General features: G+C 41.0%; 5 protein-coding genes across 16 annotated transcripts; 1 reads left to right on the top strand and 4 right to left on the bottom strand.

The window, feature by feature from the left end:
- Positions 1 to 2,660: 2,660 nt before the first annotated feature.
- NR1D2 (nuclear receptor subfamily 1 group D member 2) lies at positions 2,661 to 27,188 on the bottom strand. 4 transcript variants are annotated; one of them, XM_068404494.1, is made up of 8 exons: positions 26,912 to 27,187; positions 23,331 to 23,591; positions 21,377 to 21,465; positions 20,284 to 20,428; positions 18,084 to 18,700; positions 14,308 to 14,493; positions 10,217 to 10,427; positions 2,661 to 5,792 (listed from the first exon to the last, which is right to left on the bottom strand). In XM_068404494.1, exons 1-8 carry the CDS (start codon positions 26,925 to 26,927, stop codon positions 5,596 to 5,598), a joined length of 1,722 nt encoding a protein of 573 aa, XP_068260595.1. In that variant the 5' UTR covers positions 26,928 to 27,187; the 3' UTR covers positions 2,661 to 5,595. The 4 variants fall into 4 exon arrangements, with proteins under 4 accessions (XP_068260595.1, XP_068260594.1, XP_068260596.1 ...); XM_068404493.1 differs by lacking the exon at positions 26,912 to 27,187 and having other exon boundaries at positions 23,331 to 23,652; XM_068404495.1 differs by lacking the exons at positions 2,661 to 5,792; positions 10,217 to 10,427 and adding an exon at positions 10,439 to 11,375 and having other exon boundaries at positions 26,912 to 27,188.
- A 14,781-nt stretch (positions 27,189 to 41,969) lies between these two features.
- Positions 41,970 to 248,320, bottom strand: RPL15 (ribosomal protein L15). Of its 3 annotated transcripts, none has more exons than XM_068405460.1 (4): positions 248,311 to 248,320; positions 45,650 to 45,834; positions 44,482 to 44,618; positions 41,970 to 42,329 (listed from the first exon to the last, which is right to left on the bottom strand). In XM_068405460.1, the coding sequence occupies exons 2-4, from the start codon at positions 45,819 to 45,821 to the stop codon at positions 42,024 to 42,026; spliced, it is 615 nt and encodes a 204-aa protein (XP_068261561.1). In that variant the 5' UTR covers positions 45,822 to 45,834; positions 248,311 to 248,320; the 3' UTR covers positions 41,970 to 42,023. The 3 variants fall into 3 exon arrangements, with proteins under 3 accessions (XP_068261561.1, XP_068261560.1, XP_068261562.1); XM_068405459.1 differs by lacking the exon at positions 248,311 to 248,320 and adding an exon at positions 46,818 to 46,906; XM_068405461.1 differs by lacking the exon at positions 248,311 to 248,320 and adding an exon at positions 46,818 to 46,874 and having other exon boundaries at positions 45,650 to 45,831.
- On the top strand, positions 46,778 to 59,225 carry NKIRAS1 (NFKB inhibitor interacting Ras like 1). Of its 3 annotated transcripts, none has more exons than XM_068405471.1 (5): positions 46,778 to 46,911; positions 47,898 to 47,977; positions 48,682 to 48,808; positions 55,795 to 56,036; positions 58,855 to 59,225. In XM_068405471.1, exons 3-5 carry the CDS (start codon positions 48,715 to 48,717, stop codon positions 59,092 to 59,094), a joined length of 576 nt encoding a protein of 191 aa, XP_068261572.1. In that variant the 5' UTR covers positions 46,778 to 46,911; positions 47,898 to 47,977; positions 48,682 to 48,714; the 3' UTR covers positions 59,095 to 59,225. The 3 variants fall into 3 exon arrangements, with proteins under 3 accessions (XP_068261572.1, XP_068261570.1, XP_068261571.1); XM_068405469.1 differs by lacking the exon at positions 46,778 to 46,911 and adding an exon at positions 46,992 to 47,064; XM_068405470.1 differs by lacking the exon at positions 46,778 to 46,911 and adding an exon at positions 47,007 to 47,064 and having other exon boundaries at positions 47,884 to 47,977.
- UBE2E1 (ubiquitin conjugating enzyme E2 E1) lies at positions 63,121 to 108,700 on the bottom strand. Of its 2 annotated transcripts, none has more exons than XM_068405467.1 (6): positions 108,643 to 108,700; positions 107,089 to 107,267; positions 104,913 to 104,963; positions 71,567 to 71,699; positions 65,012 to 65,159; positions 63,121 to 64,032 (listed from the first exon to the last, which is right to left on the bottom strand). In XM_068405467.1, the coding sequence occupies exons 2-6, from the start codon at positions 107,238 to 107,240 to the stop codon at positions 63,935 to 63,937; spliced, it is 582 nt and encodes a 193-aa protein (XP_068261568.1). In that variant the 5' UTR covers positions 107,241 to 107,267; positions 108,643 to 108,700; the 3' UTR covers positions 63,121 to 63,934. The 2 variants fall into 2 exon arrangements, with proteins under 2 accessions (XP_068261568.1, XP_068261569.1); XM_068405468.1 differs by having other exon boundaries at positions 107,089 to 107,177; positions 108,643 to 108,698.
- On the bottom strand, positions 173,954 to 406,226 carry LOC137665946 (ubiquitin-conjugating enzyme E2 E2). 4 transcript variants are annotated; one of them, XM_068405466.1, is made up of 6 exons: positions 405,981 to 406,226; positions 401,432 to 401,615; positions 392,889 to 392,939; positions 213,174 to 213,306; positions 198,812 to 198,959; positions 173,954 to 174,835 (listed from the first exon to the last, which is right to left on the bottom strand). In XM_068405466.1, exons 2-6 carry the CDS (start codon positions 401,605 to 401,607, stop codon positions 174,738 to 174,740), a joined length of 606 nt encoding a protein of 201 aa, XP_068261567.1. In that variant the 5' UTR covers positions 401,608 to 401,615; positions 405,981 to 406,226; the 3' UTR covers positions 173,954 to 174,737. The 4 variants fall into 4 exon arrangements, with proteins under 4 accessions (XP_068261567.1, XP_068261563.1, XP_068261564.1 ...); XM_068405462.1 differs by having other exon boundaries at positions 401,432 to 401,620; XM_068405463.1 differs by having other exon boundaries at positions 405,939 to 406,226.
- Between the last annotated feature and the right edge of the window lie 170,490 nt (positions 406,227 to 576,716).

The following is a 576,716-nucleotide window of genomic DNA, read 5'->3' on the forward strand; positions in this document are numbered from 1 at the left end:
TTGGATGTATCTCTGTGCCACAGCCATCTGAAGAGGTACTAGTTTAGTTTAGACATCGTGGCAATGCAGCATTGTTAAATAATTTGTGTCATCTGCCGCTGGGGACCCAGAAGCACATGTTAGGTGGCCATTTATCCATGTGTTTTCTCCGTCCTGGAGTGTTGTGCAGAAGAGAAGTCAGCTATCAGGATGTCACATCTCTGCACAGATCTGGGTTGCCTCCTGGGGCTTCTGCACCCGCATTTGGGCCAAAGGAGCAGAGGGAAGAGGACTGAGGGGTACCTGAGGTTCTCCTTGAGATACTCCCATATTCTGGGACTATGTGGGAACCGAGTCAGCCTAGGTCAGCGGCAATGTTCAGCTGTGTGTTGGCGACTGAACCTGCCAAAGTGGCATAAAAGGGGTCAGTAGTGCCAGCCTCGGTTTATAAACCATCACCACTGCTTATGCCTCACGCAGCCTTAGTATCTGCATTAAGTAAATGAAAACCAAGGTGGCAATTATCTACCCTTGCAGCTAATCCCGGGCTGGCTGCCTGCACGAGGGCTACAGAGCATCACATGATGAAGAGCTGTTGTACAACAGTAACCCAGCAGGCCTCTCTAGATGTGTTCCATTTTGAGCTGCAACTTCAAGGCCAGGTGGGCTTTTAACACACCATATTTGCCTCTGCCTTTCTACTACCTTGTAAGTAGCACCCAGTGCTGTTCCATGAAATAAGCTGAGCCACAATCTTCTCAAGCTGCGGTACAGGTGCTGAGCAGAGAGAAGAGCCTGTTGAGAAGATACGCCTCCCAACGTGAAGCATGTAACTTCACAAGTAATCCACTGAGGGTACTCCTCCAGCCAGAGGCAAAGGCTCTCCTGAAGAGCAACACAGGGGAGTGACCACCACGGATAACCCCGCAGCCTGCCGTGAGGATTCAGGCCAGGCAGGAGCTGTTTGTTTCCATGGCGTAGGAGGTGGCAGAGTCCAGCCCTCTACCATTGCAAGCTCTGCCTTCAAACAGAAGTGCGAGTGTGTACATTTACAGCAGGCATAAACTGCTCTGTGAAGGGGCCTGGCGCACAGAGCTGTGTCTGCACGGAGGAAGCTTTGTTGGCATGGATGGACCCATTTCTTCCTGGTAACTGGGTATCTGCAGCCTTGCAGCCTCCACACACGCCTGCTCAGCTCCCCTCTCTCTCACTGGCGATGTGGCCATGTCCTTGATCGACTTCCCTGCCCAGCAAGCACTGCCACCACAATGTTTTTTCCAAGCTGCCCATTGCAGCTCGGTTGGCTGTCAGGAGTGGGTGTCTCTGGGCTCTCCCCATACCTGGATGTTCCTCCCTTCCCACTCCAAACTTCAACCTTAAAAAAAAAACTAAAAGAAAAAAAAAAAAAGGTATTCACTGATGCAGGCTCTGGCAGTGGCTCGCCGTACTCGTCAAAGAAAAGGAAGTGCCAATTATTTCCTTGTACGAAGTGTTTCTGCAATCCAAGTGCTCTGCAGTTCAGTTGCAAATGCCGGTTCCCTCCCACCCCACACGCACCCCGTGGGTCACGAGGCAAGCGGGAGGCATCTGGCTGCCCACACCCCCATCAGTTCACACTTTCACACAGTGACACTCATACCTTTGTTTTCCTTGCAACATTCACCATTTCCTCATGGGGCGAGGACAGAGACAGGGCAGGCTGCTGCGGGCACGCTCACACTTGAGTCAACACTGTTGACTCCAAGCCCAGCAAGTTTCCCACGAACAAGCACAAATGCTTCATGTCCCCATCCCCACAGCATCTTGCCAAACTGGGAGGGGAGGGAGAGGGGGGAATGGAATCGTGCTTTTACTAGGAAGCGTCTCTCCTGTCCTCCCCTCCATTTGCTGTGGTAAGGCTCTTGCAGCCAAACCGGGAAAAATTACTCGTGGTCCATCGAGAGCGTCCCAGCAAAAGCTGGGAAGAGCTCTTCCCCAGGACCTCCCAGGCCCTGGGACCTCCGTGGCTCACGGCCCTGCTCACAGGGGCTCAGACTCGGTGGCAACAAGGGAAGCCATATGCAAACACGCCACCCCAGAAAACATGCCAAGAAAAAAAAAGACAGCATTTTTGTGCTGTTTTTGTTTCCAGTGCTGGCAGTCATAGTTTTGCTTCTGTTTTGATTTTGGGTTTTTGTGTTTTTCTTAAACACGGACAGATACAACATTTCCTGGAGAAGCTTCTCTTCTCTCCTAAAACACTTCAAACTAGTAAATCAAGCTGGAAAAATCAATCACACCTTTGCCCTTCATATGCCATTTTCCATCTACCTTTCTTGTAACCTAGCTCTAAGACTGTCTTTAACAAAAACTAAAACGTATCCTTTTTTCAGTTACAAAGTTATATTCCTGAAAGTAATGAAGATTTGTTTTAAAATAACTATTTTAATGACGCTACCCTAAAAAGTCCATTAACAGTAGCAAATGAAGTGCACCAGAAAACGCTGTCCAGCCACCGGGCAAGACAGCCCAGTATCTCAGGCAGACCGCGATGCAGGCTCCCAGCCACTGCGCACCAGTGCGGTCCCTGTGACCTTACAGCAACTGATGTTCTCATCCGTTACTTCTGCTTTGTTCACATCAGCGTGTTGTCCTCCCCTCCAGATTTTGTACAGAAAAATACAAAGAAGACAGAAACACAGTTTAGCTTGCTGACATAATGCCCATATTTAATCTTTTAAAACAAGAACAAAATCAAGAATAAAATCAAGAATAAAAATTTCATTTAAGTCATACAGTACATTAATCTTTCAGCAATGACCCAATCTACAGTACTCAAATGCCTGGCATGAAGCCTATTATCTCAGCGTTTAACAAGTGTATAACCAGTGACACAGTAAAAGAAGAGCTCACAATACACAGCTAACACGATGAGTTCAGATTTTCTTCTAAGAGTCCAGCTAGGGTTTGTAATACGTGGGTCACTTTTGAACTGTACTTGAATCAACTTTTTTGTTCAGTCAATCTGTTTGGGGCTCTTTTTTTCCTGTTATACGTGTTTTTCCATTATGTACAGGAAGATTATTTCAAATGAAATTGCACAAGTTAGAATATCTATCTATAGGCATACATGGTCAATCTAACTAAAAATTTAATAAGCAGTAATTACTCAGTCCTGGTTATACATTCCTAAAGGCTTAATAATATAGTTTTAAGAAGAAAACAAAAATAAAACAAAACACAACAAAACACAGTTGTAGGGTGGCAATCTCTGTAAGAAGCCTCCTTCCCTCCCAACACAACCAAGGGCTAACTGTACTTTCCACATTTGAAATGGGGTCTACGAAGAAGTCATTTCAGCTCCTAAATAATACAAAACACGTGACTGTGTCCTGTCTAAAGTCTTAATGGTTCAATGCGTAATTCAGTGAAGCTCTCAAACAAGTAATACTGGTAGGATGCAGACTGTTAACAGAAATCAGGAAAATATGCCCCGATAGCACATTTGGATAGCAAAACTGTATTAAGGAGCCATTACCCAGTGGTTAAAGTAGCTTGAAGCAGGACAGCTCTCCCCGCAGCAGCTGTGGAGGAGGGAAAAGGGGGGGCTACTCTGCTCCTTAACCAAGGCTAAAGCCGAATTTTCCCCAGCTCTTAGGCAGGCACCTGCCCCCTCTTGCTCTCGGCCCCCTGACCAGCACTCCTGACCACTTTCCAAGAGGAAATCCCCAGCCCAATGGCGATGGGAGCCGTGGCAGGGTGCGGTGCTCCCCTCCTCTGCCCAGCTCCCGATGCTCAGGGCAGGCGGAGGTCTGCCTCTGCTCCAGCTCCGCGGCAGGGACGAGGGCTCCCATCCACTCGCTGCTGCGAGAGCTGCTCCTGCATGGCGAGGAGCTCTGCAGTCTGGCGGCTTTCTGGCTCCTGGCCTCAGCTACCACATACATCTGTACGTGGTTACAGAGAGGTCTCTTCCTCCGCAGAGTAATGTTACCAAACGCTAGAGAGCCAGAGGGCTACCTCTAAGGGAAGTTAACTAAACACAAGGGTAATGGAGCATCTTCTTCCCACATTTGCAAAACATAAACATAACTAATTAACACAACTGCTTTGACTTTTTTTTAATCTCTCTTTTCTGGTGCCAGGTCCTGCTACAAATGGAGAAAACCCATAGAGAACCGCTTTCCTAGGTGGAAAAGCGGCAGAATGTTAAGCCTTGAGGATCTGCTTTGTAATATACTACTGGCATAAACAATAACAAAAGTCCCATTTGTTTGGTTGGTTTTTGTGGTGTGGTTTTTTTTTTTTTTTTTTAAGAAAAAAATCCAGACCATCCCGTGCACCTTCTTTGCACATACACACACGCACGCACATGCACACGCACCAACGGAGAGCTCCAGAAGAACAGGCATGGGAACCACAAAGCCCAAACTGTGAAAAAGCATGGGGAACCTCACACTTCTGTGTTCAGTTCTCATTTAGCAGTGAAGCAGCAAAATGATGTATTGCAAGAAATAAAGGGTCACAGAACACACATACACCCAAACGCAACCAGGGATACATTTTTCCCAATTTTTTTTTTCTGATAGATGCTGTTACTCATCTGATAAGTTTCTTTCTGGCTGTGCTGAAGTTTTTGAAGAGCATCTGGTGCTTCTTTAACCTTTAGCAGAGCTTAAGAACCTCAGTGGCAATGGACAATCAATCTGATTAGTGCCACAACCAACCATCTCCACTTGAGATTCTCTATGAACCCCTTCTGGAAGTTGAATCTGACTCTGCCCCTTTGGTGCCACTCTTTTTTTTTTTTTTAAATTAACAAACACAGCATATTAATGCAAACTTGATGTTTTCTAAAAATTAGAAATGCTCAGATAATTAGTTCAGCAATATGCAAAGTGCATCTATTTGGTTCTTTCTGTAGACCACCTTCTGTTGTAAGTTTAAATTCCTTCACAGTTTAAAATATTGTGAAGAAATTATATGTATACTTTATGTATAGAACTATTTATATACATACACATATATACACACAACTCTGTACTTTATATAGCCATAAACACTCATTACTTAACTATTTATATTATATACACATGGCATGAACACACACTCAGTGAAGAGTTGGTGCACGCTGAAATCATTCCATCAGGTTTAATGGAATAACAACAGTGAAACCATGAGTGAGTTATCAAGAGACACAGACATACATCTATTAGATAAGTGAAAGACCAATTAAATCAGCTCTGCCATTTTTCCGTTAGCGCAGGATTGTTCCCACCCCATTCCATGCTCCATATGCAGACACAGCTACTTTGCATTCAGTTTACATGAGAGGGCAGTGGTGGTTCTTTTATCTAAGTGAAAGAACAGTCCATATTTACTCGGGCTCATCGCAACCTCTTCTGCACAACTGCGGCACAGCTGGATCTGGACATCTTGGAGGACTCTGAATGCTGCACCGCCGTTAGCTGCAAGCACCTGCTGAAGCATTATTGCATGGTTATGGGACAGCTATCAATTGTTCACAGTCTGTGAACTCTCTCTCTCTCTCCAACAAAGTGGTACAACTGTATAAATACATATTTTAGCACGAAACAGTTTAACACGAGGCAAGTCCAAGTACAAATGAGACCTAAAGGCCTATGGGTGAACTTTAAAGGCCAAGAGTTCTTCAGAGTGCATGTTGTTTAAGGAACGCAAGTCAGGTAATTTCAAAAGAAGTTTTGTGAAAATAGAGGCTTCATTTGGGTGATTTTTCATGATTAAGGTCCTTAATGCACGGATCAGTGTTTCCTGAAGTGCCTCCACAGAATTGACATTTTCTATTCCAGAGCGATCTGAAGAGAAGGGGCAGGGAGGGGAGAGAGAGAAAGAAAAAGACGGGAGGGGGAATTAAAAAAAAAAAAAAAAAAGAGAGACTAAACAGATGTAGTTTGCAACACAAAGCCACTGCAAGAATTGCTCACTAAATTAACAAGCACAAGAAAAATTCAATACTTACACCAGAAGTTTCAAACCCACATACCAGAAGTCTTTCAAATATTATTTAGCATCACCTTTGTAAAGTATTAAGCCATACCAAACTGGCAGCATTCAATCACCTTTTCTGTAATCACTTACCCATGTTTCCAGCAAAGGACAGACAAAAGCACAGGCTTACACATTTTGCTGAATCACAACTTTCCAACACAAGGAGAGAGACAGGGCACACTGAAGTAAAAATTTCAAAGAATTCTCAAGGCTGGACATAGAACCCCAAACTTAAATTGGAGGTTCATGTTTGAGGAGAAAATCACACTTAGGACAAGCCACACTTGGATCTGCACTATGGGAGCCCCAGGGGCAAAGGCAGTACAAGCCTTGACATGACTGGGCACTATTTCTGAGCATGTTCTGAAGCACTTGCAAAACAAAACTTGATGCACCCAAAAATTCCCAACTGAGGAAGAGAAGAATAATTTCACCATCAAGAAAAATATTATGCTTCCACATACTGCACTCACCCCATACCTGAAAGATCTCTTTTCAAGAGAGCTGTATTTAAGAACATGCCTGCTGTCCTTACGTGGAACCTAAGTAAGCAGCTTAAAAGGATGAATTTTTAAGCAAAACATCTCACCTAATAACCATGCACAGTAGCTGTTTTTTCTAAGCTGTAGCCTCTCTTCTTAAACACTAAATTCAGCAGGGCACATACATACACGAGTGACAGACACGGACAGAAACGTGCTTTGATGTGTACATATACTTAAGCACTTTGCAGAACTGGGACACAGAATGACAACAGCTTTCTGGAGTAGCACCGAGTCAGATCGTACAGTCAAGAGTGGGAATCCCTTCCTTACGCTGTCAGTGTCAATCCAACCAAACTTCTCAGGTGAACAGCCTAGGAAGTCCTCCTGGACTATTCACTGCAGTTCCCTGCTGCTATGGGAAGAATTCTTACATAATCCACTTAAGGATCCATCTTGAAGCCGTTGTTAATGTTTTTTGTTCCGTTACGAAGAGTGTTCCAGAACGTTCTACTCTTAACAGTTATGAACCGAAGTTCATAATGTCAAGCCATGTTTATTAGCACATACTCCACTCTTCTGTGAAGACTGTCCATTAGGTTTGATAGCTGCTCTCCAAGACAGCACGAGTGAAGAGAAGCCTCTCTGCCTTTATTTGTTAAGCTAACTATCCCACTTGCCTCCAACTTTTCAAAACCTTTAGGTTTGTTCTAAGCAGGGATGATGACGTTTGCACACACTACGCGAGACGAGGTTTCTCAAGAGCTCTGTACAGTGACAGTGTTACTGCCCTGCCTCTGAAGGCAGAAGAATGCAGTCCAGTCCTTCTTGGTTGCCTCAGGTGAGCTACTGTAACCTCCTCTCTTCAAATAGTCCAAGTCTTTCTTCTCCCTCTCAAGTCTACTTCCAGTTGCTCCCAGTGGCCAGCAGAAGTTTTTGTTAGTACTATCCCAGTAAGAGAGAATAATGGAGGGTGTGTATTTTACATTCTTCTACCACAAAGCATCATCCTCAGTTAAAAGATTATCTGATCTCTAGACCTGCACAAACCACATTCTTTCAGCTTTGCTTATATCTTGCTTCCTCCTTCTTCAGTGCCCATGATCCATCTTACTACTTCCCCTCCACCTTCAACACATCCAGCTAACTGAAGCCAGAGGTGAAGCATTCTTTTAGTTTTGGAATGGTACCAAGGTTAATTCCTCGGCACCACCAGAAACACTCCCACATCCTCACGGTATGATCCTGATTTTTCTTTCTTTGCCATATGACACCAAAACAAGAGGACGTACACAGTTACATACATTCCTTGCTACTACCCCTGCTTCTTCTTTCTGCATGCTCTAAATATCCCTCACCATCCATTGTTACGTGGAGATGCTTCTAACAAGTGTTCTCCCCGCTAGCACTATTTAGAGACTTATCAACATTTCTTTTCTTCCACTGGCGTTTTTATAAAAAAATGTAAACAATCTTTTAAAAATATTTTTGAATAGTGCAGCATGCTATTTTATATTCTGGATCACTTAATCAGGATTCAACAGTCACACACTGTCTGCTTCTGGAACTGAGGTGAATCTTGACTACTCTACTATCTTCCTTTCAGTCTTCTCTGAGTAACCTTCATTCTGAGATGAAAAAGTCTTAACAGCCATAGTCTTCCACCTTCAGTTCTTCCAGCTACAGCATCTTTTGCCTCTGCTTGCATCTCCATGTCATCTTTCCAATGCTGTTCAACTTTTCCTTCTTTAATTGAGCTCCAGTTCCACCTTATGGAAAATTACTCTCTGGGTCACACTCCTCCTTGAGGGGTGGGGTGCAGGGATCTGTCTTTCAAGATTTGTTTAATCGACAGATGCCCACAATCCTTCAGTTCTACTGGCACCTTCTCCTCCTGGCAAGCCCTCGCACTGGGAGCATCTTCCCCAGGAGCTCTGCCAGGGGCACTTCTGTTCTTAGGCACCCATGCAAGTATGAAGCTTGCTCACTTACTCACTTGTGCAAGTGATGGCTGCAGCATTTCAACTGAGTTGCAAGCTACAGAGTAAAGTTGATCAGAAAATTGCCAGATTCACAGTGACCATCAAGGTTACTATTGTGTCTGAAATACGGTACAAATGCAGGTTCGGGCCCAGATGCTAGAAGACCAATGAAGTTGTGCTTTATAAAACTCTAGAAGTATTTTGTGAAGATGTCCAGGAAGGCTGTGATGAGACTACAGATCACATCACAAGGAAGCTAAGACAGGTAGCAATAATGTGCAAAGCAATGATCTGAAAAATCCTCAGCAGCTGCGAGAAGCCTGAATACTAAACACCTCCTCTTTTTGTCTTGTTGCACAGCTCTGACGTTACATGCTGTACGTTACATACCACCCCTAAGCTAAGTGCTACTTGGAGCTAGCAACAGCATGGAGCGGTGCTTAGAAGGCTGGGGCGGGGGGCTGGCTCTGCGCTAGGAGCACATTTAACAGAACAGATACAGCCACATACATTCAGAACAGGCGGCACAGAGATTGTGATACTCTAGGGCCTAGCAGCTGAGCAAGCAAGAAGAGTGGCTGTAGCCTTGTTACAGCATTGCACAAGGAGGAAAGAGGCCTGGTTCTAAGTCCTTATTTTAAAGGTTGTCTCTGGTTCTCATGAATTTAGTTTTTGAAAGATAAAATATGTAAAGCAGAGCAACTAAAACCTCAGGTTTCTCTCTGAACATTTTCACTAACAGACTACAGTGCCATGCTTCCTTCACGCTGCCATTCGTTCTGGCTTTTGAAGCTTGCAAACTGTGTACCACCCTCTGCTCATTACCACCGCTTACAAATTGAAGAGGCTACAGCTGCCCCATCCTGTGCTATCACATTTCAGTTAGGCCATGCACAAAGCTATTAGACTGAATTGGCCTACCTTGTTTACAAAGGCTTCATGTGCCTGGGGTGCCCGTCCCCAGTAAGAAGGTGTGAGTCTAAACCACTCATGTGGAAGAGGTGCACTTGTTCAAGAAGGGAGTGGCCCCCAAATGCTGGCTTACTGTCTAAGTGGGCACTACTAGCATTCCTGCTAGCTACCTCTAGAGAGCTCCTTACACAGCAAGCAGGGATTCTGCATCTTGTGTTCCAGGCATTATACGCAGAGCCTAATTTGAGGCTTTAGATAATACTACAGAAGTAAGTGCTTAATCCTTCTTTGAATCTGGGCCAGGGTGCTCTGTATATCCAGGGACTGAAACAAGATATGAGGCAGGTGAAGATGTTAGTGGATTGGCAGACCTTTAGTGGTAAGAAGTCACGATGCAGATGAACAGGGCTTTCTTGCTGACATAGGCAGAGATCAAACCGTTGGATTTAGGCTTAAGTAAGATACGCAATAGACTTCAATGGCGACACTTGGAAGTAAAAATACCACCTTATCCCAAGACTTAGGCTGTGCAAGTCAGAAGTAATTTCACGGATGCTGTCCTCTGACACTTAGATGAGTCAGACAAATAGCTTCTGAGTGGCTATCAGGCAGCTATGAGATGTATTTTCGCATTCTATAGAAAGTAGTAGGGAAATACAAGCCCATTGTCACATTTTTCCTAAAGGCAGTATTAGAAAGAACAGGTATGTAAAAAACTAAACTACAGGCTGCTAGTAGCTTAAAACCTACTAAATTGCACTTAGACGTGAAATAACAGGGTATACATTTTACAGAAATCTTTTAACAGAGAGCCATATTCAAAATTTGTGAAAGGTGCAAGTCAACTTTCCTTACCAGCAGATACCAGGACAACCGCTGTAAACAAACTCATTTCCTCATCACTAAGTTGAAGGGCATTTAGTTTCTCACTAAATTCAAACATTGAGTTGAGCAGATCACCAGCTCCCATCGAATGCAAGTCATCCACGCTGTACTTCTTTCCACTCAGGAAGGTGACGGTACGTTCCTTTGCATCAAACAAAGACGCAAACCGTACCATTAAAACCTGGTGAAATAAAAAAAAAAAAAGAATAAAAACAGATAAATACAGGTGGATTTCTAGAAAAGCCAAAGAAAAATCTAAACCTTTTAACATTATTCCAACTGTCTCATTAACTGCTGTACAAGCATTCTATACAGAAACTGTCAGCATGCTATTGAGCTGTAAAAAACATTGCAAGCTCTGGCCCAGTAGTCTGAGAGAAACAAACAAGTGAAAAAAATTAGCAAGTGGATGCAGGGGAGGGGCTATAGCACATGAGAGGGAGGAAAATTAAAACTTAAGCCTCAGACAGCCTGAGCCACAAATACAATGCCATTCATAAATATGCCAGTAGGACAACTTGCTTAAGCCACTGAACAGCCAAAGGCATACAGAGCACTAGAAGAAATGTTTTCTTGGCCACACTTAGGAGCAAAATGAAGGTATTGAACCAGATTCTCGCTTGGCGTAAACTGGAGCAGCTCCACTGAAACAATGCTGATTTACACCACCTGATGATCTGGCCCACTAGGCATTCTTTGGGAAAGTACCATGCCGCATCGCTGCTCCCACAGGAATGTTAATGAGCTCTGGTAGAAAGGAGCCACATGTACAGCCTTCAAAAGGCTAGAGAAGCAGGGCTTGAAACGGCACCTGGTCTGTAGCTGCAACTGGGAATACCCCTTTGGTATAAGCACCTGAGCTGGAGCAGTTGACATGTGCTGAACTTACCCCTCTGGGCTGAAATTTCTCTTGTGGTTTCTCAGTCGTATTGTGAAATGTTTTCCTCTGGAATGGCTTGTAAAGTTTCATTTGCTCATGTTCAACAACCTTATTTACATTTTCAAGGTTTAAGTTGCACACAACAGCCTTCTTATTTGGAGAAAATGAACCAACTGGCATTGGTTAAAACTTCAGACTTGCTGTAATCCCTTGGTGTGACAGTCGTTTCTTCTCACTTACCCTACATAACTGCATTAATTTAAATGTTTACTACAGATGAGAGGAGAACCAGGTTTTCAGCAAAGACTAGTGCCTTTGACAAGCTTGAAAAAAGGAGGGTTCAAAAAAATGAACATGTTTGAGAATTCAAACACCATTCATGCACATTACATGACCTGCTCCTGAATTTTAACAGCCAAATGACATGCAGCAATCTTGATGGACACAAGAGCACTATACATTATTCACCTTTGTCAGGTAAGCTATATGTCCTTTGACAACATTAACTACAGAGTGCAGAAACCTAGGCAGACACCTAGGTGCAGAAGACCTCAGAATACAACAAAAGGAGACAAAGGGCAGATAGACAAAGCTGAACTTGTGCATCAGCAGGGACTCACCAGGTACTCAACAACCTTTCAGTTCAAAATTGTATTCCCCTTACAGAACTGGGCTTTAGAAACATGAACTCTAAATAATGAGCAACCAGTATTAATGCTGGTATTCAAAACTGAAGCCCATGAAGCTGTGTTGACTTAATACTAAGGTAAAGACCTCACCTATAGATTTCAATGTCACCATTCTAACCGAAGGAAGAACAGTTTAGACTATGGTATAGCACATGATTGATTCATCCCGTTTCACTTCAAGCCAGACTCCTATCTGTGCATGCTGAGGATATACTTGATCAACCCTACCACCTGACCATAGCAGTACAAGCCCACAAAAGCCTCCACACAGGCAAGTGCTTGCTCACTTCCCCACCACCTGCAGCCAGATTACATTTGTGAGTCTGTGGAGAAATTGAGTCACTACCCCAATGGATCCAAGGGCTCGTTAGCTCTACCATCAACTACATGTGGAGTGGGAGCTTGTGGAGGTGGAGGAGGACCCCTCAAATCCAGTTAAGTTCTTTATTTTATACTCACTGCTCTTTCTGAGCTGGCTCCCATACAAAGCCATGCAAATGCCACCACAATACACTGAGCTCCCCAGTACTCCCAGTTCCAAGAGGGCTTCTTAGCTTACATGTATGTGAATATATATAGCTATGCTGCTTCTGCACCAACATTGTCTCCATGCATCTTCTTACCCCAAACGAACAAGCACTTCTTGAATACAAGCTGCTGGTAAGCACAGTGCCAAGACAGCCACACACTGGTGCCCAAGGGAGCCAAAACAGGCTTGGAGGCAATACTTTTACTCAGGTTCTTCTATTAACATGCAGATGTTGGGATATCCTAGTTTAGTTACCCAGCAGACAGAAATGACTTTGTATGTACCAAGCTTTCAAGATGCTTTTGCCTCTGTTGCAATGGTTTCATTAATCCTGGGGTATTTTTTTTCCACTGCTCTGCAGCATTATTTTTTTTTTTTTCTGTTGCCAAGATGCCACACAAGCCTTTAACTACATGTACCAGCTCACTAACAGAAATCATTAATGTTTCTTATAAATAAGTGAATAGGGATAAACATGCAGCCATACATTATTACTAAATCCCCTGGATATAGAAACCTTCTTATCCACAGTGCTTGTAACTGGCAAAGAGGCGTATGAATGAGGCTTGAGAAAAGCTGGACATGAAGAAAGGCCAAGACAAAACATTCTACTTGCAAAACATGAAGGTTTGGCTTTACATTATAGGAACAGTTCAAGCCTGATTTTCCACCCTCCTTGAGGGCACTGGACAGTATACCACTTTGCAGAGGAAGGAAACAACATTTTTGTGTAATGTGAACAGCAACGTAAGAGGCTGTAACTGAAGAAGTGAAAACACAGCCCTTAGCTACAGGAGTTGTAGATGAATTAAAAGTAAAGAATAACAGCAAAATATACATGACAGCAAAACGGAAGAAAAAGAAACTGACACGCTCCAGGCACCAAATCTTCCAGTATAACTTGTACCTTCCAACCCAACAATTATTCATTTTAGAACCAGGCTGTATAAATGCAGATAAAAGACCCAACACATTAGATGAGGAATGTCTTCAATTCAGGTAAATATGAAATCCAACATCCCTCTTTGAAAAAATAAATCAAGTAAACAAGAGCAAAGGCATCACCAACCCCGCCCTCCCCAGAAAAGCACAGTAACATTGAATACTTGGGACTTCAGCTCCTCTAGCCCTCTGTGTTTAAACTTCACATCTGAATACTTTAAAAATGTGCATGTTCTCCAACAGACAAAAGAGTCTGGAAGACCAACTAAAACCTTAAGTAAAGGTCCTCTGGTGAAAGTCACTAATTATAAAACAGCACCAAGCTAGCTGGTATCGTTCCAAATTTGACACCACTAATTCACATGTATGTCATGCTCGCAAGTGGGTGAAATTAACCACAAGGACCTGGTGGGATTAGTCTAGAGTAAGTCAGGCTGCATCTGGCACATGGTATCTACAGAGCTGCAGCAGTACAGCTAGTTATCAGTGTTACTGCCTTGGAGATGGAGGCTTCAGCAACCCCCAGCTGCCACCAAAGGCTGGTCGTGACTGGTCAGGATGGACGCTCTGACTTTGGCGGGGAGCACAGTGGCAGAAGGAAGGACATACAGAGCTATAAACACACTCCTCTACAAAACTGGTTAAGTTAATAGATAGCTTTCTAAACTCTCCACCCTTCCAGATGCAGTCTGCTTCTCTCCAGGCTAAGCAAAGGTAGCTATCAAAGTAGCTGCTGCTATACAAAACCAAGAAACTCCTCATTGGTCATTTATTAACGCCCAGGGAAGAGGAAAGGGTAAAAGGGCTGAGCACTTTTGAGCTACTTCAAAGAGGGACAGCTCATCAAGATTTGGCCAAACAGAAGCACTAGACACTATCAGCTTAAGGAAAGCTCAGAGCTAGCATCCACGAACAAGCTGGTTTTTGCCCGATATAACCCAGTTCTATTTATTTTTGTTCTTAAAGGGGTCAGACTGCTGCACAGCTTGTCAGGTCCACAATATACACACAGTGGTCTCACCTCAAAGGTCCCAGCCTTTAGAAGATTAACCTGGTCATGTTGGGAGAGATCTCGGAAACCTGGGATGCGTTTGGCAAACTCCACCACTTCCTTCACCGCAGGGGTAAAACTCAGGGAAAATTCTTCCCAGACTTCATGGCCAGACTTGTTTGGGTCCACATGGGGAGTCCTACTCATTGGGCAGACCTGATGTTTACAAAACATACGCAGAAAAAAACTCTTAAAGATATAATTTCAAATACTGACAAATACTTGAAAGAAGCAAGTTTCATTCTTTAAGAAAACTTTGCAATAATGATGCATAGAGAAAAGAGATCAGTACTCCTCAGTCAACTCCCAAAGCAACTGGATTTCTCCCTCTCCCCTTAAAACAAATAAACAACAAAAAAACACATGGTGATCCATTAGCAATCTGTTTCTAAATTTGCTGACCTTGGAAACTCCAACATTGTTTACAGCGAAAGATCTGAGAGAACCCCAGTTATGCTATTCTTCCCTGATCTCAACTCATGCCTGACATCTGGATTTCTCTTACTTGTATTATCCCTGTAATCTCACAATGAATCGTGATTTCACAATCAATCGACTGCAATCTCACAGTCACTACTACATTCATTCTCATCTATCTTTCTTGTTTTGCAGGCAACTAAAGTGATTCAGTCAAGGTGACAAAGGTGTCAACACCAAAGCAGGGAACCAAGCTTTGGTTTCCTGAGCCACAGGTTTACACCCTCATTACCAGGACAACCTTCCCCTCCTATGTCTTTGCTTTTATCACTGAAGGAGGACCATCAAGGAACTGGTATTCCAATTTTGCTCAGTCACAAGACAACAAAATGCTCTTTCTTTTATGCAAACATACAGCCGTTTTTTGTAGGAAAGTCTGAATCCATTGCAATGAGATCAGAAGTATCAGTCAAGGCTGACTGCCAATAAATTCCCTCTGTAAAACCCAACCAGACGCTCCGAGATACTTTCAGTTCTGTTTTCCAACATTTACATCTTTTAATGAACTTTAAACCTTTTACTATTCATTTCACATGTCATCATCTAGGATGAGAATTCCTTTAAGTATTCCTCACAAGTATACTAAATGGTGTATGAAATCCTGCATAATGTCAGCAAAGCAATAGGAAAACAGTGAAATAGGTTAGTAATTCCTCAGAGCTATGCTGCTTTTGCAGGGCATCTTGAATCTGATAATTGCCTACCAGTTCTTTGCATGGAAGGTCCTAAGATTACAAGAACATATTCAAGAATTACATTACAAGAATATATTCAACAGGTATATATGTGCGCGTGTGTGTGTATTTGCCAACAGCTAGGGAAAACAAGATGGAGACACATATAAAATTTCTGGGGATTTTTCACCCAAATACCAGTTACTAACTGGGCAGTCAATAGGCAAAAAGCTTTCCCCTTTCTCTCTCCCAAGGAGAACAGAAGGAACAAGGAACAGAAGACAAGGAACAGAACTGTAGACTTATTGGTTCAGCTGTGAATCACATCATTTGTGCGCGAGGACAAAGCCCAAAACCAAATGATTACCTGTGGAGTAGAGTGGGACCTTTTCTATAAACTGAAAATCATTAAATATTTTGGCAAAAGGAAAGGTCTAGGCACACAACCAGAAGCATGGCAGACACTAACTGCTGCTCTGTCCACGATATTGCAACAGTTCACACAGGTTTTCTTAAAAATACAGTACTCTCTGAAAATAAGGTATCTCTGGTTCAGCACCTCACTCTTAGACACAATTAGCCACAATTAGACACAAAAAGCACCTCAACTTCTCATCCTATGACAGTTTACCCTAACTCCCAGGCACTCGGTCCCAAGGGGAAACTGCCACTTTCCTCCCGTGTCTGATGTCTAAGCTCTCTTGAGAGTCCTCTGCCCAAGAGTCACAGAGTATCTCAAGTCAGAAGAGACCCATAAGCATCAAGTCCAACTCCCTGCTCCTCACAGGATTACCTAAAACTAAACCATATGACAAGAGTGTCATCCAGATGCTCCCTGAACTCTGACGGCTTCCTATGGGAGCAGCTGTCAGCCTGTACAGTCACTAGCTCTCTTTAGACGAGCCTCTTTAAGAGTAACCTGTTCTGCTCTTCTGGTTGTGGGGGTATTAAGTCAAAAAACCAAATCTCTGAACATCTGTCTCCATACTGGTTCAGAGCCTAATTACACTCCCATATTGCCACTGACTCATTTTGGTCAGATCCTGATCTCATCCAAGTTCTCTGGCAAAACCCTCATTCATGTCAGGGATGTGGGGGGGGCCTGCACTGCTCTGTTGGATTCAATTTTGTTTCCTCATCGTTGGCTGTGTTAAACCTCCCTGCAGCTGCTACGCACAGGTCAAACTGACTGGTTGGGCCTCTGCAGGCAGTGCCACTCCCTGCCTGCCCATACTGACAGGTTTAAACTCTGCTTCTCAGGAGTGCCAAGAATGCCGTCATAGTGACTTGACATACTTTCCCTGCAAGGAGGAAAGGTTGGGAATTATTATTATTTGTCATGGTGTAGTGCCTGGAGTCTGCAATTAAGGTCATAGCCTGCTAGGGATGGCATGGTCCACATATGCAGTAGCCAAAGAAGGAAAAAAAAAAACAAACAAAAACAACAAAAAAAGGAAAACCAGCATCAAAATAAACAACCTTCACTGTATGGAGACTTCCAGGTGCCTTCAAGAACCTGTGAAAAATCTTTACAAACTAGGAGGAAGAAAAACACCGGCAGCTCAAGTACTTCAGAAAGGTCAGGGGCTCGCACATCTCAACAGGAGCGCAGGATGAGAACGAGGATGTTATGTTCTCTCATCCCAGGCGGTTCCAGTGATAAAGAGAAGGACAATCTATTTTAAGGGGCTTACAGAACTGGTTGCCTGAATGGCAGAGAAACAGCAGGTGCAAGGCAAACAGGAGGGACCTGTCAAGGAAAGGAAGAAAATAAAAAGAACACACCCATATGCAAGAAAACAGAAAGCATCCTTGTTAAGAATTCAGTGAGAAAATGCTCTAGCAAAGTCATCTAAGGTACTCAAAAGTGTGTTCAGAGCCTCACTTGTGTTAAGTACTACAGAAAAGACCCTGAACCTCTCTCAAGTGGTTTAGCTGTACATCTTCCTCCTGCCTCTGTTCAGACCTGAAGATGTTCTAGGGAAGATGGATGCATAGTCTGTGGGTCCCATTGAGCCTGTATTTTACACTGCCTGTAACAGAATCAGTCTATCCCCATTAAAACAAAACAATCCCGCCCCCCCCCCCCCCCCCCCCCCCCCCGCCAAAAAAACAGCCTACCCAGCAAGAGAGATTTTTAGAACACACTAGCAAGGGGTGCAGACTGGCTTAAAATCCTAGCCCTGAGGTTTCACCCCAGAAATTTGCTTTAAATACCCTGAAGGAAAATACCACGTATCTGACTGTGTAGATTATTTTATAGTGAAGACTTCAAGAGGACTGAGTGAAGAAGGGAATTAATAAATTCCTAACATCTATTTTAATTTCTAAGTCAAGCCAGTTAAAAAACCTGTGACTTTTCTTCAACCAATGCTGACATTAGTCTACTTTCAGTTTGCTGAAAACCAAGCTAAGAAACCCCATCACTTCTATGATTTCAAATCCTCCACACAACTTGATCCATTATTGTCGCTATTTTAAGTTTCTGCAGTTGTGCCAATTGTGTGCAGCTTCACTGACTAAAGAGGCACAGCTGGATCACACCCATCACTAAGCCTTTCACTAAGTCAAATCAAACAATTGATATCCATATACCAGATGCATTCTTCCTCCAGTGCTGCAAGAGTAAGTAGTATTCTTGTTTGGAGAAAAGCCATCTTCTGGGATCCTATCACACAGCCGCTGAGTATAACCACTGGTGAAGTTCATACAGTGGCCATTTGTGAAACACCCGGCGTGCCCACTTGGATAATGCATTGTGCTTCTCCCTTTGTACTGTCCACCAAGGTGCTGCTCACTTTCAGGGTACTGAGGGCCACCAAGCCCACTAACACAGTGCTCACTGCTCAAGATGTACTGCTCTGTGTTATTTGACACTCGCTCCCCACTCTGGGACTGCATCATCTCTGCTGGGTTTTGGGACTGTTCTTGGTTGTACATGAAAGTGTCTTTGTGGGCCCTAGTGACCATACCGATCACTTCTTCCTTAGCCATGTCAGCACTAGGAGTGGGAGAAGGGCTTTTGATGGTCTCCCGCTCTTGTTTGGGCTTGGAGGACAGGTCTTCTTGAGGTGCTTGATCTTGATGTTCTGTTAATGCTTCATTGGGTAAGTGACCGCTGAACTGACTGTTCATCATGGTTTTCATGGCACTCTGCATTTCAATCAGCATCCTCTGTTTCTCACGTTTGGGAATACGGCCAAATCGAACAGCTACCAAGGTAGAAAAATGAAAAGCAGTGGGAAGGAAAAAAAACACAAAACAAAACAAAACAAGTCAATCCTGAAAGCGTTAGCACGCACACACACAGAATACAAACCCCAACCAAAAATCTCGCCTTTTAAGGGAAGATTTTAACTGTTCTCGCCAATACTACAGCAGGGGTATTACCACTGCACAGGACAGGCGTGAGATATGAGATGTATGCTGTTGTTTACATACAAAGAGAAGGCAGCTCTAAAGCACACAATCTCTAAGGCCTTTCCCCCTTTTGCTACAAACCTGGCTATGGACTATACACACAGCTGTCTTAGTTAATTAAGTGTCAGGCTGTAAGATTGGATCAATTAAATCAGTACAACTTTGTGAGCTGACAATAGCTGAATTTAAACACAGTTCGTATCATATTTGAATAGAGGTCCTACAAGACAGCTCCTCATGGACCAATTATACAACTTGCCGAAACAGTTAAAAGAATCAATGTTGAATGAAGCTTACCTTGGCAAATTTCCTGATAACTTTGCCTTGACAAGGACATTTTCTGCTGGTAAGGGGATGGGCATCATTGTGGCTGCAGCACTTTTGACCCTATCCTAGGGAATCTACAACTGCCTTTACCATCCTGTCCAACCACAGCCTTACAAGGGCTTATAACCAGTTTCGACTGATGCAATTATGTTCGTGCAGCAATACATCATTAATGTAACTAAATCTCTTTCATTAAAGCAGGTGCAACCTTATGCACAAACAAGCGCCTAGGGGATGAAATAACTCCTATGCACGACAAGAATTCAGAACAATTATTTAAAATAAGTTTTAACACTCCACCCACCAAATTATTAACAGCCCAAGATTCCTAGTTCTTGTGAAATAAACACCCAGGGAAAACTAAAAAGTGAAACAGAAGGGGGAAGAGTTCTGGTTTGTGACAGTAAGTTGTAGCAGACTAATGAACTACACTTTCAGCATTACATTTTAAAAAAGTCACAAGGAGTGGATAGCCAGCAAGGTGGTCAGAAATACAGCTCAACATTACCCTTTCCTCCTGCCTTTCCCCTCCCTCCAAGAAAAGCAAGAAAAAAAAAAAAGAAAAAGGAGCAGATATATGCTCATCCCACACACCCAAACCTAAGTCTTTAGGCTCTATAACGATTACTCTACAGCTATCACCTTGGGCAGAATTTTCTTTCATTAAAAAAGCAACAGTAACAAAACAAAACAAAAAGGAGAAAGAGAAGAGTCATGTTCAGATTCAGGCACGATACAGCTATAAATATTAACTCATTAAAACAAAATTGAGACTCTTGTTACAGCCATCCCCCTAACAGACCACTGCACCGCATCCCACTGCATTAGCCTCCAGAGATGGGAGCGCAGTTCTGCGGCCAGTATTACATTACCAGTTCAGGAAAGTCATGGAGCAAGAAGGCAAGTTGATCTAAACGCTCTCGGACAGGGAACCTGTCCCTGACAACAGGGCTGGCTGCGTTTTCTGCCGTTAAGACCCTTAGCAATTGGTTTTGAGATGGGCAGCAGATTCTCTTTCAGAGGATCACTGCTCAGTACAGGAACGTACCATCTCTTGACATCCCAACAGACAGGCATTTTTTGAAACGACACTGCTGGCATCTGTTCCTATTCATTCTCATTATAGAGCAGTTGTTATTCTTCAAGCACTTCTTATACTGGATGTTTTGCTGAATGCTTCTTCTGAAAAAACCCTGTAAACAAACAAACAAGAAACCCCCACAACTATTATTACAGCCCATGTCAAATCCTCCTGCCAAGATTCACCTCTCCGCAAGCACAAAAAACTCATCAGCTGCTTCAGAGCCACCAGCCCCAAGTGACTTTAAAGAACTTGCTACTCCTCATGACTTACTTCCCCTTTGTGTGTGATCTGTATATAATGAAAACTAGTTACGATTTCTAACTATAGAAGATGGTAAGTTGTCCCCTGCATATTCAGCACCTAAGAGAAAAATATCTGCAGTATTACCTCTATCACTGTACCAAGAGTTTATAAGATATGCCCTCAATCTCCTATGACATCAAGTGCCAAGATTAAAGTCAAAATCAGCTCTTTTGACTTCAATCTCCATAGCTTGGCAACAAACCCACCCTGTTCCACCATATGACCTTCAAAGGTGGTTCTTTCACATAACCCTTAAGTTGATAAACTCCTTCACAGAACATAAGATTTGCAGTGTTACAATATCAGAAAATACACATCCACCCACATGTGAACATGCAAGCAGTCAGTTCTGGCCTTCCCTGGGGTAAAGAATTGCTTTTCAAAAGCTGTTTTGCTCTGTGTCCCAGCCCAGGTGACAACTCACACCCACTATCTCTTAATGCAATTAACATTCACATGTCTTGCATGACATGGTCCTTACCACCTCTGTCTCCAGTTCTTGCTCTCTGCCATGCACTCCAGGTCAGGCTGGATTGGACAAGGGGCAAGAACAGAAAGTACTGGAGAGTTTGGAAAATGCTGGTATTGCTAAGTGGTCTGCCTTTTCCTACAACTTATACACTGTCTGAAATTTCTCAGATTTAAGTTTAACAGAGAAGCATACAGATATTTTTTCAGCAGTATCACCCCTTTTCCCTTGTGGGGAGAACTAGAACTTTTCAACAGCAGGAAGGTGAGCAGAAATATAGCTCACCTTGCAGCCCTCACAGGCATGAACACCGTAATGAAATCCTGAAGCGACATCTCCACAGACTTTGCAAAGAAGAACCATGCCATTAAATTCTAGAATCAAAACAGAAAAGTCAAGGATGTAGAAAACCAATGACAACTGCAGGAACATGTTTCCACCTTTTAAAACCTGGACTAAAAGCAAAATATGTCGGGTCAGTCCAACATACAAAAAAATACAGCAGAGGAACAGACAACAAGAATGTACAAAAACCCTGAACAGTTCAGAAGGTACCGGTGCAAGTGAGGGGGGAAAAAAGACAAACATGAAGCACCCAACAGAATAGGGAGAAAGCACGTATTCACTGGACTTTCAATCACAGTAGCATTGTACTCAACTGTAGGAAAAAAAGTCTGCTTACATATATGCACTTTTAAAAGGACGATTTAGTTAACTAGGCCACCAAAGTTCGGGCTCAATCTGTTTTTCCATCAGGACAAGTAAGCCCACACAAAGGCAACAGCTACCCCAACGGAGAATAAACATCTTTTCTTAAAAAAGAGAAATATTAAAGGACGCTTTATTTTATATTGTAAACAAGCCATATATGCTACCTATTTGATAACAATTTAGGACTGGTAACTCAGCCACATCTACATGTGTGAAGCCTGCTCTTTTGAGTGCGTATCCAGAATGTCACGCTTACACACTACAACTTGAGAATACCTTCTCAAGCCTGTAAATATGCTTATGGTTTGAGTTTTTTTAAAGTTTTTCCCCACCTGTTTTATTTCAGTTTGTCAATAAAGATTTTCTGCAACTCCTAAGTGCTTGCCTGACATTGGTTTCACTGAAGCCAATGGGAATTTTACCAGGGACTTCAGTAACCACAAAGTTACCTTAACAGGGAGCAACAGAGACAGCTTCCCACAGAAGCACATTCCACCAGAAAAGTAGTTTATTTGACATTTGGGTTTCACTTGTAAAGAGGAACTAAAAGGTTTTTTTTAAGGTTTTGAAAAAGAACCAAACCACAATTTTTTTTTTTTTTTTTTTTAAACAGAGCTGAAGTGTTGTCTATCTATTCATCTGAACAGTTTACAACAAGCTTCATCTTCAGGAACCTCTGCCCTGATACCAAAAGCCTAGCTACTATCAAATTTTTAAAGAGGAAGTAAAGGGTCTTACTAAGAAATTAGTAGGAACACAAAGGAAAAAAAAAAAAAGACAGACTTTTAAGGTAGAACTGTTAGATACTTATTCTAGCTTCACAACAATTCAAAACTATAAAACAATTCTGCCAATAAAAGAATTCAGCCTTCAAAAGACTAGTCTAAATTCCATCTGAGTGTCTGTTGAAACACACATTCCAGTACTCAGCTTGATTCCTGCCCTTCCAAAACTGTTCAAATATAGTTCTTTGTTGTTGAACTTCTCCGATTATGAAAAAAAGTGTGAAGCACATAGCTGGAAATAGATTGTTAAATGCATTTTAAAAGGCTATCCTTTAGTTTCATGAGTACTTTGGTTTTATTTATTTTGTTTCTCAAAGAAATTTGGGGAAAGGGAAGGTAAGGCGTTAGGGGAGGGAGCATTAAAAAAAAAAAGAAACTAGATTTGCAAGACAGCTCCATCAATACTCCTGAAGGCAGTCACTGATTACTATTACCTTTTACTTCATTGCATCTTTGTAACCGAGTGTTGGATTTCATTAAGATCAGCCTTTCAACAGTGAAAATCTGATGTAACTCTGGACTGTATTTATGTATCGTTTGAAGTTAGCAGCAATGGGACCTCCATCTATTAGCATTTGTGTGGCAATACCATATGTATTACCGTACGTATCATGCAAACAGATAAAAATGGAGGCTTTGCTATGTGCCTTCGAAGGAAGCTACACAGAAAACCTGGCTGTAATATATGGGGTTGTAATACATAAGGGGGAAATGGTGGTTTCAGGAACTGGCACCAAACATACTTGTGACTCCATTATGGCCTTTTGTCAAACCAGCAACACTCGACTGGTTTGTTTTAATAGTCTCCTCCAGCCGATCACTCTTCGGTGCCCCATCAGAGCCCTCGCTGCTCCGGCCATTGCAGCCGCTTTCCGAGGAAGAGCTATTCGGAGAACATGGTACAGGCGAAGAGGACGACTGGAAACCGCTGTCTGAGCTCTCGCTGTGACATGAGGCTGGGCTAGATGCCGAGCTTGAAGAGCTGATGTAAGCTATCACACCCCCTAAGGCAAGAAAAAAAGGCAGTATGTAGTGACATAACAAGCAGACATGCACCGCTGCCATGTGAGCCACGCCGTGACCCAGCCATCACGTGTTCCTGGGCGCACTCCTTTCCCTCCCTCCCTCAAGCTCGCTTCTCTCTGTTCATTTTCAACGGCTGACCTCCCCATCTGCCCCGTGCCCTTCTCCTGTCTTATCAGCCTGCTCCGATCCAGGTCGAGATGCAGCAGTAGAATCAAAACAAGGAGCAACAAGCCACGGCGCTGGCAGGACAGGGCAGCAGGGAGAGGGCATGGGGCGGCCCAGGGAGGGTTTCCCCGGCCACCCTCTGAGCGGAGCTCATCTAGAGCCACAGCAAAGACAGAATCTTACAGCGCTGCGGAGCCAGAATGCAAACAAGCTAGGTTAGGGAAAGAAATAGGGCAGAGAGAAAGACTTCATGCAGGCTGTGTGCCAGAGGCACGGAAAGGAAGGGCTGGGAGGTGCTCAGGAGGCAGAAGGGGGCAAGGCAAAGAAATAGCGCTGCAGCCTGGTTAGCCTACTGAACGCCATTTGTCTGACTGCAAGCCTTAGCAGCACTTCCAGCAGCAGCGAAACTCCGACTGGCAGGCTGCTATTTGCAAACAGTCTCTGTCCTGCTGCGTCTTGCAATCTGACACACTCGAGAATCCCTCAGATGAAACAGCTTTTTGTCCTCAGGCAGACCTGGGAGCAGCTCTGGCTTTTCACAGGCTCCTTTTTCTTGCTTGTAAGCAAGAGAAATTTTTTTCACTTCATTTGAGTTTGTCTCCAAGACTCAGCATTTCAAAAGTCGAGATACACATTTGATATTTCACACAAAAATTTCAACGGCAAAACCCACGCAACTGTTTTAATAAACTACACTCAGCATCTTCTCTGTTTTATGCCTGTATTGCTCTGTGAAGTCTCTTCACAGACGACTCAGGACATTGCAGCAAGGAACTCCACACACCAGTAAGAATTAAAAACTTTAGAAGGGCCACGCACTGGCTTCCTTTGGAGGAAAAAAGCATTGGTGTCTGTAGAGTCCCTTGATCCACTGAGTTGGCATGGCAGGTCGGGGCTGCAGCCCCTCACATCAGCCATCACCTCCTCACAGATAAAGGCTGTTAAGCAGTGGTGTAGTACAACCCTAGAAATATCACTGCTTGCAGGTAGAAATTCTGACTTACAAATTGTCATTACTTTTATCAGCTATAACGGTCCTCTTAGCATTTCTGCAGCAGCTTTACTGGCCCATTTCCTCTTTAACATTTAATTTCTTCTATCGAGGAAGCCGCCACCAACACCCTAAAGAGTGTGCAGCTGAGGAGCCCCTGGCAGAGCCGCTGCAGAGCAGAACTCACACCAAGCGGCCGTGTGACGTGCACTACACGCAGACTGCTTCTCACGTTCCCGGACACTGGTGCCCCTATGCCCCATCACCGCGGTCATTCCTGCACAGATTCTTTTAAGAAATGCTCCACACAGCGTAGCAAGCGTTCAGGAACAGGTTTCTGGAGAAAGGAGGATTGCAAGGGGGACATGGGTCTCACAAGCATAAGAAAAAAACATTGTCAAACACCCAGGCTAGCATAAGACACGACCCATTCGACAAAGGTCCTGCTATCCCCTGGCGCCGCACGTGCCTCTGCCAGGTGCCAGGTCAAAGCTCACAGTCCGCCTGGTCCAAGGGAGGCACCGAGCTTCTCAGCAGGCGCCATCCTTATCTGCAAGGGGCAGAGCAGGGCACGCCAACACGGCCCCTGCAGGGAACGCCACGTTTCTCCACGCTGCCACCTCGTCCCGCTATCTTTAAACCCTGCCTCATAAAAAGAGATGCTCTATTCCCTCAAGGGTAACATCAATGTCATAGGGGAGCATGGAAAGAGTATGGGGTTTTTTTACCCCCATATGCTTTTTCTATTCCTTGTCTTTTGAAAGCCTGCAGAGCCCCGGGCAGCTGGGCTGCTCCCGCACCCTAGAAAGCTTGGCAGTCGTCTGTGTCACGGACAATATTCCCAGTATTTTTGTTATTTTAGAAGTTAAATTTCCCTATGAACCCTATTTTTGTTTGATCAGCGCTTAAAAGTTGAATCTCATCCGCAGCACCGGGTAACAACCCGAAACAAAGAGCACAGACAGAGTGACCTCTGCGCACACACACACTCCGCGGCCCCCGCAGAAAGGGACCCCCGCGCTCGGCAGACAAGGCAGCCCCGGATCGATAAACTGACGATGCTTTGCCTCGGGAACCCGGCGGAGGGTGGTACAACGCGTCCTTCTGGCTACGCTGAGCCGCGCTGCGGGGACACGAGGACGCCCGGTCCCTCGGGTCCTGGCCGGTAGGGATTTACCTACGCGGGGGCCGCCGCGGGGCTCACCGCAGCGCGCAGGCATGTCCCCTCAACAGCGAGTGCGTGTAAAGTTGTGGCGGCGCGAAGGAGGCGGCGGTCGCGCTGCATCATTAACCGTGTCACCCGGCCCCGAGGACGCTGCTGCAGCGGGGGCTCCCCGGCCGGCATCCCCGGCGGCACCGACCACCCCCGGGAACAAAGAAGGGAGCGGGGCCACACGCCGCGGCGGGGCCGGGGCTGCGGCTCTCCCCGCCGTCACGCGGCGCTGGGTCGGGAAGGGAAGGCCCGGCCCGGCGCTGCCCCCGGCCGCCCCCTCCCCGTTACACAACACCACCCCCGCGCACCGGGCCGGTCCACGTGCGGGGCGCGCGGGCAGCCCCTCCGCCGCACACGGCCGTGCGCGTGCGGGCCCCCGCCGCAGCGCGCCCCCTCCTGCGCCGCGCCAACGTCCGCCCCCCCGCCGCTCCACCGCGGCCTGGGCGGGCCCTGTCGCCGCGGGGGCGGGGCCGCCGGCGCCGCAGCGGCGCGGCTACACGTGTCCCCGGCGCGCCCCTCCGCCGCCGCCCCGAATGTAGGTCACCAAAACAGCGGCCGCCCGCCCGCCTCACGTGTCCGCGCCGCCCGCCGCCCCGCGCCACCGCCCCGGCACTATTATGCAATCTGCGCGTCACCGCCCCGCACGGCCAATGAGCGGGCACGCCGCGCGGAACGTAAACACAGGGCGCACATGGCTCGCCCGGCGGGTCCATGTGAGGCAGCGCGCGGCCGTGCCGGCCACCAGCGGGGCGGGGGCCGGGGCCGGGGCCGGGGCCGGGCAGCGCCGCCGTCCGCCGCCCTCCCTCGCCCCGCGGCGCACCAGCCTGTCCCCGCCTGTACCCCCACACCCGCCCGGCCAGTCGGGACCACTCCGCAGAGCCCCCTCCCCCCGCCCCAACCCGACCCGCAGCGGCCGCCCCATCGCTTACCCGCGCTGACTTCCATGGCGGCCTCCTCCCGTAGGGGCAGAGGAGGCGGCGCCGCGCTGGGCTCCGCCGGGCCCGGCACGGCTGGGCTCGGCTCCGCTCGGCACGGCTCCGTTCAGTCAGTGTGTCCGCAGCTCCGTCCCCGCCGCAGCCCTACATGCAGCGGGCGGGAGGCGGCCGCGCCGTCGCCTGTCAGAGCAGCAGCTGCCGGTCTCCGCCGCGGCGCCCTCCCCTTTACAACAAAAGCGATCAGGAGCCGCGCAGAGTGCGGCACCGCCGCCCGCCCCGCCCCGCCGGCCCGCTCCGCCCCGCCCCCGGCCGCCCCCCTCACCCAGTGACACACTTTTCCGCGCCGCCCGGGCGGCGGGCGGGAGCGTTCACGTGCGGCGGGCGCGTGCGGGCGGCGCGGGGCACTGCGGCGGCGGGGGCTGCCGCGGCGGCGGGGGCTGCCGCGGCGGCGGGGCGCGCAGGGGCACTGCGGCGGTGGCGGCGGGGCGCGCGCGGGGTCTGCGGCGGTGGCGGCGGGGCGCGCACAGGGCGTACGCGGGGCTTGCGGGGGCGGCGGGACCTGCTTGCAACGGGGTGTGCGCGGGGGGCCCCGCCGCGGCGTCGCCCCCTTGCCGGGCGCTGTGGGGCGGGGGGGTGGAACCCGCTGAGGTCACCTCCCTCGGCCAGGCCGCGCCGCTGCTGCAATCGGCGCGGCGCTCGCCCGCCGCGGCTGCAGCGCAGGTATGTGCCCGCGCCCGCGGCGCCGCGGGGCACGGTGACGGGCGGCCGTGTCAGCATCCGCCGGCGGGGCTGCTCCGCCGCCGAGCGAGTCCCGGCAGGAAATGCCACTGCCCTGATGGCCGCGGCTAATGAGCTCTCTCCCACCGCAACATCTGTCAGTGCCGAGCGCGGGGGCTCCGTGCCCTGCCAGCCGCTTATTGCGGGGGAAAAGGGAATTCCCGGAGAGAGAGAGACCCCCTCGCTAGCGCACACACCCCCCACCCCTTCCGCCTAAATAAATGCAGTTAAGCCTCCGGGCACAGCCTCTCCCCCCCCCCACACCCCCCAATGGGGGAGGGATGCCCCCCCACAGGACCCACTGCACCTGGGTGGTGAAGCAGGGATGTCCCCGCCAGGGGGACTGCAGTGTCCTCCATCGCCCGCTCCCAGAAGGGAACCGGCAAAGAAAACCCACCCCTGCAACAATAAAGGAGGGCAGGGGGGGAAAGGAGTCTCCATTAAGCGAACGCACAGCCCAAAATGAAGCTCTGCCCTTCCTCACCCCCCGGGAGGCAGAGGGAGATTCGTCCCTTCATGGTGTATTTTGACCTCCAGACTGCGAGGGAGGCGGTGGGGTTAAATGAGGTTAACAAGCGGAGGTTAAACGCAGCTAAATGTAGTTTGCTGCCTCCTAATTTGGGTGAGTTTCCTTTCCTCTCAAATGAGGTAAGCAGGTCAGTTTGGGCAAGCTTCCTCACTTCTCGAATAAGGCAAACGGGTGAGTTTTCCCTTTTTTCTGCTTGTGGTCCAGCAGCCACGAGGCACCCAGCTTTCCTCTCGGTCCACAAGCAGCACCCACTGCCATTTCTGGGCCCTCCATCGCCCAGCCCTGATTTCTTATAGCAAAAGCTTCTTGTCCTCCTCATATTCCCAGTTCTCCTCCTCATACCAACTCCAAACTACATTTCCTAAGCCCTGCCACGTTCCCTTCTGGCTCTCACACAACCCCTGCCTGCCCTGGGCACGGCCAGGTATGGGGCATGATGTCCCACCTTCCCTTCCCTCAGTGCTCAGTGCACCTGGCTGGGTCTCTTGTCTCGCTCCTCTGCCTGGCTGCTGGTCTTTGTGGACCAAGCATAAATTAGATATATTTGAGATTAGCCCATCCTGCCGTGTCAAACCTCTCAACAGCTGAAGTTGGCCAACAAACTCAAAGGAGAAGATAGTGCATAAATCAAATTCTCTTAGGAAACCAAGTTGAACATCAGGAACAACAGCAGAGCAAGTCCTCTCTGTCCATGCATTCTGTGCCTCTGGGATTTTTTTTGTTATTTTTGGATTTTAGCAAAGCAGATGCTTGTGTAATATTTACTAACCAGTGGGTGGCCAACCCTAGATGTTCACTGAGACTGCTAAAAAAACTACAGAACTCAAGCTCTTGCTGTTGGATAAGGCAGGAGACTTCAGTTTGCAGGTGGTGGTAGAAGGACCCAGAGATGAGTACGTAGGCACTGGCACTCAGACCAAAGGTCCACCTGGCCTGCAGGCAGTCTGTGGTGCTCAAGGGAGGCTCCAGGTTTTTCGGGTCCATGAACTCCATTCCTGAGAGTGGCCAATAAAGGGAAGGACTGCTCCTCCACTTCCTTTGTGGGCAAGGACAAATGCTGCTGCTCCTGCCTGGCGGGACAAATGGGAAAGGCAACGTACACAGCTTTGTAGGATGCCGTAGGGAGAGGCTGTCACACTATTACTCCCAATCTCAGTCTCTCCTATTTACTGCCAGGACAGGACTTCTTCCCTCCCAGAGGGATTCCAGTCTCTAATATCTTCTACCATCTGCTTTTGAGACTCTCGGGGATCATTATAGCAGTTTCAGCCTGCTCTTGCCTCTGGCACTGCACTTTGCAGCCCTGGAGCCACCCCCTGTCCATCTTCAAGAATGCCAAGGATGGCCAAACCAAGGGTGGGCTGGCACTGGGACGACCACCTGAAAAGCAATTGGGAATCCATGTGTTTGGTCAGTCCTCTGAATCCTTCAGCCTCCGCTTACTGAGGGTGCTGCTTTCTGCAGAAGACTTGTGGCTCTGGGAAGACACTGAAGTGAGTGAGGCATTGATACGTGAAGGGGCAGAGGAGGGGAAAAAGCACAGAAGGTGGAACAGAAAGCTTCTACAACCCCCTTCCCACCCCTGGGAAGGAACACAAACATTTCCCCTCTTTCCTCCCACCCCACACAGGTGGAGCAGCTAAAACTGCATGTTTAAATTCCAGAGGTTGCAGAGTGACTCCCACCTGTGCTACAGAATCTCCTGCCCTTGGATGGGAGACAGCACAACAGTGTTGCACCAACTAATGCTGACTTAGGTGTTAAGTGCAGTTGATAGCTGCACTGTGGGACATGATGCACTTTGGCCACCTCACCAGAAGTATGTGAAGGCCGATGACTCTTCTTCCTCAGGCCTGAAGTGCTGGTGGTTGCTCAGGTCAGGACACCTTTCTGTCCCTGTGGAGAGGCCCTCCTAATCCCGGTAAACATCCACACGCCAGCCAGGAACATAGGAGTTTCCATCAGCTGACATCTGTCTGCTTTTGAACAACTTGGATCTCTTCAGTGCCTGGCACATTTACAATAATATTAATTTTATCCCCAAACATATACTTTGCAAAGAGAAAAAAATTGTTTACATGAAGAGTGCCAAGGAGCAGCATCTTTTCATGCCCCAACAACTCCTGACATTTTCTGTTTCTTTGTTCCTTATTACCTCAGGAAAAAATCCTTAACCTCTTATTTGTCTTTTTGACTGATGCTCAGAACAACGCTGACATTCGCAGAGATCTACAGTGAGTCCAAGTTCTCTTCCCTGGTCATCTACAGCTTACGGTGGTTTACATTTAATGAAAATTATTTTCCCCCCATATAAAATACTTTGTCGCTGTTTTTCTGTCCGGTCAGTCTGTTTGATGAGATCCTTCTGAAACCCTCAGTAATCTGTCTGTCTTGAATAATTTGTCCTCCATAACTGCAGGTGGAACTAGTTCATACAAGTACACTTCACTTAGGTAAGGCAACTGATACCAAATTTATCCTTGCATTTCCAGCTTCTTTAAAGCACAGATTTACTTGCTATCTTCAGTTACTAACTTAAATATTGCCCTCTAAAAGTCATTATAATGATAGCTATAACCATGACTTCTTTCCTACATTAAATGATATAAATAGCAATAACTCATCTAACTAATCTCAGCCTCTGGAAGCCAGTGGAAATTTTTCCATCGATCAGAGTAGGCTTGGGTCAAGCCCTACACAGTGTTTTCTGACCCCTTGCCCTACTTATTCTCCATTTCTGTTTCGCATATGTATCTAACTCTTCAGATTGTTGCACTTTTCTTTTCTCTGTGTCGAAGAGAAATCCTGATAAGGAGGTCCCAGAGGTCTTTAGCTTGTCATCGCATCCCTTCATAGGCTGAATGTATGCGGAACGCTTTAGGAAGAAGCAAAAGCTAAATATAGAATCATTTAAAGCCTACCCATTAAGGGCATGCCTACATGACATGAATGCAACTAGCTTAGGTACCAGGAGCAGTGTAGTCACAGAGCTAAGTATAACCGAAACCGGGGAACTGGCTCACAAACCGTTCCCCCACGCTCACATCCTGTCCCTCAGTGCCAAGTATCAGAGCTTTGGAGGAAGATATAAAAGCTCACAATAGACAGTTATAGACTAACTTGCCCATAGGGTAACTTTCTTCCTGATTCAGCTCTTTAGCAGTTGGTTTATGGCCTGAAGCACATAACTCTTCTGCTCTTCTCTCTTACCTAGTGTTATTGCAGGTGTGCTTTTTATTCACATACATTGATAATACACGTGGCCGCCTAGGCTGGTCAAAATGATGGGAAGTGACCTCATGCAACAGTGACATATTACAACTAGCCTCAGCTGCCCCTGCAGATTTTAATGGAAGGTGAGGACTTCAACATTTAGTGCAGAAAGACAAAGCATTAATGTTGCATTAATTAAGCCTATATTATATGGCAGTAATATCACTGCCCACCTTTTCCTTTTTGTGCTATAAATTACTTAATCTGCTGGTACAGCATCTATTTGTTCAGAAATAAAATCATCAGCTAATGAAACAAAGATGAGAATATTTATTGCTTGATTGGGCCAATTGTGATTTTTGGGAGAGAAGCAGAATGGATTGTGCGAATGATGCACAAAGAGCTACCCTCTACTTTCACTGAAACAGAGACTTAACGTGACTTAACTATAGGATATTTCTAACAAAACAGTGTACTGTCTCAGAGAAGACATCAGCAGTGTTGTATTGAAGGCAGGGGTGGCAGACAACTGCTGCCTTTCGCTCTGACAGCTGCCAGCCCCTTCTCCCCACCACCCAATCCTCTCCAGGGGCAACTGCATTTTTCCCTCTGATGTCTTTTGTAATAAACATCCTTCTAAGACTGGATTTTCTTCTGCATTTTTCAAACTCTCTTATATCACAGTGTCCTGCAGAGCATCTTATTTCAAAGCACAGATGCTCACTAGGAAGTTAGCTAAGCTGGGGGCTGCCTGCAATCACGTTGGCATTGCATGCCACTAGCACAGTGCTGGCCAGGACATCCCCAGTGTGGCGGCATTGCTGTCACCGGATCAAAAGCATTGCTTAGGAAGCCATGTAGCTCGGCTCTGCCATTTCCCTTCTGAACCCTCTGGGCCACCAAAACATAAATCCAGTTTGCTTTTTCTCTTTGCAAGCTACGTTAATCCTTGGAGGGATGTAGTGTAACACAAACACAAAGCTCAGTCCTGGGCAGAGCAGAGATGCCAATGATGCCTTCTCCTTGTATTGGGAAAACTCTGCAGGTCGTACGGAGGGGACACAAAGTCAGAAATGTCACCCACAGCTCCTGCAAGGTTTTGCGTATCGTACTTGCTTCTCTCCTCTGGAGCAGCACAAGCTCATTGTGATTACTGGCATATTTTACAAGGAAAATCGCAGAGAAAACTCATCTCAGTCATGAACAGAGGCAAATACCACCTGCGTCTGGGCCCTAAATAGCCCAAGATTGTAGAAGACAAACAGCCTTTCATTACAGGTGCCATTGGTCCCTGTGCATTGGCCCCGAGAGAGAGGACTGCCTTTTTACATCCAGGCAAAACAAAGGCAACTGTATTCAAGTCAGTAAAATTTCTCTGGGGAATAAACCAAAACGTATTTTGGCCCCAAGAATCATTACCTGTAACTACCCAAAGGATAGCTGGCAGTTTAAGGGCCAGGACAGCTTCAGACTTTCAGCAGCTCTATATAGCGCAGTGTTTTTTTTCCTGATCATTGTCTCACCCTGGCTATCTTGGAGGACAAAAGATGATTTAAGGCCTAATGCTTCAAAGTGCTGAGTTGTATCAGGAGATGACGCATGGAACACCGTATCACACCTTGTGTCCTCCTGGATTAGGCCCAACTGGTCAAATTCTTGTTCCGAAAAGCTGGCTTCTCTATTCTGCTAAGAGCCTGAAGAGTTAAAGTTATTAACTGGCTTCAGAATAAAATGCACTAGGAATAAATATGCTTTAGGATAAACCTATTAAATGGATAAAAATGCCATTACCAGTGGTGAAACATGATTGTATGACCTTTTAAATAAATAAGCCTACTATGCGCCAAATTATGTCAGATAATAAGCTTTATACATGATAAAGACATGCAGTAGGTCTCAGTCTTCAGGCATTCGATGAAATATCGCTAGCCATAAAGGGCTTCTGAAATGTTACACTAAAGAAAATTGCTTCCAGCTATAAAAACTTAACTGTTAAAACAAATGTAGTTTCTCATAAAATCTTATGCAAAGCAATGGTAGGAAGAGTGAAAGCATACTAGAAACAAACCTGAGGTATTCAAACTATTTTGCAAATACACAACGCTTCTTACAATAACTCAGATTCCAGATAAATCTGGAATAACTCTATTGAAAGTAAAAGGGTTCTAATCCTGTAACACCAGTGTAAGATCCAATTATATTCATAAGGTCTTAGAAATATGTTTGTGGGATATCTATGGATACAAACATTGCTGCGGATCCAAACTAATCTACACTTGTAATTTTGGCACTTGTGCAAGCATTGGAAATACTGATGGGCTGTCCTGAACCTTGGACCTGTGTTATGCCTCAGCGACTTGCCCAGATTACTCCTGACACAATGATATTCCTATAAAGGGACCATTCGTATCTGATGTGATGGAAACGGAGCTGGATATTATCAGCCTCATGAACAGAGATATGCATTTCGTCAGATTCTACCAGCTTCATGCGTGGCAAAACTGCCGCTCTACAGTAAGTCAGAGTAAGAGCTTTCTGGTCTGAACCATTATGAATAGCAAGGAATGAAGCAAATTCTCTCATTCCTTCAAGTGATCATGGGCAAACCAACAAAACCTCCTGGTGAAGCACTTCAGTTTTAATAAAATCATCACAATCACTTCGTCTGTTGTTACGTGAACACCAGCGAATACATGCGGTTCCCAATTAGGGTCTCAAACACAGCTCCAGGGACTGAAAACACTCTTGGAACTCCCTGCCACAATCAATTATCTTCTCCAAAAGGCAATACCAAACAACACATCAGACATTAACAAAAAGGAGCATTCCCGTTCCTTCTGTTTTTTTTTCTGAACTGGGAGAATGCGAACACTTTTTTTGAGGATAGAAAGGATCTTCTTAACCTCCAGCTACAAACACTGACAATTTTCACCAATGCTCAATCCTATACAAACTTTTCCAGGAGGGGCACCGAAAGAGGCATAGCAAAATTCAAGCACACAAAAGAAGCCAACTTTGCCCCAGCTCCCAAAAAGCAAAAAGATCACTCTCTGAACCTTAGCCATGTTAACTGCGAAGAAACCGGTACATTCTCCACAACTAGTTTTAGTGCTTTTGCTAAATAGAGTGAGGTATGCCGTGCTAGACACAACTTAAACAGGACCACTGCAAAGGAACGGGTGGCATCACGAGGCTAGCAGTGAAATTTTATCTCCTCTTCCCGAACAACTGTGGCACAGCATCCAGAAACAAATAATAGGTCTGTTCAGGACAGGAGCTCAGGTGCATCCTGAAAATGCCTCCAGGCACTTGCTGTTTTGTTTTATTGCAGTTTCCTCAAAACTGGTCAATTGTAAGCACCAGTCTCGCAGAGAAGGCACGTTATCAGCGGTGAAGGACAACTGCTCGTTATATAATCCTGACAAACCCTTGATACAGCAGTTCTCGGCCAACAACCATCTTGCTCTGAGTCATCTGGAAAGTCTCTGGTTGAGTGAGCTTCCAGGAGCAGACTATCAAAACAGGTTGTATTTCCACTTCCCATTTCAAATTACAAGAGGTACCTATGAGTCAAGGCAATCATTTTCTCTTTATCTACCTTCAGATGCCACCCCGCATACGGATCCAGCCTGTGCTCCTGCTGAGCCAGAACCCCGTGGGAGTTCCCAGCTAGCTCTGGATGTCACAGCTTGCAGCTGCCCTGGGTGGCTGTTGGCACACATGTCCCGCTGCAGTTACTGAGCAGGACAGTCCGAGGGCAACCACGGTGCGAGGAAATCCTTACCCTGCTCTTCAGGGAACCTGAGATGCTACATGCAGGGCTGGACTTCCTCTGTGATCACCAGCCTTTCTCCAAATACCCATCGCTGGTCCCTGTCAAAAGTGGACACTGTGCCCATGAGACCTTTGGAGTGGCCCTGCACGGCCGTGTAGGTGGCAGGAGGCCAGGCGCTGCCAAACACCATATCCCTGCTCCTGTCACCAGAGCCAGGGGCTTGATTAGCTCACACTTTTTTTTGTCCCTCTCCCTTTGAGGCAATGCCAAGCCTTAATTCAGTCCTGGGTCACAGATCTCAGCAGGACACGTTACACTGAGTCTATCTTTGAATTAGGAAGTCTCCTGCCTCAGAGCTGGCCAGTTTAGACCTACTGCTCTCCCATCTCTTCTCCTCCCCGCCGTGCTTGACAGACAGCTGGAGTCAGCTCTTCTGACAAGAGTGCTGGCACACAAACCTGAGAAGCTCATTTTTTACAAACCCAAACAACTATAACTTTGGCAATCTCACTGATACTGAACAACAACAACAAAAAGAACCGAGTCAGCAGCAAGCAGTACCCTGTTGCACAGGGCTGTAATAAACGAGATAGGTCAGGTCGGGCTGGCTGGTAGGTGCCGAAAGAGCTGGTCCAGGGTTACCCCTTCAGGGCCCAAAGGGGTAAAGATGGAAGGTAATCGCTTCCCCGGTTCTCCGTCTCACTCCTCTGCATGCAATGAAATTGCTTCAGCCTTTACTGCTATTGCAAAGTTCCTATGAAAGAACCATACAATTCACTACTCAACCTGTAATGCAATTAACATGATTTTAGGACAATTTGCAAAAATCTTCAAAAACCATCAAGTTTCAGTGTTCGTTATGATCCGGACAAAATTCCAGTTCTGCAGTTCATTTCCACACACTCATAATTTGGCTTAAATAATTATTCAGGCTCAAAACAAATCTCTTATTTCCTTATTTTAAAATTATTTTTCTTAAAATAAATCAAAACTTCAGAATGTTGCCAGAATGGCACCTACTAGAAGGCAAGATCATTTATTAGAGAGGTATTTTAAAGTTTTCAGTCCTAAGCAGATGGGACCATCGCTGGAGAGAACAGAACTCATGTAAGCCATATGTCTTCCACAGTTTTATGGTTCTTGTATTTTTATTAAACTAGCCAATGAAAATAATAACTATAGCGGAGTTTTTCATTTAACCTCAGGAGTCAGAACAGTGATTCAATTGTTCACAGCGGGTTGTTTACTTTTCTCCTGTTTTCCTTCTCGGCAACATAAATCATAAATCTAAGAATTTGCATCCCAGTGTAACCCATCATAGCAATTATTTTATTTTTTGTTTCCCATGGATATGGGAAACATATTGTTGCTTTAAAATTGCTGTTTGGGTAAAACAGGGTCCAAAACCCAAACAGCAAGTGTAATCTAAAATGTGTATCACACATAAAGGGCAGTTATCATCTTCCCAGTACAAATCATTGGCCTTAACGTGAAAAACTTGGTATCTCACCATCAGTTCATATGGGTTTTTAGTCTGTATCTGTTAAAAAAGCACAACCAAGCACCTGTCAGAAATAAAACTACTTACATTTAGATTGGGAACTAGATTCTCCAGATTTCCTAGAATCAATTGAATCATCTATTTTATATAAATAATGTACGTACAATTCTATTAAAAAAAAATCAAGGATGTTCCTTTTGTTTCCACCTCTTTTTCTAAATTTGTAAATATTAACTGGTTTATATCTGTCCTTGATTTTTATTGTGTAGCTGTATCTTACTTTGTGTCTTTTTCTGTAAAAAAGATCGTAAGCAGATGTTCTCCATCAACACCTGTAGCAATAACTTGTAAACAAACTGAAAATAATACAAAATTTTCTATTTTACTTAAAAGCTTTAGTTTAACCATGCATTGACAAAACTGCTCTCCAAATAGTTGCAAACAACATAGCAACTTATAAAACACCGTTTTTGTATATAGCTCTGAACGAACTGAAAACACAAAGCTCAAAACAAATTCTTTATTAAGGTTGCGTAAGTTGCTATCTAAACTCATCTGACTAATCATGAAACCGAGAGGCAGGTGGATCGTAACAGCGGATGAGTTGAAAGGCCGCGATTCGCGTACAAGGAAAGGGTTCAAATAATTGCTTGTTAGTCAGAGAAAAACAATGCTGGAAGAAAAAATGTATGAATAAATGAATGCGTGAACACTGGACTAATGAGCTATTTCCTCCACTTGGCATATGAGCTCTCTGGGGATGGCAACTCATTTTCCTTACATGTGTGAACACAACGCAGAGTGTAATAGGGTCTTGGTTTCTGCCTGCTCTTCTGGCTATTGACACACAGCCTGGTGATGAGGCCTGGAAGATGGAAGGCTCGAGCGTTGGGACATAGCGCCTTTCACAGCCTGCAGTTCTCAGCACCAACCGAGAACGGTCCTTCTGCTCTGCGTTTGGTGAAGTGCAGCCGCTGCCCTGTCTGTCAGGGTTGCAGACACACAGGCATCCGGAGCTAGCTCTGTGCTGAGACTTGGGTACAGCCAGGTTTGTACCCTGGGGACCACATCACACAAACTTGGCTGATGAACCCTGCTGGACCCTAGCTAGCTATAGCCTCCTCTGCAATGTGCTCCTGTCACCAGGCAGCGCCGGGGTACTAACAAGCCCAGCTGGAAGCCAGCTGCCTTGTCAGCTTCTGCCTTCTCCTTTTCTTTTTTCCCTCCAACATGCCTCTTGATTCTTGTGTTTCCAAGGGAACTTTTCAACTTTCACATGGACATTCAGCTTCGGTCCAGAGGTACGCCTCTACAGCCCTTTCGCGACAAGGTACAGGCTGCATAACCCCTGAGGAGCCAGCTCCAGTCCAGCATGTTAACCAGGAAGGCAAAGCAGGGAGACCTGAGCAGGCTCAGAAGGGGGTTGCCTTCGATGTGAGAGAGCGCTCCCAGCCAGCACTAATCTTAACAGAGCCAGCCTTAATTTAATCGCTCGTCTGCGCCCACTGAGCTCCCTGATCTCCAGGATACCCCAGCTCTCTGTTTCCCTGAATGATGGAGAGTTGACAGTGTTTAATGAGATTAAATGTCATCTTCATTACATAAGAGCCTTTAATTATAGGATATCATCGAACATCACTTGATACCGATGAAAAGCATGCTCTCTTAAATTTCAGGCAGTGACAAGGGGCCCAGAACTGGGTTCCAGTCCTGGCTTTGCCAGAGGTCTCTTCTGGCACGTTAGGTAAGAGCAGGATAGCCACTGAATTAAAGGTTGCTTAAGCTGTGTAGCTCAGGCACTTCCTAACTCAGAGGAGCTAGACTTGCAACCTAAACACTCTGTGGGTAATTATGAAATTGAGGCTGATTCAGAACCTTGACACATGAAGAGAAGAACAACCCACAAGCTCTCCATCCTTTTATACAGCTTTACATTTCAAGCAATTACTTGAAAAGGATTGGATCAAAAAGTCAGTGCTTGCTCAAAGCCCCAGAAAAGGGTGTCCAATTCAAATCCAAATTGCTCTGTTTGTGGCTGAAGCAGTGTTTCATCACTCTGGGTATTTTGGCTTGGTACTCTCAGAACTAGACCTGTGTGTGCTGCAAAAGAGAAGAGCCATACAAGGGCAAAAAAGATGGTGTTTTTTCCCATCGTGGAGAGTGAGTAGATAAAACAGTAGGAATCGGCCTCTATTTTTAGAGTCTAGCTTTTTAATTCATTAGCTGGATGGGACTGTTCACATGCAGTCACTTTGCTCACCACGTCAAGGCTAGTGAACAACTGCTGCATTACAAGGACAGAGACAAGTGAGCAAGCTCAGCTATTACTCGCCTCCATCGCTAATTCCTTCATTCTAAGATCCCCACAAAATCACCAGTGATATCCAACGACCTTCCACTGCAATGACGGAGCCAATAGCCCCCTCCATCAGCACCTGTGCCTACCGCAGGCAGCGCGCCAGCGTCCCTCACCCAGCAGCACTCAGCTGCCTTGCAGAGACTCCCAACGTTTCAGAGACAATGTAAGGAAACAATTACGCTCACTGTTGATTAGCCTGGTCCGTACTTTTCAAGTTAGCTAGTGCTGCCAAGTAATGAGCATTTCTATTAGCTACCTGGAAGGCAGTTTACTGCTTGCTTATTTAAAGAACATGCTAAATCACACAGTATGTTTTTACACATTCTACCCTTCAGGAGGACAGAACTAGTTTCTAACAGGAGCTGAATGACTTGCCAGGCCCTCACTTTCTACCAAAGGCTAAGCGATTAGTTAATCTAGGTGGCTTACACAAAAGTGAAATCCAGCCTAATAAAAGCTTACAGGCAACTATTTTCCAACAGCACCTGGTGTCAGGCTGAAATAGGCTGGTGCTGTACAGCCCCGTTTCTTTGCAGTCTAACTGTGGGACTCATTTTGTCTTGCCTAGAAACCAGACAGTTCTTTTAATTACATCTAAAACATGCCTGTTCAGACTGAGAAATAAGCAGTCCTGCAAGCAGAGCCAAGAAGATGGCTTGGAAACCAATTATCGGATTCCTCCATGTCTTAATAGATTTCACCAGTGAAATTCCTGATGCTTCCTCTTCCCTCCCCTTCAACCCCCTTCAGCTACAGCTTAGTATCTGTTTCAGGCAGACTCTTGGTGTACAAGGAGAGTTGAACTCAAGAACAGCCTCTCACTAGGGCTACCATCTCAGATGACTGATTTTCACTGAACTCGTAAGGAACACAGACTTGCAATGTCTGTTGAATTTGCACAACAGATTCAAAAATAAACTAGGAAAGGCAGAGATCACATAACCTCTCTCTACACCTCGTTTCCCAAGCTAACAACCCCAAACAAGTTTTCCCTCAATGTTTTGCTTTTTTTAAACACAGATTTTAATAAAGAAATTTGCCTTTCCTCTTTGCACAAATACTGCACTGCGATTTCCCCTCCTTCCAACCCAAAACACTGTTTAACAGAGCATAAGATGTTTCCAGTGTGAGAAGATGCGAAGGAGATCTGATTCCCTGAAGACTTGGGATGAGCCATATGTACCCAGAGCTCCCGCTGAAGACAGTACCATCTGTTTCAAATTCCTTAGCTAGTCTGATTGATGCGACACTCTCTTACATACACTTTCATCAGTAGATTTCAACAAACTTTGGAGGGGATAGTATTTCCCTCCTATTTTCAAGTTCAAAAAGCTACAGGACCATGAGGGGAAACTTCAAGCAAGCCTCACTGAAGACATCCCCCACGCGCTAGAAGTTTTCAACCCTGGCAAGTGACGCGAGTGCTGACTGCCCAGTCACCTTCCCCTGTCAATGGCAAGGGTCCTCAACAGCTCAACGAGCTCTAGTACAGCATCGTCAGACTCCTAGGGGTGCGCTCTCAGGAACTTCCATTTCCTGTCCTACACCATCACAGGAGCTGCTTTCAAGAATCCTCTTCTTCCTAATGCTAGTTCCTCCCTCACAGGAAAGGTCAAAAAACCCTCCCTCCTTTAGAGAAGCAGATAGCATTTTTTAACATAGCTACAAAAGAATCCTTTTAAATTTTTTTTGCTTGCTTGAGCCAAACAAAACATGGTGTGGAGGGATTGCCCTCTTGAGCTGTTCTTCCTGGCTTTAAGAACATGCTGCCAAAGTCTCTTCTTCAGACTACAAGTCCTCCTGTAAGAACTTAAAGAGCAAAGGAAGTTAATTTCTCAGTTGAAGGGCAAATCTTGGACATTTCAGTCTCAGCATTAGTTTTGTTATTTAAAAACCTTTCCACATCCCAAGTTGAAGCTCTAGGAAGACACAGCTACTTCTTGGGCCTTCTGTCGATCCCTTTTCCTGTCACTACCCAATGGACGTGGTACAACGTCTGTGGAAGCTAGGACAGCTGCGCAGCTAATTTACCAGAAATTGCAGTTATTCTCCTCTCAGCGTTTATGTGCAAGTTGACTTCATGCTGAAAGGTCACACTGTAATTACACAAAATGTAGCCTAAAATACATTCATCTGATTATAACTGTCATCCTAATGTGATTATTTCTACCACCTAACCATGCAGGGTAGATCAGAATGCAGCTCTTTTAACACCAGAGAAACGTTCTCTGTTCTGGTATCAAAAGTCACATCTAAGAAACACTCTCTCCACTGCAAAATGTAAAATGAGCAGCCTGGAATCTTGCACAAATGAAGTAATACCTGCTCGACAGTCAATATTTTATTAGTCAGCCTAAAACATCGCATAGTTCTTTGTGAAGTGTCCATATTTAAAATACTGTGCACTTAAATGAACAGAGTAAGCCTTACCTTTCTATTCTGTGCTTAGCCCATTTAGCCTATGTTTGCAGATAACAGGCTCAAGAGCTGGTTTCACACTGAAGACATACGAAAAAACAGAACTTAAAAAATAAAATTGCCATTAGTATTTAATTACCTATAAAAAAAATAAACTGGCACTTTCAGTTTACATCCCATTGCACAAGATAAAGCTGGCATTCAGTCTAAGCACAGGACACAGAGACCCTGACCTACAGACAGTGAAGAACTATACTCAGACCAACAGAAAAAAGAACACATACTAGCTATTAAGCTTTCAATTCACACTGCACATGTCTTTTCAGTCTTATCAAAAGTGAAACCCATCACAGAACTCTATGCCTGGGGCCTACAATCTTCACAAATATCAAACCACATTCTCAAAAGCCTTTCAAATTATGGAAAAAACTGAACTGGGGAATTCTACACTTCACATAAACCAAGAAGCAGCAGAAGCACTTGTTAAATTCAACAACCCGCACCAGCTTTATTAGATCATTACATTTACAAGAATCAACGGTAACGGTGCAGCTGCAGGGTATTGCGTCTTCTCCAGGCAGCACGACGGGAGCCACCAATGGTGTGGTGGAATTTGTGGCCCTTGCCAAGACCACGACTCTTCCGCCCAGCCGATGTCAGCCCACGCATCTCTCTGTGCTTGTGGACGGGCTTGGTGATCCATTGGGTATCAGGGTTGCGCCTGATGGTCTTATGGAAGGGATCAATCAGGATCACTTCGAAGAACTTGTAAGTGGAATCTTCACCTACCCAATATGAGTTCAAGACTCTCAGAGCCCCACAGTGACGACCAGCACGTTCCTACAGGAAAAAAATAAATGCAAAAGGCTGTAAAATCATGGATGCAGGGCACTCTTCATGCAGAAAGACACAAATAACTCAAACCTAAAGTTTTGTAGGTGCTAGAAATTATAATTTGCCGTGAGAGACCCTCTCTTTGTAAAAGAACCATTCCCCTTCCAGTTGCAAAGACACAAGAAAAAGTAATAGCTGAAAGGAAAGCTGTATTCAAAAAAAAAAAAAAAAAGGGCTGCTTGGATTCCTACATGAAACAGGTTTTAAAGAATGTAAGGAGGAAGGTGCTTGGTTGACGAAAGAACTACTTTGTACACAGAAGCACCCAATAAGTAAATACACAGAGTTAAAAACAACTTTAACATGAAGATAAAGAGCACAAGCTGCACTTGGGGCCACAGAACAATCTTTTGTGAGAAGTTATGAAACACTGATCAATTTGTGCATCCAAAGCTACAGGGGAGAAAGACATTTCTGCAGAGAATAAGCCCATACTGATAGCAGAAAAGGAAAAGCTGATGTAACAAGTCTTTGTTCCACTGCTGGTATATTAGTGCTTGCTATTCCTATCCTCAGTTGTCGTTGGAAGGAAGCAGTCTTAGTTTAGAAAACAAAACAAAGCAGAAAATATCAATTATGCAACTCCATCTGCCTCTCCTGTCAAGAATGCTCCTTTATTTAAAACACTAAAAGTGTGTTTAATCCTAGGACTTCATCATCACCGTGCGAAAGGACAAACCAATGGAGCCCACCCATCTCTATCCCAATGCGATCCCAACCTATTGCTACAGTCTCCCACTAAACAGCACTTGACTATTTTCTGCATATGTAATAAAATTATTTCAAGTCCTTCTTTTATTCTAGCATATGAGAGCAACACATACATTAAACATTAAAACACCAACCAGCCTCAACATGGGGATGGTAGCTACAATCAAGGTTTTATATTTCTATAATCTCTCTCTCTGAAAAATAGAAGTCTTCCAGGAAAGAGCATGTCAGATTCAGAAAATTTTGAACTAAAACTGAGGGCCAATAACCTCTTCCATGAGCTGTCACCACAAGTAAGTATGTGATTAACCATCGGGTATCTGGTAATAGCATGTATGAAGAGCATGCCATGAGCACTGAAAACACAGAACTGCATTTTTAATTTAAACTCATCATCTGTGTTTCTTTTAAATTAGCATGCCCCATTGACGTTTTTTTTTTCCCCCTTTTAAAAAAACCCCACCATATTCAACTTGAAGTCACTTATGAATATTTTTGAAGTCCTGGGAACAGAAAAGTCTTCTGCTTCAAGATGGAAAGGCAACAAGCAGTCTCCATTCTTTCACAAAGTCTCTTTTTTGAGAGTGCAGACTAGTATTAATTCTTAACCACTGAAAGAGTTTTTTCTAAAGGTGAGAACTACCATCTCTTCAATACTACTACTGTGACATTATGAAACTTAAGAGATCTCATCACATGAAACTTTCCACTTTGAGTATTTCAACAGGTAACAACATCTCACCTAAAACCAAGTTAAACACCAATATTTGTGCTTGTGAGGTACTAAGTTTTTTATAAGGAACCAGAAGGTGTCTGGCATGCTGCTTTCAGATCCTATGATACAGCCAAGTACGCTGTGTGGCACTCCTACTACACAAACAGGGGTACGGGCTTTAAGATAAGAACTCATCTGTACTTTGTGAAAAGACCATTACTTAAGAGTTGGTAATACATACAACATGGCAGGGAACACAGAGGTGGGATTTAGTGATGAGTGATGTCAGACGCCTTAGCATATTTGAATTTTTATTTCTCATGCCTAACCCTTTATTTTACTGGGGTTTATACTAGTTTTATGTCTATTTTTCATTATAAACATCGTAACATACTTTATAAATAAGTATAAGCCATGAACGTCAATAAACCACAGAAGTAGTATTTTCCCCAGACCCCACTTGTAAAGTTGGAATATTTTTTTCATTTGTCTCAGTACAGCTTTTCAAGATATTCTGGTGCTCTCCTGCCATCAGTATTCAATACCTTTTGCCCAACAGATTAACAAAACAGTGGCGTGGGGTTTTTTTTTGTCTCTGAGTATTTTCAGCTTTCACAGACTACGTAAGACCTTCCTACTGCCAAGCTTCTGAGCAAAAACCAAAATAGTCACCTCTGCTACAGACTGAAGACTCCGGGCAAATTTCAGCTGGTTAACACCATGATTCACAGGTTTACCGTAGGTTGCACCCTTGGGGACTGGGCGTTTACGACCACCACGGCGAACACGGACACGGTAGATAACATAACCTAGAAGAAACAGTCACTTAGGAACTAGAAGAATTGCACTAGAAGTGCATATCACAGCAAAGCAATTTTGATGCCCATACTGCATTTCCAACCTCAAAAGCTTCATGTGAAAATTAGGTCACCATACCAATTTCACCAAAACCTACAACTGGAGGTGGCTAGCACAAGATGTTCTTGTTACTTCCATTACAACTGAGGAAGGGAAGCAATGTCCTGTCACAACTATTTTTTACTTTCAAACCAGAGTGTATAGCACCCTTCCACTCTGTAGTTCCAAATACACTAAGAACAACTACATGGTAATGCAAAAAAACTCCCACCCTGAAACACCCAATAAAACAACCCCAAAACTAAAATCCCGTATTCTGATAGTAGGATTCATAAAGCAGCGAAGCACAAGTCACCCACAAATGCTGCTGAAATCTGATCGCTGAGAAACGAGGAAAATAGACAAACTTCACAAACAGTAACAGAAGCACAGACTCCTAGCTTTGTATTTTCATAGTGAACATTGTTTCAAGGACTTGCTCAAGCTGCAGATGGACGGTCACTTTCCCCAAGTTTCTTTCACTGACCAGTAAGTGTTTTCTAATGACAGCACAAATTACGTCACCTTGCTTACTCAAGCACATACAGATGTAATACAGTCGAAGTAACGCATGATAAAATCTGGGCAGAAAAAGGACACCCCCCAAACCTAGGATACCAAAAGCACTGGTCACCTCTGCAGCAGTAACACAGCACCAGAAAAAGAATTAAAGCCAAAGCCCACTTGATCTCCCATCTGCCAAAATGGCCACAGAAGGTGTGAATTCAAAATTACATAAAGTACAGTTTTGGGCTATGGGCACTGCTACCAACTTAACACATTCAGAATATGAAGTTCATTTCATGCAGGACACTTCAGGTTCTTGGGGAATATTTGTTTCAGATTTTGTTATTCTACTATCACTTCAGGAAGGAAGGATGCTGACATAAAACTCAGTCCCTCCATCACAAAGCACATGGACTTCACCTCTACATCTCATTACCTTGCTTGGCCTTATATCCCAGCCTGCGAGCTTTGTCTGGTCTGGTTGGCCGGGGAGCTCGGTGCAAGGCAGACAGCTGGCGATACTGCCAACAGCGGACACGGAGGAGGAATCGCATCACATCCGACTGCTTTTTCCTCCATAGCTCCTGGATGTACTTGTAGGCACCCATGTTTGTCTACCTGCTGAATCGAGAGGTTAATGAAAAGTGCACCAAATATGATTCCAGATTTGAACAGCTTCCAACAGAGACATTGCATAAAACCATACATGTAACGCCACTGGCACGTAGGATGCTCTCAAGCTTCTTTACACCACTGGCACATCTGGTCATGTGGCACACACTTAGCAGCCTCCAACAGGACACATGACAGTTAACATTCTCAGCAATTTTCTTCCTTTTCATATGTTCCTAAGTGCTGAACTCCTCAGCTGAGAAATTTTCAGATGTGTATGTCAGATACTACCAAAATCGATAGTTAACATCTGAACCAAGTTGTAACTATTAATCTATAAAGAAGTATGTGACACTTGAGTGGCGTGGTCTTTATTTTTAATGTGGTTTAATTACCTCTAAAAACCTTTGAGCTCTCACACACCTGCGGCAATTAGCAGAAGTGAACTCTATCAAACCACCACCGGAAAAACACAGCTCATTTTATTTGCAGAAAAAAAAAAACCCTGTTTATGTGTGATTTTCCACACCCCTCTCTGCCCAGCCATGGCACAGCTCTTGCCATCCCAAGCTTCCCCTTCGTTCCGATTGCATTATGGCATAAAACACCACAAACGAACTGCAGACCCAGAGTCAAACCAAGACCTGCGGCCTGTAATCAAGCTGCACTCGCTACGTTGCGGCGTGCGCCCTTCCGCTCACACCAGGCAGCCCTGGCTCCGACTGAGTGTCCCCCTCCCCGCCCCACACCCCGGGCAGCCAGCCCGCCCCGACGAGGCGCAGCCCACGGGCCCTCCACCGGCCTCCCGAGGCCCGCGGCCCGCCCGGGCCCCGCTCCCCCCGGGCCGCAGAGCCCCCGCGCCGCGGGAGCAGCCCGTCCCACCCCGCCAGGGGGGCGGCGGAGCGCCGGCGGCAGCGGAGCGAGCAAATGGCCGCCTCGGGCCCGGGATGGAACCGGATTCCGGTAAAGGCCAAACACTGACCAGCCCTCACCTGATGGCGCCCAGCACCGGAAAGAAAGAGGCCTGCTTCCTACAAACCCGTGCGGCGGCATCGCGCTTCCGGCGGCGGCAGCGGCGCCTGATGGGTAATGTAGTCCTGAGGGAGCCAGGCCGCCCTCCCCGCCTCGCCCCGCCCCGCCCCGCCCCAGCCCCCGCGCCCGCCAATGGGCGGCAGGGGGCGGGGCCCGGCTCGCCAGGCCGGCGCGGCTCAGGGGGGCGCTGTGGGAAGATCGGCGCAGGTGCGCGCTCGCGCTGGGACGGGGGGGCGGGGGCGGCCCCGGGGGCGCGCGGGGCCGGGGGCGCGCGGGGCTGCAGGCGGGGGTGCGCCCCGGGGCCCGCGGAGCTGGGGTGCTGGCCGTGGGGCAGGGGCTCTGCCAGCTGGGGCGTCCTCTGAAGCACCCCCTTCCCCCCATAAGAGCCCCAAACTAGCCAGGGATTGGGGCGGGGCGGGGGTGACCTAAAAAAAAAGTACTTTAAAAGAAATCCTGAGAAGAACCCTTAAAAAAAATCCTAAAACATAATAATTAAAAAAAAAAATCATAAAATGAAGTCATAAATCCTACGGGGAAAAAAAGCCCTAACAACAACCCCAAGGCCTGTTCAGTGCGGGGGGTGGGAGCAGCGCAGTGCCCTTGGCCGGCGCCGGGGAGCGCCGGGTGCTGCAGGCCTGGGGGGGGATCCTCGGAGCGGCGCTCCCCGCCGAGCTGACCGTGAGCAGCCGGTGCTGTGGCCAAGGCCCTGGCTTTACCCGCTGCTGGCGGTGCCGGCAAGTCCCCTGGCCCGATCTGCTCCCGTAGCCCCTGCACAGGTGCCCGAGCATTTCTGTGCCTGCCCCTGTGCACCTCCTCCCTGCCCGCAGCGCTGAATTTGCAGGAGCAGGGAAGGAGCCTGGTGCTGAGGAGGCTTTTGTCCCCCTCACTGGCTCCCAGCGGCGTCCCCAGTGTGCTGCTGCGGAGGTGTGGGGTCCTGCTGGGGAATCAAAGTGAGAATTAGGCTTTCCCTGCCTGAAGGTCCCCCTTGCCTCCCTGCGGCTGCGGGGTGACCTTTCTGTTTCTCAGTGTACGCTTTGCAGAGCACCCTGGCTCGTGAAATGTTACCCACTTAAACTGGAATCGAAGCAGGACAACGCCAGCCCCTCCTGGTGCTAAAAAGGTACTCTTTGGCTTTCTCTGTGGCAAACTGCTCCAAACAGTGAGCTGAGGGTAGGGCCTGCTGCTCTGCCACGGCTCACTGGCTGAGGCAACTGCCCCTGGCTTCTGGAGGCCTCCTGCTAAGACCAACCCCAGCCCATCCAAAGCAATTTAAAACAGACAAAAAACCCTGCTTTTGCATTTGCTTTCTTGTGCTTCTGCCTCTAACACTGCTATTTGCTAGCTCCTAATCTGTAAAAGCTAGAAACTTTCAGTGCATGAAGTAAAAGGGAAGGAACTGCTGTTTTGTCGTGTTTCCAGAAGCCATCCCGATATCATCAGATACCATCGGGCCTGCAGCAGAAATACGAAGCCCAATAACGCAAGTCTTGCAGTGTACACGCACGCCAGCACACACAGCCCCTGCCCCAGAGGGTTTACACACTTCAGCACTTGCAAACAGTCTCCCGGAACCCAACGGGCCGAGTGGCAAGGCTGCAAGCAAGCATCGGCACTGACGGCAGCAGCCTAAAACCTTAAAAAATGGTGTGGGAGGGAAACTCTAGTCCTAAAAATATCAGTAGCTGGTGAGCGCCTGGGAGGGAGCTGTGCCTCCGAGTCACCCGCTGCTTTTGCGTTGTGCCTCTCGCCTTTCGGGGGCTTTGGTTCTGTGTGATGCCGAGCTCTGCCACTGCACTGGGCTGACAGCCTCCCGTGTCTGCACAGGGCTCGCCTGCTGACCCTGCCCTCTCGGGAAAGATGGGAAAGGGCTACAAGGTGGTGGTTTGTGGAATGGCCTCGGTGGGAAAGACTGCAATTTTGGAGCAGCTTCTCTATGGAAAGCATACTGTTGGTGAGATATTTTTACTTTTTGGGGGGGGAGATTGTTTCCTTTTCCAGAATCTTGTTCTGCATGGACCCCCAAAAAGCAGGAACCGAGGACTGTGAACTGCACTGAGGTGAAGGAGGAAATTAATGTGGTTTTGTTGCATTTCTGGGCAGCTCTTGAAATTCGTAGTCCCTTGCTTACCAATTTTTAAGAGGCTATGGGAAGAACCGTTTCCGTGATGTTCCCAGTTATAAAATAAATGAATGTTTAAAAAGAAACAAACACAGAAAGTAGGTGATGTGCTTGCTGCCTATTTACATAATGTCTCCTTCCCTGTAAGATGCTGTAGATGCCTGAAAAATAGATATCACATGATGAGTGGAGAGACTGTTTAGACTTCTGCTCCGTTTTCTTAAAGCTTTATTTTGTTTTGTTTTGGCTAATATGCAATCAAGGCGCTGAAAAGAAAAACAGCTCTGCTTTACGTCCCACATTCTGTGCTGAACTTCAAGGGCTGAGCTTCTCAGCTCTCAAAGAAATCCTCCTGTGGAAAACAGACTTGAGAGAGGAGCATGGGATGTCTGAGACATGCTGTGCACAGAAGAAAGGGAATGAAGGCAAAGCCGGCTTGTTTCCCTCTGTTTCCACATGACTTGGCTCTGAGAGAAGGGCAACAATCAGCAGGCTGCTGAATTATTCCTGCCTCACCCAGAAACAAGGGGTGGCACCAGGGGTGAATCTCAGGGCTTTGACAGAAGATGTCTAGTCCATTTGTATCTTTTCCTTGGGCTGGTAAATGAAATGTTGGGGTAAGTTATTGAATAAACACTACGATTTCTAGAAGGGTGCTTTGCAGGCACTGTGCCTTTAAAATGTGTGGATGGGAGGAATTCGCTGTCAAAGCGTGATACAGAACTGTGTGCTAATACCCTTGTTGAAAAGGAGGATTTCCTCTAATGTTGCAGCAACATCTGTTTCCAGCATCCTGCCGAGCCCTACGCACGTACCCCGTGTAGCTTTCAGTGAAGGCTGCAAAACCTGCAGGCTGAAGGTTTTTCCCTTTGCTAGCGACCTGCCTCTCCTCTGCGCTTGGTGATTGTCAGACACCCGAGCAGCACGAGCAAGGCCACGTTGCTTAAATCGTATTGCCTTGCATTACTTCCTACCCCGAGCTCCTATTAGCGACCCAGGCAGGAAGGATATTCGGGTGTTGCTGATCAGAGGAGCTATTTATGGAACCAGCCACGTATACGATTATACAACGTCATGGATACTGGCTGACATAACTGGAGGGAGGCCTCGTGCCCGGGGTTTAGCTGTGGGTGTCCCTCTGTCGCTCCTGAATGCTCTGCTCCAGCTCAGCCATTGCAAAACACATACTTTCCCCCTCCTCTCTCAAGAAGATCAGTTTTCCTTTGCCGCAGCTCTGCTCTTATGTTTTGGAGTTAACAGTAAGGGAGGGAGCAGCTGATAGCGGAGCAGGGGTCCAAGGGGAGAAGGAAGAAGGTAGCCTCCTGTTTTTTATTATTTTGGTGAAATCTTATTCCCAAGACATTTGAGGGCAAGGAGCAGAGTCAAGATCAGAGTAAGGCTCTGAGACAGCTCGTATGGAGCCACTGCAGCCCCAAGGGACAAGCAGCCACAGCCCAGCACTTTTGATATCACCTGCGTGTGCCATCAGGCACGGTTTGGGGGATGGACGGATATGTTGGTGTTTCTGGCTGTCCTGCTAAGTGGCCGCCATCCTCCCTGCCTCTTCCTCAGCCCGCGGGCAGTTCTGGCAGAGGGTGCCTGAAGTATGGTGAAAACGATTCCCAAAAGATCTTACTGCTCCAATCTGTGTTGATTTAACCCTCAAACTATGGAGGGAGGACACCACCGTGAGGGTCTCACTGGGCAAGGACAGAGTTTGAGGACTGTCAAGTCCTTGATTGCTCCTCAGCCGAGCGCTTTAAACTGCACAGACTCACTGCTGGTGCTATCACTGCAGGGGTGGCCCCTCCACGCTTAAAACATGATTACTGAATCTCAGTCCTCATTTCCTAAAGCTTGTGAGCTCCAGAAAGCTGACATGGACTTCTTGGCTGCTGGCCTTTTTGGCAGGGGGAGGAAAGGACTAGTGTGTTTGCTGAAAGCCCGTCTGTTCAGAGCCAACTAGCACGGCAGCTCATCGGGTACGGCAACACGGACGCAAGCTGTTTCAAAACCTGTGCTTCCTGACTGACGTCAGGAGCAGCTCTGCAGTCGGTCCAAGGGCCGGGCAGCCGTGGGGAGGACTGCTGAGCCAGTGCGTAGAGTCTTTTCATTCCCGACGGCATCCACATCCTCCCCCAGTGACAAGAGGCATGCTTCAACTTGGTTGTAGGCTCAGAGCGCAAGATCTGGTGCCATCCTCTGAGGCATCCCAGCCACTGACATGGGGGTCTCCTCCTAGCTGTAAATCAGCCACAAGTCTATGTCTGCCCATGTGCCTCCTGTTGACTTTCCTGTAAAAAGGAGGGGTGGCACAGCTGCTATCAGGGAAGTGATTAGCATCCTCGGAGGTTTCACACTGCTATATAAAGCCCTTGGCTTTGAGCCCATGCTTCTGGTTGTGTGCTTGGTGATGGTGATGTAAACCCAGTTGTGCTGTTTCTTTTCCTAGAAAAATGTGCACCTTCAGCTCTGCCTGGGTTGTCATGGGTGAAGTCCCTAAGTGCTACTGTTGCCTACATGGTCAGCAGCTAGCACTCTTGCAAAGGCACTAAGATTGCTTGAGGTCAAAGAGGAAAAAGTACTTGTGAGGGAGGAATAACCCCCAGAAAGGAATACCTGTGTCGCTGGAGCATGTGAGCAATAATGTGCATCACTGGGCTTTGTGCTAGGCTTTAAAACTGCAAGAGGGGCTGTTTGCCTTGGGCCCTAGGATGAGAAAGGAGAGGGCAAAAAGATGAGATGCTGTCAGAGCTGCATGAAGTAACGTACATATTGCAATGGCAGCCTCTCTGGCTAAACTGATACAAGGAACTGGTCAAAACCTGAAAGGATATGTTTGAAATGGGTGCAGATGTAGCTTTGTGTCATGTAGGGACTATATTGCCATAGGTCAGGCCAAATAGTTAAGGCTTGCACATATGCATATGGTTGCCTGGTACCTGCGATGGTCTCCCTTTTTGTGGCTTCAATGTTGTGTTTGTCCAAATCCTCCACCTTCTCTTGTACTCCTAAGAAAGAGGGGCCAGTCTTTTCTCCTCTGTCATGAAATGGGTCCTCAGCTGGCAGCAGAAGTTTGTCCCACTAAATACCTGTGGTACCTGGTACTGCTTGGCCTGAGCTCTCTTGAGAGGGCTAACAGGAGAGTTGCTGGCTTAACTTTGGCATGGGACATGTTTGTAAAAAGGACAGGTATTTTTGCTTAAACAGTGTTCCCATTCAGTGGTGGTGCAGAAGGGAGTCTTCCTTCTGCCTTTAAAAATCTCTCTGGTCCCTCAACCTATGGTAAAGCTTATCAGCTCAACAGGAAGAGATGAGAAAACACAATTTTCCTTATCTCTGCCTCCTGGCTGTGTAAAGAGCAGGTATGGTCAGGTTACTCATAAGCAGATACTTCAAATCATCTTACTAGCTGGGAATGAAAACACCATACATTACTGTGGTAGGACCCATAATGAGAGAATTTGCCTCATTTGGTCTCAGCTGGAGGGATTTGGGGTTTTGGCTGTCACAGCTCCAAAGACATGGAGGCCGATTAACCAAATTATGCATTCTTACATCGTTGTTTCTCAAATTAAAACTACCTCCTGATAGAGCTGCAGTCAGCTTTGCATTTTAGAAACAGAGGAAAATGTAACTGAAGGTATGCAACTGAGGATCACAACCATGGCTACTGGTTGGTGGGACCAGTACTTAACTAGCAGCTAAGTCTAAATAGACCAGCTCCTGTTGAGGCCTGTCCAGCTCTTCTCCGAGTCAGAGATGCTCTGATATGCTGTCATTTGAGATCTAAGTAAGCAAAGCCTGTTATCCTGCTGTCTACAAACACAAGGAATAGCAGGCTTTAGGAGCTCTTTGCTAAATTCCTGCTGGAAAGAGGGAAGGAGAGATTACATAGGACATCTTCAAAAGTACTCAAGACGACACACAATTTGCACTGCATTTATGTTTGAGAGTCACTTGGGAAATTCTGAAATTCCATCCATCTTGAAATTTTGCTTTATTTTGGTATTTGCAGTATCTCTGCCTTGCCTAGCCTGAGTGTACAGTATTCATCAGTATATCGAGCCTTTTCTTTTCCCCATTGGGAAACCACCAGGGGCTGAAACACCACCCAATTTATGACTGAGGCTTCCCCTTGCAGTTCCTCTGTGGCAGGAGTGGGTAACATAAATGAAGACCTTTCTGCCTCTCTCAAGACTTGCACCAGCTAAGTAGGTACTAGAGGACGGCATCAATCTCCTGTCTATTCCTCCTTGCCCTCCCTAACTTTTTCTTCCTTTTTAGTTTCCAAAGAAACCATGAGATTGTTCACTGTCTTCTTAGTTCCCCTTTCCCCCCATAGCTTCTGAATCTGAAAGCTGTTTTCATCTACCCGCTCATCTGTGTCACAGCAACAGAAATCTCAAAATATGTTTCTGTAAATTTAGGAAAACTGGTAGCAGGAGAGAGAGAAAAGGCCCGTGATAACACTCTCCTCCAAGGAAAACCTCCTCAAAGCTGGCAGCAGTCTGCAGGGCAGCAACTCCCCAGCACAAGCTGCCCTTGCCCACCCAGGTGGTGAAGGTGGGAGGATGCCCGGGGATGCCAGTGAAGGGAAGGAGAACCAGGGTCCTTGTGACAGGGAGGATGGGATGGTGCCAGACACCTTCCTAGGGCACTGGGCTTTCCTGACTAGTTCTGCCGCTCATACAACAACTTGCCTGGCACATGTTTGGATGGAGACCTCGAAAGCGCGTCAGTGGGGTGGTACTAACAAGAAGTGTAAATATCGTTGCCAGCAAGATGTGTCTAGCACATGGTCTGGGCTTTGAAAGCAGGGCCTAGAACAAGGTGACACAGGTACGTCTAAAAATTGTGTTTGCTTAGGAATCTACTTGCATATACTCCATTCCCCAGTGTATGTAGGTAAAATTTCACCTCTGGAATCTGATACTGATGCATAAATTCCAGTTCCCTCCAAAGTGACCCCCCCCCCATTTCACATCAAAATTTGTTGCTCTATTCTGCTGACTTAACTTCCAGATCTTAATTTCTCCTCTTCGTTTCCAAATAGGATGTTAAAAGACACGATTTTCACTGCTACTTTTAATGTCATTAGGAAGAAACTGTCATAGGAGAATGTGGATGTATTAAAGACTGTTGAATTACAGTCCAGCATTTAGATGGTAAAATCCTGCACAACATTATTCATTGCTTTCTAAAAAGAAAACTTAGGTACTTACGGTTCATTTCTTCTTGCCAAAGTAGTATTTACTGATGCTAGATATTTCCGTGACCTGTCTGTACAATGCAACGAGGCAGAGCAAGAAAAAAAAATACAGTGAGGTATCCAGAAAGGGCTCCGTTATCTACTTCAGTCTTTAAAATGCCCTCGTAACGCATTCACCAACCACACGGAATACGTTCGTGCTTCCTCTTTTTATTAACCTTTGTTTTGTCCTTCTCCTTAGTTTTGCTCCCACATGTTAGCATGGCTATATTTGGAGGCGAGATAAATTAATTTGTTGCAAATCTAGTAAGAGTTTTGATCTATGAAGACTGCACAGAGAGGGGTAAAAAGAACAGCTTGTGCCACTTTCCTGCGCAGGAATGCTGCATACATCACAGGAAACCATCAGCGTGGGTGGAATGCTTTAGCTTGTTTGTCAATGTGAAGTATTTTGAATAGTGTCATTGAATATGGCAAAATCCTTATTTTCACAGACCAGATAATCCCTCGTGTTTTCTTAAACAATGCACTAATATGGTCCGTTTTTGGCAGACAAAGAGAATAATGCAGGACTCATTATTGTAGCCCTACAACAGCAAACAATTCATGTATATAGGAGTGCAGTGGAGGCAAAAACATGGATTGCAGAGGGCTTATATGAATACTCAAAACCGACTCTGAAAGTGGCCCAGCTACACTATACATAGTTTGTTGGGACCTGTAACCTTGTGCACCTGCATCCAGGGGGAACACAAAGCTAAGGTGATCTATGTGTTTTCAGGTTTGGCTTGGAAAAAATCATTTTAATTAGTTCAAAATAAGCTGCCTTGAATTACCTCATGTTTACCGTGGGGAAAGGAAGGAAGGAGAACGAGTATGCAGATAGTTACCATGGAGCAGGTGATATATATATGAAAGCTTGTTACCTTGCACATGCTCTTACCTTGCAGTAAATGAGCTTGCTCCTATTAGCAAATCTGAGTCATTTTAAATTCTTAAGGGGTGGAAAAAGCTGTGTATTTGAGTAAATATAGCATGCAACTTTGCTTGCATGCAAACATCCCCTTCCCTTTCTGGCTTGATTTCAGTTGTTGGTTAGTTGTACCACCAATACACATTCATTTCCAGAATTATTCCTTTGGCTCCTGCTTCTGCAAAGAAGTAGGCTCAAGATGTTAGTACTTGACTATCTGGTGTTCCTTGGCTGTTCTTCCAAAGGGGTATGTCTGGGCAGGCCTGTTTGCAGCATGTTTGGCACAGAACCAGTACACTGGGTGGTTGGAGTTTGGGAAACCTGGGGGAAGAGCCATATATCTTATCCTATCCTGAACATGCATTGTTGTAAACATTAATTTTACAGGCCAAATCATGTGCTCATACATTTGATGGTTGTATTTACACAATGTCGCTATTGTAAATAGCTGGTGTGGTGACCTATGAATACAGCCCTTCATCGGGATGTCAGGCAAGGTCGAGTCCAGGTCAAGTCACTCTGGAAAACATGCACTGAAAGCTATTGTGGAGTAAAATTCTGATGTACTGCAAATAATTCTTATAGTGGTGCTGTGCTTACACCAGTTGAACTTTCCTGCTTGTTTTAAAACAGGCTTAGAAGAGGGTGCCACAATGGAAGATGTGTATTTGGCGTCGGTGGAGACAGACCGAGGCGTGAAGGAACAGTTACGGCTTTATGACACCAGGGGTCTGCAGGAGGGTGTAGAATTGCCAAAACACTATTTCTCTGTTGCTGATGGCTTTGTTCTCGTGTATGCCGTGACCAGCCTGGAAGCTTTCCAAAGAGTTGAACTGCTCAAAAAGGAGATCGATGTCTTTAGAGACAAAAAGGAGGTAAATGCATGGTGCCTTAACTGCTTGGCATATCGGCGTATCAGTGATAGGAAGTTAAGGTTGCAAAGCATAGATTTTGTTTCTGTAAAACTCTCATACAAAGGAAAACGAATGTACCCACAGCCTTGGGCAATCCAGCAAAAGGAATCTTTCTCATGCTGGGGAAGCCTAATTCACATGCCATGCAGGTCATGCAAAAGAATGTGGGTTGTTTTTCCTCTTTACTTCCTCTACTACAGCTAAAATTCAGTTAGCTGAATGCACCAGCCAGGACACTTATGACTAATAAAACATATGGTCTACAGCAGTGCAGTTCATATGTTTTTTTAGATATTGTACACGGGAAGTCAAGTGCATAGAAAAATATAACGAAGGGCATTATCTTTGTTTGGTTTGTATTCATGTACTTGATGGCTTACAAACTGGTGTAATTGACAATGGGTCTCCCAGACATTAGTCAATTGGCAAAGCGGCTTTAATGTATTTTAACAACCATATTGAATCAATTCAATTGTGTGAAATGACTGCTCTATTTTCCCTTAGAAAGCAGCTAGTGTTTTCAGCTGACAGTGTTCCAGCTTAGCTAAACAAATATAACTTGCATGTGGCATTAACATTATGGCTTTTCTTACAGTATCTTTATATTCTCAAGTAGTTTTCCCTGTTAAATGTCTTTAGCCTACAGCTTTCCACATTTATTTTTTAAACAGCATAAAACAGACAAGTGCGTAAAGAATTAATTGGATAATGGTAGGGAGAGACTGCCCAAAAATGTAACTTGTTTAGTACTGACAGCACATAGGGTGGTGGAGCAAGGCAGGCTTCAAGTTTGACAGCAGCTGAACACGCAGTCACAGGAGAGGTGTGTTAGCTGGTAGGGCTGGTGTGAGCTGCGGACTGTCACGTATATCAGGGATATGGGAGTCAATCATAACTCCCTGCAGGGCAAGGAAAGGTGGGCAAGCAGGAAATTTTTCCCAGGCACTGTGTTTTGTGAGGGCCCTGATTTGTTACTTTACAGTGTGTTGTAATGCGGAGAGGGAGTCACAGCCCCAAGGGGATCTGCGTCCCTCTCCCTGTGTTACCTGCCAGAACTCTTCTTTCTCGTTGTGTGCAGGTATTTTAGAAAACAGCCAACTCACTTATCCTCTGGGAGAGCTTAGAGTTGTGATCTTGACTGAGGATAACATAGTCAAAAGAGTGGTGCCCACAATAAACTGGATAAATTAGTTTTATTCCTCTGATTTCTAGTCCATATAAAATATGCTTTGAAGTGAGTAGAAGGTGAGATCAGGAGTCCTACCTTAAGACAGCATCAGGAGGCTTAAAGTTCGGGCTCTACTAGAGTGCATCCTTAACCGAGTTAGGGATGTATCTCCACACACAGAGCTTCTGAGCTGGCAGAACTTCACCTTGTTGAGTGGCACAGTCCCCTATTGTGTGGCACATGACAGAAAGCACTGATGGCTGGTTCCTTGCCTCTGCTGGCTGTGGGGGCTCTCCAGCACACACCTTAAAGCCTGGCCAAATTTTATACTAAATAAAGTTGCATTCTCTTGCACTGATAGAGCTTAACCATAGGTAAAATTCAGTTGGAGCATGTGGTAAATGCATATGAAGATTCTAGATTCTTTCAAAGCCTTCACAGATGGAAAAAAACATTTTTTCCAAACACCATGGATGGACTGCTATAGAAAAGAAAGGAAGCCTCAGACCTCACAGGAACAGGACAAACATCTCTAGCTGGAAAGAAAGACATCCTGGACTTAGCCTGATGAACAGGAAAGAGCAAGCAGGTGTGGCCACAGCAAAAACCCCAAATCATCAGCAAGAGAAAATGTTATCACTTGATCTTTGTCAAAACACTAGTGTAGAGATGAGACCAGGGTTTGACCAAGGACCTTGAACTGTAAATATAGGCCTGGTTTACCCTAAGAGCTGATGCTGGTAAAACATTTTTAGAAAACGGTTAACTTAACCGTGGCCAGCACTACCTTCAGCGCTTCCTAGAACTGAGGTACCAGGCAGGCCACTGAGCTCAGCCACACTGTACTGTCTCAGTGATACAGAAGTCACTTGATTGATCCTTACAACTAAGGGTCTGACTTGATACAGCTGTGCTGCTCGGGTTAGCTAACCAGCTGCTCTCGAAACTGCTTCTGACAGGATGGTGCTGGTGCTTATCTGACCCTTTCAGTGACAGAAGACTGTCCGTTTATGTCCCTCTTGCGGCTTACCGTGCATGCGGGAGCGGGCAGCCAGCTGCGCTGGGAGAGAGGCGTAAGAGCTCAGCCTGCCCAGGCTGCTCACACAGGCTGCCTTGTGGCAGAGTTGGCTTTAGTTATATTGCTAGCTGGAGCTTGGGAAAAAACAAGCTGGGCAAAAGCCACAGCTGTGGGGTCCAGGCTGCATGCTGCCATGCATTTTTTCATCTCCCAAGAACTGGCTGCTTGGACCTACTCAGATGTCATGCTCTTATCATTTGTCTAGGGCAGCTCAATTACCAAGTAAATGGAGAATAGGGCTGTTTAACTTTGGCTCTCTTGGGTATTGTTTCCCTTTAAGCAATCGCGGGGGGCGGGGGGAGAGAAGAGGAAGTCCTGCATATCCTATGATTAAAACCAGCTCCCAGCCCACAAGTAGATGAGGCTAATTCAAATCCCAGACCGTGATCTTCCAAACTACACGCAGCTTACCTTGTGCCAGCGTTAAGTTAAAGAACAGGTCTGAACTGTGTTGCTATTTGCCTGCTATTTAAAAGTATTGTGAGTGGTGGATGTTTTTTTGTATAAAGCTCACCCTTCTGTTTCGTTTGTAGGTAACAGTTATTGTCTTGGGAAACAAAACTGACCTCCTGGACCAAAGGCAAGTGGAAACAGAAGCTGCACAGCAATGGGCAAGGGCTGAGAAAGTGAGACTGTGGGAAGTGACTGTGACAGATCGGAAAACACTGCTTGAGCCCTTCACCTTCTTAGCTAGCAAACTCTCCCAGTCCCAGAACAAATCAACATTTCCCTTGCCTGGAAGGAAGAGCAAAGGGAATAACTGTGATAACTAAGCTACCTTAGCATTGCCTGCTGCTGCCAGGTCACAGCCTAAGTCCTTTCTGTGCCATTTGCTTCTCACAGTTTCACTTAAAGCAATAATCTCATTCAGCAATAAAATCAGCAAGCTTATGGCTGAGAGGTATCCTTCCTTCTCACGGACTTGGCTTGAAAAGGTCACTGGTGGTAAAAGCCTTAAAAAGCACTTCACGAGAGGAATTATCTTGCAACAAGGGTTATGGAGGAGGGAGGGAGAGGGGGACACCTCTCTAGCAGGGGCTTTGGCTTTGCCTGGATACAGCCATGTTGAGGAACAAATCAACAAGCTTAACATTAAGCAATTCCCCTGCAGATCTATAGCCTCTAGTCACAAATAGTACTAGCTGCAATAAAGCATTCAATTTAGAGAGAGGATATGTTTGAAACGGCAAGAGTCCTTTTACCTTGACCTTAAACAGGGCCACAGGGCTTTGTGATGCTGCAGGAGGCTGAGGTCAGTGTGTTGTTGCAGGAGAAGGGTTTGGGGCAGGAGGAACAACTACCAGCAGATTTAGCCGCTGAAGTTCTGCTAGTATCTAGAAGGAAAAAAAAAGAAAAAAACCCCAAATTATGTGGGAGATACTAGAACAGATCTACCCCGACATGAAGCTTGTCAGCAAAGTCGGGCAAGTAGTGCTTTCAGCTCAGGAATTTATTTGTACAAACCAGAAAAGCTCTCAGAGCACTCATTAATTTAACTGCGACCTGAAGGACAACATAGCTGTACATGGTTTTGTTCCAGCATGTCCAGTACAAATCAGTCACATTCACAGAAGTGATAATTTTACTGAGAAATTATACAGAGCAATTTTATATGCAGGAGGTACTGCCCGGGCTCTGCTTGGTGCATTGCATCATACTCCTACCCAGCCGTTCAGCCAAGCTACAGTAATCCACCCTCGGTACAAAGCTACAGACCAGATAACAACCGGTACAAAGTGCTGTACTACTTTGTGAGAGGGGGCTATGGAGTGTAGGAGGCTGCCTTTTGGGAACATCCCCATGGCAAATGCCCAGAAATACCTGTACAAATGGCCCTGGTCTTAATACACCACACATTGTCCAGCAGCAGGAGCACAACTGTACATGCTGTATTTGACTCTCCACGCTGGTAAAGCTGTGCTGCAGGAATCTGCTGTCCTAGGTCAGCCTGTCAGTAAACTAAACAAAATTGGTTATAGAGGGACAGAATGAGCAACCGTTCCCAGAAAGAGTGGCCAGCTTTTGGCCTCTAACAACCTCTTATACTAATTGATACTACCTTTTCTTTGTATTTGAAGACAAGAGTGGGGAGAGGGAGTGAACTGAAGTACCCAGTTCCCTCATTTTCCACTAAATTAATGTTGTTTTGAACAAATATTAAGAATTTCACTGTGAGTCAGCAAAACCACGAGCAGTATTTGCACTGTCATATCACAACTGCTAAATAGTAAGTGTGCTTAATGATCACAATTAAGCTGTGTGCTTATAGCATTGCTCTACCTGAATACTGACAAAGTCCGTCAGCATTACTGATGTCAGAGTAGCAGTACAATGCACTAAAAATTAAGCAGGTATTCCTACCTTTATAATGAAGGTAGATGAAACTGTTTATGTGCTTTGCTCAATATAGTTTGGATTGCTGTGGCCAAGGAGTAAGATAAGAGAGCAATTATGAATGAGCAAGCTCTCGTAATGCCCTGCTAGAAACACACAATTGTTTCCATTGCAACACTGCAGCTGAGTAAGCACTATAGCACGACCTCCCTCAACCTGGCTAGCAATAATCATTGTCCTCAGCGATGCTGCAGCACAACACTCCCTCCTCACTCATTTCCTACCTGACACGGGTACTCAAGGCTTCTCCCTACCGAGAAGACTTGACATCTGCCTGCGTGCTTGGGAAGTGGGGGTGACTTCAGAGCAGCAGCGGTTCACCTCCTTGCTGCAACCTCTCACCAAGGATTTGGTTATATTCCTCCTCTTCAGCTCTGCGGAACCCTTCTTCTAGAAGGGACTCGATTCAGCTTTGGATCAATCAAAATAAGCAAAGACCTCTGCTAACCGCACATCATCACTGAAGCTGACCTTTGAGCCAAGGGAGTGCAGGTTGACAAGTCAGAATTAACTTAAAATGCATGGAGATGGAAGGAATGGAGATGACGGGTTCCTGTCCAGTTCTGCACCCTGCAGACTCGGTGCCAATTACACTGCCAAGACTGATGTCACCTGTAGGCTGCCAGAGCTGTGTTGTGCGAGATCAGGGGAGCAAGTGAGCAAGCTGGACACTCAGGACTTGACAATGTTTTACGAAAGGCAAGAAGAAAAGGGAACTTCTGAATGACTAAGGCCATTTTCCCAAACAAGTTACATAAAGGCAAACACATTAGTTTTAAATTCGTTAAATTCATTAGAAATGAGTTTAGATCATTTTGGGCATTCACATAAGCCACCACCACCGTTTTCTTTCCTAAGCTTATTCTGATGCTTTTTAAGCACTCAAATCAATTGCCTTTTCTAAATACCATAGTATTTTATTGACAAGTGGTGGAAAATGTAGTGTTTCCTCTACAAACAATCTACATACAGTGGCTGATATTGAGTAAAAATGAAACTCACTGTAGTACAGTTTTACACAGGGTTAATAACTAAAGTACAGAGCATAATGTAGTAGCTAAAGGGCAGGACACATATTTTGTTCTTACTATTCCACTGACTCAAAACCCGTCCTAGGTCACTGGGATCACTTACCTACTACAAAGCTAGACAGTCCCTTCGCAAGATAATGGAGAAAAATTATTATAAAAAAGAAAGTTTGTAAATTGACTCATCTTTCTCTGTTCCTCTTAAACGTCTATCCTGCTGAATACATACTGTGCAGATCAGTCACCCCAAATCAGCTCCCTCCTCCCTGCCAGCTACAACAGTTAATTTTGCATGTCCTGGTAGCACAAAGAAATGAGCCAACAAAAACCTATTGAGATTAAGGCATTGACCTCCTCACTCGGTAGAGGGGAGGAGGAAGGGATTACCAGAGATGCTCCTGGTGTGATGTAGCTGGATACCAATAATTTTCCTAGGCTGAGCCAAACAGCTGAGGGAACTCATACACCAAACCATATGTTGTCTCAAAAGAAGGCAGCTGGGCAGATGAGGCTAAAATACTAACCACAATCACCCACCAAAGGAAGGGTACCTCTATTTAACAAATTACTTTGGACCAAGTTAGATTTGATCTATATATATATATCTATATATAGAAAGAGAAGCAGATAAATCAAACATATACAGAATTTATTTTAAAGCACCAAAATAAATCCGTGAGCGCAGATGACCATGCGTCACTCAGAAGAATGTTGCAAGGTGAAGTATTTGCCGTGTGAAAATGAATCTGTGCTTCCGGCCTTTACCTTAAGGGAGTGGTCACAAATGCCATATCCACAACTAATTATCCTGTTGCTACACCCTTCAATGTAAACACCATGTCTCTAGGAGATAATCTTTGTAGGTAGTTAAAGGATCTACAGATTAAGTCTCCTTTACTCTCCTTTAAGGTATCTTCTGCTAGCTTACCAGGACACGATTCCTTCTCCTCTTCCAAGCAGGAACAGACCCCTCCATCAGAAAACCATGAAGATCATCTCTTCTTCCTTTTACCTCCTGCCTGTTTCCCTTCAAGATCTCTTACACTTTTCCAGTTGTACTTTCAAATAACGTGCTAGTCCTGAAAAGCCAATGCTGTGAGAACTTAAGCTAGAAAGTATCTAGCATGGACTCTGTGGCAGGTTGCCTCCCCATGGGCCGTGCCAGCCTGCGTAACACTTACACAATGAACAGTTGAAAAAGCCTTAGCTGTCGTTCATTGTAGCTTGTCTAGAAGCATCTTCCCAAAATAGAAGCAGTCAGTGCACTCACCTGCAGAACTCCCTTGTCCTTATCCATACTGCCATCCTCAAAGCACACTGGGAGACACTGTTCTGGCAAAATGACAAAGCAAGTCACTAAGGAGAAACTTTTTCTTCTTTTTTTTTTTTTAAACATCTTTTTATTAGCACAGTAACAAATGCAGACTTAAGTAGCCCACAACATACAACCAATCCACTGAGTGACTCCTATTCCACGCCTTATAGTTAAACAGCTTAAGGTATTTCACTACAGGTTACTGTAAGTCCTGATTAAACCCTTTATTCTTTTCACAAAGATAGATTGGCTTATAAAATAATACATTAACTACTCCTCATTTCATATACAAGGCCATATATCCACCTCTCCGTATCACAGATCATGAGATGACAATCTTTAAAAAGGATTTGTTAAATACCAATGTGCCCTCCATAGGGGAAAACAATCCCAACATCTTTTTACAAAAAAAAAAAAACAAACAAAAACCAAACAAGAAACCCAACCCAGAACAAAATAATCCCCCCAAACCAAAACAAAAAGCAAAAACAGTGTGTAGAGTCTTGAAAGGACTTTTACATAAATGCCAACATATGTACCTGTACAAAATTAAGCTGTTTTAATCTTTTACGTATTGCAATCAAACTGAAAACCAAAGAAGTCTAAGAAGTTTACATTCTTCTCGGTACTATATGTGAGCTAATATTGCTGAACTAATTACAGTCTTAAAATATGCTACTCCCAATCCTAACTGTCTACTGTAGCAAGATACCTTAAGTTACAACAACAAAATCTTAGGAAATAAAAGACTGAATAAAATCTGTTATAGAAATACCCTACTCTTTACCAGTACCCTCCCTCCCCCCACCCCTTCAAAATCATAAGCAGCTCTTTCCATCACAGACAAATAATGTAAGAGTTTGATGAAAATCCAATTTATGTAGCGTATCTTTTGGTCCATTGTCTGGCCATTCTGTCATGCTCTGCTCTGTTAGTCATATACTGAGTGGCAATACTTCCAACCAGGGGGTCAGCTGAAAAGAAAAGAAAACAAAACAAACCACTTATTTCAGACGAGTTACTGAATAAAAACTTAAAGCTGCAGTGTGAAATTAGTACAAGAGAATCACACAGGTAAGGTACATTGCAATGATCTAAATATACTGAATTGATGGTCTGTCTCTTCATTGATTTGTGTGTATTTATGGTGATGTACTAATCTATTACGTAATAAAGAGGGAAATGCCAATTAAAGTTTTAAGGAGTTTAAAAGACAACAATCCAATAGTCATATTTTGCATTACTGAGGACTTTCACCGATTCATGTGTTTCAGGTTTATTTTACTACCTCTAAAAGTGCCTGGGACATACTCATTGCTAAGTGTACTTGTGTCAATATAAATAATCTGCCTTCTAGGAAAGATTACATCACAAGGAGAGGTTTTATTTTTCCAACAAGTTTTGTTTTATTATACATACTATAGTGTGAACTCTGGTGTTTCTCTCATCTTTTTTAGACACATACAGAAATACAACCTGTAAAATCGACTTTGGAAACCAAGACATATTCCTCCTAACTGGTGTGGGTAACAGGTGGGTTAGAGGAGCAGTGACTTGTGGCATAGATGGTCACTGGTTTTAAATGGATGACGGAAAGTAAAAGGCTAATCCCCTTGTTTTCAGAACTGTGTTTCTGGCTCTTCTAGCTCCATTACTGAATTATTGCAGTCCTGACCAGCGAAGAGTGTTTAACCCTTACCCAAAACCAGAGTTGGTTTGGAAGGGGAAGGACATTTCACGTGCAGGAGGAGGACTGCGGGTCAGCCTGAGGAGCGGTGAACAGCAGGCAGGTAGGGTGTATTACCTCCACCACCTCCAGCCCCTCATCGGCTGCCCTGGACAGGGAAACGTGCTGTGCTGGAGGCCAACAGGATGAGATGAGGGCCAAGTTATCGGGGTGCCGGGTGGGGTACAAGGCGGCAAGTGGCCTGCATGGCCGTGCAGGGGACTTACCCGGGTTGCAGTCTGTGAGGAGGGAGCAAATGGAAAGGAGAACTTTAGAAATGGTTAATGCTGGGCTCCAGTTGTCTTTTAAAATGTCCAGGCAGATGACGCCTTGGCTGTTAATGTTACAGTGGTAGATTCTTGTCCGAAACGTCACCTGGAAGAAACAGCTATGAGCTGCTGTGCGGGGGTACCACACGCGACCTCAGCTGCAACAGCGGTGTGACAGGCAGTGAGGACTGACGGGAAAGGAGAAGGGCCCTCGCAGGCTGGCAGAGAAGGGGGCACGCAGGCCGGGCCGGGCTCAGGGTGAGTGCCGGCCCCCGCTCCGGGGCCGGGCGGGCTCCCCGGGCCGCCGCCGCCCTCTCGCGGCCGTTGGCGGGAGCACACCCGGCCCCCGCCACCCGGCCGGGCCGGGCCGGGCCCGGCCCCGCCGCTCTCCGGCGGGCAGGGAACGGCCGGGCTCCCCAGGGGGTCCCCGACACCCCCACCTGGGCCGACCGCGGCCATTTCCCACCGGTATCTCCAGGGTACGATAACAGATACGACCCGAGTACAACTTTGATGCTGGAGGCGAATCAAAGGAGCCTGATTGTAAATCGAAAAATAAATAAAAGTCTCCTGAGCGCGCAGCCGTTTCCAGCCCCTCCGAGTACACCCGAGCGGTGTCAAACACGCCGTGACAGATGACGGCACAGGTTTCCCATCCGAAGGAAAGGGAACCAAAATGCAGAACGTGGGTGACTTACGGGAGCCCTGGGGCGAGTCCCTGTGGCCTCAGCACCAGCTCATGGCTAACCACCATCCCCCTGCAAAACCACGGCCACCTTTCCAACCCTGGGTGCTTACCATCACTGTGAAACCCAGGTCGTGGGGTTTTTAAATTTTTTTAAAAATTCTTATTTATTAACTTTTGTCTCTTTGTTCACAGCGGCAAAGGCGGCTGAGGCTTTAACACCAGCATTTTTCTCCCACCGGGCTCCCAATCACTTGTAAAACCCCCCAGACAGGCCAGGGCACTTGCAATCACGGCTCCCGTTGCTTCCAAGTGCCGAGGAGTTGGTTGGATTTTATTATTTTCAAGTCTGGGAGATGTGATGGAGCCAGGCAGCTTGCCACAGAAGTTATCCGAAAGGGAAACAAAAGCACCACGAGTCATTTTCAGGAGAATACGTGACCTGCAGAAAGGCCCTTCTCTGACTCACTGAATGAACAGTGACAACAAATTTGGTGGAACTTGCATGAATTAGGATTAGCTGCGTGAATAAAGGTTGGCAGGTTCATGCCCTAAATCCTCAGAATTTGTCAGCTATCCACACCCACAAATTTTATTGTCTGTTTATAGGTCACGGGGGTATTTGTGAAACATGCTCGGTAAGCGTGTGGTATGACAAAAACACACTAGTGCTTTCTCTTGATATTAGACCAGCCCACACATAAAACTTGCCAGTCAACCCTCATTTTTTCTACTTTCTGATGCAAAAATCTTGCCAGTGTCCCTCCCTCTCGCTGGCTCAAGGAGCAGGCACGGAGTGGGGTGACACAGTTACAAAACCCCAGTGCCTGGTGTGTCCCCATACACTGCATCCATGCAGTGTTTCCAAGAATGCTCCTGATGCACAGAGCACACTGGCTATTTTCGGACTCACAAAAGCAGTTACTTGTCACACAGGAGACACCCACACTGCACGCCTGGGGAGACTTTCTGCTTTGTCCCTTGTAAGCTGCTTGGATTCTAGGTTAAAACAGGAAGCAAACAACCAACCAACATCCCAAATCCCTACACTTTTGCATGTTATGAATAGGAATAGCAAAGTGTCTGCAAGACAGTGGAGCTGTGTCTCCTACACCTTCTGCAACCAGCTGCAAGTCCAAAACCAAGAACCCCTGCTGCTTTCTACCTATGGAACCTTAGAGGTATAGCAGGTAAGAAACCAAAACCACCTTTGTTTCCCAGATCATCTAACCCTCAGAGGAAAAGCAGCAATGACTCCCTACAGTCATGTGGAAGTCCACGTACATCAGCCTGAGCAGAGGGTGGATCTGACTTTGCGGTACCTGCCCCAACCTATACTGTTTAGGGCAAAACAGAAGTTGGTGGCATTTGCACTTGCTGACAATGGCTCTGCTGTAGGTTCCTGAGCAGCCCTCAGCCCAGCTCCACTGCTTGCTGAGTACTTCTCTATTTGACCTGCAGCTTTGGTCTCCCTCCAAGAAGGCTTCTAAATGTAGGTGAGGTAATAATTTTAACAGATTAAACACTTCCAGAAGGGGAAGTGTGGAGTACTTCCAAGTTGATACACTAAGGACCAAATTAACAGAGAGGTCAAGAGTTCTAATTTGTAAAGACAGAAAGTTGTTAATCCTGATTCTGAGCACAAAAGCTAAATACTCTGTATGCAGTCTCTCAGTCCAGTTGACTAATAAGTGATAGCAAAGTATGAATCCTGTTTGCCTTTAAGAATAAGACTTACTTTTTAATTATTATTTGTGAAGGAGGGGAAAGAAGACTCCCATATATTTGCAGAACAGCCTGGTTCCTAAGAAACCTTAAGATAGAATCCTTAAGGGTTATATTCATGGCACGAAAAGCAGTTTTCTCCTGTTAGAGGAGCTCTACCTAACCAAACACTGTGGGAAAAATCTAAATTTGTTTTCACTTCAGCAGCAAGTCAGAACTGGGATGGTACAGACACATGTAGTTCAGCTGTTTGCCATTTACAGTTTTTGCTGATGGTACAAAAGCCAGCCATGCAGGGAACCCAAATGAAGCTGGGAGAGGGGGAGGAATTGGAGGCCCACTTAAAAACAAACAAAAATGTTTAAAGGAAATGTTCATTACACCTTAAGGGAGGGGGAACAAACCACAAAAACCTAGCAGATTCAGACCAAAATGAAGAGAACCTGAGTTACTTAAAAGGTAGCACAATGTATTCAAGGTCAAGAGAACAGCAGGTGGAATAGCAGAAAAACAGTGTAACTGAACAATCATTTGGAAATGTCCCACCTGAGATTACATTAATGCAGTAACTACACAGAGTTAAGCACAGCTTTTGAAAAGACATGAAAGAAGCTAACCTCAACCTTACCCTGAAGTGATAGCAGAGGTTAATTTACACAAGCAGCAAAATGGGAGTGGGGGGAAGGAAGTGGTTAGAGGTTATTAATACAAATGATCAAAGCACACACCAGGTCAACATAAGCTACTGTTTTCACCTCAACAAATGAAATCTAACCCAACTATAATGTAACTCTCAGGAAAACGTCCATTGTAATAGTACAAAAGAATAGCAATTGTCTTGAAGACTAAGCACTGAACTCTTAAATTCTAATTATACTTGTTTATTGGATTCTCCTGCATCCAGGCCCACCCACCATGTGCCTGACTCAACTGCTATGTGAAACAAAGGCAAAACCAGAATACCACACAAAATGAGAAAACATAAAATCAGAGAACAAATTAACGCTAACATCTTCAAAGTATTGTATGGGATGCTCAATAAATGCAAGAGAGCTCCATTATACATATTTAGGACAGGAGAGAGCATCTGTCCCTGTATCAGACTTCTTCCACTGCCATTCCTTGTACTGTATGATGCATTTTCAAGCCAAATTTTAAGACCTTTAATTTCTCCAGCCTCACGTACAGTAAGTAGTGCAGTCCCTCTTTATATCCTTCTAGGAACCTGTTAATGTTACTTCCTGCACAGTCCTCTGGCTCTCCTATAGCAACATCCTTCCCCCAAAAGTTTGCTCCAACATACTGCATTAAACCCTCAGCTGGAGCTAGACCCAGTCCTCAAAGGCTGCACCTGTATATCCTTCATCACACATCTCTAGGACGCTTGTCAACCACACAGCAATTGTCAATAGTGGCTATGACTCAACACCTTTTCTCACGCATATTCCTAAGGGCTTGGAAGCCTGCCAGTATGATCAGTTTCACCTCACTTTATTTAAGAAGGTAAATTCTTCAATGACATTTCATTTTCAAGTTATGAAATGCGTTCTGTTTTAGGCACCTCACCACGGGGCTGCCCACAGCAGGGACTGTCCTCATAAGAATTACTGAGGACTCAAAGAGGCAGTAGAGGTTCTCTTCCACTGGTCTTGCAAGGCTTACTAAGGAAGATTCAAGGGAAACTAGTCCTTTCACTCTAGAGAGCTTCACCTTTTCAGAAGTCAAGGCTTTTGAAATGACCTTCAACCACCCTACGGCTCTACCAGTGCTTATTATCAAAATGATACACCAAGTTTTGTTTCAACTAGCTGTTTCTTTATTTCTTGCCCTAAAAGATAAATACAGGAAGACTATGGTAATTACGTGAGCCCTACCACTTCCAGATGACCCACAAACAATATTTTTCAGTCACTGCAAGCAGTTGGGCTATCTGAAATCAACAAATTACTGGGTATAAAGCAGGAGCAATACGATAATTATATTTTCCACATTATCATTGATTAACACTAGCGTAGGTGCTAACACAGCAGCTGCTGTAAGAGCCTTTGGTTCTCAGCAAAAGAAAGGTTCTTCATTTAAACCTGAAGTACCCAAGTAGCACAAGTATGTTCTATTAGAGCACTGCTATGCTTTCTCCTGTATCCCATCTCAATGTGACTGAAGCTATACATATTTTATTTCCATACATATATGTCATTTGTAAACCAACTCAGACTCTGCTAGATGAAAGACTCCATTTAAATGCAACTCTGCTACCACGCAGTGTATCTCCACTAAACTAGTCTTTTAAGACCTCACTAAATGGTGCCTTTTTTTTTTTTTTTTCGATCTCACCCTTCTTTTCATCTGGGTGAGGGTTTAGACGCAAAGATAAAGGCAAAGAGACCCCTGTCAGTAGCGCAGAGCAGGAAGCAGGGCTGAACTGGAACAACAAAACTGTATCTTTGCTTCTGCATCAGGGAACTTGGCATATAGGGCTATCTCAATACCACTGGTATCACAGAATCACAGAATCAACCAGGTTGGAAGAGACCTCTGGGATCATCGAGTCCAACCGTTGCCCTGACACCACCATGTCAACTAGACCATGGCACTAAGTGCCATGTCCAGTCTTTTCTTAAACACATCCAGAGATGGTGACTCCACCACCTTCCCTGGGCAGCCCGTTCCAATGTCTAATAACCCTTTCTGAAAAGAAATTCTTCCTAATGTCCAACCTGAACCTCCCCTGGCAAAGCCTGAGGCTGTGTCCTCTTGTCCTATCGCTAGTTGCCCGGGAGAAGAGGCCGACTCCCACTTCACTACAACCTCCCTTCAGGTAGTTGTAGACTGGTAGTTATAATATGGTATTGTAAGGCATCAGGCTGGATAAGCCTGGGACGATAAATGCTTCTGACCTGCAGCATAGAAAGCAAATGTGTAGCAAAGCACACATGGGAAGGCAAAAGCTCCCTCTTTAAATGCTTACTGGGCTCATGATGTAAGATATTGCATATAGTTCGTTGGGCAATAAATTATCCAATGCAAACTAACTAAACCTAAATAATGAAAAACTATTCTGAACTGAATTAAACTCTAACACAAGACCCAAGAGAATCATCTGTGCTGCCACAGAATCTCCAAAGAGGGACAGACAGGCGTCAGCAGGAAATCACTAGAGATGTCTCAAGGTAGGCCATGTTGCTTGTGAATCGGAGCCCTAGCTTAGGGGTAGAATTCAAGGTCCTGTTGCTACTACCAGAAACCCTGACGTTATGCTAGCAAGAACAGTCAAACAGCTCCCTTAATGTGGGAAGCTTGTATTAATTTGTCTGGTATGACCAATTAGCATTGTCTCCGCTGAGGTGGACTGATGGCCTGAACTATGGCAAGTCCTTTCTAGTGCAGACTAGACCAAAGTCTGAGAATGGGGCAGTCACTGGCATTTATCTCATCAATGCAATGACTTTTAAGTAGAAAGTTAAACATGTACATAAATGCTTTCAGATACAAGGCAAACATGAAGTGTATACACAACCACTTCTTCTTGTAACCCAGCACTCTTCCTCTGGCCAAGTATGTGAACCACAAGATAACATTCACTTGCACTGGTATTTGCCTTGTAGGATTGGAACACAACACCACCGGAATATAAAAGCTTCACAAATATAACACACCTACAGAAAAAATTTGTTATTGTACAAGTAGGTGAACAACACAAGTACCTAACAAAACTGAAAATTTAAATACTGCTTTACTGGCCAAAACACACACAACTGTTACGCTTATGCTAACTGAGTGGTTTGAGAAACAAGTATTTGCATCCTTTCTCCTCTCCCCAAGTTTATTTACTTTTCAGTTTCTCAGTCCTGTCCTGATGTTCATGCTAATTGCTTAGGACCTCTTATAAACAGAATCAGGGAAAAAGAAAACAAGCTCTAAAATAGTGAGCAAGTGGATTGGAAAAGCCATTAACATTAGCTAATAGAAACCAATGTAATGTCTGAAATGAGCTTAAGCTTGTTCTTAAAAGAGCAGCTTTCAAATGGGCTGCATTCCATCTACACTGCTTGCTACTTGACATCTGTTGAGCCGTCACAAGACATCAGCTACAGGGGTCTTACCTTTGGAGGCTTGAAAGGATATTCTGGTGTAAATGTGATGTCAAGGAAGAAAACACCTCCCTCATAGACTGAACCTGGAGGTCCTAGAATGGTTGATCTCCATTCGTAGATGTTATCACCTTTGGGGCCAGCGCTAAGAGATAAGAAAACAAATGGCTTAGGAATATTACCATAGTTCAAATAAATATGATCTCTTACATTCTTAAGTATGATATGGAAGAAAGTTTTCAGTGTTACACTTCATATACCACCTGCAGTAAAGACAAGGATTAGAAGTAGATTGAATGCTTCCAACACCTCAGAGATCTTACCTGGACTTATCAGTGCTCCAGACTGCTTAGCAAAGCTGGGAAACTATAGGTGGGGTATGGTTTTCAGCTTTTCTCTCCTGACATTTATAACAGCAGCATTGCCCAGAACTACTCCTAAACATGCTACACAATCTCAACGCAACACAAAAGTTAAGTTTCAAAGAACAAATTTCTACTGTATTTTAGAAGTGGCTCTTCCAGCTCAGCCTTAATAAAACTGTACCACAAAGACCATACTAAATAAAGTACTTATGTTGATTTCATTAATTTCGTGTGTTCTTTAAAATTAAGATATACTCCTGTATTATTCCTAAACCAAGGCTCACAGTATAATTGAAGGAAGCCAAATACATGATGATACTCTTAAATGTCAAAATTTTCTACACTTTTATAATTTTGCTACACTGATTTCTAAAAGGAGGCCACAAGAAGTCATCCCATTGATACTGCTTGTATTGTGGAACTGTTTTTGTAAGGGGAATTAAAATCACTGTGTCAAATTAAAACAGCACTTTCTCAAATGAGCTTTGCCTAATTCTAGATTCTCCCTAAACTGCCAGCATCTGACCAAGAGCAGTACAAACTAAAGGTGTTGCAGAACACAAATGTCTGCTTGTTGAAAATTAGTTTTACTGAGATTCTCAGACACCTGTATCCTGTAGCGTGCTCAACAGCTCAACCTATAAAGCCATTAATGGTTTAGGACTCCATTGCTACCTTTTTCTCTCTGTGCTGCTATGGTAGTATTTTATCTGTAAGATGCCAGAGCTGAAAACTCCCTTTGCATAAAGGGGGGTGCTGACACAGCTTTTTCCATCATGGATGTGCTATGACTTCAGAAATCTCTTCTCCCCTTGTTCTGTAAGGGGCCGGATTCTAACATCCTTAACACAATGAAAACCAGCCTTGCTCTTCTTTCCCCATTCTTTTAACAAGGCTAATATAAGACAGAAGGATAAAAAAAGGCTCTTTTCATATTACAACAATCAGGGATCAGTATTACTTGAGAGGGAAGGCAATCCAATAAATTCAATATATACATGACAATATGCATTTGATTAATGTGAAGGGAACCAGAGTAATTGCTAGGTGTTAGTGTTACAAATAGAAATACAATTACAAAAACATAAATTCTTAATGTAACAACAGTGATCAGACATATGTTTTTTGCCCTGGCTCTTTGCAGTACTGGTGAACATGATCTTGACAGCAGGGGAATCGAGGGGCAGAGAGGGAGTTAGTTCTTTTATCAAACCTAATTTTTTTTTTTATTTTTAATCTGAAAAGTTCAGAATATGTTAGTGCTAAATAGTTCAACAATAGCGAAGCTTGACTAAAAGCATGCTTCCAGGCAAAGGAAAGCGTGTAAGAAAGCAGCAAAGGGAGACAGGTTCTCTGCAAAGTGACGCCCCAGTCCCTAGGGAAAGATTTCTCTCCTCTGAACACAAAACCCTGCACAGCTCAAGATCGGTACTAAATTAAAGTAAAAGCCATTCCATCTGAACACTCCTGGCATCCCACTCCACCTTAATGACTTGTCCCCGTCCTGTGCAGGTCTATATATTTGGGCACTCAGTACTCTCCAGCTACCACTTGTGCAGTAGACTGGAAGAGCGCTATATTTCGACGGGAAGCTCTACCTCTTGAAAGCCATCAGCTTAACTGTGAAAACTTACTGAAAAGGACTCTCTGGGGCACCCTTAGCCACCACTCCAAGGAATCACCTCTTTATGTACGTATTAGCAACCTACTGACACACTGTCATTACTGCAAGTTGCACTGGCGATCATCCTCCCCTCCCTCCCCTAAAGACAGAGCTACTGAACGGAACAGGTACTTGAGCTTTGTTAGCACCGATTTACTGGTGGAATTTATATCACAAGAACCGCCCACTGGGAGCACTTTGGCACTCAAGAAATGTGATGTGTGATTAGCAGTGAACACAGCCCTCTGAACCAACGAGAAATACTTCAACATTTTGCATTTTATTTCCAGCTTCAACCCAAAGGATTGTCAATAAAAAATCTCACAGACTTAAAAAATAATATATTATTATTTGTAATAGTCTTAGAAATCTCTTGTACCCTATTAGGTTTCCAATTAGAGCTATCGCTGCATGCAAGTAATATACTGATAGACCTCCGTATTAAGAGTGCAACATCTTTGTAAGACATCAGTAGGCTTTAACAGTGATGTACTAAGCTTACCTTTTAAGCCTTCCATAATTCAATTAACACAGCGAAATTGCTGTAGATGTCCAATTTTTACATATTAACATTGATTTCTTATAAAGAAAAGACTGAAAGAGGAAGGTGCAAGTCAGCTTCCGAGTGCAATATTGCTCAGATTTAAATTAGGATTAGGTAATATCAAGCAGCTCAACCACATCTAGTGCTTAATAGAAAAGTGACAATACTGGACCACAGCATAAGTGCAGCAGCATTAACTTTTGGTGGACATATAGAAACTGTCAAAGGTTAAAGATTACATTCTTTGTTTAAAATCCTTGCAATTATCTGCTTCAAAAAGAAATTCACTGATGCACAGATACAGGGCTCACAGACACAGCTGCCACCTTGCCTGATATGTGTCACCACGGCTCAAATTAAGTGTGTAGATCTACTAATGCAACATTTTGAAGCTGTCCAACACATGACCACTGGGAAGAAAATTTTAACCAATTAAATATAAATTGTTTCCACTGCAATACAAGAGAATGAGAGCAACAACTTTCTGTATTGAACTCAACAGCCAACAACCTTTTCACTTCCAAAGAAAGAAATGAGACAAAGACCGGTAATGCAGAGCGAAAGATGACATCTGAAAGAAAACTGAAAAAATCCCAACCCATCATTATCATATCAGGCTGCATGTGTTACACAGTGTGACATCTCTCTTCCCTGGAAAAACAGTGACATACTCAGTGAAGATGTGCTGCACCCACTGTAACAACGTTCCTGATCGTTCCCAAGTTGCTGCCGGCTTGTCCTCTGGACAGACATTATGACAGTAACGCCCTTAGGAAACTGCCCAGTGCCGAGGTAGTTTTTGTTCAAGGACTAATTTTCCAAGTCTAGAAGCAGTGGTCTGGAATCCTTCTGGTAAATGCAAGGCAGAGAGAAAGTGTTGGCACAGATAAGACCAAGCTCAAAGTTCTGCCTGGGCCAAGTCCCAACCAGCCTTGTGTCGCTTTGGAAAAACCTCACCTTGCTCTGCCTCCCTTTGCTGGCAGGCGCCTTGTTCTTTCTCAACTTAAAAACCAAACAGGTAAATTAGAAATGCCTGCAGCAGAGGTCGGGGAACAGAATGATGCCTAGGTAAACTGGCTGCACGCTCAAATGCCTTGAAGTACTGAGCAGTTGTAAACATAGGACTCTGTCTCAGAGGTTAAGTGTTCATGGAGAAGACACACACACACTTTTTCATGTATTGAAAAGGCTGAAATGACAGATAGTCTGCAAGAACAGCCAGCCTGTGGCTTTTTCGTATTAAGCCAGCCAGATACAACCTCCACCACAGGACTGCATTACGTGATACCACCCTGATATTTTGCACACGCAAACTCAGCTCCCTCCTCTGCCAGGGCATCTCTGGGCAAATCACTCAAAGTATGCCTATGCCACAGAGGGAAGGCAGGATTTTGTGATGTTCATTAATGTATGAAAATACTTTCCAGGAGAATGACTCAGAAAAAGCCCACTGTTTATGTCAACTTGCTAGCACATTTGGAAATTACCTGGGGTCCTTTCTAGGAGCTGACCAAGTGACAATATAAGCTTTTCCTCTAGTGAAAATATAGCCCAGTGAATACTTTAGTTCCTCTTCTCTGAGATACAGAAAACATGCAATAGCAGATCACTGTAGTGATAAATGAATCAAAACCATTCGATGCTACAGACACTAGCTTAATACACTGATATACCAAAGCAGCGCATATTCCTTTTAAAAGCTAACTAATTTAGCAGAGTAGTTTAAAAATGCCAGAGATGGCTCTCCATCAGGGAGATGAGAAGAAGGGCAATTTCATGGTGTTCTGAAGTAAATAACAAGCTAATGAAAAACTGCAATATGTTTCAGTTAAAACTGTAAGTAACAAAACCACAAACTCATACTCCAGCTACTCCATATCCCTAGATGTTATTTTTAAGGCTATTTTGCCCTGAACAGGAAGAGTCTGATGCAAGTAGCTAAGCTGTTTTGAAGTTGCACATTTGTGGAAAATAAATATAATTTCCTAAGACACTGCAGACATGACCTTTTCCAAGGGACATAGCTCAAATCAGAAAGAAAACAACATACTAATGGCACACAGCAATTCTGAGGTGGTGAAGAATCTAATGATCTCCAATGTAAAGCTGCGCCATCACAAACCGATAGCAACATCAATGTTTTTTTGTTTAATTTCGTCGTGAGAAACAGTGAATGACTGACCATGGAATTGCATCTTGGTCATGTACTCATCACCTTACTAGGTAGCTGTAGGAAATACTTCGTTGACTGCTAGAAGGTCTTTCTTTTCCTTTTCTTTTTTCCCCTCTTTTTTTCTTTTATTCTTTTTTTTTTTTTCTTTTAAAGATGCAAGCCCAAAATGCATTAGAAATTTTGACTGGCAGGGAGGCAGCATATCATTCTCACATGAAGTCGTGGTACACCTTGTTTTTCCCTCTTAATCCACCCCATTCCTGATCTCAGTGCAAATACGTTTTCTTTTCTGGTAGACCATCAAGTGGGTCCACGCTGAGCTTGCTCACCTACACTGTCAGGCTGAATCTGGTGCAGAGATTGCAAAAGTACCCCGTGAGTCCTAGATCACCAGGGGAGGCGGGTGCAGTGTCTACAAAGAAGCAGGACAGCTCATCTAGCTTAGCCCTTGAAAAACACACACTTACAAAATCCCTCATTCAAAGAAATTTTGCTCTACAGATCTTTATGCAAGCTGTGTTAAAAATGGGAATGTCAAAGAACAGAGTTAAACCCAACCAAACAAAAAAGCAGCTAATCCTTTGGCCACAATGTAACTTCAAAAACTTTGTATTAATGCATAGCTCTAATCTTAGAAACAAATTGTCACCTTCTGCACATGCTTTAGCTACCAAAACATATTATTATTATTTTTATTACTATAGCACCAAGACACTCCATTCACAGACAGGACCCCGCTATGCTAAGCGTGCTACAATGCAATCCAAAGACTCATGTACACAACTTACACAGGTTTTTCAATTACAAAATGAGCATTAAAACATTACACAGTTATTAGGAAGAAATTCAACCAGACAAGACAGAAGTAGTTAAAAGGGTACCCTGGGCCATCCATTTAATTGCCATTTTTCGGTCAAGTAGTTTAAAAGTGGGATATAGTTTTTTTGCCTCCCATTTTCAGTCAAAGAATGGAAATGAAAGGAAAAGAAAGGAAAAAAAATAATCACAACACAACAAAACTCCTCCTGGGAAACTGTGGAAAGTTAAAGGTAACACACTGAATTACTACATGACTACATGAATCGGAGTGATATTTTTTGCCCACTGTCACTATAGACAGCCAAGCTGCTCCTCTGTGTTAACATTAGCTAAAAATGATGGTGAAACGCCTATGAGCTCAATGAGAGAGAGAGGGAAAAGACAGCATGAGAAAAAGTTGCAGCTGGCTTTAATTAAAACATAAGAAGGGAGCAAAGGAGGGAAAGCAGAGGAAAGTGAGCAAAGACGGAATATTATATTGCTCCAGCAATCCAAACTATAAAATTGTGAAGATAGAACTTAATTCTCCTTCTAATGCACATTCAGGGGCATGGTTTTCAACTACAAAGCAGTAAATATTATTATTTTTCTTGTAACTTATTGAAGGTACTGTATTTTCTGTCTTAAATTTAAAATGTCAGTCACAATATTATTGCACAAGGGTAAGTATCTTACAAATCCCACCACATTTCTAAGAGAAGAGCATGCACAAAATTTCTGTTTTAGCATCTGGGAAAGCTTTTCCCTTAAGTATCAGACTAATGTAATATTGGGGAGGGGAGGTTTGAAAAATTGCACATAAATTGCACGAAGCTTAAACTGGAGGATAAACAGTGCAGCGAATTACATTCTTACGAGGTTAAAAAAGGAACTAAATAACTAAATAGCTCTGATAACGGAGCTGATAAGGTGTTACGCAGGGATTTATGAGACTTCAAGGAAAACTACTTCAGGGGGATTTCTTTGTGGGAAGAAAAAAAAAAAAAGACCAGGTTTTCCAGTTGATATAAAAAATACTTGGCAACAAGATCACACAACAGCCAAGAGCCTTACCGCTGCCAAGATCTCACGCTTTTCAATTACAACAGGAAAAGAAATGCCCAGGAGTACTTGCAAATTTAGGACCTTCACCTGAAATATTTCAGTCCTTGCAAAATATTACTGTGAAGTTACTACTAAACTACTTGGTGAAAAGGCCAACCCTCTTGAATAATTTCACTGCAGAGTTTGATTTTTAAACCAGGCTTCAAAGATTTAAAATAAAATCTCAGTTAACAGGGAGGTCAGAAGGAGACTTACGATATTCTCAGGAGTGCGCTGCAGCTCTATTTAGTTTAACAATAATCACTTAAACTTAAGAGCAAGTCCTCATAAAAAGGTTTAAGAGAAATTAATCCATTTAGCATTGGTTCCAAAACTGAAAATAAATCAACCCGCTCAGCCCTCAAAGGCTTCCTTTTTTCTTTGGAGTGGCTTCTTCCTAGCCTTCTCCACCTCAAAGCACTGGAAGCTTGTCCCACTACATGTGGGAACATTTTCAATGTCCAACACGACTACAAAGAGGCCAACTGTTTCTGCAAGTCTGTGGCTTTAGTACGTACAGTACGCAAATACAGAAAATGTCAGACTTTAAGTAGTCAATGGAGTTATTTTCACTGCATGCAAATCTGTTTTCCTTTTCTCCTCATAGTTACGGCTTGACACCGTGACCAAAACTTAAATAAATTAAAATGTACTGGCTTATATCTGACCTTGCATCTCCCATTAAATACCCTGCAAAAGAAAAAATAGAACACATTGGGAAAGAGTAGAAGAGAATCTGACTCGCCTAACAACTAGCAATGGCTTATTTAAAATGACAAGAAGATGTGATGGTAGAAACTATGCTCTGCCAGCTTAACCTGGTGTTATTTTTATATCAGTTTCCTTCCTGCCATTTGTCAACTGGACTATTAGCTGCCAACATGGGGACAGAAATTCCTTCACATCATCAGACCTCATTTCCATATTTAGTATTTATGGCACAGATGTGTAATTTCCAATTGGTAAGCAAAACTAGGCAGTTTCACAAATGCTGCATTTCGGCAGCTACACCATTTGGTCTGGGCCTCCTCATGTTCCAACAGGTTTTTCAAAGTTTATACAGAAATGACTAGTAAACCTATTTGTTTCTGTAATTCTAATGCTCTCATAAAGCAAACATACTTTTAAAGCAGTTGCCCAGCATCAAATTGACAGTCCCATATTTAAAGACAATAAAAGAGAATCAACACTATTAGTAAATATGAAAGTTCTTGTGTCACTAATCTCAAAAGCAGCATACTCCTCAAGAGAAAACCAAAGCTCCTCCTGGTACTTATTGGGACATAGTATGTTCTTCACACATGGAAAATAAACTACCCCGTCTGACAACAAAACTGTTCAATTAATGCCCCATTCCCCTCCATAAACAGTCCTAACTGTGCTACATTAAAATGGTCAGAGGGCTCTCCCCTAAATAGCATGTTTTATCCACTAGAGAAAATGGAAATCCACCACAATTATCCTGCCATTCCAGAATCAAGCTGGGACCTACATCTGTGTTTCTGTTCTCCATGTCCACCTCCTGTCCTGTCCATATCAGTGTGGGAATATCAAAGGTGGCCTCAATAAACGGATAAAATAGCCCAGCACAGCATAAGTATTTAGGCGCCCTGTAGTACATCAATTGTAAAACTGCTAAGTTTGGACCCATGTGATCTGGAGGCTTTTGTCTCTTCAGAAGTCACTTGCCCTGTTTAGGAAAGGGAAAAAAAAAAAAATCCCACCTATTTCGTAATACTACCTATCCAGCATTGAGATAACACAGTGGACTGGTTATCTTAGACTTTGTTATCATCAGTTTGCCCTATTGATTTCATCATAACTAGTAATTCTGTAGATCAAGAAATGCATATGCTAAATATCTTAGATTGAAAGGGCAACAACAGCTACAAACCAGCTTGCAATAACTGGCCCCAGAAAGCAAAAGATGATGTGTAACACTTGGCAAGAAGCCCCTGCTATGCTGAAAATTGAAAGCAGCCAAGACTCTTGAACTCCTCAAGCTAACAAGGACATGGTTCTTGTGGCTTCACCCAACTGTCTCCTCGAGTAGCTTTCTTACTTCCATGAGGAGCAAAAGGGCTATTTTAAAGAGGGCAGACAATGCATTACCAAACTAGAGATGCACTACCATCTCTCTTGCACTGAACTACATGAATTCTGTTTAAAGTCTGCACTCAGAACATGATGCAGTATTTTAAGATTGCTAGTTTACATGCAACTTTAAGGTATCAAGAGAACATAACCAAGGAAAAAAATCTGCACATGTACCACATGCTCCAAAACTGATTCTCCTGTCCCACCACCTACCTACCTACCAACCAACTCACCCTAAGAATGTGCTACAAAAATTAAAACAAATCCATCAGCCAGTCAACACCAACAAAGTCTCCTTCCCATTAGATCAAGGACAGGTAGACTCAACACCAGTTAAATAGAGAACCAGGTCATCTCATTGTCTTGGCTTCGCATCATTCTATTGCTTCTCATTGGCATACTAATGCTGATACCCATAACATTACGTTGCTAATCAAAATACATTATGTTTTGAAGGATGTATATTAACAACATGAAACATAGAAAGAAAAAAAAAGTCTAATCTGGATGTCTTCGACTTCTCCTTTACCTACATTAAACTCTTTACGTTAACTTCCTTTCCTTGCCATTCACTGAACAAATCAAGATCACTGCATTTGGATTAACCTATTTCACTGCAGGTGATAACAGCAAAACTGAACAAATCACCTAATACCAAACCAAAATTTGGCTACTCAAAACAACAAAATATTATCGGTTATGCTGTACTACCCAGAGCATCTCTCTACTGATTTTCACAATTCTAAACTATCAAAGCTGCCTAGCAGAAAAAGTCATTTGAAAACACTGACTGAGTTTTGAAACTTTAACTAGAAATTTTATCTGAGATGCGAGTTTAATATTTTTTTAGTAAAACAAGAATACCTACACTTTAATACAGCACAGCTGCCAGCCAACTACAGAGCAGTCACTAAAAATTGTTTATATACCACTGCAAGTTGTTCTCATTACTAACAGTTGCAAACACGAGCCAGTCACAATAGCTAATCAGCATTTATTGTAGCATTTTCTTACATAAGTATTATTCTGAAGCTGACACGAGGGCAAAAGTTTGGGAAAAAAACCCCAACAAAACAAAACCAACAACAATCTTTCAAGGGATTTAAAAAGAAAAATAGGCTTTTGATTTCCTGATAGCATGTTCACATGCATAAGGATAGCCTGAATAGGAATTTGTGGTGGCCTTCTGAAGTTTTATTTTTTTTGTTTTCAAAGTATTAGGATCATTAAATTTAATCCACACTAGGAGCCACAAGAGGACTAAGCAGCGCTCTTAAAAAATGCATACAGTTTTGGGGCCAACTTGCACGTCTTAACTTGAAGAGGCAGATACAGTCCTTCACAAATTATCTTTTTTCTCCAGAACCTTATTTGGCAGTTGATGTTAAGTAGGTTCCCCCCAAAGCAAAAAAAAACCCCACCACATCACTGACTTTCAAACTTCCCAATGCCTTCACTTCATGACATTTTTGTCTGGAAGTATCTCCTGAGCGTAAGGAAACATTAAAGACAATGAAGTGCCAGGCAATAAAAGTTTCAACTTAGGGCATTACATCACTTACACCTTTTATAAAAAGCATGCTGCATTCACAGACATAAAAGCCAACATGGGTGTCTGCTCCTCCCTGATTTCTGCCAAAGAGGGAAGAGACTTAGCAACAATTTAATAAGCTGGAAAGATGTCACCCATGGGTGGCAGTTAAGTTCTGCTGACAGAGATCCACAGCAGGCAGGTAAAAGGGAACTGCTGGGGAGCACAAGCAGTCCAGGCATCCTCCTCACCACCTGGTCCAACACGGCTTGGAAACTTTGCTCATTCAGCTGATCACTGACATTCTTAGTTTAAACTAAGTTTCAACCTGGCATGAAAAAAATATCATGCTAAGTTTACACTGTAACTTAACTAGCCAACTAGGAGAGGAGCGCTGCTGGATCTTATCCTCACTAACAAGGAGGGTCTGGTTGAAGCGGTGAAGGTTGAGCGCAGCCTTGGTTGTAGTGACCATGAGATGGTAGAGTTCAGGATCTCATGTGGCAGGAACAGAATAGCTAGCAGAATCACAACCCTGGACTTCAGGAGGGCCAACTTTGGCCTTCTCAAGCAATTACTAGAGGAAATCCCATGGGACAGGGTACTAGAAGGTAAGGGGGCTCAAGATAGTTGGTTAGCATTCAAGGACTGCTTCTTCCGAGCTCAAGATCAGAGCATCCCAACAGGTAGGAAGTCAAGGAAGGGTACCAGGAGACCTGCATGGTTAAACAGGGAACTGCTGGGCAAACTCAAGTGGAAGAAGAGGGTGTACAGATCATGGAAGGAGGGGCTGGCCACTTGGGAGGAATATAAGTCTGTTGTCAGAGGATGTAGGGAGGCAACTAGGAAAGCTAAGGCCTCCTTGGAATTAAACCTTGCAAGAGAGGTCAAGGACAACAGAAAGGGCTTCTTCAAATACATTGCACGTAAAACCAACACTAGAGGCAATGTAGGCCCACTGATGAATGAGGTGGGGGCCCTGGAGACAGAGGATAAAAAGAAGGCGGAGTTACTGAATGCCTTCTTTGACTCTGTCTATACTGCTGGAGGCTGTCCTGAGGAGCCCCGGACCCCTGAGGCCCCAGAAGAAGTCAGGATAGAGGAGGAATCTGTCTTGGTTGATGAGGGCTGGGTCAGGGACCAATTAAGCAATCTGGACGTCCATAAATCCATGGGTCCTGATGGGATGCACCCGCGGGTGCTGAGGGAGCTGGCGGAAGTCATTGCTAGGCCACTCTCCATCATCTTTGCTAAGTCGTGGGCAACGGGAGAGGTGCCCGAGGACTGGAGGAAAGCGAATGTCACTCCAGTCTTCAAAAAGGGCAAGAAGGAGGACCTGGGTAACTATAGACCGGTCAGCCTCACCTCCATCCCCGGAAAGGTGATGGAACAACTTGTTCTTGGTGCTGTCTCTAGGCACATCAAGGATAGGGGGATCATTAGGGGCACTCAGCATGGCTTCACCAACGGGAAGTCATGCTTAACCAACTTGATAGCCTTTTATGAGGACATAACCAGGTGGATAGATGGTGGTAAAGCTGTGGATGTGGTCTATCTCGATTTCAGTAAAGCGTTTGACATGGTCTCCCACAGCATCCTCGCAGCTAAACCGAGGAAGTGTGGTCTGGATGATCGGGTAGTGAGGTGGATTGTGAACTGGCTGAAGGAAAGAAGCCAGAGAGTGGTGGTCAATGGGACAGAGTCCAGTTGGAGGCCTGTGTCTAGCGGAGTCCCTCAAGGGTCGGTACTGGGACCAGTACTATTCAATATATTCATTAATGACTTGGATGAGGGAATAGAGTGCACTGTCAGCAAGTTCGCTGATGACACAAAACTGGGAGGAGTGGCTGACGCATCGGAAGGCTGCGCAGCCATTCAGAGAGACCTGGACAGGCTGGAGAGTTGGGCGGGGAGAAACTTAATGAAATATAACAAGGGCAAGTGTAGAGTCCTGCATCTGGGCAAGAACAACCCCATGTACCAGTACAAGTTGGGGGACAGACCTGTTGGAGAGCAGCGTAGGGGAAAGGGACCTGGGGGTCCTAGTGGACAGCAGGATGTCCATGAGCCAGCAGTGTGCCCTTGTGGCCAAGAAGGCCAATGGCATCCTGGGGTGGATTAGAAGGGGTGTGGTTAGCAGGTCAAGAGAGGTTCTCCTCCCCCTCTACTCTGCCCTGGTGAGGCCGCATCTGGAATATTGTGTCCAGTTCTGGGCCCCTCAGTTCAAGAAGGACAGGGAACTGCTAGAGAGAGTCCAGCGCAGAGCCATGAAGATGATTAAGGGGGTGGAACATCTCCCTTATGAGGAGAGGCTGAGGGAGCTGGGTCTCTTTAGCTTAGAGAAGAGGAGACTGAGGGGTGACCTCATTAATGTTTATAAATATGGAAAGGGCAAGTGTCATGAGGATGGAGCCAGACTCTTCTCAGTGACATCCATTGACAGGACAAGGGGCAATGGGTGCAAGCTGGAACACAGGAGGTTCCGCATAAATATGAGGAAAAACTTCTTTACGGTGAGGGTGACCGAACACTGGAACAGGCTGCCCAGAGAGGTTGTGGAGTCTCCTTCTCTGGAGACATTCAAAACCCGCCTGGACGCATTCCTGTGTGATATGGTCTAGGTAATCCTGCTCCGGCAGGGGGATTGGACTAGATGATCTTTCGAGGTCCCTTCCAATCCCTAACATTCTGTGATTCTGTAATTAGCTAAAAACACTGATGTTAAATAACACTTCAGGACTGTTTGCATGATCTGGAGGCTTTTCCAGTCATGAAAAAAGACATTTCCCCCCTAAACTTCCTGTGCGACAAAGTTCACAAAGGCTCTGTAGTGGCATTTAGTAAAAATTCGCATTTTTTTATTGGATGGAGTTAACAATTTAATTTCAAGTAATGTTAGCATGAGATTTGCTATTATATTTCATAGAGGCAGAAGGAGGAAAGCACACCTCACAGGCACATGCACTGCTTCAGAGACAACAGTTTACATTTTCTAACCTTTTAACCTGAGTGTTGTTAAAAGTAACACCTTAAAGCAAGAGTGACAAGATTAGGAGAGAGTTCTTGGGTATGTTTCAAGAGTTGTGCATCAGTTTTGTTATGCTGTAACCATTTCGATACAGATGGCAACAGAAATTAAGAGGCATGCCTACAAAACTTTAAAACTGACACAGAGGTAGAGGTACCGTTTGCACCTAATTTTACACTATTAATTTTCTGAAGAAAAACTGAATACATTACTTATAATTAGGCACAAATACGAAACCAGCATAATAGCATAGAGTAGTATGGCAAAACACCTGGGAGAACTGACAGCCTTAATACCTATGCTTGATGTAATTTTACATACATATCGACATAAGAGAGAAATAAATCTATCATTAGCTACAAATCATAGGGATTTGGGGTATGAAGGCAGGGAAAAGCACTGTAAGAACAAAGGAAAAGGATTTGTTTCCAGGCACCACAGCTTCATTCACTTTGATTTTCTCACTAAAAGGCATTTCAAATATTCCTTTTAGTGAAACAAAGATGTTCAGACAGCAATACATTTACAATGTAAATACATTTACACTATTTACATTATGCTGGAAAATTCCTCAGCCAGTCTAGGCAATCCTATCTGAACTTTCAAGACAAAATAATGAAGAGATATTTCTTCATTTAAATTTCTATGCCAAGAACTCAATTTGGAAAGGTCAGTAAATAAAACCCCTAGAGTACAGTTTTCTTCATAAATCAGTCAGAACAGAAATACCAAAGGCAGCTGACACTCCCATCACTAAAACAAACTTTTAATACATTTTTTTTATATTGGGTTCTTAATCAAACGTAATTAGAAGTTATGATGAGACAACTCTTTTTCCAATTAAGGCAAACTAACTGAAAATAGTTCTCTTCTGCTGAGCTTGTGCCTGTCACAGAAGAATAAAAGAGATCACACACAAAAAATCATCCCAATGGTAGTATCATTCACAAAGCAGCAAACTAACAAATACTAAAATGATTTTTTAATTCACTCTGTATAATATACGTAAAACTACATCTCGTACACATAACTTTCAAACCATGAGTTAATATCACAAACAAAGTTGATTAGGCAAACCCAACCCTTAAGTACTGGAGTAAGACACCAAACTATGTATACACTCATTTTCAGCTTTAAGACTCAGTTCTCAGAGATGGATATTAATTTGACAAAAACATTATGGGAAATACTTTAGGAAATTACTCTTGGAGGTACTTTTGTCATGTGTGTGTGTGTTACATATATATATGTGTGTGTGGGCGTGTTTCATAACGCGCAAAAGCTTTTATAACATGACTTACAAAGATTTTTTTCTAAACACAGTTTTCCCTTATAAAACAATGTTAAAATAAAGCTCTGTCCACCCATTACTCTAATAAAATCAGTATTACTGGAAAGACTTTGGTCACAGATCAAATGCAAATTTTGTCACAGAACTTTGTTCCTCTACTAGCTTATCAAAAGAAATACAGGAAATCACCAGGCTGGATCAGATCTGAAGTCCACCTGTTTCAACACCCTGTCTCTGACTGGTTTCCAGTGTCAAATGGGGCAGAGATGTGCATTGGAAGGCTCCTGCCAGGTCTTCTGCTTTCCCCTACCTTAGCAACATCCTCAGTTGTAACTGATTGAGCCTCAAAAACAGGCATCTATGTTTCCCTTCTGAAATCAGGATTATGAATAAGCTGCAGTAATTCTGTCTGGTTTTGCCCTCCATGTAAGTCTGAGTCTTTTAAAGCTTGCTAAATTTCTGGCTTCAGCAACGTAATACAGCATGGAATCTCAGGTGTCTAATTTCATTCTGTAAAAATTAAATAAATTAAATTTCTCTATCTTTTAATCTCATTCCATATGCCTTTGTTCTTGTATTAGAAAACAGAGGAAAATAAGCTCCCCAACTATTTTCTCTAGAGAATAAAAATAAGAAAAATAAATATTCAGTCTATTTTCTGAAGAAAACAATCCCTGTATCTTCACATGAGAACTCCTTCAGTTTCTGTTTTAATAATTTCCATCTGTCCTCTCCAAAATCCACCTACTTCTCCAATATTCTTTTTGATATAAAGTGGACAGCATTACACAAAAATTGATGGAAAAGACATTACTTTGTGTGTATCTATATTAAGTCTCTTTCTCATTTATACACCAGAAATACCCTGCCCTTCCTTTTTCAAAATGGGAAGACTTATCACCATAGGTATGCCCTTAATGAGCACTAGGCCAGGAAAGAGTAAGTTTCTTCCCTGCTTTCAAAGAAACAAGTTTGCAGCAGTCCATACACTGTTAAATATCTGTCTTGTTAGCAAATACATTTGTCAAGTGTCCTTCTAGAAGCCAGTACTTCCGTATCAGTCTGGGCTAGTCAAAGTCAACGACAAAACTCCCGTCAAATTAAGCAGAACAAATTCATACGCAATGCAGAAGATAGAGAAATTTCTTTTCGTAACCGGGAAAAAACTCAGCAGTGACTGCAAAAGCCAGGCTGCTGCAAAGCGCTTTGATTGGGGGGTTGCTTCATGCCACTTTGCCCAGTTAGTAATTCCTCATTCTCACACTTACTGTCAGCAAAGAACACTTTTGAATGCATCCTTGTTGCTTCTGCATCCTGTAAAAAGACAGGATATTGTATTCTTTATGGAAGAATAAACTCTTAAGAGTTTGTTATTAACCAATGCTGCTACTGAGCATCTTAGAAAAAAGCAACAAGCTTTGCCTCTGTCATTAATCTGACTCTAGTTTTTAGATAATTACAGAAGAGCAGAACCTTACGAAGGAATGCACACAGCTCTGCAGAGAGCTGAACTCCTCTACAGGAGACATTTTAAAGTTCTTCCTTCAAAGTCTCATGATTTATTCAAATTGCCTTTCCTAAACTCCCAATAAGAGAATCAGAAGACCAAGAATATTTTGGCTAATGCCCAGGGATTCCTAATTGTTGTTTCTATTATGCCTTTGCTCAACTACTTTTTTCTCTTCTTTCTGATACTACAGATGTGGGTTTGGGTTTTTCTTTTGGTTGTTTTTGTTGGTTTTTTTTTGTTTGTTTTTTAAAAAAAAGCCTTAGCATATCAAGAAGATATTTCTCCTCCCTGGCCCCAGTGTGTAGGAACAGTGTGGTTTAAAGCCCTGCTGAGATTTGCAGGCATAAATGTCAACTATAATAGTCAAACCTTTTAACATGTTTATAAAATCACTCCTGATATTTTTCCACTCTGTGGAATTAATTCCGTAACTTGAAGTGGCACTTATTAAAAAGGCAAGACATGGTAAAGAGCCTGCTACCATCATCACTTCCTTTACAGAAATATAGCGATTTCACTCATCACAGCATACTAAAGTTTAATCAATGTTGTAGCTCTTGCTCTGTGTAGGCGTTAATCATTCACAAGTCCTCGGATTCTATTGCTCACTTTGTAGGTCATTTCCGTAGGCATTCTCATGCAACCTGATCAGACATGATGCATAATGGTTATTCCTGGGATGAGCTGATATGGAAAGGGATGTGGAAAAGGGGCGAGGAAAAGGGGCATGGAAAGGGACAAAGAAAATATGTGAGGAGGATATCCAGTCCCAAAGAGATGTAAGGCATGTACGTGTGTACGTGGAAGAAAGGAGGGAGAAAAATGCTTGCATATGTACAAGCCAGGACTGGACAAAAGGATGCTCATGCAATGCTCAGAATTCAAGTAAACTTTAGTCTACAGGCAAGTTTAATTCAAAGGAACACAAAAAGCACGCCCTTCTGATACAACATCTCAAGATAAACTTGCTTAAGCGTAGGAGCATAGGTTTAATATTACTCCAAAATCACCATAATTAGTAAGACTAACTTTGAACATTCATGATAGCCACATGCCTGCCCAATTCTATTTCAAATTCTGTTATGTTCTGGCCTCAATAATTTCTTGTGTCAGCAAGTTCCACAGACTAATTATATGTGTGAAAGACACATATAATACCTTCCTTTTATTACCCTTACATTGCCACCTTCGATTTCAATAGAACATATCTCTCTGTTCTTCTGGTATGAGAAAAAGAAAACAGATGTTTCCAACTTATTTTCTTTTACACTAGCATTCAGTGCAGCATGAAGCTAACAGTTAAATAAATGACTGAAGTATTTCATCCCGGCTGTGTTCTTCCAGACAGTAAACTTGCCTGCCTACTAGGAGAATCAGAGAAAGATGAACAAGTAAAGGAAGTAAAGAAACTCAAACTTACAAACTCTGAGCTAGAGGCTTATGAGAGAACATGAGAAAACAAATACTACAAGCATTAAAAAATGGTCCCTTACTCAATGTTGGTACACCTATATTTGAAGAAACGAAAAAAAAAACAAACCACAACCACTAACCAAATGAAATATAGCACATATAGCTGAAGATACTAGTGAGGGAGAGAGACAATAAAAAAGCAAAAGAAGAGAACCTACCATGTAATGTCACCCAAACCTCTGATATCACACATACTCAGCATGCTATTTTAAACCTCACTGTAGAAGCAGTTACAGTCAACAGTTCCAACTTACTTTGTGAGCATAAGCAAGTTCTCAGGTGCCATCATCAGGGTCACAGATGAATGGCTTAAAAGGGATCGATGCCGCAGTTTTGCAATGACATTTCCGGGCACTTGCAGGAAGGGTGTACTTCTATATTTGTATATAACTACCATTATCTGGACGAAAGCTGCACCAAACACAAGTATGACTTTAACCAAAACATTTCATAAAATAGTGATCTCTATGTAGAGGCATGAAATTTATAAAAGCAGTGGAAGCAGATTTCAGAGGGACTTCACTGGATTACGGACTGATGACATCTACAATTTCAGTAGAAACCTTGCTTGATTTAGTTACTGCAGGAGAGAAAAGGACAATTCAGAGAAACTACAGAGCTTTTGTATCACCTCGGCTATAGGACTGATCCCTAAATACAAAGGTTACCTACCCTCAGATCCAATGCTAGCCTGCACTGTGGCTTACTGAGCCCAATTCCAACTTCCCTCACCTTCCAATGACTGAGACACTGCTGCAGTTAGCTGCATCCAAACTAGTGTCAAATCATCCACATAAAGCCACAGAATGCAGGGAAAAACTGACTTGGGAGGTCTGGCAGTTTCTGTATGAAATCTTAGCCAGCTGTCGAGTATGCATTGAGCATGCTTGAAAGGCATTTGCATGACTTTGGCTCAACCTCTTGCCCAGCCTAGGTACTGAAAATCACAAGATAGTAATTCAGAAGGACAAATACAAAAGCAATGGCTCTGAGAAGACCAAGATCATAGTCCTTTTATGTTATGCTACTTAAATGAGGACTACAGCCTCTTCGTTTTGAATAATCTGCTTGTTCTTATGTTTAATGGAAATGACACTGTACTTGAGGAAAAATATGCTTACATCGCAATGCTTCATTTTGCAGTATCATGGGATCCTTGATCTTTACACCAGCATCGTTAATATACATTAGTTACATGTGAAGAGGCATCAGCTATATGTGACCAGCTTTCAGGACTTGAAAACAAATTTATGGAGCAGAGAAACTTGTTGACAATACTTATCATTTGGATCAGATTTTTTTTTTAAAGGTATATTTTCAACAATGAAACAGTTTATGAAACAAATAAAGTGTTCTCACACAGTTAAGAAGTTAATTTTTTCCAAGTCAAAACTCTGCAAAGACTGGGGGAAAGCCACCAGTCTCCTATGATTAGCCAAGGGCACAAGAGCCCAATTAGTTCTTATTCACTGACAGAAGGACTGGATGGAAAAAAGAAACCCAGGTGGGTGAAATACAAAATGAGGTGTCCTAATTGAGTGTGATGACATTCAGATGGAGTAATACATCTTTTAACAAACTTGGGTGATAAAGGTACAAATGTATCTAGTTCAAATCTTATGCACACTATTTCATATATAAAATCTGAGTATATATACACGTGTGTATAAACATGTAAATGTGTACACACACACACAAAATCCGTATGCCTCCACAGGAGTACTAACTCAATTCAATGGCAGTTAAAATGAACAGCTACTGCTACCATAACCACACTGTAGAAGTGCAGAAAGACCATCTAGGATTGATAGAAGAGAATTAGCCCACTTCAACACCTTCGCTTAGATATTTGTTCAGAACACACACACTCTTATATAGTCTTCCATAATGGCAGATCTAGAATTATATTATCATTTTTGCTACAAAATGATGACAAGAATATACAATATTGCAGCACTGATCCCAGCTAACACCTTTTGCTCTCAGGCATGACAAGAAGTTTGGCCTTACCCTTTATACCACTGGGATTAAGTGTGGCAAGTCAGCATTACCCTTGGAGTCTGTTTTGCCTGCACTTAAGAGACTTTCCCATGTGTGCTTCTCCCGGGTGATTCAATGTTCAGAGTTTAGGAAAATATGTATTCTGTCAACTTTTGCAAGTCAAGTTAAATGCTGAAGAAAAGGAAAGTTGATCTTACAATAATTCTTTTCCATACAGCCATTTTTGTGCATTTCACGGAATGGAACGATGGGGAAAGTAAACAGAAAATAATCCTTTATTTTCTCAGAAATATAACTGCACACTGGTAAGTGAATGCAAAAGGGGTGTCTGCACACACATGCATGCTCTAAACACACCACTAAAAAAAAGCAGATCTGATGCAACACTATCCCCTTAGAGCTGTTATACAGATAATATCTAGTGGTTTTAAAATTTGTAAATTATTATTAATTATCTCATAATTTGCAAAATGAAATAGTGGGCAAAATAAAAACACACGCTAAAATCTACTTCATTTATTTCAAACTTGAAGTCTGGCAGCTATATTATATTCTCATTTTTCTTGAAAAATTCACCTACTGTAAAACACAGAGAGGTGCTATTTAGAGCCTTCCTTACTGTAAAGGATTTACCTTTAACTGCTGGCAAAATCCAAGTACACATCCCCCTCCTGAGCATCTTTTCATCTTTATAGTTTTTGTTTCTGTTCCTTTATCCAAGCAGAGTAGACCCCCAAGTACGTGTGCTTCCCCAGCACAGCCTACAAAAGGAAGGCAGCTCTGGCTTAGGGGCGACTGAGTTCAGGTATCTTTCTGAATAGAGTGGAAAGCAGGATCTAAGCTATGCAAGTTCCAGTTAAAGCAGAAAAATAGCTTATACTAAGAAAAAAAAAAAAAAAAAAAATCTATCTATTAAAAATGTCTTAGCAGCTGCGACCAACGTGGATGAAAAGTTGTGAGAGGGGCTGCCCAGTGGCTCTCGTGCTGGTTTTACACACTTTTCCCATTAGGGCAAAGAATGATCAAGAGACTCACCTCAAAGTACTCTTACTGTAAACAGCTAGTGTTGAAAGTCAGACCCTTAATAAATATATGCATTTAATAATTTTACTCCTGAGACATGCAGTTCTACTACATACCAGAAGAGGTACAGAAAGAATCAAAAATATAGGATAATTTAAGCCCTTGTTTTCTTCAGTACTACTTGTAAAGAGAAACTTGAACACGTAAAATAAATCACCTTCCATAATGCTGTAAGTGTGCTAAGGATGCACACGGGACTGATTCCCTGCAGTCATGCAAGTATTTAAAAAAACCAAAACAGTTCAACAGCCCTCCCCTCATCTAGATCAAATGTCTTACTGCACATGCATTTATCTTTTTCCTTTCTTTATTTGCTATACGCTCACTTGCTCTACAGTTGCTGAAGTTTCCTAAAATCAGAGGACTGTAATAGCCAAACCAATGCATGGAGAAGACAAAAAAAGCCCAATTCTCCCACCAAAAAAACCCACCCCAGCACAGCATGCCGTAGCCTTTTTTATACTGTGAAACAGGATAATAAATATGAACAAGGAAGCAACATAATAATAATGCCATGCACAGATTCATTATTATTTTTAAACTAACAGTCTATATGTTTGCTTTTCATTAGCTCCCTGTGGTGGCAAAACTATAAATGTAAAAGTTAGAGACACAAAGGGAAAAAATGAAGTAGCCAATAGCAAAGATTTCAAATACACTTACGCAACCACACTGTCTGTTTTACAGCTGCTTTACATAACAATAAAAGTATAATATACTGGGGGGTTTTGGCAGTGTGCAGCGAGACAGCATCAAATGGCAATAACAGGGAAAGCACAAATGATCTCTTTGGAACAATTAAGCAATTTTCGAAGCAGCACTATGCTGAACAACTAATGGGTCCAAAGAGACAGAAAGGTCAAAAATGTGAGTATCTCCCTACTGAACAGAGATCACATAGATGACCCTTTGGAAGAGAGGATAACTTTATAATCATATTATATAATCCCTACTAGAGAATAACCCTATATAAAACCCAGCACACTAAACAAAAAGAGAGAGATCTTTCCTTCAGAAGCCAAAAGCAAGATGCACTGTTCCATCCAGCTGTCTCAGCATGATTAATAAATAAAAAAAGGAGGAAAAAAAAAAGAAATGCTTACCCTCTTTGCATATAACCAGCTGAGAAAAAGAAAATCACTGGCTCTATATAAAACACATAGTTCAATAAAGAGCTCAGCACTTTTTAAGAAAGAATGGGTAAAAAATACATGTTGTACATTAAAATCCACAACTCTTCTAGTGACCTTGAACTCTAGTAATATAAACAGGGACATACAAAACCACTTATTTCTGGACACAGTTCATTCACTATCTTCAGCAAGGACTGAAATTTAGCACTTGACCTAGTGTGTCATTAGGATGTGACACATTATCTTCCAGGAAAGCCAATCTAAGTAAGCATCACAGTTCTATTACTATTTTAATATCCAGAAAACGAGATTCTCCCTCTGAAAAGAAACCATTTGCTAAAACAGCAACTAGATGACTTTCCAGATGTGTCATTCAATGCATACATGACAGAAAGATAATAAAAATACTGATCAAAGAACCTTGCACTTGCCTGGCATACAGCTGCCTGCTGTGTAAACACTCGTACAGGCTCACCTACCACACGTGTCAAATGTTCTCATAACCCTAAAGTGAAGTTTAGATGCATCCTCTTGACTAAGAAACTTTCAAGATCATAAAATACACTTCTCCAATGACCAAAGAGGGCCATATAAAGAAAGATGAGAAATGTCAATTCTTATGTATACCTTGCATTCAAGATTATCCCAATTGCCCATTTAAGTACTTTAAAAATACTTTCCCTTTCATCAAGCTCCTCTCATTTGTGATCCGAATACTTAAGCAATTAAAAAAAAGTTATACATACACATTCAACAGTTTAGCTGATCACTGCTACTTTATTTGCAAGTAAATTAATAAAACAAGGATGGTTTTGTCTGTTTATTTTTTGATTCCTCCTAAACATTTTATTTCTGTCAACAGGACAACCTTGCCTCTTCACTTCCCTGCAGGCATGAGCTGCAGACTTTGACAGATGTAATGGCTTACTGCTGAAGGATCAGTGCAGCCATCAGGAAAGAGAAAAGGGGCCAGAACCTGCACAGCTCAGCACGAGGAGGAGACAGAAGTCACTAGCACCGTTCCTTACAAGCCTGCGATGGTTTGCAGAAAGAGGCCCAGCTCCATGGGCCAGAACAGGGCCCCAGCTCTCTTCTGCATAACTTAATGCCATACTGGTGACTTGGGACACGTTGGATTGTGTCCCACACTGAGAATCTGTGCAAGAGACTGGCAGGTTTACTACTGGAAAGGGATCTGGCAAAATGCATTTTTTTTCCCTGTTGTTCTCTGCTATTAAGGGTCACATCTAACCCCAACCCTATAATTTCGCTCTTTCATAGTGTGTCATAGTTCAGCAATCGACTCTAGCTCCATCCTTTTTTCCCCATTCGTTCTGAATCGATGAAGACCACTGCAAACAGAACAGACTTCACTAAGTAACAGACAAGTCTCCTTCCCAGATCCAGACCCCAATCAGCACTCCTTCCTTATCTCTCTTTAAGCCAAGCTGTGAATCACTAACAAATCCCATCCAGCTGTTCAGCCAGCCGTGAGAGAGGTCACAGCACATCCCTATTTACCCTCAGCACTTCAACTCTGCTGCTACAGCTTACGGCTGGACCCTGCCAGTTCATCACATCCCCACTGCAAAATGTTACCATACAAAGGCTCTGCTATCCAATCCCTATTTTTAAGTCTTTCCTGACAAAATCCAGTACTAGTTATTAAATATGTCCTAAATGGCTAGTTCTGAGCTACTTAGCACTGTAATGAAAAATGCACCTGAACAGTCTTAACACTAAATTATTTGTCTGAACTTTACATCTCCTCATAAATAAGACTCCACTATGAAAAGCAAAGCAAAGATCCTTGTAAAGCAAGGTAGAAAGTACAGCTTGCACCACCTATGGGTTAGAAAATTTGCATTTTCTGTGGAAAAAACAATGTACAAGACATAATTGATATATTACAAAACCTCAAATGTAACATAATATTTATGGTCATTAGGAGTTAAGTACACACACTGAATACTAAGTACTTTAAATTGGAATGTCTCAGTACATGTAATAGCTCTGCAATTTAACTAATATTTCCCTAACAAATAGTCACAGTCCTCCTAGTTATTGAGGTGGAAGGTGAAGTAGCAGCACAAAGACAGCAAAAAAAGAGATTAGCTGTTGGACACCTTCATTATTTCTCTGCCACTATCCAAGAACAAAAAAACCCAATACTAATATATCTCAAAACACATTATCCTATTACAATGTAGTAGTATCACAAGGTAACAGCTGTGATAACCTTGGTGTGCATAAAACCGGAAAATAACCAAATCACATAGCTAAGATAATACAATAGCTGCTGAATAAAAACAACTCACTTATTTACCTCAATCAGATAAGGAAAAAAATGCAATGTTGCAACATAAGCAGAACTCCATTTTTTTTGGGAAAGGGGGATAGGGAGACATCTACAAGTCCAAGGACTAAACCTACTTTATTATTAAAGAACATTTAAACATAGCTGGAAATTTGCATACCACTTGCAAACACAGACAAAAATGAAAGAAATCCTTTGCCCTGAAAATTTTAAGGTCTCAATTCAGCAAGATAAATGCATGAAGGTTAACCCTTCACAACAGCAAGGAGAAGTGGTTGAGCGACAGGAGACAAGGGCTTGCTTTAAATGGCCAAGCATAAAAAGAAGAGAGGTGGGAACTGTTCCATAAAGGGCAGAATTTGAACATTTCATGTGGCTAAAAGCAATGTCAAGTGGAACATGGAAACAATCCATTCCCCTTGTACTCCCGCATCATCCACAGCCACTGGATTAGGGATGCTAAGGGTACATCCCTGACTTTTCTCTTTGTGTCTGTTTACAGACCTGTTGTTTATGAATACCACAAAATATGATGAGATTCTCAAATTAAGAATTACCTTATCAAAAACAAAACTGGACCATTCTTATTGATAAAAAACTTACAAGGAAGTCAAGGAGGACACCAACTACAAATGCTTGAATGCATCACCTAATTTATCTCCTTTAAAAAGGTTACCAAGACATACAGGAAATAACATGCAAATACAGTATTACAACAATCAGTTTGATTTATCAGAAACTTCCGACGAAATGACCTTTTGTGGTATCCTACAGTATTGACATAATTGCTTTAAAACTATGTTATTACAATTGTGTGCATTCTAGCAATCTTTCAAAACCATCTGTGACAGTTAAACATTGCTTTAATTAAATACATTGCACTTTCTCCACCATTTCTAGGCCACTTCTCAGAGCAGTCTACACTTGTTCAGAATACCAAATAACACACTGAAACTTTCTAGAAGCTGTGCACTTGAAAATTTAAAACATATGACTTATCCATAATAGTGATCACCTAAATTAACACCTTAAAATTTCAGTGAAAACCTTTGAGACAGTTACCCTGAGAGGCTTCATTGTATAGCAATCACAATGCCCTGAAGCTTTGCTGTTGCCTCCAAAAATTCTGACAAAGTTCTGAGTCCCTACCAGAAGTATTTTTCTTCTTCTTTTCATCAACTCACCTACTGTGAAAAGACACTTTCGATTTCAGAATTAATTTTTAACGTTTGTGGGTCTTTTCACTCCTGTGTGCAACATACTGTAGGATCCTAAGCATCAAAAGAAAAAAAGACAGACCCCAAAATCCCTGTCCTGATTTCTCCTTAACAGACACTGGAATTAGCTCACTGGCAAAAATCTATTGCTCAGATACCCATAGCGAAAAGCGCATTAAATATTATATATATAAAAGCCCACCTGCCCTGGGAAGCACCTCCCCTCTAGCCCACAGCATTTACTGTTGCCTTTATAATTCTCAGTACCAGTTCAAGATTCTCTGTGTTTCCAGCAAGTCCAAAGGGAAAGATGAGAAATCTCTTAAACAATCATTTACACTGATACAAAGAAAGTGCAAAACACATCTACTAACATGCTGGTTTGGTTTACACTCACTTTTGACTCTAAAAGTTGAAGCCCCTGGATGAATCAAGACCCGAATTCTGCACTGATTCACAGAAACATAGAAGCAAAGAAATTTAACAGGACTCCACATCATTAATCGTACAGCCTCTTTAATCCAATTACTTTGTGTTTTCTCTTTAACAAATGAACTGCCAAAACTTGGCCTGGACCCAGATCTCAGAACAGCTCAACTTAATCTTCCCTGATCTATATTTTCAGTTGTGAAATCATGGAAGAGACTGGAGGGAGTGGGGGGAATCAAACACCACAGCTGCCCTGAGCTACAATCCGCATGCTCCACTCTCCTCTTCTCCCCCACCTCCCGTCCCAGGGAGTCCAGGTTAATAAAGAAAAGAATGTCGCATATTAGATGTTGCAAGTTAAGCATACAGATTTGCGATATATTCTCCTGATAATGTCAATTACCCCTCATGCACTGAAAATATGTATTAAATGCACTGTAGTAACCATTACACTTTCCACAAACACCTTGGAAGACCAACTGCATATTGCTGAAATCTGCAAATTGGCAAGAGAAACAAGAAAACCCCTCTCAATTCCAGAGTGCACAGTGTTTATTTTGACAGTTGTAGTTTATTTATAGTACTTGACAATACATGTTCTCTAGTTCATCTTGTAAAATAATGAAGTCAGTATTTAGACCTCCACTGTTAAGCCTCAGAGGGAAAAATAAGTATAAACTTATTTAATTCAAATAAATGTACAGATTGGCAAGATTCTACTATAATGACTAAATTACATCATTAATTTAACTTAAAGCACTTTCTTTGGTGGAGAAACCATAGCCCGTAACTTTGTATGTGCTGTGCAAGTCTGCACAAATGTGCAATAGTCTCTTAACCAATTCACATAAAACAATACCTTATTCTTGTTTAGTACATTAAATACTTTTAGAGAGGTGCTGTATGGAAGGCTGGTCTTTCATGTACAGTTACAGAAGAGTGCAGACAGAGGCTGCAGAAGTCTCACTATGCACTAACTCGTCAATAACCTTAATCCACCGACATAACTTGTACCAGCGAAGGTGAGTTCTGTCTCCGTTCCCAGAACAACCCCCTTCAACAGCAGGGCCAAAGCTGATGTCTTGTCAGATGGTATCTTATCAGCTCTCAAGACCAACCCATTCTTCAGAAACCACAAAGCTCTCAGTCACTAGCAGCCTGCCCTGGTTGAAATCCTCCAACACAAAACCATGCCCTCTCTCTTTCTCAATGCCCTAGACTAGCCAGTTCTCTGTGGATAATTTTGTCTTCATATAAAAAGACAAGATAGATTCAAGATCTTAAAGTAGAAATACTCCACACACAGCGTTTCCTATTTATGTCTATAAAGTACCACACACATATCATTAATATTTCTTAAAAGAAAACCAGACATATAACCTATACACATATCCAATATAAAAATCTAGACAGCAGAGCTGGAATACAACAGAAATGAAACCAAATTAAAGATTGCATAACCAAGAGCAAATATTAGAATTTTTCAGATTAAACATATACGCAGCATCATAAGCACAGTTGCACAGTGCCCTCCAAGGGCAGCAAAGCTGAAAGTCAAATAATACAATTGAGTGGTATACAAGAGAGTGGGCACAGAAGGGATTTCAATCCTCTTTGTTCTTAGCCATGATACAATTTCGCAGCCGCTCTCAAGATTCATCGTTCCGACGTTTGGCATGCAGGAGCACAGAATGCAGTTCAGTTGGGAATTACTGAGCCAGGATGTGCCAAACAAAACCTACCACAGCACCAGCCAGCTCCTGCCACAGCGTCCGAGGAGCCTGGCCATCAAAATGTTTCCGATTTTTAAAGGGAGCCAATAAATAAAACCCGGAATATCTTCAGAAAGGTGAAGTCCTGTAATATTAACTAAGCAATCCACAGTAAAGAAGCTGCTCCTGTGCAGCTATTGTCTTAGTACGTCTGGCAGAGGACTTTGCCTGCAGGAGCTGCTACCTACACATACTCTGAATTCACCGAGTGTAGAAATGGTATTATTTTTATGGTTTGTAAGCTAGACCATACACAGCTGCAGAGGATCTCTAAATTAGTTAATACACCGTTTCAAAAGGAAGAGTTATTTCTCAAGGGATCATGTGCCAAACAAAGTGGGGGAGGGAACGCTGAACCACTGGTAGTTCATATGACAAAAGATATTTTTCAACTACACACAGCACTAATTATGAAGGTCCTTCCTATCCTACAGCTGGAAACTTCTCACAGAAAACATTCCCATTTCAGAGAAACAACTGGGGGTGTGTGTGTGTGTGGGGGTGCAAAGTGCTAAAACCACTTTTGCAAGCTGATAATTTTCATTAAACATGATCTGCATTTTTCTTTCCACAAGGAAGTAAACCCCAGCGTTTCTGTCATTCTTGATCTAATAATTTGAGTGTGCACATTAAAAAAACTGCCTCACTGAAATTAAGATTTTTAGGTACAAAATGTAAGACCAGAAAGTTTATGTTAGAATATGGCTATATTAGGAAGGACTATTCCAAGAATGAAAATAATAAAAACAACACTGATATTGTAGTTTAACAGTGACAATCCATCTTTAGATAATACACTAGATTTAAAAGCAAAAGCACTTAAAGCATTATTGGAGTTGGAGGTATTGAGAAAATACCTTTGCAAAAAATTACAAGCACCATAAAAACAAACGTAATCAAAACAAATGCCAGACTTTCACGGTACGTAGATTAAATATATTAATTATAATATAAAACTATTGAGTTCAAAACTGCCTTTGAGCCACACATTTTCTGGAGACTTCTCTCTAGCCAAGAAATCTTAATTCCACATTGCAAAGTTCTGAAAACTATTCCACACATTATAGTGGAGAGCACTTCTCCCCACCATCTATACTGAGACATATGTTTATTAAGTGCTGACAGTTACCTTTCACAAGACTCTCAGGGAGATCTGGTCCTTATTCCGTGAATTTACAAAAACTGGGCTGAAGGAGCCAGGAAGCACAACTGCGTTTTATTATTACTTAAATAATGAATTTGTGATAGCATTTCACTCTGAAGTGATGGTAAGCCTTCCAGGCAAATGCCTCCTTCAGTAAAGATTTGAAAATTATTTTTGTTTAAATAACAGCTGGTCTTGCCTAGATGGACTTAAATGAACCACGTGGAGACAAACTTGTTTCAGTTTGGGTAAGAAAGTTTAAAAAACATTAATTCTAGTTAATATCCATTTTGGTCTCTCTACCCAGATGGGAAAAATAACATTAAATTGCCCTGCTTACATACAGTCAATACCAGACACCCAATAAAGCACAAATTCAAAGCCCTGCTCATAACACAACCGATGCACACAGTTCCAGCAGAACAGCTCAGCTGCAAGTTAGCCTGAAACAAAGGAGATGTACACTCATTTCTCCACTTTGCCACAGACTTCCTGCATGACCTTGGACAAGTCACTTGGGTTTTGTGTGCTGCAACTCCCCATCCCTAAAATGGGGAAAAACATTTATTTCATAACCTCATGGCAATTAGCAGATTTACTATCAGGAGATGCTTAGATACAGAGGTCAAATAAATGACATAAAGAAAATAAACAGTACTTAAAGATCTAGTTAACTTCTGTCAAAGCTTTAGAAACCTTATCACAGTGACAGAAGGAAAGCTTTGGCACAATACAAGCATTATCTACAAAGATCAGTAGCAAGATGGAATCGTATTTTGACATCTGCAGACAGTCGCGGATGCAGACTTCTATGACCCAATGCACAGGCATGACATACTACTCTATCACCAACATATAGAGAAGACCAAAAGTCCCAGGTCTCTAGGTACCTTCTTGTAGTTCTAAAACAAGAGTTATAACTTTCTGATATAATACAAACTAGGAGAAGAAATCACCAGGTACCCTCTTAAAAGATTTGAAATACTTCAGGTCCGAACAGTTATTCTCCAATTCATATTAACCACTAACCACCTTCTGAACTTGAAAGCCACATATAACTTTCGTAACTCAGTATTAATATCAGAAGTCAAACCATCTTGCAGACAACAGAAAATTAAAGACCTCTAGAGCACCAGCCTACCGAAAATGATGCAGAAGGTAAGAACCACTCAGAAGCAGCCAAACGCTACACATATACTATACTAGGACACTTATGAGAACAGCATTGCCTCCATCAGGAATCCACAGATTTGTAAAGTGTATTAAATATATCTTTTTAGAAAATCTCTCCAAGTCCAAAAACCTACTTTTTGAATGCAGGCCAAACATATACTGTGCTTCCATGCACACAGCCTGCACCTCTGTACAAGCAACTGTACTAGCCTGCGTAAAATCAAAATCACAGCCTGGGGAGGGAGACATGAGGGGCAAACGGACTACGTTGGACGATGAAGTAGTCAATGAGCGATGAGCACAGGTAAGCATTTGGGGGACACAGGCAAGCTATGGAAAACCAGAAGCAAGGACACTACTGAGGGGAGAGGGAAGTTCTGGGATAAATTTCCCCTCATATTACCCACATATGTGTAAAACCCACACAGCTGCTCAATCACAGGGTGTTGAGTGTGCTTGGGATTTGGGTTTGGTTTTTGTTTTGTTTTGTTTTTTAAACAGATGATCTGTGGGTTATACACAGGAAAATAAGGTCACTGCAAACTACAAAAATAAAAATGAAACTCATTTGGTTTTAAGCTATTTTGTTTGAAATATCAAATGGTTTTCATTATTTGTAATTGCATCTTATACGTGGTGTTTTATAACAAGAAAAATAAAACAGTTCTTACTAAAAATCATTTACAACCTAAAGCTTTTTCTTTCAATATGCAGAGCTGCTCTGGGATGTGTTAAATATCCTGAACTCCTTATTACTGCAATAAGACTGGAAGAACAACAGCACTTTGCAACGAGGCCAAAAATTAAAGCACGTCCAACAATGAACTGCTATCAAACACCAGGCATGGCACAGAACAGGGGAAAACACAAAGATGGTGGTGAGGGGTGTAAGAACAAAAGCCCAGTAGAAAAAAATAATACAACATTTCCAACATTACACAGGATACAGTTTTAGATGGACTTTTTCAAATGTGACTTCCGAGACTTTGGCACCCCTAAAGTTGACAGGAGAATAGGTAGTACCTGGTATTGTATGTAGCTCCCTTAATATGTAAGTTTTGAGATTAGTCTTTGCAAGACAGAGTGAGATGCCTAAAAGGAGAGGATTGCCCTCCCCTCCAGTGACACCTGAAAAAAAGTCTGTAGAGGCACAAAAGCAGCAGAGAGATGAGGGGCTGAAGGTCCCCCTCATGAGCAAAGTCATGAAGGCAGGAAATTGAAACTAAGTTCTGGAACTATGTATTTAATACCTCGTTCACAGCATGCTAATAATGTTCATACAAAGGGAAAAAATAAAGAAAAGCAGTGACACTGTCAGCAGGCTTCCCCAGAGCAAACTGTGGCAACCTTAAACATCATGCAGCAAACAGAGTCTCTCGCTTGCTTAATCTCCTCACACTCACAAATTGAGTATTTATGTTTCTTTTTCCACAAGAGGTGAACTTTCTCCATCACTACAATAGCTGAAACTCATCTCACCGTTGTGGCAATCGGCACCTGCCTACCCTTTTACAAACCAGCTGCTACAGAAGCAAACTCCCAGTGCTTGACTGTGCAATTGGAACCTCGTTAGCCGTAAGCAGAGCTGTTCCCCTTCACTCTCAGCACTATCTTGACTGAAGTAGGATGACTTCACCCCAAGATGAGCAATACCAAAACTCCTTTAGTCACACACACACAAACCCCTTCATTCACGTTTTCCTACCTATCAACATGTTAAGAGATTGTAACAATTACACCAGTTTCATGTATTATTTGCAAGAGTTGCCAGCCTTCACTGTCACTCATTTGAAGGTCGGAAGGAATGCAGAATACTTGTAATTGCATTATGGGTGAAGATTAATCACCACTACTTGTACTATGAACTAATTTTTACCATTAGAAATATTTATAAAGGCTGAAACAACACAAATTTACTTGAAGTGCATTGTCCTCAGTGGGCTATGTAATTAAAAAAAGAAAAATGAAAACCATATTCTGACGGGTAGTCTGCTAGCTCACCTTTACCTCGCCAACTGAAACAAGGACAAATTAGGGTTCTAATATTAGTTACACAAACTTTCTGATGAAACCTGCAATCTGTTGTACCCATATAGCATCACAACTTCTGGATAGATTTGTGAAGTTCAGACTGCAGTCTCGGCACCTTGATCATCCACACTCAGTTATCTGAAGAGCAAGCCACACAGTGCTTTTCTGAGCTGTGCTTCTGGGTTTCTTTCCCATGAAAATGAGGTTACAGTGGGAGGAGGAGGAGGGGAAAGCATGTGGACTTCATCCTGACACACAGCCAGGACAGACACCTCCAGCCCAAGAGCTGGAAGCTCTTGTAATATTCAGGTAGTCATTATTGTCACTAAAACAATATTGTCACAGCTAAAGATTTCAGAGCTCATGGGTTATCTTCCAAACAGCACAAATATGTTCGTATCAGCCTAGACCGCTACTCACGTGCCTCATCCCTCCTTTCATTAATTACGATCCTTGGAACTGGCACCGAAAGTGGCTCTGGACCTGTGAGGCTAACTCTTGTGGTAATGCTCCCCTGCAGCCTAACAGCAGCAAAAAGCTTCAATAAAACAGTTCATGAGCACTTGGGGGTGGCAAATCAATACTAAAAAGACCAACTTAGTTATTTATAAACAGAATTTTCTCTGATTTCTGCTATTACTAACATCAAAAGGCCTCAAATCTCAGCCATAGCAAGAAGATAGGAACAGAGTTGTGCTTTGGCAACTACAGCGCACACAGACCAGACCAAAAGCCACCTCATTCTCGAATGAACAAGCACAACCAAAGACGTTACCCTACTACTGTCTCCTCTCCAAAAGGACAGAGGCTCGGGCCACCACGCAATGAACCAAATCAACCCGCCAGATGTTTTCAACAAACGGTACAAGTTTCTAAAACATACTTTAAAACAAGCTGCTCTATAAAGGGCAACAGAACACCCGTGCTTGTTATTTCATCAGCCAACACGTGTGCTCCTCTAGGGCAGCCACTGAGTGATGAATTCACACTTCTCTTCCACTATAAGTTACTGTTCACAACAGAACTCTCTGAGCTAAAAAGCTTGTAGCATTTTACTATTCTCTGCTTCCTTGGCAGTACTTTTATTTATATAAGATTAGTGCAGTCAGGCATTAGATTTATAAACCAGAAAAAACAAACAAGGAGAAAGTTTTCATGCTCCTCTTTATAGGCCAGTTTCAGAAATATACACACAAAGCAGTCTAACAGATTGAAATGCAATTGTTAAAAAAAACAAAAAACAAAAAACAAAACAAGCCCCAAAACAAACAGAAAACTCGTATCAAAACACATATAATCTCTGGAGGCCCCCCACCCTGGAAACTATTTAATGTCATCCAAGCATTCACAAAAGTACTGTAGGCCACCTAAACAGCCATTCCTCTGCTCTATCCAGAGCCTCAGAGGACAGTTACAATACACAGGCACATTTCAGCCCCTCACCTTCCCCCACTCTCCTCAGGGAAGGAATCGACACCAACCTGCAGTTGGGAGGTGGATCTAAGGTGATGTCAGCCAATTCCTTCTGAATCCTGTGGCAATAAAAGCAAGAAAGAACAAAGGTAAGTCACTGTGTGGGATAGCAGCTAACACATACGCCTTACAGACATACTGTCACTGTGAGTTTGCAACACTACGTAAAAGAGAGGCACTCTCACTGCAGCTTCCCACCAGTCTAAACACACGAAGCAGGACAGGCACCCTGTTACAGAGATGGGCAGATAAGCAGACAGGCACCGTGCACTGAACCCAGACAGGTGCACCACTGTATGCTCCCATAAAGATGCCAGCCACACAGGGGCAGTGGAAAACGCTGTCCGCTTTACTCTGCCAACCAGCCTGTAAATGAGGGAAACCCTCTGCAAATGTGATGCACCAAGTGCTAGGAGGAAACTGCAGTCTGAAAAGGAATTTTGTCTTGCTGGATTGAGAGAAACACTCATTGCCAAACTGGCTCCCGCCTCCCCCCCCCCTGCTTCCCGTCACCATCCTGAGAAAAAACACCAGCCCCAAGGGAGTAAATAACTGTGCCGTTCCCAAGGACACTTAAAGGAAGGTGAATATCTATTTCTGAGGCTCTTACAAATTCCTGCCACCTTCAATTCTCCCCTCTCCTCACCCTCAAGAGCCACACACCATCCCCACATCCCCTCCCTCAGAATTCCAGACGCTCCCTCTCTTCACTGCATTCAGACAACACCCTGTCCTCCCTGCCCAGACTATTCTGGGCTCACACTGCTTTTGCCACAAAACGCCCAACCAGCTATCATCCTCTTCCCTGGAGTCCCATTACTGTCACTCAGGCTTCCCCTCCAGAATTCCCCACCCAGCACTCAGTCTGCCTCTCTTCTCCTTCAAACTCAGACAGCATCTTCTGCCTCTCTTCCACTTGTCATGCATGAGAACCACAGCCTTTTCCTGGTAGGCAGTTTGCAATCTTCCTTTTAAAATTGTTAAGGGCACGACACGTAAACACCACTTGCCACTATCTATGTCAGTTTGCCATGGAAACCTGCTGAGTGGAGATCTGAAATAACCAAACTGCCTAAATTCTACAAAGCCACAGAGAACTCAGTTGTGACAACAGGGCATTTGCCTAAAACCCCAGTCACTTCTGACACCTACAGATACAACCTCTCCGTGCTGCTTGGCAAAGCTGTTCAGTGAGATGGTTTACTGAAGAGTGCAAGTTTGCTTGAAAACTTCCATTTGTCAGCTTAGCTCCCTGGAGCAGGATGGTGCTGAATTCACGTGAAACACATAATAAATAAGAAAGGGTAACAATTTATTTATTTTTTTTTCAAACTGAGTGGCTACAAGAGTCTGTCCATCTGAAGAAAATTGACATAGCTGTTCTGGAATTACTATTCTGTGCAGGCATCTCTCCCCCATGTAGACATTATTCTGGAATAAAAATTATTTCATTCTCAAAAAAAACCAACCCACTCTGAGCTGTGAGCAAAAACTATTTTAGAGCAGAATGTCCACAAGTGGACCTGCTGTGGATTATCTGGACTATCTGTTCTAGTCAACATCCAACCATACACAGAAAACTCAAGTGATGAGCAGACAGAACAACAGTAATATATTTGGTGGAAAAGATTTGGGGCTATATTACACCACTTGCACTGGACTGCACTCCCCCCAGTGCAAGCAAACTCAAAACTCTTCACAAACATTAATGAATCCCCAAAGCAGTCCTGGAAAGAACAAGCCACTCCAGATCAATGTCAGAAACTGACATTGAAATGCAATGCCTTACTCAGGACCATATAGCTTCCAGCAGCAGAGAAGGAATTAAGGTCCTACATGCCAATCCTACACCGTCCCTATAACTGATGCTAATAAGGGAAAAGGAAAAGTCAGTGGAAATAATTGAGGGACAGAATAACAGCCAGAAGAAAGAAAAGATGGGAACATATTTGGGATGGAACAGAGGAAGAAGCAGGAAGAGAGAGCAGTGAAGTTGGGCAGACACTCGCTGCGCTGAGATGCTGAAAAAAGTGAGACAATAGCAGCGTCGTGTGGAAAGGTTGAGCATCAGGGCTAGAGATGAGGAATGGGAGCAGAAAGGGAGCAGTGGGGGAACGGAGCAAAATAAAATGAGGAAGGCAAGAAGATGCAGCAAATCAGTGAGAAAACTGAGCGCAGCCTCACCTCTTGGCACTGGTAGATAGCAGCTTAGAGTTTTTACTCATGCTGACTTTGCTTTCCTTCTTCTTAGGCGTGCTTGTCTCTTTCTCTGTCTGTTGGTTGGAGGATGAAGATGAGGAGGAGCTGGTGCTGGCCCTCGAATCGTCATCCGACATAGCGACCCCCCCACCACACACCCCAACCTGGAGAGGAGACACCATGGGGTGTGGGGAACAAACAGTGAACACAAACACACACAGAGAAAGGCCACTGACAATCTCGCTCTGTGTTTGGGTCATGCTCCTTTTAAAGGGTCCTCATGTCTCCCTCTCCTCTTCAGACCCTACAGTCGGAGCACGAGAAGCAGTAGCCTCCCCTGCACTAGTAACACCGAGGAGAAGGGGGAAAGGGACTTTTAAAGCTTCCTTTCTGAAAGCAAGTGTGAAACGAGAGAAGAGACTGGAACGAGGATGACTGTGAGGGTCAGGGAAGCTCAAAGCAATTCCTTCTAATCTCCCCCAAACTGCACACACAAGAGGAGCCATCACCACCCACCACTATCCAGCCTAGGGGTGTAGGAGATAAAAATGGAACATCTCTAGTCCCTCGGGTTCCTGGGAGGCATGTGCGGGAGGCAGGAAGGGACGGGGCTGGGGGGGGTGACTGTCACCAGCACTAAAATGTGGGGCAACACGGGCAAGAGGGGGGAGTTCCCGAAGGAGGATCTGTGACCTGGGGTGGGGAAACCCCTCCCTGCTGGGTAACCCCTGCCTGCTGGATCGGGTGTTGAGAGCAAGGAGGCAGGGAGGGGGACAATGAAGGGGAACAGCTAAGCTGGGAGTGGGGTGCACGGAGGGGACCCACCGAGGCCCACTGCACCGAGGGGCATGGCAGCAAAGGGGGAAGGGAACAGAGGGTCTGTGCCGGGGGAGGGGGGGGCGGGAGGGGAAGAGAGCGAAAGAAGGGCCAGGGCCTACAAGGGGCGAGAGCAGAGGGCCTGGGGAGGCCGGGGGCAGCGAGGGGGGCAGTGGGGTGCCGGAGGGAGGCAGCCCGGTTTCGTGCGGACACCTCGGGGGCACAGGGGAGGAGGGCGAGCACGGTGGGCTACCGAGGGCAGGTCCGCACCCAAGAGGGGCGAGAAGCCGTCGGGAGGGATGGGGGGGCTGGCAGGGCACCCTGGGAGAGTTAGGGTGGGACCGAGGGGGGCAGCTGCAGGCCCGGGGCGAGCGGCGGCGGGGCAGCAGCGGGCCGGGGGGCCGGCACACGGCCGCCTCCCTCCCAGGGCCACCGGCCCCCGGGGAGCTCCCCTGCCCCCGCTGGACCGCTCCCGCTGCCGCCCCTCCGCCGGGCGAGAGCCGCGGGCAGGGGGGCCCGGCCGAGCTCCCCCAGCCGCGGGCCCGCAGGGCCGGGCAGCGAGGGGACGGGGGGACAGCGGTACCTGACAGCCCCGGGCGCGATCCCCCTACCCTGCCGGCTCCGCCGCCTCCCGCCCCATCGCCAGGCCGCGGCCGGCCCGGCCCCTCGCCCCTGGCCCCGGGGCCGGCGGGGAGGGTCGGCGGGGGTGCCCCGTCCCCCTACCTCTCCCTTTGTGTCTGGCTGCTCCTCCTCGGTGCGGCTGGGCCTGGCCACTCGTGTCTCTCTCGCTGGGAGAGAAGCGGAAGTGCTGCAACAGCAACTATTAAACAGGCAATGGCTTCCCTGGCTGCCTCCCCCACCACCGAGCGGGGCTGGGGGGCGGCGGGGCCGGGGCGCCGCACGCCGCCGCCTCCCGCGGAGCAGGGACCGGGGTGGGGGGTCGGGGGGAAGGCGGCGGAGCCCCCGCTCCGGGGCTGGAGGGGGGATCCCGGTCAGCCACAGTCCCCCGTGTCGTGCCCCCCCACACCAGCGGGTGCTGGGGAAGGAAAAAAGGGGCGCTCGGAGGGGGACGCGAGTTTTTAATGGACACCCTCTGGAAAGTAATCTGCAGGGGTGCCCAGCCGGGAGGGATAAACCCCCTCCCCGGCTCCGCTTCTGCTTCCGTGCGAGAGCCCCACGGGGATGCGGTCGAGGCAGGTGGCTGGGAGATGGGGCAAGCTCCTGGGGCTGCTTTTTTAAGGCTGAGAGGGGCTTATTAGGCTTGGCAGGGGGGCTGTTTGCTTTCCTCCTATTCTTACAACTGTTTCAACCCCAAAGCTTGTCCCCTGCCTCACCTGCTTTGTCCCTCCGGCAGCAGCAGCAGCTTCTCACCTGTCTCAGTTAGAAAGCAATAAGGGAAAAAAAAAAAAAAAAAATAAAAGAGTCCAGCCCAAAGCCCCGCCGCCACAAGCGAGCCAAAAGGGATCCCCCAGCAGCTTTCCCGTCTCTCACCTGTTTCAGCCCTAAAGCAGCAGCTGTGTCCTCCCTTCCCTCCCCCGGCTCAGCCCTGAACCAGCAGCAGGAGCAGCAGCTTCCCACTCGCCCTCGCCCGGAGTTCAGGATTCCATTGTCCCCCACACTGCACTTGGTGACATCACTGACACACAAAGAAGGGGCACTTCGTGATGTCATCAACGCATGCTGGGAGAGAAAACAAAATCCTAGGCTCGGGGCTTGGCAGCGTCAGCACGAAAAACCCCCTTCAATTCTCCAAAGGTAAAAGTATTAGGGATTTCCCCTCCCCCCTTCTTTTCCCCCTCCGAGTCCCCCGATGGGGAGCCCGTCTGCGGGAAAGGCGCAGCGGCGTCCAGCCGCCGGGGCTGCTAGCGTGTGGTATGTGCGGGGCGCTTTACTCTTATCCCCGAAATCTTTCCTGTCCATCTCTCCTCTCCCTTGTCCACCCAACGGAGAGAAGCGATTTGGCTGGAGCGACCCGCCACCCCCCAGCCCACGCGTGGGCGCAGGGAGCAGCCCCCAGACCCCGTGGGCTGCCGCGGCTCTTGCTGGAGGTGCCGGACCCATTCGTGAAGGGACAATAGGGACCTTCACCGACCTCACCCGGGGCAAATTTGGCTGGGTGCCGCCACTTTCCACAGCCTATCGAGGGATCGCCTATCGAGTTACTTGGCATCTTCGGTGGCCGAAAATGCAACGACTGTCACCACCGCGCGTCACGATAGTGAGCAGGAGTTTGTATTTTCACCCTTCCTCCCGCGGGAGGGCCCCGAGGTGACCTGCAGCCACGCACGGCTGCTGTCTCGACAGAGCGCTGTTACGACATGACGCCTTGGGAGTCCCGGGGGTTCAGTGACAAAACCGAGGCCGCCGGAGCGGCGGGGGGGGACGGAGGGGCGACACGGCCCCGCGCCCGGGGCACATCTCCGCTTCATAGCGACTGGGCGGGGGCAGCCGAGGCTGATCTTTCACCATTTGTAGCCAGTAATCCTTGAGCCAGAGGTACCCCTGGAGGGGACACCCGAGCAGGGACAGCCTTTCCCTCTGTCACCCTCCCCTCCGTTTCCTTTGACATGTGCATCTGCTGCTTCTCCCTCCTCATCCTCCCCCTCCCAGCCCCCTAATTTTCTGCACACTTCTCAGCAGCACCTCATTTCACCTGGATTAATCCCAAACTTACCTACGTTCCCCACAGACTTGCTGCCCAGTCTCCGTGTGGTTGAGCAGTGCAGTGTGTTAGATAGGTACATCGGTGACATCAGGAGAGTCACCTGGACCAAAGAAGGAATTCCACTGCAGTGTCACACTTCCTGGTCTTTGGGTGGGTTTTCTCAGTTTTGGGTTTTTTTTTTTTGCTAACCCTCCTCTTCAGTCTTTATTACCTGTGGTACTACATATTAGGCCTTGGCAAATTGTTCTCCAAAAGCAGCTTGCTAGCATAGCCAACCTGTCTAGCTTGACCTATGGGAATGACACTTGAGAAGTCATGTTCATCCTTCCTTCCAGTAACTGTGGAGCTTTGGCATCTCCACTGTTGGCACTCCACTGTTGACAACAGCCTCGAAGGCACATAATAAATTTCATGAAAACTGGCATAGATAAAGGCGGGTGATCTGATCACCTTGTGCCCCTCGCTGACTAAAGGCGGGCAGAATTCAGCTCTTACGTACTTAACATCCACCCAGCTGCTCGGTCAGCATTCTCCAAACTAACCCAGGGGTCTGTGGAGGATGGGGCTGGCGTTACGGTGCTACGTGCCAGGCGACAAATACAGGAGATGAGAGGACACAAAGCAAGGTGACCAGGCTTCACAAATTTCACTGCTTATGGAACAACTTTTTAAAAACTGAAAACCTTCACTTTCACCACAAACAAACCTCCAGCCCTTTCCCGTCATCACAGGAAACCTGCACCAAAGTCAAATGAGACAACTGATATTAATAATGAAAGCCCTCCACTTCTGTAATAGGGGGCAGGGAAAACGTAAAGATTGTTACAAAATCACACACGCACTTTTCCTTTATTGTGTTAATAACCTCAGTAGGGAGTTTTCTGTAGACTAACCTTTTCTGCAGCACAGAATCCTTGCGAACCCTGTTCAAAGTAATGATATGATAACCAATAGCAGCGGTTATTTACTTTGAAGCCTACCCAAAAATGCATTTGCCAAAAGCACCTACTAATGTCATTGCTTGAGCAGCTGTTACAGTGACAACTCCCATTTTATGACTCACCTCCTAGGTCAAGGTTGGGATCAGGCAATGGGCCGTTCTCCTGTGCTAGCCATGCCACTGGAGGAGTGTGCCAGCCGTAGCTCTGGAGGAGTCAAGAAGCTGACTGCTATGCCCAGAAACATTTTTGCAGCTTGCCTTGCTCCCACCCATGGTTGTCCTCTGAGCCCTGCATGGACACTGAAGAAATGGAAAAATGTATAGAACATGATCCTTTTCCCAGCAAACAGGAGAACTAGCTCCTCTAATCCAATCTCTTCCCATCTTGGAAATTTTGACAAAACCTGACTGATCTGCTTGTATTTCTATTCTGTAAAGTGTGTGCACTTTATCGGGTGAGATTTCCTTCTTATCAGTGCTTCCCCTCGCTTTCTCCTTACTTTTCTTTTTTTTTTTTTTTTTTTCCTCCAAGTTGTGCAAAGGACTCGCAGAGGAAAAACTCAGATTATTCATTTTCCCTGTGCCCCGAGCTTTTTTAATCGATGGCACTAGCTCAGTGTAGCAACTGAATAGGATTAGTCACTTCTCCCTCTGGATTGAGTTTGGAGGAGGCTGCAAAGCTAGATGACTAGAACCAAGTTGCCTTTGGGGCTTTGAGCTTAATTCACAACAGAAGCTAGCCAATTCAAATCACTCTGAGCCTCCTGCTAAAGGAAGGTGACTGGGATTAGTCCCTTTGTACCATCTCAGCTCCAGATAGATTTTCAGCATTATTCCTGGCTGGTCTGTTTGGGTCTGAGCCAAAGCCCCTTATATTGCCACCAATTCCAGTGAGTTTTGCATCAGGTCTTTTGTGGGAAGCAGAAAAGAAATGATCATCTGTTTGGCTCTCCTGATGTCAGCTCGTTGCTAATGTCACGCTTGCAAGTGACAGTGGCAAAGCCAGAAACATGCTGATATCTCACACAGTGCTGTGGTGACACACTTTGTCCTTTTTGTGTGACCCTGTGATACAAGGTGAGGTAGCAAGGAAAAACTACGATAAGCTCAGGACTTATGACACAGCTATTTGAATAAAGCTAGGCAGAAACTCTGAACTGGGCCAAAAGAGGAAGGAACTGCACTCAAATGAGAGAAAATGTAACAGAGAAAACACAAGTGGCTCATTTATGTAACATAAGGGTAGTGAATTTACAGGCTCACCCTTCGGTTTCCTGCTCACAACTATCTTGCCATAACTTAATGATGCAGTACAACTTCCCTTGCTGTAATTTTCTCACACAATACAGCTCTTAGTCCTTGGAGTTATATCTTTGTCAGTTCCTTACAGAAGAATGAAAGGGTCCACAAGCAGAAAGAGACTTGTTTCCTCTCCTTTTATTCCAGTGCCAAAGAGGACTTAGCTGTGGAAGGAAAAGTTTAGGTCTCATTGTCAGACCCCTGCTATTTGCTGCTTGGTTTTGCTTTTGTTTGAGACTAGTCCTCAGAGCTCTCTGAAGGCCTTGCTGAGAGGCCGTTGTGTGGGCAGAAAGACTTGAGACCTGTTACATGTTTTGGCCTTTAACATTAAAGTCCTGGCTGAACTCCCACAGACATGAAGAGCGGCTGGAAATTAATTCCAAAAGCTTAAGCAGAGGAGTATAGCTGCATGTATGATATACATATCTTCTACCTCTACCCTGCTTCTCTTATGCCTCTTCTGGTATATGGTTTGGTTCATTTTGGTAACTGAAAAACTGAACACGCTTAAATCAATTCAGTTTCACAGCATCATAAGAAGTTTCATGAGATGTATCTCCAGGGTTTTCTGCCTTGCTTCCAGGTGATGAGATTGAGCCTTAAAATTGCTTTACCTTGAAGATACAATGATTCACTGCTTTTTCAATTTGCCCTATCTATAGCTAGTACTTAGCGATCAGGACTGAGACATACGTGATGTTTTCCCTTTTTATGTCTCTAGCAGTCACTCCGTATTTCTGATCCTCATTTTCCCTCCTGTAAAAGATGAGTGATGTTAATCAGGAGTTAGACTGAAAATGTAAATAGAGGTGCTCATACAGACTTCACCTCTAGCCACTCATTAGACTTTTCTGTCACTGGCTTTTCGTGCCTGATGGATCTGCTTTTCTGCGGAATGCTGCCTCCCCAGTGGTCTCTCTGCTTCCTTCGGGCTCTGCGGTAGCTGGCTCTGCTTTTCTTCTCTGTCTCTGCAGCACACAGGCTCCCTGGATTGCTGTATTCCAGATTCCTTGACTTTTTCTCTTCTGCCACTGCATGCTTCCCAAGTTCAGATGTTTTTCATGTTCCTGCCTCTTTTTCAGTTTACAGAAACTGTTGCTTTATTGATCATCATCAGCTCTCCGTTTCTACACACCACTTTTCCTTGGCAGCAGTACTCAGACCCTGAAGAAATTCAGAAAGTGGAGTGATTATACTAGATTAAGCAGTAGATGGACTATCATCAAGCAGTTCTGCCCTAGGAAAGCTCCCAGGGCAATGGCATTCCTGTTGGCAAAAGCCCTGGGAGAGGTGAAAGGTGTTGGCCAATGTGACCCAGACGAAAGGATTCCTGGAGGCAGTGGGTCAAACAGCAGCAAATGCGCTATTTTTGCCACTCTTCTCCTGCTAACTTGCAGGAAATTCCAACTTGGCATTTAAACTTGTGTTTGCTTTTTATTTGTCACCACTGAACGGCCAATGGTAATGGCCACTGCTGGACCAAATCCGTACTCGAAGCTTTCCACTACAGTAATAAATGGTTAGGTTGTGACATTCCTGTGCTGGCATAATGCCAGGTATAGCTCAGGAAAAGCCGGTCTAAAAGACTGTTTTGCCAGCACAAACAGCACCTCCTGATGTTGTGTTTTACTTGTACAAGAGTCTTGCCTGCACAGCTATCCCAGGAGATCTTTTTCTGGTGTAAGCTTAACCTCAGAGCGTCTCTGTCTTGCAACAAAGTAGTCAGAGAGAAGAACCACTGGAGATGGCTTATTAATAGTGTACACTCACAGTTTATGCCTCTGCATTTGAAGGATGCTTTGATAAATTCAGTTGAAAAGGACAGTATTTTTTTCATATGGTCACCAGAATATTACAGGTTGACCATAGACTCCGAAGACGTACACTGGAAAATCACTCATTGTGGAGATGCAGATCCGCAATAAGACGTACAAAATGTCAGTCAACTGCACTGAATGGGCTATTTAAGAACTCAGCAATAAATGGACAAAGTAATTTCCCTAATATCTGAGACAAAGGGGTTTCTCACCATATAAATAATACTCACACCTACAATCCTTTCTGTTTGCCCTTTCAAATATTTCTCAGTGTCACAGTATGTGTCACTGGCTCAGACGGGTTAGTACAAGAAAATCTGCTTTACTTGCTCATATGCTGAATTGGTAATATTCTTATTCTAGTTTATTCTTTCTGCTATAAAAATGAGTGATTCCCTGTCTGCTCCAATTCTGTGGATTTGTAAATCCATGTGGGGAAAAAAATCCACGTCCTCACTTCTCAGAAAATGTATTTAGTGAGGATTTCAATTGAGTCTTTCAACCTCTGCCTCCTCATCTCACAAAGGTTCTTCTCAACAGAGAAGGATCAGGAGAGGTGTTCAGGGCTCAGTAATTTCACTCTGTGGCTTGACTACAGTTCAAGACTTCAATGGTCTTCAACTGCAATTTTTGTCCCCAGGCCTCCTTATTATTAGAGCCCTTCAAAAGGAAGCAATAGAATCACTCAGACTTTTACAGATCCCTGATGCTGCATTCTTGAGAAACCAGTGTATAGCACTTCTTTTCTTCTTTTTTGTCTGACTAGCACATGAAGCAAAGAATAGAACACGCATCTGATTGTTAACCGTTACTTATATTTAACACTCGAAACATATGTTTTTCATATTTATTGAAGAATAAAGCATTCTTCATTTAATTTCCCACATAAAGTCCATAGTTAAAACAAAAGGTGTATGCAATCAAAAACTCCAGCATTAGAGAGCCCTTCATTTCAAGACTTCTTAAACTCCATTGTCTATTTTTTTTTTCTTCCTGATATAGGCCGTGGTAACTCTCAGATTATGCCAAAGGTTATAGAATTTTTCACAGCATGGACTAAAACTTCACACGTAATATTTTCTCATTATCCCTTCTCACATTCATGATCACAAAACTTCATGTAGCATCTTCAGCAATTGCTTACATGGAAGTATAAGCTTAGGAAACCTAAACATTTCTGAATACCTACAAAAGACTCTTTTTTTTTTTGGTTAAATAACCTTGTGTTGTCTGCTCTGTTCCCATACAATCATAAAAGGTGTCTTTGAAATGTGGCTTCTTGCTAAGCTAAAGAATGTCATGTCTGTGGCCTGAAGGACAGCTAGATATTTCAGGCTCTGTCCACACAGACACATTTCACCCTTCACATCAATACAACTCTACAGATATAGTTAAACAAGCATAACCCTACCCGTGAACTCCTGTCCCAACATAAAAATACTGTCTCCGGTTCAACTGAAACCCTTTCCAGAGCAATATAAGTCAAAACTGGAAAAAGACTCACTTATAGAGTGTTCACATGAGGAACTATAGCAGTATAATGATATAACATTACATAATATAGTAACCTCTTTTGTTGCACAGACATGGTTTGGGAAACTTTATCCATGGTGTAACAAAGTTGCTCTGCCAATCTTTCCATTCAGCATTTCCATTGAGGTAGAACTGAAACAGGAGGACCTTGATTTGATGCTGTGTTTGTGAGCCTTCCTCAAGGAATTCATTGCACCTTTTGTCCCCCTTTGACTTTTTCTTTTCTTTCCCTCTCCCCATAGCCTGAACCACTGTCTTTCTCCATATTTGTCTGGCCATGATTCTCTGCTGCTTTTTTACCTTTTCCACTTTTTCTTCTTTACATGCTTCCTTGTTTCTGGCTTTTCTTAACTCCCTGCAAGTGATTCCCTGAATTTTGGCTGGTGTGTCCAGTCAGCCAATATTTTTTCTCCCGTCTTCTCCAAGCATAAAAAACGGACAATTAATTCCTTCTTCCCCTTCCTTCCAGCTGGTATCGTGGCTACTTCTCTAGCAAATGCCACTGCATTAGTTCCTTCTTGCTTCCTTCTTCTTCCAGGCTTACAGGCTGCTCCTTGAAGTGCCTTGCAAATGGCCGTGGAAGCAGCTTTCTCTCAACAGACCAGTGACATAGCAAATGCTCTACAGCCTCACTGGTCCACAGTGGCCTGTAGTTTGAGAGCCACTAGCTATTGCATCGGTTGGCTTGATAAAAATAGAGGCCCTCTGGACATGACCTTTTCCTTTTCATAGCATAAGTGGGCTTTAGGCATCACCACTATATGAACAGGACACAATCACATAACAGCAGAAGTTTAATTCCTGTTTCGAGAGTTTAACTTCTTTTTTTGAACAATAGCCCAAGTCAAAAAATATTTTTACAGAACCTGATTTAGTAAGACATCTACCAGCCTGGAGACACATGGCTGGTAAGAATCCAGCCACGTGTATATACCTAAAGCAAATCAGAAATATATGCCTCAAATACTGAATAAAATGTTCAAGGTGTCACTAAAATTGCACAACTCTGTGGCAGTTTGGGTGGCAATCTTACCACACCCTGGAAGGGTTCGTTTGCAAAACTGAGGCTGAAAAAAAAAGGACACTGAACAGCAGATGTCAAGAGAACTTCCTCTACCAGGTATAGTCAGGAGGACAGAGAAAAATCTTTTTAGTTGTTCGTTGAAGATTTGCACATAAATTGCTGTGTCCTCACAAATGAGATTTGCATTTCAAATCTCAGAATTTATGTATTGAAACTACAAGCTCCAGGCAGTCTTTACAGGGTGGACTGATATGAAAGCCATATTCATAAGATTTTTTAAAAACAGCTAATAATGAAATGGAATATTGCCATGTTTTCTAGGAATTTCTTGGCAAGCAAATTGGAGATTTTTCAAATAGCAGAGACAGGACTAATGCCTTTCCAATGCCACTTTTAAATTCTGACATTATTTTTGTTTTAAACATCTGCTAACCTCAAAACATGCCCACTTATTTTTTGTTGATGTTATAGAAAGATGACACTCACCCTTCTAAATATAGAGTGTCACACAGGACAAACAATGCAGTACAATCATCTGCAGTCTGGGAAACTGTGCGTTCATTTATCATGACAGTATTTCACCAGTTTACGTTCTATTTAAACTCATCAGGCTTCATGCACCAGCTGATGGAGTCAATAAGATTCTTTTCACTGGTTTAATCTGTTTCAAATGAAGCCATTGGATAGGAGCAGATTTTTGGAAGGAACTCATTAGTGGAGATGCTGCTGCTTCCTGCAAGCCCAAGATTGCCATCGGGAGAATCCTTTAGTTGCCTTGATGTCTCTGCTGCATCCGTGTGCAGTGTTGTGGCCGTGTTACCCAGGTATTGTGGGTTTCTTTAATTTAGCTGCCTTGATCTCCTTTCAGTTATGTTTTTTCCCCTGCTGTGAAATATTATTTTCCCATCTTCTAGTTTCTGTGCTATTGGCAGCCCTTTCTCTCTGCTTATCAGAAAACCAAGAGAGAGGACAGTGTCACACTTGAATGATTTTTTATAAGGTTGGGATATACTGTAGGCTTCACAATAAGATGGCCTGGCCAATGGAGTTTGTAGATACAGATTTTTCAGTTTCGTTGCAGCTGTGCGATTAGCTAGCACAGTAAAAGAAAAAAAAAGCAAAGAGAGGGATTCTGATTTTGCCTTGGCTTAACTCTATTGAGTTCAGCAGGCTTGCTCCAGATTTATGCTGGAATAAAGGGAGTTCGAAGTCAAGCCCAATGGATCAGTTTACAGCACTTTTGGAGGCACCAATTTACTCAGTCACTTGGAAAATCTTACTCCCCTACTGCCAAAGATCTGGGACAATACACAATTCTAATATATTTGGGGGTCTGCTCTGTGGTGTGTAGATGTGCTTGCTTAATAGAATTAGGAATCTGTAAAGTAAACTTTACAAGCCTGCCCTCTCTCGTGCTCGAGGGCAAAGTAGAGAATAAGACCGACGGGGGATTTCCTGCCCCTGTACGAAGACAAAAACTCATGAGTGCTGGCCTGTCGCAGACCTGCATATAGCCTTCCAGCCAGCGATCACTTACGCAGCCCTCAGAAGGAAACTCTAGCTAGACACACATCTGCGTGCTCTTGTTCACAGGGAAAAGGATGCCAACAGCCCGCTGTGAGGAGCCCTGTCCTGACTGATAGTATTTCTCCTAGCAGGGCCCACGCTGAACAGCACCTTCGCTCCCCTTCATTGCATGGCCAGGATTCTGATCCCACTATTAAATGGCTTAATGTACTACTTCTGTAATGAGACAAGCTTAAGCAAGCTTGTAGGTGTGGGAAAAAGCCTGTTTTCTTCCTGTATCAGTGGCAATTACATGAAGTAAGCTTATCAACTTTGACCACACGCTACTACCATAATTTTTCTTTTACAAAAGAGGACTCTGTGGTAAGTATAAATAGAGAAATGTTGCTGTTTGGAGGTTTGTTGACAGATTTTTTTTTGTGCTCCCCAAGGTGTGAAATCACACTTGGCAAAAAGCATCTGAACACTAGAATGTGTCATTTAGTGCCCTAAGTGTTTATGTGCAAACCCCTGCCACTGATGACACTACACGCTGCAAGAACCAAAGTCTGTTGGCTGGAATCTGAACCGGTTTCCTAATTCGCACCTGTGCATTGGCAGACAAACAGCCATCCACCCCAGACTCCTGTGCATCCCGGGTACAGTGCTGTAGGAAGGGCTGAAAAGATTTCTCAGAGTGCTGATGGGAGGGATAGGGTAAGAAAAAACAATAGAAGAAAATTAAGAAACAAAAGGTAATAGAATTACAGGAAACAGGGCTAGAAGGGATGTCAGGAGACTGGATTGACTATACTTGTGTAATTCCTGACAGGTGCGATTAAAAAAAAAAAATCTCTTTGAAATGCCAAGAGCCACAGATACAATTTGTTAGAAACAAATCACTCTCTACATCTGCTAAATCTTAAGCACCATTCCAGAGTGGTAGAAAGCAGTTGAATCGCTGGACAAAAGTTCCTGTATCTTGTGTTGTTTGAGTATGTATAAAGTATCTGTATAAAATATTTATCTACCGAATGGAAGAGTATAGGCATACATGATTTTTGTAACACTTTGCCAAGAAATGGAATTTTACTAGAGGAAGACTTGTGTAACACACTTGAAATTGGGCTCATAACCAGCTTGTACAGCTTTCAGTTTTATGAGTGGATTTTATGTTTAAGAAGTAGAAGTAAATAAAAGAAAAGAAAAAAAAATAACTCCTACCCAGCTAAATCATCTTTAGAAAGGTATAAAGGCCAGGTCTCCTCATTAGTTTCTTTCTTCATTAGCATTGGAAGAACAAAGAACAGCATTTACTTTATATTCTAAAGATTAATTAAAGTGGGGGATGAAACACTGAAATTGAATTAGTAAATTATTAACCAATTTCTAAGTAATAAGAAATAATCTATTACAGAGTCTATCCCTCCATCTAGAGATTTGTCTTAAGCATTTGTCTTTAGGAGAGAAGGTGGAAGGAATAAGGGGACACAGACTAGAGACAATCCATCAAGTCAGTTACTGGAACATTAATAATGAGGACCTTTGAACTTGGCAAATCTTCCAGATATCTCTCTCTTAACTGTGACTTACAAATTGTCCCAGGGTTGCTGCTTAATCTAATGGCCTCTTTTTAATTTTTGCCCCCCATGTTATTAAAAATGCTCCTGTTATAATCTCTGCAGCTGACAGCAAAAGCAACAGTTAACAAAGCCCAAAGCTGACAGTGTGTCAGCTCAGGAACTCCCTCCAGCCTGCAAATACAACTCCACCCACTCACATTTTCAGGAGAGGAGCCTGGTGCCAAGGCAGCGCTGGCGAAGGTGGTGACGGGGGAAGTGGAGACTCTGGCTTCTTTGATTTCTGAGGCTGCCTATGAACAACTGGGTTCTTTCTTCCTTTTGACTCAAACCTTGCTTTGACATCTGGAAGGTTTCCCCATAACTTATTTCTAAGATTAAAACTCCGATTTGCTTTTAGAAACCATAATAAGTAACACGAGTGTCCAACTGAAACCAACAAACTTTTACCTCGTGTAGAGTTCTGACTAAGAGGAAGGGTCTGGCTCTCACTATGAATACTTCTCAATTGCCTTGTGGCATGAAGCAGCTCCCAGGGGTGAGATTTTCATCTGTCACTCCCTCCTGGCCCCTGGCATATGGGATGCGCTTGCAGCATGGGTGGAAAGACTGGGAGGAGGAGGAGAGAAGGTGTATGGGGTACTCACAAGCATCTCCACCACCACAACTGTCCAATGGAGGTTATGTCTGTTCTAAACAGCACTACCAAGTCCCCTGATCTGGGAAGGATTAAAGCCTTTACACTAGGTGTAAAGCTCTAGTACTCTCTGCCTGTATGGTGGTCTCTTTCTGCCCTGCTTCATATATGTATCTCTCAGCTCACAGGTCCAGCCCAAAATACTTTGCATCCCGACACACATACACAGTCTCTGCTCAGAACAAATATGTTTCGTCCTATGGTCTAACTGTGCTCTACAGCCTATAGGGCCCTATGAATGGCCTTGACGGATTTTAGAGATGTGAGGGGGGAGGATGGAAGTAGGATTTTTTGGAAAACTTCTACCTTGTGGTACCCAAGCTGTGCCAGATTTCCCTGTCTGGGCTACAAACTGTGCAAACACACATTGGTCTCTCTCAGACTCTTGCTTAGGCTTTGGTGAAAGCCCACAAGTAATGTACTGAATTCTTTACTCCCACCTCCAGTCTTAAATGAATAGTTTCTTGACTCATTGTACCCTTTGCACAGCTTTAATGAATGACTTCAGCTCCAGGGTTGAACCTCTTTTCCCAGCCTCCTTCCTTGTGTGTCAACACCCCTCTCTCCTCCTCACCCTAGCCCAATGGCTTAGGCCATCCTCTAGGCACTTCCAGGGCCTGCCAGGAGCTGGAAGTGGCAGGACACAGGTAGAATTATCCTGTGCCTGGGTTCACTTTCACCCCGTCTCTGTTTAGCCCATACCCACGCGTAAACAATAGGCAGTTGTTCTATCACCCAGTCTCCCCAACCAAAAAATGGAATTGGGAAAAGGAGGAAGACTCATGGGTTGAAATTTAAACAGATTTAATAAAACAAAAATACCAATATCAATACTACTACAAAAGACAGAAAATTGTACTTAGCTCATAGAGTGGTGGCAAGTCCCTCCAGGGATAGCAACCCTTGAGAAGGGAAGAAGGAGGGAGAGGGAAAAGCCCCTCTCCATCCCCAGCAGGTTTCCCATTTATAGTGAGGGTGATGTTAATGTTACAGAATACACTTGTGGGCCACCCTGGGTCAGCTGCCCTGGCTTTCACTGCTTTCACTGCCTTGATCACCACACCATGGCTGGCCACAAACTGAAACAAAATGTAACAGAAAAGTGATTCTACAAATTTTATTCCTGCAAAACCAGGACAACCCCAGATGATGCTCCCCTGGTTCCATTTAGCAACAGTTCTCAGCCCACATTCAAGACAGACCTGAATCCAATTTCCTTCTTTCCCCCCTCCCTCTAAATGAGCGTTGGCTCTCATTTGTAAATGAGGGAACAGCTACACACCTCAAACCACTGGTTCACGGTTGCTCCAGATTATGCACCGCCTCTGAGAAAAAGTGAGAGGAAACTCCTGGACTTGTTCTGCTCAGCTTCACCATGTGATTGGGCTTTAAACCACGTCAGACCCAAGGGTAGACCTACAGTGATTGTGTGTTGTCTGGCAGCACTGGCTGGTGATGATTTCTCAGCAGAGCTTTCACTTGGAAAACCTCATTCCTTCCTAAAATGCTCTCAAGACGCTGTGTGTGAAGATGAGCTTCAGTAGCACTCAGAGCAAATGTGCTTCTGGATCTGGTTCTCCCATCCCTCATGCCTGGAGTACACTATGCAAGGTTCTGCCCATCCTCCTGCTGTATAAATTCACACTGTATCTATAAAACTTAGATGGGATGAGCCTGAACAAAATTGTTCTGACTGCAACGGATGTGGTGCCCCCTCTCAACACTACTCTCTATCCACTTTTCCTCTCTGCCTCAGGGGCAGGCTTACAATCTCTGAAAAATTCTGTTTTTTCCTTCCTAGATCCCAAGCCCTTGGAGTTAAACCATTACAAGAGAAGATACAGAGATAGCAAAGGAACAAGGGATTTTCTTGTAATTTTAGCGTTTATTTCCTTCTTAAATATGCAATTGTTTAAAATAAGTGATGTCCTGGCAAAGGTTAGCATTACACCGTGCCAGACAGTTTTATCATCCCAGCCCATGAAGGCTCTAAGTGAACAACGTAAAGCCGCTTTGCTTTCCCACATGCCAGTTATTTCGATGTCAGCCCTCCCTTTGGCAAGGGCCCTGTTCCTCTCTGGGGTTTTATTCGTGCAAAATTAACCCTCCTCCAACACCCTTCTGCCCTCCTGAAGGTACCACCGGTGCCGAGCCGGAGCCAAGCCCTGCTGAGTCGAGCCGGCTCGGCGGGGCTCGGCTCCGGCTCGGCAACAGGAGGGGGAGCTCGTAGCGCGCTGGCTTTAATCGAGGACTTAAATTTAGCAACGCCGCAAAATCACCACTGCAGCTGAGGTGCCTGTAGGGCCCTTCTCAAGCCCTCCCTCAAAGAGGGGGTTTTATTTTGGGGTTGAGGTTAGGAGGGAGAATTAAACTAAAGCGGAGTTGAGAGACCATGCGGCTGCCAGGAAGTGATGGAGAAGGTGGATCTTAACGTGTATTTACGGCACTAGCAGTGACGAATAAGTTGCTTCCAGTAATAAATAACGCCTTTGCTCTGATAGACCGGGGCAGGTTCTCTGCTGGTGTAGGCTCCTCAGTCCAGCTGAGGTATAAAGGGTTGTGCCCGCTTACACTAGTTCTGAATTTAGCTGTATATCTGCTATGAGACCCGTGGAGGGAGCAAAGCCGTGCCAGAGGAAAAGTCTTTGTTTCCAAAAGCGAGGCAGAAAAGCATCAACTACCAGTCTCATCATAATATCACAAGACCAAAGGATCAAGCTCTCTCCTTCAGTATAAGTTCAGGAGAAGGATGTTCGACTCTGTGCTGTTAGACGGGGCAGAATTTGGCTTCGTGCACAAACTTTCTGCCACACCTTTAGGCTCAGCCCAAGTTAACATCAAGCTTCATGAACTTAGGATGCTTTCCCGAAAAAGTCCTCTTGAACTTGGAGGCACCATGCTTTTTTTTTCTTTCACTTTTTTTTACTCTTTCCTCTGAGAAGTCAGCTGAGGGCAGAATCTGGGAAAAATTCCCAACCCATCAAAACACCTTCCTGAAGTCGTTTCTCCCTAAGGATTCAGAGGAAATCGCAGCTTTCAGATTGCCTTTGTCAAGACAAAACTGACATCAGCTTTTATGGAGCTAAGCCACAGGGAAAACGCGTATCGGTTTCACAGCAGTAGGGAGAGCGGGTTTTCATGACGGAATGATAAAACCAAGCTGTGTCTACCCTTGCGCACAGCCTACTGGTGCAGTACTGCAGCTGAGCTAGTCTTTAATATGGACATTATTTTTCCTAGTGCAGACAGCCCTGTAGAAAGCTAATCTCCTAATACCGTTGTGATCCATTTGAGAGAGATTTGTTTTACAGTCCCCTAAGTGCTTGCTTAATTCTCCTGTATAAATTCCCTGAAAATTCCCAAATTTGACATCCAGCAATCTTGCACGAGATCGCTTTCTAAGGTAAAATGTCCTCCTCCTTATGTGTAAGCTTGTGAGCCTCATTATTAGTGCAAGCTGGGCCTACGATTAGAAAAAAAGGGCCTACCACTTGAACTAGAGGAGAAAAAAATCTACACTGGATTCCAAATATTTAGTGCCAAATTAAAGGATTTCCCAAGGAGCTCTGCCAGATAGAGGGTTGTATCTTCCCTTACCATGGAATAGGAGCAGGGTTCTCTGCTAGCACAGAAAGCTTTCTACAGATACAGCCCTGTGATACATTTAAACAGAATGAACCTAATTCTTAAACCTATCTAAAAATGTTAGTGGAATCATGAACACTGACCTTAAAATGAAAAATGATTTGCAACCTTTGCAGAGGTGTCTTTATCATAGTGCCATAATTTAAAGTATTTTATCCACTCAGCTACACAATCTTACCATTCATTTGCAGTTGTCATTTTACCCTACAAAAGAGTTCACCTAATATCCCCCAAAGCAAGAGAAACCTATGGAGTATTACAAGGGGGAAATTATTACTAGTATATTATATAGAAAGGCTGTAAAGTTCAAACAGAGGGAGTTGTGTGTGCACACCATGTTTCATGCAAATTATGCTTAATAGTTTAACACTGCATTCTATTTTGCCTCCTGAATAAAAATTCTTCAGTTATTTTTCTAATAATCTGTGTAACTTTGGGGAACTAATTAAGGCAAACCATTTCCAATGTGCCTGTTTAGCTGCCTGAATTAAGTGGCCTGATTTTCAAAAGTGCTGAGTACTGAAGCTATAGTAGATACTGAACATCTCTTACTACCTGCTAATTTTTATGTGGTCAGTATAAATTTAGGAGCCCTGTGTGAGCTACCTATGGGATATTTTTGGTTTAATTATTTTAAACATAAGTCTATAGCTCACAGTAAGAAAATTAAATCTAAGAAAAATTTCTCGTAAGTTTATTTCTCCTCTCCCTTCCCCTTACCTTTGCAACTTAGCTGCAGGAAAAGATGCTGACCTACAAGACTGTTTCAATGTAAAGGTGTTTCTGTAGCTGCAGGAAAATGCTGATGTTACTTTTTGGTTGCAAAAGGAGCATGTGACGCATAATTAATCCACATATGGATCGGGACGTCTTCCAAGACTGGAATGGAAAACTAATCAAGAGTACACATGACACACTGGATCCAATACACATGCTTCACTGGGACTTCTTGGCTGCCTCACATCTGGGCTAGTTTGGAGCGCAGGCAGAGCAGCACATGACTGTCTGCCCTCTTTCATGGAGACAAACGCTGAACTGAAGCCTGGCTGTGCCTGCAAGGCTTCAGTTTCATCAGTTTAGTGAGGGCTAATGTATGGTTTATCTTGTCTGGACTAGAGTTTTGAATGTATTAATCTGTTTCCAGCAAACTAACACCATCCAAGAGGAATATTTTGAATCCTAAACCTTTGGCTTGGTCTATACACAGGTTTTGTACTGATGTAACTAACAAAAGTGCTAGCATGATTTATTTGGGTTTTTTTATCCAGGGCCATCTCCCACAGAAACAAATCCCCGTTGGCAACTGACTTGAAAACCACATAGCAATACCTTATCTTGAAGGGCCAAACAGGCTGCTGATGCAGATGCCAAATTCTCATTGACTTTAGCAGGGAATCTGCCTCAGAAAGGATGGAGGTGGTCTGTTTTACATCACTGTGTTGGCTACTGGAAGCAGCTGTGCTTTCCAGTCATATGGAGAATTACTGAGGTCTCAAACAGGGTGTTGAAGTTCCCATGGCTGAGCACCACCAGAAAAGTTTAGTCTTGGTTCCCCAGGAACTTCTCGCTTTCCTCAAAACATAGATGAACACAATGACAAATTAATTCTTCAGTGCTGGATGCCGTACATTATAGAAAGACTTACAAAGCTGTCTGTAGCAGGTGCTTTGGCTGCGCTGTTTACTATTTCAATGAGAGTCCAAGTAAGGTTTTTATATTCCTCTCCCATAATATTTAATGAGCAATATTTATGCTTATGTCGGAGATATGCTTTCAGCCGTGATTATTGGCTGCAATTTTGCAGTCTAATCCGATGTCCAACTTCAATACTCGCTCTTATGAGGCACCGTTATGAGGCAGTGGTCCTTGTCATCTGATCTTACAAAACATAGAAAGCAGTTATGGTTTGGGAGGCTGGAAAGGTCTGTGAAAGTTAGTAGTGAATTATGAAACTGTTGATTTTTTGTGTCCTGAATCTGAAGAGTAGCCAACCAAAGCAATGTGCCTACTAAATATATACACATATATAAATACACACATGCATACGCACATAAACAATACAAGTATGGAGACAAAATTTAACTCCGTAAGTGTGCCCTGAATCAAATACTCTAAAATAAATCTCAACTACATTGTCTCAAAAGCACCCCATAAATAGAAAAGTGCTCAGACATGTTTGATCCCACTAGCAAGGTACCATGCATCAGCTGCTCTGTAATACCTCACTTGAAGTATCTGACTCGTCAGTCATTCTACTTCGCTTTTACAATGGGCCAAGGAGTGGGTACAATCTCCCATCTCATGGGTGGCTATTTGTTGGGCCCCATAATGCAGGCAGGAGTCTGAGCTGTGTTTCTGAGAGAAAGAACTGACATAAGGCTAATTCAAAGGAAACATAAAGGATGAAACCCTGGTGAAGGCAAATCACTGTCAGTATATCAAAGCTGGTAGAAATACAGATATTTGCATTAGCTCAAGATGAGGGCCAATGTACTTCGAGAACCCAAATCCTTAGCAAAATACAAGGTCTTTTCTCCTTAAATATCTGGTACCTATTACAGGTCAGATTCAATAAGCATGTCAAAATGCAACTGAGGAACAAAGATTGCAAAAGCACTTCAAGCAAAGACTTTCATTGAATATTCATCTTAGTATGACTTTGAGGCAGAAAACTTCCAGAGAGGTCTTTGCATAGAGGAGCTTAGTCCTTCCCACGAAAAGCAGGTGAAAGAGAAGTAGAGATTGAGCAATACTCATGCCTGGTTTGTGAGAGGGTTGGGGAGGGGTCTTACACAAAGGAAATTGTCAAATCTGGAAAAAAACTGTCAAAAAGGGCTTTCACAGTAGCTTACTTTGGGAGAACTGTTCTTCAAGCAAGGCCTCTTGGGGCTGTATCACACAATTCATTACAGAGAAATGGTGGGTAAAGCAGTGGAAATGGTCTTTGAAAAAAAAAAAAAAGTCCAGTTTCCACTTCCTATTTTGTCATAAGCTGTCAGGAAGTGTTACACCATGCTATTAAACAACTGCTGCCTTTCTCCTTAAAGACAGCTGAAGTAACCCTGGTAGAAAGCCTTGCTCTCAGTAGATTTGTGAAGTGTGATGGAAATCCCCCTAACCTCCACCTCACAATACTGTGAAATCTTAGTTGTCCTGGATGGTTTTTCTTCCTGAATTCAAGAAAAACCAGTTTTGTTCCCTAGGACGTTCCTGTGATGGATTTAAATATTTTTCCCACACAGATGGGTGCTGTCACCAACAACTGTCACTTTGGATGGTTCCAGGTCTGGGTGAGGAGATAGTGAAGAAACAGGAAAAAGGATGGTGGGAGAGGAGATAGCCCTTGGACTAATGGAAGCAGTTTTTTAATAGCTGGTCCTAGCAACAACTTCCAGCACGGTTTTTGTTTGGCTGCTGACAGGCTACTGTTCTGCAGTGGCATCTACACTCTGTTAGGAGACTGGGAAAGGAATTAAGGCTGTACTTTAAACCAGATCTCACTGGCTTTTGTTAACATCCTCCTGATTGACACCAGCATAGATGAGAAGAGGATCTGACCTTAGGGCTTATAAAAAGCCCCCACATTTCTAAATGGATTTTTTCTCTCTCTCAGAGAGAACTGAATCAACAACGTAGTCTCTTGGTTCCACTTTCCTGCTTCTCCTGAGGCAGCCAAATGGCAGTGAGAGGGCAAAGGAGGAGCTGTGATGAATGTGTTGCAAAAGCACCAGAGTGCAAGAAGATGGGGGACGAGGCAAGCTTCAAAGCACTACCCAGGGAAGACTTCTAGCTCGTACAAAGTGGTGCAGCTGAGGCTGTCAGCCCACAGTTGAAGGAGATGGTTTGGACGGCTACGCCGAGTTGCTCAGTACTCACCCCACTACATGCGCCCAGCTAATGTTATGAGGCTTTTACACCTGAGACGTCATCAGTGCTGTCATCCCACTGATGAATGGTCACAGCCAGCAAAAGTCCTCCCACTCAGGTTGTCCTCCCTGCAGCAGCTGAAGGACATCTCTTGTTGTAAGGCATCACTAGGTACATATGGAACAAGTGTCTCTCACAGAACATGGCTCCCGTGGCGGGAAACCGCAGTGGACAGTTGCATTCTTTACAAACTCCTGGGTTCATGTACTGTGAGGACATTTTAATGCCTGAATGCAAATATTATGTATTGCTTTCCAAGAGTTTACATTTAAAAGTCTCACAGTCATTAGTTTATATGGACTACCCATTCTGCACTTCAGATGATCCCTTCATCACAATGGGACACCTCTGCTGCTGATCCACACTGAAGATGGTCCAGCAGAGCAGCAGATTATCCAAGCTGAGACTCTCAAGAGGCAAGAGCCAGGCTCACTCACACTGCCATTGAAGACCACCTCTATTTGCACAGCGTAAGGGACCAAATGCCAGTGGGAAGAATCCAGTATTTTCCGGCTTCTCAGGGGAATATTATAAACAAAGCAGAGTAAAAGGAAAGGTGTATAAAAATGTCTTGACAGTGCCTTTTAAGTGAGTTGCCATGTGTTATTTTAGCCAAGTCTTTATTCATTTCTACTTCATGCTGTGTGCTAAAGGTCTCAAAGCTGCTGGCAACACTCAGTGGAATAATTTTAGAGCAACCTTAATAGAATGAGCAGAATAAAGGATTGTTCAAATACATTGTAGCAAGATAGCTTTTTAATAGAACAAGTTATCCAAAACACTGATGGCTGGGGCTTGTGAACGGAAAAATTATCCCCTGTGTTTAATTACCCCAGCCTGTCTTTATTTCCTTCTTGTAATTCTGAACAGTGTTCGCTTGTGCTGGACATAGTCCAGTTGGAAAGTTGGTATTTGATCAACGATGTGTCCTGTTCACAGGCTGGAGGTCCAAACAGGATGACTACAGCCAACCATCCCGTCTGACCTCCTGCGTAATTTAGGTTGTGGCATTCCAACCTGCAAGGCCTGCAGTGGAAGGAATTACTCTTCGCTGCTATTCCAGATTCAGGAAAGCATTTCTACTTAGAGCAGCATTTAAGCACACACTTAACTTTAATAATATGCTTAATTCCCATATAAACCATGCAGTTAAGTGTGATTTTGAATTTGAAACTTTGTGAGCAAACACTATGGGGTCCAGTAGCTTGGTCATACTGAAAAGTGTACTTTATGACTCCCAGTGCAAAGTGAAATCTTAAGAGTTTATTCAAAAAGGTCAGATGGCTTGCTAATGTATCTCCAGTCAGCAGGTAACCTCCAGGGCGGTCTGATTTGCTTGGGGATTTTCAGGCCTATGGGGGTTCAAGGGTGTCGCCAGTTGCAGTATGAAACTGCTGCAGGAAACATAAGTGATATCCCCTTCCATTTCACTTACTAGAAAGGATATATGAATCAATAGTATTTCATTAATTCAGTAACAACCTCTACTAAACCTCTCAAAAGACAAGAAAGAAAAGCAGCTGATTTTGTCTTCATTTTCAAGGGCTTTTTTCAGTTGCTCGGGGAATGGAGGAAATCTCTGCTGCACCATAATACCTTACCTAATTGAGCTCTTAGATTAATGTTTAAACTTCATTTGCAAGTCCATTACCAAATCTAATCAGTTACAAAGGTACCATTAAGGAAGGGATTTTTTTTTTTCAAATCCACTTTTAATTCACATTTCCCCCCACAACTGTCCAAGTCCCTGGCAGTGGCTACAAGTACAGCGTTATAGATATTGTACTTATACCAGGAGGGAAAAAGAAATCACAGAATATTTTCAGTGGAGATAATAATATACAAAATTACATGGTGTTCATATGCTGGTATGAACCAAAAAGGGGTCAGTTAAACCTTGAATCTACCGAAACTTTCAACTATCAAAGGAAAACAATACTAATGTTCAGCCTCTTTTAAAGTGATTATACCACTTTTGAGAAGGTGCTGGATTGATTGCAATGAAGGCTTTTCCCTAGACCCATTACCTGCAAGAGATGTGCAGCATGGTCAGCATTATCCACAGTATCTTCCAGTGTACTGAAACCCTGGCACAGCCCAGATGTTTCAGGTCTGCTTAATTTTCCATGCTCATGAACTCCTCAGCCTTGTTGCTAATAAATCCTCTTCATATTGCAAGTAAAATGTTCCTTTTGAGCTATACAACAGAATAAGACCACCAACTTCTCAGTACATGGGATAGCGGACAATACAAATGCTAAACATGGCTAACCTGACCGCAGTTGAATGGGTGACTTCGAGCCAAAGACTCTCTCTCCCATTACCTAATCCCTGAGACACCCAGACTCCCATCCTCATCAGCACTTAAAAAAATAGATCTGGATTTTATTTTTATAACTGTTCTCAGAAGATAAATAAAGCTGAAATCAAGATATAAAAATCAGCAGTGTGATATTATGCAGACACCACTACTTTCACGGAAATCAAAATTTTGCTGCTGTGTCTGTGTAATCGGGGAAAGCTCTGCTTACCTAGGGTGTTCGGACTCTGGCTCTGGGAGGTAGATGTGTTTAGAGGTAGTTGCTAATGATCAGGAGTTTAGTCACATCTTCTAAATCTCCTGATGCATATATTAATTTCCTGATCTCTATGCACCCTTTGCAGCCTGCTGACCCAGCCAGCCCAGCAATCTCTATGGGAAGCAGTGGTTGGGAAGGAGTTTTGTAGAGTCCTGAGACAAAAGTAACTACTGGTGCAGTGCAGACAATATTACACTGAACTGGCTTGTCCACTAAAGCATGCAGTGCTGCAGCTCTCAGAACTGCTGTTTAAAAGGATGCCTTCTGCTGGTCAAAATGTGTCTGATTAAGGACAGGAGAGGCCTTTCCACCAGGCTGCTTGGCTTAAGAAGCACATAGCAGAAAATCCAACATGCTGTATGGAAGCTGTGAGGTCTTTTCTACCCCATATCACTAGCCTGCTGCATGCCCTTGGGTGTCTCTCTTAGCCTCGCTTCTCTGATTTGACAACCAGGGATGATAATTGTTATATTAGCACTTACCTTTGTAGAGCACTTTGAGATCTGTGAATAAAATAGGTGCTATGTAAGTACTTCTGTTATGATATGCTACCGCATTTCTGTGTCCCTATACTGAAAAGAACAGGAGTGAAGAACAAAAAGAGATCAGGTAAGAACGATTAATAAATATGCAGCCTGCGATGGCCTCTCTCCCAAGAGAAATGTAACAGTGACAATGAATGCAGAGGAGGAGATGGGCCAGGGTACAGCAGAAACGAAAGCGTAGACAGTGCCGGCATTATATGCCCAGATCCTTGTCTCCCCAGACTTCGGTCACCACTGTGTGCTTGAGGCTGGTCAGAAGAATCCCCGGGAGAGGTACCTGACCACGTGCCCTTAACATAGGATCCCTCTGCCTGCTTTAAATGTGAAGAAAAAGAAGGAGGGAGGAAGAGCCCCAGGGCTCAACATCAACAAGATCTAAACTGCTTGACATTCTCGTACTGAAATGCCAGCTCTTAAATTATCAAGGCCTCTTCTTCCCCCCTCCCCCCGAGTGCTCTGTATTTCCCCATGTAACAGTGTGCAAACATTTTATCAGCAAATACTGGGGGGCGAAAAAATCAGCTATCTAAAACTGATAAAGCAATTTGGCAAGGAGGCAGCAGCTATCACTTCTAAATGAGTATGAGCTTTCCAAGGTTTAACAAGTTGCAGGGATAAAATTCTGGGGATTGACTGCTCCGAGGGTGAATGGGAAGCTGTGCTCGCTCGCTCTGTGACATTTCTACCTGCTCCACTGCCCGTGTTACTGGGACTGTGCCCTAATGAAGGGAGTTATACTACTCTGCTGTATAGCAACAGCCCATGGCACTGTGCTAATAGTATGTTTGAGGCCATTACTTAAGTGATAATCTCACTGCTCCTTTGTTTTATGAGGCAATAATCTGATTCCCATGTGCATAAAATGAGGCCAAAGGGTAAATAGTTTGTTATAATGAGGGAACAACATTAAGACTGATGAAAACTAGAGGTCAGTGTTATTATTTCTGTTATGACACCCATTCATTTAATAATCCTTGTGTTCATATCCTAACGGCAGGGATACACGGCCTGGCTTTTCAAGGCAGTATCTGTCCCCTAATAAAGGCAGATATTATCCTGCTGCCTCTCATATCTAACTCATCTCGCTGTCTATACAGTTCCTCATTAAAATCAGATCTGAGAAACTCACAACATGGCTGCATGGTGAAGAACTACTGGAGGGAGACCAGAGACACTAAAGAGATTCTCTGGGTGGCCTCAAGGCACAGGAATATCAGTGGCAGGACAGGGAACTCATCGCAGGTTTTCCTATTCGTGATGAGCTTCCCACTTTGTGGACTCCTTCCTTTCTGCTGCATCTTTTTTTTTTTTTTTTTGCCCCTAAAGTATCTACTCTCTACTGACAGTTTGCCATTCCCAGCTGAGAAAATATTCCCAGTAGGAGTTAGTGCATCAGCAATGCATTTCTATAGGTCTTTCTCTTTTTGTGTGTGTGAGAGAGAGAACAAAAGCATAGATGGTCTGCTTAGAATAGACCTGAACATAGCAATATTACAGGGTTTTCTTAATTACAGAATAAAATAAGTAGTGTCAGGCTTAATGAATGGGCAAAGTTTCAATGTGTATCAATTATATATAGGTATGTATAATTTCATAAACCAGTTAAATAAATATTTTTATCTAGAGACTTTATTATAATCTACAGTCCCCAAGTACCCTGGATCCACCTGTTCCCATCTTATTCTCTTGTCTTGTGTCTCTGTTTAGCCCACACCCAGGGCTTAACAATAATCAGTTATCCTGTCACCCAATCTCCCTTCCCCAATCAAGAAATGGACTTGGGAAAAGAAGGGAGACTAGTGGGTTGAAATCTAAACAGATTTAATAAAATAAGAAAACCAATATCAATACTAATACAAAAGACACAAAATTATACTTAGCTCATGGAGTGGTGGCAAGGTACTCCAGGGACAGCAGTCATTGAGGAGAGCAAGAAAAATTAAGGGAAAAGAGCAAAGCAAATAATACCCACCCATCCCCAGCAAGCTTTCCCATTTATAGTGAAGGTGACGTTAATGTTATAGAATACACCTGTGGGCCAGCCTGGGACAGCTGCCCTGGCTTTCACTGCTAATGGCCTTCATCACCACACCATGGCTGGCCACAAAGTAAACCAAAATGTAACAGAAAAGTGATTCTATAAATTTTATCCCTTCAAAACCAGGACATCTTGTCAGCCAGTTAACCTCCTGTTAGGTAAATCCCTTCTTCATCTTAATACTAGTATATATTCTTCTGCCTATGGAGTATATCAAGTATTATTATTAATGTGATGATGATGTAGTAGTAGTAGTAGTAATAATAATAATAATATAATACTAATAATAATATACTGGCTAGGAGAGTTAGGTATGAACCAGCATTATGCTGGAGTAATGTGCATAGAACAGTAGATATGTCTTTTTACACATCAGCTATAAGCAAGAACATTGTAATAAAAACAGCCAGGTAGTAGAAAACAACTGCTGAAGAACAGAGGCCTTATTATATGTCTTCTAACTCATTTAATGTACAGTATTCAGTATTGCTGTTACTTACATCAAAAGAATTACTGATATTAATAGTGAGAAAATTTGACTTACTGTTCCCAGTGAAATCAGCAGAAGTAGAGCTGGCTCTAACATTCCACATCCAAGATCTTTACTTTGCTTAAATACATTTGCTTCAAATACACCTAAAGGCCAAGTTTTCAAGGAGGTTTGATGAAGCAGAGAGACAGGTATGACAGACAAAAATGAACATTTCAGAAAAGGGTGTTCTTACTGCAGGAGCTAAATGAAAACCATTGGGATGAATTCCCTTCAGGTCTTCTAGAATATTGTCCCTTGCTTTTGGAGGAAAAAGGAAGTTCAAGAAACCAAATTGGTACTGATATTGTGAAACTGAACCTTATGATGGAAGTTAACACTCTCTTAGTTGTGGAAAGGATACTGTATCTATAGAATAGTCTGAATCTTGGCAAAATACAATTTGCTCCAGAAATGGGTAACAGAATCTTTTATGTAATTTTAAGAAGCTTCTGGGTGGTTTATGAAAAAAAAAAAAGCTTACAGAGTGCAGAGTTTGAACCAATGCAGACGGGCTCCCCAGGTATGCATTCAGATCTATGCTAATGTAGCTGCAGTCTGTTCTACTGACTGGATGTGGATACCAGAAAACTGCATAATGACTGTCTGAATGTCAGTGAACTTGATAAAACTTCCACTGGAAAAAACTCTCTGGAGACTCCCTTTAATTTCAATGGTCTTTGGACTGGGCTCAGTATTAACTATTTATAACTACTAATAATAGGAACATCCAGATGATTTGCTTCATTTGCTTAGCAAATGAGGACATTCATTTGCTTAAAAAAATGTATTGAAAGCATAAATTTACCGGGAAGAAAATAAAGAAATTTTGTTTTCCATGTCTGCTGGTAGGAAGGAATTTAGCAATGGGAATCCCCACAAAAATAAATTCATTTCTTGCCCTATAACATTATTACTAAAGAGTAAAGTTATAACTAAAGTAACAAGCTTCTGGTTCTTAGAAGGACCCTCCACTCCTCTCTGGATGCCAAAAGCACCAGTTCATCCTTTCCCAGTTGGCAATATCTCTCTGTACTACCAGAATTCATTCCTTTTATTCATTGATGCACAGAGGTTAAGGTGAAATGGGTTCGTTAGATCATCTGGTGCAGATTCCTGTGCATCAGAGGCCATTAAATTCCTTGCAAGTATGCCTGTAATGAAGTCAATAATTTGCATTTGGCTAAGGCACAGCCTGATTTGAGGATGTCGTGAGATGGAGAATGACTTCTTCCTTTGGTCATGTGTTCCAGTGGCCGATCACCTTCACTATAAGAAAAAAAAATCCTCAATTTTCTAATTTGAATTTGCCTGGCCTTAGTTTCTAGCCATTAGTCCTTATTACAGTTTTTTCCACTAGGCTGGGGAACCCTTCTATTTTCTGCCTACAACAAAGGTGGTATAATTCAGTCCCTTCGATATGCTTTTCGATAAGCTAAAGCACTACGCTCTTACATCTCTTGCTGGAAAGATTTCTCTCCCTTTGGAGGCTCTTTCCTGTTTCAAATATCCTTTAAACATGTGGACACCAAAACCAGATGTTGTATTCCAATATAACTTGCCCCAGTGTTCTACCCGGTAAAATCACTTCCTTAGTCCTACTCACTAATCACCAGTTTAGAAGTCCCAGGGTAAGACTGTTCACGTTTTATCACAGAATCGCCTTTGGAGTCTGCGTTGAATTGCTTTTTCTGCTAAATCTTTTTCAGATCCATTATTCAACAGGATGAAGTCTGTAACTTTGGCTTGATTCCATGCTGCTAAATGAATTTCACTTTACATTTCACTGCATAAAACCACATTTTGTTACAATGACCCAGGATTGCTAAGCTCCTGGTCAGTTTCTGTGAGTGCTCTGTCCTCATCATTGTCTTTATGCCATCTGCAAATTTTATTAGCAGTGATTTTATATTCATTTCCAGGGCATTCATTTGAGATGTTGAATGCCCTCAGTCCTAATGTTGATGCTTACAGAAACGCAATAGAAGCCCTCCAATACCATGTCATACAGTTACTACTACTTTTCGAAAGCTTAGTAGTGTGTTTCCCAGTCCACTGTAGGCATACTCTGTGGAAATTGTATAGTGCTAAATTTAAACAAAATGGCATGAAGTACTACGTCAAACACATCAGCTGGTAAAAACAACTACATAAATGTAATACATCCAGTTTGTATGACCTGTTTTCCACAACATCTGTTGACTGGTGATAATTATATTTTGGTCCTCCAATTCATTATTAAGTGAGCCTTGTGTCGTCATTTTCTTTTTCGCTTTTCTTTTTTCCCCTGGGATTGAAATCAGCTCAACTAGTCTGTACGTCATCTGGTGACACTGGAACCTTGGGGAGACATCTGCTAATGACCAGAGCAGCAGCTATGCAATTTGTTGTCTGATATATGTGCAAACGTAATACAGGGCAAATCTCATGTATAAAATGTATTCATAAAACTTCTGTAAAATTCAGCTCTGTAGCAACTGAATTTACAGGTGCTCCTGAAGATCAGGCACAGTTTACCATAAAATATGTGAGCACACACGGTATTGATACAAATGTCTGGGGAGTCAGTCAGGACTGTGGTTTATATGGTCTTTGGATGTGTGCAGTAGCTAGCACAGGTCCATACTCCAACTGAGATAGACTCTCCTACATTACACTAGGACCCTCTCCAGCATCTGAAGCAGGCAAGACTAGGGAAGCATTTGGGTAGCTCTCTCTTCCCACAGGCAAGAAGTCTTGTGCAGCTCCTCTCAGTACACCTTCAGCGTGTTTTTCTGCCTCTATACGGCTTGACACAGAGATATATTAAGTACTTGTTTTCAAGGCTGTCATTCTGGCACTTTTCACAAGGACTAATATGATGCTTGCTCTCTCTCCTTCATCCCCAAAACAAGTGACACAAAAAGTTAACATTCAAAATGACAAGGTGCCCAAAGACATTAATGCCTTTATAAAACTTTATACACATCATAAGACATATGAGCAGTACTCATAGGCAACTGACAATATCTTTTGCCCTGTCTTATCTATAAGTGATTGCAATTTTATTTCTGAGTCTCAGTTTCCCTACTTTCTACATACCCGATAACGAGACATTAGCATCTGGGCTACTTCTACTCTGCACTTGAGAACAAAAATGTAGTGATAAAAATAGAAAATCCACACTAGGAAATAAACACTGATATTATTTAGTATATTGAATAAAACCAGAACTCCTTGGAGCCCTATACAATATGGATAGCTGATGTACCAAGAGTACATTGTGAGCATCCCTGAGCTCAGTCAGGGTTTTCCTGGCCTACTTGGAAAGAGCAAAGCTTCCTTTTTTTTCTTATTACTTATCTTTATTCCCCAATAACATTGTTTGGATCAGGACTCTGGTTTGTTTGTGGTGTCACTGATGGAGAAGCTCTAACCTGCAATTAGACCTGAAGCATGGTGGTAGGGAACCACCAAAAAGGTGGGCATCGTACACCTCCTGAGAGCCTGTGTGGCAGCAGGAGCATTGCAAAGTACTGTATGTAGCTCCACAGATGAAGCAAAAGAAAGCCCAGTGGTCCAGGCTGGGGGATTAGAAAACTGTGTGGCTAATGATGAAGGGCCATATTTTACAGTCAAACAGCATAGACAGTGTGTGCTCTGGATGATGATGGACACAACAGGAAGACAAGAGGAGAGCTGTGGCTGAAAGGTGATACTCTAGTCATCAGCCCTGGTACCAGAGGTGCTGTGAGCTTGTTTCTCCACCACGAGTCTCATTTGCATTAGGCAACACAGCTTTTTGTACTTTTAAAGAAAATACAAGTAGCAATATGGTATCACAAGGTCAGCTGCAATCATATATGTTATCAGTGGTTATCTGGAAACCACATGAAACGACAATCTCTTTCCTCACACCAGCTCTGCAGTGCCTTCTTGTGTAGCAACAGCTTGCAGATGAGGAGCTGAGAATGGTTTTATTTTTCTTCCCCTCCGTGCAACTCTCTCATGACTTGCACAGCCCTATGTCTTGAAAAGTAGCTGCAAAGTTGGTCCATTCCCACGAACACTTCTGAAGACAACGGGAGCTGAGGTGTCTCTGCTGGAAGCCCAGCCATCCCTGCACCTTCTACAGGCTTTAAAGGAGATGTTGGACCAATGCTTACACAGAGGGCAGAGAAAGGGACAGTGGTGGCCTTCCCTAATTCTTTCATGACTTCTCCAAGACCCTCAGCAAGGATGACAGCAAGAGCACCTACCAGGCAAGATGTTGCCAGATCTACCTAATGTTGGTCCAAGGTTGTCTTAAAACAGCAGAAACACCCTCCTGCCTTAGTTTCCTTGCTTCAGCGTGGAGACAAGTCAGTTCCTTGAGACAGACAGATAGAAAAAAAAGTGTAATCCATGCCAGTCATCCTCCTTCAGCCGGTGGTACATGAAGCCCTGCAGGTGTAGCAGCTCCAGCTTCTGCTGACCCATGGCTGTCCCCGGAGGTGATGCGGGAGGCGGGTGCCAGTGCTGCCGGTGTGGGCAGCCCATGGTTTCCGTAGGTGTGTAGTCTGTGCTGGGACCGCAGCAGCAAATTCTTTTAATGGGAGGGGCAGGAAACAGCGTTTCTGTAGTGCAGTGGAAAGCAAACCATTCACTGCCATCAGGGTTTCATCTCCTCACAAATAAGATCTTTGTTTATAAATGTGGCTTTGTAGTTCTGTGAGAACTGGTAGAGTTCCACTTTCAGGAAAATATTAATGATTAACCATGAATAAGTAAAGGAGGATGGGACCGTTGTGGTGTCTGCTGAGAGACAGCAGTATTTTGCCATAGCTGAGAAAAAATGCAAGCCCACGGCCTGTGGATGCTTACTCCAAACTTCCACTTACCCACAAACAAGGCATACACCACATAGCTCCTCTCCAAACTTACCCAGAAAATTACCCTGTGCATAACCCTGGGGATTCTTACCCTGAACCTCCCCTGTCCCCCCTAACAGACCAAGGGGTAAGGACTCAGCGATTTGCCCAGTTTCAGTGAAATTGCACAGTAGACTTTATTAATCTTTTCAAGGTCAGAATTAGTAGTCATTCTTCCTCCTTCTTCCTCCTCCGTCAGCACCAGCTGCTACAATGCGTATTGCCCTACAAAACACTTCCCGTTGGATTCTGGTGCCCTCAGGTGCCCTTCTCCTCCCCCCTCCTCCCAGATGAACACCTGTGAGAGGCAGATGGTACAGATAATCCAGAATATATTTCTTGAGTCCACGTAGAGAAGCTGCCAAGCTGCTGATTTTTTTGGCACCATGCCTCGCGGCATCCATGGCTGGTGAGAGACGCAGATGCCACCTGAAAATAGCTGAAAAGGAAATTCTCCCAGTGTCTCTGGAGGTCTGGGGAAGGTGGCTGCTGCCGCGGGGCTCGTGAGCAGATGTCCCACCAGCACCCCTGCTAGGAATGCCTCGCAAGCAGAGCTTCCTCACTCACGTCTTAATCAGTCCTTCCTCCAGCTCCTCTTCACCGGGCTCCACGGGCACTGCTTTGCCTTCTCGTAGTGGAGGAGGAGAAGCTGTTTTCGATTGGACAAGGCCTGGCAAAGGGAGCAAATGTGTCTGCAGGGAGCTGGGAGCTGTTGTTTCTGCCTGCAGACTTCACCTCCATGCACACTCAGAGGCTGCAGCAACAGATATCTCTGTTCATTTGTTTTCATAAAAGATAAGCACCACCACATATTTACATCTGCCAGAGGTGTAATATACACCCTCTTAACCACTGAGCTTTGTCAGAGTCGTTGTACAGGGAGGTTGTGTAGCCATGTCCAGCCATGCAGGTGAGAGAGGGCTCCCAGCACAGTCCCACTTGTGCTGCGTCCTTCAACAGCCTGCACCAGCAGCCCTCTCAACAGCAGCGACGGGGTCCCCAGGAAAAACCACCACCATTAGTGTCTCAGCTCCTTCCTGACGAGAGAAGTGGTTTTCTAACATGTGATTCTGCCTGGGAAGTAGCCTGGTTCACACATGAAGAAATTAACTCTGGGGTAGGAGTCATGCTCAGGCACAGCCACAGCAGTCCCCCTAAAATTCAGGTATTCATCAGGGCCTATCACAACTGAAGCTGGATAATTCCACAGCAGCCATCAGGAAATGGAGCTAAGACCAGCTTACCAGCACTTAAGACCAACAATAAAAAATACGAAAGAGTCAACACACTATGCTCTTCCTATTTGGTGGGGCTTCAGGTCAGCATAAATCCTTGCACCACCTGGCCAGTTTTGAAAGGCACGTTCTTATTGCCCAGGGTCTGCTAAACACTTTCTGGACACGGAGGAGAGCACAGTCCTTGCCTGAAGGGGCTGATGGTCAGTGGCAGACTAGCAGTGAAGAAAAGGAATGAATAAGACAGAAGATAAAGGCATGTGAGTGTGGGAAAGTGTGTGGTTTGTCCCAGCATATTTTGAGAAGCTGGAAGAAATGTAGGAAAAATTAGTTTTCTTTCCACTATTTATTCTTTATCAGTTCTATAACCTTCAGATCTGTAATTCTAACATCCTCCCTTTCCAGTATTCAGTCCTTTTATGCACATTTTGCAGAAGAATGACTCTTGCTCCTTGCCCCCTCTTCCTCCTCCCCCAAAACCAGGACACTACACCCAGCTCCTTAAAAACATGGGGGTACCTAACCCCACTGTGATCCAGTAGGCTTAACCAGACTTAGGTGCCTGAATACCTTTGAGGATCTAGGATTTAATCAGCTCATTTAATGAGCTCCTATAGTCAAAATGCACATACAGGGTCTTAAAGCCAGTGGCTCTGAGATCCAGTGCAGAACAGACCCTCCAAATGCAGGCACCGAGGCAAGGGGTCAGGGATGGTCCCAGAAAGCAGTGCTGAGATGGAGACGGGTATCATGCTCCCCAGGCAGCAACACTGTGTCTGCATGAGGTGCTGTAGCAGTGATCAAAAAAGAGCCATGCAGTATTTGCAGCAGACCTGCTTTCTACATTCCCTGTAAGACAGTCCCTCCTGCTCCTGTTTTCTGAAGGAACCTGATTTCTCACTGAAGGTGAGGTGATCCAGAAGCAAGAAGGCACCATGGAGAATTTCAGCTATGCCAACACAGTTTGAGGGAGAATACTTCTTCCCGTTAAAGGGCACAAGTAACAAATCAACTAACTTCTTTGGTCACAAGTGACTTAGCATAGAGACATGAAGGAACTCATAGCTGTGGCTGCTCTTGCTGCCTTACACAGAATGAAAAAGAAGCTCTCTCTGAAAAATAATAATGCTATTCTCATTATCACAGAGCCTGCGTGCCAATCCCGCTCTACTACAGAATATAACTCTGCTAGGTAACGTATGAATGGAAAACAAAATTAAAAAGAAGATGAAAAGGATGCCTTTTGGCTGGAGAAGTTTAAAAAAAGAATAGATGGTGTCATAAGCAGCGAGGAGCAGTATCGATGCTGCAGCAGCTCAATCATAAACGAGTCTGGGATGTGATTTTTGGGAAAGTGTCATAACAAGAGACTTTTCAGTGAGAAATTTTAGGAGGAATATGACAAGATTGCTTTTTTTAGTAGTTTACAGGCAGCCTGTGGATACGAAGATGTAGATGATGAGGGCTGAACAGTGCTATGGTATAAATTGTGGCAGTGCCCGCCCCAAGGCTCAGTGAGGGCTCTGCTGTCCTGAGCAGATGGTAGCTGAACATGAGGACACAGGCATGCACAGCAGCACCCAGCTCTCCAGGAGGCCACTTATCTGCTACCTTACTCAGGAGGTCTGACACAACCGTACACACATGATTTGTGCTTGGATTGCTGTGTTGAAATGCAAAGAGGTGTTATAAAAATATGGGATAGTCCTCTGTGCCTTTCACAGAGGATGTGGGCTTTGATCATGTAAGAAATGGAAATTTTATATTATTCAGAATATTTCACCACCACTGGATTGGCTGATGGATCTCAGGAACCTTTTTTAACAGTGGTGTAGGACTAGGAAACTGTGGGTCCACGCCTTAAAGTAGTCCTGGACCATGATGACAATTTTCACTGTGAAGTTAGCTAGGAAAAGACATTTCTTGGTATTCTTACATAGAAGGGACCACTGACACTAAGTTATGTGTGTGAACTTGGGAAATGAAGAGATGGATTAACAACGTCTAATGCAGGAGCTGATTTCCACAATAATCAAGAAAGATAGTAGGCACGGAGGACCTAGATGATAGTAACGGTTAGTCATGGTGAATCAGACTCATGGATTAACTTTCCCAAAGCAATGTCCAACAAGCTGGAGATATGAATGGAGGCAAAGAGTCAGGTCCACAGCTGGTAGAGAGATCTGATGGTTCTTCATGCTCCTCAGACAGGTCTGGACTGTAGAAACTGTTTGGATAAGGACTGCAGAATTACATGATGCAAGAGAGAGTCCTTCATCTAACCACAGTATGACCCTTCAGCATTGCCTGCTGCACCTGAACATGCTTCACTTTAAATCACTGTGGGGCACAGTTCACCCATTTTGGTGTTTATCTTGTAACACTGGGCCTTGATATTATAGCAGTGTCTGCAGTATAGATTAGAAAGGGGCAGAGGGAGCTGGGGTAACGACTGTTCTACTAATGGTATTTCTTGGAGGAGCCGCCATTTCTGTTTTATTCAAGTCGCAGTTCCCAGGCTGAGGGCTGTACTGGGTTTTAGCAGCAGGCCTCCTTCAAGGCAGCTGTTTCAGAAACCCTTGCAGATTTCTTAGACTGCTCTCCATTCAAGTCAGCGCACCAGTACCCACTCCAGCTCTTCTCTTGCTCTAAACGATGCAAAGATGCTCAGACCAGCAGAGATGGAAAAGAGTAGACAGCAGTGAGCACCTTTTCCTGCGCTTTTGTGGAAGCACCACTACACCTGACAGTACTCCAGACTACCACTCTCTGTCAAGGACCTGCTCTTTTCCATCCTTCTAGCTCAATTCTCAACCCTCCTGATGCAGCAGCTTTGACAAGAACCACCTATTCCTTAGGATACAGCCAAATCCTGCTGGATGGCCCGATCCCCTGCTTGCCGGGGAGGCAGGATTTCTCAAGTCACGAAGGTACCTGAAGACCAGTTAGGCACTTCTACAAATTCTGCGAAGTATGGTGCAGGAGCAATGCTGAACTCTGGATGAAATCAAGGAAAGCTGAGGACTTAGCCTGAAGAGATATTTTTAGAGTGGAGATATCTTAACAATATGTCCTGTCTGCATTTTCAGGAAACTAACCACCTTTCAAGAACTCCTCCATGGTTTCTTTATCGTTCTAGCAGTGCTCAGGGCGTTAGGTAAATGTGGCAGCATTTCCAGTGAAAAGAGGCGTTAGTGCAAATCATAATCAGGTCTGAGGATTGAAATCCCCCCCTCCAGGTACGTCGGCGTGACCCTGGCTCCAGGGGTGCACCGCTCCAAGCATAAAATGGGGAGATCTCTGACCTGTCAGTGTCAAGATGGATTAGAAATTCCTCTCAAGCCCCGCACAGCCACACTGTAACCAACAGAGGAATCCCTGCATACGTGTTCAGCTTTCAAGTTAGCTTTCACCATTACTAATTTCCTTTTATAATCTCCATTTCATGTTTACCAGCACAGCACCAGATTCTCAGCTGATGTAGATCAGCAGTGGTCCATTGCTGTGAAGTGAGCAGCATTATTTTACAGCAGTTGAGGGGATGGCCCCTAGCTATTAATTTGGCTTTGCTCCTCTATCTTGACAGGAATAATCTCTTTTAGAACTTGAGACTAAATAAAAAATCACCCCTTGGATAGCTGAATCCTGTAATTCCCTCCTGGTCTCTGCTCTCCTTGTTGCCAATGGAAATGAAGAGCACTGAGCACCTGGCAGGATGAGGGCCTCGGGCAGCTCAGTGGCTGTGCCAGCCCTCTAATTCTGGGGTAATGATAATAATCAGGCTTGCACCGAGTGTTGACACATATTTATTAATTGCAAGGTGTGGCTGGCTCTGCACTTTGCTAAGACAAACACTTGCAGAACAATATGCACAGAGGAGGCTGGAAACCACCCAGCCATGTGTCAGCAGCAGCTGAGAGGGGAGGAAATTGCTAACGGTCCCACGCAAATAGGCAGAGCGCTGAGAATCCGGCTGGAGAAGGAAGCATCTCCTTTTCTTGGGTTCGGTTTTCCTTTTGGAAAAACCTTTCCTGTTTCATCGGAAAGTCCCCGACCTCGCCGCGGCCCCAGCAGCTCATGACACAAGACCAAGATGACACAATCAGAGCCAGGCTTCGTGCCAGGGCTGGTAGTGATTTAGTAACGTTCCTAGAGAGCAGGGGGAGGCAGGCCCTGGCCCACGAGCTGAAGGTTATTTGTGCAGAGTCATAGATTTAAGGCAGCAATCACGTGAGTCCCAGAGCGGTAGGAAGGGAAGGGGAGCCTGCCTGCTTGCGAGGCAGCTGGTCCTGCAGAGGTGAACTGCTGGGTGCTCGAGGAAGACACCAGCAATGGCACTGGGACAGGGAAGAGCTTTCACTCTTACTTTTGATACTAAAAAAAAAAAAGTAAGAAGTGTCTGCACAGTATTTACTGCTCTGTAAACGGTGCCCAGTGACTCACTCTGTTTAGTGCTTTCCTTTATCAGTGATGAAATTACTCTCTCTTGTGAGCAGCTTCTTTCCTTCCTTTTCCTTCAGCCTGAGGATTTACATACGGCGATACCAGATAAGCGAAGACAGTGCAAGACGGCTCGCTGTGTTCATACCTCAGCTTCGGTTGAGTTGTGCCTGGCAAAACTGCAGCTAGCTTGAATGTGTCTGTAGGCTCTTCTTCACTGTGCCTCTGCTTGCTTGCCCGCACAGCTGAGAGCACTTCGAAGCTGCGCTAACTCATGTCACTTAGAGCGATTTTCAAAGCCCGCTTTACTTATCTGCCCTGTCATAGCTGTGACCAGCCTGGTGCTAATCGGGATGTTCAAGAAGTATCAACCAGTTACACACAGTCCTCTGAATCGCTGAAGAGGAAAAACTTACTTTCTCATTTTAAATAGTTTCTATATGTCTAGAGATGTCTTACAGAAACAGAAACTACACCTGATAAAGTGCCAGCATTAATCCATTTGATGCATTTAAGCGTGGCTGTTTAACAGCAACATATCAAGTCAATGCAATACTGATGGAATAAGAAATGGCATCAGAGGGTTTCAAAAGATTTGTTATCACAAGGAAAAAAAAGGATTTTGACTTCCCATTTAATTTCTTTGTGAATGAGAACACCTTTGTTACTTACATTATTTACTGTTTACTGTAGTGGAGTCACTACTAAAAATCAAAGTGATTTGCAGAGCCCTGCCAGTTCGTTTTATATTTCCTTTGCTGACTCAATAAACATCTGACACTCCAGTATTGTAACTAAGTAGTGTACTGATTCTGCCCTCATTGAAAACATCTTTCTAAGAGAAAGGAATTGTTCTGCTTCTGCTAAAAATGTGATTTGTCTCGCAAAGCATTTGTAAAAGCTTTTTTCCCCCAATGTTACTGTGGCAATCAGAAGCAGTTAGGCATGTACAGTAACTTGAGAAGCCATGTGAAATCTTCTGATATGCAAATATACTGCTGTGTACATGGGAAAGAAGAGCTTTGAGCACGCTTACATAAAACAGAGTTGCGTTAACAAACAATTCCCTTATATGCGATTTTGAAATAAAGCTTTGTCCTGAAAATGGATGTGAAGTAAATATTCCAAAAAGCCTGTGCTGGTAGGGGACTGGTTCTGAATTCAGACCAGTTCTGCCACAGGCTAGTTCTGTTTCTCCCGATACAGACACCTTTAAATAAAATAGAGCATGATTGAAGCCAAGAAGCCTGAGCAAGGTGCAGCAAGGTAAGACACTCTGGTAGCAGCTGGCAAGGACAGGGCATTTCACTTCTCGCCCATCACCTGGCAAAATCAAACTGTGTGGATGTCCCTACAGGAAAAGGTGGCTTTCCAGTCGGAAGAGGATACGTTGCATCTGGTCCGTATCTGCTCTTGAATACAAATTCAGACAGGGAAGAGACAATGGGAAACCAGAAACAACAGCCTAACGCAACTCCACTATGGTGTTCTTGGATGCCAGCCACAGGTGAGTCTTCCAGGTAAGCACAGAACACAAAGGAATTTATGAGCACATAAATCATAGGAGCTGAAGATGGGAAAGGCCACTGGAGGACTAGTCGATGCAGGCCTGTTTTCTACAGGGAATTTCCCAGCTGACAGTTTTAAGAATTTCAAGCAATAGGGCTTTAACTTTCCTCTGGAAGCAATTCAAGTTTGTTAGGCACCTATCTGAACCTTTCAGCGTCTCGGTGTGTTTCACGGGACTGGCCCTATGCAGATTCCTAGCAGCCCTTGCTGCATTACATTCAGATTTCTTTTTGCTGTTTATTCCAGGCTTATTCTACAATGAAGTAAATCCAGAAGTGGAGGTAGTCACTTCAGGCTTGACTACACCATGGGTTTCCCCAGACTTCCTCCCAGGGAAACCGAGTCAACAGGAAGAGTAGTTGTGAAAAACTCCCTGGGTGAACAATCTGGGTTTGGGTTACAGTGAACTGGGATGATGCATTCAAATCATGGAGCAAGGAAGTCTGCGTGCAGCGTTGCTGTGGGATAGCTGCAGTGTGTTGCGGTTACACTCTACCATAGAGCAGAACGTCCTCTGCACAGTCGGGTCCCTAAGGTTTGAAGCCACTTCCACAAATGCTCCTAGAAACTAGGCTGAGTTTCAACAACACAGATCACATCTTCAAATGGCTTTGCTGGTTTGCACTAGGGCAGGCTGTGCATCAGCAGCTGCTCCACAACAGATTCCCAAAGAAGATGTAAGAAAGAAAGGGCACACAGAAAGATCGAGGAAACCGCCTCTGCCCCTAACATCTGAAAGTAAGGCTGCTAGAGCAAGAACAGAGACCTGCTTGCGCTTAAATTCCACTTTATATTCTCTGTAGAGATGAACAGAGTCTGTTGGCATTTAGCAATGATTGCAAGGAACTTTAGTGGTTAATTATATCCTCTGTTCCTTGCCTTGCTATCTCTGTGCACATTCACATGAGTCCTAAAAGGAGTTTACTGCTCAAATGCCTAGGCTCTGGGCCAGAAGCAGTGCCTAGATAGAATACTGTGAAACGTCTCCTCACGTGCTGTGATAAAATGCTTGGGGACATACTACATAAAGCTATGAGTATGTCTGCAAAGTCATGAAATGTTATGTCATCAGTCCTAGGAGCGCTGCAAGGTTGTAATCTCAGAGCAGTCTATCGGCCAAAGTGGGAGAGTAACAAATCTAACCGGCACCCAGCATTCAAGGACTGTGTCACCATTAGATGGTGGTACTTTTCAACCCAGTGTTCTGAGGGCGGTAAGGAGGTGGTTGGCCAAAATGTGCAGGTTAGTGCAGTGGGAGGAGTGGGGGAGTAACATAATGGGCACAAAGGAAGGAAAGGGTGAAAAGTAGATGAGAGCAGTGGTGGCAGAGCAGTGGGAGGCCAGCAGAAGGCTCCCAAGGCTGTGATGTGCTTAACCATTTCCTCTTGCCCTGGGTTGGTCGCTTGCTTTCGGCGTGTGAAAGGGGAAGATGGTGGTGTGTCACTGTGGTGTGCCAGGTGAGAGGCAGGAAGCGGGGAGGAGAGGGGGTCGGGTGGGTTATAGTTTAGCCGCAGCTGGAGGAAGATGGTTTGTGTTAGCCTATGGCTTGTTTGAATTGATCACCAGCCTTCGCTGTCCCTTTCACTTCAGTCTCGGCACCATTTAAATTAAAATGCTAATAAAATGTGAAGAAGGACAGACACTTTCTACTGAGGTCCCTTGCCCTGGCCTGTCAGTCTGTGTGTCCGTGTTCATGCACAGCCTGCCCTTTCCGTGCACCCTTCCCTCCTGTGTTACAGAGGGACCCTTGCTTACAAGCAGAGATGCTCTTGGGGCCCAGCCACTGTGGCAGCGCCCTGGGACCCTGGCTAGGTGAGGGGAGAAGGGCAATATACTCAGCTAAGATAGAAAGCAGTAAACACATCCAGTGCTGAAATGGAAGAAGAAAGCAGCTTACCTTCTAGCTTCCCCCCAGCATACTAGAATTCTATGGTTAGGTCTTCCTCACCAGATACCCCGCCAGTCCCGAAGTATTCAGAAGTCTTGACTAACCTGAGGCAACCATAATAAATCACAGTTTAGCAGGAATGACACATGAAAAACCCCCCTCTTGCCTTTCAAAATATGGCAGGTAGCACAAACCCTGCCAGAGCCTGACTTCTTTCCTTACAAAGCACTTTGGCTCCGAGCTCTTGATTGAGAGCTACAAGGTGCCCTGACATGTTCCTGCTTCAACAATTTGTTAGCTGTGGCTTTTTGTGAAGATTGCCTTATTGCAGTATTTCTTCAGGGCTTCCTGGCTCTCCCCAGAAGACAAGAATATGCAGGACCAGTGGCAGGGCGGTGCATCAGGCAGTGCAGTCATGGCCACAGTGGGGCTTTGCTGCTGATTCCTGCAGTTTGCAGTCGTGAGTGAGCTGCACGTGAGTGCAAGCCTGCACTGAAACACAGACTTGGCCATCTGGCCAACATATTGCAAATGGGTGGAGGACATGCAGGTACTGATCAGTTTTGGCATGACATGAAACAGAGTGGGAGGGCGACTGAAGGCCAATCAAACCAGCAGAGAAGCATTAATCCTTGCTGCTCACTGTGCGCTATGAGCCAGCAGAGCACAGATTGTCTCCGGCGTTAATACCCACTGGAAATTGCTCTGTGTGGGTGCAGGGCGTTTCAGTGAGAATATACCTGGGTTTGCTGGGAGTCTTGTGTCAACAGGCTCTGAGAGTAACAGCAGGCATGGGAGTCGGGAGGCACGGGTTTAATTTCTGCGGGGTTCCTGGGGCAAGGTCCTTCCTCTTGGCCTTTTGCCTTCCTCCCTGGCACTGGGATGAGGTGAGTCCTTTGGAGCAGGGACCGTCACTTCAAATGGGTGCAGACACAGTGGGTCAAAGATCTGGTTTGGGCACCTTCATCTGCACACAAGTAAAGTTCAAATAATCATAGTGAGGTCCTCCCTTGCTTAATTATCTACCTTTTCTAGACCCTCTGCCTGTGTACCTGTGTCACAGTGGCAGAGAAAAGTGTGACAGGAAAGGGTTAATTTGTTGGGGGCGCAGGAGAGGTTTGCTGGCAGAAGGGAGGAGCAGGAGAGTATTTCTGTATTAACATGCAGCTGGTTAATGCAGCTGAATAGCCCTGGCTCAGCTGTTACCTTTCTCAAAGCCAGCGGCAAATGATGAAAAACCGTGTTAATATCTATTAAAAGTTAGTGGAAGGGGCCTGCTCTGTGGGAGCTTTTCCATCTCACATACAAGTGATGATTTAGAACAGAGAAAGATCCCCTCGAGGGGATTTTGTGAACCATGCAATGCTAATTAACTCCATTGTTGTATTTTGTTTTGAACATAAGAGTCCCTCTGGGATTGCAGCACTCTTTCCTCCTGCAATAGATTTCCATTTTGCACCACTGTATAAAATCTCCTCCATATCCCATCAGCAAAAGGGATTAACAATAGGGAGAAGCATAGTGCATAGTTTTATGGGGTTCTAGGGAGGAATGTCTCTCCCTTCACCTCCCAGATGCATTCTCAATAGGGGCCATTCTGTACATCCTTGTTTTCACCATTTCTTTAACCTTGAATTAAAACCAAGTGTACATCAAACACTGGGCAGCATCTCCCTTTGATCTTCAGCATATTCAAACCACTTCCAAACATGCTGTGCTGGAGTTTGTTTTAGTTGTGTTGAACAAAGTGGATCCTGACTCACCCTTGTGCTCTGGCTATTACAATGGAGCATCAACTTCAGCGAAGTCAGAACTAGGACAGGAGCAAGGAGCATCAGGTCTTTCAGATGGATTAAATGGCTGCTGCTTAATTCTTCAACTTCAGTCTCTGGCCTTCTTCAACTCTGAGAAAGCCCAAATCGCTATGTAGTGTCTTAGATACTCTCTTTTCTCTGCTGCCTTAAGTTTCAGCTCTGCACAGGCCAATATTTGCAGAGGGTTGATGTCCGTCTTCCTGCTTTAGACAATTTGATTGTTTCATGGTAAGAAATATTTATCAAGCTGTCCCAAGGGAGCAGCTAGTGTATGGACATCAGATTGACGACTTCTGGATGGAACTGGAACTGCACTGGGAGCTACCTGCCAGCCACTGTAATGGGGATTCTGCATGAACTCGACCAACAGGAGCAGGGATTCACAAATAAGAGTCTTTCTCATGTACCTTGTAACACTGTAAATGCTTAAGTCTTGATTCTTAATTCATGCTGGAATATATTTAATTATAATCTGGGCAATTTTTGAGTTCTCTGAATGAACAACAGGAAAGACATTTAACAACGTCTTCAGGAGTGTAACGCAAGCCATAGAGGAGCCCAAGTAATGCTGCCTTTGCACTCAGGCCCCCGGGGGCATGACTGTGACACCTCCACACCCAGGCAGAGCTGCTGCCCATCGGAGACACTGCAGCCCATCAGAAACCCTACACCCCTCACCCCGTCTTCAGTCACCTAAGCAAAGTACTGGGTGTATTAAACAGCTTTGTCAGGAATCGAGTGGGGATGCTCATTGAGGCAACAGCCCCTCTGGCATTACTACTAGACTGATGAAGCAAATTTTGTCACATAAATCTTCCCATTCTCTCCACAACACCCCTCACATACTGCAAACTCCTCTTTTCCTTTCCAAAAGGAGGGGAATCAATTCCAAAATGTTTATACTGCCTCTACCCCAAGCCTTCCTGCACCACCACAGCCGGCTGGATTTTCCCTTGGAGTAGCGCATTCAGTGATCCCAGCAGAAGGTGCTCTCGAGACCCCTCTTGTTCAAACGCTATGACATTATTTTATGCTGTAGGGTCTTGAGGGCTATTACTACAGCAGTTGAAGTTGCAGTTGTCTGTCGCAACAGTGGCCTATGGAGCATGCTAGTGTATATAAAGCAACATACTGAGAGGATGTCGAGAGTCATTCTTTCTGAAAACGCTGCTAAATCTTTTCTGCTTGAGCATTACAGGTCCATGTAAATACACATTTTTCTTCTTTTCTTTGCAGTCCCTTTATAGCAAATGACAGAATTAAAAAGGTAAAACTCAAGGGAAGGGACTTTCCACTCTAAAATCCTCATCTCACTTCAAACCCACACGGTGGTGTAGTGACCTCAACACCTTCTCACTCACATCTGTATAAAATAACCAAAGCAACTCCACAGGTTTACCCCACTCAACATCCAGAGAGGGAAGGGTAAGAGCCAGCCCATTTTTGAGAAGCATTTCCAGTGCAGTCTCCTCAGCAGGAACACATTTGCCAAATCTTGCTGCTTTTTTCACTCTTTAATATATATAGCTACAAGGGAAGATTTCTGTGAACAGAACAAGCCCACAAGTCATTTTTTCCCGTCCTCTCCGAAAGTTCATCTTCCTCTAGTGCTCACTGACCACTGGCTTGTTAATGTGCAGGCATAGAGAGTCAGCGAAGGTGTTACCAGCGTGGTCCTTGTCACTCCAGCCAGGACCACCCTCTCCGCTCTCACGCAGCTCAACATGTTAGTCCTTTATTGAGCTTCTGCAGACAGCTGTTGCCCTGAGCAGCTCAGGTACGTGTCCAAAAGCTGATGAACAATTTCCTGATGAGAGTGCGATGAGAACACCAAATGCCACGCGAGAAAGCGAGCTCTTTTGTGACTGCTGAGATCACAGCGAGTCAAAGTGCAGCAGTTTTCCTCAGATACTGAGAGCAGATTTTGCTTGAAGCTGCTCCTGCTGCTGGCACCGCAGAGGCATTGCTCCCCTCGCCCCGTCTCTCCCGGACGAAGTATAGAAGACACTTGAACTCCCAAAAGTTTCATTCTCACTCCAAGTTTCTCACCACAGCTCTCGCCGAGTAATCTCATCTGTGTGCTCTGCTCAGAGAGGTCCCCATTGACTCCTCTGGGGTTCTGTAAGGGGCCGCACGTCCCCAGCGTGCAATCCCACCTCCGGGCTGCTCATCTCTGGTTTCCCTGCTTCAGCAGCAATGTGGAGATGTTTTTGTAGTTTCTATGACATAGATGCTTATTGCCAACATCCATCTGTTCTCTGTGACCTATGATTTTCCACACCCTGCTAGAATGAGTGAGAAGCAAATCTTTTGCTGTTTGAGCGGCTTTCACACACTGTTAGGAAGAGGCTGGATACAGGGAAGGGAGGGCACAAAGAAGGGTGGGGACTGCTTCCACAGCCGCTGAGTTTTCTTCAAGCCAGTTTCTGAGCTTCGCATCACCATGTGAACATTTTTCCCCGTCAGACAGAAATGAGGGGAAGGGCAGCTAGCCCTGCTCACCACAGAGAGCACACGCTACTTGCAAATATTATTTTAGCGTGTCCCTGCTCTTCCCTTTCTTGGCCTAATATTTGCAGTGGATCATTTCTAAAGCCTAAATAACATAAGCTCATGATTGAACATGCTTTTCCTGAGCTAAACTCCACCCTGTTCCAAAGTAATTGCTTCCTCTCAGTGCCCCTTGTTAAATCCTCAGGAGAACAGGACAGAGGTTCAACCTCTGAGTCTTGCAGCCAAACCACAGAGCCCAGTGGTCACCCCCATGTATCTGGGGGCTCCAGGGGCTCCTGTATCACACCCCAATCCATGCCTCTTCCTCCATCCCTCTCTGCTCTGCTGTCATGAGTCAAGCCCGGCTCCTTTCCTGGAGAATAGGGGTTCCCCGTCTGGGGCTGGCAGCCACGCAGAGCTCCTCCAGGTCAGGTCCCTGAACTGCCCCAAATCTCCCACTCAGCTGCCATCCCCGTAACAGGAGGCAGAGGCAGGTGTCACACCAGGATGCATATCAAAGCCAAAGGACCCTTGTTTTAAGTCTGTCACAAGCTTTGTGCAATAATCTTTCTCCCAGAAGACTGGCAGTAAAGCTTTTAAAATTAATTTGCATAATTGGATCTTTAATTCTTTTTAAATGGAAACCAAAATGGCACTGTTCTCAACAAAAAAAAAAGACACTCACAAAAGCCAAAGGATTGGTTGCAAGGTGGAGATGTGTCACTGAGCTGAAACTAAGCCCAGATAAAAGATAATTAGGGACACTGAATCAAATTCTGATTGCGGATAGAGCAGGGAAAGACTGAGGTAACAGCACAGACTTCAGTAAAATTACTTCATGCTCGTGTCAGCGTAACTGAGACTTGGTCTGCAGTAACTACTTTAACTTTTCAACTCTGTGGTTAATTAGCAACCCTTTCAGTTTGTGGCTCTTTCTTTATTCAAAAATTTGTTAGATTAACAAACACTGCAGATATTTTTTATAACACTGGGACAAATGTTCCATTTGTGTAAAAGACCAAGACACCATTTGAGTCAATCTGACTGTGATCAGTTAATTCAGCGGAAATTTTGGCCCACTGAGATACTATTAGGAGAGCTGTGCATAGAAAAACAGAGTTCAGTTAGTGGAAAACCATTCTCATGTGCTTGTAAATGAAAAGCAACATTTCTAATGAAGTGCAATGTATTTAACCTCCCACCCCTCCCCGAATTACATGTGTGGCTCTATGCGGTGTTTTCACCTTAAAATTAAAAAAAAAAGCAATTTTGGTTGGTACAATCCACCACACTTGTTTCTAAAGAGCTGTTTTTATTGTTAAAAATATCCAAATGTCAAGTTATGAACCTGTTTTACAAGTGAGCTCGGTTTTCTCCCCTTGCTTGCAACAATTCATTCTTTAATAAAATACAAAGAAACTCCATCAGCATCCTCTACTCACCAGCACTGTTATTTACCCGAGCAGCCCGACTACCAGCAAGAGGCTTAAGGCCATAGCCTCATTAGCCTTTGCTTTTAAAGAGTAGTGAAATAGAAACACCGGAGCTGGGGCAAGCTGGCAGAATACAAATAGAAGATTTCTGCGACTTGTCAGTCCTCCTGGGTGCTCCATCGTGGCTCGTGCCATGGAAACGCAGCCCAGACGGCGGGAGCATGCAGGAAGCCCACGGTTAGATTCTGCTCATGGGTACCCCGGTGTAAATCCGGAACACCACCACCAGAGCCACCCGACTTATTTGGGATTTTCACCTGGGCGACTAAAATGCCTGAAGAAGTAAGGCATAGCTGGGCTGTTGCTGACACTGCCAGGAATAAAGCTGAGCAGTCAAGGTGTAGCTGCAAGTGCTGCTGCTCGGATCAATTTTAGGTAGTTTACAGCTCTCACGGATATCAGTATTGCCTTTTTTTTTTTTTTTGTGCTTTTTCAAGAATCCTTGTAAGACTAAAAAATGTGTCGCTGTGAATTAAAAAACCCTCATGAAATACAGTGAGAGCAACACATACCACACCGTGGCACCAGGGATGTGATCTGTTTTAAGAAACACATGGCTTTATGTTTAATGAAGGGAGCCTGTTGAAGGATTGCAGACCAGGAGGGCACACTAGATCTGTTGTTTTATTAGGTTCTGGGTTATGTACTTCTCCTTTTGCTGGGTATCTAACAACATATGCCATTCTACTCACAACTGAGTGAGCTGGGGGAGGAGGGCAGAAACAAAGCATTTATGAAGGACTGGAGCATTTTATTTTCTACCTTTTGAGAAAAGAGTTAAGGAAAAAAAAATTGTATCATTTTGTCTTAACTAGAAACAGAAACAGACAGAAAGGGAAATGGAATTTAAGTAGACGGAGGAGAATAATCATTCTCCACAAGCACACGGAAGGAATTGTTAGAAATACATAAAATGCACTCACCAACATCCAGTTCATTGAAATCATGCACTTAAGATGCACCAAAAACCCTCCAGTATATCAGGGCTAGATCTTGAAAATATTTCACTGCCTACAAGATGAATTGAAAGCACTTTCCATCACACATGGGATAATTCACACTTTATGGGGTCAGGAACTACATAGCTGTGATCAGACTGTGGTTGCGGGTACAGCCTTCCATGCTCCATCTTTGGAATTGCCTGAAAGTAGTGGGTAAAGGGCACTGCTGAGGCTGCCATTTGCTGCGTCTCCTCATCCAGCATCCCTGTAGGCCACTGACAGAAGGGTCAGTCCTTAATTCCTCTCTAACCCTTTCTGTTTGCAGCGAGGTGTTCCCACCACTTTATTTTGGATTTTGTGACCCTACAACCAGCGCTGCTCCGTTTCAAGTCCACCCAGGTTAATTTCTCAGAAAACTGCCCTTTCCACACATGCCTCAGGAACCCCTTGACATCAGGTTAGCAAGCCGTGCCAGTCTGCTTACAGGTGTACAAGAGCGAGGTTTGAGGCAAAAAGAGATGGACTGGAATCCATGGCCAAGGTAGAGGGGAGGGCTGGATCACCTCTTCCAGCAGCAGCCTACATAGGTGCAACATGAGGCCACATGTCTAAAATGTGATCCAAAACACCCCTCAAGAAATCCAGGCCTCCTGCCAGCACACCATGGAGCTGCCAGAATCATCCCACAGAAAATACGAACAACAGAGGTGATCTCCAAAATCCTTCCCCATTCCCACACTTTAGCAATGGACAAGGGCTGCAGGAAGGTTCACTTCTGCCTGTTGGAGCTTCACAGCCCCAAGCCAACTCCTGAAGAACATAGGAACCCTCCTGCAGCCTTTAATGTGGTAGCCTTCCATTTAAGACATTGATTCAAGACACATGGAGACTTAGCCTCAACTCCCTTCTAACTGAGAAAGGAGTTAGACCCATGCATCCTAGAAATTTAAGGAATAGGTGGGAGTGAAGACAGGGAATCTTCCTCTTTATAGTCTAATGATGTGTGGCCAACAAATGCAATACTCACAGGGTTGGAACTAAGCAGAAAGGAGCATTGATCCTCCTCTCTTCTCCATCACTGGTTAGGGCAGTGAGTATGAGTGTAACTGCTCTTCAGCACTTTTCCACAACCAAGATCAACACCTGGATCTGCTCACCTCTTCAGAGTATCACAGATTTCATGCATTTGACACTTTGGTGCTAGCAAAGCACTTAACCCTGTCATGATTCCAACTAGTAATGGCTTCATTAGAGTACTTTAAGCTTGTTGCACAATGATACAATCATTACGGTACTCTGGTTCCATAACACCACCCCCTCAGATGGCAACTCTGCACACTTTCCACTCTCCCCTTAAACCCCTTGGAGACTGCTTTTTGAACAGTATGGTATAAGTATTTTGCACAGGCTCCAGGATATTAACAGCTGGAATTTCTCACTCCCACACAATGCAAATACCCGTTATTAGATACTAGAGCTACTGGATAGTCTGGTGACAGCATCTAACACAGTTCTGATGCTAGTTCAGTTAATGTACCCTGTATTTACAGTCTTCAGTCTTGGATATATAAAATAGGCTAAGGCTCTGGGAACAGATTTCCCCCTCCTTGTCATTGCCAAAGAGAAATTGGTGAAGAAGTTGGCCAGGCAGAAGTGCTGGCTGTGGTGGTCCCCCCTGCTCGAGAGCTTCCCGGAGCAGCCCTGCAGAGACAGGCGCCCGTCCCACAGGATCACCCCTGGGGGAACACCCTTCACTTTTAATTGTAGAGGGAGTTTTCAGTTTTAATTCCCTGGCCACTGTTTCCTCACGAGCTCAGAATAATGAGCTGTAACTCTTCAACAAGAAAACCAACGCATTTTAGCATTTCTCTGAAAACATTCGGAGAAAGTCCCAGACCCAAGGGATTTTGTTTATAATTGCTGCCAGGATGATAAATCTTGGAGACAGAGGAGTCTGTATAAACAAAAAGATTTCCAGTAGCACAGGAAAACTGTGCAATACAAAGCTATCATCACCTTCTGATAGACAAAACATTTATAGTTTATTGTCAGGAGGACTCTGGCTGAAAAGCACTTGCCTGAGCCAGAACGGACTGACTATTTGCAGTAGGCACAATAAGGCAGTGAACACCACTGAGCTGTCAGAACTTCTGCAATAAACTCAAATCCCTTTTGATAAGAGGAATCAAAAGCATACAGCTCCCCACCACCTCCTAATAATACCCGTGACCTCAACGGGGCCTTATAAATCTGCTACGTATTTTGAGAACTAGATGCAACACCTGCTTCTTGGCAGCAGCCTTTTGTTTTCCCCTGGATAGGTGCTTAGCAATTTCAAATCAAGTTCCCCAAGCACCAGCTTCAGAGTCGTAAGAGAGTTTTCATTTCCTATCCTGCTATCCTAATGCGACCTGACCAAGAAGCCTCATCAATATTACAGCAGCAAGTAGCTCAACAACTTCCTCGTAAATAACACACTCTCACTCTGCTTTGTGCTCTGTGTTTAACACCATACTGGATATTTTAGAAATACTGGGAATCTAGTTGAAAGTATGTAGTAATAAGATAAATGTTTTGCTCCTCAAGAGCCAAAGTGCAGGTTGCTTACACCTAAGCACCTCCTGAGTCACTGCTTATAAAGAAGTAACCCAGAGAAGGCTCCAAACAAACCTGAAATGGGTAAAATTGCTCTTCGCTTTCTATTATATTCTTATATAAGACAAAACAAGAAAATCACTGTATCACATTATGGAGTTTAGTAACTGGTCCTTGCACATACCTAGCCTACTTCAGCACCAAAAGCAGCAATCCATTCAAATCTCTTGCTTGATTTGCATTAAAAGAAAGCAATTATTTTTTAGTTCATAAAGGTTCATTAAAAGAGAAGGCTCTCGAGAGTCCTCATATCAGCCTTCCAGTACCTGAAAGGGGCCTACAGGAAAGCTGGAGAGGAACTTTTTCCAAGGGCATGTAGTGATGGGACAAGGGGTAACAGTTTTAAACTGAAAGAGGGAAGATTTAGATCAGATATTAGGAAGAAATTCTTTACTGTGAGGGTAGTGAGACACTGGAACAGGTTGCCCAGATCTCTTCATTTAGCCCACACATGGGGCTACACAATAAGCAGTTGTTCTCTCACCCAATGTCCCTTCTCAGTCAGGGAAGGGAATTGGGAAAAAGAGGGAGACTCATGGGTTAAACAAAAATTATAGTTAGCTACAGAGTGCTGGCAAGTTGCTCCAGGAATAGCAATCACTGGCAATGCAAAACAGGTAGGAGAACACAGGGAAGAAAACAAACAAACAAAACCCCAAAACCCACACCCCACCTCTCCCCACCAAAGCTTTCCCTTTTATTGTGAACTTGATGTCAATGATATAGAGTACACCTGTGGGCCAGCCTGGGTCACCTGCCCTGGATTTAACTGCTAAGGGCCTTGATCACCATGGCTGGCCACAAACTGGAACAAAATCTAACAGAAACTTGATTCTATAAATTTTATCCCCATGAAACCAGGACACTAGAGAAGTTGTGGGTGCCCCCTCCCTGGAAGTGTTCAAGGCCAGGTTGGATGGGGCTTTGAGCAACCTGGTCTAGTGGAAGATGTCCCTGCCCATGGCAGCAGGGGTGGAACTAGATGATCTTTAAGGTCCCTTCCAACCCAAACCATTGGACATGGCACTTAGTGCCATGGTCTAGTCGACAGGGTGGTGTCAGGGCAACGGTTGGACTCGATGATCCCTGAGGTCTCTTCCAACCTGGTTGATTCTATGTGATTCTATGACTCTATGAAAAGAGGAGGATGAAAAAAAAAAAAAGAGAACATAAGGAAAAAATGAAACCAAGCAAAATAATGAATTGTGGTGGGAAGTCACCAGCCTTGGGTGGTGGACTTGAAATGCAAGTCCGTATTCAGAACTAGGGTCTCAGCGCCTAAGCCACAGCACACGTGTTCAGATGTCAGCTCTAGGGGAGTTTTAAATCAAAAGGAGCGTTAAGCCTTTTGGGTTTAACTGCTGTTTCAATTACTTTAAACAGTTATTTAAACATTAGACTTCCACAGGCCCCTAAAAGCCCCTCAGTACTCATTGTGCCAGGCAGCTCTGTGTCTTCCTTACACCCAAACCCTGTCCTGTGCTTCAGTCATTCCTCCACCTACGTGGAGGTCCTTTGCAAGGTCACCATGAGCCCAAATAATTTCATTGAATAACTGGATATGACTCCTCTCCTTAGGAAATAAAGACATACTCTGGATCCAAAGAGGATGGAGGTTCTTCCATGTGTCTTTGATTCAGGCAGTGAAATCCCAAGTAGAAGGCAGGCCTCTCTGTTTCACATTTTTTGCTGGCAAAGTAGAAAATTCTCCGCTCAGCACTCAGATTTGCTGCACTTTGCTTAGACACCAAGTCTCCATCTGCTCTGTCAGGGTTGTAAACCTCTTGCCTTGGGTCTGGGTTCTGCTAGTCCTTTGCCTCCCTTGCCCTCTTCCCTTATATGAGGATAAGAAATGAAGTGAGGATAATAGCACTTTATTGCTGCACAGCAGGGCTGCAAAAGTAATTAAAGATTCCGAGGTTGGAGGAAAGGGAGATGTATATGTTCCCTAGATAGAGGTGTTTATTTTCACTTAAAAATGTAAACCCCAAAGATGACTGTAACAGTACATTTTTCCCTCCTTCACCCCCAACAACTGAATCCATTTACCTGGAGTTCGATGAAGTCACAGCACAGCAAATCCTGTTTAAAAACAGGGCTCTCCTCTCTCCCTTTTTACTCCCGTCTTAAGGCTTTACAAAGCAAAACTCCAGACACATTGTGAGTCACATATCACTACCAAATAAGTAGCAGTCATTGAATGGTGCCTCATAAAGGAGGCAGGAAACAGGAAAAGCTCAAAATAAAGCTGTTTGTAAATTAAAGAACTAAGGGGAAGAATGGATAGGAAATGAGCCCCTTATTTTTTCTTCAAAATTATTCTGATTAATGAGGAGAAAGATCAATAGCCTATCTGCAGCTGCCATGGGGAAGACAGGGTGAGGAGTGAATCCAGACCCAAGTATCCCCGTGGTGCCAACACATCACATTCTGCACAAGCTCCGTATAATGAGCTGCAGGGCGAGATTTCATGCGACTGCACTGCTTACCTGGCTGTCCATTCGGTTCCTCATTATAGCTTGGTGTGATCAGTTATCGGGTACCAAAAGGAGAAACGTATGGCGTATATTTGTGAGCAGTCAGAAAAAGGATTGCTTTCATTCCTGCAACACTGCTGCTGTAACAAGAGCCCCAAACATGCCAGCCTTCCCTGTTCACTGCTGCTGCATGCAGCTCTGAAGTCATGTGCATCGTTTCCACAAGACGTGGCAACACCTGGGCCCACGGCCTGATGCAAAGCATACTGAAAGCAGCAAAATATTCCCACTGACATGTTTGTATTTTGTTTTTTTAATCAGCCCCTAAATGAAGTGCCGCAGATACTGCTGCTTCCTTTATTAATGTTTGGTTTGGGGACTTCACAATTATGTTTAGCAGCTTTTGTGGGCCAGCAGATTCCTAGGCAAAATGACCTGGCAGGCTGCTGAGGCCATTTCCACTGGTTTCTGGAGCACTGTGAAAGGAGAGAATGGCTGTTATTTGGATGGAGGCTCTGGATGAAACAAGACAAAGCATCATGCTCCCATCCTCTTTGGCTTGCCCCAGCGACAGGGAGAAAGTACCCAGCACTATTTCATTAAGGTCTTGGCATGTTCCTTAATGGCACTTGTGGTAGTTACAGGCACAAAGGAAGCACTTATCTCCCGTTGCTTTTCCCATCTGCAGCCATTCATTTGCAGATCTGCCCAGAGATCAATCCACACTGGCATGGGAGATAAGAGGGGACCCTGATGCTGGGCTTCAGAGATTACAGCAGCCAGACATGCTCTGAGGGCCAGTGCAGAGCCACAGAAGGGTGCTGTATTTTAGAGCATCCCCTGATACATGCAGCCCAGAAATGCTATCATCACAGTCGCTCTGCAAAGAGCTGATGGACACCAGCACTCAGATGCGGTTAGGGAGCGATTCCTCCTTTCTACAGTAACTGGGAACATACAAAGCAACGCACACAGAGCAAGGCTAGTGCCAAAAAATATTACCGATGCACATTTGTAAGTGAAAACTGTGCTTCCATTGCCAGCTTTCCAGAAGTCACGGTCTCCTTTTTGGCATTGCCCTGCTCCAAAACGGGGAGGCAATCAAAGGGCTTTTAGCAGAAACCTCTTAGCAAGAGGCACTGCTCCTGCAGCCACAGGAGTGACTAGCAGATAATGGGATACAGTTCTTAAAGAGCTGCCTCCTTGGCTATAAATACATACAACATTTAAAAATTCTTCATGTGAGTATTTGTGAAATCAAGAAAAACAGCGACACAATGCTCATATTTAGACTTACTGAGGAAAACGCTTTCTTTTGGTAGAGTACTTAACTGTATCCTTACACTTGGGCTTGAGCCACTCCTAAAATTGGCTCAGGCTGCCACAAAACAACAGCTTAAACCAATTTAATTGCTGTCTGCTGCAATCCCACCCGCCTTCCCACTCCTGGTTGCGCATTCCCTGTCTCCTTCCTTACGCCAGCTCTCGTGCTCATCTAACCCTGCTCTGAGCCATTTGGGAACGCAAGCCAGACACACGCCCTCGACACCCCAAAACCCATCCGTTTTCTACCAATTTATCATGCTGGAATAGCTCATCACCAGGTCAGGTGCACACTAGAGCCAGTGTAAAGAAAGGGGTGGAATTGCTCAGCTGAGACAGGGTGGGATCCTGAGGTTCAGATGTAAATTCAGAAATCTGGCAGCTCATCACTTGGTCCTGCTCCCTCCACCTCCGCCCATGCCATTTAATCCCATCTCTTGCGGAGTTATCCAAAGCCTGACCTGACCCTCCTCCCTACACACACACACACACTTGGTTTCTGCAAGGTCAGTAAATTGAATCAGCTCCGCGAGGGTCCTTACCAGCATAGAAATGCACGACTGGAGGTGTGAAGAGCTGCTCCCTTTCAACACCAGGAAGCCATTAGATCAGCTAAGTGGTGGTGTCAAGCTGTACCCTCAGGCTCCTGCATGCATTTGAGTCCCTGCTACCCTAAGGCCCGGGCTACAGAATTGGAGACAAAGCTTTACACTGAAGAGAGCAAAGCACCCGCTGCAGCGAGGAGCTGAGCACCCACCACGCTTCCCTGCGCAGGCTCCAGCAACCTTGGCTACTCCTCCTTGTAGCAGCCAAGTCCTACTTGGTCATTCTAATAGCCGTGTTTTAAGATGAGGATACTAAGGACTAAGTCAGATCTTTCAGGAAGAGATGTAGGTCAATTTAAAGGAAATTCAAAGACACTGAAGTAGCCAGAACCTAATAAAAATAAATGGAAAGGGGGAAAAAAAAGGAAAAAAGAAGCAAAGCCCTACAGCAGGAAGACAACTGAGATTTCCAACAGGATACCCTTCCCGCAGCATCGATTTACCAGTGTTTCATGACATAGACAGACTCCTAAATAGGAGGATAAGTGCTCGTCTGTAATGAAGTTTTCTGCATACATTATGTAGCACTGTCTCTTCCACATTTCATATATAGCTGTCTGTACCTATAAATAGCAATGATGCCCCACATGCATTATCATATATTACAACCTCTGACGATGTGGTAAAGGAGAGGAAATGAGCAAAGGAAGTGGTGTGCTCTGCCAGAGCGTACAAACTTGGCAGGGCCCTGGTAAGTCAGCTTCGGGCAAGCCAGTGCTGTGAAACAGTCCAAAAACATGTGGCAGAGCAAAATGATGATCAAAGAGACAGTAAACTGATGGGTTTGTTGCATGCCAGTTAACAAAAGACCAAGTACTCTTGTGGAGAGGCTAAAAGACAAAAAAGAATCCTTGCATGCTTAAAACCGGAGTATTGCACAAAACGGCATGGAAAAAGTAGGGAGAAGCAGACTGAACAGGCCAGAGCAGGTCTGCTGGGAGCTCTGGGAGGAAGATGACAGACAGGGGAGTCCTGCAATGCTGAGGCCAAAGCCAGAGTTGAGCCCCCACTCTCTGCAAGAGATGGGAGGTCAGGGCCAGAATTGCTGATCTCTTTCCTTTTTCAGAAGGTATCACCTCTGCATTGTGTTTTTTTTCCCCTTTTTTGTATTTCTTAAAAAAAGAAGAAAATTCTTCTTCGTTCTCACACATTTTATGAACTGATGAAATATCTTCATGACTTGTTCTCATCATTTTTTTTTCTTGTTTAGTATTTCAGCCTGACCACTGTGCCTACAGGGCTAATGAGCTGTGACTGGCAATAGAATTAAAGATAGATTCGATGGCATCCTAGCAGACAAAAAGTGTTTTAATTAAACTGAAAGAAAATTGTTGTTTATCATGGAGTAAGCCAGGAGCCCATACTGAATAGACAAAAGTAAGCCTTTTGATAGGAAAAAATCAGTGCCATGTCTAAGGGATGGGGAAATTGAGGTTTAATTCTTGGCTCTAGCAGATTTCCCACAGAGCCTGTTACTTTGGACCAAGAGCATGTTTTGACTTGCTGTTTGGAAGACGCAGACAGTTTGGTCTCAGCCTCCTGGGAACTTGCTTGCTATTTTCACTAGGAAAGGCCGAGCAGTAGAGAGCCCAAAGGAGACTCTGCACTGCTTAGCATCAGGGCATTTTCTAGTTCTCTCCGTAATTTGACTTAATAGTAAAATTCAGAGGTCAGTCATGAAAAGGCCAAGCTAGATCTGAGCTAGCCAGGGTTACATGGAAAACCACAAGATTTATAAAAACTAGTTCACTCTCTCACCCCATTACGGCTCACACAAATAGCAAGACTTGCTTTGACTTTACCAAGAGTAAAGTCAAAGACTCCAAGTTTGCTATTTTAATCAACTTAGTTAATTCTCATCAGCTTTGAAAGTAGTATAGTTTTGAGCAATGCCTGATTCATTGTGGAAGCAGCATATGGAGAGAGAAAGAATGGTAATGAATCAGTTCCTCCAAGATAGAAATATCACATATAGGTGTTTCAAGGCCAGGTAGGCAGCATCCCCTACTGAAGTTGTGCAGCACTTTTTTTTTAATACTATATCATCACTTGTTTCACCTTGTCAGCTTTTACCACTTGGTCTGAAAGCTCTCACTGAATGCCACAAGCTAATCAAGAAGATGCTTTTTCTGGTTTTATCCAAAGCATTTCTTTTTTATTTAGCCTTGTCAGAAAAAAAAAAGAAAAAATATCTTTAACATTAACAATGTATACACCTCCACAGCTGTGACGGTATACTTTATTTCTGGAGTCCATTAAAACAATTAAGTATGACCTATATGGAAGGGATCAGAAAACTAAAGTTGTTACACGACTGATAGCGCAGTCCATCTGTTAATGAGCTCACCATAATTGAGTGAGAAGTGTCGAGGCAGAGGATCATTTACACAAGAACTGAAGTTGATTCAAGGCCACCTTTATCTCCCAATGGTCGTCCCTCTTCTAATTCAGATTTAAAAGCTGCGGTGTTTTACAGGTCTCTCACACTTTCTGGGTGAGTTCTTTCAGCTGCACGTAAATCCCTCACATTTAACATCAGCTTTCACCTGAAACAGAAAATACATCCTACGGTTTTATCAACTGTCATCTAAGAGCGGAGGCACCTCGCGAGGCTTCGGTTACTGCAAAAATACAGCTTTTTATTTTGCAAAAAGGCTCACACATGAAAAGATTCGTCATTCTTTCTCTTTTTCCCCCTCCACCACGTTAGAGGTCAGAAGGGTGGTCCCCACAGCGGGTCACCCCCCAGCCAAGCGCAGGAGGAGGCCCAGCGTGGGGCAGAGCTGGCTGCTGGCCACCGCTCAGCAGAAGACATCCCCAGCACCTGAGCAGCTGCAGCATCTCCCCAGTGTCCAAAGGCAGCCCTCCTTCAGCACGCAAGGCCGCAACCACCGGTGACGCTGTCGCCTAAATACATGTAGAGAATACATGGTTTTAATTGGAGCCAACTCAGGAAGGACGAGCACACATTTGAGCTCAGAGAGCCAGTATAAAGAAAGAAAAAACAAAAGAATAAATAAGAGCTTCTTACAGCCAAATTCCAATAAATAGAAAGGGAACCATGCCATTAGGCAGCTTTCCGTAATGTCAAGTAAAAGTCCTACTTACCCTGGCTCTTAACTGTGGCTCCAACACCCAACCTTTCAGGTAGTCTCCTATGCCTGACCCGGTCAGCACACGATGCCTTACACCCTCCCACTCCCCCTCCAGCTCCCACCTCAGGGGCTGCCTGTGGTGGCCACTGGCCCTCAAGGACAGGCCACTGAAAATCTCTGCAGCTCACTCCTCTGCTGCCAGGTTCCTTCCTCCTGGCAGAGCAGAGCTGCTCAGAGCACCAGAGCCAGACTGAGCACAACACGTAGTAAATGAAAACCTCTCTTTGCTTATGCTACTAATGACACCTCAGATTACTAGCACTTAATTGAATTTACTTTTCAGCATGCTTTTTACATTTTGTTTTTCTATCAGCTGAGACAATAAAAATCAATTCCTGTAGGGCAATTTCATTTAGGTTTATACAGTGTTTTATATTCAGATTTTCAATGCTGCAACATTTGAGTGGCAAATCCATGGAGAATCATTTTTTAAGTACTTCTATGAAATTAAAAGGGACCCATACTGAGGTTAGGCACTTTAACAAGAAAAATACTTTAAAAACAAATAAGTATGAAGGAAAAACAATATCCTGGAGAAAAGTTATTTGGCCAACTGAAGCAGATTCATTAGAGAGATCTCATACATGTGCAAGAAATACAGTTACATGTATAAATATTTGGAGTATTGGTGACACAGATAAATAGTTATTTAACCTTTTTTTTTTTTGCTGAGTTTTACATTAGACTTGATACAAAATACTGCTGAAATCTTCCCCCCAGGCAAAACTACCTACCATATAAAAGGTCTTGATTCTGAAAAAAAAAAGCTTGATTCTTCATGTGCTCAACTTTTGCGGATCAAGGGCAGTTGTGCAGATTTACAAACTGTGTATAACTCACAGTGCACGAATTTAACCATGGGACAGGCTGGTTGAGACTGTGCATGGGTCTGGTGGACAGTCCCTCCTGCTCAGGCAGGGTGGAGCACTGTGAGAGCCGCTGTAGGGTCTAAGGGAAGGCATCTCAACCATGCACTATCACCTTACCACTTCCCTGGAGAACTATTGACTTTAATATATTTTACTTTTCCCAAAGGATTTAATAAAGAGATGAAGATATTTTTTTTCTCCCTTGCTAATGGGCTTTGCTGCTTTTTGGGAGCAGGAATGCTTACTTGGAGGAACAGGCCTTTAAAAGACATTTATGACTGTAAGGTGACATTTTGATCCTTAACTCACTCATTTGGATAAGTTTGCTTCTGCTAGATCTACAGAAGGTTTCCGCTGACATTCTCCCCCCCTCTTTTATTTTAATTACTAAGTGCCTCACCATCAGTTTCCGTTAATGTTATTTTCCTTGTTTTACCTTTTGCAGTGCTGGAACCACCCTCGTGGGTGGCACTGTGGGTGGTCGTGTTTGCACCCACCACCACGTTGTTGGGGTTACTTAGAGGTTTAATCAAACTCTCTTCAGTTCTGGAGGTGCCAGTGTGTGTCCAAAGCAGGCACATGTATTTGTATACAACATGCATCAATACACATATATCATGTATATATACATATACATACAAATATACATATACATATATATATACACACACCCCCTGAGGTGGGCCAGTGACTGATTTTTAAGCTGGGTCTCGTGACTGTCAGTTTTCCCTCCTCAGCACCTCTGCCCTGGCCCTCTGTATTGCCTCCTCCAGCCCCCTATTGCTCTGCGTACAAGTCCTGGAGAAAGCACTGGGATGAAGAAGGGCCTGGGCTCAGGGTCACAGGGCTGCAGCCAGCGGTCCCCTCTCCTGCCACCCTGAGCCTGGCTTAAAATAATATCAGAGAAAGATTTATAAATAAGAAAACATGCAGCATTACCCTTCAAAATACATTCATCCATTGGCTTGATACAACCTAAGAAAAGGCAGGGTACATCCTCCACAAAGGAGGTCCAGCCGTTGGGGTAAGCGTCGCGTTGCCTCAGCTCATGCTGCTGCAGTCGTTGCACACTTTGGGCAGGCTCCAGAGGGAAGAAACTTTCTGCTTCTCGATATTTTTCTTGCTACTGATTACATCTTCTCCACTTCTTAGAAAAAATCACCTCTAGATCCACATGCAGGCTGCCAGGCTCAGCCCGCTGGGTTCCTGGGGGCATGGCAGTGGGGAGGAAGAGTGGGTGGGTCTCCTGGTTTGGACTAGAACAGAACCAATTTTCCTTTCAGTGATTTTTCCTTTCCTTTAGCTAAAAGCTAAAGTTAAAAAGACAAGAAAACCCTTTGCACAAAAAAAACCCCATGAAGAGTTTCCTAACATTGCTTCTCAAGGCCCGGGATTGCCAAAGCTGTGCTGTGAACATTAAGCGGTGCTGCTGGGGTGGAGGGGTGACAGTCCTGTCCTTGAGTGAAGATCTGTCATATGGGAGAGCTTTACCTACTGGCAGTTTTGGCTCTATGCATGGCTTCTGAATTCTGGAGAAATCCTTTTGGTTCTACGTTAGGTTAAATTTGAACATGCCAGAGGCGTGGTGATACCTCCTCGGGGTCTGAGCAGCGGCAGCAGGGCTAGACACGAGTGGGGGTGAAGCAGACGGAGGGCTGATCCCCTCAGCCCCTGGCAGCAGGGGTTTCTGCTGGGGGGACAAGCGAGGGGCTCTGCCCTGAGTGAGCTGCAAGCTGGATTTAAGGCAGGTGCTGGGTGCCTCAGCTGCAGAGGAAGAACAGCATCACCCACCAGGCACAACCTCATGTCCTCCTCCTGCTAGTTTTGCATCATTGCAGCATTGGCAGAACCACGGCCGAGTGCATTTTGACCTAAGGGAGATGCTGCAGCACATATAGATTGCTGGAGGAAATTTGTAGTGCATGAGTGCAGTGTTTATTGATGTAATTATTTTTCTTTTCATTTCCTCTTGGGTTTTGACTGCATCTCTTGTCCTTCTGCCTCCAGAGTTTCAGTGCCATTCTTTGAAAATTAGACAGAATTATTCGCCTAACAGCTCCAGCCAGCACGTTAGCAGGGCTCAAGTGACTGCTGTCATTTTTTGCTTGCAGACTTTTCTCAATCTTTTATAAAAATTGAAAGAAAAAATTTACAAATAGGATTATGTGTTTTAAGAGAAGTAAATCCACACAGTACTATACTACACAAGTAATAGTCTTCTTCCTCCACTAGAAAAGTATTGATTAAAGCTATTCAAATCTGTATTTATTTTAAATAGATAAAATGGCAAGTTTACACAGGAATGAAATATAGTATTTCATGATGCATATTATGAAATAGAAGAGAATGAGATTATTCCCTTAAGCCTATCAATTATTAAATTATCATTAAAATGTATGTGTATAAATAATTCCGTGAGCCTTTCTGATTAGATTACCTTGATATGACAGAGCACGTTTTGATTATTCTTTGCTGCTTTGCAATAAGGATTTAAATTCTAAGTAGATTTCAGGAAGATTTCTTTTAAAACTGCAGCAAGAGGTAGTGGGTGGACAATATGTAATGAAGCAGAACAGGAAACAGGGGTGGACTTTCCCTTTCCCAGTGAGATGTCAGTGCACTGTGGTGAAACAGCAATGGGCTGTGAGGAGCCTGAAGCAGAGGTGACTTTGGTGTTTGGTGTGTTGGTAGGCTTAGCCAGGGGGTTGTGTCACTGAAGTCTGAGTGAAGAAGCAGATTTAGGAACTGGGGAGCAGCAGAGAAGGAGCAGGAGTGAAGGTTGCATGTGGTCCAAAGGAAGTAGGAAGCAGGATTTTTGCAGGTCCTTGGTGTTGAGAAGTGATCGCTAGAGAAAGGTCTTATAATTGAGAAGTGTCTGAGAAATGTAAATGGGAAGAGTTTGAAGATGGGCAAGAACATAGCTCAGCTTTGCTACAAGCAAGGTGTTTCCAAAGTGCGATGGGCACTTTCTTTGCCCCATTTATGACAAGTGGAGAAAGGAGTGGGGCTATATAGAAATCTGTGTGGTAGGAGCTCCATTCATGTGAAGAGATGCCATTCAAGGCCCTACAAAGGCTATGAGTCAACTGCAAAGAAAGGAGGCATTTCACAGAAACTGAAGTGTGACTCTGTTTTTCTTGACCTTAAGGTCTTCAGCGACACAAAAGGGCACCCCAGAGATGATTCTGCAGCAACAAATGCCTGTTGTGAATGAGCATTTGAGGAGCAATGACAATAAGAAATGACCTGAGGTGCTTGTTTCCAGCCCTTGTTTCCCAAGGGACTGCCAAGGGAGGAGTCCTGTGTGCAGCCTGACAGAGGTGGAGGAGATGAGGGTGCTGGGAAGCTCTTCCCAGTGGAAGCATTTCCCTAGAAAGCCTCTCCTGAAACGTGTGATCTGACCATCCACATTTACTATTGGAACACCTGGACAGTGGGGTGTTTTTTTTGATTCAGTTCTGCAAAACCTATAGAAGTAAATACAGCTTTTACTTAGCCATTACATGAAGTGGGATTTTTCTAATTTAGGACTGGCAAGGGATTAGGATGGCTTAGTAGCCTTGTCTTTATTTCAGCCTTCCATTAGCCCATGACTACTTTCTTTCACAATCAAAGTAGACATGAAAGAGATCTTTTGCTTTGCCCTTTTCATTATCCCGAAGCGCTGCAGGTCCCTATTACAGTTCATGATGGAATTAGGGTGCAGAATGATGAATTTAAAGGTATCATAAAACTCTTCCTGGTAAATAGTAGCCCCCAAATGTATTCCAGTTGTGACTTGAGAGAGGCTGCTGGAGGCATCCCAAGCAGCCATGCATTGGCTCTGCAGATTGTTCGAGCTGAGGAAATGCATTTGCATATGGATGTCACGCTAAGGAGGCAGGCCAGCCCGGATTTCATTACTGCTAATGACGGTGTGTGGGAGAAGTGATTTAGTTTTATAGGCAGTGCCAGGCGTGGCACAATGAGGAAGTACTTAATTCATGCAAAGCTCTTTCTTGCTTCCAAGACCTAAAAATCAGGGGCTTTCAAGCAGCTCCGGGAGGCTCAGTGTTACGTGACATGGTCTCGTTAGCACCGGGGGAAGAACAGAGCCGTGACTGAGGTGAGGGAAGGGGGAAGAAGGAAGCTTCAAGATTTAGTATTGATGTTGGGGAGGAAAGGACAGGAGGAGAAATGAAAGGGAATGAAAAGGAGGAGAGAAGAAAGAGCAACTGAGGATGGAAAACCAGCAGGCAGAGCTGGCTCTGCAGGAATCATGGCTGCCGAGGCTGGACACTTGGACTTTGGATGTGCCAGAATTTTTACTCTGAGTCCTTGTTTTAGTCTGTCCAACTCAAAATGCAGGCAAGCGAATTGGGCCTGGGGCAGGACGTCCAACTTCAGAGACAAGAGAAATTTCTGAGGACTGGAAAGGAGAAAAGGGACCCCAGGATAATGCTGGGGATGGGGTAACTGGGAGTTGCTGCACTCTCTGAATCGTTGCATGGCATCTTCGTATTCCAGCGGAGCCGCCTCTGCTTTTCCTGCTGCAGTAGGCACTGCCTCAGGCAAGAGGGAGCAGATGGGGGCCTGGGTGCACGGTCTGGGCATGTACTTCGGGGGACAAAGGAATTACTATGCTCAGGCAACTTCAGGAAGAGCTATTTGAACTGGGATCAATATCTTGGGTGGCCTCTCAGCTGTGAGTAATGAATCAGCCAAGCAGAAGAAAGCAGTCAGAGAGAAGGAAAGGGTGAATGAGAAGAAGGAGTAAATCAGAGGGATTAATGATGGAGATAAGACAGCCAGCAAGAGGGAGCATGCCACAACAGCATGCTGAAGGGGCAGCTCAGAGCATACACCGCACCCAGAGCATGCATTGGGCCAGAACTTAAAAGGTTGAGAGGACCTTGAAGAATGGCTCAGTTATGGGGTTTATGGGGCCTGAGACCTCTGGCACAGGGTATCAGGGAAGAAGGGCTGTGAGCTGCTGCCCATTATTTGAGCATGGGATATGACTGCGTGTCCATCTGCAGCTCACAATATGAAAACCTGAAGAAAGATCTTTGAAGAGAAATTATTCCTGCCCTATTCATGGCACAGCAGCTGGTTTTAATGGATTTTAACTGTTTGGCTGCAATCACACACAATGCCTGTAATCAAAAGGGTTATGAGCTGCTAAAACTTACTCCTGGAGCAGTATGGAAATGCTGTCTGAGGAAATACAGGATTTTCTGGGTACCTTAATTTAAGCTATGTTGTTCTGTAATTTTCTGGAGAGGGAAATCAGCTGGTGAGTTGGACAGGGGGATGTGAAGGCCACTTCAATAAATAGTGAATGAGTAAACTGAGTTTGGAGAGTTCCCCGACTTCTGCTTCATCTGAGTTGCTCAATGGGTATGGGACAGTGACACTTAGCTGGGGTTACTGGAAATTAAATATTGTTTACTTGGTATTGTAGTTGAATTCAGAAAAGTTGTGAGATGTCTTTAAAGAATGAAACCCAGTTTTAGCATTTGTGTGTCCCTGAGAAAATACTGACATTAATGGCCTTTATACGCTGTATTAGGACAACTGTATGCTGTTGAATATGTTTTACTATACATGAGTCATTCGAATGATCTTCATACCCAGTTGTAGGAGGGCAGCACACGGACGTCACGGTCTAGAAGATGTTAGAAAGATGATCTGGCATAAAAAAGAAGCAGGAATCAGCTAAATCTGCAGAGGATCTGAAAAGCAAAGGTGGGACAGAATAATGTGCAATATTTTCTAGATGTAGGCAAAAGAAAAGGAGAAAAAGAGACTATGCCAATACATTATTGCTCAGTGGGGCTCTGCTGGCAGACTGAATTCTGTTGGGGATGGATCATTTCTCCTCAGCGACAACAGCAGGTTTCAAATAACGCTTCGTATTTCTCAGGTTTAGCAGATGAAGAAAAAGAATTACTTGGGAGGCAAATAGAGCAGATTTGCAAATAGAGGAGAATGTTTTATGGCCAGACTTGCAAACATTTGGCTCCTGCAGATGCCAGAAGACTCTGCATCTGCTTTAATCAACGTGGGTTGATCCTTTCTGATTATTTCTTTGAGATCCCTGTGGTTCTTAAGGCACCACATATTATCTAAGACAAAGCCACTGTTCAGCTTCACAGAGAGGGCAATTTACCTGCAAATTCAAACTGCACAGCTTTTGATCAGTAAGGAAGGCAAGCGAGAGCTGATGAACTGAGAATAGACATTTATTAAGAATTCTGTGATTCCCCCTCCAAGGTATCTCAGCTGTCTTTCAGTTACGTCTTCATTAGAGATACAACAGGCTCTTCTGTTTATAATGTCTTTATATTTTTGAAAAAAAAAAAGATGATAGTAGAAATTAAAGACTTCTTTTCAAGTAGGTTTAAAATGTACCTGGGAAATTACTGCATTCTGCTCAGTTGAGTGTAAATAAAGGCTGCAGAGTGGCAGACGCTTGAAGTAATTCATAAGAAATCTGAAATTGACCATTAATTGCTGTCTCAGGGGATACAGGTCTTTTACGGCAAGAATCTCTTCAGCATATGGGATAAGAGGAGAAGTAATGCAGTTACTGTACTGGGCAAGATGCAGTTGTTCTTTTTAAATCTTTTACCCCTTTGCTGTATTTTTACAGCAGGAAGGTTCCCTTCAGACGTGGAGGTACTTTGCGGCAAGTTGTATTGTGAAGCAACTTCCAAGGGAAGCACATACAATAGTTGTCCTGAGAAGGTGTTCTGGCTCAGAGAAGCCTGGTTTTTGGGTTTGGTTTTGGTTTATTTTTGAACTGTTACTGTTCTTTCACATTTGTATTTAGGAACTGTTGGTCTCAAAATGTTGTATGGCTGGGCTCGTGAACAGTTGGCTTCTACAGACACCAGAAGACTCTCCATTTGCTTTGATCAAAAGAGGCTGATTATTTCTTTGAGATCTCTGTGGTTCCTAGGGTGGTAGTTATATACTACCTACAACAAAGTCACCGTTAGTTATATACTACCTACAACACAGTCAACATTCAGCTTCTCTTCACACAGAGGACAACTCATCAGTAGATTCAAGCTGTACGTCTGTTCAGTTATTAGCAAATGGCTGAGAGAAAAACAAATCAGCCTGGAAATACTAAGCAGTGCAGTGGTTGGCGTAGAGGCCCTATGGTGTCACCTTGACTGCTTTAGTCTTCAGGATAGTTGGAGTGTAATGGGATTGGGTCTCCCTGTATCTTTATACTGTCCTTATTGTAATGTGTCATCTTTAAGATAGGATCTTCTTTAAACATAAGAGGCAAGGAGAAAGGGGAGAGGGCAGGCAAGCACTGTGTATAGCATCTGTAACATTTAATTATACGAGAGAGGGATTTTCCAATATGCCTTGCAACACAAAGAACATTTTAGATATCAGCATCACAGTATGTATTTTCTAAATCACAACACCCACACATTTCCTTAGCCAAGTATAAGTTTTCCTTCTATGGCTGCATATCTAAAATTAGCCTGAAGGTCAAATCTGAATAGAAATACCCTTGCCATTGAACATGCTGGGACTGATTGGTGCAATGGGCTCAATTTTCCCATCGAAAACCTTCATCTATTTTTTAAAATAACAGTTGCTTTTACAATTAAAGAGCTTGGAGAAAGGCAAAATGAGGCCTGATGTATAAAATCATTATCAATATTCTGCTTTCACTGCAAGGCTATTTTTACAACCAACTATTTTAAATGTAACAAGATGGATATAGTGAAGCCACAGTATAAAAGATGCAGCAAGAGGCTTCAGAATAGCTGAGCTGAGCACCGGTATGTGAAAGAAAGGCCTTAAAATTTGGAAGATGTTTGTATGTGAAAGATATACATAATGAATTCTAAGTTAAGAAATGCATTGTTGAGAAGAAATGAATAGTTTAGGTCTAAAATAGTTGCTTAACTGGCAGTTGTATTATGTGAGGGCTATGCAGCCTATACTGCACAAATGCAAAAGCACCATCTTGCAAGAAGTGCATTTATCAGCCACAGTGTTTTATTGAGTGCTTTAATAATACAAGTGTACATCAACTGATCCACAGTCAAAAGTGGCAGGTCCCTAAGAAATTTACAAGCACTTTTTTTTAAGTAAATCAAAATACATATTAATTTGTTCAACGCAATAGCCTTTTGTGTGGGAAACAGAAGGCTAGTGATAAACACAGTCTTAGTAATGCACAGTGATTCTTGATTTTAAGCTTTTATACAAAACTTGTTCCCAGTAGCATGCACCCACCATTAAAGACTTCAGTACAAAAAAATAACCCTAAACACTACATTTAAGTAGAAACGAGATATAATTCTGAATTTGTTTGTTTTCCCCAAAACCACATGAAAGGAAAAAACCCCACACATTAATACAAAGCTTTGTGACAAAGCTCTATACTATTACAGATTCAACATTCTTTGCACTGATAACCAAAATTCCCTGTCTACATTTGAGGGAAACAACTTTCAAGTTAACAGAACAAAAAAAAACCCCAAACAAATAAAAATAAAACCAAAAAGAAAATAAGGACAACCTTTTGTCACAAAATGGTTCAAAATTCAATAAAAAATAAGAATGAAGGGAAGGGCTATTGATGCACTTAGTGAATGTGCTTGCACAGGTCCAGCAAATCCTAGAGTAGGTTCCTATGTGGCATACCGCTTGGTCCACTGTCTGGCCATTCTGTCGTGCTCTGCTCTGTTAGTCATATACTGAGTGGCAATACTTCCAACCAGGGGGTCAGCTGAAAAGGAAACACAAACCATGAAATACTCATCAGCCTTGGAAGGACGAAAAAGCTATTCTTCGATCCCAATTCAATCAGTTCTCTTAGGTTTAACTGTAAGAACAAGGTGCCTACATATACTAGTCCCATTTTGAAAGCACATGTGCATACAAGAAGAAAGGAGGAAGAAGATGGGGAGGAGTTTGCTGGCAATTAGTAGTCTCAGTCCTGCAAACACTTACTGCATATGCTTACCTTTAATATCTTAATATATCCAGAGGAGGTCACAGAGACCTGGGCTTTGCTATTTTTACACGTATGAGTGTCAAAGCAGCATATCTAATCTAAGATCCATTTTAGAAGTTGCAGTCTAGAAAGTATATCACCTTTAACTCTTCAGCCAAGGAGAACAGCTATATAGGGGATTCCCAGAAGGATTTTGTTCTGTGCAAATAGGAGGCTAACAGTCTACGAGTATTTAAGAAGTGCAAAGTTGTTCATGGCTGGAATGAGGTTTGAGAAGCACTGCAGGGCAAATGGGGAACTTAGGCAATGGGAAAGGGCAAAATTTCTCTTGGCAAAAAATTTAGGGAGTAGCCACAGGGAAACCTTGTCGTAGTGTAACGTAGCTTCAGGATGAGCCTGATAGCACTGCTGCGAATTCCCACACCCTCCTTGGAGGTGACACCACTGTGTGAAGAAACACTTTCGCAGACCCACAGAGAAATGGAGACCAAGGGTTGAATTTGAAAGGAATCCTTGGAGCAAAATTTGATGAACGTGCTGGTTGTCATGCTGTTGGGAAAGGTGGGGTTTGGCCTCTGAGGCATCTGGCTGTGACTGGCTGCAAGAACATCATGGCATTATCATCTGGAACGTGGTAAGTGCTTCATGAGGTTCAGTGCATATGTAAAGTGCTGCTGCTAAGACCTTTATAAAACCTTATGTGAGTCAGCAAAAAGTGATGTGCTGTAGTAAAGGTTTACCCAGTTCACACTTGAAAGTCTTTTATGTGCGGGATGAATGTTTCTGTGAAAGCATGTCACTGAGAGCTGTAAATCAATTTCTTTGATATATACTGAAAGGGTACTGAGGATGATATCATCATCCCCAACACTGGGTGACAGATTACAATGTTGGGTTTCCTAGTGTGGGTTTCCCATCTATATCTCCTTTTGGGAGCAAGGAAGTATTTCAACAACATACATCCTTGGAAGGATTTGGAAGGTACAGACTCTTCCTCCCACCTCCTCCCAGCATGGGAGGCTGTCTACTTTCTACTACATGGGGTGGGGGAATCAGTGAGAGAAGTTCTTGAGAAGAAACTAGGGAAATCTGTTGAAGTCCAGTAATGTACAGAACTGGGCTGTTTATTTATCCATATGTTCAAGCCTTTGTCTTTGCGGTGTTTGGCAGTTGGGGAAAGAGCGGAGGTGATGGCCTGCAAGATGTCTGAGGTCTACATAGCTTTTGTTGTAGGTGTGTAAATTCCCATCAAGAGAGTGACCTGTGAATCAACTATCATCTCGGGGTGCTTCCCTCAAGTCTGTGCCTCCCTCCATCAATGTCTGCCTGTGCGAAGCAGGACTGCTGAAGTAAAGAGAGGTCCTTGCCTGCCGTAGCATGAGCAGGATCAGCGCACCCACAGCCAGCTGCTGAGCGGATGCTACTAAAAGGTGTTCTTGGTAATAACAGTAATAACATTGTTCTTTGCAACCTGGCAGTTTGGCTATAAATTTCATTGGTTCTAACAATATTGAATAAAAGAACAAACCCACAGTTTGGCAAAGCCACTTCCTCATTTGAGAGCCCAAACTGAAGAAACAGGAAAACAGTTACTGCAAGAGAGGCCCGGCTATTTCACGTCCCTGTCAGAGGGTCTGGAGGTGTGTTGTCATTATACGTCGTTATTTACGAGGACTTTAATAAGGGCTCTTCAGCAGGTGTTTGAAGAGCTAGCTTATTTTAGCAGTTCCTGTGAAGCTGTAAAACCATCAGGAGGCACAACAGCTTTGTTTGGGAAGTCAGGACAGCTGGTGAGGAGGGAAATTTTAACTTCAGGTCAGAGCCATCCAACCAGTGGCAGACTGGCCAACTCGATGCAGCACACCGCATTTGCGCTGGTGGACATAAGGACGGTATGTGAACTCCAGAAATGCAAACGGTCTCTTTCTGCACCTGCATGAAGCCAGACAGCCTCAGGACAAGCCACATTGTCCCTGGTGGAGGAGAGAGCTGTCTGGCAGGCCCAAGGAGACAGATCTCTCAACACTTAATGAGTCATGAGTCACCATTGCTATGCAGTTCATGGGGATGGGCCATAAAATGGAGATTACAAGACAAATTGCAGCACCTTAATTAAAACAATTAAAAGATTGAATTCCCAACATGCATAAGCCTTGGTTATAGTGTCCAAGTCCTACAAAATACCAAATATGAGGAAGAAACAATAGTTCCCATTTACTCCCTAAACTAAGTAGCACATGGCTGAGCACCACCTGGTTCTCAGCTGTGCTGCACTATTTAAGGGAAATCTCAATTAGTAGGGCCAAATATGTATTTATAAAGCAACTGCTGTGTAAACGGTCTAATTAAGAGATGAAAAGGAATACTGAATTTCAAAATTCATAATGGTACTTTTCCCATGTTTCCATTTCTCATTACCATAAAACTGTTTCTTATTTTCCATTTGTATATATCTGTGGTTTTATTCTCGATGTTAGAAATTTGTTTCCATAACTAGTAAACCGCTCTAGCTTTTTCTTTTATTTTTGTTTTAGAAGTAACGTGATTCATCAGTGAATCAGGGTTCATTTCAGAAATTAACTCCAAATGGGACTGTGTCCAAATGACAATGAAAACCAGGGGATCGGAATATAAAGCCACGCCAGAAATGTGTTATCAGAACAACCTAGTGAAAGAAATTACAATAAAACCTCAATAAATTAATAACAATAACAACAAAACTCTGCAACTCCTGGTCTGGCAGGAGGCGCGTACTTGGGACCTCTCGGATCACCAGATACACCGTGCCTGGCTTGAGAGCTGGGGTGCCACCACCCAGGCACCGCTCCTTCCTTGCTGTGTGGGCAGGCACGGACACCCCTGCCCTCAGGGTGGTGGTGGCTGGAGAAGCCAGGACGAGGCAGAGCGATAGTGTGCCACACTGGGCAGCACCAAAACCCAGGAGCGGTGTTGCGGGTGGTGTTGGCTGCGATAGTCACGCGTGGGGAGCACGGGGAGTCGTGCCGTGGCGCACACCCTCCACTCACCAGAGAAGCTGCTGCAGCTCTGTTGATCTGGAAATCCTTAAGGTCTCATAATTTACTGTGCCTTCTAGTCTGACTCTCACTTCTAGAAATTCGCCCTAGGATGCCTCTACAACCTTTAGCTTGTTTAAAGAAAAATTTTTATCCAATACTCTGATTAGTTCCATGTAAAATCAGAACACACCAGGAGTCACAGCATCAAATTTCATGTAGAGGACAGTGCAAGAGTAATGACAATATATTAAAAAAGCACCCAATTAAACAAGCACGGACAGAAGCTAAGGTTCAGTGATGTAGCTTACATGGAAAATGTCAATCAAGAAAACTAAAGTACGAAGAAAAGCTTCTGGACGATTTATAGGAAGACTGCAGCTGCTAAATCCCCTCTCACCTCACCATATGTAATCCTCATGTTATATCAGAATTCATGAAATTACCCTGTATTTAAATGTAGTTTTGAAAGCTGGGCAAGCTGGAGCTTGTCCCTAGCTTAAAAAGGTTGGATGCGCTGCTGTACAATGCCTTGTCATCTTCTTTTGCAGCCACTTAATATGACTGTATAAGGAAGAACGTTTGTGTCTCCTGTCTGTTGTAAGGCTAATCAAATTTACAGCCCAATTCTAGGGAGTTAATGCTATTGGGGATTTGGATGAGCTGAGGTTTGGTCATTACAAAATTTCAGCTGTGTTTAATGCTAGTTGTACTGCTTTATCATTCAGAAGACAGACTATAATTCTTCTTTAAAACTACTTTTCCCACAAATAAATGAAAATATATTGCTGTACTGTATTTTTCTCCGCTTGTATTTTTACAGCTATTTCTATGTCAGCAAATAGCAATTTCAGAGCAGAATTCATCTCCTGGGCTTTTCAATGCTCTTTTAAAAATACAGCAAACATACTCTAGTGAAATAAAAAATTGAGATGGTGTGTTTAACAGCTTGATTTCAATGTGCCTTCTCCATCAGACACATGATATGCAATGAAATTCCAATTGGTAGTGCCAACATGGTTAGAGACACACGTTTAGACTTAAAATGTACCTTACGGGTGTTTGTATACATTATATATATTTTTTAATGAGCATTTATAAAGTAGAATTATATTTCTATTGCAGTATTTTACAGTTTTAACAGAGAACAGCTGATGGAGCCAGCTATTACACCATCACAAGTGAGTTCTCAGAAAAATTTCTGGAGCACCTTAAAAACTAAAGAAAACCCACAGCCCTATAAAAATCTCACAGTTTCTTCAGCCATATATTTACAATGTACTTTTTTTTTTTTGGTCCAGGTTTAGATTCAGCTCTGTATCGGGAGAATACCGAAGAGCTGGCCTCCAGCTGAAGCAGCAGAATTCAACTGGAAGGATTTCCAAAGGTTAGATGCAAATTGAAAGGTCTTATTCTGTCTCCTGAGCGATAAAGGACTCCTTTCTCATAGCTGTGGGAGGCATCCCATTGAGAAGCTCTATGGAACTACTTGTTCTGAAACATCAGTCACCAAAAATTAAATCTGCTTTCCTTTCTTTGGACAGGCTGTGTGAAAAGCAGAAGAAAACAAACACGTAATTTTTTAGCTATTTGGACTTCAGTTACACATTTAGAAGAGTTTTTGGTTTATGGAATACAGATTTTTTTTTAGACCTGCCTCTCTTTCCAAATATCCTGCTGTACTGCTTTTTGAATTAAAAATTGGGAGTGCTTGGGTTTTTTGAGTTTTTTTTTTTTTAGGAAAAGTCCAGGTGCTCTGTATGTCATCTATAGAATAGCTGCCTTGGAGTTATCTTTATACAGCAGCACAGGCAGGACTGGTTACCCCGAAATTAAACCTCCCCAAAATAAAAGTTCATATTTTCAGTAACTACATTTTGTTTGGTGATTTCAGTGCAAATAACAGTGCAGGACAGTATATATTCCCATATTGGCTTGCAGTGAAAGCCAAGTTTTCTGAATCCAGTTTTTGTGGTTTTTAATATTGCACCAACCTTTAAGAAACAGGTCCCAAAAGGCACACTAAAAAAAAATTAAGACTGGGGAAAAAAGCAGAAACTAATAATTCACTGAAACACCAGTTTTCTTAACAGCAAATGCTGACAGCTTGATGCACACCAAAAACATCCTTAAACTTAATTTAAAAAAATTCTTTTGTTTCTAATTATATTTTATTATGTTGTTTTCAGTGGCATCTGGGCTAGTGTTACAAGCAGACCAGTGAGTGAAAACTGCAGACAAAAGCAGTGTCAGACATGCTATACCAACTATGTCATACAACAATTTAATACTCCGAGAGGAAAGGATTAAGAGAAGATGAATTGTTTGTGAGTAATTTTATTTATAGTGTCACTTTGCCTCAGGAAGTTTCCATAGTTTGCCACATGTCACCTGTTTTAAACTTAATGAACTCCTAGAAGACCATGCCAAGGATACTGTGAGTCTTGATGTGGAAAATGAGGTATGTGAAATGCATCATAGCATCCTTCAGTGATTGTACAGCAGCCAGTGTTGCTCTCTTTTGCTATCATTAATAATAACGCACAGACTAAGTAATTCTTTGGAGGCAGAGGCAGGTGAAGTGGTGCACTGAATTACTCCACTAACCTTTCACCCTTGAAAAGAATGTTCAAAATCAGGGCACAAGTGAAAACGAGTGCAGCGCAGCATTAATCCCTGTTTGTGCAGGAATAAAACTAGCCTCGCGGTTGGAAGTCTGGTCAACACACGCGTACGAGCTGGAACAACAGAGTGATTCAAGTCAGAACAAAGGGTGGTAGCAGGGCTCTGAAGTACTTTACACACCCTACAAGCTGAACTACCATTTATTTCTGACTTTCATAAAATCACAGTTCCAACTCTCCATATAGAATGTATTTATCCATCTACAAGGCTCTTTGAAAACTGTACAGAAGAATGATAAGGTGATCAATAAGCATTGTACAAAAAAAAACCCAAAATGAGTTGCTTCAGTAAAGAAAAAAGGTAATCCTGAGAGGAGAAAGGAACAAATTCTAGAAAGGTCTAATGTCTACTAGGAAAGAAGTCAGTGAAGTTAATATCCATTTTAGTGATTACAGTTTATAGCAGAAATCATATGATATGGAGTACAATGAACTCTCTCCTGAACTCGTTGCAGGAACTAGTTTTGCAGATTTGGTTGGGCACATCTAAATACTCACTAGAAAAATTCTAATATATATAGGCTACACCAGCGTGCTAAAACATCAAAATATGCCTGCTGAAATTGCCTTAGGGCTCACGTATCTCATTAGGCTGTCCACTATGGTTGACATGGATTGGACAAAGTGGACAACCATATGACTTTAAAGCGTTGTTCCCACCAAAGTAAAATAACAAGGGATGCAGTAAGGTATACTTTGACATAGCATTCTTAGATACAAGGTGATAGAATGTGTTGGAGTCAGGAGAAACAAAGGCTGACTTCGTTATGTCACTTCTCAATTTCCAATAAAACCCAGGACTGTCCTTCCAGGTACAGTATGGGAAATAAGGAAATACAAGGTAGATGCATAAGAACTTGAGACACAATCTTGAAAACGGATCTGAATGTTTACAGTAACCACCTCTGCATCTAGAGAACTAAGTGAAAACTATGATAGATACTGTAGCTTGGAGACTGTGTAATTTTAAAGCCAAAAGTTTGCCTCAATTTTTTGTCCCCACATAGGAAAGACGACCTTGTGGTCACTGTGTTAATGTAGGGCTAAAGGAGTCACAGTTTGGCACCAGGCTTCCTATGAAGCTGTGTTCACCAGTACATCCCATAGTCCTGGTTACTCAATCATCCAGCTACCTCTCTAGCTATACACCTAAAGTCTTCTTCCTGGGAGAAATCAGAGCAGGTGCAGGAGGAGAAAGAGATGGTGAGATAAAGCATGCAAAACCCTGAGGTCTTGTTCTGTTGTACAGCCAAGGTGTAGCCAGGGTGCACATCTGGGCAGGTAAGCAGGCAAGCAGTCATGTCATACCGCTTGTAAGAGGTGAAACTCCAGACTGCTGCTTGGTCTTCGTGGTTTGCAAGTAGTCATGATGACTCCAAGAAAGTTAAGTGGTCTTACAGTAGTGCCTTAGTTTCCATCTGCAAAACTGGACTAATACTTCTCTATCACCTAGGATATTCTGAGAACAAATATGCTAAAAATTGCGAGGTATCTGGATACTGTAGTAAATGTGGCTGTATAGCCATGTATCGTAAAGAGACTGATAATCCATCACTTGACTCTGAATTTTGAGCTCTGTAGAATTGTCAGAAATGCATTTGACTTCTGTTAGTTTGTACAATGATTGAAGTTACACAAATATTAAGGCATGTGTGACTCGATTCCAATGTCCAAACTGTTGTCTGGAGAAAAATGTTACCTATCTTGAAAAATAAAAAGAGCTCTGCAAATTCAGTTTAGAAAACATCCGTTTACTAAAATATCCATTTTGGATACGTGGAAGGAGAAATTCACTCCTCTCTCTAGACTTGCACTTGATTGCTGTCAGACTACCTACCACAGATCTTGTGAAATATGAGGCTGCCTAAGAAAAAGATGTTTCAGAAACAAGGAGTATTATCTGGCCCAATTTTATTAACATGGGTCTTAAAGGAAAGCGTTGGCAGTGATTCATCTCTGTATCTTGCCAAGGGAAATCATTCTTGTTTAAAGAGTAACGTTTTTTTAAGTCTTCAGTTTTTAGCAGGATTTCTATAAACCGCTGGCTGACTGGGAGTTAGCTGAGGCAATCACGTATCAACAAAGCACAGTTGAAGTTGAAGTCAGTACTTCAAGGTACTGACCTTGAAGAGTTATCTTTAATTAAGGAAGAACATGCACCTATTAGAAGTGCCAGCATACTGGAACAATTAAAGTTCTGAAATAACACACTTCACTTTGATGCTTGGATGCATCTCAAAATTAAAAGCACAGATACATTAGCAATGTATCTGTTCATAATAATGAACTCAATTGAGAAACAGTCATTGTTATTAGGAAAAAATTGATAAAAAGGTGTTAGTAAATAAGAATTTTTTATGAAAGACATTACATGGCATGTAGCTTGATAAAATTTGCAGAAAAAGTTACAGCAATATGCATTTACCTTGTGGAAGATGACTGTGAGTGGGTAATGAGCAAATCGCTGTCAAGCAACCAAAATGCTAAGATCCATGATGTAACTGGTGTGTATCCACAGGGTCATAACTATATTTTCAGAAAAACACTGTGGATGGGTTTTTTTTGTCTGAAGATTTACTAAGAGAGAGATAGCTATTCCATAGGAATTCCAGTGTGTTTAGCATTTCTTTCATTTAAAGAAAAAAGAACCAGTTTTCTTCTGTATTTGTCTCTTCTCACTTTCCACTATGTCCTGGTTTGGCCTAAACCAGGCCAATTTTCCTTTCAGTGATTTTTACTTTCACACACTAATCACCATCTCCAGGCAAAGGAGTGACCTATGGGTCTTACAGATCCCGAACAAACAGTTTAATCCCAAAGGAACTGGGTATAAAGGCATTCCCTGCAACCATGCTTTGTGCAGTGTTAGACTTCCTATAATCACATGTACCAAAGGCAGATTACTCTGCAGGAAAACCAGGAGGTCCAATAGGATCCACCTACCATGTGGTTCCCAGGAGACAGGGAGGGGAGGAAGAGCTACTGCATGGTTTGGTCTTTGGTGGCATTTAGATACTGAGAGGAAAATGAGTTTTCTCCTTGTCCTATTAAATCTTGTTATTAATTTGATGCATTTAAATCCAAAGTTGTTATTAGGAATCCCATACAAAATGTCAGAAGATTACAAGAGGCTTTTATTTACAAAAGGTGGGGCTAGTGAAGTACTTTATCCCTCCTAAAGGCCAACAGGATTCTTTTTCATAGGCCAGGGCCTGAAATCCCTTGTCAAATTGAACATCCCTTGGAACTGGAATAGGAACTTAGGTGTGCCTTGCATTAACACACCTCTTACTGTTACCCAATAATAACTTATAATATAGTCAGGCCTCTCCATTCCCTCTCTATACTTTCCTTTCTCCCAAGGAACATGTGGAAGTAAGTCACAGGCTGTCTCTGGCTCAGACGTGTCTAAGTTTATATCTGCATCAAGAGGCAGTGGAAGCAAAATGCCTGGAAACTAATTTGTTTGGGATTTTTGTTGGTACGTCCCAGATGCTCTCTTCGATGGGGCTGGCTTCTTGGGGCTTTTCTGGAATGCAGGCATGGGTTGTTTGAGCCCGGTTGTGTGATTGTATGCTGGAATTGTGCCTCACGTTGCCATCTGCATCCGCGGTCCACACTATTCTGGAGGAGGCATCCCAAAATATTACTGCACTATAAACACAGGAAATAGGTGCCATCTCAGCAGAGTATGGGACAGGGACCTCTGGAGCCAGTCTCACTGCTAATGTGTAAGCTTGACAGGTTTCTGACAGTCCAGAGTGGTGAAGTCTGATCCCTTGAGTGTTGCAGAATTTGCAGCAATATCGCCCTATCAAAAGAAGCATCCAAGGAAGATGCTTGTACCAATGCACAGTGGCTCAAGAAAGCATGAAAAACAGAGTGCCATCCTGCCCTGAAGATTGGTATGGGCCAGTAATGGCAATATTTCTGGAGGCTCATCACTGAGGTGACATGGGATGTCATACGAAAGGAGCAGGGTGGTGCTAGCTCTCGCAATGACTGAGGAATCAGCAGGTGAGTGAGAAAATAACCTAATTTTAGTAACCAAATGGACTATCCACTTCTAAATTATCTTCAGAATGTGAATGTAATTACGCTTAATTACAAACAGGTTCTAATAGGACCAGAAGGAAAAACAGGTTAAAATAATTAGCATTCATCATGTAGGCAGGTTTAGCTCCTAGATTAGTTGCAATGAAGTTACACGGCAATGCTGAATAAAGATTGAATTTATGATATTTGCAGTGATAATTTCATATTTAGTAACAAGTGAAATAACTTTATTTGGAAACCTTCTCTTTCCTGTGTGAGAGGTCATATTGACTCCATTGTCATGCCTGACTAAATGATGATCACTCTGCCAAATGATTTCAGGGACTGGCATAAGAAATCTAAGATTTAGCATAGAAAAAAGCTATACAAGGTAGAGATGGAAAAGACATGGAAGGTCATGAAGGCATTCCTTCTGATAGTATAATATTGTGTCCTACAGTAGCTTCTACTTTCATGTCACTTTATCTAAACAGTATTACAAAGACCCAGGAGATGAAGATACCAGCCCTTGAGAATTTTCCGAAATCTAGTTCATCTTAAAGTTGCAAATGCTCCACTCCATAGAAGGGCCTTTTTTCTAAGCCTTGTACAGATGGAAAATACTACAAACAATTTACTAATCAGAGCTCTATTTCTGTATCCCATATGAATGTGAAATCTTACAGTAAAGCCCATCCTTAAATTTGGGACAATTACACCATACATTTTGCTATTTAAGTAACTGTCTGCTACTCCAGTTAATGCACCTGAACTTAATTTGCTGTGAAAATAGGGATCCTGAAACACACACTGCATATAATTTGTTTTATTTGTTGCCTTTGATAGATCTGCAAAACTATAAAAAACAAACAACCGTTTCCTCCTCCCCTGCCGAATAATGTGGAAAATTAGCCATGCAAAATAAGAAAGACATGTCTTGCAGTAGCGTAAATCATCTCTGAAGGTAGAATCTGAACAACTCAGGAATACTAATTTCTGAAATCTTATTCAAAAAAGTGAGAGACTAAATGATTTAATAGCTAACATACTTATATCCAGGATTATAAATTTTGCTTTTCAGGACTGACTCTACATTCTTGTGAATCTGTTACAGAGCAAAATGTAGCAGGCTTCTTTTCAGGAGCTTAAAGAATGTAGAACAGTGTGATTTCTGCGGTGAAGCAAGAATAATTGTATTTAAGGAACAGGAAGAAGCAGCCTTAAAAATAGCTGTGCTAATCAGGGTCCTGAAGGTGGTTCATAGGCAGTTAGAAACATATAGCAAGAAATTTCCAAATCTGTCCTTGCCTTCATCTTAAAAAAGGTACAGAGGAAAAAAAAAACAACACCGCACTTAGTAAAATGGAACAAAGTCTAATTGAAAAATCTAGGGTAAAAAAAGTCAGTGGGACTGATGCAAATTGATTCCAGCTGAGATTTGAGCTATTTGCATTAACTGGGAATAATGAATATTAGATTAAATAATTATGAGATTAGAGAATTAAGTGTAGGAATACAGGTAAAATGTGATGTCTAAATTTATTGATTTTTCTAGTTTTAGTTATTTTTCCCTTAAATATATACAGTTCTATTAGTGAGAAAATATATCCAGTAGAATTGGTTAAGCCCAAAAGTGTCGTATCTACTTTGTTCAAAAGATTCCAATGTAATTAAGGACATGTCTGTATTGGCTAGACAAAACCTGCATGAAACAAAGAAAATACATTTAATGACTGTAAATGATTGGAGTGTATTTTGAAAGTAAAAGGCTGTTTACTTTATATCTTGGAATTCATTCAAATTTAGCTAGGATTCTATATTTTATATATGAGAAATATTTAATAGCTTTATTTAAGTACTTTACATTGTTAAACATTTAACATTGATGACTTATTTTGGTTTCAGTTCACACAAAGATTTATTATGTGTATGCATTAAATTACCTGTCTTCTCTCTGAGGTAATGGGTATAGGAAACCTTCACTGGTACTATTTTGAATTACACATGTTTATTGGAAAGAAAATGAATTGTAACCTTTTGTATTTGTAGCATCCATCACTCATGCATTTTCTCAAGCACTTTTAATTTAATGATGGTTAAGGTAAAGCTCATTTGTTTCTTGAGCAGAAGTGCACAAACTTTTAAAAACCCTGTACGGATATTTATCATACAGCTTTTATAAGCTTCATGTAAAAAAATAAATCAAAATGCCAGGTTGTATTTTTTTCCAGCTTTACTTCCATTTTGTGACAAGACTGAATTTTTTTATGTTCTAGAAGCCCCTTTTGAGGAATAAGAAAAATTAGGAACAGTTGAGGGTAGTGACAAGACTCTTTTCTCTCATGAGTGCCAACTACATCCCTTTACATTTATTTCTTGACACAGATGTACAAAGCCTCTTTACTGATTTGGATTTTTGTCAATCTCTGATTTAATCAGATGCCATTTAATAAACTGATGGTTGGGTATTATTATGTCTGAAGTTCAATTTTTCTCACTGCATCTTAAATAAAGACAAAACAGGAGTAGAAAACTTATTGAAAAGGACAAGAAATCATTAGCAGCATAGTCAAACCTTTCCCATCTAAGGAACGGTTGAAATCTAAGCTTATTTCTTCTGAAAAAAAAAAGACAAAATAAGATGTGACAGATAATTTTGTAAAGAAGATTATAAAAAAAAGTGGTCTTGCTTATCTTTTCCATAGTAAGAAAAGAACACAAACAGAAACTCAATATATTTAGCAAAAGTTAAAAGGAAGTAGATGATTCATACATCAAATAGTTAAACACATTCAAGAATATTGTGTAGGAATATTATAAGGTAATTTAGGAAAATTAAAAAAGAATTAGAAAACACGCTAGTCATGGCATCACCTAAGTTACCATTGCAAAGGCTATAACTGCTCATGCTTCAACACGTAATCTGATTGTTAGCTGTGGTTAGGAGGGAATTTCCTCTTCAGTGTATTACTGTATTAGTAAAGTGCTTTGAGGGAATTTTACACTTTTCACTGAACCACTGAGCAATAAGCAGTTACAGGCAACATTCCTGACTGAACCGAGTAGTACTGGTTTTCTGCTAGAGAATGACTATACTTCTCCTTCTAGTGATTATTCTTCATAGAGTTACAGATACATCAGATAAAAAAAGGAATAGGGTAAGTGTATGTGTGACTGGTATCAGGAGCTATAGCCAGTGACTGCTTTATGCCTTGGATACCACAAAATCCAGATTGTACGTTTTATTTTTAAAAAGTAATCTGTACCGTTCACTTTCTAAATTATACAAACCCACCAATATTCTTATGTAAATAACTGCAGATACTTTTCAGAGAAAAAAATATTCAAACAGACTGTATGCTTCTGAAACCATAATGGGGGGTTTAAAACAAAATATTTCTAAACACCTTTACTTCTATAGTCGTGTCTATCTCTAATGATGTCTTGTGAGCTTTGAATAGCCTAAATCTAAACACATGAAATGCCTCTATGCTCACAAACAACAGTCTTCTACCCATAAGTTGTTGTCAATGTGCAACTGAAAAGAGCAAAGATTTAGGCCCACATAAATAGTAATCCCGATCCAAGCCTCCTCCCCCTGCACACATAATTAGGAGATATTCCAAGACATATTTTCCTGAGATCTACTAAAGGGATGACAGTTCACAAATGTTCTTCCTGCTGTTATAATAATCCCCATAGTCATGGATTCATGTTGAAGGGACTTAGTCAAATGATAAGAACAAAATCTTGTAACATTTTCATCAGCTTTTTATGGCAAAGCAAATTAATTCTCTTTCAATGCTTATCTATGCATAATTTTCATAATGTGCTACAGCATTGCTTGCATTTATATACGTTTAATTTCATGTAAGTCACATCCACAGAGTTTAACACGTATAGGTGTATATGTCTGCAAATATTTAAAGACCAGATGTACAGAAAGTCTCTTCCTGGCAGTGCAGACAGACTCCTAGTGGGACTTTGGATGCCTAAATCCCATAGGAAGTACTGTCTGCCGGCATCTTTAGGTGCCTAAATGCCTTTAACATATTGATACTGTGTGTCCAGCTCATAATATGAGAAACTGTAAGTGATTCGAACTATAGAATAGCAATTAGTATTGTATACATACTATAGTACGGTACAGATAGTATAGTACAGTATCTTTTATAAGGAATGGAAAGAGAAAGCACTGACAGACTATCAAGAATTTGTAAATATCAGCTCTAGAATATATATGATCAGTCCAAATATGTACCTATTACTTCAATAAATATATAACAGGTTCCGCAGAACAGGCAGGGGAACATACAGTATTTAAAGATAAATAGGTACTTTCTGGCAAAAAGAACTTAATTGCAGTTGATGGGATCATTTTGCTCATGTGAATGAAGCTGATGTTGATAGGTTTTTCCCAAGGCAACCCCACCTTCGACGTTGTCGTTCTGCACTCACTGAGAGCAGAACAAAACCTATCAGTTTTATGCTGCATTTTCCTTTTGTGCTCCTTTAGGAACACTTATTATGATGGCCTTTATGTAAAACGCCCATCCACTCTGCTCCCAGTCCAGCAGCACGACGACAGCAGAGCAACCACATGCTACGTTTTGTATTTGCTAAGCAAAAGCCTCTGGAGTGAGCTCATTTCATTTGGAGACAACCCAAGGCAGATATTTTAAAAGAGACAGAAAGGTTATGTTGCAACTTAGAGCAAACCAAAAAACATTACTACGTGAACTGATTCCTCGCCGCTCTAACCTTTGTTTACCTTCTTACTTGTTGCCATGCTTGAGTGACATGGCATAGAGTATTTTCCTGCTCCAGATACAAAGAGAGCATTTTCCATTGTGCTGAAAGAGCCCAGAAACCTGCCCGTTTCCTGACAGAGCACAGTATACAAACTCTGAAGAAAAGGGAAAAACAGCTCCAAGCTAAAGAATATAAATAATCTCAGGCAACAGAGCAATTTCATTGTTTACACGACCCTCTGCTGCTTACAAAAGGATATATGGCAAAACGAGATTGTTTTGTTGTATGTCTGATAGTACTGCGCTGTGCCGTTGCACCTGGTAGCCTGTCGGTGCCAGGGAAGAATCAAAGTAGCAGGGTTTAGCCAGCCTCATAAAACCGGACAAATTAAATACTGTTTTGCCAACTTCTAAAGTATTTCAGTCATTTTCCAGAATATTCATCACATTTGACAAATCTACTCAAGTATGTTCTGGATTAGTATTAGTTCAGAAGGAGTATTTATGATCTTCCTGTCTTCTATATGTCTTGAGAAAAATGTTTTAAAAGGAAAAAAAAAATCATTACAAACCAGTACAGAATATATTTGGGCACAGGAAAGACTAGGAGTCATTTTTGATAAACTGAACAAAGCTGTTAAGCTGCTAAATGGGAAGGAAAAAAATCAGATTGGATTCTGAAGCAAAGTTTCTGATAGCAGCAAAATGTGCAGATTATGGCTTTAAGGAAAAAAATTACAAGAATGAGGAAAATGAGAAGTGGCTCATCCCTTGAACTCGCTGTCGTACAGAGTTTCTAAATTCACTTCACAATCGAGGGTGAGGGGAAAAGAAGGAATGATAATTGGGGAGTCTAAAAAATTGCAGAAGGAACATCTGACATGAACTGGCACTGACAGAAAGCAGCCTCTGCTATGGAGAAGCACCAGATGAGGAGAAACATCATCCATGCTTCCTGTTAGATCGAGATATATAGAAGACCAGAGAGGAAAAAGATACAGCCAGTCTGCTGAGCGGTGAGGGGCACGGACCTGTTCTTTATTACCTGGGGCTGGTAGCTATTTTAAAGTTCGAACATGGAAGCCAAACAGCAGAGCTGTGACCACAACTCAGCCAAATCCTCACTTGGAGCCAAATGCTCCAGTATGGAACAGATTTTATTTTTACAGCTATGTTACATTTTCCTTTATTAAGCTGCCTTAGATTTATTTTTAAACTTTTTTTTTTGGACAGGGTAGCGCTTTCAAATCTCTCAGTAATTCTGAAAATAGATCTTTTTTATTGATACAGTGGACATCTATTAGTGTATTAAAACGCATGCTGCTATGGCTGGAGCTTATCAGCTGAAAAAACAGAGCTATTCCTGTGGAACCTAATGTGTCGACACATGCTCACTTTGCAAGTGGCCATGGCAATTTTGGATGTTAATGTCCCTGCACCAGATATGACCATCCCAATGCAGAGTCAGGAGAATGGAGCATGTCAGTGGCCGTCACACTGAAGGCTGGTAGCCTCGCTCCAGCTCCCAGTGGGAGATGGGTTTTCCTGAGAGGGTTCAAAGGAATCTACTTCCCTTTGCTTGGGGTGTGCAGAAGACAATTCCATGGGCGGTGCAAGGGGCAGGAGCTCCTGGCAGCGTGGCAAGGGACTTCCTTAACTGGCCTATCTAGATTTATCTGTCAATACCTTATGCAAATTGGTAGAGATTAAGGAATTCCTACAAATGAGCATTTGGATGAAGTTTAAATTTCCCAAATACTAACACAAATTCAAAACGTGGAGACACTCAAAACTTTCTAAACACCAGATCTATCCATGTTGCACTCATGGCCGTACCCTGTGGCCTCCCGCTAGGCAGGTATGCACTATGCACCCTGGCCGGAGCGATTCCAACAGCGAGCCTCGGGAAAGGCTGCTGAAGGCAAACCCGCCGAGGGATGGGGCAGCGGCACTGCAGCAGGACACCACCAACTTCCCTCCGAAAGCGTACACGGCTGGCTGAAAGGGGAACGGGCTGAGAAATTGAGACAGTACGCTACTTCAATTCTTCCCCTCGCATGTTGTCTGACTTAAATCTCCCCACCTACTCCTGTTTTGCAAAGGTGCTGGAAACAGACAGCAGCAATTCTAGTAGCTTTGTAGCAGGGCAAATACCATTCAGGCTTTTAGGGCTTTTATGCTTACGTTGAAAAGTCACTCTCCAAAGTGCTGTTTCAGATTCCACTGAGGATCAAAAATATGCATTAAATTACACTATTGAATCCTTTTCTGCAAAGGATGACAGAACTGCGATTTTATACTCTCAGCAGTAAGAGTATAGAACCTTACAAACCTTTAAGAAAACAACAAGAAAAAAAAAGAAAAAAGGAAAAAGAATATCTTAATAACTGCATCCCATCTCTAAATTTTCCTAAATACCAGCACCCTCATGTAGGTGGAGGTAAGGGTGTTAATATTTTTTTGGCAGAAAATTTAGGCAAACCTAAATCATGCCAAACCACATAAATAACTTGTAATTGCAATAGAAAAACAACAATAGTATGTTATCCAAAATTACCAGTTATACCTACTCTGTGATGAAAACTGAAATTTCTGGGTAAGATAAAGGCAAAATATAAGGATGACTCATATAAAGAAAGCTTGAAAACATGTCTCTTGTCCCTTAGTGAGACAAGTAAAGATCCCCATAATCTTAGGATCTTGTTTGACTTTGTTTATCTATGCTTAGATAAATGTAAGTCATTAAAGTGCACAGCCACATTACTTAATGTGGGTTAACAAAGTATGAAACCATCTAGTAAATTCATGATTCATGGCAGTACTTGTAAAGCACCAGGACATACACTTCTAACTGAGGTACATTATATTTGAAAACCACAATATGCATTGCAAAGATTTTTAACCTAAGCAGTCTATTTTTCAGATGTGCTGAGCAACTGCAACTTCTATAAAAATTGATGGGGCTCACATCAAAGTAATGTAGCGGTATCTGTCCAACTCATTTACTCTTACAATTACATTTACTGTGAGGACATCTACATTCAATCTCAAACCATGTTCACAGCAAACTTCACATGTAACACTGCACAAACTGTCTCACACTTTCTGGTGGGTTTAAAGGATAACAAGAGACAAGCAGATTTACACAGCCAATATAATATGCCTCTGAAGTATCTGAGAGCAGAGTCAGACTAACTAACCTGGCCAGTGCTGACCCAGGGGAAGGGTTACTGCTGTCAGTTTGTGCATTTCCTCTGCCAGAGGTTAATGCCCTTTTCTAGCAAAAGGTTTTTCTTTCTTTTGCTCTCCCTTCCTTTTCATTTTTTTCCTTTTTCTTTTCCTTTTCCTTTCTCCATCATTTCACTAAATTGGGTTGGAATGCAGACAACAGTGAAAATGAAAGGGCTAAGAACAAAATAACCTTTGACAGGGCTGCCAGTGAGATGGGGACAGCCAACGGGGAGCAGTAAATATTTCAATACGGCTGATGGTGATGATGAGCGGGTTAGTCTGTCTAGCTGTGCCTCATGCCCCGATGAACTCCACACGAGTCAGGCACGTTCGGGAAGGATGAATGCAGCATCATGGAGGGGCAGGAGAGGGCTGCGAGGACGAGCAGGGGAACAGAAAGCTTTTCTTATGGAAGGAGGCTAACAGATACATGTCTGGTTAGTGTGCAGCAAATAAAGACCAGGAGGAAAGAGGATGGTTCTTCATTAATACATTGGGAATGAAAAACAAGAAAACTGTCACTTAAGCTATAGGATAAGAGTTGCTTGTAAACAAGCGGGTATAAAATTTCCGTGAGTCAGTTCAGGACAGAAATCAGACAGAGGTTTCTAAAGAGCAAAGCAAGCGAGGCTCTGCAGGGCCTCTAAGCAGTTTTTTTGGTTACAGCTGCCAGCCACACCGGGCACATTTGTGGGAAGCAATGCTGCGGCTGGTCCCGTCTCAGGCTGCCCCCTCCTACATTTCTCTGCACCACTGTGCACATCCCCGATGCAGGAGCTCGCGGCTGGGCACAGCCTGCCATACGGCGAAGAGAGCCAGGAGCAGCGCCTAAGCATTCGGTTCAGGAACATCAATTGAGGAATAAAATCCCCACTGACTGTGGAACTTGTGTGTGGGAAAAACGGTAAGGAGCTAGAGGTGGAGGATGACACCAAAAGGGAAGAGGCTGGTGTGAGAGAGATGTAGCAGGCTTTGTTCTAATGTCCTAATCAAGGCTTAGCCACGTGTTATTAAGCAGACATGATTCGACGTTAGACTGTTCAGACGTCAGAGATAATCAGGCCAGCCAAGTTCAGACTTTGAACATGTGAAGAAGGAGGCCATGCAAAGAAAAAAGTTGCAGTGCAGTCTTGTTAGTGTTTGAATTTATTTTCTCTGAAGCATTTGCAAATGAGAATTTTCCTGGGGCTCGAGAACCTTTGGTAGGGCTGGGGTGGCAATGACCAACTGAGAACAGTAAGCATTTTAACCCAGATCAGCATCACACCCTCTCTAAAGACAAAAATAACTCATTTGTTTTCATACTTCAAGCTCAGTAAAAATACAAAACCTCAGGGGCCATCCACACTTGAAAACTCCTTTAGATGAAGGCAGTGTGGGAATTTACACTCCCTGGGCTCTGCTTGAATACATAAAGTACAGTTGACTTTTACTCCAAGACAGTTTTTTGTGACTTGACTTAATACATTTTCAAAGAGGGGAGTGTCCACACATGGAGTTACTCTGCAATGACTTACTACCTACAGAGGCAAGTCCTAGCGGCTAGCACTGGAAGTAAATATTTTCAGCACTCAAGCACAGAGCCTACGAGCACTCACGTACTCGGTTTCATGCAGATGAATGTATCTATCAGGTTTCGTAGGGCTGCTCATGCATGTGCCAAAATATTTATAGGATTTGGGCCCTGCTTTTTAGAAAGATATATGTGCTGTGCCCCAGAGTACCACCTTAAAGAAAAATACGAATCCCCAGATTGAATGCTAGCATATCCCATCATCTCTCTCGTCTCTCTGATACCATTCCAGTTGGCTCTCTCGCACTCCCAGATAATTCACACATGTTCACTCATACACAAACCCTACGGCACCCCTTCCCCCCACGAAAAAAGTCAGCCAGCTGTTACAAAATTCAGACATTTCATTAACACAGTTTACTGGCTGATACTGCCAAGCAAAATAGAGACAATTAACAATAATCAGGACTGAAGGGTCTGAGACAGCTTATGAGTAAAGGATTGTATTAGTTGTTTAAAAAGGACAAACTCGCTCCTGCCTGGAGTGATAGGGAACAAAGAGCGGTGATGTATAACCGGGGAGGAAAGAGACTCTCTCCGTGGCTTTTGTAGATTACTGCGTGAATGACAGAAGCGGCAGGAGCAAATACCTCTTTTCATTTGCTCAGCCTGCTGGAGAAGAATAGCAGCGCTTGCCAACGAAGCTGCAGCTGTGCTCCAGCTCCGTTTAATCACTGTGTATGACTGAGGGTTAATTAGCTGCCATTCTTACTGCTATTTGTTGTTCTAATGAAGATTTGCATAAATGTAAGACTAGGGGGTAACTGATACTTGATTTTTCCCTTCAGAGAGGCTGCGGGTGGAAAACTTGCCCATCCCAAGTGTTTATGTTTGTGGAGATTCAGTATTGCCTTTCCATTTGACCTGATCTCCTTCTGGCTGATGAATGGTGAACAAAGAGTTCAAAGTTGTTTATCAAATCGAGACCCCTGTTGGGTTTCTGCCTTTAGAATGGGGCAGACTAGTTAGATGAAGAAAGGACCGAGGGATTAGAAAATTACTCCCAGCTGACGGAGAGGAAAATACATATATGTATCTTTCTGTATCTATATACATACATACATATATATATATGTGATATATCTCAGTGATAGGTAGCTCAGTGATACATCTATCAGTGATGTATAGCTATCTATCTATCATGTTCAATCTGGATGCCATGGAACCAACAATTTGTTTATGATAAAATGTCATAAAAAATTAATGGGACAAGCAGTACAACCAGAACAGGCTGTAGCATATTAGGCAATACACTGAAAAGCAAGGACTTGTAAGTTTTCGCAAGCCTTCTGTTGTACACCACCAGCATTCAAAGTTCACTTATTACACGAAACAGGCAACCTCAAAGTAAGGCAAAAATGACTCAGCAGTTCATAGCTACCTGCCATCAGCTCCTCGTGAGAGGGGAATTCACAATACAAATTAAGAAATTGCATTCATTTCCTCAAAAAATCACAGGAAAATTTTAACATGAAGCAGTAACAAAATCCAAAACTACTTCATAATTCAAGAGAACGTTTGAAAAGGAAACCTCATAACATCGCTTTATTTACTATGGTCATGACAATGCTTATGGCTGCTAACTGAAAGAAACTGAAGGGAAGAATAACTCCCCGTTTTTAGTGTGTTAACTTGTTGCGTATGACAATGTGTTATGGGTAACTGTTTTCAGTGTTCCTCTTACACACTTGGTCAGCTAAAACTGTTGTTTGACAGCATCTGTAAAATAGCCTAAGGGAAAGAAAAAGATTGAGAGGGCAGAGGTAGTAAACTTCTAAATTACAAATCACTACCAGAAAGTGGCCAGCTTTCAAGTTGACTGTAATCGTCCAAATCACAGAATCACAGAATGTTAGGGATTGGAAGGGACCTCGAAAGATCATCTAGTCCAATCCCCCTGCCAGAGCAGGATTACCTAGATCATATCACACAGGAACGCGTCCAGGCGGGTTTTGAATGTCTCCAGAGAAGGAGACTCCACAACCTCTCTGGGCAGCCTGTTCCACTGTTCGGTCACCCTCACCGTAAAGAAGTTTTTCCTCATATTTATGTGGAACCTCCTGTGTTCCAGCTTGCACCCATTGCCCCTTGTCCTGTCAAGGGATGTCACTGAGAAGAGCCTGGCTCCATCCTCATGACACTTGCCCTTTCCATATTTATAAACATTAATGAGGTCACCCCTCAGTCTCCTCTTCTCCAAGCTAAAGAGACCCAGCTCCCTCAGCCTCTCCTCATAAGGGAGATGTTCCACTCCCTTAATCATCTTCATGGCTCTGTGCTGGACTCTCTCTAGCAGTTCCCTGTCCTTCTTGAACTGAGGGACCCAGAACTGGATACAATATTCCAGATGCAGAGTAGAGGGGGAGGAGAACCTCTCTTGACCTGCTAACCACACCCCTTCTAATCCACCCCAGGATGCCATTGGCCTTCTTGGCCACAAGGGCACACTGCTGGCTCATGGTCATCCTGCTGTCCACTAGGACCCCCAGGTCCCTTTCCCCTACGCTGCTCTCCAACAGGTCTGTCCTGTCACCAAAGAGAGGTGACCACAAATGAGCACATACTTATTGTCAGTTTCTCAATCCCAACACAGCTTTGCAGTGTCTCTAGCTCTTTACCTGGTCTCTAAGACACATGAGCAGATATTCATTTGCTTTTCTTTACACTTCTGTCATCCATCCACCTGCCTTCCTACAGGCACCTCTGCATATCTTGGGGTAGACACCAGCAGAAGTCAATCTTTCAGAGACATGAGCAGAAAGCATCCAGCACACCTGAAATAAACATGCCTGAAATGGTAACACAGGGCTCCTCTACCACTGCAGCTCTTAGCTGGGAGGAAGAGCTGTGGCCAATGGCACATGGTCTCTATTAGGAATAGTGTAGCCAGCCGGTCTAGGGAAGTGATCGTCCCTCTCTACTCAGCACTGGTGAGGCCGCACCTTGAGTACTGTGTCCAGTTCTGGGCCCTGCACTTCAAGAAAGATGTTGAGGTGTTGGAGCGAGTCCAGAGGAGGGCAACCAAGCTGGTGAAGGGTCTGGAGGGTCTGACCTACGAGGAATGGCTGAGGGAGCTGGGGTTGTTTAGCCTGGAGAAGAGGAGGCTCAGACGTGACCTTATTGTAGTCTACTACTACCTGAAGGGAGGTTGTAGTGAAGTGGGAGTTGGCCTCTTCTCCCAGGCAACTAGCGACAGGACAAGAGGACATAGCCTCAAGCTTCACCAGGGGAGGTTCAGGTTGGACATTAGGAAGAATTTCTTTTCAGAAAGGGTTATTAGACATTGGAATGGGCTGCCCAGGGAGGTGGTGGAGTCACCATCTCTGGATGTGTTTAAGAAAAGACTGGACATGGCACTTAGTGCCATGGTCTAGTTGACAGGGTGGTGTCAGGGCAACGGTTGGACTCGATGATCCCAGAGGTCTCTTCCAACCTGGTTGATTCTGTGATTCTGTGATTCTGTGAATGCCACATGTTTTAACACTATATGCAGTAACAAACCCACATGAAAAAAACCCCAGTCAATTGCATTTTTGCCCACTTTCACCTCATTTTGAGCTTTGAAATAATTCAGTCTTCTGTTACAGCTTTTGACTCAGCCTCTGATTACACAAGAATCTCATATTCTGCCCCTTGCAAAGCAATTTTTAGCCCTTTGATTGGGCAGAAAAGTTTAAAACCGGGAAACCTAAATGTTTAAAAAACAGATGGTAAATAAAAAAAAAATTTGAAGTGTACAATAAAAAAACAACCAGCAACAACCCTCACAATGTGTAAACAGATCACTTAATTTTTCTTTAATGATTCTTTAATAATTTCTATGTACTATGATATTCCAAGGCTACAGTCAGGATCATTTATTGGTGCATAGGGTAAGAGAAAGTGGAAATTACGGATCTAGTGGTCAATGGCAGAAAACAAATCTAAAAGAGCTGAGGGAAGAGGTTAAGTGCTATGCTAGTTAATAAGAATGACAGCTTGCTTTGAATACTCATACTGGCTGTCCAGGATATTGAATAAACCTCATTTAAATTAATTTTCATTATTTGTAGAGGCTGTGTTAGACATCTGTCATTGTCAGTACTACTAATATTCTTTTTGGAGACCATATTATCAGCATATTTAAATGAAAGCTTTCCTTTTCAATATTTATTAACTCATTAATATTTCTTGGTACTAATATCCTGTTTGCAATATACAAATTAGTGCCTACTACAAGGTATTTTCTACTGATTAGACTTTTTAAATTAAAAGATTTTTATTCTCAAGTACTAAAAATGCACTCGAGCTCCTGAAATTGTGCTTTCTTTCTATACTATGTCTTAATTTAAATTAAAGGCATTTAAATATAATTTTTGTCTTTTTTTTTAAGTAGGTAGCAGTAAGACACATCCACGTCCTTGTAGCTGATGGAATATGAACTGTGAATGAACATGAATGTGAAAGTTAATTTGTCTTACCCGGGTTGCAGTCTGTGAGGAGGGAGCAGATGGAGAGAAGAACTTTAGAAATGGTTAATGCTGGGCTCCAGTTGTCTTTTAAAATGTCCAGGCAGATGACGCCTTGGCTGTTAATGTTACAGTGGTAGATTCTTGTCCGAAATGTTACCTAGAAAAGACAGCGTGTATAAGTACAACTGTGTTCAAGCCAATAATTACACGATTACTAAGCAATTAAAAAATTATATGAAAGAACACTCTGCTTTCCTGGTTGAAATTACAGTATTCTGCTACTGTTAGCTAGAGACTGGGCAAGACAGGGATATTCATTAGAAAATAAAGTCTGCCTCTTCCATTTGTGGCCAGCAGTGGAACTGGTTTGTGCAAGGTGCAAAGGGGACATGTCTCCCAACCTTCCTCTTGCCTTGGTCTCACTGATCTCATTATTTTTGCACGGGGCCAAAAAAAGCTATTCTGGTCCTGATCTGGACACCATTCATAACTCAGGCCCACAGCTACTTCATACTTTGAAGGGAGACAGAAGAACACAGATTATTCCACTGTCATCATCTGTTCACCATTTGACCCGATAGATTAAGCTCGAAAAAAAATGTGGGGCATCACATCAGTGACTCCTGGAAAAAGTAAAGTGAAATATCTTTGAGAAAAGCTGCTTAAATAAGATGTTTTTACTTCCAAATGTAAAGTCACAGTTGAATCAGTAAAATTGCTTACAAACACCTTTTGGTTTTTTTGTAGTTGATTTTGAGGATTTCTGTATTCATTTTATATTGTCTCCCAGGTGATCCCACATGTAACAAACCAAGGAGGAGATTACTCCTTTTAGCCTAGAGTGATGTGCTTCTGCTTCAAGTTGAATATACAGTCCTTTTATTTTAAAAGAAGTTCAGCTATGAAAGTCCACTTTGTAGTTCAGAAAGAATACCGGGGCTATCGGATAAGAAGGGACAATATAAAAAACTACCTCTTGGGGGTCTCCATCAAGGACTAATTCCTCCATCAGTTCTACCCAAATGACAAGTAAACCAGATGGCTTAAATGACATGTTCATAACATCTAAAATTAAGTTGTACAATTTCAGCGTTCGTAACATCTAAAATTAAGTTGTACAATTTCAGCGGTCTACCTCATCAGCAATAACCCTGCCAACAGAGGGGCTGATTAGGCAGGAGACAACAGCAGGCAAAGCACAACCCAACTTAAGAAAGTCGTGCTCTTCACCAGAATTGGACAGTGCTAGTAATTGGGAGTGTTTATGTACCTGTCCCTGCTCTACCACACAGATAAACCTGCTTCTGGAGTGTGACAGGCATGCTCCTTTTCTGATTTTATTCAGTATCAGAAATCTCAGTGATTTCAGCGGGACTGAGATCAGGCCACTTATTAGTAAGCAGAAGAGAGGATACAAGTGAAATAACATGGTACCTGGTTTACTTCTTTTTAAAAAAAAACGTTCTCCAACACACTGAACAATTCTGTCCCTTTGGATTAAATCAAGCAGCTTTGACAAAATAACGGAAAGAAAAGGTAGTAGATTTCTGGTATTAAAATACTACGTTTAACAAGAAATACTTTTTCTCGAAAGTACTTTTCCATGCAAACCTGGGGTAGCACTTTTGGAGCTCAGTGTCATGCACCAGTGAGCTCTGTAACAAGGATCCCAGCAAAGCAAGTTCATCAGTTTTTAAACACATGTATGTCTAAACGTATTGCCAATTAATAGGATAATTTAATAGTTTGACACTCCATACCCTACGTATTTGTAGGTTTTTTCCTTTTTCCCCCCTACAGTTGTGGTTTCGCTTATTGTTTTCCAGCCTAAGTGCTTCACTTCTGGGACTTTTATGAGAATTTAAAATATTTCTGGCACAATGAGTTCAATTCACCCAAACGCTACAGCCAGATGATTTTTTTCCCCTCATTAGGACTCCAAGCACAGTCAACATTTGGAGTGAAGGAAGTCTGCAAGATCAAGAAAATAGTATTTAGTGATAAAATTAAGTGCTCGTCTACAAAGGGAAGCTATGTTGAACAAGGAAGGTTACAAATACACAAAAATGGTAAACTACCTTACACAAACTGCATGGCAAAAGTGTCCACAAAGGGAGCTGGTGTGGAGGAGCATCCTGTGACTTGTAGGTCAGTGCTCATTAAGTCCCCAGATAGATTAACTCCAGGCACTCTAATACCTGAGATATGAGCGCACCAGGGAATGCTTCCTAGCAGGATGTCCCGTGACTCAGGGAAACACTTTAGCACCTGCTTAAATTTAAGTATGGTACGCTTACTACTCAGTACATTGTTGGAATAAAGTTTTTGCTTAATTCTTTTTCCTGAACAAAGGTGCTTCCATGATGAAAAATTTGAGGACTTTATTCAGTGATATCTGAATACACTGAGTAATAAGATACATGTGGTCTCACTGAATGTGGGGGAAACACACTGAATTCATTGCACACATTAAATTATAGCCTCTAAATTATTTATAGACAGGTTAGTCTGATCTTGTAACCTGCTTAAGAGGTGGCCATCAATTTGAGCCTGTATTTTAACGTGTAACTATTTTGCCATCAGCTAAGAGGACAGACACATTGCCACACGTTCCCCTGCCTCAGTTGCTTCTGAAGCATTGAAGCAAGGACACTGGGAATTTGGCAGGATTCGGAGAGCCACTGGAATGAATGGAGGCAGGTTATGCCTTTCATAAACTGTTCAACACTCCCTTGCCATCTTAGGCTATCTGGTGGGTAAATGCAGGTGGGACTACACCCATTTGTAGCTGGAAGGCTATTTTTAGCAAATACTTAGACCTGAAATGTAGCATTTTTTCCCTATGAGCACATCATAAACCTGTGACACTGAGGAAGGCACCCACTCGCAAGATAAGGCTTGCTGCTTATCACTGACAGATATGTCACCGACTCACCAAATATGCCAGTGCACTTTAAAATGCCTGCCTAAGTACACAGAGACATTTTAATGACAAAAAATAAGTTTTCAGAATTTCAAAGGAAGCTATATTAATGACAGCCTTAATACACTGAGAACTGTGGGCTGACAGTGGCAGGTAACAGTGTTCTTATCCCAAAGCAGCACAGAGTACAACTGGGATGACATATTGCTTTCCTCATCCACATATTGCCTCAAATGGCAGCTAATGTGGGAAATGCTGACATGTAACTTTCTGGATGTTGTGTTTACAATACCCATATTTTAAGGCTATGCAGGGTCGTTCCCATTATATGTGCAGAGAGAAACCAAGTGATAATACCATTCCAGGGAAACTACATTTTATTATGGTCATATTTTTACCTGTGATGCCACTTAAACGGTTCCTATAAACAGTGCACTCTAATTCTATTTATCCCCTAACGAAAACACCTAAACAATCCCATGCAGGGGCTCAAGGGAGCATGTGGGTGTATAGGAGAAGTTATCCTCAGACAACTGAATGGTAGAGGAGTAATTTATCTTTTTTTTTCAACGGTAGGTGTCCTCTATGGATTTACTCTCTTTGATTCTGCAGTTTTAAGAGGGTATCTCATTTTTGTGGAATAAAAGTGCAGATCAGAAAAATGTGAATTACAGGAAACAGGGAAAAACGGGACTATCTTCTGAAAGCTGTAAGAGTAATATAAACAAGCTTTTGAAAGGTAATGATAAGGAATCTGCATTCAATCAGTTTTGGAAGTAAACAATAATAAACTCATCTGTTTATCTACTGCTGAATGCCAAACCCTTCTGAATACTGTAAAACAGAATTAAACAAATAAAACTCCCTTTATATAGTCTCTAAGAAGAAAATTAGGTTATCTGTTCAAAGAGGGAGAAAAAATGATTAGAGAGAAAAGAAGTACACATAAAGCTATGGCTGGCTGTTCATTGAGTAAGTTTTAGGACTGAAAAAAAGACTGTTTATAAAACCTGGGAAGAGTGAATTAAGATGGATTTAAGTTGAGTGATTGGAGGCAACTGGTTGTAGGCCAGATAAATCACTCCTTGATCTCAGAGTGATTTTGAACACAAGTTTTCCAGCATGATGTAGTCCTGAAATCACTCACTATCTCTTTTGCACCTAATGTTCCTATGTTAGCTCTAAACCCAAGCAGCCACTGCAGCGTTGGCATCCACGTGTGTGACTTGCTTAACCTTTGCTGTGAGATTCAGAGACAGGCACGTAAAGGCACCGCAGCTCTGAAAGGGCTGGTCCCACAAACACATCTCATGCGCTTTCAGACTCCACCGAATTCAGTCGTTAATTCTCTCTAAAAATATATTGGGAGGAAGAAACAGTTCTCCAGTTTTGCATATTAGCACACAAGGGGTTACAGGGTGCACTCAGGAATTGCTTTCTTCAGCCTGTTTGGTTTCAAACCCCCACCTCCTGTTCCTCATTCCTCACACTGAAGCCTGGTGACTGTGCAGGGGGAGATGAAAGATGCCCAGAGTCAACAGGAGAATAAACAAAAACAACCCCCTTTTGCTTGGCCAACCCTGGAAGCAGGGCTGAGATCCCAGGGCTCTCATTCTCGCAGTTTTGGCAAGTTCCTTTCAAGCTCTTTCATTTCTTACAAAGGTGCAATCCTGCATGCCTGCCTGAGATGAAACTTCTGTCTTCCTCAAATATTCCCCCGGAGTTCTGTTTTAATAAAACTGCGGTGGCACTACCTGAAGTGGAAGAAGTTGTACTGCATACAGAAAAGGTTATATATATATTAAAAAATATTATGCCCTTTATGATGATGTTCATGGAGCTCAGGAGGGAGTAAGTAGCTCCCATCTCAGTTTGTCAGACTTTATGAGCAATAGATTTGTCTACTCGACTAGAGAGAATAATAAAATCAAGATCAGGCCTACACTCTTTGGTCATATTAGAAAAATACTACAAAGCAACCTAAATGAAAATAACTATAGCTCTGAGTGACACAATGTTCACGCAATAGCCTTTACATCAATTAGCATCCTTAAATTTCTTACAGAGTGCACTTCATTTTATCTATACCCAGCACTGAGGCTACCTTTCTAAGACAGGGTGATCCATCTCTGGTTTGTAACTACAGATTTATAGCATGTACATGAACAATTGTTGAGATACTTAATGGATTATCACATAAAGTGCATAATAAATGACTGACCACATGATGCTCATTAATAAAGGGCACGATTTAAATATACGCCAAGAAATGAACTTCAGCCAGTTCTTAGAAAACTTGCTTGCACCTAATTTTAGTTGGTAAAGAATAGCTATAGTTTATTTTATCAAAGGAAAATATATGTCATCTGCATTAGCAGGAAATAATAAATTGTAATTACTTTTGCTTGACCTACAGAAAACTCTTGATATGCAAACTACTCTGTGTTTCTGTGGCAAAATGCACTACGCGAGACATAGCTAGCCAAAAGTGATAACAATTTAAAAGGGATATAATAGCATCCACATGAGTTAACCTTTAATATTACTGAAAATGAACAGTATGCAATATGAGTAATTATTCATTACATTCATGGTAATTATGAAGCTGAGTAACTACTCACACTGTCTCACTGAACAGACTGTGGCAGGGAAAAAAAAATATTGAATAAGCACAGCAATACTAAACATCTACATTATAGAAAAGTATTCATTTTGCACACAGATTTAATAGCAGAAAAAGTAAAAAGGGATGTTGATAATCTTTGATGCACCTGAGAGACAAAATAAAAAACTATTTTTTATTTTTTAAAAAACTGTACAAAGTTTTCCAAAAATAAAGGAAGAGCAGGAGGGAACAAGGCAAATGGATTACTGTTCAGGTTAGGGACGTTCAGAATAGACACAATACTGTAAGATGCAAAGCATCAAAAGCTTTCTCTGACAAAGTCAATATGAGGTTTTATAAAACGATTTTCATTTAATCAGCATAACCTTTCTTATAATCATAGTAATTCCGTATGGAAAGTCAGCAATAAAGTGATTTTAGAGAGAGTAAAATATTTAAAGATTTACTGACCATTTTAACTTTCATAAAATAAATCCTCCCTTTCATAGTTTAAAGAATGCAGGCTGTATCATCCTACACGCATGCCTCTCTGAGTTCACCAAAGCGCTCCTTCATGTTTGGTTTAACGCAATCCAAGTCTTCTCACCTAAATGTCAGTAAGCCCAGCACACGGCAATATTTTTATTTTACATGAAAAAATCCTGTATCGCCATGTGACAGACAGTACCTGTCATTTTACTGTTCTTCCTAATTCTGCTATGCTTCCGTAAGAAGGGAGCTCCTGGGTGTGATCAGGGTATCGAGGCAGAGGCAGATGTGGCAGGCATGGGGCTCTGGGCACAGGGTTGCTGGTCAGTGGGGTGTGCGGGCAGGCTGTGGCAGGCACTTCAAGTCCTAAACTTTATTCTAAGAAGCCTGGGATTTTTTTTTCTTGCCCAATTTTAATAGTCTTTGGGTATTTAGGGGCTCCCTACAAGAGAAGTTCTAGGCCGACTGACCTCAAAACCATAGTTTTCTGTCCTCATCAGTTCATCTGCTCTTATTCTATAGTAATAATGTACACAAAATTCTTTTTCTCTCACATCTGTATATATGTGTGTGTGTGTGTAAAAGAGGACAAGAAAGAACATTGATATATGATGTATTTTTGGATCGTGTGCACTTTATGCAGCAGGAAAACATGCGCTATATGGCAGAATTACATAGTTTTTGAAACATCTAATAGACATCACAAGTCCTCTTTTGAAAATATATTTGACAAGCAGTATGCAAACCACTGCTGTGAGGCAGAAAATATTCCCCACAAGATGCCTCTACAGGCCCTTTTGAGGATCTTTGTGTACTGGGTATTTATAGGAAACAGGAAGAAATGATGAATCACCTAAGTTTTGGAGAGGGAAAACAGGAAGTGTTTAGTTGGATAGGGACATTTTCATCAAGACTAAATAAATCAATACAAACTACTGATATAAATTAGTGTACTAAAAAACGAGTGAAAAAGAAGGCTATTCATCAGAAGAAATGGCAATTCAATTTGGCAATTACTAGAAGAATTAACAGGTAACTGAATTCAAAGGAAATCTCAGAGATTTACACGGTATTGTTCCTATCAAAAGTGACTTGCATTTACTCACAATAAAATGTGGTTATTGATCCTTTCCTCAGCCTGACGTATTTCTGCTTGCATCTCTGTCCTCTACTTCATGCCTCTGTGATTCTGAGAGGTATTCAAGCTTCTTAAGGAGCCACCTGGGTTTGAGCTGTCCTGAGCCCTGCACCTCTGCATGCTGCCCTAGAGGTTCAGCGTTACCTGAAGATACGGGCCTATGGAACGAATGGAGTTTTACTGCAGGTGGTACAAGCACGGAAACTGCACGCTGCCGTTCACGTGCCTGGGAAGAGCCGCTCCAAGAAGAGCAGGACTCGGGCTGATACTGCTAGCTCCAACGATGGTCTGCTGGAGGTAGGTTGTCCATTTCTCCCTCTCAAAGACTCCCGTGCATCCGCTTTTTGCCTGCAGCCACCCAGAGTTTCTGCTCGCTGGGAAAGCCTGCCATCTCCATTTACTGTCGTGAATGAAGGATCCATGGGCTGCTCTCAGCAAGAAGATGTAAATAGCAAGGCCGGGCGAAGAACAAGGGAGTGTGGAGGCACAGCAAAAACGTTGGGGGAGGCTGCAGTGTGGGAATGCACCAGGTGAGGGACCACCAGATGATCAGGAGGAGGATGGAGAGGGCAGGAAGCAGCTGAGAAAAGCTGTGAGCAGCAGAGCACGGCACTGAGAGCTAATGTGATGTGACAGAGGCTATGAGAGAAGTATGACGAGGTAAATGAACGTAAGGGGTAGGTGAGGTAAATGAACGTCAGTGACAGGAGACCATCGCATCTAAAGGCTGGTCATATGATGGCAATATCAGGGCGGGGGGCAAGAGAAGGTAGATTGAAGCCCTGCCTACACCTGGGTTGCAGAGATGGTAAATAGCGATGATCAAATAGGCTGTACTTAAGGTTATTGTGAATTTGAGAGTTTCAAATGTAAATTGTGTTAATAGCGACACATGCAAGTTAAAATGTGGGTGTGCCTTGTAAGGTTCATTTTACCAATTTAGGTTAGAAATATCAAGGAATGCTTATTTTTTCTCATCTACTCTTGTAAACACTGCTTTTCTATTACACTGCAGATAAAAGTGTCCTTAACAGCCAATCACATATAAAATAAATACGAAAAAGTAGAGTAAATCCAAGAATAAAAAGAACTGCTCCTCATAGATGAGGCTGAACTTATGAAAGAGGTAGAAAGTTTCTACCACAGTAAGATTTCACATAATGATATTTAGTGTATAGGGATTAGTGTTATATGAAAAATTATATATAAAAAATCGAAGATATTTTTAATATTGCCATTAAGACCAGATTCTATAGACACTGTACATTCTATTTACAAAAGAAAAAGACCATCCTTGGAGTTCCAACAGTTGATTTAGAACAGCTAAGTTTTCAAATGCTGAGAACAATTTTTCAGTCAGTCGATAGACATATGAGATTTACAAGGAGGAAATGGAGTTTTCTGTTATTTTAATTTTGATTTAGAGGTGATTTAGCATATTGCAGCTTTCAAGTCCCGCAAACCATTTTTCAGTCAGCTGAGATTAAAGTCCCTAGCAAGATTAATTGTAGAGTTGGGATTAAGAGATTTTATAAATCACTCAAATTTAAAAATGAAGCTAGCAGAGTACTAGGATAATGATAGATATATCCATATTGTATCAGCTACAGCTAAATTGAATTGACACTGAAATAGACTGAACACAGTCAAATATGAGAGTAGAAGTTATTAATAAAGATTATTCTTGATGAAAATGCAGACACCACTGCAGCGACAGTTCCTGGGGGGAAAGTTCTCTTGAAGAGCATTCATTTTTCTACAAACACCTGTAGAAAAGACCCTGATAACGGCTTCCTGATTTGTCAAGGCCTGCTGCTCTGGAGGGACAGTATGCAGGATAATGAAATTACTGCCCTTCCTTTAATAACTATAGTGTACATAATGATGCGGTGTTAATTTGTTGTGATGGCTAAACCTTAAAGGATTTCAGATCAAAAGTTTGCATACTTGGGGAATTCACCGATTTCTTGTGTGGACTGAGGGCAGAAATTTAGCTGAAATTCTTTCTCTCAGATTAGACTGTCGGAAAGATATGATAAGCCCTATTCATATACACGTATATATATACACACACACATACACCCACAGATACACACACCCCCCCACTCAAGAGACATCTATCCTTGTGTAGCTATATATCTCACTCAATACCCCAAAGAAAGATACAGAGCAGGAAAGAGAGCGCTTTCCTTTGTTAAAGCCAAGGGGGGAACTGTCTGAATCCATTAAGGATGAAAGGAAGATAGTTAGCAGGAAAAAGAAATCTCAAAGGTACTTCTACAAAAGGTTGAGGGGTCATTAAGGCACTAGAGAAATGTAAGGTTATTTCCTTGGCAGTCCATCTAAGTATTTTTATTCATTTCTTTAAGTGGCTGCTCTGAACAGGGCACAGCTTTCTCTGTTCTTCAGCCCACTGCGCTACAAGGGAGATGCTGTATTTTTGGGCTGAAGTGAAACCTCACCTTGTGACCGAGACTGAAGCCTTAGCAGCATCTGGCCTTTAGCAGAAGGTGAGATCACATCCACATCTATGCCTCTCTTTGTCTGTTCCATACCTTCCTCCTGCTTGGTGTCTCATAAAACCAACGTGATACTTAGGATGCAGCTGAAAAGAGAACGGGGACTCTGCAGGCTGCTCTTTTTCTTGCTGACTCAGCCGACTGGGTGCTCAGCTAATTTCTGCAGCGCTACAGAAGCTTCCTCACAGTGGAGGCGAGGAGATCTTGTTAATTGATCAGAGCCTCCCGGAAAGCCGAAGCTAATTTGACAGTTCTCAGATGAGCTGTTCTAAAAATCCTGCTCTCTGGTTGTAGAGATAAATCGGAGTTAGGCTGGGATGGCCCTCCATCACTCCTGTTCAGGTTGCGTCAGTCACACAGATAAACTTTTTGGGGAAGAACAAGTCCCTCCTCTGCATGAGTGTGCTGCAGTTGTGAGAGAAGCCAAATGCCATTGATTTAAAAGGAAAGCAGAGCTGAAAGGGTCAGTGACCTCTGGCTCGGAAAGTCTGGAGTCCAGTTTCAAGGCACGAGACAAAGCTGAAAGACTGAAACAGACTGACTTCAAAGGGGAAAAAAATGAATATCGTGAGAGCAAATTATGCTCTGACTTACCACACAGTATAGCCTGTTTTGGTGAAGAATAACTTAATTTGATATTATGCTTATGGCTTAACTTTAGAGAGACACTGACAGGTAAGGACAGACAAAAAGAAACTACAGACCTGTAAGGGAAAGACTGGTTGGTGCAGACCGGAAGGGAAACCCAATGGCAGCGATGTTCGGCTATACAAAACTAGGAATGTGAACTGGACCACACAGTATAATTAGAGGATGTAAAGAACAGAGATAAAACTTTAAAATCTTAAGAGGATGTGATGTTGAAGGCTGCAAAGGTGTAAAAACTGAAGAACTACATAAAAAGAAAAGTTTTGGATAGATATTTTTTCTTTGTTTAAACAAAACCTGAATGAATGAGTGACTCAGTTTCTGTTATGTGATAAACACAGGGTGGGAAAGCAGGTTAACTATATAGAAGAACAAATGAAAATTACTTTCTACATTTGTTAAAAAAACCCCCCAAATATAGGTCAAACATCTTTTCTTCATGTAAAAGTATGCTCTCAGATGTTTAATTTTATTTTAATGAATGTTTTCCAATATGCAGCAGGGTGCCCAATGATCAGAATAGGCACCAACAGCATTTATAGAAGGAATCTGGATCCTTTAGAAAATGCTGAAAACTTTGTATAATACAAACCAAACAATGGTTGCACAAAAAATGTATTTTAATTATAATAATAATAAAAAAGACATTTAGCCAGAACCCACTTTCAATATATTTCTCTTATTTTAAAAATTATTTTACCCTTCCCAACATCCATGTGCAACATACACATGCACGATAACAGAGTGCACAACATCTGAGAATAGATAAGGAAAAAACATTGTGGAAATCTTTCTGCAGACTTTGATACACTTTGGATTAGGCTCTTTAGCAGTAACTATGTTATGTGACATGGGTATTTGCCTTTGGAACATCAGGCTGGGTCAAGTAATTGCATCTGGGAAATACAGTTTCTGTTTCTTCCCAGGTCTTTTGTGGTCACATTTTGGAAGATCAATTTTGACAATACTCATTTAAATGTTTCCATACTTCATAGTAAAGGAGGGATGAAAATGGCCCACAGAAATCCCAGGAGGAATGTATGAATTCAATCATAGCGAGAAATGTGAATTAGACCCTTTCTGCTATGTACTTACAGGGAGGTAATCTTGCCAACACTCAGGAATACATTTCATGTCTTTCTCAGTACATTCCACAGTCTTGTACCGTATCTCTAGACTTTTTAAGATGATAGAGCCATAAGGAGTGGGACTATACTTTGAAAAAAAATCTAATATGATCTATTCCCATAACCCTAGGACCCAAGATTTTGAGAACAGCACCAAATATCACAAATTCTGTGGTGAAGTAGAAGTGATGTCAACACCCAGTGACACAGATAGCACTGTACCATGAGGCCATATGTTACGTTCCATGTACTCACTACCTTTCTTTTGCTAGATATAAGCGTGTGGAGAACATATTTAACGACCATTTCCCAACAACACTGACTGGCAGCAGGTACCTTATGACAAGCAGTCATCTTCCCATGCTGCTTTATTCAAAGGATTTCCAAAACTACTTCACCTATGAATCAGTTTCAGAAGGTCTGGAAAATAGGTGTAATGAAATAGCAACAGGTTGAGAGATCCTACAGCAGGACTGAAAATAGGGGTCATTTACAACAGCGGCTGAAGTGAACAGAATAAGAATCTATGTGTACAAAATATGCTAGAGACATCGTCAGTTATGTTTGACATTAGTCCCCTGTGCACACGTACTCATTAATTTCTTACACATAACAACTTCCCTCATCATAAATACTGGCCTTTTAGTAATACAATATGGCATCATCAACTCTCTCATCCTTTATCAAGCAGTACATTTTAATACGATTTATATGCACACATTTCTTACAATAATTGGCATCAAGAGAAAGGCAGACAAAAAAATCTATTACAAAGCAGGACAAGAACCACCTCTTTGCTTGATATTTCATTAATAAGCACTGCACAGCTGCATTACTCATGTCTCAAAATAATACAGGTGCCAAACACAACTGAGTGTGGACTGAAAAAGCCTTTACTTCATGGCGAAACACTGAACTGGACCTTCACCTTCTATTTTAAAAGGATGCCTATTGCATATATTGCCTCAAGACTCAACAGATTCTATAGAGAGAATGACAAAAGATATCCCACCAACTTGTCTTTCAGATCTAGTTCTTTACATATTAGGTCTGGATCTCTGAGAGAACTTCAAGCTCTGTTTCATACTCAATGAATCCATTTAGTGGATATGCCAATATCCCCTAAATAATATAATTTTAATTTGCTGGGGGTCTGCATATAACCTTGCATTACAGCTACTACAAATAGACTAAGCCCAGCAAAGAAGCAAACAAAGGGGGCCTGTGAAGATGGACCTTGTATAGCAAGTAAGGAGTCTGGACTGGCCTGGGCTGGGAGGGAGGCAGGAAGAGCAGGGCATCGCCCCAGCTCAGTGTGCCCAAAGCTTTAACTAACTTAAGGATAAGATATAAAGTTTAAAATTCTTTCTTCACTGTGTAATCACGGTTATCTAAATCAGAAAATGCGCAGTCAGCAAGGTGTACAACCCCTGTAAGATTTGTCACTGAGCTGAAAGCTTCCCTAAGCTGGAACACTAAAAGTGGGAAACAAAGTTAGACCATCTCTAACACTGTTATACTGACCCATCTTCAGGTCACTGGCTGGGAAAGTCCAATTTACAGAATGACAAGTACTTTGAATTCACATCTCTCATTCTTTTTTAAAACTTTTCCTGATAATATCAATGTTAACTACTATAAACATTACTACTGTGGCATTAAAACTCTGTTTATGAACACTTCTCTTTCAATAGCGTACTCATGGTAATCAAATAGGAATCAGCTACTCTCTTTTAATGCAATAGCCTTCTATTATAGACCAACGTGGCATACCAACCCTTCCACAAGTATGTCAAAGAGAATGTAAATATTTTTGCTCCCATAGCTTCTCCCAGGGACCTGTCCTAGACCCTCACTCTCCACACTGGCAAGGTGAACAATTCACCCTTTTTCACTTTGTTTCGTAAAAGACAGGCCCATCAATTGATTTGATTCTATTACCTGCGGGGTAAATTTTCCCAGTTTCTGTTCCTGTTAGTGAACATGTGTGCTAAGAATTGCACTCAGTCTTCCAGCTAAGGTCTTACAAGTGACATTGGTAATTCCTTATCTCTACAGGCAATGCCAGGAGACGCACCTTAGGAGTGTATTTGCCTTTTTATAGATGCAGTAGACGAGTGGTTTGTAATAATCCTGTGATCACCCAATAAAACCCCATTTTGACACCCTCCCTCAGCAATTATTACTACTGGTTATCGATGACACTCTGCACTACCGCATTTCATCCCATTTCCATTTTTCCAATCTTCATAATCACTAGATTTTTCCTGTTTGACATTCTGAGCCTACTCAATCATGGTAATGGTCTGTCACCTTCATGTTATTGGTAGTTTGTGGTTAGTGTCATTATTGACAGCATTAGAAAATGAATCCATAAGGAATTCTGTAAATCTCTGTCTTTCACTCCAGTTTCTTGCCTTTGCTGCCGTATTTCCACATTCTTCCAGAAAACTGATGCAAAGCAATTACTTATAACTTAATGAACAATAGTGTATCTTGCATCTGCAGAAGTAATTTATATGGGGTAGTGCAAAAGGTGCATATTTTTATCACACTGCCACAGACCCTTGGTGAATGATACGGGTCAGCAGGAAAGATTAAGTATCTTCAGCTGCTTATAAAGGGTGCAACTCAAATATAAATGCTTTCATATTAGAAACAACTCCAAATCAAACAAATAATTGCTAGAAATTATGCAACCATTTGCTAAATAAATCCATATCCATCCATCCAGCCATACTGGCAACATGCAGGCAAATTTTAGGCAGTTATTTGAATTCTTTCCATCAAAATACTCAGTTTAAATATTCATTATTGCCTTGAAAGTTTTATGGTTCATCCTACAACGATATACCAACACACACTTTAAAAAATATCACAAGGAGAGGACTCCTATCAGACTTTTAATATCCTCCTACTAACCTTAGGTGGTTTAAAAGGATAGTCCGGTGAAAAGGTAATGTCAAGGAAGAAAACTCCACCTTCATATACAGACCCTGGAGGCCCCAGTATAGTTGACCTCCATTCATAAATGTTGTCTCCTTTGGGTCCAGCACTAAAATAGAAAACAAAAATATAACATAATAACTACATACAATCAAGAATATACTGCATCAGTTACACTCTACTAGTAGTACTGCTGGTTTTGCAATAACACGACAAGTTAAAATTGTGTATCACGTTCATTAAGTTAGTCCTGGATAAAACATGTAACTGGTGTCCTGAGCTCTGTCAGCGAAGTGATATATTCAGCCAGGAAGAAGTATTAAAATCACATTATAAATTATTCAAGTAAGCACAGAAAAATTCCCGACTATTTTATCTCAAATATTTTTGTGGGCAGATGTGAAGCATTTACAGTGCAAGGACACAGAGACTTTGCTGAGATGTCTTGTCACTGTATTGCCTCACAAGCCATCCTATTTTCACCTACCTCCTCATCCACCTACCTCATCGGTCAGTAGCAGTGTAATTACACACATTATTATACAGCACAGACTGTACTAAAGGCTGAGCAGGGTACAAACGACCTTGCAGCTGCACTTTTTAACTTGCTAACCTAAGGTCTCCAGTCACTAGTACAGAAGGCTGCTTTACTTTGCAATCGTTACCCTATCTTAAAAATATTATAAACAGGAAGCGGGTTAAGCTGTTGGATTATGTTAATTCAAAGCCCTCATTTAAAAATACAGTGCTGAAACAATATTTAAAATATACAAAACATCATCCTGTATGTGAAACAAGAAAAATCTCTCACCCACATGGTCAATTGCTGAAAAAATCAAATTAAAAACTAATAAAAGTTCTTGGGCATGACTCTTCCAAAAGCCAACACAGGCTCCTTTCATACAACGTAATGCCTGCCCATAGAAATACGTCTTTTACTCAGGGTGCCCTCTTACGGAATATGAAGACTCCTGTTTTGTTCACAGCCTGCTGATACCAGTCACTGATACAGGACCTGAATTTTAATTAGGATCAATTGGGATGGTGACTTCTAGATATCTGAATAATATTTTTCAGAGGAAGTCAGTGCTGGTAGATATTTCAAATAAGGGACGTGATATTGTCTTAAGGCATTTCTTGTGAAACAATTCTTGTATGTTTGCAATAAAGATTTTCACAGCACGCAGGGGTTTGTGAAATAACCCTGTGTGTAGAACTGATGAAAGCTCTTGGCTATGCTCCACACCTCACAACGTACCCAAGGCATACAATTATTATACGACATCGTGTCATGTTCACTGCTCAACTATTCATTTTGTTCACTGAAAGTTAATAAAACCCTCTTTCACCTGAAATTCCTTGGGCTCTCTTCATTAAAACTTCTGATTGCATGATTCCCTGCATACAACTGCGTGACTTAGTACTGCACAGTGTACTTCATTAGTTATGGTACCTACATCAATTTTCTATAATAGCTGTTAATGCTTCTTGGCTTTCTAAACTACGTGCTTTCTTAACAAAAACAGGTTACAGAGACTATAACATTATGGAACATTCATTTTCTATCAGCCATACTAACAAAGCTAGCAATTGTTTTAAAGATAAAATCTGGCTTTTTAAGTGTCACAATAGCAGAAGTGTTGCCATCCATATTTCACAGTGTCTATAATACATCAGGTTGCTAGCTGCCAAACAAATTTAATTTACCCAGTTCTCAGTTTGCATTAACCTTTGAATAATAAAGCACAGCTGAGACTGCTGTAAGAAACAAACCAGAGAATGAATAATTAAAAACACCTCCACTGCCTTTAGAAAGACCAATCCCGAGTCAACAGGGAAGGTTTAATTGTGACTGAACTAGGCATTAAGGGGCTAATTGAAGTCTTTATAAGCCCAAATGAATGTGGGACTACATTAGTGCTATGGTATACAAGGTTCATAGAAAGTAAAACCCTTAAAAATAAAAATCGGGCAATTAGTTCAAATAGAAAAGGCAAGAAGCAGGGGCAGTCTAAATCTTACACCAAAAAAGCCCATGATATGTGAAGGAAATCCTTTCCCATTTTCTGCAGAAAAATGTTCTAATACTTGGAGAAGCAATGACTCAGTTGATGCCAGCAGGTTAAAATGGAAATGATACAAATGTCAATCCCAGAGAAACCACTGGAAACAGCAAGGAACGAAAGCAAGCCCTGTCTTTATTAGACTTCATTTAGCCAGGAGGGGATGGCTGGGCCCTTTCTGGGTTTGAGCGAAGCTCACTTTTTTGATCAGAACTCTCTTTGATAGTGGCATTTCCATAATGTATATTATTTTTATTTGTTTTGCCTATTTATTTAATTGCATTAACATTTGAAATGAGCAGTCATTAATTAAAATAGTTGAAAAAAGCTCCATCTGCCAGTTGAACTGTTTCGGTACGTCCAGCTACAAGCTCAGCCTGATCACATTCTGAGGATGCTGATTAACACTAATTCAAGGTTTTCTTTGCAATTGAGAGATGAAGCTTTATTAAGTGTTATTATTAATTTGAAGAATAGCTTGAATTGTAGGGAGAGTGGGAAGACTGCTGTTACCGACGTTGCCTGTTAGAGTGCTTGCTGGCAGCAAGGCTGTTCTGCCGATGTAAAATACTGATCCATGTGCACAGGCAACAGCTGGTATTAAGGGCAACAGCATGCACAAGCATAATGTTTTTTCACTTGCACATTAATAATATAAAAAGTTTGACAGGTGTATTATCTTTGTTTTCCTTCTTTCCTAACTGTTAAGCCTCTTCTTTATTGACACTATTGGCAACAAGAACGACGACTCATCAGGCTTCACCAGAGAAAATTCCCATATGTGCAAGACCTCAGCCAGAGCCTCATTCTATAAGGTTTATAATGCAAGAGGATTTAATTGCCCTTCTCTCTACATGGATATCTGCCCAGCACACTGAAGCCCAAGTGTTTCACATTCAGTATGATTTATATTCCAGCTCTATTAACGTTACTGGCAACCAAACCACTGATCTCAAAGAAAGCAAACCAAACATCTCAGAGCCTGGAGTTTTGTTACCTTTGGAAGGACAGATTCAGATGTGCACCCGCTCGGCAAAGGGCAGACTAAATCTATCTTGAACTCAACAGACCCAGGGCCAGAGCATACGCTTGCTGCCTGCTACTAACCCGCTGCTAAATCAGTCAGCTTCAGGGGAGAAATAATGGCGGCTGTGGCGGCTCCAGGTGGAAGTGGCAGAACCAGAAGGATAAGGTGGTTAGGAGAAGGACAGGTCTGCTGTCAGACGAGCAGCGCAGCCCCCCAGTTTGAGCCCTGATGCTGAAACCCTCACGAACGTGCAGGACGAGGCAGTCCAGGAGCCCAGCGAGAAGCACGCGGTGTGACTCTGGAGCTGGCACTCCCAGCATTGCCGGCGTTATCTCCCAGGTGCAGTTTGTAACACAGGACTGAGGAGGTGCAGCTGAGCACAAGGGCCCTGGAGACCCGGCTTGTCAAGAGCTATCTCTCTGCTGTCATTATTCCCCTATAGCTGATGAGACACTGCACAGAATATTGCCTGGTTTACCCACTGGGGAGGCTTTGCTCACTGGGAAAGCTGGGGTGGGTGGACATGGAGCCAGCCTTATTCCTCTTCCAGAACGACATCGGTATGGGTGTATGAAATTCAGGACAAAGGAGTCAAAACATGTAAAATGGTCTCCTTTGTATTTCACTTTCCTTTGCCTCTCCTTACATATTTCAGTTCTGCCACCGCTTCCACATACATACTTGCAGGTGAAATGTATGCAGACCAGTTACAGTTAGTAGCAAAATACTTTAAATGCCACTATAACTGAATTAATTTTGCTTTAAATATATTCAACACACTATTTTCTATTCCCTCGACACGTTTTAGGCAGGCAGTCACTTAAAAGTAGTGCTGCTAAAAACTACTTGCCCAGTACAATCCATTATAAACACCAACCTTTCCCTGCATTTAGAATATCCTGAAATTTAAAATGATTTATTAGGAGAGTTGTAGGAAAACAACAGCATCTATGAGACATACCAGATGAAAACCTATCCGGAGAGTTATGAAAGTACAGTTGATTTTTAGTTTTATCAGAGCTGTGATTTGTATACAAATTTACTCAATTTCCAGAGAATAACCCAAAAAAGTAAAAATACAGTAATTCAAAGAAAGATCAGTATCCTACATTTATCAAGTAGTCGTATGGAATAAATCACTCAAAATAATCTTATTATTTTCTAATCTAACTTATGTTTCTTGATGAGGGATCCCCTGCTTCCCTAGCACCTATAACTGGAGGTAGCATAACCTTATACTGTAGAAAATGAGGACTAGTTCAATGTCTTCCCTTCCATTCTTGTTTCTGAATCTTGCTGGTATCCACATTTAAAGTGTAACTGTACTCTTTAACACAAGGGAAAGGCAAGCCTATAGCACAAAACAAAGAAGTAAAAAAGGAATTGTAACTTAAATTGCCTTCTAGTTCTGACACGCTAATGGTGTGTGGGGGGAAGCCATCAGGCCAAACAAAAGAGGAAAGCGAGATGGCTGGGAGGCCTTCCCATTCCTCAGCACTCAGAAAGAAATGGAAAAATTCTTCTGCACTGGGTGAGTTTGAGTTCATTTTTATCCTCATCCTTTATAGCAGGTCAGAATAAAGCAGGACCAGGATATTATAACAGCTTTGTCCATAACTTGAATTTCCATGGCATAGTCTATAGCAATTCATTCTTATTACTGCATTATCTAATCTGAATTGCCTTAGCATACAGGAACACACATCAGAACTGGGGTACTCCTGCCCTAGGTGCAGTCCACGGAGGATGCAGACCCTCTCAGCTATCTTCGGTAACATATGACAGCAGAAAGAAGAGGGATACACTCAAGTCTCTTCCTCTTCCTTTCCTTTTATTACAGAGCCTTGACTTTACTATTTAAGAGATTTCCCTCTGAGGAGGGAAGCTCACCACAGAATTATCTCAGTTTATAAGACATACAACACTTCTTGCAGTCCTGTTTCTTGCACATCTAACAGTTATGCTGGAGCAGATCCTGCCTCTAGCTGCATGTGAATGCTTCTGGGAAGCCAGTTGCCCAGAGGGCAAAGTGGATACGAAAGTATTGGAAGATTAGCAAAATAATTTAAGAGCACAGCTGGTGAGGGAAGAAGATGGATGTGACTAAACAGAAGACTGCAGATTCAGTTTCCAGTGACATACGTCTCTTGAGAAGCTAATATGAAGCCTCATTAAAATAAACCCAGGCCATACCTCTGCTCTCTGTTTTGAACATGGTGCCAATACTGAAACTGGTCCTAAGCAAAAGCATTGCTTTGGTCTGCACCACGGGCTGGGGCTGCCCCTGTGCCTGGGGACAGCCAGGAGACCAGCAGTGGGGCTGTGCTGGCAAAGTGGTTGCTGGATAACCTCGGTCTGGGAAGAAGTGAATCAGCAGGAGCTATGCTGATGCTAACGTCACCAGGTGACTCAGACCCACCTGCGCACCCAGCCCAGCCCCGTTCAACGAAATGCAAAACTAGTGCCATTGAGGAGCGTTGGCATCACAGCCCCGTGAGCAGCCGTAGGTCTCAACCCTGCTTTCCCACTGCTGTGTGTCTATGGCTTTGTAATGGATACAGACAGTGCCAGCAGCACAGGTCATCTGTTGAATTTCTTCTCCTTTTCTCCCAGTTCTCTCTCCTCTCCATTCTGGAAGTCCACCTGATCCACCATCTCTTGAGCCTTCACCCTTTCTCTTCTCTTGTTATTGACAATTCTTCTTCGTAGAGAACCTGTATTTTCTATTTTCTGCTCAAGGGTGGTTTCTCTCCAACCCCCTCTCTGTACGGTGATAATTCATTGCTCCTTCTTCATGGTGGATCCTTCCTCCCCCTACATGCAGACTCCCCTCCCCTTTTCTCTCTCATCAACAGCCATCAACACATTCTGCTATTTTTCATCTTTCTCCAGAAAGGAGGAGGGGGGTGGAAAATGATGCAGGGGGATTTTATTATTACAGTACAGCAGTTACTCATTTTGTTTCTTTCCTTCCCTGTTGCCCTTCTGAGACGTAGAAAATGAAGAGCAAGCAGAGTGGGTGCTGCAGCAACAGCAGCGTAGGGAAGGGAAAGGGAGTCACAGCTGCCTACCCAGATGCTACAGTGATATCAGTAGGAACTTTTATAAATGTATGTAATAAACAGTTGCCACAGCAGCCAAAGGAATACATTTCTACAAAACAAAAACAAAGAGAGAGCAGCGAGTGCTGAGACTGCCTCTGGCAATGGGCACAGTTGTATGGTTAATAACACCTCTGCTATGAATAAAATTAGCAGGCTAGTCTCCAAGCAGTAAAATCAAAGAACAATTAAAGAAATAAACCCCTTCAGAATTAGAGATAAGTGCTTAGTTCATCTATAATATTGATGACTTAAACTATCATCAAGAAATAAACCCTCCCTAAATTTATACCTTTGGAATGAATAACCTTTCTTTTTCCTGAAAATCTGCTGAAAACTCCTAAAATCTTCCTTTATTTTATTTTTTTTAATTTATCCTCATCTCAATTCCTTCATCTAGATGGTGCAAAAAGTGCCGTTATCAAAATACTGAAGATGCTCGTGACTCTTACTTGTTGTTATCTAGACCAAAGCTAGAAATTTTTCAGCATTAAATTTGAGGCCCAAGAGATCTGAATTACTCTAAGAAAACTAACAGTATATAATATATATTTAAAGAGTTGTTCATTTTACTTTAACTAGATGCTACACGTAGTGAAAAAGCTTGGCTTTCCATGATCTAACACTCAAATTTGGGTCTATGGCTAGATCCAGTATTTTTGGTTACCCTGCAATATTACTGTGAATTTATGTCTTACATATATTGGAATATCAACATAATTAGATGAGGTAAGCATGATTTTTGAGTAGGTATCTTTCATTAGACTTAATTATTCATAATGGAAACTGAGGGTGAAGTGACTGGGCCACTTGTCACTCAGAAAGGCTTTGGCAGAAAGAGAAACTTCAGACAAATCCTTTACACCACTTAGTTTCCATTACAGCAAGAGAATTTAGCTGAAAAATTTGGATCAGACTTTCTTCCAATTCTTCCAGTTTCTGATTGAGACCATCTTTCCATAAGAAACTTAAAAAAAAAAAGTACTTTCAGGCAAGCAGTAAGAGAAGGAGGATATTAAAACATTTTCCTAAACCATGCTACAATTCCTTCAAAGTGGTTATATCCTGCTTTCATCATGTGCTTTTTATTGAAGCCATTACCATTTTCATCCACTTTGGAACCAATATGTTTGTGTTAAATGTGACTGGAAGAGTATCTAGAAAAACTGATCCCAATGAGCTGTCAAACGAGCACCAACATATTACAGGACAACACAAGGTATTGATTCTTATGCTTATCGAGAGCGACTGAATTCAATACGGTATGGCATTTTTTTCTCTATGAATCTTCTCTAGTTTTAGCAAGGTGTTTCTAGAGGTCCATTTAGCACCCAAAGCAACATGCAGTTTAATTTTGGGGCTCCCTGCCACTTTCTTGCAGCAAAGCCGCAGCACACCAGGTCAGTGTGCTGAAAGTCTGTGTGAGCCAAATCCTTTTTAGCTTGTGATTAACATTCTCTGCCCTCCTGTCACTGGAGCCATTAAAAATTATTGGCTGAAGCTGATGAAGATGTGTTGTGTTTAGAATTAATACATTTTGGCCACAGTAAAAATAACAAATAGACTAAGACCAAAGGAAATATCACTTAGTTGATTTTATTATTCACTTCTAAATCATACCACTAAAAATTATTAAAAAGTAATCTAGCACTTTAGCAGACTGGTATTATTCAAAGAGTACTTCGACGCTTTTATTCTCTAAAGTCCTGTCTTCAGAATCTTCCTGAGATAGAAATAATCATGAAGAGAACTGCTTCTTAATGCACAAAATAGTTATTTATATTATAGTATCTACAGCCATTTACTCATTGCAAACACTATTACACAGTGTATGATCACAGCATGCTGAGTATTCACAATGAAATTTTTAAAATGGCAATTTTGTTAAGTATTCTCCACTTTGTTCTGCTGAACAAAATTACATAAAACCCTTCACAGGGGGCTTTCCTCGTTCAGCGCTGGAAACGATCATTTGCCTCCTATTACACATCTATGGGCTCGATTCCCTTTTGCCACATCTTTTGCTTCTTTTTCTCTTAAAGTAATACTGCTAACTGTAGTCGCAGCTTTTTTATACCACCAGCAAGGGACTGTACATTTTAAATAAGATAAAATATTTATCAGCCTGATTTGCTTCCGTGGTAAACTGTATTGAGCATGATTTGTAGCCATATTTTAGCAAAAGAGGAAAGCACAAGTAACTAGGAATGAAAAACACTACAAAAAAATGAATAGACTGTCCTGGGACCTTCTAATATGACCTCCAACCTTGCAACTTGCCAAGTGATATTATTTTCATGTTACTCCTAATTTGCTTTTCGTTGAGTTTTTTTCCTTCCCAGGATTGTCATTTCTTTTTCAAAACATAACTACTTTTTAATTTCACATTTCCCCTTACCTACAACAGCTGTAATTTACCTTTCTGTCTTTTCTAAGTTAAACAGAAAACATGACACACAACAGTGGGCTGGCACCATCAGGCACTACATTTTTAAATTCTAAACCTAATTTTAAAGGATGAGGTGATTGAGTGCAGACAGATAGCACAGAAACCCCATAGCAGCTGGAAGGTTTAAGAGGTGTAGTAGGGACGAAAGCATTCTTTAAAACAGCATTGACTTTTTAGTTTCTGTGGAAACCTTAGAGGCGATGTAGGAGAGAAAGGTAGACAGGGCTAAAGTAGACCAGCTCAAACAGACTAGAAAGACTTGTCATGAATGGATGCAATATACTGAAAGCTTTGGAATTAAAATCCATTTGCAATGTTATTTGATCACTTATTAAAAAACTATTCCAAACTCCTGCTCTTCATCATTAATAACGAAAAATGAAAAAAAAAAAGGCACAACATATTAGTGATGAATGGATCAGCTGAACTTTAACATCTCCTTCACTTTCTGATGATGGACTGATGATTTCATGTATGAAATTTTTTTAAGTCTTATCCAAAAAAAGATCTCTACAGTATCTTACTTTAAGAAATATTAGTGTAAGGATATTCTGCAGTAGTTAGCCATTTCAGTAATTGAGAATGATTTATACAGGATTATTTCTAATACAGGTACACACACATTTTCTGATTATTATGAATACTATAAGCAAGGCAGTAATATTTTTCAATGACTGCATATTCTCTGTTCCTCAGAAAGCTGTTTTTCTGTATAATCACTAGTCATTGTATCTTTCCCCTACTTGGAAATGATTTATCCAACTGCCTCTACAGAGGTTTGATTTGCTCGACTGTCATCTTTAATAATCCCACCTACAGGAAGTTGTCTAAATAGGAGCCTGGAAATCTTGAAACCTTATACAACAAGAATAATTTTGTAGCTTTTTTCTGAAGGGGCCCGATTCTGATATTTCCTTTTGTGACAGAGACTTTAGTTTCTACACATATGCTGCTTGTAAAACTGTCCCAAAATATTAATGAGGGAAAGAAATAATAAGAAAATTTAAAGAAGTTAGTATTCACACAGAGAGATATCTCAAACATACAATACGGCTGTGTAACCAAGTCTGCTCTTCTGTTCATCCTGTAGACAGAGGAACAGGCTTGAACACAGACTCCCCTCTTTCAGTGAGAGATTCACACATGCTTACACATGAAATGCTTGCTTACACAAGGAAACAACTCTATATTATGGCACAGATTAACTAACATGATGTTAAACACATTATAAAAGAAGTAATTTCCTCCTGAGTAAACAAGCCTATAAAGCCAACAGGCACAGAAAAAGGAAATTTGATTCTGAAATCCATATACTTCAAAAGCAGATTCCTTTTATTTAGTCAATTTAGTTAAGAGGCTGTCTTGTTTCTCCAGATCTCTGGTAAACAGAAGAAAACACACTTGGAAATTACTGGCAAACAGACACGTTTTCACAACATTTGTTTTTCATTTGAAATTATTCTCCTACTTCAAATATGGAGACCATCCATAGGTCCAAGGTGAAAGAAACCTTAAAATGTCTCAACTTTTGATTGAGACTGATTGCCCCCATTGCAGGCCACATTCTGATTTACCAGAAAAAAACACCATTTATAGGCAATTTTCTTTGCAGTGTCTGTGAAGGACTAGTCGAAATAAACAGGGATCTGGCAGATTCTTGGGGAGTGTTTACGTGAGACTGGGACCCGATAAAGTGGCTGCTTCTACTTCATTAGAATATTGTTAAGACTTTTTAATGCACCCCTTCCCTGGGGTGGGGGACTTATCTGGATCCATGACAGGGTGACCAAAAAATAAAATATATAGAAATTTCTCATTTTTCTATCAGGATAATTTTCTCCTAGGATATTTTGGGAGAGTCTTTGGGGCTGAGGTTAGGAAGGGGCTTACGTAGGACCAAAACTTCAGTGCTGAGGTTGCTGGAAATCCTTTCAAAGTCAGACCTGGAGTTACCAAGTGAACTTGCTAAAACAGTCCCAGAAAGTGGTTATGCCACAGACTTCGCTATAAGAACGGGGTCATTCCAATGTGTTGTTCAGTGAAGGTGAGCTTATTTGGGACAACTGAGGCTACATTATTCTCAGTACACAGACTTCCACTGTGCTTCCAGGATCAGGACTTCTGATAAGGACTTCTGATCTGAGGAAACTAAGCCTTCCCTATAAACGGCTTAGTTTCATCTCTTGCTTTATTCAAAAGCATTAGGATGGAAAGATGGAAAGTGGTCCTGGGAAGGATGATGGCAAAACTGGTTCAAGAAAAGAAGGACACTCGCTTGTCATTTGAAAGGCACAATGAAAGTGTATGGCTGGAAGGAGAAGTCCTCAGCCTGCATTCTCCGTATGGGAAGGCAAACAACTGCTGTGCAGGTACACGCTTGTGAAAGCAGTCTTCACCTTAGAGCTGGAGTTGGGGAACTCAGAGCTCTGTAAAATCCCTTTTTCAAGGGATTTTAAGTGACACTTAAGGTTTCAAGTGACACTTCCACTTCTGTAGGCCTCACACATGGTCTACTGTAGAAATGATGCCTTGTCTAATGAAGAATCAACACTTCTAATTAGTAAGGGAGAACCAGCATTCTAACCTGTAAGTCATAATCGACGACTCTGTCACAGAAGAATTAAACTTCACGTATATAGACTTTTTTTTTTTTGAATAACCACAGTGTATGTTCCCTACACCAAGATACAATACCAACAACAGTTGAAATTGCTATTATAATTTCCTTGGCAACAACAACTTGGAATCCTTACTCACGCAGATGTTTTTTGCAAGATAAAAATTACATTTGTGTTATTTTCTTTCCCATTTTCAGTTCCAGCTCATCTCTTGGTTCAGCTGCCGGTGATACCTTCTCTCATCATTGTTCATTCACTCGTAATACAACTGGTTGTGTGCATTAAGTGACAAACGACCAGTTTTTGAATCAGAGCTACCACCACAAGGAGAACCACAGAACACTACACAAATCATGCTGAAATTTGCAACGCAAAAATAACATGTAGCTTAACCTACGAACACTAGAGTTATATTACTTATCTTTATCATGCGTTACTGTTTATTATCCTAATCACTCTTGTTTAAGTCTCGTGTATTCAAAGCAAACAGCTGGAGCAAATGGCTACGAGCTACAGAAATGTTCATCTTGTGGTCTCTGGTTCAGCACTAGCCTAGATGGCTGCTGTCCAAATTGTTCGCACTTGGAGGCTCTTTGGTGGTCTGCATCTAATGAATAGGTTTTTTACAAATCTATTTCTTAGTGGACAAATGCCCCAAGTCATAAGAATATCATTGCTGATTCCAGCCTCGCTGGCAACTCTGACTGGATAAAGGAGGAAATACTCTTTGGCTGCATGTGCTAGCTCTTGGTTGAGACCCTGAGAATGCTGTGGGAACACATGCCAGACAGCTGCCTGTCCTTACTGGTTATTCACAGGTTAATTAGGAATGTATCCGTACTAATCACTGTAACAGTCAGTTGGGTACGCTTCACAAACATTGCATTGGGTGTAATAGTTTTAACAGAAAAATGTCCTGCTTTTTTTTTTCTAATGCAGAGGGAAGGCATGGCGGAGATATTTCAAGTCATATTACTGTTTAAATAACTTGGTTATGATCAAAATCAGCAATGGTTCACCTGTACTGCTTGTGATAGTTCAGCAGAAATCTACCCGCCTGAGAAAGATTCAAATATATCACTTTATGTATTAAAAGGAAAAAGCGTTCCTCTGTCAGATCATATTGAATCACAACAGTGTGCATATGTATTCTTGTCACATTTTCTGCACTTTTACTGGTTTTAATGCCTTCAGAATAATCTTTTTTAAAATTAATGCACTTGCCAATTGTATATTCTGTAAGGGAGAGCAGCTGTTTCCTCACAACTGTACGCATAGCCTTTTGAAGAAAATTTTGTTTATTAATAGTAATCTGTTTTTCATAGCTTTGCAATTTCTTAGATAATAGGGTAAAACACAATTTTACTTTCATGTTCGCTGCATACTGAAGAGACAGATGCAATAGCAAGAGACTACTTATGCTCAGGGCAAAACTTAGTACTGCTTAATGTGACTTAATGACTAAAAAATGTGTATCATTTATAGATGACATCTAGTACTCAGCTAAGATATTATTATGGTCAATGAGTACTCTTCCCTGCCAGTTAGTAAAAGGATTTGGAATTAAATCTGTTTTTATTTCACTTGTTCAAGTAGATACACTGAAAGCAACCGAGCTAACCACATTAGTAACACAAATGGGATTTAGTCCTTGCTCTTAATCTTTTTCTAGACAGAAGCTCACATATAACAATATATATTTTAACTTGAAACACAAAAACTGAGAGAAAAAGGGAAAAAAAGACCCCAGGACCGAAGAAAGGCTATTTTACAGCTACATAGACATGTAAACACCTCCAGGAACTTTGCTTAATAAGGCCAGCTACTTTCAGCTATCACTTCACAGCCCGTGACAATCTTTGCATGAAAGCATTTCTTTCTCCCCCAGGCAACACTATCAAGTTAGCACAGTTCCCTCGAAATACATAAATGCTGTATTTAAAGCTAAATGTATAGCATATGGAGCACTGGAGCTGCACTCTGGCGAGCACAGCCACTCGATGTCACTCAGCCACATCAACAAACGTCCCTACGAAATGTGGCAAATATGACAGGGAAAATGTTAGAACACAGAAATCTCCTGTAGGTTTTAACTTGTGTCAAGAGACACTTGAGTAATAGAGATACCACAGGGTCCACAACAGATCTTGAACTACCTCAAGACACGATGTACACAATGAAGCAGTTAACTCAGCAGTGTTTAATGCATGAGCACTGTTTCCCTTATGGGATACATTACTTCGCTTTTCCTAAAGACGCTGAAGTAATTTACATGTTTCTTTACCAAACGAGGTGTATTCAACCCCAATGCAGAGAAGCTGTGAGCGACAGTCAACTTTCCTGGGAAGCAAAAGCTCAATCTAGTGCACTGAAGTGTTCATCTGGTGTTCAGCAATGCCAGTGATAAAACTCCCACTGACTTCAATACGTTGAAATGCACAAAAAAGAGCACTTAGAAGCCACTTCTAAGCACATGAAATGTGCATGCAGTTGTGCTTGCCATTTTAAAATCTCCTATTTTTAGTGAGTCTTGTTAAAAAAGAAGTCTTGTGTGTGCAATTTTACATTCAAATTTATGTTGACCTACTCTAAATTGTTTTCAGTTTATCATGTTAGGAAACATATTCTAAAACTGTATCATCAGACTATCAAAAAAACACCACCCCAAACCTTCAAAATCAAAAAGCAGTGGACGGTGGTCTGGTCCCTGCAATAACCAGGATTTGTCAGTTGACTTCCATTCCTATCACTTCTGTGGGGGTCTGAGATTGTGCAGAACAATGTAAATACAATTCTCTGACACTCAGAACTGAAATGTCAGTTCCGGTGTGAAATAAGAGCGCGCACTAATTTGGGAAGTCTATTGACTTATTTGACAAAACTAGACTTATTACATTTTTGGTGTACGTTCCTTCATAATATTCTCTATTTAAAGAATATTTCTATTTTCATTTCCATTTTTACACTTATTTTCAAGTAATTTTATCACTAATTATTGTTTTTATAACTGATTATTGTTGGGTTCAGGACTCAAATCTTACTACAATTTAAAAAAAATTGGAACACTTTTACAGGAATATTTTCTCTGCAGATGTAAAAGGTTAAACTGAGTAGCACTAGACACAAGAAAATGAATTAGTAAATGGAAAGAAAGATAATCATTCTGGTTTCAAGGTTAACTTTCTGTTATTTATTGTAGTTTGGCTTGTGGTTTTTTGTTTTTTTTTTTTTAATTTCTAACAATATGCCAATCCAGTGCTCCGGCTTGCTGTGCTACCACAGCAGAAACTACACAAATGAAACAATGCCTACAAATCATGTCCCCTTTCAGACACCCACCTCTGCCCCGCAGCCACTCCCCCCTCAAAAATCCGGAGCAAAGAAACACCCTTTTTGTTGAAAATCAGGAACCTGAGGTCCTGGCAAACTGACAGGTAAAGTAAATTTATCTTCCTCAAAACCATGATTGTGTGAATAAGAGGTGTTCACAAATGCGAGCCACCAGCTGCCTCCTCGGCTGTGACTGTAAATACTGTGTTTAAATACAGCATCGTAATATTTACAAATAGAAATTACACACAGTGTCTCTCCAAATCCGCCTGCCATTGTCCAGAGGTTTTTGTGGTAAACAAACCAACATAAATAGTGGGAAGTAAAAGTGGTTTAAAAATAATTTTATTTTTTGCAAATGAAGCAGTATTAGCAACACTAACAGCCACTACTCTTGCATTGACACTGCTGTCTTATTTTGGTCTCTTACTTTAACTTCATAGCACCAAGAAATATATTTTACTTCACAAATTAGGAAAGCCTGCAAAAAGCAACTTTCTCTTACTTTGCAAGCTTCGGAGAATTTACGTAAAAAATTGTAACATTCAGAAGCCCATACAACTTCCTGTATAAATAATTTTACGTCCGAAGTTTCACATATTTCCAAAAAATGACAGGAGAGATTTAGTGCAAGTTAGATGGCACTGCCACAAACACAATTTCAATTTATGGTTATCGATTTAGGCAAATTAGGATTTTCCAACAACATTAATGAAAAGTTTTGTATTGACATATCTCTTGTCCAAAAAATCAGAGTTTTTTCATCCCTTTTCATCTCTGTTTCCCTATAATAGCCACAAGTATTTTTCATCTGTGGGCTATAAAACATTACAGTTATTCATTACATATGGCATTGGCATACTTGTTATAGCTACCTAGTGTACATTTCAATACCAAAATACATTTCTCAGTTTAATACACTACTAATGAATCAAATAAAATTCAAGTGGTTTGGGGCTTCAGCTGACACTTTAACTTATTACCCCTGTAATCACATCATGAGCAGAAGTGGCCTTGTACCTCTTGCTCCATATTCAGGCAGCTGCAGTGAAACTCACCATAATATTCTTGCTCTGTGGTTTATAATTACTTTCAAATTTCAGAAAATGTATTTACATGCCCACTGATATTATTTTTTTTAGGGGGGCTTCTGTTATGCTAGCCACCACAGATGCCCAAAAATAAACATTAAAAAAAATGCATATCCAAATATACACCCAGAATTATTTTTTTAGCATTTCAAGCAAAAGACTTTGCTTCGTTAAAATACTTCACACCAGAGCTGCTCAGCAGAGACTGACCCAGAACCACAAACTCCTGACTGGGGAGTGGGGGCGGGCAGCCCCTCCCTTGACAAATAGCTTTTCAAACCCTTTGACAACCCACTCTTAAGACATTCTCTCTTCATTCAATAACATTACTTATACAGGCATGCGGAAGAGAAAAGAGAAAGGTTCGGAGCAATACGCAGTCCTTTGCTGTGGGCTTCCCACCACCACCGAGGAGAAGACCTGGACTCTGGGTGTTAGGGAATAGTTTTATAAAGTTGCCTCTCTGCAGTCACATGTAGCACAGCTTGCAGTCATTGCTCTACAATATTTAAAACTTAATAACATGTTGCTGCAAATACTTTCTGCTGGGTGACGCCAAAGAAAATATCCACAGTACTATAAAGAGGAGTCATTAATTATCTTCATGTCTTACAAAATGTTAGGACCTAGTACCAAAAATATATATGGATGTGAACAACAATGTTCAACGACAACATAAAGCTACCTAAGGACACAAACTTCTCAGGACCCACACTTTCAAGCTGCAGCTTGCTGGGTTTGCCAGCAAAATGAAATGTTGCATTCCAGGAATTGAAAATCATTTCTTTTATAGCATTATTTTCAGCCAATACACTACCAGGAGGCACTAATAAGCAAAGCCTATTTAGTTCTGCTGGGCAATGAATAAACTCAATTATTCAAGATGGACTATTTCAGAACAAGTCCTAAGAGTTTTGTGTTGGATTTTCAGGGGGTGTTGTTGCTTTTTGTGGATATAGAGCATGAGATCAGTACCCACAGCAGGCACAGAATATAAGGCTCGTTATTAGCTCAGGGGAACATTACAATCAGGTTTTCATTTCTTCAGCAGACGTTCAAAACCGGGATGTCCTGTGTTGAACACCTGCATCTGCCGCACCACACGACTGTGGGAAACACGTTCTAGAGCTCGGGGTGAAGGGACCTAACCTCTTCACAACATCTTGGTGTGCTAGTGGCTGTCTGTGATAATTGACTCTTAACGATAGAAATAGTTTCAGCCTCATTGTAATATATCCTGCAGGGAGAGGAAAATGAGAAAACACACTGTGGTACCTCTAATGAGTAGAATACTTCAGCCCATATTCAGTCAGATTCACCAGTAATAAGGCATCTATTTACTCTAAGCTGGGTGAGCAAAATCTCTGTCAATGGGTAGAATAAACACTACTTAGAGTGGAACCATTTGTAATATGTTTTAATTGGCAATTTTCCCTTAATGAATAATATAACATCTTTCATACGAGGATTCTGCAGCTCTGTGATTTTTTGTCCTGTATTAAGAGATATGAAAACTGATGCACAGAATAAATTCTCTTAATAAGAAGAGCTTAGAATAATACATCCATTATCACAGGGATCACACTTGTCTTCTATAACCACATGAATGCAACCAGAGCAATAATGTAAAACACCCACATACTTAAAATCAACATATTTTCTTCAGAACAGACGGAAATCTAAAATACAAATTAAAAGTAACTTCACATAAATTAAGGAAAAAACCTTTATTACTAGTAGAAGATACCTGACTGTTTAGAGACTGTGTTTACACTTACAACTTTTCTTCTGCATGAAGATATGGCCAGGAGGTTCAGTCAACAAAGAATTGCATATGCTTTTTGTAGGCTACACAGAGGCTTGCAGACTAGACAGATTGAGGCTGCCTTTCAAAGGGACAGCTGAAGGAGTTATGCACAAATTTAATCTGCTCCAGGGAAAAGGTAACCTGAAATGATTAAGTCCGTTGACTGGGAGCATCCAGGAGCTGGATGCAACCCGCTGGGTGTTGATAAGGTGAGTTTTGTTGGTAGCTATACTATACAGTTTAAAGTAACTGCAAAGTCTCAAATGACGGAAGTTTTAATTCTTTATCTTTTAAAAAGGCTTTTATATGCTCAGTTCTTCACATAACTTGGGCAGTACCTATCCCTCAAGGGTCTGTACTGGGACCAATACTATTCAATATCTTCATCAATGAGATAGACAGTGGGATTGAGTGCACTCTCAGCAAGTCTGCAGATGGCACCAAGCTGAGTGGTGCAGTTGATATGCTTGAGGGACGGGATGCCATCCAGAGGGAGCTTGACAGGCTCAAGGAGTGGGCCCATGTGAACCTCATGAAGCTCAACAAGGCCAAGAGCAGGGTCCTGCACCCAGGTTGTGGCAATCCCCAATAGTAATACAGACTGGGGTATGAATGGATTGAGAGCAGCCCTGCAGAGAAGAACTTGGGGATATTGGTGGATGCAAAATTGGACATTAGCTGGCAATGTGTGCTCACAGCTCAGAAGCCCCACCGTCTCCTGGGCTGCATCACAAGAAGCGTAGCCAGCAGGTTGAGGGAGGTCATTCTGCCCCTCTACTCCGCTCTCATGAGACCTCACCTGAAGGACTGTGTCGAGCTCTGGGGTCCACAGTACAAGACAGACATGGACCTGTTAGAGTGGGTTCAGAGGAGGGCCACAAAAATGATCAGAGGGATACAACACCTCTCCTATGAAGAAAGGCTGACAGAGTTGGCATTGTTCAGCCTGGAGAAGAGAAGGCTCCTGGGAGATCTTGTTGCAGCCTTTCATTACTTAAAGGGGGCCTATAAGAAAGATGGAGAGAGATTTTTTTACTAGGGCCTGTAGCGATAGGACAAGGGGCAATGGTTTTAAATGGAAAGAATCACAGAATCACAGAATAGTTGGGGTTGGAAGGGACCTCTGGAGATCATCTAACGCACGTGCTAACGCACATTCAGCTAGAGCACGTTGCACAGGGTCGCATCTGGATATGTTTTGAATATCTCCAGAGAAGGAGACTCCACAACATCCCTGGGCAGCCTGTTCCAGTGCTCTGTCATCCTCAAAGTAAAGAAGTTTTTCCTCATACTCAGATGGAACTTCCCATGTTTCAGTTTGTGCCTGTTGCCCCTTTTCCTTTCGCTGTGCACCACTGAGAAGAGTCTGGCCCCATCCTCTTGACACCCACCCCTAAAGTATTTGCAAGCATTGATAAGAATCCCCCCTCAGTCTTCTCTTCTCCAGGCTAAACAGATCCAGATCCCTCAGCCTCTCCTTGTAAGAGAGATGCTCCAGTCCTCTAGTCATCTTTGTAGCCCTCTGCTGGACTCTCTCCAGTAGTTCCTTGTCTTTCTTGAACTGGGAGGCCCAGAACTGGACACAGTACTCCAGGTGTGGCCTCACTAGGGCAGCGTAGAGGGGGAGGATAACCTCCCATGACCTGCTGGCCACACTCTTCCTAATACACCCCAGGATACCACTGGCCTTCTTGGCCACAGAGGCCCATTGATGGCTCATGGTGAACTTGTCCACCAGAACTCCCAGGTCCTTTTCCACAGAGCTGCTTTGCAGCAGGTCAGCCCCCAACCTGTACTGGTGCATGGTTATTCCTCCCTAGGTGCAGGACCCTACACTTGCCTTTGTTGAACTTCATTAGGCTCCTCTCTGCCCAACTCTCCTGCCTGTCCAGGTCTCGCTGAATAGCAGCACAGCCTTCTAGTGTATCGGCCACTCCCTCCAGTTTTGTATCATCAGCAAACTTGCTGAGGGTACACTCTGTCCCTTCATCCAGGTCACTGATGAATAAGTTGAGCAGGACTGGACCCAGTACTGACCCCTGGGGAACACCGCTAGCTACAGGCTTCCAATTAGACTCAGCACTGCTGATCACAACCCCCTGAGCTCTGCCATTCGTCCAGTTCTCAACCCACCTCACTGTCCACTCATCTAACCCACACTTCCTGAGCTTACGTATGAGGATGTTATGGGAGACAGTGTCAAAAACCTTGCTGAAGTCAAGGTAGACAACATCTACTGCTCTCCCCTCATCTACCCAGCCAGTCATGCCATCATAGAAGGCCATCAGATTAGTCAAACGTGATTTCCCCTTGGTGGACATATACTGGATATAAGGAAGAATTTTTTTTATGAGGATGGTGAGACACTGGAATAGGTTGTCCAGAGAAGCTGTGGATGCTCCATCCCTAGAAGTGTCCGAGGTCAGGTTGGATGGGGCTTTGAGCATCCTGATCTGGTGAAAGATGTCCCTGCCCATGTCCCTTAGTCCAAGGGCTGGGCTAGATGATTTTAAAGGTCCCCTCCGATCCAAACCATTCTGTTTTTCTATGATTCTATCATGTTGCTCTATATTAAAAAATAAACTGGACAATCAAAATACATCATACTCTGTGAGGATATACACATTTCCAAGATTTCATTTTCACTAGAATAAACATCTACTTTTCTTTATGTTTCCTAGTGTGTTCTTATCAGAATATATACTCTTCCAAGAGTTTACCAGTACCAATTAGAGCTGCTTGTAGCAGAATGAAAAAACCTGCTTCTAATACATGCATATGTAAAAAACCTCTCATAAATTAAAGTAATGGGCCAAACATTGTCATGATACAATTCACTGACTTCAGTGGAGTTGTACTAGCTTACTTAAGGATTAAGCTTGGCTGAGTAAGATCATTAGGAAAATAAAGGACTGCAGAAATAATTTTTTTGAAATCATGAAAGTGGATTGTGTAAGACCACAATGGAGTAAAAATGTAAATAGCAGGATAAAGATAATTACACAAAACTCTGCATGGGTTCCCAGACCAATATTGTCAGAATGTGATCTGATGTAAAGAAACACACGTACACTACCACAAAAACAAGAATAAAATAATTTCTCACAGGTTCAATGAAAAAGACATTTTCCCTTAGAGAAAACCTTATAAAAGGCTTCCTCTCTTCAGAGAATGCAACAGAATGGAAGGGAATGAAAAGTGGCAGGTAAAACCTCTGCAACTCCAAACATTATTCAAAGTTAGAAAATGAAAATGTTTCATTACAAGATGAGGAAAAAGACATAACTGATCAAAGTCAGTCAACTCATTTATATCTCAGCAAACACCTCGGGTCTGCACTTTGTCAATCTGCAAAAGATTTTTCTGACCTCATAAATTGGCAAGAAATGGCTTGTGTACTGATCTATTCATCTCAGCAGATACTTGGCACCATTTATCCTGGCTCTCACAGAATCAAATACACCTACCATGAGGGTGATTGCTATGGAGTTTCTCAAAGTCATAAGGAAGAAGCCTCATTTAAGCACCTGGTATGTCACAGTGGTGTCACGTTGACTCTGGTCTAATTGCCTGATGTAGCTGAAGATGGTGACCACTGAATGTTACTATTGTCACTATTCTGCAGAGCTAAGTATAATGAGAGAGGACTTCTAAAAAATTGTCGGCAATGTCATATTAAAAAGTTATAAGGAGATGACACCTTGTTTAAGGCCTGGAGGTTTCATTGAGCTTCCCAAATCATTTGCTATCCAGAGGTGACCACTAAAAGGTTGCAATATAGCACTGTATCAGCACAGAAGCAACTAAAGAGAACAACATGTCTAAACATACAGGAGCAGCTGAATTTGTCCTGGTAATATATATTCACATTCACATTCATCAAGAATAACTTGGTATGTGAATAGGAAATAAGGTGTTTATTCATAGCCTAAATGAGATTTTGCAGTATCATATTCATTTTAGCTAAGTATGCATGCTGGCAAGATCCATGTATGGATTATATTCTCGGACTAGACTGCAGACAGAATTTACTATTTCTAAAATTATGTTAACTTTCTTAAAAATAAGTATCTTGAAGAAAACTCTTTTAAAATTTTCATTCTGTAGTTTAAAACTCCAGAGCCTCTCTCACATTTGAACCGGGCATTTGAGAAACACAACCGTACTGTCTCTTGTTCTATGTCAGACCGTCATGCACATCCACTGATAGTGAGGCAAACATCTCAAACCTGTGGCTATGGAGGGAGAGCTTCTTCCATATATTGTTTCTAAAATTAGTATAACTATCTTGTACCTTCTATATGTGTTACTAACCTCAGACTCCTTTCGGGTAAGTTGATTTTCTGCATCCTGATAGTTTTCTTTAAATAAATATCAACATGGCCTATTGGCTCCACTACATTAATGCAACATCTAGAGTGAGAAGGATTGGCCAGAGAGCAGATGCTGTGACAGCTACCCTTTTAAGCAAAAATAAAAGGCTGTAGAAGAAGATGTACCTGTTTTTATTTAAGATTTCACATTACTTCTTCAATGGTTTCTGCTTGCTGACAAGCAAAGACACGACCTAGGCATCAGCAGCTAGAATTACCTGTTCACTGAAAGTGTGTATTTGCTGACTTTATGTGTTTAGCATTTGTCACATACACAGAGGAGTTGACAAATACAATCTTCTTGTCCTTACTTAATAATTTTGTGGAGCAAGAAATGATTCAGTTCATTCTTCTTCCTTACTTTACTCGTTCCTAACTATGGTAGTGTGCCAAAAACCAGCTCGTAGCCATTTCCCTTCTCTAACATACAAAGTCAAAGTAAATTTCCAGCTGGCAAATGAAATGAAGGATTAGGAATGCAATATATTTGAAACATTTGACCTTTAAAGCACAAAAAACTTGCATCTGAAATCTAGTAAGCTTGTCACATATCCACGAAGCCATATCAAATCAGGAAATGCAGTTGTTAGAGCTGATTAATGCTGACTTTGCAGTTTCATGATTTTTGTATGTATGTGTCATAGTCCTAACTCTGTGAAAGGAACACTGCCAAGTCCTTGACTTCCCAAATACGCTCTACTTTTAAACTGCTATCCTCTTGTGGAATTATGTCATATATATTCCAATTACATTATGTTTAACTAAGATATCAGATTTTACCTTCAAACTGACAAAGTGTATCAAACATCTGAGAACTTGAAATTGAAATACACTCTAAATCTTACCAGTTTCATCCTTTTGATAATTGCTGTGTCAAAAGTCACCAAACTCTGAACCTCCTTCATACTATTTGGAAACTCATCCCCTGAAATACAAGTTCTAGAAAGAGCTTGAAATTCTTTTCCCAGGCTTATACAGACTGATTTATGTGCTCAGACATTGTCCATCAGGTGTCTAACAATAAGAAGCACAAAAAATTAAACACTGAATATGAGAAGCCTTTAGTTATGTACCATTCAATTATTTAAATTCAACTCATTTTCTCATTCTATGTAAGTGTGGACTCAAATTCTATCCATATGGAGCAAGGCTTATTCAGACCTTATCCTTCAGAGATTACTGTCACAGTTAGCTCTACCGAGGACTTTCTGCCTGGATCTGGGGGAAAAATAAAGGTGTGAAAAAGGGGAAAGACCTCAGGTATGCACAAGTTCTCCCGCTCTTCCTCTTGTGTTACAGGCTGCAATATGAAACATAAGGCTACGGTGATAAAAAATAGCAGCAAGATTTCTCTTACAAAGCCTATTATGCCAGTGATAGGTTGAGTATTATTCCTGTTGAATACAGGCCAGTTGCCAGTACAGGCTCCTGGTAAACTTTATAATGTTTGGAACATATTCTTGGATTCAGATTTTCCTCTTAGAGATTAAAACCATTCACCATTTGTCCCAGTCCTGCTTTAACAAGACTGGAAAGAACTTCGTACTGATTTCAATAAAAATTAAGCTCTTCACAAATGCAGTTTTGTATTTGGTTTATTTGGTTTATTGGTTTATTTGAACGCATGGACACGCTTGCCAGTAGAGGGGGTTCAACCGTTTCTCTTCCTAGAAGGGGCTGTCACAAGTGAGGACAATATGAAGAAGAAGAGGTAAACAGAAAAGCTGTACAAATTTACATGCCTTTAGAAAGAGGAGCTGCAAGGTGAGAAAACCTTTTGGAATGCAAATGAAAAAAGCAGTAGGAAAATAAATATTAATTTCAAGCTTCTAGCAGCTTAATATAAGCCAACCAAAAGACAGAAAAAAATCACAAGTACCTTGAACTGGTTTCATACGGAAACCTCTTTGGTTAAGTATTTTATACTCAACAGTGTACACATCCTACTTACTTTGAAACAGAAATTTTGCATGTTAAAAATGCCAGGAGTAAACCCAAGCACCATGTAATTCAATGAGTTTCTGCATTACAGCAAAATAAGATGTTGATTTATTCTCCTTGAGAAATGATGGGTAAAAAACTTAATACCATTATGTGAGTCCAATCTAGTTGAACTGGAACAGTTGTACGACACTTTGCTATGTCCCCATTGGTAACAGCAAATTCTGGCGAGGAAAATTCCCTCCCAAAAAATGTAGCACACCTCAAAGACAGACAGAAGACGCATTTTTATGTTACAGAATTCCTGGCTGCCATCAAATCAACAGCAACTAGCAAAAGGAAATTTTTCAGATTTCCAAAAATACGCTTCAAGAATGTTGGCAAATATACGAGCTGTCATTAACAAGCAAGTTCAAGCTCAAACTACCAAACCGATCTCTCATTTAAGAGGCCTGGGGTTTTGAGTAACTATATTACATATTTTTATGTGAAGACCTCACAAATACCTTTGAGGCCAAGGTGTGGTTGCCTAGCACTTCCTAAATTAGACTATTAGGTCATGATTCAAGAAAGCTCTTTAATAACTGCTTAATTACTAACCCAAAAGCATATGTGTTATTCCAACTTTCAAAGTCAGACTCTGGAAACAGTGGCACCCAGCACAGGAAACCCTTTTTGAGTTTGCTCCAGCCCAGTAAGTGAAGCATGCCTTGCAGAGCATGTCCAGAAGGATGCCTGGTCAGTTTTGAATTCTGCAGAAGTTTTGTAACACTTCAGAGAAATACCCATATATTCTCAGACCTCAAATGTGGTGTAGTTTAGGATAAAAAAAAAACGCTACAATGTCTTAGAAATTTAAAATGCTTTGTTATAGAGCAGAGCAATTCACGTTTAAAAGGCATAACACCCTGATGCTATATGTCAAGCTATTCCTAGACTGTAAAAGTGAAATAAATTCTAGTGTTGAGTCTTACAGCCCATGGCTTCAAATGGCGTTAAAGCGGTGTAATTCAGGACAGCGTTAGCCCAATTGTGGCCACTCAATCTGTATGACTAAAATCAGTATTAGATGGGTAACCATGCACATCTGTTCTATTCACGTGAATGCAGGGAGGTTTATACACATCAATTTCGTGCATGTAATATAGGAACCTATCAGTTAAAGAGACAATTCTAAGTGTACCTGTGCTACCTAGTTCACTGTATCTCCGTTAATGATGTTCAAGGTAATCCCAAGAGGTGGTTCTTCTTACAGGCCACACACGCACAGGATGATTGTCAACCACAGTGATTCAAGCACACTTAGAAATAATTTTGTCCATAGGAGGGAGTCTTTGCCCAGTATACACTGCACAACCATTACCCAGCTAAAGGCTTATAAAACTCAAGTCTACCTTATCCTCAGAGAAACCAGAGAAAGAAAGAAAGAGAGAAAGAAAGAAACAGGAAACAATGCTACAGCAAAGAACATAATTAATTATTTTCTCGCACGAGGCTGCACAGACACAAGTCCTGCCTGAGTGACTCTTAATCTCCCCAGTTACTCCCTTTTCCCTTTAATCTTTTGTAATTGCAATACTCTCAGATAGTCCTTCTCACCGCTAGTAAACTGCAACTTGCTCACATGCTACCCAGAAGGAGAGGATGAAAAACAAAGGCAGAAGGCTCCACTGCTTCCAGCAAAAGGTCACATAATTTTCTGGACCTAAAATGTATATCCATGTCAAATTCTTTCCAAGTGCCAAGAGGCTAATTATATAATTAATAGAAGGCCTGACATTAAATGAGTTAATTTTGTTCTCCTCACTGTGGGTAACATCTGCATTTGAAATTTCCTCTCAAATTGTTAATTAATTTTTCTAATACAGACCGTAATTCTCCCAAGTGAGGAAAATCAAAGACAAGCATGTTTGGAGCCCAGGGGCACCACTGCCTAACAAACTCCCGGGGTCAATGCTGAACAGAGGAATATCTGCCTCTGCTGTAACTAAAGCAATGGGGAGAACCGTGGTCAGTTTGCTGCAAAAGGTTTACGTGATAGCTTCTGGAAAAAGCTGGGGGTAATCTGTTCAAAGGATGTGTTCTGGCTTTAGGGTCGCTGGCTGTATTCATACCAGTTTGGACTGAAAGCTGAGAGATGTGGGTTCAGTTCCTGTCACAGGCTCCCGGGTCATCAAACAGGGCAGAAGAGTCAATTAATTTCACTATGTCTCATTTCCAGTTGTAAAACGAAGATATAAAGCTCCTTCGTGAGGGGGAGAGGAGAGGGGGAACAATCACCTATGAAAATATTTTAGAATGAGTGACTGAAATCCTTCCCTAACACCAAGTTAATACAGTTTCAGAAAAAAAATGCTTTTAATTCATTAAAGGAAACAAAAGAAATCAGTACATATATATTTTCCAGCAAAATGATCTGGTTTATTGAGAAACTATTTTTAGTTAAAAAAAAAGAATGAATGACAAATTTCACCCAGTTCTGCTCACTGAGGGTTACCCACAAATTCAAGGATTTGAAAAAATAAATCTGTAATCTTGATTTAGACTTTGTCTCACACACAGGTTGCAGTTTCATGAGTAACTTTACCTTATTTACTGCTACTGAGAGCAGCAGTCCTGCCCTCCCTGTTGTCCGTGATTGTGTGCTCCAGCTCCCTTGTTTGTGCTGGCATCAGTGCTCGGGCAGCTGTGCAGCTGGACGGAAAATTAATCTGACCACAGAGAAAAAAAGAGGTTTTTTTCAGTTGAAGCAGCTCCCTGAACTGACAAGCCCTGTGCTGACACAGAGAGGGGCAGCAATGAATGGCTGAAGGATAAAGCAGAGGGAGGGACAACCTCTTTCAGTGACCCCAGGGATTCAAATAGGCTTAAATCCATCATGAAACTACTTCCTCAGCCTCATGCCCATTGGCCAGAGGATCCTTTTAAATCTTTGGTGGGGGAGAGCATCTTTGCACAGACAGAAGGCTAACAGGTTACTTCCCACAAATACTATCTGTGCATACGTAGGAAATGCAAAGCTGTTCAAGACAATTTGGCCTGGAATAAAACAGAGGTAAGTGACATTGCATTTACCGTGGGACAGACTCTGGCCACGGCCAGTCACCACAACAGCATCGCATGTGCTCGGCTTATGTCCCTTTTGTTAACATGTATTTTTACTTAGCAGAAAATATATGACAACTCAAAATATATGACAAGACCCCAAATAATGTTAGGAAAAGATTTATTTGACTCAAATTAACGCAGTAAAAAAGATCATAAAACTGACTGAATTAGAAAAAATATATGTTTTCGGTCCATACAAAATAATTTGTCCAGGGTAATACGGAAACATTCTAAAAGTAACAATCTAAATATACCTACAAGGGATCCCCAGTATTACAATTACAGCACCCCTAACATTTTTCCCTTCTATGTGTCTTTGATAGAGTACTGATTTTGATACAAATGCTAATATCATTAGGATAATCTCATACTTTATTTTGAAAAGACTTTTTCTAAAATCCAATTTTGATAATAAAAGTTTGGTCCAAGATAATACTTTTATTTCTCAGACTCTGGTAAGAACTTAATAAAAGGGTCTCTAGTGGCATTAGCTGTATATTCTTTGCAGATTTATAAAATATTTTGCAACAGAACTGTTGTAGAAAGTAGAGTATCATTTCATTCAAACTCGAAACATAATTTAGTAATACCCTCAACTCTAATTTTTAATGATGTCAATACCACATTGATACTTTAGTTTTGTGTTAATTACATTTTTAATATTCTTTTATGAGCAGCTTAAAAATAACAGAGTAAGAACAACGTCTTCATGTGATTTAAAAACACCAACAACTGAAATGAATCATGTAGTCATGCTTAAATCTATTAAATAGATCCAGATCTTAGGAAAGTTCTCTAATTATACTTCAATTATTAACCAAGCTTTAAAAAAACACAGAAAGAGAAAGAAAAAAGCTTAAATTTATCAGGTGCCTCATCTTCCTTGTTATTGCTTCGAATATGCAATGTTAAAAGACATCGTATGTTAAAAGACACCAATAATGACTTCTTCATTTATGCCAAGTGAGCCGATTATTTTCTTATGATGAAAGTATTTCTCTGAGCAATAACACTTACTTAAGTAGAAATATTCACAATTTTCTTCTCCAGCTAATTAAAAGCACTTAATCTGGTCTGATTAAACATGAATTTGAACAATGCTTTCCATCCCTATCCCTCCCTATTCCATTATAAATCAGTGCTCTTGAGTCAGCCGAGGTTCTTGTTTTAAGTACTGTCCCTACACTAATTTTATTTTTATTATTTTAAGAGTTCTTAAAAATATTAGCTCAAGCGAAACATGAAGGCACGAAGTCTTTGTGTGAATGCCTAACAGATGTTTGCCAGCTTATTGTTTCTAGCACTTTAATGAATGACCACTTCCACAAAATGAAACAGATAACTTTTTGTGCTGCTGCTGAACGGTCGCATGGGCCATTCATCAGTCATTAGAAGAAAATTAGCTGACTCCCTCCACAATGTGTGTGCTCTTCTTACACCTCACACAGCAACTCGTCCTATGGCTCAGGGACTCAGGGCAAGTTACAGAAGCCGGTACAGACAGACAGCAAACCCTTCATACATCACACTTCCCTTGCAGCTCCTGTGACCCCCTAAATCGATGGTCTTCCAGAGAGGCGATAGCCCTGTGACAGCCACCTCGGCTGCCTGGCAACTACGGATGGATGTTGGTTTTCATCTGGTGCTTGTGACATTCCCCCTGACACAACACGGGGTCAGACAGTGGCGGTGGCGGGGAAGCTGCCCTCCCCACCCCAGCAGCCCCGGGGTGGCGGCCGGTGACCAAGCAGCCAGCTCAGATTCGCCTCCTTCTCCCTTTGCTTCTCTACCTGCTGTGCTCGGCAGCAGCCAGAAGGTTTTAGGAGCCTTTGAAGGGCTCTTGTCAGGCAGTCGTTTCTATAAATTGAACTGATAACCTGGCAGACCACAAGCAACTTTCCTGGAATTAAGAGTAACTGGAAGACTAGACTATCCTTTAAAACACAGAAAACTAAACGATATTAAAAAAAAAGACCCCCCTGCAACCTCTCTGCATTATTTCTATCAGAATAGGGCTGAGGTGGACACGGTTAAATTAACATATTACCTACACTTTTCCCATTTTTATTATACAAATCCACCTGGTTAACTCACTTAGCTGTAAAAAAACCCAAACAAACTTTTTTTTTTTTAGTTAGCTGTAAAAAAACCCAAAAAAACCCAAACAAGCCCTGCCACAAAGCCCAATGTTGCTACTTAAACTATCAATAAACCGAGCTTTTAAACCAGCTTTGTTTCAGCTAGTAGTGTTTGTAAACACGTCTGAGAGTCATAATTCATTCTCCTAATGTAAAAATAAAAATGTTTCTAAAAATATTGTTTTAATTTTTTTGCACGTTACCACTTAAATACTTGAACGGGTTACAAAAAAAAAACACAACAGAATAAGACTTTGATGCACCTTTTATTACTTACCACACCATTTGCTGTTAAATTTACAGTACGATGAAAAACCTTTTTGTTAAAAACAAAAGAATTAGGTATGTTGTACGTTTTCAAAACAAGTCCTAGTCCCTGTGAACAAAACACCCCATCGCCAATTTAGCTCTCTGCAAAAACAGATGTCTAAAGATTGTGGCCTGCAAATGAAACCTTTTTTAATTTTGCCTGTGGAGCTCCCATTCACATTATGCAGCCTGGGAGATGATTGAGACACACATCCAAGAAATATGATAATTATTACTTTTCATAAAAGACAGAAAGCATAGCTGTAAGATTATCTTCTAAAATGCCTCCAGCTAACTGAATTCGGACTAACACTTTTACAAGGGTAGAAGGTAACAAGTCACAGTATCAGAAGCTGGGAGGGAAAGACAGGAGTTTAAAGGAAAATAGCAGCTCCTCTTTTTTTTGAATTTGCAGCCTAAAAAGTTTGAGGTAATTGTACAACTAAGAGACCATGTTTAATCTTTGAATGAACATTTGACAGATCAAACACAGAAGCTGTAAATTAACCAGTAATGACAGTAATCTTTTCATTTAACTATCAGTATATCAAACCACAAACTGACTGAACACAATAACTTGAAGATAGGAATCTAAGGAGATGCAGCCTGTATATTTGGTTCTCAGGTACACTGAGAAGAGCTAGAAGAGACATATATGTTTGGTTTTCTCAGCAATAATAGGGATATAAAAAGAGGTTTAAACACTGAGTGCCAAAAAAATTACATTTCCCAAACATTGCAGGTACGGAGCCAGGTGCAAAAGAACATTTTGAGCTGGAACACCCACATGAAGGGAACAGCTAAGGGTTATTTCAGTGCAGCTACCGAGCCAAGGGGGAGCAGCCCAAAGGCTGATCTTGCCTGTGCCCCAGTGTGCTCTGCCCGGCTGATGACAACCCTGAGGAAAGAATGGGACCATGTGAAATATTGAGATGAGTAGCTCTGGGACACCTGGCTGCATCTTCTGTACCACAGGGAGCACCCGTCGGTGTGTTACTGGTATTCAAAACTTAGGATTTTTAAGAAAGTTTGCTGGCACCATTTGTAAGCCTGGGAGTCTGGCCTGGTTCATACCTGGGAATTCTTCCCGTGCAACGAAGTTACATGTGCGTTATTTGAGTACCAAGACATTTCTACTTGGATAAGGCTTAGTGAGCATATAACTATAGGGCTTTACTGATACCTGTAGCAGTGTAGTTATTTCCTTTGCTAAAGGAAAAAAATACACAAACATAAGGAACCTCTGTATCAGTGTAAGTGAACCACATGATGGCAACTGTTTTAAATACATGTATGGATTTAATTAAAGTGATAACATTTTATAATGTAAATAACACAAAAACAATGATAACTAACCATAATTTACGCTGTAACAAAAATAATAAAACCAGGCAGTAAAACCATGTGCTATTTCAATTACAGCTGCTTCTGTTTTTCCTAACAGTGAAGCACTTAATACAAATATTGCACTTTCAGTGCTTAATGTTAAAGTTTACAAGGGAGAATCAAGACCATACAGCAATCTGATTTTATTCTCCCCTCTTTTTTCTCTCCCATGAAGTCTCTTTGCGAAAGCAGCATTCTCTAAAATTGTTTCACATCAATCAGAGCCCACGGTTTGCAATCTGTACATCACATCCTTTTTAACACATGACTACTGTAACTTTGTTTAGATCTTTAACACTGTGCTACACATCTACAAAGTCTACATTACTATCTAACCGAACACCATGTCCATTTTTAATGGTGGGCTAACATCTCTCTTGCCCGTTTTTCCTCTTACAATACACACAGTGCCCCGCACAGCTTCTGGCCAGTTTATTACTGAGTGACTGGGGATAATTTCTGCAGCAGTAGGAGATTAGCATGTGTTTGGCGTTAAATGTGCAAAGGGATTTGGGTCCAGCAATACTGAGGGTCATTACTTCTCATCCTAAATGCCTGGGATCCAGACTGAGCTGCTCAGGACTGGGTTAGGTGCCTCAGGTCCCTGCCCGTGGGAGAACTGGATGACTCGGAAAGGAATTCAGAGCAGACAGTAAGGCTGAGCTGGGAGCTGTTGAAACTAGCCAAGAGAAACACTAAGGGAAGGGTGTGCCTCAAATTCTTCTCCTTTTGCAGCTTAGGTATCTTTTTTTTACGGCCTGTAAGGCAGTGCCTATGTCAGATAGGGTTTCAAAGCCCCAAATCCACCCTAACTTGTTCAGGTGCCTTGCTTCCTCCTTTCACAACCAAAACATGAGAAGTGCTTACTCTTTAAATACTGTTGTAGGGTCAAAATACAGAGGACGTGGGATTAATTCCTGGTTTAATTCCTTCTGTAGCCTGCCATGGTTCAAACCTCCACTTCTCACTTCCCAGCAGAATGTTGCAACCCCATTACGCTGGGGAAAAACCACGGGTGGGAGAGAGGAAGGGGTCACCGGCCCCTTTCTGTCTACATTGTGCCAGTACTGCAATGATGAAGGTAATTTACTTAGATAAAGTAAAAGGTAGTTTACAGTAGCCTGTTCCTTTTTGGACAAAAGTCCAAAGTCTATTGCTTTTTAGATTATGTTACCCACTACTCTCATACTCTTATTCCCTCAGTATGTGACAGCCTCTTAGGATTCTTCACAGTTCTATTTAAATTCCAGGGACACACTGCTTAGAAGAGACATTCAATTAGTTCTCCACCTAATAAATAACTGTATATAATTGAATATCTTTGTAAGTATTCAACACAGAATATATTCATTGTTAAAATTTAAAATCTTTAGATATATGCTTGGAGCCAGTGAATGGCATTGTTCACATTAAAATAAAATCAAGGGATTACAACATGGAATGCTTATGTTTAGAAATGGATCATTTGCAATTTCAGAAAATAGACAATTTACAAAGTTTAAAATAAAACACGACTGCATTGTTCTAAGCATTGAGGGACTGAACAAAAGGCTTCCGCTTTCTTATCAGCATCAATTATGGCATGAGTATGAATAATATGAATTGTGATTGACTCATTACTAACCATTTTTGCATAAATTTCCACTTTCACTTCACCAATATAACATTTTTATAAAAGATAAAATTATAATTCTTCTCAAAGACATAAAGAAATACCACAGAGCTTGATCTGTGACAATTATTAAGAAGCAGATACAGATGATCTCTCTATCCCTAAGAGTTATAGCTGGCAACACTCTTGGATCGTATTTCCCAGCCATCGTCCCCCATGCAGAAGGCCTTCACCTCAGTTTTGATGAAGCCAGAACTGGGACAAAGTTTTTCTTCTGCAGTCTCTTAAGGTAGTCCTTCTTACACTTTCAAGACGGTCAGAATCTGGGGACCAGGTCTGCCACGCAAACCTGGTGCCAGCAGGATTTGTTTGCTCTTTCGAGAAGCCACAGTAAGTGCAGGACGAGAAGCTGGGTTGCTTTTGGCCTGTGTTACAGGGATATACCCAGTTACACAGAAAACTGAATAGCATCTGGTGGGAGGACAGAAACTGTGGTGTTAGGTGTGCGTGGGAGACATAACCAGGCTGGGCACTGCAGCCTGTTAATGTAGGGGATGGGGGAAGAGTGATCAATCCTGTGTTAATTATGGAGCCAGCAGATCGTTCAGCAGCTAATATTTCTTTTGTCTGGAAGGTGACTTAAAACGATGACAGCAAAAGATGATTACCATATAAACACTATACATTTCCACACCTTTCAAACGTAAGCCTTGATTTGGACCAGGAAAAAGATGAGATTAAAAGAAACTTGGTCTTAAAGCTTATGATAATCAATCATCCAGAAAAAAATGTTTGATTATATGTATTGTGTTACTTAAATGCTCTCTGAAGGCAGATGAGATGAAGCGTATGCTTAAATATGTCAAACATGTTCAAGGAATATTTTAAACAGCTATTGTACACCGAGGCGTCTTAAGGGATGGGCTCACGGGACCGTAGACTTGGGCCCTCATTTCAAAGTGGGATACACTGAGAGGCTGGACTCCAGGTTGCACAAGTCACTCCACACATGTGCATATGGGGACCAGGGACTGTAGCACAGCCATTCTGCTACATTTTCAAGTGAAAGTATTGTTTTTTCCAGTTGTTGTTTAACACACTGAAAGAACCCACAGAATGCAGCAGGGAGCAATGTAATACCGTGTTTGATAATGATTTCTCTCCATGTTTGTGCAGTTATCTCTCTAAGGATCATCTTTCGTGAAGTTTTCTTCAGGAGGGTCTGGTTTGGTAAAAAAGGCTTTTAGTTTTTCTGTTCTCTGATGTTTATAATTTTTGTCATGTATCAAAGGGACTACTGATGCATATAAATCATTAAACAAAATTTAATGAAGGATAATGCAGATGTTTAACTGTAAACACCTGCTATAAATCTTTCAGGGAACCCTGGAAAGTAGGGGGCACAGAGTTTTATCAGGGTCTTACTTGTGGTGTCACCTTCATTTGAATAAAACCAAGTGAAGCATAAAGGAAAGCTGTGTGAGACAAAAAAAATGTGTTATTATTACAAGGAGGAGTTTTTTCTATCACATCAAAAATGAGTGACAAGTGTAAGGCAGGGTTCCTGCTTCATTCAAATGAAAACAAAAAGTTGCACGTTTACTTAATCACCTTCCAAAACAAATTTTATATGAAAGCTCCAAATTTCTTTATGGCACACAAAAGGACAAAGCCGCCTAGGTGAACACTCAGACTTTTGGTACTCCCTGTAAAAATTAACTGTGTTAAGATGAAAATGTTTTGCAGAGCCCTGCCCAGTAGTAATGCCTGAGAAAAAAAATCATAGTCTAAGAAACTTGCAGAGCACAAGGAAGAAGTTGATTATGGAGAGATGTTTTACAGTCCTGTTTTACAACCCAACAAAGACACTAGAAAGAATGCCCAATGATCGGAATAACTGCATAAACAAATGCCCTGATAATCAGTCAAGTTTACAGATAAATTAGTATGTCTTTCCTAGCGAATTCAGTTGTTTCAAAGGCTCAAATTTTGGTAGATGGCTGTAGGATGTTCTCCTTTACAGACCTGTGCTACCAAATGTGTAGTTAAAATATAACTTACTTATTCTACACCCTTCATTTAGGTGGATCTGCCCTAGGAGTTGGATGTATTCCCCTTGAACACCCAGAGGTAGTGACATAGGGTCATCTTATGCAGAGCGCTGCCCCCATGTATCTGGGCTCTATGGTATTATTCAAAATGAAACAAGTACTTCTAGGCTTCTTCGTGTTTAGCTGTTCTGTATGACATTTGCCTTTTGAGCATTGCTTCTCCATTGCCTTATGATGCTCGTGCGGTTTTATGCAGACTTACTCATTTGCACTGCAGCCTTCTCGTAGAACATCTTTTGTAGACTGGTATGAATGGCTACTATGCAAACTGGGAAGCTCTTTATGGAGGACACCCTTTGTGATACTGCTTCCCACTACCTTCTGTGTACACTTCCAAAATTACAGCCAAGCCATGTAATTTTGTGTTCAGAAGCCTATGTGCAGAGCCTTTTCCAACTGTAAGAATTCACTCCTTCCTGGAACTTGTAAGAATATTATCGTCTTAAAAACATATTTTTCAGAACAATTATTTAAGAAGGCCATTTTAGATATTGCTGTGGCCATTATCATCCCTTTGCATGAAGGTGCTGGCAACCAGCCTCATCCCATAGTGTATCAGGACCAACCCTACTGGCATGCATGGGCACAAATAGTTAACTACACAAAGACACATACAATCTCAGTAGTCCATGAAGATCTCTTCCTCCCCATGGCGCCGAGAACAACCATCACCCTCAGAGGACCTGGGATGGGGAAGGGGCGTATATGCCACAACCCTTCACCCTCCGTAATGCCAAGCAGGTGGACCTGTTCCATGGGACCCCAGGGAGGCACCGTACTGTGTGAGTGAGGTAGCGTGGGCCTGTGCGTTAGCATTTGCTATGGTCTCTTCTGCTTTCCTAGGAGGGTTTTTGGCTTTCTGCATGATGTTCAGCTCGGTACTAACCAGGGATTGCAATGAACTTTTGATGTGAATTTGTGGACTTCATTTCTTAGTCAGAGCATTCTTTCTTTTGTAAAGGTAGTGCAAAAAACATGCCATATGTATGTCTTATTTTTTTGGAATAGCCTATACTAATCTTAAAAAAAACTGCATTGAACTTCCTCATCACTGTTTTCTTTTATGGACACCATGCCATACCAAGATGTAATATGGGTTTTTTTTTAATATCTGATTTTCCCATGACTTTTTTACTGTAATGCTCAATAAATACTTAAGTGGCAGCATGAAGTGGATTATTGTTACCATGTTGCAGGAAAATTGCACAGTGCTAAAGCTTGCCATAAAAATAAGCAGAACGCCCACTGTTAATACACTGTAGTTAAGTGTATTAGCTCTTTTCAAAAGCATTAACTCCCACACAAACAGCAATGCTATTTTGTCCAATATATTATTATCAGACGGTGAAAATCAGTTGGGGACCATCTAAAGCCTTTATGCCCATATGTATTAAAACAAAATCGTTTCACAAAATTAGGAAATTGTGTGGAGACAGCACTTAAGATTTTATTAGGTGTAAACAAATAATAATAATAAATTATGAAATTATGTACTTGTCATACAAATGACTCTTCCCTGTTCCCCACCTGATATTCCAAATCGCTGAAAAAAAAATCTTTTTTTCTCCACCTCTCACTTTTTATTGTATTTTCTGTCTCATTAGCTGGTGAGACTTCATAAATTTTGAGCTCTTGTACTTTTCCCTTCACCAGAGTGGGAAAACTAATATTAGATGAAAATGATACATAAGAAGCAGCAGTTGTTAATGATCCTAATGGGGCAGTGGAAGCTCTTCACGAATGTACTGATTATCCTTTTGTTTCTACTTCCCGTTCATCTGTCTCAGCAGCGACATCATGAAAATAATAATAATTTGCACCCAGATTCTCAAAGTGGTTTGCAAATATTAATTAATTGCAAACCTAATTAAGCCCCTGAGACAGATTTTATGGTTCTATTGTGCTCCGGAGACCTACATGCATCTTTCCTTAAAGCATATTTCTTCTCCTTACGGGGCTATTCAAAACCCTCTGAAGTTTAGGGGGGTGGGGTGGGGGGAGAAAATTAAGGGGCAGGAGAGAGGGAGGGAGAGAAGGGGGAAGGGAAAAAGGGAACGGGAAAGGGAGACAGAACAAACCCCTCTTATTTTACTAGGTGCTGCACTGGGCTCTACATACCTGATATAGGAAAAATGCTGTTTTCATAGCATTTTCTGTTAGCAGTAGTATTAAAGATGACTGTATTTTGTCCTGAGGTACTGTTACGTGACGGAAAGTAAGAACACGACTAAAATGGTAAAAACTGTCAAACTGTGTCTTAATTTTACATGTTCTCAGATGACAACCGGCATCTGGCACCCAGCAAGCTCTGCTTCACATGCGGCTGTGGTTTGGGGTTTGGACTGAGCTGCAGGGGTGCGCTGTCATGCAGTCGGGCATGCTGTCACGTAGCAGGTGTACACCCTGCCACATCCCCCTTCTGCTGTCAAACCGTCACAAGCTCAAATAGCAACTTTTCAACAACAACAGAAAAACTCTTGAAAATGCATATTCTAGGGAAGCTACTGAGGATTTTCCTTTCTTTTTGGGAAGCATACTTTGATATAAAGCCAGGATTGTGTGTCCCTTGGAATAACTATTACAAGAAATGCCTTCTTTTACACCTCTTTTTGTTATGGTGCTCTTATTTCTTTTCCAGAAAATCCCTCATCACTCTGAGGGATCTAAATCTAGAAAATACTGCTGGTTACCTTTTTCCTCACTTAACATCATAGATAGTCAGGTAATTTTGCCCTGCAAGCACTATTCTTCTAACTTCAAAAAATAGGAAAGAATTATTTCAGTCCTAAAAAGCTGCCTTTTAAGTTTCATCCCCTCACAATAAGAGCAAGTAGAAGAACAGGCCAATTAGAGCCAACAAAACAATTAGCTTCAAGTCTCTGATTGTCACCAAAATATATGTTTGTCCTAATGGAAATACACATGCTTCCATAACGTAGGTGTTTTACCAAAGCGGAAAACAATACACAGTCCTCTAGATGTCTTACTAAAATTAAATATTCCTCTTGTAAACAGTGCACAGGCTGATGAAGAGCAACACAAGAACTAGAGCTCAAATGATGTTTAGGACACTGCCAGAGTGCAGAAAATTCAAGTAAAGCTGGGATGACTAGTTTAAGGCATTTTCTTTAAAACAGAAAAAGTTAAAAGTGTTTGAAATCACCTATCCTGACTAGCAGAATGCAAAAATTTCAATACTCTTTGAAAACCTCAATCTTATTTTCAAAATTCTTATTTTTTTCATTTCTTCACCTAATAGCCTTAAAGTGGACTGCGTAGCGGCCAAAAAGATTTATAAATAATCTATTCAATTAATTCTACCAAAAGCACACTCTATAATGAGTATCTGACTTTTAAAATGAAAGCAACTTCTCTGATATTTTGGTCAAATTTAGTAATTTGGTTTACGCATTTTGTTTCTGAGAGGAGTAGTTGAACAGATGACAGTGGTTCTGTTCCTCCTAGCATTTCCACATTTTGGAATACAAAATTATGGATAATGTTTTAGAGGTGAAATTCATATGAGATGAAATAGCTGAATGCATTGAAGGATTTAATAAAATGATGAAAAGATAAAACAAAACAACTTGTAGCTTTTTCACCCAATTGTTCCATAAATCTTTAAATCCATTTTTTTAAATAAAACCCAACCTACAGGCTTACAAATCAGAACATAATTCTTCAAGAAATTGAAAGCCTGAGATTCAAAGCTGTATGAGAGTCTAGCAGAAAGAGAGTTGTAATATGCTGGCAATGATCTCAGGAGCAGCAGATGGCAGGAGTAACTCCGTCTCTTACCTTTATTCACCATATGCTATTTGAGTGATTAAACTGTATTTATGTAGCAAAAAATAATACAAAACAACACACATAACTATAGCTCTGCAGTGCACATCATCCCACCATTTTTTTTTTTGTGTTCTCGTAATCCATCTGCAAACCTCACACATTTTTGTTCAGGTTTCCCCTCCCTGCATGAACTTGCTTTATGCTTCTGCACCCCTGCAAAATAACACATACTCCAAACTGTTAAAGCTGTGATCTTCCTCTCTGGCTGAGTAAACACAGCTGATTCTAGAAGAGGAGGGAAGACCTGTAGAAAGGATCGAGGCACTTCAGAACGTCTTGGTAATTCAACAGGCAGCAACTTTCTTTCTCAGCAAGAATCCATAGCGCCCACAGTGCGGGAAGAATGCCACCGCATCTTTCATTTGAGAATGAGTTTCCTCTGTTTTGACTGATTTGACTACCACAGGGACCAGCCAGGTGAGCATCAGATCAGCTCTCTGTGCACCTTACACATCTTTACACAACAGCTTTTCCCTTTCTCTTCCAAATACCCAACACCTTCATTCCTCTTCCCCTTCTCCTCCAAACTCCAGCCTTCATCCCTCCCATCTCCTCCAGCAGTGCTCCTGCTCACCTCCACTGCTAATGTGGCACCATCTGCCCACGATTGGCTTGGGCTCAGTGCTGCCTGCCCTACTACAAGGCATGGCAGTGCCCCACACCTCCTGCCTCAGCCACCCACGGTACCACGGTGTACCGTGTCAGTAAGACAACGGCTATTGGGAGTGAAGAGAGAAGTGGACACGGGTTCCTGCTTTGGGCCAAAACTGTCAGTGATGGGCTCTAACTTGCCTTAATCAGCACACAGTCATTTATTTAGCTGAACTCTGCTGAGCCTGGCAGGTAGTCCAGCGCATCCCTGTGTCTGCTCTTTTCAAGCTTGGTCCTGATACGTGGGCTAGGCACACTGTGCCCTGTGGACTTCTCCCCGGGTAGGTCTTTTATTTGTAAATATGGCACTACTCTATATAAGAAAACTGCGAATGGCCTGTAGATCTGAGGTGAAGTTTAATTTGCTTCACTGTGATCTGATTTTCTCATTTCCCTGAATGAGGTGAGGATCATTCCCACCTTGCTGATGAAGGCTCTGCTGATGCCAGTTATAGCCTGGAGACAACTGGGCCAGACTGAAGTGGCTTGGTAGTTAAGAGTGAATATGGGAAGATTAAGAAAAAACAGAGACCACCAGGACTAATGCAGGGGGAAGGCAGTGTGCCGTAAGAAGTGTGGGAGAAAGACATCAGATATCCACCCAGCCGATTCTACTTAAAACAGGCAAAACCTCATTCTCAAATAAGCGAGCTAAGTCTTGTCTGCAAAACCGACAGAATCGGAAAACTGGGAACGACTGGTTCCAGTGATTGCACCGACCGAGAGCTCCTCAGTTTGACTTCAGCGGGGATTTACCGTCTGCTTCAGCTGACAATTGTAGCCCATTGTTAAAAACTGCTTCTAATAGCTTCAGGCCATTATTCTTTGTCTTGATATCTTCCCAGACTGGGAATAATTCCTTCCTTCATCTATACAAGTTACTCTGCAAGTATTTATAGATGATAATTGGGTCCCTTCCTTCCATCCTACTGAGTGTTCTCTAGGCTGTAGGACTGTCTTATCATTTGTTATATTATTCTATCCTTCAATCGCACTGTTATTTAAAAAAAAATGCAGCTTCAGTTATAAAGGCAATCAGAACCACATAATGTTTCTAATGTTGCAGGATCCAATGATGTGAAATTACACATTTAAAAACTGTGGAAAATAAAGTCTAAAAAGAGAAAGTGAAATAAAATAGCTCTCCACATTCAAAAGATTCTCTGGATGAGGTCTGTGAATATTCACTATACAAGTTGAAATTTCTGTTGTTAAAGCCAATAAAATACACAAAGGAAAAAATTACAAAGATCTTAATAACATTCAGCAACCAACTCAGTGAAGCTTCTGCTAGTTATTAAATCAGTTGTGGGCTTTTTATAAAATACTCCAAATCACTTAAACATACAGTTGAAATGGTGAATCAGAATGTCTTGCCAAAATGTCTTCAAGGATATAGATAATTTGAACTACACACACACACTTTGTTTTTTTAATTCCAATATGTTAATAATTCTCCTTCCTCCATGACTGTATGTAATAAACCAGATTCTTATTTTAGCTAGCTCTGTATTAAATGTGGAGTATTCTCACTGAAAATTACACTTTTAAAAGACGGTCTAAAGCATCCTGATTAAAGGAAAAAAAAGTATTACCATTTTGCAGGGTTTTTTTTAGGGATTTGGACTGAAATGAAACTTTGACACCATATGAAGGCTAATACAAATTTGAAAGTGGTGTTCTAATCTGAAACAGGTATTTAAAAGCTGGATTAAAATTTCCCTGGTACACAGAACCCAACACAAACTAGCAAAGCTAATTAAACTGTCTCTGTAAAAAGTTCCTCATTTCTATTTAACACTGCCAATTTTCAGGCGATTCATGAACTATTTTCAACACTCCCAAAGATGGTTTCATGTTGCCAAAGTTTTTTCACCGTCCCCTTTCCAACAAATGAAACTAGACTCCTTTCCGTGCTGTCTACCAGTTTATTTGGTGATAGATTACTATTAACTATCTTCAAAAGAAGAAAACACTGTTTTATTTGCACACATATGGTAATGATATTCCTGGGTCTAGACAAGTGAAATAGGAGTTAAGACAAGATATGTTAGTGAATTTAGTTCTGTGTTTCCAAAAGAAAAATAAGGTAAAACTTGAGAAAAGTGATGTAGTTCGGTACAGTTAAAAAAAATTTAAAAATGCTACTCAAATGTTTTATTCAAGCCTTCGGAAACTGAAATAGGGATTCTTGCCATCTATAGTGATTCAGTAAAATAAAACAATTCATATCAAATGAAGCATTAAACTGAAACAAAAAACCAACTCTAGTTAAGTGAAGGAATAAATAATGACAAACCTGTTTTGTTATAAAAACATATAGAAAAAAACCTCATTATCTTTTATTCATAGATCCAGCAAATGCAACATCCTGCATTCAGATTCGTTTCCCTGTCTCCACATTATGAGGCATGAGAATATTCCAGTACGAATTACTCCGGACAAATCCCAGGCAGATTCCCAATTCACTTAAACTATTACCTCCATGGATTATATACACTAAGTGAAAAAATTTAACAAACAAAACTGAGCCCTCCTGAATATAAATATAGTATTTTTTTTAAAAGCCCCAGACCTTTCTATCAAGTGGGAGAACAATTTGTCTAAGAGTAGATCAGTTTTGGACATAAAGGTCTTTATTCCATATAATGACAAAAATATTAGAGTAAGGTGGTATTATTATGTATTGTTCTCCTTATTAAAAATTATCATGTCTGTTTTTATACCTCTTGTAAAACTATAATGATCGCACAACTACCTAAGAACTTGGTCTTAGCTATCACAGTTTGGAATCTTTAATTATCTATTAGTTTTTGATGACCTGTATTACATTTAATTGATTTCATTATCTTATATACATGTATTACATGGCTTTAGCATACCACACATTATAAGTCTATTTATCTATATGATTTATTTGTGAATTTAAGAATAATTGTACTAGAGCCAATGCAATTATAATACAAATTGCTAATTTGATAACAAATTTACTTAACATCCCAACTGCACTGAAGTCAGGTAAATACGACTTATTTCCTCCCATCTGAGCCACGGCTCCAGTGACAACTCAAACTGTGCAGAGACTCATCAGATGTAAGTCTATTCCCATCAACCCCAAGTAGGTCACCTGAATAAAGCCCTTTTCTTAGGATATGCCAAGGCAATAAGGATTTTATCATAATATTTAGATTTAAACTGATTATCTTTAGAAACTTCCTCAAATCCTTCCAGCTAGTTACATGAGACTGACATTACCGTGTCTTTCCTCCATGAAAGACTACAATATCTTGTTTCTGTTTTTTCAGTTTTGAAAAACCTACAGTGCTTTAGTTCATTTACTTTGCTCCTGTAGTTTTAAATGAAACACTGCCTTGGGCTAAGAAACTTCTGTTAATGATAACATAAGGTTACAAAAATTAGTCCAGATAGTAGAAACCAGATTAAGACTGTGTTAGTCTAAATTCTAGACCCCAGATTTCCACCATCACAATTTTTTATATGTATTTATCTCGATGAAAACAAGCTACTATCTTTTTTTATAATCTCAATTTTTCCTGGAGAACAGATGATACTCAGTGTAACCAACCCAAACTTGTTATTTACACAAATCCTCCGAGAACAATAAAATCCCTGTGATTTGAAGTATAACAGAAACAGCATTATTTGTGTGTCCTCAACTCAGTTACAACCACCAGGCAAGTACAGAGAATATTCCTGAGGAGCCTGTATCGCACTGGAGACCAGCTGTGAAGGCAGAACGTGGAGCTCTAGCTTGTGTTAGGTTACTGAGTAGATGTCTGCAGTCACTGAATGGGGCCAGGATACAGGTATGAGAAGGGGGAGGAAGGGGAAGGTAAACCCAATGAGGACAGCTATTACTCTGAAAGAATCTTGCTAGGAGTTTCTCAAACTCATCTATAATACAGACCTTCTGTAACCAAACACACCACAGTGAGGAAAGCCTGCATTTTGCATCAGTGGGAACCAGTCTGTGTCCTCATCTACTGAGATGCACAGCAGTCATGTGGACATTACTGCTTCTTTTGGAAAATACACAATGTCTTACGGAAGCATATATGTATTTTTAATCACCTTTCAATGCGTGCCAGTAGGGATCAAAGCCAGCTGCTCATGATTGGCGATGTCCATTTGGAACACTGCAAGTATTTCCTCATTAACAGTCTGGGGGCCTGTCTTCAATTTGGTTAAATTTTCTGGGGTTTGTTCAGCATGACGATATTTTTAAGAGAGTCTTGTAACATTACATATATCAATGTACAAAACTGGAAATAAGATCTCAAAGTCAACCCCTAGAAGTGGTGTACCATGAGAGAGTACTGGGAGTGAGGGGCAGAATTAGTTGCTTGCTATTTTCTAATTACAGGGCATTACATTCATGAATATGAATGATTATATTCTGTTTGGATCATATGAGGCTTCAACAGTAAGGCTCTAGACTCTTGCAGTTGAGAAGTGTGTAAAATTAACATTCTGAAGCCCACACCACTTATTTGTAACAAATTGTACATGTCTTATATAACTTTTATATAAGATTTTTATATAAGCTTTTATGTATTGATCTACTGTTTCTTGCTATTATATTAATATAGAATGATAATTCATTACAGGAAACAGGTAATTAAAAACTGTACCTGGAAAGTGTCTTATTTACATCTCATGTCTACCTCTTTCAGTCTATTTGTTAAGCATTTTTTCTAGCTTATATCCTTTCTTTCTCCTCAAAATATTTTTAAATGTTCCAGGAATAAACAAACAAAAGAAAACTACATGGCCAAAAAGAAACATATTTTTTTAATTTTTGACTCATCTTAGCTAAGTTCTGGGGAATTTCAAAGACGCAACAAACAATATGTAGCAAGAGGCCCGTTGCTCAAGTTTGGCTGAAGACTGTTCTTTGTCATCAACCACTTGATCTGTATCTCTTCCTTTTATCATCTCTTGTCTGAATAAACAAGCCTTTCAGGAGTTAAACAATTTTTGCACAAAACAAAATTGTACCCAAGATTTAAGTTACACAGTGGCAATTTCTTGAGTGAATCTGCTTTAGTTTCTTCCTTCAATTAGTTTACTATATAAAAGCCCCACTTCTTGTTGCACAAAGATAGTGTTTTTCATGTAGTACCATGGATATCAGACTAAATGAAATATTCTGCTGCCTGATAATTCTCTCTCCTTAAAGGATTAAATTATTTACTGTACCTCTACGATATCCTGTACTTTTTCTCCTAAATACTTGAAGGTCACTTAAAAAAGCAGTAATTTAAAATTCTTGTGCTCGTTTTCATTTGCAGCACAAGCTTACAACTCTAAGGTAGCTACTTAAATTTCCTTTGTGGTTATTTCAGTAGTATTATAAAAATATAAAGCAGCTGACTTCTGTATGATTGTAATTGTGCTTTTCTTCATTTCTTGTAATACCAAGTTACCAAATCAGTTGTGGTTAGTCTAAACTATTGACGTTGCTTACTTCTGATGACTCTATACAAGAATTTGTTACGAAACGTTTGTATTTTTTCTCTGTTTCTCATTCTTAATTTGCATAATCGATAACGTAACGATCATAACTAAATTGATCATGGTATCTTCAGTATGTATGTATAGAACTGGATTTTCAAGAAAACTGATATTATATATTTTCATTTTCCTATGCTTCCCAAGGCATTGAGACATAGCAATGCTGACATTCAAATACAGCATCTATATCAATTGGGGGATCTCAATATAGTTTCTGAAAAGACTGTAATTTTCATGAATAAAAGGTATCTCTTTATTAGGTATGCTAATTTCACATCCACCCATAAAGTAAGCACAAAGAGAAGTACCTTAATTTCCTTAATGATAATAAATCATAAAAATGTTTTGTAATCTGAAGAATGAAACATGTCATTGAAGGTAAATTTTCTTCATGAAACATTAGGTTACATGAACCCCTATTTTTGCAAGTATATGGTTTATTAACTCATGGTATCAAGGCCTGAACAATATAGGTATTGTAAAGTGAAGATCTATGTTTAGACAGGTACCAACTCTTTAATCTCACTTGTATATCGCTAACCATATTTTAACAATTAAAGTATCATTTGTAAAGTAATACCAAATATTGATTTGAATATGACCAAACTTGGCACTTGGGGATATTAACACAGTCATTATAATATTATACAACCTCATGTTTGCTTTAAAAATTCATAGAAACCCTACATTAGCAGAAGCTTGATTTCCACTATAGTGGGGACTAAATGATCCAGCACTCCAAAAGCCTTTCTTAGTGCATCATTCAGTATCTAAATGTGCACAATCCTCGGGTAGGTCCTTGACTACATCTCTATCAAACACGGTCAAAGAACTCAAAACATAAATACCAAAGCTGAATATTTAAGCCACGTGATATTATGCTAAACATATACCGAGTGTTTCCCTAAATGGCAGTTATGCTCTTTAAAATATTAAATTAGCATAAAGACTGAAATATGTAAAAATTACTGACAGCTAAAATTGAAGCCATATTAACTTTTATTTTGTTTGCACTTGATCGGGCAATAATTTTGAAGATTGGATTTTATTAAATATCTTGGGAAATGGTCTTTATCTTTCTCTGTAATGATGCGAAACATCAAACACAGTAAATAAATACATTTAAGAAATTTATATTTTTTTCTGTGATATCTGACTGCGACAACTGAAATGCTTCTGGAGCGGGAAGCCAAACGAGTGACTGTCTAAAGAACAAAATACAGAGTTCTAGGTACACATTTCTTACTGCATTTAGCACTTACACATGAATACATTTGATTAAACAGATCAGAAATGCAGAGCTCAATATAAATTTATTCTCTTTGAAAATTATTTATTTCAGGCATTCTCTACTTATTTCCTGCTTGCTCCCGTAAACACATCATCTTTACTCTCCTGATACTCAGAAACTTCTTTACATAGCGATCCTCATGAGTAAGCTTAAACAGTTATACTGAAGATTTTCCTGCAAAAAGGAGCTTTATTAAATTAAATTGCTTCAAAATACCATTTTGCCAGAAACTTAAACTCTGTTTTGCGAGATTTAGATGGTTTACTTACTACTGATGAAGCCAACAGCTTCCTAAAGCTTTTAATAGTAGTTGCAATTGAAGCAGAGCCTGCAGAGCTCAGTTTCAGGCTATGAAAGCAAAAGGGCTCTTCGGTCTGGATTTTTAAAGATATTCAGGTATTGATGGCCAAGATGATTTCAGTAACAAAGTTCTGTTTTCAAAAATGACACACACAGAAATGAAAAAGATGTAAAAAATGACACAAGCCTAACCTCACTGAACTTTACAAACCTTCACTGCTAAAATACTGTATAAAAAGATAGCAAGGCTGAAAAAAAAAAAGCAGGACTAAATACTTTTAAAACATGACAGCTTACTTCAGAGAAGGGGTTACAATATCCAAACAAAACAGTTCAGGCTATATGGCTTAAGAAATTGTCTATCCACGACAAGGAACAAACCAAACAGCTACACAGAAGAAAACTGCACACACATACATTGAAGAAAGTAATTCTGTTTAAGATACCTCGATTTAGTGCCTATGCTTCCCTGTCCCCTTGATAATTTTCTTTTTTTTTTTTACCAATACTTCTTAATAAACACGGCTGTTATGGAAGTAGAAATCACTATTTGGTTATGTATCTTACTTGCATACTGTAGGCAAGCACACAAAGCTCCATAGATAGACGATGCCTTTATAGTCATTGGGTACCCAGAAGCTTAGCTCCCCTCACCTTCCAAAATCTGTGCTACTGAGAATGATTTTTTTCTCAAGCATCCTACTAAGTAGACTTGACTGACATTTTCGCATTTCTAACTCTAAATATTTAGATGACATATCCTTTTGATAACACCAACTTATCACAGGGTAGTCAAATAGGTTTAGTACCTCATCTGTCCAGTAACTAGGGCTAAACACACTGATCTCACCAAATCCATGAGAGCTGCGTATTATTTTTCATACAGCAAAGACAAGAGGTCCAAATCAAAGGTCAAGGTCCCTTTAGGTAATACAGCCATCGCATTTAATGAAAACATGGTCCCAGTCCAAAAAGATAATACACTATTTTTCTAAACAAAGGGGCAGTGAATCATACTAATCTGAACAAATCTTAATGTAAACTAATTCAAAGAAGCCAGTGTACACATAGGCAAATACAATTTCAAGGATGAAAGAATTTCTTTTATTAGATAAACTGATGCATGTGGAGAGAAAAGGCATGCTTTTAGATATACATGCTCTTCTTTCATCTACACATGCACGCTTACCACAGGGCAAGGGAATTGTAACTTATCAGGGATTTCCTCTACAGACACATGGCAGATAGAGCAGGGTACTGTAGGAAGTCAGCCAGTGGAGAAAGTGGGTGACAATGAGAGTTCAGATCTCTCCTCCTAGACAGGGTTGCCATTCTGTTGCTCACGGCAGACCACGTTTCAGCCAAATGAAGTTGGTTTCTGATTACAGAAACTATATCAAATGTATTTTAAGCACTATCTTACACATGCCCATTAAACTGAAAGAGATAACACATAAAGAGGTTACAGATTGCTTTGACAATCTTTAAAAGGTCTTATCCATGACACACGACATCTGTAGAGGAAACACAATGATACACATATCAAAGGGACTAGTTTTTTCTGACCATATTGTATTCCTCAAACAATAGTTACTCCGGTGCCTCTAAGGCTCTCATTATGGTAATTTCTTTCCTTTGGTAAAGAGGCAACAGATCTTGGCAAACAGATGAAACATCAGACTGTTCATTTGCTATTTTAATTGAGACTATCACATCTGATATAATTATGATTTCCTTTTCCCAATATAACTGAAATTCAGGATCACAGACATGGGCCTTTTTCTTTCCCAGATTTTGAAGAAACCGGACTTTTTGTGGTTTCCCTTGACCAGGTTGGTGGAATTTGATTAGACACAAATACTTACCACAAGTCATATTTTTACGAGTCTACAAAGCTATGAAAGTATTTCCCAACCTGCTTAATGAAACAACTGTTAACCAGCAAAAGATAGCTGTTATGATATAACTGTGGTTGGAAAAATAACTAAGTAAAAACAACAGTATTTTTTCTCAGCAGTTTTACTCTCTGAACTAGTTCACAATCTGTTGAGTGTTGCAGCAAAACGACAATCTTTTTACTGCACTTTATTCATTGGTACTGCAGCATCAGCACAGGCATGAGAGACAGGGAGCAGTAACTATTATCACCTCACATTTTAACAAGTAGGCGGCAACCATCCCCCAATATGTCTTTGAACTAGGAAACATGAAGGTGAGGAGAGTGCTTTTAAGTATTATCATCTTCTCCACTACATCCCACAGAAACACTTAAGGTGAAATAAGAATCTCACCAGGAAGGGTGCAGTAAATATAATAATCTTTTTGTTTATCAACTGACAATGCTTTTTCCTAAATAAGAAAAAGTTGGCCATCCTGATTTTTTTTTTTACATTTTCAACCACCACTGCAAAACTGACATACTCATAGAATGTCACAGCTTTTTTTTTGGTGGCGTTTTCACACTATTAATAAATGTTTTGTGGAAAGAGATTGCTCAGCTTTTTTAGTAGTACTTTTCAAAATATGGCGCTTTTATTAAATTGACCATGAGTAATTTAGAGCAGACTAAACAATGCTAAACTACTTCCAATCATGTTCATTCATTTTCTAAAGGTATCTTAAATTTCATTTGTAGTATTTTTCATCAGTTTTTCTCCTCCTTGGACTCCCAGTCTAATTTTCAGACAGGTCAGTGATCTGCTTTTAAATGCTAACTAACTACAATGACAATACACATACCTTCCCCCCTCTCCTTCCCTGCCTTTTCAAGCTTTATTTTATTAGGCTATCCTAAGATGTTTTTCTCTCTCTTTTGGCTGTCACTGAGACAGACTAGTAGTGTAAATCTGGCAAATGTTCAGTAAACTTTTAAAGCTGAAGTTCTATAAATAACATAGGAACATTCAATTTAATGAGAAACGACAACATAAAAAATGGTAGATAAATTACATTTATTTTTACACAAGAATTAACTTACAGATCTCAGTTTTTCAGAGATCAAGGAAGTGTAATGCTTCACAGGCTTAAAAAAAAAGTAGATGCACAGAGATGAAGGGAAACCTGATTTGTCTGTTGTTAGTCTTGTGGCTTTTTTCATGCATCTTTCAATGCAAAGCACTGACCTGCCGGTTTGGCTGCTTATATGCTTTTTAAATATGCAGCAGGATTAGATAGCCAGAATAAGTGCCCTCAAAAATTTTAAATACTACTGTGACAGCGAGGGGCTCACGAAGTTCACAAATCTGAATTATTTTTACTCATTTTTTACTACGTGATAATATCTGCAGATTGACTTGGAAATCCACTGTGGCAGATGCTGTGCACACAGACAGGATGAATTGCTTCCTTTTCCAGGGAGCTTATAGTTGCAATTTGAAATTAATGGATGGCCTTTCTGGTCCTTATGAAAAAAGTAGCAGCTCAGATGAAATAGGCATTAAAATTTCAACAGCTATGAAAATGAAAACATTCCTCCATAATATTTACTGTCACAGCTACATTATTTAAATATTTTGTTACTTAATTGGACTTTTAAGGCTTTACCTTTTCTCCTCAGGGTTAAGAAGTACACACATTTTCTCCCAAGAGTTTGGGCACAAAGCATTATGTTCCACTAGTCCATATGAATATTACATATCCACATGTGATTTTCTTTCCTTCATTTATATTTCCCTCTGAGCCTTGCAGCAGATAATCTTAAATAAATTTGGATAGTAAGCTGGGAATGCATAACACTACTTTTGTTGAGTTGAGTAAGACTTCCTTAAAAAAAGCAAAGCAAACTGCCCCCCAATATTTTGTTCCGCTTGCTGTACAGTGCAGTTCAGACAAGGTCACCCTCGGATTTCTCCCTCTGCAAAGTGACAGCAATAAGGAAATGACAGGAATAAGGAAAATGTCAGTAAAGCAACCGTCCAGCTTTTTGGGTTTTAGATGACCTGCCTACCCTGGAAGCATGGATCTTTCTCTTTGCTTTTCTGCAGCAGCATGAATCAAAAACAAGCATATGAGGCATACACCTATATATGGAAAGGGCAATTGACTTATACAATCATAAAGAAAAAGTTAGCCAAATACCTGTGAAAGCATCAGCTGAACTCAAAGTACTTAAAGATGCTATAATATCTGCCATTTACAGCACCCTATAATCCAGTTCCTAATCTATGAAACATTTAGTCTACTAATAAGATATCAAGACCATAGTTATCTATTAATGAATCCATTTTAATATCTTGATTTGTGAGATAAGGAAAAAAACCCGTTGCTTGCTTGTGTCATATGATACCAAAACCTTAATTAAAGCCCTTTAAAAATAAAATCCACTAGATGCCATAAAAGTGCCAAGTGTACAAGTCATTATCTCAGGAGAGAAAAAGACACATTTTACTGGCCATAAAAGCTAAATTTTTCTAATACCAGCACCAATAAACCTTTCAGTTAATCTGAAAATGCACAGTGCTTGTTAAAGGGAAGCACAATGAAAATATTATCTAGGACATTTTTTCTTCTAATGAGCAAAAATCTGAAATTAACTGCAAGAGAACTCACAGTACTGACCGAACATAAACAACTGGAGACTGTGGCTACTGCGTTAAGTATATACATTGTAGAACAGTTAGTTTAAATAACCCACCGGTTTATCAGTTCTCCTACAGCAATCTTACATACTTAACAAGTATTAAGGAAAAAATAGTGGTATCCCAGCCCTTTTAGTAAAAGGCAACTTGGGATACCCAGTGAAGAGTGATGGTAAGAACTCAAAGTCTGTTAGTATAGGTAATAAGTCTAAAGCAATTACTATCTACTACGGAAACACTCTATTGATTTGGCCACTTAAGTTTGATAAATAGGTGTCATATAGCAGAAACCGTAAGAAGAAAGAAGCTCATAATCCTGGCACTGAATCTTAATTTATTGCAAAAATGTCAAAGTCAATATTTTTAAAAAATACTGGTATTTGTGTTAATGCACGCTGCTTTCATATGACATCCTCTTCCCTTCAGCATGGCAAAATGTCACAAGCATTAATATTTCATTATTAACTGCTTCTTCCATCAGAGAAGTTGCAATATATACCACACAATTGTCTGCAATCCAGAATACAGAAATAATATTTGTTGTACTTATCAATACAGATAATTTTAGAATTTTTTGTATCATTTGCTGGCAACAACCACATCCACATGCCATGAGTATTTTCACATCTTCAGTTTACTTCTCTCTTTGTGGTTTACTATATACAATTTACATGCCCGAAGCACTGCACCACAGAACTGATAATGAAAATGCTCTGCATGTAGTAGAAACTTGTTCCAAACTTTAACAGCCTGTTGAAATACTATGCCTTACTGGTTTCAGTAGTTAATACCTGTAAGAACTGTTTTAAAATGTATATACTCAAATCACTATTGGATACAGTGGCATGCTTTATGAATTGTTACAATTCTGTGGAGAACTTCCAGGACCAGAATAAATACTAAATTCATAAACCTTTACAAGAAAAGGAGATTTACTCCCCCAAAAGGCACTAGACAGTTTCTAGATCATCAGTGGACAAGCTTGGGATGGAAATGATGGGAAAGTGCACTGAAACAGAACATTTGAATAAATTAGCTAAAGGTAGAGCCCTCCATCTGTGTAAACTTCTTGTTCAGCTGTTAATTTAACTACATCCCAAAACATCCACTAAAGGTTTTGCATTCACATAATGGCCATGAATGAGGAATAACTCATGATTAAATAGGTGTTTCTACTACCCTTCTCCAGGAATCAGTACTAAAATCAACACTACTCAATCACTTTCATCAGCAATCTGAATGACATTTTCTGATAAAACCTATGAATGCCACAAAGATTGGTGAAAAGTAAAACGTTAAGAGGACACTGCAGTCACACAGGGCTTGTCCACAAGAGACGAGAAATCTAAAGCTCATGAAAACCTAATGGGAATTGGTAAGTACTCCCAGCACATTGCAGTGTGGTGAGGACTGAGCAGCTCAGAGCAGCATAGTACACTGATGCCGACTCAGCAATGCTACTTTTAGATCGAGGGGGTCATCCAATGCAGACACAGCTGAAGGGCATCTGGATCTCTGGTGTAGAAATGACTGCAGAGCAAACCAGATTGTATCATAAACTAAGCCCTAACAGACAAAGTGTGTTTTAACACATTCGAAACATCTAGGGACACATCACGCAGTCCAGGTCTTCAAAACGGGAGACCGTAAAGTCATGGTTCTAAAAAATTACACTGGATAAGCAATGTAGCACCAATATTCAGTGTTGTGCTGTAGCAAAAAGGACATATAGCCAATAGAGAAATAACTTTACCTATAAAGATGGTGTTGGAATACTATATAGTATTCTGGTGCTCATATTTTCAAGAGATATTGGAAAATTTGGAGAGTATAAGGAAAAGAAACAGATACGAGCCAAGGTCTGGAAAAAATGCCTTATTGTGCAAGATATAAACTGCTTAATACTGGACTCTAAAGAAAGTTTATTTAGCAAAACAAAGTGCAATATGTACGTGAACGCTGAAGCCAGATTAATTCAAATTGGAAATAAACCATGAATTTTTAGTAGTGAAAGTGATAATTATCTGGAATAAACTGCCAAGGGAAGTGGAGGATTTTTTTGATGTCTTCCAGTCACAACAAGATCTCTTTCTGGAGGACCAAGTGAGAGATCAGTCCTGTGGTAAACGTAAATGGTGGAAATGCGGGTCTGTGATAAACAGGAGATTAACCTGGCTCGTAGTCTCCTCTGTTGGAAACCCTGTGAATGTAAAGAAGTGAAAAGCAAGTAACAACGGCTTAAGATTCTCCTGTATCCTTTCATTTAATAGTTATAGTTTAAGGTATCGATCCCATTTTTCTCTAGAGATAAATGGATCAATAGAACAGGCTCACAAAAAGAAAATGAACTTTGGCTCTGAAATTGGTAACTACATCTTCTAAAAGTAACAAGATGGCTTCTGTGTTTTGTCTGAGAATACATTCTACAAACAATCATAAAGTTTGATAAAACAGGAAGAGATATGAAACAGGGCTGATATTTTTAGGTAACTTGAGGCAAACTCAAGAGATTTTGAGACCTATCATCGATGCAGTGAAACTATTGTAGACAGAATTTATTTGTTAGATCAGGAAAAAGAACATGACTTCAAACTGGTCATTGAGCCAGGGAATTATTTCAGAGTGGTGCATAACATTGTGAAGGTTGCCTAAGAACTGGTAAACAAGTACTCAAAATGAAAGAAAGGAAGAATGGGCAGACACAGCAGTGAGATGTTTTTTCCACTGATAGCCAGAGGTCAGTAATTACATGGAAAATCTGTAAGCAATGTCACACAGGAGGTGAGAGAGGAAATGAAATATGATTAAGGGTTGTATTTAGCCACGCTGTGTGAAAGGCCTGTCTGCTTGCCACCTCAGATAAAGTTGTTGAGGCTATCACATTATAAAAAGGTCTTTTTGGAAAAATATTATTCTGATTCGTATCTAATGACTAGTGTTCCATATGACTGTACTGAGTATATAATCATTAGAAATTTGGTCACGTTAATGAGTCTTGTACACTCATAATCTCATGCTTGTCTTTTTTGACCATCAATTTTATCACTGTTCTTCCATACAGACTAGTAGGAGAGACATCACTGCACAGCAGCCTTCAGATACAGAATGCCACCTTGACCAAGCCAGTGGAGGGTCCTGGGGCTGCCACTGCTCCGTGACAGCATGGGCCAGCCAGAGGAGTAGGTGGAACTCAAAGCTGTGCCTGAACAATGGTTCCATTTCTTCCCACAAGGACATAAAGCTCTGTATTGAGCTGCTGAAATAGCCATTATATATACATTCACAGTGAGATGAACAGTGTATGTACCTCACCCTAAAGGTATGCACTCTGATTTGCTTATCAGAAATTTTGTTGTTCTCCTCAAAGCAGTTTATCTGTAACTGAAGGCAGGAGATTAACATGCCAAAATTTAGCCATGACTTTTTTATTGAAAGGGGAATAGATTTCCATACTCATTTCAGGACTTAAAAAATAAATTTCTCTTTAAAAAGAAAACCACAAGATGTTTACGAAATTTCTGTGCATTGTTTTCTTACCAGCATAACACTGAATAAGTTCTTCCATTAAAATGCTTTAGTAAAGGAAAAAAATGGACTGACTTCAACAGATTTTGGGCCAAGTCTTTTGCCTAAATAGTACATCCATATTTTCAAGTGGTTTTCCTAACAGGCTGATCTAAAGCTCACTGAAGTTCATCAGATTCTTTCCTTTTGAGTACAATGAAGTTTGAATCCAGCCTATGGAGTAATCACTCCCCAGGCTCAGACGCGTATCTGAGAGGAGAGACTGAAGTTTCACATTTAAACTACAGAGTCAACTTCTGTCTGTAAGAGTACTTAGAAAAGAGAAGCAGAAGCATTAGACTATGAAGGGTGGTTGAATCCCCAAAACCCTGGCACTCCTCGCTGCCCAAACAACTCCTAAAAAGTTACTAAAAACCATGCAGAAAGAATACTGGAATTTCTGATTCTTTGTTTCATGCTGAGTCCAGCATTCACCAGTGATCGCCAAAATATGGCACATATCTTTGACAGTGTCAGGTACAGTCAGTTGTGCACCTTCAGCCACAACATTTTTTAGAGTGACAAAGCAAAGGCAGGAACTTGCATTATTTTTATCTAAAGCAGCCTTAAACTGGACTTTCAGGCCCTCACTTGGGTGTAACACCTCCATAGAGGAAGTGAGAAGGAATTTCTGTAAGTAGTCATCAACATCAGGACCTCATTGTGATAACCAGACTTAAGAATATACAACCCAGCCACACACACCACTACCACCCTGGTGTAAAATACATGACATTAACATCTATGAGTTGGCTCATGAGATTCCTCTAAATATTTTTCTTTTGCAGCCATGCAAAAATGGAAGGTCAATGAAGACAGATAGTATCTTTTATTAGATCAACTTATCTATCTGCAGAAAAAAGACAATTTTCCAGTCACTTAGCCCCTTTTTCAATTCTGAATTAGAAGCAGCCATCTTCAAAATGAAATACAAATTAAGGACAACTGTTCTAACTAGATATAATGATCAGTCAGAGCACCCAAAATGAAAGGGATACAATATTTGGGGAGTAGATGGGGCATTAGCAGGAAGAGGGCTGATAAGGTGCTTATCTCTATAACAAGGAAAGAGACAGGGAAATTATAAGGCACATGTTTCATTATTCATTGTTTGAAGCTTCTCTCTCTGGATGAATGGCCAAGACCTTGAGTAAGAGATATTAAGACTGCTTTTTAGTAACATATGCCTTCTTGATGTCTATACACGCACAAAGAATGACTTCAAGGATTAACAGTTTGTAACAGCTTGGAGATCCACACAACATAATGAACACAAGCAACAAATCTGAACTTGAATCTGCTACAGCTGCAGTGCTCCATATATTGCTAAGTAACATACAGTTAAATTTCATTTTAGCCCGCGCCCCTGTCTTAGAAAAGGAATGTAGTAAGAATCTTTGGACATTGAGAAACTCTGCCTCACTTTCCTGGATAACTTCTCTGGGGCACAATGTTACTGGAGAAATGCCTCTCTGCATTTCAGGCTGAGAAGTCAATATTTATACCTTAAAGGACACTCACCATTTAGCTCCTGCACCCAGGCATTAAAAGAAAACTCATTTCATCAAGAAAAGTATCGCTGCAATTTAGAGGAATAGGAAAGCTGTGCCTTTTTTTAGTAAGAATCAATATTAGGATAAGATAGGGTCGTCTTTAATGTTCTTACTCCCAGCAGGTGTAAGAGACAATGTAAGAATAACTACTTAAGTCCTGAAAGTTATGGACCTAAATTCTAAATTACCCTAATTGTAAATTATCATCAATAATTTAGGATTTGATTATTCCTTTTTATTATCTTTCTCAATTTTGTTGGGTATTGTAGTTCTAAAATATTCTTTATCAGAAAACAAAGTATTGTTTAACTGTCATTTAGAAGATTTTGATGAAAACACTCTACCTTTTATATTGAACATACTCTGGTACTTGGTGTAGCTGATGCACTCCATGCTATTTAAAGGACAGCTTTTAAAAGTGTATTGGATGATTTCCTAATTCAGATGTTTTGCCTAGTATTTTTCTCTTTCTGCAGTACAAAGTAGATCATATCCTCACTGGAATTCCTTTACTTCCATTCCATAATATGTCAGCAGTAGCTTTTAAAAATTATTTTTACATGACTGCAGCTTCTCTTTTTTTAAACATATTATTTTCACTGTCAAATGGGAAAAGTGACTGAAATAGCGCAGACTTACTCTCATAGCTGTTATGCTATTTCTTCATGGTTGGAAGTATTGTAATGTTCAAGGGAGCAATTAAAATTGTTCCGCTGTGTAGTAATAAAGAATATGATTCTCAAGTCAAGTGCCAGCCAAGAAGGTTTCATAAACTAGGCGAACACTGAATTTCTGGATGTTATAATATGCTATGTAGATATTTACTCTGAAAATAAACTTCATTATAGTTTCAAATTTTTAACAAAAAAGTGAGAAAAGAATTTAAAGTGTTCATAGTATTAGACCAATATACCATTTAGAAGGCGAAACATTTGAGCAATATTAAAGATCTATAAATATAAATATGTTGTTTTATAACTGACAAACATTTTCTTTCAGGAATGTTTTAATTTTATATCAGAGACCATAAAGTATATTTGGTTTCAGTGGCTTCACCAACCTCTTCAACATTGCATTTTTCTACTTAGAGAGACAAATTTAATCCTATTTCTCCTTCTATTATATATTAATGTTTACAAAAATATTGTACCCCTGAGAGTTATATTTCTAGGATTCAATTTCAGTACTTGAAACAGCACTGATTCAGAGGCTTTTATAGAAATAATATGTGAAAGCATTTCGATGAAACATAACTGCTTTAGGATTTCCCTTCAGTCCCTTCTTGACACACTTAACAGTATTTCTCACACTTTCAAAGAGATCTGGTCTCTTAAGGAAAATACAGACAAAAACTGTAAAAATAAAGAATTTTGACAGGTATCAAACAAAGCAAAGTGCAGCAACGTTAACATATGGCAAATCATACATCTTTACTATGCACAAATCCTTTTGCAAGAAAAACAGTAAGAGGTTAGCATAATTTGTAACATCATCCCTTCATCCCCACCTTTTAATTATTCCCAAGCTCTCAATTTTATACAACTGCTGAGCCACATGCTCTCCAGCTTGGCATTACGTGCACACCTGAGACCAGGTATTCCAGATAACTACTCTGGGTGGAGCAGGCAGGACTGCAGACGACCTTTATTCCAAACCATGCAACTTGCACCATTAAAACCAGAAGTTTATCTAACTGTGCAATTTCAATGGGATGAAAGATGTCAGTGGACACAGATAACAGGGGAACTAAGGATACAGCCAAAGCTCCAGTGCCATTAACTGGTGTAGCGTGTCTAGTGGTGGGGATGGTGTGGTCTAGTTGTGTCATATTTCTTTAGTGGGGCTCTTTCTGTCTCCTATTTTACATATATATTGCAACCATCTGCAAGTTATAGTTTCTTACCCATAAAACTAGGAATGGCTTTTTCTACATGGGTTCTTTTGGTTATTTTTTTATATATATATATTTATTATGGACATACTAAATACATTGCTAGTGTAAGTCAGACTTGACATAAGATCTAGACAGGCTATTCTGGCACCACAGAGACAAATAACTCACATTACATTTTGCAGTGAAGAGATGAAGCAGCACTATTCAGAGTTACCTCATTCAATTAAACGCTTCACTATTCTAGTTTTATAAATTTTATAGAAGTAATTCTGTTCTTATGCGTAATAGTGTTTCAGAACGAGCAGACTGGGCACAGAGCACACTCACTGGGATTGTGGACCGCTTTACTTGCAGTAGACATCCCTTCAGCAAGGTACTTGGAACGTACGCTTGTAGATAAAGCAAGTCCTCAACCATATGTTGAACAACTATAGACTCAATTTACGCATCAGGCTCAAGACTCCCCCTGCCTGGGGGTGGCAGAGAGATCCTAATTTCAGGCACCTCCACAGAACAGCACACACTTGTACTGCTCTCTCCCACTTCAGCAATGGAGGAAAAAAGGGACTGGCCTGAGGAACGCAACCAGTGGCTCTGCTCTGTTGTCTTTAAATTTGTGGAGCAAGAATCCCTTGCAGGGACCATGAAGATGGGCACCGAAGCGTGCACAGGAATGAAGAGGTGTTACACAATAAAGAAAAAACTTGAGATTTACTTTCTAGTATTTTAGCACTATTATATTTTGAAATAATGGTACATAAATGAGAGTATTGGAGAAGGATCCTTCCATATAAATAAAAGGAAATATCCTGAAGAGATTAATTTCTATTTAAAAATTTAACAAGTAAAGACGAGGTACCAACAGAAGGGTCTAAAGACAGCTACAGTATAGCCACACTAAGCGTACATATACATTACTACTACAGAGTCAGCAGACTGCATTGTAGCTTGGCAGAGAGCTCAGAATTCCTGAACCCTGGCCCAGGGGACCAAAAGGTGAAGATCTGAACATCTGGCTGATGGTGGGAGAGAAGATAGTTTAAGTTTCCGTTCTCTTCAAGCTGGCTAATATGTCAAGCTGCATTTTCAGCACAGTAATTGATCTCTTGATTAAAACAAAGTGTTCCAGATTTCAAAGGAAAAAAACAAGCAAACCCCCATATATAAAGAAGAGAATATTTTTTTAAAGTTTGGAATTCTCAAAGCTTACAAATCTTTTGTGTTTAACCAAGTTCAACTTGAAAATTAAAATGAACCTTCCTATGAAGCTGACAGTATAATATTTTTTTATTTAAACATTTGAGGTAAATTTAATAGGTATCCTTTGCTTCAAAAACATTCAAGAACAGCACGTAGTATTTTTGCATACTAAAATAGCTTTGTTTGGTGTTTGTAAATGGCATAGAGAAAACTCAAACTGAATGTACATTAGAGTAATTTCACACCATCTTTTTATCAATTTTACAGTGGGTCAATTTAACAGTGGGTGAGCAAGTAACACCTACAATGAAAAATTCCAACGGTAATGAAATAACCAGTCTTTCTTCTTTTCCTTTAGAATATGCTTGTGTGCATACACAGAAAGTGTTACTCTGTGATTTGAGTAATGGCTGCAAGACAGAGGTGTCAAAATAGTCACTGTCTAAAACAAAATAATATCTAATTTTTATTCAAAAAAACAAACAAGAGTTGCATGAAATAAAGTATCCTATACTGTGGATGACAGCTAAAACGGGATGGGAAAAAGCAAGTATTTAAAAATCTTTAAAGATATCTCCTTCTCTGGAGACATTCAAAACCCACCTGGACGCGTTCCTGTGTGATATGGTCTAGGCAATCCTGCTCCAGCAGGGGGATTGGACTAGATGATCTTTCAAGGTCCCTTCCAATCCCTAACATTCTGTGATTCTGTGATTAAGAATTAAAAACAGAATCGAGTTGGCATACAAATAAAATTGGAGTGCTAGACTAATCACTAAGAGCAAAGCTGGAACAGTAAGGCCAAAGATCTGTGTCTCTGCCATTCTTCATCAAGTAATGCTTTCCATGCTTTTTTAGCCAAGGATGCCATGCTTTTTGAGAGGTGCCCTACCACTATGCAGAGGGCAACCAAAGCAATACAAGGTCCTCCGACTTCTCTAGGGTCACGCAACCAACCAGTTTAAAAGAAAAATCCGACCCATGTCTCTTCTTGCCTACTCCCATGCTTTCAGGTTGTACGCTACTCCACCCCACCTTTCAACGCACATTTCAGTGAGCTTGAACTCATCTGTCAGGGCAGCAAGAATGAGCTCTTTTGACTATGCCACTATACAAAGTGAGCTTCATAGCCACAAACACACTTGAGCAATTAAAGACAGTGCAAGTAACACAGTGTGCTGGTTTTGGCTGGGATAGAGGTAATTTTCTTCGTAGTAGCTGGTATGGGGCTATGTTTTGGATTTGTGCTGAAAACAGTGTTGATAATGCAGAGATGTTTTTGTTATTGCTGAGCAGTGCTCACACACAGTCAAGGCCTTTCTGCTTCTCACACCACCCCACCAGCAAGGAGGCTGAGGGTGCACAAGAAGTTGGGAGGGGGACACAGCTGGGACAGCTGACCCCAACTGACCAAAGGGATATTCCCTACCGTATGGCATCATGCTCAGCATATAAAGCTGGGGGAAGAAGGAGGAAGGGGGATATTTGGAGTGATGGCACTTGTCTTCCCAAGTAACCGTGACGCGTGATGGAGTCCTGCTTTCCTGGAGATGGCTCATCTGCCTGCGGATGGGAAGTAGTGAGTGAATTCCTTGTTCTGCTTTGCTTGTGTGTGCAGCTTTTGCGTTAACTATTAAACTGTCTTTACCTCAGCCCACGAGTTTTCTCACTTTTACCCTTCTGATTCTCTCCCCCATCCCACCGGGGAGAGTGAGTGAGTGGCTGTGTGGGGCTTAGTTGCTGGCTGGGCTTAAATGACAACACACAGAGAAGTCAAAACAAGAAAATAAATCCTAAATAATGGGCTAGATTAGGTTCTGCTGCTGGAATTTTGAGCCTTGTTGGACTCTTTTCTCACTAGCTGTTTCAGAGTAGATGGAGCTCTACCAAAGTCTGCATTAATTTCCCACGCTTACCAAAGTCAGGGAAACACAGTGATGAGAAGAAAATTACATCCTTTTAAGACTGCAGTATTCAAATGGCATAGCAAATGCACAGGGATTGGCTCTGTGCTTCTCAAGCTTTCTCAGGCTGGCAGAAAGGAGAGGTTCAAACTGGGGATCAAAGGGATGACTTCATCCGAGATGTGACAAACTGCAGAGAAGGGTGCACCTGCTGAAAGAAATTGTTTCGTTTTGTGTGCTCTGTGTTTTTTAGTTGGTGGGGGTTTTTTTGTTTTTTGGTTTTTGGGTTTTTTTTTGTTTGTTTGTTTGTTTTTAAGAAAGTGAAGCTCTCATTCGAAGAGCGGTTTTCTTAATAAAAGTATTTTTTATTAGGAATAACTGTGATAGGAGGGCTTTCCACTTTCTAGATGTAACTAACATCTCTGGGTTTGATTTATTCAGCTCCTTTATTCTAACCTTCAAATGACTCCTGCAGTCTTTTTGGCAAAGTCAGAATACAAGAAATGAAAAGGTTCACAAGTAAGAATAAACTGTAGTCAGATGAAACTGGAAATTTGGAACTCAAATTCCTCAGACTTTAAATGGCAAGAAAACTCAGCCTCCCTTACCCTTGGAGACTCATTTGTGCAGCTACAAATCATAGCAAAAGTCTTTCAAGATGAAATATGAAAAATGATAACAGAAAATAATTGCCTAACACATCCATAAAAGTACGACCTGAGCAGTAATGCTGTGATTACATTTACTACCTGAACAAACGCTTGGCTTTGAGGAAAAGAGATTCTCTCAAAAGACATGTCTATAATTACAACTCCTTTGAAATGAATGTTGTACAAGTCCTTAGAAAACATTACACACAATAAACAATTTCTGCAGCTAATATACAGCAGAGCCTGAAATCCCCCTGGAACATGTTGCATTAAAAAAACAAGTCTGTCTCTTCATGAATTCCTCTTAAAATTCTGTACCTCTCTGGGAATGATCCTCTCTTTACTTCGTTCTTTTTACGTGCATAAATACTATTAGAGAGAGGAAAAGGTGGGTGGATACCTTTGGAGCACGTGAACTCTAACTATCTATAACTTTGGTAAAACTTCTGTAATAAATGACTGTAGCTCTGTGAAAAAAATTGCATCACTTCATGCTGCCTGTGCAAATACATCTTGGTAAGTGGTCTTTTACTAGTAACTGTTACACTTTTATTTTTAGTTAACTGAGCAGGATGCCCTCAGGAGCCACAAACTCCAGTTATAACTTCAGGTACAGTTTTGAATCTACCTCTTCATGCGTACAACACCTTACACGAACCATCAAACAAAAGTTATATACAGAGATTTCTCATATGCTTCAACAGAGCAGGGTGACCTCCGCATGATGACTAATATAATTCCGTCTTTATCGTAGGCTCTGCTTGGGTGTTTCTTTGTTTAGTACCACCTGGCTGACTGGAAGATGCACGCCCTCACATAATCCTTGTCCACCTTTGGGCAGTCCACCACCTCCTCTGACCTTTCCCACTGAGTACCTACCTGCTCCTTCAAAAGACAGCTGCATAGTTGTTTGTTCTTGACAAATGTGGCCAGAATCTGTTTCTAAGTTATATAATGATCTGAAAATGTATCCTACTGGTTGCTTCAAGTCAGCTGATATTTCACAAAATAAATTGTGTGGGATATGCTATGGGGAGTCTGGAAGAAAAGAGCAGTAATGCCTGAGAAATGCCAAGAAAAGTTGCAATACTTAATTTTTTAAGTGTTTTTTGGGGTTTTCAGTCTCCTTGTCTATTATGCAACTTTTTCATGAAGCTGTTAAGTATTTTCTCAGTTCTTAAAAAATGATGACATTAAGTATGTGCATTACTATTGCACACATATGTAAAAAAAATCTCTGATATATAGGTCATTAGCAGTGTTTTACGGTAACCAGAAAACACTGAAAGGAGAGCTGGTGCTTTCTGAAAAGACACTGTGGTCTAACACCAAACCCTTCTGACACTTAGGCAACCACACACACTCTGCACTCTCTTTTCCACCCTTCACGTGGACCATCCCGAGTATTTAAATCAGAAAGTTCCTATCTGAACCACATACCTCCTTCTCTACAGATTTGGGAAAAATCAAGCCTTGGTTACATCTTCAGAGGCAGCATTCCTCGTCCCCTGCAGCCCCCGTTTCTGTAGTCCCCTTATCTATGCTGGCGTAACTGCTCGATACACCTATATGATGAACTGATACAGCTACAAAACAATAAGCAATAATGATGGCAATGACAACGTTAAAGGCAAACTTAGTAGACAGAGGCTGGAGCTGCTGTTGAAGAAAGACCGGGGTAAGTATGGTCATAGTGGGAGAACATCTGCAACAGTTACTTGTGCACCAGCCAATGCAGATAAATCACAGGCTCCAGGTGTACACAAGTATTTGCAAGACAGCAGCAATGTATTGGCTTGTAAACTTGACAATTCTGAGTATAACTCCATTACTAGCTCCTACTACATTGATCTATTATCCACATTTGCCTACCACAGCTACTACTACCTAGCGCTTTCTTTCAGAGGGCACAGTTGGAGACTAAGGAAAATGCCCACAAAACAGGACCCAACATGACTATTTCATTCTAATTTCATTCCAAGCTGGAGAGTTGTAATTTACTTGATTTTGGGTTAAAGTCAAAATCAGAAGGATCTCTGACCTCTGAAATGCTACATGGGCAATTTTTGCTGAATTAGGACTCAAGTCTCCATGAGTTGGATGCAAATATGTTGCACGACAGATATGTTCTATAACTGATGTGTTACTTAAACCACATGCAGTATAAAATATGGTTAAGTATTTCAGTAAAACTTAAATAACAACCACAAAGCACCAGAAAAATGCTGTAAAATACCATAAGGACTTGGTTCAAATAACATAAACCAAGAAATTAGGGGGCTGAGGCTTGGAACTATCAGAAAATCCCTTAAAACCACATGAATTTCAGGGAATTAAAAGATGGTTTCAGGCTATACTTTGAATTTGGGGGCATCTATCACTATGAAGCAGGTCATTAACAATATTTAAAATTAATCTTCATGTGAATGTGTTGATGCTTTTAGTCGCACAACATTATATAAACAAAAACAGCCAAGGGCGAATTTGATGTTTTAATTTATGAAATGGCAACTAGAAATCCTGCTTTGCTTATGCACCTGACCTTGCTATGCTCAGTGTCTCTGCAAAACTGCTGAATACTAATTTTTAAGCATGTCGTCCTTCAAGCGCTCTTTTAAGCACCCCCTGCTACCCGAACAGATGAAGCAAACTGCCGACAAGCTGCAGCGCGTGTAATACACACAATGTGGTTAACAAACAGCGTTCTGTAAAACCACAAAGGCCAACTGAGTCTCCGATTAAGTCATGTGAAATCAGTATTGTTACGCCAGGATTACATTTATATCTAACTTCCTAAGTTTTAGGCTTCTTTATCCATTTAAACACAGATGTCTTGAATATTTTTTTTTACACTCTCCATGAAAATATCAGACAAAACTGAGCCTGACCTTGGAGAAAATCTGTAGAAGGGGAACAAAGTGGCAATTAACCCCTAAGAATTGCACTTCCATTTTCTACCCTCCCACTGCTGACTTTGTCATTCCTTTAATAACAGAAAGATTTTCAAAATTTCTAGTCCATTAACTAACAGCTTGTGGACACCAGGAAGCAGACAGGAGAAGGCATATTAAAATCATGTTTTGGTCAGGAAGGAAAAAATAGAAAATGCTCACTATACAGAGAGGAAGATGATGTCAGACCAACTCATAATCTGAAGCTTTTAGAAGTATTTAAGGACGCTTCTGTAGCTTTACAGGATTCAGGCTTTGGAGTCCTGTTAACCAGGACAACTTTCTGGAGAATTTCTACTTTTTTTTCTTTTACCATGAAAAGATAAAACATCTTATTATTTTTCAAATATTTTAAATATAGAATCATTCTTAATATCTGATATCTTAAAGCTAATAAACACAGAGGTACTGAATTTTGTAATTTGTTACTTTAATAATTTACTGATTCAGTATGTAACGTGATTTATTATAGATATTAAATTTTACGATCAAATGCACTAGAATAAGTAATTTGTAAAAATGCTCTCCATTTTCATGGCTTTATTTTACATATTTAGTTGAGCTTTCTACATTGTAAATTACATTGTTAAGGCACGACATCTTACATTTAATCAGATTAATGCTCTGCCAATTTAATGTGTTCACTAAGAGTAGTAGTTTTCATAACAATCAGCTAGCTCTCTGAATCCTCTTTTGGATGTTAAAATGACATTATTTCTGTTCCTAAGATCTTTGCTATTACTCTCCCCAGACATAACCTTTATTAGCTACCATGAGATTAATGTAATGTGCTAAATGGCTAATAAAAGCTTTTATATGTTTTGTATTTATTATTTGAGAATTTCTACTTTCTCTCTTTATCAACACAGTGCTGTGACAAAGATTTGGACAGTGACTGCAGGAATTGTCACAAGTTTGTGATGAAACATTAACCAAGGTATTCAGGTTATAAAACTGACTCCACAGAAGCTTCTCTGGAGCTCCCTGTATGGAAATAAGAATGAAGAAACAGAAATTCCTCCGAGGTTATAAAGTTTCTGGTGTCCCATAGAGGAGAGAGAGAGAGAACAAGAACTGTTCTTCTTCCCCCCCCAAGCCATTTCACACACACACACACACAAAAAAAAAAAATCAAAGAAATGCCCAAGCTCCATTTCCCGCTCCAGTCAAGGTGTGATACAAATCTGAGCAGCACCCCTGGGATACAGCAAGAGTACACCTCCCTGGAATATGCCACAGCATGGGAACTCCCCAGGCATCTTCACAGGAAAAGAAAAGTGCAGATTCAAGTCTACTCAGGCCATAAAGGAAACTGCACAAGGCTTCCCTGCATCTGGATGCATTTCTCCCTCTTAAGGGATGGAAATAACACCAGTTCTCCTTCTTCATCTTTTACACACATAATCCTTCATTTTTTTTCTTACAATTTCATGAGGGCAATTTTGAAAATATTTTAATTTTAAAAAAAAAGAAAGGAAATCAAAAGAAAATTGAACAAATCAGAAAACTTTCATTTTATGTTTCTCTGCCTTCCCAAACTCTCCTCTCCCACTCATATGTTGGTTCGGGTGTGAAATTACAGAATCCCAATGAGTTTTCCCACTATATTAACTTTTGCATCAAACATTTTTGAGTGGTTGCATTCCCTGCATGTCAGAGTAGAGCACAAATGCTATAAACCTCATTGAAAGGCTCATGGCCCTAGAATTCAAGTTTAGAACTTCATTTTTCATTTAAATGACCAAATACTTTTTTGTCCCTCACTTACAAGGAAGCTGCATTTCACGCATTTACATTTACACAAATCTACAAGAAGTCCAAGATGACAGCTTTCTGGATGTTAATTCTAAAGCCCCATGCTCTAGGGAATCCCACTAGAGCGCAAGCAGGGGGCTGTACACTTGCCAGGAGATTAAGTACAAAAAAGTCTACCACCTATAGCTGGAGATACATTTCATCGACTAAGTTAGCATTTAGAGGGTTTCCTTTGCAGACGTAACTGCTTAAGGAAATCTGCTTTTTCCAAGGAGAGCAGACTATTGCTCTATCAGATGCAAAGACATCCTTTGCCACTGCCTCTGCTGCGACATCGAGTCTCACAGCAGCTCTCGCATGATTAACTGAGCCATGAAGCAATGGCTGGTCTTAAGAACTGCCTTAATTAACCCTGATTCCCCTCACCGCTTCTTTTACCTTTGTGATCCAAGCATCTGAGAAAGCACTTTCAATCCCCTTCCACACCTTCAGAAGTCTCTTTAAAAGGTGGCAGCTGGTAGTGTCACCCTCCTCTAATTAATCTAAATAGCTTCATGGGGATATCTGTCGCTCAGTCTTGTTACACCAATGGTCTCATTACTGCAGGACTGAAATTCCCCCAAAGTGCAATTTTAGGAGGAACCACTCTCACCCTCTGAAGCATCCCTCTGTTGCAAGGACACAAAGCTACACAAGATGGAGAGAATTGCCTTCCCCCTCCCCAGTCTCTGTGACAGTTACTCCAATAGGAAAAAGCTCACAGATCTCTTCCCCCTCTCTTTATCAAAGCAGAAGGGAGCAGGATACATTTTTTGCTCCTTGCACACAGCTGAATGGAGAAAAAGCATCAGGTGGATCCATGCAGCTCAAACCCACTGCTGTCAGCTAGAACGTTGCTGTTTTTCTCAACACAAGACAACCACAACCTGGCAAATTAATATTCAGATAATACTTAACCAGGGAAGCTACAGACCAAGGGGCACTTATCTAACTACTTATCCTCTGCATCAGTAAGTATCAGAGGCCACACATCCCCACAACAGACAGATTTTTTTCCACTAAGACTCATGTTACTCATTTAGTCACACATTTCTTCAACTTGTTAAATTCTATGAGGCACTTAGACAGATGCATACAAATATGCCATTTATATATCAACAAAGGACTAAAGCAGTCACAGAGTGTTTTTAGATGTTATAGCACATACTATATTATGCAAGTGAGGAACAATATATCAGTCTCACTGTTCTCCTAGTTGAATATAAATGTAGTATCTGTATAATCCAACCATTCATATATCAGACAAATATTGTAATTACTTACTTTGTCTATGTTGCTCTGCAATATCTTACAGCAGGATGGTATCACTTAAAACAAATGGCATGGTATAGGAATTTATAAACACCAGCCTTGGAATATGCACATATAGCACTGTTTGGGGAACTATTCTTAACATAAACTGTAGGACATGTATGGGAAGATCACCTGCCAGATTATCCCACGGGAAAAGGAGCTGGAGTACTACAGATCATTAGATATGACATACTCATCACCATTATGGCTGTGAACAAAATGAGGGAACAGGAACTGTCACAGGAGATGCTACAGAAAGAATTCAGTAATGCAGTATCATATATAGGCAAAAGTAAACAAAAAGGAACCACCCAGTGCTCAAAGAATCCTAATTAAGTTAAAAAAATCAAGCGATTGAAAGTTCAGGAATGTCAGATTTGTTTTTTTGTGCACTTGTATTTTCTACTCATCGTGCAGTCATCTTCTGTACTACATAAAGATAACCTACCCATCTCGCCACTTTATTTACACAAACACACAGAAGAATGATCTCAAGTACTACTTTGTTCACATTTTCAGTGCATGGTTATCAGTTCCACTGAATTTATTCTGCATTTGCTACTATTTGACATGAATGTCTCATATTCATCAATTTAATGATAATCTAAGGACTTTTAGAGATAAGGACAAGAAAGAAACAAACGTAAAAAATACATGCACAATCTCAGAAGCATTTCTCACTTTCTATTTTCTTTCCTCTCTCAAGTGGATTGGAACCGAAGTAGAGTAAGGATTTACTAAAGACACTCACTGTTCTGCTAAGATGAATCATTTCACCTCACTCTCAAATCTAATTAGCAATATGTTAGCGGGTGGGGAGAACAGATAACAGGCATCTAATCTGCCAAATGCTGCATCCACAGAGGCCCATTTATCTAACCTGCACGGTGTTTGGTGAAAACCTGTGCAGATTGCTACACCCTCAGAGAACATTGCCTCTGTATCAGACGTGATCTTGCAATTTCTGAAACACCAGGTTTAAGTTTGAAGTACTGAATATTTAGGTATAAAATACTGAGCTCTGAGGTAACATGAAAAATTGATTCACAGCAACGCATATTATATTAAAAAAATAATCTCACTGGTCATTTAGGAGCCATTACTACCATTAACTCATGAAGGTGATTAATCTCTTCCAAAAATACCGGGTTTATAGTTTGGGACCCATTTTATTTCATATTTTAGTTAATGACCTTGGGATGAAAATAAAGATGCACTAATGCAGTTTGTTGAGGGTACAGAGTCAGGAGGTAGAGTCTTCCTAGAGGAGGAGGATTTGAATGTCTTGTGGGGAGAAATGCATGATCCTGAAGACCCCAGAAACAGAACTGGGTTGAAAGTAATAGTCCAAAGGGCACATGGGACTAACAACAAGAATTCCTGATATATACTGGGAGCTCATTAGTTGGAAACAGCAGCCTATTTTAGCCAGTCACAGGATGACTATGAGCCACTTAATTGAATCTGACCGTGAAAAGGGCAAGGCACGGTATTTTCATAAAGAGGGAGTATTCATACCATTGTATAGCCTGTACCGAGACCTCATTCTGAATTATTTTGTATAATTCCAGTTATACATGTGCAAAAAAGATGACTTCAAAGTTGAACAGGTGCTGAACAGGACTATTACAGAGATCAAACATAAACCCATCTTACAGGAGGAGACTGAAAGGATGACTTTTTTTTTTATGCTGAAAAATGAAGCTCAGGAAGAAACATGATTGCTTGCAGCAAATGCACTGGGGGCAAAAGATTTGTTAAATCTATGAGAGAATGTTGGTGTTTGTTAGAAGAAATGGGTAGAAACTAGTCACGAATAAATTAACAATGGAAACTGTAAGAAGGTTTGTAATCATTACACGAGTGTGGTCCTACAACAACCTTCCAAACGGAGTGACTGGAGAAGGAAAATCTAATGGGTGGAACCTAACCAGTCTATGAAAAAGACCGTATAATGTTGCATGCCATGGCAGAGGACTGAATTTGGTGACCTCTAAAGTTCCTTAAAATCCAATGTTTCTGTTGGCTTAGCTGAAATCCCTCATGTCTCTAAAGAGCTCTTTGCAGATACAAGCACCACAACCTATACAGGGATTAAATCTATTTTAAACAGCCTTTTTAATTCTGAACTATATTTATATGTAAAATAGCCATTTGTAAAACCTTAATGAGGCACAATTACTCAGTCATACTTTCAGTACCCACAGCAGAATTACGGTCATGTAGTTCAAGATCACATTGGATGTCACAAGCTATTTACATCTAAAGTGTACAAGTTGGAAAGGCTCTGCATCCAGTGGGCATATTTGGGTTTTAAATCTAGTATCTTGTTTGAAGCAGCCAGTCTATCTCAAGAAAAATTAAGACCATAAAAGAGAAGTCATCTTAACCCGTAAAAGGGAGGATGCTAATAGCTAGGACAATGACCTCTGGGTATTTATTCTCTATTTAATTAATTGTTTACTAAATAAAGCCTCTAAACAAACCAAAAGTGAGAGAAAAAAGAAACTCTCTCACCATGATATATGATAAACAATAATTCCATACTAAATCGTTATCATCAGTCTCCTCTTGCTTAACCAATTACAGCAGGTGCCCTTACAGGCTTTCATAATCCAAGCTAAGCAATCTATACATAACTAAAATTTGATGAATGCTGATTTCCAGTATTATTCCTTTCTGTCTCACTAACATAGTTTTTCGTGATTTTCTATGTTTCTGCTTTATTAAAGTTCTTCCAGATAAAATATGATATCTCAAGATAGAAATAGTTTCACACAATTGTTAAATGGAGTCAATTGTTCAGTTACGAGTTATAATATGGGAGGGAGGAAGAAGCTTCACAACTTTCTGTAATATTAGGATTTCTAAATGAGCATTTCCATAATGTTGACTGAACCTTCTAAGTATTTAACGATGTGAACAGTCAATATCACATTGTTTAAAAGGCATCAGTTAGTTAGTCAATGTTCAAATTCAGAGACCATTAGAGAACTGCCTCCTCATGTGGAAGAGGATTCATGGCAGCCTAAGTAATTTCTCAAGACACATGGCTCTACGAAAGAGTTGTTCGAACTGTTGTGCTGTCTGTACAACACTTAACATAAACACAATGGGAGAAGATAAGCACTCAATAATTTAGTTCAACAACAATATAATTCCTTCTAAAATAGCTTGTTGGAAACACTCTGATTTTACCTCTATGGAAAGAGCTTGTCATCCCATTATTAAGGCCTGCCAGAATAAAGTAAATAATGACACAAAAGCTAGAGCTCTTAATATTAATCCAAATGTACATCTTCAGCAAAATTATTCTCTACTCAAACAGTAATTCCTCTTTGTTAGAAGACACAGCATTTTCCATACAGCACAAAACACTTTGATTCCTGTTCTAAGTGTAGAGTAAAGCTATTCAGTCAAAGCCAGTCAGTACCCCCAGAATGCAAAGTCACATCATGCAGTTTCAGAATATGCTTTGAAGGTACATTTGGAGCTTTACCCAACACAGAGCAGCGTATACATAGCCTGTGACTCTTCCTGGGAAGGCTAGTGTTTCCACTCATCAGAACATAGTAAAACATTTTAAAATATTAAATTACTAAACAAATATTAAAAATATAGCTAAATAATATGTAAGTTCTTGATAGACAAAGCCTTCAAGGACTATCTGAACTAAGGGCATGTGTCTCTTAAAAAAGGAGACAAATCATATGTCTCCATTTAGCCCATGTTCAGGGGCTAAACTACAGCCAGCTGTTCTATCACCCAGTGACCCCTTCCCAGCCAAGAAGGGGAATTGGGAAAAGGAAAGGAGACCCATGGGTTGAAATGGAAACAGGTTTCAATTTCCATAACAAAACTAATATTAATACTAAGTACACAGAGTTATACTCAGCCCAATGAATGCTGGATGTCAAACACAGCGGTCACAACAAACAGGGGAGAGGGGCTCTGGAGTAGAATGATGGACAAACCCCTCCAGGGATGGTAACCATTGGGGAGGAGCCCTGTTCTCAGCAAATTTTCCAATTTATAGTGAGCGTGACATTTATGGTATGGAATACACCTGTGGGCCAGCCTGGGTCAGCTGCTCTGGCTTTTGCTCCTCCTAGCTTAAGTACCTGGCTAACTCAAAACTGCTAACGGCCTTGATTGCCATGGAAACTTGCACACCGTGGCTGGCCGATTCTATCCCAGTGAAACCAAGATATCATATCAGCTAATTTTTGTATACAATCCAGTGCCCAATACGAATATTTTTATATATTAAAAAATCTGTATATATGGTGAAACTGCTTAATACACATAGGGATGTGTAGATGGCTGTGATTCTGAAGAACCAGGTTTACTTTCACATAATGAGATGAAATTGTTACATTAGAAAAAATACGATTCACTTAGCTAGATTTGCTCAACTAAGGAAACTACAGGATCATGTCAAATACCTGCCTTTCTATAGAGAATTAAACCGTGAACTGACAGTAGCATAGCTTCACCCTAAACTCCAAATTACTTTGCACTTGCAAGGGTCGAGTGCTACCCCTATAATCATTACAGTTTTGCCAAACTGCCTCAGCAACTTACTAATAAAGACATAAAATACATTCACTTGACAGAGTGATTGATGAAAATACTAATGCTGTTCTGCTAGATATTGAATGTGGGCCAAATTAACTTGAATTTCTCAAGTTTATGCTGCAGACCTTCCCCAAGCAGAAGAGTGGGGGAAGAAGTGGTGAGAAAAGCTCATCAGCAAACTCTGCTGAACTGTTGCTTTTCCTTGAAAGTTGTAAAACACTAATGAATGTACAGACAGGCAGCAAAATAGTGTACTTCTCATTTAATGAGAAAATAGACTATACAGTATATAATTGTCCTGGCCAACTCAAAGAAGCAGAAGAATTCCTAGAATGGTAGTGCTGTATTTATTTTGACATTTGTGTGTCAAAATTACTTAACCTGATAATTAATTTACATTTATTCTTATTGATGCTCCTTCTTTTTTACTCTCATGTCTGAGCTTTTTTTCCCTGTTTTAATTTTAAGGCACAGCAGGGCTCCTGCTCTGTTCCTAATAGCTTTCACTGACAGAACAACACATGCCCATAATACAATAGTGAAAAAAATTATAAGCAGAAATAGCAAATCAGCACCCAATCACACAGACACGTATCAGCTGGGGAATTCTTGTTGACTTCAGCTGCTGCTAGCTTTTTCTTTGGCAGCTTTCTGTTCCCCTGAAAAGCTCCAACCTCACTTAAAACCTGGCTGAGTACGTTCAGCAGTAATTCCACTTTCTGTTAGTTTTAAGTGGCTAACAACAGGATGTTTCCATACAGATGCCAGGCATCTCTGCAGTGTCTTGAGGCATGCCTTTTGATTCACTTGAGGAATTGGTCCCAGAAGAGTCCAGTTCAAGCCCCTAAGACAGTGGTGCCCCAAACAAATTAAGAGAGGCAAAGGGATACTCCCCCATTACACCACAGCCAAACAGGCCCCTAAAAGAGCTTCTAGGTCAGCTGCACTCCAGAAGAGAGGATTTTTCTATAAAGATTCTCCACTTACTCCTCTAGAAACTTTAAGTCCCACTGTCGTGTTTATGCAGTACACTACAGCGACAGTAGATCAAATAAGTCTAGTTTCTATATTCTGCCACTTGATTACTATAAATCTACAGTACACAAAAAGCTGGGAAGTTTGTATTGCAGTATTACAGACTGACAAACAAAACACAAATATGTGTTTCCATGTGAAATGCCTCTATCCCAGTAACAAATTTTATGGTGCATCATCTGCATCAGCCATTTCTCAGTCAGCCATTATAAAAGCACAAATTTAGATAAACTTGAAACGCCTGCACATGAAATTCCGTGTCAGCAGCAAGGTGATAAGGTAAGAGGAAAGGAGTCTTTCGTGTTAATACACAATGTAATGGAACTGATACAATGTGTGGCTATTGTCCTTTCAAGTTGCTTTGAGAACATCTACATAAATTAAATGCTCCTTTTTTCATTATCAAATCTCTGAGGTTATGATATGCTGTATTTTATTAGTTCAGCAGTCTCATTCAAATAGTAGCTATCTAACCCGATCCTTGCAATTAGTACCTTATGTACATTCTTGAACCAAATTCCTCCTCTGGGATTTAAAGAAAACCCAGGGTCTCATTTGAGTCTCTCTTGTAATTCAGCTACACGCTACACTTTTACAGCTATGCAAATTAGCTTCAAGGGAAACTGTGATGTACAGCAAAGGAAGAGATCTGAAAATTAAAATCCTGCAGGAGAGAAAATATTTAAAATTTCCTTTACATTTTTTCTTTTGTTTAGCTAATCCCTAAAGGCATTAGGGCAGCATGTTCCATCTTGAAAGTCCCTGTAGAATCACATACTATTGAGCATAACTACAAATGCGACGCTTTGAGCAGCCAGATAATGGTTTTTAATTGGCTCATCATTGCAGCTTCAGCCCAAAAGCACAAAAATGAATTTAGAACCAATATTAACAGGTGATAATTAAATTATGGGGTCTGCATGCTTAATATATTGGAATAAGGCAGATGAGGCAACTAAGACCATTAACTTTAATAATGGAAATCAGTATCTACCTTAAGTAGTATTTTATAGCACATTAGCAATGGTTGATTAGTGTTAAATCATAAAGTAAATTTTGTTTTCTTACTAAAGCTTTTTTTTCACTTATTCTACTCTGTACCCGTGTATTTAGTGTGCACACTGAACTAAGGATGCCCATTTAAACCATCGGGCAAATGAGCAAAAGCCACAAACAAATCAGCTAATTAATTCATCGTGATGACTTGAGTACTTTATTTGTTACTTCAGTAAGTTATTTATTACCCCTTAATATTAAAGCATATGTATATTAAACAATGAGTACAGTGCGAAACTGTTTTGAATCAAATAGTTTTAGTACAAGTATTCATCAATAAGTCAGCAAGGTCAGTAACCCAGCTTTCCCACTCTCCCTTGGTAAAGCAGAACTACCTGCCTTTAGTGTTCTCACCACTGTAAGAAACGATGCTATGTACAGATTGATCCTATACCTCCTTAGAGCAACAAAACCAGACTTTGATGATGTCTCAGAATCACTTGAACTCGAGAAAAGAAAGTGCTGTTTTCTCTTTTTTCATGGTTTCTTTTTCATGCCTTTACACTTGAGGAAAGAGGCAGGCTTTGTATTTTTCTGTCTTCTTTAGACAGGCACTCCACTATCTGTCTTTTTTTCCACCTCCACCTCCTTCTCCATTCAATTTACCTTATCTAATGCAGCATTATCTCCTCAATCTTGCAAAACTGTATCACCTATTCTGAGTCTCTCATGACTGCTGTCTCCAAATTAAAGCTTTCATTCTGCTTGCTTTTCTGCTGCTACCTACACTCTTTTGTCTTTTCTGCAGTCTATCCTGTCAACTCATTCTTTCCCTTTACACCAGAGTGCTAGGGTTCCTTTTTCTACTTCTATGTCTGCCTCTTCAGCTTGAGCTCAGCCATCAGGTTCCTCTGTTTCCACTCCTACTTACAGGGTAAGCTATCAAGTGCTTTAGGAAACTTAGTTTTTCTGAGACACCTCTTTCCATGGGTGAAGTCTCTCATTTCTGCCTCTCTCTTCCTCCTCAAGCTTAGTTTTGATCAGCACTTGTACCTTCCATGCTATTGAGGATTTTCCACGTTCAGCCTCCATCTGAAATAACCTTCTTCAAAACCTGGCCATTCATTCTCTGTTACTTTCTTTTCCTGCCTTTTAACTATTTCTAACATCTTTCATCCGGATGGACAGCTATGAATTCCCTTCCTCCCTATAAAAAACAACATAAAAATGGTCCATGAATCTATAGAGTGAAGCAGCCATATAGTTACTACAAAGCTACCCATTCCCACTAGTGGATCCAGGAACATACATAAATTAAGCCACGGAGGAGAAATATGGAGGTGTAACCACTTGTTTAGGCAGCTGTGTATGAATTCAGAAGCCTGGGTACAAACTCTTTGAATGAAAGCATCTATTAAGCTTGAAGGATTGAAATAATCTGTGGACCATGAACCACAAGGTTATCACTGGCCCTCAGGGAATATATTTCATAACTCTTTTCAAAGGTGCATGGTTTATTAACACATACTCTTAATATCCTAAGTACTGCAGTCAGACTTTATGTCAAATGCAGAAGCTGGAGGTAAGGAGGTGGAAATGGTATTTCAGAATATGAAAATCAAAATCTTGAAGCAATTACCTAGAAGTCAAATGTGATCCACACAAGTTTCTTATGACATCATTGCCACCCTGTTAATGTCAAATTCCAATGGAGAGTCATAAGCAACTGAACAAAGACTGAGCAAAGATTAAACGACTGAGCTAAAGAAATGATTCTTCAAAAAACAGTAACTAATTTCAAACTGGAAGTCAAATTTTACATCCAAACAACTTGAAATTGTTGCAACACCTGTGATTTTCACTGAAAGCAAAGTAAAACAAATGCTTAATATGCTTGATGCAGCTGTGGTGAAGGCTAAAGATAGAACAGATTTTGGATGAAAATGAAGTTTATCAGCTATATAACAAAAGTTAGAAACACATATATGACTGTAACACACCCTCATGGCTATAAACACACTCACCCCAATGAATTGTATGGCTAAGATTTTACCATATATGAGCCCAACGATATTGCCTTATTTTAATGTAGATCATCCCAAGGGAGCGCTCATAATACCTCTGGTTTGCACCTCCATTTATCATATTTATAACACATATTTTGCAGACAATCTATTTTAGATCTGTTAGAAAGATTTACTTTTTTATTGATAATATTTCTTATATATCTACATGTAAAGCCACTTGATTTTATTATCATGAACTCAACTTTATAGGCCTTAAAGGGAGAATAAAATGATAATGAATATATTTCAATAACCTATGAAAACTATTAAAATATATTCCCTATAAGTCATGGTACTACAGTTTTAACATCCAATAACTCATAACCTACCATGAATTGAAAAGAATGTCTTGCAATACCAGAAAACAGAATTTTCAGCTCTATTGATTAAGCTTTTAATGTCTCACAAAATATTGGCTCTTAGACCACTGAGTAAGGCAAAAAAAGATAAAAGCTTTTTAGATTTTTTTTTCCAAAATGGATATGGTGCAGGGGGAAATAAATGTTTCTGGTTTACAGGGTGATACTTCCACATAACACTGAGTCCAAATCAAAATGAATAGTGATGAGAATGAAGGTGAGGCAGTCAAACATGCATTGTAAATGAAATTTATCTCATGGTTCCACAGTCTGTCACAAAAATCCCACTGTCAAACACACGATGTATGCACAAAGCATATCCCGCGTGCTGAGTATCCTTCAAAAACACTGCAATACTCAACACTGAGATGGCATTTGCATCCAACATGCAGAGAAACGCAGCAGAGAAAATTAACACTATAAAAGTGTTTATGTATCTTTCAAAATGAACCAGTAAAAGCTTGGAAACAATTTTCATTAAAGAACCTCCAGCTACTGCTAAACAAATTCCTTTGAGCTACCAGCAGCAGGATTGAAATGTCTTTCAATGAAACTACTCTCTAGTCATTGTACCATTCATACGCAGAGTATCTTACATGCTACCATGGTCTTTTGTGACCTGGTAAGAAATAACAGCATTATGGGGCCAGTAATACTTATGTGAAGTGACAGCAACACAGAACTCACTGAATTCTTCTGCAGTTTTCATTGATTTTGACAGCAGTGTCATCTATGCTACTGAGAGAGAGACATATCTTGTTCCATGGTTTTTAAATTGTGCTTTTATTCTCACTCTGTAGAAGTCTTAAACACACAAACAATGTTCAGCCCAGTGCTCAAATAAAATTGATAAAATAATAACATATATTCAGAATTCCACTTATTTAACTTCACTACTAAATTTTAGGAACACGTTCTTTTGGGTTTCTCCAAAACCTTAGGAATTAGACATCTTATTCTTCTCAAAGAATGCATCCACACATACAAGAAGCATGAGAGTCCCAATGAAACTTAAAAGATTTGTCAAGACTGTGTATACAGGCATACATCTTCTCTAAGGGAAAATGTATAATGAAGCTAAATAGTAACAGAACTTGAAAAAAAAAGTTCAGGAGTTGTGGCAAACAAGACCAAATCAATAACAAATCAAATGTCAAATAATGTGGAGTGAAATGTTGTCGCTTCTGAAGTCCAGCAAATGTGCTTCCTCTCAAATACTGCGGCAAGAGAGTCTCAGGTTGTTCACAAATTCATCTAATTGAATACACTCTTTGGACTTGCTGTTCAGAGAATGTTTTTAATTCATAGTCAGCTCTGGTGAAATACCACATTAAGAATTCCTGTTTCTATGCGTGGAGCTCACAAAAACGGGAAGAGCCCAGACAGACCTCTTCTTGCATGGAAGCGCCTATGAGGGGAGGCAAGATTTGGCCACTTGTGAAAACAGAACATGGGATACTCCAATTGCCTTTTCAAGGGAACAAGGAGTGCTACTAATCAGCTCCCAAAGCCCTTTATTTTTGATCTATTCATTGCAGATTCCTCTTCACAGGACCTTCCATGCAACACCGCAAGGAATCTGCAGAGATCCCAAACCTCCTGCACAGCCCCAGGACAGCAAATGCTGGAGCAAACAAAACCTAGCAGGGAAAAGTAAGCAGCTACAAGTAGAACAGTAGCAAAGAGAAGAAGAGCTAAAGGATATATTTAGATAAACGGTTCACAGATAAAGTATCATAGAAGGAATTCAATGGCATGCATCTCGCTGGCTTTTGTTGAATCAATGGATCTTGCTGTACAGCGTTTATTATTTTCTCTGTACAGCCTTTTACTTCATCTCTTAAAAATCTGAGACTCATATTCTTCTATAGAAGAATAATTACTATTAGAATATTACCTAATATTACTATTACTGATTTATATAGCAGCACCAGACAGAATTTAACAGATGGAGCTGATTTCAATAAAAGCTTTTATTATAATGACAGTATATAATTATAAAATAAAATTGAAGTTTTAATTTCAAAACTTTAAACAAATGGAAAATGAAGAATTCATATTTATGAAAAAAGGAGGCTGCAGGTAATACACAAAACCTTTACAAATCGTTACACTCATAAGTTTAGAAATGGAGAATCCCTGGCAGCAAGATGTGTGAAGACAGAATGTGTATTTATTAGTGCTAGTTTTAAAAGGATGTTCCAAGTCAAACTTGACAGCTTGTTTATAGTGGGGTCCTGCCCAAGGGTGACTTAAAAGATATTAAACAGGAATACAACCAGAATATCGTGTTACTGTACAAGATAGAAGTTTGCCTGTGGCTTGATTTTACCGTGACTGCTTTAGTAATTTCTTATTTATTTCTCAGGAAGTACTAATCTGTTCTAGCCTCCTCTCCCTCCAAAAAGAAAAAGAAATGCAAGACAAAACTATTCACATGTATATATATATACATAAAAATATATAAACCTAGAATCAATAGGCTATATACACACTTATATTTCTATATGAATGAACTAATGGGATGATGCATAGAATCCATGCCAAGTGTTGCTGCTGTTTCCAGGTGTTGGCTTTCTTCACAGAACATTAGCTTTCTCATATCTGTAATAATTTTAAGAAAAACGAAAACTTTGAACATCTTCCCTGATTTTCAAAATGGGTCTTAAAAGGATGGTGATTTCACTATAAAATAGTAGGCGTTTGCTAGCCCTTCCCACCACACCGGTTTGGAAGGAACACCTTTGAGAAGGGATGAATTTCCAGCAGGCAATACTCTTTGGAACATCATATAGGTGAGAGTTATTTTGGAAATACTGCAGCTTTCTTGTTTCTGAGGCGAGAAACATCAACTTGGAAACTGAGAGTGTGTTAATGGAAAACTACCATGCCAAACCTGACAGTATTACTTTATTTTAGAAAATCTTGTCTTTAAGGAATATTTAAGTCATCATATAAATATTTTCCCTATTTTATGAAAAAAGGGTTTTCTTACAAGCTCTAACACTGTTAAGATTCTCAACAGAAAAAAAGAAAAATGAATTTGTAGAAGATACCTCCCTGACACCAGGGCCTCCAATCTAAACTGACCTCAACTTTAAATTATTTGAGAGCTGCAGCTTCTGAACAAGAGTTTGTCTGAGCAGAGCTTACTAGAGGCTGATTATTAAAATCCCACAATATTTCCCCAGCACTGTGAATGTTTCATCCCAACATCATGCCACATGCTGCTTGCTGAACCTTCAGACAAGACACAGGCAAAATATTATGGCACAGTGGGCAAGTTTAATATTAGTACTTCCTAATTTTTTGAGGTGTGGTTACAAAAAATCAAGATTCACTTCATGTAGATAATGTTACATGAATTATAACATGTGCCAGTTAATTTTTGTGTCCACATATGGTGCACACAACATTCAATACAACTTTCAAAATGCGGCTGGTCTAAAGAAGAGAAAAAGTGGAATGGAAATCGTATATCAGAACTTCTAAACCACCACAACAGGATTTCCTCTTTTATTACTGCGTATGTCTATGGAAATACTGGATGTGATGCGCAACACAAACCCCTGTAGGGCTTGAAAATAAAATACATATTTGAAGCTTGAAAATAAAATACATATATGAATAAAATACATATATGAACCTCTAGGGGAGGTTCAGGTTGGACATTAGGAAGAATTTCTTTTCAGAAAGGGTCATTAGACATTGGAACAGGCTGCCCAGGGAGGTGGTGGAGTCACCATCTCTGGCTGTGTTTAAGAAAAGACTGGACATGGCACTTAGTGCCATGGTCTAGTTGACAGGATGCTGTCAGGGCAATGGTTGGACTCGATGATCCCAGAGGTCTCTTCCAACCTGGCTGATTCTGTGATTCTGTGATTCTGTGATTCTATGGTGCAGATAATATTAAGAGATAGGCAATAATGAAAGCTTTGTACATAAGGACTAAACAAACTTCTCAGACAAAATTTTGCCCTAAATTACTTTTTAATCAGCATCACTGAAGTAAATGGGAATACACAGGTAAAACTGAGGCATAATCTAGTCCCTTGTAGCTATGTTTGGGTTTTTCATTTGAAGCAGAATCTAATCTGCAATATTAAAATAACATTATCAGTCATTTACAAAACATAACAATAAATTTACCACACCCCCAGCCCAATAATAATGTTTATCAAAGAATTAGACAGTCCAAGTTTAAAAAATGGGGTTTGCATTCTAGATCAATTTGTCAAGATGGCAATTTCTACTTTGACAATAACAAAGGGCTTTCTTGAATTACCATTTAATGTTGGCATTTAGATGGAGCAATCTTTTACACCACACTGGAAGTTTACATTGAAAACATGGCCTGACATGCCTCCGTTTCAATGGAATACTGGCACTCATTCTCATTTTTTCCCTGCTTTTTAGTTGCTGCCTCCAGTTTGCCAGAACAGGGAACTGATCTAGCTCAAAAATAACTTTATTATTTTACTGGGGTTTTTTTTCTGTAACTTGGCTCAGGTCCCTGATCTGGTTCACTGCATGGCTGCACAAATACTTCTACCAACACAACCAAGGAGCTACAAGGGCTGTGTAAGTCTGAACTGCAGCCAAAAACAATTACATGTCAAACTATGGACTACGTTTGAGCAGACAATTTTAATGTACTAGATGTAAAGGATGTTGAGAGGTCTGTAAATGTTAGGATTACATAGCTAGCTGATAATACTGATTAATGTTGCCTGCTGTCAGAAAAGCGTAAGGGGTTAATTCAAGTGCATTATTTGAAGGGGGTGGGCACAACAACTTCATATGGGCCCATTTGCGAAAGCAGATGTCACTGAGTTTTGAAGTTTTACAACTGTAAATTTTTCATATATATGAACTTTTCAAGCCTGGCTGAGTTCTAATATAGACCATGCCAGAAGAACCCCAGCAGGAAGGACTTGTACAAAGACTTGGAGAATGAATAAAATGCCCAGCCTTCAGAGACAACACTAGAAGGCTGACAGTGAACAGCATAGCGCTGGAGAAGAATGACAGCTCTCCCAATACCTTTCGCTTTTTTTTCCTGATCACAGCAACAAACTGCTCTCCTAAATCTTTTGTGAACAAGAAGCCAGGGTAGAAAAGTGACCCTTTACTAAACTAATTCAAAAAAAGCACGAAAGCAAACTCATGCCTTACTACCAGGTACTAAAGAATCCACACAAAGAAGAGAGTTGGTTAATGTTGCTACCTACTGTCCTTCTGTCACTCACTTTTCTGACATCAAATCCTCAACTGGAAATACAGAACACAAAGGGAATGACTTGCTCTCCTCCATGCTTGTTCCTCACTAATTCCTCTGGTGTGCAGCTACTGTTTGGTCTAAATTGCGTTATGGAGGAGTTTCATAAAGATTAACTTTAGCATATGGAGACTAGTTTTGCGTTTCAATTAGTGGTTAAGGACCTCAAGAGATCAATTTGGACACCATCTCTCTCAAATTGCCTTTTGGATGTCTCTCTCTTTTTGCTTGCTCTAGAGAAAGACCAAAGGACAACCTACCCAAGGAGAGCTATCTGCTAGTTCTACCCATCACCATGTCACCATGTGCTCCGTTATGGAGCAAATGTATTCAGAAGTCCCAACAGCTTAGCAGTCACAGTTAGCACTTAAACATAATCTTAGGGCCCAAACTAACAGTGAAGGAATCACAGGCTCCTTCCCCCTGAAACAGAGAACAGCCTCTTCTCTGCAGAGAGAACAATGTACGGCTGCTCTGTGAGTCGCAGGACGCTGAGCAATTCCACACAGATGGTTGTGCAGTGAGCTAAGGGTGTGAAATTGCAGCGCAGTACAACGTGAAGTGTGAGGAAATTTGCAAATTCACAACCTCAACTACTGTGCTTGGGCCCCAAAGCCCTGTGAACTCAACACGACACGGAGCCGGTGCAAGGCGTATCGCCTCGCCAACACCGCCTGCTCTGGCAGTATAACACAGCACTTTAGCACCATCTACTCAGGTCACAGCTGATGGTTTTAGAGTCTAGGTATTGTTAACTGCACTTGGCTGCTTATGACAGAAATGGATCTGAACGTAGTTTTTTCCTTTTATAAATTCTATCCATAGTGTGCTCTTGAAAGATGGTATTTCCTTAATCTAAAATGATCACAGGTAGTACATCTCTGTTAGTTTCAAACGTGAGAGCCAAGATTCATGACACCATAGTTTAATGCTGCTCTTATCAGAAACCTGCAGAGATTAGAAACTGTAAGAAAAGCATTGATGGACGTTTTCAGGCTTTCTGGGTTAGTCTGGAATTAACTACCGGTGGCTTGCTGTCTTTGACAACTCTTTTATAATTGGGCACAGATGCATGAAAATACACTACAAACACAGTGAGATTTTTCTTTAATCATTAATTTTCACTTAATTTGCCAGATGGCTTTGGCTTCTAGTGTACACTTTATTTGCTGTTGTGTCATTTGCAGGTTAAGTTTTACCTTTTTTTGTTAAAGTTTTACATCTCCTGAAACCCTTATTTTATTATTGTCTTCTGGTCTCTTTCTAAAACCTAAAGAAGATGAATTTGTGTATTTTTTTATTTTACTGTTAATTTTTTGTAAGTACTTCAGTTTTCCTTCTCAGAAACAGAAGACTTTTATACTACCAATAAAGTTTTAATACTGAAAGTTAAAATGTAATATGATACTTTCCTAAGCTCGCGTATAAAATGTGACTCTAAAAGCACCCTGATTTTTAAAATGTACATGCCTTTCCTAATCATACACGTGTATTGTTCATGAAAACGGGGCATTTTCATTTACACACTTACATTGCTTTTCTTAGGCACTCTTCTCTGCCGTACCCCACACTATAATTGTTGAATTCACACCCTTTTGTGAAAGTATTTGAATGGAACAATTAAATATTCTATTCAGAAAAAGGTGTTTCTTCAGCCTGTGCTTATTCCACAGTTAGGAGTGAATTCAGAAATCATGTGTTTCATGTCAATTAATTTTCTGCTCATTCTTCACATAAGCCAAGATGCTCCTTCATAAGCTTTTCATTAAAAGTCCTTTTCTTTAACCAGGATGACAAGATGCTGCTGTTCTTTTGGTTAAAAGGGGAGACAGTTGTTTAAATAAGTGGAAAACTTTTTCTGATGTTGAGCTATGCGTGTTGGAGTTTCTTAGTCTTTTTATAGCCCAAGATTTACTCTGAGCTATATGTTGCCATACTTCCCCCGCAGGACGCTGTCTGGTTCTGTGAGAAATGTGTTGGACACCAGAGAGGGCAGCATGTGAGTAAAGAGCTTCTCATTATAGGTGAAAGCAGCAGAATCTTTTAAGAAGTGTCAAGTGTCTGATAAGCAAAAGGACTAAAGGAAACGCTAAATCTGAACCTGCGCACTTTCCTGCAATGGGCTTCTCCTCTGCGTTTATACAACCTTGGTTTGTTCTTAGCGACTCTTCCTTCAATGAGGCACTGATGAGATTATGTCTGAAGGTCTTGGTTATGCTTTCTGCTGATACATTGGATGTAACATTATTCTGAACTGATGAATGAAGGAAGAAAGAAGAATGGAGAAAGTGTTAAACGGAAATGAAATGGAATATTCAGAAAACAGCCCCAGGCAATCAGAACAGGGCAGGGATGAGTGAACAAAAGAACAAGGTAGTCTACTCTCATATGTTAAAAATTCTCAGGGGGCTCCGTGTCAACCTTTAAAAAACCAAATCAGAACAATGCAGCAACAGAAACAAGAAAGGAAGAAAGGAAAAATTCCCCATTTCTTTCCTGTCTGCAAATGTTACTTTATCTACCATTGCAGCAATGGATGCCCTTACAAGAACAAAAGGAAATGTACAGGAGCTATAATTAGACTTTCCAACACTTAACCAGTTACAAAAATATTTTTTTTTTCCTATAGAGAGATGATTCAAGTTTCTTAATACATGGTATTTAACTTAAATAATATAGGGAGCAATGCTGCTACAGCACATGCTGAGAGCCAAGATTCTTTTCACACAAAACTGGCAGATAAAGTCATTCTGCAGAGCAGTGTGTCTGCTTAGGAATACATCCAGCTCTCAGAGTGAAGATGAAATCTGAACAATATCAAAATACAGAGTGTGCATTTCCATTGAGATTCTTAAGGCTTTTATTGGAAATTCCCCTTTGCTATGCACTCATATTTATAATAAGAAAACAAACTCTTTGATGAGTTAGAATTACAACTATGAATGCAAGTTTCTATTGATTTTTCACACAATTCCTACTTTTTCCAGTTTCTTTTTGCCAAAGAATAAAATCATACCAAGAAAACACTCCCCATTATAATCACTAACACTAAAATTCCAGTGAAATAATTCAAATTAATGCTTCTGTAAAATGTAAATAATACACATCAGAAGTTTCCAAATGCAATAAAGGAGGGGGGAAGCACGTGTATGCAGAATCCAAATGGTACAGGCAGCTATATCAGTTGTAACAGTCAAACTGTGTCCTGCAGAAAACACTCTGGATCCTATTGACATCAATGGAAGCTCCACATGCAGAACTGAGAAGACTGGATCGGACTGCAGTGGCTGGCAAATGTTTACATCATTTTAGTCACATCTGATACATTCATGGCAGATATGGATTTCAAGGTAAATTGGCAGATATGGATTTCAAGGTAAATTGGCAGATATGGATTTCAAGGTACGTATAAATCAAGAATAATGAGTGCTGGGTGTGACACCAAAGAAGGGGATTAATAAGTATAAGAAATGCACAACTGAATTTAAGTAGTTTGGCCTTTCTTTTCAATGAAGAGAGAAAATTTAAGGCTTAGCAAACTCACAGAATTTTTATTTGACTGATATTAGCTTTAAATAGAATGTGTTGTTAGCAATGGCATTTAAGAAAAGGGAAAAACCAGAGTTAGTGAGGCTTAAAAACAGCAAGGGAGTAGAATATGTTCCAGTAAGAAAGCATATGAATCACAGAGAACTGCTTTCTGTTATAGCAACAAGATCAATTAGATCTGCAACAGCTGAAATCCATTAACTGCTGTTGGCTGCTGTTAGTGTAATGGGCTTTTTTCTGCTCAGTATTCTGGTGTCAGTTTATCACTTTACTACCCAAACAGTTCTGCCTGAAGCCCTGGTAATCTTAAATATAGAATTGTTAGGAACAAAAGCAAATCTCACAGCATACAAATTAAAGTATTAAATATTACTAACCTGTTTATAGATTAAACACAGCTTCAGCTGCCAAAACTGTTCAGTACAGTGTCAGAAGATGTCTTTATGTTTTCATTTTTTATTTTGTGAGAGGCAGCGACGGTTGCCTAATATTAGTCATGTTAATTAATTTCTAGCCAGACATATAAGGGGGAAAAACTAGGGTAAGAAAAGCTTCCCTAGAGCAGCCAGCAACAGCACTTCTTTCTTCTCTTTATGGAAAATAATCATAATTAAGTTTGTGAGACTGCTGTTCTTCTCATTGTCCTGGGGCTCCTGCACTGTCCCCAAAGTTCTGTACCAACTGCGCTTGGTCCTTCTTTCTTTCAAATTAGCAACACATCACCTTCTCTAAAACCACAACATCTTTTTACATAGTTCATCTACAGCACAATTTATTAGTTTCTGATTTTCAGAAGAGAAAATTGGTATGCCTTTTTTTATGTTTTCATTTAAATATTCATAGCATAACATTCAAAGTGACAGGCAGTCTTCTTCTAGACGAGCTTTGTTTTCTTTTGCTCATTAATGGCTCAACCTCAGGCAGCATTATTTCTGTAACTCGTCAACTCTGTTTTCTCAGTTCAGTGCTACTCCCTTTCTTCATCATCTTGGTGGCTGCTTTTACAGGCTTTCAGATTGTTGGGTGGGAAATATCAGGAACACCACTGCTTACCCTGGGGTAAATTATGCCTCCCATATGAGGAGCCATGTAAGCAAATGTGGGTTTTTTTTTTTTGAGGGGGGTGTTAGGGGAAATGAAATGCCAACACTGATTTATGTTCACAGGGTTCAATTGAGAGATAAGCCTGTCAGCTTCAAACAATGAGGTGTGGTGAAGAGATCCACAAGATAGTACTAAACCAACAAGAAATGTTTGCACAGGACATTCAGACACTACATTGACCTACCCAGGGTCCACGTAGTACAACAGACCCCAACTGATTAAGAGGCAGCACAGCTAACATTAGCGTGGAGCCATGCTGAAGCTGATAGGCTGTGCCTTTTAAGACTCCTCAGTTTCGGTACCTATGCTGCCTGCAGTTTTGCAATAAGTTACCAGCAGTTTGTACAGACCTCTGGTGCCCAACATAGGTGTGCTTGCATGATAGTCCCTGCAGATGGGATATGCTTAACACCCCCACCTCTGTCCTAGCACAATTACATTACGACTCCTTCTGACTAGAAGGGCAATAAAAAGCTGTTTATCATCTTCATTGAAATTCTCTTCACCCCATTCTTTGGCCTCAGACAGAGCTTGCTCTGTGGTTAGGACGGGACTGACAAGTACAAACATCTGAGGTGTGCTTTCAAGCCCTTAATGCACATGCATTTAAAAGAATATCCTGCAGCCTCTCCTCCACTGCATCGTTTGGCTGTTTGGCTTCATCAGAATATCCGAGTACCTATAACTCAGCAGAAATTGGATGAAATTACAGAAAATCATGTTGCCAAGAGCCACTTGTAAACACGAAGAGGAAACTGGCAGTGAAAGATTCCACCCTACCCTTTTGTGCACAAATAATGACAAATAAAAAATAAAAAGAAAAATCACAATATTTAATGATAATTTCTATAGCAGCTAACCCACATTTCTGTAGTTATTCTAACTTACATTCAAACTTACAATGCTACAGCCTCACACTTCAATGCCATTTAGTATTTGCTTGTGTCTTAAAAGGGAAAACAATTTGCGAAAGTCCTTGTGCAGCTGAGGCAACAGGGTGGGGAGGAGACAAGGTGGAGACGTAGAGTAAAGCAACCATCTATCTAAGGATCAGTTAAATACCAAATTTTGTTTTCACCTCAAATGTATAGTGCTGCTAATTAGTGAAGCGTGCATTTACAATAGCCAGCCAAGAGTGCAAACTATGTTTCATTTTATTTTTCTACACAGCCATGGATTTTTTTATAAAAAAGCAAGAGTACTTTCAAAGCTTTCAAGATTTCTCTCTCAAAACTTGTCCATAGCGTACAAGCCAGTCCGGCAAGAAAGGACCCATACTTGCTCCGGTATCAGAAACACTAGGTATGATAATGTGGACCGAGGCTTGAGCTCTCCAGCACGAAACGCAGGAGCATTCTGCTACCCACAAGGTCCCCATTATCACAGTCTGCACGCCTGAAACTAGATGACTAAATAAATGTTTAATATCCCCCTGAAGTATCCTGACTTCAAAATGCAGCTCAGGATCTTAATAAACATGCATCCCAGGGGCATTCGGAATTGCCCCAAATGGGTGATTTTCATCTTTTCTGTGGGGCACTGAACAAGGGCTTTCGTAGATTTTACATCTGAGTTTTAAAGTAACAGCATTTGTACCTACAAAAATATAGATAAGTTCATAGATTCTTAGATGTTTCAATGTTGTTATTTCAGAGAGCTCCTGCCACTGAATTCTGCAAAGAAAAGGAACAATATTGGAGAGACAAAATACTAAGCCAATCTTATTTTTGAAACCACTATTAACTGTATAAATTACGCAGAAGATAAGCAAGAGGCTATGCAAGCCTTTTGGGGGGCCGGAAGGGTAAGTCGCAATTCCCCTACACACTCCCAATTTAGGAAGAACTCTTAAATTCAGCTGGTGTGAGCAGGGACTTGAACAACTGCCTAAGATCCATTTTAAAAAAAGGATTCCTTAATTGGGGACAGAAGAAAAGTTAATGTAATGTAGAATATCTGTTCCCCAACAGTGATGTAATAGAAAACATTGCATTTTTGCTGTAAAAAAATGTATCTGTCTCATTTAATATTGAAGGCTAAAAGTAAGAAACAATTTCAAGAAGCAATTACAACCCTTCATGTGCAGGTTTAAATAAACTGCAATCCATGATTAAAAACAAACTCAAAAAAATTCTTAACGCAGCTGTTGTTACACAAATGGTTTAATGCCTCGTTTCCTTAACATAACTGAATCTAGTCTACTCTAAATTAACCTTGATTTTTTTCAATGTAAATCTGAAATCTAGGAGGCTTTCCTTAAAATTCCGATGGTGGGCAAGACTCTGAACAATATGAACTACTGTGAAATGGTTGACAAATATATGCTTATAAATTACCATGAAACAGCAGAGAAATCACTCTGTTAGCTAATGCATATTGAGATGTTCCTTTATATTGTATCTGTTAATCAGATGCTTGAATGGCAAGGCATAAAACCAGTGAAGATATTGCCCATATAAATTGGCTCAGGATGACCTGTTTTCAAATCAAAAATTGAATCTATATTGCCAGAATAGTTAGAGATAAAAATACAAACCCTTGGCATTCTAATACAAAATGGTGTGTCTCAGTGAAATAATAGGTTTATTTTTATTCTAATTAATAAGAAAATACCAGTTTACTTCAGGAAATGTATGATCATGGTGCAGAAGTATCCTGCTCTACAGTAAGTAGGATAAATCCAGCTCTTTAGAACAAGAACTAGACAACTATTCAAATACCAATGACTGAAGTTTTAGTGAAGACTACTATAGCACATGTAAAATTTTAAATGTTGGTTTATTTTAAACCTAGGCAGAACATTTTAAATGAAAATGAGATAAAAATGGTCTTTAATAGGACCAACATAATTTTCACATGCAGACTCCTAGCTAGCTCTCAGTATCTTCTGGTGTAGCCCTCTACTAGCCATGCAGCTAAATATTACGGTGTTGCCTGAAAAATTTCACAAATCCTTATTCTTTCCTGGCATTATTAATAGTTTGAATACTGATTTTTGTTTGTTGTAACAAGACAATTCATCTATTAAAAGAAACAAACATCTACTAAAACAAATAATTTCATCTATTAAAACCACCATAAGCAGAGGCAAAGTATATGCCTATGTTTATTTCTGGAAACATACAGTGAATATTGAATACTATTAAGTCCTTGACCTCGGGAAAATCATTAGGCTAGACTTTGGCATCTTAAGTCTTGCAATCCTTAAGAAATTTAGATACAAGACAAAAAAAAAGTGATTTGTTCTTTTAAATCTCAGGAAATATACTGCATTTTCCAAATTTCTAAAGAACAAAGTAGGAATACAGAGCAAAGCTGGAAAATGCCAACAAAATTGCCTAGAGAGAGACAGACAGATAGACATACACATACGTAATTAGTGTTCTGCTAAACAATCAGGCCTGCATTAATTCTGTTTTAATAGACATATGATAACTGGATTTTTCCTGTAACCCTTCTTTTTCCCAAATACATAAATACTGGGAAATCCTGTCTCATCAATAAGTAACGCCACAGAACAAATATATTCTCTTTTTCTTCCTTACTGTTACCAGGAACAGAATAAAAGGAAGAATTTCATTTGGTAAAAGCTATTTTAAGATTTGCACCATTTTTAGCAAAATACTTAAGTCAAATAAATACCTATATCTTGAAAGCATCTTGTTTGTGAAGCAAAGTGCAAGTAAGAAACAAAGCAGGTGCAAACAAGAACATTTTCTCAGGAGACAGTGTTCAAATGGGAGTCCTGGCCTTAATCCCCCTGGTAGCTCACGGACTAATGCTGCCCAAGTTAGAGAGTGGTGATGACTCTCGATTGCTCTCAGTACAAAGACGTTACAATGCTTCCACAGACTTTTTACCCTCCTTCGTGCCTCAAAGAGCATCCACTGACTAATCTGGTAAACTATACAACTTGATCAGCTATTTTATGTGTTCACTAGGTTAGATTAAAATGAGAACTGCTTCGGAACTTGCAGAGTTGGCATCCTTCTGCACATAGCATTTCAAGGGTTGGAATGAACCGTGCTGCCAAGGTAACAACAGAGAAGAGTGAATAATAAGAAAGTATTTTGGACATGAATTTAATTTTCAGTTCATAATTAAGCTTCAGTGAAAGTTACTGTCTGGGGAGAAAGCCAAGCTTCAAGCCACTACAGTGCTGCCTTACCTGTATGTGAAGTTTCGTATCACTGTATAGTTAGTTTACATTATCGGTACAGGGTTTGACGATAACCTGTACTGATAACCATAAAGGAAAGAAATCACATTAAGGTATTTGTTAACTGCCAATGTAACCACTAATTTCTATTAGAAATTTGTATGTGACATCACTAAGAGAAAATTATCTCATGTTTGGCTCTTTCAAAGATCTCATACCTTCCCCCAAAGCAGACAGTTTTGACTCTGAATGACATGTCAAATTCTACATTTCCATAGCAAAGAACATATTAAGAGGGCAGTAGAATCAACTATGCAAAACAATTAAAATAATTTTTAAAAGGAAGGAAGGGAGAATTAGTTCATTTGAGGAAAGGGAGCACACAGACTTAGGGAGATGGTACTCGAATTTACCACTCCGTGGCGACGGTAGTCTTGCCATCCTGTCTAGAACAGCAGAGCAAATGATCAACACAATAATTTTAGATCTCTCTCTCCTTGTACCCTAAAGATTATAATATGAAAGGACAAAGAGACAGGCTTGTTGAGGAAGGGAGAAAGTATAACTTAACAAAGAGACAGCCCACGGCTGTCACTCAGGAACCAGACTGGAAAATGTTCTGGTATATCACTATTTTCTGCAAGGTTTATTTTTGTAAAACTGCGGGTAATCTCAGTGTCTACAATACCAGATACAGATACCAGGAATAATGCATTAAACAACAGTTAAAGTATAGTACCTAAAAAGTACATTCACCTTGTTACATCCACCTACTTCTATTTTTGAAATCTATGCTTCAAATTTAAATGTAAATGGATTAAGCACAATGCTGAACCCCTCCTAAGTGTCTATAAAAAAGAAATACTCATCTTTGTTATCAGTCTGTTTACAAGATTTGAAAAATCACTTGCAATCATAAAAGATTTTCTAAGCCCTATTCTGTGAGAGTTGTGTGAAATATCTTCATTCATAATAATAGAATTTTTATTAGAAAACTTGATGGTATTACTTAGTTTTAGTATCTGGCTTCATGAAGTACCTTGTGTTCAAAACCCTTAGTGTACTTCACAAAATGTCACCTCACATTTCTCTCTTTTTGCAGCAGAAATACTATGCCAAGAGTGTTCTTATGAATTCCCTCCTTTGCCTGTCAGATGGGCAGGAGGATTTCTTGCAGATAAGGGTCTGGGGCAGGGGGAACCCCTGTTACGAACACTGCCTTTTCTGTGAGATTAAGCTTTTTTGAAGAGAATAGTTTTGCAGGCATTTCCTGAGACTGTTTAGGCTCTGGCTTCATGCACTTAGTCAGGGATGTTTATTTCGCACCGAGACTCTGTTGGCAGAGGGTCTTCATCCCCACTTCTCGCACACTTTGTCTTGGGTATTGTCCAAGTAAAAACTAACCATTTCACTATTAATCACTTTATTAAAGCCACCATCTGAAATAAAGTATATCCATGCTTGAGAGACTACAGCTTTAAGGAGAGAAAGCTGTAAGGAGGGAGAGGAAAGCGTTTCCCTGCCCTGGAGCTTACACCACTGTCTTGGATGGGATACAGCACTTCATCAGAGAGGGAGCTGCTTTCACACAGGATTAACTGCATCTCCATCAAGAGGTTTTGCCATTGGAGCTACACCTCGTGGTGGCACAGAATTTTCCACCTTATGACTGAAACGATTACAATGGCAAAACTTGAAAGCGTAAACCAGCCTGAGTCCTATGAATGAGATCAAAGCCACGTCTTTTTTTTCTCTCTTCTTTTTTTTTTTTGCTCCAAGGCTTTGTTCTAATAGTAATAGTCAGCAGAAAAGCAGAATAGCCTGATGATTACTCTGTTTTTAACAGATGACTCATCCTTTGATGAATCTCGAGGGAAAAGAGCACTAGGTTTGCTTATGCCTGTCCTGGAGCAGCTTCAGGCCCTAGTGAGTCAAGCCTCATGCGCTTAGAAGCACAAGTCTACAGCAGTTACCACTGTGTTAGTAATGAGCATGTTTTTCAGTTTTAAAATGCTATCAGAAATAAACACTGTTTCAGTGCTTCAGAGTTGTTCCATCTTGCATTATTCCACCATATATATCTGTCAGGAACCCAGTTAAAATGTTTTGCAAGTTCCTCACTGTGCTACAAAAGGGTTAAATAACCAAGCCAAAAAGCCTTTAACGAAAACGCTACAAGGATTTTAATTCAGTTTCACAATAAACCAGGATACTTACAGATTTTGTGTGCACTAAGAACACAAGATACAGTTGGGCCAGGTAACAAGCGTGGTTTAACCTCACAGTTCAGTGCGTTTAGCTCTGTAACATATGTGGGCACACAGCATCCAGTTGTGTCGCTGCTCTCTTGACAAAGTCTACACCAGCTCAGATATGGTTATTAAGTACATGTGGTTTAAACAGGGAACACAGCTTTTTACAGTGAGGAGCTGCTTGTACTAATTAGGCTCTCATATGTTCAAGCCACTTTTGTGATTCAGTTACATAATATGAATGTTCCTTTGCAGATGCGTCCTCCACATAAGATCACAGCAAAACAGATGCCCAAGAAGAAAACCGAGGAAATAGGGGAAAAAAGCTTTCTCAGTCATTTTAAGTTCCTACCATTGCATTTGATTTTTCAGCCCCAACATCTTCAAGATTCCAAAATCCTTTTTCTATATTTTGCATTACACCAGTCTATTAAATTATTTTAACTGAAATTTAATTATATTGAGTGCACAATTCAGTTGTAGTGACTGCACATTTGCACATACTAGTGACCACTAAAATCTGCTTTTAAGTATTCTTGTAGAATTTTTCAGTTGCCGTTTTGTTTGCTTGCCAACTCTCTTCTTTAAGATGGCAAATAAAAAACCCCAAATCTGTGAGGTCTAATTGTTATCTAGGCTTTAAAAAGCAGATAGGGAAGTATTTGAAAATGTTTTTTTATATGAAATATTATTGGAGGATAATGTATTTATATGGCTTCCACTGTTCTAGCATCATTACATATGAAAAATTTCAGGAAACTTATCTTTACAACCACACTGCAAGATAGCAAAACTCACTATTCCCATTTTACCCATAAGCAATTAAAACACACCAAGACTAAGCAACATGCCATGTTATGAAAGAATGTGGAACTTGAACTTCTGTCTTCCAAATCACACACTAGCACTCACATCATACAAGCCTAATTGCTTCTTTTTCTAGAGATAAATAGCAACCAGCCTAACCGAAGGAGTACATTATAAGGTTCAACTGCAGAAATAATCTGACACATAACGTATTTGTGATGCATTTTTGAGATTTAACGATTCTTCAACTACCTTTCTCCATCAACTTAACCCATCCCCAACAATTACCCAAACCTACAAATAAGGCCAACCAAAACTATCTCAGCTATGAACCAAAGTTACAAACTGACCATATAATAACTCGGAATGAGGATGTTAGCCTTTCTGAATGATTGAATTGGGAGTTCAAGTTCAGAAGATGTCCTTTGCTTGTTCCCTCAAAAATGATGCACTGCATGTAAATGTTTCACTTGCTCACATCTGGTTTATTAGTTATCTATGTTGTTCTATAAGAATACCCCATTATCACTCCCCCAATCACTTGTGTTAATCAAACAGTGCAAGTAATTTTATTTCTACCAGCTTATTGATTAAAATGTTACGCAATACAGACTGAAGAACCAATTCCAACAAGAGCCCAATAGAAAATGTGCCTTGTTTACAGGTGCATTGTCATCCCTTCGTTTGCCAATATCTAACACAGTTAGAATGCTAGATTGATCTTGTATCATTATTTTTAAATAAAAAATGGTAGACAGTACTATGTCAAGCCTTACAGAATTCTGTGCATCTTATAGTAACAATATTAGCTTTCATCAGCCAAAGTTTTAATCTAATAAAGATGGTCGTACAGTTAAACGAATATTGAATGGCGTATGTTACACCTCTCTCCGTTACTTCTGTAGCAGTGAAGACCTGCATCAGTCTTTCCATTACTTTGCCTAGGAACGACGTCAAGGACAGGCTATAATCACGTAAATAGTTTTTGTTAACGTTAAATACTTGCTTACAGACAAAACCAAGATATCAAATTTCAGCTAAATTAAAAAGAGGAGAAAAAGACCTAAATAAGAGCTTGCGTGACTAAAGACTTCTGAATGTCGGCTTCTAATTCTGAACTAGTTTTCCCATTTCTGCAGGAACTTAATGACACGCCTCACACAAGGAAGACAGGAGAAGATTTTGATTGTTGTTATCAAAGTAATTTCTGATGCTGCATTTGCCAAAATGGTGCAGGGAATTGTCTGAAGAGGGAGGAAAGAAAGAAGAAAGAGGAGGAGTAAAGGGCAAAGAGGGAGTCCCCTCTTCCCATGGAAGCAGAAACACCTCCAAGGTCAGGCTTCAAGAGTTTCAGTTGAAGGCTGACAGGTCTCCCTGTCTGTGAACTTGCAGAGCACTCCCATGGCATTAATATTAAAAGTTTGCTGAAGTGGAGCAATTTCAAATGACCAAAAATCAGATCTGCAGTTACCCATTTTAAGTGAATACAATGCATTTACTTTGTCAGCCTTGTTAATGCTCAGTCCTGAATCCTATTTCCCTGCCTTTATGAATACAGTTTCTAAATCAAGGTTAATGTAGGAAGCAACCCAAGGCAAGTACTGTATCTATGCTGTATTTTAATTCTCCACATTCTGACATGTACAGTTCCCAGTTATGCCTTGGTTGCACCCAGGACATGGAAGAGAGGACCCAGATACAGGTTCTTGAACAACTCTGTAAAATAATAAGGTAACACGCTGAAGAAACTTAAGACTGCCTTCAAGTCAACCATGTATGCAAACCACAAATTATCTAGAAACTCCTGTACACAGGAAAAATAATTAGGCCTAGTTGTGTTAAACAGAAGATAAAGAAAGTACTTACAAGGATATGATCATAAGGAATGTGAGCAGATTGTCTTCCTTCATTCAGAGTTGTATAATGGAAAAGAGGATGTACTAGATGTAAAGCTGTATTTGTCTAGACTTAGACTGGCTGAATGAATCTAAGCCACCGTTTCAGTTTATTTAATTTAAAAAGCAGGTCAAAGTGCTGCTTTCAGCCACCTATTAATATTGAAAGGATCTTCTGGTTATTACACTTATGCTCCAAAATGTCTTCAAAGCATTACAACTATACTAAATTGTATGTCTTGCGGAACAAAAAGAATGATGACTAAACAATTTTTTTAAGACTGAAGAGTGCAAAAAGATCGTTAATACACTAGATTAAAAAAGAATCAACTTACTGATGCCTGATGTTTTCAACCAAATGTTTCTGAAAACATCACTTCAGACTAATGGGAAAGAAATATTTCCGATAAAAATAAATTCTCCCTGCTTGTCTCCCTCCCCTCCTATCCTGGTTGCCATCTGTTTATTTTGTGAGCATCTCTTTCCTCCATACAGCAAGTCCTAATAAAATTATTAACCAAAGAGTAAAAAATTCTGGAAATACTATTTAAAATTATGTGCTAACAAAAATAATAACAGCATTAAATTTAACCGTATACAATTAAAAAAGACTGATTGTTTATTAATTTGAGGGATCAGAGATCAAAACAGGGAATAACAAAAGCTGAATTTTAGCAAAATTATGTCTCCCATATTACACCATCTATCCCATAAGACCTTGAGTACCTGCTACTGAATTTCAGTACGTCCTTCTACCATTCATTCATACTTTATTTACAGCTGTGTTGAAATGGATATAAAAAGCTAGAATACTTCCACAGTAGAGCTTGATACACACTCTGTGGCAAATGGTGTAAGGACTGAGAGAAGATACGCTTTGCACTACAAGTTGGTATTAGACCCTGGTTTTGAAAACTTGTATACACTGTGAAAAGTGAAGAGGACTAAGTAGAGTGGGTAAAGCTAAGCAGGTGCCTAAGTTTTTGTAGGATCACAACCTTATCACTACATTAAGTGTGGTTTGCTTATTTCTAAGGACTAGAGGGTTACTACAAGCTCAGTTTTGGATTTCTCCAGATCAGATTTGCTATGATGTGATGTCCATGATGTTCCTCTTAATCACACCATAAACATGAGATTTTTTTTTTTCCAAAAGACAGAGAGAGACCGAGAGAGAGCGAGCAAATTGAGTATTATTTCAGCTAATTATTATTAGCTAATCAAAACGGAAATTCCCAGGCTATTTACCATTAACAGTATAAGCAGATTGCTTTGTGGAGAGAAAAACTGACAATCATTCAACATTCTTGTAATAATACTGTAAGTTCCTGTTTGATAACAGCAATAGTCTCATTTGTTCAATTTATAACTAATCAACAGCAATCATTTAATATTTTGAAGTAAAGAATTCTATTAAGAAAATGCCGTTGTGTGCAGGATGATAAAGGCTATCTGTGCACAAATTAATGCTTTGCTTCAGAATTAAACATCAAGAGTTGTCCTCCAAACAAGGACGGATTTGATGGGGAGGCTGCGGGGAGTACAGTACAGCCTGTGTGCTCTAGGCGATTTCCCCATCTGTATCATAGATGCATCCAGCCCTGTCCAACCCCAAACTCTCTAAGTCCGGAAAAAAAAAAAAAAAAAGACTGAGCTAAGAGACTTTGAACTTGTTTCCTTTACACAACTGCAACAAAACCTCGCCTATTTCTACTGTAAAGAAAATTATGCATTTTTGCACAAACTGTTCTACCTATTCGTAAAAAAACCACCATGTAATAAAAAATGAGCCATACCAACATTAGTACAAATCTGAAATCAGTATTTTACTGGCAAATACAGAAACAAAGGCTAATCCAGATGTGTTTTCATGCACCTCTGGTTTGCCTGGCCACAATCTGAGATGCCAAAGCAACTCAAGTGTGACTACCCACAACTTCAAGCAAACCAAAGTCATTTGGAAGAAAATAAAATGTTACAGCTTTATTTTGATATTGTAAATCTTTCAGCCTCTTTTTGTACTAAGTACTCTCTGTTTCCACCAAGAAGGACAAACTTAAATACTAACCATTTACATGAAAAAAAGGATTGCAGAAGCAACCTCTAAACTATGTAACTAAATTCTTCTCAGATAACAGAATGAATATCAAGCAGCTTGTTGGACAGCACTGGAGTAAAATCCATCTCATTCAATAACTACAGTTTGTGAGAACTTAGAAGGGGCCTATAAATATATATTCACATTTTCATCAGACTGAAAGGTCTTGGTTTGACTGTTTACACGTTGCTGCTTATAGTGTTAATTTTCAATATATCGTCACAGCATCTAAAAACACAGAAAAATTATTTCCTTCATATATTTGAACTGACAAAACACTGTAACATTAAATACATTATCTGAAGCAAGTTATTACTTAAGCATTAGGCTAATGAGACAGTCAAAATACTGGAAAATTATAATCTCATCACAAATCAGATCACAATGTATCTCAGCTAATTAGCAGCAGAAAAGCAGTCATAAATTACTTGTATTTCTTGTTGTCCACTAAATCGGCTTTCAACATATTCTAAACAGTTCTAAATATGAAACCACTGCTTCTCACTAATAAAGAGTTGTTAAAATACCAAATTTCTATTGTTTTAAAGTGTTTAGTCTTGGAAAGCTATATAGAAAATAACAAAGTTTTTTCTGGGGCGGGGAGCAATGGATGTTTTCAGAACATACGGTAATAGCAGCATTTCTCTAACATACCTAAAATATGTGCTGGTATCTAGCAACGAAAGACATAAAGATACTACAGATACCACTTCCCAAGCACACTGACACCAAACTCAAGTGCACGTCCCCGAGGCATCATGAACTTTCACTCCAAGTTCAGGTCTAGGATAAGGCTGGTAGCTCTGCTGTTCCCAGAGGAGGCACTGTTTCTCATACCTTTTGAGATACCATTTGAGAACTGGGGGTTCTCAAATCAAAACTTCTGCTCAGTCCAGCGTTTGGGGATAATCCAGGGGGTTCATTTTCACCAGTCGTCCCATGTAAGCAACTCCTTTTGGTGCAATTGGGGAAGGTGAATGAGTAACAGCTGATGCTGAACCTGATGCTGGGGAAAAAAGTATCTATGAATTTTATTCAGACTCTACAGGGTAAATAAACAGATGAGTGACACGTACTTCTTACACAGACAAAACATCAGTTAGTTGAGGATGGGAATGTTCAGAGGAGGAACATTAGTGTTAAAAAGCCTAGTGAAAGTGGCTGTGGTAGAGAAACAGCGAGAGAAAACGTTTTCACTCTGTATCACATTTCACTTCTTTCGCTGTTCACCTTCATGTCCTTCTCACGGGAGCACCTGCCACATGAGATGCACTCATGAGGGGAAAGTCCCTAACCCAAGAAGATCCCTGCATCAGGACAGACAGAGACTGGTGAGAGAGGAACAAAGATGATGACTATTACTTTTCAGCAAAGCGAATGGAAACACTGTACGAGGTTGAGTCAGAGCACTGACACTTTCCAATGTATGCACCCCTACCCCACCGCTTCCTACGCAGACTCACTCACCCCCCCAACAACAATAAATAAGTCAAAATCAAACCCAGAAAACTGCACAGTTATCAATTCAAAGTGACAACTGCTTCCTAAAATTAATTAAAATAGTGAGACTTGCCACCCTTCTGAATGTTAGTTCTGCATCTCCCTCCCCTGTACCACAATCTCTTCCCTCAATTTGCTTCCTTTTCAGTCGCTTCTAGTCCAAGCATCCCCAAGCCTGCAAAGTGGGTTTATTTTTCTTTTCTTCTTTCCATAGAGCTGATATACCACAGATGACTTTATTTGCATCTGTAAATGATAAAGACCCTTCAAAGGGTTAGCAGTGGATGGGGAATGAATGGTGGTTGGGGAACTCTGAAGAGGTGAGTGGTGCTGAAAGCAGAGAAGCAACTGGAATAGACAATTCGACAGTGTAGGAGAAAATTCTTATTTTAGGCTTTGAAGCTGTGCTGGAAAGGGTACGATTGCCCCCTGCAAAGGAGTTCCCTGGGGAACGGCTCATTGTACTAGCAGTGGGAAACATGAAGGCAGGGGAAGTATGAGCTCAGATGCAGAGACAATGAGCAAAAGGCTCCTTCCAGAGTGACTCATCCAGCCTCTGGGGCAGAGGAAACCCATCACTCCATAAATCAGCATCTTCTGCTAACTGTCCAAGTAGTGGCACTTGGCAGTGGGGAAAGCAGCCGTTCACTGCTTCTAACAGCTCATGGGATGGTGCTGGGGAGCAGCAGTTAAATAAGAAGTTTGGGGGAGATGACATTTGGTGACAAGCTGAGAAGGAAATAGTACAATAAGATACTTAAAGGAATTAATTTGCCTTTGCATAAATAATAGGTAACTGGATCAAAGTAGTATTGCAATAACATTAAGGTTCTGCTAGAGCAATGGAAATTTTTTCAAACTTGTGGGCCACTGAACATATTTCTTGCAAGCAGGAGCTCATTTTTACCTAATTTATGTGCCACTAACACAGTTTTCTCATAACAAAACCCACTCTAGTATTTAATAGAAAGGAGAGTGAGATTTTGGAAAAACATGTTTTTTCACATAGTTGTTAGATGTTAGGTAATAAAATTACATGCTAACTAATTGGGAAAAAACCCACAGTATGTATTCCTCAGCTTTGTTACTGTTATGTTTAGCATGGTAACACTTAAAAGTCTGCAGGGAGGAGCCCCTTTTCTGACTACCACTGTTGTAATTTCCTGCCTTGAAAAGCTAAAGAGCTTCTAATCTTATGGAAGGCAAGTAAGACACTAGAACACTGAATTAAGTGATGCACCAAATATTGCATTAGTTTCACTATTAATTAATCAGGGCCAACAGTTTGAGAATAAGATTTTTTACTAGACGTGGATGCTTTCACAGCTTGTCTTACAGCCTAGTGCTTACAGATGTCTCTTCTGAGCATTTTCTCTCATCCTCTCCTCTCCTCTCCCCTCCCCTCCTTTTTCCTTTCCCAGGACATGCAGTTTCCTTCAAATAACTGAGATAACCTACCAAAACCAGACACTGCTCCTTTAGAAGCAGAAGCCTGTGGCTAATGAAACCAAGCCATTTTGTTTTAATTAGCCATATTTACAGGTAAATGAAGAAAAACTGCCTACTGATGTCCCATCCCTGAAACCAAGAGAAACACTCCTAATGTGAATACTGAAATATCTAACTTTTATTCAGAAAAAACTTTGTAAGACAGCCTTGTTTGAGAAAGAGAACTCATTACATCATTGAGAAATCTTTCTTGGGCTGAGAAAAATAATTCTTCAGCTTTGACAATCTGGGAAAACTCTAGCCGTTACAGTAAGCACAAGATGAAAATGAAAAAATAACCCCGAAACAATCTCACTTTTAGCCTTTCACACATTCTCAGTGCTTGAATTTCTCCTACCAAGCGTAGAACAGCCTTGAGAGGATGAGCAACAGTGTCTGAAACCATGGAAACTGTAGTTTGCCTATTTTTCTTAAGAGTTGGGCAACAGGCCCTGTCTGAAATCTAGTTTCCACAAGGTTTTGCAATTAGAGAAGTATGAATGCAGCAAGTTAGGGAACAAAAATAAACAGCATTTCATACTCCATCCTAGGAGCTTCTGAGTTATTATGAAAGCCTTTTCAGAACCACCCTTTGAGACTGAAATTACTGGGTTGTCATCTGATTTTCTGACGAAAAGTGATTGCAATTTAAAGACAAGCAGAATAAAGAGCTGTACTGGTGTGACACAGGTACTTTACAAGACAGAATTTATAGACGTTCTTTTTTGGTATTTGATGTCTTATTTGAAATAAAACTTTCATTGAGAGATTATAGAGCAAGAATCCAGTTCTGCAATTTGCCCAGAGAAAGACACATGCACACTGATGGAAAAAGAGGAGCTATGGACAAAGCCTTTCAAGACAGAATCCTTCATAAATGTTGACTAGAATATCCCCCTGCCACCCATGCAGAAACTGGTTAGGTGTTCAGAAAAGGATACCACAGAAAAGACATTAACTACCAGACAACTACTGCAGAAACCTATGTTTTTAGTTCTCAAAATTGCAAATAAATCCTTCATTATCTTTTGCTTCGTCCTTCAACTTCCTACTTTGAATTGTACAGAAGAGAGGAAAAAGAGGATAGATAGTCCTCTGAGATATGACCCTCAGAGTACTACGATTTGTTGCACAGATTCTTCTGCCTCATCTTTGTACCCTCTACCATGCAGTAGCTGCTGGGCAAGATTCAGCTACAGAAACCGGAGAAGGAATTCATTTCCACTGTATCCACAGGCCTGAAGTTCCTTCTTCAGAGAGGCATGAAGATTTTGTCGTGATACGTATATGAGGCTCACCAATGTACATGTACTGACATTGTCAGGCTGAACAATTTCATATTTTTTCCTCTGTTTCTTCATACTTTGCAGTTTTTCATTATAAGGATTTTTCTTTTGTTTCTGATTGTACCTGAGTCTTATTAGCCCACCGTGAGCCCAGTCAGCACTCCACTGTAATAAGAATAACAAGCACAGCAGGAGAAAAAGATCAGCTAGCCACCCTATGACTCTGCTAATGCTTTGAAACTCATGGTTTTGTGGGTAGTACTGCAGTTTCTTTCCCCCTCTAGAACAGGAGACAGACAGATGAGTAGTTTGCTGACCCACTAGATCCAGTGCATGGGTTCAGAAAAACGAAAGTGGTAAGCTAGATACCCAAAACTACAAGGCAGCAGAGTAGCATTATGGCCTTTCTCTTAGTAATATGACTACCCTGCTCTTCCCCCACGGATATATGTCACACAAGAAGGTATCTGTTCCCATTAATTAGCCCCAAGACAAAGCATCATGCCTTGGATTTCCAGTACTATGGAAGAACTTCTATGGATAACTTTTATTAATCCCTAAGTAAATTTATAGCAAAAGGAGGAAACTATATTTGAGGTTTATGATTATGAAGTTATTGCTTCACTAAAGACAAAAGCCAGAAGAACAAAGCTGGCATTTTCCTGAAGAAAAAATGAATAAAGAAGACTTAAGAAGCTCTGCATGAGTGGGATTTTAAGCATTACAAATTTGAAGGGTTTGCTTTGGAATCATGGTAAAATGCAACAGAAAGCAGATCTATTGAAGAGAAAAAAGTGCAGAAGTCAAACACAAACATAATCACCACATTTATTCCTAAGATAATTTATTTTCCTAACACACGCAGGGTGGTTGTGCTTATCTGTAAAACCGCTTATGTATAACGTAAAATTTTATGCAAAGGGCATTACTACGTCAGCGTTGGACCAAGGATTCCATACTTGTTTGTTAGAGAGGTGCATCTCATCTCTGCTAGAACAGGAGCAATAGCCTTTGAATCTTAGCATGCACCCTCTCTCACTCCCCTTCTCAGGTAGAAACATACTGGAAAACTACTCAGCTGAAGACTAGGAAAATCAAGTTTGAAGTAATATATGAGAAACTGAGTTTCAGACTACAGTGAGTGAATGCAACGATGAACACACCACCTCTCCTCCTCCAGCATTTTCACTGTTCCCCCTTAACTCAGATTTTTTAGAAGATGCGGCAATGATACAGGACATCTCTTTTCATACATATACCTTAGAGTCAGCTTAATAGACTTTCTGGTTTGCTGGAATAAATAGGTTGCAATTTAGTAAAGATGTTGATTAAGATTCACAGTGCCACTTACGTTCCTTAGCTGACCAGACCTTAAGTGCACAACTTTGGAGTTTTCGCTTTTAGTCGCCAAAATTTTAACAGACAAGGTGATGAACATGTTTGGTTTCTCTTTTCTTTTAAATAAAGCAACATCTTCAGGAGGAAAACTGTTCACACACTCAAAATATCAGCAAAGATTCAGGAACAACGAGAGAGACTTGCATTCAAACACTGACCTACTTCCTATTATAGCTTTCCTCATAGCTGAAGAACACACAGTGCTGCTTTAGTAAAACTGAAATGCTGTGGCATATGCTTCTGTAGACAAATAAAATGCTGGCAGGCAATGCAATAAACTGAGCCACGCCACTTTTTCCCCCTGTGAAAGCCCTTTAAACATAGGTATTACATTATTCACTGCGATAATGACTGAATGCTTTATAAATGGGACAGAAGGTCAGTTATTCTACACATTCACCATCAGAAGCAAGAGTGTAAGATCAATGTGCCTATAACCTATTTTATAAATACTTCAACAAAAAACAAACAAGATAATTAAGTTTGTAGTTTCTTAACACTTTCCAGAGCTGCTAATGTATGTACTGTAACTCACAAAGGCTATTTATAGAGGCGAGCTTCTGAACAGCATTCTTAGAAAATTGTTTTTGTTAACCCTCAGATACTATGTTTGTTGAAGCCCTGAGGATGCGCTACAATTAATAATTGGTGTGAAATCTGAATTTCAACAGTGTTTTTTATTACCCAGACATAAAATGCTGGTTGACACTTTGTGATTAAGATAAAACACTTGAGTATTATTCGATCAAAATCACCAAAAGAGCAATAAAAGCTACCAGTCCTAAATACCCCAGTGCTAAACGCAAAACGTCTCCCAGTCACTGGGATGTGCAGCAGGCATACTTGTTAAGAAACTGGCACAGCATGCCTGACTTGCAAACATGCAAATTTAAAAGACTGGGATTCATTTTGAAGCAAGGTAGTATAGGTTTAATATTAAATACTTTTTTTCTTCAGCAGTTTGGAAATGCACAGAATTGCTAGCATTCATTGCCTCAATTTTCAGTTGCAAAAATAAAATGTTTGGGTTTTTTTTTATAAAGCAGATTATACCTTAGTTGTTCTATGAAAAATAACACAAATTCTATGGAGAACCATTTGTCGGTTTATCCTAATTATTACAGTAAAACGTTTACGTATTGTTGCCTATGTACAACACATTAAATCCACTACAGTTGCTAAATTTAAGGTTATCCCTAGATGAGTATATTAAGCCTGAAAATGAAATTATTCTAGAATATGCTACCAAATCTCTTTAAATAACTGAAATGTATATTCATTATTATGCTACTCGAATTCACAGAATCACAGAATCACAGAATGTTAGGGATTGGAAGGGACCTCGAAAGATCATCTAGTCCAATCCCCCTGCCGGAGCAGGATTACCTAGATCATATCACACAGGAACGCGTCCAGGCGGGTTTTGAATGTCTCCAGAGAAGGAGATTCCACAACCTCTCTGGGCAGCCTGTTCCACTGTTCGGTCACCCTCACCGTAAAGAAGTTTTTCCTCATATTTATGTGGAACCTCCTGTGTTCCAGCTTGCACCCATTGCCCCTTGTCCTGTCAAGGGATGTCACTGAGAAGAGTCTGGCTCCATCCTCATGACACTTGCCCTTTACATATTTATAAACATTAATGAGGTCACCCCTCAGTCTCCTCTTCTCTAAGCTAAAGAGACCCAGCTCCCTCAGCCTCGCCTCATAAGGGAGATGTACCACTCCCTTAATCATCTTCGTGGCTCTGCGCTGGACTCTCTCTAGCAGTTCCCTGTCCTTCTTGAACTGAGGGGCCCAGAACTGGACACAATATTCCAGATGCGGCCTCACCAGGGCAGAGTAGACGGGGAGGAGAACCTCTCTCGACCTGCTAACCACACCCCTTCTAATAAACCCCAGGATGCCATTGGCCTTCTTAGCCACAAGGGCACACTGCTGGCTCATGGTCATCCTGTTGTCCACTAGGACCCCCAGGTCCCTTTCCCCTACGCTGCTCTCCAACAGGTCTGCCCCCAACTTGTACTGGTACATGGGGTTGTTCTTGCCCAGATGCAGGACTCTACACTTGCCCTTGTTATATTTCATTAAATTTCTCCCCGCCCAACTCTCCAGCCTGTCCAGGTCCCTCTGAATGGCTGCGCAGCCTTCCGGTGTGTCAGCCACCCCTCCCAGTTTTGTGTCATCAGCGAACTTGCTGACAGTGCACTCTATTCCCTCATCCAAGTCATTAACGAATATATTGAATAGTACTGGTCCCAGTACCGACCCTTGAGGGACTCCGCTAGACACAGGCCTCCAACTGGACTCTGTCCCATTGACCACCACTCTCTGGCTTCTTTCCTTCAGCCAGTTCACAATCCACCTCACTACCCGATCATCCAGACCACACTTCCTCGGTTTAGCTGCGAGGATGCTGTGGGAGACCGTGTCAAACGCTTTACTGAAATCGAGATAGACCACATCCACAGCTTTACCATCATCTATCCACCGGGTTATGTCCTCATAAAAGGCTATCAAGTTGGTTAAGCATGACTTTCCCTTGGTGAAGCCATGCTGAGTGCCCCTAATGATCCCCCTGTCCTTGATGTGCCTAGAGACAGCACCAAGGACAAGTTGTTCCATCACCTTTCCGGGGATGGAGGTGAGGCTGACCGGTCTATAGTTACCCGGGTCCTCCTTCTTGCCCTTTTTGAAGACTGGAGTGACATTCGCTTTCCTCCAGTCCTCAGGCACCTCTCCCGTTGACCACAACTTAGCAAAGATGATGGAGAGTGGCCTAGCAATGACTTCCGCCAGCTCCCTCAGCACCCACGGGTGCATCCCATCAGGGCCCATGGATTTATGGACGTCCAGATTGCTTAATTGGTCCCTGACCCAGCCCTCATCTACCAAGACAGATTCCTCCTCTATCCTGACTTCTTCTGGGGCCTCATGGGTCCGGGGCTCCTCAGGACAGCCTCCAGCAGTATAGACAGAGGCAAAGAAGGCATTCAGTAACTCCGCCTTCTTTGTATCCTCTGTCTCCAGGGCCCCCACCTCATTCATCAGTGGGCCTACATTGCCTCTAGTGTTGGCTTTACCTGCAATGTATTTGAAGAAGCCCTTTCTGTTGTCCTTGACCTCTCTTGCAAGGTTTAATTCCAAGGAGGCCTTAGCTTTCCTAGTTGCCTCCCTACATCCTCTGACTACAGACTTATATTCCTCCCAAGTGGCCAGCCCCTCCTTCCATGATCTGTACACCCTCTTCTTCCCCTTGAGTTTGCCCAGCAGTTCCCTGTTCAACCATGCAGGTCTCCTGGTACCCTTCCTTGACTTCCTACCTGCTGGGATGCTCTGATCTTGAGCTCGGAAGAAGCAGTCCTTGAATGCTAAACAACTATCTTGGGCCCCCTTACCTTCTAGTACCCTGCCCCATGGGATTTCCCCTAGCAATTGCTTGAAAAGGCCAAAGTTGGCCCTCCTGAAGTCCAGGGTTGTGATTCTGCTAGCTATTCTGGTCCTGCCACATGAGATCCTGAACTCTACCATCTCATGGTCACTACAACCAAGGCTGCCCTCAACCTTCACCTCTTCAACCAGACCCTCCTTGTTAGTGAGGATAAGATCCAGCAGCGCTCCTCTCCTAGTTGGCTCATCCACCATTTGCATCAGAAAGTTATCATCAATGCACTGGAGGAACCTCCTGGACTGAGGATGGCTGGCTGAGTAGTCCTCCCAGCAAATATCAGGGTAGTTGAAATCCCCCAGGACAACCAGGCCCTGTAATTGCGAGACTGCTCTCAGCTGCCTATAGAAGGCCTCATCACCCTCCTCATCCTGATCCGGTGGCCTGTAATAGACACCCACAACAGTATCACCCCTGCCAGCCTGCCCCTTAATTCGCACCCACAAACTCTCAACTTGTTCCTGATCCGCCCCTGGACAGAACTCAATACATTCTAGCTGCTCACTCACATAAAGAGCAACTCCACCACCTCTCCTTAGCGGCCTGTCTTTCCTGAACAGGACATAGCCATCCATGACCACATTCCAGTCATGCGAGGCATCCCACCAAGTCTCTGTAATTGCCACTAGATCATAGCCCCCCGACCGAACACGGATTTCCAACTCCTCCTGTTTATTCCCCATGCTGCGTGCATTGGTGTACAGGCATTTCAGGGAGCGAGCTGAGCACACCGATTTCACCCCAGGGGGATGGGAGGCCTCCTGGTCTACCTCAATACTAGAGCGTTGCCCCATTGATAACTCCTCTATTTTAAACAAATTAATTAATGAAATAGACACATAATGTTTAGGGGTGCAACTATTAAATCTAATTAAACAGACCTTACCAACAGTTTCTTCCTGCAAATTCACATCAGCCTTTTAAAGTTAGACACAGCATAGTTAAATGTATTTAGTAAAGGAACAAGCCAGAGGAAGGTTTTTTGTTAGCTTTCTAAAAATATTTTTTGCTAAATATTTTCGCCATATACTTAAATTTCACTGGGAATGCTTTTAAGCAATTTCCTCTCAAGGCATTATCTAAAAATACAGTAGAGTATAGTAAAAATACTGTCTAATACTGTCTATTCTATGCAATATTTAGAAAATTATGTTGAATATTTTAACAGGTCATAAAAACCTGCAATAGCATTTTCTGCTGTACCTCGCTAAATCTGCACTTAGTCTTACATATTAAAAAATATAAGGCAACACTGAATTCCAATAAATGCCCTCACAAATTAAGGAAAGACAGATAAACGTATGCTTTTGAAAACAGTTTAAGTAATAGAAAATAACAAAACCATGTTTATGCAAAAAAAAGAATTAAAATATTATTCAAATTCTTGAATATGAAACGTAGTCCAATAATTACTGAAAGTTATTCTAACAATTCTGGGCATATTCCCACCTCACAAGTATAGTTTCTCTGATATGAACACTCCTGTCTAATGGTGAGGCTACACACAACTTTCTTTTGCAAAGGTTACCAGAAGCTGTTGGAGTGGATTATTGATATATTAACTTTCTAATACAGAAACACAAGTAGAGCCCAAGTATGAAAATCTGTCACAAGAGCACAGGAAATCCCAGACTATATTAGTGATTCTATGCTCCAATTCCAATAATTAAAAGTGAGAATTTGCAGAACCTACTGCTTGATCGGCACAGGTAATGAATTATAATTAGAGAAGTATACTTCAAAAGTATTGGTGATAACGACTAGGTAATTTGTAGTTATACTCTCAGGGCTTAATTAATAATTTGAACTTCAACGATGTCTGCTTCAATATCGCTAGCTGCAACCATTATCTGATAAGGTTTGGGAAAGCGGAGCAGGCAGTTTGCACCTGTAAAATCCAGCCCCCATTGAGACCGTGCCAACGCATGCTGGAGCCAGTCCTATTTTGCACACTAGGGTTTAGCCAAGCACAAATAGCCCTGGCTTAGGTGGCTACCAACATGCAAATTGAATCCCCAAATAGGCAGGCCCAAGTATACCATTAACGTATTTGTCACAATAGAGTGGTATTTCAAAAACCTGCACCTAAATACATCTAAATAAAAAGGAAGATAGAATCTGCTTTAGAAATTCAGTATAGCTGTATAAATCAGAAGTTAATAGAAGCAGATAATTCAGCTCTTTTTACATTCAGAAGCATTTAAGAAGGTGAAAACATAATCTGTTCAGGAAATATTTAGTTTAGTTTAGTTTTAAAAACACCCACAGGGAAACTGATGATAAAAAGCAAGAACAAGTTATAACTGAGTAGATGCAGATTTCATTAGAGAAACAGATTCACTATGTGCAAATATTGTAGGTGGCTGTAGATTGGTATTTAGGAAATGTGCCTTTTTGGTTTATGCATTCCAAACGTTTTATGTCTTTTTTTTCAACTAGTCAATGCATTTGCTGTAACAACATCTTACTGTTGCTTTATAACTAACAAATAACATCACTGTGTTTTGGGGACAAATACGGACCGGCACCTGGTAGTATAATTCACGTGTGGACCAGAGAATAACTCAGAATCATTGAGCTATTATACAGTTACATACCTGTAACTACTCTGGCGGTACTTGTGGGTTTGGAAGCTACTCAGGAAAATTTAAAGTTGGAGGAGTCCACCAGTATCATGCTGTAAAAGAGCTATAATTGCTATAACAAAATCAGTCAGAGGCCAATTCAAAGTGGAGTAATTCCAATCCAAAATGAGTAAGGAGTCAAGCTGCTGGTGATGCAGCTTGTGATGGCCAGAAGAACTGAATTTATACGTCTGAATAGAAAAGACTTTTCACATTATGTGTTTTGGTTTTTTTTAAAGCATGACAATATTATTTATTTGATTTTTAGGAGTATGTAACTTGGACTTGACCCCAGTCTGAAATTAGAAAAGAAAAAAAGAAATCTATATCTATCAGTTCATTTTTAAGGGGTAGATATTGCTGATCGTACAACTACCATAGTCAATGTTGTAATGATTGTAAATCTCAGTGGAATAGTCTGACCATTATTATTGTTCCAAAGGCAATTTAATAGCAGTAGTAGCCATGTAGAAAACCATGACTCCAGGAATAAAGTAAGATAAACAATTCTTATTTTTTATACTTGAATTTTATTTTTATATACCTGGCTTGAAATATTGTAGCTATGTTACAATCTTTCACACCCTGTCTCGTGAAAGCACCTCTCTCTCTGAATTCTGACAACAGGAGATGAGATGGTGTCTAACAGAATCGAACACCACATCAGCTAAGAACTCCACTTTTACAGCTCCTTGCTTTTATGGAGAAGTAGTGAGAGTTTTGTAAACAAGCTTTAAATGTTAAGCATCAGCATCCAAAAATAAATGTTCATCTATTCAGAAACAACGACCAAAAAAAGCTTTAAAAAGAAAAATCATTTAAGGGTTTATTTTTAAACATTTATTTTCAAAGTGATCAGCCTTGACATCAGAACATTCTTCTGTCATCATAAGAAAAGGGAGTTTAATTCTGAGGGATCAAGCTGCTTCCTTTACTTTGAGTTCCATAATTCTTCCTTTCCAAACTTAACAAAGGCTACCGGAGTGTAACTGCTCAGCAGTAATTGACTTAAACATCTAGAGAAAATAACAATTAAAAAGGTACAAAGGGTTCCCTGCTGTACGAATATATTAAAGTAGGTAAATATGAATTCTGAATAAATGAATTTTTAATACATTCACTCTTTGAAAAGAACTCTTTTATTATGTACGCACAAGCATCACAAACTGTTTATGAAAACAACTGTTTTGAAAAGTAAATAAGACACTGGAAAAGACTGTGTTGTGTCCTACTTCTGTGGCTGATCTAACAGTTGATAATTCACTTCTGTACTTTGTGGTTTCACTCCTGTAGCTCAAGCATTACAGTGGGTGGACTGAACGGTCACCTTCAGGGAGACATCGTTTTCCAATAACTTATTTCAATGTTCATAATATCGAAAGTGGAAATACTGACGGATAATAGCATGGGATGACATATGTCAACCATGGGAGGGAAGTCTAATAAAGCAGGACGTGCCATACGGAAATCTGGCTTCAATTTCTGGCTCTGATACAGCTTTTCTTTATGTGACAAATCATTTCATCTGCCTAATTGCTTTTCCCACAATTTAAATGGGATAATATTTGTTTACTTTTCCAGATACTGTGAGAATTAATTTATTCATACTTGGGAAAGCATTTCAAATTCGTAAAATGGGACCCTCTACTGGGCCTCAGCATAAAGCTGACATGTAGACTGGGAATAATTCTCATCATCAGCAAGCAGTCAGGCTCAGATATGTTTACTGCAATTTGAAACCCCTTTCATGCAACTTTGCCACCACTATTAACAGAAAATGTTTATTTCTGGCCCACCGGCATTAGCAGTCTTAATTATACCAGTCTTATATGTGAACACACAAGAACAGTAACAAAATTAAATTTATTGTACTGCAACTGGATTAAATACATGGCACCTTCATGGTCACTAGAACAAATTTAACAGGTCTTTTTAACATCTGGAGAATTTCTCATTCTACCTCCTATCCCTGCTTCGTCCCCACAGTCCCAGAGCTCCTTTTTTACCTGCTTGGTAAAGACTTAAGGCTCACGTATAATTGCCCCAACATGTGGTACCTCCCACCCCGCAATGGTCTGAGTATAAGCTCTGAGTAGTAAAATGTAAAAATACATATAACTTTTTAAAACTCTCCAGATCAAGGCTAAAGAGTTTAAGAAAAAATATATATAGATATATTTGCGGCACATTGTGGAAACAGAACCTGAGAACTTTCCTGAATCATTGTCAGAAAAAACTGTCTCAGCAATTCACTGGGGACTGAGTAAACCACAAAGGTTCACTACATGCATACCCCATCAACCAAAAGGAAGACAAATTTGCTCATTAAATCATAAATAAGTTATCAATAACTGAGCTCTCAAGAAAACACAAGTTAAAATGATGACCTTTGAAGCTCAGAATATGCCTAGTTTAACAGATGGTAAATAGTAGGAAACAAACAAAGAGGCTTACTGTCAAGCAGGCAAAAGTACAGAATCTAATAGTGTGAACGGCCAAACCAACTCTCCTGATATCACAGTTAGGTGCTGCTAAAAGAGACAGTTTAATCCTAGATTAATTTATATTCCAAATAATTGAAAGAAAGCTCTTGATGACTGTCTTGCATTCCTGGAAGGAATCCAGATGGTCCCAGGTAAACTATTTACCATTCACACAGCACTTCCACTGTCTATTTAGAAGAAAGCATGACTATTTTAATTGACTGAAATCATACTTCTATACCAGTGGTATTACATTAACTTAGCTTGGAAGCGAAAACTAATGTAAATTTGTGTGATTTAAGAAGGAACCATATGTTATCCTTGTAAAAAAATAACCCAAATATATTTATAATTAGTCTTTAAAGAAAGCAACTGATTTTGAAAACAAACAAATAAACTTGTATCCCAGCTGAAATGTCAAACTCTTTTTTCTCTCCCAATCAGGTACATTTCGAAAAAGTGAGTTCATTCAAATCAGTTTACTCATACTTCATTATCTTGAAAGATCTTGCTTTTCCCACTGGTTAATAGCACATATGTGGACAGATCAACTTGTGTTCCCTATTTGTTTATCTGTGAAATGAAGACTAAGGAAAAGAAATAGCCACCATTCCAGCGTGCATGAATTTTTGCCAGTTTGCCATGAAATACCAGTTCAAAACTGTGGCTGCTATTCCTTATTCTCCCTAAAATAGTAAATGGAAAGAAGCGTCAAAAGAACAAAGCGCTCACTGAGAAAAGGCCAGCTCTGGTGTAAATCCAATGCTGTTAAATTATGGAGTGGCAGTAATGAAGCACAGACTGTCACCTGCTGCTGTTTTATTCTCAAAACCTGAAAACAACTATTAATTAATTCTAAATTAGAAACGGATGTTCCAGTCACCGACAGGTTGCAAATATACACACCACAGAAAAGGCAAAGCAAAAACGTCAGCACAAGATGGGATACTCCAAGTTGCTGCTGCTTTAGGAAAACAATGGTGTTTCTTCAGAAGGAAACAATGGCCATGGGCAGCAGAGGTGTCACAAGATGTGCACTAATAGACTCTCGTGTAACTGCTGATCAGGACTGACGGACAAAGGAATAATCAATCCCTTCTGCAACTTCAGAAGGGAGGGAGATACAGAACGCTTAGCAGGACAGTTTGCATGAAAAGGTTTGGACCATCGAGCCTCAACAGAGACCATGACAATGGATGTATCTATTTATCTTTTTGTCTACAATGAAGACCTACAAATCCAACACAGAACACTCCCTATGCTGCGCTTCAGTTTGTTTGGATAAAAAATATTTTGAACTCTGTATTACCCTAATGGCGTTTTTTAATTAGCATTTTATGCCCGACTGAGGGTACTGTACCTGTAAGGTACGCTGGTCGAAACACTGTTTCCTGTGCAGCAGCTGGTTGTTCAAAGTCCTTTAGAATTCAGACAACCAAAGAAGTAGACTGTGAGATGTCCTGCTCTGAAATATCACTAAATAACTCTAATACTCCCAAAATGAAAAGATAATTTCACATCTAACTATCCTCAAAATATTATTTTTAGTGTCATTATATGATTATCTTACTCAGCTAAGAGCACTACAATTCTGAAGAAAAGAAGAAATCTTTGGCTGTGTATTTATCACAGCCAAATAAAATGTGATGAGGCAACCTTATCCAAAGGATGATGTTGGACATCCTTTACTGTGCTGTACAGCAGCAGTGGCAGAGTAGCTCACCATATACCTTGAATTTAATCTGCATACACTCATTCCATAGGGAAATAAGCCTAAGGAATCCATATAAAGATGGAATTGGGCCAGGGCCAGATCATAAAAGCTGGGAGGGTATTCAGTTTAAGGACCACACACTCATTCACTCTCTGTCCTCCCTTTCCACTAGGTTTTCTATGGCTTTTCTCTCTCATCAGTCCAAGTTATTGCCAGCGAGTAATGAGAAAAAAGAAGGGCCTAAAAATCTTACTGCTGATGTTCTCCTGACTTGGATTCTGAACAGGGCAAGAGATTCTCATTTTAATTCAGTGAAGTGGAATTTATACAAAACTTCAACGACTTAGTTTAGAGATATTTGACCACATCAAATGCTTAATCTGCACCTAACAGAAAAAGTCCCAAGCCCAGTCCTGGTGTTACAAAGAAAATGGAGTAATACAGAGAAAGAACTAGAAGCCTGTTACATTCTGGAGAGTTTTCTTAGGATGTGGCAATGCCAGGTAGCAGGGATTAACCTGCAGATTTTCCTCATTACATCACCTACTTTTGGAAATTCTGTCACTTACAGAGCTCTGTCATCCAGTAAACCCCCCCAACTGATTTAGATCATTTCAATTCTTTCTAAAAATTTCCAGATCCTTAGCAACTCATTAACAGATTTAAGTTGTCCTTAGTTTTAAGGGCTGTGCATGCGGGTGATTTATGTTTTGTAACACTGAAGAAAAGTAAGTTAAAGGCACCATCACTTTGTTACTTGCCTTCCTTAGAGTATATCCATCTGAAAAAGACCATGTTGATGGGTTTTTCCTTATTTCTTAATGAAAAATACTTCAACTGTTTTCTCTGAAAGAAATACCAATACATCAGCAGCCAAACTCTCATGCCCAATCTAGAGGCAACAAATCCTTACATAGGCAATATAGGGGAAGAAAAAAAATCAGGGAAATATTTCACTTTTAAGCTTTTGTCGATTACAACAGATGTCAAAGTTTTGAATCAGTACAAAAATAGTAACGATGTCTTGGTTTGTTAGAACAACAAACTCTTAAACAACGATATGTTTTCTGAGTGCCTGAGCTAGTGATACCATCAGCTGAGAATCTGATGACTCAGAAGACTGTCAATTTTATTTGCCGACATTGTGAAGCTCCATACTCTATGTCACAACTTCTGAGTAGTTTATCTACAGTAAGCCCAAAGAATGCGAACTTTATTATTCAAAATCAGTTGCTACGCCTAAATATTTAGGAAGAAATGTCAAGTTACAAACACACTGGAGTATTTCTCATAATTTAAAATCAACCCTACAGCTGGAGGCAATATAAATTCACTACCTGAAGTAGAATTACTTGCATGAAAGATGTCTTATGTCATACACAATGCAGTGGGTCTGGGCTGACCCATCTGATCAACTGCTGCCTTGTCCTGCACGCAGCTGCTCAGCAGGCTCTGCCGGCCGTGGTGGAACAAAGGGAGGGAGACCAGCTGCCCCGCTGCTGCCCAGAGCACCACAAATCCCGCTGCAAACCACTGCTTGCTTACAGCACGTGCTTCCCTACTGTGAGTTGTTTCTTACTTCGCCCACACAGCCAGCATAGCAGACGGCCAGTGCAGAATCTGGGAACAAAAAAGCATAGCCCCCTCCTCCTTCCCAGGCAGGCCACAGAAGAAATTGTTCTACCTTAGGTCATCAGAGAGCTGTGGATAAATGCCAAGACCGTTTCCTCGCAGAGCACCCTGGGTTCTGCCTGCTTCTGGGTTTCAGCAGTGTTGGCTCTGCACTGCTGGGCTAGCTACCCTTGCTGGGGTCTTCGGTGTAACTTGAGTTCCTTTTATATTTTGTACAAAAAAAGTAAGACAAAACATGGTAAAGGAAGTATGTCAAAAAACACTTTGTGGTCTCTAACCCTTGCAGTAAGAGGAGTATGTTCAACCCTCAGGCTGCAAACCATGAGCATCACTGTAATATATGCTTCACTGATATATGTGATAACATTCTCCCTATGCATCACTTTTTATTGTAGCTGGGGAAGGGAAGAGGAGGAAGCTAAAGAAATCCATTTAAGAGAATTGCATATTTCTTTTTGCTGCTGATTTTCCTGACAATTACTAATGAAATACTTCATGGTCCTGTTCTTTTTATGTAAAATATACTCCCAAATACAACCTCTTTCTTCTTCAGCCTTCTCATTTATTTTATACGCATGGACAATTATACATTTAAACCTTCCTGGTACCTCACTATTTTCTCTATCAGACCAATTTATGGTGAAAAGCAAGGTTGTTGAGATAACAGGGATGGGGAAGATGGACAGATGAGTATGAATTGTATATCCGCCCTTTCACACTTTCCTTCTTTCCTTCATCCCCCCCAATCTCTCTCTCCATTTTCTAATCTTTGTTTCTCTTACAAAATAAATGTCATGCATTTTTCATTAAGTAGTATAGAAAGAAACTTACATTTCCACATCTACTTGTCCATCAGAATACTCTCCTCCACGACAGACTGACAAATGATGAGTCTTACACTTAAGCAACCTCCCTGTCCCTCTTACAGTATAGATTTGCATTCTGCCTTTCACCTCTAACCTCCACCAGTGTCAAAAATGATTGATTGGCTGTTGAAATATTAATACTTTCATCTCCTTTTCCATTTTGGTCTTTTGAACCGATGTAAAATGAGATCACAGCCCAATACTGTAGGTGACACATGACATAAACTGTCACAACTCCTGATTTCCTGCTTCTCTAATCAATCGTTCAAGCGTGTCCTTAGGAAGAGCTTCTCCATCTGGACTTGAGAACTGCAGCCCCCATTCAGGTAGGGAGGACACATTCTGCAAGTTTTTTTCTAATTAATTATCTTCACTCCCTGCACATTATCTCTGGATAAAGCCACAGAATCACAGAATCACAGAATGTTAGGGATTGGAAAGGGACCTCTGAAAGATCATCTAGTCCAATCCCCCTGCCGGAGCAGGATTACCTAGATCATATCACACAGGAACGCGTCCAGGCGGGTTTTGAACGTCTCCAGAGAAGGAGACTCCACAACCTCTCTGGGCAGCCTGTTCCACTGTTCGGTCACCCTCACCGTAAAGAAGTTTTTCCTCATATTTATGTGGAACCTCCTGTGTTCCAGCTTGCACCCATTGCCCCTTGTCCTGTCAAGGGATGTCACTGAGAAGAGCCTGGCTCCATCCTCATGACACTTGCCCTTTACACATTTATAAACATTAATGAGGTCACCCCTCAGTCTCCTCTTCTCCAAGCTAGAGACCCAGCTCCCTCAGCCTCTCCTCATAAGGGAGATGTTCCACTCCCTTAATCATCTTCGTGGCTCTGCGCTGGACTCTCTCTAGCAGTTCCCTGTCCTTCTTGAACTGAGGGGCCCAGAACTAGACACAATATTCCAGATGCGGCCTCACCAGGGCAGAGTAGAGGGGGAGGAGAACCTCTCTCGACCTGCTAACCACACCCCTTCTAATACACCCCAGGATGCCATTGGCCTTCTTGGCCACAAGGGCACACCAAATAAATTCAACTACCGCTTCTCAAAGACCACTCGGACATCTGCCATTATTTCAGACACGCTGCATTCTCTCGACCAAATCAAAATATACCTCCATCTCTCTAAGCATCTGCCAGCTGATACCTAGCCACCAGCCCTGTCTCCTTCCTTCACCTCTCCAAGCCCTATCTTCAGCCTCTTATTATGCAAGTTGATAGTTAAGGTGATTTTTTTTTATTTGGGTCTCCTAGTTTTTTGTATTTGAATCATATCTAAATGCTTTCTTTGTCTCTGCCTCATGATTTACATTTCCCCACCCTTCACCAAGCATATTCCCATTTGGGATCTGATCATGTCACATTTCTTTATTGCACCTTCTATTTCTCTGGCCTTTTTCTTTCTCATTTCTTCAGCAAATTCAGTTTACCACATTCACAGCTGCTCAGAGTGCACCTGCAAGGATCAGTTTCCTAAACTCTTTGTATCACCATGTAACCCTCTTTTATAAGTTCCTCTCACTAACACCTCCTCCTGCACCTTATTAAATACAAGCTATTTGTCTTCACTTCATGCCTTATTTCCACTTGACCATTTCTCACTTTTATCAGCTCTTATCTCCAACTGGCCAATATTACTTCCCTCCATCGTCCACTTGTAAATTTCCTAAGTGCTGTTGTCCAGGGTGCTGGTCCCTGCTTCAACTTGCCTAGTACTGTGGTAAAATTAATAATGTTAATCCTATGGCATCCATTGAGGATTGCCATGCAGATGTAGAACAGATCTCAACCTAACAAAACAAGAAGTCAAACTGACTGTTTCTTGCCCATTTCCTGACAAATACGTCCCACTCTTCTCTTTTAAATCTGGCATTCCAGCCACTGCTGGGAATCATCATTGATCATTTAAATCTTCCCATTTTCTTTTGCATCATAGGCAGGTATGCTGTATTTGGTTAGGTGACAGCCTGTGCTTACCTGAGGATGGGTTCATTAAATCTTACTCATTCAGCCACCTCAACACTGGTTGCTTTTATTATGAAGCCTTTTCAACTGAAATAAAGACAAGCTATTTTCACTTAAGAATTTGAAAGTCACATTGTAAATGACAGCAAATATTTTAAAACACTTTTAAATCTTGTGTATATCACCCTATAACCTTCTAGAGGGTTATATTTACAATAAACTATTAATGTATCTGTACTCAATTATTTTGAAATATTTTTAAAGATTTTCATAACATATTCTGCTGCACTGCCTGCAGCAATATCTCAAAATCCCTCCTTTCAATCTTAACTTACTTTCTCCATTACAATCCCCATTCAAACTTACATCTTTGCATAAGGAAACGGCTGCAATGATCTTTTCATTTGTTACCTCCAGCCTAGACTATTGCAATTCACACAAGCAAAGGCAGAAGGAAGCCTGCATGGATGAACAAGTAGCTCCTGCCAAAACTCAAGCACAAAAAGGAAGTGTACAAGAGGTGGAAGCAGGGTAAAGGTGACCCAGGAGAAATACAGGGACACTCTAAGCTTGCAGGGATGGGGTTAGAAAAGCCAAAGCAACCCAGAGTTGAGTCTGGTGAAGGTACATGGAAGGTGAAAAGGTCTACATGAGCAGCAAAAGGAAGACAAGGAAAATGTGGGTCTGCTGCTGAATGGACACAGGCCCTGGTCACAAAGGATATGGAAAAGGCTGAGGTACTCAATGTCTTTTTTACCTTGGTAAAGAAGGTAAGACCTGCCTTCAGGAATCTGAAGCTCCTGCAACCAGGGGGAACGCGTAAAGCAATGAAGACTTTCTCTCAGTGGAGAATGATCGGGCTAAGGAACACTTAAACTGGACACACACAAGTCCATGGGACCAGATGGGATGCAACAAAGAGTGCTGAGGGAGCTGGCTGATTTCATCGCAAGGCAACTCTCAAAATTGTCTTTAAAAAGTCATGGCAATTGGGAGAGGTTCCTGACGACTGGAAGAAGCAAACTGCACTCCTATCTTCCAGAAGGGCAGGAAGGAGGATCTAGGGAACTACAAGCAGGTCAGCCTCACCTTGATTCTATCTGAACACAAGAAAACACTTTTTTACTGTGAGGGTGGTCAAACACTGCAACAGGTTGCACAGAGACATTGTAGAGTCTCCATATTTGGAGATACTAATCTAACTGGACACAGTCCTGGGCAACCTGCTGTAGCTGATCCTGCTTTGAGCAGGGAAGTTAGACTAGATGATCTCCAGAGGTCCCTTCCAAACCCAGGCAGTCTGAGATTCTGTGAAATATTCACCTTATTTAAGAATGAATACTGAGTCCCAAATACGAGCACTTTTCTAGATCATCTTTCTTTATAATAATCCAGAACTATGTATCTTCCATTAGACACTACTGGGTTTCATTTGACAAATCATAGGCCAATTGTCCTTACTTTCAAAGCCCTGAGTGGACCTGACGCTAGCTACAAAGGTATCTACTTCTACCAGAACAAAGCATGTGTTTTTTTCAGCAAACACAGCTAAGAAACCTGGCACAAAACACAGGACAGCAAGTGAAGACACTCACTGTGGAGAAAGTGTAGAACAAACTTGCAAATTGAACCAGATTAAAAATGCCTCGTTAGTTTTAAAACTTAACAGAAAATTGCTCCTCAGGCTACAGCTTTCCTAACATTATCAAGAAATTACACAAAAGAGAACCCTATTTAACTTTTACTTACAAAAAATACATCAAAAAGACAGAACTGGGAAAAGCACCATTCCATGAGAAAACCTGCTGGTATTCCAAAACTACTTAAACCACAGTATGAAAGCAGCCCAGAAGGTACTTTAAGGGATGTGATGCTGCCTGCTGGCAAACAGCTATCATGGTGGAACAGAAGCTGGTAGCTCTGAAATTATCACTGCAAGGTTTTATCTTCTTCATCAGGGCAGATTTTGCCTGACTCAGAAATCTGTGTTTGTTTTCAATTAAAGCATTAAAAAATGAGGGCAAAAGTTTTAATCCAGAAACTTATTTATCCCATAGCCAAAGAATACTATGTGGATTAATCATTTCTGTTCACATGCTTTAGTTGTTTTTTTGTCAGGGGCAGGAGAGTTAACAGCATATTTGGGCATAAACAGTGAGCACATGACAGTTGAGATGCTCTAAAAGACAACTCATGTATGACCTTATTTCAGACTAAGACTTGGATCCATTTAGCTGATTTAACAGCGCTACAACAAACAACATGGATAATTTCCTGCTTTGTCTTAGGTAGGAGAAGCTGGCAGCCATCTACAGAATGAATCACAGATTTTTCGGCATTACAATTTGGGGCACAACAAGGGCAGTAAGTATGACTGAGCTTTTTTTCCCCCTTTTATAAAGCCTTAAAAAGTTACTGTAAATATTTTTCAGTAAATAGATAACTAATGCTATTGTTATTTAATAGGCCTGTTTTTCAGATACAGTTATTTTTATTTTGTATACCTACATTCTTCTTTAGAGTTAAATCAGAAGTACAAAAGAAACCATTATAGAAATCATGTAACATAATAAGCCAATAAGAACAGATTCTGTAAATTTATACTTCAACTGAGGACAAAATAACAGCATCCATAAGAATGATTTAGCAGTCTGAAAGGATGTGTTATTTCTTAAAAACAAAACAAAACCTTCAATACCCTGATAGAAAAACCTATTAATATTTAATGCAATATTCTCCAGGCTTCTTTTTTGTCGAACTGCTAAACTTTAATAAAGCCAAATTAAAATTTTCAGTGAAATAAAAATTATCTGCTATTACTCTAGTAGACACTTAAAAATAGTCTAAATGAAATTGGCAGCTGTGTATAGAAACTTATTTAATTTTCACAAAAGCTTTTAAGTACTGTTGCAGTGAGAAATCAATATTACCTAGCTGACATAACAGTGAAATAGTTGGGTGCAAAGCAAAAAAAATAAGTGCAATCAAAGTAAATGAACTGTGATCATACCAGAAGGCCTAGCAAAATTACCTTTAATCTTGGGAATATTTATGAAGTACATGTGTAATTTTTCATGATAAAATTTCACCTACAGTTCAAGGCATACCAATAAAACACTTTTTGATAAGTACACAAAACAGCTTGATTGGAATTACTTATCTGCCAAGCACACTTACACTAGAAAACAGACAAACTTCACAACCAGACTGTTTTTTGTTTCAAATTCTGGTTTCATGTCTGCTTATTAGGACTGTCTCCTGAGCGAATTAATTATCATTAAGGAACCACACATATTGTATCCAGTCCCATTAATAATATCTTTTAAAATAACCCTTCAGGCATCTTGGCAGGCATAGCAAAATTAGTATTTAATATTTCTCTATTGAACTAATTAGGATGAACATAAAATATGAAATACAGGATTTGTAAAAATATTTTCTTATGAAATTACACATAATTATAGTCTTTTTCAGCTATATGTGCCTTTTAATATGGTATTTAATCTCTCTTCTCTTCTATGAAAAATGTGAAATAATAGCAGGACCTATAAAGCTTTTCTTCTATCAACGAACTGAAGAAAACTCATCTGTATTAAATGCAATATTCCCTTTGTATTTGTCATTATGAACACATTTATATTACAGAAGTTGCCCTAGATCAGAGATTGCATCAATATTTTCTATACATTATTCACTACAGTTTCCATGTGTCAGTGATTACAAGCCTCACCAAATAATTTGGTGTCTGTTAGAATCAATTTGACCTTTTTGATTCCCCCTTTCCCTGATTTACACCATAAATAATATAATCATATTGGCTAACTACACTTCCATTATATTTTTTTTTTAATAAAAATATTTCTTTGCTGAAGACTAATGATAGGCATTCATTCTGCAACAAAGTAGAATGGCCATCACGGCAATAAAAAACCACTATAGCCCTGTGCAACTTCTTTCATTTTTCTAGTCGTCTTTTTTCCACCTGACAAGCCATCTGCCAGAGGAGCTTTGTAGTGTAGTACCTACAACCCTTATGACTATTAGATAAACAACCATTTTTCTCCTGTATAAATGTTTCTACTTTGGTAAGGACTATACAAGTCCTCAAGAAAGCACTTGTTGAGAGCAAGATCCACTTCAGAGCAAGATTTTGGCACTGGAAGTAGAAAATATGCTACCACATATAATAAAGAACAACACAGGGAGCAAACTGATGAGATAAAAGAGACAAACAGACAACAGTAGGAAAGGTTTGGAATTTCCTTGAAAAAGAGGCTTCTGCTTTACTAACAAGGTGACATACACCTTGGAATAAGCATCTGCTAGTTATAAATGCCAGTAAAGAGAAAACTGAGTAATTAAGGTATCCACAAAGAGAATATAGAATAAATGCGGGAGAAGAAAACGTGACTTTTTCTGTTCTAGAACTACAGTATTTAAATTGACAGTTTCGGAAGTACCTGTTCCAGTGCCTGGCTTTCTGTGCAGTAAGTGGCCATGCAAAGGAGGACCTCTGCATCCCATGGGAAGCACCAGCCGAGGCAGCTTGGCTGGAAGAAGAACAAAAAGAAAAGTCTGGGCCAAAGCAACTCACTTCACAAGATGGAATGAGAGAGACGCTGGTAATGATTGCTTGCTGACACTCATTTCTGATTTTTTTTTAAATTATACAAAACAGCTTATAATGCTGTCACTGTGGCAAGTCTACAGTTGTTCCCACGGTATTGCTGAATTACCTTGTTTGCTCCTTCTGAAAACCAACCAATGATGTGGGAGCTCTCACTTCAGACAGCAACCCCTTCTCTTCATGTAAACTTCTCACACGTTTGGTGGCCTTTTCTCTGCCAAAACCATACCATCTACATACATGTAAATATTTTTCCCCTGACTCTGAAAATATCATACTACCAGAAGATCAATTTAATTGGCAAGATACATTGTTAAAACTGTATTGGGTTGCAAATTCTTGGTGTTCTTTAAATACAAAATTCCACCTAAAGTAAATGTAAAGTGGCAAGTGGAAAGATAACTTACATGAAAAAGAAATGTTGCCTTAGAGAGCAGAGCAGGAGATAAAGACCTACTATATAAGTAGAAGGTGATGTTCTGGTGCTAATGTAATCTAATGTAAACAAGAAGCAGAAAGCAGGGGGAAAGATGAAAATTCCAAACTCTCAGAAAATTTCTCTTTTCTGATTACTGTTGCCTGCTCTAATTTCAGTAAAGCTTTTATTTTGAGAAGGTGGGGGTAGGGAGGAAAAAGAAAGCAAAAAAAAAGCAACACAGCAAAAGAAGAATTTAACTTTCAAAAACTGCAAAATCATCTACTTTTCATTTTTGCAACAGATTCTGTAAACCTAGCCAAATTCTGTGCTTAGTTAAAAACAGAACAAGTAAAAATAGATGCTAGAAACCAGGCAAGATACTACAGAAGTGAAACCAAATAATGAATTCATTTAAAATCACAGGATATGCTTTGGGAATGATAACACTGTGGAATAACTCAGGATGATTTATCACCAAAATAAAGTTGGTCTTCCTAGAATGCATCAAATAATAGTGGTTGCTAGTACTGAGGCGGTGGAGTTGAACTTCCTCAATGGTTATTTTTTGTGGTTAAGGGAAGATGTTTGCATACCCTATCAGTAGCTCACGCAGGCTATCAAGTACCTCATTGTATTCTGATATTTCATGACAGCAGATTTTAAAAGCATTCTCCTGAGTGTGCTTGATGTTAAATTTTATTACTACTATCAACCTGACATTAACATTTTCATTAGGCTTTTTGAGATTTTGAGAACTACGCTTTCTGCCACTAATCCAAGATGTTACATTAAAACTTTCAAATTTTGATGGTGATAAATTATAATAGAAAATAAATTCAAACGGTCAAAGTAAGCTTAAGGTACACGCTACTTTCTGTGGTTTACTGACCCTCCCTTTTGCCAATTTTTCTATGCTAACTTCCTTACACATTATTCTGTACGAGCTTGCTTCTCAAAAATATGGAAAAGCAAAACTAAAAAGATCTCCCTCTTTGATTCACATGTCTGGAAGCTGGCACTATTGGCAACCACAGAAGCCCCATTTACATATGCAGTTGTGAAGAGCTCTGCACAGCACTGGGTTGTTCCACTTGGATGGTGCAAACCTGCTTCAGCTGCCATGGCTGTTTGCAGATGGTTAAGAAGGGAGCTTGCAAGCCTCCAGAAATATGGCAAAGAGAAGGAAATCTCCAAGGTTGAGTGCTGTATGAGACAGTCTAAACATGCTCCTGTATTTATATACACATAATGCCTCCTGGTCAATTTTAGCATTTGTTGTGTCACTGGGATTTAAATAGGATACTTTGTGAGGACTGTCAGGGTTTTGCTCTACTCCCACTCATGCCAACAAAAGGCAAAGCGTAGGCCTCAATTAAGCAAATTCTTTCTACAACTTTTATTTTAACTACACCCCCTAAGTTAACAATTTGTTCCATGCTAAATGACAGATTACATGCTATTGTGCAAGACAACACAATAAAGGTTTGCTGTATCAGAAATCTCATAGGATAAGCTCGTAAAATTTTCTGCCCCCAAAACATGAATCAAAAAACCCCAGAACCGTGGGTTTGATTTCATCCACCAAAGTTAGTATTTTCTAGCAAAAATGCATTACTGAATGCATTAAAAAATGGAATATGGCTCCTAAGTTATAAAGACTACTATGGTCAGTAGTGTCCTTTTTTACCAATTAATCCACAGAACTTCCTCTGGTGTTAATGTGAGCAGAGCAATATTGAATATACTGTCACCTTGACATATGAGCATAAAGGCAGCCAGCCTAGGTCAGGGTCTTGTTTCTGACAGTGCCCAAAAGGGACAAGCACAGAAGAGATCACAGCAGGGTCACTACATAAAATACATTTTCCAGTGCTTCCCGTTCTGCAACCGAGGGACCTTCTGCAGCTAAGGTAAACATGGTTTCTACGCGCATCATGGATGCAGCAAGAATTTCTCTTCTGGGCACTTTTCCAGTCTCTCCTTGATTTCAGATGAAGTTTTAGCATCCACAACAACTGTCAGAAAGGACTTCCCTAGCTTAAATAGGTATTCTGTGAAACCCTCCATAAATGAGTCAGCTGCTAATTTCACTTGATGCTCAGTAATTCCTGTATCTGAAAATGTGGAGAACTACTACCTCCTTATGAAACGTGTGATTTTACACAACCCTGTCATATCAGCTCTTTGGTAGTCCTTGTTTCACACTGAAGAACCTTAATCAGGTTTTGTTTAATTGGAGGAAACTGTTCTGTACTTTTCCAGAATACATTAGGAGAACTTAAATATCTGACCTTAATTCACAAACATCACAGCACATATTCACTTGAGCATCTGCAGAGCTAGAAACACTAAGTTTAAAATAATAGTTAAAAGTTAAATAACAGTTGCCATGTTCAAAGTTTTGAATCTCTGACTCCTCCAAAGAATCAAGTCAAATTTATATTAGTGCCGAAGAAATTAAACTGACCTCCAAAATGGGTAAGGGTTATTCATAGCAATGCAAGTTATCGGATGTGGCATCACAGAAACCTCTTAACATGATTAAAATAGAATTCTGTACTACACAAAAAATGGTAAGTAAGGGGCTGTTGATTTTCTTGGTGTATGAAATAGAACTGAAGCTAAATGATCCTTTCATTGTTTTTTCAGTTTCATTATTCTTGCAACAATAATAAAATTAAATGAAATAGTTATTGTTGCTATCTGACAAGTTAGTATGACAGCCTGTCTCTTTAAATTAATTTAATTCTGGAGGACAGAGGATAACAAGCTTTTTCAGTTCTGACCACAGTTCTGATTATGAAATCCACTTCAAATGGCCTCACAAACCCAAATATTAATATAAACAAATCATTTCACTTCTCTTGGGTCATGATCTCTGACAAAGATCTGTTAAAAATGAGTAGCACTTTAATGAAATTTTTTTCATGCAAGGTATAACCCAAGACAAATTGAAATCTTGAAAACTTCTCAAAATACACAGTAAACCAGATACGTTTCTACCTCTGATGAATATGAAAAACATGCAGCAAAGTTTTAAATCTGGAGACTGACATAAAAAGAATAATATATAGAGTTAATATTGGTGTAGACAGCAGCTAGTAGGTGATTGCAAAACACTGAGAATATACCTAAAAGGTGAGTAATTGCATAATGGCTTCACTGTTTACCTTGTTCAATTAGTTATTCACTTTGCACTGAAAGCATGGACGTTGCCTAATTATTAAGAAAGCAAAGAGACAAGCAGCACGCAACATCAGTTGATTATATTTTATATATCCATTTGCATCCTTTACATAAATATAAATTGCTTAATTGGTTAATTCAGTAGACCTTAATGTGCCATTGCTGCAAAGGTGATCAAGAGCAACCTTCTTGGCAATTATATGACAGAAAAACAGAACAGGCTGCAGATGAACCATTAATCACTTCAGTTTATCCTTTCATCTTGCCTGTATTGGAGGGAAACCATTAGGAAGCTAAACATAATGTTCTGAACTTACTTGAATAATTTCACTTCTAATTTAACATGATAAGCAGTAGTCCCTACTCCAACTTAAAACTGCCTTTCTTGAAACTAGGCTTTGAAATGTTCATGTATTTTCTTTCTGTACACTCTGCACAACAGCCTCCCTCTTCTATAAGGTGACACTCCCATATGCAGAAGAGTATGCATATCAGAGAAAATAATATTAGCAAGATTATCTTATATATTAAAGCCATCAATTGTGAATTAAGTTTTTTTAAAAAAAACTAATAACATTTTATGACAGCAGATGATCTGATAACATGTTGGCTTGGCTGCAGGCACCCTCTCAAGTGTAGCAATGGAACAAGAATTGAACGTAGTAGAGAAATGATGCACTTCCCCATCAAAGTGCAAAATGAGAAAGCCAGCTGTCCACAAAGCAGTAGTAGACTGTCTGAACCATACTAGCTTTGCATTAGTAGCTTTCCACATTTGTTTGCTTGCTTATCATTATAGATGAAAGAACAGTGCTTATGATGCAGCCAACCAGGAGTAGTGAAGTTGAGAAAATGTATGCCTGAACATACATCAATGCCGTGATATGACAGCAAAATTTTCAGAGCAAATGAAGTAACTGGAATTATGCAATCTCTCCACTTCTTTTTTTCCTATTTTGATTAGTAACCTTCTGCCATGTTTACTGTGAACCAGAACACTTCTATCATCTCTGAGAGATTCAGATATTCTTTTCACTTGAATACATTTTCTGTTCTTGGAAAAAGTCAGTATTCCAGCAAAGGCCCACACATTTCTTAACTTACATTTATTTTTCTGCAAATATCAAGTTTGGCCTTTGGACTAATAATACAAAACAGCTAAATGCCAGATTAAACAGGTCATTTTGTGTGAGTGAGTGTTGTCAAGTAAGTGCCCGCTTCTAACAGAAGACCAGAGGTAAATTCCTAGTGAAGGTCTAGCTGTGTATCCGTTAACAAATGAGCTTAGGTATATTTAGTAGAAAGAGTTTGAGACAAATTCATCCACTGCTCTCTGCCTGCCTATCAATGCCATAGGAAAACAGGGCATGCGCCTACATACTGACTCCTGCATTTTACAGCATGGCAACACGGTGAAAAAAATCATTTTTATCAAAGGGCAGCCCCCTCCCAGGTAATAAGTGCCAGCAGAAAGATCAGAAGCATCTGGGGACAGTAACACCTTAAGCTGTTGTGCTACAATCTGCCAGAACTCATTTGTCAGAGTCCGGAGGCAGCGGGAATCGTCTCTCCAGATGCAGGTCAGATGAGATGTGTACAATTACACGGGCCTGAGGGATGCAGCGTCCTTTTCAAGGCTGTTTTTCCCCCTCAACCTCTTGGCTTTCAATGTCAGTTGTAAGTAAAAGCAAAAGTTAAAGATTAAATCCCAGTAAAAGAGTTTCTCTCAGCCAGATTCCTACCTCCACCCTTAAAATAGAAAAGGAAAGCTAATGCAATCCATAATAGGTCACTCACCTCTTCCCTCTGAACTATTTTAATTAATTTTCATGAAGCAGAGCTGGTTTTAGGTGACCGGCTGGGAGCAGACTGTGGCCCAGCAGTGGGGCACCTCCTCCCCACCGCCGCCCCTGTGCTCCAGCGCAGCAAGGGAAGCAGCCGGGGAAGGGGGTCAAGCCCTGCAGCCCTGCTCGAGCCCAGGGGCAGGCAGCGGGGCAGGCAGCCCCACCAGAGCTGCCTGAGGAGCAGACAGCGAATGGGACCAGCCAGAAAACGCCTATCACCACCTTCTAACAGTCCACCAAACTGTCCACCAGCATCTTCAAGTCCCCAAACACAGATTTATGAAAACGTAGTGTAAAGGAGTGAATATTTCAGAGGAACTAAAGTCAAAATCTCCATAAATGGTCTCTTCTTTTGATGAATTGCATGTATTTATTTTTTTTAAATTAACACTTATTAAGAATTCTCTGAGAAAAGTGGGGGGATTATAGCAGATTTATTGTCAGAAATCAGAGGATGTCCACTTCAGATTCAGAATGATTGTCTACCGTGCTACTGGGCAAGTAGGATAGATTTGCTTTCTTATCATAAATAGAACAGTAAATTAATATTACAGCATTTTAAATGTGAGCTTTGTAAAACACTTAAATTATAAGGAGCATTCACAACCTCTATTCTGAAGTTATACCCAGGTAAGCAAAGATAAAATGAAGAAAAAATAAAGTGCTTCCACCCTAGCTGGTTTTTTTTGAAACTATTTACCCTGTAAATCCATACCCTTAAATCACTTCAATTTACACATTTGATTTAGGAAGTACTATGTGATTAAAAGTCTGTTTCACTAGCACTACTAGATAGATATACAAAGAGGTTCCCTGGTTTTGTTACCCTAATGCCTTCATGACAATCAGGAGGCAGAGACTGAAAGACTGGTCACATGTCCGGCAAAAATACATCATCTTTAAATTACACCACTTCACATCATTGTATTTTTATTTGCCAAAGAGCACCTACTGTACAAATAGCATCTTCAAAGATGATTGTGCAGAGAAGGTAACTGAACAAATACTTGACAACTGATAGGAAATTAGGTTGTTTGATTTAATAAAGCTGCCGACTACAATTTTGTAAAACAAAGCCAAACAAAATAAGCCTGAAACTTGCAACAGAGCAGATTAATACGGAGGTGAATTAGCAAAGCAGATTTTGTAACAAACTACAGCTAATACCTAGAGCTAACTAATACACTAACTATAGCTAATGAATTTATTATCTATGTGTAATAAACACATCAGCAAATGAGCTGCTGAGATACATGTGTATATATGTGTACACATATACACAAGCATGCAATTATCAATGGAATGGACCACTGAAAGGGAGCTTACCATTCTTGGTTCCCTACTCCAATGAGCACCTTTACTACCACCCAGGACTGATGGCATTCACCAGTATAGAGATACGCACCTGTTCAGAGTAGCAGAGTAGTAGCACACAGACTGGAACAGTACCTTCTTTATTCTACATTTCTGCAGCCCAAAAAACATGTCTGGAAACTATTCTGACCTACAATGGTTGAGAAGCCCCTGCCCTTTTCTCCCCACCCTTCCTTTTGTACCAGGCAGCTAAAATCAGAGGTCAAAAGCACTGTAGACACATTTCCACCACAGGGACCATGGGGTGGGCGAGTGTCCTGGTTTGGCCCGAACCAGGCCAATTAGTCTTAGAGAAACCAAGGTCACTGCTAAATTCCTCACTGCTTATGAGTGAAGAGCCGAAGGGGGTCACAGCTGCAGGGAGGAGCAGACAGGGCAGGTGACCCAAGACTGACCAACAAGGCATTCCATCCCACACACGTCATTCTCACTTCCCTATTTATCACTAACCCACTGCCTCCTGGAGGTGGGGCCCAGGAGGGAGGGGCCCTCCTGTCTCCCACTGATTGGTACCAGCTTTGCCAATTTTCCAGTTAAAAGCCTGCAGGTGTGATGGCAGGGGAGCTACTGCCTTTTCCCCTCTGCCTGTGCTGGGGGGAGGTACTGCCTTTTCCCCCTCTGCCTGTACTGGGGGGAGCAACTCTGCCTGAGAAGGATTTCCAAGCTCTCAGTCTTGGTTTTGTATATATTTGTATATATTTGATTATTTCTATTATTATTGTTATTATACTCTTTTTCATTATTATAGTTTATTAAAACTGTTTTAACTTTCCAACCCATAAGTCTCTCTCCCTTTTCCCTTTCCCTTTCCCTTGGGGGGGGCGGGGGGGAGAGGGTTAACAGAGAGCATCTGCCACCTGGTTAATAGCTGGCCCAGCTTTAAACCATGACAGATTTATTGGTGCCCAACGTGGGGCTCGAGAGAAGCTCCAACAGGTTGCTCTGATAAGTTGAATCCTGGCTCTGGTGGGAGGAGACCTGGAGAGCTCAGCTGAGAGAATATCAGATTTCTTCCTTTGAGATTTAAGAGGGGTTGGAAAGTTAAAACAGATAGTGAAGATGGTGATGTCATTTTTGAATGCTCTGTTATCTCATCTTTTTATGGAGTTTTTTTTCACAATTGAGTATTGCAATGATGCCTTACCTGCCGTGGGCACTGTGTTATTGCTTGCTTCTTATGAATGTTTACATGCAGTTTAGCAGTGGGCGCTGGTCGAAATGTATTGTTTTGGTATGGGGTTTGATACTGATTTATGCTGTGATAAACTGGGCAGTTAATATTCCGATCTCTTATCTCTATGACACAATGATGGGCAGTTTTAATCGCGAATCAGTAGCAGCAACTTCATCTGCGCACTCTGGGCGTCCTTTAGCTGATTCTGTTAATGATTACACTTCCAGTTTTACTTTGGGAAATAGTACCTTCTCCTTTTCTGCCAAGCTGATTCCACTAGATTTTGCGAAATTAGGATGGTGCTGTCTAGGTGGCATGTTTTTATTTTTGGTTGTCCTGAATGTGTTTCTGATGTGGGATAAGATTAAATATCGGTGCAGGGACAGTTGTAGGTGTTATGCAGCCACCTCAGATCCTACAGTGTGTACTGCCGCTACAGCCACTAAACTCACTGAAACCTCGGCAGCCTGTACCACAGCTGCTACACCCCCCAAGATGGCCACTGTAGCTACTCAGACTCTCAGCACTCCCCCGACAGCCACTGCATCTACTCAGACCCCAGCATCTATCGAATCTCTACCAATTGCTCCTGTAACCAGGAAGAAATACCAAAAGAAATCAGCTCGTGAAGTGAAGGATGATGACTCAGAGCCTTCTAAGGCAGAGCCATCATATGACCCAGGTGAGGGCCCTTCTCAGGCAGAGTTAGGGCCTGACACAGATGGGGTTTTCCTCGATCGTCCTTTTAAAGCAGACCCATCACAGAAGAAAGGTCCTTCTAAAGCAGAACTATCACAAGAGGAGGACTCGGACGTAGAGATAACCTACCACTCCTTATCCCTGAAGGACCTGAGAAATATAAGGAAAGACTTCAGCCGTTATGACAGTGAACCTATTATTACCTGGCTGCTCCGATGCTGGGATAATGGGGCAGACAGCATGCAATTAGATGGCAGAGAAGCCAGACAGTTGGGATCCCTGTCCAGAGATGGTGGTATTGATAAGGCGCTTGCAAGAAAGTCAAACACTATCAGTCTCTGGAGGCGACTCTTGTCAGCTGTAAAGAGCAGGTATCCCTATAAAGATGATGTTATGAGCCACCTAAGCAAATGGACCACTATAGAAAAAGGTATTAACTACCTTAGACAACTAGCTGTGCAAGAGATCATTTATAGACACCCACGGGACATTGTAGATCCTGATGAAGTGGAATGCAACCGATCCATGTTCCGGAAGGTTGTGAAGAATGCTCCACCGACATATACCCATACATTGTCAATATTAGTATGGGGAGAAGATGATATGGCACATTCTACTGTGAGCGAAATGGCTAACTGTATGCGACAGTATGAAGATAGTCTTTCTTCCCCACTGCAGGCACGCATCTCGGCTGTGGAAAAACTGACTAAGGAGAACAAGGACTCATTTAAACAACTGTCAGACAAACTGTCCATGATCGAGAATAAACTTGACTCTCTACCTACACAGGCGCGCGTTGCAGCCGTTAGGAGAAAACGCTCTCCTACAGGACCAGCTCAAAGGAAACAGAACACATCACGATGTATCCTGTGGTTTGCCCTGCGTGGTTATGGGGAGGACATGAGCAGATGGCATGGACAACCTACCAGTACCCTACAGGCACGAGTACGTGAGTTGCAAGCTAAAAGAAATACCAGATAGAATTTTTCTAGGAGGATGGCTGCTCCAGTTACCAGTGAGCAGGACCCCAGTCAGGGGAGATGGGCCTCAAATCACTTTTTCCCAAGTGTGAATAGGAGAAATGAAGGTCCAGTCCCTGTGAGCAGCACGAATCCATTTCTTAATTAGGGGGGCCCTGCCTCCAGCCAGGTGGAGGAGAGGGACAACCGGATTTATTGGACTGTGTGGATTCGATGGCCTGGCACATTAAAACCACAAAGGTATCGAGCCCTGGTAGACACTGGTGCACAGTGCACCCTAATGCCATCGGATCATAAAGGGGCAGAACCTATCAGCATTTCAGGAGTAACAGGAGGATCTCAAGAGTTATCTGTATTGGAGGCCGAAGTGAGCCTAACTAAAAATGAATGGAAAAAGCACCCCATTGTGACTGGCCCAGATGCTCCGTGCATCCTTGGCATAGACTACCTCAAGAGAGGGTATTTTAAGGACCCAAAAGGGTACAGATGGGCCTTTGGTATAGCAGCTGTAGAGACTAAGGACATTAAACAGCTGTCTACCTTGCCTGGCCTCTCAGAAGATCCTTCTGTTGTGGGGTTGCTGAAGGTTGAAGAACAACAGGTGCCAATTGCTACTGCCACGGTGCACCGACGACAATATCGCACCAATCGAGACTCCCTGATCCCCATTCATAAACTGATTACAATTAGAAAATCAAGGAGTGATTGGCAAGACTCGCTCACCCTTTAATAGTCCCATATGGCCAGTGCGAAAGTCTGATGGAGAATGGAGATTAACTGTGGACTATCGTGGCCTAAATGAAGTGACGCCACCGCTGAGTGCTGCTGTGCCAGACATGCTAGAACTTCAATACGAACTGGAGTCAAAGGCAGCCAAATGGTATGCCACCATAGACATAGCTAATGCATTTTTCTCTATTCCTTTGGCACCAAAGTGCAGGCCACAGTTTGCTTTTACCTGGAGAGGTATCCAGTACACCTGGAATCGACTGCCCCAGGGGTGGAAACACAGTCCTACTATTTGCCACAGACTGATCCAGACTGCACTAGAAAAGGGTGGAGCTCCAGAACATTTGCAATACATTGATGACATCATTGTGTGGGGTGATACAGCAGCAGAAGTTTTTGACAAAGGAGAGAAAATAATTCAAATTCTTCTGCAAGCTGGTTTTGCCATAAAAAGAAGCAAGGTCAAGGGACCTGCCCGGGAGATCCAGTTTTTAGCGATTAAATGGCAAGATGGGCGTCGCCAGATCCCGATAGAGGTGATCAACAAAATAACAGCTATGTCCCCACCAACTAACAAAAAGGAAACACAAGCCTTCTTAGGCGTTGTGGGTTTCTGGAGAATGCATATTCCAGATTACAGCCAGATTGTACGCCCTCTTTATCAAGTGACCAGAAAGAAGAATGATTTTCAGTGGGGCCCTGAACAACGACAGGCTTTTGAACAGATTAAACAAGAGACTGTGCATGCAGTAGCCCTTGGACCAGTCCGTATGGGACAAGATGTTAAAAATGTGCTCTACACCGCAGCTGGGGACAATGGTCCTACCTGGAGCCTCTGGCAGAAAGTACCAGGGGAGACTTGAGGTCGACCCCTAGGATTTTGGAGTCGAGGATACAAGGGCTCTGAGGCCAATTACACTCCAACTGAAAAAGAGATACTGGCAGCATATGAAGGAGTTAGAGCTGCTTCAGAGGTAATTGGTACTGAAGCACAGCTTCTCCTGGCACCTCGATTACCAGTACTAGGCTGGATGTTCAAGGGTAAGGTTCCCACTACCCATCATGCAACTGATGCGACGTGGAGTAAATGGATTGCATTAATTACACAGAGGGCTCGAATAGGAAACCCTAATCGCCCAGGAATCTTAGAAGTGATCATGGACTGGCCAGAAGGCAAAGACTTCGGAATGCCACCAGAAAAGGAGGTGACACGTGCTGAAGAAGCCCCACCATATAATGAACTACCAGAGGATGAGAAGCAGTATGCCCTGTTCACCGATGGATCCTGCCGTCTTGTAGGAAAGCATCGGAAGTGGAAAGCTGCTGTATGGAGTCCCATACAACGAGTCACAGAAGCCACAGAAGGACAAGGTGAATCAAGTCAATTTGCAGAAGTAAAAGCCATCCAGCTGGCTTTAGACATTGCTAAACGAGAAAAGTGGCCAAGGCTGTATCTTTATACTGACTCATGGATGGTAGCAAATGCCTTGTGGGGATGGTTAAAGCAGTGGAAGCGAAGCAACTGGCAGCGCAAAGGGAAACCTATTTGGGCTGCTGAATTGTGGCAAGATATTGCTGCTCGGCTAGAGAAACTAGTCGTGAAGGTACGTCATGTAGATGCTCACGTACCTAAAAGTCGGGCAACTGAGGAACATCGAAACAACCAACAAGCGGATCAAGCTGCTAAAGTGTTCCAAATAGATTTGGACTGGGAACACAAAGGTGAACTATTTTTAGCTCGGTGGGCTCATGACACTTCAGGTCATCAAGGAAGAGATGCAACATACAGATGGGCTCGTGACCGAGGGGTGGACTTAACCTGTGCAATAGAGTCCATAGTTATCCATGATTGTGAAACATGCGCCGCAATTAAGCAAGCCAAACGGTTAAAACCTTTGTGGTATGGGGGGCGGTGGTTGAAATATAAATATGGGGAGGCCTGGCAAATTGACTATATCACACTCCCTCAAACCCGCCAGGGTAAACGTTATGTGCTTACCATGGTGGAGGCGACCACCGGATGGTTGGAAACATACTCTGTGCCCCATGCCACTGCCCGGAACACTACTCTGGGCCTTGAAAAGCAAATCTTGTGGCGACACAGCACGTCAGAGAGAATTGAGTCGGATAACGGTACTCATTTCAAAAACAGTCTCATAGATAACTGGGCCAAAGAGCATGGCATCGAATGGGTATATCACATCCCCTATCATGCACCAGCCTCTGGGAAAATTGAACGGTATAATGGGCTGTTAAAAACTACCCTGAAAGCAATGGGGGGTGGAACCTTTAAAAACTGGGATAAACATCTGGCACAAGCTACCTGGTTAGTTAACACCAGGGGATCTATCAATCGAGCTGGCCCTGCTCAGTCAGACCTTCTACATACAGTAGAAGGAGATAAAGTCCCTGTGGTGCATGAAAGGAATCTATTGGGAAAAACTGTCTGGATTGTTCCTGCTACGGGCAAAGGTAAACCCATTCGTGGGATTGCTTTTGCTCAGGGACCTGGATGTACTTGGTGGGTGATGTTGCAAGATGGTGAAGTCCGATGTGTCCCTGAAGGTGATCTGATTATGGGTGAGACTACTTAAGTCTGAACTGTATGTTGTTGCTGCATAAGTGTCTTTCAGGTTAAGACAGTGTTGATGAGACCGGAACTAGCTTCATCAAGTGGCGTCCAGTAACCTCCTCGAGTCTGACATCTTTAACCTGCAACCCGTGGGCACGAACCATGACGAAAGAGAGACTGCTAGCCAGAGAGACTGCTGAGAGACTGCTAGCCAGATGGAAACCCACAATCCTGAACCAAATGAACTTAATGAACTTTTTGTATAGAGAAGAATCATAAACTAGTGATATGTATATATATATATTTGAAAATGAAAAGGTAGTGGTGATCTGAGTATGACGTGAATGGTATGGAATAAGGGGTGGAATGTCCTGGTTTGGCCCAAACCAGGCCAATTAGTCTTAGAGAAACTAAGGTCACTGCTAAATTCCTCACTGCTTATGAGTGAAGAGCCGAAGGGGGTCACAGCTGCAGGGAGGAGCAGACAGGGCAGGTGACCCAAGATTGACCAACAAGGTATTCCATCCCACACACGTCATTCTCACTTCCCTATTTATCACTAACCCACTGCCTCCTGGAGGTGGGGCCCAGGAGGGAGGGGCCCTCCTGTCTCCCACTGATTGGTACCAGCTTTGCCAATTTTCCAGTTAAAAGCCTGCAGGTGTGATGGCAGGGGAGCTACTGCCTTTTCCCCTCTGCCTGTGCTGGGGGGAGGTACTGCCTTTTCCCCCTCTGCCTGTACTGGGGGGAGCAACTCTGCCTGAGAAGGATTTCCAAGCTCTCAGTCTTGGTTTTGTATATATTTGTATATATTTGATTATTTCTATTATTATTGTTATTATACTCTTTTTCATTATTATAGTTTATTAAAACTGTTTTAACTTTCCAACCCATAAGTCTCTCTCCCTTTTCCCTTTCCCTTTCCCTTGGGGGGGGCGGGGGGGAGAGGGTTAACAGAGAGCATCTGCCACCTGGTTAATAGCTGGCCCAGCTTTAAACCGTGACAGAGAGCAGCTTTGAAGTCAATACGAAGTTTTCTTCCTCTAACAGCATAGGCAGAATTTGCAGCCAGTCAAAACAAACAAAATCTTGTGTGTCAGGGGCAATAATCTTGCCTTAAATTATTAAAAAAAATAATAGGAAGAAAAATAAATGTATGGATTGGAAAATGAAAAAACCAAAGAACCTTCACTGTAGAATTTCTGAAGTCTATTTGAAGGTTTAAAGCAAAAAACCCAGTTACTTCTTTTAAAATAAACTCATTACTTTGGGGATTGAAGAATGGATACAAACCCACATTTATACAGACACACTACTGAAGAACTATGCATATATATCACTATAGTAGAAATAGTTATAGTGGAGTTGCCTGTACTGAGAAATTATGCAAACATACAGCACTTCATTTGCAGTCCTTTTTTTTTTTACTTGAGGAGTGATTCAAATCAGAGTTAAAATTTGGTGCATTATCTGACATTTGTGATTGGTATTAAAAAAAGTAACAACTTCATGGATTAGTTTAAGCAAGAGCTAGCAGCCTGGAGCAGCAAACAATGTCATACAGAAACTGAGGGAATACACGTTTTATCAGGTGAGCCATCTCTTTTATATTTACAATCCAATGCACCTCCAATTTTACTTGTGAAGCAGAGGCGTAATCAAGAAGGCTTGCTTTATCCTCTTGAGAGGTGCGAGGCTACTGCAATAAGCCAAAAAATTGCAACAAATTCAGAAGAGAGATGACTATCCAGTCACTCCAAAGAGCTACATAGTTTCACAGTGGAACCAGGGAGAGAGCACAGGCAACTACAACACGATCCAGCAGTCCCAGCAGGCCAGGTCCACTGTTGAAGGTTCTGCTGGTCTGTGTTACTCCTCTGCTTGCTGGCCTTCGTTTAGATTGACTGCTTCCACGTTTCAGCCTGGTCCTGTGAAAGCCGTGGGCTCTATGAGAAGGGGTGACACAAGCTACCACTGCACCCAAAATTCTCTTGTGCATGCAATCCTCTTTCAGGTAAGAAAGGAGAACTACTTCACACCACTGTTATGAAAATTCCCTTCTCTAACTATTATATCCACCAGTCTTTATAGCATGAAAGTGTATTAACTTTGTAAATATATGTATTAGTTCACATTATACACTGTCATGTAATGAGGTAGTGGAATTTTACTAAAGACTTTGTATTGTTCATGCTAAAGCAAAACAAACTGAGGAACAGCCCAGCTCTGGAAATAAGGACTTTGCTTCTTGGAAGCTTAAAGCTGTCCATGAAGGATAAAGGATACCCCTGGACAACCAAGATAACGCCGCCATCCTAACCCCTTGAACACATCTTTGAAACCCTTCCAGCATCATCTGGTGTCATAGATAAGTAACTCCAGCAAGACTGACTCCAGGGACACCTGAATCAATAGACAAGCAGCAAGAATGCTGCAGAAATAGAGCTGTTTTGCAAAGTTTTACTATGATTAGTAATCACTAGTGTGAGGGCTAGTGATTAGTCAAATCGTGCTGTACCTGAACATTTGAATGTGTAAAACTACATTTGGGGTGCCCCTATTTGGCTGGGACACCTCATGCACACGAATAAATATTTACCTTTGTAATTCTCTACTTTGTGCTCTAGCCTCTCTCCTCAGTTGGCACCAGCTGTGCTGTACCTGCCCCACAAGGAGGGAAAACTCACCACAGGGAACAGATGCTTCCCATCTTCTACATTCGAAGGCTGCTAATGGGCTTCTTCCCAGGTATTAGGCAAGTCCAGAATATCACAGTTACCAGTATAAAGGGAAAGTAATCTCCCGGAGAATGGGTGATATTACAGATCCAAGTGTTTGTCCATGATTCATGAAATTCATGTGTGAAAGACGATTCCTATTTCCTCTCATTGGACAGAGTACTTTGAGGAGAATACGCACGCAGACTAAAAATAAACAGTGTTTAAAAGTTTATTATTAATTTACACTACTTATGTTCATTTTTCAGTTTTTATTTACAAAAGAAGAATAAAAGGACAGGTAAATACTCACTTATAGAGTTCATGAAAGTTGTCTTAATGGGCCAGTTAACCACAGCTAACCTAGTTCATTTACTCCAGCCGTCTACTTTATTTACGCAACACCAAAGCCTTAAAGCTTCAACTCTTGGAATACGTTAAGTAATTTTGTTACAAAAAGTCCTTCGAGAGAATTTGCAGAAGGCATTTTTGGAAACAGGATGTTTCTTTTTCTGCGTTACTTTCCTGAAGATACTAAGCAGGATAGATTCACAGATAAATTATCATGTATGCTTTTTTTAATCATAGTACAAAAAAAAAAATCATAATTAAAACAAGATTTATGCTTTTTTAACCCAGACTGAAGCAAGGTGAACATCTAAACTGCAAGCCAGTGTGAAAATGAAACAAAAGTGTACAATGCTATGTATTAATTACTATTTTAAAAATAAACATGGTTAAGATTTGAACAATATGATACATTTAAGGAATATGGGTTTTGTTGGAGGTCACAGAATCATAGAACAGTTTGGGTTGGAAGGGACCTTTAAAGGTCATCTACACCAACCCCCCTGCAGTGAGCAGGGACACCTTCAACTAGATCAGGTTGCTCAGAGCCTCATCCAACCTGACCTTGAATGTTGCCAGGAATGGGGCATCTACCACTTCTCTGGGCAACCTGTTCCAGTGTTTCACCATCCTCATTGTAAAAAATTTCTTCCTTATATATAGTCTGAATCTACCCTCTTTTAGTTTAAAACCGTTACCCTTCTCCTATTGCAACCGGCCATACTAAAAAGTCTGTCTACATCTTTCTTACAGGCCCCCTTTAAGTACTGAAAGGCTGCAATAAGGTCTCTCCGGAGCCTTCTCTTCTCCAGGCTGAACACCACCAACTCTTCTCAGCCTTTCTTCACAGGAGAGGTGTTCCATCCCTCTGATCATTTTTGTGGCCCTCCTCTGGACCCGCTCCAATAGGTCCATGTCTTTCCAGGGCTGGATGCAGTACTGCAGGTGGGGTCTCAACGAGAGCGGAGGAGAGGGGCAGAAACACCTCCCTCTACCTGCTGGCTACGCTGCTTTCCATGCAGCCCGTACCTACGTACATTTTTCCATTTTTGTTACACAGTAGTAACATGCAGTACTACTGGGTATTTCAAAATGACATTCCTGCTGGTCTGAACCAGTGCTTACCGAACGAAATCTAAGTGCTATTATAAATAGACAATTATGCTTTTAATACTGTCTCAGAAAGTATGACTGAATCCAGTTACCTAAGTATGGGAGCAGGGGCTTTAGTCCTTTGGTTAGATCACTTCTCTCAAAAGCACTAATTTTGTAACCCCTGTTTGTTCAGGCAGTCATTTCTCAATCTATTCGTTTAGGGAATATACATACGTATAGGTTGAATTCAGGCATAAAGCTTGCAACACAAGACATGCAATTGCTGCATCACATTTTGAAACTAAGTGTATAAACACTAGATTTGACACCATATAACTGTGTATTCCGAGTTTGAACAATCCTTTGCAAAACCAGCACTGTAATTTTAGTATCTACATTTGTCCCCTATACCTTGTTTCATTTTTGTGATACACTTAATTCAAGACAGAGTCATAATGTGAATGCTGCTTTACAAGGGTGCTTAAACTCCCACCTGAGTCTAAGCTTAACAAGAAGCGAGAAAAATTATGACAGAGTAACTTCAATTAACTCAAATAGAATAACTCCAATTACTGATTGCAAGAACATAGCTTTTTAAAACAGCACGTTTATTGCATTAACTAGGATGCCATTACTGTGTTGTTGTCTTAGAATCCAGCTGAATCATCAGCAGTATGACTTGCACAGAGATCAAATTTAACATTTCATTTTTGAAACAACTGATTTTAGTGTCCTTAGTGTATGTAAGAAAAGAGGTTAATGCAGTAAGGAGGAACTTCTTCCATCTGAAGGCACTGCTGCATCACTAGACGAATAGGTTACTTTGTTGCCTTTACCTATAATGCCTATGTTAATTATTATACTCTCAAGACATCCTGGTATGATGAAAATTGGGTTAAATCTTGTATGAGATGGTGGGCAAGGCATACTCTCTTTAGCTGGAATAAATGTAAGAGATAATTAAGCTTCTTGAAGTGAGCAATTCAAGAACAATATGAACCACTGGCTCAACCACAGCCTGTACAAAGCTGACTAGAGGTGGAGCTGAATGGGCTTTGGGCTGGAGGTTGAATGCTACCTGTGGTCATTGGCAGAGAAAAATGTCAGAGTGTTAAGGACGCTCTGAGAAGAGCATAAATAGTGTGCTTCCCGTAGTCCTGATAAAACTTCTTTGCTTGCAGCTGGGACTGTGCACTCTGGCCTACAGTATTGATTTGTCCTCTCTGGCACGCTTCCTGGAGACACGGGCTCTATCTAAAAATCCTTCAAGAAAAGACGACCTTAGATGCTGGCTCATAGATGCTTCAGCAGTCTAATCACACCTTCCCAGAGCTTCATCCTTGCGAACACTGCATTTATAGCTCATCTCTCTTGAGACATGCACACACAGAAGTCGAGCAAATGGACATTTTGGGTACTATATGGAGCCCTCTGGAAAACTTTCTCTCTGTATTTGAAATAGTATAGGATATGTACAGCTCGAGACAAAGCAGTGAAACACCCACTTCACCACTTCCCTGCAGGTGTTTCGCTATTTCCTAATGGAATAATTTTAAGGTTCAGAAAACAGGATCCCAGTCTACATACATTGCTTTTTCTCTCCTCCTCTCCTCTCAGCTGCCAGTTTTTGTTGTGATTTGTTATGCAATTACAAGTACTCATCTGCAAAGAAAACATTCCTATCTCTTCCTTTCTTTTGTCCATGCTTTTTCTGCCTCCCATTTCTTCCAAGATCTATTTCCATCACTGAGTCCCCTGACTAGCCTAACCTAGCAATCAATACTTGCTTTTGTTACTTCTCCCTGTGGATGAAACTTGAAAAGTTGGTTTGTACAAGCTAATTGACATCCTTTTGTCCACTGATATTCCGTCTGAAACAGGATCAAAGTTTAAAAACTAAACTAAAGCAACTCTACCCTCACCCGAAGCTTATTAACAATATCCATCACAAAAATTTATCCTGACACTGTCTTGCAGTTTTTATCTGAACAAAGAGGCAAAATGCAGCAGGGGATACAGCCTGCCCTCTTAATGAATCTATTAGTTAAATTTGCATGCTGACCCAGAGAGACCTGGGCAATCCTCAGTACGGAGCAGCATAACAATTCTTAGCCTTGCCACGGTAGCCTAGAAAGTCAAAATAGAACAATTTTGTGGAAAAGAATTAAAAAGAGAGAATCTTGTAATTATTGAAAATGTTTTCTTTATTGTTGAGATGCTTATTTACAAGATTTGTTAATAAAGTGGTGTCAAAGAAACATGAATTTTTCCCACAAGGCATCTTGGCAACCCTGAATACTGCCACCGGTTTGGGTTAAAAAAATACAGGGTAATGGTGTGACTGATAAGAGATTTTTAACATTCAAAGCCTCAAACAATACAGTATTGGTACTCAGAATGTTTAATTGAAAAAAGCACTTGAATTTGGTTAAAGTATATTTTTAGAAGCCGTAACTATTTGAAACACTGTTTAAGCTACTTAGGTCTGCATGTGCATGTAACTTTTTGGTTTTATTAGTGTGACTTCCAGTGTATGAAAAAAAATCAATTTATTAACATTTACAGATGATTATTTAAATATTTTTTTATTTTCTTCAGTATTTAAAATAACAGCATATAAAAGCCAAGCACTGTAGTTTTGAAAGTTAAATAAATAGCTGCAATATAAAATTACATAATAACCATGTTACATATAGTAAGCTACTTCGAATTGTCCACAATTTAATATGCTCATTTAAGATATGGTTGATTAAAATACCATCCCGATCAAGAATTCTAGAACCCTAACCTGGAACTTCACAGAGCTGCAGGGAAGCCAGCTGAGATTTGAGTTAAAAAGGTATACACAAAAAAACCCAGAAGTGATACATATATTAGACATGCTACTACAGTTTTAATTTCCTACTATGGTTTTCATTCTCTTAAAGCACTTTTATTGGCGTAAATTCGGAGCAACTGATATCAATGTGGTAATCAGCCATCTATGCCTATCTCTACCTGAATCTTCGTCTAGCTCCAACATTTTACATAAAAATGGTGATTGCTTCCCGGATGGACACAGTTTTTAGTTCTATGAGAACTCTCAGAAAGTCCAGATTGTTAATAAAAACACCTAAAGAGAAGTCCTCAAGGTCTACCTATCTCCCTAAGCATTTACAATCATCTTCTTGCCCACACAGTTCTCCTGTTAGCTTTTTATTTTGCCACAGTTGCAATCTTTCAAACATATAATTCTGTACAATGCTGAGATCAGATCAGCTTACCCTCACTTAGAGCCAGCTATATGAGTAAGCTTCCTAGCCACTGAAGGGAGGAATCAATTATTTAGTTGAGGTAAAATGCCACCAAGTTCTTGATACATTTTCCCAAGAGAGGAACAATTTAGCACTTTTAATGATAATACAACATAATTCCAATGTCCTTCTTGCAAAGTTAATGGTTATAGCATGTCTTGACTGACATTGCAAGCCATTTTCTCTCTCCTTTTTTTAATAAAGCTTGAAGAATACAGATTTTTTAGATCCCATGACAGAACTCTTCTAATCTGTGGTGACATTATTCCCAAGGATCAGTAAACATGTGAACAGATGCATAATCAATTTTGCTCTCCCATACATTAATGGATTTTCAATAGTATTCTACAAAACAATTAACAGCTTTTTTATCCCAAATACAAATTAGCATGTTAGCTTCAAGACTACCACGCTACTAAAATAAAAGTAATCCCCTCCCCCTCCGAACAGCAGAAACTTTTTTCACTTTTGTTCAATGCCCAAACTTGAGGAACAATGTTGGACACAGTAATGACTGCTCCATAGTTTCACAACTTTAATGTGGATTAAAGTACTTCTAAAATAATATTAAAATTAATAATTCCACTGCGATGATCTGACCCAAATTATTAGACATTATTTCTAGTTATTTTAGAGATATAATTCATAGCAAAAGGAAAACCTTTTCTTTTCATGCAAGACCTACTCCCATAAGAAGTAGATTGTCAATGTATCACTTATTGTATTCGCTTCAATATTGGAGTGAACATGCCACTTTTTTTAGAGGAATGATGATCTATTCTACTCATCTACCAGCATGCTGAGTTCACTGTAACACATCTATTGATGAGAGCTGTTTGCTCTCATTCTTTGTCCTTTCATATTCAGTTATTTTTTCCCTGGATCTTATACAAGAGACTACTGTTGCTTTCTCTGACAATTACAAGCTTTGTCATTAGATATAAAGTTCTGCTATTTTTAAGACACTAAATAAATTGCGCCCTCCATCCTACTAGAAAATGTATGATCTTTTATTTGGGATTACATTTCCAGGATTTATTTGCCCTATCTTTGTCCCAACTCAACTGCCTAGAACAAAATTTGATGGTCCATGGCAATAGGGCTGTAAAAACCCACTCTTCTGAATAGTAGTGACAAGTGGAAAATAGCTTATAACCACTTTGTCATCTAACTGAGAATTGTTTTAATGAAAAATAATTACATTTTGTAGCAAAAATAACTTCCTCTCTTTCTAAGGTAAAAATGGGATTTTCCAATTATGAACTTAATAACCAACTGTAAACCAGTAAGGCTATATTCCCATGCCTAAAGAAAATTCTATCTGGCTGCACACAGGAGCAGAATGAAAATTAATTTTTTTGTTTTAGTGATTCTTTTCTTCAGTCACATGCCAAAACCAAACTAGCAATAAGTATGTGAATTGCACTCTACCAGTGAAAAAAAAAAAACCAAACTTATCATGAGTAGTAGCAATGACTCATTGGAAAGAGACAACTCAGGATAACCCAGATAACCCTGGGGAACCATGTGAAAGACTTTAAAAATCCCCTTTTAAAGCAACAGCAGGCAGGCTGCAAAAGAAGCAAGCAATCTAATCCTAGCATTCAGCCTCACAGGCTCCAAAATACTTTGGACAGCCTGTTCCTTCCAGCTGCTGGAGGCAAGTGGAGCTTCAAATTCATAAGATACTCTGTATTCAGAGACTGATATGAAAGGCAAAAATTCTGCGCAAAAATCTAAACAGCAGGGAAGGGAAGTCTCTAACTGGGCATTTCCCTAAAATATCATATTAGTACAGATAATACATTATCTTCCAGTAATTTTAAGGAGCTGGTTAGCTACTTGGCTGATCTGATGCATATGTGTTCTTTTTGCAATAACTGAATTTACTGGTTTATTACTGACTTATTTTTTTAATTTATGCTGGTAATGCAATTTATTTTATTCTCTCCAGAGAAGGCGATACTCATGAGGACATGGTGCAAAACATCTACCAGCAAGTGGAGAACATGACTGATTGATCTTTGCGTCCCATACATGATGTTATGAAGTAGCGAGTGAATCTCCTGTACCCTTTCAGAGAATCTGTTCTTTCTTCTGCCTTACCGATGACCACTGAATCCACGTTAGACCACATTGGATTATCTGAACCCTTTCAATGCAGCCTCCTGTGCTAAATGAAATATGTTTGACCTGATAAAAATACCACACAGATACTAGTGAGGAGACCCTAAACAGTCAGGGCTATTCAAATCTATCCTGAACAAGTCAAAATAGTAGCTATAAAAACTGGAAATACCAATTTAGGTATACCAATCACATAACATGGTATGAAACACATGTCTCTAAAAGGTTTGTTTGAATCGCCACTGTTACTTGTATTATTTTTTTTTAATCTGGGACTTACTCTGACCCACAAACCAATTTAATTAGGCTTTAGGTAAAACAGAGAATTAAACATGAAACAACAAACAAGAACTGTAAATAATACACTTTCTCTAGTTCACAGTAAATACATATAAGCACTCCCTATACGGCTCCTAGAACATCAGATTGGTAACAATTTTATCTATCATAAGAGTGCCATGGAACTATAATTTTCTGTCACATGCAAGGAAAGTAATCTGTAAAACTATGTCACCCAACAGCAGTTTCAAAACACCTTCATGATCTGCAAGGCAGCCCCAGAGGTAACTAAACTGGCAAACAAAGATGGATGTGAAACGAAAAAAAAAAAACACAACACAACACTAAAAGCACAAGAATAAAAAAAAATTTTTTTATGCACATTTTTATAATCTGCTGCCTTCCTGGGTAATTGCTACTCAAATATACATTGTCATAAATTACATGACTGCCAGATGACAACGTCTACTGCAATGTTAGTTACATTCTGCTTAAACATTTGCTTGTTCTAAGAAGCATTTCCTCTTTGTACCTGACATATTCATCAGCTTACTATGTTTCCCACCTCCATCCCCCTCAAGTATGCAGAAATACGGAAGAACTATCAGCACTTTTGATGGTTCCTACTGCAGCTTATTGAAATCACAATATTTTTGAAGTGCTCAAATGCTAGTTTGATTTGTCTGAATGTATGTTAATATCGATTCTCTTTCACCTCTGCTGTAGTGATCAATGCTCATCTATTTTACTGGTCTCTGACAGCGCTTCCCTGTGTAATTACAAATATATTCAAAACTATTTCTCTTTTCTTGCTTACACTATATAAATGGGATTTCTCTGTGATATATAATGAAGTGGATACAGTTGTCATTGCCTGAGACGCTTCTATTATCAAACTCAGCAAAGCAGCAGGATCACTGCAGTAGTTGTAATACCACTTCAGCGATCAGCGCTACCATTTGGAGTGAGAAGTTTGGTATTCTGGAAAAAAGACTAAATTAGATTTCTATAAAGTAGTTCACATATTCCCTTAAAATTTTATTATTTATGAGCACTTTTAATAATTTCCTCACACAACTTAAAACCAATTATTTTGTTCTGTTTCAGCAATGATACTACAGGTATACTTGAACCATTCTGAATTTGATGATTTGTCAGATTATCGAAACATAAATAAGGATTTGTCCAAGCAACAGTTAGTTGCCTCATTCCCTCTTCTGTAAAGCTCACTCACGTAGTACCTGTTACCTAGAATGTGAGACAGAAACAAAAAAACAGACAGGACACTAAAGACTCCAAAAATTACAGACTTATTCTTCCAATTATATATTCAGCAACGTGAAGGTTATGTATAAATAGTTTTCCACAAAATTTGAAAAAAAATATTCTGATGAGGACATGATTCTTTAAGCGCAGCTCAGTCTAGCATATCAGCTATGGAATGTCAACCATTCAAGACTGGTAATCTAGAAGACGTTATGAGTAGAGGAAGAAAGAGAGAAAAGGCTGTACTCTTCCAATCCTCTTGCAATGTAAGGCATGCAGAAAGTAAGATGGCAGGGCTTTTTGCTCAGTCAGAAAGGGAGGAAATCACAGAATCACAGAATCACAGAATGTTAGGGATTGGAAGGGACCTCGAAAGATCATCTAGTCCAATCCCCCTGCCGGAGCAGGATTACCTAGACCATATCACACAGGAACGCGTCCAGGCGGGTTTTGAACGTCTCCAGAGAAGGAGACTCCACAACCTCTCTGGGCAGCCTGTTCCAGTGTTCGGTCACCCTCACCGTAAAGAAGTTTTTCCTCATATTTATGTGGAACCTCCTGTGTTCCAGCTTGCACCCATTGCCCCTTGTCCTGTCAAGGGATGTCACTGAGAAGAGCCTGGCTCCATCCTCATGACACTTGCTCTTTACATATTTATAAACATTAATGAGGTCACCCCTCAGTCTCCTCTTCTCCAAGCTAAAGAGACCCAGCTCCCTCAGCCTCTCCTCATAAGGGAGATGTTCCACCCCCTTAATCATCTTCGTGGCTCTGCGCTGGACTCTCTCTAGCAGTTCCCTGTCCTTCTTGAACTGAGGGGCCCAGAACTGGACACAATATTCCAGATGCGGCCTCACCAGGGCAGAGTAGAGGGGGAGGAGAACCTCTCTCGACCTGCTAACCACACCCCTTCTAATACAGCCCAGGATGCCATTGGCCTTCTTGGCCACAAGGGCACACTGCTGGCTCATGGTCATCCTGTTGTCCACTAGGACCCCCAGGTCCCTTTCCCCTACGCTGCTCTCCAACAGGTCTGCCCCCAACTTGTACTGGTACATGGGGTTGTTCTTGCCCAGATGCAGGACTCTACACTTGCCCTTGTTATATTTCATTAAATTACTCCCCGCCCAACTCTCCAGCCTGTCCAGGTCCCTCTGAATGGCTGCGCAGCCTTCCGGTGTGTCAGCTACTCCTCCCAGTTTTGTGTCATCAGCGAACTTGCTGACAGTGCACTCTATTCCCTCATCCAAGTCGTTAACGAATATATTGAATAGTACTGGTCCCAGTACCGACCCTTGAGGGACTCCACTAGACACAGGCCTCCAACTGGACTCTGTCCCATTGACCACCACTCTCTGGCTTCTTTCCTTCAGCCAGTTCACAATCCACCTCACTACCCGATCATCCAGACCACACTTCCACAGTTTAGCTGCGAGGATGCTGTGGGAGACCGTGTCAAACGCTTTACTGAAATCGAGATAGACCACATCCACAGCTTTACCATCATCTATCCACCGGGTTACGTCCTCATAAAAGGTTATCAAGTTGGTTAAGCATGACTTCCCCTTGGTGAAGCCATGCTGAGTGCCCCTAATGATCCCCCTATCCTTGATGTGCCTAGAGACAGCACCAAGGACAAGTTGTTCCATCACCTTTCCGGGGATGGAGGTGAGGCTGACCGGTCTATAGTTACCCGGGTCCTCCTTCTTGCCCTTTTTGAAGACTGGAGTGACATTCGCTTTCCTCCAGTCCTCAGGCACCTCTCCCGTTGACCACGACTTAGCAAAGATGATGGAGAGTGGCCTAGCAATGACTTCCGCCAGCTCCCTCAGCACCCGCGCGTGCATCCCATCAGGGCCCATGGATTTATAGACGTCCAGATTGCTTAATTGGTCCCTGACCCAGCCCTCATCAGCCAAGACAGATTCCTCCTCTATCCTGACTTCTTCTGGGGCCTCAGGGGTCCGGGGCTCCTCAGGACAGCCTCCAGCAGTATAGACAGAGGCAAAGAAGGCATTCAGTAACTCCGCCTTCTTTGTATCCTCTGTCTCCAGGGCCCCCACCTCATTCATCAGTGGGCCTACATTGCCTCTAGTGTTGGCTTTACCTGCAATGTATTTGAAGAAGCCCTTTCTGTTGTCCTTGACCTCTCTTGCAAGGTTTAATTCCAAGGAGGCCTTAGCTTTCCTAGTTGCCTCCCTACATCCTCTGACAACAGACTTATATTCCTCCCAAGTGGCCAGCCCCTCCTTCCATGATCTGTACACCCTCTTCTTCCACTTGAGTTTGCCCAGTCTAGAAGCAATCTGCAAGAAACAGTCTAGAAGCAACCTGCAAGATCAGGTCTTGGTGCTCTGCAGTTTCACGTTTATATTCATGACCTGAAGTAAACTAAATCATCACTGATAACAGTTACAGTTTCAACAGAGATGGAGGAAATGGAAAACACTGAATTGCCTAGGTAAAGCAACCTGAACTTCTTGATAAGTACAAGCAAATAGCAGGATTTGGAACATGAAGAAATACAAAATCTTACATGGAAGATACAAAAATGCCAGCCGTACTTCCAGAATAACAAGAAAATCTGATTTGGGAAGGAAGACTCATCAATGTGCCACAACAACCAGCTGAACACAAGCACCTTACATGATTATGGTTAAAACCTAAAAAGCTTGCTTTAGAACAAGAACGCTCCAGGAACTTAAATTATTTTGCCTTCAAAGAGAAAGTTAATGGAAGAACACAAAGCATGGAAAGTTAATGGACAACACAAAGTACCAACAGCAGAATCCACGTTTAACTATACTTTAAAAAAACTTTAAATTAACTATAACCTAACTAAACTAACCATAAAACAACAGTAGCATATTTCTACTGTATTTTAACTATGATAGGAAGATAGAATGAAATGTAGTATCTGGAAGTTAAACAAATCCAGACTGCAATTTACTTGAAGGATAACTGATTGCTGAGACAAATAGCCAAAGACTGTGGCTGTCCCCTGTCCCCATCATTAATTTGTTTCAAGCAAAAGTCAATCTTTTCAAGAAGACTTGCTTTAGTTCAAACACGAATGCACTCAGAAAAGTCTTAATATCACGCGATAGGCAGGTCACACTTGATGATCACAGTTGTCCCGCCTGACCTGTTGATCTATGAATGAATGTTACATTTACATCTTTGAGGCCTGCATTTTACTTATTAATACTGTGAGTATTCTGCATCAAACGAAACTAAAGCAATGATGTGTCATAACATGGCATTTGACTTGAAAAGAACAAAGCAGAAAACCCAACTATCATTACTTTGTCACGTACACACATGCTTAAATCCGTAGCTACAAAATGTTTTTATTATTTTTCTTTTTAAGCCATTAAGTCCCAAATGATTTACTGGTCTTTGAATCTTAAAGTAAATAGCTATATTTAAAGTACACCCCCATTAACTACCAAAGGAGAATCTGAAGAAGGTCAGTATTTGGAACTGATGACAACAGAAAATCTGGGAAAACACGATCTAAGAGAGATCTGAAATTGTGTGAGCAATGTGCAGGTTTCACTTCTCGTTGCATTAGTACTAGAAATAATGATAATTTTTATGGTACATTTTTTAGTTTCATGTTTAATACAGCTTATAAAAGAAGTTCAATATTACTCCCTGATGTATTACTATTCTGCTAGTGTACAGCTGCCAACAGTAGTTAAATCTGATTAAGGCCCCCTGCCGAGTTAATCAATCTGATAATGTCAGACATTATTAAGGAAGCACACATGATACGGTCACACTGTCTATTATCAGTGGCATGTACACCAGTGCCTTTGTCTTCACTGAGCACTGAAGCTACTTAAAATAGATAAGCATAAAAAGGATAAAAGGCATTATAAACTTTCAGTCTCAAACATTTGTATGTTAATTCTTGCTAAAATACAGCTATTTAATACAAGATACCTTTGTTTATTTTACGGGTTTGGAGAATAATGAAAAAATTTAAAATTTCAGAGCAATAAAATGCAGCTTTAGAATATTCTACATCATTCTGATCAATGCAAACTTGTTTCTAAATAAGAAAGTATTTTCATTTTAGAATAAATTTGTTTTACAGAAGGTATGTCTCAGTTTGAGGCATATTCATGCACAAAAAACACAGGGCTTCAAAACACATATTACTTGACCTACTCAGAAGTCAGCAGACATTGCTTCTATGCACTAATACATCCTAATGCTGAAATAATTTGCATTTTCAAAGGGAGCTGCTTCTTTTTGTTTACATTATATTAAAAAGCAAAGCCATATCTATTTACACTGAACTGCATTTAGTCTTTGGATTTCAGCACTATCAGCAAAAACATCTATCATTAGGTCTAATGCTAATCAGCTCCTCAACAGATGAAGGCTTTGTAACACCTGACCCAGTACAGTTCCTTTAAAAAACGTGTGAAAAATTGCAGAGGACAGAAGGACACACCATGTTATTTCAGAACAACAGACAGCAGATGTGCAAGAGGAGAGTCTGGGGGCAAATAAGGGCAAAAGAAAGGTGGCCAGTGAAACACAAGTTGCAGCTCCAAGGACTCAGTAATTATATCCAGCATAAAAGAGAGGTTGAGACAAACTCCTCTCCTAGAACTGGTAAAAAAGCAATTCCTTTAGTGGCTTACGATCCAAGAGAAGTTACAGGCTGATCCCTGTTCTAATTACAGATAATTTCCTGGGTACCCAGCTGAAGTGCTAGAGTTCCTGATAAATATCTGTAATGAAATCTGTTCAACTGTTCCTGACTTGGTTCAGCACTGTAAGTAACACCAATTATCCCTTCTATATAGAGAACTATTTTATTGATATCCCCTATCAATCTAATGCTCAATCCAGAATGAAATAATCAGTAGCTTGCAGGACACCTACATCTGAGAATCATAAACGTAGGCCAGATCTAGTCAAGAAACAGACTGCCTCAATTGTTATGGTGGGGGGGGGAAGACTAAGTATGTATAGTTTGGTAAAATTTTATACAGCATCGTCCTATGCTCCTCTAGAAGCAGAAATGATTTAGACAGTGTTATGTACTGTACATACAGTGGTATTGACTAGGAAGAAGCTCTCAGATTTGGTGCAGGACAAGACATTCATTACAGACCAGTCTGAAATACCTCTATACGTTTACAGAGATATAACCAGCACTTTCCATAACTGCAAATCACAAACACAGAATTTAGCAGCATAATATTACTTTTTCCACCATTTTTTCTTTTAGAAGGTTTTTCTGCCCCAAGTCTGTTTCCTAATATTCAGCTACACTTTAATTGCAGTATTTTTATTTTGTTTTCCCCATTTAAGAACAAAAGAGAAATAAACCACAACGCTGCTTAACTGCTGGATTAACTCTAGTTCACGAACTGAGATGCAACAGGTGTTTCCAGTTACAACTGTCAGAGAAAGGTTAAAGTATAAGATTTTTCAAAGAAAAGACCACAACCGATGTTTAATCAGGGACGTCCAATCCTTATCACGCTGCCTTTTAGAAGAAAAGGCAGATTTATCCAGTGTTAGTTATTTAAAAAACAGAAACAACATTTTCAAAACTTGCTACAAATTTAAAAGAAACAGAAGTGAAACAGTTTTTTATTTTTACAGAGCATCCTCCTTTCCTCATTTTTCTCCCCTGCCCTCACAAAAAAAACAAACTGGAGATCAACTGGTAAAAACAGGAAACAAGCAAGGTAGTACCAGTAAGCAACAGTTTATTATGGGTTTGTGCCTCAGGGCTGAGTTCCTGTGTGGATTCTCTAATGTCTAATATGGATGGTATTTGCATATTAATATTCCCACAGGGCAAAAGTATCTTCTTTATCAGTCATCTTGTTTTCAGGAACCTCATATGAATTTAATATATCTGAAACCTCTTCCCCTCTGTCAACTTTGGTTGAAATTTGGCCAGTAATTGGGGGAGGGGACAGTACTGGGAAGAAAAGTGCTGACAGGATTGGCAGGGATATGTAGGCAAACTAAGTGCATAAGTTGCATTTCATAGAGTCATAGAATCATAGAATGGTTTGGGTAGGAAGGGACCTTAAAGATCATCTAGTTCCAACCCCCCTGCCATGGGCAGGGACACCTTTCCTCTAGACCAGGTTGCTCAAAGCCCCAGCCAACCTGGCCTTAAACACTGCCAGGGAGGTGGGGGCATCCACAGCTTCTCTGGGCAACCTGTTCCAGTGTCTCACCACCCTCACAGTAAAGAATTTCTTCCTAATATCTAATCTAAATCTACCCTCTTTCAGTTTAAAACCATTCCCCCTTATCCTGTCACTACTTGCCCTTGTAAAAAGTCCCTCTCCCGCTTTCCTGTAGGCCCCCTTCAGGTACTGGAAGGCTGCTATGAGGTCTCCCCAGAGCCTTCTCTTCTCCAGGCTGAAGAGCCCCAACTCTCTCAGCCTGTCTTCATAGGAGAGGTGCTCCAGCCCTCTGATCATCTTCGTGGCCCTCCTCTGGACTCGCTCCAACAGCTCCATGTCCTTCTTATGTTGGGGGCCCCAGAGCTGGACGCAGTACTCCAGGTGGGGTCTCACGAGAGTAGAGTAAAGGGGCAGTATCACCTCCCTCGACCTGCTGGCCATGCTGCTTTTGATGCAGCCCAGGATGTGGCTGGCCTTCTGGGCTGCAAGCACGCACTGTCAGCTCATGCTGAGCTTCTCGTCAACCATCACCCCCAAGTCCTTCTCCTCAGGGCTGCTCTCAATCCATTCTCCACCCAGCCTGTATTTGTGCTTGGGATTGCCCCGACCCACATGCAGAACCTTGCACTTGGCCTTGTTGAACTTCATTAACCCAAAATCATATAATCTGAGCAAGATATTAAAAATTCACACCTCTACACAGACCAAAGGTAAGAAAAGAAAACCGGAGCTGGGGACTTGCTTAGTTTAACAGCAGTAAAACTGTTTTACTCACAATAGATAGCCTAACTAGGAAGCATATTCTGAAATTCCAATTTCCTTCATAATAATAAGCACCTTGCTGGCTCTTCTTCCTTCTCCAGAATGCACTAACCACAAGACAATACAATTTTTTTTGGATTCTCTGTTGTACCATTAAATATGGTCTACGCTAAAGTGATATAGCTGTACGACTTGGAAAGTGAATATTCACTCTACACACCTGTCAGCTAAATTAGTAACAAATGTGGTTTTGCACATATGCTCAAATACAGAGATAGTAAGCTATTAATTATTCAAGCTCTCTGGGAAGTATGAAAATTGTGACAGAGGGCACTTTTACCTCATTGGCTACAGCATCCCAAAAGGTATGTCACTGATCTGTCAATCCAGAAAGATATTGCAAAGTCTTTTTGTCAAAAAAATAGTTAGAGAACTTACAGAGTAATCACAGTTCTGCAGGAATTACTATCTTCCCATCCTTGTTGACCAAAGGAATCATGAATCTCACCTGAATCAGGCACTTCACTGACAGTCAATTGCCTTACTAGAAACCAGCCTGGAGCCTACAGCCCCTCACAAAAGCACACCTTTTCTTAAAATTATTGCCTGCATAATAACAGCACTATCATAACTCTGAGGGGTAAAGTTCAAAGAAGAACTTCATCACACCAAAAGAACGCCAGTCAGCTCCCTGTCCTTCCACAATACCTGGTATTTGGCAGCCTGAGGCACAGAGAGCAAGAGAGAAGGTGCTGGGGAAATTGTCTGCTCTAGCTCTCTCCAAAACAGCAGATCCCTCCTAATATTATGTGTGGTGAGCACAGATGGAGGTACTTCCAAAACCCAGTTTCCTCTTAATATTAAACACGTCCCTAAACAGGGGCTGCTGCCTATCCAAAGAAAGTGAAGTGTGTTTCGACCCTTTGTGTTGCTTCTGAGCTTATTTCACTAGAGAAGCTGTTGGAAGAAATTGTCTCTCTTGCTTTCCAGACGATTTTTGAATATGTGATGAGAGGGAACATGTTGCCCCCTGGCCACTGGCACACGAAAGCTATAGCTGCAAGGATTACATGTGGGCTCTGGGCCATATGGTGTGTAGGCTTATTGTAGGAATTTAGCATTTTTTAGACTCCTACTTTTCTGTCAAGTTGGTTGAAATTAGTCACTGAGCTTCCTCTCTAAAAACTTTGGAAACAACACTGTGATTGTATAATCTTTTGCCATTGAAAACCAGATGAAAAGGTAAACAAAAATAACATAAAAACTGTATTTCTGTTCTTCAGAAAGGCAAGAAGGAGAAGTTATAGGAGATGCTTTCACAAACAGGCATATTTACTGGAAGCCGGAGCTTTAATAAGTGTAAGCTTAGCATTACAGAAATGAGCATATATTACAGCATACAAGCTTACTGCTACGAAGGTTTAAAATAGAGTTCAGAAGCTAAGCCAGTTTAAGCCACAGAGTAGTATACCATTATCCTTCCAGAGAATAGTACAGAGTATATATGACTGACATACAAAAATGTAATCTTATTTGCTATTTAGCTATTTCTAGAAACCCAATAGTATGCTAGGATGTCTGCAAATAATACAAATGCTGTTTTGTGAATGAAACGATACATTAAGTAAAATAATGCAGTTTGAGGTCTATACACCTGATGAAATGCTTCTAGCCTCCAGATAGTCATGTTAGAAATGAATTTATTTTAAATGTATTATGACTACATCTATCCAAGGTATTTATCCTTTATTGATACTCAGTCTGGAGAGGATATAAACTGTAAATCAGGATTGTAGACAAAGTTGAATGAGTGTAGACAAGTGGGAGGGAGGTTGCTTGTTTTAAACAGGACACAGTTCCTTATCCATTGATGCAAATAGCACATGTTTGGCATTTTATTTAATTGGAAAAGTTTCATTGTGTAGGAATTAACAATATTGTCTATTCATCTGTGCCAGTGTTCTGAATTATTTCAATGGTCCTTCAATTGTCTAGCAAAATGCCTTCCCATCCTGTCCCATATCAAAAGGTGAAGTTCAACCTCACAGATTTCTCATTAATAAAATCCAAAACCTAATCCTGAAGTCAAGCCTGTTTTGGCTTTAACAGAAGTTTTGTAATATGCTCTAGTAGTTCACATCCCTCACGGTGAAGGGAGGTAATCAAGCATCAACACATTTAGACTACAAACATTTATGTACTATCTGTGCACCAACCTTCTGGCCTCTACTGGAACACACATAGGCACAATTTTAAAGCTACGAACAGGAATAATTTCTGGAGCATGCTATGGCATTATACAATCATCTAAGACCAACTTGCCAATTGAAGATTTCTCAGTTAATGCACGATGTGTAACATGTACAGCATGTATGCACCTGTTGCAGGCAGCTTATAGATGCCAGGGACAAAAATACTCTTCTGAAGATAGTTTGGCCAAAAGAAAAAAAAACAAACCACTAACCAACCAAAAAAAAACCCAAACAAAAAAAAACCAAAACCACCCCAAAACCAAACACACAAAGACAAGAGGGTTACAGGACAGCCCAGAGAAACTGACATCCAGGATACTATTCCCCATTGCTGATGCTCAGGAGAAAAAAAGTCCTGCAGTGTGAAGGGAAGGGGGCAGGGGACTAATTATCAAACACGCAGCTAGTTTAATGATGCCAGTGAAGACCGTATGATGACTTGCCTTCTAAGCACCAAAGTAGCAGACCTGACTTGGCATCTGTGTCATATCCCAGAGAGTGTTTGGGGGGAACTAATCCCCACAGCTCCTAAGAGTATCGACAATGAAGGAAGGGCTGGGAGAGATCTGGAAGCAAGAATTAGGAGTTAGGCTGGAGCTTGGGGTCTGAAGTGCAGAGCTGTACGCTCTGGAGTCTTCCTAGCACTATCCTCTGGACAAACAGACGGCACGGTGGAATAACTGGTGTAGGGAAGAGTTCAGGTTTATTTTGAGCGGGAGAACTTTTGGACCAAATAGAGTTGATACAGGGTGAGGAGTCATGGGCGAGGGGGAATCACTCCATGTGCAATCTTGTGGAATGTGGAAGAAGCCAAGCTTTCCACTCCACATCTTCAGGCAGAATTTCTCTTTTCTTTTGTGGGAAAATATCTAAAAAGGATGTTAAGCTTCTACTACGCTTCCTGATCAAATCAGTTCCCAAAAGTAGTAATAATACATTCTCTCTCAAAGAAGAAAAATTTTGTTCTACATGAAATTACATGATATTATCATTGACTGATCTATTTTAGGTTAGGGGAAAGGCTCCAACCATATTCAGGGCTCAGCAAACCCTGAAAGGAATGTGATACAAAAAAAAAATCTCCAAGGGAAACCAAAGAAGAAATATGGTGGAAAGAAATGGTCTCTTGCTCTCCTTCCAAACACCCAAATAAAGAAACATCCAATAATATTTTGGTTGCTGGACATCACCACTGATTTCTGAACATCACCATACACAAAGGTATGTCTAAGAATCAAGCACAGTCAAACAGAATTCATATGAAGACTGAAGGTGAAAAGAGACTGCAAGCTGATGAATCATGAACTACAATTGAGGCAAAAAAAGAGAAAGAAAAAAAAAATGGTAGTTAGGCAGAATCAGCCAAATTCAGCCAAAGATAGTTATCCTTATATCAAGCAAAGACACACAGAAGAATAAATGCTATTGTAACATCTTAATTTATTGACCATGTCATTTTACTACAAAGAATTCATCATAATTATCAGAGTCAAACAAGCTCTTTTTCACCACATGAAATGACTAAATACAGTTTGACTTTAGAACAGTAAATGCACATGTAAATTTATTTTAAAGCTAAACTACATGAAAATTAAACCCAATGAAATTCAGAATTAAACAAGTGAGTTTCACACTCACCATGTAGCAAATAAATAAATAAATAAATAAATAAAATAACCAGTGAAGCCGACACTAGATCTGTATAACCAGCAATGGTTATTCCAGGCACAAGAAGTTTAATAATTGCCTTCTGAGCGTGCTTTTGGTCCACACACAGTGAGAGGACAAATACGCTGTGGGATGGCAAATAACTCAAATTCAATTTTTACACGTGGTAATAAGTGACAAGATTGATAGCAATATGCCATCCGTTCTCATCAGTCACACTTAGTCCTCAGACCTCTATTATCCACAAATCCTCTATTATCCATAAATACAATCAAAAGGAAAGAACTACTGAATTATTTATTAAAACTGACACCATCAATTCTGCTCCCATGTAAAAAGTCACTGAGCAGCCATTTAAAGAATTATAACGCACATTTTGGTAACTTTGACCAACTTAAGAACCACTCTGCTTTGGGAGAGGATGGAAGCTTGTCTCAGACATTTAACATCTGAGAAGTTAAACTTGCAAAAGAATAATTTTCTGCCACTGCAAAGAGAAGTCTTGTATTTCTGGCCAACAAAAGCTAAAAGTGTGATACCAGTTCTTTCCACTCCCTGTGCCCTCCTCCCCTCATATCACCTTTTGACATAATCTGAAAAGCCAACAGAGGCATACCTAAAGTGACAGCCTTGGAATATTCTTTCCACAGTGCACGGCCAGCAACAGTGACCATCATCAATGCCAACAGCCCCAAATAATGAAATGAGGTATGGGTGATATTTCTTGGAAGCCAGCTGGACTCACACGCCAAACTTCTGATCTCTCGGTACAAGCCAGACACTCAGCTCCCTTTTCGGTTTCAGCACATGGAGTCCTTCTTAATTCACACATGATTTTTATAACGTCTCTATCACCTTTTAACATCAGTGTTATTAAGTTCATGTTTCAGGAGACATGAATAACTATATTATTGCTGCGTAGCAATACCAAAATAGTAACACCACTTCGCATTCGGAAGAGTGGGTTACATTCCCAAAACATCCTGTCTAGACAATTATGCAAAGCCGTGGCCCACCGAGGTATTTCCCAGCGTCACCTGGTGGCCCTCACTCTGAGTACATACAGCCCAATCACAGATATGAAAAGTTACTCTTTCAACAGCACCGAGCAGTAAAGGGGAAACCTGGAAGTAATCTAATAGACAAATGATATATAACCCCTCATATATGTGCTCTCAGCATGGAAAAGTGCCCAGATTCGTGTGGTTTCTGTTCGTGGTAGTGTGTAAGACAAAGACCGTGCCTATAACAGTAAATTAAACATGCCAGGACTGTCTGCTGGCACTAAGGCCAGCTGGCACAGAACAGCCCATCTCCATACTCCCTTACCCTTCAAAGTGCACAACTGCCTGATGAGAATGCCTTTGAGCCTTCTTTCTCCCAAGCCATGCTCAGGATTTGTTCAGGAGCATACTCGTTGATGCTGTCCAAATCCTTGCCAGACTGTTCTAACAACTAAGTAATAAACAACTGAGTCTTACAGTCCAAGAATGCACTCTGGGATTGTTCATTTTACCCATATAGACCTAAGTAAGTGATGAGTCCAGAGGGCTCACCTCCTCCTTGTAACAAGAAGTAGCAGAACATAAATAAATAAATAAATAAATAAATAAATAAATAAATAAAAGGAGGTAACAGAAGGGGCTATGGTAAACCATGAAACAACACAAGGGACGGACATCACATTACCAAAGACGTTAAATAGCTAGTTCTACAAGCACTTACGAAGAACGAACAGAACCTATTAGAATAGGAAAGATGCTCTCAGCTTCAGGTACCCAACATTTTTTTTTTTTGGTCTGATTGTCATTGGTATTTTAGGGAATTACCATTACAAGGATTATTTTTTCTAAACTCTGCTGCAGACAATTTACAGTCTAAATGCATCTACGATTCAGTGGTTCATCTAGATGTAAATTCTTGCCAAGTTCACAGAACCCAGTGAAGTTCCATCTAATACACTCACAGTTTTCCCCCTACTTTCGACATTTAGACGGATTACTTGGTGAATATAGTTTCTTTTTGTTTCTGTGGTATGAAAAGGCCACTGCTATGGCACATGCTCTATTACTGGCATTTTTAATGATGAACAGGTTCAATAACCACGAGGTCTAAATAGGGTTCTTGCTTAAACATATGACTATTTATAATATGAATGTTTATACAAGAACAAATTGGCAGCAAAGGTATTCTTGTTAAATTTATCCTCTGGATCGGTTACTTCAAATTGGATTGCAATTTAAAAGCTATTTTCAAGAGCTTTTTCAGGAATCTTTACTTCTTACATGAGGAATCATGTGACTCTTTAGACAGAGTTAACTCAGGAAAAGTACTCTTTTAAGCAGTACTTGGACTGTCGGGCACAGGACATCACTCTCCCAGTGTTACCTTTATCTAAAATAATGTTGAAGTTACTCTGTCTGCTCTCCATTAAACTGTAATTAAATAATAAAATTTCAATTTTAATAATAAAATTACTGGGAGCTTGACATCAAATGAAAGGCACCAGCGTTAACTGTTAAGCCTTGAAAATTAAGAGAACCAAAGCTCTGCAGTAACAAGAATGGATCAAATTGTCCACAAATGAAATCCAAGTGGTTCATAAAGTTAAGGAACTTCAAGGAACAACTGATTTTTTTATTCTTATTTGGCTGAATTAAATTGAAGGAAGAACAAAAAAACCCCACCAAAATGATGCAAAAATTGTGTTCCAGATTGATCAATATACCTAGCCTTAATGTGCAGCCCTTCAAAGGGATTCTTTAAAAGATTTGAGGTTTGGATGGTTGGTTTTGTTTGTTTGGGTTTTTTTTAACAAAAAGTACTGAAACAGAAGAATCATTGTTTTTAAAAAAATACATGGCCATCATTTTTTAAACTGTCTTAATTTTAAATAAATTTAACCCCCAAATTACATGTACATTATATTAATCTCAAACAGTCTTTCAAATAAATATATGCGTATTATTTCTCAAACAAAAAATCATTGCATAACTGTATCTTTTTTAATGTAGTCTGTATGCTAAATCAGTGTCTCCCAACCTTTTAGAAGGTGAATCTCTCCCTATTAAATCAGTAGCATTTCACACATCCCTCAGATCATTTCTTCTTCCCCATCTTTGGTGAAAGATGCTTCTGTTTTCCATCTTGGGAACACAACTCCTGCTTCTTAAGAGTCATCTTCAGAAACTTAGTACAGTGGCACCTGAGATGACTCTGTACAGAGCCAGGAGAGGTCCAGACTTTTTATTTGCTTATTCAATGCCAGTTCTTCATCTAACCTACAAACTGCTCAATGTCTCATCAGCAAGGCCTTTTTTGCTGGTTGAATACCATTGAAAGGCAATTAAAGTTCAAGCGTATCATCTACTCCTGTTTTGCTGAGCTATTTACTTACTGCTTTCAGGAGCAGAAAAAAAGAACTAGAATGTTTACTGTTCTGATATAAAAGAACATTTTGAGTAGTATGGGTGGGGTTTTTTTAAACCACTTACTACCATTCTGGCATGCCAGGGAGAGAGTTCTAGGGCAGGCAGGTAACCTTCATCATGCAGACCAGGAGCCACACCACTCCTGGTAGCCGGGGGTTGGCAATTCTGCAGAACCATTCTGAGGTTAGTCATGCTGGTTTTGGCTGGGATAGTGTTAATTTTCTTCATAGTAGCTGGTATGGGGCTAAGTTTTGGATTTGTGCTGAAAACAGTGTTGATAATGCAGAGATGTTTTCATTACTGCTGAGCAGTGCTCACAGAGTCAAGGCCTTTTCTCTTCTCACACCACCAGACCAGTGAGGAGGCTGAGGGTGCACAAGAAGGTGGGAGGGGGACACAGCTGGGACAGCTGACCCCAACTGACCAAAGGGATATTCCATACCATATGGCATCATGCTCAGCATATAAAGCTGGGGGAAGAAGAAGAAAGAGGGATGTTTGGAGTGATGGCGTTTGTCTTCCCAAGTAACTGTTATGCATGATGGAGCCCTGCTTTCCTGGAGATGGCTGAACACCTGCCTGCCAATGGGAAGCACTGAATGAATTCCTTGTTCTGCTTTACTTGCGTGTGCGGCTTTTGCTTTACCTATTAAACTGTGTTTTCTCACTTTTAGTCTTCTGATTCTCTCCCTCATCCCACCGGGGTGGAGTGAGGAGGAGCTGTGTGGGGCTTAGTTGCCGACTGGGGTTAAACCAGGACAGTCACTGATCAATCTCTTCCTGTACCTGGGGTTAGATATGTCTGAGTATATGAAACAGGTTACATATTTAAGAGGTATTTGAGCTGCGTGGATTTAGAAAGCCTTGAGGAACTGGCTGGCTCTCGGTCTTTGATTCAAAAGGAAATGGAATCAATACAAAGGAGTACAGTAACTTCCAAGTGTGGAAAAAAAAATTGTTCAGGATAAAGAACAGAGTTCTTCATGACTGTGTATATACTTCACTGAAACAAGCAAGTGAAAGCACTTAACAGGATTAAACTCTGCTGTTAAAAGACAACAGTCAGCCAATTTCATTTATTAGAAGTCTAAATATAAAATAGTACAATCCAGGTGAGTAAAGTAGTTGCATGTTGTTCAAACAAAATAGTTCTGCAAAATTTTCAATCAAAGGTTTAATTAGTGAATTTAAATGTCAGGCCAAAAATTAACAGTCAATTAAAAAAGGGAAAACATTTTGCACATCCATTCCACAGAATCACAGAATCAACCAGGTTGGAAGAGACCTCAGGGATCACTGAGTCCAACCGTTGCCCTGACAACACCCTTTCAACTAGACCATGGCACTAAGTGCCATGTCCAGTCTTTTCTTAAACACCTCCAGAGATGGTGACTCCACCACCTCCCTGGGCAGCCCGTTCCAATGTCTAATAACCCTTTCTGAAAAGAAATTCTTCCTAATGTCCAACCTGAACCTCCCCTGGCAAAGCTTGAGGCTGTGTCCTCTTGTCCTATCGCTAGTTGCCTGGGAGAAGAGGCCAACTCCCACTTCACTACAACCTCCCTTCAGGTAGGTGTAGACTGCAATAAGGTCACCTCTGAGCCTCCTCTTCTCCAGGCTAAACAACCCCAGCTCCCTCAGCCGTTCCTCGGAGGTCAGACCCTCCAGACCCTTCACCAGCTTGGTCGCCCTCCTCTGGACTCGCTCCAACACCTCAACATCTTCCTTGAAGTGCGGGGCCCAGAACTGGACACAGTACTCAAGATGCCGCCTCACCAGTGCCGAGTAGAGAGGGACGATCACTTCCCTAGACCGGCTGGCTACACTATTCCTAATAGAGGCCAGGATGCCATTGGCGTTCTTGGCCACCTGGGCACACTGCTGGCTCATGTTTAGCCGGCTGTCGATCAGCACCCCCAGGTCTCTTTCCGCCGGGCCGCTTTCTAACCACTCTTCCCCCAGCCTGTAGCGCTGCATGGGGTCGTTGTGGCCGAAGTGTAAGACCCGGCACTTGTTCTTGTTGAACCTCATGCCGTTGGTCTTGGCCCATCTCTCTAACCTGTCCAGATCCCTCTGTAGGGCCTTCCTACCCTCCAGCAGATCGACACTCCCACCCAGCTTGGTGTTATCTGCAAATTTGCTGAGGGTGCACTCAATCCCTACGTCTAGATCATCTATAAAGATATTGAACAGCACCGGCCCCAGAACTGAGCCCTGGGGGACACCGCTAGTGACTGGCCACCAGTTGGACTTTGCCCCATTCACCACCACTCTCTGGGCTCGGCCATCCAGCCAGTTTTTAACCCATTGAAGAGTCCACCCATCCAAGCCCCGGGCAGCCAGTTTGTCTAGGAGGATGCTGTGGGAGACAGTGTCGAATGCCTTACTGAAGTCTAGATAGACTACATCCACAGCCCTGCCCTCATCTACTAAGCGGGTCACTTGGTCATAGAAGGAGACCAGGTTGGTCGAGCAGGACCTGCCTTTCATGAATCCATGTTGGCTGGCCCCGATGCCCCGATTGTCCTGCATGTGCCATGTAATGGCACTCAGGATGATCTGTTCCATCACCTTGCCTGGCACAGCTTCCCTAAATTCATCTGTTAGTTTCAATCAGTAATCTGCAAACACAAGCTATACTCAGCTCTAACAAGAAACACTGCACATGATTTCTTAAGGTACAACAAAAGCAAAATTTGCAATGAACATGTTTATATATGAAATAAAGATAAACTCACAGAATGTGAGCCAGCCACCACACACAGTCTATTTTTAAACTGCATCTCACCCTTGTTTCAGAGAAAAAAAAAGATATATAAACTGATCCTTAGGTTTTTTTAATGACCTGTCAACTCAAAAATGCTGTAATATTCACGTTTTTCAACAAAAAGAAAAAAAAATTACATTGAATTATCACAGAACAGCTGAGGTTGGAAGGCACCTCTGGAGGTCATCTGGTCCAACCCCCCTGTTTAAGCAGGGCCACCTACAGCCAGTTGCCCAGGACCGTGTCCAGATGGCTTTTGAATATCTCCAAGGATGGAGACTCCACAACCTCCCTGGGCAATCTGTGCCAGTGCTCAGTCACCCTCACATTGAGAAAGTGTTTCCTGATGTTCACATGTGGAGCCTCCTGTGTTTCAGTTTGTGCTCATTGCCTCTGGTCCTGTCACTGGGCACCACTGAAAAGAGCCTGGTTCCATCTTGTTTACACCCTTTAGGTATTTATACACTTTGATGAGATCCCCCTGAGCCTTCTCTTCTCTATAGTATTTCATTTTAACGAAAACTGTACAGCAGATGCCATCAAAAATGGTGTGTGTCCTAAGTTGACCTTGCCTCCAAAAAGTATCTTTTGTGTTCAGATAAGGCTCCCAACAAATAAGATCATTGAAACCAATAAAATTTGTAAGGCAAAGAAGTCAACTAGGTTAGTTCACAGTTCTCGAACACGCTACTTAGTTTCTAGACTTTCTATTTTTTCTTCAGGGAGAACTGAGGAAGAAAGTAACAAAATGGCCATCTAGCTGAAGGCTAGCCTATGCATAAACTTGCACTGTTCAAGAAAAACACATGATTTACAACTATTTTTAGCTAAACCAGTCAAAAAGCTGCAGGAACATTTAGAAACAAGGTTTACATTGATTACAATTACATTGATTTAAAATCAATAGACTTAATATAACCCTAAATAAGACAGAAACTAAAGAATTCAAAAATCTATCTAGACAGTTTTTAATTAAAATCAGTTTAAAACTAATTCAACCAATTCATCGGCTTTTGTAGCCTGAATATTTAGATAAAGCTGATGATTCAAGTCACTGTACTAAGGGGATGAAAGAACATGTAACAGAAACTTGAAGAAAACAGCATAAGGCTTGCAAGCCAATTGTTTTGCTAAAGGGTGAGTGAAATGGGAAGCAAAATTAATCTGTAAACTCAATGGAAATTTTAAGACTGTATGGCATTTACTCTTGGAAAAACAGACACTAATATATTGTCTCTCCACAGATAAGCAGCAAATTTACCCTTTTCTATTCACTATAGAAGCATTCTGTATTTGATACTGAATTCTCAAGAGAATGACCACTTTCTAGGACTGAGATGAAGCCAGGAAGAATTCACGGTGGAATGCTATCTTCAAACTTGCACAGAAGGACACAGGATGGTAGCAGAAATAGTTAGCGACAATGAAAATTCTGAAAGTGAAATATGAAAAGTTTTATATTTATTCAACTGACCAGTTTTATATTTATTCAACTGACCAATGAACAGCACAGTTTTATGAATCAAATATGTTCAGATTCTTGTGTAAACTCAGTAACAGTTTTGGGGTTTGCTTTGTTTTTTTTCTTCCTGGCTGTGTTTTGGGTTTTGGTGTTTTTTTGTTTGTTTGTTTTAAAGCTTGCTTGCAACAAATTCAGCAAAATAGTTGGAAAAGCAGTAACAACAACTTAAGTAATTGAGTCTTCTCTCCATTACTTAGCACACTGCATTGCTATTTCCAATTCCATTTCTTCATTTCAATCAATACACAGTAAGAAAAGACGCTCATTTTGTAGCCTTTGTAATTGCTACAATGTAAATCCTGAAGTTACTTATCTATATCTTTGATAAACATCTGATAAACATTTTATTTTTTAAAAGGAACTGTCTTCCTGCCAGATATTTTTCACCTTTTCGTATTTGCATAAAGTAAGCTCTAATCAGTTTGGTAGTTTGTACAACGTGTAGCATTTGTTACACTTCCACAACACATCCATTTATCAAAAAAAAACCCACAAAAAACAAAAACAAAACAACAAAAAAACCCCTTTCATTTATTTTTTCTTAGCAACTCAGGAGAAATGGCTGATAAAATTAGACATTATCGGGGCTCCTTATGATGAGAAAATGTAAACATATACTGAAGTATTTGTCTGAATAACCCCGCTAGACTGCTTCTGTAGTTGGACAGTCTCACATCACTGTGGTACTTACTAATCATCTCTGCATGTTTTCTCTTTGAAACATTGTTCTGTTGCTGAGCTATAACAAACAAACCGTGTATGGCTGATTATGCTACTGCACTAACAATTACAAGTTGGCCCTTTTCCATTTTGTTTGTTAAAATCTTCATTAGTCATGTGGAAAGCTATTAAGCCATACAGAATCTAAAAATGTTACAAAAACGTATGGAAGTGTTTAGGAGTGAAAACAATCCATTTAAGAATTTATGTTCTTAGCCACAGGACTATAATGCACATTAAATAACAGAATTAAATTAACAAGAAAGTGGTCTCTTACCAGTAAGTAATGAACTGTCCTCCTACAAAAGCAATACGCAAAAACCTTAGCCAGGAATTTATGGATGGTTATGGCAAAAATCATTCCCTTTACACAAAAAACTAAGGTAAGTTTATTTTATCTTTACTTCTTGAAGTCTTAAAAGTAACTATTCTATAATTTTACTGTGCTTTGTGCAAATTTTAGACATATTTATAATATAGTCTGTCTAGTAGAGTTACAATTTTTGGACTAAATTAATAGCTGATGTAGCAAATTAATATTCTAAATAAAAACCAACCAACCAAACAAAACCCACTTCACTGAAATATTAGCAACAAACAAATCACTGAACATAAACCCAGAAGTTTTCATGTGAATAAGGAAAAAGTCAGGTTGGCAGCATGGAAAAGAACAGCAGTACAAGTATCTAGATACAGCTACTGCTGCACGAAAACAAATTAACAATTCTCAATGCTGAAAGACCCCTGCAGCTAATAAATTTTTAAACAGCACAAGAAAAGAAAAAAAAAATTCTCCGGGGGGGGGGGGAGGGGCGGGTGTGGGCAGCGAGTAGAATAAAGTGCATGCATTCTAGTCAATTAAAATATTTCAAAAATAGGAAAAGCTACACAGTAAAATCTTAATTTTGAAGACCCTAAGTTGAAAGGGGTTATGTAAATTAAATAAAGCCAGTTCCAGATTTTGGGACAGCCTCACGGCTCTCTGGCATATAGGACTACACTGTTTCATACAGCTCACCAGCTCCCTTAAGAAGTTGCGCAGCTACCAAGGATACAAAAAAACCCCCAACCTACTAACTTATAGTAATATTTGCATGTTTCTGCATTATTTCTCTGGCCACTGGGGTGGTTACAATTCCCCAAATCTAGAGGGGAAAAAAATGAAAGTTATCTTTAGAATATATGTGAGATATAGAATATATGTGAGAATATATGTGAGAATATAGAATGTGAGATACGTGAAGCATGGATGGAGTAAGCCTAAGAACTTGCAAGGCATAGTACAAATTGCAAGCCTCTCAGATGTGTCAATAAGGTCAGGTCACAGTGCATAAGAAGTCATATATAAGGTAGCAGTACAACTGCTAAAAGCAACCACAGACATAAAAGAATTAGGACGTGTTGACAAGAGGAACTCAAGTTTAAAGTATTTCCCCACAGCCCACACTGGGGGAAACCCACTCCTCATAAGTTCTGTAAATACTCAGCATGTTTTTACTACAGCATCCATTAGCGATATTTATACACAGTGATGACCTCATTCTCTAGCACAGTAAATGAACACGAGAGAGAAAAAAAAATATTTTGGTTGTGTATTTATCAGTATTTGGGCTCATTTAAATACTACTTGAATAACAATTATCTTTCTCAGCTGAGCAGAGCATCAGGTTGGCAGACTGTACTTCACTTCTCAAAGTGAAAATTAACCTTGATATCAGTCTGCAAAGTGGTCTGTACTGGCAGCAGAATAAAATTATCATTATCATATAAATCATAAAGATTCTACTGAAACTGAGATAGTTGTCATTCCCTCAGCTATTTGCATTCAGTAAGGAGCAAAGTGGTTGTTGCAGAACAACTTAAAAATGTGTCATCCTACAGCCACCACACTGTGGGCTTTTGAGGCTGTATTTGTGGCTACCTAGAAGTGTACGCCACACATATATGCTAAAACACTCACAGTTAATATACATTATTAATTAAATATCTCTCAGGGATGTTTGTAATGCAGGAGGTCATTATACTTGAATCATGAATTTAAATCTGATTTACACTACAGTAATTCCAGACTCAAATGAGATTTTTGAGTTGATTATGCGATGACTATCAGCTAAACAGTTTCCCATCCCAATGATACTTCTGATCACCTACTTATTCTTCAAAGACTACAGTTTACAAATTTAAAAAACCTCTTATAATTCAGTTAATGCTGGATCAAAATTTGGAATATTCCTCTTGCATTGATGCCTAACTGCAGTGTTGGTAGACTGTTGAGGAACGTGCTCATACAAACAGTATAGTAGTTGTGCCCACAACACCCATTGAAATACCATATTTAGTAGACACTTCACAGAATCACACACAGACACTTCTTCCCTTCTAGGCAGCCCCAGCATGGAAGGAAGGAAGGAAGCTGAGTCATCTTCTCTAAAAATTTCCCACCTTCAAACGTGCAATGACAAGCAACTGTGAAAATGTTTACATCCATTTGTGATACGACACTTCATTTTTGTAATGTGCACATTGTGTGTCAAAAAGTGTTTTACTGTTCTTGCTGCTACCGACAGGACACTGCTGTGAGTAAGACATGGCAGTGAAACAAGCCCTATTTTAGAAATAGTTTTATAGACTGACAGGCCTTATTTTATCTGTAACAGAACACAAATAAGACAAACAGCTAATTATGGAAGGGTGCACGTTGGGTGTGGGTTTTTTCCTCATCACTAAAGCTGGCTACTTTCTCCGAGGCAAACTATGGCAGATCTTATACGTGTACCTCAGGAAAGGGAGAGGCAAGATGAAGAACCTGGTTTTTGTACTCAAGGCACAAAGTGACTCCAGAGGATTGTTTTCGGCAGGCAATGTGGCAGATTGTATGCAGGAGATACAGGAAGCCATGGTTGTGTTTCTGACCCAGCCAGCAAAATCAGTCCTCTGGGATGGGAGAGGTGTGGTGCCAAGAAGCACACTCCTACAAAGTATTTTGAATGAGCAAGCCCCAGCATCCTCTATGATGTCTGATGCAGAAAAATGAACTTACTCCAATATAACATGGATCAAGGCTAACGCTTATCCGGTAATCAAAAGCCAGACACTCTTCCATAAAGAATCCAGTCAAGAATACCCTTCTTTTCAAGCTGTCCAACAAAATCTGAAATAATGGGAATAGTCCGTTTTCATGCTAGAGACTCAGTCAAAACTCCTGTGCAAGGTTCAAGCCCAGTTAACTCCAGCCAACAGTTAAACCCAAAACACTTAACAAATACCATCCACGGCTACTTCGTGTTACTGCAAAAGCTAGCACTGCATTTACCATAGCGCTCCTGAAAACAGTTTTCCTGTGAACACACCCTGGCTGCAAGCCCCTAATTTGAAACTTTTTTTTTTAATCCCTGGTTTGCAACCCTAAATGCCACAGCTATGAGCTTAGCAATCAATTATTTATATCACCAAATCTGAAATTGCATGCTAGGCAGACATCTAATTTTTCAATTATAAACTTCACTGAAAATTAAATGTGTTACTCGCATTCCATCCATCCTCTTTTGAAGGGTTATAACATGCCTAATTTTATAGGTAATACTTATATTTATCCTATTTAGGCTACCTAAAATACCAAATAGTGAGACTGTACAGAATTTTTAAATTCTCTGTATCGCATCTATGGTAAAATGACCTTACAGTTAACACCATATAGTTATTCTAACCATATTGTAATTATCTAAAAAAAAGAATCTATTTAGCTCAGAAGTATAAAGTCCTAAACACTGCCTCCTTATGTGTAAACAGACTAATCATAAATTAGTGTAATAAAACACTTATTGGCCATTTTAGAATTAGAGGACCTTAATGCAAACTAAGCCCAATTTGTTACTACAGGTTTATATACACTAACCATATAATTATGACTGATCCAGAAGATACTGCACTGGTGTCATAGAAAAAAAAAAGAATTTCCTTTGTCAAGTTTAAAGTTATAATAAGAAGGATAATAATCTCTGTTAGATATATGATGTATATTTTCAGTGTCGATTACTGTCAATACCTCCCAAACAAAAGTTAACTCGAACATCAGCCAATCTTACAGAAACAAAAGGCCCTCCTCCCCCAAAACCCAACCCGTACTAAAAATGAGGCAATCATTTTGAAAGAATGAAATTATTTGCTGTTTCTCCATTGAACAATGATATTATTTTCTCATCAAGAAATTTCATTTTGAAGAGTCACTGCTGAATTTTATACAAAAAGACTGTCTACAGCCAGACAATCCAGAACAAATGCCTTTAAAAGCTCTAAATTTCATAAAGGCTATACTAAGATCCAAATTTCATAAAGGTTATACTAAGTTTTAAATAAAAAAATCCCACAACACCCAAACCAGAAAAAACCTTGAGGAATTTAAGCGTTGTCAGTTGTGTCAAGTGTTACTCAAAGAGTAACTGCTGTAACTGTGTACCACTTATTCTTCAAATATAACTCAATCTCCTAAATTAAGCGCAAACCCTTATACTTCAGTCTTAGCTACAGAGTCACTATCTTGGCCTCCACAATATTTACAACATTAAAAGGCTAAAAGTGTCAAGAAAGCATATTATCACTCACCTATAGCCTTCTCTAGGCACAGTATGCATTTGAAGTTAATAAAGGCCACATAAATATGGCTTTTGTGCAGAGCAGACAGTAAATTATGTATTTAATTACGTATTTCTCCCTAAAAAACAGAAACAGTTGGCTCTCTGCTATTTTTGTTAACATTAATCAGAGGAAACTTCAGATTCTGGCATAAATTTGACTATCGTATAAAAGGTAATATTTAAAATACATAATGCCTTACCACACAAACACGAGCTGCCATATGTGAGGCACTGCTAAGCATGGTTTCTATTAAGCCGATACACAGTAACTGGCTTCTTTCCAAGCAACATGGAAGTGTTTAAAAAACCCTGTTTAATCCAATTCCACAGCTTTGAAACAAAAATAAATTAAAGTGCTGCAAGAACTGTTAAAATGAAAAATTAAAGGCATGTAAATAAGTGAAAAAAAATTGTCAGAGAAAATGAAAACAAAGATTATTTCAAGTAGATATCTTAATTGTAATTAGCAACATTTGGCATGTGTTATGATATGATTCAAAGCTGCAGCCAATTAGATACCCCAAAAAGCTCATAACAAAGCTGCAAATGTGTAACTACAGCGTAAATAAGTTTTATTGCACACCAAGAAAACAGCACCCAGATCAATTTCATAGTTTGTTTCCAAAATGCTGTAAAGGATGCCCTGTTACTAGTTCATGACTTTTTAGTCTTAAACTGCAGCTTTTCTGACAGGATACTTTGGAAAACAATTTCATTAAATTCAGACTATTAATTGTAAATCTGTACACATTCCATGTATACCAAGAATAAAAGATAAATTACAGCATTACCGTAGACTGTCATGCCTATGTAAAAACAAAACAAAACCAGCAACAACAACAAAAAGCCAAAACAAACAAACAAACAAAACCCCAAAAGAATAAAGTGCATAAGTTAACAGCTGTTAAAAAGCTGTAGAATTGTGGTATTGGAACTGAGAAAGACTCATTTTTTAAAACAGAATTCCAAGGAGAAAGGAAAACACTATTTTTTCTTTGGAAGGAATAAGAGGTACACAATGGCATTCAGGAAATAACATGAATTTGTCAGATGCTTTTTAAAAGTTTTCTTAAAAAGGAAATAATTTTTAAGTATTACATGGAAGATCAGAGTTCAAATTCTGATCAAATGCAGGTGTGCTGAAGACAACAGCATTAGGCACTTCTGAGATTGTGCCATTTATTTAAGGAAACAAATACTTCATTATCAGTAATGCTGTCAGTCCCAACCAACAGACAAAGTACCTTCCATTTCCCCCCATTTATTCAATAATGAGTAATTTACTAAAGGGTAATGAGTTGCTAATAAAAGCATGTTTCTTACATGATGTATCATGAAATGGCAGTGACTGCTTGTTCAGTGCAATAGTACCTACTACAGTCACTTTCAAATTACTCTGCTCTATCAAATTTCTGTGAAGCAATTGATCCTTACATAGTTTTTATACAAGACACCTACATTTAGAAAAAAATCAGGAAAAAGCCCCACAGAAACAGCTAAGTGAATTTAAGAGCTACATAACACATTTAGATATTTCTTTGCAAAGTCTTCTAACGATGTGAAGTATCACCCAAAGTCATTTTGTTTCCCTTGCTGGCAAGCAATGACTGTTTATTTAACACATTTATTTTAGGGTTTGGTGGGGGAAGAGTTTTTTTTGGTGTTTTATGAGGGCTGTATTGAGGAGATTACAAAAACGTGCACATATAATATCAGTTTTATGTTATAAACCCAATGTTATAAACCCAATTCAGGCTCGCAGGGAAAAAAAAAAAAAAAAAACCAGCTTTGCTTAGCTATGTAGGAGAGGGCAAAAGAAATGTCTATGAAAGGTAGTTTGAAAAATTCTGGAGCAGAAAGGATTGGGGACTGCACTTGTACTTCCTTGGAGACCAACTTACAAAGACCAGCTACAACTTGATCTGAAACCACTGGAAGAAAATTTCTCTGTTCAGAATTCCCCACGCTAAAAGCATCAAAGTGCTTCTTTTTATCCTTGTTGCAGCCCTCCACTCTACCTTCCCCACACTTGCAATTTAAACTAGAGCTTTACTAATCTTGTACATTAAGCAAGGATCCCTTTCCACGTCTATCACAGCCTCCTTTTTGGGCACGTTTCTGCCCTGTCCCGCTTCAAGGAACGTGTGATTGTCATGACCCCTCCTCACGCCCCAATCTCCACTCTTTCCCTGCTTCAGCTGTCCCATGGAATGCACGCTGGCATCCCCCTGACCTGCCAAATCTGCACGCACACAGCACTCCCTGAAGTACTCTTATTCTTCTCTAATACTATTTTCTCTTTTCTTTTCCTCCTGGGAGAGAAGTTGTCATCATTCGGAAACTGGGAGAACTGGCAGAAGTCATGTGGAGGTATTGTTATGCTGGGAGGTATTAATGGGTGTTGTCTGCCAGTTCCTTACTTCAGCATCAGTGAGTGAAGCTGCTGGCCCTGGCAAGCAGCCAGTGGCAGGCTCCTTTTATTGCCTTTTTTTTTTTCCTCCCTCTCCCATCTTCATGAAAGTCGCTAAGGTTTCTAGCCACCAACGCCTGCAATACATCCTGAAGCTTTTGAGTGCTGCATCTAATCAATCCTAAAATCACCACACGACCACAAGCAGTAATGGAATCAAGTAGATATTCAGAATTCAGTTTATTCAATGAAAAAAAAAAAACCAATTCATTGCTGTCTAATAATTTTTCATATCAAACATACATTTTCAAAGATATCAGATCACTAAAGAAACATCAGCTAGATTTTAGATAGCCTTCCAAGTACACTGCATCTTGATGCACAGAAGACTCATGAAAAGAAACATCTGTGTGTTATTTTTTAAAAACAGATGCTTTGTGAACTATATGACAATGAAAGGTCTAGAGTCACTTTTACAGTGAAAACAAATAGATATTTAAAAAAAAATTTTTAGTACAGTTACATGCTTCAGACCTTAAAGCACAAGTGACACTGTCCTGCACTGTCTTAAAAGAATAGCTAAAGGAATTAAAAGGTTACATATTAAAAAGTAACCTGACACTTTTCATCCGAGATACTTCAAGGTACCAAGGTAATAAATCTAAAAAACCCATCAGTTATTAAAAAAAAAAGCAAGCTAACTCAAGTGATAAAATATAGTATAGTTGCTATTATAAAATATAATCCCAGTGTGATCATTAATTTGCATGGTTTTGGAACATGTTTCAGGCTGCTTTTGAAGAAGAAAGGGAATAAAAATTAAAAAATAAAGCAGTTGCAGTGAGCACTCAAATACATTTTACATTAATTCTTATCCTCAAATGAATGTTAATACATCATAGATTTAAAAACAGGATTCTGCACATTAATATCAATACGCTAATATGCTACCTTTTTGATTAAGCTTTGCTATTTGCTGTGAACTCTTAAGAGGCCTAGCCAGGCAGAGTTATATACAATTTTCTGTGTCACATTTTCTCTAGAAGGTTATAGAAAACTCGCAGCAGATCAAAGAAAGCCTATACAGGCAGAAGGTAAACTCCATGGGTAACGCAATGTGACGGGAAGAGAGCCCAGATTCACACCAAGGAAGCTGGAAATGTTTGTGAGCAAAAGCGTTCAAAGAAAGCATTCCTTATCCCAGTTTCCATCCCGCTCACACATTAGCATCATGTGAATCCCAGACATGCGCCTATGGCAACAGATTGATGTATCCCTAACTCAAACAATCAAAATCACTGATCACAAGTTCTTTTAAAATAAAAATATAAGCTGCTAGCTCTTGTGGATTTTTTTCCACTTGAATTTTGTACCCAGGTCCTCCTTCAGTGAAATCCCTATAAGAAGCAGGATTAAGCCTTTCTTTAGCCAGACGAGCCACCACACTCCCACACTCCTTCTAAGTGATATGACAACCATGAGTGTGATGCCAATTACCCTTTGCGCTTTCAGAGTTTTATGAAGGAAACAGCAAATAAAGACACACTGTTCTGTGCCTATGCTGCCTTAAATTTTCTTCTTTGGTTACAGAACAAGGAAGCACCTCACTGAAGTAGCCTGTGCGTTCTGCACAAAAGCAAAAAGAACTCAACAGGCATCTAAAGGTAGTGAAATAGGTAGTGGACACTACTTAAGTGGATGGAGAGTTGCTGAGCAAGTGCTTAATGCTACCAAAATCATTAAGTAAACTCTCTGTGCAAGCTGAAGGAGACTAACCAAAAGAGAAGCAAATTAAGGTTGAGCAAATTGCATTAAAACCAGAATCCTTCCAGCACCCAAGAGGAATCGTTTTTGCAGTTTGCATTTGGAGAAGTCATTACTCTGCTTTCTCCAAATATTTCCACATTTATTCAAATATTTTAAGGAAACATATACAACCAAGATTATTCAGCCACACCCCCCAAGTCAAACTGATGTTGTGAGCACATGACCTAAAAAACTGTAAGGCATCTCTTTGCTCACGTTGGAAAGCTATGTGAGTGTTCCATGTGCACATGTGTGTGTGTGCACAGATGGAAGAGGGGAAAACTTCCCTAACAAGTTCCTTGAGCGAGAGGGAAGGAAGAAGACTTGAATAGGCCAGGGCAGCATGACAGATACTTGCTGTACCTGCTGCTCTAAGTCCCTACACCTCTATCTCTCTGCATCGTAGAGCAAGGCTGACGATCTTCTCACTGTCAGTCTTCCCATGAAATTGTGCTAAGATTTGTTTTCTGCTCCTGACACTTGTGCCATCTCCTTAGCTTTAAAGTAGCGCTAGACAAGAGTTTAAACAAATGGCCCCAAGAACCGTAACTTAAATTGATGGAATTCACATAATCCCTTAGAGTTGTGAAGATCACAGCCTCACCATTTCAGCAAAAACTGAGCCAGAGCAATATTGAACGGGAACATCAGACTCCATACAGTCATTAATGGCACAAGAGACATCCAGAAGGCATGCTGACCTCTCTCCCTAAGCAAAGCTGAATGATTTGCCATTCCACTTGGCTCTTCTCTACATCACCCCCCCAAAAAAATGTGGTTTAAGTCTTTTTAGTGTGATTAGGTTTCACGAGCAAAATACTAGGATCAGATATGTTGGTTGTTTCTCAATTTTGCAGAAAATACAGTAAGCAAGGAATTAACATGATTCCAAGCTAACAGAAGAGAGAAGACTACATGCAGGATATTCAGTTGATAGTTTTGTAACGGGAACCGGTCAATTTGCCCACTAAGCTGCGCGGCCCTTTAAAGTATATTTCTGAGCCTCAGGCATCACCCATATTGCTACAGGGGAAAAGAAATAAAATGTATACACATAAAAGCAATTGCAGTAAATACAGAGAAAAGAGAAGAATGGTGACAAATATGCTAGAGAACATTAAAAGAAAAGACCAAGAGGAAGATAGGGATCTACAGTGACTTAATAGGAAAATTTTGAGCAGTTGCTCCAAGTGGCGTCCAGAGAGAGCTGCTATTTGCTTTGTGCAGGCTCTCCGTGTTTTCAGCTGCTAAGTTCACATTGAAAGAAGCTAAAAATACATTAAATACTTTCCAAATATTATTTTCCCATGTAAGCAATTGGTGTAAGTTGCCACAGAGATGTTCTCTTGCCAGTGAGAAGGGAAATAGTATACAATGCTGACAATAGAAGTTGTATTCTACAAAATCTATTGTCTTGGACAAGATGCAGTCCAAAATATAGGAAAGTTTGAAAAGGCATTATTTTAGCTACAAGAATTCCCAACTATTCCCCTCTTCCAGCAAGGCAATATATGAAAATGATAGTTAAAGATGAGGTTTTTATCAACTGTGAGAAAGGGCATACTCTGCACTACTCAGAGGCATAATATGTGCAGCATTTCTAGCAATCAGCCTTTGGTATTTCAATGAAGAGGAAAAAAAGAAGAGTGGCAAACATCTACAATTTAGGTATACTGTCGCCTGACAAACTGAAGTCTCACAATGCTGTAGATTTAAAATACAAATGTATCTGCTTAGCATTCAGCACTTTCCTTTGACAGTAAATTCAGCTCTATGCAGAAGTAAAGGGGCGGGGGGGAAGGAATGGGACACAACACATACCAAAAAGCATCCAGTTCTTTCTGTTAAATGTGAAGTATAACAGGCTTTTTTATGGCATGCCTTCCTCCAAAAATAGCAATGATTACACTGCTCAACTCCCACATGCCCCCCAGCTTGACTTTTTGACACTTAGAACATTATACATTCTCAGTCCTGAGGAACGATCCAAAGTTTGGGGAGTCGAGAGGACTCTTGCCATTGCCAAAAACCCAAACTACAGAATATGAAATATAACACCTAGGGAGGCAGGCAACTCCGATTTCTTACAAAGTCAAATCTTTTAAAGCCAAACATTACAGATTTTTTAGGAACTCTGAAATCCACAGCTTTCCATAGTTTTGGAAAGATGCCGCAAGTCATAGCATTGATAATCTGCCAATTACAAGCCACATGTGTAAGCAAGACTTTTTTTTGTCTTCCAGACAAAAAAGAAGATTATACAGCCTATTCTCTTTGTGGGGATGAGGCAGGGGAAGTGTTAAGATTGCAGCTGCTGCAGAAGTGGAAGCTGCAACTCCCCTGGAGCTTGTTCTGACTGTGTAGCCTAGCATGCCATTAAGGGATGCTACTGTACTACAGATACTGTTCCATTTTGGGTTTTTTCCTGAATGAGACAAACCTGAATCTTTGGCCTGCTGTAGTTAATTGAAAGTCTTGCAACACATCTTGCAATGTTCCACCCAAGTTCCAATTCAGTTCATTATCCTGCCTATCAGAACTTCCTAAATAACTACTTAAGAGAGTATTCTTGAATAACACAGCTTTCTTTCACGTCTTCTGTGACATTTAGTTTTCAGATTTATCACATTCCTATTGCCCAACCATGATTTATTTTATATATAAAAGAGGACACATAAGGTAGGTAAGCTGGAATCACAATCATTTCAGGCAGCCTACATCTGTAAGGAACTTATCTTTACGAAATATGGGTTTTTTTAATAGAAAATCTAACACCTCTTATAACAATGATCTAAATTTCACTAAAAACAAGAAAGGATGTATCAATATTTTAGGGTAAGATATACTGTACTATAGCTTGGCTTTCTTCATTATGCTGAAGGATCATGTCTGGCTGATGTATTTATTTTGTAATGTTTAACTATAACGGAAAATAGATGAAGTTCAAATGAAAACACTGCTTAGACTATGTCAACAGAGCATAAAACTAAATGAAGTGATTCTGTATTGACTATAAAAACATTTGCTAATAGTGAAGTTACTAATGGTTATCTATCAAGATCACAACATGAAATAATTCTGCATCTTAAGAACTGTGTTAAAGCAGAAGACACACGAAGTTAGATGTAATTTTTTGATTTTGCAAAACAGCATCATGCAGTGCACTTCATTGCCATTTTATCATTAGCGTAAATAATTTAAAAAAAAACAGGAAATCTCCAGCTCACTTTTTTTAATTGCAAGTCACCAAAAGGCTTTCCACTAAGACAGCAAATGCTCACTTTACACTCACTAGCAAAAGAAAATCAAATAACAGTATCTTGTATACTGAAACAACTGCTTTGTTACAAAGAGAAGGATTCAGAAAACTGGAACAAATGACACTGCTGTAAAAACTATAAGCCTTTTAGACTCAGTTCAAAGCCTTATGCATTCTTCTACAACAGAATGAAGTTTTACATTCATCTCAGCAAATCAATCCACTAATAGGCATCAGTCATCAACACCTAAGTAAAGATCTGCCATTTGAAACAGCTTTGATGTGATTGAAGACTCACACACAGTCGTAAGTATGACAGAACAGCTTAGCTATTAAAATGTTTTATCTAGCAAAGAACCGTTCATCCTAAATGACTGAAACACTCTTTGAACGCTATTATTGCGAGGCTACTTCACTACATAGCCACTTGACTTATATCTTGAGATCCAGCACAACCACATCAAATCTTGTTAGAATATTTTCTCACACATACTTTTGTCAAGAGACCAAAACAATAAAGCTGACTGTCATTTTTACTACCAGTTGCTTAGTTAATTCGATACTGAAACGTACTGGGATTCATTACAAAAGCTGCATGCAATCAGCCATTTCTATCAATCTTGCTTTTTAATGCACTAATAGAATGAATCCCACTAACCACATCAGTTGAAATGGGTTGGCAGGACTGGGTGGAAGCGATTCCTCTGCACGGAGCCCGACCTCGCACGGCGAGAGGTGCGGTGGCAGGGGCTCCTTTAAGCAGCGCAGCCCTGGCCCCGCTCCAGCACTGACCATATGTCAAGCTGACAGATAAGAAGCCCCAGACAGCCATCTGAAAACAACTGTATACCCCTGGCCACCAGGCAGCCAGGGTTTCTAGGCCTACCTCATTACTCATTTCAAAGCCAATTTTAAACACACTGAAAGTAAACATAACTGACAAAAAAAACCCTACCCAAAACACAAGCACAAAGTCATTACTAGAAAGGCTATGCAATGATACACTCTATTTCAGGAAGTTTCCACTGGATATTGTAATTGATCACCAGAAACACTGTCGGAAGATTAATAATAGTGTGTGCCTATAACATTTTTATTTCTCCATTATATTCACAGCGTGTTAACAATTTGCAAGAAAAAGGAATCAAACATACCAGCAACTGCCACCAAGATTACATTTTACAGAATCAAACAAAATGCTATTGATTTAATACCTCAAATGAAGGGTGATTTGATTTTTAGCCTGTATCTATTAACACATTGTAGAGTCCATCAGTTTTTACCATTACTTTTGCTATCAGGAAGTATATCATATCAATTCCTTGTATGTAGGCATTATCTATCAGCTTTTATTCCAAAATTACTAAGTAATTAGCAAAAAGGAATAGCTAAAATTTACTCCAGTCCCCTGTACAATTTCCATAGTTCCATATATTCCATTTCTATATTCCAAATTAATAAAATCCAGGTGAACTTACCTACAGTTTGGAGGAGGGTCTAATGTAATTTCTGCAAGTTCTTTCTGAATCCTTAAGAAAAAAAAAATATATTATCAGGACTTTCTTGCAATATATTTCTTTCAACTTTATGAACACTTCTACAGCAATCAATAGTAATAAAATATAATTCTTATAATTTCTGATGGAAAGCTGATGCTATAAGGTTTCATGAAACTGCTCAAGAAAATGTTGAACTAAAAATCATTACAAGGCGTTAGTCCTTCACACATGCATGATGTTACATTTGTCCTTGTTGAATTTCACGAGTTCCCTGTCAACCCTCTCTTGCAGCCTGCTGAGGTCCCTCTGAGCAGTAGCCCTGACCCTGTGTGTACCAACTGTTCCCCTGAACTTGTTGTCATCTGCAAACTTGAGAGTGCGGTCTGCCATATCCTCCAGGTCACTGATAAAGCCTTGAAGCTGGACAGGTCCAGTCCAGGTCCTGGCAGTACTGCACTCCTTACAGGCATCCTGCTGCAGGTCTTCCTCCAGGCAGAGCAACTCCGTTGTTAAGGATTTCTCGATATTCCCAGGCTGATGATACGCTCATGCCAAGTCCCTGAATTCCTGTTCTCTGCCACGTCTGGCAACGTGGGCTCTTTTCTGTTACACCAGCATCTGCACAAGAGCAAGTATATCCCCCTCAGAAGAAATTTAAACATGCAGAATAGGAGTTTACAGAGTTCCCAAAGGAACTTGGAGGAGTTTATAGTTCCCAAAGACTTGCCAGAGCATGATGCCTTAAGCAGGGCTGCAATGGCCACCTTCCCTATAAACTACACCCAAGGCTTCTTTATAGGCTGCTTCAGTGCAAAACCATGAACATTTAGAAGGAGGAAGGAAAAGAAAAACAGTTCAATGTACCCTCAGTATTTTCTTCTTTCCTTCTCCTTCACAGGATTTCATGTACAGGAGCAGACTGCTATTCCTGTTATTCCCTACATTAAGAAAGAAAACCTGTGTGATAACACCACTCCAATTCCTCAGATACGTGCCCAAGCCACGACCCAAAAGTTCAGGCCTGACCTGAAGTACACACATATCTTTTTAAAAATTACTGCCACCCATTTTGTACATAAATACAAAGGAAATGGTATATCAAAATAAACATTTGGGTATATTGGCATATATAACATAAAAATGAGCAGTTTAATTCTCTATAAAATGTTACGATCCAAACACAATCTTACATGCTAAGGAGTCTCACAGCCACTATCAAAATTCCCCTTATGCCACTAAGAGTTGATTTTATGGCTATAACAAATAAATGAACCAAAGGCAGCAGAAGAACTAGCCTGAACGAGAAACTCCAATCCTTTGTCATTCACACTTTGAAATAATTAGGCCATACATAAGCAAGATTTGTAGGTAGAAGTAATAATTGTTCATTAGACCAGCTGATATCGCTGAAAGGATAAAAACACTCTTTCAGATGCTTTGCTTTCCTTCTAACTTCTATGCACCCCAACCCTCCATACACACACACTAGTTACTCCTGTAGAGGGGGAGAAATTCAATGTTTATTTGCTTTTTCTACTCATTGAAATATTTACATCTCCAGTACATAGAATTTCCCCCATAAATATCATTCCTTTCTTGTAAAAATACAAGCACAGGCTGCTTAATCAATATTTGCAGAATGTCATTGTAGTAACACTGAAAATCCACCACATTTTTTAAAAGGAAAAATCTGATTAGTGAAGTCTAAGCACAACAGACATGTTGCTTTTAAAAAGTTGCTCCATTTAAACAATCCTAACAGTTCACACCTTTTAGAAGGGAGACCGTACAAGTGTGGGAGATGCTTAAAATATTTCTTCTGTATATGAAAAATTTCTACTGTGTTTTTGAAATTTACACGATCACAAATTCAAATCATGGACAACCTAGGTAGCATGGAATCTTCAATTTCATGTTTTATGGGTTGTTTTGCTTTTTTCTGCCTTTTGGGAAGTTACAGAATGATGGCATTGAACTTCTACAGAGTCAGGGATTATTCCTTTGCTTTACATATAGCAGTAACAGCAGGTAATATTTCGTTGCATTACAATGAGTCTGAGACACATCAAGAACGGATTGACAAGTGCAGTTTAAGTCCTAGATCAAAAATCTTATATTCCTCCTCCTAAATCCTAACCCATGTCCCTTCCATTCTGAAAACAAGAGGGTACAGAGCTCTCTCCTTTTCTCCCTCTGTTCTAGTTCAACCCCAAATTTCTAACTTCTAATGCCAAGAGCACTAAAAAGGTCCTTTCTCAAGCTTCTCCTGTGATTGAGCAAACAAGAAAAAATACCTTTCTGCTTCAAGTGACAAAAATTGATCAGATGGTACTTTCTATTTATGTCCAAAGGTCCTAATTGCTTTTGCAAGCATCTAAGATAGAGATGTTTCATTCATGATTATTTTTATGCAAACAAGATAGAACATATTAATACAATACTGTCCATCAATTGCTCCTCAGCAAGCTGTCCGTGTTTATTCTACTCTGTGGCATCCCAAACAAGAATTAATATATACACCTTACACCTCTTTTATTGCAACCTTAATTTACTTTGCATTCATGCTGAGAGCACGTTCATGAACAGTTTCTGTAGAGCAGCTGACACGCATAGGTTGTTCACATGTCACTGCATTCAAAGTTACAATTAAATCATCAGACAACATCCCAGAGAGCCTTGCACTGATAGAGACCTCCAATGTGCAAGCTGGCCTTTGTCTGCATGAGTTATTCCACTGCTCTGCATTTGTTTCATATCTCCATTGAGTTGCCTTCAGAATCTGGCATAGGAGAGGATATGCCTCACTTCCTTCGCTGAGCACAGAGGGTTCACCACGAGAATATGCGGCCTCTGGCAACAAAACATTTTTTGCAGGGTCCTTTCTGGATCTCTTTCTTTGGATTTTCTGCCTCAGTACATATGTCTAGCTACGTCAGACAGGAAAAAAGACTCTAACTTAAAATCATTATACATATCCAGTTTATATTTAAACTAATGACATACTGGTTTACTATATATTGGGAAGTGGGGTGACAGTAGGGGGAGAAGCCCTTGCTAGTAATCAAAGCCCTGGGCTGTACACATAGGACATTTAATTTGCAATGTCAGATCTGATACTCTTTGGTCCTAAAGAAGTCATTTGACCCCCCTCTCTCTCATACATATATCTATACATATGAAAATATTTTTCCCCTCCATTTTACTAACAGAAAAGAACAAACATAGTTGCCTTCCAGTAATAGTGCAAAGGTTAATCTACCCCTAAATTCCACGTATTTACTACCGTTCCAAGCCTAGGGGGACTGTGTGTTGTTTCCTTCATGAAAAAATTAAAGTTCTCTAAAGCTACGAGAGAACTGAACATGTCAGAGGATTTCCCAATATAAGTAATAGGAAAAGAAGCAAAACAAAGGACTATACGGCAATGAGCTATTTTTACCACACCTACTTTTCTAAAATACACGCCTCTTTACCCATAAATGAACCAATACTCCATCCTGAAGCATATGCTATTTAGAAAATACTAAGGAATGCAATCACTGGTATGTATTTCAATCTTACATAAACTGTGACTGAGCAGGAAATTGATCTAAAGATGGTTAGATTCGTGCTGGAGGAAAAGAAATATTCTCGCCTCCATACTAGATGTACAATATATGACAAAGATATTTCTTACAAGAAAAAGCACTCCATATTTTGCCGTCATATTCAACATGCTAAATATCATCCCCAGATTCCTTGAAAGTAGTGCTGTGATAAAATTATCTGAGAAAAAAAAAGGGAAAAAAAGCACGTATTTTTATTTTGTTGAATTTCAAACAAATTTAATCTTTCCTTTGTGCTATTCCTTAAGGTTGTAACTTCTTTCAATAAAGGAAATAAAATATTACAATCAAAGTTTTAAAGTTCACAATTCATTGTAGGCACAGATATTTATAAAAAAAATTCCAGGACTGGACAGAAAGATTGACAGATTTTCAAGTATCAACTTCAGAAGCCAAGCAAAACAACACATTTATTTGTTGAGCTACTGTGTCAGCCAAGAATGGTTACACTTCTCTCAATCCAAAGGTCATGCTAAGATTTGCTACTTAAGAGGTAACAAGATGCCTGCTGTTTTCAAGGACAGCAATTCAATTCCACTTCTGAACTGTAATTGTGATATGCAGCGAGTTTCTCAGTCTTGAGATGTTAGGTAAGAAAGGTTGCTATTTAAGGTGATGCCCTCTGGGTGAGGAAAATTGAAGGACCAGTACACTGTATGAATGACATACACTGTAAGCTATTACACCTGAATAGCAGCTACTCCTAGAAGTATTAACAGAGGATGGCGCATGACAGCATTCTGCCTTCTTGATGCCATCTATAGCGATGCTAACAGAAGAAACTCTATATCCTAAAAACAAAAATCTTACTCAAACATGAATTCAAGTGGTTCCATATAGCCTCCATAATTAGATCATTTTGGAAAGCGGCAAGCTGCAGGAGTAGTATATTCATACATAAAACATTGTAGCAATTTACTTTTACACGACCAAAAGTCAGCACACTGCTAAATCTTGATTTATATAAAACCTAATGCTACTGAAAATTCTTTAAGTCCAGCTGACTACATAAACATACAAATAAAAAGCAGAAGTATTCCAAATACAAATACACAAATCTTCATCCTAATCCAAGATATACAATAGGTCTCATAACGTAATCTAAAAATACTGTGACTACAATTCCATATGCATGAAAAAGCTTTCCAAGTGAGAAAAAGCGACTTCCAAATTCAGGTTAGAATCAAGTCTGTAGTCTGTGACTTTAGCACCAGTGCTACGTTAACTTGCTGGTGTTCTCTGCTCTAAACAGGAATTAAGGAATCTTGACCAAAGCCACAACTGCAGTATACTCCGTTGTTTGGGGTTTTTACTGATTTTAGCAGAGTTGACTCCTTTAACTATAATGGAATTATTAGAAGGAATTGCATAGTGAAACACTTAAGTGAAGATTATTGTGACTTTAGAGTAATGCCATACAAAGCTACAGAATTCAAAAGTTAGAAAAGGAGAAAAGTCGCTAAGCATATATTCAGTCTTTTTCTACTAGGAGAGCTGAATTACTTCAATTTATTTCAATTTTTAAAAGATCGCTTTTTTAACCTGGTCAAGAACAACATTCCCATTGAAGGAGTATAGCCTTATTCCTGCACTACTTTTCACTTCTAATGAACAAAAATAATAATATTACTATGAAGGTATTTTATATAGACAGTTTCTATAATACTTCTCACATATTGAGGACTCTATGCCATTTTTCCTTCCTCATGCTACTCCTTTCCTTTTTATCCTCTACTTCAACTTCTGATTTTCCTTTCTTAAGGCATTACCGATTTTCATAGAATAGTTTGGGTGAGAAGGGACCTTTAAAGGTCGTCTAGTCCAACCCCCCTGCAATGAGCAGGGACACCTTCAACTAGATCAGGTTGCTCAGAGCCCCATCCAACCTGACCTCGAATGTTTCAGGGATGAGGCATCTACCACTTCTCTGGGCAACCTGTTCCAGTGTTTCACCATCCTCATTGTAAAAAATTTCTTCCTTATATCTAGTCTGAATCTACTCTCCTTTAGTTTAAAACCATTACCCCTTGTCCTATCACTACAGGCCCTGCTGAAAACTCTGTACCCGTCTTTCTTATAGGCCCCCTTTAAGTATTGAAAGGCTGAAATAAGGTCTCTGCAGAGCCTTCTCTTCTCCAGGCTGAACAACCCCAACTCTTCTCAGCCTTTTTTCACAGGAGAGGTGTTCCATCCCTCTGATCATTTTTGTGGCCCTCCTCTGGACCCACTCCAACAAGTCCATGTCTTTCCTGTGCTGAGGACTCCAGGGCTGGATGCAGTACTGTAGCTGGGGTCTCACGAGAGTGGAGGAGAGGGGCAGAAACACCTCCCTCGATCTGCTGGCCACACTGCTTTTCATGCAGCCCAGGATACGGTTGGCTTTCTAGGCTGTGAGCGCACATTGCTGGCTCATGTCCAGCTTTTTATCCACCATTACCCTCAAGCCCTTTCTCTGCAGGGCTGCTCTCAATTTCTTCACCCCCCAGCCCTTATTGATACTGGGGATTGCCCTGACCCAGGTGCAGGACCTTGCACTTGGCCTTTTTGAACCTCATGAGGTTCACACAGGCCCACTTCTTGAGCTTGTCCAGGTCCCTCTGGATGGCATCCCATCCCTCAGGCACGTCAACCACACCACTCAGCTTGGTGTCATCTGCAAACTTGCTCAGGGTACACTCGATCCCTCCATCTATGTCATTGGTGAAGACATTAAACAGTATCGGTCCCACTAAGGACCCCTGATGGACACCACTTGTCACTGATCTCCATCTGGACATTGAGCCGTTGATCACTACCCTCTGGATGCAACCATCCAACCAATTCCTCATTCACCAAACAGTCCAGCCATCAAATCCCTTTAATTTTAATTAAAAAGCAAAAGAAACAAAGCTTGTAATATGAAAACCTGGCCAAATTAAGAATGTTTATAGAAACGTAAACCCAATTCTAATACAGTGACAAACTACTGAATACTAAGAAAAAAAATACTATGATACTATTAAAAACCCTGTTAACTATAACTATGTCGCTCTGATCCTTCCACAAAGTGCTATGACAACCAGCACTCCTAAAATACATTTTTTTCAAAAATATTATTGTGCACATATCTACAGAACTCCTATAAATCATCTCAGCTTTTAAAATGCATAATCAAAGGCTTTCCTTCAATATTAGTACACATGTGAAACTGGCTTTAGAGTCTAACTAACTGGCAAACATACTGATGTCAGCAACTGGCATAATTAGTTTCAGCAGAACCATAAGCAGATATGATTAAACTTTAAAAGGTTTAAGTAATTTTATCACTGTGAAATGCATGTTGATAAAAGCTCTAGGCTTTGAAGATACAAAGCAAAGATTAATAGACCAATTTCTGACATATCATTATTAATTTTTTAATAGGATAGTGTCCACAGGCCCTTGTCAGAATTGTGGCATCATTACATTAGGCATTGTACAAAGTTCAGAACACATAGACTCTTTTCTAAAGACATTAAAAACTGTTTTTATGACCTTAAAAGTCATGACTAGTCCAATATTCCTAATATTTAAAAAATAACAATAGCAGAAAGCAGACAAAAGAGAAGAAGCCCAGAAACCATAACAGCTGTGAGGATTAACTATATGAATAACATTACGGTTTGAAGTGAAAGCTGTTGGGTTTTTTTCCCTTTTAGTCATAAAAGGAAACATGGGCAAGCTTTGCTGGCCATCCTGTAAGTGATATGACTACGTATTCTCCTAACAGTGTCATAGTAGGAATAGGTCTTTAGAAAGCATTTCACCGGTGAAGAAAAAAAAGAAGAAAGGCTAGCTGAAGGGAAGGTGCCTATGGCAGAAGAAAGCATGACAATACCTCACTGGAAAGACAGAAGAGACTTCAGTTCAGAAAAGTACATAAAAGGTAAGGGACAGATTAAGCCAAGACAAAGACCTGAATCCTGGAAAGATGTACACACATGTTTATATATTGGTATTTACGGACTCCTACTACATGCATATGTTACAAATTCTGGTAATAGGGCCTTGATGCTTCTGCTTTACCACAGCACCATAGTGGCACAACTCCAATGGTTTTTCTTGTAGTTTACATGGCCTTGAATTAGCAAAGAAACAGGATTTGGGAATTCTGCATCAGGACAGTCTGCAGAATTGGTCTCTTGTCAGATCATTTTAAAGGTGTTTTTTAACTTCAATCACTACAATCCCATTCGAATTCTGTTGCCTAGACTAACACCCCTACGTGTACTAATGGAGCAACACTAAGCTGTAAATTCCTTCTGTCTGGTCCAAGCAAGACAATTGTTATCTGGAGATTGACATGATAGCATAGAATAATTTAAATAGTTATTCTACAAATCCACATTTCCTCTCAAGCAGAAAAGAGAAGGAAAAGAAATGGGTATTAAAACAGACCACAGTTTAAAGTAATGAAACCAACATGCATTTGTTTTTCACTCAAATATTTCTGACCTGACCATCTGGGAAAAGAAAACGCAGTACTTTACAGCAATAGGTATTACGGTAGTCCTAACATGCTGAGTTACTGAACTGTCTGAAATGTTTATGGTTAATTAACTGTAAGTTACACTGACAAGTTTCAACATCAGTCATACATACACACACAGAGATATATTTTATAAGGCTACAAAACTGTCTGAGTTTTACTAGCAATAAAAAAATGTCAGCTTTTATCATGCAAGCTACTATTAAAACCATGTGAAAGAGCCACTCTGTCAAAGAAAGGAAAAAAGTATACAGGTCTCGTTATTGTGACCAGTCTCAAAAGGCTATTACACTGACATAGTACTGTTATAATAAAACAATAAGAAAATTAATATACTGAGTCAATACATATATCTGATGGGCAGCTGAAAAAAAAGAAAGCAAAATAAACAGCCAGAAAGAACACTGTACCTTTTAGCACTAGTTGACAGTTTAGCAGCTGTTTTGCTTGATATTTTGCCCTCTTTTTTCTTGGGTTGAACTTGCTCCCTTTCTTGTTCCTGCTGAACACCTTCACGCTGATCTCCATCAGAGCTGCCTCCACTAGTGCTTGGACTATCATCAACTCTCTGCCCCTCTGTAGACATGGCAGGTGCTGCACTGAACAAAGAACAAACAACAAGTTACCTTTTCAGAAGAAACTGTCCAATAGAATTTCTTACATGCTTTAAGGAAATAACACACGATATTTATGTCTTTGTCTTAATACACAATGCTTGTGTTACAGTGCTTCAGTAAACTTAGAACTGAGGAGTTTTGCCATACGAATCTTAACAATAATTCAGGAGTTACTAGTTATAAGCCCCATACCAAATAAATAATAAACCCTTATGCATATATATGAAAAGCATGTTATTGTAGTTAAGCAGGAAACATAATTCTGCAAGTATAACACCATTCACTGTGAATGACATTTTTCAACCGCTTGGCAATATCACGAGTTAGCTATCTCACCACTGTGCCACCGGTTCAAATCTAGCACCGTTTGTCAAAACCTGAGAGCTATTACTATCTTAAGACTCTCCGTTATCCCATATGAAATACAACTGTGGGCTCATTCCAAGTCTATAATGTGGGTTTCCACATTACAAAATCCACATCTTGGCACACTCGATGGAAACATTCACAGAAGCAAAAGGCACCAACACAGGACTGTTTGTATTTACTAAAACGGTACACTTCTAGAGCGGTAAGCACACTGGTAAGGGATATAAGGAAGTTTTTTCCTGACAAATTCTGTTCAGGCAACAGGAGGCAACAAAGCTGTCGGAGAACACGAGCGACAAGAAATCTCAGTGTATCTCAGAAGTCAAGTTAATGTTTTATTTGCACACTTCTGATACTAGTTAGCTATTTTCATTTCTTCCTTCATTTTAAATAGTATAACAATACGCTGACAGATGAGGAATTACAAGCCCACTGTTACAGCTGTCATGACTTCTCAAACTGTTCTAATGAAGGGCAGATGTCCATGAAAAACTCTTACTGAATTAGCGTATGTGGTGGCAACGACTGTTAGAAAATTTTACAAAAAAAACCCCAACAAACCCAAACCAGAAGGTCTTTCCTTTAACTCCAAACCTGCAGTTTATATATGTATTTTATACATCCTCCTCTAGAGACTTTAATAAAACAACCACCTTCAAAGCACACAGGCCCAAACGTTACTTGCTTACACCCACACAATCCCCACGTATCTCGGTGGTTTTCTGATCGAATCTGTCTGAATCAAGAATTTGCTCTTTCATACACAAAGAGTTTTAAATTGCTGTGAACTTCGACTTGGTTTTCCTTTCACCTATGTACAGACACCATCACAATTAAGAACAAAACTATTCACCTTGACTATTACATGTTTTAATACTCTCTCAAGGGAGCATAACGAGATTGCAGGTTCAGATTCAACCATGCTCATTCAGTAGATTAAACAAAGTTCATCTCCCTGCACATATTTATGGAAAGAGACAGCAAAGGCAAAGTAAAGTAATATCAATGCCAACAGGGTTATGTTGAAAAGGATGCTTTTTAAAAAGGCCGTAAGTGTTCTAGTTATAGCTGCATGTAAGAAAGCAGCTCTTCTGCAAAAGCCTTACCAAGATCTAATTCTATCAAATAGTACACAACGTGAAGCGGAAGAACTAATCTTTTCAGGCATTATTGACACAATCCAACTAACTTCAGGAGGCATTAGATCTTTTTTGTCTAATTTATGAAGCTATACTGAAAAGGAAATCTGGAAGTATGGCATCTCTTTAAAAGGTTTAGATGCTAAAAGAAATAGCAAGTGATAGATATGGGACTAGGTTTCCCTTAATCAGCTTAATCTGCATTTTGGATTTTATTATGGAAAAGAATATTTTATAAATATGTTTTCATATATAAATTTATATAAAAACACATGACCTAGCCTGCTCATTGAAGCAACTGAAATAATGCATAGCTTGTGTCCCAAAATTAAAAGTAAAAAATTGTTCAGTCTTAGAGAACAATTTTTCCTACGGTACAGCTACATTATATTTAACATAACTCTTGTATTTACACAGGTTAATGTTTAGATATTTACATCCTGGTTGTCAGATTTTAAGATAAAAGCAACAGAAGATTTAGAGGTAATAAAACACAAAAGTATCATATTCTGACAAGTCAAAATATGCATTTAATAACTATAATGTAATTTTGATAGTAGGTACCCATTTTCTCTCATCTTTTTTTACAACACTTTTGATGGTCTCTATTTACTCTATATTTTAGTTCTGTTCTTTGCTTAATACATCTAATTTTAAAGAGAAAAATTCTCTTCACAATGTGCATAGGCTTTAACACTGCAGGCCAGAAAGTTAAAAGCATATTTAATAAAGCCTATATGCACAGGACATCTGTTGTGAATAATCTTGGCTATAAATACTACTATTATCCAAAACCAACTGTATTCACTTCATCAGTTCAGGTTACTATCCAGCAGACAAACACTGTAACAGTAGCCCAGAGCATATAATTACAGTAACATGTAATGCCAGTATTTACAACAGGAAAATGCTTAAATCTGTCATTTGATGTCTGGCTAGTTTCTTGGGCTTTTTCCCCTCTCCTTCTCTCTCTGTTCCCCTTTCTAACATCCAGGCCGTTCCTTCCACGCCCTCTCCTCACGGTATCTGCAATTCTAGGAATTTTGCATAGCTCAAGGGATGCTCAATATCACGGTAAAAGTGTGTTTTAAAGGGCCTGAAGTCAGACACTTCAAACGTGGTCAAACTTAAAAGACAAACAAACACATGAACAAATAAGAGAATGGAGGAAAAAAAAAATCCACCGAGGGGATGACACTGTTAGGAAAACATTTCACTGCCACGAACGCAGACAGAAATACAAGATACTCCTTGACTCTGGACAGCCATGAGTGCCTTTGCAACTGTCACATGCAATGAGGAAAGACACACGATGTCCAGGTCCCCGGCTGCCAGGCTGTTCTACATTCAGACGAGGGTTGCTAACCTCCCTGCTGTTGCGCTGAGAAAAATGAGCAGAGGGGACAGAGGAAGGAGTGAAAGGGGACTAAAGAGTCTCTCCATTAACATGAGATGATTCAGCAGAGATACAGATTACAAGTGTAACCACAACTACCAATTCTAAGTGAAGAGTGTACAAAAGATCCTGCTTCTGTGATATGTATCCACTGGCACCTTCTCCTCCCACCTCAAAAGGGAAAAAAAACCCACAACAAAAAAAACCAACCACCACCACCCCTCAGAAGAAAAATAATCCAGCAGTCAGGGACAGAGAGATCCCAGCAATGTGCAGATGGGTCCCAAGGGCGGCAGAGCTAGCGATGATGTCTTTCTAAAGCGGTCTTAATTTCCTATAAGCCAAGATAAATTGAATATTTCTGCAGGGTCCACGAAGAGCAGAAACAGCAGCAGCCGCCTTACTTCATCTTCATTAGACACCGTACAGGGCAAAAGGACCAAAACACCACAGGAGGGGACGCAGAAGGAGCCCGGTTTGTGGCCGGGCAGGGGCACCGGGCGGGACGGGACGGCACCCCGGGCTCCCACGGCCCCACCGCCGCGGTGGGCACACGGGCGACCCGCCCGTCGGGGAGACCCAGCGTGAGGCATCGGGTACCGGGGGGGGTATGGGCACCCCCTAAACGCCACACGCACCCCGCACCCCCCCGGGCGAGCAGGCGGCGGCCAGGCCGGGGTGAGAAGTAGGAGAGAGCCGGGGAGAGGAGGAGGAGGAGACTGCGAGAGGAAGACGTCGGGGGCACAAGAGGGAAGGGAGGGGGCTGGGCTGCGGGGCTCATCGGGGCGCTCCGGGGCGGGGGGGGGGGGGTAGTGCCCCTCCCGAGGGGCTCCAGTCCCGGTCACCCACCGCTGCGGCGGGGGGGGGTGTGTGGGGATGGTGTTCCCCGGGGGGTTCGGTCATGGGGGGGTGGGGGAGGTAGGGGGTACCGCGGCGCCGGAGCGACCCAGGGGCGCAGCGAGTGCCGCGGGGACCAAGGCATGGGCGGGGGAAGCGGGGGTGGCCGCTGCTCCGGGGCAAGCAGGACAGACGGACAGGGAAGAGTTATTGAAGGGGTGTGGGGGTGCTGGGGAGCAATGGAGGCTGGACCGATGCCCGGGGGAGGGATGGAGCAGGGGGGAGCGGTGGCAGAGATGCCGAGGTGGCAGGGGGCGGCCAAGACTGTTGCTAAGAAAGGGCACGGCCGGGGATGACAAGGGGGGAAAAGGGGGTCCCGGGCAGCGCCGGGGGGCTGCGGAGGGGGGACGGAAGGTGAAGGATAAAGGTAGAGACCGAGGGTCGCAGTTAAACCGGGGGGGGGGGGCTGCCGTGAGGGAGGGGTGGCAGGGACGGGGGGGCAAGAGCCTGGCGGGGGGAGGGGAGGCAGGCGGGGACCGAAGCCGGGGCAGAGATGTACCTCGGGAGGGACGGGGCGGGCGGAGGGGGGCACAGCTGCTACCTGCAGGCGAGCGCAGGTCTCCTTCTCTCTCTCTCTCTCTCTCTCGCTGGTGCCGGGCACAGGCTGCGGGACAATCCGACGCGGTCGCCCCGACTCCGGCCGGCCGCGGGGCTGGAAAGGGGCTGCAGCCGCTCACTGAGTCATGAGCCCGCTCCCCCGCGCTCCTCGCCCTCCTCCGCCTTCCCCCTCTCTTCTGAGGAGCAGCGGCGGCCGCTCCCGCAGCCGCCTCTCCCGCCGCCGCCGCTCCTGCCCCCGCTGCCCGAACAGAAGTGAAGCTGCTGCCGCGCGCGCGCGCGCGCCCCCGCCGCCGCCTCCGCGCGCGAGCGTGCACCCGCCCTCCCGGCCAGCTAGCGCCGCGCGCGCGCCCGCCAGCCAGCCAATTAGCCCGGGCGCTCGCGCTCTGCCAAGGGAGGGGCGGGGTGGGCGGGCGCGCGCGCGCTTTCGGCGAGGGGGCGGGCAGGGATGGGGCGCGGGCGCGCGCCCGCCGGGGCCCGTGGAGGCCGCGCGCCGCCGGGCCGGGCCGGGGGGAGGGAAAGAGCCGCCGGCGGGAGCGCGCGTTAAAGGAAAGCGCGAGGGGGGGGGGGGCGGGGGCTGGGCGGGGTCAGCGGGGCCGAGTAGGAAGGAGGAGTGAGGGGATGGGGGAGCCCCAGGGCTGCGCAGGGTGACCGAGGTTTGGGTGCCAGGCCCTCTCCCCTCCCGCGGGCAGGTTGCCGCGGCCCCCCGCCACCCCGTGTGCCCAGCTGCGCCGTGGGCCTCCCGCGAAAGTCGTGGGGGCGGGCGGCGGCGGCGGGGCAGCCGGGCAGGCCGGGCCGGGCCGGGGGCGGCGGCGGCAGCAGAGGCGCGCGGGCGCCGGTATCAACTTTCTTTGCTCTTCTCGTCTTTTTCTGCTGCTTTGTTCCCTCCGCCGGTCGCCCCCTCCTCCGAATCCACCCCCCCGCCCCGGCCCGGTCCTGCCGGCCCGCCACCCGCACCTCCCCTCGGCCTTTGTCTCCGCGAAGCCCCCGCGCCACCTCGCCCGAGGGAGCAGCCGGAGACACGCCGGGTGCCCCCGCGGGAGCGGAGGGTCTGGGCAGCTGCCGGCGGCGGCGGCCGGGCGGGGAGGGACGTGTTACCTGGCACGGAGCGGTGCGAGCGCACTCGGTGCCTCCTCCAGCGCGGAGAGAGGGCCGAGGCTGGCACTTTAGGGTCGTAGTTTTGTGTGGTAGTTTCGACCACAAGGATCCTGCGTGGCTTCACTACAGCTGGGTGGCACAAACAGCCCCGGCCACTAACAGCGTGGGGTGAGGAACAGCATCCCGGGTGGAGATAGGTGCTGCAGCCTGATTAAAGTCAGATAAATGAACCTCGCCTCCCACGCAAGTAGGCATTAGCTCCGTGGCAAGCATCGCAACAAGGAATGGGAGAGGCCAAGACAGAGCCACGCTTAAATGTTACATATTTAGTATGAATAATGTCAACCGGGAGCAAACCAAACCTCTAACAGAGCTGTCTGTCAGGTAACCGGCGGTGTTGGCCCAACTGAGACACTGCTGTCCCTGTGCTGACCCTGCTGCTTTAATCTTTACATAACATGCAGTTTGTGCTTAGCTACATTATGTAAACTTTTATCACCTCAAACTTTTCTTCGTCTAACAGGAAAATATACCAGCCACCCGTAAAGGGGTAATGGCAAATCAAAATATTTTCCCCCTTTTAACAACTAAAGGGAATTCAAAAATAAAATGTGTTCTCGCCATTCCACATGTACAAGGAAAAGTTCACAGCTCAAGCAGGGAGGAAGTATTGTACTTTTTCTGACTCATGGTTACGGTGTAGGTGGAATCTGTGCCACCAAACATACAGAAATTGAGAACTTGAAGAACTGCTGAGATATTTAAGGATTAGAAATGTTATTGGCATCTGCTCACGTTATATCCAGTCAACAGAAGTGATTTCTGCAATTTCCCCATCCATAAAATTAATGTTTTTCTTTGTTGATTGTTTTGAAATAACTTGGTTTATTGTCTCTTCCTATTTCTTTGTTACATAATCCCAGTGACATTTTCACCTAAACTTAAAGAGTCAGCTAGTTCTTCCTATTTTGTATGTGTTTACAAGATATTTTCCTGCTTCTGATGAACTCTTGGAAAAAAGCTCCTAATGTCAGCTTGGTGGGTTTCTACCTGCTAGCACGTATTGACTTCTCACAAGGACTAATAACTAAGGAATTAACAGAATATGATGTGTAAAAATCCTTTAAAGAATGCAAATCTGCAAGCAATGCTTCTCATCCCACTGAAAGGCTGCTGGCTGCATTGCGTGCTCTTGACATCATGGTCCCCTTTTCTAAAAGCACTGAAGTCATGCCTTCTCCTTTCAGTCGTTCCAAAACAGACCTCCTGAAAACCATCCAGGAAGTGATGAAATTCACTTCTAAATGAGTCTTGTAGTATATTTCCTTAATGTTGCTCTGATTGCTTAAAGGTGCCTTAAAGGAGGCATGAACTTTCCTGTTCAACTACCCCATCTATTGAAACTCATGATAGGACTTCACTTCAGCGACAGTTTGCTGTGCTTCATTCTGGTTCTTCTTTTCCGTTAGGATCTACAGGAAGCACAGAGAGAGAAGCTCAGTGAACAGTCTAATTCAGACAGGGGTAGGATGGGGCCATAGAGTGTCCCAGAATCTGGGTCATAAATTCCCAGTGCCAAAAAAATCAAGGGAGCGCTGAAGTGTTCCAGCACCAAGGGGAGGGTTTGAGTCATCAAGAGTCGGGCCCTGATTTTTCTCTTGGTGTATAACCTCTGGCCCAAAGCCCTGAATGGTAGGGTTTAAATTAAGGACAACCAAACTTGCCTTATGAACAGAACAAGCACACTGAGGTGTACCCTGTGATTTTAAAAGTGGAGGTTTTGAATGAGCCCTACCTGTGCAGTGTAAAGAGAGCAGGGCAGGGTAGACAACTGCTCCCAGTTTTGTCCTTTTGACCTTTCAAAATAATGTGTTTGGCCCTCGGATGTTAAAGGTTGCATAATAGTGTATTATTCAAAATCCTTTGGAAGACTTTTGTAAGTTTGGATCATACAGGGTGAAATCTTTGAAGTGAATGGCAATACTCCAGTGTTAGATTTCAGCCATGATGGAGTGCTAAGGCACACGCGTTACGCTTTTTCCCTACACCCGCTTAGTTTTATGTGGTTTCTAAAAGCTGACACTATTTACAACACCGGACGCATCCAAAACAAGCCAGGTTCTTTACTCTCACAGAAGCTTGCAGCTTCCTCGGAGAGATACACTGGAGTTCAGCTCACCTGGCACAGACAGTCCTGCTTTAAGACTGTTATACTTAAGGAGACTTCTGTTAAGGCCTCTTGATTTAGAGTGTCTGTTATAAGGACAGATATGTCAATCAAAATTCATGAAACTGGAGAAACCTGAGCCAAGTTTCCATTTAAGAGTGTTTAATTTAAAGAAGTACTGGATTAATTTAGATTTTTAGACTTCTTTAGCTGTAGTGAGATCTCATTTATGGCAAGTTTTATCCATTTATGTTCAGTTAAAAAACAGAGAAATTAAAAGTTACTGTTACACATTAAAATAAGAAATAGGAAAATGAAGCGGGGGAAAACGGGGGGGCGCGCTCGCAGGTGTTGGGTGACGGTCCAGAGTAATGAGACAATCTCAATGTGAGTATGGAAGTTCTCCGTTTATTCGCAAAGCACGCAGCGAATATATAGGCGGTAACCTGAGTACATGCTAATCACGCGTCCCGATCGCACTTGTGATTGGTCTATGGATTTACATACTCAGAGCTCTGGACTTAACTCTTGCATAGCTGGAAGCCTGGGTTGCTCAGACTGCTCAGTGGCACAAGATCATGCCCCTTCTCACTTAACCAAACCTCTACAGGAAAATGTGACTTTGAGGTTTCTTCTGCATTTCTATTTATGAATTATTGTTCATTCCCATTTAAAAGGACATGTCATTTTAATATTGCTATTTTAGTTGTCAAATGAACATTGTGGTCACGTTAAGTTATAACATAAAATGAGTTTGGTTTTCTGAGGTGGAGAAAAGAAAAGGAAATATCTCAACTGTGATACAGCGAAAACATAATAGTATCTCTCTTTTGATAGCACATCTCACTTTTAAAACTTTAATATTTTATATTAAAGAGTGAGATGGAAATATTCAGTTGTCCATGGCATGCCCTGTTGTTCCATCAATCTCTTTCAACCAAATCCTAATGAACCAGATCACTTCATCCACCTGAACTATTATCAGCAGAGGACTGGAGGGATGGAGACAAAGGTGCCTTTATTCATTCTTCACCTGATTCCACTTTTTAGCTCCACAGGAACTATCCGAGCCTGTGTCATTCCCCCCAGTTCTTGCCTGCTAAGTCTTGGGCCCCATGGGGGTGTTTGGAGAGCAGATAGCAGGCAGCTCTCAGCAGCAGGCCCTCTCTTTCCCAGTCGTGTCCTCCACCCTGAGCTGACGCGGGGACACAGAATGGCATGAGTCTCTGCAGTAGGTTTATGCTCTTACGGGATTCCTCTCCCATAGCTGGCTTTCCATATACTACTGTAATGGCACAAAGCCGCAAGGATAGTCCAGAGGATCTGGCCTGTTCTCTGTTCTTTTTCTTTCTCTGATAATTCTCTTTCTCCCATTTGTAGACAGTTTATTCTCACACTGCATCTGATTAATTTTTGTTTCTACAGTCTTGCTTTGCTTTTGTTGCCACTTGGATGAATCCCACTCTGTATGTTGGCAAATGTAAACTGAAATTCACAGGTACCCTGATCTCTGAAGTACCAACTGTGTCAGAAGACAGCATTTGAGTGATTCAGAGATTAGGATTCTTCACGTTCATTTTGTTTTCCCACTAACATCATGTAGAATGGAGTGGAGTAGCAAGGAAGGTATCTGCAGGAGAAATTTCATTAGAGTTTTCAGCTAATTGCGTATGTCCTCATCCCTTAAAAAATGACACACTATATCAGGGAAAACATGATTGAATCCTGAATACCAGGTAAGACTATTATTCAAATAGTGCCTTGACAGAAGTCTGTTTAAAGTATTTTCGTGGTATTATGAAGTGATTGTGTGGGCACAGAGACAAGTTATTACTAGCCTGACTACTTTATTTGCTCTACAATAGTGTAAACCCCAAATCATTAGAATTTATTCACCCTAATCTTTTCAAGCCATTAAATATGAAGAAAGATGTAAGTTGTGACGCAATCAATTTTTAAGATCTCTTTCACTCTACTCTAACCTAAAACACCCAAGAATTCGCAGCTCCTCCTCCTCCCCTTTGCTCAGAAGCAGAACAGCTCCCTCTGTCCTTCACCTGGAACCAGAACTACTGGGACAATAACCATGTGGCATCAGAGATCTTCATGGCTCTCAGCTGCTTCGCTATCCAGGGTTGTAAAGAATAAAGATAAAACATATTAGGGGTAGGTGGGAGGGAGGTAATAACTTGCTTCCGTGTCCTTAATGAAAGCCTAGCTTTTTCTTTAAGATAGGGAATGAATCACTGCTTAGTGTCCAGAATAGAGGTTTGTTTCTATGTGCTGATCTAGAGCCCAACTTAAGATAATTGCACAGGGTAATTCTCTGATAGTTTCTGGACAGAAATCGTTAACAACCGAATCCTAGACTAAGCCACTGCTTTTAAAATCTCATCTTGTATGTACTGAAGGGAAAAATCTTTACTTCCAAAGCTATTGTAATGCAGTGACCTGTAACTGGAAGAATTCCCTGCATTGCCTGTCTTAATTCATCACCATATGTGGGAGAGAATGTTGAAAACTGAAGATAGGTTAGAAAAGAAGATTGGGGGTGTTTTAGGTGTTATTTCCACACGCTCTTCAGCACCTCTGCATTCCTATTATTTTCTGTTGATTTCATAACATCTTAATTCACAGGATCAGAGCTTGGTTTTCTAATTAAAGATGGGTAAGATTCCAAGGATCTCTTGTGGTTCTGTAGGGTAAGTTACATCTTTACACAGAAAGAGAAGCCGTGGGCACTCATGTTCCCTTTTAATAAAGTTAAGGTTCCAGAAGAATGTAGGCTGATGTCCTCTATGGTTAATGCATGATTGATGCATGCTTAAAGGAGTAGGCTAGTGCATCCACCACAGCAAACTAGACCCCATACAGCAGGTTTGTTCAGTCCTTTCGATATGAATGACCAAACATATTTCAGGAGCCCAAGGGACCACAAGCAGTCTGAAGCAGATTGTCTGCCTTGTACAGAGTGGAAATTACCCACATGTTCTCTGCAGGGGATTCCCCCGGTGAAATGGAAGTCCCCTGCAGCAATAAGTCAGACTAGTCATGTTTTGCACTTCTTTTCTGAAGATCATGGCCAAAGGGCCTGATATGGGCTGTGCTTGGAAGGGATAAAGGGGAATGTCTGCACTTTGATAAACCTAAATTATCCCTTCTGCTTTATGGAACCTTATACCCAACTAGTGCCAACACAGCAGCTGCCAGTGGCTAAGTCCAAGGACAAACAGAGAAAGGAAAACAACGAACATCTTTTGTCTCGTCCTTGGTGGTAAGTATTGCAAGGAATAAATGGCATGGCATCTTTTGCCTATAGGTCTAGGCAGAGCCTGATAAACTCTTGTCTGCTCTTCCCTAAGCAACTGCTGCAGGACCTCAGGAAGCAGGAAACAGAATAGCTAGTGCTTGTCTTCCTCACCTACCTGAAATGAAGCAGGCAAGCAGTGGAAGCAGCAACTTCAGGGGACAGGCACTCAATCGTACTGGAACTGTTCCTGAGGCTGCAAAGTCATGGGGAGGCAGGGGGGGAGGATGCAGGTGAGGCATACACTTCATTTAATAAAGCTGCAAGGCACAGTACAGGAACACATGTTTACTTCCAAGGTAAGCAGACTTTTTTCCTGCATGTCCTTACTGCAGTTCAGAGCCCTGAGCAGCACAAGTGGGCTCTTGGACATCTTAATCTAATCATACTGAGTGTTGTAAGGAATTTTGCTTAACCTTATAACTAGATTCAGAGCCTACCTAGCTATATTTATTACTGTGTTTCAATCCAAGTAGACCCTTATTTTGACCAGCTTTGCATCTTGCATAGCCATTTCTACCTCTGCAAAGTGGATGCCTCTTGCATTTTACAGTTAGTTTGGAAAAGTGGAAAGTAATTAGAGAATCCAGCCCACAGTTTATCTTTGAAATGTTTCTTTGTCTCAATTTCCTGTGTTCAGCAGAGTTCTTTGACCTGGAACCCGTGGCATAGCTGAGGACTAGGCCCACAAAGGCAGTTTGGTATCTGTTGCAATTGCTGACAATTGATGCTGTATCGGCTAGTGAAGTTCACAAATCTCAGGGAAGGCAATACGTTTCAAGTGAAATATGTTAGCAAAGCTAGATATTTAGACAGTGGAAGTCCACAATATATGGCTGAGTAGTGAGCCACTTAACCTGGTCAGTAGGAAGTGGCAGGGAGAGAGATGACACCAGCACAGTGTCTTCCACAAATATAAGTGCCTGTCTCTGGCTGGGGCTTCTAGCTACAGGGCTCCTAGATCCATCTCCTGGATCTAGCAGAAGACCCTTGCCCGTTCGATATTCTGGTGATTGCGGCATCGCTGAGAATGTGGGTAATGGAAATTTAATTCTGTCTTCTGACTGAAGGGACAAAACCACACAGTTTCTAACTCCCAGAAGTCTCTCTTAACCCCTACAGCATTTTGGAGCTTGGCTTATTTACTCTCTCTCATTGCATGTCCTCTCTGAAAAATACCTACATCTACACTGGATTGGAACTGCAAACGTGAGAGGCCTAAAAAACAGGCTAAAAGTCATTCTCTGTCTTTTGATCTTTCACTCTTTTATTATTTAATGATCCCATTCAAAACAGAACAGCATTAGCAAGAGAGATTAAGAAGTCCCCTGTCCCCTTCTCATGCCTTTGCCTGTTTTCAAGGCACCAACCCAAGATAACATGTCCCTTCAGGAAAGCAGGTGGATTGTGCCCATGTCTCTGACAGCCTCGGTGAAAGGTCTGACTGCTTCACGTTTCGATTAAGTGCTTCTGCCTCTGCTCTGGTGAAGGTGGGCTTGCTCGCTCTGCTAGGCCAGCATCTGCAGGCGAGACAGCAGAATCCTTTGCTTGTGAATCATCATGGTCAGGATCACAAATAAGTGTTAAACTGCTCGGTGCCATCAAGACTTTGGGTTTCTACTCGCGAGATCAAAGACATGACTTACTTAAAAACAGAAAACACCACAATTCACTATTGCCTGCAAAAAAGTTAAAAGTAGAAGTTAAAATTAAAGTAACAAAATGCATGTGACAGATTCAAACGTGCTGTGTGACTGTGTGCTGGTGCAGTAGTGAGATCTCCAAGCATCCCGTTCAGCCTGAGTGGGACTGACAGAGCTGACATGACAGGTGAATGGTCAGTCACAGTGGAGACATCCTTATTCAAAAGTTCTTGCAGGGCTGCGTACTGCCCAGCCCCGGGCATCGCGCAGCGCCCTGGCAACGGGGACAGGCCATGGCCAGGCCAGGCAGGGCTCTTGGGAGCTGGAGACCGGCCCTGCTGTGGCATGGCTGGGGCAGGGGCTGGTGTGGGTCCCTGGGCAGGGTGAGGGAATCCCCAGGGGAGGCAGGAGAAGGAGAGTTCAGGGCCCTCACACTATGTCAGTGGAAACCGCTTTCAACAGCCATATGTTTTTGCTAAAGAGCATTTTATTTTGACTATGAACACACAAGGAGTATATTTCTGCATCTCACAGTTTCTAGATTTCTTAGCTTTAGTTTTTATGTAGTTATGTATCGAGAAATCCTGTTTTTCAGATAAGAAGAACTATTGGGAAAAAAAACGCTGTTTGGGAAAAGCAGAAATTAGTCACTCCCAGGAATGCCCACTAATTCAGCTAGATGATTATTATATTCCACAATCAACCAGCCAGGGTTTATTATTCCTTTGAGACAATGGAAGATATAATTTGGCTTTGGAAGAGTTTCAACGATAGCTTTTCACTCCTGCGCGCCAGCAGCTTGGATTGCACTGTGTTACCGAACCAGAGTTCCCGGTTGCGGGGGACACCAGCTAAATGGTTTGCTGTGCTACATCTCCCGTGAGGTGCAATGCCACGGAAGCTGTGAGCTGCACAGCTGCCCTGGCATCTGCTCGCAGATCCCACAGATGTGAAACAATGGACCAGAAATTGGCTGGCGTTTTAAATATAATGGTCTGGGCATTACTGGTAATTAAAAATCCATTGGTGAGAGCCCAGAAGGTAAGGGAGGCATGTGAAACATACATGGATTTCCTCTCACCTGGCTGGACTAGGATGGGCCTAGAAACGAGTGTACATCTTTTTTCATGTGGACCTACTTCAGACTCTTTTGAAGTCAATGGAAACATTCCTTTTGACATTAATAGACTTTGGATCAAATCCTAATTGCCACTATAAAACCTTTTTATTGATGCCATACATTATTTGCCATGTATGTATTTTAATAAAGTGGTCGTGAATGTACCATAGGGAATGTGCTCCTTAAAATGGGTCTCTTTTTTGAAACTCTGACAAGGGTAAGCCCTCTGACAGGAGAATTTAGTTTTACATTATTTCTGAAGGAAGGCTTAAAGCACTGTTTAATTTTGTAGGGGAAATAGAGAACTGTGCAGAATTCTGTGGGTTTCTTTAGGGAGAACCTCACATATGCATTTTCTTTATTCTGATTCATAACAGTTCATTGCCTCAACTATGGCTTTGGTCTGAAACCCAAAATGCAAACCAAAACTGACTAGGAAGCATCAAAGCTTGGGTGATCTGGTTTCATGTACTTTACATAGTTTGGTCACCAAACCAGATCTATAGGCAAGTTTGCTCAAAACAGTATCTAGATTAATTCACAAGTTCATGAATGTCATAGTAAGGCTTTTTCTAAAAACGGGCTAAGTTTTAAACTTACACTGAAAATCTAAACCAGCCTAGTTTCATGTGATTTCAGATTTTGTTATGAGTGTCTTGGAAGAAGAATGGTCTTTCCTGGTAAAACTTAGAATCTAAAGTGAGGAGAGTTAAGATGACTTGTGTAACTACACAAACTGAGTAACTTTTCCTCAGTTTCCCTTTCACAAAATATACATAATAGTCACACGGATGTCAAAAATCTCAGACCTCCTGATATTTGTATAGATTTATGAGTCCTTCAGGTCAAGATGAAAAATATTAATATAACTCCTGAAAGCTTCAGTGAATACTACAAGAGCTTTCATTTTCCACAGCATAGCTGTAAAGGTGAATTGTGATATCATTTTTCACTCCAGGAATAGAAGGAAACATACATCCGAGATCTCAGATTGCAGCTGTATTCTTGGTAGCAACAATAATGTGCAGTTTTAAAAATGGTATGGGCAGACAGGGATCCTAAGTAAGCTACAAGTGATTATTATCACAGTTTCAGACTAAGCTGTAACTTTCTGTTTGGTTGGGTTTTTTGTGTTTTTCTCCACAGGGAACTCCCCATAAACATATTGGCACACAGCTAATAGCAGTTTAAAATTCGGCAGCTGAAGCAATTAATGCCCCCAACCCTTCTGTCTTCCAGAGGCATCTGCCTTGTGGCAGGGGTGGCTGAATGGCTCGTGAATCAGCTCCTGAGCCTTACAGTTTAGCATAAACCAAAATCAATGTTGGTTTACCTTAATAGGCCAAGCTGTAAGCTGTGGTGGTTTAGAGCTGATTCTTGAGCTGTTCAGCTCCCCTCTGTGAGGAGGTGGCAACCTCTGGGAGAAGTCTGATAACCTCTGTAAGGATTCCTGGGAGAAGAGCAGCCAACACTTCAACCCCTTCAGTTTAGTTTGCCACCAGTTACCACACGCTGTAGATCTTTAGCTATCATATTCTTTTGGGTGGGATCAAGATTAGGACCTGTGTTCCCTGCTGCTCATAGCAAAGATTTATGGCTGTGTGCCCCGATGTGTTATCCCAGGGGGTCTCAGTTTAGATCAACATCTAGCCTTGAATCTCAGGGACAAAGATAGAGTTAATCAACAACCAACCAACTTTACCATTTAATGATGGAGAAATTATTATGGAAAAGATGTATTTCAAAACAATGATCAGTCAACAAACATGTTTTGCTTGCCAGATACTGCCCGTCTGCCTGAGTGCCTGGCAGGTCCCATGTACAGGTCTGTCACCTTTGTCCATAGTGGATAACTCAGTGTTTCAGATGAAGCCTATTTCTGTTTTCTTTTTATGGCCAGCCTTTCATAGAAATCCAATAATTCTTGAAATCTCTCTGTGTCCAAACCTCACTTCTGCCACAGTTTATGTTCTGAAGCCACATACTACTGTAGAGCCTCATGGTACCAAGAGCACCCTGGGGAGGGCACGTACCTCAGCAAAACCTTCCTCTTCTTTTGCTCACAGTCTCTTTTAGATCTTCCAGGTACACAAAGCACCAGGTACCCTGCTGTCTGCTTCGGAGGACTCTATAGTTACCCCAGTAGCAAAAGCACAGCCCCGTCTCACTCCCCTGTGCTTTCTTGCAATGCTTCACACTTCATTGTTTGAAGACAGCGATTGCTTTCGTAGCTGGCCTTCTGCTGCCAATGTGACTGTTACAGCAGGTCTGTGTAATGCCTGCTTTCCACATGATGTTGCTTTAAAAGGTTGTGAGCCAAGGGAAAATGTGTCTTTGCACAAATAAACTATTTTATCCCTTCTATTCCTTCAGTGAACAGATGATAATGTATTATAAATTTGACTTGTCTGTCAGCTTATGGCCTTATTCATTTATTTATTTAGTAGCAAACAGATTTTGGCATCTGGAATGGAGTACTCGTTCATTAACTACCTTGAGAAAACTGATGGAGCAGAGTATTTTAAGCTTTAAAACACCACAAAACTAAAGCAAAAAAAAAAAGGCCCCTACAGCGAGTGAAGAGTTGTACTAGGGAGGAAAAAGCTATAGTGAGCAATGAGAGCATCTCAGAGTCTAATTCTGTTTGAGTAAGCCTCCCATTGTCTTTTCACACATTTCTGTACCTTTGTCTTTACTTTCATGTCACCTTTTTTGTCACTTACTTTTACCTTCTACTTTTTCCCTGTTTTTCTTTGAATAAGGCTTTTGTACCTGAACTGCTTGTTATTTTTCTCCCTCCTTTCTTCCCTTTCCTTTTCCAGCCATGCTATTTTTCCCCGTTGTCTCTTTGCACATGTTCTTTTTCTTGACTTTGTCCCTGGATGATCTTCCCTCCCCCAATCCAATCTGTTGTGCATTTTTTCCTTCCAGATGTGTAAGTGTGTGCCTTAGTCCTTCACTTCACAAGCTGTAACTCACAGACCGTTGGTTGATGATGAATAGGGAGGCTGTTAATCAGAGAACTGTTCTCTTCCAGATATTTAGTATCTAAACTGCTTTCAAAGACAAAGCACATCAGATACCTATCTAGTATTATTTCCTGCATAACTGCAGATGTTGTTATAACATCATGAGGGTACAGGTCTATGCAGTTGTGAGTAAAAGCAGATATTTATGCTCCCTGCATGAACCCTGCTAAGATGCTATCCACATTAAAAATCAGAGTTGCTAAAAATCCGAGGCAGTAGTTGAAATTGCAGTCCTCTCTATATCAGGGCATACAATAATGTAGTGATATAGTGCTCCCCAACCTCTCAAATTATGGCATTTATGACTAAGTGGTCTTCCTTTTTAAGTCTGAAGACCTCATGGTGGCCTTGGTTCATACTTTTAAGATATCTGGAAACCTATAGATGGGATTCTAATGTACAGTCGTAGCAGTCTCATTAATGACTGATTTCAGAAGTAGAAAACATTTCTAGATTAGCAGCAACTCCCAAAGATATTAGAAGTACTGTAAGGAGGAGGATTTGATTAAAATAGGAATAGTACTGTCAGAGTTACAATTTTGTAACTAATTGTAATATGGGGTTGTATGGGTAATGAGCCTGACATAAACTATACATTAGATCTGAGCTATGTGGATCTGAAGGATGAAAGCAAAGGTGACTGCCTTACCTCTTCATTATTTTCTTGGGCACTGCCCAAGACAAGAGCCCCAACTCTTAGGAGACTCTCTACTCCCTTCGATGTACTGGTCAGCAAACTGAACAGGTCAGCAGTATCAGAGCAATGAAAATAACGAGGACAGTTGTCTCCCTGGGTCTTTTCCTCTACTGTTCTCCGAGCAATACCCGTGTGTTCTGCCATGACCCAGACTGTAATTTTACAGTTTAGCACAAATGCTTTGGTCCAAGGCACTGTTTCAGTGCTGAACTGGAATGCTTTGATAAATCAGTCTTACTAAGGAGGGAGGCATTGCGAAATACTGAGAAAGAGTTTCCTTCAGCTTTGAGCCAAAATAAAGTGATTTCGTAAAGTCCGTTTACAGAATCACAGAATCACAGAATCACAGAATGTTAGGGATTGGAAGGGACCTCGAAAGATCATCTAGTCCAATCCCCCTGCCGGAGCAGGATTGCCTAGACCATATCACACAGGAACGCGTCCAGGCGGGTTTTGAATGTCTCCAGAGAAGGAGACTCCACAACCTCTCTGGGCAGCCTGTTCCAGTGTTCAGTCACCCTCACCGTAAAGAAGTTTTTCCTCATATTTATGTGGAACCTCCTGTGTTCCAGCTTGCACCCATTGCCCCTTGTCCTGTCAAGGGATGTCACTGAGAAGAGCCTGGCTCCATCCTCATGACACTTGCCCTTTACATATTTATAAACATTAATGAGGTCACCCCTCAGTCTCCTCTTCTCTAAGCTAAAGAGACCCAGCTCCCTCAGCCTCTCCTCATAAGGGAGAATATACATGCAGAACAAAACCAATCTGTTTGATTAAACACAAGCCACCAACCGTATTTCTAGAATCAGTGTTTTGGAATATTCTTTAATTAAATTTCAATGAGACTCACAGAGTAAGCATCGATCAAGAGGAGAACTGTTTGAACAAGGTAGCCTTAAGTATCTTATTGCTAGTTAATTTATCACATCTCCTTCAACACCCTTTCAGGGGGGATTCTTTCTGTTCTGTAAAAGAAATATTTTTAGGTTTAGAAATGAGATATACAAACAAAGGGCACATAACTCATTTCAAGCTGAAATAGACCAGTTTTGGAAATGTGATATTATGGCAAGCTTTAACCATTCTTGATTCAGCAGGGTAGTGTGCCATTCCTCAGGGAATACTTCAAAGAATGACGCAGACCCGCAGCAACTGGAAGGATACAGGCAATTCACACAGACTGCGTGCCTTCACACCCTTGCCTCAGATCAGCAATCCCAGATGGTGATCACCCAGAAGAGTCTCAATCTTTTTATAGTCAATACTCTGCAGTCACAAAGTGATTTAACACATAAACTCAGTAAACTCAGATGGGAGTGACATTACCTTCAGTAGGCTGAGCACTCTTCTGCAGCCACTTACTGAAGGAAATCAGTGTGATCACTCACAGACAGTTCATACCTCTGAAATTAACGGTAGTACGAAGTGAGTACAAGGACACATTCTTAAACATGGTTGCTGGAGGGTTCTGGGCCCAGGAAAGTAATATATGTCTCAGCATCAGTAAGGCTAGCAGAATATAACAATTGATTACACCAGTGTCAATCCAGATTAATTTAGCTGACTCCATCAGATACATGTCATCATAGTTAACACCAGGATGGTACTCTCGGTAAAGAAAATAGCAGAGTGATTTTGGCATCTCCTCCGCCAGAGTGAAGCACTCAGCGTCGCTTCCAGTGGGCATCAGTTACTAATATTTATTCCTTCATGCAGGTTAAGCCTTAGCTTTTTTTCCTCTTTCTTATCTCAGCTCTCTTGAGAACACATTAAGACAGCAGAAATAGCTGCAAACTAGTGTCTAGTCTGACTATTTTGTGAGGTCAGTTATGGAAGCGGTAAGAGTAGAAAGGGTATGAAAAAGAAGGTGGTAATATTACTTATTTTCTATCCCTTTTATACAAACAAAAAATTCAACAACTTTTTACTCTTAGCTGCTACCAAGTTCAACTTGGCCATTGTGGATTTGGTCATCCATATTACTGCACAATGCGATTTCAAATTATTTTCTACTCTAGTAGAAAATGGGTTTGTCCATGTCTTATAGTGGGTAATGTTTGCCTGGCATTAGTGATCCCATTGGTGCACAGACTCTGTCTCCAGGCTAAACCACCCCTTGGCAGAAGTTGTCGTTCACAGCACCGTGATAATATGAGTCTGTTCCTCCCAGCTGTGGAACCAGTGTGTCTCCCTCTACCTCAAACATCTTTACGCCGCCCTCCACTGTGTCTTTACTTCCACTGAGAGGTCTCTGAAGCACAATAATTCCTGGTAATGGAATGCACATGTTAAACAGACTATTAATTAAAACAAGTCTCATTATCAAAGACGACTATTACTAAAGCACCAGGTTTTTCACATGAAAACAATGGAATTCCTCCTCTGCTCTCTGGTCCTTCTAGAATGCCTCTCCATCCCATATCCTGTCCTTTTAAAATAATTCTACAGTAAAAATACATTTTCTTTAATAACTTGTAACCTTTTTATAAACTGATTCAATTTAAAATTCTATTTTAATCACTTTTTCATAGCAAAGAGAAGATATTAAACCATGTAATTCGTATTCATGACAGCAGCCATCACAGCATCTGGACAATGCTGGGAAAATTTTGTGAAACAGAGATAGGCAAATCAATTATAGTGAAACTTTTGTTTACTGACTTCTTCTTCGATTTTAAATGTCTGGACATGTATCACAAATGTATAAGCTATTTTGGAATTATTTAAAATTATTTGTGAGACTCATCAAAAAATAAATTAATCTGAAATTTGCACTTTTGGGATTAGATTAAGCTGTCTGCTCTGACCCACTTTTTTGTGAAGTGTAAAAGGGGAGATTTTGTCTAGAAATACGCAGTGTTTACAGAAAGGCAACATGAAAGAGTTGTGGACAGATCCACTTTGAGATTTTTACAAATGTCGTAAGTATTCTTTTATTCCGACTCTAAGATGCTTTGGACCTGAAACATTACAAGCATTAGAAAAAGCAGCAAGGAAAACAGAAGTCCTTTCCAACTTCCCACACGGCAGTTATTATTGCAGCTGCTAGGTACTACGTTATTTAGACCTCCATTCTCTTCTTGGGTGCTCACATTGGATTTGTTTTATTCCACCCATGGACATAATGTTGGGATCATCAGAGCTCGTATTTGTATACTATAGAAATTAATATCACTGTTTAAAACAAAGATCACTAATCAGCCAGGCCAGGCATAGTTATAGCAGGGAATCCTGAACTGCTCATTTAAGCGGATCCAATTTTTTCTAGTATAAAGACTGTATTCACTTGCATGTTCTGCGAGGAAAGAGAGTTAAAGGCATAGATGTAAAAGATACTGGGCCAAATCAGATATCTTTACTAACTCAATAGTTGGACAAACACACTTTGCCAGTAGTAAAGTTTTGAAGATCTGGCCCATAACAATCCTTACAATAGTAGACAGTATTTTGTTCTTGGCAGAGCACCAAATCTAATTTACTCTGAATTTACATGAGGAAAAAAATAAAAAAGTCCTCTGCCTCCCATTTGTTACAGCAGTGTATCGAGCAGTGAGCTGCCAATCTGAACGGCAGCAAAAGAACCAAAAGAGGAGCGCTCGGCTCTGCCCGTGCTGGGGCCGGTGACGTCAGGAAATCAGTCTCCTGGGGCCAAACAGCCAGCACAGCAACCAGCCTTTGGTTTACTTTTTTTTTTCCCCTCCTCTGGCACATTAGTTTTAGCAGACAGCTTTAAATGTTAACAAAACACTAGTGTTTACATGTGTTTTCCACTTCATCTTCAGAACTAAACAATGATACCCGGGAGCCCCTTGTTGCCTTGGCTTGTGTGCTGAGGACTGCGGAGCTGGATCACAAGCGACTTCAGATCAAGAGTGCCTGCAGATGCCGTGCAGCAGGAGAGAGGGGCATGATGTGATACCGTGTGACAACAACGGCTCCTTGTACCTGGGGGTCATAGGCAGGGAAGACAGGCTCTGTGGTCAGTACAGAAATGCAAGAAGCCAAAGTCAGTCCAATGCCCCTGAAAAGCTGCCCAGCTCGCTATGGGGAGGCACAGAAAGCTACTGCTCTTCCAAGCAGTAATAATTTTCATATAGCAGCCTGTGCACCTAAATCTCTCTCAGTACCAGGGGAGCAGTAGCTGAATGCTGGCATAAAACTCATGGGACTAGTGCGAGAGTGCAGGCATCATATTTAAGCAGATGCCCAATGCTTGAAGAGAGGGATATGCCTTGCCTTCATTCCTTTATTTTGAATAACACCAAAGTGCCATTTTTGAAGGCAGATGTCTGGCTTCTGAAAGAGTGCCTGCAGGAGCTCAGCCCGGAGGCAGGATGCAGCTGATCAGCTGCTCCCAACAAGGCAACGGCTTCAGCTCCTGCTGAATTCCTGCAGGCAGTGCAGAGCAGCCTGGTTTGACAGTCACCATGTAGGTCCAGAACCCTATCCCTATTGAAGCACCATCCTTTCACTTTACTTTCTCTAATAATAAAGTAAAAACCCTATAGAATTCAGCCATGTTTCTCTGGTTTTATGTCAGCATCATCGATGCCAAAATCTGTCACACCACCCTTTCACTGTTATGCTTTTTATGATGATTGGGCACATGTATTTTTAAGGTAAGGATCTCTATAGTGTCCCCACTGATTTCCAACATTGGCTAGCATAAGTCTTTCTGTATATCCAGCTACTCACCTCAAAGGCTAACTTACCGTGGAAGCAAGAAATGTTGGAGGAATGTACATCCCAAATGGACTTGAGGAGATAGAGTTTAAAAATAAAGTAATGGAGAAGGAGCTCCCTCACAGACAAAACCAATGAGGAGATGAAGGGTCTCATCATCTGGGGCTGTTCTTGCAGGAGCTTTCTTCAACTCCCTCACAGACACATCTGTATCTTTGAAAAAAGAAACACTCTGCCTTAGCCCACTGTGTTCAAGTCAGGTTACCTCGGTTGTGGTTTGGAGACTTGTGAATTTTTTTGCCATGGGTATGGGATATAGACATTTTTAACCCAGGATAAAGACATCTAATACAGAAGAGATGAAGATTTATTTGAACACCCACTAAACCATAACAGATTTGCAATCCCCTACTGTAAAGCGCTGTTTTCCTTTTTGGCCTTGTTCTATATAATTTTGGCTGGGCAGATTTTAAGTCTGTATTTGCTATCAAAAAGACAGCAGGTCCCGCTGAAGCAACTTTGTGTGTTCAGAATCTTTATGTCTGGTGGCAGACTGGAAGCTGCTGGTGGCCTTGAGGCATCGCTGTCAGCTGTAGAAGTTCAAGCCGGTTGGGGATTTTTGAACCTAAGATTTCCCTCCACCCCTCTTTTTTTTTTTTTTTTTTTTCTGAAGACTGTGGGTGATGCACTGTTTTTTCTTAGCTCTCAGAGGGGACAAAACTTCAGTCTTATAAATTACCTTGGTAAAGAATTCTGAACACCTAAATTGTCAAATTTTGTTCCTTAGTACTTCACATTATCGGATGTGCCTTGAATAGTTCCCACAGTTACATTTTCATGACATAAGGTTCTCATTTGGCACCACTCATATATTTATATTAATGCAATCTTGCTGTGTGACTTTGTGTATCTTTGTATTTTTGAAGCCTTCAGATGAAACGGAAAAAAAATGGTATTCACTCATTTTATTAGCACTGTAATCAGATTTTCATAGAGTTCCACAATAACAGGAGAAGCTTGAAAAGTAATTAAGAGATTCTCCAACACAGCAGGAGTTTTTGTTAAAGGAGAAAACTAATTCAGATTGTAGTTTGCAGGTACAAGAAGAGTTAGGGCTTGAGTCCAAGAGACTCCTAATCTTCAAGAAAAGTAGCTGCTCTGAAAGCCATGGGGAGGGAGAGGTCATTCACATACTTTCGTTTTCCTTTCAAAGAAAGCAAACTATTAGGAGCTTATCTAACAATTAAAACATCTGCTTCACAAAGGAAAGCACATGTCAGCTTGCATTACCTTGATTGAACGGATGCATTTGATTATATAACTTAATTTGGAAATATAAAAAGTAGTACATTCATTTGTGTTTGTAAGAAACAGAGTTGATTTCCAAAGATTAATAACAGACTATACATATGCCTTTGAGAAAGCACCCAACCACATAAATGACAGTTTCCAAATGCACGTTTATTTAGATTTAACCAGATCCCATATACCCTGCTGTATGTCATGCACTTGTAAGTCCACCGAAGATTTTGGTGTTCAGTTTTGATATTATCATAATGCACTGACATTTTCAGAACTGCAAATCTTCTAAACTGCGTGTTTCTCTCATGCAGATATAGATGGTAACGGATGGCAACAAGTAACTCATTTGTAAATCTTTGCTATCTCCTACTATCTCATGCCTCCCTTGTTACTGCTTTCCCTATCTCATCTGCCCTTTTCTGTGGGTAGCTGCCACCCCTCCTACTGCTTTGATTCTGCTAAGCAGACACAGGTTTCATTAATGCTTTTCAGCAGCTGTGCTTGGCTTTAAGTTTTTATTTTCCAACAAAAAGGAATTGTGAAAAACTGCTTTAATAGAAAAAAATAAATTGCTGCCATCCCTTGTGCTAAATAGAGTACTGAGATCATTCAGAAAGCGGTTTCATCTCTTTAAATGTAATAATTACCTTTTAAAATGTGCATGTGGCCTAATCTTTTTATAGTGTGTGATAATGGAGGAGTTTTATATGATTCACTTACAAGTGATGAAAAGGATGTACGTTGTAGATTATTGCTCTATCACCATACATTTGAAGAGAGCTCGCTTATGGCAGTAAAATAATAATGGGACTGATTTCCTTGTCTTAAAACCTACTGGAAAGCTCCACTTGGGTTATTTTAGGGCATAACACAGAGATTTGTTGTCTTGTGTGCTTCCTTATTGCTCTTAGGAGGTAAGGAGTTTCACCTGCCCTGTGGAAGGCACTGTGCTCAGCAGTTTGTCTAGGTCTCCTAGCCCACACCAGAACACCCCTGCCCAAAAGCTGTTGGTTGGCTCTTACTTTCTCACCACTTTCTAGGACTGGAGGGAAGGAGAAACACACGGAAAGAAGCAGAAAATTAAAATATAATGTAGGAGGTCATTGGGAAACCAGTGTGCACCCACTTGCTGAAGCCCATCTCTTTCTAGTGTCAGAGAAAACTGCTCTTCAGGCATGTGGCATTTCCGACAGGAATGAGCGCAGCTGAGCCAACACCACTGGAGTCATGTGGACTGAAATGTGTAGATTTAAAACAGCTTTTCACACTCACCAAATGGAGTGTCATTTTTAAGCTGCAATACCCAAGAAATCTGTATTGAGGAAGTGCATTATAAAGTACTAATAGAAACTGAAGGACAGGCAATGATTTTTATCAGAAAGGTTTATTTTAAAAGCAGAACAAATCAGACAGTTGAGGCTTCGCAAACATCTTTCAGGAAACACCTACTGCAGATGCTGGACCACAGCAGGAACGAGTCCTGAGGAGCGGGACAGAGAATATGGCCAAATGTGATACAGCACATCAGTACTGTGTTTGCACGTGTAACCCTCTTAAAATCGGCTTCAGTTACCACTGTAAAACTGCATCCAGCCCATCTTTATCTCACCTGCCTCAGCCCTCTTGTCACTTTTGTCCAGTGATATCCATTTGGGTGGTAAATCAGAAAAACAACATTGCTGCCACCTAAATTTTACAGGGCACTCATCTAACTGGATTTGAAACATTGAAGCTTTTCAAGCCAGAACCAAATACTGATACAAAATGCGTGAAGGGAGGACATGGAGTAGCGTAACCGTCTTTTGTCACCCAGGCAATGATGTGTGCACTTTGCCAGGAGGTGCTGAGAGGAGCTCCATCTCCATTCACTTCTCCTCTTCCTCTCCTGCCTGCAGGAATTCCTGCCGTGCTGCTCTGCTGCTGAACCCAGTTCCCTGCAGCCCCAAAAGAAGATTTCTGCTGGTAGCACTGCAGAGCCAAGCTGGCAGCCTGAATATTAACATTTTTAGTGATGTTTAGTGCTTTCCTGAAGTCATCAGCTCCAGATGTTCTGACACCATGGGGAGAATCTCAGATTTATATAAACTGTGAAGAAAAGTTTGAAAAAGTGAATCCTATATTTTCAAAATCCTCAGTAAGAGCACCCACCCCCAGCATCAGGCTTCTCAAGCCAAAGTAGTGATTTTTGCCTGCTGTTTTGGAATGCTTGGGGACAGCAACATGTGTTACTATGGCTGCTGCCTTAGGCCTGTTTAGGAGGATTTGGGTCGAAGGTTAAATCAAAGTTTGTAGGCAAAAACCTGTTTCTTCTCTTGCAGCTCTTTCGTTTAGCTCTGTTTTGCATCTGTTCAGTTAACCCCTAATTGCAGAGGTGATTTAGGGTGAATCCTCACTAGAGGCTGTTTTACACGACACAGAGAAGTGCTGGAAAGAGGCCGGGGTTTCATTGGCATAATCCTATCTCATGGTTTGCAAAAATTTACCTTTGCTGGAGTTGAGTCAGTATCCATGAGTATGATTTGAGGAGGCTGCTATTCCAACACAATGATTCACAAAAAGATTCCGTGAAAATGTGAATTTGCCACAAGTTCAGAATATCTTTTGCGTTCCCAGAATTCACTGTAGATTTTCAACTGGCTAGTTCAGAGGTTTCCACCTTCCCTACCTTCAGGCGTGTACTATTTCTTCCAGGAAGACCTAGAAGTTTTCTAAGAATGCTTCTTCCACGCTCTTGAAAAATGCATACCAAGCCGAGGGATTGCGATATGCTTTATTCCAATTATTTTTAAAATATACTTATTTCTTACAGGAAAAATGTAGAGTCATGCAAAGGATTGCTTTAGATTGACTGGGTTTTATTTCCTGACTATAAATTTATGACATAGCTCAGAGCTGAAAAAAGTCAATAGCTGGTAATGTAGTTATAGACTATGGAAAGGGACTAGGCAGGGAATAGTCTTATGCTGCTATTACTGCTGGAATGAAACTATGTTGTGCAGAAATGACTACCACATGTGAGGGAGATGAGTCTTGGATGAAAGCTGTTTGTATTTCTGCATCCTACAGTGATGGTTTGTGGAAACAGCACAGTGGTCTTTAAAATATGCTGTTAATTTGTCGTGCTCTCTGGCATTAGCAGAACACTTGGTGCTTCATGAAGTTATACTGGAATTGAGACTGGCAAATCTTCCTGTTCTCTGCTGCTTCTTTTGTTTATCCTGTAACTGGTTTACACAGTATTGCTGTCATCTGCTGTCCTATCCTTCAGTCTCCAGGGCCACATTTGTGATCTGTGTATGAGGAGCAGGGAATAAGGAATTGCTCTGTATCTGTTCTAGTCTTCCTGCTGGAGATAAGGGCAACCAGCACCTCACACAAACTTCTGTTGATGATGGTAGCTCAGTTAGGGAAATGCATATATCTGAAGCTGGTCCTTTATTTTTTTTATATAAAAGCATTGCAGTTTCATTCATGCTAGCCCATCAGTTTTTGTGTTGACACAGTCATTTAAAGTCAACTTCATATAGAGCCACAGCCAGTGAATTGTCTTTTAAACTCCTCTATCTATTCAGCTTTGCGCTGGAACTTAGTTATGTTTGGTCAGTGCGGTGTTGTTCAGAATCATTAAGAAATCAGGTCAGTGAATGAGAGTGTTCAGATTCATTAAGAAATCAGATTTTCTCCTATTGCTTCAACACTAATGTTAAACCTTATCATATGCATAACAGCATGGTACATATTAAACAAATAAGTTCATACTGAGTCAAATAATTTACATAATTATTAGCAGGTCTCTTTGATAGTTGAACAACGTTTTTAAAAAAAACCCTGAAGATTATAATCTCTTTCATAAATGCTGCAGAGGCCATTTTGTATTTCTGAGAGACTTAGGAAATCTCACTGTCTCTTTATGAGATATATCTAGGGATAATCTAAAACCGGAGTTAATTAGTGGAATGTTTATCATTCTGATGATAATATTATTTTCCACTCAGAGCCCTTGGTCGGGTAAATCTATTAAAGTGTGATGTGTTATTACATTCTGTGTCAACTTAGGTGTAATCCACCATGTTCTTATGTATCCTTTTACTTTCTGCATGTGAGTAGCTTCCTTGGTTTAAATACGAATAGGTTTAATCAAGTGTGGAAGTGTTTACAGCATATAATGAAGATATAAAACATTAATACTGTTTTTGCTAAAATGTACCTCTGACATTGTCCCTTTTCCACAGCTGTCAACCACATACTTGATTTTCTTTTCACTTTGCCTGAAGTTATTTAAACATAGCTGTACTGAATATTTTACAGTTCATATGTAAATAAAAATATGCTTTAAATAACCTTCCTAAATTGTTGAGCAAACACATAACTAAATGTAGAATAAAAAAAAAAAAGGAACACCAGTCAAACACACTTATACGAAACTCAATCAATGAACTGGATCTCCAGCATGGATAAAAGGTGCAGAAGGGAGTCGGGGAGGTGGATAGAGAAGGACTGAATGGCCTCTGTCCCTGATTTCATGCTTCTGAGGATGGTTTCACCATAGTGCACCCCTGAGTATGTTTCACTGAGGAAGGATGTGGACACTGGTTTCTCTCTAAATCCAGAAGCCAGGCAGAGAGCTACTGGTAAATGGAAGCTCTTTTGCCCCATTCCCTCTGATCTTGGTTAAAAATAACTTGTATTTACAAAGTTATATTAGCTCCCAGTCAGTCCCTGATCGGATTCACCACACAGCCAGACAAACCTTTGCATCCAGCCAACTGAGATGTTGGAAGTAGGAATTACCTAAGTTGGCATAGCTGCCAAAATAAATGGGCTTCAGTTACAAAATAACACGTTGGACATCCATACCGTGGGCTTGCTCCCAACTGGAGTGCCAGTGGGAGGGGGGTCCCTCTTCACTTTTGTGGGGCAGGAGTACCAAGAGGCTCCTTTCATGGCTCCTGCAGGATTGATAGGAGGGCTCTCTGCTGTAGCAGCAGCCTTTTCCCTGGAGAAAAGCACCTGAAAGAAGGGAAGGTTGTAGATCAGCATCCCAGTCTTTACCCTCACTTGGGCGACTGGCTCAGACCTCCTGCAGTGCTCACCACATACATACTCCTCCCAAGGGGTGTTGACAGGATCTCGAGAGCACTTTGCTAAAACACGATTGAGATTCATGGTGCACTTCACATTTCCCAAAGTTAATGATCCAGACTGTCTGCAGATGCAGGCAGACATCACTGCTCAGACCTATGGTGCTGATGAGCTACTTACAAAAAATCATGTTTTATCTAAAGTGACTAAATACATATAAGTTTTATGAAAATTGACCTTTTTTTTGGGATAAGTTTCAGGACGCAGTTTTTCACTTAATGACTGGTTTGAATCCAGGCCAAATTGGTAAGTCTGTAAGTCTGGACTGAGCAAAAGATTTTGAACAAATTATTTATTCAGTGAAGATAGATGCTTTTCCTCACTAGTACATAGTTCATGGTCAGACTGTGAAACTCTTTAACTTACTTGTAATTCAAAGTTATTCATACATTTCCTCACATAATAATTCTTGGTCTAAAACTGTTTATGAAAAGATTATCAGTGCCTGCCATGGAGAGACATGAAGGAATGGAAATTATGTCTGGTTCAGAATCAGCTTGGAAATTTAGATGGATATGCTCTAATGTGAAGAAACTCTTCACTGTTCAGTGAATGTGGCTGGTTTTCCTCAAATCATTTATATGACACATCAGTTTTTCTGGTGTTTGACCGGCTCCATAATTCATAGCGAATTTCCTTCCCCTCTGCCCATCATTTTCCCAGCTCTGCTGAAAGCCTTGCAGCCAAACAGCTGTTTCGAATGAAGTGCATTTATGGTCTCGTATCGTTTCCTAGTAAATAGGTACACTGGTGATGAAACCACAAGTACTACCTTAGGGCCATCTTTGTGAAGAGGAGGAAAGGACATGGATGCTTGCCTGCTCACTCTGGGCTAGAACTGGCCCCTCTGGTATGAGCTGCAGTTAACAGACATTAGTAGAGCAGCATGAACTTTCTGCTGTGAAGGACCACTCCTGTACCTGCTGTGCTGTCAGAACAAAGCTAGCACACAAATACCTTTTAGCATCCCTTAACTGCTCACAAAGAGAAAGGTGGGGAGGGAGACCCACTGTTTCCATTCCTAATTCTCTCCTGCATCTGGACAGAGCTCCTTTGGGCATCGTTCACTGAATCCTTTGAGTCTTTTGCAGAGAAGCTGGCACCGCCTGGGTTTTCTGCCTGGTGTCCCAGTCCAGGACATTTATTTAAACCTTCAACTCCCTTTCCTCTGGTGCTAACATAATCCCTTTAGTTAACCCCAAACCAAAAGGATGGATTCCTTTCAACTCTATTGTCTTTCCTGCCTTCCCTCTCCGCTATTCCCCTGCTGCAGCGCTTACCATGTTCTTTTACCTGCTTCGCTTTCTTCTTTTTTGCTCTTCATGATCGATTTCCTTTCTCTTTAGCCTTTCCTGTTTCGGGGAAGAGGTTGCCTCTCCTCGTCCCAGGCAGTGCTCTTTCAAGGTCTGGCTTATTCTACCCTCCCATTCGTATTCTTTATTTTATATTACAATGGAGCTTCCAGCTGCTATTGATAATCACTAAAAAGAGAGTTCCTACCCAAAGAATTTAGAATGTAGGCAAATTAATTCCACAGGTTAAACAGATCGATCCTTTTACGTACATACATTTTTTAAAAACAGTAATTAAAAATATTAAGAATCTAATTTGGTTGTATCATGATTATAAGTACTAATATAAATACTCATTTAGGCAATTGACCATTTTAAAGATTCTTACTTGCCTACAGGTTATTTTTATTCTGGCTTTGCAAAATTTTTGTTACAGAGTGGTAATAAAGTCAGTTATCCTGGACCTTATCTTTATTTTAACATACTTTATTCTTTCTCACTCGGTTCTGCTTTCTTGGTTCTGGTAGCCCTCTGCAAAATAGAATAAATATTTTCATTCAGTTCTGCAGGTGGTGAAAGACATAAAACACTAGAATGGGTCCTTTAAAACAGCTGTAAACTAAAATGATGCTTGTAAACTGAAATACTGCAGTTTTTGTTCGCCCTGAATTTTAAAATAGTTTCATGAGGTAATTGAGCCTTAAAGGATCTGGATTTTTTTAATTATATTATGTTATTATGCAGTTACCACAGGGGGAGCATATGCTAGCTGCCAAAAATCTGAAACTGGATTCTTGGATGTTAAACAGATAAGATTAAGTCATAGACTTCAGCTCTACTAGAAGCAAGCACAACATTCATCTGAAGCATGTGACAGCTATGTCCTGGAAAACTGTTTCTAGACAGACATTCTTGGCTGCTTACATAGACTAAAACAGGCAGTTCACATTCATTCAATCTACTGAGTTTTAAGCACCTCTGTGGAACTATTCTGTTGAATATTTTTCTGATTTTCCTGAAGTGTGGCATTGCCTCTTTAGGGAGACTTGTAAATTAAGCCTTTCACTTAAGATGGTTATACTCTTATGGATTTCTGCTATTCTTACTGGACACTGAACACATACCATGACATTTGGGACTTACTTTTTCTTAAATGTATTAACATGTTTGAGTCTGCACTGGATTACAGGTATCAGTTTGTGCACATTCTGTATTACATTTTATTGTGCCCTAAAACATGACAGGCACTACACTGAACAAAAAGCAAGATACAGTCACTTCCCTGAAGAATTTACCATCTAACTTTAGATTAGAAAGAGAGTAATAAACAGCAGGAGGAGATGGAGTGAGGAACTACCTCACACATTACAGCAGTAAGATCAAGCTGTTAAGCTGTTGGGGCTTGTAAACACCTCGATTGCTTAACTAAATGGTTTATTTAAAATAATTATGATCAGTGAGCCGGTAATTGTAGGCACCACCAAAATGAACTTAAAAGGAGGGATTTGAATGAAAAGTTCAAATTCAGTGAACCAGAATCAGCATTGCGTCTCACAAACAGGACACAATGACACGCAAAAGCATGCAGGAAAGGTAGATAAGTGGGACATCGAGACTGATGTCAATGGTAAGTGGAGAGAGCAAACCTGTATACACAGAAAGTGTGCAGTTATGCAGGGCACTGAAGGTGAGAGCAGAAGGTCTAAATCTAATGAGGTGAATAAAGGAGAGCTAGTGAACTGATTTGAAATGGATTTAAATGACTGAAGTGTTTCAGCTGACTTAGCGAGGTCTGCACCAGTGTGTTAGGGAGAGCGTGGTCCCATTGCCAGGTAGACCAGGCTGACAGGAGGCATGTAGCTTTCAGTGATAAAGCAGCTGAGCCTGGGCTGAGTGTTTAGCCACTGGAGCAGAATGAAAGGCTGGAAGAAGATTAGTCCATAAGCACCACAGAAGGTTTCTTACCTACTCCCAAGTTGCCTATTCCTCATCACTACAGTAGCCCATCTCTCTTCCTGTCATGGCTCCACATTAATAGCCTCCCTGAGTTTCCTTCCTACAGTGTCTATCCTGAAATATCTATTGGAGCACTGTCCAAATGCTGTCTTCTAGATTATGTATGGTTTGGTGGCACTAGTTCACTTCATACTGGGTAAATGAGCATTGCAGCAAGTGCCACTTTTGCTCAACAGTGAGGTCAAAGACTGCCTGAAAAGATGGCTTAAGATGATCTGATATCTGGAGCGATCGTTCCACATAAAGATGAGGCCCAGTGACAGAACTGCACCTGGAAATCTTTGCTGTTGCTGTCCACAGTTTGTTTTAGTACCAATATGAAAAATCAAACAGCTCTAAAATGCAAACTTGCAGTTGCCCCATCTAAAACACGGTTCAAACACACTTGTTTAACTATTGTTAAAGAAGAAACTTGAACATCCCAGATGACCCAGTTTTTGTGCTGTCGCAAATCCCCAAGCCTCTATACCTTTCTCTTTGATAGTCTCAAGTGGTTAACATCTAGATTTTGTGTTGCTGAAACTTGTATGTTGTCAGGCAGCACCATGTCGATTAAATCGCACTCAAGAGAGAGTTAACCACAAAGCTGTAAGTATTCTTGACAGGTCATTCTTGCTTGAGCCTCATTTCTTGTGTATAAAGATTAAAAATCTTGTCACAGATAGTAAAGAATGAAGTACATGCAAAACAATGGAGCATCAATAACTCGTAAAAAGCCCTTAACAGAAGTGGCATAATTTGAATGAGATGGTGTATACATTAAACAAAATAAGACTAGTAGTTGAAGATAGAGTAATGTAAAATAATTTTATTAAGTACTGAATGCAAGTAGTAATTGACAGTGATTGTTCATTTCAGTGATGAATGAGTGTGAAAATTTTGTTTTTATTCAGCATTGTACTGAACCCAGGCAAATAACTCCTTTGTGTTTTGCATCATTTGCTTTCCTGAATATTCCATATTAATGATATTTGAAATTAACTGGTTCTCATTCTCTGCTCTGCTGGGTCTGGTTTTGCTCTGCTCCTTTAGAAGAAAGCAACCCTAAAATAGGCAGATGCAGCCATTGGCACCTAGTAGATTCTTGAGTTACATGGTGGCAGCTACTTTATTCCTTTATCCTGGTTACCAGTGTAGGAGTTTTGGCTTCAGAAAAAAGGGTATGACCAAAATACCTTTGCATTAGGGTTTGTTTCTACCTGCTGGCCTGCTATTGGCAGCTGGGGTAAATTATAGCAACATTCTCAAGCAATGAAGAGGCCAACTGGCAAAGTTATGACTTGTTCAGGGGCCCAACCTGGTAGCCAGGTAGTTCTGGGTAAGGAGAGTAGAAACAGTACAATGCTTTTTACTTACTTGCCGTCTCTCCAGATTTCCATCAGGTGAATGGAAACCTTGAATAGGGTAGCCATTTGAGATCTGCTTTTTTCCTCTTTCTAGTGCTTTTGATTCTGAACTCTCAAAAAAAGGTAGGCAGCCTTGCTGATTGAAATGCAGCCTATGCTTGGGATATCTACATTGGGAAATAAATGGCAGTGGTTTAATCAGACTTAGCAATGGTATCCTATCCCATAACACACATGCAGAGGGCAAAGAAAAGAGCATTTTTATTGACAGCTCTTGGAAGTTTGTGTTTTCAAAATGTAGTTTTCAACAGCTGGATTTGACTCAGATGCCAAGATTGAGAACACTGGCAACCACAAGTGGCTTGAAATGGTGATTTTTGGGGAGTAACTTTCAGTCCATAAACACCTTTGTTTTTATGGAACAGTAAGAGATGTACAAAAGCTGACTTAGCGAGCTTCGTGTCTCTAGATTTCCATTCATTACATAGAGCTGTACACCTTCACAGGAAAAAAATGTGGAGCCGCAAAATTGAAAATCAATGGCCTATAGCTCCTTGGATAATCTTTACCTGAGAGACAAGGCTGTCTCTCAAGACATGTGGAAGAATTCTTATAATACAGAGAGAAAAGTGTTCTTTCTGTAACTGAATAATCTAAACGACTGCTATGGCTTCCCTGTGGATTTCCTATCCAAATACCAACTCAACCTGTTCATGATTACCATGTGAGACCCAATGAGTTCACAACCTGCAGTGGGAAGACTGCAGACCACAGTAAAAAGGAGCCTAGAAAAACTGAGACTGCTTTACTACGTTATTATTATTTTATACATTATTAAATTGCTGCAGTCTGAGTGAAGGTGCTCACAAGGCTATGTTTTTCCTGTTCTGTTTAAATTGTCAGAGGATCTGAGTCACTTAAAAAAAATAATTGGGTGGAACAAAGTGTACTACAGAAGACTTACAACTACACTTAGGTAGTCTTGCTGTACTTAAGACAGGCTACCCCTCAGGCAGATTTGTGTAATCTACACAACACATAATTTCCATAGGTGTGAACATCTTGTAGGTCAGGATTAAGATGAAGAAGATTTACACTACTGGAGAGCAGTCAGGCTGCTACTTCTAGGGACGGGTTCTGCAGCTATTTGTAGTACTCAGTATTTTTGGAGGACAGAGTAACAGTTTTAAACTGCATTTAGCCTGAAGTTTAGAGTAACAGAGGGTGCTGACTAGTCACAGGTGGTCTCAGCTTTGTGCTGCTGTAGACAGGATCGTGGTTTCAGGGAATGCTTGTGGTCTGATGCAGGAATACAGGATCTGAAGGGGCATGAAGTGCCCCAGTCCCTCCGTGTTTGCTAGCCAGGCAATGAAGGAGAAAAGCCGCAGGCCCTTCAGGGGGATTTGCAAACCCTCCCTTGGAGAATGTTTGTCTCATCCTTGGCAGAAGAGTACACAGGCCCATACTACCATTTGATCTGCTGTGGGGTTGCTATTTCACCACTACTAACCCTCCCTGCTCTGCACCTCTGGCATTTACAGCTGCAGCAGCAATCGTCTAAGGAGCACAGTCCGTGGGGCTCAGGACCAAAAGAGCAGCTGTCACTGCTGCAGATGAAGCTGAGCAGGGAAGGGGACAACCAGGCAAGGAGCTTCCACTGCCTGCTCTTTCTCAGGCTGCAGTGAGTCCCTCATCCCCACTGCCCTCCCAGAAGGCAGAGCAATACTGCCTGCCCCAGCCGTGCAATGAGAGCAACCTGTGTGCTAGATGTGGCCCAGCTGGACCAGACCCAGCTTGCTCAGCCTAAATAGTGCTTGTTTGAAGCCCTAATTAAAACAAAGTGAGGATAATCAACTTCTGAAGCCATAGGGTGGAATCAAAGCTTCACATGCACCATTTCAATAACTGGTAAAATTTGACTTTTACTGTTGTCCAAGCTCTTAGAAGGTGTTTGTTAGATCAAGATGGCTAATATGACCTAGTATTATGCCTTAAAATCCCCATCCAAATAAGTCCTCAGCGAATTTTAAGGTTAGGAAAGACTTTTGTAACTGTGAAGGAATAGAGCTGCTCCAGTTCCTATTTCAAAGAAATGCCTTGAAGTCAGAAAAGCAGTGAATTTTGTGCCCCTTTAAAGAGAAAAATAGTTATGTTCGACATTTTATCTGGGGATGGCTATTTGGGACAGGCACATCTGACCTAAACGTGGGTGGGAAGAGAGAACTTGCAAACACAACAGAGTCACATGTGTTGAATGTTTGCATTGTGCTAAGAAACCGAAGTGATCATAGCCATAGCTATTTCTGCTCCCCTCTGACTGGTGTGCTTGTGCATTTGGTGTTTTAGCAAGTGATAGGATGCAGAAGGGTTGGCTGCATAGGTTTGAGCAGGTGCTAGAAAAAAGTGGGCCAACAGTGTATTCTGGTTCATGTCTGCATTGATATGCAAATAAAGCACAGCTAGTAATGAAATGTGTGTGTTGTTTCACGCTGAGCCAGGTAAATCCAGTTTGAAAAAAAAGAGTCTTCTGGCATATTAGATTGCTTATACGAATAAAGTACCTGCTTTGTACTCTCATTTTCACACTGGTAATGAGCGTAAGATTCCTGTTTGGGAGAATGGTTGGATTCTGCTGAGTTTTTTGGAAACAAAATGAAAAATTTCTGTGCTCCTGAGCGCTGACTTCTTTATTCTGTTCTTTGCATAGGATAACTATTGAAGGCTTTCTGCTTCATGCTGAATTTGACTCAGGTTTAAATGTACTTTACATATTTCCTTATCCTGTAACTGTAATTGCTTTCAGTGAGCCTTGATTACTGTCATCTACTCTCATGCCCTACTGCATCTGACCAGTTACAATTGCACAGCAAAATAGCAGTTTGTGTGATTTTCGTCTGTCTCTACAATTTTTATGTTGCAGTTGTATAATACTCTGATTGTTCCTCTGATATTTTAATGCTTACTCCCTTAAGTGGGTCTTGAAAAGATCCACTGAAGTCCTGTTCCTTAGTAAATTACCTGGAACGGATAAGCAAGTAGGGCACACTTACAGACCTTCTTTTTTTTTTTTTCCCCTGCTTATGCTAAATCCACTTCATTTTTTCCTGGCCAGCTGTCTGAGACATAATCATCCAGAATTGCAACAATCAGACTTAGGTGAACCTTTTATGCGGTGATCAAATGACTTATATTTCATAGAAAAGCTTACACTAAAGCACAGAAGAGCTCACTGAGAAGCTCCTTTGCAGGTAAGGTGATGCTCTCCCAGCTGCAGCGGGCTTTTCTGGGGCCGTACCTTTACACTATTTACACTATTTTTCAAAAAATTTTGTTGTTGTTATGGTTACCGGCCACCAACCACTCACTCTTACCACAGCCCCCATCTCAATCACAACTTTAAACTGCCTTATCTCTGCTCCTGTGCCTGTTTCTGGATTTGTTTTGCTTCCTCTTTGATGGTTCAGTACTCTCCTTTTCCCTCCACTTTCCAGTCTCTTCTATCTCCACTAGGACAACTTTGGATCCTGCACACGCGATGATTTTCTCCTCCTCCTCCTGACCTCCAGAGACACCTGTCCCTGCTTGTGCCATCATCCCTAACCCGGTACCCACCACCTCTTGTCCCCCTTGTGGCCTCTCTAACACCTAAAGTTTCTAAAAAGTTTGCAGCCTTCCATCCTCTCTTCACATCTCCCACACTCCAGCTCTCTGTTCTCTTTTTGTATGAAATACATATATAGCTATATGTTTATATAAATGGTTTCAACGTGGTGGTTGGTCCCTTGAGGGATCCTCTGCTACCTGTAGCCTATTTAGCCTACTTCCCAAGCGGGATAAAATGAACCAGGACACATAACAGGGTAGGTCATGTAGCTAAATCAAGCCTGGAGCTGCAGGCCCAAATGTGGAAGGCTCCAGGTAGGAGGCCTCAGAATTAACACTTTTTGTGGGAAAGTTCAAAGGCGTGGGATGGCTCTATGAGCTGTTATATCCAAATGAATTCTTCTCTACTGCCAGGTAAAGGGTCTAATGATTTAAGGCTGGAGTGTGAAGGCCAATCCTATTAGCAGAAGCTCAACCAGAGAAGCTTACATGCATTCAGTGTTGCTTGTCTTCAGCTGGAACATTTGTGTCTCTCTAAGCAATGTCATCTTGATGGTTCTTCTCATTTTTTACTTGCATTTGTTTTGTCCCTCAAATTTAAAAGAAGACTTCATTGTAAAGTGGCAACTACCCGCCCTTACAAATGTGTGTATTTCTAAATGAATTACATTATTTAAGTAGTAATTATTCTGTAAATAATTGAACTGAGTCATACATAAATTCCAAAGTCTAAGGTGCTATTCAACTTGATGTTAATTAAATAAATAAATAAAATAATAAAATAGATAAGAAAATATGAATAATGAAGTCAGTCTTCTACCACACCATCCATGACAATTTCATGGCCTTGGTTATCTGGAGATGTAAAATCTTTTTTCTCAGTCAAAGGAATTTCTGACTATGTTTTCCCTGGACCTCTATTTTAAGCTATCCAGGACACAGTGATCCACAGTTGTATTGTGCTACTGAAAGCAATTAGTTTCACTTAGTTTTCCTTTTATTTGTGAGAAACTAGATGGTAACTGTGTGGTTTGTTAATGAACTTTTAAGCACTCTTTCAATCAAGCTTGTATAAGCAATGGGTTTGTTTATTTTAGTGGTTTTTTTTTTTTTACAGTGAGAAAGAACTGCTAGTTTCTGAAAGTTTTTTGTATGTTTCACATCAACTTCTGAAATTCTGATTGTTTGAAAGGAGCTGCCAAATGTTTGAAAGCTTGCTCATCGTTGCTTTCTGGTTATCCTGGCATAATACCAGGTATAAGTCTCAAATGCTGATTAAATCTCAAAGAGAACGGAGATCCAGAATTAGTTGCTTGCAGGATGTCATATCTTATAAACACTAGGGGAGAAATAAATTAACACATCTCGAGATGGATTATGGTAAAGGTCTAGAATACATAAATAATTGTTTAATGATGTGACATCTACATTTCCTGTATTAAACTATGTTAGCTGAATCGTTAATAGAATAATTAGCTGAACCAATACAGATAGTAACAAGCTGTTGCCCTGGTGAAGCAGGAACAATGTATAGAGCAATAGGTCAAGCAACAAGAAAAAATTTAAAGACTGCTTTGCTTTCCAGTGGTAGACCTTGAAAGCTCCAGAAAAGAGACACTGACCATGCTTTGAAGAATGACCTCTGTAGCAGCACCCCAGACTTGGGAGAAAGGTTTGTTAAGAGCTGGTCTTGACAGTTTTTACTACTCTGTCACATACTGTCTCTACCCACATCTGAAAACTCATATCTGAAAATAGGCCTTGCTCTCTGCTTGAATGGGCAGCTCAGCATGTCTCTTCTCCTGGATCCTGGGGTGAGGATATACTGCTGTGTCCATGGTCTCTGCTTCATAAGGTAGAGACTAAGTATTACTTAGCTAGATCTTACGGGTTCATCAGAGTTGGCAAGAATCCAAAAGGCCATGACACAGGTTGACAGACTGGAAATCTTCTGAGCTGCAGGTCATGCTAAGAACAGCATGACAGGAGACAAAACAAATTCATCAGTTGCCATATATTTTATTCCTGAAAAGTCTAGTGCTTTGACGACTAAAAAAGAACAAAAAACACCCCCCAAACCAAACCAACCACCCCCCCCACCAAAACTCCTCTCATTGATATAGGTCATGGTGTGTTGGGAAAGGCTTTCTCATGGTCTGATACTCCTCCAAAGGCCGCTCAATGGTCCTGACTGAAGTTTGATCTTTTGGCAATATTTGACATAACCTAGCACTTAAAGGAGAGCTAGGCCTTCACTGCCTGGTCCTTGAACTAGAAGAGTCCATGAACGCAAGCAAAGGCACTAGAAACCCCTCTATTGGGTGTCCCCAGTATTACTTGTACCTCTACTCCAACAGCATTTAATTTAAACAGCTCTGAATGCCGTCAAAGGGGGCAATAGGTCATTGGGTCTTTCTAGGTTAGCCTTCAGACTAGATAAAGGGTTGTGTGCTGAGGCACTTTACCTGGAAAGAATAACGTCAGCTCACTCACTTCTTCAGATCAGACCGCAAAAGAAAAACTAGACACCAAACACTCATCAAAGAACCTAAGTTGTTTATAGCTTCCACCCTTGCTCAGCAGGTTTCCAGTGTTTCAGGTCTGGTATGACTCCATAGCTGGCTTTAGAAATGGTCCCAGGCAGGTCTGGAAAGACCTTTTCCAGACATATTTCTGGAATGAATACAACAAACAGTTGTATCAGTCATCCCCAAAGCCTCTGAACTCTCCCAATACCTGGCTGAAGAATTGCAGTCACCATGTTCTTCTCTGAAAACTTCCTGAAGCTCCTACTTATCCTTGAGGGCCTCCATTCTTCCAGACCAACAAAGCCCTGCTATTTTCTTCACAGTCTGACAAGTCTGAAGAGATTATGGAGTTTTGGGTTGGCATTATAGACAGTGGTTAAGGTCTGGTTACTCTTCAAGATGGGGGAGAGGGAGGAATGGTGAGTTAAAATCAGCAGGCGGAGCATATTGGCCACTCACAGAGCCTGCAGTCAAGTAGAGGGCCCTCTGCTCACTTTTCTCTGCAGTACCAACCAGCTGCAACAGCAGGGGAAGGGGGAAAGAGGAGCTATCATGAAGCACTGGCTCTTACAGCAGGCTGTACTTGCTTGGCATCACTCCTGGCTCTGAGTCAGCTGATAGCTGGGTAAAATTAGGTCACCTGCCAACATGTTCATGAGTCAACATGTTCTTGGCTTTTAACATAAAATTTGAGGTTAGGTAAATAGATTAGTGAGAGAAAACTGCCTCTGAGAACAGAGTGCTTGATGGAAGAAGGCGTGGGTGCCCTAATTGGGTTTTATACCAGTCCTAATGGTCCTGAGGAAGTCCTGACTATGATCACAGTTGCACATTTAGTCCTCCTGCTGTGGCAGAGTCCCCCACGAAATTGTTGCAGACTGGAAACTGCCACCTCAGGAAGTGAGGGTGCCGACGTGCTGCCTCCCTGGGGGTGGCTGGCAGGGCCGGGTTTTCCCATGCTCTGTCGGTCTGACCATGCCACGGGGTGCTCTACGAGGAACAAAGTTTTCCTGCTTCCACGACTCCCTGTGCCCTCCTCAACAGCTGGAGAGGGAGGATGCTCGAGGAGGCAGGTGGGTGTTCCTCACCGCCCCGAACTGTGGGTACAGCTTTATTTACCAAAATTGAATGTTATCCAAATAGGCACTAGCTGCTGTGTGAAGAAAACAGAGGCGAGGTTTCAAGTAAGAAGTGGGATTTTAATTCAGAACAAATGCAGAAGGCCACAATATGTGTGGTATGTTCAGTACAGCTTTGAGGCTTAGCTGTCTTGTTTTTAATTGTATCCTAATATGATAGCATGCCACATTATTCATGTTCTTAATAATAGCTTATATTGTTTAAGGCATGCAAGCAGAGAGACCCTGGGGATATACAAAGCTCAGACATTTTAAAACTAATAAGATTCAACTATTTCAAATGTTTGTTTCTTTTAAAGTGGTGTGTCTTTATCTGTAACACACCTCGTACCTCATGGTTCAGGCCAAGAGGGATTTCAATGGGACTGCAGGAAGGATGGGCAGGATTCTTAGCTCAAAATCAGGGATCCAGCACTGACGTGTTCAATGTAGGCTGCTACAAAATGTTTTACAAAATGTTTCTGGGTCATCATTAAGCAGGAAACTTGCTTGAGTGTTACTCCCTGTGAATAAAAATTATTTACCTCTGGAAGGTTTGATATGATTACTTTACAAATCAACCAAGGGACTGACAGTCATGTTTATGTGAGAAATATATCTGGAGCTAGAACACAATACTCTTAATGGCATATACTGAGGAAAATTTTGTCTGCAAACTGCCTTTTTTTTTGTTTAACACCCTTATTTAATTTCACTGTTAGCATGAATGAATTCCTGGAGGTCCTAGTGTCCTACCTCCAAGCTGAATGCCCGGGTGAACAGGGCCTGCTCTGTGATGCTGTAAGATGGGGATAGTCTTGAGTAACTTATCTGGCAACAGCATGGAAATGAATCCAAAAAAGGTTATATTGTGACAGGATTTAGAAAAGAAGAGCAAGTGAGAAAGGATTGGAAGAAAAGTCAGGAAACAATTATTTGGGCTAAGTGACCACAGAAGGAAATGTTCAAAAGGAGGTGGAGATGGCTGGATGAAAAATACCCGTACTAGTGGGAGAGGACATCCAGTAAACTGGAAAAAGAAAGAGAGGGGGTCAAGGAAGAATGCTGTTAGTGTGCACATCTAGTGATAGCAAAATAACACATTTTCATACCTCACTGCTCTTTCTGAGCTCTTTTTAGTGACTACATACAAAAGTCTTAGCCTGTTAAGATATGCAGAATCCAGGATCAGTATTGCACTCACAGCTAGGGCCAAATCCTGTTTGCCTTGCTTTCCTGAATAGTGCCATTGTTAAGTAGAATTTGGCTGCAATATGGTATTTAATTTTATGGATTGCTGATTCCTCTTAAACAAGGAGACTGAACGCCAAGGAAAGAGGAGTGGGAGAATCTCAGTGGGAGTTAGAAAATAATCAACAGCTTAAGCTCCTGTATGGTACGGCTCAGTTTTCAGACCCACCTTAAACCATAACTCCATGTCTGCATGTAGTGATTACCAGCGACAGCGGTTTCTTCATCAAGTTTGGAGGAAAGCATCATGTGTCTGCTTAACAATGGCAAATGCAGACTGGGATAACAGTGTGCATAGTCTAGATCTAACTTTTAAAAGAGATGTATTTTTGTTATGATTGGCATCTTAGCATAGCTCCAGGATCTAGTTTCCTGAAAATCACAAGAACTGACCCTAGTCAAAGTACAGAGTTGGGTACAATGATTATTTCCTTTACAGGAAACCATTTTAAAATAATAAACTAACTTACCCCCAAACTTATATCTATTAGCAGTTCAATATTTCTTCCCAAGTCTAGATGTTAGTTTGGCTATCGAGAAAGAGATCTCCCAAAATACCCCTGCTGGATGATACCAATTATCCATAATTATTTTTCTCTTTTAATTTAAACATTAAAGTGTCTGATTGTACCCATAAAGGACTTACACCTGCGATGACCTAATTTCGTAGTGCAGACTTGCATCTACTTTTTTTTTTTTGTATAAAGAATGCAAATGAAAATGGGACTGTGTTTTAAAATTTTGCCTGAAATAATAGTGTACAAGTTATTTAATCTGCTAGTAATGGAAAGTATTACAATGCCATAATAGTCACATATGAAGTATCAACCCTGTATATTGGTATGGTGCTTACATAGGGCTCCAAAATTCTTTCTAGCCCCTTGCAATACATCTTGGAAGAGTGGAAGGGCATATCTCTTCCAGGTGATCCTGGCATGAAATCTGAGAACAAGAGTGAAATTGGGAATGAATCACCATTTATGTTATAAATATGAGACTGATAATGTCTCAACTGGCAAATTTTAGAGCTCAGTTTTATGCTGAACAAAGAATGAGTGATGCTGAGTAGACCATTTGTGCATCTGCTTAGTCAGCTTACAGAAGATTTGTGGTGTGACCACGGTCTTGGCTTGAGACGGGTGGGGTCTCTAGTGTTGTGAAAGTGGATCCATTTTGCAAGACAGGAGGTTCTAATTCTCTGGCATCATCTTTTGGATGATGGATCCATCTTATTCTGCAGATAATGGATATTTATTTCCTCCTTGGCTTTTAAGGAAATAGGACTGGTTCTTTAGCGTGTGATGGGGACAAAACTCTGCACTTCTGGAGGTCCCTGTGATTAAAGTGGGATGAGGTGCTCAAAAATAAGTTTTTTGTTCTAATTTGGTCTAAGAAAGCCTCTGTGATTGTTAGAGGAGTAGGAGTTGCAGAAGTGAAAATGTACACAGGGAAAAAACACCTTTGATTCAAATGCAATTATTATTGCTAAAATATCAGACATTTATATTATGCAATACATCTATAGTATTTTAGTAAATAGCATTTCATATGAAGACAGGGAATGCCCTCTGCCTGATAAGTTTGCAGCCCCAACTGAATGATTAATGAAATCAGAGTCTGGGTATTTAACTGTGTATAAAAATGATAATGTGCCAGCTTGTGTCTTGGGAAAACAGAGGCAGACTAGTCCTAACAATCATCCAAAGAGATTTCATTTCCCAGATATTTAATCCAAGCTGTTTTGTGCCCTGGTCTGCACACCATTATATTTCAATGCAACATTATATAGCAAAGACATTAACTTCTTAGAAGATACATCATATGTGATATGTTTTTCATTCATGAGAGCCACAACACAGCACCAAAATGCCATGTTGTAGAGTTTGGCTGTCATGAACAATTTGTAGAATTAAATAAGTATCTACTTTATTTCTTGTACATCAGAATCAGCAGTGAAACCTATTTATTGTCATAGGGACCATATTTAGAATTCCAGTAGCTGCTCAGTTGATTAATTTGATCTGGGAAGTTCACAGACCTCTTGAATAGTAAATATCATCTTAGTAACAAAAAATATAACTTTGATAGGGAAACGTGATATAAAAACCTCCAACAAATCAGGTTTCTGAGAGATGATGAAAATCACATCAGATAGATAGAAGCTGAATGAGAGGAAGATCTTACACTGAAAATAACAGTACTATCTATAGCTCCTCACTGTGACTGTCTACCTAGCTAAGGACTCTAAAGAGCACATAATTATAACATATAAATGTTTTTCTAGATTATTATTCTGTATAGCTTTTGAAAGATAATGTATTCACCCATTTTTACAACACATTCCTGAATTCAGTGCAGGCCTCGGAAGCATGAGAAGACACTCATAGTCTCCATATAAATTGGCTAGCATATTAAAAATAATTCATTTAATATGTTTCTAACTTAATATAAAAAAGCTGTTCTTTATTTTAAAATATGTTTTCTGATAAAGGAGCTCAATAAAGTGTAATTTTATTCTAGTAAAGTTATATGAGAATAGACATTTTCTGTTTTAAATTATATTAGTCAAGATAGCTGGCTGAAGCCTCCAGTGGGAGATGGGGAAGAGAGCGGAACAGGCTGCTGATGGTTACCAGCTCCACAAAGCTATGGAAAAGGCCAACAGCAGTATTTTTAAGAACCATAGCCCCCTCCAAAAGAGAAATTATTTTACCAAACCATCAGAGCTCATGCTCCTATACCTCATGTTTTGCTCACTTCTCTTATTTCCCATTGGGAAATACACAGATCCCAAATTCTTTCATTTGTGTGTCTCTTACCTTTTTCTTTATGTCTCAATTAGATGTGGAAGACAGGAAGGAGACCCTAACGTCCCCTCCTTAAACAAAATACACCTCCTTCCCTTCCAAATATCTACTGCAGTTGTGGTGGGTTGACCCTTGCTGGACACCAGGTGCCCACCAAAGCCACTCTATCACTCTGCTCCTCAACTGGACAGGGGGAGAAAAAAATACAACAAAAGGCTCATGGGTCGAGGTAAGGACAGGGAGAGATCACTCACCAGCTACCATCATAGGCAAAACAGACTTGACTTGGGGAAAATTAATTTAATTTATTACCAATCAAACCAGAGTAGGGTAATGAAAACTATAACCAAATCTTAAAACACCTTCCCCTCAACACCCTCCCCCTTCTTCCCAGGCTCAACTTCACTCCCGATTTCTCTACCTCTTCTCCCCAGCAGCACAGGGGGACGGGGAATGGAAGTTGTGGTCAGTTCATCACACATTGTCTCTGCCGCTCCTTCCTTCTCACAAGGGGGGCTCCTCACACTTTTCCTCTGCCCCAGTGTGGGATCCCTCCCACAGGATACAGTCCTCCACGTACTTCTGCAACGTGAGTCCTTCCCACAGGCTGCAGTTCTTCATGAACTGCTCCAGTGTGGGTCCCTTCTACAGGGTGCAATCCTTCAGAACAGGCTGCTCCAATGTGGGTCCTGCATGGGGTCACAAGTTCTGCCAGCAAACCTGCTCCAGTGTGGACTCCTCTCTCCACAGGGCCACAAGTCCTGCCAGAAGCCTGCTCCAGAATGGGCTTCCCATGGGGCCACAGCCTCTTATGGGCATCCACCTGCTCCAGCACAGGCTTTCCATGGGCTGCAGGTGGATATCTGCCCTAGTGTTAACCTCCACGGGCTGCAGAGGGACAGCCTGCCTCACCATGGTCTTCCCCATGTGCTGCAGGGGAATCTCTGCTCCAGTGCCTGGAGCACCTTCTCCCCCTCCTTCACTGACCTTGGTGTCTGCAGAGTTGTTTTTCTCTCGCATATTCTCACTCCCCTCTCCTGGATGCTGCTGTTACGCAACTTTTTTTGCCTTCTTTAATATGTTGTCACAGAGGTGCTACCACTGTTGCTGATGGGCTCAGCCTTGACCAGCAGCAGGTCTGTCTTGGTGCCCCTTATAGCCTGGCACTGTATCAAGCACAGATACTGCAGGGGTTATTGGTCTTGACATGTTTAAAAGAATTAACAATGCTCTCAAATATTGTTTGGTATTATGGAATAAAGGTGTGAATAGTGTGTAAATGTTGTGGTTTTTGTCTTCTGTATACCAGACCTTTACATTTCAGGGTGTTTACTGTCTGTAGGGATAGGTGCCATTTTGTGAATGAGGGTTTGATGCTGTGTGTTAGGAAGGCAACACAGGATGGTTTACTTTTTCCCCACCCTAGTCTTTTTCTCCTTCATCCAAAATAAATCATTCAGGATTCAAGTGTAAATTTGCTGTTTGCATACAGAAGCATATGCATGCACTATCATGTCATTCAAGCTCATGGCAGCCCATGCCAAAAAATGTGATAAATGGCGGGTGTGACTTATTAACCTCCACTGGTGGGAAATGGCTCAGAACCAATTAACTGCTGGCTGAAGTGAAATCCCAGCCCTGGTAGCAGTAGATGCTCTGTTACTGTCTAAAGAAGAAAACAAACTGTTGCTATTTCCAAGGGGAAGGGGAAACAAAAGCTCCATGAGCTGGTTCATTCTCTCATTCATTTGAAAAGAAGGGAGACAGGTAACTGTTCAAGAAAATTAAGCCTTATTTCTGATATTTCTTGCTAGAGTTGCTGGGTGGAGCTATGGCCTATAATTAGCCCTCATTCATTTTCCTTTTTACACAGAGTCTGTGCTTCATTGTTTCCGGGGGTTCCCAAACACTTGTCACATTTTGTAAAGTGAAGATATGTTTATTTTCATGTTGACAATGTGTAAGCAATTAAAAAAACCTTTAATGTACTAACAAGATATTCCAATTAATAAGTATGAACAGAATATTCTCAAGGCATCTTGATAACTTTCCAGAGTTTTGTTTATCTTTATGTATTTTTAGGACTTCATGCACATACACTGGTGTTGGAAGGGGTCTAGGTAAAGTGATAAATCTGACAGTTCCCCATGTGGCTACATGTCCAACAATGTGCTATGTCCATGTCTGTTGGCTGAATGAATTGGTCATCCAAATGATTACATATCTGTGTGTATTGCAAGAAATTTAGCTAAGCTACTTTTGCTCTAAAAAGGAGAACCAACCAGAAAGTTTTAAGTTAGAGGTGGGAAATCAGAATTAATCAGATAATGACAGAGAAATTAATGACTTGGGTGTTCTAGCACTCACGCATCTTCTAAGTCAGCATGGAAATAAATCATCAGGAAGATTTTGAAATGTCTGAAATCTGACAGAACTGAGATTGAGATGAAAAAATACATGATTTTGTAAGCTCTTTCTTCCTCTTTCCCTCATATTTTCTAATTGCTGCTTTGTAGTGTTGTGTGGTTTGTTTTTTCTTTAATAAACGATGATAGTGCATCATATGGCTTTGGGCAAATGTTGTGCTATTAGGGTCTCTCCCCTCACTTAGAGGGGACACCTCACAAACAGTGTCACTTCCTTTGCCCAGGCTGCAATAGAGCAATTAATAATAGCTATTGTATTGGTTTTCATGCAAGTTTTGGACACCGAGGAACAGGTTTGAAACCAAAAGGCTGCTTTGTAAACTTAGGTTGATCAAGCAGCCACAGCCTGCAATAAATTTCAATAGCTGTAATGTGGGTTGAAGTTGAACTAACAACTTAATGATGTCATCTCTTATTGTTACCAAACTCTGAGCTCCTCAGACTTTCCTTCTGTTAGCAAAATTACAAAATTAAAATGAGGGTTTTTTTGTAAGTAGCCTTTTTCCTCACCTAGTCTAATTTTCTTCTTCTAAAAGGAAACTAAAGCATTGGTCCGGTTTGCTTTTGTTTGGGGGTTCATTATATTCCAGACTATGAAAAAACTTCAGCAAGTGTGGCAAAAATATTGCCTAGAAGTTAATTGCAAGGTACCTTTCATTACTGTAGTGTTACAGTTCTTTTCAAATAAATATTTGAAATAGTTGTCAAATCCTAGATACTTGCAATAAACAATGGGCTGAAAATTATTAACTGGAAATATATAGTAAATATGTGATTGAGAGGCATTAATGAGAGTTAAGATTGAGTAGTGAGCTATTTACTAAAAAATAAGAAAATAATCTATGTACATAGTGTAATATGTAACTGAACCGTCCTACAATAATGAGTCCAATCAGCTCCTCATTTTTCTCAGTTCAGTTTCTGAGTTTGGGCTACTTGCATTTCTGAAGAGAAGTAAACAAGTTAGTTAGTTATTTGTTCTTTCCTTTGTTATAAGGTAAGAAAGGATCTGTTTTAGATAAATAAAATTACAGAAAATTGCAGACTTGAAACTTCATCTCTGTTGCAGAGTCTGTGAACCTTGATCATGTCATTTTTAAAAATATTGCTACACTCTCTAGTGCAGATTGCCTGTTAGCAATTAGAGAAGTTTCTTTTTTACATATGTGAAACTGGCAATAGTCAAAACTGACTTAGCCTCCCCCCTGCTTTTTCATTCTGCAAACCAAAGCACTATGCACCATGAACAGTTTTTAAGGGCTGAGCTCCTGTTTTAGGATTGGCCATCCCCTTAAATGCCTACAGTGCATTTACCAAGTGAAATAACAGAGTAAAAATAAACTCATGACCCTGAAAGCATTGGTGGCTGCAGAACGACGTTTAGCCCTTTAAATTACAGGTTGCAGAAACATTACATTGAATCATTTGATCCTTAAATTGCTTTCTAAATTCTGGATGCCTTGCATCAAACTCTAACTCCCAGCTACCAAAGAGATGTTGATGTAAAGCATGATGGCTAGCTAGTTATAACTGAGTTTGGTATGAGATAATAGAAAAGCTTGCCTTTGAGAGAGCAGGAAGAAAATCTGACTGCAAGAAAATGTTTGTGAAGTATCTGTTCTTCTGTAATCACTAGTTCAGCTTTTTCTGCTTTGTATGTTGTTTTGCCGAATCTCTGTCTTTGTACAGGCAGTGTCAGAACTGGTATACACATCTATCTACTAGTGTGCTTCATAAATGTAATCCTAGCTTCCTCAAAAGAGAGTTTCCTGGAGCCTCACTCACCCCATAATATATACTGTGCTTTGTAGTGCATGGGATCCCAGCGTCACAGCAGTTGGCTGTGCCCTGCATGGACCAGATCAGTGTTTTGGGTGGGGAAACCTCCTTTTGCGTATTCAGTCAGAAGCATTAGAATAGCTTAGGAGCCCGGGATATGTCATGCAAATGAACTGAAGCAGCTCTACTACCTATTATGCTCACAGTTCCCTTCTATTCTGAGGGGCCTCGTTGGGCCTAGGAATTAGTACAGCCCTAGGGCTTCTCTGTTTGATTAACCACAGCCTGGATTTGTTAAACTCCCAGACATGCTGCAAAGTCCTTTTTCCTTCCTGGAAGCTTTTAAGTAAGGATTCAAAGGTGAAAGGGTTGGAGGTTAAAGTTCTGACCCTCTTCTCCTCCAAACCCCTTCCCTTCAAGAAGGGAACAAAACAAAACACTTAAGCATGTGCCTATCTAACTCACTATTGACATCTCTCGTATGTTTTGTGTTGATCTTAAGGCTTTAGCTGTGGGTACTGAGATTCAAATGCTCAGCTTTAAATTAAAACCCAGTTTTGCAGTCCTTGTGGTTCTCTACTACAGTTTGAAAGTGAGTTCAAGGAAAAATCATATCTTAATGAAAATACAGACCTATTACTTTGGAACGTAGTGCTTGACTACCAGGTATTTTTGAATGCCTGTGTTTGAGAATATTGCAGACTGAAAGCATGGGATTACTTCCAGTAAAATAAATGGGACTTAACATATGTTTTATAAACCTTACTGAGTTCGGGTCTGACAATGACTTATGGACAATTTCACAAAAATGTGACATACTACTTACAGGGAAGTTGGCTAACTGGAAAAACTAACTGCATTTTTGTATCGTAAGCATAATCCTTTAAACTGTATTCTGCTATTGAGGGGCTGTGATGATTTGAAGACTTTACTACACAAAAGATCAAATTTCTGATTGCCTTCATGAAATCGCTGTGTGATGGAGTGTCCTGCCGTCAGTGGTGGTCACAGGGAACGTGTTGCGTGTTTGCTGGCCAGCAAAAACATAATTTGAAAAAACGTTACATAGCTACTTATTTAGGTAAAGAAACCCTTGGATGATGACTCAGGCTTAAGCTGTGGATTTTAATATTCCTCCTAGGATTTTTCTCTCTCCTCTGCCTGTGAGGAGGAGGCAGGGAATTGAACAAGGTGGGGTAATGGATGAGCGGAGTGCTTTGTACTTAGCAGGGTTTACAGTCTGGGATGGTATTTTTCCTTTCTGCAGCGTAGCCCCTAGGGAAGATGCCTGTAAGCAGAGTGTTCAATTATCTAAGCTGTCAGGAACATGTGTGTTGTTAAAATGTAGGCTGGCAGCAGATTTCTGGTGATCTTTACAGATGGCACAGGTCTCCTCATACCTTCAGTTTAAGCACTGGATTAATAATTTCAGTCATTCACCCTAAATCATCATGTGAGTGTGTGTAAGACAGAGGTAAATTACATAGGAAAGAGCCAAACTATTATGAAGGTAGGGTTGGTCTGTCTTTTTTTTTTTTGTCTGCCAGCTAATTAGGTACACTACAGCAACGAAACATAGAACATCGCTTATCTCATTCCAGAAGATGCCAAGGACATTAAAGACCTAAATGTCAGAAAATCAAGATATTCTGAGTGAAAGAACAAAAAGTGACTCAGATATGTGGGCTGAAGGAATTTGGTAGGAAATCTCCTGGCCAGCAAAGGTGACCATGTGCGCAGCTTGAGTTATCACTGTCAGTCTGAGACAAAGATGAACCAACATATTCTGTGGCTTCAGTAGAAGGTCACAGGCAGGCTCTGAGGAAAATATGTGATTTGAATTAGATAGCTGTGAGTTTACTCAGCAGGTGTGTCTGGCTCACAGAAACTAGGTTACTTAATGGTCCACTTTCCTTATTTTGAATCACACTAAAATAATGTAAGTAATGGGACTATATCTGGGGAGAAGACTGGAGATTTGCTGTACTCCCTACTTGTTTCCATCCAGAAGTTCCCATTATCAACCTCCACTATTCCTTGGAGGAAAATACTGAAAGAGATGGGCAGCACAGAGAGCAATTTGTTCTAAGCTTTCAGGAAAATTGCAACTCTCAAACCACATCAGCATTCAAAACTGTGAAGCTGGGGTTGACCTCTATCCGAGAATAGAGTTCATAGCTGAGAGAGCGAGCATCTAAATCTGGCCTCTTTCAGGTAGCTAATATAGTGAACAGCGAACTTTGCAGAAGGGTTGTGTATCTGTGTGCCAGCCTTCACTGACCCCCACCAGATATTAAATGAGACAGCAAATTCTTACTCTAGGCTGTGACTTGGCGAAACAGGTTACATTGCATTGTTTTCAATTACTCCTATGCTGGAAGCTAATCTCTTGCTTACGTGCTTTGTAGACTTGAGCCTGTGGTTCTTTTTGAGATTTAGTTGTAACTTTCTTGTAATATTTTGCAAGCCATCCATCAGCTACGCAGATGAAAAAACTTAGCTGCACAATGCACACACAAGGTAAAGAATTTTGCACAGCTTTTACACCAGTGAGTTTGATTCCCCTGACAAAGGTGAGCTTTTCTTCCTGACCCTGTGTTGCAGCTCTGCTTGTGACATGCCTTTCTCCTTCTTTCCCGGAGGAGTGTAATGGGAAGCCCAGGACAGAGAACCCTGCCAGGAACTCGCAGTCTTTTGACTTGCAAATGCCTTCTTTTTTCACTAATGTGAAGGTATAGTAGCTACAGACATACTCATCTTTCCCCATCTTCCACAATGATTTTGGAAGCTGTTAAATATTTGGTTACATTTGGAAAACAGTTTGATATTCTTTGCAGAAAGACACCAATGAGTAGCAAAGTATCCATATTATTGCTTTATAAAGGACCCCTTTAAACTAATGATGCATTAATGAATGGACTGGCGTGTTGAATTTTTCTCATGTAGGAAGGGCACAAAGTCATTTCGCATAAACTGTAGCCCATTATTACAAATAGTTTGGCATGGGTTCCCTAGAGGTGGAACTTCAAGCCAAATATACAGCAGCAGCTGTGGTGACACGTTATGCAGAAACTGTTCCAGGTGCTGTGCTGGAGGAGCTGGTGTTGCAGGCTAACAGCACAACGGCACGTATTTAGAGCCATCTTACAGCAGCAATTCTGGTTTATACTGGAGGTCTAAAAAATATCTGCGTGTGCCTGAGCTGAGCAATGTGAGTCTTCCTCGCTCTCATCGTTGCCCAAGGATCTTGTACACAACTTAACCAACCACATTCACTGTATATCAGATTTTAATGATTGAGTTATACTCTCTCTAAGTTATACTTTCTTATTTTTGTAAGAAATATTTGTGTAAATTGTTGCTGTGATACTCCCGAAAGTATGACAACTCCTACCACTGACTTTCAAGGTCACTAAACTGGAAACAATATGAGGTATTGGCCAATAACTGGAGTCCAAATTGATCCCTGAGGTATACAGTTATATTTAGGTCTCTAGGAGCTTTCGAAGAGAATTTTGCTCTCCTTTCAGATGAATTTTAGGAAGGTTACGCAAATTCTTTCAAAACTTGGGAAAAGGTACAGTTATTTTTTGTGTTTGCAGTGACAGTCCGTGCCTACATGGCTTTAAGCTGCCAGTGGGCCAACAAACTTCTAGCCTTTGTCTGGTACACTGACAAATCCCTAAAAATCAGTGTGCTGGAGATTTTCCTGGTTTCTACAGAATAGTTTCCCATCCTTTTTAAATTCCTACTGGCTTTATCCCTGAGACCAGCTCTGCTGAGCCTTGGTGCTCCGCTTGTCCTCAGCAGGAATCCACAGTGAAAATTTATTTAAGTACCTTCAAACACCAGTGACTGGGAATGGTGCCAGCCAGACCTGGTACTGAGCCTCACCTGCTACTGGCAAGCCTGCAGGTACGCGTTCATCAAAGCAGCATTTTGTTTCTTCTCTTGTTTCCACAGCTGAATCCCGCAATGCACTTGTACGGATAGCCAGCATTATCGGTGTGATGTGGCAGACGCAGGAAAGCAGTGGTCAAGGTGGAGACTGTGCATCTTGTAAAGGTGAACAGGGATATTTTCTTTCATTATATTTTCTTCCTCATAATAAAGGGTTTTGGATATTCATGGAATAGGACATCCTTTCTTTTCAGTGCTTTGCATGAAAGTAGCTATGTTTCTCCTTTCCTCCCTCAAACTCCCAAGACGTGTGTGTGTTTGTGCATGTGTTATGTCACAAATGGGATTTGGACAGACAGTAGGGATAACAATTACTTTTTTTTGTAACTCTCTAATTTCTGAGAATGTGTCTTTTGGTATCTGACTGAGAGCAGGGTTTTTTTTGTTTGTTGTTTTTTTTTTTTTCTCTGAAGCCTGAAATTTAGTGTTACCCTTTCTCTCTCCAATACAGATTCTGTGGTTCTTGTTTAAGAACTGCTTAGTGCATTTTTTTCATTCTTTTTTAATGTCTAACACAGGCTTTTATTAATAACACAGGCATATTAGTCATATTCAGTAGCACTTTATAGTAACAGGTCCAACATCTGATTTCTAATTAATCTTACTTTGGGTTTATTTGCAGCCTTTAATTTGATACTTTAAACAAACAAATAAAAGCATGCTATTTTGGGGCTTTTCTTTAGTCTTTTACTCTTGGGACTGAGTTTGACTCTCAAGTGCTTCCTTGCAACTATCTCTAAAACCAGTGGAACTTTTGTATTTGGAGATAAGTAGAGAATTTGGTCCTCAATCACTATGGGTAATTTTTCTTAACTCCCTTTAGAAGATTCACCTCTTTAAATCTGTTGCCTGACTAACATCTCCGGTCATCTTTGGTGAAGTGTCATCACCTGGCAATACTGGAGATTAATGTTACCGTTTTTGATTAATAACTTTATTTTGCAATAGATTTTAATGTAAATAGTGACATCATGAGCAACTACTGGCTCTGCAAGAGGAGTTCATATGCTGCTTTCAGCTAACCACAGCCAGGACAGGCCGGGTATCTGAGGCCACCAGCAGCCCTAATGTCCCTGACCGACACCCCAGGGCTCCCCCCACCCTGCCCAGGACACTATGTCAACCCCCCGGGGCTGTCAGTACCTGTCCCTGAGCAGGGCCAGCCTCAAGCTCTCCACAGCCCGGCCCTGGCCTGGCCATGGCTGCCACTGAGCTGGGCCCACCCGCAGCCCACAGCCTGGCCTGGTGCAGGCCTGTCCCCAGGGAGGTGCCTGATACCTGGGGCTGCCCAGGGTGCCCTGCTCCTGGCTGGGGCCATGGGACAGGCTCTGGCTGCTGGGCCCTACCCTGACAGACCCCTATGGGCCGTGTTTTGTATAGTTGCTGCTTCTTCGCCTGTTCCTCAAATGTCCCTTCTCACTGTGAGCTTTGGGAGTCCCTGGGTGCCTCTGATCGATAGAGTTGGCTTACTGGGTTTTTCCTCAAGTTCCTTGTCTCCTTCCCCTGTTTTTTTTTTTTTTCATGTAGGGGTAATTTAATTGTTGATTAAGTGTATTGCACCAACGTTACCTCACATAACTACACTTTGATGTCAGTGAGCCTGGCACGTAGCACCAGTTACACGTAACGCTGCCTGTTTTTTCCAGTGAAGGAAAGGGGGGAAGGCTTAGCAGCTGGTAGTTGAATAAGTCCTAGTGATGAAGTCTAAAGAATGGTCCCTGTAATTATCTAGGGATTTTTTTCTCCTCTTCTTTTTCTTGCCACACAAACTCTGGTTTCTGTTTTCTCTTCAACAGCCTTCTGTCTTTCCAGTGACGCAGAGTGGTTTTTAAAGTAACAGGGTGATCTCTTCATCTGGAAACATGATTGAAAAGAGTTTACTTGTAGTATCTTCAGTCATTTTTGAAGATTGCTCATGATTTTGAGGAAAGGAGTAGAGAGCTTATGGCTTTTGATGACTTTGAATTCACCAAATGTGTAGTTGATACAAATCTTGCCCTCGTACCCAGCGAATAAATTGCTATTTTATTTCTTCTCACTTGTATATAAAGATATTTTACAGATGGTATTTGGTTTAGAGGTAGGGAATGATTTTGCCTGGTGTTTCTGTCTGTCTGTTCTTTTTATTCTCATTATTTGTTGGTCTTTGAATGTAAGTGACAAAGTGTATCACAAACTGAGGAGGGATCCTCAAGCTGCCTAAATGCCCAGGCTGAAGCACTTAGCGGGAATTCCACCTTCTTTTTTTGTCTTTTCTTTTAAATGCAAAATCCTACTGTTCATCTCTGCAGTTATGAATGCACATCTGAGAAAGATCCTGATGGTATTTGTATTAACTTCTGCCACTGCTTTGGATTTGAGATGCGAAGCAAGGTTTACACACCGTGTGGAGTTACAGAGGGCAAGCTGTTGTGCTGCACCTCTAGCCTGTACCCTGTTTGTATGTGCAAGCAGAGCAGCAGAGGGAGGCTGGATTTTTTTTTTATTTTTAGGGCCTCTCTATGCCTTTCCTGGGATGTTTAATGCAGCTTTGGGTATGCTTGCGGAGAAGTTGGGTCTGCTGACGGTCGTTTCCATCGAGGTGTCTGAGAAGGCTTTCAACCGTACAGCTGTGCTAGCAGAAAGGTCATTTCAAGCTTGAAAAGAAATGGTGTAATTATGTGGGAGGAGGCTTGGTGGCAGGGGTGAGCATCCGTGACTGATGGACATGCTGGGCCCTGTGCCTGGGTGCTGTGCAGAGTGGCCCTGGTTGTCGTGTGGGGTGGCCCCCAGCTTCAGCATCATGCCCCAGCCCTGTGGGCTTCCATGCCAGCGTGTGTGGGACAGACTCAGAAGGGTGGATTAGGGTTGAAAATTTGTGCATAGCCCTGAGGGGACTGCATTGAGTCCAGTGCTGCTGAGGCTGTGTTAGGGAGATAGACAGCTTGCAGCTGCCATGAGTTGTGGTGGGGATAGTGCAAGCCTTAGCCCTACATTCAGCTTCCTCCTTGTTGAACGGTCCCTATTACCCCACAGCTCTGTTTGGTGAGCTGCACACTCTTGCCCATGCAAAATATCTTTCTACATTTGGCCTTGTTGCTGTCATATGCCTCAAGCTTTTATCCAAAACAAAAGTTGCCATTGCAAATCATTTGGGGAGGAAGACTCATTTCTTGCCCACCACCCTGGCAGTGCTCTGTGCTGCACTGTAAATAGGCTGTAATAGTGAGGAAAAAATGCCCTGAAGTAATAACAAAATGCTCACTTTTTGATATTTTTCTAGTGGGAAGGGAAAGGGTAATACGAGTGTTTTGTAAAGTCCTGTTCCTGCCAGTGTTGTCCTGTGGGAAGAGGGGTTATGGGCCCTAGTCACAACGGGGGTGAGAAAGGTGGGCAGTGGGCTGCCTTCCTGGGTTGTGGTTGGTGGGAGGGAGCTGGAAGGCATCCTCTGAGGCACCAGCTCAGCTGCAAGGCTGGGGAACAGGGCTGGGAACAAAGGAACATCAGCCTGTGCAGACAAGGAGACAGCCAGCCAGCCCATCAGTGAAGGGATTGATTTTTCCCACCAAAAGGTCGTCTTTGTTTTTCTCTTTTCAGAAGGAAAAAAAAAAAAAGAAAAAAGAAACCCCACTTATTTAAACATGTTCTGTTTATTTTTTTCCACACTGAAAAGGTTTCATTTTCATTTTGAGGAAAAATATAGACAATTTCAGACAAAATATTTTCTTTAGATGCTTTCATTTTGCTAAGACAATTTTCTATAAGAGAGGGTGTTTCTGAGTGTGCTGTGTGCATGTTTATGCATGTGCGAGAGCTTCATCTGCCTATAAGTATGAGGGGCTTCGTGCTGTTCAGTTGGGTTCTCCCTCCCTCTGCAAAGCAGGTAGAAATCATCAATAAAAGGCAGGCTGACCAGTGCTGCTCTGGAATGATACATGTATGCAATATTTATTGGAATTGCATGATTCTGACCCTAAGACAAATTTGCTCCTACCCATTAGTTTTTCAGAGTGTCATTTCTGCTCCTGTTTTTTATGTTGTTTTTTTCTTTCTTTTTTCTTTTTTTTTATTTGTGTGTCTGTGAATTATTTTTGAGCAGATATTACCTCAAACAGCCCATATTTCTAATACATTGTAATACACAGACTTGTCAGAGAACGCTGACCACCTTTACTTCCTTGAAGTCAAGCACAAAGGTGTTCAGGATCTGCTGGAAATCATTGCCTCTCACAAAAGGAATTTCTTTTGCCTCAAATGTGCCTATGGCATTTTGCTTCACCGATAAGGTTAATAAAGATACAACTGCAGCCTTCAAGAGACCAGTAAAACATCATTGCTTTGAAGAAACTGTTTCTTGATGAATTGTACTGAAAGACTGCAAAGCCTTCCCATTTTAGTTCCCTACACAAAAAAACCTTTTGGATCTCAAGATTTCTTAATTACTAAAGAAAAAACTGCTTACGCTGTCTTTAATTTCTATTTCAAGAATATATTCCATTAACACAACCAACCAACCAACCAAACAAAAAATCAACTGGAATTATAGGTACGTCAGCTCTTCCACTTGACATGCTTCAGAAGCCCCCAAAGACTGGCTGATGTGTAAATGCATTTTAGCAAAGACATGGGTAAAAATAGAAGGGAGTCAAGAAACTAACTACTGTTGCTCAGAAATTATTGGGCTAATTGATTGTAAATAAGATGACACGGCACTACCTCGGTATGTGCAATAACGTACAGCCACGGGCTTCCCCCTATGTGGGGCTTGTAGCAGAGCACCTGGGGCATGGCTCAGCCAGTCCCTATGACACCCAGGCTGCAAGGAGGGAACTTGGTGCCCTTAAAATCAGGGGCAAGACAAGTAGCTGCCTAAAGCCATAGCAACCACTAGGCAAGAGACTTAGGTGGAATTAAAGCCATCTGGATCTGTCATTTAGCCTTTCTGTGGATCAGTTCCCCCATCTGTAAAAAGGTACGATTTGAGCTCTTCATAACTAGAGTTCCCCTCTCTGTTCTGCATGTCAGGATGGTACCTTGTACAAAAAGGCCCTGCTCTTGTTTCATGCCTCTAATTATTACCATAGTATTAAAAAAAAAATAGTGAAAGTAAGATTACAACCTCGAGGTCAACTTCTGTTGTATTACACTCACCCTTTTCCACTGAAGCCTGCCAGGGTGTTACTGAACACAGAATTTGGCCTTTAAGGTTTCGCTGTACAATATGCACATCTTGTGCTGAGATTAAATATGAATATGTTTAAAGATCTGCTTTCAATCCAAATTTTGAGGGCTTGCCAAAGTAGCAGAGATTGAGATAGGATCTTTTGTACTATTAATTGAAGGCTATGCTTTTATTTCCGTTAAATTTTTTTTAAAGCCTCCCTCCTGTAGTGGAAGATATCTTGCTGCTGCTTGGATTGATTCCAAATACTGTTTTCCCCTTTAGCTAGAGCTGCAAAATGTAGTGGGTTTGATTCCTTGCTAAGTATCTTTTGTTAAATACTCTCAATTCAGAGATGCAGAAACCTTAAGGTGAAAGGGAAACCAGATCAAGATGCTATTAGCTGCCACTAGAAAGAAAACATGCCATAATGTCATATGAGTTAATAACTTTAAGTAGCCTGTAAGATGCTGCTGTGGAATTAAATGCTTAACAATAATTCAAAAATGGCTTACAGAAATTTAAGAATGTGGATCATTTAGTATAGCTGAAATTATGCTCCTGGCATATATGTATGACACATGAGAGCACTTACCTGGAAATTTATTACCCAGCTCTGAGCAAACAAAGCATGACCTACATTTGACTAAAGTCAGCTGTCTCTGGCTAATCCTATGGGCTTCTTTTTATTAATGTCACAATTGCTAATGTGGTATAACATTGTCATTACTGAATAGCACAGCGGGATAAGCTGCAGCTGTTATTTCTCTTTCTATACCTACTAACTCATTAAATTTGAGTTTTGGGGAATACAAATTGTAAAGATTATTCAAATTCTGATTGAGAAATGGGACTACTGGGAAATTGATTATATATAAAGTAAAACTTTGAATCAAGGATTTCGCTGATTTTTATGGAGAGGTTGGAATGTTCACAATTGTGGGGCTTTTTCGTGTTTTTTGTTTTTTTTTTTTTTCCCAGTTCCTCGGCATTAGGCTCCAAATTAAACCCAAGGTAGAATATCAAGAAAAGTAAGAGGAAGATAGAAATTATTGCATGGTGTGTACTGTTCTTTCTGATGGAATGGTGTGTACTGTTCTTTCTGATGGAAATGTAAAATGCAAAGCTTGTGTAGAGAGAACACTGAATGAGTGAGTTTTGTACCAAGAGATCAGTAATACACTAAGTATCCCATTGTTATTTTAAACAGCATAATTTCCTCATTTAAAATACCTAAAAAGCACTGGAGTTTGAAGACTTTTTTTTTAAACAAACTAACAGAATTCTGTAGCTTACATAGAGGCAGTTCTTTGGACTTTGGTATTTCCACAAATACAGACATGGCAGAGAGAACTGACTTCTTCAAGAGGGAAAGGGAAAGTTTCCAATTTGTCTGCTTCAGGACTGAGACACTGGTGTTCCTTTTTCCTAGGCTTTTTTCTGAGAGCCTTACTTCATGCTTACTCTTCCTTCTCATCGTTTAGGTTGAAAACTTCTAAAAAAAAATCCAAATTGTAGTGTGGAATCAGAATGAAGTTCCTCTTTCCCTAAAACTTAATTTTAGCTTCTATCCAAAATTGTGACTGATTATACAACTGTGGGCAGGAATGACAGTTTCCAAAGCGAGGTCTTCCAAGCTGGCTGCAGCATGGTACTGTGGCTGTCTGGGAGGAACACCCCAGGCCCAGGAGCCTCCCAGGCAGGCAGCCATGCAGCCCTCGCACCAGCTCCGTGGGAGCCTGGTCAGAGTAGGAGGAGGCATGGCTGGGGCTTTCCCACACCCCAGCTATTTCCTGCTTGCCGCAAAGCCAATGGAAACTGTGTCAGCCAGTGCAAAGTTAGGTCAGTGCTCAGGGGTCAGGCTGCGGGGTGGATTTTAGTGGAGCTAAGCTGATGGTTGCAGCTGAAGATCTGGCTATTAGTTTCAGTTCTATTGTTACAGTGAATAGGTTTATAAACCAAATTCTGTGCATGATCTATTGCTGTATTATGGTTTTCAAGGGGCGTAGATCCCTCAACTTTCATAGATGAACCTGGAGAAAGGCAATGGTGTTTAAGGAAAAAAAAAAGGGGGGGATGCGAGGAAGGGGTGCTGGAGGATCCGAGAATTGGTGGATGATCTTGTAATAGTGGTGAGAAATACATGGTAGTTGGGCTAATCCAGAAGCTTGGTTGAATCTGAATTTCTCAAACCGAGATTAAAACCTCCTGCATTCTTTAGATAAATTGGGATAAAAATGATCTCTTAGGCATTCATGCACTTAATTACATTCTCTCCTCCTCCCTCCTCTGCCAACAGAAAAAAATAACTTAACTTCTACATTCATGTTTAAAGGGTGATGTCAGCTTCTAGGCTGCTGCTGACTCCTCCTGGGGATAGGTGGTCACGCCTACAATGGATGCTCTCCACTCAATACGTGAAAGATAGGTGCTCTGTAATGTCAATGAACTTAAAAAATTGGGAAGCAGTATGGAGAGGAGGGGACTTGAACTCAGATGTCATAGCTACAGAAGTGGGATAATGCACTGAGCAATCTTTGCAGGTTATCGATGGAATTTGTTCATGGGAATTCTCTGGAATATAATCTCTGTGATCACTGTAAATACTGTTCTCTGTCCTCCTAAAATTTCCCTTTCTGCAATAGTGTTCCTTTTTGCCTTGCTCCTAAGTCTTGATCGAGTCATCTTCAGATTCTCTCAAAGCGAAGCCTTTTCCCCCACCTTCTTTTCTTACACAAACTTGGTCTCATGTGAGCCCACTCTCTCATCTTCAAAAAGCTTGATCCCAGTTGCCTTCTTGATCTGCCTGTTAACTACTTCCACAAGCTGTAGCCACTACTCTAACACACTAGCTTTTAAAAATTGGGATTGATGAGGGAGCTTGGGGACCATAGAGGATAGTGTGGAGCATAAGGGAAGAGATGCTGAGGCTGCTTGTAGTGCAAAGTTTACGCAGGGTGTGAGGAACTGTGTGTGTGTGTGATGGGAGGAGAGGCTGCGCAGAATGATTCATATGGGAAATATGCCATGACCACACTGAAAACAAAACAACATCAGCTCAAATTCTGATGGGGTTTGTAGTGAGAAGAAATGCTTTTTCCTTTTTATTAGGTGGCTTGTGGTCTATGAGTAAGCTTGAGGCCTCAGCTTAATGCTTGGCAAGCTGATGCTCACCACAGGCTTTGGCATTCCTATAGGAGAAGGACTTGGTGAGCTGAGAGTCCCTCCAGGGTATGACTTAGGAATGGGATGGCATGTGGAAGTTCTTATTGCTCTGCTTGTTCTGTGGAAAATAAGGATTTCAGGAACATAAACATAGGTTTTCTAATGCATAACACAAATATATATACTAAAAAAATGAGTTAAATATACTAAAAAAGGAGTTAATTATTGAGGGCTTTTTTAACAGCAAATGCCCCAGAATTTATATTAGTTAGCCACATGGCTGTATGTGGGAATTAGCTTAAATGATGATTTGTAAGACACAATTTCCTCAGGATACATGAATGCTCCCTCCTGCCCTTGTTTTTCCTTTCCTTTCTGCCTTGTTTAAAATTTTAAATCTCCCTGCTTCTCCCATTTCCCGCCTCATGTTGTTATTGAAAATGAAGCAAAAGCATTCCCATGCATCAAACAAAAGCAGTTCACTGATGATGCTTGAACATGGAAACACACTCTGCCTCTTGACTTTCGTGTGGGTCTTAGGCTGAAGAAAATAGACTGTACAGATCGGTCAGGAAATGAACAGGTCTCATACCATCCTTTTCCCACCCATGCTGTAGGAATATTGCTCTTAGAGCAGTTTCTTCAACAAACAAGCCCTTTCCCTTCCTTCTGATTAGTAGTTTGCTCCGTCTGTAACAATTGATAAAGCAAGGGCAACAGCAGAGCCAGATTTGAAAGCATTATTTGGGATCTTTAGATGTGGAGTGTATGATTTGGGATCTTTAGAATGGGGAGCGTATGATTGCTCATGAGTTTCCGATGGTTAGAACAAAGTTACTAAGAACAGAAATCTCTGTGAGCTTGGCTTCACCTTCCTCAGAGCTAAAGCACTGAGTGATCAACTTATTCTAGTCTGTGCAATTTCAGACTTGGGAAACCTTGTGGATAACTGGACAATTGCCTGACAAAGGCATGAAGTTCAAAAAACTAAAAGCTTTTAGGGAAAACGCTCTCCTTTTGAATAAAAAAATTAGCGAGCGTTTATTTTTCCTTTTTGACAGGCTTTTTTAAGGTCTTACTTTTTAGGGGAGGAGGTGAGGTTCATTCACTTCCTCTTCCCTGCTATCTGCTGGTTGGACTTCCAGATAGTCTGTGGGCTAAATAAGGAACTTTGCTATCCATGCAACCCTGGCAAAGATGCTGAGGGTAGATATGTCTGCCTCCTGAAATATGGTTCTTTTGCTTGTAGGTTCCATGTAGGTATTTCAGGGAAGGTCACATTTTTTTCTGCCACCTCTCTTTCCTTTCCTGTAGCCTAGTTGCCACTGAAGCAGCTCAGATGCGTGTCCTCTGCTTGCTGATTTTCTTATGGTGGTGTGGAAAAAAAACCCCACAAACCCACCAACAAACAAACAAAAACATGCAGAAGTTAAGGTTTCCATTAAGAAAAGGCAACTTCTTTAAAACAGGATCTGAGCTCCACCCCTAGTCAACCTAAATATTTCAGTACACACATTAAAGAACTTACTTTGTGACATGAGAAGTGACAGTGTATCTAAAAAGCAAGTAAATTTAAAACAGAGTAGTTGCACCATTGCTTCTTACAGTGCCAGTGGAAAAGCAGGTGTGTGAGCTTGTTAAGTCATGCGTGAGTAGAGCGGCATTGCCATGGAGGCACAGGGGAACAGGAGAGGATACTGGCCTCAGCACAGAACTAAACCTGACTGAACAATATTCTACAACATGCAAAACAACTTGTAAAGTTAAATGGCTGGGAAAAAATAAATGTCCTTAATAGCTTTCCTGTGCTGATGTACTTGGAATCATAAGCCTTTTTCTTTTAAACAAATGACATCTTTAATTTCTAGATACTCCTTAAAAAGGGCAGATAGATTCTTCCTTGGCTGCAGTTCAATATAAAAGCCTCTTTATCAATTTTTTCAAGGAATAAACCTGCACTATGTCTTGTTATTTCTAGCTTGACAGAGCAGAAGTTGTAAATCTTCTACGTAATAGAATCTATTTTGCTAGATATTTCACCATAGGAAGGGCACTACTTTAATCAAGAGACTATTTGAATTAATGTGTGATTTTGTCCAAAGCTGACTGTTTAAAACAGCTGATCTGTATCTGAATTTTTTTTGGTGCACGTGACTATTAACTACATCATGTTATGAAAGTACCCATTCGTGACTAATAGCAATTATCAGAGTAATGCTGCCTTTGTTCTCCTTTCATTATCCTCAGAACTAATCGTTCTTGCCCCATAGTGTAATATGGTATCTTTGGTAATATTTAATTTTCAGTAAGAAGAATAACGAAAGGAAAAACGCTGTGAATAAGGAGGTTCTTTGTTATACACAGGGAAGATTAAGACTACTGCTAGCCACATGGAGGAGCTCAAGTATCAGGTTAGGAATTACCAGGGCGGCCTGGAGAGATGATTCCCCGGCCAAGCTGGCCTGGAAAAGTAACTCCTGGGAATGCCCTGGCCTCGGGTCTGCCCCTGGGTGTAGGGATGGGGCTGCTGTAACTCTGTAGCAGCTAAGCGCAAGAGCATAATTTCGCCAGTGTTAGTGTTAATGCTCTTTCCAACTGGTATGCCATAGAGATCACAAAGACCTCAAAGCTACTTAAGCTGGTGCAAACCCTGGCTTCTCTGAACTATTACTTTTCTGCAGTTTTCCATATCTGCTTCCACAGCTCCTCCTGCTACTACAACATATAGGCCTAATTAAGGGGAAAGAAAACGATTGAAGTTGCTGGTAAAAGTTATTCCTACCTTACTGTGCAATACCGTATCTTAGATTTAAGTAATGTAGATTCAACTCTCAGATCCAGCTGCACCAACGTAAAAGGTCATTGACCTGCAGCTATTTTCAGTCCTTTTCTGTCCTACCAAGAGATTTTTTTTTTATTCCAGGGCTCTGTTAGTGGAACAGTTTGTGTGAAAACTCCCTAGTTAGCTTCAGGAAAGTCTGCCTGCGTTAGGTAAAATAACTTGTGTTAGTCTGGGCTGGTGGTGACCAGCAGTGCAGTTCTTTGCCTTGGCGGATGGACCTGGGAGTGGGGGCTGTGGGCTGTGCGTGTCCTGGTCTGACCAGCTGGACAATCTTGATATTTACTGGCTAGGTAGGGGGTCCATGATTTCTGCTCCCCACCCTCATCCTCTTTTGTATAGGCTAGATAGTGCTTGTAAACTAGAAAACATCAGCTCTGATGTACTAGGAAAAAAAGATAAATGCAACATGATATGGATCCTGTAAGAGGGAATGGGAGAAATGCTAGAGGCCCCCTGTGCAGCTTGTTTCTTAAAGCCAAGTTTTCACAACATGCTGACTCAGTAAACATGCTTACCCTTGCTTTAAATTACCAGTTTTAGCTGATCATGTGGCTCTGCCAGATGTGTGAGAGGGAGTGCCTGCAGAAGCAGCTCACCCGGCAGCTCTTGGGGGACATGGCTGGCCACAGTGAGGTGCTGTGTCGGAGGCAGGGATGGGCAATGGACTGGGGAAAGAAAGAACAGCAGTCTGAGGCCTTCGTTTTCTGTAACTGCTGTCTTGCGCTGAGTATTTCTGGTTGAAAACAGGCTCTTCCCTCCTTTCACAGTAACACAATCACAACTCATGACATCCCTTCAGATTAATTCCTGTTGTTATCAGTCTCATCTTTACTGATGAATTATTGTCAGAATATTATTACTTCTCTCTTTCCCATAAAATATAACTACTTAATTCTCACCCTTCTACCTGTGTTGTTGGTGGGGTTAGGTGTGTAACTGGCACACCCATGGCATCTGCACTGTACTGTAGGCACACATAAGCTTTTGGAGACTCGTAGAAAGGAAAAACCACCTCAGAGGCCGTGGTGCATCTGAAATTCTGCATTTTCCCTTTTTATTATTCCCATTGGTGGACTCAGCCGGGGCACTGCACACTGGCATAGCAGAAGCCTGATGAGCTTTGTGGTTCTCCATCCACTTCTGCTTCCTGGAGCTAGCTTGTGAGGGAAACAGCAGCCTGTATGTTTTGCAGGAGGCAAAGGTAGATTAAAGTAGCCGTTGCTGCTGCTTACCTGTTATTTTAAGTTACTGTGCAAGTTTTTGTGGCAACATATACTAAAACTAGGAATCTTGGTCTTCTGAAGTTGATGATTAATGTATATTCTGAAATTGCTTTATTTTCCTCCCCGGTCAGATTAGTGAAAAAATCTCTAACTTTTAAATTTATAAATAACTCTGAAAAACTTCGTGTTCTTGCAAATCTTTGGTTGGAAAGGCTAAGATAAATGACATTAGGTGCAACCAACCTTACTTATACAAATGATTTTATTTTTATGTACTTTTGCCTCTGAAGAATGTTAAATTTCTCAACTTGTTTTACTGGGATGTCTTGCCTTAAAACTCAGGAAATAAGGCACAAAAGAAGAGCTCATGACCTCATGTCTGGAATAGTCTAGAAATGTGACACACGATGGCTGCAAGGATAGCTGCTGCTGCTGAAATTTCAGCTGGAAGAGTGGCAGTAGGAATTCACTTACAGAAATCCAAGGTTTTTTTGTGAGCTAGTACATCTTCCTGGCCATGGGTGTGAGTAAGCAAGCTTCACTTCTAATAAATTAAATATGATTCAAGAGTTCAAATTGGAACTTGGGCTTAGAATATGAATCCTCAAAAAATCGACGTTTGTACTCTTGCCTTTTTTTTTCTATCTGCTGCAATATTAGCAAATACTTTGAGTAAGTTAATTTGGTTAAAGGTGTGATGACTGCAGCAACACAGCACAGAACCTGTTCTAAATTAGCAGTTATGGGTAATAAATTATATATTTTTGAATTGCTAGGGGCAGAACGTAAAGTGTGCAGTACCAGCAATTGCAAACTGCTGTACACTTAAAAAAATAAATTGTATGCAAATTTTATTGCTGGATTCCAGTGAAATAATAATAAATTGTGGGAAAGGTACACATTCTTTCAATTAAAATACACAGTCTTTGTATGAAGATGCAGCAATAGGCAGAGTAACATAGACTGTCCAAGAAATGCAAGGTAGTCCTAATTCCATAGATCTGGGGAGTTAGAAACCTTAGTTTAGGCTGGAGGATCCCCTTACAGAAATCTGAAGTGATTCAAGTGTACAGCTGAGCAAACAGAGGGCTCCACTTCACTTGATAGGAATTTGCATTGGTGGAATTGCATGGGGAATAGGAGTGAGGACATTTTGGCCAGGGAAGTGCATTTGCAGCTGCTTCTTGGCAGTTTAATCCAATTAAAAGAAAGGAAGCTTTCCCAATATAGCTATCCTGTATAAGTGTAAGAACTTAATGAAACCCTTCTCTCTACTTCAATCATTTAAGCAGCCCATAACAGCTCTCAGGTTAAAGAATTAATCTTCAGTTCCATGCTGAAAGTCTGCAAATACGATAATTCTTGAGGGATCTTCAAAAGAGCAGAGTTGTGCTGACCCTTTTGAGCAAGTCATTAATGAAACAGCTTTGTGATAAATTGTAGTGTGCTAATGACCTGTGGATGGGCTTTATAGAGAAAGGTACTGATCTCTTAGGGTCACTAAAGATTGTATTGCAGATTTAGGAAGAATAAGGTTGTTAATACTTCTGTTCCAGACACAATCCATCTCAAGCGGTTAAAATCTCTACTGAAATCCCTACTACAGGGTCATTTAATACCTTTCACTTCTTTACACTGGACTTACGCCTTGTTTCTGTGTGCTGCATGGAATTGCTGTTGTATGTAACAGCCACTGAACTCTTGGCTCTTGAAAGCTCTCTTTCTGTTTCTGGAAGGATTTGAAAAGGCTTTTTTTTTTTTTTTTTTTTTTTAATTAACGTTTGTAAGGCTTTTTGTGATCCTCACAGAGGAGTACGAATGCAAGGCTTTCTGTTCTTATTGTGCCAAATGTGGAGTTTTCCCCCAGGCCTCCATTCTTCGGGAGTCAAGTGGTGCTGAAGACTTGACTTCAGCTGTGGTCCAGCCAGAGAGTCTAACACACCTGCCAGTGTGCTGTGCCTTCTACAAATCTTGGACTCCAGCAGTTTCAGTGACTTTGAGAGGGTTTCAGTGAGAATTCCTACCCGCAGGTGCTATGTTGCCACAGTGCCGCTTTCTAGGTGTGTGCTTGTGGTTGTTGCCTTGTACAGCAGAGGGCTGTGTTTGACCTTAGAAATACAGCAGGAGAAAAGACGATCGTATCTCTTTATTCCCTTGAACAGATAGATAGATCTTGGCATTTTTCTCATTTTCTCTTTTAACTCTCTTATTCACATTCTAAAAATTAGGTGTTACTTTCTTTGCAGTCTTGAAAACCTGGATGATGGTAAATTTATACAATCACTCTTCAAGAGTAAAATCTATTTTTTTTCACTCAATTTCCTACTCAGCCTTTCTATTATTCTTCAGACTGGTAGTTGTAGAAACTAAAGAGCTGTAAGTAAATGTCATTAGGACTTGCTCCCTTTTCCATTTTGCTTAGCAACATCGCTGTATCCCCTGTCCCTCCACGCCCAGTCTAGGACATCCCCCACCAAAGCAAGAGATGGGTAACACCGCTATTTACACAGGTAAAGGTAATTAGAAACACCCTCACCCTGCCCAAAGGAAAGAAATACTGGGGACTGGAGACTCTGTGAAGGTACTACTTTCTACTTCTGTGGCGAGGCGATGGACTGGGCAGAAGTTGTTGCAAAGCTGAAATGGCTGTGAACTTGCTGGCCTCTTTAGGTGAAACTTTATTTTGGCTCTGTAGTTGAGTTCTGCTGCTCTCCCTCCTCCCCTGATAATTCCTGGCTAAAATTGAGGTAGGGGAAGACGATATTGGAGGATTTTGAAGAGAACTGTATTTATCCATGTAACTACATGAAAGAGCAGGAGTAGTTCTTTGGAATGACCAAAACTTTTTAAAATTTAACTGTCTAATATAAGTCCTTAATAACTTATCTGACTCTTTTCAGGGGTGGTCAGTGGCCCCCAGATCTTGGCAGAGGGAACGTTCAAGACCTTTTAAACAAAGATGCTTTTCTGATGCCCTAATTCTCAAATTCATGTGCCTGAGAATAGAGAGGAAAAATTCAGAAATTTATTCAGATGTTTTAACTGTGCGTTCCCTAACAGACCTGCATAAAGTGTACAATTGCAGAATGAGAAGAATAAAGTTCTCCAAATGTGTAAAGCACCAGAAATGTGTTTGAGGAGCTGGTATCTCCTAGGCAAGATGAGATAATGCATGATTAGAATATTTATAATCACTGATGAGAAGTAGGAATAATAATATTCTCTAGCTGCAGTATTCTTTAACTTCCCTGCAGGCTGAAATGCCTGTTAAAATAGTTGTAGCATGTGGAGTGCTAATACAATACATAAGGATCATTGTGGGGAGAAAAGGTTCTAAAATAACTTCTCAGTCTGCATTTTTTCTCTTTGTCTGGGAAGGAGATTTCACTTTGTTCCTAGATTTAAATCCTGCTTTGATGAAATGCCTTAGGAAAGCCACCTTTCAAGGTACTGTCCTCTGTCTCCTTCTAGTGTTAAGATGTACTCAGAAAACATTATGAAAACTAATGCAGAGGATTTTTCAGACATTAATAACATGCTAATTTTCTTTAGTAATTGCTGAATGGCTTTGCATTAAACCTATACATTTTCACTTCAAATACGTGCAGCCTTTCTTTGAGTTGAGTGAAGGTATTTACACTTCTCTAGTGTGTGGTTAATTTTAGCTGCCCCTTTGAAGTGCTGTTTAAGGTTGTAATCCTCCAATCAGTCTAGCACAAAGCTCAGCTGGGACTTCACCAGGACGATTTGCAGGGTGGAAGCCACTGTAGCATTTCAGTTTGGTTTAGCAGGGAAATGAGAAAACCATCACAGGTCCAGCAGAGAGGTCAAGAAACGGGAAGGTTTTCGAAGTTTCCTTGCCTCCTTCCAGCCACCTCAAGCACCTGCTTTATGAGGAGTTGTCTTTGGGTAAGATTTTTTTTTTTTTTTTTAAAATCTTGTCTGCATTTCTCCTTTTCAGAATCAGAGTTTTCAAGAAAAACATTGTGTAGGCTGAGAGACATGCCAAAATTAGGAGTTAACAATGCTGTATTATGGATATTATAACTGTGCTCTTCAAACGCTTCCAGTAAGCTCTTGTTCAGTCAGCTTTAGTCTTCGTGTGATTCCAGTTTCCAGAAATCCAGCTTTGTATTCCTTTGATACTCTGTCAAAATCTCCCCCTCTCCTGTCTTTTCTATGTGCTGCCTCTGAGGGTTCCGTCCTGCAAGACGTTGAATGTACTGGATATAACTAGAGGCGTAAAAAATTCTTGTGCGCGTCGATTTTTGCTCACACTGACTACTTATCATATGCCAAGCACTTCACAGGCACGTAAAGTAAAGATGCCATTCCAGGTGTCTCTCCACACTCTTTAACAGTATATATGTCTGTGGCACTCTCTTAATTCCTGAAGTTACACATGTACTTTACTGCACTGGGACTGAAATGCTCCACATTTTGCAGAATCATGATCCTGAAGACTATCCATGGTGTGAAGTTTGCTGTATCTACCCAGAAAACACTTGGTATGCTGATTATATAAAATAGAAAGTGAGCCAAGTGTGTTCCCAGTGGAGTAAGTGACTGCAGACAGGCCCATGGCTGCATCTGTGCAGCAACTCCCAGTTCCTGCCCTCAGCAAATTACTCCCAACACTGAAAAGCAGAGTTCTGGGGAGAGGAAAAGAGCCTGACACTTATCAAGGCAGGAGGCTTCTGCTTATATCACAAGTGTTTTTCTTTATTTTTTCTGAGGAAGAAACAGATATGACACAACCAACACTTGCCAAATACGACAGATGAACAGACTTCCAGAGCTACAATATCTTGTGCAGTTTGATTGCTCACTGTTTGGCAGACCAAATCCAAGGAGCTAAATGATTGCATGTGAGCTTCACCTCACTGACTCAAAATGGCTGTAATGTTCTCCTTTAATACATGGAGTATCTCTATGTTATACGTTGCTCCTTCAGATTTCCAATAGAAAATAATTTTTAGTGTTTCTGTGTCTACAACTTTTATAACAAGTGAACCATAAATCCCCTCTCTAACATTGTGTGCTCTGTAGTACTGGTGATTTATCATAGGGATAATTTTATAACTTGAGTCACACTAGGACTCAGGTTGTAAACTGTTATCTTTGTTCTTAATCTTCAGCAGTTTGTTCTGACCCAGCTCACTGCAGTGCTTCCAATTCCAATTCTTTAGAGTAAGTTGTGAGATGGAATTTTTATACTTGCCTTTACTGGTATCACACTGGACAAATGAAGAGAGAGGAATATTATGCTATGCTTTTATAATTTGCTTTTGATGAGAATTTTATTCTTAATCAATGTTTCTGCTTATCAACACAACTAATTTTAATGAAAACACTGAGATTTGCTTATCAAGAATTTGTGTATATTTATCCTACAAGCCCTTTTTCTTTTTTTTCTGTAAGTATAGTCTGTGCTGATTTAAGAAAAAATGGTTTTTGCAGAAAGAAAACTTATCATTACACAGTGTCAAGGATAGGAAATACTTATTTTTCTAAAAACTTGGCATAATACAAGTTATCTAAGGTACAGATATGTGTCAGGAAATGTCCATTTATGGCTAGTACAGTGGATGTGGAGTCCTTTGGCTGTCTCTCTTCACACCATCCAAGCATAATGCAGCTCCTTGTTTCCATCACCTTACATGAGTACAGCATGCAAATCTTTAAGTCCAGATTTGCATCCTTTCTGATAACGAAAAGAGAAGATAGCTTTCCTTCCAAAGCACTTTCTGTCTCTATACCAGTCAATTGTGAAGCTTCTCAAGGGGCATCTCTTTTGTAATCTTAATGCACCAGTTGCACATCCCAGACTCTTGATACATAATCTTTTAAACAGCAGAAAGCGCTCTGCTCTGTGATCCTAAAAGTTCTACGAAGATGAGTCATGTTTATGACATTGGGCATAGTTAAATCACTTACCCTATACATCTGTTTAAACTGATGTAGGCGAAATAGGCAGTTACTGAAGACAGCCTGTAAATCTGGCATTCTTTCAAGGCCTGGAGCAATCAGTTAGTGCCAGTGCAGTGTCATGGAATTAATTTTAAAGTAGTCAGTTTATGCCAAGTCTGTCTTAATGTTCTTGCAGGTCTAGTGGTAATAGGAAAGAAAAAGATAGTGATAGCTCATCTGGAATGATTCTATTATGTAGAACAATCTAAAGCTATACAGAAAAACATACTGTGAGCAGGAGTGGTCTCTAGAGGTTTGGTTTGGGTTTTTTTTTAAAAATCTTGAAAGGCACAGCTTTCTTGGCACTGACAAGGCTTTACATCAGACAGTTGACTCAAAAAAAGCATGGCACTTATCTTAATTTTGCTCTTTTCAACTTCACTGATGCCATTTTGCCACTGAATGGGAGTAAAGTTAGAATAGTGCTGAACATTTTTGGCAGTTTTTTTCAAGCTGGTAATTTCCTGGATTTGTAAAGAACTCTTAACTGCTTGACACATAGAAATCATACATTTCAGACTAACTCTTGGATGTTTTATGGAGCCATAGAAAATTTCAGAAAATTTGGAGAAAAATCTCTACATTTGTTTCTCTTCTCCAGTTAGTAGTGAACAAAAATATTTTTTGCATGTATGCATGTGTTTGTGCTCTTTTAGATAAATATGTACAGAGGTAGAGCTTAGCTGAGGTTATGATGTGTTGAAAATTTTGGAGTATTGTTTTGTTTTGTTTTTTTCTCAGCTGAAGTAGTGTGTAAAGGTTCAGTTTCAGTTAGGAACCATTGATCTAGAACAGCTGCTTCCTTTAAACGTAATTAACTAATCCCGTACATTTAAAGTGAGTGTCACTAGGCAGGCTTTTTTGAATATTTTTTCAGTAAAGCTGCCTACATTCCTGCTTATGATTTAAATAGAAGCAAGACTGCCTTTTGACACTGGAGTACTTAGTGCGCTGTCACAGTATATTGGTTTTAGTTGTCTCTTTATCTGGTGCTGCTATTTCTCTTCTTCCTTTCTGCCCTTTAATTAAGACCAACAGGCTATTCAGAAGGAGTGGGTCTAGATTAGTATTTCTGTCAGTTGCAAGTCCTATGATCTGACACTGTTTCCTTCACTGGGTCTAACAGTAACTTCTGGTGTCTCCTGTTAGCCTTGCACAAGGCCCAGGGCATCTTGCAAAGGCTACTACTCCAGCCGTTTGGCAAATTATAAGAGAAATTGATGAAACTGGAATAGTTTTCAGTTGTTTGACTTGGTCAGGATGAGCTGCTAAGCCCATATATGCCTCCCTTCCCAGTGGTTTCAAGGTGCAAAGCCTTGCTGGGGTTGAGCAGTAAGACATGCAACAAGCCCTGCACCCTGAGTCATGCTCTTGTATGGCTGCACTGACCAGCCCTTATTCTTCTGTATCTTTGCAAAAAGGGAAAAGGAAAAAAGATTCTCTGAGCACAAATCCCTTCTCAACACCACCTAGTAAGCTGAAAATAGACCTGGGGAGAGTAGTGGGGGTTTTCCTCATAACCTCTGTGCAAAAAGGTTTTTGAAATTGGATTTCAAGGATGCAAATGTTGGAGGCCTGGGGGCCTGCTGATGGCTACCTCTGAGAAAAGATCTGTAAAAGCAAGTGAGGGAACTGGGGCAGACGCTTTTCCAGTAGGAACCTACTGACTCATATTAATAGTATTATTGGCTCTGTGCCCAAGAAACAGGATTTCCACCTTGCATTCTCCTCTGAAGACCAGATCCTAAAAAAGAAATGGTTTCTTTGCTAATGGATGTTGCACTCCTGTACTTCATGAAAGTTTATATGTCACTATGGCCTTATTAGAAATCTTAAATCATGATGGGGAGGGTGAGAAATCATCAGTGCTTAAATCACTTTTGAGGTTTAGGTTCTTCAGGCAACACCTCCAAAAACATCTAAAGCTTGTTACAGTGTTTGTGTCCTACTTCCTTTCTGTTTACTTGCAGGTCATAAGGGGAAAAAAAAAACTCCACAAAAAAAACCAGAGATTGGATTTGCTGAATTAGAGAAGGTTGACATGAAAGACAGGAGGAAATTCAAACTGTATGAAAGAACTGTTTAAAGAATTCTGAAACTAGAAACAATTTTCTGTAAGAGTAGCAGATGTTATAACATATAAATCCTCCCCCAGTTTTTAATGGAATGTGAAACTGTTGGGCACTTTCTCTTTTGAAGGAGCTAGACATGAGAGTGTAGACCTTTGTTTCAGGGAATTTGAGAATGTGTCAAACACCTCTGTGTGTCAGGGGACTTTGAAGTATATTGCTAAACTTTGTAGTTGAAGGAATTAAAGGATGTTATTTATCTTTGTGTGAAAGAGAGCTTCAAAACACACTAAGCAGTAGTAAAAGATGACATGGACCTGTTGGAGTGGGTCCAGAGGAGGGCCATGGAAATGATCAGAGGGATGGAACACTTCTCCTATGACGAAAGGCTGAGAGAGTTGGGGTTGTTCAGCCTGGAGAAGAGAAGGCTCTGGGAGGACCTTAGTGTGGCCTTTCAATAATTAAAGGGGGCTTAAAAGAGAGATGGAGAGAGACTTTTTACCAGGGCCTATAGTGGCAGGACAAGGGGTAATGGTTTTAAACTAAAAGAGGGTAGATTTAGATTAGATATAAAGAAGAAATGCTTTACGATGAGGGTGGTGAGACACTGGAACAAGTGGCCTGGAGAAGTTATGGATGCCCCATCCCTGGAAGTGTTCGAGGGTAGGCTGGATAGGGCTTTGAACAACCTAATTTAGTGGAAGATGTCCCTGCCCATGGCAGGGAGGTGGGACTACATGATCTTTAAAGATCCCTTCCAACTCAAACCATTCTATGATTCTGCGATTCTATATTCATAGTACATATTAGTGTGGCCCATACCTTCATTTTCTTTGGAAGCAGGATAATCTGCCTTGCACAAAGGCATCATTAGTTTCCATGTAAGTAGCGACTAATGCAGGTTTATTTCATTCCCTGTATCCATAGCTTTTAAGCTTATCCTAAGAAATATGTTGCTTGGAAGTATTTGGAAGAAGTGATTGTAGTCAGGAAGAGATGGCTGACGCAAGGACTGGATTAGGGAGTGGGGCAGGCAGGACTAAGACAGCTGCTGCTGGGAGAAGACACTGACAGTGATGAAGATCAGTGATCAGGAGCAGAGGAACGCCATGGCTAGTGGGAGCTGTCAACTGACCCAGTGACAGAAGTTTGCTACACCAATTTACTGTGCATTAACTTTGACATGTAAAGAAGCCTTAAATGACTAAAGCGAAACCCTATACCTAGACAAGCTGTTTAGAGCATCATTATTCCAGATTACAAATTACAAGAGCTAGTTTTATATCTAGATCTTTGAAAAAGAGATGAAACTATCCCCATTTTTGCTACTTCTCCAAGTGACAGCAGTATGTTATCAACTAAATCAATGTAAATGAGTGCTGACTTCAGTGTTTTTTCACTTAGCCATGAAAACATTGAATGTTTCTTCAGTGGTGTTTTATTCAAATTTACCAGCTGGAAAGAAGGGGAGGAAGCTGTGACTCCAGAGACTTACTGTCAGCTGTGCCATGCATCTCCAGAGACTGCTAGATCCTGCTTTGGGGTCTTTGTCCCATACAGAGGTACTGAGGGCTGCCTACACTCTTATTATCCTGTTGTTTTTTTTTCTCCTTTTGTGGGTTCACAAGCTGAATGAATGGCTAAGGTCAGTATGAAACTCAGTGAGTCCTCAGGCACTGCTACAACTTGACAGGTCACACTTACTTCCTTTTTTGAAGATGAGATAATTTGGTAGTGCCAATGTGCATATACATAGGAAAAAAAGATGAAGAGTCTCTAAGATCTTATATTGTTCCCCTTTCCCAATAGTTTGCAATAAATGCCATACAAAAACCATTAAGTGAGGCTCAGCTGTAATTCTAATACACTATTACAGAGAAAGTACTTTCAAAAGTATCCATTGGAGGACGCTGGAACACAACAAATCTCAGGAAATACGGCGAGTCTACTTTTTAAAAACAACCCACATTTCTCTTTTAAAGAACAAAAATGAAAGTAGAACATTCTTTTGTTTATGTAACACAGTCTGAAAATCCTTTATTACCTGTCTGTTTTTCTGTGTCTGTCACACCTTCTATAGCTCCATTGCAGCTTTGTTTTTGTTTTTGGGACTGGTGGGAGGTACTTACTCTCTGGCTGTTTGTGTAATCACTTGTTCTAATTTCAGATAATACCCAGATAGGCTCGAGCTTTCCCGTTCATTTTTTATTTTTTTATTTTCAGCTTTTAATCACTTCCAAGTGTTACATTAGCTTTTGTATCTCATTTATATTTAAAATGATTGCTATCCTTTCATCTCCTTGCTTGCATCTCACAGAAAAAGTTTAATGAGTGGCCAATCACTAGTAACATAACTGAGTTATAACGCAGATAAATTAGTGCTGGATTGAAGAACACCTTTGACTCAACATGCTTCTCTGTGAACGGCAAAAAAAGATTTCAGGGTTTGATTCAATCGAACACAAACAAACTCTCATCTGCTCTCTCAGTGACGGCATCCTACTCCTTTCTGCTCACTTCCATTGCATTAAAAATCGCAGCTGCTGAAGTTATTTTCCTCCTCTGTCATTCAGAGGATGGAGATAGAAGATAATTATGTTTCACTTAAGCTTTTTTTTTGCTTATTTCTAAGGTCCCTTACAGCTCTGCACTTTTCTATCAGTTGGATTATTCACACCCGTGGTATTAACTTCAATTTTCTTCCCAACTTCCATCATGGTCTTTCCTCTCCACTTGAAATACACTGGTAGTAGGAAGTGATGCTTGCCTTGAAATTTTCTCTTGGAAATGACTCTCAAACATGAAACTCTTATTTATATCTTACTTCATATCTGATTTCCATCTGAGGATATTTTGAAGACTAATGTATGAATAAAGGTTCAGTGAGACTGGTGGGAGAAAGAGGGAGGAAGAGAGATAGGTGTTGTGGATAGGATAATGTGTGCTTTCTGTTCCTACTACTCTGGTAACTTTGTGATTCCTTTGCTGTCACAATTTCATGTTTCCTTGTTCCATTATGTGTAAAGTAGGTTGTGCTTTCACTTTTATATCCATTTAATGAAACTATGCATAAAATATTTATTCTGTGGCTGATAATGTAATAGTAATTTCCAAAGAGAAAAATATTATATTAAATACTTTTTATAAATAATTCAGTTGAATTTGGCTCTTCAGTCCATATTTTTGCATAGTCAAGCTCTAGAGTGGTAAGTGTCTTTACACTTCAGTGACCTTTATACAACTTCAGGTTTAGCTCCTGGTTTAGTTTAAAGGGCAAACTAATGCTTTGCAAAGTTCAGAAATCAATGTATGTACACACGTAGAGAAACCACGATCACACATGACATTTCCATTTTATTACACACAAATTTAACTGTGGATTAAAAGCTTGAGTTAATATTTTATGTTTCCATTTTGCTGTTACATTGCATGTGGTGTCTGTCTCTCTGCTTACGCTTGTGTGCAAAACCCAGCCATTGTATTTAATTGTTTTAAATTGTAATATAATGGTGAGAAAGAAGTAGTGATGGAGGGAGTTTCTGTTTAGAAGGTGGCTTCACAGTGATATGTCTGACTAATTTATTCCTATTCCCTGCTGTTACCCTCCTCAAATGATTTCCTGATGCCTACTCCAGGCATCAAAGCATTTAATAATAGATAGGGTCAGATAATAAGCCTTAAAGACAGGGTCTGGTATTATATAGTAAGAGCCATTATTGCTACTGAATTCTAGGCAGTGTGGTACCACACCATCTTCTACAATCTTACAGGGACAGCCTGCTAGGAAGGTTATTTGTCACAACTCTTTCAGATAAATTTTTGTTATGCAAACGAGAAAGGACAGCCTTCATGTTATTGAATCTCTGTGTGCATGTGAGCAAAGTAGTCAAATCCCTAAGATTTAATCTACAGTTCTGCCTATAATAGGCCAGGCTGCTCCCTTGCTACTCATGTCAAGTGTAGCCTTTCTCTTCTGATTGCCTTGCTGTTTTCCCAAGCACTGTTTAACATTGTGCCGATAGCCCACCCTGGCTCAATGCTTGCAGTTAAGATTGTGTTTCACATTTAGGAAGAAACATGAATTGTATAATAACAAATTGAAGCTCAAAAAATCTAAAGTAATTATGTCTGAAGTGGTTAGAAATCCCTAAAACAACCTTCTAATTTGATGCTTGAGATTAAAAAACGTAGCATGTTTCCAAGTTTATGTGACTGCTTCCTTTGAGGAGTTATTTAAACTCTACCTTTGAGGACTATAATTATTATCTAAATTGCATAATACCATAAAAACTGTTGCAGCTTCCAGAAGCCTTTAACCTCTGTTATGGTAACTCCAGTTCCCGCTCATCTGCAATCCATCAGCTATGCCAAGTCTTATGTGCTTTGGAGCTCACAGATGGAATTGAATTCTGCCTTTACATTGGTGATAAATTGCTAATGAATTCAATATAAGCAGCCTGAAGAGAGATGGTGACTGTCTCAGACTTGCCACTTCTAGCCATGAACATTAATATTCAATATGACCAAGGACTTTAGTTAAAATTAAAGGCTATTTGATTCTAATGAGAGTCAGGAACATTTCTCTGCATTTGTGTTCAAATTTGTCATTGGTTTGAGTCTTTTCTAATCTAGATTATCTACCATGCTCAAATTTCCCTTGCTTATGCATCATGGGTTCGTGACATGAATGTTTTTTAAAACAGATTGCATTAAACTAATATGAAGAGGCATACTGTCATTTGCAAAAGATCAGGTGGGTACCCAGAGCTAAACTGAATTTAACTCCAGGACAATAAATTGGAGGATAATTGACAAGAGCCTGCTTACATAAGATAGGAGGTTTATTTCACTGGAACTTTTTACAAAATACAGCAGCCACAACTTACAAAGTATCCTTGGAAATCTGGAGTCCTCTTATCTCCACAGGTGTCTGTGAAGTGTCTGAGGTAGAAGCCTGCAAACCATGTATAGCTCTTTGAAAGGATGATAAATGTGCTCTGTGCCCGCTTCCATTCTGCTGTGCGAGTTTGTGCTTTTTAACATGTGAGAAAGTGGCAGCACAGGGACCTAACATGCATGTGACATACTGTGGTTTAAATTGCTCTGCCATCACTCCACTGCAGGTTGGGTTCACTCATACATAGAGCAAAGCAGGGATCTGCCACAGCAGATCTGTCTATGTCAGCAGAAAGACACTCTTCCAAAGGGAGGACTTTAATGAACTGTGACTGTGAGTTGCTGCTGTCCTAGCGCCGGCCTGCCATCAGTCCTGCAGTGAGCAACCACTAGAAAACCTACTTGGAATCAATCAGCTCTTAAAGACAAGATTTCTTAGTGAGGATGATGGGGGGAGAAACGTAAATAAGTATGATTTGGAAGAACAGGCAGAGCTGCTGAATGTCCCAAGTAGCTAGTGAAGGTAATTCACTATCTGAGCTTTATCTGAGGGCTTTCTCTCCTTTTTTTTTTTTCCAGGTCTTTTCTAAAAGAGTCTTTCTTCTAAGATTACAAAGTCTCTGCCTTCAGGTCTAGACATACATTGATGTTATTTTATTAAGCTGCAGCTGTGTTGACTGCAGCAACATACAGTAATTCTTGTATGTGAACACTAATTTTAGGCCCTTCAGTATCTCCATTATCAGTCCCTGTTCTTGTTCATTAGTTTAACCATAAAACTTGCTTCTGAAATGCGCTGATACTGGATCAAGATATGGGTCTGTTAAATTACACAGCTGCACTCAGGTAAAGTTTAGTGGCTTAATTCCACCAGCACAAGGTGTTTCTGATCCAGGATAGACTTACAGCCATGTACTGAAGAAGTCTGCCAACGGGGAATGAACATAACGTGCCTATTGCACTCTCAGCACAACTGAGGGAGGTAAAGATAAATTCTAGCCTCAGCCTGGAACTTCTTGACTCCTGTGAGTGTAAGTCAGACCATTTCAACATAGTTTTTTTGTGATTCAATATCTTAGAAATTTACTTTGACAGGTCTATCGGATAAGATCACATCACTTCAGTGATATCAGAAGCTAAGAGCTTTATATTTCTGTGACTGTTGTTTTCAGATAGGGAATCAGAGAAAGTTAACCTCTCTTTTTGCCTTTTGTTCTTTTATCCTTTTAAAAAGCAATGGTGGCACCTATTAGTTATTTTCCCTGGATCCATCTTAGAAAAACTGAACAGGACTTTTTCAGTTATTTTTCACTCAGAAGCCTTATGTACATTTTTTTTTCAGGTATCTTTATTTTTTAGTAATTCTCCAAGGATGGCAAGCTGAATACATTCCACTCACAACAAAACCAAGTGTTCACATGCAATGACAAATAATAATTTCTGCCTGAAAACACTGAGTGGAATTCTGAGATTTTGGGGATTGAAGAAGAAGCCTGGGGGTTGGGGGTCTAGGAAGGTGGTGAAGGAGACAAAGTTTATGTGATGTTATGGAGAAGGTACAGAGCAGACCACCATCTTATGAAAAAAACATTCAATTCTAAGTGGGCCTTAAGTCTCTTTCAATGGTCCTTTCAATCTTTTCTGAAAAGTCTAGAAGTGATCAAACACTCTTCAAGCAAAATGCTACTGTACGAAGTGCCACTCTTAACCCAGTCATTACCCTGGTCAACGGTCTGCTCAGTCCCCTGGTTAAACCGGACCTACTTCTGCCCAAGACCCTGCTCCTCTGCAGTCCTCCTGCCTGTCCTTGGCCACATCGCATATTCTCCTTGCCTCTCCTTGCCCACCTGTAAGAAGAGTGAGTGGTACTTTTCTATCTAACAGTTTCTTGTGTCAAAATACATTATTATAGCCTGAGATGACCAACAAATGTGGAAAGGGTACATTGAATTGTCCAGAGGGTGAAAAACTTATTGATTTGCATCACAGGAATGGAAGATTAGAAAAGATGTTATGAATTCTTCAATGAAACTCCGGCTCCCCTAACAATGCAGTCGTATAATGAGAAAGTCCCATGTGCCCTCTATTCCCTCCAGTAGGTTACCTGCTATACTGGCTAAAAAGCCACCTTCTAACGTTCACCCAAATTTATTTGTGGCTAGTTTTATGCCTTCTTGTTCTTGTTCCCCCTTGAACTTGAATTTAAACACATAATTTATCTTCTCAGTGTCTGTCTCCCATTATGCTTATGGATAGCAATTGCAATTCTTCAGTCTTTGTTTTGCCAGGTTTAATGTCTCAGACTAAGTAAGATTGCTACTGCTGCTTCCATCGGTGTGCCCCATCTGAGGAATGAGTGTGCATAGCAGAGTCACTGTCATGGATCCTGTCATGAATCACCTTTTCTCAGCTGTCACCTTCAGAGTTCAAATTTGTAGTGTTCGTACTTGGAAGAAGCATTTTGCTGGGGAGTGAATGACATGGTCCCAGAGCAACTGCCAGCTCTATCAGGGACTAGACTTGTGGAAATTTGTGAACTGGAGTCCTGATTTCCTGCAGCAGACTTTGTACTGAGCTTTAGGTATGATGAACCATCACATAAACGCTTTGAAGGTGACCAAATAAAGTGTGAAATTTGAACCAGGCTCCAGAGACACAAAATCTAATGAAGTGTACAAAGTTGCTTGTTAGATATAAGCAAATAATAACCCAGCATTCTGGAAAGGGGACAAAAAAAGTGCTGAGTGATTGGATTAGTTGATCAAATGCTTATTATGAGTTATGCATATTTAGAATAATACAAAAAAAGTTTGTGGTAACTCCTTAAGGAGCAATTTTGTCACTTGTTCCTGCCTTCTTTGTGTTGCAGTTTAACTATATAGCCTTGTCTGTGTTATAGAGCTAGTTCAGAGGAAGGAGCGGATAGAATTTAAAGTTCTGATTAGGCTCCTAGGGGACTCCTAGGTAACTCCATGCATGGACTTTCTTATTCTTATGCCAGAATGAATGTATGTGGTCTGAGTGGTCTGGAAGTAATTATTCTGGATTCACCTGTAACTCCTTTCTGTGTAAGCAAGTCTTTATTGCTGTCAAATAATCTTTGCATCTGAAATATTTGTACCTGGATAATTAATAGTTTGGGATATTTTATAATTTATTATAATAATTATTAATTAATTAGAACCAAATCTTTTTCTTTCTTGTAGTGGGGGTGAAGCTGGCTTAATGGCAGTGAAGTTGTACTATTCCTGACCTTAAGTAACTGGACAATAGCAAGACTGGGGAGAAAAAGGAAGCCAGTGAGTGTGAATTTTTATTATTGCCATGCAGCTTGCTCTGATACAAGAAGATAATGAAGAAAACATATTGATTGTTACTTACTACTTACCACAAAATCTTAATGTTACCAGCTGTGCTTTGGGTACGTCAGAGATAAATTTCATCATTTTCCCTGCTTCCTGTCCCCCTGCAGTCGTCCCTGTCCTCCTTCCTCCTGCCCGGAGAGCTGCTCCTTTCCCCCTGCTCCTCTGCTCCTTCTGCAGGAGCCAGAGGCGTGCAGGAAGTGATGCTTTTCTGTCTTGTTGCTGCTACAGCGAGTGAGACTGAGCTTCCCTTTCGTGACAGGCTGACAAAATCAAAGTAATATTAATTTTCACAGATAATTGCAATCAGAGTCTAGTGTCTAGAGAGTTTCTTAGCTTAGCTGAGGCAGGAGGAAAATCTTTCTTTGTGTGGGTATAGAGAATCCTGCTTCAGAGGGAAATTATTGCTAGCAAGGGACTGAACCTTGTGTCACTCCGTTGCCACCACCACTGTCCTTGGGATGAGCTATTTGTTGTTGAGACTTGTTGCTCAACATCTCTTCCCAAAGATCAGTGCCTAATGAAAAACATGACAAAGAAGTTTCAAAAGGTAATAGTAAATCTCAATGCCTCTTTAATTTTAGTTTTTATTCTGAAATTGTGTTTCTTTGTTAATATCGTATTTGTGAATGATTAACAGCAGCTGACACTGTAAAATCATGTTCAAAATTTGTGGATTTCCATCTTCACTCAAGAAATTTCAATTTAACCTTTAAGGTTGAATTCTCCTTCATTAGGCTGGGGTCTCCCATTAACTTACAGACTCTCCTCCATTCCATTTCCTCGGTTTTAGTTAGACTTGTTTCTGTTATATGAATAAGAACATATTTTGATTTATGGGAAGTTTTGTTCGATGAGAAGTTCATGTTCCCATCGTCCTTTCCTGCCACCAGTAATCCCAGTGAATGTCAGTGGTTAGTAAGTGAAGATGATAACTTCAGTGCATTATGATGGTAGCTTGTAGAAGTAGTCAGGTACTGCTTAAAGGTTTTTTTTAAATTATGCAAGACAGAGCATAAAACTAACAGAATCATTCTAATGCATTTAATTAGTATTAAAAACGAGATCCACATTTGCATTCTTTCTTTTTGTATGTAAGTGTGCACACCATCTGATAAGCTAGAATTGTGGAAGGTCATCTAGAGGAAGAATGGAATAAAATTTTTGCTGTTGGCGAAAACATCTGCAGATCTAAAATTAAAAAGTGGGAGGAGGGGGGAAGATAGTGGAAAGAACCAGAAATTCTAACAGGGACATGGGTTGCTTACAAATAAGTATAAACTCTCTCCATAAGACAGTCTGATAATGCAGAACAGAGGAACTGGATAACTGGAGCTGATGATCATTGATTCAGGATAGATTGATTTGGGGATACCAATATCTGCTCTTTATTAGGAGTGAGAATACAAGACTCCAGCATACATTCCTTTCAGACCTCAGGACTGCGCTGAGCCTGTTTTTCAGTTGGATATGGTTGTGGTGGGGTGGGGAATATAGAATCATAGACTCATAGAATTGTTTTGGTTCGAAAGGACCTTTAAGATCATCAAGTCCAACCACTAACCTATCACTGCCAAGTCCACCAGTAAACCATGTCCCTAAGTACCACATCTACATGTTTTTTAAATACCTCCAGGGATGGTGACTCCACCACTTCCCTGGGCAGCCTGTTCCAATGCTTGACAACCCTTTCGGTGAAGAAATCTTTCCTGATATCCAGCCTAAACCTCCCCTGTTCCAACCTATCCATTTTGTGGCTGAGCATTCTACCAGCAACTTGGCTCTTAGAGTGACTGGCAGTTCACCTTTGGTGATTTCAGCTGTGAATACTCTGACCTTAGTGTTCGTGCTGCATGTACCAGTGCAGCCTGGGAATGATGGTGCTGTAGAAAATGGGCCAGACTTTGAGGCATCTTATCTATCACAGAATCACAGAATCACAGAATGTTAGGGATTGGAAGGGACCTCGAAAGATCATCTAGTTCAATCTCCCTGCTGGAGCAGGATTGCCTAGACCTTATCACACAGGAACGCGTCCAGGCGGGTTTTGAATGTCTCCAGAGAAGGAGACTCCACAACCTCTCTGGGCAGCCTGTTCCAGTGTTCAGTCTGTGACTGATCTATGCTTGGTATAGCCTAGGTGGAGAAGGCTGTAAGGCTTTTCCTCTCTATTTTTCTTGCCTGGGATCCTCCAAAGTATATTAATTTAACAAAAAATTCACCATGAAGCCTTGCTTGGCCATAGTCCTACCCAAAAGTGAGTGGGAGAAGCCTCCTCATTATTTCCAAATGCAGCATAGCTGAGAGTCTGAGACAGGGAATTCACATGGGTATTCTTGTGAAACCGAGAAGATAAATTCAAAACCTGTTAAATTTTCTGAAGCTCAAAAAAATACCAGGAAAACAAATCCCAAACCTGCTTGTTCACTGGAGGCCCAGCAGCGAGCTATGATGAGCATCTGCTGTTCCCCCGGAGTGTTAGTGTCAGCATCTCTTAGAAACACAGGCTGAGCTGCCGCCCTTGTTGGGATTTTGCTCAGGTTTATCATTCATTCTTGTAATTAGGACCTTCTGATTCCTTTGAGAGCGTGTAATTGAAAGCATGCTAGCAGAGTATTTGTGACGGATGTGTATTTTGGCCAACTTCCTAGATTTCTTTTTTCTTCTTATACCAGGAAGAGATAATACACAGCTGTATACCGTCACTGAATAGTGCCCTTATTTTTCTGCATTTTCTGTTTTTTTTGTGGGGAAGGCCAGAGATCAATATAAATCTAATGTAAACCTCTAAATATATTTAATGCAAATAAACCGATAATATCAATTGTGGTGCTTATAATATCATCATTAGTGTACTCTTTGGCTGACTAATTTGAAGAAAGTAAATATAAGGACATCTATTAAAATCTCTTGTATAGATTTACATTCAGCACTTTTCATTCTGTTTTTATTTTCAGTTCAATATAACTGGATTGCACGGATTAGTTTCCTCTAAATTTGACCAAGCTAAATGCTAGATTATGTTATGGGTTTGTACCTTGCTTTCAGTAAACAGCTTGTAAATCCTTTTGGAATAGTCGCATTATGGGGACATTAAAAACAAAAAAGTAGATGAGCAAATTTCATATAGGCAGTTCTGTTTATCTAATAATGAATATATCATAGTCATAAATCATCTATACCCTTGCTTTCATGGGGATTTTAACAATAGTGTTTGAGTATTAATCTCCAAAACAGCATCTGTAGCATGTTTGTCATTAATATAAGAAAACAAGCAGAGAAGCAAAGCTGAAATACACTTGCTAAGATGATGTTTTTGTATTGATGTCCCAATTCTGCTATTGACAGTGGGTACTAACAGCAGAAGCTCTGTCAAAGTGACAATTTTAAATGTATGTAAAGAAGCTAATGGTCATCCTGGAAAATCCAGTAGGATATAAGAGACTACGGAGACTCTGCTTGAGGAGACAGAAGACATGGTAGAAGTCCCCTTAAAAAAAAAATCTTTTTTATCATAAATCCAGTGTTATTTAAAAGCAAAGGCAAGTTTCCTCACGAGAAGCACCTCTGGGATGATAGATTAGGTGAATAACCATCAAGGGCTCCCAACTGGCTCATTGCAGGCAAGACCCATGGTGTCACATAGTGTGGCGGTGTGCCCCAAATCCCCCCTTCTGCACCCTGGCTGTTGCCTCTTCTGCTTCTTTGTCCTTCAGGGACTGCAGCTGCCATGCTGCTGCCATGGCACCTCCCCTGCAGCCTTTACTTGATCTCCTATATTGAGCCTGAAAGGGCCCAGGGCCAACTGTGGCTACAGATGTGGTCAAGTATCCTTTATACCCTTAGGCCCCCCTGAGGTTTCAGAAGCAGGATGGGAGGACAACAGAGCTAGCCCTACACAGATGCTGGATGGAACTGTCAGAGCTGTGCTGTGCTGGTGGGGCAGGGTGCCCTGTCACACATCTGGATCTCGCCCTGTAAGGTTGCCTTGGGTAGGTGTCCTTCAGGAACTCAGCTCTACAGTTTAAGCACTGCAGGTCCAGTGAGGACAGCCTTCTTCAGTAACACCACCTAAATCATGATGTATTGTACAGGTTTTTTAGTGGGGCAAGACAGTGTATGTTGAGCTGGACCTACAGGAAAGGTGAGCTGGTGCTGGAGGTACCCTACCTAGCCTTCTCTGGCAGTCTGCTAATAATAATGCTTTAATATATGTAGGATGTTTATAATAATGGTCAATTCGATGTTTTGCTTGATGGTGTGTAAGCAAAGCACAAATAAATTAAAAGGGTAATTCATGTACACTTGTGGAATTATAGCACAGCGTTTGTTCTGGAGATCTCAGAAAATTCACTGTATTTGAACACAATTGATTTGTGATATTTTTTGAAGCCCTGATGCCTAGACATACTGACAGCCATGCTGAGGGCATGGCTGCTCGCTCAGGTGAGGCCTTGTATGGAGCAAACATCTGTGTGGGTTGGATCCTTCTCTTGAGCAGAAGAGACCAGAGCATTAGGGGATGTCCCTTTGTGAAACTTCTATATCTAATAGATGGATCTTAAATTAAAAACATGCATTCTCTTTTGTTTCCGGATGTGTCCTAAAAGGGGACTGCTATGTCTATAGGGACTATTTTAGTGTAAAGTGATGTTCTTTCTTAGCCTTGGTGTGTCAGTACCTCCCACACAGCATCCCCTTTTATTTTATACGTAAAAGCGCCAACCTTGAAGCGCTCATCTTGCGAATGTACAATGATAGCTGTAATTTGTCAACAGGTTTTAAATCTCCATGCAACTGTCTCCTTTTCCATCACACTCACTGTAGGTGTTGTTCTGCAGAATGACTTGAGTTTTTGCATACAGGGGTGTGTGTGTGAAGTTCTTGCAGTTAATTATCCTGGCTTGCTTTCTGCAAGGAGAAGGAATTAATTGTTAGTTGTATAATGAGGTGTGAATGATAGATATGAAAAAAAGAAAAAGGTTAATTCATTTATTGTTCCAGGCTATCCCCAGTCAGCTGTCATTCATGTGCATTTAAGTGTACATTGGTGTGGTTGGTGGCTCAGTGACTATGACACTATCAGTCTTCTGCTGTTTGATTCCTAAGCAATCAGTCCAATAACCACAACCAGGATGGATTTTTTTTGTTTGTGTTACAAACCTGTCAAGTAAATGGATATTTTTCTAAGCAATTGCTCCCTAGGAGAAGCAGAAAGACAGCAAAAAGTCATTCAGTCTGACCTTGTGCTATTGAGCCAGGACAATATGCTGCAGAAGAAAAGCTGTCAGCAGCCTATTGTGGCAAATCCTTGCTGGTTCTCAGGGCCTCACACCAATGAAAATCTCTGCCAAACAGATAACTTGCTTTCTAATCTTCCTGTTTAGCTTATTTGTATCTGTGGCCTAATATAAAATGTACTATGCCTGAAAAGACGCAAAGCAGATGCTCTAAGCATAAAAAGATCTGTCCACGAACCCTTCCTCCGTAACACAAGCCAGAACTGCAGCTCAAGTGACAGTATTTGTATGTCTGTTCTTGGTGACAGGGCCATGTCACCTGCTACACTGCACCTGGCTGAAGACCATCTCAAGTTATTCTGGAAGAACCCTGATGTGGTGCTTCCAGAAGAATTTGGCCCTCAAGTGCCTGTTTCCTCTTCTTGTAACTTCTGTTGCTGCTGTGAAATAACATACTGGTAAGGGCAGCCTGATTAACTACTGGCTCCTGAGTGTTAAACTCAGGCAACAGTTTTTGTTAAAAATACAAAGTTTTATTACTTCAGCAGATGCTTTTACTGTTTAGCCCAGAGGGGCCTTTTTTCATCAATTCTTCTTCCTTCTCCCTTCCTCCTGCTTGAGCTTTAATGGGCAAATGCCAGCAGAGCTGAACTCCAGCACCTTGTCCTTTGACATCAGTGAGCCTGCTGTCCAATTAGGTGATGGGGAATTTAAGCTATTTTCCTCCAGAATTATGACTCTGGGATGTTAAACTGCTCCATACTGCATGTCGAAGATTTTTGTGTTTTTGAGTGCTGTTTGGAAAGACAGTTATGTTCACACGGATTTAGACCTCATGGAAAAAAACATTGTGTGTGTAATTCATTATGTAGGCAGTCATTTGGTAGGCAAAAAATCAATTCTGGGAAGACAATGTACTATTTCAAGCCTGTTAGACTTCATAAAATATGCTGATGTTATTTTATGTAAAAACTGAGGGTTGTGTTTTTCTATATAATACATTTTTTTAAGTTATTAACCCAATGCTGTACAAAGCAACGAGGAACTGTGCAAATGGCTTTTCTTTACCACTCCTCCCTCACCCTCTATTTCCAAAGTATCCTAAAGATAAGGTTAATTTTCACTTCCTGTGTATAAAATTAAAAACATGTTTGTGCTGTGCTGAATCAAGGATTTTAAGGCTTACAACCTGATCTACATAAAGCAGGACTCCCAGTACGTAAACGTTTGCAATAGTACTTAGTGTGTAGTAGGAAAGATTAATCACTACATTGGAAATGAGGTGAAGAAGTTGTCAAAGACAAGAACAAGAAGTTCCTGCAACAAGAAGTTGGCAATTTGCTTTCTGTTGTTTCCACTTGCTCAAAGATACTGGTGCTTTTATATTTTTTTCCCAGATATTTTCCCTCACAATTATAAGAGGATTTTGAGGTCAATGTACTCATTCAGTAAGCTCAGGTTTGAAGATAAAAACCACCAAATATCCTATAGCCTACAAAAAGAAGTTGCATGACCATGCAGATTGCCATGATGTCTTTTCTTCGGCCACAGCTGACTGGCAGAAAGATTTTTGCTGCAAGGCACAAGTAAAGGTAGTTCAGACTGTTGACACATTACTGAAATGACAAACCATACCTTGATTTTCATAGAAAGAAGTATCTGTATATCACCTAGGCATACTTTCTGTCCAGGGAGAAGGATGCTTCTGGGTATGGGATATCAAGATTCCTTAGTCTTTTTTTTTTTCCCATGAGTCATATTGTTTGAAGAGATAGTAAGCCTCTGGATCTATTTTCATCCTGTGTGGGGATATTCACTGTTGAGCTCAGCAGCTTGTGGGAGTGTGCAGCTTTACCTCTAGTGCTTTTACCTCTACTGTCTGAAGGGTTTGTCTGTATGCTGAAGGTGCTGTCAGCCAAATTGCTGTGAATCTGCCCACCTGATCGGTCTGTGGCACTGATCACAGCTCTGATTGAAGTTGGAGGTGCAGCTATGGACCACATCGGTTTTCCCCAGATACCTGGTGTGGGGTGGGCTGGCCTCTAAGGAACCAGACATAGTATAACTGTGCATGAAGCAGTTGGCCAAATCGTGCCTTTTTGCACTGTAGACAAACCAATGATGGCTTGTAATAACCCATAAGCATATACATGCTGGAGGTAATGGCCAAATTGGTATGTTGTTGGGCAGCACAGCTGAAATAGGGGACAAGCAGTTACTCATGCATGAAGAAGACAGGTTATGTAAGTGTCTGTATGCAGAGTTTTCCTCAAATAGAAGATTTGCCTTACAAACTCAGGTCAGCCTGCTGTGGTTTCTGCCCAGGGTTGTGATGGAAGTTGTGCATCTGTTGGTAACAAAAATGCACAGGTACATGTGATCAGCCAGGAATTATTAAAGTGACCAGCCTCCACACGACAGTTGCAAAGAAATTAAGTTTGTGACTCCTGTGATACTATTTAGTCTCTGTTCTCTTAGAAAACTGGGCACATGTATGATCACTAATTATTTCCCAATGTTGTATTTTTTTTTCCTGCTCTCCTTCCATCCTGCCCTCCCTCTCAAAAAAGGTACTTTTCACAAAGTAAGCATTTCTGTGATCTATCTCCCAAGGGAAAGCCCATCTGTTTAATAAGCTTTATCAGAAACATTGTTCAGTTCTCCTTACTACTCAAAGATGATTAGTTGACAAGTACATGAAATAAAAATGAAACTGTTTAGGACATGAGCTATTTAAGAAAGAGAGAGAGATGTAGGAATAGGGCTTATTTTTTTTTTCTTAATTTTAATATTAATGAGCATTTAATGTGTCTGTATTATCTCTAAAGAGAGTAGGAACATAATGAGATAGTAAATTGGTGTGTCAAGAGTTTTCTGAAGCAATCTTTGTAACCAACTTGACTTCAGGCAAAATAACCAAATTGCTGCCATTTGATAGCATATTATATATCAGCCAGTGATACAAAACATCTTAGGCCCTGGCAAATGTCTTTACAGGGTAGATGCAGATGCAGTCTTGAGCTAAGGGACAGGGAAAGAGGTGAGGGCTGTGTAGTGATGTGCACATCATGTGACTGGAGCAAATTTAACGTTTCTAAGTCAACATACAGAGCATTTCTGCCTCATCATTTACACTGTGGAGCTGAAAAGAAAAATCCTGATTGTACCTGCCTATGGGAGATTGTACCAACCCACAGGAATGCAGCAGAAAATAGAGGAAAACCTGTGTGTAATTTTGTTGAAAGTTTCCCTTGTAGCAAGGTTTTTAATCTTTCCTCACCTCCTCCAGGGAAGAACATATGTTTCTATTTCTGAAGTCCACAACAGCCCCACTTAAGAAGGTCTAAGCAGATTTATTAAAGGGTCTCAAAACATCACTCTGAGTAGCTCACCAAAAAGAAAGAATTGATTTGATCAGTCTCTAAGCAGTCATATAGAGCAGTGACATTAATAGTGACACTTCACTTTAGCTGATTAAAGAGATTGAGTTTTAATGGTTAGAATACAAACCTCTCTTTTTTTTTTTTTTTTTTTTTTTTTTTTTTTTTTTCCTCAAATTTGTCCAGGGAGGGCACACACACAGGGCAGAACTGGTTGCTGTAACAGAGGCCATCAACAGCCCTGGATGGGGTGGAGATGGTCCAGGCAGGAGACAGACCTGGCTGCTAGGTTTCAGTTTAAATGGAGCCCTGAATGGTGGGCAGGGGTGTGTGGGTAGGGGTCCCAGCTGAGGCCACTCAGGGCAATCACAGCCTACAGGTGCCCTCAGGGCCCTGACATAAAGAGGTGCTTCCAGTTAAATTGGATTGTGTTGCAGGAATGTTCTGGTTAGATGGTCTGTTCTTCCTTTGTGTAAATCTGCAGGTGTGAGGATATTCAGGGACTGGTTATAGTTCCCTGTGGGTTTGCTCCAGTCCTCTTCAAAGCCAGAGTATGGTGGAGCCAGCAATGTAACTTTTTCAGGTAAGAGTAACGCTCTTGTTGCTGTTTTAAGGGTAGCTCTTGCCAGCAAGAATCTGTCCCCTTGTGTGTCCTTAGGGGCAGCAAGTCCCTCCTAGACTTGTGAAACAGCTCTGCTCTGCTAATTCCTTACCTGGCCTAGAAAAGCAGCTGAAATGTGCGTGAGAGAAGTTGTGCTTGATTGTATAAGTAGATGTTTCCGAAAACTCATCCAGAACTTTCTTCTTGCTGAATAGCTTCAAGAAGGGCACTGAAGCAAAGCATATAAATATCAGTGAGTGAACGCAATGTAGTCAAGCTGAAAAAGTCATTCTTCTATAAGTCGATAGTGTAATATCCCAGGATTTAGCACGTGCAGTTGCAGTATTAAAGTTCAACAGAAATAGTTCCAGTGACCTTGAAAATGGGCCCTTCTATGGTAAAGATATAAGCTGTGCTGTCTGAAATGACCTGTAGTCAGCAAATGCGTGGCAGCTGGTGAACACAGCTTTTAGCTTTATAATGTACTTACAAGTCTAATCAATAAGCCTGACTTTGGGAAATACAACCTTTTTCTCCTCCCTTTGTAAAAAATATTATTTATACTCCCTTTCAAATCCGTTAAAAAGTACCTTTTCTGTTTTCCAAAACATTGAATTGGTAGGTACAAGACCACTAGTTTCCTGTCATTGTTATTCTAGTATTGAAAACTTTTAGATAAATATTTTCAGTATTAGGTACATATACGCTAATAAAACAACTCCAAGGATTCCCCTGGGGCTTGATTTAGGATGCTACTAAGGGGAGGGAAAAAAAAAAATCCCAACACATGATGAGGTCTTGTTCAGAATCTGATGTTTGCAAATGAAGACTGAGGATAAAATGCATGCCAGCGGCTCGTTTCTTTAATGCTGATATAGATGAAAAGAGACATGGGAAACTAGGAGTTGCATGAGGTCTCTTAAAGGCATTAAGAGTCTCCTGATAATTGTTTACAGCTAGTGTATTGGAGGTTAATGTGTTTTCGTGTTTGTTCCTCATGATGCTTTAACAGGCCAGCTCAGGTGCTATGCAGCTTTGTAGGGATTCCTAGCCAGGAGCTGCTCACAATCACAGCTTTATGAGGGACTTGGAAAGCTTTAGATTTGGAAAGCTTTCAAGTCTTTCCAAAGCTTTCTATTAATGATTGCAATTGCACTGTATCCTGTAGGCAAATAGACTGTTGCATGACCCCGTTGTGGGCTGATTACTACCATTCCCATTGTGTTAATTGCTGAAAAGCCCCCTGAGGATTTAATGAAAAATCTTGCAGAGTAAAGTGCTAGCTAGGTGAAGAACAGAGGCAGCACTCTAGTTACATCCATCATCTTCAGGCACAGGACAGAGAAGTGTAGGGTTAACTCATATTCTCCTCATAGCTATTGCAAAAGGGTGACTCATGACAGGATGAAGAGGAGAAGTGATACACACAGGGCTCAGGGTGGTGGGAGTTCCCGGGTGCTGCTGCAGTTGTTGGTGATTACTCTTCCTCCCATTCTCATATACTGTCTGGCACTGGGCAGCAGTAGATGTCAGTGCATGTCAGTTATTAACATTTTTACCTTAAGAAAACTTCTGATCAAGACTATAATATTTCCTTCTGTTTTGAGGTTACTTAATAATTTTAACCTTAAAAAAAATAGATCTGCTTGAAATAAAACCTTCAAAGTGTGAAGTTGAAATGTTTCATGTGGGAGATCTTAATACAAGCCTGTTTTTCAAGGGTCTCTCCTTCTCCTTTGAAAGTATTGTAAAATATGGAAAGTATTCAGTGTACTGGGCCTATATCTGTATGTTCTGCTGACTTTTCTGGAATCTTTTTCCCCTGAATTTACTTTTTGATGACCACTCATTATTATATTGATATGTAAATTCATGTATATACAGATCATCAGTCTCTGACTTCTTAAAGTGATAAAATTAGTGTTTGTGTCTATTTTAAACTTAAACACAGACACTTCTTGGATACTTTCTCTCTCTTTCCTTTTAAACTAAGGAGTTTAATAGTATCATACCATTTTTTTCCTTAATAGACTGTAAGGGATTTTCTGTTTATTACTGCAAACATCTGGAAAAAACTTCAGAAATTCTTTATATTAATTCCCTTAAGGTTCATATTTTAAGCACAGGTCACATATTGTGAAACAATTTCTGAGTGAGTTTAGCCATATCACTTAGTTTGTTATCTTTTGATTGCTTATTGCTAGTCTCTTGGTGGTAACTGAGAAACAATAATCTTGGAAATGTCACAGTCTTGATACTGATTGCTAAATTTTCTGGAACAAATGTTGCACACTGTTTTAAATATGTCTGGAGTCACCAGATTCGTGCTGGTGTAGCAGCCAGATATAACTGTCTCTGAGGACCAGCTGGAACTTGTTTGTAGCCTGCTATATTAGAGGTCAAATCAGTAGTAGACTTCATTATGGATCAAGTAGTAAGATATTTCTCAACTATTTTGCATAAGATTTTGTTAGTGTGCAGCTTGAGAGCTTCCAGATAGGATGGATCTGGAGCTGGAGACTAAACTGCAAAGTCCTAGCTTTATCATCTGAGGCATTCACTTTGGCTCAGCATCCTTACTTCAGATTAGTCATGCAAAACACTGTGTATATACATCTGAAGCTTGGGAGTGACTGTCTGTGACTTACAGAAGTCCTATTTGAAGACTTCAAACTTGTTTGCTTTTATTTTTCCGTGCCTGCTGTCAGCTGTTTTTAAATGGTATTTTTTCCTGGAGAGGACTGTATCTTCTCATGTCTATGTCGAGGCCCTGAGGGCAGTGACTCTTGCAATGTAGCCCTAATCTGCTCTATGCTTCTCAAGAGTAACACCATTTTGGTGAGTCAGGGTAATGGTTGTTCCCCTTCAGGATCTAGGGAGGGTGGAGTGATGCAGCAACCTGTGTTCCTATTTGTCTTTTGGATTTTTTTTCTGCATAAATCAAGGGTGTTTTGTTAAAGGCTAGAAGTTCAGTGCACTTCATAAAAAGTCAGTTGTGCACATGGATGTGGGTGTACAGAAAGACTTTCTGGTGTGTTGCCACTTCTTAGATGCTGAAGGCAGGATCTTGTGAGAGCCTGCTAGATGAGCTGCTGGAGTTTGCAGGTGTTTCATCCCATGGATAGGAGAAACATAATACACAACTCTGTGTAAGTGCTGTTAATATTGTCAGAAAAACTTAGCACATACAGCAGCTTTATAAAAGCAATATTATACAGGATTTTTTATTTTAAGACTTGGTACGATTCAAGGATAGGGATGGATGGACCCCAGGTCTGGTAATGGAAAGCAGAGCTTTTCAGAATGAGGTCATTGCTTTGGAGACTTGGTTGTGCAGCTAGTCATTACAAAGTGCAAGCTTTACTGCTGTGAGGGGACCTTCTTCACAGTTATTCAGAAATAAGCTCCTCCTTTGGTACTATGTGGCTTTGTGCTCAAGCTCCAGTTGGTCATGTTTGAGAATGATGTGTTCAGTGACACATATGAAATAATCTGTCTCAGGAGACAGTTGTCCCCACCAGCTAATATCAGAGGGATCATAGTTACTGGGATCTGGAAGGCAGAACAGAAAATGAAGTTTTAATGTAGGTGGTGTTACAATTTACAGGGGAACTCTGGCAAGTTTTTCTTTAAAAAGAAAAACAAATCTGCATTGGGATTATTGTGGTGGGTTGACCCTGGCTGCATGCCAGGTGTCCACCAAAGCTGCGTTATCACTCCCCCTCTTCAACTGGACAAGAGAGAAAATATAACTAAAGGCACATCGGTTGAGATAAAGACAGGGAGAGATCACTCACCAAATACCATCACAGGCAAACCAGAATCGACTTGGGGAAAATAAATTTAGATGATTACCAATCAAATCAGAGTAGGATAATGAGAAAATAAAAAAATTAATCTTAGAACACCTTCTCCCCACCCCTCCCTTCTTCCCAGGCTCCAGTTCACTCTGGATTTTCTCTGCCTCCTCCCAAGAGTGGTGCAGGGGGATGGGGAATCAGAGTTGCAGTCAGTTCATCACCCGTTGTCTCTGCTGCTCCTTCCTCCTCAGGGGGAGGACTCCTCACACTCTTCCTCTGCTCCAATGTGGGGTTCCTCCCATGGGATACAGTCCTCCACAGACTTCTGCAATGTGAGTCCTTCCCACAGGGTGCAGTTCTTCATGAACTGCTCCAGTGTGGGTCCCTTCCATGGGGTGCAGTCCTTCAGGAACGGGTTGTTCCAGCATGGGTCCCCCACGGGGTCACAAGTCCTGCCAGCAAACCTGCTCCAGTGTGGGCTCCTCTCTCCACAGGATCACAAGTCCTGCCAGGAGCCTGCTCCAGGATGGACTTTCCATGGGGTCACAGCCTCCTTTGGGCATCCACCTGCTCTGGCGTGGGGTCCTCTAATGGCTGCAGGTGGATATCTGCCCCACTGTTAACGTCTATGGGCTGCAAGGGGACAGCCTGCCTCACTGTGGTCTTCCCCATGTGCTGCAGGGGAATCTCTGCTCCAGTACCTGGAGCACCTCCTTCCCCTCCTTCTTCACTGACCTTGATGTCTGCAGAGTTGTTTTCCTCTCATATTCTCACTCCTTTCCCCAGCTGCAATTGCTGTCACACTGCAATTTTTTTTCCCCTTTCTTAAATATGTCATCACAGAGGCGCTACCACCATTGCTGGTGGGCTCAGCCTTGGCCAGCGGTGGGTCTGTCTTGGAGCCAGCTGGCATCAGCTTTATTGGACATGGGGCAAGCTTCTGGCATCTTCTCACAGAAGGCAGCTCTGTAGCCCACCTGCTACCAAAACCTTGCCATGCAAACCCAATACAATTATGTTTCTTGTACCTGCTGACATGTCACAGTCAAGTGGTGACCTAGTCTCATTTCATTGTGGTCTGACAAGACTGAAATCCAAGCAAAGGAGAAGGGTAGCTATTATAAAATCAATATTTAAAGGAAATCTGATACACATGGCTAACACTTTACGAAGAACATGTACTTATTTCTTCATAAAAATGTTGCTGAATTCTTACATACTACTTTTCTGTCAGTAGCTCTCAGGAATTTATAAAGGAGGCAAATATAATTTTGTTTTACCAACAGAGATCCCAAAGTGTGGGGAGACAACAGTGGGTGGATTCCTTGATGTCACTTAGGGGAGCAGTGTCTGATGTTGTAATGGGATCTAAATCTCTCAAGTCCACGTGAAATGTTCTGCTAGGCTTTTGTGCTGAAGGTATAAACATGAGATCTTAAAAATTAGGGCATTCCATCTAGTTTAAGCAAAAAAATAAAAGGAATTTTCTTAGAGCTAAAAAGTACTTTTTCCTTCCCGTGAAACCTGGATTTGTTTTCAGCAGACACTATCTTAACTGCTATTTTACAGTACTAAGTGCTGTAACTGTGATTGCCTATCTTACAGGACTTAAGCATTTGCTTAGCTTGTTTGAAGTCAAACATCTTGATTTGTGCAAAACAGTTTTTTCATGAGCCCTAGACTAATTATCTGTGGGTGAGCGCTTGTTTGAAAGTGCTTGAGGAAATCATTGTTATAGGCAGACAAAGAGACTTACTTTGTTAGCATTTTTTTTTTGTTTGCTGTAAAGGGCATGCTTTCTTATCAGATCAACAGGACAATTTTAAGAAATCCAGACTAACCTTTTTAACTTTAAAGAATCTTTGCTGGCTTAATAGTGTTTGGCATGATTTTCCTGACACTCATGAATTCCAGGGTCTTGCATTTTTAATGGAGACTTGAAGGTTGCAGGCCTATATGTTTCAAGCAGGGAATTTAATAACTAAGTAGTTTCTAAGTTCTGTGCCCAGGAGATCTTAACTAGTGAAATAAACTAAGGTAAATTAGAACTTTATAAATAAAATAGCCATCAATCCTATAAATACTTATTGGTAGATACACTTTGTATAGGTAAATAATCTTGTTGACTGCTGTAGGGATGCTTGCAAGCTTATGGAATTCTTTTGCAGAACTGGAGTTTAAATGGCAACAGAAGAATCTAGGGATTAGTCTAGTTTTAGACCTGAGACTTATGTCTATGACTTCCTTACCCTAATAGTACAAGGGTATTGTTTTTAACTGAGACAGAAACCACCTTTGTTCCAAAGCTAGAATGAGAGCCTGAGCCTCACCTGAGGTCCAGGTATAGCTCTTGGTGTGGTAGTCCCATCATATCTGGTAGGCTGTATTTACAGCATAAAGAGCCTGATGTGAAGCCTGTTGTAAATCAGGAGGAGTGGGAATGTCTGTCCTCTTTGTATCATGCCAATAGTGCACAGTGTTATAAGGAGGGGGATCTTAAATGCTGTTCAGGTTTGATGTTTGACTACTATGTCAACTTTAGAAATCAAACCAGTGTTTGCTCCATTGGGTGTTGGATAGATCCTTTAACAAGTAAACCCTATGTAGTATAGGGTATGAGAACTAGATGTGAAGGGGTAGAGATGTGTTCTCAGAGAAGTTCACTTGCTTTTTAAACAGCAGAATGGTAAACATCACCAGAGAAAGGGTGCATAAATAAGGATTTATTTCCTTGACCATATGGGCTGCAATATGGTGATACATCTCCATTTGATCCCTCAGCTTTGAGACACTGGGGCACTTGGGATTCCTCCTTTGTGTGACTATCCATTTGCAGTGAATAAGTGTTGAAGTCCTCTGTGCTCTATTACAAATACAGATATTAGGTCATGAAAAATATTGTCCTACTTGTAATTAATTTAGTGCCATTCATCAGAGACTTGAAACTTTTACAGCACAGAACAGTAGTTGGCCACAACACTACTGAAACTGATGTGAGTAGAGGATCTGGCCCAGTGCCCCAAGCTGCCTGTTAATAAGAAATTAGATTAATATTGTTAAGCCCTTTCCTTCTGTGTGCTATTCAAAAGAAATATTTTTGGCTTCTATTATCAGTCAACCAATCTGCCAAATGCTTGATTTTTAGCAAAGTGTCATTAGAGTATATATGAGGTTTTTGTTATCCTAATTCTTCCAAAATAGTACATGTTATTCCACACAGGAAAAGAGGGTTCAGTCTTCCCTAGTCTAGTGTTCTATCAGTGAAAGACCAGAAACTCCTGATGTGAACAAGGAAGATCTCAAATAGAAGTGAAAGTCATCTGCATTTTGTTGAGTGTGTTATTTGTTCCACCAGGCCATGTAAAACTTGTTCTTCATTTCCATGCATTGCTTTTTGTCTTAGGTACATAATCTTACAGTTTTGCTTTCAGTAACTGAAAGTTGATCAAACTCTTATTTGCAAAGCTCTGCCTTTGCTGCTTTTGAGATCCTTCTCTCTGGGTCAGTGTCACTTCTCCTTTTTGGCAGTCAGTGTACTTCAGTTAACAGGTCTCAACTCTGCTGTGTGTTCTCTGCATCAAGCCAACCTCCCTGCTGAACTTCCTATCTGTTGGTCTTGTGCTCCTGCCAGGCAGTAAAAACACTCCTCCCACTGTGCTAGTTACTCAGCAGCTTCTCTCTCTCAGTTCAGTTACTCTGGCAAAACCTTCAGGTGCATCGATTGTATCTCTGCAGTAGCTGGGAAGCAGCGAGGGAAAGAACAGTTTCCTCCTGCCTCTGTCACCAGTGGCTAAGGCACTGGTCCCTCAGACTTGCTTGTCTGCTGATTTGCTGTCAGATTTCACTGCATAATATGAGATTTTTTTAAAAAGACACTTAAATAGCAGACAGTAGCAGGCAGCAAGAATAAAGGTAGATGTGTGGAGGGCTAATGCATACAGGAAAAATAGGAAACCTGATTAGATGAGCTCAGAAAAAGGTGGGGGGTGTGAATGACATATTCAGGATGAGGAAGGAGATAGTGAAGCATAGTGAAGTGTTAGTCAAAGGGCTGACTAGAATTAGACACAGTCTCTTGGGCAGCTGAGGGAGCTTGGTAAATATGAGGACCTCTCCTTGAATTACAAAATCCTTGCTAAATCACTGACTAGATGGAATTATTTAATCCTGGATGAGGAAGAGGTCCTAGCTTTAAAAAAAGACAAACTTCACCTTACCACCTCCATAGTACAACAGGCTCATGATCCCTTTCATCTTATACAGCGTGTGTTCATGCAAATTAGTCATGTTATACAGTGCATAAACCCAGAGGACAGAGTTAGGTCTGCATGGGGAAAACTTGGATGTTTTTTGGTGTTTGAGTTCACTGGCTGCCTTTTTCAATTATTAAATGATATTTTGATTGATCTAATAAAATATATCCAGTTGAAAGGGGCCTACAATGACCATCTAGTCCAACTGCCTAACCACTTCAGGGCTGACCAAAAGTTAAAGCATGGTATTAAGGGCATTGTCCAAATGCCTTTTAAACACTGACAGGCTTGGGGCATTGAGCACCTCTCTAGAAAGCCTGTTCCAGTGTTTGACTACCCTCTTGGTAAAGAAATGCTTCCTAATGTCCAGTCTAAGCCTTCCCTGGTGCAGCTTTGAACCATTCCCACACGTCCTATCACTGGATACTGGGAAGAAGAGATCAGCACCTCCCTCTCCACTTCCCCTCCTCAGGAAGCTGTAGAGAGCAATGAGGTCGCCCCTCAGCCTCCTTTTCTCCAAACTAGACAAGCCCAAAGTCCTTAGCCGCTCCTCATAGGCCATTCCTTCCAGCCCTTTCACCAGCTTTGTTGCCCTCCTCTGGATGCATTCAAGGGCATTCACATCCTTCTTAAATTGTGGGGCCCAGAACTGCACACAGTACTCCAGGTGAGGCTGCACCAACACTGAATACAGTGGGATAATCACCTCTTTTGACCAGCTGGTTGTGCTGTGTTTAATGCACCCCAGGACGTGGTTTGCCCTCTTGGCTGCCAGGGCACACTGCTGACTTGTATTGAGCCTGATGTCAACCAGCACCCCCAGATCCCTTTCCACAGGACTGCTCTCCAGCCACTCCTCTCCCAATTTATACTTGTGCCTGGCATTACTCTGTCCCAGGTGCAGAATCTGGCATTTGGACTTGTTAAACTTCATCCCATTAATCATAACCCAATGCTCAAATCTATCCAGATCCCTCTGCAAGGCATCTTGTCCCTCGAGGGAGTCAACAGCACCTCCCAGTCTGGTATCAGTGGCAAAATTGCTAAGGGTGCACTACAACATTAGTCATACTTGTGAATGCGTACAGCTGAGGAAAGGAAGTGTACTTGTGGCATGTAACTATAAATGTAGTACTTGCATTTTTTTCATCACTACTTTTTCATGTGCTAACAGCTGATGAAAAACTGGGGGTTTAGTTGACCATCTCAAGTATTTTGAATTTTCAGTAATCTAGGTTTAAGATCAATTACTTAGAATTGGAAATCCTTAAACTTTTTAAAGAATCCACGTTACCCAGAGGTTGGTATCCTTACTGTTTGCTGAAATTGCACAGTCTGAGAACATGCAGCCTACAGTCTGATTCATAACAGCTTGTTAATTTAGTTTGAAGACTACAGGTAAGTATAAAGATTGATATTTCTAACTGTCAGATTCTGGAAAACTGTCAAATGTGACTGGGATAAATCTAGCGCAAAGGCTTGTTTTCACAGGCGTTACTCTAGACATTGCTGGGGAGGGGAGGAGGAATAAATTTGATATCATCAGGATCTGGCTGAAAAATCTGACTCTCTTCTATCAGAAGAAACCGAGTGTGTTCTTGAAAAATGTCCAGGAAAAAAATCAAGTAACACTTACATTCTTTGTTTCATTTGGAGAGCACTGGAAGGTTTTTTCTTAAATTGTATTTTCTTAATAATGTGTTAAACAAAATATTTTTGTATTGTGTAATAATCTTCAATTGAAGTAACTATGGGAATCTGGCAAGCTGTTTTGGCTAAAATTTTTGAAATATCTTTTATTTATTCCTCTGAATAAAAATTTTTTAATTGTAGTTATTTCTCTCCTGCAGAAGGATAATTGAATTAACCATGAATTTTGTACCTGCTACATTCTGCTTGAAACAAAGTTTTCAATTCAATTTTAGGGGATTGACTGGTAGTGAGAGTGGGAAAGGGAGGTGGCTTGCTCAATGTGACATTATTGGTTATGCATTTGTAAAATGGAAAAAGTTAACTGAAGAGCTGAACCTGAGCTCCTTCAGAAGCAGTCTCAAACCTATCTACAGGCTTACTGCTTTCCTTTAGACAAGCTCAACAATTCGTTTTCTTACTAACCATTTGCTATTGAACAAAATTAACAGATATAGCCAAGATCATAGCATATACTAGAAAGTGATTTTTAGATGGTTGAGTTTTTTTGGACCTCTGATTTTATTGTATAGGCTCTAATTATTTGAGGCCATGAGGACATTCACTGACACCAATCTACCTGTTCATTAAAGAAAAGCAGCAAAGCAGGCTGTAATGTAACTTGTAGCCTGCTGTTCAGGAAGGTGCTCTTCTGATGGTCTTGTATGTTGAGCTTTGCTGTAGCTCTGCTCTGCATCCTAAAGAGAGGACAGAGGCATGGTCCCTCCTAAACTGCCAGTGATCTTTCTGAGAGCGCCTGCCAAAATTTTCCATCTTTTAATCTCCTGAACTCTTACAAATTTGATGGGTGAGCTGAAGGGGTTGACAACTAAGCCATAATGGGTAGGATATTAAAGGATAACAGATCTTTCCCCCATACTTTGTAGATTTGGGCAAAATGGAATTTGTAGCACACAGTTGCTCGAGCTTAATGGCTCTTTAACAAAGTCCCTTGCTCTGCTCTTGCTGGACTGATGGTAGGTGCCTCTCCTCCTCTGGAGAAGGGATTTGACTGGAGCTTAGGGATGGAAGGTGTCTTTTATACTATTCCTCTTCCTCTTGATATAGGTTCAAGAGAGAGAGTCTGACATGACTCTACTCATAGCAGGAGATGCCTGGACAGGTGTCCCATAATAACAACCCATAATAGTGTGATGTGAGCTAAGGCAGCAGCATTGGAGCTCAAAGCCTGCTGAATGGACTCCCTTGGAAACAAGGGCTCCTTCTTTCCACTTCCTCCAATTCACTGACATGTTCCCTTCCCAAGTGAGGTATAGTTTCTCCTGTGTAACTTTTTCCAAGAGCCAGTTTTCTTTTGAAAATATGTAACTGACAAAGGTTCTGGCAAGAGATGGGTTTCTGTTGTTTGCCACAGGTAATATGAGCTAATGTGTCTTTATAGTTTAGTTAATCTTGCCTTGTATTCTTTTTATTTTTAACTTTGGATTGCTTGTTAAATTGCAAACAAGAGGAGCTGGAGGAAGAAAAACAGAGACAGTCTGAACCCTGTCTATGCATACTAAGCATACTATTCCAGGAAGAAGCCACATATATGTTATCTTTAGATGTGTATTTGCTCTATCAGTCCTTATCTATTTCAGGTGTTATAGGGTATAAAAATATATAGTAGACATTCCTCACTGAGAGTGGCTGCAGCTAAACAGTATTGGGTAAGAGGCTCTGTTTCTTTTAGTCTGGAAATTCAGATTTGATGCTGGATGTTGTGCTCGGGATATGTAGTCAATTTTATGTCATATGAGCCATTAGACATGCTAATACAGATGGAATTACAATGAACTATTTTTAACTTGCATGCTGACAAATATTTACATAAATCCTTGACTGGTAGGATTTCTTTCCTAAATTTATCATCTTATAGACTGAGCAGAAATCTTTCCTAGCTTGCTCTTCAGAGTCTGTGCTTTACATAAACCCCAAACTTAGCCATTTCCTGGGATCTGGTTTATTAGCAAACAAAGCAAAACATCTCAGATCTTCTCTTTGGCTACAGCTGGGATTCCTCTGCTGGGACTCCTATGCTTCTCATATGAATATATGACTAACAGTTGAAACATATGCAGTAAATTAAGCTGCCCAAGCAAAGTCTTTAACATTTTCCAGTTATGCTTTTTTAACAAAAAAATCCCTGAAGCTTTCTAGTCTGAATTTATGCATATATTCAAGGAGGGGATGGGAGCATTATTTTGTTTTTAAAAGCAGTAGGTCCTTTGAAGACTTTCATTTCTTGGCTCTTTGGTAATGCATCTCTGAAACAGTCATCTTCTAAAATGACTTGCCTACCTCACCTGAGGATGTAGGCTGGCTTTGTGTAAGTGGCCAATACTCTCAAGGACAATAATGACTCTACAGTAATGAGAGAAAAGTACAAGCTTAATGCTGTTCCATTTCTTTAACCCCTAAAAAACTGGTTCTTGTAATAGACAGTTTGCACATACGTATTGTTTTCTACCTGAGTAACTTAAATACAACAAAGTAAACGCTTTCCAGGGAAGAAGATATTAAACTTACAGGTGAGAAAAGCAAGAAACAGAGATGCAAAAGATTTTACTTTGAAAATATGTTGCAGAAATGGTTCGTTAGTGTTGTGCTTTAACACTAACCTCCCTCCATGTTACTTTGAGAGATCATAATAATATTTATTTGATATGTTTGATAGCATAAAATATTTGAGTAAAGAAATACAGGAATGGAAGATGAAATGAAAGGTGTATGTATCCCACTTTAGTGGGCCTGTCTTCTAGTGGATTGGAGAGCTGCCAGTTCTTGATGTTTAGGAAAAGAATATGAGAGCAGGAAGTCATAATATGAGGCGTTTCCCATTACATCAATTGCTTTCAGCAATCTGTGGCTTAGGGTCTCTGAGTCAAAGGTTGCATGCACATCTTCACATTTAATAGTTCTTGTAGGACTTTCTAACATGAAGCTGTCTAAAGGGAAAGCTGCCCTAAATCTAACCTGAAGGCAAACAGCCGATAGCAACAGACTTAGATTTTTTTTTTTTTTTTTTTAAAGCATGATATTCTGTTTTGTTACTGGATGCTTTTTGCAGCAAAAGCAGGACTGATGTTACCCTCAAAAAGGAGTTACAAGACTGCAACATCCAGACCATGAAAAATGGCCAGTCTGAGACTGAGGGGTGATATGGTTTTGCTCAGATAGGCTACTGTTACTTGCAGGATAGTTCTTGCAGCTTAATGCAAGGAAATTGGTGCTCTCAGACTAGAGAACTGGTGTGAAAGTACTGCTTATTGCCTTTCTAGGGCGCATATCAACTTCTACGTCCCTTTGGCTCATGTCCATGGCAAACTCTATTTGATCCTGTTTATAATTTTGTCCCTCTAGATCTGTTACATACATTTTATTGAAGTAGCGCTTCTTGAGGTAAACACTGTTTAATAAGCTTAGTATTTTCAAACTATTTTCTTGACAAAAATAGCACTCGGGCAATCTTATAAGCACTCTGTAAGGCAGGTGTGCATATTTGCACATTTATCCTCAAATGCAGGATGATGTCTCTGTTAAAGGCTTTTATGGGAAGCATATTCACATTCCTACTATCTGATTGAAAGTCCTTCCCACTAACAGCCATTAATTTAAAATGCATTAAAAATATTAAATTTCAAAAAGAAAATGAAGTCAATTATTACCAAGGGGAACTAGACACTTAGACCCACTAAAACTTAATGGGATTTAATTTGTTGAGAGTTCTCAGCCCTGTTTCTTAAGCTCAGGCTTTTATCTAGGAATTGGCAAGAATGCCCAGTAATGGTTCTCCTAGATGGGGTTTCTTTTGGTGACCTCCAAGCAAGACATAGTCTAGTTTGGGAAATCCTGGAACTGCATTGCTGCCTCTTTATTCAAAACAACCCACCAGTAAAACAAACCCAGATGATGAAGTTTGTGTAACTAGCCTACTTAATAATCTGTGGATGATTAATCTGGTAGAAAAATCAGCAAGCCAACCCCTTGGGAAAGCAGCATCAAATAGTTCTAGGCTGCAGGATGTGTGTGCAGTACACAGAATTAATGTAAGTGGGGCCTCAGCCTCTGGCTTCTCTCCTTCAAGGCTTCCCTGGCCAGTATGTCCCTGACAAATGCTATTTGTTCATTTAATTGTTTTCCAGCCTATGAGGTCTTTAAGATCAGATGCTCTAGGTGGTGAATTAGACACAAAAATCTGTCTTGGTAGCTGTTCGGTGTAACTCCTCCATTCCACCTCAGAGCGACAACTCCATATTACTTCCTGCTCTGTTCCCTCCCTGCTGTATGCAAATACCTGAGTGCTATTGGGTTCCACCACCTTTGGTCTTGTTCACACTAGCATGGATGGCATCTGGTGATGGTGACAGGTATTGCTGTTCCATTCTAACCAAGAACCATGTCTAATAAGGAAGAAGTAGGAAAACACTGTCACTTCACTACTTTTGAAAGGGCTGCAGATTTGAGCAAGGAGGATTTGATGGTTGTTGCAAAAATTAATTATGAGCAACAAGCACAGACCTGGTGCTGCCTAATATGCTATGGGTAAAACTAATTTTTTTCCCTTTCTAAGCTGAATGGGTTTTTATTGATCTTTCAGGACAATTTCATACTGTTGTCCTATTCTATAAACATTTCAGTGAAGTGTTTCAATGTACTCAATGTTTTTATAAGTTTATAATGCTTTGTTTGAGTTTATAGTACCAGATTAAGAAGCCATTCACATAATGTTCTATCTTGTGAGATAAACTCAACAAGTTAAAAATTCTAGACATCATGGGCTGCTTTTCCCCTTCTTTCTTTTATCATCAAAATTTCCCCCACCCCTGTGTGTGTGTGTAAATGTTTAAGCAATACCAAAAGAGGAAGCTTAACTCAGTAGTAGATTTCTTTCTTTGTTTCCATCCAGTAACACTCCTTACACAGGGTTTCTTTCTTCGAGTTTCTACTAAACTATCAGCAGTTCAGTCATAAGCAATTTTTCTAAGCTTTCTGCATTGGAGATAGTGGCCAATGCAGTCTTTCATGTCAAGTGATTCATCTAATCTATTTCACCAGCATCCTTATCAGTCAGAGGTTTATCTTCTTTCAGTGTTGGCTTTGGAGCCAGATACCCGATACAAACAATGAATAGGAGTTCTCAGGTTCTTGCAGAGAAAGTCTCACTTTTCCCACCATCTGATTAAAAACCTCCTTCTGAGAGCCTGAATCTTAAACATCAGGCGGAGGTGATAAGAATACCAATAGGTTTAGGAAAATCTAGTGAAAATATTTAGATAATTAAAATTATAGGTGCAGTTAAGTGCTTTGACCTAAAACTTTCATTTGGTTTTGACGCTTTTTTGGCAAACTTACTAGAAGAAAAAAATAAGGCTGCAGATTTTCCTAGAAAACAATTTTTTTTTTAAACGCAAAAAGGTTCTCAATTGTTGTGGCCCTGGGATGTTAAATTTAACTCTCACCTTACTTGAGAAGGATGTTCTAAATGAAATATATTGTTTTTCAAAAAGCTGATAGGTTGGAGAAAGTAGTAATTTACTGAAATCCTACTTCTAATTACAGACAGAATATGCTGAGGATAGACAGTCTGAGTGAACTTGATGTGAGAGTGAGAACCTGATTAGATCAAATTTTTCTTTTATGATAAACTCTAAGTGCTATTCTGAAATAATAGCTACCTATACCTCCCAAAATTCAACAGCTATATGCAGGTCTTGTGCCCACATTGCTAATGGAAATGCATGGACAAACTAGAGAAATAAACCCCAAAATATACCAGCCACAATGGAATTTATTAACCATTCAAAAGTACGTCCTGCAAACAGGTTGACTTGAGAAAGGGCAGTTTGTTTGCTTAGATCATCCTGGTCTACAGCAGGATTTTGTTTGCATCTTTCAGTGTGTCTTAAAACAGACTTGTATCTCAGGAGGAGGAGGATTTAACTGCTTCAGTGTAACCTCCTAAAGAGAAGGAGTTATCCCTTGAAATGTGATATTCCTGCATGATGCAAAATATGGTACTCCATTTGCAGGGTTGTATAATTTGATCCTTTGAAATATCAGAACATTAATTGTCATATATATGTTGCATAGAAAGTTCTTTGCTCTGTCTTTTCCTAACTAGTGTAACAGCCCATGGCTTTCTTATTTCTATTGGTTTTGCTACTGCTCATGCTATTATGTGATCCTTGGAGGCTCTCCTGGAAGCATTAGGTGCTAGGTTAGAACATACCTGGGGGAATATTCCGAACCTGGCTACAGCCATAGTTGTGTAACAACTGTCAACCATATAAACTAATTGCTTTGGGACTAACTGAGCAATTTAAAACTATCTTGCTCTTTAGATACTATACGGGACTTTGCTGCCATAAGACTTTTCCTAAGTTTCTAAAAGAATTCAGTCTGTGCAAACTGTTCAACTTGTTTTTTACTAGCATAAGAAATTTATTGTGTGTTGTATGGAAAGAATATTTTTCTGAAGCTACTTATGGATGCAACACATAAAAACCACTTGAAAATAAACTTTAAGACATATTAGTGAAGCCCAATGTTTTCAACCAATTAGACCACATTCAGGGAAGCCTTCTGAAATTTTGTATTCCTTAACCTCTCTTTTTCTGACAAAAATAAATGCTTTGCCACCCACAGAATGCCAGGAAATGCTGTTGGTTTCATAGCGTCAGTAATTCTATTTTTGCATCTCGAACATACTCTGTATCCATTTTGAAGTATATTTGTCTCCCAGATTCTATATGCTTCTAGACATTATATGTATGTGTATATACACAAAAACCATCCTGGCTTCTGGAGGAGCCTTCTATATGGCTCTGTTTCAATTTAGTTTTTAAATTTAAGACTTAATAGTCCAGTCATGTGTAATTATGTTCTGTGACGAAGTTTCTTATTTCTCCTTCTGTAGTTATGGAACTTCTGGCTGAAAGAGTGTGATTTTTAAGGAGTTTTCCCTTGAGGAAATTCCCCAGAATAAAATAGGAACTGCTCGGTTTCTGGGGAAACAAAGAACCAATTCAGAAATGGGAGTAGACAAATTGTTCTAATAACTCTTCTTTGGCTGGGCAGTTGAGGTCACAGATAAAGAGGGAAGGGATGAAGTAATGGCTTTGTCATGAGCTGTGGGGGCTTTTTAAAACGGAGAACACTTTCATACAGCTCCCTGATTTCTACTGTCACAAAAGTTTGAAGACTTATTTTTTTAATATGCTTTCAATTTAATCATCCAATTAGTATTAGCTGGGGTCATGGTGTTACTGATGTCTGTGTGTGGTTTGTTTTTTTTTTTAATTTTATCTTAAGCATATCCATTGGGATACCTCTTTAAGATGTTTGTATGTTATGTAAGAGGCCCATCTCAGCAGTGTACTTTGAAGAAAAAGTATTTTAGTATCTTTCAGGAGATCAGAGAGCTGGGAGAGAAAATCCATTCCAAGAGAGGAAGAATATTTATTTCTTTTGAAGCTGGACTCTCACAAATTTGTTGCCTGGTGCCTCTCAACAGGAAGTGGCATTTTTGAAAGTGTTTTTTCTTCTTAAGGTGGCTAACTTTGTGCAGAAGAAAAATTCCTGAAGACCTGTCACACTACGTCTTTATATGGTCAACAACTTCATCCTGGGTAGAGATAACTGAGGGAGTCGATATCAAAACCACCAAAGACTACTTTGTTTTGAAACCTCATGGTAGCTTACTTTGCTTCAGGGAAAAGAAAGCAAAATAAAAGCATACAGCCTTACAGGTGCAGAATATTTTGATCTTGATTTTAGTTCATGACTGCTCCAAAGACACAATCTATTCCACAGTGAAATTGCCTCTTAAAGTTTTTTCTTATTTTTTACTGACTGAGTTGGAGGAGCATGGTTTATGAGAATTCATTTGTTTTTCATTAACTTATTTGTTCATTGATCTTTATCTCCAGTCTTGTTAGTCATTTAAATTTCCCTTTGTTTCTATTTCCACAAAAGCTTGACAAATATTCCCCCCGGCCTCTTTTTTCCTGTGTAGCATTTCTCTCTGAAATCATCATATCGTTTTTCAGGCCGTAGCATTTAGCTAAGCTTTCATTTTTTACATCCCTTCAAAATTTTGAAACAGAGCTTGAACAAATTCAATTCATTGATCTAGTCACTGTCTCTGCTCAGTACAAGTTGTGTTAGTTGGCTTGACATACCATGTGTCCTGCTCAGTCTACATGTTGCCTGGTTAGCCACGTATCCTTGACCAATAACTCTTCAAATAACAAAGTGGTGGTGGTGAGCCCAGGGTCTACAGATACCAATTTTAGCAAGTGGAACATGCTCTAGCACATGTATTTTAGTTTTAAAGTAATAAACAGTAGTTTTCATTTGTGAAAATAGCACAATGTATCACAGCAGTGGTATTAAACATCAAAAAAATATATCTGGAGACTCTGCTGGAACACTCTTACATCCTCCCCCTCCTCTTGTAAAGTACAGATATCCTTTGTATTTTTGGATCACTTGTGTTCTTGACTTTTGGGTACAAATGCATGAATAGCTTTCTCTGCCCGTTAACAGAACATTATCTCTGCTTTGCTGCTCCCATAACAATGCCACTTTATATAAACAGTACATGTACTGTACACATTATGACTTTTTAAGCTTGCCACTTGATGTATGGACTAGATCAAAATGAAATCTTTGCCACATGTACATTGCAGTGGTCCCATTTTTATAACCTGTGATCACTATTGCATTACCTGAGTTCCAGTTCTACCAACTACCTAGAAGACCCCTTTTAACTAGCCTTATTTTTTTTTTTTTTTAGGATGATTTTGTAATGGGTAATTTTCTTCTCTTAACCAGAATCACTGAACCTAGTCTGGCCCTTCTTGGTCTTCAATTTTTAGATTGAAGCTTGAAAATAGCTTATTGCTATTTAAAAGGTTAAAGTGCAGTCTTTTCAATAAATGATTGAGCATCTTATCAGGTAATTTTTGCCAGAGTCGATTAAAACTGTTAAAGGATTTGGAGCTGTTTTGTATGTCATTCTCATTAATGTTTTCCACTCGCAAATTCTACTTGATTTGAAACGGCGTGTCCCTGAACTTGTGAATGTCACTTTTATTGACATATGTAGTGTATGTTACAATATGTGGTCTACTCATGTCCTGCCCTTTAGGGTTATGTCTACATTAATAAACTATGCTCTATGGGCAAAGCTACCCTACTGAAAAGGGAGCATAGTTAAACTGTGTGGATGCAAGCTGCACTGAGTTACTTGTCCTTAGGTAGACAGAACAGGATGTGCCCCGTTTTGCTTACTAGTGTAGACAGTTTGTGCTTGTTCCCTGAAAGCAGGTACACAAATCACTCTGTGGGTAATTTCAATTTGATGCTAGGTATAGTGCCCTACATTGTGTTGCATGTATTTTCTTTTGTGGTGTATCATGTTGATACTATACAGGACAGTGGCTTTTCTACCATAAGTTGTCCCAGAATTTAATATTCCTTTCTGGACTTACCCCCTACAGACCTTTCCCAGAACAGCAAGTGAAAAAACAGGGTCTCAAACAATGTTTTGATTTGGAAAGGAAAAGTAAGACTTCAGGGAGTCCCATAGCAAGTTTGCTGTTTCATACCAGTTTTATGTGAAAGGCAATTGGAAATTACTGTATGGCTATAGGAAGTCCTGAGATAACAGACATGGAAAGAACATATATGACTGTAACAGGTGGTTCAGAAATGTTTCCTTTATTAATTCTGAAAATAGAAGTAGTCCCTCCAGAGATAGAAACATGGTTTAAGAATAATAGCACAAATTTCAGCTCGTTTCTTTTTGCAGTTGGTCAGACCATGTGATAAGTAGCTCATTTCTCTACATGCTAGTGTTTTTGAGGGTTTTATGCCAAGATCTTATTTCCATAGCATTGTACCTCCTTGGCTCAGTGGATTAGATTAATTTTACATGTTAAGAAATGACTAATAATCTAAGCGAGCTCTATCCCTTAAGTAAGGGAGAAAAGATGCTCCATAATGCAAAAAGCTGTTACTGCATTTGCTGTTTTGATACAGGAGCAGTCACATTACTACCTTCTCTTATAGTTATTAATGCCCTTAAAATGGATTTTATCCTCCTTGCCATCTTCCATTCTGAATTTAATAGAGACTTTAATGAAATTTTCATAGTAAAACAACTTGCCAGAAGGTTGAGAAAGCCAAAAATAAAACTGGGAATGGAAGTCATCTAAATGCCCTTTTCTTTTTCATTTATGATGATTGTACTTCAGACTGCAAAATGTGCTGATTACCAAAGAGGGGGGAGGGGGGTAAAGATAACAGAACACAACATGAAGTGTTGAGAAACTACTGCCTCTTTTGCTGGAGTCTGAGAAGTTTCCCTTCAATAGCTTGACAGTTATAAATGTTGTGCTGCCTTAAATGCTTTCAGAATGACTTTTACAGAACCTTTTTATTGTCTATTAGCATGTTTTTCACAATCCCTTGAAGCCATGCTTGTCTTTCATTCTGCAAGAGCATTCTCTAAGACTGAATTACTAACCAGGAAAAGCTAGGAGGGCACCAGAGCAATCCAAAAAACCTTCAGGCTCTGCAGGTCTGACATAAGTACTTTGCTTACTTAATAGGCTTTTTGTTTGTTGAATTATGAAGAGAAATGGTTTAGTTGTGAGTTTGTGTGGTGTGTTTTTATTTTTAAATTCATCATGGCATAACTCCTAGTGAGTTTTCATATGTTTAAAATCTCAAAGAAAATTTGAGGAAAAAATGTTTTTTTCCAATAGTAGGCTTTTCTTTCTTTTGAAAACAGTATTTTTAAGGGAATGTGTGAAATGCACATCAATGGGCATTAAATGTAGCCATTCAGCTTAGTCACAAATTGTTCTGCTCTGCAGAAGAACATAAATTTGGTTTGTTTGCTGGGAGCAGTGTGGCACTGTTCATCTCTTGGCGTTCTCCTGGGTCTTTCCAGAATACCTCAAACTGTTAAGGCCTTGTCCCTGTGCTCAATGGGAACTGAGGTCATGCACTACGCTTAAGTGCTGGGGCTCTGGTTGTAGAAGTAAATACAGCTTGTAAAGCATGCACAGCCAAGATAGACTGCATTTTCTTAAGCATAATTAAGATTGAGGAAAACCATGTGTACCTGTTACGCTAATCAGCAAAAAGAAAAAGTATCTGTTTTCCTAAGAAATGATACTACGGGAGTGATGAACTGATTCCTAAGGGCAAGACACTGGTAATAGGCCTTTAGAAGCTGAAAGAAGAAATAATTTTTTTTTTTTTGTTTACCTACTTAGCACGAGTGTAGCAGGTGGCCAGGTATGTGGAAGATGTGCTTCAAGCTAAGAATTGTTCTGCCAGTGTTGCCTGTGGAGACTAGCTGGTGAAAATGAAGTGGTGTGATGAGGAAAACTAATCTACTTTCTTTTGCCTGGTCTTGGGAACCAGTACTGGGGCGTGTGATCATGAACAGCCTTTCTCAGACTGAAATTCTGACTGGTTTGAAAAATACCAGTTTTCCTTGATGTTGGCTATCATTGTGATTCAGCAACATGTCAAAATACCTTATCTTCAAACACAAGATTCAAGGGGTAGGGAAAGTACATGAGCATATGCCTTGCTTATACAGATGGGTGGTAACCTCTTGGGGATACTCAGTGTCTAACCTGGGGAGCACTGAGAGAGGTCAAGAAGGAAGCAAAAGCAGAAGGAGAAGCTATGAGCTAGCAGTGAAATTGCTCTTCTGGAGCAATATGGATGTACAATCAATTCCTCTGTGCTACAGCTATACTTTCAGAACCGTTTGAGTAACTCCAACCTTATACAGGTACCTCTATTGTTTTAGGGAAAATCAAAATGCAGAGATCAAATGACCTGACCTGTTCCTGGTCCAGTATTGTACTATGATATCTGTTCTAGGGATTAGATGTGAAGGTAAACTGGCCCATGGTAAGCATAGCATGTAGATCGTCCAGACAGTGTTGGAATAGTATATGTGTGTAAACAGCTTGATTGGTAAACATAATTTATTAGCGTTCAACAAGTTCATTAAAAAGGACTTACATAATTTGCTACATGGAATCTTAGCAGTATTGAATGTTTCTCCTGTTGCTAATGCTATGCTATTTAAAAAACAAAAACAAACCAACAAACACTTGGATGGACAGATGTCCCTACAGTTCAAACTATTGTACAGACTGTTCCTCTCCTAGACATAAGCTTCACTGGTATCAGTTTATAACTGAAGACAGTTAGCAAAGAGTTATAGTCCTTGCACAATTGCATGATTTAAAAAATGAGATTCTAAGTGCTATTTACTTGGTCATTGAGTTAGTAGGGACAAGAGTACAGTAGAAGTATCTTAGGTCTGAGAAGTGAAGGGACTACAACTTAGTAATGGTTCTGAACAAATAGTCTTGACAGTATCCTATCACCCAAGTTTGGATGGGAATCATAAGTAGATCTTCATCTAAATGAACTATGAAATGGAAATCCTAGGAGTCTGACATAACACCTTGCTTCAGTAGTATATAAAATACACAGAGCATGGGTGTGGGCATGATTATAGAGTAGTGGACAGAATCACAGCTGATCCGAAAGATAGAGCTACGCATCATTGTAAAAGTACGATTCTGCTGTGAAAGGGGAAAAACTCTTTACAGTTTTGTACAAAACTGGTACAGCTGCAGACTATACTAACTTGCTGTAATATTCTTTTATTGCCTGGAGGGAAAAATTGCAGTAAGAATCTTGCTTTCAGAAAAATTCTCCCCTTCACAGTAAGGATCTGTAAGTGCAAATGAAGACAGGAAGGGAAGGAAGTGTGATATAAACTGACTTACCTCTTCTAGCTTTTAAAAAAAAAAGTATGTTGCACCATGAACCTTTCAAAGTGAGGTTGGTTGGGAGAACATAATTTAATATAGCAGTGGAGAGAGAAGATTTGTGAGGTCAAATGCTCAGCCAAGATTTATTCCTGTACTGTGAGTCAGCTGGTAAGACAGGGCTACAATGAAAACCCTTGACTCCTAACTCTTCCTTTTTTTTTTTTTTTTTGACTTTAAAGAGTACTCACATGCATAAGTGATTGCAGAAGCAGGCCCACTTTTTTTTACTGGAGAAGGATTATTAATAAGGAATACTTTCAGGATGAAGCATTCTGGTTTGAACTTCATTTGGCAGTTTTATTTTTGAGTGTGCCAGAAAAGCACTTGGCAGACAGAGGAGAATGGGACAGAACTTCTCTATTACAAATCTTTTTCTTCCCAGTGCCTGAGGAGAGGTCAATTTTTTAATGCCCTTTGCCAAAAGAGTTGCAGGGGAATGTTCCTGGACCGAGCCTAGGCATAAGGACCATGGCCACTGTATGCTTGCTCATGAATGTTCTGCTGGCTGGCAATAGGGTTATCCACTTTAATCTTCTTCCATCCCAGAATTATTTTTATTCCTGGCAGCAGTAATCTGTGCAGATGTGCAAGAGAAGACTGAAGCTCTGATAGAATAGTGGGTACAGAGCAGTACAGGCTGTTAGGACAAGTTCTGCATGAACTGGAGTAGTTGGGCTTCTGTTATACTCTGAATCCTTGTGCTTCAGAATTTGCCAATATGTTGAAAAAGGTGCTGCAGTCTGTAGAACTTATTAAATGATTGATTTCCAGTAGCAGAGTGGACTGGGGTGGGGGAGGGTGATATTATATTGATCTAATGTGGCTCAAGACTTTTGAAATAATAAAAAAACAATTACATATTTTGGCCTCTTGACTGAGAAAGAAATACTTCATTCTGCATAACCAAAGTAGGTAAATGCAGATGGATGTCTTGGTCTTGCTTCCAGAAAATTCATAAAGTCAAAGCCTGTTTTGTTTTAAAATAAGCACATAAAATTAAAACCCTTGCCAGAAAAGTACTGAACCAAATGAAGCTATGTCTTGGGGAGGCAGAATGAATAAAACTCAAGGAGAAATAAGGCTTTCATGACTATCGTTCAATAATAAGTGAGTATCACTACAGATCCAGTGATCAAAATCACTTTCAACATGTTAAGACATGTCCAACATCTCCTCCAGTTCCTATTACAGCAAGTTTAGTGTTGTCTTCCTCTGTCAAAGCCACATTTCCACCCTTTATTTCTGTAGCTGTAAATTATTTGAGTGGTACTGAGCTCAACAGGGAAATAGGTTCGTTCAAGAAGTATACATTGTGGTATGCATAAGGGCAACTACAGTTATCAAGCTGCATTAATCCAACTGCACAGGACATGAAATATTACCAGAATTTAAAATTACATATGTTTTATTTTTGTTTTAAACTTTCTTAAACAATAGCTGTCCAGTGGAAGCCCTTTACTTGTGAACACTTAAAGCCTATTAACATGTGATACAAATATCCTGCTGTCAGCTGCAGATTGCTGTGACTGTTTCAAACCTTTTCCAATAACACATCTCAAACTATATGGGTGCTGCATTCTGGTCTTGCGTTTCTTTGCAGTATGTACAACTGAAAATAGCAAGCCTGACATTTAATACACTCTCTTCCATATTTGTTTAGTAAGCAAAAGCTTAAATTATGTGTATTTGAAATTACTCTTCAGATGCCATTCAGAGAATATGAAGAATAAATTAAACAACATGAGACTGAAGATCTGTGACTTTGGCTTCCAGCAAAGTCAGCCTTTAAAGTCAAAATCTGTTTTCTGAATCTTTCTATAAGGTGTACAGCTGGACAGTTCAGTAAGTCCAAGAGGGAGTGAGGAGCAGGGCCTTATCAGGCATTTAGTTTCATCTATTTGGCACGTCATTCTGTGAGACTGTATCTACAGAAAGCAGAGGGGTGTTTAAGCTCCCTATGGACCAAAAAATATTGCTCTTTCTGCTATCTTCAAGGACTTCAATAAGGAAAACTGCCAGTCTTTAGAACGATTCCTTGGAAAATAGTGTTTGAAGAGTGTGGAAGGATGACATTTTAATTTGAGGAAATGCTTCACTTCCACTAATCTGTCTAGTCAACTGACTCTGCTGTTATTAGCATTGCAGTGTGTGTGGCAGGGAGGAGGGAATCTTCAGTTTCTCCTTGAGGTTATAGTCTTGTATCTAACAATTTTCCTATTCTGAAGAAGGATTACAGCATGAATGCTGTGGAAGTTGTGGAACAGGACAGCACTGTGTGGGCTGTGTCCTAGGGGTGCGTCGGTACTCGTGGGTGCTGTGAACCCATTCAGGAGAGCATGCCATATCCCCAGCCTTCCTTCAGAGCAGGGATTTTTTCTTTCCTTCCTTGTTATGAGACTGTCCTTTAGTTTATAATGCCACAACAGGACCAGGTCAGCTCAACTTTTGAGGCCTGAATGATCTCAGTTGAAAAAGCATCTGGGCTTTCTGGTTTGTGTTTTGAAAGTCGATCCATGAATTTCCACATATTAGAGGAGGCTGCAGCAGAGCATGCTGTTGGTGTTTGTTTTAACAAGCATTTCAGAACTTCTGCTTGGTGCATGCTTGAAAGTCCCAAGAAATAAATTCCATTCCTAGGGACCTAGAACTGATGTATAAATTATAACAGCAATTAGGTTGGTTTAGCTCATGGCTTTAGCAGTGTTGGTCCAGGCTTCAGGCAACGTCATGTGGATGCAGAAACATGGTTTAGAACAATACGGAGTTTACTTCCGCTCTGCTGTGCCAAGCGTGGGCTGTGTACCTGAGTCTTGAATGCTTTATGAGAAACCAAGAAAAACATTTGGAGGGCTGGTGGCTGTTCTCACTTACTGAGATTACCCCTTCTGGCCAGGGTTTTTGGAAGTGCTTCAGTTAGTCCATGAAAAATGAGAAGAGCTAGTTTAACAAGCGATATACACAGAAGAGTTATATAGGATCTGCTGCAAAGTATGTCTATAACCTGGAGCCACGGTAGATCAGCTCTTACTGCAAACTACTCTGCTCCATGTGCTTGTACTTTGAAATTAGGCAGAGAGTATGAGCAGCAGTATGCGAGAGTTTTTGGAGACAGTGTTTTCTCAAGAAAAGTGGGCTTATTATTTAAATAACAGTTCTAACAATTATTCTGTAAAGATGCTTGGGGCTAGTTTAGTATTATGATGTCTCTCTTCTATGGTGTTACAGCAAATGGAAATGCTTTCTGAAACCCTAACCTCTTAGCTCTACAGTTTAGGCGTATTGGGGAAAGGAAGGCATGCGCTATGTGCTTTTAGGACTTTCAAGTTGAGAGCATGGAATAGTTACCAAGAAAAAGGTGGCCAGATATGAGACTTTGTCTTACTTGTGGTATCCCATAATGCCATCCTGAATTTGTGCTGCACTGGTTTTCTTCTAGCATTTTAAACTTTTGTATCTCATTGAATCTGTATCAGATATATGATTCTTTCATTTAAGGTAATTTGAGGAGCGTTTCTTTAAAGGAAACAATAAGCTCAAAATTGTATCCATACCCAAAATGCAGATGGATGTCTCTGGATCTTTGAAATGGGAGGAAAATAAACCCTTCAAATAACCTCAACAGCAGTATTTGAGATGCTTGGAAGATTAGAGAAAGAGCTTTTCAGTCAGATTTGACTAAAGGATGTGTGAAAATGCAAGCAGAGTAGCTATTTCAAATGTTTTTCTGAGCCCAGAAAGCAAGACTTTTTTCATGTCAATAAAGAGGATTGCAACAAATATACTCAATTTCATTGCAGTTTTTCTCTCTTATCTGAAAAAACCTTCTAAGCCCATATTTTTTCTATTTCTTCTGATTGGAAAGGATAACAAAATGATTCTGAAAGCATATTGTGTGATTGTAAAAGCAGCCATGGAAGAGCAGTGCTACTGCTTGTTTTCTGTGCATGGATGACTTGTACAAAAACTCAGAACAAACAAAAAGTTTATATGAAGAGAAAGATGATTGAAAACTGGAGTTGGATATTGCTTTTGCAAAAAGTTGTACATATATGTGTGAATTAGTATAGAATTAGTGGATAAGGTAAACGTGGAAAAAAATCTTGGAAGCAGAATTATTATGCCATCTTCCCCCTAGTTCTTTCATTACAAAACCAAAATCTTCTAATGCTGTAGCTTTTTTGCTTCAGAATTTTCCATTGACTGGCTAGCTCATGGATGATAACTTCTATATCAGTACATCTGATAGATCTAGGACACTTGTCCTAAAAATATAGTAGTAATAAGTGGTTGAAAAGAGCACCAAGTACAAAAATGTACTATTGATATATTTTTACAAAAGAGAACAAATCTAAAGGAATACATAGAATGGAGAGAAATATATTAAAAATAATGGGGGGGAAAAAAGGTACTGTTTGGTATATGTAAGAGAACTAGCAGTAAGATGTAGGCTTTCTTAATGAAAGACAGGCTTTGTCTAACTCACTAGTTTAATACCTAATTCAAGAATCTAGTTCACAGTTGGATTAATGGTACTTTTGAGGGACCCCTAGAAGCTATTTTTTTTTTTTTTAAGCCAATGTTGATAAAAGCAGCTTTAACTTACAAGAACAGTTCTATTACACCAAAAAAATCTTATAACTTATTCCTAGTTAAATTATTGTAAGCAATACAAAGACCCATTTGTTTCCACAGTTAGTCCACGCTTGCAGTGTTGCAATCTAGTATAGTTGCCAAAACCTACCAACAAAATGTGTTATTAATATGTGACACTAACTAATGTAAGATGTGACTGAAGTAAAGACTATATCAAGCTTCAAAAAAATTAGATATAAGGTGGAGAACATCTGCAGCTGAAACAGCTAAAAGAACAGATATTGACTTTTCAGCTGCATTAAGCTTGTGCTTTATCACTTAAGGACATTATGAGCAGATGTACCAACTCTTTCCTTCCTAATCCTTGGTTCTTCCCATCAGCAAAGCCTGGCACCAGCCGAGGTCCACGTCTGTGCAAGTTTTCTTTATTCCATTTCCACTTGATATTGGAATACTTTAGCTAAGATGGGACCTAATAGAAGTACCCCAACTTCTGCTGGTGCTCACTGTCTCCATGGCCTTCAGGGAATTGCTCTGAGCTATAACAGGCTGCAGAAATGCCAAAAGTGATGCTATTTGTACAAGTGGTTGAATCAACTCTCTGTTACTCTGAATTTAGCTAAGGTAAAGTTATGCTTGATTCTTTTGTAACATAAATTGAGTAATCTTCCAAAACATCCAAGGTTTCCACTTAGAAGTCTGATTTCAGTCCAGTACAGTTTTATTTCTTGAAAATAAAAAGAAAGCATTTCTTTTATCTTCTTATCTACTCCTTAACAAACATGTTAAGACACATGGATCAGCCAAGTTTCTATTAGCAAGGATGATATGCAAAGGCATGGTTCTAACTAGGTATAGTGAGGTCCCAGTTGGCCTTTCAGTAGCCCTTGCAACTTGCCTTTCTTCTTCTGAAATAAGGAAGGAGGAAAGGACTGCTTCTTCTGCATGCAAACCTTAACTCAAATGCCCGCCCCTGTCACATCCAGATCAGATCAGTGTTACACACATGCTGTGAGCTGAACTAAACCTTTTAAATCAACCTCATGTTGATGAAAAATGATTGTGATACCTGTGGTGCCTGGGATTTTCCTGGATGCAGTTCAAGATGGTGGGTTTCACCTACAGATGCATAAATGGCCCTGGAAATTTTTCAGTTGGCAAAAGGATTTGGTTTTTCTTAACCTCAATATGAACAAGTAGAGGCCCATAAGCTGGACCAGCCTTTGCTTAATAGTGAGAGTTGCTGTCAGCCCCTCTTTTGTGGGGGTAATCTTTTTTCGGGGGAGTTCAGGGGAAATAGTAGGGAGAAGGAGAAGATGATATGCCATTTTGTGGTGAATTATTGCTATTTATTTTCTGGCTTTGCTTTATGCTCTTAGCTTTTTATGCTGTAGCTCAAATGTACAGATCTTCCCCAAAGAGCAGATTAGTGCCAGTCTCTACCCCTTTCGTATCTCTTCTGCTGCAGCTCTATGTAGTGTTTTGAAATAAAATGACATACCTGGAAACTGGTAGGTTTCAAACACAAGCACACTGAAGAAGTTCCTTTACTACTTCTGTCTTACATTTAAGTGTTTGTTTGTAGATTTTTGGCAAGTCTTAAATTGTTTAGTGGGTTTATAACTTACAGAAGAGAAATAATATCTTTAGTCTTGTTCATGTTATAGGTCTAATCTGTCTATAAATTCATAGATTATGTGTGGGACAGGAAGGAAGTCCTTACAGAAACTTTGGCAGCAGTGAAGGATTTAGTTAGTGTGTTTAAACTAGTTGGGGGGAGTCACGTGCCCTAAACAGAGTTTTTCTATGGAGCCAGTGATTGTACTGCTCTAAACAAATTACCAGCTGCAGGTTAATTACTGCATGTAAAGATTTGTCTGTCTTCCAAGTGTTTGGTGTGGGGTTTTTTTGTTTGTTGTGTTTTTTTTTTTGTGGTTTTTTTTTTTAAAATGAACAGAGGTGTTGCTTTGTGCTGCATGAGCGTCACTGTTGTTCTGTAGGTGAATGCTTCGCTATTCTGAGCTGTTTCTGAGCAGTCATTCTCCTTGTTTGGTCACCCATGCAGTCTTTCATGTGGAAGAAAAGTACAGTGAATTTAGCAATTCTAGTAAAATCATTTGACAGAGCTGGTTAGTTATTAACATCATGTGTTGATGAACGGATTTAGTAGTAATATATTAGTTGGCAGAAACGGACCATCTGCTTTTGTGGAAGCTACAGAAGCTGTTGCGGAATGATGAATGCAGTGGGTATGGACTGAAGGGAAAGGAGAACAAACTACTGGTGCTCCAAGATATCTTCCTCCCTCACTTTTCCCCAAAAGAAAGATGTGAGAGGAGAGTGCACATAGAAATACAAGTACAGGTCTCAAGTAAAATAATCTGAAATGACTAAATGTACAATATTTGGATTTTCTGAACATATTCTGTGTTCATTACTAAAAAGGCACTGTGGCCCTACAGAAAGAATTTGACTGTATTTATGTTGGTGGTGATATTTCTTTCCTGTAAGTCTTTCCACATACTTCTTCCTCATATGTTGTTTTTCCAGAACACTCTTCTTGTGTGTGTGTGCACCATAAATACTTGTTTGAACATTTTTTTGCAATTAACGCATTGGAACTTATTAAGGAATCCTTCAGTTAAGGTGAACGTGCAAACATTTTCTGCTGCCAGTCTGTCGAGCACTTCAATCACCAGTTCTCACCAAAAGGACGTTTTCTTTTTACAGAACATATAGTAGAGCAGACACTTCATCGCTCCTGTGTTCAGGTTTGCTTATCTTATCAGTTTTAAGTGTGTGTTCAGGAAGCTTGCTTGTCCAATATTTTTCTTGCTGACTTTGCAGAGTAAGTGACTGCAGCCACTCACTCAGCATTACACATTGAAGAATCCATCACAGTTGTGGCAACCCTGAGTTATGCCCTGTTATACTTGCAGAAAATTAAGTGTTTATAGCAGTTGAATGTAAAATAAATAATCTTTCATATATTTTTCTCTTGTCCTTATCTATAAAACATTGACCTTATTCAACTGTTTTCTGTTTCTCATGGGATTTTTTTTTCCAGTTACTTTGCTCTTAAAGTCATAGAGCTTCCTTGGACTCATTGAGTATTTTAAAATAATGAAAAGATTTGCATGTATATCTGAATTTTTCTCCCTTGGAAATGATACTGTGAGAATTGTGACCTTCGTATAAACCATACTTGCTGCCTGTACATCTCTTCCAGAAGTGCCTGCTGTTGTTCTGGCCTTGCAGAGGATGCAAGATAGTTAAAGGGATGTACCCTTTATAACTATATGATTTTGCAGTACTCATCTAATCCATATTGAACAGGAATTTAATGTGTCCTGTAAAGGCTGACAAGACTCGTCTCATACATTGTCATTACCTTGAGAGAGTAACCTTGAGGGAGGAAGAGAAGCTTAATAGGACTTTATTTGCTTCTGATTCTTACTATGAAAATGTTAGCTCTTCCTTGTAGGTATGCGATTCACTGCTTGATGGAGCAGGCCCTGGTAGTGGCTGTGGAGGTCTCCAGAAGTACTCCAGTCATATTGTCCCATGCCAAGAGGCTCAGTACAAGGAACGATTTAAACCTAAAGAGGAATTTGAGGCAAATCAGCAGACCCATCCTCCTCGAAGTAGAGAAGGGCAGCAGAAAGCAGAGGGGGAATGAATATGCTCCTGTATGGGCAGCTGCTTTTCTCTTCCCTGCCCTATCCCAAGGCTCTAAACTTCCTCCAAAAATTTATTTTGTAATAAGCAAATATAAATTGTTTGTAATGAGGGTTTGTGTGGGAACATAAATGCACATTCATATTAGCTTTGCAAAATATACTCAAACTGTTTAAGTGTTCCTATGCATTCTATATTTTTAAGAGAGATTTTGGGCAGGACACCAAAACCAATGAAAATTCACTTTTAATGCAGTCTAACAGCACATGGTCTGAAACAGCCCATGGACTCACTATCTTTTTTTGAAGTCCAAAATGATACCAACCAGCAGAAGTGAAGATAATGAGGTGAGCAATTTGTTTTATGACAAGCAGGCAAAGAAATTTGTTTTCAATTAGCTTGCCAACACATGAGACTAAGGTTAAAGTATTTAGGGATATAACATTTGGGGTTTAGTGATCTTCAAAGTGTCATTGTTTTGTACAACAAAAAAAATTAGAAATCAATGATTTTAGGCTGAAGTTGGTAGGCAAGGATCATGGCAACAATTGCAGTAAAAGCACTGAGGTCAGCGAGTTGGTTTGAGTTCATACGCTGGTACATTACATGGTTGTTTTTCCATTGTCTTCTATGCCTGGCAAAGTGAAGCTTTCAGATGTTTTTCACGTATATTGAATATTTACTTCTAGGAAAAGATGGAATTTTTTCTAAGAATTACTCCATTTCCCATTACAAAACCATATGTATGTAACTTAAAATGCACAAAAGCATATGTACTTGAGTTATTGAGTTTTAATATTTTATTGCATATTGCACATGAAAACAGGAAGAAATAAGTTGAATGAATGTTATGCTGGCTTCTATATATAGTGTTCCTGGAACATAACTGTCGTCAGAAAATGACTATTGTCAATTGTCAATATCATGATAAAGCTGCTGCTGCTGCCACTCATGACATGCTTTTGACTTCACAGTATGTTGGAGAAGATATCAGCCTAAGAACTCATATGAAAACACGTGTAGCACAACCTTTCACCTTTTATAAGCCTGTATGCAGCTGTGAACTTTTTTGGAAATCGTCTGTAGCTCTTCTTGATCGTCCATGCACGTGCGTTCTTCTGAAAATGCCCTTGTGGTTCTGGTTGCTTATTTTTTTGTGGACAGTGATGCTTGTCTTGTGGCACTGCACAAAGCTTGCCTGGCCTATTAATACTGCACGGTCATTCTCTGGAGCAAGGGCCACAGACGGAGGCCTCCTCTGCCCAGCTCACAGGACTGTCCTCCCCCTTGCATACATGGTGGGAAGCCCTTCGTGGGCCTCCTAGGACAGGTCCATAACCCTTGGACATGTTCTAGCTTGTTTGCTCTCCTTCCCCACCACCAATCTTTTTGTCACACCTTGTCTTTGAGCTTTCTCAACCCACCTTCCCCTGACATCTTAGCGATTGTTAAGGAGCCTTGGAAAGTGTGTGTGACGGTGTCCATGATTGTTTGATGCTTGCATTAGCACTTCTATTAATAAATTACTCTTATTAAATGTCTTACCCACTTTCTACCTACACTTTTAGAAATTTAATTTATATCTTCATATCTATGTACATATGCACAGATGACACTTTCTATGTACTTATTTAGGATAAGTAGATTTAAATATATTTACATATGTGTATTTTTATACTTGTAAGCACTTTCTGGTCCAAAAGAAGATGGACAGTATGTTTTGAGTTCACATGGGTATGATTTTAAAGAAAGGCAACTAGGCAATTGCAGAACAGCATGAAAACACATGGTGTGGAGGTGTAGGACTTCCCCTGGAAGTTGTTAGGGCTGGGACACGGATCACCTCCTGGCTTGGGAGGCAGTTGCCCCAGTGCTGCTGGTGGTGGCAGGGAAGCTGTGTGTGCTCCACCATTTGCTCTTGAGAGAAATGCCTACCCTGAGGATGTGCAGGGCACATATGGTATAGAGCTTACACACACCCCTCTGTCACCCCAAACAAAACTGTTGTGTTTTCCTCTTGAATTTAAATAAAATAATAATAAATTCTGGGTATTTTTGAAAAACACTAAGTAGAAGTTTCCAGTTCTGTGTACATCTGTCTACTACAGCTATTGACCTTTTAATATGTTTCACACTGCTCAACATGTGATATTCTGTCACGCAAAAATGCCACTGAACTGTTGACCAGTGCAGAAATCCTGCAGGCTGAGATCTTGTTACAATGACCAGTTGCTTAATATCATAACATATCAGGTAAAAGTGACAAAAAATTAACTTTACCCATGTATTTAATACAAGTATGAAGGTTTCTTTTTGACTACACTACTATTGTGACTCCATCTTCATTAAAAATCTTGAAACATCCCTTTGTGGAGGGGTGTGGGAAGACACCATCTGGCAAGGTACTGATTTAGCTGGGAGTGGAAATACCTGAAGTTCACTAAGAATCTACGGAGACACGGACAGCTGAAGAGTGTGGTATTTTTCACCCACCGCTGCCCTTTACTGATACTCTGCCAAGTGCTTTTTGTAAACCTCTGGAAGAACTGGAGAGCGATACAGGTTATCTTTCTAGTGCTTGCTTCTTGCTCCGGGGACAATATTATTACTGGTCACAGAGTCTTTCATGTCCTGGAGACTGCTGCTTCCAGCCTTTAACTTCTCCACTCCCATTTCCATGCGAAACACTTTTCCTGCAGTCCCTTTGTAGGACTAACGAGTCCCACAAACTCATTAAAGGTACCCAAAGAGTTTTGCTGCAGTTCAAATGAGTTCATGTGGGGGGGAAAAAATAGGGCTCCCCATGCTTGCTAAAGTGAGCTTTATCATTTTTATAGCAGAAGAGCTTAAACAAAGCACCTCCCTGCCACTGGTGTGTCGTGGAAAACAAGAGTCCAACTCCTTGATTGTACAAGTAGAAGCAAAATATGCAAGGAAGAAAAACTTTAAAATAGTTGTGGATGGTACTATACAGCCATGTTCTCTATTAGTAAAAGCAATAGTGTGATGGGCTGTTAAGTAAGGCTTCCTTCTCAGTCTGGTTTCTCATGAGATTTCTGCTGTGCCTGCATCTTCTCAACCAAATGACTGCAACTAGTTTCTAGGCCTTCAGGGAGATGTTAATAACCTACATAATATCCTTGTCATTTAAGTTGTTCCATCCCTCTCTGCTCCTTTTATTGCTTTTTTGAGACTTCTACTGTTGCAAAAATTAGTGAGAATGATATACTCAAAACCTTGACAAAGCAGTTGAAAGAATGCTTTGCTATCCTTAAAGAATGGTTGTAAATAAGCCATTTTCTGTCATGCTTTTCTTTGAATCCTACCCTTTTCCAAGAGTACGTCCACCATAACTTTATAATTAGTATTTATATTGGTAACAGAAGTTGAATCCTTCTTGTATGTAAAGATGTTTTGTGCTAGTGTGTTGGCTTTTCACAGAATCACAGAATGGTTAGGGTTGGAAGGGACCTATAGAGATCATCTAGTCCAACCCCCTGCCAAAGCAGGTTCACCTAGAGCAGGTTGCACAGTGTCGTGTCCAGGCGGGTTTTGAATATCTCCAGAGAAGGAGACTCCATAACCTTCCTGGGCAGCCTGTTCCAGTGCTCTATCACCCTTAAAGTAAAGAAGTTTTTCCTCATATTCAGATGGAACTTCCCATGTTTCAGTTTGTGCCTGTTGCCCCTTGTCCTGTTACTGGGTACCACTGAGAAGAGTCTGGCCCCATCCTCTTGACACCAGCCCCGAAGGTATTTTCTGCTAACTTATAGGCTTAAACTATATTAATTACTACGATGGGGAAAGGAGTCATGGAAATGGTGACTTCTGAAGCAGAGACAGTGGAAAATAACTGAAAATATTGTACGTCGGGCTTTTCTTTTGTATTTTATAATTGGAGAAATTTTATTGTCTGAAGCAAGAAGTGTTACCTTGCACTGGGGGCATGGCGATCTTACGAGAGGAAAGCCATACTAGATTTTAGAAGTATGTATTAAGGTGTTTACCTAAGTGAATGTCACAACAGGCAAATAATAGGTTTAATAAACTATTAAAATCTTCTGGATGAAGCTAAATGCTTTCTTCAACAGCATTTTCTGAGTGTAGTTCTAAATCTTGAAAAAATAAGACATGAAACAATGAATTGTGCTTGGTCTTGTCATAATTTAGTCATGCAAAACCTTATCTTACATATATGCTTCCCAATGTTTAGATTTGTTCCAGCATGTATCCTCTCAGACCCATTTTAAAATACTCTGGGTGGTTTTTTTTGTGGTCTATAAAGAGATGTATTTAAATAATGACACTTAGGATTTTACAATCCAATGAAGTAACAACTCTTTTCCTGTATGAAGAATGTGCTGAGTGGAAGTAGCCCAATTATTCTTCCAGACAAGCACTATGTGATTTCCTTCTGAGTAGCTGGGTGAATCTGTGCAACTTCAAGCCCAGACTAATAAGCTACTTTCAACTGCAGGAGTCAAACTAGCTTGCTACCTGTTATGTTGTGTAGACTTATTAATGTCTAACTCTGCCTGATGCAGCTCACTAGGATGCAAGGTAAACATAGTTTTGTGCTTTTTTAGCTAAGGAGGGGTTAATTTGTAATCCCATGTGTGTTTTCAGTATCAGTTGAATGATGAAACTGGAAGGAAAGTAATGAGAGGGAGGGCATTTTATCCTAGATATCGTTACATATTCGAAGTACAACCTTTCTAAATTGGGAGATGCATATGAGATGGAGGACCCTCAGTGATAATTAGGACTCTTTTCCCCAAATTAAAAATATTAATGGATTTAGTGATGTGTCTGGCAGCTAATGCCTAATTTTACAGTGTTTGTGTTGACAGTGTTTTCTGTGTATGTTATATAGAAACTATATTCTTCATGTCCTAGAAACACAACATTGTTTAGAGAACTGGTTTTTATGCACTTAAAATTCTGAGATGTCATTCATGACAGCTGATTGGAAAAGAAAGAAAGATTATGTTAGTCTGAAGACAGTCCCTAAAGACTCAAAAGTAAGCTGGAAAGTCAGTAAAACTTTAAAAATAATAATAAAAAAATAATATATTGCTATGTAAAGAATATCACATGGCATTGTTGTGTAACATAAGCTCAGTTGCTAAATGGATACTAGTACATCTCTTTCTTGAAGTGGTGAGGTTTATGCGTATGACTGATAAAAAGCCACTATACAGTCCATCTTCTAGATCAGAGGAAATCAGCCTTTAGATTGTGATTTGTCACTTGTGCATGCGAAGAAATGTTTGCACTAGTATGCACTCGCTTATGCTGCAATCAGCTGCATTTACAATGCTTGGGGCTTGAGGCTGGTCTTCTATCAGATTGTCCCCACTTTTATAATAGTGCAAGCCTCTTTCAGCTTCAAAACTTTTCTCTTGTATCTTTTTCTTCCATGTAAGCTTTGTGCTCCTGAGATAACATACATGAAACTATAGATATAAGCAATTCCCCTGTGACTTGAGTTCTAACGTTGTGATGGGATTACATTAATTTTGCACAATTCTGATTCTCATTACGAACCCTGTCAGAAAGCTGGATTCATGTTGTGCCATTTTCTACCCTCATTACCGTTTTTGTCACAAGAATGAAATTTTTCATCTGTCATACAGGCTGGAAGAGACAGCAGCCTGCAACCGTATTACGATAACCTTTCTAGTGATGTGCAGTTTGACAGGCTGTGCCTTTCTGCTTTGTTCTCTTTAATGGTTTCTCAACCTGTGTGAGGGAGAGAAGGGATGGGTATTCATCTCAAGGTATAATACATGATTAATCGTGTTGCCTGTATTCAGAGGACTGCAACTTTCCAAAATGAGATGGTTGCAAAAAGAATGGCAAGTATTAGAAACACTGCTACTACTAATCGGGTTCATTTTTTCATTTGCCTGTGGCCCAAGAATCTGGGACGAGGCTAAAAATATTAAAGTATCTAATTCATACCTGTGTTTCTACAAATTCATGATTGCTTTGGCTTGCTAGTATTACTTGTCACAATTAATAGAGTTCCCCTGTAAAACTGATATGACTGTCAGTATTTTACAATATTTAGCCTAAAATTTCCTACTCTTAATTTCTTCTCATTACCATAGTTTATGCCCCGCAAATTACCATTTTATCAAATTCCTATCCTTCTTTTCTGTTTATGTCAGTAGTCCAAAGAATTATAGCTGTCCTTTAATTATTCCTCACATGCTCTGTAATGAAAATTTCAACAAAGGGTTTTTGAATAGGTATCCTTCACTTTTATATCTCGTATTTGTAATATCTCCTGACCTTCTCTATTTAAAAGAGAAAATAATTCATGGTTCTGTGTCTATACCCTCTCTGTGGTGATATCCTGATCAAACTACCTGCATGATGAGGGTGTGTGATAGTACTGGTTCTCTAAAGGCTCACTAGCAGAAAGATGCTAGGATGCTGCATACTGAAGGTAATAAACTTTTGCCTGAGTGAGAGAGCTGCTCAAGTGCAGATGCCCAGAGGCCTCAGCTGTAAACATAAGTGATAATACACAGCAGTGCTTTTATAAGAAAAGGGCAGGAACCACAACGTGTGCCTCTTGGAGACAGTATTTTTGGGAGAACTTTTTTGTAAATAGTAATATCTGACTGTTTCTTGCCCCTTTTTCCCCTCAGAAATGTATTAACTGACTGAATGACACCTTCCTAAACTGCTCATCCCATCCACAATCCCCTGCGTGAATGTGCCCCATCATACAGTGCATTATCCAAAGGTCACCAGGCTTCATAAGTTTTGTAGTTTGTCAAGCCAATTTGTGTAACTAATTTTTTGTGAACACAGTGGGTTCTTGCAAATAAACTCAGTTTTCTTGTATTTAAATGTAACAGGTCTACCTGCTTATTGAATAAAAATGTCTAACAGCAATTCTACAGCGAATGTGAAAATGTGGAAAAATATCCAGTGTTAAATCCTCTCCTGTAAGGGCCTTTACAGAAACAAAGGGGTTATAAAACGTGTCTCTCGCCGCTCCTAAATGTTATGGAAGTGCACCTTTACAATAAGACATCTGGAACATAAAGTTCAACTAAATCACTGGAGACTCCATCTCAAATGCAATCTATTTCAACGTGACCTTACATCAGTGAGCCCTTGAACCTTGCCTGCTGGCAAGCAAGATCCCACTCTAGCTATCTCTTATTCTTTCACAGAGCTCTGTAGCTTACCCCAATGGTGTATTTTTTTCCCTCCCTCTCTCTCTATCTCTTTTTTTTTTTGTGTTAATGGAATGCCAGCTTCTTTTCTTAGCTACCCTGAAGGCTTGCAGCATCACTTGGTATGTCTTTGTCCTTCCTCTTCCCACACAGGAAAATCTAGCCAATTCAATTTTTTTCAATTGTTGTCTTAATTCAGTAAATCATATTAGAGTAAATACAGGGATATAATACCAAAAAAAGGAACATCAGTTAACAATGAGATTTTACCCCATCATTAAAACTACTTAACCTAACACCACCTCCATTTAAAGAAAGCAAGCCAGGCTTTACTACTCATGTAATATATAATTTACTCTTTAGTGTGTCCTATTTAAACCATGAAGTTGAGACAGAGTAATGTACTTAAGCAATTGTTCTGATACATTTCATTACAATGTATAACATGTTCTAAAAGCCCTTTTGCTTTGTTAGCTTCAAAGATGCTATGTATAAAAAGTGCAGTAAAAGTTGAGTCCATGAAGTCAATGAGGTTATACTAGGAATGGCTTTTGGCCTGTTTTGCTTGTAGGTACTCTTGAACTATTAACCTTTTATTTTGCTTGATTGTTCAGTAAATGAAAGGGTCTCTTGAAGGATCCTAATCCCTGCTGTGAAGCAGCTAAAATGACAAAGCAATTTTAAATGTACGCTTAAAATTAAAGAAGATATAGGAGTGTAGGCAGTTGGGGGGGTGGGGGAAAGGAAAAAAAGGGAATGGTTAGTAACAGCTTCTCCAAATGACTCGGAGTGCTTGTAGAAAGAACTTTTCTCTTTTACTATCTCTCTTCTGCAACAAAATAAATGCTAATTGCAGTGTATAGTCTTCATTTGGATCTGACACACTATGTGTTGTATTTCAGACACATCAAGACTTTAGGATTCTTTTCCTGATCTCCTTTGTCAGTCTGTAAAGTGCTCATGGTGTATTTGGAGGCACTTACACCTTGTTAGCTGTTTCCCTTTGGGAAGGGACACATCTACATGGAGGAGTAAGAGAAATAACGTACCAAGTGGAAAGGTAAAATCAAGCCAATGCAGCAGAAATGTTAGGTGGCAATGTAAGAGGGAGTTTTATCTTCCGAGGAAGGCAAGTAGTCCTATTTTAATTTTGTTTACAGTTTATAGGGAAGATGTGTATTGCTAAGAACTCACTTATTGATCCATTAGGGTAAAATGTTGAAGTACCTATCGTGTATGTTACTGGCCTACTATTTTTAGCCCTTTTTTCTCCAGCTTCCTAACACTGTTTCTCTCCTTTACCCTATGGCAGATTTCATGATGGAGAGAACCCTTAGGTAAGAAGAGAGTTGATCTTTGCAGCCTCAGGTTTTCTAGGAGGATGAGGTTGGAGTGGGTAGTGCACCATTTTCCTCTTCTTTTTTTTTACTTGCCCAACTCCTGGTTTGCTGTAACACTGTTATGAAAAAGTGGTGCAGACTTATTTTTCCCTTGGTTATAAAAGAAAATACAGAAAAAGCAACAAAATAGAAACCAAACCTAATTTCTAATCAGCTCTGACTAGTGTATGACTGAAGAAATATCAACACCCTGTGCTGCTAGTCAGGCATTTTCTTGCAATCAGCTCCTATACTTCAGAGAATCAGAATACTGTGGAACTTCCTGCTTTTAAATCCATCCATGAAAGTCTGTGCCTTGCTTTGGGAATGCTTAGGAGCACAGTTGTATATTCAAATATATTCTTGGTAAGTGGACGTGGTACTTAATTGAAAATCAGTTTGAGAAAAGAGTAACATAGGTAAATGTCTATGCAGATTGAAAGGTTTTTTTAAAGCTATTGTATTTGGCCCTCAGAAGTAATGTTACAGCAGTTAAAAAAAATAAATTGCTGAACTCTTATGTTATGCAGGATTAAAACAGGAACTGATTCTGCTTACTTGCCTCCCCTGATGAGTCATTATTTAATTGTCACAATTCATAAATTTTATGTCTATTTTAAACCATTGCTAAGTGCTCGCATTACTGATTTTTTTTACTTGACTGAAACTAGCTACTGCATTAAGAATCATGTTTTTGTTGCACTTCTTAATTCTCAAATCCAAATACCTTTGTCTAATTCAAACTTCATGGAAATTGCTAGAGCAGACTCAGGCTCTCTGAGCATATACCTTCAGACTTTTCTGAGATTATCCTGCATGCAGTTTCACAGGTATAATGAACTCATGGTTACTTAGAGTCAGGGAATACATAATTCTCTTTGATTTGCTAGATATTATAAACTAGTAGAATATATTCCAGTTTGTAAAATATGCTTAAACTGTGCAAGGCTCATGATGGTAATGATAAAAACCTCTACTGGGACATGCACTGTCACAATTTGTGACGGTTTTTTTGGACACGATTGCCTAAAGCTCTTCAGTGATTGACATGATGGTGGTTTCTATCTTGGTTAGTTATTTTCCATCAGAGATTCCTAAGTCAGTAAAACAAGGTGTATTCATCTAAGCATCTTCCTATTTCTGAAAAATAGGTGGTCTAACAACCTTTTTTTAGTTTTTGTGCGTTTTGATTTTCTTTTTTCTTTCCTAATGAAGAAGAGAGTTTGAAAAAGTGTGTGATTTAGGTTAACAAGGACTCGTGAAAGAAACACTTTTGTAATTGCCATGAATTTAACACACAAAGGATTTGTGCTGGTTCCAGCTTAGGAGAATTATTGCTTTTGGGAGCAGCCTGCATTTCTTCTTTTTGATTTCACTCCATGTTCCAAGACGTGGGCCATTTGTTTTCCCCTCAGAAAATCTTTTAGAACAGAATTGGAAGATGTTTAGTTCTTTGATTTTTGGCCTTTGAAAGTGAAAATGTGATCCTGTGTGGCCAGTGTATAGGTGACAAAAGCAGCAGTGTGGAGGCAGTGGCTCTTAATCACACGTTTGTCATAATCCCAAAACTTTCAGAGGAAAGACGATCTTTGGTTGGTGTAATATGATGGTAGCTTAGATACTGATATAGAGCAATTGATTAAATCCATCATGTGAAAAAGAATTCCATAGTGTAATACTTCTGAAAGGATATGAGGAGGAGGGAGTATCTGAAGAATCAGGCTGGAAGGAGGGGGCAGTTGAAGATGAAAGGATGTTAGACATTGAGGGAAAAATGTCCTGATCCTATTGCTCTTGTGGCAGTCTCTCAGTGTCAGTGGCTCCAGTTTTTCACCCTCAATATTTGAGAGATTCATACCTGAATCCTGAAGATGTTACTTGTGTTGTTATGCTAATGCATATATGCCTATGTCAGTAGGTTGTCCTACTGACACGAGCACCGACTAGGGTTGCAGAAATGAACCCTTAAAGATTTCACAGACTTCAAATGACCATTAAGTGCTTATTCTATTTTTCTTGCCTCACTGTTTTGTGACAGCTGTTACCTTGAAACAAATTTCCTACAGAACTGAGTATTCACATTGATTCTTTTACATTGGTGGGGGTTGCAGCTGTTAATTAACAATCTAAAAATGGCATTTGGTGGTTTCCCAAGAGATTTCTTTGCCATCGCTTCTTTTGAAGCAGATACTGAGGATGTTGTGGAGTAACCCTTCAAAACATAGATGGCATATAAACAACTGAGATGGCCTGTCTGTTAATTATATGTATTCAGTGTAACAGTTTAATCTTAGTATTGTTACAATGAATACAGAATGAGTTAAAAATGCATTTATCCATTGATTTCTCAATAATTTTAAAGCTCTAATACACCATTTAAATTGTGATCTGCTGTTTGCATTTGTGATGAGTAACTGCAGGACAGGAGAAAGGTAAAATTAGCATGGAAGTGTCAATTTTTAGAAACCTTAACTGACTAATTCAGCAGACAATCTGAGTCAATTAAAACCAGGCTAAATCTTGTCATAACCCCAAATCTCTCAGAGGAAAGACAATCTTTGGTTGGTGAAAGACGACAGTAGTTTAGATACTACTAGAGAGCAACTGATGAAATCCATCATGTGGAAAAAAATTCCATAGTGTAATAGTTCTGATTGTCAGAGTATATGAGCCAAGAGGTAATAATCACAGCTAAGAAATAGCCCTCATCCTCAGAGATGATGTTTTTTTGAATAGTGAAACATAAATGATCACTTTGGGCAGAGAAAGCAAATAGTTGGAGGAATTCTCTGCTGCCTTCTGGTCAACAGAGCATGCCAGCTTTGAATTAGAGAAGCAGTGATGGTGGATTGAGACAGGATTTTTTTAATGTAGAACTCCTCTTTCAAAGTTGTTTTTGGGAGCCATAGCATTTCCAGAATCATATTTTGTTTTTGGGAGCCATAGCATTTCCAGAATCATATTGTGTATTATAGAGCATATGACCCCAGATCAGTTTTATTTAATTAAGCAATTGCTTGTAATTACAAGAAGTTAATGTGCATTTTGTTCATTTTTGTAAGAAAATGCCAAAATCCTTTATTTGACAGGTATCAAAGGGTCCTTTGTGAACCATGACCAAAACAAGATGTCTCATATTTCTGTGTGCTAGAGTTGTGTTTCAAAGATGTTGGAAATGTTGGATCAGTAAACACAAATCATCACTCATTCTAGTTTTTCCTCAGAGATAAAAAGTGAGGCCAGGAATACCTAATATTGTTTTATTTCAGGTTTAAATAAAAGTCTTCAGTTATGCAAGAAAATAAAATAGCTGTTATGAATCTAGAATTACGAAATTAAGTGTAATAACTTTTTAACTTCAGAGATGTGTCTCCTCTACACTTGTACATCAGTTTGAAAACAAATGCTAGAAATTAACTTGAATTAAGAAAATACAATGTTGTTGTTGTGTGATGTGGGAGAAGGATTCCTTGTCAGGAACGGGTTGGTCACATGGCCCTGGGTAAGTGCAGGATGCTCCCTGCTGCTGTATGTGCTTACTGTCAATATTTATCCATGTTGCAATTTCCATTTCAATTCCAAACCTCAGAATTGCTGTGCTCTTGTATAATACACTCCTGACAATAAATCATGCTACCTACTGATGTTTAGTGACCTGAATGAAATTGTTTTGATGTAATTGACTGGCATGCTTTGTGTATAGAAATAAGTCTGCTCAGCAAAAGGCTGAATTATGTTTTTAAGTCATGAAAAAGAGAATTGTCTATTTTAGATTTTGAAAAACAGTGCAGGCCCATCAATTTCATCCACAACAAGAGGTAAAATATATCAAAATAGTAAATAACCTTAAAAGCTGTTGCTCTAGAATTGTACTCTACTGCTTTTCCCCATTTTCTTATTATAAACCATATCTTTTCCTATTGTGATAGGCTTCTCTGAGCAACACTGTGCTGCTCTTAACTGGAAATACAGCCTTAGTTCTCTTTTGGAACTAGGTTAGGTATGGTTGCCAAAAGGAAATACAGAATCCAGCAATAGGAATATGCCAGGTGGGTGGGTATGTGTTGTGTGGTGAGTGTATTAAAAGCCTGTACTGCATAAAGGGCTTACTGTTTAGAGGTGCAACAGTACAGTATTTAAAACTTGTCTGGGGAAACTTTGTTAGATTAGATTAAATGTGCTCTGTGCTATTTGTCTTCCTATTCTGCACCTGTATTCTCCGTGCCAATGAATTCTGTAATAGCCATCACAAAATGTTTTGTCTTCATGAAGAAAAATAATAACTTGTCTGCATTTTCTCCGCTTTGGGATGGTCTGTGTATGATCCAACCAGAGGGAAAAACAGCAGAGTAAATGGAGATGGTGAAGTTATGTCATAATTTTTATCAACTTACTTGTTGGGAGCTAGCTAATAGATGGTAAAGGCTGATTTCTTTTTCGATGGTTTTCCCTGGTAATGAAGAACTGCTATTGCTCCTTTTCCCTCACATACTTCATCAAAGCTGGGTCTCTGATTGCTGTCATCCCATTGCTGGCTTTGAAGGATAAGGATGGGGGGAAGTGATTGTATGAGAGTAGGAGTCCCAACCCCAATTCCTACTTTCATTAGATGTATTTCTGTGAGACAGCTTCCGATTCTGGTTACAAAAAAAATAGATTCCCTACGGCATGAGTGCTTCTTGCCATCTGGCTTATTGGACAGGTCTCTTGTGTTAACCAGAGGCAGAGAAGCTTCTGGTTAATAACCAGATGTGTCTGAATGAAGGGATAAATTACTATTCTTCATTACTCACTATGATGCATTCACCTTCTGGCCTTGACAGCCATAAAAGGTCTGGTAGCTCCCTTGTAGAGCTTTTCAGGTTAACTTATTTGCCCTCTGGAAAGGATCCCACATCTGTTTAAAATCTGCACTTTGATAATTATGTCAGCTCCTGCAGAAAATCACAAAATTTTTGCTGAGGAACACAGTATAGTCATTTCATTTAGCTCTTTCTGGCTACCAGTGACTGCAAGAAGTCAGTCCCTACCGGCTGTGCCACCTGCAGATTTTTGTCATCTCTGAGGAGCAGCTATAAACTGCTCTTGGACCTGTCTGGGCTCACTGCCTGCGTAGCTAAATGTTGGCCCTTGTGACCTGGCCTCTTGTTCTTTGTAGTTTGCCACTTAATTTCAGCAGGCAAACTTAAACAATTCATATTGCTTGACATAGCTCAGGGACAAAATTATGTTCTCTGAAGTAACTCCCTTCCCTGATGGAAGAAGTGCTGATCATGTCTGAAGAGTTTTGGCTGAATAAATCCTCTGCACATGATTTCCTTTGCCTTCACTACCCTTGCTACCTCTGGGTTGTATTTATTTTGCTTTAAGGTTTTGGTTTGGGGTATGCAGGGGATTTGGACAGTCAGGTGCCACATCTATGTCCCATAGTTGTAGGTTCAGATTTCTCCTGGTCAGCCTGAGAAAGGACAGCCTTAAAGACAGTAACTTTTTTTCTTTTTATGTTCCACTAGCTTTGGGGCCTGCCTTTAGACTTCAGGAAAATCTTAACAAAAGAATACTGTGAAAAATGAGTATCAAAACCATCATGTATACGTATTTTAAAGATTGAGATGTTGCATTATGATACCTTTTTATGGCTATAAGCAATTCCATTAGAGTTGTAGTTAGGATTAATTTGTCCTGGGAGTTCCTTGGAGTAACAATGGTAACTTCATGATCCCCAAATCATGTTATTTGAAAGAAATATAACGCTGGTAAGTATATGTGGTCTTGGGCACTTCTGCTGGCAAAGGTGTGGTAAGAATCTTACTGAGAGGACTATCTGTGGATATCCTCTATGTGTTAAAACAAGCACTTTGCAAAAAGTCTATCCTTTCTCTAGGCTGTGCAAGTCAAAGGCCTGACTCTCTCATTGACAGCATGTTGTGTTTTCCTTCGAGGCTTGGCTGAGGGAAGTGATATAATTCCCGTATTTTATCCTCTGAAGGACTCCAAAGGGAGAAATCTGGCAGGCTCTCAAAGGCCTTGAAGAGTCATTTGGAATTCAGGTTTATAACTTTTCATGTTTATTAAAAATGAAGCTGCTGGAAAATGCCACATGTTTTGGTTATGTATGTCAACAGAGTACCATGGAGATCTCACACAGCTTTCTCCCTTATCATGTTGGAAGAAGGGGCAGGTCTGCAGCCTTGTAGGTGACGTGGAGCATGTGCCACATGGGTAGAGTTAATGGAGCAGAGAGGGAAGGAGACACAGCCCCATTCTCTGCATAGCAAAACTTCCCTTGCACCTTTGTACCCCTCTCCTCTCCACCACCCTTGGTAATGTGTTTTGGTTTGTTGAAGATGTCCTCTTCTCTGTAGCCAGAGTTCACCTGGAGATATCTGATGCTAAAAGAAAGTCACCAGAGCTACTGGATCTGCGTGTGTTCTTCAGTGCTCTGCACTACGGTGAGAAGTACTGCCTGCTGCAAAGAAAATGGTCTCTGCTTTGGCTTGTTGATGCATAGAGATATTGACTAAAATGTTGACATGCGGTATTTTAAAGCAAGCTGATTATCTGAAAGCCTTCTGAAAGATACCCTATGTTAGATACTAATAAAAAACACCATTTAAGCCAATCTATTCACCAAGTGTTCCTTTTAATCCTCAGTGTCATCTTTCTTCTAAAGAGTACTTACAGGTTTTAGCAGTCCTTGACTGTTATTATGTTCTTGGAAAGTAATCTCAGTTGTTTCTGCATGCAGTTTGTATCTGTTTAAATTGTCCCCTTAACTTTTGGTGTGCAACTTGAATTCAATGCATATTTCTTAAAATGTAAGTAAAATACCTGTTTTGTGCCTCCTGTCAGGTTTCTGTTTATGACTTTAAGCTCACAAGTGTGCAGAAATCCAAAAACAACTCCCCATAACTCATAATGTTAAGGGGCTTGTTTGCTCTGTAGATTTGTGATCGTGCAGTCTAGAATTGTCTATGCAGTCCCATCTGTTTCCTCTTAAATGTAACGAAAAGTCTAAATTTGTACTGTTTTCTCCAATTACATGTTTGGCCCCTAGGCTCTCTCTTCCATGACCTTTTTCAGGTGATGATTTCTTGACTTCTTTGCACATATAAATATGGTTTACATTCTCCAGAGTCTGCATGGAGTCACCTTACTATTTATACGTTTTTTTTTTCACAGCATTTCTGCTGCTGTGTTAATAATTGCCACTTTTTTCTTTTCCCCCTTTAGAGACTATGCAAAAGAAAGAAACACATTTTCCTCATCCCATCTTGCCTTGCCAGCTCTCACATAAATTGTTTTGTGTTGTGATTTTTCTAGTTTTAGTAATGCTTGTTTTTTAACTCTACAGTTTCTGCATGCCTTGCTTGGTTTGATTGCTTTACTGCTGCTTCATTATGATCAAAGGTAAAAATGCCACCCTTGTATCCTTGAGTGGAGGAAGCTTGTCTTCACAATTCTCTAATCCTGTCAAGTGCAAGCATGCACACCACTAAGGAAATCACAAGTCCCAAAGAGAGCAGGACGTGTTCCTTTGCCTGAAATAGGTTTCAGGAAAAAATTAGATTGACAATATGTTAGTCAGTACTTAGATGAAGCCTTCAGTCCTATGGATGTGCACAGTCTCAACAGCCTCTTGTATAAAGGTATTCACAGTTACATTTGATGTGCATGGCACCAGAATAATTAAATTTTTCACCTTCCCCTCCTCCCCCTCTTCTGTTTGTATCTCAAAGGAAAGGGACTATTCTACTATCGTAGGTCCTATGCTCTCTTTCTTTGGTTGTGTCACTTAAACACAGTTGTGGATGAACATCCTAAAGCATGGTCAGTTAGCTCATGGCAGTCTGGCTTGACACAGTTAGATGCTTAACAGAGTAAGCAGTTCAAAGCCAGCCATTTTTTCTGGCTCCTAGCTATGTTATCTCTTCTGTGCATCAAATCAAGTCATAAACATGATAGATTTTGTGTATGTTATTTGTATGCATCCAACTTGTGGATGGACTTTATTGTACAGTTGTCTGCTGACAGAAGTCCACAGAAGCCAAGGAGATGTGCCAGCTATACAGCTTTTCTTTATCAGAAACCTGTTGTATTTTTCTCCTTTTGTACTTGTCTGGTACAAATGCTGAGCCATATAGACCCACTTTTGCACTTAGTTTCTAATAATATACCTGTAAAAATGCAAATGCTTACTTTCACTCATAAGTTGTTCTGTTAACTTGGTTCATCAACTTCCATGTGTAAGTGTATAGGTATTGGTGAGAACTGCACTGTAGATTTTTTTTTTTGACCTATTTTAGTTCACCTCTAAAACTTGGATACTAATGAGAAATATATAGAACAACTGTAGTCCTAAGAAAAATGTTTTGGAACGGAGCTTACGCGTACAGGGTGTAACAGAACAGTGGAGAACCTAAAAATACATGCTTGGGACAAATATTAAAGAGGAGTGAATAATTGTTTGGAATGATCTTGAGGAAAGAATTTTTATGACAAAGAACTAAATTAAACAAAGTCCCTTTATCCCTCCTTGTAAGTAGTTCTGCATGGTGTCAAGCTCCTTTTAATGTTTAAGATAGTCTTATTCTCTTCAAATAGAAGTGACTGAGAGGACAGAGAAAAGACTGAATATAGGTAAAATGATTTCCAAAATGTCAGACAATGAGGATCACTTCAAGGCAATAATGAATTAAAATACTTTTCTGTCTCCTAACATTCTGTGGCTTAATCCGTACCTGCATTCAGTGGAAAAAAAACCTCATAAAATGAAATACTGTGTGGTAAGACCCATATAAAAACATGATTTATAGGAAATAACAATCTTCTAAGTTACTACTTATCTTCTTTTCTTCCCTAAAAGCTGGGATTAAGAAGTAGGTCAACAAGCCCATTTAAAAAGCTTATTCCACAGTGTGGTTTAAATTAGTGCTAGTGACAAGTGTATGAAGTGCTGTGCATTTTGTTTTTATAGCATATTGTTTAAATTTAGAATTGTTCAAAGTGGCTGTTATAACAAGCCTCCAGGCAAATCCTCAGATCTTTCAGTCAGTGGACTTTGTTGTTGTTTTTAAACACATATAATATGTTGGCATTGTATTTGTAAAACAGATGTTTTATCCGAATGTGTAATTAGAGTAATGAGCATTAATGTTAGTACAGTGGTGGAGCCCCTTGAAGTAAGGAGCTACAATTTCAACTCAAAGGGTAACGCATTTATGTGCTCTGAGCACGTGACTCCCATTCCTAGCTTTGTCCAGGAATCCCTCCAGAACAATGACTTTAATCTAGAGACAAGCTGAAACCTTTAAGTATCACCAAACAGAACTTCCCGTGTAATGTTATTTAGTAATGATAGGTCAGGCAGTTTCGATCAGACAAATGGCCTGAGATGAAAGAGTGATTGTAGGCAAGGAAATGGCTTTTGCAGGAGCTCTGTTCTTGCTTCAAAAGCTATTCTTTGGCTTGCAATCTCCCTCCCTGCCTCTTGAGAATTGCCAGAAACAATTCTGACCCTTAAATTCAGAGGTACCTAGTGCCAAGGTGAGGAGAGAGGTTTCCAGCCCAGCTAGAAATCTTTCTCTGTTCCTCCTGCTTTTGTTGCTGTGCAGCAGAGGGTTCTCATCTGCGCCCTGACTGGGAAGATACCAGCAAGAGTCGAGAGAATAATGAGGAAATCTACTCACTAGTGTTTTGACAATTGCTAAATAGAGTTTTGCTTAGATCATGTTTGTACCTATTCTATCTGCTGTGGAGCTTTTTGTGAAAAGTTGTGGGAGTGAAGTGTTTGCTCAAAAGAATGCTTGCAGGGAACTATTTCTGGACTGAATTCATGATTAATTTAATCAAAAACCAGTTTCTTACACTGTAAAAGTAGCTGATTAATGATTACATCATAAGCGAGGAAAGAGAAACAGAATAAATCAGTGTGTTAAATTTGAGCGTGTTCTTTTTCAGATCTCTACATAATTCAGCTGCAGCAGCATGTCTTTAGTAGCTTTTTTTTTTGTATCCTGCTCTCCCAGTAATGATATCCTTGTCACAGCCTCCCTCCTGCCCTGCTCTTGTTGTATGTTATTCTATTTTTTGTAAGTTCATTCTGCTTTCATTGTGAAGTATATGAGCACCTTGCAAGTTTATGGTATGTGAGGTGACTAGCACCTGTCATATTTGGTTCATTCCTTCCCTGCATGAAGAATTAGATACTTAGTAGGAGTGCTTTGTTTTGATAGGATGATTTTCTGCTCATGGGAAGCAAGATAGACAGAAGAAGAGTGATTTGCATTTGGTGTGAGAATTGATGCCATTTGTGATAGTCCTTAATTCCTATGAGAATTTGTTTCAGAGCCTTGGCCCAACTGCTGGCAAAGCCCTGTGTTTTAAGTCTGTTAGCTTTATGTTACATTTTCATACCTGCATACTCCAACAAAACTTCTTTGTCAGGTCTCCATCCCTGCTTTGTTCCTGTTTCTCCCATAATTGACTCCTAATTGGAATGGACAACAGAAAATCCTGAGAAACTGAGGCACAAATGAGCTGCTAATGCAATGAAGCGCTTTCCCCTCCTTGCTGCTCTTTTTTAATAATGTTGCAGATGTTGGAGAGGCTTCTTATTTGTGCCCTGAAAGCTTGAGATGCTGACAGAGATAAGTGAATAATGAGGAAAATTACTCCTTATTTTCAAAGCCACCTGTCAAGTGTTGTTAACTATCTCATACTGAGTCACTGTCCAGTCAATAAACTTTGCTTGGTAATGACTACGTTGCTCTTGAGTTATCCCTAAGGTCTAACTAACAGCCCATATGCATTTGGGAAAGCACTTAAAGCACATATTTGTGTTCGACTGCAGTGGTTTGAAGCAAACAAATAACCTGACTTCCAATCAGGATTGATTTCCTGTATTGAACCTGTGTTGCAAACAGATCTTAATAGAAACTGTCACATAATACTTTTCTTTCCTCTGTCTTACATGAATAGTGACATGAATTAGGTAAAATATGGCAGAGTTATATGATGCCACAACTGGCTACTGATATAAAAAGCCATTTGAGCATATATTTTATGGAATGAATTGATCTGGCAATGCTTCACATATTTCTGTGAGAAATTTAGAGAACTACCTCTCTAAAGACTATTCATAAGATATGATGCCATCTTGAAAAGTTCTTTAAATTGAAAGAACCCTTTAAGAAGTAATTAAGTTTTAAGACTATTTTAAGAGCTTGAGATATTTAAGAGAAGAAGAAATAAGCCTTTGTTTGAAACAGCATCAATTCTTATTAAACTTCATGAATCTGAAGGATATTTCAGGGATATCCCCCATTTAGCATTGAAAGAGGAACTCCAAAGATGCTCTGAGAATTTACTGCTACAAGAATATTGACAAATTACTCTGTCTCAGCGCTAACAGACTACTTATTCATGAACTGAAGATGAATATCCTGTTTTCTTGTGCAAGGAAGCAGCAAGCAGAGAGATAAGAAAGCACAGAAAGAATAGATTCTGTAATATGGCATGAAGACAGACAACAACCTTCACAGCACTGTGGTGACTTCATCATGACCACATGATCATGACTGAAATGATGAAGATCCACCAGGAAACTGGATTAAAATTTTAAGACAGTGTGTTAAGTCAAAATTGAAAAGCGATTGTAACTTGTAACAGTGGCAAAACCTTTATGAGGTAAATTTGCTTAAAATATGTTCCTATAGAAGGGTTGTAAATCAAACTGAGACTTCGGACAAGTAATAAGACTCGACTGGAGTTTAATAGGCATATTAATGAATGACTCTCAAAACTATCAGACTTTTGTTTATCTGATGTCATAGGACTCAGCTACAATCATAGATATTTGCTATTTATATTTTATTAGGTTTTCCATGGTAAATGAATGGAGGCCTTACACAGATTAGTGAGATCTTCTCTATCTCTAAATGTTTATTTACCTAGGATGTACCCTAATGTATGTTTCAGTTTGAAGAATTAAGTATCTTGAGATTCAGATTAACCTCATTGTCAGAAGTCTGTATATAGTCTGTGACTATAGGTTTTCTCAGGAAAAAAGGTGTAAATGAGGTAGCCATTGTTTATGTTCTTTTTTTCTTTAGCAGTACCACAGTAATCATAGTTAATTGCTGATTAGCTGATCATTTTGCTTCTTTTTAATTGTGAAATTTCCTGAGCTGTACAACCAAATTCCATGATGGTCCCATCCATGAGTTTTCTCTTGAGAGACAATCATTAAGACCTGCCCTGCTGTGTCTTGTTCCTCTAGGCCCTTTTTGGTAATCTAGATAAAATTCCTTGATGCTTAACTGTATGAAGCACCTTCTTCTGCTCCTAGTATCTCATCTAGGAAGCCAAATAAGTAATCCTCAATGCAATTCCTTAGGAAAGCATTTTTCTGTGAATGGGCTGAGTGAGCAAAGCTTGAATAATTGAAGTAGGATTTTAAAATCAAGCTTATCTACAGTGATCTTACCATACATGATCCACATAACTTTGAAATATTTAAGTCTCTAAATTGATCTACTGTTGTTCATTCTGCCTCTATTATGTTACAGCTTGCTTTTTGTCTCTCGCAGTGCTCTCATGGTAAAAGGAAATAAATACGCTCATGTTTTAATAAGTGATTAAGATTTTTGTTATGCCATCATTAGTCTTTCCACAGAAGTGAGGCAAACTGGGCTATCCAAACTACTGTTTCTCACTACTTCGGTGTGCTGAGATGGCTTTAGGTAAAACAAACATTTCTATTTTACTTCAGATGCTCTTGACATGTGCTGCTTATCTTAATCTGCAACTCCGGAAAGAGTCCAAATCAGATGGAGCTTGGCTCTGGAGAAAGGGTTATTAACAGGGTAATTTGCTAATTTCTCGGCATTTTTCACTCCTGTTATTCAGTTTTGATAGTGGGTAGATACACCAAAATGGCACTGTGTGGTACCTGCCCAGGAAAGTCAAACTGCTAAGACTTTTGCTCATGAAGCAGTTTCGGTTAGATATGCATAGAGGTAGTTTAAGATACATCCACATAACACTTATGTTCTCATGTTTTGTGACTCTTGAAACTAAAACTAGCAATTTTCATCTGAGGAAATGAGTCCTATCTAACACAGAATTGACATGAAATTTAAATTTTGAATGGGGATTGTCCTTTTGAACTAAAACAAAAGGATAAAAAGTGCCAACATTTGTAGTAGCAAAGCATACAAATTAATTTCCTGGTGATTCTCCTGAGAACATAGGTATGGTTCAATTAATATCTCATAAATTTGGGTGATGATTCCCAAACTCTTATTCCAACTGTATTTTTAAATCCTGGTGTTTTCACGCAGCATTGGTTAAAATGATCTCTTGTGAGCAGACATCTATGTGTTTGTGGTAATTTGACAGCTGTGTTTGGAGGCATTTTTTGCCTTTGCTCCTGTATGTCAGAACCCAGCACAGTGCAGCTGGTGTATTTAGGACTCTGACTTCACTGTAAAATTACGAGAGGTTTTTATGGTGTAGCTAAGGCTGTGTTCCCCCAGAGATACAGGTCTGGGCTTAATCTGGTTCATCTCAAATGGCCCTGCTGTCCTAAATGGGGGCTGTTCATCTGTATGGGTAAGCTTACAGCTAAATACCTGCAAGAGACTGGCTTGAAGTTTGACCTGAATCACTAACAGTATTCCACAGGTAACAGATTCCTTAATCATCAATTTCCTGAAGCATTATGTTTTCCTTTATGCATTTATTTTAAATTAAAATTGCTCTTCCTCTTAGAAATTTCATTGTCATTAAAAAAATAAAAAAAGCATGCCACAAGCTGACTTAATCATAAATTCTGGAAGGCACAGCTTCTGGTAAAATCTATAAATTGAAAGGATTAAAACATTTCAAATTTCCTTTGTCAGACACTGTCTTTATTTTATTCTTTTTTTCTTCCTAGATTATTACTGTCCTACAGGAATGATGGATGACAGAGAATGATGTTCCCATTAACTTAAATTGTTACCCATAAACCGTCCAGAGATTTCTAATTAATATGAAAGTTTACTGGATTGGGCTTATTGAGAGAGCTTGCTCATGGTGCTCTGTATTTTTGCTAATGCAGTCAAGAAGTCCATAAATCTTCATAGCTCTGGGATTCCCAATATGTCCCATTATGATGAAAAAGTGGCATCTGATGCAGGGAGTGTAAATACTGTATAGATGTTCAATAAAGTGTTTCATTCTTCACTGGTGAATTACAGCTTTATGGCACATAAATAACGCAAAGCAAGGAGAACTAAAATATGAGGAATAGGTGTACGTCACCCGTGTTATCTGGAATGAAATTGTTTCTACTGTGGTGACAAATTTCTCATCTTCAATTTGCATTCACTTCTTGTGTTACTTGTGTTACGCTAAAGGCAGCTGGTTGATGTTGTTATACATGGACTCAGTTAAATGATAGATTCTGGCGTCCTCCAACTTTTCATGACAGAAATAAGTCAGGCTAGGTCAGAAGCTGAGTTTATCAGCACAGTAAAGTTTGAGAAGCAACAGCATTTTTTTAAGAATCAACTTTATATAGTTGAAATGAAGCTTTTAGATACACAAACTCTTCGTTGGCTAATCAGGATAAGAATCTTTCGGTCCACCTATGTGTTTTTGTTTGTGGAGTTACTAGTTAAATTAATTTTGACCACTTTGTATTCTGGAGGATGATGCTCTTCCTCCTTACTGATTCGCAATAAAAATACCCTCTTGAATGTAAAGATGATGGATATGAGACTTTACCTCAGGAAGCAATCTGGCTGCCTGATTAGAAGCTGGAGATTATAGATGGTTCAGTATCCAATTCTCTATTTAAAACAAAACAAAACAAAACCCACAAAAAACCACCTGTCTGCACTAGATACAAGAAAGCGGAGGGATGTAGCACCCCTATCCAATCGTGGGTTTAGTGTTTGGAGCAGTTTAATTCTGAAATTGCTTTCACAGGGACAGATAAGTTAGCTGATCAATCATGGTGATTTCATTAGCTGCTTCTGAAGGTATAATGAAACCTCAAGTATGCTTCACTGTCTGGGAAAGCAGCTGGATGCCTGGGGCTGTCCGTGATCTGAGAAGGTGTCTGTAGGAAGCAAGGGATCTTAATCTTTCTTCTTGGGGAAAATGTCTATTTCGGTGATTGCGGTCACAGCAACAAGGGTATTTCAAACCCCAACACCAGTGCTGCTCTGCAGCTTAGTGAGTGAAGCCCAGGCACCAGGGCTGTTGATGCTGTGGGGGATGGAGCCAGCAGGAGAGGTAGACATATAGAAGATGCATGTGGCTGTCACCAGGCAGCAATGATGAACACTTTCTTCCTCATTCCATGTCGGTTCTTAGGCTGTGTGTAGTACAGCAGCTGCAAAGGGCTTTGATTTCTTTCTTCCTTTCTTGTGCAGAACCTTCTTTATGACCATGTGGAAAGAAATCATGCTAGAAATTAGAGAATCAGGATGTGGATCCTAAAAAACAGAACTCCAAAACTAAACCAAACAAAAAAAAAAACAAACCTGCCAAACAAAAACCAAAATAAAACTCCAATGAAAACCAAGCAAACAAAAGTTACCGCTCCACTCAATATAAATATACTGACAAGACCTGCTTTGTTTAACATCAGTCCATGATGGTTTTGCTGTTGTAGTGACACGTGAATTTCCTAATTCAATCACTAGGGTAATCACTTAGCAAAAGATGTGATGACAGAAGTGAAAAGGATTTCATAGACCATCAAATCCAAGCTGCTGTGCTAAGCATATTGTCACATCACCCAATTTATAGATGTGCCAGCTCCACATCAAAATTGGTTAGCATGTTTGCTCCTCTTACCTGTATGAGCAGCATGTTCTAGAAATGCATTTGGCTTACGGAGGGTCTGGTCTATGTGTGTTCGTAGCCTGGTTATATCCATTGTCTCTTCAGTCTGCACTGCATTTCAACAGCTCTTTTCTCCCTTGAGTGTTCATACCATGGTTTATTTATACACAGCAGTCCAAAGATGACTTCTCTTTGCCATTTTTCTTTATTTTTTTTTCTCATTTTTGTGCCTTTCATGTAAGATAACTTTCATTCCTCTGATCATCTTAGCCCTTCTCTGACCTGTAGTAGTATTAATTGATTGTGAAAACAGGTAACTGGAATTTGTAAGCTTAATTCTAGATAGGATCTTACAGAGGTCAGAGCTCTGACTTCTTATACCATGTGTGATGTGTCATAAGATTGCATTTTTTTTTTTTTAACGTCTGTACTTACAGTTCATGGTCATTGCAATCAGTGTGACCAGGCATTTCCAGCTAGTGAACTCTGAGTCTTTAGTAGAAATTGTTGTTATATGCCAAGACCTTGTATGTATGATGAGACCTAAGGTTGCCTTTCCTTTCCCAGATGAAAGGAAAGCAAGCCCTAATGGACATGAGGGAAGAGATGCAGTGCATTTTGGTGATGTTCCTGACCATCAAGGATCAGGACTGTAGGTTGCAGACTCTGGAATGCCCATGCTTATTTCGTGAATTGTTTTATCAGTTTCATTGTGTTTATCTCACTTATGTTGCTTTTGATATTGTTCTATTGTCATAAACACAGTTTATTATATTCACAATAGTAAATGGCTTTATGTGCTTTAGACAGGTGCCCCAATATTTATGGGTGAGAAGCATAGCTGAAATCTTGGGCGAGACAGATCCATGTGATTTCTGGCTAGATATGAAATAGTTTAAAATCTGCGTTGGTTGGTGTGTTGTCTTTTTATTTTTTCCTCTGTGTTTCTGGGCTCAGATGGAGGTAGAGTATATAGTAATGTTCAAGTGGCCTTTTCGGCATTTTTTGGGGGGGGCCTGTTTACATCTAGAATGACGATTTAAGATTAAGATGACCTACTTGAATGAGTTGACTTCTTCCTAGGAGATTATACTTATTCTTAGTGTTTCATACATAACAGTGGAAAGAGCTGCTCCAAATACCCAGTGGTTAACAGGAGATGCCATAACTCCAGCAACTGTCTCTTCGCTAAATTTACAGGTTAAATCAAGAGACACTGCATTTGGCTTACACGCAAGATTGAGGTCAAGGCATGTGTGCTCTGTTCTCATTCTTGCCACAGATCTGCTGGATAAGTGTGGGTCAGACTCTGCCCTTTAGTTTCTTTGCCTATAAAACTTTAACGTACATCATCAATTTAGCAGTCCATGACACCTTACAATTTGAGTTCAGCCATGGCCTCTGTCTCAGGGGTTTCAAAGCAAGTGGCATGTTAAGGTGTATTTGGTAACATTGCAAAAATGTGGTAATGATTGTATTAAGTCAGTGAAAGAAAAAAAATAGAAGAAATTATATATATTCTGTGTGTTCCTTTAAGTTTAGCAGCTGAGAGTCACTGAATGTGGGGTTTTTAAGTTTTTTTTGCAGTAAGTCATCTCTTGTGGCAGATATGCTGGCAGTGCCTGGACTGAAAGACCATAAGCAGTTATCTGGGTTTTAGGAAGCAAGAGGGTTATAAGCATGTCCATATTTCACTTCTGTTGAGTGTCTCATTCCTTTCTTCTTTAAAGAGTTTTGTCAGCTTCCCTCTAGGACCAAGAGCTCTAATGTGCCTTCTTCCCCTCATCGCTCACTGCCAGGAGGGTAACGAGGCCTGACTTAGAAATGCTGTGTGAGGGGCAAGCAGCTGAGCAGTCTGATTCAGTATATTGCTGCATACAGCACTGTAAATCTGGCAAACCTAATTATACTTGGAGGGATAATGACAACTCCATATGGAATGGAAAATTGCATGTAGATTTTGCTTCTTAACTCTTCTGGTCTTCCTGTAGTTAGTAGGCAGGCAGCAGTCTCCAAAGCTAACAGCCATACTGCTTCTTGTCCAGCTGGCATGGAAGATTTAACTTCACGTGAGCCAGCTGGCTATCTCCTTGCCTCCTCTCACCTAAGAGACCGAATATGTCAACCTTGAGATATGTCCAGACTCTTGGAACTTATACCTCTTTCTGGGAAAGAAGCAGCATTATTAGTACTCTGTATATGCTTTGCTTTGGAGATATATAAATATAAAATATATAAATATACATATATATGTATATGTTTTAGTTATCTATCATTACACACAGATGTTAAAACTTAAATGTATACTAAAGAAACTTCAAGCCTACAAATAGAAATCCAGAAAAAGAACCAGGAAATGAAAAACCAAGGTACTCTGTTTTCATTTTGACATGACTGTCTTACTTCCCCTACCCTGCGTATGTGGTAGCTTTAATTATTAGTCGGATTGTTTAAATATGCAGCTAAATTTATTCCATATACGTACTCAGAGGCCTTGATATAAGGAGGATCAGAGTATTTTCATTTCCTGTATTTGGGGATTTAATTTATTACTCTTCAATATGGCACTAGTGGTTTTTATACCTATGTCTCTTTTTCTAATAAATGCAAATAATATAGAGAAAGATAAAAATGGCTTTTTTGATAACATTGTTTTATAAGTAGTCCTGCTAGGCTCTGAAAGTCACATCTGGAACAATTAATCAAATGGGACGTTATAACTTTTCCTGATGCTGCTGTTTGGCTGAATCTTGATTTTTGCAGAGGCAGCAATATATCAGTCTGAACCATGAATCCTTCCCAGGAGAACGTAAAATTTGGAGAAAACTGAAAGTGGTAAAGGCACAGAGAATTCCATCTATTTGGGTGTGGTCCTAGAGCAATATTGGTGATAATCTCCTTAAGTTACATATGCTTATTTTAATGTCAATTGTTCCAGCCAAGAACACAACCTGCTGAGCTCCTTTTGATAGCACAGGAAGTGAATTTTGTGTCTCCTCTTTCAGCTGCTCAAAACTTAGAAAATGCTAAAACGAAGTGATTTTAGAATTATCCAAGCTTGCAAAAACAAAATTAAAAGCATGACATAAAAGCACTTTAAAAAGTGTTAGCTTATCTTGTATCTCATGAACAGCAGATGTGGCACAATCATCTAGCAATAATCTGAGATGCCTACAATGCAGAGATTTGTTAAAAGCAACAAAGAAAACCCCTTACCTCATGTAAGTAACTGAAGTTGTTTGTCCACTGAATGCCTATTCCTGGTGGCGCCGAGTGCCCTAGTTTGTATTGACTAAAACAAGAAGGAGTTTATTCAAATCAACTTTTAAATAAGGCTAAATATTTGCTTAAAAAAAAAAAAAAAAGTTAGGAAATGCAACTTTCTTCCAGGGTAATGAATGAGGATTGTGGCAATGAAATCGTTAGAATCAACTTGTTAATTGAACATTAGCAGTAAATGAAGGTAGGACTTTGAGTAATTAAAACAGAGGGGCTACAAATTTCAGGTTATTACAGTCTAAACGAATATACTGCTACCCTTCTTGCTCCATCAGTTTCCTTAGAACAATTGTGTACAGTGTCACCTAATGACTATAACTAGGCAACTAGTCTTGGCCGTTGATCAAAGAAGGAGGCTCACAAGAAGAACCTCAAAGAATATCGGATGTTGTTTGTGCCGAGGTTGCTGATCATGCATTACTCAGTGCTCTCATCTGTTCTGAACATTTGTCATCTGCTCTGTAATTTGAGATGTGATCTCCATCTAGGTGAAGAAAATAGTTCCTCAATGCTTATTGCAACTGGCATTGTGAAAAATATATAATTAGGATGCTGAAGATCAAGCAAAATAGATTACATGTGAGATCAAGAAAAGACCTCAAAGGCCATCCTATAAGACTGTTTTGTAAGCTGACTTTGGAAATTCATGTCTACATTGTCAAACTTATAAAGATAAGTTGAAATAAATAAATATGAAATAAAAATAGTGTGTTTGCTCCTAATGAAATGGCCTACTTAAGATCTTTGCATCTTTTGCAAGTTTTAACTGTTTCCACTGGAGGCAGTTCTTAAAGCTGTCTAGCACCCAAATTATTTGCAGTAGTTTTTGAGCCACAGCATTCTTCAAAGGGATTTGCAGAGATATATCCAGGAATATATCCAACCATAGTGAGCACAGGAGATCTCTGATGCCAAGTAAGATGCCTCATGTTTGGATTCCATCCTTAAAAAGGGACATAGTGCAATTCCTAGGTCCTAAGACTTCCAAACATGGATTACATTGCGCACGTTCTCTTTAAATCTTTTAAGTGAAATCTGTTGTCGGAGATGACTTCCCTGAGGATTACTGGCAAATGCACTGTATTTAATGGGGTACTCCACGATTTAGATGGCACAGACGTGATGACTCTCATTCTAATTTATCTTTGTACACGGTTTATAACATCCTCCCAAATTACTACTTGGTGTGCAATTTTTCATGCTTGTTCTTTTCTCAGAAGTCATTTTTTTTTTTCAAAGGATTTCAAAGAAAATCATTTTAGCTCTGAGTGAGCTGGGCATGAAAAGGATTGTTTTGACACACTTTTATGCTCTGGTTGCTCCAGAAGTATTTAAATCTGAAAACTGCAATTGTGATGAGTACGTCTTGGCCTCTCAGATAAGGGGTTATAAGCACACAAAAATAACATTAAAAGGACATTAATTAAGGTTGTGAAGTTAAGCGCTTGCCAAAAAAAATTAGGCAGAGACAGAATAAACATTGATAGTGAATCCTTAATTCAGCCCTGCTGGGTACATGTTATGCTGTCTTTTAAGTGATAATGTATTATTTTTTCTCATGTCCTGTCTTTTTCTTACCTGTTATGTTCTTTCCTTATTGAGACTCTCTTATCACATTTGTCCTTCCAGATCCAGTTTTCTTGCCCCGTAATTCTTTGCTTTATCCATCCAGACCTCCCATTTCTACTCCATCCTTGACATTTCCTTGCCTCAGATTCTTAGTTTCACCTTCACTCCTGAATGTCTCTGCCTCTTGTCTTTTTTTTTTTACTCTGCTGCCTTATGTCATCTTTCTGCCATTAGCCAAGAAGAAATGAAACTGTAAGGAACAACAACAAAATCCACATCATATTTCTTATGTACCTATCTTAAGGTGTAGAGAACTGATTTACATATGGGAATATGTTTGGGAACAAACTTTTGGAGGAGGGCTGGAGGGGAACCCTTCCAGAATGTGGCCGCAGTTCAGCATCTCCCATCCTTTTGTCTTGCAGGTCCGTTTGCTATGCTGTGTGCTTTGGGATTTCCAGTGGGGGTTCAGCCTGTTTATTTTGATTACTGATGTGCTGAGTTTGCTAAGACTGTGTTAATAGATGAAGTAAAGATGTTAGAAAGATCTGCTGGAGGAAGCTATCTAGAAAAAAAAACTGAGACAAAAACCATTGTTGATATTCTTCACATATTAGTATTTCACCAAATATATGTGAGCATGCTAATTTTGCGTGCAACTCAGCTGTGAAACCAAGTGCTCCTTTCACTCTCATCCATCTCATGTGTTTCCCATCCTCTCCCACTATCTTTTATTAAACTGACTTTTTCTACATTCTCTTAGGTTAAATTAGTTTAGGCCTGTGGGGAAGGTTACTGTGTGTATGTGGCACCAACTGGAACAACCCCCTGTGTATTTGCAGGGCACTGCTGGCCAGTGCTCCCACTATGCTTAGGGATCAGTGTGCTGGGAGGTGCAGACATGCTGAACAAACCAGTGAGCCCAGCTCACTGCATGAATTTTAACCTTAATTTAATTTGGGAACTTCCAGAGCTTTGTCACTGATATTGCAAAAAAGCTAACTTATGTTCTTAATTTTCTACACCATAAGTAGATCTGGCTAATTTGTTCCCCAGCTGTTTAATTTGCAAAGGAGGCCATCATTCTGTGTTAAATAAAACTGGAAAAGGAGGAGCTCAAGGAAGATCTGTGTAACGATGAAAGTTTGTTCCAGTTCAAAGCTGCTGTTGATATTGGGTGCGATCCAAAATCTCCTGATGCCAGAGGAAATGCTTCCATTGATGTAATCAGATTTCAGATCAGGGCCAGCATGCTCAGCCTACTGCTCCTCTGGCATGCTCTCATACCTGAATCTCTGGGAGAGTGGGCTGTGCCAACGGCATTTAGAGAGAGCCCACTCCTAATTGTCCCCTGCCTAGTACCACATGCAACAGATGCCTCCTCCCACTTGTGTAGTTCACTCTAGACAGCTGTTTCTCCCCTGAAGTATTTAATGTGAGATATTTTTGTCTTTTCTTTTTTTTTTTTTCCCCTCAGCCTGGCCTTGCTTTCCTTTGCTTTCATGAGGCCAGGTGTGCATGCTTTTGTGTAATCCACCAGTGTCATAGACCAGGTCTGGGTGGCCCCTGCTGCCTGGTGGGCAGCTGCCCCCTAAATCTGAGTTGCTGACTCATTCAGCCAGGAACTGATTCCTGGATGGTCTCTTTGGACTCATTGTCTGAGCCTGGACATGCTTGGTGGCCCCACCATTGATGCTCTCTGTGCTTTTACATTATGAAAAAAAAAAAAAAAGTGTGTTTTGAGAATCTAGGCAGTTATATGAAAGATAATGGATGAATCGTGTTTCTAGTGATTCACTCTGGTATTATTTTATGTTATAGTCTCAGGCACCTAACCATGGTCTTGGCAAGCCCCACCAGAATGTGGCCAGCCCTGGGGCTGAGAGAAGCTCCCTGTTGGAGGATTTGAGATCGGTGGTCTCCTTTTTGCTCCGTGTGTCAGGGAAATGTGCCTCATGGGACAGTCTCATGCCTGAATTGATTTCTCAGTCGTCTTATGATGCATATAGCCCTTTGGTCTTGCTGATCATACTGTTTTCTCTTTTGCTTCATCTGTTTCTTTCAAGCTTATCTGTCTCTGCCCTGCTGAAACTTTGCGTTTTCTCTTCCAACTTACTTTTAAAGGGAGCGGGATGGAGACCTCTGTCAGATAGTCTATCTGCTGGTTAAAAGATGCCATTGCCCTTAGCTAGGCAATCTCTTCCATCAATTCTGAAGACAAAGATGTGAAAATACTTCTCTCACTGTCAGAGCAGAGCAAATATTTAACCCTTTCCAATATCCAAGTGTGCTCTCTGTGATTTTTAACAACTGTTGATAACAGATTAGCTGCTTATGATAAAAGGTTGCTTTATGGACTATGTACTATTTTGGGCTCTGTGCTGGTGGGATGTAGAGAGCTGGTATTAAGTCACTTTCCTATTCTGAATCTGTTCTCCCACATATAAAAGGAGAATAAAAATGCTGGCTGCCTTTCCGATATGCTTTGAAATCTGCTGCTGAAAAATGTTACTTAAAAGTTGGACATTACCATCTATAATTACAATCAAACCCATATGAGCATTATGTGTAAGAAGGCAGCCTGATAGCATATATGGCTGTAAGTGTAAAGAAATCAGAAAATTCCAACCCCTGCTGTAGATGAGTGACACTACAGGCATTTTTTGGTACAGATATTAGCTGTTCATTCTGTCAGTAAGGCAGAGAACATGATGAGTTGCATTGCTACATGTTAAAATTCCCCCCTATATTTAATTTCTCTGCCATGATTTTGCCTTAGCATAATCCTTTGGCCTAAATATGAAAGTATCAGCAAAAGACTGAAAACTAAGTCAGGTTTAGAGCTGAATGTCCTGCTATACTTTGTTGAATGGCATTAGTTTGGGGGACGGTTGTGGCATGAACCGACACCACCAAAAATCAATTGGACTGCAGAACCCAATGTATTTTTTGAAGATAGAACTTCTCTTTTGATGTCTGCAATTTTTACTCCTGTTGAACAAATCTGTCTTGTACCATGAGAACCTTGAATGTGCTTTTGGGTATCAGGTTATTTCAGGAACTTCTATCTAAAACATCAGATTTTTAGTGGCTTACAAAAGCAAAAAGATTTTGTTACCTCAGAGAAATACACATCATTTACAGTTGACTAAAAACTACTTTTAACATGTGAACACACCTGAAGCATGAAGTGCTAAATGTGAAACTTCGTTATTTTCTGATTTCAGTTATGTGAACTTGGTAAATTGGGATGCAATTGTGTAGATGAACAAGGTGTCAGGTCTACCTCCAAAACTCCAGCTGCTCCTTCTGCTAATCTCATTTCCTTTGCTGATCTTGGCTGGATGCCTCAGGACAGTCCAAGGACATGTACAGGCTGCTATCTGATAAACCTTACCTTTTAAAGGTTGGTTCATCAAAATGAATGCCTTTTCCCTCATTTGATTTTCATTTTGATTTATTGGTTCCAGTCCATGGCATCAATGCAGTAAACTTAAAAACCCCAAAATCTCTTGACTTCATTTAATACATGTTGCATAGAATATCCCTGATGTGATTTTTTTTTTTTATTATTTTTTTATTTTTTTTAAGAAAAGAAAGAATGTCTTTATTGTAACTATACTGGCTCATGCTCCATGGTAAAGGAGCAGTAAGGTTGAAAATTGCATGATTCATCAATCTGGAAATGCTTGTGCAATACAGTTCTGTTCTCCTATTTTCTGCATCATGATACTAGCTTATTACATTTCACTGCCATTTTATAAAAGCTCAGAACAAACGCTTGTTTACAAGTGAAACAGTTTAGAGCCTACGCTCAGTTGGTATAAATCAAGAGAGTAAAGTGAAGTTGAGACTTTTTTTTTTCTGAATTGCAACTATTTCTTGCTACTGTCAGTAATAATAATACAATGACTGTAGAAGTAGCGTCCTGAAGGTCTTAAAAGGATTATGACCATATTGTGTTACACATTTCAAATACACCTGATGAAGTGTTGGAAATTTCCCTGAAAGGAGACTGAATTTGGAGTGACACAAAGCACGATCAGATTTGTTAGAACACCTTTTATAAAGTTCTTTTCATTAATAGACTTGAGCTGTTAATAGCAGAAAACTATTTGCGCTATTCTTTCACTTACTCTTTTGCACAGTTCATACACCTGCACACAGCTGTAGCAACAGTGAGAAACCAACCCTGCTGTACGCTTACTCAGAAGTAGATGGTCATCCTTTGGATGAGGGAATAGAGTGCACTGTCAGCAAGTTCGCTGATGACACAAAACTGTGAGGGGTGGCTGACACACCGGAAGGCTGCGCAGCCATACAGAGAGACCTGGACAGGCTGGAGAGTTGGGCGGGGAGAAATTTAATGAAATATAACAAGGGCAAGTGTAGAGTCCTGCATCTGGGCAAGAACAACCCCATGTACCAGTACAAGTTGGGGGCAGAGCTGTTGGAGAGCAGCGTAGGGGAAAGGGACCTGGGGGTCCTAGTGGACAGCAGGATGACCATGAGCCAGCAGTGTGCCCTTGTGGCCAAGAAGGCCAATGGCATTCTGGGGTGGATTAGAAGGGGTGTGGTTAGCAGGTCAAGAGAGGTTCTCCTCCCCCTCTACTCTGCCCTGGTGAGGCCGCATCTGGAATATTGTGTCCAGTTCTGGGCCCCTCAGTTCAAGAAGGACAGGGAACTGCTAGAGAGAGTCCAGCGCAGAGCCACGAAGATGATTAAGGGGGTGGAACATCTCCCTTATGAGGAGAGGCTGAGGGAGCTGGGTCTCTTTAGCTTGGAGAAGAGGAGACTGAAGGGTGACCTCATTAATGTTTATAAATATGTAAAGGGCAAGTGTCATGAGGATGGAGCCAGGCTCTTCTCAGTGACATCCCTTGACAGGACAAGGGGCAATGGGTGCAAGCTGGAACACAGGAGGTTCCACTTAAATTTGAGGAAAAACTTCTTTACGGTGAGGGTGACTGAACACTGGAACAGGCTGCCCAGAGAGGTTGTGGAGTCTCCTTCTCTGGAGACATTCAAAACCCGCCTGGACGCGTTCCTGTGTGATATGGTCTAGGCAATCCTGCTCCGGCAGGGGGATTGGACTAGATGATCTTTCGAGGTCCCTTCCATCCCTAACATTCTGTGATTCTGTGATTCTGTGATCCTGATACAACCATGGTTTCTGGACAGGTGTTCGGAAACTCCTTTGAGGTCCCTTGTGTCAGCAGGTGTGTGTTATACCTGTAGCTTCTGTCTGCATGTAGCAGCCCATTTCCACTCTTGGCATGGTCTGTTATGCTATCTCGTGGCACACATTTCCACTCTTCACCCACTGTTTTCTGGTGACTGTTCCTCCATCCACATTTGTAGGTCCCTGGGGACTCTGTTCAGGCCAGCTCATGCAGAGGAGCTTTCATGGCAGGAGCAGCACTGCTGAGGCACCGACTGTGACTGAGGGAGACAGAATGTGCGTGGGAGGAAGAATTGAACCTCTTGTGTAGCTGGGGAACTGGGCCACAACATTTTACTGACTTGTCTCACCCCTGGCAGGCAGCCTGTAGCAAGGCTGTGAACTGAGTCCAAGATGTCTGAGTCCTCCTTTCTCAGCCCCTCACTCAAGAACAACAGTCTCTGCAGTTTTCAGCTCCTGTTGCTCTTCTTGCTCTGCTACAAGATATGCAGTCTTGTAGCATATCTTGCTTTCCTGGATTTACTGGCACTCTGGAAATAGGCTCCAAGATCTGAGGAAAACCTCCAAATGTCTGAGATCGTGTCTCTAGGGCTTGGTCGACGTGCTCTTACTGTGACTGAGCCTGAGCTGTTTGTTCCTCTCAATGAGCTAGTGATATTTCTTCTAGTCTTGAATGCATGAATTGTGGATAGAAAAGGAGGAGATCAAAGAGATGTGCCAGGTGTCTGAAGGGAAAAGTTGCTTAGAAGAATCCATTTTCCCTATGACTTTTCCACCCAACGTATCTAAAGTATTTAGAAGAAAAGAAAGAATAGGCTAAACATTTGTAAGAAAAAAAATCCAAAAGGAAGACTCAAAAGGATTAAGAGAAATTATTATTGAGACTGTGATTCAATATAATGTGTTTTGGAGGAGTCGCTTTGTTTTACCAACCCTTGTCTTTCCACTGTTCCCTAGCCCAAGTGCCAAAAGCAACAGTTGATAAACCCTTGTTTTTATTTTACTCTTGATATTGCTAACATTTCTTTAGGTAACACTTACAAATGTACTTCAGAACAGCAATTTTGATTACATTGATTTAGTGGTGATGGTGTCAGCATTAGATTCTGCTGCGGATATGAGTTATGACCAGGCTTAACATCGTAACTTCATGTTAATCTTTTCTCTAGTTCTTTTTTTTCAGTCTCTGAAAGCTCATTAGGTTTCATAGAGGAAGACTATGTGGAAATTGCTTTTGTCTTTAGCTAAATTCCATTCACATAATATGGACTGTATGTATAGAGTTTATAACTTGACCATGAAATATTTTCTGTTTTTGAAAATATCACAGTGTGTTTTGAATGAAAAACGTCTGGACCTGGCTTCTTTTTTTGCATTGGGGTCTGATGCTGAGTCACTAACAGTTGCAGGATCAGGCCCTTAGACAAAACTGTACAAATGTGAAATTGTAGAATTTGTACCAGGTCCTCAAAATAGATGAGTAAACTCCCATCTCCTTCCTCACTGCAGTTAAAAACCGGGCTTGAAATGGAACTAGATCAATCTGTAAGATCTGTTACCTGCCTCTGCAGTACCTGTGCTCTTCAGGACTTGGAGAAGACCCTGGCAGTTGCAGGTGACTTCTTAATGCAAAGGTTGGGAGATCTGGAGGCGTTTGTGATGAAAGCTAAAAAGGAAAAGTTGTGAAGACAAGTAACTCCTCTTCACTCTGTGCCTTTTCTTGTATTCCATTGAGTATTGCTATTGATTCACTGAATCAAAAGCACAGAAATTCCTTTAAATACCAGTAACTTTAATCATTTATAGGTATTCTTCACTGAACTGTCTTAGTTAATTAGTGTCATACTTAAACAAGATTTTGGTTGAGTAAAGTGTCAGCTCTCCTTACCATTAAAATGTACCTCAGGTTAGAGCAGAATATTTAAAGTGGCTTGAGAGTGCTGTTTTTTCAACCCATTTTATGCTGGTGGAATGAACTTCATCTGAAGTTCCTAGTCTTAAAAGTATTCTTAAGACTCTGACTTCCTTGCCCTGATATCCTTAGGAGTGATTATAACAATAAAACAAATAAACTTATTGTTTTAAACCATACCTACAAGGGGACATTAAGCAGAACAAGAATGGGTTAAATGATCAAACTGTATGTAATAAACTGAATTGGAATGCCTCCTTGAGATATGAGGGTGGGATGACCTCTGTGTTTGATAAGTAAACAGCCTATTGCTGACACTGGTGGGGAGCAAATAATAAGATAGAGTTAGTATAGGTATCTTTGCCTGATACTAAACTTCACATTTCACCACCGGTTGAATGTATTCTTACTGGTTTTTGACAGTGCCACTTGCAGTAGATTGTTGTCTTGTTTATACACGAAAAGCCACTGACATTTCTGGGAATTTAAGGAAGGGAAAATGACACCAGAATGTGTATAATCATAAAGCGTGCAGTAAAATATTGGCTGTCAGATGGAACACATTTGGAAGATTATTTTGCAGACATGTTTTGAGTTAGGAAAATTGGTGGTCTCTTCTAAAAGAAAAAAAGGGGAAATAATTGAGCCTTTGCTTTTGGAGGCCAACAATGGAACCAATTTCTAGGTTATACTGAAAGATTTAGAACAGCAAATTCATGTCAGATCAGAAAACCAGAAAATTATAATTATAAGAAAGTACTGTGATTATTTTTTCTTGTGTAATTCAGTTAGGAGTCATCGCTCAGGAAGGGCATATGATCAATAAAGTCTTGTTCTCTTTAACTGTTATAGAACAACTTGATTAACATCTGAGCCAATTTCCTCTTGCTCCCTCAAAGTTGGAATAGACAGAATAGGAGTCAAATCTCCAGGTTAATTAAATGCATAGCTAAGGATGAGTAGCCAGAAATCGAAGGGGGAAATGTGGAACAGTTCTGTCAAAACCCTTGATCGAGAAAAACAGGTAAGTATTCGACTTTGTTGAAACGTTGAGACTTTTTAATGGTGGAACTAGGTTTGCTTAAAGGTGCATTAAAATCCGTAAGAGATAAGTGCCTAACCTACTTAAGCATTTTTGTGAGTTGCACTGGATTTCTGGCAAAAATGCAGGTGATTTGCTATCTTCGTAAATATGTGGAAGGCTGGATTTGTGTCAGGGCCCTGAGGGGACTAATAGGTCTTAACGACCAGTCTTACCTGGGACTTAAACCCATTAGAATCATTAACCCCTGCCCTGAGCTACACTGGAGGAGCATTGGTCTCCAGCACAGCCACACCGATGCCTGGCCTGGCCACAGATCCCCTTGGTGCAGACCTCCATCTGTGGACTGGCTTCTTGGCTTGACCTTGGACCTACCTTAGCACCACGCTATTGCTTTATGACTTGAACTCTTGGTTGGACCTTGTCACCATCTTGGGTTCTGCCCTGCTCCCCAACTCGGGGTGGTGGGACAGGCCCTGGCTGGTGACACCCTACCATGCTGGTCCCCATAGGGACCCCCTGCCACTCCTGGCTAACCTTCCCTTAGGGAGCAGACCTGCTCTTGTTGCTCCCTGACAGCTTCTTGGTTTTGGGTTTTTTTTTATACTTTTCTTATAATAATATGAATTGTATTCTGCAGACTTCTCTTAGTCCTCTGGCTTCACAGAGATGTCTGAATTAGATTTGATATCTAACCTTTAAACAATTAGTGCTAGATAAGCAGAAGAACACCCATAGTGAACTCAGAATTTCCCCTTCATCTCTAGGATGTGATGTTATTTGAGTTTTTTGACCTAACTCTCTTTCCTGAGCTTGACGGTTTCAAAGATTTTCTTGCAGGTCTCCTCTATTATAGATCTCCATTACCCATTCCCTAAGGACCAGATATAATCCTTTCATCTATCTTGTGTGGTTATTACTGTCTGCTGCAATAAATCAGCACTTTAGCAGCTTTAGATGGATATCTATGTAATCTCTCCATGGGCTGGCCAGCAGAATCCCACTACTCACCAGTACAGTGACCTTTCGTATTCATCATGTGAGTATTCAAGTGCTCAGATTTTACTAATGGGAATACCCTGGAGAGAAGATGATAAGCTTCAAGGAAGGCATATATTAATCTTTGGTTTGGAGATATTTGCTGAAAATATTTAAAATTTAAAAATCAGATAGATATGCAAATTTACAAGTTGAACCATGTTTGGTTATTTACATTAGCTGGAGAGCACAGTCAATAAAGTAGGACTTGTGTGAGGGAAGTTTCAGTGGAAGTTAATTAAAGGTAATCAGGGAATAGACCAAGTATACAGTAATGAATCTTAACGCCACAAAGTTAATGAGAATTTTGTCATTGATTTCACAGTGGACTAGATTTCATAAAAGACCTATCTGACTTACAGAGAGGAAATTTTCCTAATGCATAAGCCAGTTTCTTGTTAATAACTATTTGCTCAAATAATTTTAGTAATTAAGAAAGTGTGAAAAGTTAGATATATTTGTGAATCATCTGCAAATAAAAAACAAAAATTGACAGAATTATTTGCTTTGTTCAATTCTACTTCTTTGCCTGTAACTGCTGGCAATAGCATTTAGTATCGCTAACTCTCTCTGGCTGAAAAAGTTAACCTAATTGAAGTGATACAGTTCACTCCAGAGCAAAATCTGCAATCAAAAACGGATCCCAAAGTTATACAGTGAGTCAGGGGACTGAAGAATAAAAATACTAGGCTTGTTGTTTGTGAGTGGAAGAAGCATATCCAAAAAAGTGCCTTCTACTTAGGAAGCAGCTGTAGATTTTGTAATGATGCTTTTCGTGGTAAATGATGGTTCTAAATAAATACACTACAAATATCAAAAAGCCTATAAAATTTTAAGGTTTGATTGTTGCAAAATCAATAGGGTTGTAAAAAGAAGCACAGTCTGCTAACATTTGTGTTTTTATTGCACAAGGGAAGTTTTTAAGGGTTTTTGTCGGTTTTGTGGGGGTTATTTGTTTTTGGTGAATTTAAGAGCTTTGGATTTGCCAGAATGCGAATCTGAGAGAACTTCATAAAGAGGACAGATGTTACCTGACCCAGGCTGCAAATGGACCTCCCTCCTCTCCTTGAGTGGAGAAATCCTTGCCCTGCTTGTGTCTTTGCTGAAAAGAAGAAACTGGTTCAGTTTTGGTGACTAATTTTATTGCTGGACATTGTAAAAAAATTAACAAAGCCCCTAGGTTTTTAACTGTGATTCTTAACCAAGGTCACGGTTCAGAGCATGGGGTTATTGGTGGCTGTATTTAGTATGGAAGTGCCCAATGGAAAACTAAAGGGCTGAGCTTTGTGAGACAAATTTCTGCAGATCTGAAGAATGAGTCGCCACAGGTGGATACAGAGCTGAAGAGGAAACATAACCCGTGAGAAGAGGGAGAAAAGTAGTGGCTGCAAGAAGTGAGGGGGGATTCCCTAGCTCTTATCACACCGGGTGGAGCTGCGAGAGGGATGGGCTCTGGAAAGGCTGAGCTAAACCAAAATCCAGAGGAAAGAAATAGAATAAGGTAAAGCTGAAAAGGATGTGAAGGAAAAGAAAGGACACAGGCAAGATGGGACAGTCAATTGATCAGTAAAATCAAGTCGCTGGGGATATTTACATATGTAAAATTTAGTCTCATGGGACTTTATTCTCGTATTTCTAACACACAAGACTAACCACTACTCCGACTGAGGAAGTTGCTCATATCCTGTGGTAGAAGAATCAGCTCCAGGCATCAGCTCTAGCAGAATTTACTTTTGCTAGATAAATAAAACCCACATTAGCTGCCAGATAAAAATCATTACCACATGAGTTGCTATTATGCTTGCTCAGTCTCTGGTGTATGGAGCAGATATTACCAACTCATCTCACATAAACTGCCTGGCAGGTGGCTGATGATGGCTTTAGGCTGATACTAGGCAGGATCACGATGTGGGGCAGAGTCACATCTCTAGTCAGTGTATCGAGCCACTCTTGAAACCACAGCTCAAAACCACAGCTGTCATTCATCATCTTCCCTGAAAGACATTCTTGGTATGCTGAATTCACTTACAGTGGTTGTTTCACCCTTTGGGTCTTCCTCGGGCAATTTTATTCATAAATCAGGCAAACAAAACATACTGTGGATACTGCAGATTTTTATTTTTTTTTTTAGTTACTCGTATTTCTTTTGTGCTGCATATTAGTGTCCATACAATGCAGAGCAGTACAAGTGTGAGACCGGAGGGTAGTCAAAAGAAAATTTTTCCCTCGTGTGCATTTTTTTCGCTTTTGCAATTCAGATCCCCAAAATAAAAGGTATGTTATTTATGTTTATCTCATCTTTAATGTTAAATGTAGTCTGCACTGCTGAGGTGGGTGCTGCTGTTTGGGGTACCCATTCCAATTTGTGTCATAACTACTAAAAATTGATGTAAATAAGATGATATACTGACTACTGGGAAATGATGTAAAAACCCCATATTCATTCCAGAATGTAAAAAGATGCTCTTAGTATCCCTCTAATTCATTTAAAATGGCTTCCTTATTTACCTTTTTTCTAACAAGCCAAGAAATAAAGTTCAGTGCAAAAAAAAGGTATATTCTGGCCACTAGCAGTCTGTATCTGTCCCATTTCAGAGGCTGAGAAATGCTGGAGGGACCCATTTTTCTGCCTGCTATAGCTTTCTTGATTATTCTTTTAGCCAGATGTTAAACAGAAAACTGACAAACTTTAGATGCTCTTAAAAATGATGATAATAAGGGAAGATTGTAGAACATAACTAGATTGTACTCTTGCAGCTGAACTGCTATTGATTTTAGAGAATGTAAAATCTGCAAGACAGCCATCTCTAGCCCTCAGCTGCGCTCTGTCACCTTGCCTGCACTGGGCAGGGTAGTACCTTGCAAATGGCTTCGCTCTTTCTAGGGAGATGGCTTGCAGCATGCACTTCTGCTTTGTACAAGCCTGGTTGCTATAATTTGTTTCTCTGATCCGTCCTTCTCCTATTGCAACAATTAGTAGACGTTACGTTGACTTCAGTTGTATAGAGCTGTGCTGTGTTAGAGCAAACTGGTGATGGTTTTATATTAAATATTGCAGTGTAGCACTTATTTTCATGCGTATAGAAGGATCTGTTGTAGAAAAATAAGATACAGTCTCACCCGAATGAAGTAGGAACTTATTTGAGCCCAAAGTTTATTTCACAGGTAGTGGGAATATAATACAAGTATTTGTATTTTTAATATGATTTTTTCTTTCTTACCTTTCATCTGAAGATTTTTTCCCAAGGAAGTTGTATTTTGCTTATTTTATTTCATTTTGCATATAATGAAAGAACATGAGAGAAAATATTCTGCCAATGTTTTGCTTGTTTTCCTTTATATACAAATAATTTTGCCAAAAAAAAAGGAATTTATTCTTTATCAACAAGGTACAGCATACAATCATTAATTACTGTACAGATATTACAGCTTATCTGTAATGTTCAATTGCAGAAAATAATAGTGGCAAATTTGGATTTTGTATGGCTTTATTACTATAAACTATATAGGACAAAGGAAAATTATATTATTTTTGGTTTAACTTTTATATGACCATGTGAAAGAAATTTATGTAGTTGTAAGTTGTTTCTTTATATGGGTCCCTCTTACCAGTAGATCTTTCTGTTAAGATACTGTTTTGCTGGATAGCCTATAGAATTCTCACAAGCATATTTATGTTCTTTATTCTTGAGGAAATATTTGTTTCCAGGCTGTATTAACACTATTTTTTTCTGTGTAGTGTATATATCTGCATAACTATGGAAATATGTCACAAATAATTCTACAGGGTGTAGCTTTCATTTTCTTTTGTAATGATATCAAACAGCAGTATAATTATGGGGAACAATATCTAGTGATATCTTGCAAAGACAAGGTGTCACATCTAATACATACAAATCTAATAGGGTAATACCGCATGACAGCAGTGAGTTCAGACTCTGTGTGCTCAGGTATACGATGGGATACATGTTGAAACAAAGCAGGAGACAGAGTTCAGGAAGCAGAAGGCTTGTGACATTTATAAAGCTAGAAGTATAAAAATTATATTCTCCTGTCCTTTTGGTTTATATGTTAGCAAAGTTCTGATGGCCCAGAACCTGTATTTTTTCCAGACATCTTGCTACTTTACTATTATTAAAACCCAGGATATTAAAAAGTAACTGGCATGCAGTTGATACTTGACTTAAATATTTTTATTTTTATTTGGATTTCATCTCCTATTTAGGTAGCTGGATACTAGATTGTGGTGGCTGTGTATAGGTAGTGCTTCACCTTACCTCCAGTTGTGTTCATTTTTGTGACATAAAGTGCAATAAACACTGAATGCATTCCAGGTGTCTTTTTCCTTTATGACTGCAAGTAGTACCACAATAAAAATATAGGAAGTTATGGGTGATCTGACTTCAAGATAGGACTCTCACCAAGGTGATGCATATGATCAGCTTTAACTGCTGTCTCTGGCAGGCTCCAGGAACTTGGTCATATGTTCAAAAGATTTCTGCTTCTGGGATAAACTTAATGATGCACAGCTGAAAGATGCGCTGCTGACAGCGGCGGCAGCAGCGACAGCGACTTGAGGTTAGTGCGGGGGCGAGGGCAGCATCGGGCTGTAACTGGGCGGTTTTCGTACTTGTGACCCCCCTGGAGCAGCAGCCCCGAGCTGCTTCCCCCCCACCCCAGAGGTTCCCGGCAACGAATCAGGAGAGGAGGGGGCGTAGCTGGAGGCACCGCGGGCGATTTAAGCGATTCAAATGCACCACCCCCTGTTGATTGGTTGATTGATTGGGTGATAAAAAGCCTCCTGGAGGACAGGGACTAGTCCCTGGCCAGGGGGTAGAAGGAGAGTCAGCAGTGACTGTGTGAGTCAGCTGTGACTGGGTGTGTCCCAGGGCAGGAGAGGCTGTAGTCATTTGCAACTCGTTGGGGAGGGGGCTGACTCCCTCCCAGTGCACAAGGCGAGGAAGGTGCCAAGGAGCTGTGAACCAGGGGTGTCACCAACAGGTATTTCCCAGCTCAGTGAAAGAACAATGGTATCTACCCAGCGGAAGAAGACCAAAATGGATGTGGGAACCCAGACAGAGCTCCCACGGAAGGAGGCGATGGTGCAGGTCGCAGGCTGCAGGGAATGCTACAGCATCTCCGTGGTGACAGGGGGCTGTGTGGGCTGTGAGCAGGTAGATGATCTGCTCAGCTGAGCAGCACAGCTGCAAAGCCAGGTTGAAAGGCTTCAAGCCGAAGTAGAAAGGCTTAGGAGCATTCGGGAGGCTGAAATGGAGACAGACTGGTGGAGCCAGGCTCTGCCCTCCCTGCAACAAAAATGGGAGCACCTGCCGGAGAGCTCCCAGGATCGAGGGACAACTGTACTCTGCCCCTCTCAGGTGGAAAACAATAACTTAGAGGAGAGGAGTGAGTGGAGGCAAGTCTATGGCTGTGGCAAAAGGCGAGTGCCCTCCTTGCCTACTTTGCCTCCACAGGTGCCTCTGAGAAATAGATATGAAGCCCTAGTGGAATACAGCCAGTCCAATGGGGATGTGGTGGAGAGGCAACCTATATCAGAGGTCCCACCACAGTCAGAAAAACCTGACAGGTGTATAGCTACCTTCTCCACAAGGAAGAAGAGAAGAGTTTTAGTGGTTGGAGACTCCTTCCTAAAGGGATCTGAGGGCCCAATATGCAGAGCTGACCCCCATCACAGGGAGGTCTGCAGCCTGCCTGGAGCCCGAATCAGGGATATCACCAGGAAACTCCCCAACCTGGTAAAGGCCACAGACTACTACCCCCTGCTGATCTTCCAGACAGGTGGGGAAGAAGCTGCATCCCGTAGTCTGAGGGGGATGAAGAAAGACTACAAGGCCCTAGGACGGTTGGTGAAAGAGTCTGGGGCACAAGTTGTTTTCTCCTCCCTCCTTCCATTTTCAGGTGATGACGTGGGATGGAATAGTAGGATTCTCTCTATAAATGCCTGGCTACGAGACTGGTGCTACAGGCAGGGCTTTGGGTTCTTTGATAATGGCTGGTTTTATAAGACACCAGGCGTGACGGTAATACATGGGAAAGGTTTATGTCGTAGGGGCAAAAGGGTTCTGGGACAGGAATTAGCAGGGCTCATTCGGAGAGCTTTAAACTAGATTCGAAGGGGGATGGGGTAGTAGCTGGGCTTGCACCACTGGGGCAATGCTCTAGTGTTGAGGTAGACCAGGAGGCCTCCCATCCCCCTGGGGTGAAATTGGTGTGCTCAGCTCGCTCCCTGAAATGCCTGTACACCAATGCACGCAGCATGGGGAATAAACAGGAGGAGTTGGAAATCCGTGTTCGGTCGGGGGGCTATGATTTAGTGGCAATTACAGAGACTTGGTGGGACGCCTCGCATGACTGGAATGTGGTCATGGATGGCTATGTCCTGTTCAGGAAAGACAGGCCGCTAAGGAGAGGTGGTGGAGTTGCTCTTTATGTGAGTGAGCAGCTAGAATGTATTGAGTTCTATCCAGGGGCGGATCAGGAGCGAGTTGAGAGTTTGTGGGTGCGAATTAAGGGGCAGGCTGGCAGGGGTGATACTGTTGTGGGTGTCTATTACAGGCCACCGGATCAGGATGAGGAGGGTGATGAGGCCTTCTACAGGCAGCTGAGAGCAGTCTCGCAATTACAGGGTCTGGTTGTCCTGGGGGATTTCAACTACCCTGATATTTGCTGGGAGGACTACTCAGCCAGCCCTCCTCAGTCCAGGAGGTTCCTCCAGTGCATTGATGATAACTTTCTGATGCAAATGGTGGATGAGCCAACTAGGAGAGGAGCGCTGCTGGATCTTATCCTTACTAACAAGGAGGGTCTGGTTGAAGAGGTGAAGGTTGAGGGCAGCCTTGGTTGTAGTGTCCATGAGATGGTAGAGTTCAGGATCTCATGTGGCAGGAACAGAATAGCTAGCAGAATCACAACCCTGGACTTCAGGAGGGACAACTTTGGCCTTTTCAAGCAATTGCTAGGGGAAATCCCATGGGACAGGGTACTAGAAGGTAAGGGGGCTCAAGATAGTTGGTTAGCATTCAAGGACTGCTTCTTCCGAGCTCAAGATCAGAGCATCCCAACAGGTAGGAAGTCAAGGAAGGGTACCAGGAGACCTGCATGGTTAAACAGGGAACTGCTGGGCAAACTCAAGGGGAAGAAGAGGGTGTACAGATCATGGAAGGAGGGGCTGGCCACTTGGGAGGAATATAAGTCTGTAGTCAGAGGATGTAGGGAGGCAACTAGGAAAGCTAAGGCCTCCTTGGAACTAAACCTTGCAAGAGAGGTCAAGGACAACAGAAAGGGCTTCTTCAAATACATTGCAGGTAAAGCCAACACTAGAGGCAATGTAGGCCCACTGATGAATGAGGTGGGGGCCCTGGAGACAGAAGATAAAAAGAAGGCGGAGTTACTGAATGCCTTCTTTGCCTCTGTCTATACTGCTGGAGGGTGTCCTGAGGAGCCCCGGACCCCTGTGGCCCCAGAAGAAGTCAGGATAGAGGAGGAATCTGTCTTGGTTGATGAGGGCTGGGTCAGGGACCAATTAAGCAATCTGGACATCCATAAATCCATGGGCCCTGATGGGATGCACCCGCGGGTGCTGAGGGAGCTGGCGGAAGTCATTGCTAGGCCACTCTCCATCATCTTTGCTAAGTCGTGGGCAATGGGAGAGGTGCCTGAGGACTGGAGGAAAGCGAATGTCACTCCAGTCTTCAAAAAGGGCAAGAAGGAGAACCCGGGTAACTATAGACCGGTCAGCCTCACCTCCATCCCCGGAAAGGTGATGGAACAACTTGTCCTTGGTGCTCTCTCTAGGCACATCAAGGATAGGGGGATCATTAGGGGCACTCAGCATGGCTTCACCAAGGGGAAGTCATGCTCAACCAACTTGATAGCCTTTTATGAGGACGTAACCCGGTGGATAGATGATGGTAAAGCTGTGGATGTGGTCTATCTCGATTTCAGTAAAGCGTTTGACACGGTCTCCCACAGCATCCTCGCAGCTAAACTGAGGAAGTGTGGTCTGGATGATCGGGTGGTGAGGTGGATTGTGAATTGGCTGAAGGAAAGAAGCCAGAGAGTGGTGGTCAATGGGACAGAATCCAGTTGGAGGTCTGTGTCTAGTGGAGTCCCTCAAGGGTCGGTACTGGGACCAGTACTATTCAATATATTCATTAATGACTTGGATGAGGGAATAGAGTGCACTGTCAGCAAGTTCGCTGATGACACAAAACTGGGAGGAGTGGCTGACACACCGGAAAGCTGCGCAGCCATTCAGAGAGACCTGGACAGGCTGGAGAGTTGGGCGGGGAGAAATTTAATGAAATATAACAAGGGCAAGTGTAGAGTCCTGCATCTGGGCAAGAACAACCCCATGTACCAGTACAAGTTGGGGGCAGAGCTGTTGGAGAGCAGCGTAGGGGAAAGGGACCTGGGGGTCCTAGTGGACAGCAGGATGACCATGAGCCAGCAGTGTGCCCTTGTGGCCAAGAAGGCCAATGGCATTCTGGGGTGGATTAGAAGGGGTGTGGTTAGCAGGTCGAGAGAAGTTCTCCTCCCCCTCTACTCTGCCCTGGTGAGACCGCATCTGGAATATTGTGTCCAGTTCTGGGCCCCTCAGTTCAAGAAGGACAGGGAACTGCTAGAGAGACTCCAGCGCAGAGCCACGAAGATGATTAAGGGAGTGGAACATCTCCCTTATGAGGAGAGGCTGAGGGAGCTGGGTCTCTTTAGCTTGGAGAAGAGGAGACTGAGGGGTGACCTCATTAATGTTTATAAATATGTAAAGGGCAAGTGTCATGAGGATGGAGCCAGACTCTTCTCAGTGACATCCCTTGACAGGACAAGGGGCAATGGGTGCAAGCTGGAACAGAGGAGGTTCCACATAAATATGAGGAAAAACTTCTTTACGGTGAGGGTGACCGAACACTGGAACAGGCTGCCCAGAGAGGTTGTGGAGTCTCCTTCTCTGGAGACATTCAAAACCCGCCTGGACGCGTTCCTGTGTGATATGGTCTAGGCAATCCTGCTCCGGCAGGGGGATTGGACTAGATGATCTTTCGAGGTCCCTTCCAATCCCTAACATTCTGTGATTCTGTGAATCATTTTTATTGTTATTAACAGATATGAATGAGGGAACTTATGAATCAGGTATTTAGGAGGATAAGAAAATCCTAAGCAACTGGATTCTTGAAGATTTTGCTTTGTATTGATTAAGTGCAGTGGCAGTTGGTGTACCCGTGTTCAAGGGCCAATTTTATGCAATTAAACTTGATAGACAAATTTGGAATAAGCTATTTTTAACAATATATACAGCTTGTTAAGGTTGAGAAAGTTTCTGATTTTTTCAGATAGTCGTATCTCAAAGAGATCTTGTCTTTCAACACAATTTTCCCTTGCAGATGATTTTTGTATCATGTTTCTAGTCAAAGCACTTAGTACTAGCAAGGCGGGGAAGGCATCCCAAACAAGGCTCGTAACAATATTTTTGGGAAACCCAGTGAATGAAAGGCTGCGTGTATGGAGACAGGTCGGTAACAAGCATTGGCACAAAGGGAGCAAGGAGGTAATGTTAGCACATTAAAAGGCATATGGGCCAGTGCTTGACGGTGGAGTCCAACTCCACTGTAAGTAAATTGTTCTTTCTTACCAGAAAAGAAACCATTGAGAGATTTATAGATCCTACACACCATCTAAGGCAGAATTCCAAAGTTTTATCAGGCAAGAGCAAATCATAAAAGTTCACTTAGGGGAGAAGTAAAATTCCTTAATCCACTTTCTTCTCTACATATCGGGTAAGGACTGCTTTTTTTTTTCTGCCCTTGCAGAAGTGGAAACTCCCATTTTTATGGATGACATAAATACTCCTGGAACAGGCCAGTGCAACAGCTTCTCCCTGCCAAGTACAGTATTAGGTGTAGCCGAGGCAGTATATGGGATCTAGTTGTATGGCTGGGGCACAGTCCAGACTCTTGTGGGGTGACTCTTCCATGGGTCACTTTGGCTGCGGCTTTACTTCCTGGAGCACCTAGATGTAAAGCTTGGTTCTAGCATAGTGGACACAGACTCTTTAGTTGCTATAGCTTTGTGTCTGTCAGAAGCAGCTATGTGAAAAGGTTCCAGCGTGGACTACACAGCAATGCTTTGTGGTCTGCAAACAGACCCATGGGCTGCACTTCTGGAACCCCCACTCTGAAAAAGTTGTTTCTTCCAGAAGATATGTTGCATTCCAGAAAACTCATACATAAATAATCCCAGTATCTGAGGCCACTTATAAACAACAGACTGTTTCTGGAAGTTCTTTTTGGTATATGCTTTCTCATTCTGTTATCTTGGCCTCTTTCCGTCCTCCTTGATTTGTCACTTCAGAATCCACATAAAAAGAAGAATTCAGCACATTCAAAGGAAAGTTCCTGGACCTGAAATGTTGCAGCTGTTCTGTCTCTGTGGTCTCTTAAATCAGAGTTGCAGTTTGTATTACTTGTCCTGAGGAGAGTTAAAAGCCTTAGAAAAAGTTGCCGTTGGCATCTGTGGTGGAGGGTATCACCACTGCACGACACAAGAGGGGATATGAGCTCTTGAGAGCTGGAAGCACTGCAGATTTTATCAGTGTGAGCAAATAGAGTATGTGCAGCCCCATGAAAAGGTAGCTTGAAGTCTTCAACCTAATGACTGCTCTTAGGGCAATTAAACATGAATTTTAACTTAATGAAGGCTTCTGGGCTCTGCAAGACATCAATATCCTGTCTGATTTCACTGCTGAAAGATATCCTAACTGGTAAACTTATATCACTGGTGTGTGGTTCAGAATGGTTCTTTCCTGAAACAACACTTCACATACTATGAAACAGAAATCATTAAGCATTCCTCTTGGAAATGGATACTTTCTCCTAACTTTTACATACTGTTCTTGTACTGTAGTGCAGCTGGATACAGTGTGGAGGGATGGAAAGTGAAACAAATCTGTTTTAGTAGAGTTGCTGTTTGTCATGGATGAAGATGGTTGTGGTTCTGACTGCATTTAAAAATGAAATATTGATGTACCTTTTATTCATTTGTATTGTTGCTGTACGTAAGATGAAATGCATCCCCAATCCCCCAGCCTTCTTTCCCCTGCCATGAAATCAATTTACAGACAGAGAGCAGTCCCAGATGTACCATCTACATCTGAGAATGTCTTTTTTAGTGCCTCTTCTTTGCACGGATGGAAGATAAAAACTGACATATCCTGGGAGCTGGGCAGGCAAATACCTTTAGATACTTTTGGAAGAACGTGTCTGTCTGGGACTGTGCCTCAAAGATGATGCCCAGCTGATGGCAGGTTGGGTTGGAAAAGAGCTCGTTAGTTAACATCAGTTGAATTTAAAGGCCAAACCAGAAGCAAAACCTGAACGCAGTTTGTGTTTAAGGACCCATTCAGTATGTTAGTATCTTTCCTTTTTTTTTTTCCTCGCACTTTCAGAGACATCTCTCTAGCGGGGAACGGCTTCTTAGAGTCAACCTCAGGATTACGTTACTGCTCCTGTCTGCGCTAGAACTGCTGTGTGTCAGGAGGTCAGCATAAATAGTGAAAATCTGTAGCCTGGAATAATCCAACCTGACACAAACAACCTAAACCTACATTATAATCAGCATGCTGGGATTTAATTCCTTGCTAAAGCACACTGCTTCTCTCACTTGGGAATGTAAAAGTGCTTATAAATCTAATTAAAGTTCTTATTTGGAAGAAAGGAAGATCCAGGCTTGGACTCACTTGGGCATTTAACCTAATTTTTTCCCCTCTCAAATATAGAAGGATCTGTCCTTATAGGTAGGAAGATATTGATAATAGCAGATAGTATGGTAACATAATCAGAAAATCAATTTGTGAAATTATTTTACAAGACTATTTTTGTTTATCTTGGCCAGCCTTAATTTTTTGACTTGAGAAATCAGCACTCTTTCAGTGCTCTTTGCTGAAAGACTGCTGCTGACCCTGCTGGTTTCTACTGAACTAGCTCCTCGGCACATGGTTAGCAAAGTTACGTTTGCCTTTTGCTCAGCAGAATTTCAAAGTCTGTCTCTAATTCCCAAACACTTGCAAAAAAGCCAACCAAGTGACAACACAGAGGGAAGGGAAAAAAAAGCATCCCAGCATGAAATACAGTCTTGGATGCAAATACTAACAGGGAGGACAGAAAATGATAGTCTTCTAAAGCTCAGCTTTCTTCTTCCCTTTGCATTTTTTCCTTTCCTTTTAAGGTGTTTCCTTTTTTTCCTCATCTCACTGGCATCTGACTTAAAAGGACACCTCAGAAAGGTCAGTTGATTATAGACTGATTATAGACTGAAGACAGCCTTAGTTGAAGAGGAGGATTTACAATTAGGAACAGGTATAAAGATATAATGTGAAACTTTTTCTGAAGTAGTTGTAATTTATACTTGAAAGGGTCATAATGATATTGCTTCTCTGCACTTACATTGAGTGCTTCATCTTAAGATCTCAAAGGGTTTTACAGAGTGAGTTTAGTAATAGCATAATTTCCTTCACCTTTAACAGGTTGCAATGACAGAGTAGGAGAAAACTTAAGGGTGCACATTAATAGAATCCACAATGTCCTCTCCAATTTAGGCTGGCATGCAGTCACCAATAAATGACGTGCTGTCACCTGGACCTCACCAGACTAGCTATAGCACATAGAAGACCATAGATGCTCCCAGAACCTGATCTGGTAGAAAACAAGCAGGAGAAGATGTAAAAGCTTCTGTCACAACCAGAGCCAGAGGTGCACAATGAAGCCGGGGGGCCGTCACGCCTGAACTCAGATCTCTAAAATATGAATGGCTACCTGGGATCATAATGTTGATTAGTTGTCTAGACCCGCCTGTATGTTCAAGAAATGGAACAGGCACTTCAGCCACAGAGTTTCTGACCTGTTTTAGATGTTCCTCTTAGCACCATCAACTAAAAAGGTCAGGTAGATGTTTAAAGTTAGGTGAAATTACCTCCCTGACAAAAGCAAGAGTTGTGGTGTTAAGGCTGGGCTAAGGGAACTTTTGATTCAGATCTTTTGATTCCTGGGTGAAGACTCTAGTAAAAAGAGTGTACTAAAGTAATTATGATTTTAATGAAAGTTTCCCAAACTGCTGTGTTTAGCACTGGACTGCAGGTGGTCTTTATGCAGTGGGCATGCTGTGAGTTGTCTTAAACAATTAGATCCTACGGAGACCAAAGTGGAGAAATAGTGTCTTTATGTCTGATGTTTGGACCACAGCAGACAAATATTCAGGTCCCTGAAGCGTCATAACGCTAAGTCTGAAAGCACATTTTATCAAAGCGTCTCCAGGACTGAGCAGTTAGGTGGCCACTGGAGTGTGGTTTTTTGGTTGCTTTGTGGACACCTGTTCTGTATGTCACACAGTTTAGGGTTTTAAGTAACTTGTCCTATATGACACCAAAAGACTTTACTGGAAATGAGGACGACACCCTTAGTATACAGATCATGGAAAGGGCTGTGATGAGTATACTTCATAGGTGCTTCTTGCAGTCAAAGCAAGCATGGGACTGATCTGGTTGTCACAATACTTGGAGTGGACCAAACATTAAGAGGAAACAGATGGGAAGTAGCACAGTCTGGCTTCCTTCAGTTAGTGAGACCTAGTGAAGGCTTAATGTTGCTCCTGCTAGGATCCTTCTGCTGAAGAATTACCTTATATAGAGCAGCTATTCCCTAGGAATGCCTCCTGCTTTCTTTATAGACCAGAGCTTTATGATCTTTATAAATGGTAAGGAGCAGCAGAACAAGAAAATAGCTCAAGTTTACACTGTACTATTCTAGTAGGCTAAAGGTGTGTTGCTTGCAACCCAGAATATTAAAAGTTGCTGTCCTTTCAGTAACTCTTTCTGCATTGTATTATGTGTTTTTTTTGTTGAGACTTCAGCCTGCACAGCTTCCTAAACAAGCTCCTAAAACTTGAAATCTTGCAAGCATTTGCAGAAGCAGTGGGTGTGAGGAAGTGACAGTTACAGTGCTGCCACCAATTTCAGTGGTGCAGCAGGAACGGTCTTTAAGGGTAAAGCTAGAATTACAAGTGCTCCAAGTTCTTGGGGAATATTTCTTATTACAAAACAAAACTTCTTTCTTAGAAGACTTAAGGCAAAGAAAGAACTTATTGCCAAGATAATGTCTGCTGCTCTTGGTTACTGGCCTCACTGGACCTTTCAGGAAAAACCTGGTTTAGGCACAGGTGCAGTTGTGTTATTTCAAAAGAGTGTTTTACAGGGAATGACTAAGCTGTGCCATAGTCAGTTCCAGTCTTGGCAACTTAACCCTTTTGCTCAAGCGAGGGATTCAACAGCCCTCTAGGTTTCCCCTCCCTTTTGTCTACTTGTCCCAAGTCCTTTGACACATTTTGTCATCTTAACATCTACAGAGAGAACTAACTTAATGTCTACCCACCATCTGCTGGGTAAATCTGTTTCACAGCATGGCAAGACAGTCCTTCCACCAATTAAGACCTATAGAGATTTTCCCAAAATTCAGACACTGTTTAGAAGATTGAAATACTTCTGTTTAGTTTGTGTTCTCCTTTTTCAGTTTTCACATACTTCTCTACAGCTTAACATTTCATTCTTTTTTTTTTTTTTTTCTGAAAGAAGTGATTAAAATATCCTAGCAGAGGCTTTCTTTGTGAACGATCTCAGATTAGGAGGCAGCCAGAAGAGGTTTCTTGCAGAATTCAGGCAGCGTTTACAGCCTGATTAATGCACAAGTGGCTTACTGCTTCTCAGTGTTTCTGTATGTGTATTAGAGCAGCATCCAGAGATCATAAATCTGTCAGGCTGGTATTATACAAACATGACCCCTTTCCTGCTGAGAAAATGCCTAGGTGCTCAAATTTAAGAGAGCTGAAGTTTTATCTCTTAGTTCAGTGTTTGTATCCCTCACTGCCTTATTATTTTGAGAGTGGGAGCAGGCTGTCTTGGTCTGGACTTGCTGTCCCTGGGCTTGTGGTCTTTTCCCTTTCTTCTGTGGAGTGGAAGTGGAAGATTTTTCTTATTAATAACATGATCACACTAATATTTTGTGGGTTTTTTCATAGCTTCAATAACTTCATGTGTTAAAAAGAAAGCAATGTTAAAAAGAAAGTAAATGTCAGCACTGAGCTGGTGGCCTGGGAGGTTGGTGAAAGCTGCTGATTGGGGTA

The sequence above is a fragment of the Nyctibius grandis genome, chromosome 7 (assembly GCF_013368605.1).
Source record: "Nyctibius grandis isolate bNycGra1 chromosome 7, bNycGra1.pri, whole genome shotgun sequence".
NCBI classification, from domain to species: Eukaryota; Metazoa; Chordata; class Aves; order Nyctibiiformes; family Nyctibiidae; genus Nyctibius; species Nyctibius grandis.

What these genes read in the sequence shown, in the direction of transcription:
- NKIRAS1 (XM_068405471.1), top strand. Translation starts at nt 48,715, where the DNA reads ATGGGAAAGGGCTACAAGGTGGTGGTTTGTGGAATGGCCTCGGTGGGA. An exon ending in CTATGGAAAGCATACTGTTG is followed by an intron (nt 48,809 to 55,794) that starts GTGAGATATTTT and finishes GTTTTAAAACAG; the next exon opens with GCTTAGAAGAGGGTGCCACA. An exon ending in TCTTTAGAGACAAAAAGGAG is followed by an intron (nt 56,037 to 58,854) that starts GTAAATGCATGG and finishes TTTCGTTTGTAG; the next exon opens with GTAACAGTTATTGTCTTGGG.
- LOC137665946 (XM_068405466.1), bottom strand. Translation starts at nt 401,607, where the DNA reads ATGTCTACAGAGGGGCAGAGAGTTGATGATAGTCCAAGCACTAGTGGA. An exon ending in CTGTCAACTAGTGCTAAAAG is followed by an intron (nt 392,940 to 401,431) that starts GTACAGTGTTCT and finishes TTTTTTCTTAAG; the next exon opens with GATTCAGAAAGAACTTGCAG. An exon ending in CCTCACAGACTGCAACCCGG is followed by an intron (nt 174,836 to 198,811) that starts GTAAGACAAATT and finishes TTTCCTTTTCAG; the next exon opens with CTGACCCCCTGGTTGGAAGT.
- UBE2E1 (XM_068405467.1), bottom strand. Translation starts at nt 107,240, where the DNA reads ATGTCGGATGACGATTCGAGGGCCAGCACCAGCTCCTCCTCATCTTCA. An exon ending in CTATCTACCAGTGCCAAGAG is followed by an intron (nt 104,964 to 107,088) that starts GTGAGGCTGCGC and finishes TTATTGCCACAG; the next exon opens with GATTCAGAAGGAATTGGCTG. An exon ending in CCTCACAGACTGCAACCCGG is followed by an intron (nt 64,033 to 65,011) that starts GTAAGTCCCCTG and finishes TTTTCTTTTCAG; the next exon opens with CTGACCCCCTGGTTGGAAGT.
- NR1D2 (XM_068404493.1), bottom strand. Translation starts at nt 23,652, where the DNA reads ATGGCAGCGGTGCATGTCTGCTTGTTATGTCACTACATACTGCCTTTT. An exon ending in CTGGAGGAAGAATGCATCTG is followed by an intron (nt 14,494 to 18,083) that starts GTATATGGATAT and finishes TGTAAACATCAG; the next exon opens with GTCTGCCCAATGAGTAGGAC. An exon ending in GGTTGTCCTGGTATCTGCTG is followed by an intron (nt 5,793 to 10,216) that starts GTAAGGAAAGTT and finishes CCTTCTCTTCAG; the next exon opens with ATCGCTCTGGAATAGAAAAT.
- RPL15 (XM_068405460.1), bottom strand. Translation starts at nt 45,821, where the DNA reads ATGGGTGCCTACAAGTACATCCAGGAGCTATGGAGGAAAAAGCAGTCG. An exon ending in GGGATATAAGGCCAAGCAAG is followed by an intron (nt 44,619 to 45,649) that starts GTAATGAGATGT and finishes TGTTTCTTCTAG; the next exon opens with GTTATGTTATCTACCGTGTC. An exon ending in GTCTTCAGTCTGTAGCAGAG is followed by an intron (nt 42,330 to 44,481) that starts GTGACTATTTTG and finishes TTTTTCCTGTAG; the next exon opens with GAACGTGCTGGTCGTCACTG.